Raw genomic sequence first — 576,716 nt, forward strand, 5'->3', positions numbered from 1 at the left:
CTTTTAATTTATTTGTTGTCCTTTTCCATTCCCCTTGAAGCCAAAAATTCACGTATTCTTGCCCAATCACAAACTTACTCCAGGACTTCTAGGCCAGATAGAGGTCAGCATGTTCCATCAGAATAATGACCCCTTACAGACAAGTCACTTAAAGATATGCTGAGTTGCCTCCCTGTAAAATAGGAGGCAGCCCCAATAAAATGGGAAGCTTTGAAAGGAAAACCTCTGGGAAAGGGCCTATTTGGTGGGAACCAGATGTGTTTATGATCTAATGAGAGGATTTGTGGGACATTTCTATCTCCCCCAGAATTCCACTATAAAAATCAATGGATTTAGTGGCACATGATTTAGATGCATGGGTCCAAGCTGGGCAAAATTGTCTCAGATTTGAGGGTGTGTGATTTCTCATCTCAGCTTTTCATCATGGCTATTTGAAAGGATAAAGTCTCTGTGTTTGCAATGCTTATTGAGTGTCTTAATGGAAAAAATCAAACTCTGGGATTTGAATTAGGGGGCAAGGAATGGATTTCAGGTCTAGTACTTTGGGAAAGAGCCATAACAGCAATTCTAGTGTCCAGGATGGATATCATATAATAATAATAATAATATAATGATATATTATAATATATGATATTATAATAATGTAACAAGCTCTAAAATCAACATTTTAGGATGAATATAGTTGGTGGGCAGATCTTGGCTCTGGGGACACAAGGCCCTATGGGATGTGGGAAGAGATGTGTTAAGAAGGTTATTTTTAAAGCCCAAACCATATTGTCCCCTGTTTACTCCACCAGCAATTGCCCACTTGTTAGAAATGCAGGCTTCTTAATTAAACTATTAAATGTTGACAGGATTTAGTTTTGCAGTAGGACACGGTGTTTATGTTAGCTTCTTATACACAGTCTCAAATTTCTATCTCTTTTGTACTCTTCAATAAGTTTATTCTCTGGTAGGTTATTATAGTTTAATCTGTAGAAATGTCTAATTGGAGAAGTTTAACTCTCTATTCAGTTTCTGGTTAATTTGTGTTGTCTGGAATTTAATTTTGACACAAATGTCTGTGCCATGCTCTCTTTTTGACACATAATAGGCCTTTAATAAATGCTTATTGGCTGGCTGACTTTTTAAAAGGCCTTCTTTATATCTATAAACATTAGTTCTAAAGCCTCCTTGGAGCCCATCAATTGCTATCTTAAATCCACATCACAAGCTATGTCATTAATTTCAGCATAACCCATAATTATTTTTTGAATTGGTTATTTGTTTCATTGATAATCCAGGCATCTTTTTTACCCAATTTCCAGGTTTTCAACAATCTTAGCATTTGCATCAGAGAACAGGAATTCTAGACAGAATTATGACTGCCTATATTTTTTATAGTTTTATAAAGTTTTCCAAACTTTTATAAAGTTTTCCAAAGTGTCTTTCTTAGGACAATACAAAAAAAAAAAAAAAAAGATAGTGAAAGTGTTATTGTTTCCATTTTATAAAGTGATTCTCAAAAATTTTAGTGATCAGCCCATAATCACACTGTTAACTGTTCAATTTAAAACCAGTCTCCAGACTCAGTGTCTCTCTCCCTCTCTCTGTGTGTCTCTCTCTCTGTCTGTCTCTTTCTCTGCCTCTGTGTGTGTGTGTGTGTGTCTGTCTGTCTGTCTGTCTGTCTCTCTTCTCTCTTCTCTCTCTCTTCTTTCTCTATCTCTGTCTCTCTTCTTTCTCTCTCCCTTTTCTCCTTTCTCTCTCTCTTCTTACTTTTTCTTCTCTCTCTCTCTCTCACTCTCTCTTTTTCTTTCTCTCTCTCTCTCTCTCTCTCTCTCTCTCTCTCTCTCTCTCTCTCTCTCTCTCCCCCCCCTTTTTTCCTCCCTCCCTCCTTCTTACTCCCTTTTATTCTGTGTCTTTCTCTCTGTGTGTGTCTCTCTTTCTCTGTCTCTTTCTCTCTCCTTCCCCCTTTCCCTTTTTACTCTATCTTTCTCTGTATCTCTCTCCCCCTCTCTGTCTCTTTCTCTCTCTGTCTCTCTCTTTCTCTCTGTCTCTCTATTTTCTAGCTCTCTGTGTGTGTGTCTTTGTCTCTTTCTCCCTCTTTCCCCTTTCTCTTTTACTCTATGTGTGTGTGTGTCTGTCTGTCTGTCTCTGTCTCTCTTAAACTCCACATTGTCTCTATTGTATTGAGAGGGTAGAAATAATGCAATCTATCTGTTTTATCCTGCTTTAGGGTAAGATTTAATGGAGAAGATATTTAAGAGGATGATTGAAATAAAGGAAGGGTATTATATAGGTATTTGGACTTTATTTTATCTTTTGTCAATGTGACCAGTGACATGGAAAACTAGATGCTTTTTCTGGTTCCTCATAACCTCTTAAATCTGTCTTAAATAAAAATTACACACAAAATATGAAATCAGTTTCATCTCTCTCCACATCAAGAATCCCAACAAGATAATAACCCAATGAACATATAACAGAGAAGTCTAATCTTAAATCCCTAACAGTGATTCAGCACCTCCTCTCTTAAATTACAGCATCATCTGCCTGGCTGCACAAGGGCACTGATGAGCTTGCAAGACAACTCACTTCTGTCCCCTTTCCATTCAGACCCCCTTCCCTGCAGAAAGTCAAAAGGCAGAAGCTAGCTTTGGCTTGCTTTGAGTGAGACTGCAGCAAGGTTACTATCCTCTAGTAATATTCAGCAAGAGAACAAAGATCAGAGAGACTGGGACAGGATGCTGACATAAAAAGTGTGTAAGACATGACTAGGAAAATGTCATGGGTGGGTCTATAGCCAGGAGCTTGGCTGCCTTGGGGTATTCTTGAGGACCCCAGGGCAAGGTGAAGAAACTAGAACTGTATAAAAGGCCAGGATCAAATAAATACAATCTGATGTCCAATTGTTTTGGCTTGCAATATCTAGGAACCCAAATCCTCATGAGTTTGCCAAGTAAATCTTTTTTTTTCCTCTCTTTCCTAAGGGTTTTAGAGAATCTGCCTGCCTGCCTCTCTCTCTCCCTCTCTATCTCTCCCTCTGTCTCTCTCTGTGTGTCTCTGTCTCTGTCTCTCTTTTTTTCTCCCTTTCTCCCTCCCTCTCTCCCTCCATCCTTCCTCCTTTTCTTCTCTTCTTCTCCTCTTCTTTTCCCCCTTCTCTGTGTAAAGAGTTCTAGAGCCATTTGTTTATTGTAGCTAAATTGCTGCATATTTCCTTGTTACTTACATTATTGTGTTTCAATTCGATTCTTTTTATTTATTTATTGTCTGGTTTATTGGGAGCCCAAGCAGTATAGGGCTGAGTTACATGATCTCCTTATTGATGGTGAATTATATGAGTAGTGTTCCCTGCTCCCCCACACACACATACACATTATGAGAACAGCTTATGTGAACATGTGACCTTGGAAGCTATTCACATTTCTTTTCAGAATCCAAGGCATGTACTGAATATGATTCAATATGAATTAAAGTATTTTCACTTTTTTGTTTCTTTCTTCCTTTGTGTTTTTCTTATATTTTTTCTCCTTTTGGTCTGATTTTTCTTGCACAACATGACAAATATGAAAGTATGTTTAAAATAACTGCACATATTTAACCTATATCAGATTACTTACTGTCTAAAAGAGGGGTGAGGTAAAGGAGAGAGGGAAAAAAAATTGGAACACAGAGTCTTACAAAAATGAATGTTGATATATTTCTACCATGTTTAACATATGTTGGACTACTCGCCATCTAGGGGAGGGCGTGAGGGAAGGAAAGGAAAATTGGAACACAAGGTTTTTCAAGGGCTAATGTTGAAGAATTGTCCATGCATATGTTTTGAAAAATAAAAAGCTTTAATAAAAAATAATTGTGAGAATTTAAAAAAAATGAATGTTGAAAACTATCTTTACCTATATTTGGAAAATAAAATACTATTGAAAATTTTAAAAAGAACAGAGCTTCATAAACTTTTTTTCATTTGCAACCCCTTTTGTCTGAGAAATTTTTACATGATCCTGAGTATATAGTATACAAAATAGGTATATAAATGAAATTCTACAGATAATAAATCATAATTTCATGACTCCCACATTCAGTTAAACAACTCCATATGGGGTTGTGACCTACAGTTTAAGAAGCTTTGAAGACCTCTTGTTGAAATCAAGAGTCTATGAGCAAAAACTATTTTTTCAAGCTGGCAGAAAGTTATCCTGAGGCACGAAGACCTGCTAGGGAATTCCTATCATGGAGCATCCTTGAGGGAGGTATTTTATGGATGTTCCCACACATACACCCATTCTAAACATCTATCTTGTGCCAATTTAAGAGATAGCAATGGTTCCTAACTTAGACCCCAGATACTCAGCTACAATTTCTGACTCCCAATTCTGATATTCCATTGCACTTAAAAGACAGGTTGAGGGGGATCAGCTGAGATCAGAAGTGGGCTCTCCACTCTTCGATCCCATTCTGTAATGACTCCTCTAGAAGGGGCTTTTCAGCACCCCCCACTGATGATCCTCACACCTTAATTGTTTGGGTATGGGGTTGTATGTGCAGATATAAGAAACATATGCTGAAAGGGAGTTGGGTACCACCCTAATCTTGGATAACATAACTGGGTTAGTATCTAAAAGGTTATTGTATCTATGGCTTAGCAAAATGATAGAGAGATGGATAGAAAAATAGATAGATAGATAGATAGATAGATAGATGAATAGATGATAGAGATGATAGATATATGTGTGTGTCCATCTCTGACAAAGAAACAGAGATGGGGCAGGGGGGAATGAGGGGCAGATCTTCTTGCCTAAGGTATCCTTCTGTCAGTTTGAGAAAACAGCTTTTGTTCATAGGCACTTGATTTCATCAAGAGGTATTCTTCAAAGCTTCTTAAACCATGGATCATAGCCTGATGTGAGGTTGTACAACTGAATGTAAAGGTCATGAAATTATGATTTATTATCAATAAATGTTTGATTTGTATGCCCATTTTACATGCTATATGCTCAGGGTCATGTAAAAATTTCTCTGGTGAAAAGGGTCATGAATGGATGAAGTTTGAGAAGCCCTGATCTATATTAAGTGCTTACTATGAGCCAGGAGTATTAAATGCTGAGATTATAAATATGTCAGCAAAACAGCCCCTGTTCTCTAGCAACCTATGTTCTAATGAAGGAAGACAATACATAAATGGGTGCAGGAAAGGATAAATAGTAGGGAGTGCATATGAGCTCAGTGACATGGTTAAAAGACAGTTGGTAAGTGATGAGAAAGCCTGGTTCCCTGGAAAGATAAGTAGAAAGCTAATCTATCAGAGCCAGAATACAAGATTCCTGTGGGAAGGCGATAAGAATGAGGGTGCTGAGCAGACCTGGTGAAGAGAGAGAGCTGGATTTAGGTATAACTGAATTAAAATAGTTCCCCTAAAATCTGCTCTGTCACTGTGAGTAAATCACTTAAATTCTCTCTCACTCTGTTTCCCTGTTTATAAAATGGGCATAACTATAATACTTAGCTCACAAGGTTATTGTGAGGTTCAAATATAATTTAAATTTAAATCACTTTACTGTGTAAATATCAACAATTTGTATTTCCCAACAAGAGAATCCCAACAAGATGGGAGCTGAACAAGTTAAGTTAAATCTCTGTGAGATCACAGTTAATCTCTTAGTGAGGCAGCCCTCTGAGATTGGAAGTTATAGAACCAGCGCTGAAATAATTGCAGTGATGAAAGCAATTTCATCACTGGGAATATCCTAAAATAATAAAATCATAAATCTGGTTCAAAATAAAAATACCAGTTCTTAGAGATGTCTCTCTACTCAGATCCTGCAACCATGAACATCTGTACTCTTCATCTGACACTATATATATATATATAAAATGTCATACCTCCTCAACTAGATTATAGCCTCCATGAAGGCAGGGCTCATGACTGGTGTCTTTTTGCCTCTTCAAAGGTTCAGCACAATTTCTTGCACATAGCAGTTGACAATAAAAATTTGTCAATGATAGGGATGCTGAAACAACTTCAGCATCAGATATTGAGGAAATTATCCCCAAAATCTAACTAAGAAAAGGAGTAAACTTTGATCCAGCAGTGTTATTACTGGGCTTATATCCCAAAGAGATCATAAAGGAGGGAAAGGGACTTACATGTGCAAAAATGTTTGTGGCAGCCCTCTTCGTAGTGACCAGAAACTGGAAACTGAGTGGATGCCCATCAGTTGGAAAATGGCTGAATAAGTTATGGTACATGAATGTTACAGGATATTATTGTTCTATAAGAAATGATCAGCAGGATGAATACAGAAAGGCCTGGAGAGACTTACATGAACTGATGTTAAATGAAATGAGCAGAACCAGGAGATCATTGAACATGGCAACAAGAAAATTATGTGATGATCAATTCTGGTGGATATGTGGCTCTTTTCAACAATGAGATGATCCAGGACAGTTCCAATGGTCTTGTGATGATGAGAGCATCTACACCCAGAGAGAGGACTATGGGAACTGAATGTGAGTCTGAATCACAACATATATTTTCACTCTTTTTGTTGTTGTTTGCTTGAATTTTGTTTTTTTCTCATTTTGTCCTTTTTGATCTGATTTTTCTTGTGCAGCATGATATTTGTGGAAATATGTATAGGAGAATTGCACATGTTTAACATATATTGGATTACTTATCATCTAGGGGAGGGGATAGAAGGAAGGGAAGGAAAAAATTTGGAATACAAAGTTTTGCAAAGGTGAATGTTGAAAATTATTCATGCATATGTATTAAAAATAAAAAGCTTTAATAAAAAAATAGGAAATGGGGAAAGGCAAAATACAATTTGTAAAAGACTTGTCTGACCCTGCTATTTTGACACTTAGAGGGTAAAGACAAGCGTTTTCTAGATGAACGTGACATCCATGAATAATCCCATGCCTTTGACAAAAAGAACAGCCCGGTGTCTATCCCTGAGACACCAAAAAATATAGATATGGGTCTAAGTGAAGAGGAGACGATGAAGAAATTGTCCCTGCTGCTCTTGCTTGTGGTTTCTGTAGGGAAAAGTTTTACGGCCACATCAGAAAGTTTTCTCAAAGATTTGTTTCCCTGCCTCTGACAGTGTGGGGGATTGTACAAGGGATGTTCCAGCATTTGGCCAGCTCTTTATTCAAGGGGAGACCTGGCTTGGAGCTCAGTCACGTCAGAAGCAGGAGGTCTGTTCTTCATATAAACAGTCACGGTGAATCTCAATTCTACTGACATTTGTCAGAGCAGACATTTCATAAAGTCCTGCTGGGAAGGAATGTCAGCCTGGCCAGAACCAGAGCCGCTTCTTCCAACTGGGCAGCCCCTCCGGGCCTCTGGGTATTCATGACCTATGACCCAGTCATTTTCCAGCACTTTGGGCTGAGATATAGCCAGGTGCGATGGAAAGTAGACTAAAAGGAGTCAGTGGGTGGTGACTTGTCCTGGGAGTGAGGATTGGGGGGGTGCTCCATTCTGGGAGAAAGGAATCTTGGGTATGCCCAATTTAATTTGATTCAATTAAATTTAGTAGGGGGAAGCTCCTTCAGCATGTCTAGCACTGTGCTGGGTGCCATGTCTGGTTCTATACAAAATCTGTCTATGGTACAATTACTAATTAAATTAGCCATTTAAATTAAAATTTAAAAATTAAAATTAATTTCCTAATTAAATCCACAGGTTTCTTTGCCAAGTCTTTTATCTTGGACATATTGTAATGACTTATATTTTAGTCTACTTACAGAATGGGAAATGGGAAGCAAAGGACTTGGACCTTTAATTATCTATGTACATAAACCCATTTACAAATACTTATCTCTTGAGTAAATGAATTTCAATATGATCTCCTTAACTTATCTATCCTTTACTCCTGGAGTCTCTGTGGGTTTCCTTTGTCTCAAATTCTTTTACCTTCTTGCATGTTAGACTTGGGTTATAAGTTATATAAGTTATAAGTTTTATATATATAAGTTAGTACTTGATGAAATTTAAAATTCTAATTGATATTGATTTTTTTTTGCCTTTGCCTCCCTTATCTCTTCCACTGTCATCTTATCAACTTGCATGTGTTCAGTTATCACCGCTGTGATGACTTCAGTCCATACATTCAAACCCAGTTTTTCCTCTGAAAAATTTTCCTCTATGCCCACCTTTCCAGATGTCTGCTGGATAGCTCCACCTGGATGTCCCACTGGTACCTCAAAGTCATCATGTCCCAAAATGAACTCATTGGCCTGCCACGTTCCAAACTGGCCCTGCTTCAGTCAATATCACCATTGTTCTCCCAGTCATCAAGGAATGAAACTTTGGGGTCCTATTTGATTCTTTTATTTCCCAAGCCACCCACATCTAAACAAATTATTAAGTCCTGGTGAGTTTAATTCTACAACATCACTCAAATGTGTCCCCTTCTTTCTACCTATTACTTGCATCACCTTTCCCCAGGACCTCTCTCCTCATCTCTTGCCCAGACTAAATTGTTTTACCTATTTTTAGATTCTCTTCTCTCACAATTCATCCTTCATATCACTCCCAGAATAATCTACTTAATGTCCAGGTTTGACCATGCATAGACTCCACTTCTTCTTTAATGTCTTCAGTAACTCCCTGTTGCCTAGAAAAAGGAAGGTGGAAGAGAGAGAAATAAGCATTTATATTGTACATACCTACTATGTGCCAGACATTGTGCTTAAATGCTTTTAAATAGATATATTATCTCATTTGCCACACAGCTAATAAATGTCAAATAGCTCCAGGGCTATATTATCCCCATTTTACAGTTGACAAAATTGTGGTAAACAAAAGTTAAAAATACAAACTGCTCTCTGTGTGTTTTAAAGCCCTCTACCGAGCTATATCTAATCTACTTAGTCAGTCTTTCTACTCCCCACTTCTCCCTCGAGAGCTCTCAGGCAATTTTGTCTCCTGCTTTTTCCAAAGGACAGACTTGGTTTGGTTCCTGTACTGTGTTCCAGCCAAACTGGATGACACTTGAACTTCATGGGCCTATCTCTCCCCCCCCTCCATATAGTCTCAAGTTCATCCTTGGAAAGGGTACTTTCCTCATGCAAAGAAGCATGCTGGAATAGAGGATGTAATACATGCAGAACACATGCTGACTCAAGCAGCCCAAGCTGATTCCTGACTCTTGGGATTATAGTTGTGATCCTGGGAAAACTAATCAAGGTTTTTGTCAAATGTATATAATGATATGTTCCTGCAAATGAAGGGAGGTTATGGAGAGGAAGCTAATGATAATGGCAGACTTGTTTCAATGTATTGGGTTAACTTTCCTTGAACTTTTTTCTCTTTTTTAAAAATTTAATGTTGTAAAACAGAAGTATTACATACATGAGTCTACAGGATACGACCCTCAATACTCCCACAAGTAATATAATTGGGAAATACTTAACAAAATAAATTAAAACATAATAAAGTATAGATAATGTCACATTTGAAAATTAAATCAATGCATAGCTTGCTGGGAGTTTTATGCTTTAATTAGTGATTCTTATTTCTAAATGAGTCTGACACCAGTGTTAGTTCTCTGAAACGTTGAGAAATATAGGTCATTTTTTTAGTTATAAAAAAATTTACTTTAAAAATACAATTACTTCTTCAAAGAATTGTTACCAAAGAGATGATTTGCAAACTTAAGAGTGTTATAAAAATGTGAGCTATTATCATCAGTGCCTTTAAGCATCCTAATTATCCTTCAAAGCTCAGCTCATTGGCTCTACCTAGCCAAAGACTTTCCTGGCCCTCTTCTCTACAATGAAAACATCTTGAAGGCAGGAATTATTTATCTTTGCCTTTGTATTCCCATTGCCAAGTGGAGAACCTGGCATGTAGTTCACTCTTAATAAATACTTGTTGATTCCTCCCCAAATCACATTAAAGCTCTTTGGTCCTATCACACCTTACTTTGTATTTTACCAGATTGTATGTAGTCAACTTCTAGTAGACTGTAGGTTCTTTGTGGGGAGTGTGGGAGAGGACAGGTATTAGATGGACTATCAAACTGAAAGTCAACAGAGCCATTGTGTGGACCTCATGGTGGAACTCAACAATATCCCAGAGCTATGCCAGGAAACTGAATCTCCTCCATCTGAATTGTCTTAGGAAGATGCTGGAGATCACCTGACAGGAGAGGGTACCATTCACTGAGGTCCTTTCTCAAACTAAACTGCCAAGGTGATGTGCTCTCATCAGAGAAGGTCCTGTGCTCTTTGAGCAAAGCAGAATTGAATTAGCCTGAGCTAATTCAGAAGAAACATGAGATGCACAAAGTTAGGGAATCCCCCACCAAATGGTTATAAGGACTATTTGTGTCTGACCTGTGGCAGAGCATTCTGAGCTTTTATTGATCTTATCAGCCACAGTCAGACACATTATAGCTCTACTCTAACAATGATATCATTTTGGTCCTCTCCAAGCACAAAGAATAACAATCAAAAAGTAGCTGCTTACTAAATGTTGAATGAATTGTTATTAATTTAATTCAATTGAATGGGATTAAATGTTAAACTAAAAGTTGAATCTGATAGAGGAGACAAGACAAATAACTCTTCCAAAAAATGAATGATGAAAAGTTGTTGGTTTTCAGCCTTCATTTTCTTAGAGGACCAATGACATCATGATATGGTTGATGTTTTGACTGATGTATCAATTGGATTGAAATGAGGCAGAATTGTACAAAGTCATCAGTCTTTCTCTTTCCAAGTCACTGAAGTCCAGTAACAAGACAAAATTCAAGATGGATGGCAATGGCCTAGGATGCTCTGGATGACCTTGGCATTTTGGATGTCTGACCAAGCTCTAAGTGTTCCACAGTTCCTGCTTCGGCCACCTTACAGTCATTGGAATACTCATTTACTCATTTTTCCAGGGAAAAAATTGACATCTTTGGAAGAGAATCCTGTAACTCATTACAGGTTTGAGGACTCTTGGTTAGCTCCAATCTGGTTTGACCTATCTTGGAGATAATTTTACCTGGATGTGGCTGCTGCACATGCTATCACTTCCTGGAGCCACAGGTGATAGTGGGTGACAAGTAGACACCAAGGTGCATGGACAGCTCTAGGAGGGGCTCAGCAAATTCTCACACCAAAAGCTCTAGTCCTCCCTGAATACCCTACACCCAAGGAGCCCCAGTAAGCAACTGAAGGTAGTTTGGGAGAGTTCCAAAAGAAGGAAGTAGGTTTTAGGCAGGGTTTTGAATGATAGTAAGATGTTGAGTGACCTGGAAAACAAAAACAGTGAAATTTGGCATAGTAGAAAAAGCACAACGCATGGAGATCTGGGCTTGGACTTGGCTCTTACACTATTAATTGTATGACTGAACAAGGCACTCTACATCTGAGCCTTATTTATTTGAAAAATGATAATAATGTATTACCTATCTGACAGAGATGTCACAAAGAAAGAACCAGGTAAAGATCAGAGCTCTATAGTAAACCTTAAAATGCTACATAAATATCCATTTGTATGTCAATAGGCTATTGTTGTTGTTATTTCAGCACCAGAAAATAGCATAAACAAAAGCATAGTGGAGGAAATCAAGACAGCATGTTTGGAAGCTGAAGCAGATGGTCTGTGTTGGGGAATAATAGCAAATAAACTTGAATGGACAGGATGGGGTGAGATAGTGAAGTCTTAAATATCAGAAGAGAAATTTAGACTTTATACTGTAAGTGATGGGAAATCACTGGAGGTTTTGCATAGGAAAATGATATGATAAAAGTGGTATTTTAGGAAGATAAATCTGTCATCAGAGAGCAGGATGTATGGAAGATGGTGCTATAACTCAGGCATGAAATGATAAGGACTTAGACCAAAGTAAAAGTAGTTATAGTGTAAAGGAAAAAAATAGTCTGAAGGAAATTTTGAAGGAAGTTCTTAATTGTTCAGAGGACCTGTCTCTCCTTCTAATTTATCTTACGATTTAAGTAATCTTCTTCGGTTTTTGTCAGATTATTCCCCTCCTCAAAAAAAAAAAATCTTCAATGGCTCCCCAGTGCCCAAATTCGTTACCCTTTCATATCATTCCCAGCATTTGACACCAAGTTTATCATGTAAGTTAGGAGGAGCTTAACAAATATTTGTCAATTGTCTTCATCTGGAGATGAATGGGAGTGTTTTAGGTTATGTCCCCAAAGTATTTTCTCCTTGAAGTCACTAGGGGGAGTCTCAGAATAACAAGATCAACATACTTAGACTGGTGTAGACTGTAATCCAGCCCTTCCATGTCAATTTAGGTATACTTCAGCCAAACCCAACTTTTCTCTCTCTTAAAAATGAGCATTTTATCTCAACATCTGGTTGCATGTAGACATGCACAGACAGAACAGAACATCCTCAAATTGATCCTGGTGGCCAAACCCCCAAAAACAGATCCAATCAAACACAAGGATAAAATGAGAGGAAGAAAGGAAGAGAATAAGCATTTATTAAGCACCCATGATGTTCCAGGCAATATAAGTGCTTTACAATTATTTTACTTGATCCTCACAACAACCCTGTAAGGTATTCCCAGCCCCACTTTACAATTAAGGAAAACGAGGCAGGGAGAAGTTAACTACTTGCCCAGGATTATAATGCCAATAAATGTCTGAGGTTGGATTTGAATTCAGGTCTTCCTGACCCTAGATCCAGGAGACTATTTTCTCTATCACCCCATGGACCCACTAAGCAACTACAAGTCAAGGAAAATTCAAAGAATGTCATCCTCGGAATGATTAATAACACCTCTTACATATGTTACATACACAGTAGCTGCAAGTCTGGTCTCCATAGCACCAGAAAATTTCAAAATGTTTGCTAGATCTTTATCATCTATTACTCATTAGCATTCCTGGGAGAGTTGTTGCCCACATCATCTAACTAGCAACCTTACAGCTATAGAATAGTGGCTCTCACACCTGTGAATCAGTCACTGCTTCTTTGCCATGTTAGTTCCACTGATTGCCTCTTTATGGTATGACTCATCTGCATTGTCTGCCGTGGAAGCAATTCCTTTAACAGAATGGAAGGGATAAATTAGTTTAAGATAACTATCGGGTTTCAAGGCTGGATAACAAGCTGGTGCACTGACAAAGATTTAAAAAAAAAAAAAAAACTTGGAAGGAAAATATACTTTGGAAAAGATGATGAATTAGACTTAAGGTATTTTGAAATTTCAAATAATTGGAGATAATACAAAACTCCAGCAGACTGTTGGAAACACAAGACTTGATCTCAGGTGAGAAGTCATTGTTGAAGATTTGGGAGATATATCAAGAGAACAGAGGCAGTGAGTATGGACTAGTTCTCCAAGGGAAGACACCAAGGGAGGGTCAAGAGTTGAGCCTTATGGAATTCCTACAAGAAATTAGAGACCAGCAGCCGTGTATGGAGGAGGAGTAGAGAAATGAGAGAAGGAGATTAATGTCTCCAAGGAAGGAAATGTCAGATCACTGTCATCCAACATTGTCAGATGCTACAAATGTAGTCAGTGATTTTGAGAACTGGAAGGGATCAGAGAGATCAGAAAGTCTAACCCTATCATTTTACAGGTGACTAAACTGAGGCCTAAAGACTTTAAATGATTTGCCTGGAGTCATATATCATATTGATAGCAAAATGCAAATTTGTTACCCGGCTTCTCTGGCTCCTAGAACAATGCTCTCTCCACTTTATCTCATTACTTTGTGGGAAGGCCCTTGGATTTCATGAAAAAAAAAAAAAGCTAATTGATGACATTTCAGACTGCAGAATGAATAAAATGATTAAGACTAAAGCTGTGCTATATATAGGATGTTGAGAAGAACTGGCCCCCTCCAATCCCATTGTTTTATGATTCAGAGATGGATGATGGATAAACCGAAGCAGCCAGCAGCAAGAAATAAAGGATAGAGATATCTGCCTAAGGGACTTTTATTACAAACACCATCATAGTTTCCCTTAAAGTGTTAGAGTAAATATGAGTGATCTGACTATTTAACAAAAAGCTTTTTGAAAGCAGAGTCCATTAAAACTTCCACTGAGTGAAAGGGGTCCATCTAAGGGGTCTGTGAGATTCCAAGTTCATAAAGTAGTGATTTTTGTTACTTCTCAAGGATGGTGACTCAATATTGTACTATAGTTTCCTTTTTTGCCTTTTTAAAAGCTTTTTCTGTTTTTCGGTTAAAGAAACTGAAACTCTTAATTCCCTAAATGTACTTGTCCTCAGGGAAGCATTTGCATTCTTATGAATCCTAATGCTAAGCCAATGAAAGCAGTGGCAAAAATCCATTTTTCATTGTTATCAGTAAAAGAGCAGAAGAAAATGGAAGTCATAAAGGATCTTGGTGTTTTGGAAGAAAAGCAGATATATATATTTTTTTTATTTTAGCGTCTTCATCCTCCCTATTTTTTCACTTTAGAAAAACAGATGGCAGGGGGCAACACCTACAAGGCCAAAAGCTGGTTTCCCAATGGACTTAGAAAAAACTCTGTTAAATTTCACAAATCAAGAAAGTTGGCTTCCTTTCAATTCAATTCAACAAATATTTTTGGAGCACCTAATTATGTGTAGGAAGCTATGAATGCAAGGGACAGAGATATAAAGGTTAAAAAAGAAAAACAGTACCTGCCTTAAAAAGTTTATATTGTACTTGAGAATGAAATATGTAAACAGGGAATTCAAGATTTTTAGAGAAGAGGAAAAAAACAACCTACAAACAAAGGGATATGGAAAAGCTTTCTGTAGGAAGTCTCAAATAAAATAACCCTTGAAAAAAGATAAAGGTTATAAGAGGCAGAGATTAGTAGGGGATACATTCTAAGTATAGTACACAGAAGCAAGAAATTAAAGAATTAATGAAAAAACTAATGCTAAAAAAAGACTTGAAGGGTAATCTGAATTCAGACTATGGAATCATAATAAGAAAGGCCATATAGTTCAGAAGCCTTCTAATTTCACAAGTGAGAGTAAAGGTGCCTTGGAGGGATATGTGACTTACATTGATGATCCTCTGACCACTTAGCTTTCCCCGCTGTACCATGCAACTTTTTAAGATTATAGAATTTTAAATGTCAAATTGAAGAATTTTTGTTTTATCCTAGAGACATCAGAAAGTAAGTGATGCTTTTTTTTTTTCCTTTTGACAAGGCAATCAGGATTTAAGTGGCTTACTTGGGGTCATACAGCTAAGTGGACAAGTATCTGAGGTCAAATTTGAACTCAGATCCTTCTGAGTCCAGGGCAGTGTTCTATCCATTGTGCCATCCAGCTGTCGCATCACTGAAATTTCTTAAAGAAGAAAATAACTTAGTCAGAATACTGTAGAAGATAGATTGAAGGGAAGAAACTAGAAGTTCTTAGACTCTTAGGGAATGAGGTAAAGACAAAGCCTAACCTACAGTGGTGGCCATGTGAATTGGGAGAAAGGGATAGATGAGAAAGTATGGTAGTAGAATGGACAAGATTTGACAATTGGTTGTAAAAGGGTTGGGATGAGAGCAAAGTAATGGATAATTACTCTAAGATTATGGTTATGAGCATGAGATACTGAAGAGATGATGATGCCCTTTGCAGAAGTAATTCTCAAAGTGTGGAGACTATCTCCATCTCTTTCAAGGTCCATGAAGTCAGCTGTTTTCAAAATAATATTTAAATATATTAATTTTTAATTTGATAAATATTAATAAATATAGGCACATAAACAAAAGTTCTTTGGGAAACCTTCAGAATAATTTAGCCATTCTGAGATTGGAATGTTTTTGAGTCACTGTTTTACAGAAAAAAAAAATGTTTCAAAAAAGGGTGGATTTGAAAGTGGGGAAAAGGGAGAACATAAGAAGTTTTGTTCTGGACACATTGAACCTTGGGGTATGGATAGAAATCCAGATGAAACAATCTATCACAAAAGGTGGAGGTGAGGAACTAGGGCTCTGAAGAGAGCTTGATATAAAGCTGTATGGAATAGCTTTAGAGGCATCTGCATAAAATTAATGATTATTGAACCATGGAATAAATAGAGATGAGACCTCAGAGTCTTTTGGGAAACCATTATAATTAAGGATCATGGCTGTTCATCCAGCCAAGGAGACTTAAGTGGAGTGAGCATCCCTCAGGTATAAAGGGAGGTCAGCATTATTACAAGATGCAGAGAAGTCAAAAAAGATGAAGACTGAGAAAAAGCCATTGGATCTTATGATTAAGACTGCTGAAAAAGTTTCTTCCCTACAATCTATCTTCTACAGTGTTGCAAAAGTTCCTGATGTGAGTTATTTTCTTCTTCAAGACACATCAGTGATGAGGCACTAAGAGGTGGGCTGGAATCTTGATTGCAAGGAATTAAGAAATGAATGGAAGATGAAGTGAAGTATTTTCCAGGATTTGGATTGATAGAGAAGGATATAGGAGCATAAACTGAGGAGATGGCAGAGCATTGAAAGGTTTTTTGTTTTGTTTTAAGAATGAAGGAGAGTTGACCTTATTTGATAAATAACATGAGTGTATAAAAGGAAAAATAAAGAGAAGGAAAGATGAGAGAGGGAACCAATTCTAGAAAGAGGCAAAAGAGGTAAAATCAAGGACACACAAAGGAGACCTTGACTAAAAGTCACCTCTTCATGAGAGATTGTAGCAAAGAAGGATGAGGGAGTGATATAAAAGGATTTTGAGATATAAAAGAGAGGGTGGGGCAGCTCTGAATAGATAGCTCTTATTTTATGAGTAAAGTAGACATTCAGTTCTTCTGCTAAAAGGGAGGGGAAGGGGACATTGTAGGAGGCTAGAGGAGAGAAAAAAATGCTTTGAAAATTGTGGGAGACAGAAAGCAAGAGATCATGGGAGACAATATGAGTCAACAGTGCAATACCAGTGTCCAAAAAAGGAAAAATAAAAATAAAATTTAGAACCTAGAATTGGAATGTGTTGATTGGAACATTTTGGTTTGAGAACCACAGTCTTTATGCTATGCTCAGCATTGTTTAGCCCTATATTGGAGCAGAGTCTGGTTTGGGATGCTGGAGCTGAAGCAACAGGAGGAAACCTTGAATGGGTCTGAAACCATTAAAAGCTTGAGAAATAGTTCCTTTGATGAAAGTCTAAAGGAACTGGAACAATTTTAGACTCAAGATGAGAAAATGGCAAGTAAGTACCATTTAGATAATGCCTCATTGTGGTGGAAAAGATGATGCTAGGTTCTTGAAAACTAGGCCAATAAATTATAAACACAAGAAGCAAAAACCTTTAATATTGACTTGCTTTTCAGACTCCTTCCTAACTTAATATATAAATCATATTTTATAATCTTTATAAAGAGAAAGATTTAAACTGTAATATAATCCTTGATCCAGTGTGCCCAAATCTTGGTTCTATATAGAACCAAAGAATCTAGGAATTTATCCCTAAAAGATCATTTTATTTGGCTTATTGCCCCCCATGCAGAGTTTACACTAGGAAATTTTAGCCTAGAACTTATGTCTAAGTCTATACCAGGGGAAGAAAGTGGGACTGATGACTTTTCACAGCCCTTCCTTACTTAAATCCAAATCACTAGCATATTATAGCATCACCTCTCTGATGTCATGGTTCTCTTCTAGAATGAAGGACAAACAGTAACAAATTTATACCAATTTGCCTAAAGGGACCCCAAATTCCGTAGAGCTCAAAATAACAATGCATATATATTTTAAACAAAACAGTCTGTTTCACTCCACAATTAATGCAGAAAATTTAGAGGACTCACAAGAGAACATAAATAAATGCAAAGAAAAAGAAACCGAAACACATTAAGGATTCACAGTGACTAATAAACATTGTATAAAATTTTTCTACCTCTTTAATCTCACTACTCCTAAAACTCTTCATTTTCACTATGTTGCTGCATAGTTTAGATTCCTCTCAGAAAGTTATTAAACTTGACAATTTTAGTAAGCCCTTTTTTATCCTATAGGGACCCCATAAGAATCTCATGAAACAGTTTTGAGGGATTGCATTCTCCAAGACAGGAAATGTTCTTGGGACTGCTACAGGCAACCTGTCTTCCAGTCTGACTCACACAATCTGAATAATTCCTGATGATATTGGAGGACAAAGTGCTACTTTTTCTGCTTCACTTAGGGCTGTGTGAATGTGATCTGTTCCTTATGCCAAAAGGTGTATTGCCAAAAAATTCCCTTTCTCTGGCTAGAAGACTAAATTCCAGAATTGCCATTGTACAAAATATTCCTACTCTAAACTAGAAGTCTAGATACTAGAATGAGCAAATGTATAGCTGTTCAAGAGATGATCATTAGCAGTTTCCTCAGAAAATTGGGTCCAAGAACCTGAGCTATGTAAAGAACTCTTCCTTCAGGTCCCATATATAGCATATGTTGCTTATATATGTGTCTGTCTCCAAGACAGGTTTTGAGTAAGAGGGAAGGACTAAGATGGAGGTGGAAGAGGTAATCCTGCTGTAATAGTATTGTTGCAGAAGAAAGGTGAGAAATTTATGATCAAACAAGAAATAGAGAACATTTGAAATCCCAAATGGAAAATTTTGATAATGTTAAATTTAAAAAAATTTTGCACAAACAAAACCAATGCAGCCGAGATCAGAAAAGAAAAAGAAAGCTAGAAAATTATTTTTATAGCCAGTATTTCTTACAAAGGACTAATTTCTAAAATATATAGGGAAATGAATCAAATTTATAAGAATACAAGTCATTCTACAATTGATACATGACCAAAGGATATGAACAGACAATATTCAGATGAAGAAATTAAAGCCATCTATAATCATATTTTAAAAATGTTTTAAATTACTATTGACTAAAGAAGTGCAAATTAAAAACAACTCAGAGGTACCACCTCATACATATCAGATTTGCTAAGACGACAGGAAAAGATAATAATAAATGTTGGAGGGAATGTGAGAAAACTGGGACACTAATGTATTGTTGGTGCAGTTATGCACTGATCCAACCATTCTTCAGAGCAATTTGGAACTATGTTCAAGACTATAAAACTGTACATACCCTTTGATCCAGAAATGCCACTACTGAGTCTGTATCCCTGAAGATATTATAAAAGAAGGAAAAGAACCCATATGTGCAAAAATGTTTGTAGCAGTTCTTTTTGTAGTAGCAAGGAATTGGAAATTGAGTAATTATCCATTAATTGGAGGATAACTAAATAAATTATGGTATATGAATGTATTGGAATATTATTGTTCTAAAAGAAATGATGAGCAGTTTGACTTCAGAAGAGCCTGGAAAGACTTATATGAATGGATGCTAAGTGAAGTGAACAGAATCAGAAAAACATTACACATAGTAACAAGACGATTATGTGATAATCAACTATGATAAACTTTGCTCTTCTCAACAACACAGTAATCCAAGACAATTCCAAGATATTTGGGCTGGAAAATGTTATCCATAGCCAGAGAAAGAACTATGGGGACTGAATGTGGATTGAAGCATTCTATTTTCACTTTTTTGTTTTGTTTTTTCTTTCTAGTGGTTTTTTCCTTTTGTCCTTATTTTTCTTTCCCAACATGACTAATATAAAAATATGTTTAAAATGAATGTATATATATATAATATATATATATATATATATATAACCTATGTCAGATTGCTTGCTATCTTGGGAAGAAAGGAGAAAGGAGGAAAAAAAAGCCTAAAGCAGGAAACAGCAAACCACTTCAGTGTCTTTGCCAAGAAAACTGCCAAGGAACCATGAAGAAACAGATGCAATTGAAATAACTAAATAACAAGAGTCCAATCCCATCATTTGAGAGATGTGGAAACTAAAATTTAGACAGGCTTCATAGAACTAGTTAGTTATTTGCACTAATTAGTACAAATAAAATCAGGACAAGTATTTCCTCAAACTGAGTGTATAATTTTGGCAAATCTAAGGTTTACAAAATACACCTTAAAATTTTTTTTATTTTTAAAAATAAATTTTTTATGCATGTTTATAATCTATCCTCCCTCATTGAACAAGAATGACAATAAATAAATAAATAAAATCCTCATCATAAGCATGCATATTCCAACAAAATAAATACTTACACTAGCCATGCCTCTCTGCATTTTAAGTCCGTCTCTTTAAGTTCATCTCATTCTCTTAGGAGATTCTTGTTCTGTTTCATCTTTGGCCTTCTGGATTCATAGTTTATCATTATACTACCTTTACAGGCAATACCAGCTAAAATTTCAGGCATCCAAAATACAACTCAATTCTCAATGGAAAAACTTCCTTCTAAGACTATGGGCTTTGACCAATTGAGAGGTCATAAGGTGGTGTTCTAAGGTCTTCTTGATGATTGAAATCCTTAAAAATCCTTGGACATCTTCTAAAAAGAGCAAATTTTTGTATGTGATTTTTAAGTGGCGTGATTTGTGATTGTGCTTTTTTTTTTATCCTACCCAACTCCCTTTTTCACTCATTTTATTGATGTTTTTTCCTACTCAGGACACTTTCTCCAAACTTAATAGAATAGTCTCTTGTCCAAAAGAAAAATACGTAAGCCAACTAGCAGATTTGGTGATTATGTCTATCTGTGGATATGACATTCAGCATCTTCCCTGTGAAGTTTCTTCATCTAAACTCTAGAACCAATCAGTTATTGCCTCTGAAATCTGCTCTTTTAGTATGGTTTTCCTTTTACACCACTAAATATAGATTGTAAAGATCAAAACTTTTTAATCTGTGAGTTATAATCCTATATGGGATCTTAAAACCCAATGTGGGGGTTATGAAAAAATTGGCAACAGTACTATTAACAAATATTCTGCCAAGATTTAATTCTTTATGGAAAAATACGCAAGTATATTAGTATCTCATTAGCATGAATATTTGCTTTCATCTTTAACAAATGATAAAATTATCAATATCAAAGAATTGTTTTAAAATAAATTTCTTTGTGAATTTATATACCTATTTTATATACCTGGGGTTGCATAAAGATTTCTTGGGCAAAAAGGGATCACAAATAGAAAAAGTTTAAGATGCTTTGGTGTAGATTACTCCCCTGGTTTGCTGTGTTCATGCAAGTTTTTCTATTTCTCTGAATTCCTCACTCTCTTCATCATCTTCTCCCACCTTTCCTTTCCTTCTCAAATCTTTTAATCTTCAAGGTTAAATCCTCATTTTGATGAAGTCTGAGTCTCTTGTCTTATTTTCAATTTTTTTTTTCGCCATCTGTATGACACTGAATCAGATAAGTATTAACAAAGAAGTTATCTTCATCTATGAATTTTTTTGTTTTTTATATTTGAATGGTATCTTGTATTTATTTTGGATGCAAATTCATGAATGCTTTACCTATACAAGCAATACTATTTTACAAAATAATTGCTATAGAATATAAGTCAATTAATAACCATCTATGTATGGCAGCTCCATCCAGGACCATTCTTCCCAATTCAAATTCCTGATTTTAGATCTCTATTTTGTCTTCCTTCTGAGATGCACCTACATATAACACTTTCACCCTAGTTGTGTCATTAAAGAAATATACCATATGCAATCACACAGAACTGAGGTGACCTTCTGTTTTTAAATTTTTCTATTAAAAAAATTTTATAAACATCTTTGTTTTTACATTACCACTACATTTCTCCTATGTGCTATTAATTAACATAATAGAGTGTTGAGCTTGAAGTTAGGAATATTTGAATTTATATCCTGCTTGTATGTTGGCTCTGTGATCCTAAACTGGTCAATTACTCTCCTTCTACCTCTATTTCCTTATTTGTAAAACTGGGATAATACTAATACCAATAGCACAACATTGGTAGGCAGATCAAATGAAATAAAATATTAAGGTGCTTTTTAAAGTCTTGTATAAATGCTAGCTATAATTATTATCCCTTCTTCCTCCCAAACAGCCATTCTTTATGAGGAGAATAATAAAAAGTGAAAGAAGAAAAAATTGAGCAAAATCAATCTATACATCTAAAAATCTTGATATTACATTTGATGTTCCATCCCCTTGAGCCCTTTGCTCTGCAAAGGATTGAGGGAAATGTCTTTCTTTATCTCCTTTTTGGGACCAACTTTAGTCATAATTTCACATTTGGTTTCAATTGCTTCATGAAATACCTATTTTTGTTGCAGCTGTATTTTAATACTATCTTGACTCTATAACAGACAACACTTCAACCAAGATAGTAACAAAAGCTATAAGCTTTTTCAATATGCAGCTATAGGCTCGACTTTAAAAATGGGCCTTTGAGGATGTGATAATAGTATCTGGAGAGGGTAATGGTTGTTGGGAAATCGATTAGTAGAGCTCACTCTTACTGAGTGAGTTAGTTAGCCTACTGAGAACTTTTTTGAAAAGAGAGTTTTTCTATAATAATTCCCTAATTTACCTTTTGCCTAAATCCGGGTTTTTATATACCAAGTTTGCCTAAAGGAAGGATCCATTTTATCAGTATCTTTGCTCAAGATGAGGGAGTCAGACATAACTGAAAAAAAAATGACTCAACAAGATTATAAGATACTTCATATATAGACATAATCCTAAAAGGTCCAGAGAAATAAGATTAGATCAGGCATTGTAGTAGCCCACGCTCTCATTATAGGCCTGGAGAACTAAAGGAATAGAGATCTTAAAAGATCCAAAAGCCAGTACTATAAGTACTGGAAGTAGATAGAACAAAACCCCCTTGCTCTCCCCACAAATTTCCCCTTTCTAATCTTTCACAGAATACAAAGATAATTGGATCAATTCAGCAGGATCTCAGAGATACCTTGGAAGATGAGTTGACTTAAAACTATATAGGTATGAATGTATGTATTGAAAGTAGGTTGTAGTTCTTTGGCTTAAGTAGCTCAAAACCATAGAGCTAAAATTGGGACTTCTATCCCAATGGGTTTTCCTGAGGGAAGAGAATAAATATTTATTAAGAGCCTACTGTGTGGTCGGCATTGTGCCAAATGCTTTATAAAAATTAGCTCATTTGATTTTCACAATAACTCTTTGAGACAGCTGCTATTATTATCCCCATTGAGGAAACTGAGTCAGACAAAAGTTAGATGACTTGCCTAAGATGCCACAGATAGCTAAGATAGGATTATTTAAATTCATGTCTTCCTGATTCCAGGTCTAGTGCTCTTTCCACTGAGTCACCCAATTGTCTACAAACAAGGTTCAGAAATGTCATTAAGGGAGTCTTTCTGTTTATTGTCAATAGAAAGACCACTGAGTGAGGTCTGTTGGATCAGTCAGTCAATAGCCAAAGCATTTATTAAGTGCTTTCTTTGCACAAGGCTGGAGATATAAAGGCAGGCAATAATCCCAGTACTTCCATAACAAAGACCCCTTCCTTGGATTCCATCCAAGGTCAAGTCACCAGATGCTAGATTCTGCTCTGAGTCCTGGGGTGTCCCAAGATCCTTCTGATGCTAACTTCAAAGACCAGATCATAGGTCATGTGGTTCATTGTGTGCTCATAATACTACGACCTGTGGTGAGGGGGATGTTGGCTCAGGAAACATTTTTTGTCCAGATCCTAGGAAAGAAGGAACTTTTCCACCAAAAAAAAAAAAAATTAATAAAGACTTTATCCATCAACAACTACTGTGGAAATGTAGTTGCTTGTTGCCCTTGTTAGGACTGCCAAGGACCATTAGGAAACTTAATTATCATAGTCTGCTGAATTCCATGATGGCTTGGCTGATGACAGCTTCATCTTTCCTTGTGATCGTGATAAAGGTCCCTCTAACACTAATCAACTACAAAAACACGAAGTCAGAGCAAGTGGGTTAAGGGAAACCAAACACCAAAATGATGATTCTTATGAGAAAACAGTGGCTAAAATTCAGGACCAGGAGCACGCAGCAAACTTGAAGCAATGCTTGCAGGGCCATAAGTGAACTGGAGAAATCTCTCTATTGCAGGTATTTATATTTGTATGTGTCTCATCCTTTTTTTTCAAGGCATCATTAATACCAATCCCTGCCTGGGCTCAGAGATCAATGCTCCTTCTTATTTACTCCCCAACCCTAAAAAAAGAAGAAAAGTTTCCAAAATCCAGCTTTACTAATGCCAAACTCAAACCAAAATAGTTTATTCCTTCGGAAATTATCTCCCATCCTCCGCCCCCAAATGATATCTTTAGTGTGACTTTCTGTCTCTTCTACCCAAAGGATGACAAGCTAAAAGAGGGAACTGGAAAACACTGTTGGGAAAATGTCTCACCCTTTTCCAGAGAAAAAACAATAGACACCTCTCCTGACATAAATGGGAGAAGAGGTGGGGGAGAGCTCAGAAGAAGAGGAAAGGCTATTGGCAGAAGAAAGCTCCCAAAATGGGGGTTTGTTGAGTTCATCTGAGACCCTTGATTTATCATATTATGGAGATGTCAATAAGGCTGTTCAGGACTGAGGACAAAGCTAAAGTTTGGGAGCCAAATCACACATTGTCATTAAAGGCATGGACTGTTGTTCCTCCTTGTGAAGGCTGAATTTAAGTATTTGAACCCCCATGCTCCTAAGTACTCACCCTAATTTTCAAATCACTTCCTTTCTTCTTTCCTTCCATTTTCCTTTCTTTTTTCTTTTTCTTTTCTTTCTTTTTCCTTCCTTTTTCTCCTTCCATCTTTTTCTTCCTTCTTTTCTTTTCTTTCTTCCTTCTTTTTTTTTTATTTCTTTCTTCCTTCCAATAATGAGCTCTCACCACAATTAATATAATGGATAGACTGATGAACTTAAGAGTCAAGAAGACCTGAATGAAAATTCTGATTCAGATACTTAGTACCACATGATCCTGGACAAATGACAATCTCTCTCAGCACTGGTGTCCTAATTTGTAAAACAAGAATAATAACAAAGCCTACTTCATAGGATTGTTATAATAATGTTTTTTTAAAGATCAGGTAACCTACATAAAATAGTTTCTGTATAATTCCATTACCTACAATTGCCATATAAATGCATGATATCAGCCTATTTTGTAGGAATGTGAATGGTTCTACAGCAGTAAAGGAAAAGGGAAAATGGAGTCAATTCTTCAGTTTTATGGATTGTTTTGTTTTCTCTTCAGGAAAAATATTTCCAAGGAGATCATGAAAGGCATAATAAGAGAAGGAGAAATGCTCATTTATAGTGGTGCTATGCCATATTTTCTGTGTGTTCTGAGATGTCACTTTCTCTCCTTTGACTTTTAGCTTATTAAATGGCTCTTAAAATTAAGATGGTCACCTAGCCCAACTGAGGTCCAGAAAGTTAAGTGACTTGCTAAAGAGTTGTTGTCAAAGTTCTGATTGGCACCCAATGTCCTTTAAATAATGAAATTATATTATTGTCACTTTACTATATTGCTTGCCTTTCCTTACTGTCAAGTGTGTAAATATGCCTTCTAGCTGTAAAATGTGATTCTGTAATTCCATAGAGTCATTCCAGAAGTTGACATTGAAGTTTGATCTGGAAAGCTGAGACAATTTTAATAGGGTGTGATAGTAAATGTTTAACAACCAGCTTTCTGAGGATAAAATGTATACATGACACTCTTTAAAGTTTAATCTTCAATATTAACATTTTTATCAGGTAGTGAGTTCTAGGCCTGGAGTAAGGAAGACTGATCTTTCTGAGTTCAAATCTGGCCTCGGATATTTACTAGTTATGTGACCTTAATAAGTCACTTAATCCTGTTTACCTCAGTTTTCTCATCGGTGAACTGGAGAAGGAAATAGCAAATCATTCAAATATTCTTAGGGAGAAACTCTAAATGGGGTCAAAGAGAATCAGATATGATTGAACAACAACAATTAACATTTTTTACCATGACTTTATCTAGATAAACCAAACCCAGTAAAGCAAACTCTGATTTGTAGCAATTGCTTATTTTTAAGGTGTAAATGCTTATACTGAAAAATTCAGAATTCAAGAGAACATTCCATTCTCTTAAGCTGGTTTAACTTGATTCCAGAACAAAAGATCTTTATTTTTTATTTTATTTTGCTGCTGAATGAGATGCCATGGTTGTTGAGAGAGCAGACACTAAATCAGAGCTTTACTTTTGGATTAAGTAGGAAAGGAGCTCCCCTACGGCTCAGTTTAAATCTCTATAAAATGGGAACACTAACACACTGCATCACAGCCTGATAAAATTATCTCAGAAGAGTCCTTTGAGATCCTTGGATCCAAATGACTCCTTCTTAGCCAAAAATAGCACAGACCCGACATGAAAGTGAGAAAGATGTTTCCAGTTACTCCAGAGAACAAGATTACAGTGTTAGTCAGCTACAGTTCATCTCCAAGTTACAAAGAATTAAAGGAAATCTTAAATTTTTCTCTTTTATTAATTAAAGAAAAACCTTTTTGAGGCTAGCCAGATCTGTCAAATCAGTCTACTAGTCTTAGGTACTTGGCAATGAAATTGTTTTCCATCTTTTTAATATTAATCTTTTGACCACCAAACCTTCCCTTTAATAAAAATGTGTCATGAGCCTTGATAATATTTAACAGATCCCTATTGACTCCTTAGATAAGGAAGGATAGGATGATGGAAAACATTATGGTACCGAGCACTGCTTTAAACCTTGCACCAAAATATTTCCCTTATCGAGCAAAATAATGGTCTTTCTAGACCTTTCTGTGGTTAGGGTTTAGAAAGTACAGAAACACTTTGCTTTCTCCTTTTTTTTCCTTCTGAATTCCAGAGCATTACTTCTCCACCTCCCACCCCCTTAAGAGTCAATTGATAAATCTAGCCATTGCTTGTCTGATCTAAATAATCATAATAGAAGGGGGAGGAGATAGACACATGATCTATTCAGAACCTTTCCCACTGAAAAGTTCTATGTAACAATATCTGTCTATGATTGAGACAAAATATGGAGCAGTTGTGTCCTAGAGGTTATGCCAGTATATATATATATATATATATATATATATATATATATATATATATATGAGCTATTCAGAATTTGGCAGGCCCATTTAAGAGGTCAGGAGATAACATGGTTCCATGACCAGAGAGCCAGACTTGGAAAAGCAACCTATTTCTAGCCTTGCCTCTGAAACAAATTTTTTGTGGAACCCTAGACAACTCTATTTACCCTTCTGTACACAAAACATCTCTTTAAGATAAGGATTCTTCATCATTATAGATCTGATGAAACCTATGAAATCCTTCTCAGAATCATATTTCTAAATAGATGAAATAAAATATATTAAATTACCAAGGAAACCAAATATAATGAATTAGTTATCAAAATATTTTTGAAAGCAACTTCATGGGTCCAGGTTGAGAACCCTTGCCTTGAGGTTATATCTTGCAGGGTAGTCATTGTTTTTCATGATAAAAGGGGTTTCCTAACTGAAAATTCCTTGCACAGTTCAGTTTTTTTAAAAAATCAGAAGTAAAGATGCATTGTCAATGTAGCTTTTAGAAAGATGGTAATAAAAATTTGGCCCCGAGTGTGTTCAAGGAGTCCTGAAAAACTTAAAAGCAAGAAGAGTAAATACAGCATTTGGAATAGGAGGAATGAGTCTGAGAGAGGAAAGAGAATCCTGGTATTCCCACAGCACTGATAAGCCCTAACTGTGCTTTGAATCCTAACCAGATAAGTATGATACAGGGAAATGTATGAGAAATATCATACTTAGGTTTTATTGGGATTGTAAATTTGATGGATGTAAAATTAATCAATGGATGTAAATGTAAGTGTGAATAAACAGCAATCTGTCAAAAAAAAAAATCAGGGACTTTCATCAGGTTGAAAGCTCAATGTAGGTTGACCAAGTACTATGGTAACCAAAAAATAATAATAATAATAATAATAATAATAATAATAATAATCTCATGGGAACTTGGATAATACCAAGAGAAGCACAATGACCAGGACTAGGGAGGTGAGAATCCTATTTTATTTTACTATGGTCAGATCACATCTGAAGCATGGGAGATGTTCTGGATGCCATGTTTTAGGAAAGACATTGGCAAGTTGGAAAAGGTCCAAAAGAACCCCAAAAAAGATCTCAAGATCATGCTATATGAGTTCTAATAGAAGAGGACAAGCCAGCTATATTCAAGTATTTGCAAGGCTTTGATATGGAAAGCGGGGATACCTTGCTCTCTTTTGCCCAGGTGCTTTCTAGTTCCTGCTCAGCCCACCCTCATTTTGATGCTTTAGGGATTGGGACATGAGAGGATTTGTAGCCATGTAACATTACTGGAAGACAACTGCTTTTAAAAATAGAAAAAACAAGTGGGATTTTATATCAGGGAGCAACTTGGCTTCTTTAAAAGCACTGTATAATTTCCCGAATATAAATCAGTCTATTCTCTTCTTCTTCCTCAGTTTTGGATCTAGGACATTGTCCACTTGTGTCAAACTCAGAAACTAAATATAAGGATCTCAACAGGCCTCATATTGCCTAAGAAAATCACTTATTTGCTCTGACATATTTTTATTTATTTTAAGATTTCTCAATTATATTTTAAAGGTTCAAGCTGTATTCCAGAATTTGCATATTTGATACCTCTGATCTAGGTCATCTATCCAAAATACAAGTATCGCTGTTATTGTTGAACATTTTTCAGTCATGTCTGACTCTTCATGACCTCATTTGGGGTTTTCTTAGTAAAAATACTGCAATGGTTGGCCATTTCCTTCTCCAGCTCATTTTACAGATGAGGAACTGAGGCAAACAGAGTAAAGTGATTTGCCCAGGGACACACAGCTAGGAATTATCTGAGATTACATTTCTAGTCAAGTATTCTGGCTCCAGGCCCTGGACTCTTTATCTACCCACTGTATCACCCAGAGCTGCCTTGTGATAAACAGCAATTAGGTAAAATGGGAAAGCATGGAAGGATTGGGACCTGCACCAACCATATCAGTTAGATCATGGTTCTATTAAAGCTTTGAGCACATTCACTGAAATCAATGTTAAAAGCACTGTGCTAGATTCTGGGTTTAAGAGCCCCTAATCTTGAAGATCTTGTAATCTAAAAGAGATTGGAATTGGAATCAATTACGCAAGGTGGGATATGATAAGGATAAAGATCTCTTTACAAACTTCAACAAAGTAATCTGAGAACAGAGAAATCATCTTTAACTGCTTGAAAGCTTCCTGGACAAAGGGGAGCCTAAATTGAAGTCAACAATGGAGAATGGGGATGGGAGGATAGTGTCTAGTTTATAGCAGATGAATAATGCTTAATGATTGAGTAGTTAGTAGCTAGTAGTCAAGCTAGCTAAAAACAAAACAAAATGAAGGTAAATAGTGGATAATAGGACAAGAAAGGTTAACTGGAGCCAAATTTCATTCTTTTAATTCTAGCCTTAGAAGTTTATATTTAGTCCTATATAGTCTAGTGATTTTCTTTTATTTTTCTTTTTAATTTTTTAAAAATTTGTTAATTTTAAATTCCAAACTGCCTTTCTCCTTCCCTCCCCCTCCTGAACTTTGGGGCAGCCCCCAAACTCCACCATTTCATGCACACATATACATACACATACATACACTGATGTACACAAACACAGAGACATACACAATACTATGTGTATCCTTCTATTTGTCACTTATTTCTCTGGAAGTGGATAGCATCATCCTTTATGAATCTTTTGCAAATAGTCATTAATAGTTGTTCTTAAAATTGTTCTGTATACAATGTTCTCTTGGTTCTGCTCTCTTAACTTCATTATTTCATGTAAGTTCCCATGTTTTTCTAAAATCAACTAATTCATCGTTATCTAGAGCACAATATTCTGTCATAATTATATACCACAACTTATTTAGTCACACCCAATTGAGAGGTATTCTCTCATTTTCCAATTCTTTGCCACCACAAAGAAAGCTGTTATAAATATTTTAGAACACATAGGATCTTTTCCTTTTTCTTTAATCATCTTGGAAAACGGATGTAATAGTAGTACAGTTTTGTAACTCTTTAGTCATAATTCCAGATTATTTGCCAAAATGGTTGAATTAGTTCACAATTTCACCAACAGTGTATTACTGTTCAAAATTTTTTATATCCTCTCCAACACTTGTCATTTTCCCCTTCTATCACTTTATGTGAGCTAGTATCTCAAAGTTGTTTTAATTGTTTCATTTGAATATATATATAAAGTTTTGATTTCTTCATTAAAAACTTTTTTGTTCATATCCTTTTCACCAATTATCAATTGAAGAATGACATATTCTTATATGAGAAACTATCTATAAAAAAATTTCCCCCAATCATCTGCTTTCCTTCTGATCTTGGCTATATTGGTTTTATTTGTATAATTTTTAAAAAATTTAATGTAGTCAAGACTACTCATTTTGTATCTCACAAGGCTATCTCTAATTGATTTATAAATTCTTTTCCTTTCCATAATTCTGATAGGCAATTCTGTTCCATGTTCTTTTGATTTTCTTATCATATCTCCATTTATATCTAGATCATGTATCTATTTTGATGTTATCTTGGCAAATGGTGTTCAAACTAAATGTTTTAAAAAAATTGGTCTATACACAATTTCTGCCAGACTGCTTTCTAGCTTTCTCAATAATTTTATTTTTGACAAATAGTGAATTCCTACCTCAAAAGCTTAAATCTTTACATTTTTCAAACACAAGATTACTATAATCATTTAATATTCCGTATTATATGTCTATGCTGTTCCACTGTTCTACTTTTCTACTTTTTAGCCAATACCAGATAGTTTTGATCATTACTGTCTTACAATATAGTTTAAGGATCTGGCACTGCTAAACCTCCTTGATACTTTTTTCATGAATCTCTTTGATATTCTTGATCTTTTGTTTTTTCAAATGAATTCGCCTTTTTTCTCTAGCTCAGTGAAACAGTTTTTGGTAATTTAATTGGAAAGGCATTGAATAAGTAGATTAATTTGGGTAAAATTGTCATTTTTATTATGTTAGCTCTGCCTACCCATGAACAATTAATATTTCTCCAATTGTTTTAATTTGACTTTATTTGTATAAAAAATGTTTTATATTTATATTCATATTCTTATAGTATATTTAGATAATTTATACCATTTACATTTATTTTAAATAGGCTATATCTTATTGTTTATTCTTGCAGGTTTTTAAAAATAATAATAACTTTTTATTTTTCAAAATATTTGCAAAGATAGTTTTCAACATTCACCCTTGCAAAACCTTGCATTCCACATTGTTATCCTTCCCTTCCCATCTCCTTTTCCCCTGGACAGCAAGTAATCTAATATAGGTTAAACATGTGCAATTCTTCTAAACACATTTCTACATTTACATGCTGCACAAGAATAATCAGATCAAAACAGGAAAAAAAAAATAAGAAAAAAACAAGCAAACAACAACAACAAAGGTGAAAATACTATGTTGTGATCCACCTTCAGTTCCCACAGTGCTCTCTCTGGGTGCAGGATGACTCTTTCCATCATAAGTCTATTGGAATTCGCCTTCAAAGAGTTAAGTCCATCATAGTTGATCATCACATAGTTTTGTTGTTGCTGTGTACAATGTTCTCCTGGTTCTGCTCATTTCATTTAGTATCAGTTCATTTAAGTCTCTCTAAAATCATCCTTCTGATCATTTCTTTTAGGACAATAATATTCCATTATATTCATATACCATAATTTATTCAACCATTGCCCAATTGATGGGCATCCACTCAGTTTCCAGTTCCTTGCCACTACCAAAAAAGCTGCCACAACATTTTTGCACATGTGAGTCCTTTTCCCATTTTTATGATCTCTTTGGAATAAAGATCCAGTAGAAACACTGCCAGATCAAAGAGTATGCACAGTTTGACAGCCCTTTGGGCATAGTTCCTAATTATTCTTCAGCATAGTTGGATCAATTTACAATTCCACCAACAATGTATTAGTGTTCCAGTTTTCCCAAATCTCCTCCAACATTTATCATTATATTTTCCTGTCATCTTAACCAATCTAAGAGGAGTGAAATGGTACCTCAAAGTTGTCGTAATAAATGTTGGTGACATAAACAAATGTTGATGATTTATGTGGTTTTATGTTTAATCCATTGATTTTCAGAGTTGGAACTGGGAGAAGGGGAAGGACAGTAGTATGAGATCAATCATTCAGAAGGAGTAAAGATGCAAGATATCCCACTTTCCTATTGATAATCAATCCTTGGGTTAATCTCCAGCACAAACTTAATATTCCCTTTACCCATTATCATCAATACTTTTCTATTTCATTCATCTTTCCTAGCTTCCAGTGACTGTAAAACTTTGTAACTTCTCCTTCTCTTCACCAGGAACAGGTCCCTTGCGGTTGTTATAACCTAGCAAGGACCCTAGTACCTACTAGAGGTGCAAGTAAAATTCTCTCACTCAGCCATTATACACACCCAGCACACAAATCCCCTTTTGGCTATGACAGGAAGGGCTCTGTGATCTATAAATGAGCAGCCTATAAATGAGAGCTCTTCCCCTCTTTCATTTCTTGGTGAAACAGACTGAGTCCAACAAAATGAACAGATGTGAAAGAATCGTGATCTGTAACTCTTATTACTTTTCCTTTCCCTTCAAATACTTCCTCCTTTCCTATTACCCATGAGGATACTCCCATCTATCAACTCATGCAGGTTCTAAACAATAAAATCATTCTCAACCCCTCCCTTACTTATAACACATATTCAATCAGTTAACAAATTTTCATTCATTTCTATATCTACATCAACTTTTCCTCTCATATTTATCTTTTCTCTATTCAGTCAATTATTACCCTCATCACTTCTTGGTTGGACTATTTCAATTGTCTCTGCCTCAAGGTTTTTCCCACTTACTCTTCACACAGCTGCCAAAGTGATTTTTTCCTATAAGAGCAGGAACACTGAGCTCTCAAATAAACAGCCTCAGCCTCACAAAAGATTTTTTAAAAATGTGATTTCTCCTAAAGCACAGGCCTGACCATATTATCTTCTACTTGATTAACTCCAGTGAATCACTCTTGACTCTAAGACCAAATACTTTTTTATATTTATGCTCTGGTGGCAGTGTATAGAGCACCTGAATATAGAGTCAGGAAGACCTGAGTTCAAATTAGCCCTAGAACCTTAGGAGCTAACCCTGGACAAACAGACCAAAGTCTGCCTCAGTTTCAAATGTAAAATGGGAGGAATAGTACCTATCTTTCAGAATTGTTGTCAGAGCCAAATGAAATAATATTTATCAAAGCATTTAGCACAGGACCTAGTACATGGTAGGAGCTACATAAATGCTTATTTCCTTCCCCCTCCCTCAACTGTTTTCTTTTTAAAATGTCTATTTTTGTGTAGACAGTTAAGGGCAACTAGGTGGTACAGAACGGTAAAGAAGAGAGAGAACCAGACTTAGAGTCAGAAAGACTCCTCTTCCTAAGGTTAAATCTAGCTAGACACTTACTTGGATGTGTGATCCTGGGCATATCCCTTTTATCTTGTAAAATGAGCTGGGGAAAGAAATGGCAAATTGTTCCAGTTATCTTTACTAAGAAAACTCCAAATGGGGTCACAAAGACCCAAACATAACTTAACAATATTTTTATGTAAACCGTATAACATAATATAATAATCATTAGTGCAGTGGTATCTGTATACAATTTATAAAAAGGTCATTTATATTAGCCTTTTAATAATATATATATTTGGAGCACAGACTCAAAAACTATTTTCTGATAGGAATATGGGATTGAAAAAGTTTGGAAATCACAGTTACAGACAATGGAGAAGTTACTGAACAAGAGACTGGAACTTGTGTGTTAAAAAGATTACTTTGAGCATAAAACATGGACACTTAATAAATGCTTTTGGAATGAATGAATACTTTATGAAAGATGGATGAGATAAGTCATAGCTGAAACAATATCTATTGGAGTCATCTGCATAGAGGTGATCATTGAAACCATAAATGAATGACATTGAGCCATAGAGAAAGGACCAAGGATAGAAAATTGGCAGATACCCACATCTGGAGGATTAGGGAAAGAATATGAAATAGTGAAGGAGACTTAGGAAGCAGTCAGTGAGGTGAAAAACCAGAAAGAGCAAATTAACACTTTTAATCCATTATTAACAGTATTCTTATTTGTACAATGATTTAAGGTTTCCAAAGCACTTACTTCCCAAGTGTGTAAGGTAAGTATTATTATTCCCATGTTACAGATAATGAAACTGAAATTCAAAAGTCCATAACTATCAAATGGTAAAGTGAAATTTGAATCCAAGTCTCTCCTGACTCCACCACCAGCATAAATTCTAGTAACTGGAAGGCAACGTGTGGATAAGTAGATAAGAATGATGAATGTTGAGTCAGGAAAACCTACATATACATCTCACCTCAAATACTCAACAGTTGTCTGACCTTGGGAAAAAATCATTTAATCTCTCTGAGCTTCAATTATCTCAACTATAAAATGGGAAAAGTCATGGTACTGGACTTACAGGGTTATGGAAGGACTCAGAGAAGGCAATACGAGTAATGCTATGCAAATTTTTATTACATGAATTCCCCAGAAGGGTATCGAAAACAAGACTTGGTAATAAATCAAATCTTTTATTTTCCCTGTACATAGTGTGTGTGTGTGTGTGTGTGTGTGTGTACATTATGAACATGTACAACCATATGTGTACATTTATACACATAAATATCTCTATGTATACAGAAATATAACAATCCAAATAAATTCCATTATTTCCCAGCACTTAGTAGTGAAGTGATATGACTTTTAGTTGTTAATAACAATATCATTTATATTGTGTGCCAGATATTATGCTAAGAATTTTACAAATGTTATCTTCTTTGACTCTCACAATAGCTTGGGGGAGATGAAAGGTCAGTGATATGATTACTTCTATTTTACTGTTGAAGAAACTGAGGCAGGCAGACATTAAGTGATATGTCACAGAACTAGGAAGCATTTGAAGTCAGATTTGACTTCAGGCTCTATCCAGTGTCACTTAAACATGTCCACATCTGTGATCTTTCTAATTTAGTCCATTCTGCCAATGAATATGAGAATTTATATGGTGTTTCCCCCTGAGGAAACTGGAGTTAAATGACTTGCCCAAGGTCACACAGCCAGGAAGTGTTGTGTCTGAGACCAGATTTGAACTCAGGCCCTCCTGACTTCAGGGATAGTGCTCTTATCTACTGGGCCCTCCATATGGCATTTTTAAAAATGTCAGTTTAAACTTAGATATGACTTAATAACAATTGATACAGTTCAAGAAATGTACATATACCTAACCATAGCCTGTTTAAAGCTCTTTTCTCTAGTAAATTATTTCTCCCAAGTCTACTCTGAGATGAGGAGTGATGGTAATTATTTGTAATTGTCCAGGATGATTTATAACCATTAATTAAGATTCCAAAAGGGGCATAAAAATGATTTTTTATTTAAATAGTATTTTATTTTTTCTAATTACAAGCATATAGTTTTCAACATCTACTTTTGTAAGATTTTGAGTTCCAAATTTTTTTCTTCTTCCCTTCCTGACCTCCTTCCTCCCCAAGACAGAAAAATGCTTTTTAACATATTTCCATATTAGTCATACTGGGAAAGAAAAATCAAAACAAAAGGGAAAACCCACTAGTACGAAAAAAATGGTGAAAGCAGTATGCTTTGATCTATATTCGTCTTCCATAGTTCTCTGTCTGGGTGCAGATGGCACTTTCTATCCCAAGTCTAGCAGAATCGTCTTGCAACCTCACAATGCAGAAAAGAGCCAAGTCCATCACAGCTGATCATTACATAATCTTGTTACTGTGAATAGTGTCCTGGTTCTGCTCGCTTCAATCAGCATCAGTTCATGGAAGTCTTTCCAGACTTTTCTGAAATCAACTTGCTCATCAAGAAACAAGTTTTACAAAAGACTTCTTATTTCCCCAGTAGGAAATGAGATACAGCTGCAATCAAGCTCATCCTTATTAAACTCTCTGCTCAGCATTAACTACTGAGTTGTATCCCACAGCCTCCTCTGCCTTTCCAATTTCTGTCCCCTTCTCAGTGAGCACAGCTGGCTAAGTGGTTTTGTACCAGTGACCAAGATTTTACTTTTAGCAGATGCTCCAAAGAGCTCTTCTCTGGAAAGACTTGTTTAAGTGTTCTCTGGAGGGTGTGAAGCATCTGATCTAAATCCGACAATGAAAAAGGCCATTTTTGATTTGCAAAACATGTCCTTTTTGGCTCTTGCTCTTCATCCAAGAAGACTGCCATCTGTTATTGGCATAAACATTTTTGTTTTCATTCCATCAAAAGATTTCTGCAAAGTCAGCCATTGTTATTGTAGGACATAACATGTTATAAATGACTCCAGTGAATGGTTTTCATCAAAGAGAAAGTCACAAAGTACATTTATTATACCAACAGGAGAGTTCTGAAGGCCACATCACTAAACAGTTATTAATTAAATGAGCTGAGATGGAATACTGCAAGTGACCCCAGGATTAAGTTCTTATATGGGGTTTCTCTGATGACTAATAGTCAGTGCAACTAAGATGGGGGTATTACAACAAAACTCTACTGCTGACAAAAATATTAACCGTAAATGATGACAAGGTTTTCATCTGGGACCAGGAGAACATCTGGAAACTATTAAATCCATTGCATTTTCCCCTTTGAGTCCTGATCGCCAAAGCAAAAACCAACCACCCAGAAACTGTGGCCCTAATGGTAACTCAATATTTCATTTTTGTTAAAAATTATTCAAAGGAATTGACATTATTTCTTTCTTAACAAAGACAGATTCTCTTGGACATTGCTTAGGGAACCCCAGTATAAGAGTTGATACTAGTTTCTGGTTCTACAGGTTTTCCTTTTGTGTTGAGGAATCAAAAGCTTTCTAGGTAATCAGTCCATATAGTCTGGGTCAATATTCTCATAACATCAGGACCAGATGTAAGCTGGTTGTATTATAGCTTAAAGAAACCAGCTGAGCATTAGATGAATGAACAGAAGTCAGATGCGAGACACAGAAAAGGAGTTATCAAAAAACTATATTTCCTACTAATCATTCAAGGTTTGTTGTTAAAGCTGTGATCTGTAACAAGAAGGGCTTAAGTAGAACCCCATTTCACTTCAACTGTTTGTAGGCTCCAAGTACTACAGATGTATACAATTCATGGACTCATTAATCCTTCTACCTCCCTAGTGTGTTTCTTTTCGATTTAAGGATTTAATCTAGAGAGCAGAACCAAAGTTTTGAAGCTTTTAATCCTTGCAGCTTTATAATTGGCACAATATCACAACTCCCCACTCCTGTTCCCTACCTCCCTGTCTGTAGTGAATCCCCTGGCAGAAAGGTTTGTTGTTTATTAAAGGAAGAATACAATTTCACCGGGACACATGAGAAGTCATCCATCTCTACTGGCATATCATAGAATCTTAAAAGTTGGAAGAGAGAAGTCAGCTACTCCCACCCTTCTGAAATCATGAATTTCACTGAAAACATTCATAGCCTTTTCATTACTTCAGGTGAGGAACAAAAAAACAATAAACCACAAGGTTACAAAGAAACTTAAAGAAGAAGATCATTTTTTTTTGAATTTTAGTTAAAAGGATAAAATTTAATAACCAGTCACTAAATACCTACTGAGATAGACTTTATATCAGAAATTAGGGATGCAAAGACAAAGGTAAAATGATCCCTACCCTCAAATGCTTACATTCTCCTATGGGTGTATATATAAAGTAAATAAACAGCAATTTCTCCAATTTCAAAAGGTAAGGACTAACCACTGATCGTATAAAAGGTGTCACCTGAGCTAAGATTTAAAGAAAAGTTAAGGATTCTAAGAAGCAAAAATGAGGAGAGAGACCATTCTGGACATGGAAAACAATGGCATATACAAGAAGCCAAAAGTAGGCCAGTTTTGCAGAAATATTGATTACATGAGGAAAGCAAAATGAAATATGCCTGGAATTAGGTTGGAGTCAGTTTATAAAGGACTATAAATATCAGACAGAGGAGTTTTCTTATATTTTGTTCTAGAGGTAATAGAGAGCTTATCACCCTTCTTGAATGTAAAATTATATGGTTTATTTATGTTTTAAGAATATTAATTTGGAAGGTAGAACAAGAATAAAGGCAAGGACTCACCCAAGCTCTCTCCCATATCCCTCCAAATTCCTTTAAATAATGATATATATATGATATAAATAATAAATAAATAAAACAAATTTTAGAGTCAGAACATACACAGAAAAAAAGATAAAATGAAATAATTTTCTTTTTTTTTTTTTTTTGATGAGACAATTGGGGTTAAGTGACTTGCCCAAGGTCACCCAACTAGGAAGTATTAAATGTCTAAGGCCAGATTTGAACTCAGGTCCTCCTGACTTCAGGGCTGGTGCTCAGAATGGAATAATTTTCTAGCCCAAGACAACTTAAAAAATTAGTGGGAAAGGTGTGTTGTACCAGAAAAGTCCTGGTGCAGGCTGGCCCTGCCCCAGCCCTTAGTCTATACATACACCAGCAAACCAGGACCGGGCTTTGGGACATCTGAATCAGTGGCAACACTGGCAGTTTCCAGACCTCTCAGCCCAGAGATACCAAAGACAACTTGGAAGGATGAGAGGACCTTGGGAATCCACTGGCAGTGGTACCATAGAGGCAGCTTCACAAGGTCTCAGCCCATCGATGGTAAGTGTCAAACAGCTGGTCAAAGGAGGTCTCTTTACTAGCCCTGAGGAAGGACTCTGTTGCTTTAGCACACTAGCACTTAACAGTGCAGCAGAGACTCTCCTTACAATTCCAGGGCAGAAAAAAGTGCTTGTGGTCAGATTCCTAGAAGCATCTCTGAAAACAATTGCATAAAACTGCTGAAACTTGGGACAGTGCATCCTCCACTCTGGAAACAGTGCCTACTTTAACAAAGAAAAATTATTCTGACCCTAGAAAGTTTCTATGGTGACAAGGAAGATCAAAAGACATAAAGTCAAAGCCCTACATCCAAAGCCTCCAAGAAAAATAAGAATTCATCACAGGCCATGGAAGAGCTCAAACGGGATTTTGAAAATGAAGTGAGAGAGGTAGCGGGGAAAAGAGGAAAAGAAAGTTATGCAAAAGGAAATACAAAAAGTTAATGGAGAAGAATATTTGTTTAAAAAGTGGCCAAATGGGAAAAGAAGTACAAAAGCTCACTGAGGAAAATAATTCCATAAAAATTACAAAGGAGTAAATGGAAGCTAATGACTTGATGAGAAGTCAAGAAGCAATCAAAGCCAAAAGAATGAAAAAATAGAAAACAATGTGAAATATCTCACTGGAAAAAAAAACTAGCCTGGAAAATAGACCCAGAAGAGATCATTTAGAAATGATTGTTCTACATGAAAGCCATGATCCAAAAAAAGAGCCTAGACATCATTTTTCGAGAAATTATCAAAGAAAACTGCCCTGATATTGTAAGGCCAGAAGATAAAACAGAAATTAAAAGAATCCACCAATTACCTCCTGAAAGAAATCACAAGAGGAAAATTCCCAGGAATATTATAATCAAAATCAGAAACTCCCTGGTCAAGGAGAAGATATTGCAGGACATTGCAAGCTTCCAGAAAGAAACACAGTATAATGGAGCCAAAATCAGTATCAAAAATAAGATTTAGCATCTTCTATATCAAAGAATTAGAAGGCTTGAATTAAGACATTCCAGAGAACGATGAGCTAGGATTACAACCAAGAAACATCTACTCAGTGAAAAACTTCCTCACTTGAAGTACTCAGATACTATATCAACTAAGTATAATCCTCAGAGGAAAAATGGATATTCAGTGAAATAGAGGACTTTCAAGCATTTGTGATGAAAAGACCAGAGCTGAATAGAAAATTGGATTTTCAAATACAGGACGCAGGAAAAGTGTAAGAAGGTAAACTGGAAAGGGAAATCATAAGGGACAAAATATTTGTCTGTTTACATTCCTCCATGAGAGGATACTTGTAACTCAATAGGAGTATGTGTGTGTGTATATATATATGCATATATATATATAGAGAGAGAGAGAGAGAGAGAGAGAGACAGAGGTCACAAGTATGAATTGAATATGAAGGGAAAATATTTTAAAAATTAAGGGGAAAGGGAAATATCCTGAAAGAATGGAAAAGGGAGAGATAGAATAGCATAAATTATTAGCCTAAAAGAGGCAAGAAAAAACTTATAGTGGAGAGGAAGAGGAGGGGAGAGGGAAGGGGGGCGGAGGAGTAAGGGAATTTTACTCTCATCAGAATTTGCCCAAAAAAGAAATTATACACTAAATATGGGTATACTTTAAGAAAGTAGGAGGGGAAAGGGATATGAGAAAGGAAGAGGGTGATAAAAGAAAGAGGGTACATTGGGGGAGAAGATGGTGCATAACAAAGAGAATTAGAGATTCTCTTTTGAGAAGAATCAGCGAAAAGAAAAAAAAATAAATAGGATGGGAAATAGTAATAGTAATTATGAAAAGAATTTTGGAACAAGTTTCTCTGATGAAGGCCTTATTTCTCAAATGTATAAGAAACTGAGTCAAATTTATTTTTTTAAATGAGTCATTTCTTGCTTGATAAATGATCAAAAGATATGATCTATACTCAAAAGGGCTACAAAATCAGGTATATCCTTTGACCAAACAGTACCATTATTAGGCATGAATCCCAAAAGAAATTTTTTAAAAAGGAAAAGGACCTATATAGACAAAAATAATGTATAGCAGCCCTTTTCTCAGAGCAAAGAGAATTGGAAATTGTGGGGCTCAATTGGGAAATGGCTGAATAACTCATAGTATGTGATTATAATGGAATATGATTGTTCTATGGGAAATGATAAGCAGGATATTGTTGGAAAAGCCTAGAATGTCCGCCATGAACTCAAGCAAAATGAAATGTACTGTGTACAAAACTAATAGCAGCTTTGCTATTAGTGATTAGCTTTGCTGTACTCAACAGTTCAATGATCCATGACTACTTTGAAGGATTTATGATAAAATATTTATATCCATACCAAAAGAAAGAAGTGATTGTGTCTGTATACAGATTAAAACAAACTTTTTAAATTTTATATTTCTTGAGGCTTTTTTGGGGGGATAGATCTATTTTCTTTTGCAAAACATGATTTTTATGGAAATGTTTTGCATAATTTCACATGTACCTTCTCAATGGAGGAGGGAAGAGGAAGAGAGAGAATTTGGAACCCGAAGTTTTAAAAACAAATATAAAAAATTGGGGAAAATAAAATTTAAATAAATAAACAAAAAAAGAACTAGGACAAACATAAAAATTAAAGAATATTAATTTGGCACCTGTGTGGGATTGGCAAAAGGAAAGAAAATTTTTGGAGGTAGATTAGAAAGCTCTTGTTTTAATTCAACAAAGGAGTGATAAAACCCCACAACAATAGAGGCTTTCTGAGTGAAAGGTGACAGATGGAAGAGATATTAAGTGAGATATTTTGTGAAAAAGAAATTGGTAAGACTTGCTAAAATTTTAAAAGGGGAAAAAAGCCTGGATTTGGGATTAGAAGATATAGTGAACTTTTGGACTCCTACTACTTGTGGGACATGGGGCAAGTTAGAAGCATGGCACAGTGGGAAGAATGGTGGACCTGATTTCAAATTTTGTCTCTACTAAAGTTACTTATGTGATCTTAGATAAATTCTTTATCTCTCTGAAGCTAATTCTTTCATTTGTAAAAATGACTTTGGCATTCCTGATTCTACATCAATGATTCTAAGTCATTTACAATCTCTAAATTTCATTTAGCTCAAATGGAAAATGGGGGTAACAATACCTATCTCACAGGTTAGTAGAAAAAAAAATCTTGTTAATTGTAATATGCTATGGAAACCTGAGTTATTGTTAGTCAATTTTTTTTCATCTGGTAAACTTTTTGAGGGCAGTATTTTGTTTTCATATCCTTATTATGGACAGTTGGGGAGCAGAGTGGATAGAATGCCAAACCTAAATTCAGAGGAAGGCTCATCTTCCTGAGTTCAAATCAAAGCTTTATACAATTACCAACTGTATGGTCCAGGGTAAGTCATTGCACCCTGTTTGCTTCAGTTTCCTCATCTGTAAAATGAATTGGAAAAGGGACTAAAAAAAAAAAAGTATCTTTGCCAAGAAAACCTCCATTGGGATCACAAAGAATAGAACATTCTAAAAATGTTCTGAAAAATGACCAGACAGCAACAATAACATGATCAGGATGAAATTTAACTTTGCTTCCAGCTCGAAATCCTGTGTTCTAAGGTTTCTTCCAGATCTAATATTTGGTAATTCCATGATCCTACAGCTAATTCTGAGTCATATTTCAAACTATTATATTATTAGGATCATGGAAACCAATATCATTCAACATCCAGAGATTTTTTTTACTTTGAGAATCACAATTATAAAGAAGTCATTTTCAAGTGAGTAAGTCCTTTGATGTTCTTTAAAGCAGTTTTAAGGACAGACTCTCAATGACTAGTGGGTTGACTTGACATCATTCTTCCAAACAATAGCTGTCCCTAAAAAGCATAATTCATCATGTTGTTATCACTACATTCCTACCATGAGATGGCTAATTATAACAGACAAATTCATATCTGACATTTACACAGCATTAAGCATGTCTTCTTATTTGAAGAACCCAGTGAAAGAAGTAGTATATAGTTATTATTATGCTCAATTTACAGATAAGAAACCTGAGATTTGTTGGAAAGGCCTGTTCAAAGTCACAGAACTAAATGAAAATACATTTGAACTCAATCTTCTAGATTCCCAACACAGCATGCAGTCCATTGTACCTCCTCTCTCAGAAGCCAATAGTTTCTTTTTGCTTGTTTAGTGGCTGGTAAATAAGATACACTTTTAATTGTTTTTCATAGTAGTAATAAGGTTAGATGATTCATTAACATGATAATGAGCCCCCTTCCCCTTAATAAAAACAGCATATATTTGGGACAACTAGTCTAGGTGAAGGGAAAGTTTGTGATGGTGAGGAATATAGGGAAGATCTAGATAAAATCTTGGGCTCTGATCAATCTAATTGCCTAACAGAATATCTCTTAAGAGTTACTGTGCAAGAGGTTTGATTATATAACAAGGAATAGTTCATGTAATAAACAGTTCTTTCCTTTTCGTGGTCAATATTATAGAAACCCAGAATTGTATGGGATCTCCAAATTTGAGTAGAAATCTCCTCTATACCCTTTTCAACCAAAAATTTCCTGTTCTCTGCTTCACAGTTGCCAGTGCCCATGAGCCAGCTACATCCAGAAACCTACTAGTTTAGTTAGGTCAAGTTTGGATTGTTAGAAAGCTATTCTTTATGTCAAGCCAGAATCAGTTTCTTTTTAGCCTCTGCCCATCACTACTAACTCCACTTTCTGGGCCAAGTAAAACATATACAATTCTTCCACACGATGACTCTTCAGATACTTGAAGATGTCTCTCCTATCTGCATTCCCCACATTTTTTCTTCTCCAAGCTAAACATATCTAGTTTTTTCTTCCAGTTCTGATAGGACAACGTTCCTAGTTCCACTCCTCATTTTAGCCACAAAGTTCTTCCTTTAAAAAACATACTGATTGTCCAGATGCTGTTTGAAAAGGGCAAAGAACAGCAGGACTAACTCATCTCTGGTTCTGGATACTCAACTTCTATTGCCACAACCCCAAATCAATCTAATTTCTTTGCTAACACATCACATTGCTGTGTCATGCAATAAACTAAATCTCCCAGATTTTATTCACATGAATGAATGGATGAATGAATGAGCATTAAATCCTGTGGGTATAAAAACAAAATTAAAGCAACCCTTCTCTTCAAAGAGACAATAAAATTTTGGGGATGTGCCAAAGCAATACTTAGAGGAAAATTTGTATTTTTAAATACATACATCAATAAAAGAAAAAAAAGCAGATCAATGAATTGGACATACAACTTAACAACTCTCTTCAAAGAGAGAGTATGTAGAAGGGATAGGTTTTCAAGGAGAGGGGTATTTTGTTTTGGCTAGTGAATGGTATTAGATTGACATATGCTGTAACAGAACAATGAAAGAATTGATTTAATTGTGGTTCCAGAATGTAAAAGGGGACAATAGGGTTGAACTTCTCATGATATCCCTTGCAGCAAGTTGACTGGGGAGAAAGTAAAGACTAGTTCTCTCTCCCCCATCTTATACAAAGCTAATTTGATTTTTTTAAAATAATTACAGAACTTTCCATTTATCCCCATTAAAAGCCATCTTGTAGGTTCAACCCAACATTATAGTCTGCCATTTTTTCTTCTAATATTGTCATCCAATGTCATCCACAAATTTTAGAAACATCACCATCTATAGTTTTATCCAAGTCACTGATAGAAATGTTGACTACCAAGAACATTACACCAAACATCTCTTTTCAAAGTGACCTCAATCCATCAATTAATATGTCTCATCATTAGGTTGAATCCACTAACCTGCATTATTATCCAGCCCATATATTTCCATCCTGCCAACAAGATTATTTTAAGAAATGTTGTCAAATTTCTTCCTGAAATCAAGGTATTTTCTGCCAATGGCTTTTCATCCACTTGGTCAATCTATGCAGACAGAAATAAGGTTATTGATTGTATTGTGTTATTGCTGTAGCTGAGGAATGAGTGGAGCTCAAGACAGAGTAAGCAGAGATTGAACCACTACTGCTGCTACGGGTGTCTAGCTGGGCACATTTCAGGAGGTGTGGATATCTTGGTGGATATTAAGTTTGCTTTCAACTCTTAATTGCTTCTAGGAAATTGGCCATCAACAGGAAAAGGATCAGACGCTAGGTCTCAGTAAAAAGATAGTTCTATTCTCTGATATTCTTCACTGTTCCCTTGTCAGTGGGTTGATTGATGGGATGTAATACAGGGAGTGCAAACCAATGAGTTCATGTGTCCCTCATGCTTGATAACATCTTAGAGTAAGGAATCAATTTACCATGAGGGCAATTCTGGAGTGATAAGGCAATTCAGGTATAGTAATCAGTTTATATACCTGATATGTGATTATCTGAGACACCATTCACTTATCTCAGAGATATGTTGGAGACCTTCAGATGTAACAACTTGTCTAGATAAATCCCTGAATATGTTCTGGGTCCCTATACAATTGTTCATAAACCAACCTTTTAGTAATGCCTTTGTGACTTTTATAAGGAATTTAAAGTGGAAGTATTTACCTTCTCCTTTTTTGAAAAGTCACATCAGTTACCTACTTTCTGTCTTGGGGAACTTCTCTTCAAAATCTTTCAGTGATCATCAACAATGACTCAAAAATTATATCTGCAAGTACTCAGTACTTTTAGTACTCAGAAATGCAATTTTCTGGGGATCTGCTGACTGGATTTGTTACATTCTGTTTTGTCACATCCTCTTTTATTGAAGTATAAGTAGATTCAGTGCTAGATGATGCAGAACTTAGCAAATGAAATGGAAAATCAAGATCCTTCAGACAAATTTCCAAATGATTTGGTACACTGGCAAGCCACTATCTTGTCAAATGTCAGGTGCTGCAATCTCTCATCTTATTTTAATACAATCCTCTTTTAAATTTACATGGGCTAACCATTCTCCTCCTTTATGTCTTGTCTTCTGCACTTTAAGCAGCTGTTGTACATCTGTAAAACAACACATACAGCTTGAACCACATGGCCTGCCTCTTTATGATAGATGAAGCAGCCTTGAGAAAAGAGTTTTGCTCAGCCCTCTGAACTCCCCTGGAACAAGAGGGGCAATGAATATATGCTATATTATTGTCACTGGTCCAACATCTCATTTCTTTTTTGTGGCAGATCTAGGCTGAAGATCAGGTTGCTTTCATTATATTCCCTTGTGTAGAGGGGAAAATACTGGACTTATGAGGAGGATTCAAATAAGAAAATAAATATTTGGGAATACATTTTTTCTTAAAATGCCATTGTGATATAGAGCAGCACACTTTGCTCTGACATTAGTAATTACTTCATTGGAACTTGAAATACTATCTGTTCAATCTCATTGACCAACTCTTATTGAAGGATTGTGCTTCCTTCTCACTTTCTGTTTACCATTTACAGTGTTCTAGTTCTTAAAGGAACAGTTTGTCTTAATATACTGCAGCTTTTTTCCCTTTGAGAATAGTCTTTCTATATACTTTTTTACTAGAATACCAAAAACTTTCTCTCTTCCTTTATGAGGATTGTTCAATTTGATGATATGCCAAAATCTTTCTGAATCCCCCCAAAGCTATATGTCATTAGAACTACTGGCTCTGGTCAATGGGGATCCAGATAATCTAAAAGCCAGTTCAAGAATGTCTTAACCATCCATGGAAGAGGCTGGACATTTGCTCTAACAAATGCTGGATCCATTTGCAGCTATAAACAACTGAGCTCAAGAATACATAGCACCATTTCAAAATTGCATTTGAAATTCCTAAGAGATTTGGATAATCTCTCCTTCTATGAGCTCAAGCTCCCACCGGATATATTCCCCTCATTGTTAGATGCCAGAGACTAGAGCCCCAGTTCCATTTAACAACTTAATATCATTTAGTTTTTAGAAAGATATATTTTAATTCAAAGATATAGCAATAAAGAAGGTACAAACATTTCCTCCTAGCATCTTTGGGGGGATACACTCATCTCCCCTTAAACCTTAGGTTCTGGAGAGAGTAAGCTCATTATGTTCAGTCCCTATTTGTTCTTCCAATTTCGTATCCAAATTTGGCATCAATGTAGGATGAGTCTTTTTCTCCACTACTGCTGGGCTAGATCCCAAAGGTCACTTCTGAAGGTCACTCCTTATTTATCATGGTATCACTGCTTGACTAGCTGCTTAATATGGCATGAAGGAAGTCTGCTGGATTCATATCTTCCTGAATTCAGACGGCTCTGTCTTCTAATCTTTCAAATTTCAAAGTCACTATTTCTAATCCTTCTACCTAAAACAAGGTAGGCTGTCAGAGACCCAAGGCCTGTGTTTCCAGGTTCCATGTCAACTTCATTGAGCATTAACTCCTAAGGGTCTCTCTTCTTTCAACATTGTCTCTCACCAGACAGCTGTCAACAAAAGAGTCAAAAAGATTGATCAAAAATGAGGAGCAGGAAAAAATGTCCAAGACTGGAGTTAGTAGTAGTGCTTTTTGAGAGTACCCCAACTTCTTGCCACCCAGCCAATAAAAAGCTTTCCAGCTTCTGTCATATCTCTCTAAGGCCTTTCCATTATATATCACCACAATTCTCCCAAAAGCAGGGTTCCTACATTTTTCCATGTATTGAAAAATATCAAGAGATATGATGGACAAACTCCTGTTATATGTATAAGCTAGTGTTAGATATTTGAAGGGATTTCTGATAAAGACTAGCTAATCTTAACTTCCAGGGACTTGTTAAAACAGACTTTGTTACTAATGAGTCTGAGACAGTGGATGACCAAGATATGATGAAGAGGAAATCCCTGGGGAAGGAGCTCATGTCACTCCCTAGTTTGATGATTTTATGAAAATAGCTTCTATCAAAACTGTATTCTAAAGAAATAAAAATTGTTCATTGGTTCATTCTTTCAAAAAAAAGAGCTATGTACAGAATAGGAGGAAAGACTACATAATTGGAGAAGGGCAAGAAGTCTTTTGCATTATTCTTATGGACAAAATGGAGATATAGAAGCTAGATAATTATTCATTTAATGATTATTAAGATGCAGAACTGGGTAGATTTACCAAATCCAAGAAGAGTCATCTCATCAGTGGCTTGAAATCCACTTTGAAGTAAGTTTCCAGGGAAGAAATTCAGGGTTCTGTACTTGGACCTGTATTGTTTGCCATTTATCTAATGACTTAAATGAAATTTAAAAGGCATGCTTATTGAAGTTAAAGATCTCAAATTATGAGGAAGTGCTAATCTACTGGATGACAGGATCAGGATCCAAAATGATTTTGACAAGCTAGAACAATGGACTTAATTTTTCTAAGAATAATTTTAATAGGGATAAGTCTTAGCCTTAGGTTGAAAAAAAATTACCTTTAAAAATACAAGTTGAGGAAGTCATAGCCAAGAATAGTTCCTATGTGAAAAATCTGGGAGCTATGAAGAACTGCAAGCTTAATATGGTAAAGTTGTGCAACATGGTTTCCTACAAAACATTTAGAGCTATCCTCAGCTCTGTTAAGAGAAGCATTGTGTGCAAAACAAAGTAACAGTATCATTGTGTTCTGTCCTAAACAGAACACATCAAAATTACTGGTCTCATTTCTGAGCGCCATATTTCTCATGTGAAAGAGAACAGTGAAAGATCTTCAGTTATGCATGAAAGGATGGGTTGAATAAAAAGGAAATATTTAGCTTGGAGACAAGAAGATTCAGAGCATCATTGCAGTCTTCACAACTCTGCATGCTCTTCATGTTTTGATCTATTCTGCTCTGTCCCAGAGGATGGAGGAACTTGCCAAGAAATAGGTTAAAATCAAGTTTCCTTATCCATAGATGAAGATAATTAGATTACAGTGATGTCTAAGGTGGCTTCTAGCAGTAAAATCCTAAAATTCTAACACCACTGGATTATCCAAGGGTGACTTTGTTTATTCCATGGATTATCAGGGCTCTTTAATTACTCATTTTCCTGTTTGTGGCAGCCCTTTTTATAGTGGCAAGAAACTAGAAATTGAGTGGATTCCCAGCAGTTGGAGAATGGCTGAATAAATTATGGTATATGAAGGTTATGGAATATTATTATTCTATAAGAAACAAGCAACAGGATGATTTCAGAAAGGCCTAGAGAGACTTACATGAACTGATGTTAAGTGAAGTGAGCAGAACTAGGAAATTATTGTCACAGCAACAAGAATAAATGATTGTTTCTGATGGACATAGCTCTTCTCAACAATAAAATGATCCAGGCCAGTTCCAATGATCTTGTGATGAAGAGAGCCATCTACACCCAGAGAGGGGATTGTGGGAACTGAGTGTAGATCACAACATAGCATTTTTACCCTTTTTGCTGCTGTTTGCTTGCATTTTGTTTTCTTTCTCATTTTTTTTCTTTTTGATCTGATTTTTCTTGTGCAGCAAGATAATTGTATATATATGTGTGTGTGTGTGTGTGTGTGTGTATACATATACATATATTGGATTTAACATATATTTTAACATTTTAACATATATTGGATTATCTGCCATCTGGGGGGTGGGGGGGGGAAGGAAGGGAACATTCGGAACACAAGGTATATTGCAAGGGTCAGTATTGAAAAATTATCCATGTATATATTTTTTAAATAAAAAGCTTTAATAAAAAATTTTAATTTAAAAAACTAAAAAATTACCCATTTTCCTTGCCTTGGCCCTTATTTTTTCCCTAACCACTATACCTAAAGACAAACAAAATGAGAAAAAATACAAAACAATTTGAGTGCTTGTCAACAACACTAAAAACAGCAATGGGGAACTTTTTTTCCCGGCAAGGGCCATTACATATATATATTCAAAGGCCATACAAAATTATCAACTTAAAAATTATTCTCCTATATTTGGTCAAACATTTAACTCACTTCTAATGTGATGGCTGGAACCACAGTTGCCCTGGCAAGGTCATACTAAATGACCTCTATCTAGGACTTTATACAGCCTGGTCCAGATGTTCCCCACCCTGATTTGGAAGAACTAGAGAACTTTTTTGTCACTTAACTGGTCTGATCACATTCCTACTCTGATATCTTAAATTTTAAAATAGGAATTAAGCTAGTTTTTAGATTTGACCACCATCGGTAATTCATTCAATCTCTCTGAATCTCTCAGCTTTCTTCTCTATTAAAAAAAAAAAAAGTTGAACATTGACTCAGTCATGATGGGAGAGGAAAGCATAGAATGGTAGGATCAGGTCCCATCCCTCAAAGAACTCATACTTTATTTAACAATAAAATAATTACAAATATAAGACAGGACAAATGCCCAATGAATGGGACAAAAAGTAAATCCTATCGGTCCCCGTATAACTTATGGAAAACTCCCCTCATGCAGCTAAACCACATCATATGTCAGCCTTACTGTTCCCATCATCTATACAATAAGGCACTCCAACAAACTGGACAGTCAGTTCTCCTAATGGGCTCTCTGGAGATATGGAGTCATAAAGTTGGAAGGAGCTACCAGACCCCTCTCTACCAGACTTCTATTGTTTTTGGCTGCAGGCCCTCACAGAGTTTCTGGAGCAAAGGACAGGTACAACATGATCTCTGAAAAAGACTGTGTGGCTTCAGAAAAAAAAAAAAAAAAAGAACTAAAGTAAGTTGCTAAGTATATGAAGAAATAATATTTTCTTGGTTTATGAGGGGAAACATAAGACCAATTTTAGATCATTCTATAGAGTCAATATTTCTACCTCTGATTTATTGAATCTCCCAAAATGCTGAAATATCACGTCAATAAATATTATGAAATTGTTCTTGAGTAAACATTATGTAAAATGCTCCCGCCCCCACCTCCAAATTTATTAGATGCTTCTGAATATGTGGGACAAGAGAAGGCTCATTGAAGAATTGTGCTCATATTCAAGGAACTTAGAAAAACAGATTTTCTCACTATCTGCAATTATGGCCCAATCAGGCCCCTAAGGATGAGAAAGGCTTGCAGAGAGGAACGTGCAAAGATCTTGTGCAGATAGCTAAAAACACTGACCCTGGAGTCTGGAGTTTAAGTTTTTCCTTAGGCAAATCAAGAATAAATGGAAAGGCAGCTAGGTGGTTCAAAGGATAGAGCCCCAGCCCTGATTTCAGGAGGGCCTGAGTTCAAATCTGATCTCAGACACTTAACACTAGCTGTGTGACCCCAGGCAAGTTACTTAACCCCAATTGCCTCAGCAAAAAAATAAATAAATGGCAAATGTTTCTGTTTGGGCCAGAAATCTGGATCTAACATCTCTTCTTCGTGTTCCCCCACCCCCATTGCTTCCTTAAAAAAAAAAAAAAAAAAGAATTGTTTTTGACTAGATAAAAGAAGCTATTCTCTGCCTCCTTTCCTAACTAGGCTTAATTATAGAATGGGTGTTGCCTTACTCAGACTGAGATGTGATGAGGACCTTAGCCACAGTCTCCCACTGCAATCAGGGCCATCTTTGGCCATTCTGAGCCATCTCTGGCCACTGGACCCAGATGGCTCTGGAGGAGAAAGGGAGGCAGGTGACTTTGCTCTCACTCAAATCCCAGGATAAGGGCTGCACCGCCCCCTAAGGCGGTGAGGATCCACTGAACACCCATGCTTTACAGACCTAAAAAGTCTTTATAAATTCTAGTTATCTTCATCTCTTATTTCCACGATATTAGCGCTGGTATCGAGCTGTCCTAAACCTGAGAGCCACCTCCCCTCTGGCAGGAAATAACTCCCACCATCCTCAGCCTGGGAAAGTCTGTTCCGTGGCACACCTGAGCTTGGGACACCTGGGCCGACTCCCAGATTGGGGTAAATAGTTTAACCCGACCAGGCCCGGGCCCCTGCCCACCAGATGATGATGTTGGACTAGTTTGTCTCTGGGGTCCTCCTGAAGGCTGGGCCTGACTTGGTCCTGTTACAGCCAGAAGGAGCTCCGGATGACATTGTTTTCATAGACACACAAAGCGAGGTCAGTACCTCTGTTTATTTAATTTTTTTACAGTCATTAAAAGCCTAGCAAATAAACTGCAATGACGGCCCAGGAGGCTGCCAATTAGCTAAGCAGAGATGCGCCGAGCTGGTCCCCACTGACCCACGGCAGCACCAAAGACTTGGATAATTGGGACCCGCAAGAACTATCCTGGGCCTGGCTCCAGAGGAGGCTGAATTCTCACATGGTTTTTACATATTGCATATTAATTACTTCTTCTTTGCAAATGTATCAGTTACCTCCAGTTGTTCTCTTCTGGAGAAATATTTTTCCTGGAAAGAATAACAACACGATGTCAGATGAGAGCTAGCTTCTAGAATCGCATTCCCTTCTGCTGTAGAAGGTGCCTTTGCACCAAGATCTAGGCAGGTTTAGTAAAGATGAAAAATAATTAAAAGACCACATTGTTGTTCATTCTCTCCCTCTTCATCCCCCCTTTCCTCTTCTCTTCTAGCTCTCCTTTCTTTCTCCCTCCTTTTTTTTCTTTCTTCTTCACATTCTTTCCCCCCTCTCTTTCCCCTTTTCTCTCTTTTTTCTCTCTTCTAGCTCTTATCTAACTTGCTTTTTCTTTCCTTTTTCTCCTCTCCCTTTTCCTTTCCTTTCCTTTCCCCCTCTCCCCTCTTTCTTTCCCCCTCTCCCCCATCTCTTCATTCTCTCTTCTATCTCTTCTTTCTTCTTCACACTCTTCCTCTATCTCCTTCTCTTTCTCTTTCTCCCCTTTCTCTCTCTTTTTCTTCTCTCTTAGCTCTTACTTTTTCTTTCTTTTTTATCTCCTTCCCTCTCCCTCCTTCTCTCTCTCCCTCTCTCTCCTTCTCTATTTTTCCCCCCTCTCTCTTTCCCTTTTCCTTCTTCTCTCTCTCTCTTTCCTTCTTCCTTCTTCCTTCTTCTCTCTCTCCCTCTCTCTCCCCTTTCTCTCTCTCTCTCTCTCTCTCTCTTCTCTCTCTCTCTCTCTCTCTCTCTCTCTGCTACTTTATCATCTCCCTATTCTTGGGTCAGTCCTGGCCAGAGGAAAACATACTTCTTCCTTTCTCTCCTATTTCTTTCTCTCCTTTGTCTTCTAATTCTTTTTTTCCTTTCTTTCTCCCACCCTCTTCCTTTCACTTCTTTCTCTCTCTGTATCTCTCTCACCTTCACTCTTTCTCTTTTACTGTCTCATTACCTTTCTCTCTCTCTGTTTCTGTCTTTCTTTTTCTCTGTGTCTTTATCTCTGTTCTTTTCTCTCTCTGGAAGGGACCAAGATGAAAAAAAGAAAAGAAAAGAAAAAGAAAACAGAATATCCACAAGGGGGGAAGAAGGGGGAGATAGATCAATAGAAGCCAAGACACCATGAGGGTGTCCAAGAGCTAAATAAATGGGAAACTGGATCTTCCCTCTCTGTGTCAGAGAGGCCAAGTCCTACACCAGCTGTAAAGGAAACAGGGAATTTACATTATCTGGGATGTCAGTAAGACCTAATGGCCACATTTCCTGTCTGGTTCTCCCTGAAGATCAGCAAACTCTTCAGCAAGCCTGATTTTCTAGGCCTTTTATTTTTGTTTACTTTCCCAATTGGCTGCCAAGGTCCTGGAAAGGAAACCCAATCCCACAGAGGAGGGAAAGGGAAATAAATGGGAGGGAGTGACCCAGAAAAAGTGAGGGGGGGAGGGGATCAGAAGGGAGAGGATACAGATAAGGACCAGCACCACTCTGGGACACTTGAGATAGGGTACTTCCAATTCAGGCAACATCAAAAAAAGCCTTTGGCAGGTCATGTCCCACCCTTACAGATGAGCAAGCACTTGGGCTCTGTCTCAATGTCCATGGTTCCGCTGAGCCCATTCCCTCCCATTTCATGTCAGGACACATTGCTCCTTAAATACTATATTGATGTAATTTTTGGAAGAGCAAAGAGGATCTGGAAAGGTGGCCACTCTTTCCCCTTGTCTGCAGGTAATATGATTAATGTCCAGAATCTTCCTGGACAGAGATTAAGAGATGTGTAGGACTTGTGTCATCATGGCCAAGTTGGCACCTGTCCAGTAGCAGCTCTTTCTCCTCCCTTTTGTTGGATTCTTCTCTTTGGGGTTCAGAGGGCAAGGGAATCACCAAACCTCAATTCCTAAGAGGGAAACCCAGGGACGGGAGTGTGTCTCAGGATCAATTTGAATTAGAGGGGTAGTGTGCTGCTGTGGAAAGGATGATAGACTTGGAATAAAATTTGGGTTCAAATCCCACTTCATACTGGGCCTGGGCAATCACTTACCCTCTCTGTGTCTGCTTCCTCAAATGAAAACAAAATAGGTATGCTCAATGACCTCTGATCCTATGATCTCATAATTCTGACTCAAAGAGGATGAATCAAATAAAAGTGCCAGGCAAAACCAATGACCTTGTGTAGAGTTTGGTTTTTTCCCGAACGGGAGTAGAGGGATACCAGGAAAGGTCCCTTCTCCCTAAAATATCTCCCTAACCAATTCTTTAATGCTTGAAAATCCCTCAACAGGGAATGAAGTTTTTATTCAAACAATTAGAAATGTGAATTAAAACACAATGGAAGAAGTATCTTGAACTCTCTAAAGTTCTCTTTCCATCCCTCATCATACTGTGGGGAAACTCAGTCCTCAAAAGCTTGCCAGTAGAGGTCAAGTTCAGGGGATTCTAACGAACTCGAATATAGAGCAAATGCTGGACTATGTATCTTGTCATCCAAGGACCAGTTCCCCAAGAGGTTTTGGCTTCTAATCCTTTATCTTCCACATCCCTCCCCACTTGTAAATAGTTCTGTTTTCTTCTTGATCGCTTCCAGAAAGAGAAAGACAAAGAGGGACAAAGACAAATGGATTGTGTATCTGTCATCCAAGGATCAATCCCTGGAAGTCTTGATTTCTAGTGCTATATTTGCTGTACCCTTGTCAGAAGTTCTATTTTTATCCTGGTCACTCCCAGAGACAGATAAACAGATAGACAGATGAATTGTGTATCTGTTATGCAAGAACTAGACCAGCTAGGTTCAGAAGATCAGAGTCATATGACTATGGATTTGGAAGTAAAAGGCACTTTAGAGGTTATTTAGTCTGAAAACCTCATTTTACAGATGAGGAAAATTAAGGAATCCCAGAGAGATGAAGTCATCTGTCTTGAGTCTCATAGCTGGTTAGTGACTGGGAGGTTTGGAGGAGCTAAGTGGCAGGATTGCTCAGACCACTGGTCTTACTTTCAACCCAGTCCTTTCAGCCATCATTCAGGGAAGCAACTGCCAATCGTCCCCACCAACTGCCAACCACAAAGGCAAGCAAGTCAGCCTAGTGATCTAGCAGAAGCAACCAGATACCCCAAAAGAGAGATAACAGGCAGAATGTGCCAGGCAAATCAAACCATCGCCAGCAACTTGATCACCATCTCCTCTCAGACCCCACACCTGAACCCAAGAGCACTGAATATAGTAACAATGCTTCCAACTTTACCCTCAGCTGTCATCTTGGAAAAGAACCCAGGACCTATGGCGAATGTAACCAGGCAACCATAGCCATAGCATCTGGAAACCTAGCAAAGAAAATTCTGGTCCCCAAAGTCTTTGGCCCTGTAAAAGGGTTCAACATCAGATTTCCAATTATTTTTGATGAAAAGATGAGCTGAACCGAAAATTTGATCTTCAAGTGCAAAGCTCAAAGAAAAGCATAAAAAGATAAAAAGGGAAGGAAAAAAAAAGATTCAACATCAAAAACTGATATAAAATATATAAAGAAGGGTTACCATCCACTTTGCCAATGTAAAGAACGGATCATGGAACCTTCCCATATAACTTGCAGTTGAAGCCTTCCATCTGTAATCTCTCTCCCTCATTAGAATATAAGTTTCTTGAGAGCTGAAACAGTCTTACCTTTCTCATTGTATTAACCTATTGGTATTCCCAGCATTTATGAAGTGTATTGCCTATAGGAAACATTTAATCTTTTTTCATTCATAAAAACTGAGGTGTTTCAGTCTTTTTCAGTCATGTACTCTTGTGATGACTCCATTTGGGGTTTTCTATGAAAGACACTGGAGAGGTCTCTCTTTTCTTTTCCAGCTCATTTTATAGTTGAAGAAATTGACATTTCCTCAAATGGAATAAAGTGATTTGCTCAGGATTTCCCATTTGATTTGCTCAGTAAGTGTCTGAAGTCAGATTTGAACTCAGGAAAATGACTCTTTCTGACTCCAGGTCTGGTACTCTATCCACTATAGCATCACCTAGTTGCCCATTGAGCTATTGCCGGATTGTTCTAATCAAGGTTGGTAGAAGTAATAACTAACCCAATGAAAATCCTGCAGTTCACGTTAAATGAAAGAAATCAATGACACATTCTAATTTTTTTTTTCATAGCAGACTTTTTGGTTAAATAAACTGAGTTTCTGAAGGGGTCAGAGAGAGGAGAATAGGAAAAGAGCCCATAAAAATGGAGAAAGAAAATTTGAAAAAAAAAAAAAAACTAAAAAAAAAATGTGGAAAAGAATCAGAAAACCACGCAACCAAGCTCATACTTGTTGACCCTTCCACCTGGCAGGGTCCTTAAAGATCATCCAGTCAACCCTCTCCTTTTACTGAACTGAAAACTGAAGTTTAGAAAAGTGAAATGTGTTTCTCAGGTCACATAGCCCATTAGCTACAGAGTCAGGATTCCAAATCAGTCTTCTGTCTTCCAAGCTAGAGGCTTTAGCACTTTCGCAGGGGTCCTCAAAATAGGGTCCAGTTTACTGTTCCTCAGACTGTTGGAGGGCCAGACTATAGTAAAAACAAAAACTCTGTTTTGTGGGCTTTTAAATAAAGAAACTTCATAGCCCTGGGTGAGGAGGATAAAAGTCCTCTAAAAGTCCTCAGCTGCCGCATCTGGTCTGCGGGCCATAGTTTGAGGACCCCTGCACATGACAATGGGAATATGAGAATATCTCTTTCTACCTTCTGAGCCTACATGGCCAACCCTGCCTCTTTTTTGTAACGATTTTCTATTCTAACGTCCATAGCGATGTGCACTATAATTACATTCCTACTCAATTTTTATTTGCCCGATTTTAGCACATGATAACTCCCTGTTTATTAGCCTAGGACACTGTAATATACTACTGCTGAGATTAAAATTTTCCTGATAAATCCTAAGACTTCTCTAGAGGTAGCTTGATCTTGTACAGCGAAGGCCCATCCCTTAAGATGTTAAAGGATCTGCCAGTTTGACAGCCATGGATTAGGCACAGTGGAATAAACATGCCTAGAAAGATTACACACCAGTGGTTAGCTTTAACTTAGAGGTAATACTAAGAATGAATCAACAGTGCATTCTAAAAAAGTGAATTTTTTTTTAAAAAAGGCTTTAAAATGTGCTAGAAATGTACTTTTGCAGCAAAGCTGTAAGTGATCACAAATTCTGGCCCACAAGACCAATATTCAGTTTTTTTGATAAAAAACCTAATATAACTGAAAGTTTTTGATAAGACTGTGCCACTGAGTAGAAACATCCCAAGAGCATGTGCAGGGAAGATAAGTGTGTATGTGGCCAGCAGAGGTGTTAAAATGAGTGTGGAAACTCAGGAAGATAACTGATAGATGGCATTTTCATATGCATGCTCTTACTGCTGAGAGGCAAGGAAAGCAGGCATTATTTCTGCTTTTGGCAGCTAGAAAAACTGAGGCATGGAGAAGTTAACCCAGGTTAATAATAAAACTTGGCTCTCCTGATTCCCCATTCCATTTTCTTTCAATTAGTTTCATTGATGACTGTCGGTGATCATACATGGTTAATATAAGCACTAGGTCAGAGCCAAGTCACAGTATGTCCAGCTGTGGCTGATCAGACCAATATGAGCTCAGGTCTCTCCACGGGTCAAAAACAAATAGTTCTTATGAATATTTGGGAGAGGAGTCTCTAATTTTGTGCATCTCATGATTCTTCTGAGCTAATTCAACTCTGCTCAGCTCGTAGAGCACAGTGCCTTCTCTGATTGAGGGAATGTCATGCTGGGTGACCTTGTGCTAGTGTCTCCCATGTCATAAATCAAATATAAAATTCTTTTTTTTTTCTTACAGAGGCAATCGGGGTTAAGTGACTTGCCCAGGGTCACACAGCCAGGAAGTATTAAGTGTCTGAGGCCAGATTGGAACTCAGGTCCTTCTGAGTTCAGGGCTGGTGCTCTATCCACTGAGCCCACCTAGCTGCCCCCAAATCTAAAATTCTTGAGAGACCTTGACTGTGTCCTTGTATCATTTTTTTCTGACATCCATGTGCGTTCTCCATAAAATAATCTTTTTGGCAAGCATATGTCTGGCATTCGAACAAGATAGCCAGCCCACCTTGTGAGCTGTTGTGCTCTCTGCAGTTGAGTTTGAATGCTTGACAGGTTAGTTAAAGAAAGAACCTTATCCTGCCAAGTGATTGTCAGAATCATCCTAAGATAATTCAAACGGAAGTGATTCAGTCTCCTGGCCTGGTGCTGGTAGACTGTCCAGGTTCATAGGTATACAACAATGAGGTCAGTACAATCGTTCTGCAGATTTTCAATTTGGTGAGCAGTGTAATACCTCTCCTCTCCCACATTTTCCCTCAGAGCCTCCTAAACACTGAGCTAGCTCTGGCAAAGCGTGTGGCAACCTTATTATTAATGTGGACATCCCTGGAAAGTATACTGCCAAGGTAAGTGAACTCATCCACAGGATTCAGAATTTCACCATTTGCTGTAACTGATGGTTCCATATTTGGATGGTGTGGTGCTGGCTGATGGAGGACCTGTGTTTTCTTGGTGTTCATTGTTAGGCCAAAATTAGCCCAAGCAGCAGAGAAATGATCCATAATTTGTTGCATCTCAGCTTCAGAGGCTGCATTGAGCACACAGTCACCTGCAAACAACCAAACAAACAAACAAAAAAAATCATGCTCCAAAGCTCCCTCCACTTTAGTTTGGGCTTGTAGCCTTTTCAAGGTGAAGAATTTATCATCAGTGGGGTAGCTGACTTTCATGTCATGTTTGTTCTCAGAAAATCAGGACTGGACCTTGGAGTCTCTGAATCAATAGCAACTCTGGTAGTTTCCAGACTTCTCAGCTAAAAGACACGAAAGACCATGTGGAAGATTGCAGGAAAACTGTGTTTCACTAAGGTGAGAGGGCCTTGGGAAACCAGCAAACCATGGTGCAGCAAAAGTGCAATGAGGCTATGGCAGTAACTTTCACTGGTCTCAGCTCGTAGACAGTAAGAGGATGGAACTGGTCAAAAGGAGCTCTCTTTACTAGCACTGAGGAAGGGTTCTGTTGTTTTAGCACACTATAACCTAAAGCCACAGTAAAGTGGAGAACTCCCCTCACCGTTCCAGAATGAAAACAGTGCTTGTGATCATTCAAATGCACTTCTCCTTGGATCATATCCTCTTAGAAGAACTGAAAACTCACAGATCCCAAGAAAGATCTCTGGAAATAGCTGCACAAATCCCTGAAGTTTGGGAGATTACATCCTCCACATGGAAAAAGAGCCCCACTTTAACGAAGAATTAAAAGTCATGTAATAGATTGGAGAAGTGTGCAAGCAAAGAAAAAGATTCTGGCTATAGAAAGTTACTATGGTGACAAGGAAGAGTAAAACACATTCATAAGAGATAACAAAGTCAAAGATACTATATCCAAAGTCTCCAAGAAAAATAAGAACTGATCACAGGTCATAGAAGAGCTCAAAAGGGATTTTTTAAGACAGGTAGAAGAAAAATTGAGAAAAAAATGAGAGTGACACAAAAAGAAATACAAAAAGCTAATGAGAAGATTGGGTTAAAAAGCAAAATTGGCCAAATGAGAAAGGAGATACAAAAGCTTCCTGAGGAAAATAATTCTTAAAAATTAGAATTGAGCAAATGAAAGTTAATGACTTGATGAGAAATCAAGAAACGAGCAAAACCAAAAGAACAAAAAATTAGAAAACAATATGAAATAACTCAATGGAAAATAGAGCCAGGACAGATCTTTTAAAATCTACTTGAAAGCCATGATCAAAACAAAACAAAACAAAACAGTCTAGATAACATCTTTCAAGAAATTATCAAGGAAAACTGTCCTGATATTCTAGATCCAGAAAGTGAAATAGAAATTGAAAGAATCCACCTGAAAGAGATTCCAAGATGAAAATTCCCAGGAATCAAATTCTGAACTCCCAAGACAAAGAAAAAATATTGGAAGCATCCAGAAAGAAACAATTCAAGTATAATGAAGCCACAGTCAATCTAAAACAAAATTTAGCAGCTTCTACACTTGGAATATGATATTTCAGAGAGCAATGGAGCTAGATTTACAACCAAGAATCATCTACCCTGACTACTGATTGCTTTTTGACTGTTGCTGCTACCTGCTGCTGTTTTTGACTACTGCAACTGCTAACTACTGTTGCCTGCTACTGCTGCTGCTGAGTAGTGCTTCCATTGACCAGTGCTGACTGATAACTTGTGTTGTTTTTGGGGTTTTTTGTTTTTGTTTTTGTTTGCTGTTTTTGACTGCTGCACACCACCTGTTCATTGCTGCTGCTGACTATCATTCCCTGATGGTGTGACTGCTGTTTACTTCTGCTCCTGACTGCTTTTGGACAGTAACTCACTGCTTTTAACTACTGATGCTGCTGATGATTACTTTTGACTACTATTCATTTGATTACTATTCTCTTCTGCTGGTGACTGCTTTGGACTGTTGTTCACTGCTTTTGATGGCTACTGCTGACCCCTGCTTATTGCTGACTGATTTTGACTACTGACGATTGCTACTTTTGACTGCTGCTACTGCTGACTTCTGCTGACTGTTGCTGCTCTCCTATTTTGATTGCTACTGATCTTTTGATTGCTGCTGACTTTTAACTGCTGCTGCTGACTGCTTTTGGCTACTGCTGGTGACTCCTGCTGTTGTTAATTACTACTGCTGACTGCTCATGACGACTGCTACTGCTGACTATTGCTGCTGAGTACTATTTGTTGACCACTGCTGACTGCTGTTGACTGTTTTTTTGTTTGTTTGTTTGTTTGTTAACTGCTTTTGACTACTGTTGACTGCTACTACTAATTGCTTTTGACTACTGCTATTGTTGAGTACTGATACTGCTGACTACTTTTGAGTACTGCTGTTGACTGGTGACTGCTGCTGACTGCTTTGGACTGTCACTCTATGCTTTTGATTACCGCTACTGCTAACTGCTTTTGACTGCTGCTGCTGCCTGCTACTGTTGCTGACTGCTTTGGACTGCTGCTGCTGACTGTTGACTGCTGCTGATGGCTGTTAACTGTTGCTGCTGACTGCTGCAGCTGACTTCTCAGTGCTGCTGACTGCTGACTGCTGACTGCTGCAGCTGACTACTATAGCTGCTGAGTTCTGCTGACTGCTGCTACTTACTGCTGCTGATTGCTTCTATTGCTGCCAACTGTTGCCTACTACTGCTGGTGACTGCTTACTCCTAACTGCAGCAGCTGACTACTGTAAGTGCTGACTGCTTTTGACTGCTGCTGCTGACTTACTGATTTAGACTGGTACAGCAGATTGCTGTTGTTTGCTTCTGCTGCTGACTGCTGCTGCTGACTTCTCACTGCTGCTGCTGACTGCTGCTGCTGACTTCTCACTGCTGCTGCTGACTGCTGCAGCTGACTTCTCAGAGTGAGCAGTCGTTCACTGCTGCAGCTGATTACCATAACTGCTTTCTGCTGACTGCTTTTAGCTGCTGAAAGCTGCTGACTATTACCAACTGATGAGGTTTGTTGCTGATTGCTGCAGCTGACTACTGTAGCTTCTGTTTGCTGTTGTCTGCTACTGCTGCTGACTGCTGCAGCTGACCTCTCACAGTGAGCAGTAGCTCACTACTGCAGCTGATTGCTGCTGACTGCTGCTGACTACTGCATCTGCTTTCTGCTAACTGCTGCTAATTTTGCCTGCTGACTGCTGCTGTTACCCACTACTGTGGACTGTTACTGATTGCTGCAGCTGACTACTGTAGCTTCTGATTGCTGTTGTCTGCTACTGCTGCTGCTGACTTCTCACTGCTGCTTTTTTGCTAACTGCTGCTGCTGACTGCTGCTGATTACTGACTGACTGTTGCTGACTACTACTGCTGACTGTTACTGATGTGGACTGTTGCTGACTGCTGCAGCTGACTACTGTAGTTTCTGATTGCTGTTGTCTGCTACTGCTGCTGACTGCTGCAGCTGACTTCTATAGCTGCTTTCTACTAACTGCTGCTGCTGACTGCTGCTAACTGCTGCCTGCAGCAGGCTGAACACTATTGCTGCTGCTGCTGTTGCTGATTGCTGCTGATTTCTGCTGACTACTACTGCTGACTGTTGCTGACTGCTGCAGCTGATGGTATAGCTGCTGATTGCTGCTGACTACTGACTGACTGCTGCTGACTACTACTGCTGACAGTTACTCACTGATTTGGATTGTTGCAACTTCAGCTGACTACTGTAGCTTCTGACTGCTGTACTGGTTACTGCAACTGTTGACTGCTGTGGACTATTCCTCATTGCTTTTGGCTTCTGCTGACTGCAGACTGCTTTTGACTACTGCTGCTAACTATTGTTGACAAACTGTTCGCAGCTGCTGCTGACTGCTTTGGACTGTTGTTCACTGTTTTTTGACTATTGTTGCTATTGACTGCTACTGCTAAGTACTGCTACTGGGGATTGCTTTTGACTGTTACTGTTGACTACTCTTGACTAACTGTTAACTGCTGCTGCTGACTGCTTTGGAGTGTTGCTGACTGTTTCTGAATACTACTTGCTGACTGTTGTTAACTGGTTTTTTTTTGTTGTTGTTTTTTTGCTGCTTTTGACTGCTGCTACTGCAACTGCTGACTTGTTTCCTACTACTACTTTTGACTGCTGCTGCTGAGTACTGCTTCTTGACCACTGCTGATCACTGTTGTTTTTTTTTTTGGTGGTGGGGGGGGGGATTGGGGGGGGGGGTTGCTAACTGTATTGACTACTGCTCACTGCTTTTGATTTGCTATTTCTGACTACTTTTGACCATTGTTGACTGCTGCTGACTGCTACTGCTAACTGCTTGTGACTACTATTGCTGCTGGGTGACATGCTGTTATTGACTACTGTTGACTAAACTGTTCACTGCTGCTGCTGACTGCTTTGGACTATTACGAATTATTTTGGACTGTTCCTTATTGCTAGACTGCTGCTGCTGAGTACTGCATGTGGACCATTGCTGATTGCTTCAGCTGACTACTTTTCACTGCTGCTGATGAATGCTTTGGATTGTTGCTTACTTGATTGCTACTGATGAGTCCTGCTAGCTCTGATTGTTTTTGACTACTGATGTTGCTGACTGCTTTTGATTGCTATTGAGCTCTTTTGATTACTGCTGTCTGCTTGTGACTATTGCTGCTAACTAGTGAGTGCTACTACTGCTGACTACTGTTAACTATTCACTGCTGCTACCAACTACTATGCACTGCTTGCTGCTGTCTGCTCCAGATTGTTGCTCATTGCTTTTGACAGCTATTGACTACTGTTACTGCTGTTGCTTCTGCTGACTGCTTCTGCTTTTGCTGAATACAGCTGACTGCTACCGACTTCTCACTGCTAACTGCTGACTATTGTTTACTGCTGCTGGTGAATGCTTTGCACTGTTGCTCACTGCTTTGGACTACTGATATTGCTGACTGCTGCTTTTGAATGCTAGTATTATGAACTGCTTTTGACTACTGCTACTACTGACTACTGCAATTGCTGTCTGCTACTGACTACTGACTTCTGCTGACTGCTGTCTGCTACTGACTGCTGTTGCTTCTAACTGCTATTGTTGCTAACTACTGTTGATTAACTGTTCACTGTTGTTGCTGACTGCTGCTACTGTTGCTGACTGCTGATTGCTGACTACTAATGCTGCTGGCTACTGTTGACTAACTATTTGCTGATGCTGTTGTCTGCTTTGGACTGTTGATCACTGTTTTTGACAGCTATTGCTGACCTGCTACTGCTACTTTTGACTCCTGCCACTGCTGACTCCTTTTGATTACTTCTGCTGAATATTGCTTGTTGACCACTACTGACTTCTGCTGACTTTTTCTGACTTTTGCTGACTGCTACCCACTACTGCTGCTATATACTGCTTGTTGATCCCTGCTGACTGCTGTTGATGGGGTTTTTTTTGGCTAACTGCTTTTGACTGTTGCTCATTGTTTCTGCTATTGCCACTACTGACTGCTGTTGCTTGCTATCCTGTTGTTGATTGCTGCTGCTGCTGAATATTGCTTTTTGACCACTGCTGACTACTGGTTTCTTTTTTTTTTTTTTTTTTTTTTTTTTACTGTTTTTGACTACTGCTCACTGCTTTGACTATAGCTACTGCTAACTGCTTTTGACTGTTGCTGATGCTGCCTTCTTTTGACTATTACTGCTGACTGCTTTGGACTCACTGCTTTGACTGTTCCCCATTGCTTTTCATTGCTGCTGCTAATTGCTGCTTCTGACTACTTTTCACTGCTGCTGCTGACTGTTGCTTCTGACTACTGTTCACTGCTGCTGGTGAATGCTTTGGATTATTGCTCATTTCTTTTTTACTGTTTTTCCTTGCTTTTGACTGCTACTGCTGCTTCTTGTTAGTGCTGACTGATACTTTTGACTACTGTTACTGCTGACTGCTGCTTACTGTTATTGCTGACTGGGGCTTACTGTTGTTGTTGGCTGCTTTTGATTGCTACTGATCTCTCTTGATTGCTGCTGACTGTTTATGGCTATTGCTGCTGAATACTGATTGCTACTGCTGATGATTACTGTTGACTAACTGTTCACTGATGCTGTTGTCTGCTTTGGATTGTTGCTCACTGCTTTTGACAGCTATTGCTAAGTCCTGCTACTGCTACTTTTGACCACTACTATTGCTGACTCCTTTTGATTGCTTTTGCTGATTGCTACTTGTAATGGGCTGAGGCTTGAGTTGATGCACTGAGGTCCCAAGCACATGAGGCTAAATAGTAATTGGATCATACTCTATTAATATATAAGCTTGGAGAAAGAATGGCCCCCGCCTACTCTTTGTGCAAGTCCTGATGTGTTGTATAGGAAATGACGATTCTGGTGGGTGGAGGCAGGGGAGTGAAAAAGGAAGGGGAGGAGAGCTCAGCCCTCACTTGCTCTGTTAGTTGATTTCCTGTCACAGCTGCCCGTATTGCTATCGCAATCTTGATTCACCTCTTCACTTGAATAAAGACTGAAGATTTTTTCCCTTAACCTGAGTTCCTGACTCCGGCTGATTTAAAATACGCGATCATTACAGCTACTGACTACTGCTGCTGAATACTTCTTGTTGACCACTGCTGACTACTGCAGCTACTGACTACTGACTATTGCTGACTGCTGTTGACTGGGTTTTTTTTTCCTAACTGCTTTCCATTGCTGCTCACTATTTTTGACTACTGCTATTGCAACCGCTCACTGCTATTGCTGCTGAGAACTGCTTGTTAACCACTGCTAACTGGTGTTTTTTCCCCCCTCACTACTTTTGAGTGCTGCTGCTGGCTTCTGCTGACTGCTGCTGACTGCTGACTGCTGCTGCTGAGTACTGCTTGTTGACCACTGCTGACTGCTGCTGATGATTACTGTTCCCTGCTAGTGCTGACTACTGTTCATTGCTGAGGTACACTTAAAAATATCATTCAGAGAAGGAACCATAGATTTTACCAGACTATCAAAGGGATCGATAAACCAGAAAGAGCCATGATCCCATGTGGGAAGCTCAGTTCCCTATTTCAGATTCAAGAAATCCAGCTAAGCCACTATGAATTCCATCAAAAGTTTAGGAGAAAGGCATCCAAGGTCCACAGGGTGGTTGTGGATGGTAGGGACTGTGTTCAAGAAGCAGACGCAAAAAAGAAACCAAAACAAAATAAAACAAAACAAAATGAGATCTTCAGAGAAATTAGAAACCACTTTGTGAAGCAAACACAGCACAGTAACCAAAGAAGACCATAGAAAGAGATTAGACTACCAAAAATCTTCCTCAGAGATAGAAAACTGGCTTCTCCAAAGAGAACTATTGACATATGATACATCAAGGAGATGAAAACTGCTTCAGGAAGGCAAGGGTGGCTTGAAAGGCAGCCTCTCAGAGGCTATGTTCATGTGTACACAAAGTACAGTGTCTAACCAAGTTTATTATGGGGCATCAGTCAAAAGAGGATATATTCTGGAGCCCCAAGCAACCAGCCACATCAGAAAACAGACCTATCTTCTTTTGGAGCTGAAGCAGATCTTCAGAAAGGACTCCTCCTTGGAATATCAAAGTTTCCAGGGCTGTGAGCAGAGCTGTAACTAAGGAATCAGAACTTTGTTCCAGTGCAGCCAAATTTACACAGCATTCAAATTTCTTCAGCATAGGAACAACTGACATTGACCCCTAGTTTTCCAGAATATCTAGATATAGCTAGATGGATAGACAGATTCATAAACAGATGATACATATATATTGAGAAAAATGATTATTTCTCAATGATGTGGGGAGATCGAGTTTTTCTCTTTTTCTGTAGTCCTCATTTTAAAGTTTATTCTCTCTCAAAGAACTCTCTTCAGTCTTGCTCAGACCGCTCCCCCCTCCAATCTTACAAGATATTTAATCCATTGTGCTTCCAAACCCCACTCAGATTTGGATGGGGATAAATTCTTTGATTAGATTTCCCTAGACTAGGGATGGGGAAAGGTAATTTAGAAGTAAATGACATAATCAAGGTCCATTAGAATCAGCTTCTGGTAATATTCGTTCTCTCATCAATTGTTAACCAATTCAAATCAATTGCCATTATCTAGAATACCCCCCTTTTCCAAGGCCATATTAATCTTCAGTCTGGTTGCTATGAAGGTCTGTGACATTCACGAATGCCACTAAACTTTTTTTTTAATGCTAACATTAATAATATTAATATTGTGGCAATGCTAACATTAATAATATTAATATTGTGGCTAATTACATGGAAATTCTGACTCAGATAAGCAGTGCTATACACTATATTTCTCAAAGCTGCCATCTCCTTTCCTATTCTTCTATTGCCACCCACATGTTGGCTCAATTTACCCTCCAAGTTAGCAACAAACTGTTCCCTCTCATCTGTTCACATTAATTCTCCTGGTCTTTTTGCCTTGAGGCTGCTGCTCATTGAAAGTGAATATTCAGATTGGAGAGGATAAGTCTATGATCAGTACAGCACTCTGCATCCTGCCTGTCTCTTCTCCTTACAATCACATAGTCTATTAAATGCCAATGTTTGCTTCGATGATGTATCCATAAAGTTTTATTGCGCTTAGATAAACAGGATACAGTAAGATGTAAGTGACTATTACTGGTAACAGTTTCCAACTATGTATATATAAATATATACATATATAAATGAAAGACAGACAGATAGAGGGGGCAGGAGAGGAGAAGAGAGATAAGTAGATAGAGGAAGGGAGCATTTATTAAGCACTATTCTGTGACAAGCACTCTGCTGGGGATATAAATATAAATAAGCAATACAAACTCTGCCCTCAAGGAGTTTATATTTTAAAGGGAAGCTAAAAATGAGGGAGGGGAGAAGGTTTGAAGCAAAATAAGTTGAAGATTAAAGATTACAGATCTCCACCCCCCTTTCCTACCCCCAAGTAAAATCTACCTCATATGATAGTCTTGCCTAGCCTAAGTATGTCTCTCTCCAAAGTGCCTGGATCCCTTCCTGCCCTCCTTTCCCTTTCTTAAAAACAGAGTTCTGAAAAGAGATCCATCCTAGGTTTCATCAAACCTTCAATGGAGTCTATGACACTTTAAAAAGTTGAGAATTGTTCTAAGAAAATTGTAAGGCTCAAATAAGCTTCTCTACTTAAAGCAGTACATAAAATAGGAGTTTCTTTTTCAACTTTTTTTTTCAGTTCAAATGCTAACTTTTGTATTTCTGTTGAACCAGCAGTAAGTGCCTTCCACAAAATAATTCCACTTTAGTTACCATATGTAATAAATATGTCTGGTTATAAGTACACATAAACATATACATATACATATATATATAGAGAGAGAGATACATATATATATATTTAGTACACACTTTTATGTACATACTCCCCACCCCATTTCCTATTTCTGACAGAAGAGGTGATTTCATTTTTGTCTTTGTATCTCCAGGCCCTAGTGCAGCCCTTGCAGCCCTTGACACATAGGCAGATTAATAAAGGCTTGTTGACTGATTGGTTACTAGCTAGAGAAATCCCATAGCCTCCTGGCTTCCTTATCTATACAATAAGTTGTTCTCAATGATCTCTTAAGGTTGTAAACAGCTCTGACTCTCTAATCCTACAATTAACAACCCTGTGAATAGGCATTATTTCTCCCATTTTCCAAGTGAGGAAACAAACTTAAAATGACTGGAGGAAAGCCATATGGGTTTGCAGAACTGGAAATCTAGTCCTCCTGAATCCCCATCTTTACCCCTAAATATGGAGTAGAGGCACTTGGCCCAAAGCAATGAGGAGCAATCTGAACTGAGAGTGGTTTGCACAAAATACACTAATGTCATGTGACATGAAAGAAATCCAGGGCATGGTCCTAGTGGCTCACCCACAAAAAGCTGACCTGTGCATGTAAGGCAGGAAAGTCTGGAGCCCTCCCACTAGATCCATAGTCCTTTTCACCTCTTGAAGATACTAGCACCTGCTCTCCACATCGGGAGACTGAAAGAAAATGATTGTCTGCCTGAGACAAATATACTCTGAGCTCTAGCCCAAACACAGCTTTCCATGGAAACCAAACAAGGCAGGGGGGAAGGCAAATGCTGCCTAGATCAAATGTTTTCTCAAAGGTCTGTGGCCTTGCTTTGTTAGGACTGCAGGTCCATAAGCCATATTTTAAATACATGTGTGCTGATAGACAAGCTGATGGGATGAAATGCACTGAAATGACCAGTTTAGCAATGGCCAGATGTCCTATTACTTTCAGATTGTCACTAGCACCAAGAATTATGGCAAGTTAGTTTGTTTAACCTTCCAGATAAAATGCCAAGAAAGATGTTGATTTAAGGCCATGAATTCCTTGCTTGGGTTTTTTTTTTTTTTTTTTTTTGGGGGGGGGAAGGGTGCAGTTTGACACTTTTGAATAATGACAAAAGTCAAACCTTGGAATTATGCCCCAAAGGCTATAAAATCATTCATACTCTTCATCCAGCAATATTATTGCTAGGTCTGTAACTCAAAGAGGGTTTTTTTTTTTTTTAAGGGGAAAAGGACAAATTTGTACAACAACTTTCTTTGTAGTGACTAAGAACTGGAATTTGAGGGGATACTCATCAATTGAGGAATGACTGAACAGTTGTGGCATATGGATGTAATGGTGATGTGATTGATGTGGGCTCCAAATGATGAGATTGAGGAGAGCAATTAGCATCAAATGTTGGGGTTCAGTTATGTGATGAATTCACAATGGTCTTTCTTTTTGGCAAAAGGTAGATTTATTTATGAGAACAGGTTGTAGACAAAATGAAGAGGCAAAATAGGTACCAGGAGTGGTAAATACCAAATAGAATTGGGAGAGCATGTAGTTAGCAAGTAAAGTAGTTTTAACAATTAAAAATAATAAGTTCCCCAGTGGGACTCACAATTAACCAGGAGAAAGGGAATATCTCATGAGATGGAAATATACCATTGACTAGCAGGCTAAATCCTAAAAAAGGATTTAGCACCCTAAGAGTGAGTTAGTTGGAAAAAGGCACCATGAGACAAGGGGGATAGGTGAGGAAAAAGTCATCATGAGGCAGAATACCATCATGGGCTAACTCAAAAGGGATTTATCAAAGATGGTATGGGCCATAGATAGATTTATTGGGGGAAATTTAACCCAAAAGTGCCCTATCCTGCTTCCCTCAGTGCCTCAGGCTTTCTCTACCACACCAACCTAGTGACCCAGAATCTCATTAATGGAATGTCATTGTACCATAACAAATGATGAACAAGGTATTTCAGAAAAAACCTGGATTCATATGAACTAATACAGAATGAAGTGAGCAGAACCCAGGAATATGTTGTATGTAGTAGTAACAGCAATACTGTACAATGAACAATTGTGAATGACTTAATACAATGATCCAAGACAATCCCAAAGGATTCATGATGAAAAATGCTATCTTCTTCCAAAGAACTGATCTAAATCTAAATATGGAATAAAACATCAGGAAAAATTGAATACAAATTAAGCCTCACACAGCTGGGCAAATCATTAAACTCAGGTCTCCCTTGGTTTCCCTATCTATAAAATAGGAATATTTAGTGTTTGCTCCTCAGGTTGTTGTGAGGATCAATAGGATAATGTTTGTAAAATGCTTTGCAACTTTTAAAGCTAGTTATTATATTCTAATTCTATCTTTTTCCAACTAAATTAATGAAAAGGTTAGATTTTTGTCAAAAGTTCTCAACCTTTTTTGTCTCATGAACTCCTTTTGACAATCTGGTGAAGCCTAGGGATCTTTCTCAGAGTTAAGTTTTTAAATGCATTAAACAAAGAACTAATAATATTTTTTAAAATTTAATACTTGTATAATGCTTCAAGGTTTAAAAAGTGATTTCTGTTAACAAATGAGCTATTTGTAAAGGGGATTAACTCATAATGCCTAGCATACAGTAGGTGCTTAATAAATGCCATTTCCGCACCCTTGTGTTGCTTTTTTCCTCCCAAAGTGTGGTCATCCAGTCTTTATACACACATACACACACACACACAACACCCACATATATGTATATATATATGTCAAGCATCAGTCAAGCAAAGCATACTTCTATATGTCATGTTGTGAAAGCAAGCACAGACTAAACAAAAAACAATTTTTAAAAAAGTTTTTAAAAGGTATATGTAAAAATATATATATACTTTAATCTGCATTGACTCCATCATTTCTTTCTCTGGAGTAGAATAGCATTTTTTTTTGTCATGAGTCCTTTGGGATTGTCTTGTTAAGAATACCTAAGCCATTCACAATTCTCCATGGTATAGTATTGCTATTAGTGGGTACAATATTCTCCCACTTCTGATCCCTTTACTTTCTGTGAATTCATGAAATTATTCACAGATTTTTCTGAAATGATCCTGTTCATTATTTCTTATAGCACAATTAAAGCATCATCCTTTAATTTCATTTTTTTAGATATCATTCCATTATAGCTATGCCTTCTATCTATGTATACACCTTCTGATTGCCCTAATAATCAAAAAGGTTTTAGGAGTTATAAATATCATCTTCCCAAACATGAAGGTAACCCGTGGGTAATATGTTTATTGAATTAAGATTTCTCTTTCCTGGAATTTGTGATCAAAGAACTAAACATCATTATTGATCACAAAATAGAAAATTTTGATTATATCAAGGTTAAAAAAGCTTTTGTACAAACAAAACTAATGCAAACAAGATTAGAAGGGAAGCAAAAAAAAAATTTTACAGTTAAAAGTTCTGATAAAGGTCTCATTTCCAAAATATATAGGAGAATTGACTCATTCTCCAATTGATAAATGGTCAAAGGATATGAACAATTTTCAGATGAGGAAATTCAAACTGTTTCTTGTCATATGAAAAGGTGCTCCAAATCATTATTGATCAGAGAAATGCAAATTAAGACAACCCTGAGATACCACTACATACCTGTCAGATTGGCTAAGATGATAGGAAAAGATAATGATGAATGTTAGAGGGGATGCGGAAAAACTGGGACACTGATGCATTGTTGGTGGAGTTGTGAATGTATCCAACCATTCTGGAGAACAATTTGGAACTATCCTCAAAAATTTATCAAACTGTGCATACTCTTGATCCAGCAGTGTTAACTATTTCACTTATATATCAAAGAGATATTAAAGAAGAGAAAGGGACCTGTATGTGCCAAAATAGCAACCCTTTTTATAGTGGCTAGAAACTGGAAATTGAATGGATGCCCATCAATAGGAAAATGGCTAGTCTAGTCTTTAAAAAAAAACAACTCATGATTTTTAGATAATTTTCCAATCATTCTTAAATTATTTCTCCTGGATCTGTTTTCCTAATGAAATGTTTTACATTTTCTTGTATTTTTTTATTCTTTTTTATTTTGACCTATTGCTTTTTGATGTCTCATATACTCATTAGCTTCCATTTGCCCAATTCTAATTTTTAAAGAATTATATTTCCCAACTAGTATGGCAGAAACCTAGGCATTGACCTACACAACACCAAGGTCAAAATGGGTTCATCACCTAGGCATAAAGTATGAGATTATGAATAAATTAGAAGAACATAGGAGAGTTTACCTCTCAGACCTGTGGAGGAGGAAGGAATTTGTGACCAAAGAAGAACTAGGGATCATTATTGATCACAAAATAGAAAATTACTAAAGTTTTTGTACAAACAAAACTAATGCAGGCAAGATTAGAAGGTAAGCAATAAACTGAGAAAACATTCAAAGATTCTGATAAAGGCCTCATTTCTAAACTAATATAGAATTGACTCAAATTTATAAGAAATTAAGCCATTCTCCAATTGATAAAAAGTCAAAGGATATGAACAGACAATTTTCAGATAAAGAAATTGAAACTTTTTCTAGTCATATGAAAATATGCTCCAAATCATTATTGATCAGAGAAATGCAAATTAAGATAACTCTGAGATACCACTACACACTTCTCAGATTGGCTAAGATAGCAGGAAAAGATGACAAATATTGGAGAGGATGCAGGAAAACTGGGACACTGATGCATTGTTGGTGGAATTGTGACTATATCCAACCATTCTGGAGAACAATTTGGAGCTATGCTCAAAAAGTTATCAAACTGTGCCTACTCTTTGATCCAGCAGTGTCACTACTGGGTTTATATCCCAAAGAGAGCTTAAAGAAGGGAAAGAGTCCCACATATGCAAAAATGTTTGTGGCAGCCCTTTTTGTAATGGCAAGAAACTGGAAACCAAGTGGATGCCCATCAATTGGAGAATGGCTGAATAAATTGTGGTATATGAATGTTGTAGAATATCTATAAGAAATGACCAGAAGGATGATTTCAGAAAGGCTTGGAGAGACTTACATGAACTGATGCTAAATGAAGTGAGCAGAACCAGGAGATCATTATACACAATAACAAGATCATATGACGATCAATTCTGATGAACGTGGCTCTCTTCAACAATGAGATGATTCAAACCAGTTCCAGTTGTTCAGTAAAGAAGAAATCAGCTACACTCAGAGAGAGAACTATGGGAAATGAGTATAGACCACAACATAGCATTTCTACTCTTTCTGCTATTGTTTGCTTTTTAGTTTTTTTTCCTTTCTCTCTAGATCCGATTTTCCTTATGCAGCAAGATAAATGTATAAATATGTATACATATATTGGACTTAATATATACTTTAACATATTTAACATGTATTGGACTATCTGCCATCTAGGGGAGGAGGGGGTGAAGGGAAAGAGGGGAAAAGTTGGAACAGAAGATTTTGCAAGGGTCAATGTTGAAAAATTACCATGCATATGTTTTATAAATAAAAAGCTACAATAATTTTTTTTAAAAGAATTATATTCCCCATTGAATTTTTGTACCTTCTTTTCCATAGGCCTATTCTGCTTTTTAAGGCATCCTTTTTTTGTATCTTTTTTTTACCATTTGGCCTGTTTTTTTTTTAAGTGTTATTTTCTTTAGCATTTTTTATACCTCCTTTACCAAGCTGTTGACGCTTTTTTTTTTTGTAATTTTCTTGCATTGCTTAATTTCTTTTCCCAATTTTTCTACTTCTCTTACTTGATTTTTTAAATTCTTTTTGAGCTCTTTTAGGAATTCTCTTTGGGCCCAAGACCAATTCACAATCTTCTTGGAGGCTTTGGACATAACCATTTTGGACTTTGTTGTCTTCTGAATTTGTGTTTTGCTCTTCTCTGTAATGTTCTATGATCAGGATTTTTTTTCTTTGCTCATTTTTCTAGCCTCTTTCTTGACTTTTAAATATTAAATTTGGGTTCTACTGCTACAACAGAAGGGGCACTTTCCCAAGTTTGAGTTTTTTGTGATGCTATTTTCAGAACTAATTCTAGAAGTCTGTATGTCTTCAGTCCTTCTTAGGTAGTAGTATCCAAAAAAATGTGTGCTTTGCTCTTCTCTGTAACCATAGTAATGCTCTATGATCGGGATTTTTTTTTTTTGGTTTGCTCATTTTTCTAGCCTCTTTCTTGACTTTTAACTTTATATTAAAGTTGAGTTCTACTTCTACAATAGAAGGGGTATTTTCCCAAGTTTGAGCTTTTGGGATGCTGTTTTCAGAGCTAGTTCTGTAAGTCTTCAGTTCTTCCAAGGTAGTAGGATCCAAAAAGATGTGTGTACATTTTTATTCTCCTGGCCTGTGCTGCGGTCTGTGAGTGACCATAAGCACTCTTTTCAGCCCTAGAACTGGCACTGTGCCGGTGATTCCCTCTGCCCTGAGACTGTTATCTGTATCTGAAAATGAGTAATGCGGCAGAACTCTGCAAGTGCAAAAAAAGACCTCTGTAATTCCTTTCTGACCAGTTGTCTGACTGCCTTGCCATCTGTGAACTGAGGGTTCCAAAAGCAGCCACAGTAGCCACTGATTCAGTTGCCTCCAAGATGTGCTTCTGATCTCCTGTAGTGCAACTTATACTGGCACAGCCCTAGCTAGACTCTGACTCTGGCTCAACAAACCTTTCCTGCCAATCTTCTAGGTTGTCTTGGGCTGGAAAACTGTTCACCTCATCCTTTGTGGGTTCTGTCACTCCAGAATTTATAAGGTGTTATTTAAAGTTGTTTGGAGGGGAACTTAGGAGAGTCCAAGTGAGTCTTTGCCTTTTCTCCACCCCCCTTCCCTCCATCATGAGTTTCTCATTTGATTCTCACAACTCTGGGAGGTAGGTGCTATTATTCCTGTCTTTCTCATAAGGAAATTGAGGTTGAGAAAGTTTGAATGACTTGCCACCCAGCTCCCACAGCTTGGGTCTGAGGTCAGATTCAGGTCTGTTTGACAAACTCAGCATATTATCCAATGCACCATCAACCTGTCTCCAATTATATTGAAAGTAAACCAGTTAGGTTGAAATTCAGTTATCAAAATATTAAAGACAAATTCACAGACCTCAGGTGGTAACTAATCCCTGTTCTAAGTGTTTTGTGATTCCCACAAAGAATCCTGGAAATGGGCAGATACCTGGTGTGGCTGGGAAAGCAATAGAATGTGGTTACTCAGTGGCTGCTTCTTTCTATTGTCCTATTCATAGAGACAGAGTTTGAATTGTTCAGTGTGGCTTTGGGGTTGTTCGTTTTTCTTAAAGTAGTCAGTCATTCTTGTTCTATTCAGTTCTTTGAGTAAAGCTGCCAGACAAAGGCTCCACCTCCCTCTTAAAAGACACCTATTGTCTCAGGACACCACTGCCCTTCTTTCTACTGCCTGTCTGTCTGATGAGTCAAGAGGCACCATGCATGCAATTTCACAGCATCATAAACTTAATGACACCATTTTAAGATCTATTAAATAAGATATTATTTATAAAGCACTTAGCACAGTGTCTGGCATATACATATACATCTGGCATATACATCCCTTTGGGATGCAAGAAAAAGAATTATAATAATATGTACAAAGTCCTTGTCCTCAGAACACTTATGATCTTGTTGGAGAGCTCATGACAAACATCAGAAGAAATATAACATGAGAAGTTAAATAGCAATATAAGTCGAAGACAAGAACAGGATGGCAAGGGGGCACAGTGGATAAAGTGCTGAGCCTAAATTCAAATTTAGCATATGACATCCTAGCAGTCATTTAATCCTGTTTACCTCAATTTTCTTATTTATAAAGTGAACTGGAAATGACGAAATCACTCTAGTAACTTTGCCAAGAAATCCCCTAAATGAATCATGAAAACTTAGACACAACTGAAAACAACTGAACAACATAGCTGAAGACATGAACATGAAAGATGACCTAAGGCAGTGTATGATTAAGGGCCAAAATTAGACATGTCCTGATCAAAGAGTTCAGAGAAGAAAAGAAAATTAAGGTCCAGAAATCTGATAAAAGTTTGTCTCTTAAATTTTTACAAATGAACATAATATTTCAGGCATTCTTTTGTCCAAAAAAAATCCTCAGCACCAGGATTTTTTTTTTTAATATTTTAAGAAAGGCAGTGTGGCTTTTTTTATTATTATTATTTAAGAAAACATTTAAAAGCAGCCATTAGAAAGGTTCACAAAATAATCAACAGACATTATCACAACTTCCTCAAGCTGGGTCTGGGTAAACAGTACCAAAGCCCCAGGAAGTCCTGGGTCAGTATTTCTAGGAATAGAGGAAATAGAATATATATAGCACCTACTATGTGCCAAGCATTGATTCTCACAACAAACTGCATGCTATTATAATCCCCATTTTACAGTTGAAGAAACAGAAGGGAAATGACTTGTGCAGGCTCACACAGCTACTAAGAGTCTAAGCATGGTGGATTTGAACACATCCCTCTGACTCCACTCCTGGCACTCTACCTATCAGGTCATTTGAAACAGAGAAAGATATTCAACACGAACTTGGCTGAGGCTGGATGTCGACTTCATCCATCAGACTAAGAGAGGATGATTTAAGACAATTATCAGAGCAACACTATGTTCAGTATTAAAATCTGCTCTTAAGACTTTAAAATAGGTCTAGACTTCTCAAAGGCACAACTCTTCCTTAGAGTGATGTCTTAGGACACTTTATTCAGGACGCAACGATCAGGACAAGGGGAACATTTGGCCAAGAGTTCTGTTAATAAGCAAGCTTCCAAAGGAGCATGGATGGGGAATGGAAGGGGCAGAAATGTTTCCCTCTCATACCTCCCACACCCACCCACACTCCAAGTCTCCTGGCTGGGTATCTCGAAGTGTCATCAAAAGACCATTTCCAAAGCTCATCTCAGTCCTAAATCCCCACCCACTCCACCCTATCCCCCTCCAAAGCTCAAAGTGCACCCAGCCCCCAAACCTATCTTTATTATTCTGAGTAGCTGACCCAACTACAAAAGAGGCAGCTTGTGGAAAGATCCATGGATTGGGGTGGAGGTGGGAGGGAGGGAAGGGGGAGTAATCAGACTTGAGTCATGTTTATGTGGGCAGCTAGATGGTGCAGTAGATAGAGCTTAGATTCAAGAAGACTCATCTTCCTGAGTTCAAATGCAGCCACAGATACTTACTAGCTATATGATTTACCTGTCTGCCTCAGTTTCTTTATCTGTAAAATGAGCAAGAGAAAGATGGCAAATCACTCTGCCAAGAAAACCCAAAGGTCATTACAAAGAGTAGGGCACAACTAGTACATTAAAGTGGCAATGATGTTTATATAATATTTTAAAGTTTCAAAACACTTTATATTTATGATCTAATTTGATCCTCACAAAAATGAGCACATACAATAGGTTCTGTTATTAACTCCCCTTTTTATAGATGAAGAAACTGAGGCTCAGATAGTTTAAATGACTTGCCCAAGATCATATGGCTGATAAATGTCCCTGGTAGGATTTGAATTCAGGTTTTTGTGACTCTAAATCCAGTATTTTCTCTACTACGCAACCTAGCTCCTTGAATTTGTAAGCCTCAGTTTCCTTCCCTGTATAATAATTCATGCTTATTGTGAAGGAAATCTTTTATAACACTCGACAACTCCATAGAAGTCTAAATTAATATCTTGGTCTTGGTCTGTAACCCTGAATGAATTTAGAGAGATCATTGAATCCGGATGGGATTCAATTTCCTCATCTGTAAAGTGAGGGGAGTTGTCTTCTGATCTTCCTTCCCATAGTGAACCAATGATCTAAAGATTCTGTATCTGTGATATAAAGTAAGAATCACATCTGTCCTACCCACACCACAAGATTGTTTTAAGAATCAAACAGGGTAGTGCATGTGAAAGATTTTGAAAATATCAAGACTATAAAAAGGATCAGAGATTGAGTATTGGAAGGTCCCACCCTTCCAAGTCCCTCATGGTTCCCCCCCCACCCCCCTTGCCTTCTGATTCCATCATTCCTGGAACTGACACCCCCATGGCAGGGGAGACAAACATGCTCCCCAGCCCTCTCGCGGGGCCTCTGGCCAGGACTCAGAGTGGTACTCAGCAAACCTAAACACTGCAGACTTCTTGGGACTGCCAGGGAGAACAGAGTCCTATCTCTGCCTTAAGCACTCCTAAGGGACAAAGGGGAAGAAGCCTTATTCGGTCATCCTTGGGAACATAGCACCTTTACTCCAGATCTGGAAATCTGCAAGCACAATCCTGCCCTCCACCCAGCACCCCTCCCACTCCCCCCACTCCCCGCCCCCCACACACTTGTCTGAGGAATTCACACCCTTTCTAAGGCTGTCCAGTTGGGCATTCGCTGGTTCCCCTCCCCTCCCCCCACCGCGCAAAGAAATCTTGAGGAGGGAGGAGGGAAGGAGAGAGGGAAGGAGGCTCCTTAATCCCCAAGGTTAAACAACAGTGGCTGTAACTTTGTTTTAGCAACTCGGAAGTAATTCTCAAATAAAGAACCTGCCTTAAATCAGAGGCTCATATCCAGCTGAAGTCTATGAACTTAAAAAAAATAAACAAAAACTGATAATTGTATTTTAATATAACTTCAAAAAATTGATAAGAAGTCTATGAACTTAAAAAATTGATAATTGTATTTTAATATAATTGGTTTTCTTTGTAATCTTGTGTTTTATTTGCTGCTTTGAAAAAGATTATTCAAAATTGATAAGAAGTCTGTGAACTTGAAAAAATTGATAATTATTTTTAATATAACTAAAAATTAAGAAGTCTATAAACTTTTAAAAACTTGATAATTGTTTTTTAATATAACTTTTAAAAATTGATAAGAAGTCTATAAACTTTTAAAAATCTGATAATCATATTTTAACATAATTGGTTTTCTTTGTAATCTCGTTTTTTATTTGCTGCTTTGAAAAAAAGATTATTCTGAAAAGGGGTCCACAGGCTTCCCTAGACTGTCCTAGGGGTCCATGAGCCAGAAAGGGTTAAGAATACCTGACTCAAATGAATAAATCTTTTGGGTCAGAATCCATTCTTTATTTCTCAAATCCCTTTGCAAGTGACAGCCCTTAGTTGGTATCACTGAAGCTCCCTTCCCTACTTCCCCTCTTCCCATACTTAACACTCACATTCACACTCACCAGAAGATGCACAAAAGATCATTCCCAGTGCTTGCTCAGCCTGGGAAACATGATCATGATCACCTACTTTCCCCCATCCCATCCCCACCCCATTCTCTGCTTCCCCCTCCATCATTTTGCTTCTAAGCCTCCCCAGATGCACATACACTTGCCCCTGATTTAAACCCATTGCAGGGAGTGTCCCTCTCTCCAATGTCCCAATCCACTCCCCACATGCACCCACTTTCCTCCTTTCCCCACCTTCATCACTGCCTTTATTTCCAATGTCTTTTCATCAAAATGTGCAGGTTTTGGAAAAGAAGTAAATACTGAAATCATAGTAAATGACATTTATAGAGAATTCTAAGGTTTGCTGAGAACTTTCCATATTTCTCACTTTTGATCTTCACTAATACACTGTAAAATGAGCTTTACAGGAGCCATTCTGCTAAGTGTCTTGCCCAGATTCAGAGTATCTAAGACAGGATTTGAATCCAAATAATCCTAAATCCTTTGTCCAAAATCCATGCTTTGTCCCCTACCCATGCCCACTAACTCAAACTTTTCTTCTTTTCACAGCAGAATAGCATTCCCTACTTCTCTCCAAGTTCTAGTAACTCTGCTGTTCTTCAGTCGTTCCTGACTCATGACTCCACTGGCCATAGAATGCCATTATTGATCATGGGATTTTCTTGGCAAAGATACTGGAGTAGTTTGCCATTTCCCTCTCCAGATCATTCTAAAAAAATGAAAAAAAAAAAAAAAACTGAGGTAAACAGGGTTAGTAGTGACTAGCCCAGGGTCACACAGCCAGGAAATGTCTGAGGATGGATTTGGACTTAGGCTTCCTAACTCTAGACCAAATACTCTATACACTGCACATACACAGCTGTCCCGAGAGAGAGAATATATGGAAGTTAATCTAAGGGGACAGTATTAACATCAGCTAGGGGATATGAGGGGACTAAGAAAACTTCCTGAAACCACTCTGGAATAATTTACTTTTTAAAACTCTAATAACATATAAATGAATTTCTAATTGGGAAATTTCAGGAAATCACCAGATTGTGGGAGAGGTTTATAGGGGACAGGGAGGGAATAGGGCAGAAGGACCTTCCTGGAGCACATTTCCTAGGCCCAACACTGTACAGAAGGGTGGAGGACATGTTTCTTCCCCAATTGTTCTGAATCTCGTGGCATTTTCTCAGAGTAATTAAATTTCACTTTCAGTGAAAAATGTTCTTGGTTTTCCATTCATTTTTCATGTCCAATTTTATGACAACTGAATTCTAGAATTTCACTAGGCAATTTACAGTTTAAAAAAAAAACTTTTAAATTAAAAACTGTTGATGAACTTGTATTAGAATATGGAAACTATATGCACATTACATTGTATATTTATTACATGCATGAATATATACATGTGCATATGCATACAAATGTGCATGTATAAATATATGGCTACACATATGCTCTTGCATGCCCAAAGCCCTCGATATATGTGTGTTATTTATGTTACATTTTTATGTATCCTGGAGCCAGTTTGAATAAGTTCAAATTTCAGTATGAACTTTTTATACCTCAGAAATGTACAAATGAGGCAAATCTGGGCTTGATTTACTGTTTTGTTAGTTATTTGGCTTGAAAAACTGATGGGGAAAAGTTCTAATACTATAGATTAAACTTTAAAGTAAGTAAAGGAAATTTGAGTATCTTCCTTAGGGATAATTTGGACGCCAAACAGGTGCTAACATTAAGAATTAGCTTTGGGAACAAAAGCATAAACACAAGCAGAAATGATCATTTCGCCTAGCTGAACAAAAACCTAATTTTAATATGTTAACATCTCCTTAAAAAGCCAGTAAACTTATATAGCTTTCAGAAATGACAGCGTAATTAAAAATTCTATAGTCTTGGAGTTAGAAAATCTCGACTTCATGTTCAGATTCTGGCATATATTAGTATATTAATATCTGTATTGAAGGATACAAAGAGAGGAGACAGCATTGGTACAAGGAGAAGAACTTTTTTTCTAGAGTAAGAGGAGAACCTGGGTTCAAAATCTGCCTCTGAAAAATCTTGTTAAAAAATTTAAAGGAGGGGCAGCTAGATGGCCAAGTGGAGAGAGCATCAGTCCTGATCTCAGACACTTCACACGTTCTGGCTGTCTGACCCTGGGCAAGGCATTTAATCCCAATTGCCTCAGTAGGAAAAAAAGATTTAAAGGAGATTCTATTCAATGGTCTTTTTGGTCCCTGCTAGTTTTAACCCCAGCATTTAGCAAAGAGCCTGGAACATAATAAATGTTTTAATGAATGCTTGTGGATTGATTGATTACAATGAAAAATCTTTGGCAAGTCTCAATCTTGCTAGGCCTTGGGTTGCTTCATCTGAAAAATGGAAGAGTTAGAGTATACCAATAATGTCAAATTCAAGTAGACTCAGGGGTCTCTTATTATATATAATAATTCTTGCAGGCTGCATATTGACTTAGAAAGCCATATAATAGCATCATCTATGTTCTAGTATTCAAAATCCAACTTCGGACACTTACTATCTGTATAATCCTGGGCAAGCAAACTTGTCTGCCTCAATTTCCTCATCTGTAAAATGAGCTGGAGAAGGAAATGGCCAATCCTTCCAGTGTCTGCCAAGAAAATCCCAAATGGGGTCAGGAAGAGTCAGACACAACCAAATTCTGTTGTGGTTATCTCTGAGCTGTACCTACATAGGCAAATCAACCTTCAAGGCATCAAACTGCATCTGATTTTCATAAAAGCCTGCCTGCCTTGCAGAGAAAGGCGTAGCCAGACCAAACCTTCAGGACATACATGTCTTTGCAGGTGCCCTAACATATATGTGGAAATTACAGAGTTCTAACTGCTAGAAAAGGGCCAGAATTTTATAGGTGCTGTGAGTCTAGTCAAGGAATGTATTTAAGAAAGTCAGCCCCTGGACCATCTTACACATCTCATCATCCACATCTATAAATGAGAAAGACATTTTATTACTCTGAATAGCCCAGATGTGATGTGTAATGTTCATGACAGAAAAAGATCAAACATTCCAGGAAAAATGAACAGGAAAGTTGAGTTTTTTGCACCCCCAACCATATGGAAAATGAGTTAACTCTACCCCGGTTGCATTACAGACCAATGACGGTGAGATTGTGGTTGCCAATATGAAAAGCCAGAACCTTGGGCTGAGCCCAATAAGGTCACTGATTAATCACAAGCTTTCAAAAAGACTTTTTTTTTTCAAATGGATAAAATTCTGGAATGGATACTGGCCTAAGCATTGACAGAATAGGCAGGTGTTTGAATAAATAGGAATAAACAAAGCATTTATTAAGCACTTGCTATGTGCAAAGCACTGTGCTAATGGCTGGAAATATAAATAGAAAAGTAAAACAAAGTCTGCTAGCAGAAAATTCATATTCTAATGGGAGAGGCAATACATATGGAAGGGTTCAGCTGGAAGTCATATAGAAAGTCCCATGATCCTTAGGATGCAGGGGCAAAGCAGATATTAATGTCTTTTCTCTAATGACATTTCCATTGGCAAAATCCTATCAGTTTCTGATGTTGGACCCTATCCCCGTGCCAAGAATTAAAGCAGGAAGAATGTTCTTTTTTATGTCTTCAGTAACTTTGACCATAATGCATTCAGGAGCAGTTGCCAGGCTATCTCCATCTTCCCTGAAGGATGGTTGCAAGAAGGCTGTTGTTCCCAAGACTCTTGGGTTCAGAGCACTGGGCTGTCTCCAACAGGGTCAAAATGGTAGTGCTTTCAGTGTGTGATTTGAGACACACCAGAACATTCACTGGCCAAACATATTCTTCTATCTGGCAATAGCACCCCAAATCCTTCTTATTAAAGATGTCCTGGTTTTATGATGTTGTATATCTCTATAGAATCAGATAATCACAAAATTTTGGACTTGGGAGAGAATTTAGGAGACATATAATCCAACCACTCAATAACCTCTACAATATCCTTGACCTCCACCTTCTGCTGGAATACTTTTAGCAACAGGAATCTCAGTACTTCACCAGGCAAGATAATTCCTATTGGGATCTGCTCCATTTGGCGCCTCTATAGCTTCTACCTTTGTCTTTGTCCTAGCTCAACCTTCTGGAGTTACCCAGGATAAATTTTATTCCTCTGCAAATATTTGAATCATATCATCACAAGATCATCAGTCAATCCACAAGCAATCATTAAAGCATTTATTATATTTCCGGCTCTTTGCTAAATGCTGGGGTTAAAACCAACAGGGACCAGAGAGGCCATTGAATAGAATCTCCTTTTAAATTTTTAATAGATGAGGAGCTGAGGCTCAGAAAGTTGAAATTACAAGATTGAAAAAACTATCATCTTGCCTCCCACCAAATTTTCTCTTCTCTAAACTAAAATAGTCCCTTTTTTTCCTAGGGGAGGGAGGGAGACAAAATTGGAATACAAGGTTCTGCAAAGACAAATGTTGAAAACCATCTTAGCATGTATTTGGAAAAATAGAAAGCTATTATTAAAAAATTCAAAATGTGAAAATAAAATAATCATTTAAAAACCTGTGCCTGTATCCAAAAAGATCATAAAAAAGGAAAAAGGTCTCACATGTGCAAAATTGTGGCAGCCCTTTTTGTAGTATCAAGGAACTGGAAAAACAGGGTGGATGCCCATCAGTGGGGGAATGGTTGAATAAGTTATAGTATATGAATGATATGCAATATTATTGTTCTATAAGAAATGATCAGGAGGATGACTTCAGAGAGGCCTGGGAAGAGTTACATGAACTGATGCTAAGGAAGTGAGTAGAACCAAGAGAACATTGTACATAGCAACAATAAGATTATACAATGATCAATTCTGATGGACTTAGCTTTTTTTCAACAATGAGGTGATTCAGGCCAATTCCAATGGACTTGTGATGGAGAGAGCCATCTACATACAGAAAGAGGACTTTGGGAACTGAATGTGGACCACAACATAGTAGTTTCACCTTTTTTGTTGTTGTTTGCTTGCTTTTTGTTTTCTTTCCTTTTTGATCTGATAACTGTGGTAATATGCGCAGAATAATTCCATGTGTTTAACATATGTTGGATTATTTGCTGAATAGGGAGATGGGGGAAGGGAGGAAGAAAAAATTTGGAACACAAGATTTTACAAGGGTACATGTTGAAAACAATGCATATATTTTGGGGGGAAAATCAACTTAAAAATAAATTAAAAATTCCTACTTCTGATCTTTTCTCAAAGGTGTGACTATCTCTTCCTTTTTACATGTCTTAAACCAAAGTCCCTAAGGTACTTAGGTTGTTGTGATGACTGTCTTAGTCCTCAGAAATTTTGTTAGCATTTCTGGAAGCCAAATTACATTGTTTAGCTCATAAGGAAAAATCAACTAAAATTTTAAATTTAATTTAGTTTATTTTTTATCCTGAACTTCACAAATATCAAATAAAATGAGCATTTCCAAATATGAATAGAAGAGGGTTTTTAGACAAAATCATAAATCTATTACATGTAATTATCTTTTCCTTTTAAATATAAAATTAATTGAACATGAAACTTTCAAAACTAACTGGTTTATTTGTATTTCCTTCTGTTGTTCTTTATGCATTTTTGAAAAATGCTTCAATGACTCCCTTTTCTTTTTCTTCTTTTTAAACAACTCTGATATGTCACCAGGACCTGACCCAGTGTCCACAATGAGTACTTAATAAATGCTTGCTCAATGATTGCTGTGTTTGGTCCAAAGATCAGAACCTATATTAAAATCCTCTTATCATCTCCTCACCTATCTTAGCCTTTAGTTTCCTTTCAATCATTCTCATTCCACTCTTTCCAGTTTCAAGGTAAAGTCTCTTGATGTAGAAGACAATAAAAATTAAGAATTGGATAGTTATACTTTCTTTCTGTCATTATCATTAAACTATCCACCCCATTTCAGCATTCTGGCCCTTCTCTATTTTTCTCTCCTGAAGCAAAAGTACAAAGCCTCTTCTTCTCTTAAGTTCATACAATTCTTGGTGTTGTATACTGGGGGGAATAAAAAACAAAGAGGGAAGTCAAGAGAATTCTCTTCTAATCTCTAAAATCAGAGGATCTGAGTTCAAATTCTATTCTTGACTACTTTATTTCATTATTTCTGTGATCCAGGACTATTCCCTTAAGAGTTCCTACAGTTAGTTTCTTCATCTGTAAAATGAATGAATTGAACTAGGTGGCTTCTGAAGTTATGCTCTTATTTTCACTCTTGGTTTTGTATATCCCACCTTTCACCTGTTGTCCACAACCTTTAAAGTTCATGCTTATTATGCCCAATGTTTCCTTGCTATTACAAAGCTAAGATGATCATGTTTCTTTCTTACATCCAGTTATTCATCTGACTCAGAACATATTTTCTCCATTTCCTAAGAAATGAAATTGTCAACAGTAATTTTCAGATACTTTACTTTTCACAAAATCAGACTTTCTGGTTCCTTATCCTGCATATATGGATTTTTTAAAGTTTCTATCATTCTTGCCTCTGTGCCAGTTTCATGATCTGTTATTAGGAAAATATTACCCATATCCTCCATGTGGCTGGCTTTCTCCCACAACAACACAACTCTTTTTTTTTCTTCTTGCTTTTAATCATTATCTAAATCTTTTTCTACCGTGCTTTCTGAACAAAGGTTCATAGATTTCCATATAAATATGACCCTTTTCATGTCTATCACATCTTCCCCTACAATCACAGAACTTTTGAGCTTACAAAGCTTTTAGAAAATATTTAGTCAAATCCTGTAATTTTCTATAAGCGTAAACTGAGTTTTCTTGTTGCAATTAATCTGCAAAGTGCAGAATTTCCATTTTTCTAGAGATCTTCCCCCACCTTCTTAAACACTTGCTTGATACCTTTTATTCTATTTATTCATGTTCCGTCAGACCATCCAATAGCAGATGGAAGAAAAGACCTTGTTGAAACATTTAATTATCTCAAGAGAAGGTATAAATAAGGAAAACAGTCAACATGGAGCCAAGAAGGCTGCTTTGCTTAGGTTGGTGTATTTGTATCAATGTAACAAGTGATGTCCTGCACTCCCAGGAAGGACAAGAAAAAGAAGAAATGTTCACAGGTGCTGGAAGAAGAGATCAGCTTTACATCATTGGCTGAGTCAGCCCTTCAGAGTGGGGCCCCATTATTTAGCCTGAAGTGTTATATTTTCCTAGAACATCAGAGACACCCCTTATTTGGATATAAAAATAAGATACATTCCAAATCAAAAGAGAAACTAATTTTGGATTATCCCCCTTTTGGGAGCGAAGGGGGGAAGGAGGGGTAAGGGATCCATTTCCTGTACAATGCTAGCTCTTTGTTGGCACAGATGACTGGGAGTTGACTCTGTTCAGCTGTTGACCTCCTCACTCCAGACCCATCTGTCTCTGTTCTTTACATTTGACATCTCCTCCCACAATCCCTCTAGCTAGCCAGCTTTTACTCATCTTTCCTCACATTGTGACTTTTTTTTTTTTTGCAATTTTGAGGCAGCATGGTGTCATGGGACTAGCAGATGTAAAAGACTTTGCCTTGAGTTCTACCTCTGATCCCTCCAACCTGTGTAACTGGGGTGAGTCACTTAACTGCTCTAGGGTTCAGTTCTGTCATCTGTGCTGTGAAATGATAAACATGCTATCTTCTAGGATTATTGTTTAAGGAAGACCAGAACCTCTGGTGTGAGGGCTTGCCGAGCCCTTGGCAGGTAAACTCATCCACCTTTGGTGTCCACCTTTCACCCAACCCTCATCTGAGGCTCCAAGAAGCTGTATTATGCACAGCAGCCACAGCCTGGTAAAACCATCTTTGACAGACAGGCTAAACCAGGCTAAGGAGACCTGTCAGTGACTTAAGGGCATGTCTACCCGAAGCATGTAAAGACTCCCCTGGTTGAATGGGCAAATGAGAACTTCCAATGCCCTGAAAATGGCAAAAGTAGGTACTGTGGAGGCTTAGAGTTTGGTCAGACACCAAGGTCATTCAATGTATCCCAGACACCAAGGTCATTCAATGCATCTCAAACACCAAGGTCATTCATTGCATCCTGGGCCATCCCAAATATCCTGATTTTTGTCTTGTTCCTGGATTCCAATAACTCTGGAAGAGTAAAACTGATGACTTTGTGTAATTTTGCCTCATGAACTTAAATCCAGTTCATGAGCAAGTCAAGACATCACCCCATGATGTCACTAATTCTCTTCAAAATGAAGGAGGAACTACAAATATGAAATATGATAATATATAATATCACTAGCTATATAACTCTTACTAGATTATACAAAGTATTATATAACATGTAACATTCATATTATCTTAAATATCACTATTTCCTATCAAAATTCTTCCAGGACTCAGGAGGGAGAGCTGTCCATGACTGTCATTCATCCTTATCCTGACCACTACATGTCTAAGACACAAGACACCTTGATGATTTCAAGCTATTCACTGTGGCAAAAAGTCCATCTTTTCAAAACACCCATATTACCCAAATGCTACATGGGCTGCAAATCACAGAACACCATGACCTCAGAAATGTCCAAGTTGTAACCGATCCAAAGACAATGCAAAGATTCATGGTGGGTGTGAGCAGCCTGCAGTTTCTTATTGACAATTGCTTGTGAGGTGTTGAGTAAAAGGCATATGCAATAATAATAGCTGTCACTGATCTAGTGTTTTCTAAACATTATGTCATTTGAGTCTCACTAATTGCCTTGTGAGGTAGATGTAGGTGGTCACTCTCCAGAATCCTTTTCTTCTCCTCACCTGCCACATTGCACCTGAGAAATCTCCAACCTGGATCTTCTTTTCCTTGTTTATGATTCCCTCCCTAGCACCAAGAGTGTTTAAAGGGTCCCATCCATGTTTCATCTTCTCAAAAGGCTCTCTTTGGAAACCTCCTGCTCTTTAGCTGCAGCACAGCCCCTTCCTTCTTGCATAGCCTTCTTTCTTTCTTTCTGCCACTCCTATTTATGTAATCTTCCTCCATTAGATTATAAGCTCCTTGACTGAATATGGATCAAAGCGTACTATTTTCACCTTTTTGTTGCTATTGTTGTTTGCTTTTTTTTTCTTTCTCATGGTTTTTTCCCTTTTGATATGATTTTTCTTGCACAACATGACAAATATGGAAATCTACTTGAAAGAATTACACATATTTAACCTATGTCAGATTATTTGTTGCCTTGGAGAGAGGGGAAGTGAGGGAAGGAGAGAGGAAGAAAAATTTGAAACACATAGTCTTATAAAAAGGAATTTTGAAAACTATCTTTACATGTATTTGGGAAAATAAAATACTATTTTAAAAAAAGAATGCAAGCTCCTTGAAAACAAGGATGGTTTTGCTTGCTTGCACTTGCATCCCCAGTGCTTAACTCAGTGCCTGACACAAAATCATTTCTTGATAAATCCTCTATCTCAAAGACAAGGACACAGAAACTAGATCTGAACCCAGGTCTCTCCTGACTCCTCTTATTTACTTGCCATATGTTACTGGAAAAGAAAGTGGTGTGCTGGTCATGTAGTGAAAGTGAGTTCCCTGAACAGTGGGTTGATCCTTTAGGGAGGAATGAAAGCCTTGAACATGATCCTACTGGTAGAAGGAATAGTCATGGTGGGATCACCAGTCTATAGAAATCACAATACATAGCCTTGCATAAAGATGACTGATCCCTCCCTTTCATCCCACCTCTATCTTATATGAATGGGGCCACTCTTTCTCAATGACTCTCAGACAACTCTCTCTAATGCCAGCCTGTCTGCGCCCCTGCAATGGTAAGAGTTACCCTGAACAGCAGAAGACATGGGCTAATGGAGAGGAAATATGTCTGAGACCCTGTGACAACCTACCCTCTAGCTCTTTATTATTGATATTAATAAGAGTGACCATTATTAATCATTATTTCATTATCTGTTTGGAGAAACAATAAATAGTGCAGATATAAGTTCTTTGTTTAGGGAGTTTAATAGACTTTCAACAAAGATTTCCCTAATTTGAGTTTCCTGCTAAGTGACCTAGGGATTAAATACTCTCTCCTTTCTCTTTTTCTTCTTTCTCTTCCTATCTTTCCTTTTCTGTCTGTCTTGGTATCTCTGTCTTTTTGTCTCTCTGCCTCTATCTGTCTCTGTCTCTGTGTCTCACTGACTCTCTCTGACTCTGTCTCTGTGTCTTTCAGTCTTTCTCTTTGTGTCTTTGTCTCTCTCTGTGTCTGTCTGTTTCTCTCTCTCTCTCTCTCTCTCTCTCTCTCTCTCTCTCTCTCTCTCTCTCTCTCTCTCTCTCTCTCTCTCTCTCTCTCTCTCTCTCTCTCTCTCTCTCTCTCTCTCTCTCTCTCTCTCCCCCACCCCTCCACAGACAGGAGAGGGAAAAGTCACCATCTTAGTTCTCAACAAACACAGAGCTACAGTTTCTCCTGCATTGACCCCAGTGACTTCAACATAGTTTAGCTCCCCATTCCCACCCACCCCCACTTCTTATTCAAGATAGTGGCAGCAGCAGGAGCAGCAGCTGGTCCTGGGGAACTCCACCCACCTCCCTTTTTTGGTCCACAGCACTCAACCTCCCAGCCCATTAAGCACAGAACTGGGGGATTGGGAAGGGCTGGAGACAGTCATTCTTGCCTCTATCTTCCCCCTTCCTTTGACATGATTGCTTTCCATGACCATAGACTGACTTCTACAGTTCTTCATCACTCCTGTAATGAGCTTGCCTTTCTTCCCTGACATCATCCCTTCAGAGGATCTCCTGTTCTTCTCTTCTTTGGAAGGAGAGGAGCTGAGTGTCTATTCCCAATAGTTCTCCAACCAGATAAACATTGGCAAGCACCCATTATGCTCATCCTAACTCTTTGCCAGCTTCCCTGAGGGCAAATTGGCTATTTGTATGACGGAACACATATCAATCAGCCCCTTAACCTTCTTATATTTGACCTAAGCATTACTACATTCTTTTCTCCCTCCTCTGCTCTGTTACCTAGGTTGAAATCAGATATTTCTATTTCACCTGACTACAGCATTCAAAAGTTGAATGGAGCAATACTTTTAATTTAGGCCCAACTGCCTGGAACTTAGAGATCAACTACTACAGACCTCCATTCCTTGTAACCAACCTGTTAATCTCTTTCATTGGAACAAAGTAATCCCTTCTATCATGATTTCTATTACAGCACAAATAATTAATCTGGGAGAGATCACTTCCTCATTAAATCACCAACTCATAGTTATCTCACTTACATGGTTATCACTAAGCAAAAATATGTGAACTAGAATTAGAGGATCAGTCCTAGAGAAAGGAGAGTCTAAAGCAAAGATTCTTAATCTGGGGAACATGACCATATTTGTTTATTAAAATCTTGGTAATTGTATTTCAATATGATTTATTTTCCCTGTAATCCTACATATTACATTTAAAAGTATTATTCTAAGAAGAGGTCAGTAGGGTTCACCAGAACATTAAAGGGGTCCATGGACCAATAAATAAATAAATAAATAAATAAATAAATAGATAGATAGATAGATAGATAGATAGATAGATAAATAGATAAATAAAGGTGCTGAAGCACGCCATGAATTGCTTTAAATAAAGACAAATATTATTCTAGATCTGGCCTGGAGCCATCCCTGCTTCTCTCTACTCTGTGGTTATTTTGAGTCCTAGATAAAATTTGGAAGAGTTTCTGCACATCATTATAAGAGCAATAAACAAGGAAGGAAAAAAAAAATTCTAACCCCCAAGTCCCAAAATACTTTGCAAAGTATAAGCAATCGAAATTGATATTCCTTTGGACAGAGTCTGCACACATAGAAGAAGAGGAGAAGGAGGAAGAGGAGGAACTAGCATCATTGTCCAATTAGAACTGCCTCTTGGGTCCCCCAGAGAACATTTACCACTACTCACAGATTGTTATTTGTCCTTCATTCTTGAAGAGGACCAATGACATCAGATGGGCAATGTCTTACCTGCAGTGAATTGGATTTAAGTGAAACAGAGTCTGATGTCTCACTCTCTCTTCCAGAGCCATCAGAATCCAATGGCAAAAGGGACCCACATGTCCAAAAATGTTTGTGGCAGCCCTGTTTGTAGTGGCCAGAAACTGGAAACTGAGTGAATGCCCATCAATTGGAGAATGGCTGAATAAATTGTGGTATATGCATGTTATGGAATATTATTGTTCTATAAGAAATGACCAGCAGGATGATTTCAGAAAGGCCTGGAGAGACTTACATGAATTGATGCTAAGTGAAGTGAGCAGAACCAGATCATTTGCAACAACAAGACTGTATGACGATCAATTCTGATGGATGTGGCTCTCCTCAACAGTGAGGCAATTCAAACCAGTTCCTGTAATGGGCTGAGGCTCAAGTTGACGCAGTGAGATCCCAAGCACGTGAGGCTAAGTAGTAATTGGACCATACTGTATTAATATATATGTTTGGAAAAAGAATGGCCCTTGCCCACTCTTTGTGCAAGTCCTGATGTGTTGTATAGGAAATGACTTAGGGATGATTTTGGTGGGTGGAGGCAGAGGGGCAGGGAGAGAGGTGGAAAGAGACTGCTGGGTGGGTTCCTGTCGTGCTGCTCACATTGCTAATTCCCCCTTCCCCTCCACAGAGAATAAAGATCGAAGATATTCCCTTAACCTGAATTCCTGACTCCGGCTGATTTTAAAATACGCGGTCATCACAAGTACCAAATGTTCAGTAATAAAAAGAATCAGTTATACCCAAAGAGAGAACTATGGGAAATGAGTGTGGACCACAACATAATATTTCCACTCTTTCTGTTATTGTGTGCTTGCATTTTTGTATTCCTTCTCAGATTTTTTTTTTGTTTCTTTCTAGATCCAATTTTTCTTGTGTAGTAAGATAACTGTATAAATATGCATACATATATTGGATTTAATATATATATTAACTATATTTAACATGTGTTGGACTATCTGCCAGCTAGGGAAGGGGGTGAAGGGAAGGAGGGTAAAAGTTGGAACAGAAGTTTTGCAAGGGCCAGTGTTAAAAAATTACCTATGCATATGTTTTATAAATAAAAAGCTATAATTAATAATAATAATAATGAAACAGACAAAAAAAAGCAAAACAAATTTTAAAAAAAAGAATCCAATGGCAAGACATAGACTCTTTCAGGGCAACAAATTGGGGGAGGTTAGCTCCCAGTTTTTTAAGTTGTTACTCATGAAGTCGGGTAATCAACAAGCAAGAAGCAGGAGAACTATATCCCAGAGATTAGCTGATTTAGATAGAGGCTCTGTCTGGTGGAATAACAGTAGTATCTCTGAGATATCATTCTATCAATAATCTTGGTCATCAGTCTTTTGGAAGAAGATATCTCTCACAGAAAAATTTTATGTAAAAATAAAGTGAGGATAGCTATATGGCACACAGATAGAGTGCTGGCCCTGAAGTCAGAAGGACCTGAGTTCAAATCCAACCTCAGACACTTAACACTTCCAGCTGTGTGCCCCTCAGCAAATCACTTAACCCCAATTGTCTCAGGAAAAAAAAAGTTAAAGAGAATCAGCCAAAGAAATTATGGTACAGAAATGGGAAAAGAATGTTACAGCATCACAAGAAACAAAGGCATATAAGGAATTCAAAGAAGCATGGGAAGACTATGGACTGATACAGAATGAAGTAAGAAGAAGCAGGAAAGCAACATTCATGATGTTGCTACAACAATGTATATAGAAAAAATAATGACAAACTAAACTGAATGCTTTTAAATTACAGTGACCAAGCTTAGTTCTGAAGAAGAGTAGAGGAAATGCTCCTCCCTTCTTCTCTTACAAAAGTGATTGAGAATGTCAAATACACTACCAGAGTTGGGTGATGTGCTGGTTAATTTTGCTGAACTACTCTTCTTTTTCTCATTAAAAAAATTTTTTTGTTACAAAGGATGGCCAAGAGAAGGGGAGAAAATGAAAATGAGATAAAGATTTCAATAAAAAAATGAAAATTGATTTCTACCAAAAAAAAAAAAAAAGTCTCTTAATAATCTTGTTTGGATTCCAGAAACAATCTAAATGCTCTTGATTGCTGACAGATTCACTCTGTATTTCTCCAATATTCTATTTCCTTGGAAAGTGATGGCTTGTTCCATTCCTCCCCTTTCTTTAAAAGATGAAAATTAATATGAATAACCAGATAATATCTGTCAAATACTTTGCCAAGCAAAAACTCTGACTCCAGTGAATAGACAATATTATTTTCCACTTGGAAATATACTTGGAATGATTAAGGTGCTTGACGTGAGTCTGAGTGACATCCTTGTTCAAAACCAGATTTGTGGTTTGAAGGTTTTCTGTTCCATCAAACATTTCTATTTTCCTTTCCCATTCTGTACATGGCTCATGTGTGATTCCCTGAGCTTTATTGTGTTTCTATAGCTAGAAATGGGAGGACAAAGATTTGCCTTTGCTATTCTTGCCTTAGAGCAGCCAAAGATGAAAGAGATAAGTGAGGGCTCTGCGTTGCCCCAGCTTCCTGCTCCTGCCATGAATCACAGCCTAAGTTAAATAAGGTAGGTTTGGGGGAGGAAGGAAAACAACAATATGAGGAAATTCACATGGTAACATCTGGATTCGTGTCAGAGGTTGTTAACAGGAAGTACAGAAACAATGATTATAGTCATGAAGTTTGAGTAGAAAGCATTAACAACAAAAGCTGCTAATCAATATTGATTTTCTTCAGTTGCTGTTGATTTTAAAGCCACTTAAAGGATCAAAAGATTTTAAGAAGAGACTAGAGGATTGTAAGTAAGTCAAAGCATCAATTCAGCCCTCTTCTTGTAAGAGCAATGGTCCATTTTCAGAGTACTTTGGAAGTTCTCAAATATGGGGTCACAGTTAGAGCTTAGAGCTGGGAAGAGACTTGAAATCACCTAATACAGCCCCGTCGTGATATAAAGAAATGAGTCACAGATATGTTTAAATGACTTGTCCAAAGTCACACAAATAGCCAGGGCAAGAAAAAAAGGACTAGAACTCAAGAATCCAGTTTTATCTACTACAGCAAAATACTTTCAGAAGGAGAAATAAGTGAGCATGTCATTCCCTCAGCATGATTGTAGCCATACATGTCTCTCAGGGTTGACCCTGTGTGGTCAGGCTGTGCAGCCATTGTGAGACCAAGCATGGGGATACGTAAAGGGTGCCAAGATTCATGTGTCCTAAAAATAGATCACTCCCACAAATCATGACTTGTATTTTAGGTTAAAATATTGCTAGTTAGTTACCACAAACAATTTGTATGTTGTTGTTGTTGTTTTCTGATCTATATCAAGGCATTCTTTTTTAGATTATAACATTCTAGAGCCATGGTTCATAAATGTTTAATTCTTTTGACTTACTGAATTAATTTGACTTGTCCAGGACCTACCTGGCATTTGTCTGAGTTCTTTGTGTTCTCCTAATACTTAATCAGTTCCACTATATCTACTTTTTCTAACATTATCAAGAACCATCATTCATTTCTGTTAAATTTATCTTACCTGTGAGAGAAACACATTGAAGTCAATGTAACTATTGCCTTAATAATTAGATCTTTTTGTAATTCAGTTAACTTTCCCTTTAGATAGATTGTATCTCAAAATATTGTATCTCAAAGTCTTAGTGCAGTTTAAGCTTTGATAGCTATCAATAGTTTAAATCAGGGGTTATTATTCCAGGGTATGACAACTTCTTTTTTTGTTTTTAAATGTTTTGATAATTGTATTTCAATGTAATTGATTATAATTTATTTATAATTCTATGTGTTTTACTTTATGCATTTTAAAACACCATACTTAGAATGGGTCCATAAAATTACCAGCCTACCAAGGGAATCTAGAATATAAAAAAGATTAAATTCCTGTGATATAAATGCTAAGCTATTTGATACATATGTTTATTAATGATATTAACTCTCTCTCTCCCACCTCATCTAAAGTAAAGCTTTTTAAACTGTGGGTGGCAACCTCATAAGGGATCACACAACTGAATGTGGGAATCATGAAATTGTGATTTCTTATCAATAAATGTTTGATTTGGGGCAGGTAGGTGGTGCAGTGGACAGAGCACTAGCTCTGAAGTCAGAAGGACCTGAGTTCAAATATGACCTAAGACACTTAACACTTTCTAACTATGTGACCTTGGGCAAGTCACTTAACCCCAATTGCCTCAACAAAATAAATAAATAAATAAATGTTTGATTTGTATACCTATTTTATATAGCCATGTACCCAGAGTTGTGTAAAAATTTCTCCAGCAAAAAGGGGTCGAGAATGAAAAAAGTTTAAGAAACCCTGATCTAGTGTTTCTCTTTGAATATGCAAGTCTGTAATTTGTCTCCCTTTGCTTCCTCAATATTGGATAGAAATGATGAGATTCCTAAGGGACAATCATGTTGTTTTTCCCTTTTGGTATCTAAGCACTGGGCTACACCTAAGCTAGTTCTAGTTTCCTTAACTTTTTTGTCTCTTGTATTTGTTTTTCAAATAGTCTGTTCTATTTTAGTTTTCTCAAAGGAAATTCCTAGAGGCATTAATTCTATAAGATTTCCATTAATTTTTTTTTATATTTTCTTTTTTATTATAAACTTAATCATCAACAAAGATAAATATTCAAATACACAAAGATGAACTTAAAAGAAGACTGAGTGAAACTATAAACTAGTTTATGATTTTTTAAAGAAGATATTAAATTTTAAAAGGCAACAAAAACATTGTTCTATTTGTTCCTATCTCCACTTCTCAATTTTTTTTGTTTTATTCTGATATTTTTTTTCTCTTTTATTGATGTTGTTCTTTTTTCCTTCTTGCATTTCTGTCACTTTCCACTACTCCTACCTCCACATAACCATCCTCATGATGTAAATAAAGTCAAACAAAATAAATTAACACATTAGCCATGTCTGAAAATATGTTTCCTTCCAAAACTCTAGTTCCTGACAAGAAGCAGAGGCATATTTCCTCATCAGTCTTGTGAAGCCACAATTGGTCAGTAAACTGATAATTATATTCTTTAGTGCATTAGTTAATCTCTCAAAATTGTTTTCCTTTATGTATTATGGTCATTGTGTAAATTGTTCTTCGAGTTCTATTTATTCAGTTTGTATCAGTTTAAGTCTTTCCAAGTTTCTCCAAAGTTTATTATTTTTAATTTTTTTGTATTATTTTATTTTGTATTTTTATTATTATTTATCCTACAATACAATAATACTCCATTTCTTCATATACTACAATTGGTTTAACTATTCTTCAATTGATGGACACCTGCTTTGATTTCAGTTCTTTGATACCACAGTTTGTATTGCTAAATTACATTTTCAAAATCAGTTATTTTGGTTTGTAAGATCTTATCCTTTTTTAATTTTGGTACTTAAAAAAAAAAGGAAAAAAAATTTTGCTCCTGTATTTCTTGTTGCATCTCTAAATTTTTATGCTTCATTTCTTCCATTCTCTTTTCCAGTGTTCTACTACTTCTTGAAAATTTTACAGGCTCCATTCTAAACTGTCCATTTTTGAGTTTTATAGAAGAGCTCTGATTTTTATTTTTATTTCCTTTTTTGTCAGATTTTTCACTCTAGGAGATTCTTACAGTTGATCTATCTCATTTCTTGAGCTCTAGTTGTAGTTACTATGGAGTTATTCTATGGATTTCTATCCCAAAATATATTTTTTAAATTTTATTGGGAGTACCTTTTTTAAATGCCTTATTTATTCAGTTTCTCTGGTGATTTTCCTGTGCTATTTTCTTATGAGATTATTTTCCTTTCTCTTCTCTTGTTGTATTTCCTTACTCAATGCAATTCTTAATGTTGTGAAGTGATGGGAATGATCTAAGTTTAGATATGAACTTTTGCTCCCCCCTCCTCTTACTTCTCTCAAATAAAAATGAAAAATATCAGAATGAAGAAGAAAAACAAGGGTAGAATAAAAGAATGAATCCTGGTCAGAATTAAATTCTTGCTCTGGCACTAGTTAGCTGGGGGACATTGAGGAAAGTACTCAATCTCTCTATGTCTCATTTTCTTCATCTATAAAATATTGATAGTAATTTCTTCCTTGAATTGTTGGGAGGTTCAAATTAGGTCCCTATAATTATTGATCACTTTGAAACACTTCTGTGGTTAATGTGTCAGGAGAGAGACAGACAGACAGAGACAGAGACACAGAGACAAAGACAAAGGGCAGAGACAGAGAGGGAAGGACAGAGACACAGAGACAGACAGAGACAGAGAGAAAAGATTCTCTTAGAAGACTAGACAACTGGAACCAAATGTTATTCATTATCTGCTGGATAACTTTTTATAAGGGTTTTGTGCCGGAGCCATAAGCTGGATAGCAAAGGTAATAAAAGTGGGAAATGGTGGTTTAATGTAACTATTCAGGATGATGATGTAATCTATGTAGTAAACAAAAGTAGCTATTGAGTTATAAATAATATTTTTATAGTGATCTTGAACAAATCTGATGCCAGATGTACAGTACATGTGCATGCATGTATACATACATGCATACACACTTTATAGAAATTCCTTTTCTTTGAAGATAGAAGAAAATAATGTATAATACAAAAAATGCATATGTGCACTTCTCACATGTACTGCATTTTTTAAATTTGCATTTGACTTATTTAACTATTTCTGAGCCAAATTTAGGTTAGGTTTTACAGTCTAGAGTGATTACTTTGCATATAAATCATGGAATCCCTAAAGCAGAACATTAAAATAAGAATTTCAGAGTTGGAAAGGACCTTAGAAGTCTTCTTGTCCCACTGGTATCTTAAGAAAACTATCAGTTTATCAATCCATCAAGCATTTATTAAATGCTTCCTATATACCAGGTCCCTACTATGCACTAAAGACAAAAAGACAACAATAAAATAATCTCTGATCCCGAGGAACTCATTCTAAGGACATCCTCAGCAAGTAAACATCTGGTCTCTTATTAAAGTCTTCTAGTTATAGGGAGTTTATGCTCTATTGCTGCAGTCCATTCTGCTTTTAAAAAGCTTGAGTTCTTAGTGAATCCTTTCTTCTGTTGTCCTGAAATCTGTCTCCCTAGAACTTCCTAAATCAACTGGTTTTTTTAATCTGGTAAAAAAAAGATAATAGGAACAAAACTCCCTCATCTTCCCTCTCTGACAAAGGAACTTTAAACATAACCGCAACTTCCATATTTGTTACTTTTTCCTCTTGTACATAACAGCTTTCAAATATTTGAAGGCATATTACATGTTTACTTTAAATCCCTGCTTGTGTCTGTTTTCATTAGTCCTAGGATTTTATCACAGTGGGAAACTCCACTTTTATAAATTATTGATAATTTATAGTGTTAGGAACAAAATCAGACTGTTGTTTTTTCTTTGTGTGTCTGAGGGGAGCAACAGAAAGAGGTGAAAATGATGCAACAAATAGTCTATTTGAGGTGTTGTTTCTTGGAAGGAGGAGCAAACTATCCTTCGAGTCTGGCCTATTCTCCTGTGGCTTAGCCAATAGTCCAACCCCTTCTCTCTCTCTCTCCCTCCTCTCCCCCCCTCCCACCTCCCAGCTACTAGGATGATGAACTCTAGAAGACTTGTCAATGGATGAAAGACCTAGTATTTGCCCCTGGCAAAGTGAGGTAGTGGACATTTGAAGTGCGTAACACAAGTTGAACAGAGGACCATGAGATTTAAAATAGCAAAATAAATGACTGCCATGGAGAGGAAATGCCCACCCCATGTTAGTACCCTAAAACAAAGTTCCAGTTGTTCTGTCTCCCTGATGACAATATTAATTGCAGAGTTTGGGTAAGGGGAAGATGATAGTGTCAAATGGTTGGGTTTTTCCAAATGATTCTTAGAAATGAATGTTAAAAAAAAGTATGTTTGAAAGTTTGTATCCCAGAAGCCTGGTGGTCAGAGGTCCTTCAGGATAGTATCACATAGTGAATATCTTGGGTTCCATTGTGAAAACTATTTTCAGAGCATAAATTCTAATGAGTCAGCCAATAGAATTGCAGAGTTCAATGATAATTATGGCTTTCTACAATCTTCAGGTCTAAATATAACATTCTTTGATTGGATTTCAAAGTCCTTAATATCTAGTTCTCTTCCTAAATTTCTAGTCTTTTTATACTTTACTATCCTCCAATGGCTGTCTCCCACACCTGAAACTCTCTTGCCTATGAATCGTGACTTCAAATACCAAATCCCCAGAATCTCTTGTTTATTTGTTTTGAGACAATTAGAGTTTAAGTGACTTGCCCATGCTCAAACAACTATTAAGTGTATGAGGCCAGATTTCTTTTAAGGACTAAGTTTTTAAACTCAATAACTCTGATTCTTATTGATTGGCCAAAAGAGATCTCAGAATAGGTCTCAGATTCAGAATGAATTTTAATATCAATTGTTTTGGTCAGAAACCCTGAGAGTCTTCCCCTCCCTGACTAATTTTTTAAAAAATTAGGTAAAAGCACCATTTTCTGCCTTTTCTTACTTATCTTTAATCACTGATTGCTTGTTGCCTCAATCATCCTAAAACCTGTTTAAAAAACCTCAGCTTAAAAATGAAGGACAAATAGCAACAATAACAATAAAATCCTGCTTTCTGCACAAAGATTTTCCTGATCCTCCTTAATCACAGTGTTTTCCCTCTGGGATTATTCCCAATTTACCCCGTACAATGTATTTTTTTTAATATAAATTTGTGTATATTGTTGATATGTATGTATATGATGCGTTTTGAGTGGTCTAGATTCCTGGTGGTCTAGAGGTTAATGGCAATAAGAGAGTTGTTAAGAATCCCCTTTAAATCGACCACAGGTTTAGAGTGAAAGAATTTACTCATTCCTGAATTATTAGTTGCAAAATGAAAGTTATTCTATTGGATAGAAATCAGTTTGCCAAGAGACTAACTTCTATAGTGGCAGATCTATTGGAAAATGGAGTTTTGCACTGAGACAGCTTTCTCGGTGGACAGAAGGGTCCTGACAGCTGAGTGAGCTATCTAGGTCCATCTGCAAAGACTTCCGTTGAAGGAAGGCTGTTATATTGAGTGTCTTGGTGGGGGACTGGGACAGCCCAGGTTCCTGGGGTTAGATTCTTATCAACCCAGATCTCCTATTGCAATTAACAACACTTCAAAAGGGGTGGCTTTTTGACCAGGATTTCTACTTGAATCAAAGGCTCTAGCATCCTGGAAAGGTAACTTGTCTAGGAGGAATATACCCAGGAAGAATCTGAAAGGGATCACAGATCAAAAGGAAATACAGTTTCTTAAAGAAACCACAACCTGCTTCATCTATAGACATACATATTTTCCCCCCTTTGGTTATAGTCTCAAACTTGGTTAAGGTCTTATTGTACAAGGACTTACTGTATAATATTAAATGTGCATTAAGATACCAGGGAAGCTGTGTAGACAATATCCCCATATCATATCATTCCTTTACTTAATAAACCATAATGACTCTCTAACACTATCACTATCAATTAAGATAATAACAATTGTATAAGTTGTCTTCCCCCCATTAGACTTTGAGCTCCTTAAGGACAGGGACTGGACTTTTTGCCTTTCTTTGTGTCCCCAGCATTTGACACAGTATCTGGTGCATGACAGGTAATTCGTAAGTGCTTGCTAACTTGACTTGCTCTACAGATGGCTAGGCCGTTAATAAATGGTATCTGAATCAATACTGAATGGTAATCGAATCAATGGTAAGACCTCCCCAAGACCCCATAGTTCATAGCATATAGATATCTCCCACATTAGTCCTGGCATATAGATAAAAACCTTACAAATGTTAATTCTCTTGGCTCTCTTCTTCCGTGTCCCAAATTAAGATAGTGAGGACTTTTGCTGTCAACAAAAGGAAGTAATGAAATCATCCTAGTTATTATCTTGGCAAAAAGTTTTGCTTCCGTCGTCTAGGGAAGAAATTGGCTAGATGTGTATCTACCCCAACTTTTCCAACAGAGTACAGGCTGACTCTTTAGCAACCTCACTTGGGAACCCCCAGGCACTCTTGTGCCTTCTACCTTGTTCTGTGGATTATATGCTAATGTATTTAGCTGAGATGAAATATAATGTTGACACTTCACAGAATGCCATCCAATCAGACTGCAGCCAGAACTTGCTCAGTATATTTCTTTACATATTGTATTTCCAATCAGCCCCAGAATCTCCAAGAAAGATACTGTTTGAAGTCTTTTGTCACACTTAGAAACCAGGAGGAGACTTTTGGATTTGGAATAGGAAAACTAGTGTCTGAACTCTGGCAATGACATCCATTAGAGCTATGTGATTATAGGTGAGTGGCTAAACTCGTTGGGTCTTAGTTTCTTCATCTATAGAAAGAAGACACTGGATTGGATGATTTCCAAGGTCCTAAATGGCTAAAGAAACTGGCAAAAGACTCAATACATATGATGCAAAGCAAAGAAAGCAGAATCAGACTAAAAAATATAACATTTGGCAATTTTAAAAAGAACCTTGATAAATTCACATATGCAAAAAATGATTCGAAGAAAACTGAGAGGCAAATGATGTCAATGGTTGTGTGAGGGAGTTGCTATTAAAATTTATATACATATATGTGATTTTTTTTTTAAAGAAAAGGAGAAGCAATCATGGCATAGTTGACAAAGAGCTGACCCTGGAAGACCAGGGTCCAACATTGATTATGTGACCCTAATTGAATAAATCAGTGACTCCCTGTCTCCCTGAATTCATAGTAATTCCCTAAGACTGTAAATTGCAGATTAGGAACTAGTTGGCACTGGTAGTAAGAATTTCCCCATTGGGAAGTCCCTAGACAACTAAAATCACAGGTGCTGTCAAACACACACAAAAGTTTGGAGTTCATGGCTTTATATATGATTTTGTCCTTTTTTGTTAGCTTATTTTGATTTTATTCAAAGTTATTAAGTCTTTGTGTTTTTTTTTTAAGATGAAAGAGTATGAATAAATGAGGGAGGAAGTTCTAAAGGGAGAAGAGTCCTTTGAACTCTTCCTATGACAAAGGAAAGTGTCCTTGTAATTTATTACAGACTAGTCCCTCAGCCAGGGTAACCTCACAGCCCTCTAGCAAGGGATCATGTGGCTCTTAGCAGACAGTGCCCCCATGGCAATGTTCAGAACATTTAAGAGGCAATGTTTAGAGTGCCTGTCTAAATGAGAACATGAATTTAGTCCTCATGAAAGTGGGAAGGGACTCAAAGCCATACCTCAAGCTTAAAATTGGAACATCTTTTCCACTGAGTACTGCCAGCACCCCTCAATCAAAATTTTTGACATCTCCTCCTCTCACCCCTACTGGGTCCACTGGAGGCCTCTGGGAAGAGCTTGCCAGCCATAGGCAATTCCATGGACCAATACAGATGATGGTGAAACTAACACTTTCTTATCTTTTGGAGAAAAATCTAACTTTGAGGTGCCCTCACACTTTCAGATGGAAAATGATCTAAGGGTGTATCAACCCCCCTCTTCCTCTTAAGTCAGATATAGGAAGCCTAGGGTGTGTATACATAGCAGAACTATCCAAAAAGTTCTCTAGCTTCACTATATACAATGAAATATTTTGTATCTATTATATATTTATCTTGTGCATTATATATGTTGCATCTTTCATTAGAATATAAGCTCCTTAAAGGGATTTTTGTTGCAGTTGCTATTTAAAATATATATACATACATACATATATTTATAATCATCTAAGCACATAACAAGGATTGAATAAATCTTGCTTGTGATTGACTGAATGTCTATGAGAATTGCAAATAAATCAAAGAAGGGAATGGAATCTGAACAATTTCTGGAAACTCCTCAAAATGGACCTCAAACTTTATACTCCTATTTAGAATGACTCCCAGTCCAGGTTGTTATTGTTTATCCTTCATTCTGGAAGAGAACCAATCAAGTGTGATCTTGACTTGTGAGTGAATTGAATTTGAATTAGGCAAGGCTGTGCAATATTGTCAGTCTTATTCTCTCCTCCAGTCATCTAAATTCCATGGCAAAACAGGGGTCAGGATGATTGGCACTAGCTGGGATATAGTGGGTGACTTTGGCCTTTCTCTATTAGGGTCTTCCCCAGGTGTCAGTTTGTCTGAGGCCATATCCATCCAATGACTAAGGACTGGGTAAGAATTGAGACCAAAAATGGCCCAATTGATTATCCCAAAGATCTCAGTCAGAGGAAAAACTTTCAGAATTTATGATCAGAACAGAGAACCATTGCTATTTACATTCATTCTAAGCCATCAAAACCAAACTAAAGAACCACAGAGGTGTGAGCTAGGCCTGTTACTGGCCATTCAATGAAAGCCAACTTTATACTCCAATTTAGAATGTCTCCCAATCCAGATTAATAATAATAGCAACCAGTATTTATATAGTGCTTTAAAGTCAATAAAATGGTTTACATGTATAAAAATTTGGTTCTCAAAAATAGTCCTGTAAAGTAGGTGCTATAATTTTCTTGATTTTATAGCTGAGGAAAATGAGACTGAGAAGGGATTAGATTTAAATTTAAGGGATTTCCCAGGATTAAATGACCACATGCTGTAGGCTGAAAAGACCATCTTGACTATAAAGGATGGTAAATAGTGAGGGATAGTGAGAAATAATGTTTGTGGGAAGGGTGTAGTCAGACAGTGGAGGGTCATGGGGCCTTAAAAGTCCAGCAGAAGTGTGTCGTGGCAATCATAGAAACAAAAGAATGTTTGTTTTGTTTATTTTCTAGCAGGAGAGTGTTGTGATAGCAATTTTAGGAAGCATTACCTGACTTTTTAAAATAGAAGTAATTGGATTGGGAAGAAACTGGAGTTAAAGAAACAAGAGAAGGAAGGGAGAGAAGAAGGGAGGGAGGGAGGGAGAAAAGAAGAAAGGGAGGAAGAGAGGAAGGAAGGAAGGAAAGAAGGAAGGAAGGAAGGAAGGAAGGAAGGAAGGAAGGAAGGAAGGAAGGAAGAAAGGAAGGAAGGAAAAAAGGAAGGAAGGGAGGAAGGAAGGAAGGAAGGGAGGAGGGAGGGAGGAAGGGAGGGAAGAAAGGAGGAAGAGAGGGAGAGAAGGAGGGAGGGAGAGAGGGAGGAAGGGAAAAAGAAGGGAGGGAGGAAGGGGGAAAGGAAGGGAGAGAAAAAGGGAGGGAAAGAGAAAGGGAAGGAGGGAGGGAAAGAGAAAGGGAAGAAGGAAAGAAAAGGCAGGACACAGTACTTGTTAACTGAATAGAATTGAAACATGAAGGAAAGGGAAGAATTAAAAATATCTTCAAGTTCTCAAACCTAAATGAGTGGGAGAATGAAGTACCATTGACAGAGAACTTGGGAGATGAAGTTGATTTAGGTCATATTTGTACTAAATTCAATCTTTTTTCTGCTCCATTTCCATAAATGACCCATATTTTTCCTTGCCATCACCTTCAGAATAGGATTATTTAACACTTGGATACAAATACTCTCTACTCACTTATGCAAAGTTAAGAAAAGATAAATCTTGTTTATGATTCTGAAAAAAATAAATGTTGAATCATTTTATCACATGTAGTTTCATTTATTTAATCTATTTTTGAGGTTATATAGTTATGATAGTCTTTCCATTGCATGAATTATGCTAATACTCCCTGAGTGGTGAGTAATCTTAGGATGACAGAGTGGAGTGAGCAGAAGAGTAGGATGGGAGACAAAAGAGACCTGAGCAGGAAAACAGAAGGGAGGATGGAATGGAGCTAAGGAGGTGAAGAGGAAATAAACCAGTCGTTAATGACAGGGACTGGGGAAGAGAGAGAGTGAGCTGAAAAAGAAGCCAAAGATCACTCCAAGAAGATGATGTTGTATTCTCTTTTTCCGTTGTTTGTTGTTGTTGTTGTTGTTTGGGGGGTGATTCCAGGACTGGCTCTCTATCCATTGCACCATCTAGCTACTCTACTGATAATCACATTTTTAAATACAGCTCTCTCCTGCATTTGCTTTAGATCTCCATGGCTTAAATTGAATGGAGATAGATTTGCCGCTCCATCTGCTAAATGTAGATCAAAGTATCTAGACTCAAAAGGGCTATAACCCCCACTTGTCTTTAAGGATCCCCCAACTAAGAACTCCAATTTACCATCTCTTTACTTAACCTGTCCTTTAGTCTTGTAAGGCCAGAAAGATTTGAATGTGAGGAGATCTAGGATATAAGGAAGTATTTTTTTCAAACTGGGTTAACTCTGGAAAGCCTAGATTCCAGTTACTTTCCAGATACTTACTAGGTATTTGACATTGGGCAGATCACTCTCCCCTTTGGGGCATCAAATTTTTTATCCATAAAATGAGAGGATTGGATTTAGAGGTCTCTGAAGTTCCTTTGAGCTCTGGTTCTATATTTCGATGATTCCCTTAATCAGGGTTGCGCAGACATTTCTCTCTCTCAGAGAACCAGTTGTTAAATATTTACCAGCACATACTTGCCTTTATTTCTTCTCTGTAAGATGTGACTAGTATTCCACTTTTTAAAATGGACTTTAATCTCCACCTTTTGTCCTTCAATTGTGTACTACTCTTTGTGACCCCATTTGGGGCTTCCTTGGCAAAGAGAGCAGAATAGTTGGCCCTTTCCTTCTCCAGTTCATTGTACAGATAAAGAAGTTGAGGGAAACAAGATAAAGTGACTTGCTCAATGTCACACAGCAAGTAAGTATCTTGAACTCATGAAGATATGTCTTCTTGATTTCAGGCTCTGAGTTGTACCAATCAATCTTTGTACCTACATTGCCCTTAATCCTTGAAGATTATTCAACAACAAACATTTGTTATGTACCTATTAAGGAACAAAGAACTCTTTTTGGCAATGGAGATTAAAAGACTAAAAAATGACCCAATCATCAAACTCAATTACTGGGAGGACAGAGTAAACAAAGAAATCAATATAAAGTAAGATGTGATTGGATCAAAGTATCTTAGAAATATTTGAGGAGGGAGAGACCATTGTCAGCTGGGATCTGAGAGAAGTCCATGACCTGAGCCTTCAAGGAAGGCTCTGAAAAGCATTGATGAGAAAGGACTGAATTTCAACAGTGAAGTCATTCTACACAGAGACAGGATATACAGCATATTGAGTTCAAAGTCAGAAATCCCATTTGGCTGGAACAGACTGCTCATGAAGTAAAATAACATGAAACCAGATTGTAAGGATCATTTGAGATTGGATTAGGCAAAAATGTTTGTGGCAGCCCATTTTGTAGTGGCAAGAAACTGGAAAGTGAGTGGATGCCCATCAGTTGGGGAATGGCTGAATAAGTTATGGTCTATGAATGTTATGGAATATTATTGTTCTATAAAAAATGACCAACAGGATGATTTCAGAGAGACCTGGAGAGGCTAATTGATGCTGAGTGAAATGAGCAAAACCAGGAGGAGATCACTGTACATAATAACAAGATTATACGATGATCAACTCTGATGGACATGGCTCTCTTCAACAATGAGATGATTAAGGCCAGTTCTTTATGATGAAGAGAGCCATCTACATCCAAAGAGAGGAGTCAGTGGGAACTGAGTGTGGATCATAACATAACATTCTCACTCTTTTTGTTGCTTTTTGCTTGCATTTGTTTTCTTTCTCATTATTTTCCTTTTTAATCTGATTTTTCTTGTGCAACAAGATATTTGGGGAAATATGTATAGAAGAATTGCACATGTTTAACATGTATTAGATTACTTACTGTCTAGGGGAGGGGATGGGAGAAAGGAAGGGGAAAAAATGGAACACAAGGTTTTGCAAGGGTGAATACTGAAAATTATCCATGCATATGTTTTGAAAATAAAAAACTTTAACTTTTAAAAAATGATTTAATTCCACTAAATTCACACCTTATATGTGATAACCTTTAAAGCTGTTTAACAATGATCCCATTCCAATATAAGATGTTTTTTCTTTTGTGTAGTGGGTTGGGGCCTGTACTAGAAAAAGGACCACAAGACCAGTATCCACAGACCTTTCCCCCCACCTGAAGTTTTTAGGGTGCTCCATTTTTCTTTCAACTTTGTAAATGATCCATGGGGTAGGACTCTTCCTGAATCATGATGCTTATAAATCATCGAGTGTTTTCTGAATGCACTTATCTCAGAACAAAATCACAATCCTCTTTTTTCACCTACAGCAAATACATTGCAGTGACAAGTGTAAAATTCCATCAACAGAGCAGTAATTCAGGCCCATTTTTCTGCCAGCTTCATGTCATTTTAAAACATCAGGGCTTTGCCTGAACACATTGTTTTTAAAGGAAGGTATGTTGCCAGAGCCCACCTGTAGAAATTCCCATAGAGTTCATAGCCTCTTTCTGTCAGTCTTCTGGATGGGTAACTTTCCCAGCCACCCCTGAGTCACTTTTTTTTTTTTCCAGAATACCAAAGCCCTAGGTTTACACTGGGTTGCATGTGAAGTCCTGCAGGACCTAACTAACTGAACCTTGAAAATAAATAGACATAAACCCTAACCATGTATGGTCTGAAACGAGGAAAATGACTTGCAAAACACTGAGCGATGACTGCCCATATAAAAATTCAGAACATCATCATTCCAATGGCAGGGACTCAAAGAAACTAACTATCCGATGGCACCACAAGGGAGAAGGGAAAGCTGCCCACTGAACACAGCACAAGACCCATGAATGGGCAAAGCTGCAGCCCACTGCCACATGTGCATGTCTCTGATCACACTACTCTCAGCAGTCACTGGGGACCCAAATCCCGGGATTCTATGCTTCTCTGTATCCTGAAGTAATGATAAGGAAAATAAGCATCTGGGTTGCATTCTTTGGAAAGTTTCACTGCTCTGTTGATTTATTTTCTTACCGGTCAAATTATATACTTGTCTTCCCCTGGTATGTCCAGAAAAACTGATATCACATTTTCTAATCTTCCTCTTTTTTTTTCTTTTTTTGTTTACTGAATGTCAAGTTATTGGAGAAATCATTTGAAACTCCAGCTGGCAATTGGCTTATTGACATTTAACAATTTGTCCTTAACCCCACTTCACTCCCCCCCCCCCATTTCTTTGCCATGCCATGGGAGCAAAACATTTGGTATTAATCTATTCATGTTCATGTCTCTATCCAAATGATTTGTCTTACTAAATGAAACAGTCCTTACATCCCTGCTGACTGGCAGATGTGTGCTCCATGTAGTGATTCTTTTATCTCAAAGTCTTAGTTCTCTTGGACTAAGACCTCTGGTAGCCCCATCAACTCAAGCCTCACCCCACCCCCCTCTCTTTGATTGGCTGCTATCTTTGTTTACCTCCCACAGTGCCTGTCAGTTCTCAGACACAGCTGTGTCAGAGAAAGGCAAGAATAGGATTATTTAAACATTACATTTGATATGCAATAAGTCCCTTATCAAGGGACTGTAGGGCATCATCCCTTCCAGACCTTTTGTGTAAAGAATAGACAGTGTGTGAGTGGATTGGGATGGGGGTGGAGCAGTGAGAGTGGCAGTTATCTCTGTAGCCCAGGAGGGAGAAACAAAGAAAGTCTTGTAGCTCTTTTTTTTTTTTAAGTTTAGTTTAGTTTAGTTTTAAAAACCTTGTTGGGACTAGGAGTCAAGAGACCTGAATTCTAGGGCTGGATTTGTTGATAACTAGCTATGTGTTCTGGAGTAAGTCACTTAACTGAGGAGACCTCCTACTCTATGAATTACGCAAAGAGCAAATCTAATCTCTGATACTGCTTGAGCAACTCTGAACAAGTCATTTTAACTTTCTTAGGTCCTAGTTCCCCTTCCTCGATAAAATGAAGGGGATGAGTTAGATGATGTGATCTTTTTTCTTTTTCAATTGTGTGATTTTAATGAACTATGAGCTATGATTTTAAAACATAATAGGCAGATGGCATGATGTCTTATTTCCTCATTTCTAAATGAGTATGTTCTATTTTGTTACATATTTATGAAAGCTTTTATAAATGTGTATATGTATATACTATATAAAAGATATATACATATGTATGTGTATATGTTATATATGTGTGTATGTACATGTGTATGTATATGTGATATTTATATTTTTGTGTATATAAGCTTCTAGTAAAAAATCTTTGAATTTCTTTGACAAGGCAAAGTTATTCTTAAATAACTTTAAATTGTTTCAGGATTGTCAGTAAACAAATGACTCTTCATGGTTTTCTTAGTCTAACATGGCATTTCTAGCCCAGTGAAATGAATCAACATTGGCCTATTATTTATTGAGTGCCTGCCATGTACAAAGTCCACAGTGTGGTACCTTGGAGAGAGGGTTCCAATCCTGGCTCCATTATTTACTATCCATGTGACCTTGAGTAAAATCTTTCTTCTTCCTAAAGCCTGTTTTCTCAACTTTAAAATGAAGAGGTTGGACTACATATCTTCTAAAGTCCCTTCTAGTTCTTTCTAAGTCCTATAATTATTTTTCTCTATGTCCTAACCAAGATAAAGATATACAAGACATGTTCTCTGTCCTCAAAGAGCTTATGACATAGTTGGAGAGATAAGATACAAATGCAAGAAATGCTTAAGTAGCAATAAGAGAAATATCAAAAGATAGCCCATGACTCACCGGGTCATTGGAGCATAGATTTGGAGAAGCCAAGGTTATCTAGTCTAATTGCCAAATGAGTAACATAAACAAAAAGTGTTGAGTTCAGAGGAAGGAATCTATTTCTTTCCTGGGAAGACATAGTTTGATAAATTTTTTTTCAGGGAAGGAAGAATTTCAAAACTACTTTGCACACCATTTTAAAGATTTAAAATTTCTAAGTACAAATTAAAGCTAAATAGAGATAATGAGTTAAGTTTCAGACTGAATTCATTTATGTAAGTGAGGGAAGATTAATAAGCATTCTGCACTATAGTAAAACAAGTTGCAACATAATCAACATCTTACCTTTTTCAAGGAATCCAGGATCCCACTGGTTTGAGTATCAACTAACTCTAACAAGGTTGACTGCAATCTCTTTCTGATTCTACATGATTCTTGACCATGGCTTTCCTTAAATCTTCCATAGAGAATCTCACAGTACACTAGTAGTCTTTTTCTAATTCTTTCATATTTTTGTGGCTACTAGAACAGAATTAAGTTTGTCTTGTTGTTATCCCTCACTCTAGCCATATTTCATATCTTTTCTCTTTCCTAGTCATTGTGCCTTAATGCCTTTTACACAACTATTTATGTATATATGATCACTGGTATAGTACAGCAGCCTAATTGTGGTCACTGTGTATTTTTCCATTGTTCTTTGAATCATGTACAATTTTCATTCTTCTGTGATAATATTTCATGTGAACATTAGCATCAGTGGAAGAACATTGACATTAAAAGTCTGGATTTCTCTATAAAATTTTGGTTAAGTGTTTGATCATAAGCGATATATCATGTATATATCACCTACTAGCCTCTGTGTGTCATCTGCCCCCCAAATTCACATTTAATTTCTTATGCTGACCTCTCAAATATTAAAAAAAAGTCTCCACCTCCTGTATAAGCCTCCTTTTCATTGTTCTCTGTGATTGGAATATACTTCCTACTCTATTCAATGTATCTGTCTTTTAAAGTCAAATTCAAAGGTCATCTCCTCTAATTATTACTGTTAACATATTCCCCAAAAATATTTTCCTAATTTACACAATTTTCCTTCACTGGATCCAACTATCTTCCTTCATCTTCTCCTTTTTTTCCTTTACATCCTCTTCTCCCTTTTCAGCAAGGGCATATTTATGATAAAATACTTCATAGACCTTAAATCTTAGCTATTATTATTATCATTAGCTAACATATTCCACATTTTTCTACTTTCCAGAAATATATCATGATGAATCAGTTTACTTCCACTGCTTGACCCTCCTTCTCTATATCCATTTTAGATTTTGTTCTATGATCTTTTCATTCCCTCTAGACTTTTCTCCATAAGAATTCTGATTGATGTACCTTCTAGGTTCTACAAACCAAAGGAAATGAAAATCTTTCATTTAATTCATTTTCAATCTTCTGTCTCTGTCTCTCCCTTTCCCTCTTTCCCTCTCTTCCTTCCTTCTTCCTTTCTTTTCTTCCTCCCTCCCTTCTTCCCTTCCCCCATCCTCCCCCTAGCCAGTCAGGTTAAGTGACTTCCCCAGAAATTCCAATAGACTTTGGATAGAAAAATTCCACCCACATCCAGAGAGAAAACTATGGAGAAAGAATGTGAATTGAAGCATAGCATTTTTACCTTTTTTCTTTCTTTTTATCTTTCTTTCTCATGTTTTTCTTTCCCTTTTGATCTGATTTTTCTTATACAACATGACAAATATAAAAATATTTAAAAGGATTGCATGAGCTTAACCTATATCAGATTGCTTGCTAACTAACAGAGGGAGGGAGAAAATTAGGAATACAATCTTACAGAAATGGATGTTGAAAACTCTCTTTACATATGCAAAGATGTACATATGAAAATGTGGGAAAATAAAATACTATTGGAAAAAAATGTGACTTTCCTAGGATTCACACAGCTAATAAGTGTCAAATATCTGAGGCCAAATTTGAACTCGAGTACTATTGATTCCAGGGCCAGTACTCTATCCATTGTGCCACCTAGCAGTGTAATTCAATCTCTCTTGATGACCAATCCCTTGACATTAGAGAAGAAGAACTAATTGACTGTTGTGGGGCAATTGCTTTCCATAGGAATAACTAATTGCTTGCCAATGACAAGAAGTTAGCATTTCCTGGACAGATTCTAGGCAGCATTCTTTCCACATTTAGAAGGAAAGTCTTCTCTTCTCAACCTTCCTTTATCTGAAATAGCTTTCCTCCAGATTTGCACCTCATCATTTCTCTATCTCTTTTCAACTCTTTTACTTCACAGAAAGATTTAAACTTATATTCTTCAGTTCTAATCTGAAAATACTTTTTGCAGCTGCTTCCAAATTTTCTTTGCTCTTTTAATGACTTAACAATTGATTTACTTACTCATTTTTCCATGATTCATACAGCAGTTTACTGCTTTCATTAATTTTCTGTCATGATTTGGGTTAGGATTTACATGAAAGACCAATGATAATCCTTTTTTAAATGATCTAGTTGATATTATTTTAATTGCCTTATTTCCCAGTGTTTGCTCTTAGTTTTCTGCTAATAGAAAACTATTATTCCTTATTCCCTAGAGAGAGATTTATTATCAGTGACATGTCTTTGACAAAGTGAACTCAAAGAGATTATATTCTTCCTAAGCCTTTGAAGTGAGATACAGTGAGAAAATTGCTGGGTTTGGATTCTGAAAATGTGGGTTTGAAACCCAGCTCTATGACTTATTATAGGTGTGTCTTTGGGTAAATTAATTCATTGTTGCATTCTTAAATTTTCTTATTCATAAAATATACGGATTAGATTAAATAGCCTCTAAGATCCTTTCTAACTCAGAGTCTATGAATCTGATATTTCAGGAGAACAACTTCTTGAAACAGGAATTTTGCTTCTTAGACTATCTCTAACTAGGGGGATGGGGAAGAGATTCAGTTTTTGGGGCCCCACTCAGAGAACCTCAGATAAAAACACATAGCTGCGAGGGGAAGATTAAGCATAAAGGTAAAAGAAGAAATAAGACAGGGCCCTCTGGGGCTTGAGTTATCGAACACTTCCTATTGCATCTTATTGCTTTTTTCATGGATTAATATTCCTAAAAAAAAAGAGGGTTCCAAGAAGAAGATCCTTCCAAAACCATATAAAGAGAAAGCTGGATAAGAATGATAGTGGGGGTGAGGTGGAGAAGAGAATTATATAACCATGCTAGTAGATAGTCTGGTTAAAAATAAGAGCAGAGCTTCTGTTTCCTAAAAACCCAATAAATTTAAAGGATACATCATTAGGCAGGAATGTGTAAGTCCAGAATCTGTGAATGGGAAATTAGATTCTGGCATATCCTAGAAGGAAGGAGGTAAAATTAAAGTGATATTTCTTGGAAAGCGGCTTTGTATATCAAAGCCATGCAAGTCAGAATGGGATGATGTAACAGGATGCCAGGAGGAATTGGTACAATATTATTAAATCAGCTGTAAAAGGAAGAAAGAGAAATGAGAGAAGGAGCAAATGAGACTAGGATCAGATTAGTGTAAGTAAAATAAACCACTTAAACTAAATGTTAATATAAAAGAGGAGAGGAAAAGATATTTCAAAAAAAAAATTTTAAGACAAATGTACAATTATATCCCTAAATATGAATGGATAAGACTCTCCAATAAAAAGGAAGATAATGAAGTGATGTATTAAAAAAAATTCAAAGTACAACAATTTATCACATATAAAAAACTTGTTTAAAACATAGACACATATAGAAGAAAAATGAAGGGATAGAACAGAATCTTGCATGCTTTCCATGACTACAAAAAAGCAGAAACTTCAATACTTTAAAATTAGTTTTAAAAATCTAGTAATTTTAAGAAAGAAAAAAGAGAAGCTATCTTTTGCTTTAGATACCACAGACAATGGAAAAATAAAATTATTGAGTACATATGCAACAAATGGCATAGCATCTAAGGATTTTCAATGGCATCCTAACAAAGGGACTATAGAAATATATCCAGAAAATAATTCACTCTGGTCAAGAAAGTTTCATGCCAGGAATGCAAGAAGAGTTCAACATTAAGAAAAAAATAGCATAACAACGTATAAACTACATAAATCTTATGAACATCTGAATAGATACAGGAAAAATCTGTGACAATATAGCACTCATTCATGTTTTAAAAAATTTTAATTAAAAAGTATAGACATCAAAGGACTCTTCTTTGATATGACTAAAAGTGTGTGTCTAAGTAAGGTTAAGAGCAGGATTACTTGCAATGGAAAGTAATGAAAGTAATGGAATATAATGAAAGCTTTCTCATAAAGATATAGATACATATATTTTTTATAAAAAGGATTATACCTCTACCTACTATTATTAAACATACTTCTAGAAACTTTATCTATGGAAATAATGTAGGAAGAGTGCAACATTCAAATAAATTTAAAAATATAACTTGAAGCAGAGAGCATGAATAGTTAGAAAAAGCAGAAAAGGCTTCCCATAGGATGTTACATTTTAGCTGAGCCATGAAAGAGGCAAAGAATTTTAAGAAGTTATGAAGATGAGAAGATGCAATCCAGGCATTCAATATAACCCAGACAAAAATACACAAATGTGAGGTAGAAAAACAAGTTGGGAAACACCAGGTAGGCCAGTTGGAACCCAAACTCCAAATTTCAGTGATTCTTATTATGCAGAATGGACTCTGTATGCTACTAATGTTTGTAAAAATGGCAAATTTGTTATGATAAATATTTTTTATTATAGCATTTTATTTACAAGTGATAAATATTTTAAAAGAATATGATATATTACTAAGAAAGAAAAAGAAGGAAAGAAGGGAAGAATGAAGGGAGGTGGAAAAGGAAGAAAGAAGAAAAAGGAAGGAAGGAAGTCCTTTCATTATTTCTAGAAAAATATGTTGTCTTAGATTTATTGATGTATCAGTGAAAGGAAAGTTTAAAACATGAGGCTGAATCGGATTTGTCTGTGCATTTCCCACAGGCTGGGCCTTTTGAAGTGGGTGCAAGCTGTATAAAGGAACATTTCATATGAAGTTGCTAATAAGTTGCCCTACTCCTCTAGTATCTAGTATTCTTTAAAAAAGTCTTCCATATTTCTCTCTACCTATGCCCTCCCCCGATTCCCCTCCAGGATCTAGAGTGAGCATGTTGAAAGCAGCACAGTGGGCCCCTTAGGAAAATTTTACTCATGGGCCCATGATTCAAATGATAGAGTAGATAATGAGAATTATTGAAAAGCATAGTAAATTCCTGAGGGAATTTATTATTGTTTAAAGGCTTCCTCTGTGGTTTAGGGTAACTTTCCAAGATTTTTATCAGTGGATGGTGAACACACTTCTTTCTCATGGATAGAACCATCATCACCTTGAATTCAATAAAAGAAATAAATCTAAAGGCTTAACGACTATAAAATAATAAAGAATAAAACTAGAAAAATATGTTTATCTTTATGGACTGGTTGGCAAAGCATCCTTTCTCATATTTTATCAGAAACAGAAAATAGACCACCTGATGGATTTGTTTAAATGTTTTCAGTTTTGTAAGTATAGGATCATTCTTAGAAGGGAAATATAATATTTGACTAAAATAATCAAAATGTCTATCTTTATAATACTAATAAATTTTTGATGAACTGTGTCTTGCTGTATACTAAAGAATTGGGTTCCTTTTTACTTACTGTTTATTTTAGATAGTCTTTAAGATTTTTGTTGTCCAATTCTTTATCTGCCTCATTTATTTACTCTAGTAAGATCTGTGCTAAGAATGTCTTCCCATAATCAGATATTTCTCTTGATTGTTGAATTGGAAGTTTGATTTATTACTCTCCTTGCTCCCAAAAGTTTTCCCAAAAAACTTTCATTCGCTCTTTAAAAAAAATAAAATATGAAGTCAGGAAGACCTGAGTTCAAATCCAGCCTCAAACACTTAACACTTTCTAGCTGTGAGAATGGACAAGTCACTTAATCCCAATTGTTGAAATAAAGAAAGAGGAGGGGAGAAGGAGAGAAAAAAAGGAAGGAAGAAGGAAGGAAGAAAGGAAGGAAGGAAATAGCACCTACTACCTCTTCATATCATGTGATAACTGGAAGAACCTTGAGTTCCTCCATCTTAACAAATGAAAGTACAGATGTGACAATTGATATGATAAATTTTTTTTGTCATTTACCACAATTTCCTATCTGTACAAATGTACTTTAAAGATGAATAATTACAAATACTATAATTTTGCTTTGAAATAAAAATTTCCATCCTATCTCTATTTTCTTTGCTACAACTAATAATAATAATAATAATAAACCTTCATTGTCAATTGATGCAGTATGGTTCTTCCAGATATTCTTAAGTGCTGAACTTAGCAGTCAGGAATCTGAGTTCAAATTCTACTTCAAATATTTACAATTTATTTTCCTGGCCTCACTCCTCAGGTGTCTAATGGAGCTGATAATAATAATACCTATGTCACAGCATTTCTGAGAATTAAATGAGATACATAAATTTTGTTTTGACTTTATACACTTTGGGGTTTTTTTAGCTATTGTTTATATGGTATTTTAAACTTTGAAAAAGGTTTTTCATATTCCATCTCATTTTTTCCTTAAAGTCACTCCTGAAAGGTAACAGTTATTATTATCTCAGTTAGGCATGCTGAGGTTAGGAGAAGTGACCTACCCAGGTTCACACAGCTTAATAAGTGTCTGAGACAATTAGATTGTTTTTTTTGACTTTAGATCAATATGCCTCTCCCACATTTTACAGCAGGATCATTTGGGATAAAGTTTGAAGATTTAAGGATAATAAAGAAACAAATAATAATAATAATAATAATCTTTGTCCTCCAGGCATTTATAATCTAGTTAAGAAGGCGAGATATATGTAATATTAAGTAACAAAATACAGGTGTCCGAACAGTAGATGAAAAGTATGAGATTTAAGTACACCTTAGGGATATTAAATGCCCTAAGAATTCAGAAAAGAGAACAGTCATTGACTGGAAGTTATTAAATATTCAGGGGAGAGTAGGCTGAACTTCATAAGAAGCTCAGGTTGGGAAAGAAAAGTCACAGCTTTCCTCAAGGATGTCACTGCAGCTGTCCTACCAAGGTTGGGGTCCAAGCTTGGGCTCCAGCAGCAATCAGCAAGGTGGGGCCTGTAGTCATGAACGCTGCCTTCTGTTAGGAATGTGCCCTGTTCCTTCAAGTATCCCAGGATTGGAAGTATGGCTACAAACAGAAAGATTAGGATTTTAGCACTAGAAGGAAGCTTAAGAATTTTTGAGTCCAAACTTCTCATTTCATAGCTGAGAAAATAGATGCTTAGATATGTTCAAGGATCTCTCCAGAATTGGACAGAAACTTATCTATACATTGAGCTAGAAGGTTCCTCAGCAGGCCGTGCCTCTTTTATGGATTGAAAAGCGGAGATTCAGAAAAGTACGGTTATTTATTTCAGATAGTGTTAGAAGCAGGATTCAAAACCAGGTCTTCTGATTCACTGTTGTCACTATGCAATTAGCTTCCTCTCATTAACTCATGGACTTTAGCAAGGGTTCTTAAATTTTTTCACTCACTATGCCTTTTTGCCCCAGAAATTTTGATGAGACCCTAGGTATATACATAAGTAAAATAGGTATACAAATCAAACATATACTCTCTATACATTTTTGTATATATGTGTGCGTGTGTGTGTGTATACACATAATACTATATATATTATATATTATAATTATATAGATATATGTAACATATGTAATACATATATGTAATTAATATAATTATATATATACATACACACACACACACACACATATATATATATATATATATATATATATATATACAAGTAATAAATGATAATTTCACAATACCCACATTCAGTTATAAGACCTCATGTAGAATTTCAACATGCAGTTAAATAAGCTTTGGATTATAGGATCACAGATTTGAGTCCAATCCCCTCACTTTGCACATAAGGAAAATGAGGCATAAAAAAACCAAAGTGACTTATACAGGGTCATTAAACTAATAAATGTCCAGAGCAGATTCAAATCAAGGTCTTTCTGACTGCAATACTAGTGGTCAATCATCTACCTCCACATGACTTCTCATTTGGTGCCAGAATCATAAAAAGTACCCAGGCCTTTTGACTTTCTACACTGTTTTCCTAACTGGGTTACCTTGATTCCTTTCTTCCTCTTTTTCATCTCTGTTATCCTCTATTTATTGATCTGTAAAATGAAGGGACTTAGAAGAAATGATTTCCAAGGTTCCATCCTGTTCTAAATTTCTGATTCTAAGATCCCTCTTGATAACGGGTACCTCATCTATGAAATAAGTCCAATAGATCCTTCCTGACCCTAAGTGTCAAAAAAAAAAAAAAAAATCATGGTCTGTGGGAATAGCTATTGCTATTAACATTGTCCCTCTGCAATTCCTAGGTCTTAGAAAACTGACTTTATAACTACCCTGTATTTTTAAAGAAGTATGTGAAGGAAGGGGTAGATACACACACACACACACACACCCCTCTTTTGTCATTTTTCACAAATATTCATGTACTGTAAATATGAGAAACAGACCTAAGTATAGTGAATGCTGGAATTACTGATGCCAACAATTTCTTCTGTATTTGAAATATGCTACTAGCACAATAATTCAAAAATAATTCACATAAAATTTGGCATTTTTCAGGGAAATAGTTTAAACCAATTTTTGTTCTGCCTAGTCTTAAATTCATTATCATTTCATCTAAATAAAACAAATATAACTTCCAAATCAAAAGGGTTGTCAAATATCTTATTAATTTATTTGCTATTCATATCTAAAACCCAAATTAAACAATTCCTTTATTTCATGAGAGAAAAAGAAGTATATATAAGGGGAAAACATAATCAACAAGCATTTATTAAGCTCCTAGACATTTAGACAGAGATGGTGCCATCTCTTGCTTTCAAAGAGCTTATTTACACTCTATCAGAAGAGGCATAAACATATATTAGTATATAGTATTTACTGTACTATATAGTATACAGTATAGAGTATAGAGTATTAGAAATAATATACAAACTGAATACTTTGGTAGTCGATGAGCATTTATTATACTAAGCACTGCTACTATGTTACCAGGCATCGTGTTAAGTAATGGGACTACCAAAAAAAGAACAAAAACTGTATCCCTGCTCTCAAGGAGCTCACAGTTTAAGGAAAGCACCAGAACAAGGGGAAGAAGAGGAACAAATAGAAAAATAGAATTGAATTAAATTCAATCAGAATTTATTATGCACCTTCTTATTCATGAGACACTTGGTTAGGTGCTAGATATCCAAAGTCAGTAATGAAACAGTATCTATCCTCAAGAAGTTTGCATATTACTGGGAAGAAACAACATAGCTACAGATAAATAAATACAAAGGGCAGCTAGTGATGTGATGTATAGAGTGCCAGTTGAGTTCAAAACTTCCTAACTGTATGATCCTATATAATTTTTTTAACCCTGTTTGCCTCAGTTTTCTCATCTGCTTGAGTATCTTTACCAAGAAAACCCCAGTTAGGATCATGGAGAGCAGTACACTACGAATCAACTAAACAACAAAAAACTAAACAAAAAATAAAACAACAAAAAGCCCAAATACACAGAGAAGCGTGAATGGAAAAAGGCTTGTGTGGGAGACAGTAGACTCTTGAGTTCAGTCCTAGAGGAAGCTAGAATGTTCTAAAATATAGAACAAAGCAAGGAAGCCCACCTGACCTGTGAGTTACTCCTATTTTTTTCAGAAATAAGGATAGTCACTGCATTTATGTTTCTGTTAGACTGAAAAAGCTTTCTCCCAAGGCTGTATGCAGGAATCTTATATGAAAGGGGCCCCAGAAATACTTGTGGGCTCATAAAAATGTAAGTAATTGGAGGGGGGGAAGCTTCCAGCAGCAACCCAGGCATCCCCAAATAGGGTTTTGCCCCCCAAACTCCTCCAGGCAAGTCAGAACCCAGCTTCAGTCTAACATTCCAGCATGTTATCCATAGACTCATCTGGTTTCATTGTCCCAGCTTGGTCCTCTTTTATTCTGTAGTGCATTCCACTCTCAGTTCAGACTGGGGCAAATAGTGAAGGACACTCCCCTCAAATATAATAAAATGCCACTCTTTAAAAGGAGACAAAGTGCGGGTCTCCAGACAGGCTCAACTCAATCTCCAGCTAACACCATCTCAAGATTATCTCACTCATTAATCAAACTTGCTAATGCACCTTATCTTCATCCTCAAAATAGTTAGGTTATGTTAGAATATGTATCATAAAGAATATGTATGCTATTTTAACTGTAATGTTCCCAACCTTCCAGTTCTGTATCTTTGGATGTGAATGGTTCATACCAGGATAATTACCAAGAGCCTTCCCCACACCCCGCTTTGCTAAGACTTTACACAAATGATTAAATAGTAGATAAACACCATTATCACTAAACATATAAATAGATGTTTGTCTTGCAGCCCTGCATTCCTTGCGGAGGGAACATGGACTTCATTATGTAGCAGTGAGAATGTGAACAGCCTTATTAGGAACTGGTACTGCTTAATCGTCCACTCATAATTTCAAAGGAACACAGGAATCTTTCTTTCCCAGAATGAAGGAAAGAACCTTACTGAGTGAAAAAAAAGAGTTGATAGTGTCTCACAGGCTAATGGGCCAGTGGAGTACACCTTGTATATTATGGGGTGCAAACTGGATGCAGTTTGGAAATAAGTCATAAAACTGAAATGAACTTCTGTCAACACATGTTGATCATTTCGACAGTCATGGAGTGTTGCTGCTTTTTTGTCTGCTCAGCTGGAATGCCAAGCATCATACATCAGTCCTCAGAACAATTCTTCATGTCGCAGGCCTGTGAATACTCATCCAGTTCTAGAAATGGCTCATTAAATTCAGAGTGAGAGTGAGCCACTTAGCATGAAGATGTTTAACAGCTTGGATCTTTTCCAAAATGTGGTTGTGTCAGAAATCTCTTTTCTAGACCCTTCTCCTAAATGGAGGGACTTACTGTTTACATCATTAACCAATCAGGACTGGCATTTTGGCCAAACTAAGATTTCTGTCCCAAGATCTTTCCATACCCTGGAAAGAGCAGGAAAAAAAATTAGCCCCGTTACTCCAGTGGCATTGTAGAAGGCTTAAAAATAAAGGTGATGACTCTGGAAAAGCAAGTTTTAAAGATACCATTTAGGGTATGATAGAAGTGATGATTCTTGAACAATAATAGTGCCTGGTTCATTGTACAAGATATTTTTAGTTTCTATTTGGACAGTAACAAAGGTGAAACAAAATGAATAACATCCTTCACTGTTTTATTGGAGATATTATTTGGGACGGAATATATACTTTCTTTGGCATTTATCAGGCTATTAAAAAATCTACTATTTGTGAGGCAGGAACTTAGAAGATATTCAAAGATATTTCCAAAGTCTGGAGAGGATTGGTTTCCTGGTCAAATATAAAAGCAATAATTTGTATATGAGGTGTTTTTACCAGGTAACAAGTTGTATATTTGATTAAATGAATGTGCTGATCAAATATTCAAGAGTATATTTCAATATATTTTCTATAAGAGTATTTTTCAGCCTTCAGTGGACTTCACCAGGAAATATTCCCTCCACTAGAGCTGATCACTGATCTTCTGCACTTTCTCATTCTTTGTTATTCTTAACCATGTTTTTTTTATACATCTTCCTTAAATAATCTTACATATGAGTAGCCTGCCTTTTCTGGTTACATATATTCTTGATGATGTCTTTTCTATCATTTTTCATCCATAGGCCATTGTTTATAACAACAGTATGTTATACTTTTGCATTGCTCTTTTGGGTCACCTTTTAGTCTACATCTCTTTGACATCATCAGAGGATTATTGATATTAAAAAATAGTTTTATGCAATAGTGTGAAGATTATTATCACTGAAAGTGTTACATGATTCCCCAAATGCAATCCATAAAGTAGTCTCTTAGTTCATTGTCAATCTCTAGAGTCTGTCCTAGATAATAGTCCAAAATGGATGAATTCAATGAATTGCTCATCCAACTTCATGTCATAATTTATATGTTCTGTATTCTTCAGTCTACTTCCTTTTTCCAATGTGGGTGACTATGCCAGTTTTCTTCTAGATTTCCATTAATTTCATTGAGGATGACCTGATTATGTGGTATAATCAGCACAATATCATCTGCAAACGGAAGCACCTGGGAAAATCTTAACCTCTAAATGGAATCCTTCTTCTATTTGGACTTTGTGACTCATAATGTCCTGTAGTGATTAACACCTTAGGTAAACAAGGGGATTACTATTTACTCAATAACTTTGATTCAAAGGTGGCCACAAAAGAACAAGGGAATTCTAAATGGTTCAAAATAAAAAAAAAATTGCCTAACAGTTTTATCCCAATAGGTTGTATGTCATGCAAAATAAAATCAAAGCCCTTCAATAATGTTGTTCAAGCATCACTAACAGGGAGTAGTATTCAGTAGCATTCTCTAAATTGAGAGCACTTCCCAGTAGGTTATTGAACAAAGTTATAGCTATTGTGGAATCTTGTATAATTTTAATATATGCATACAAGTTACTTTATTAAGGAGGCTATTTTAGGGCTGAATTTTGTCCTAGCAAGTTAATTCCATTTTGGGGGGTAATCAATAAAAAATCTGACATCCCATATTTTCCATATTTTTTCACTGCCAAGAAAGTGTTCTGCTGTAGAAAATCTGCAGAAATCTGATTGTGCCCTTCTCAAAGTTTCATCAAGCATTTTATCACAGTATTCTTGGACCATTCTCATAAAGATTTTATTGAGTTAAAAAAAGTAGACATATAGGTAAGCTTAAGAGGTATGCTAGTAAATGTTTATCATTTAAATTTAATTTTTACTCTCCAGAGGAATATGTTTATACATGACACTTTTATATTTCATCTACATGAATATCATTTTCTCCATCACTTTCTTAAGTCTAGACACATCAGCAAAACAATAAATCATGTCCAATTTATTTGATCAAGTCCTGACTTATTTGAAGTATTCGATGATGAGATACAAATACTCCTACTGAAATTTAACAATCAGCTCTTTTTAACTGATATGAGATGCCCCTACCAAGAGTTACTGATATTTATTGATATATTGATATAATTCAAAGGGCAAAGGAAAGGTACATGGTGGATCTGAGCAGGCTGCTATATGACCAATAAGAAACTGGAAGGAACCGGGATAACTTGATGATAGGAGGAAGAGAAGGGATGGCTAGGCCATGTGACTGGAGGGGAATGCTAGGTGTACGGCTATGTAATCGGTAGACCAATTTCCACATAATGGGCAGACAGATAAGTTTCTATCTTCATTGTTGGAAAAAACCCCAAATCAATGAGGTCACAGATACCTTTAAGTAGTTTAGCATTTACTTACTGTCTTTCTTTACTGTTTGTCTGTTTCTCTTTCTGTCCTTCTCCCCTCTGTTTCCCTCCCTCTCCAATTCTGTCTCTGTCTCTCTCTCACCCTCTCTGTCTCTTTCTCTTTTTCTCTCTGTCTCTGTTTTTCTCTCTCCTCTCCTCCCTATCTTTACACATACCATTCACTCATACCCCACACACCCACACCCCTAGGTTCATGTCACACACACACACACATATACTTGCAGAGTTACCTTGGACAAATCACTTAACCCCTCGTTGCCCAGGTAACTCTTTAAGACTGCATGTCATATGCATCATCATTATGATATCAGTTTTTCTATTCCACCAATGAAATCACAATTCCGTAATAAAATAAAAACATAAGGTTGATCCCCTTTTCCTTTCATTTTAAACTTTGTCTTTTTTGAGATATCTCAAAATTTATTCACTATTTAACCTTAACATGATGTTGTTTCCAGATTGGCTTTACTTGTTATCAGGTCCAGTTGCTTTCTCTGACTTTATCTTCTTAAGTGTCAGTGGCCCATTTCATATTGCTTTGTTTCCCTTCTGGACCTCAGCTGAGGTTTTCTTGGCAATGATACTAGGGTGATTTGTCATGTCCTTCTCCAACTCATTTTACAGATGAGAAAACTGAGGCAGAATTAGGTGACTTGATCAGAGTTCACAATTAATAAGTGTCTGAAATTACATTTGAATTCAGATCTTCCTGACTCCAGGCCCTATGTTCTATTCTCTTTGCCACCTAATTTTTTTTTGCCTTCTTACTTTAATTGATAAAGGCTCTGAAGATAAACTCCACATATACCCAGCATGGTTTCATCCTCTGTAGAGTCATCTTTCCTTCTTTTTACAGTTTTATGAGGCAATGTTTTTTTCAGTTTTCCATCCTTCTTCTCCATAATGGTTTTGCAAATGACCTTATATTTAACAGTGTTTTCCTCTACTTTCTCTGTGTGTGGTGAGAAGATTGCGTTTACTGGATGAAGTGACTTATGGATTCTTTTAGTTCTGTATGGCATCTGCTAAAGCTCTCCAAGAGGTTCTGAAGAGCAGAATAAATGTCTTTTGTTTCATTTAAATGTATCTGTGGTTTCACTGATTTGGAGTTTTCCAGCAATGAAAATAGAAACTCATCTTTGCTTGCCCGTTGTGTGGAATTCTTGTCCATGTCCCCTCCTAAAGTTTTGTCCATTTGCCATTTTCCAAAGTTTAACAACTTGTTGATAGCTGCTATAATTGTACACAGGGTCATAATTTTATTTCCTCAAATTGACTTTTAACCAATAGATGAACTGACATAGCTGCATAGTTGATTATGAAATGATTTCTATGTCCAGTAGCTAATTTTTTTAATATAAAGATAAAAATTTACATTTTTATGATGTTGCTAGGTATTTGTCATTTGTCATTAGACTCTTCTGATGTTCCTTTAATAAAAAGTATTTGTGATCAACAAGCACGAGATAGTATTTGAGTCATCCATAAACCTTTGGCCTGTGTCCTTCAGCTTCCCCAGGTCCACTTTTGTATCTAAATCAACAAATATCAAGAAGTATATCTACTTTTCTCAGAGGATTTTGTCAGATTCTTCCTAGAATTTTGTTTTCATAAAGAAGCAGTTATATCATATATATAGCATATGATAGTTACACTGAATCTAGTATCTAAGTGCTTCGCTATTTTATTTGTTCATAGAATAATGAGATTTAGACAGAAAGGAGCTTCAAAATCATCTAGGCCAGCTGCCCCATTTTACAGATGGCTCACATCAATCCTATGAATTGAGTAGAGAAAATGTTATTGTACCTCTCTTACCACTGAACCAGAAAGAGATTAATTGATTTGCACCATAGTCACACAGATATTACTGGTAGACTACTAGAGTTTAGATTTCCTGATTCTTAATCATTGGCTAGGAATTAGAATAGTTTTTAAGAGGCAAAATTTTTGATAGACAGAATATCACTATCTTATCCCTATTTCTCTGTGGAAAACTCCCTCAGTTTACACAGCTACTTTCTGTTTTACTCCATGTGCCCTATCAAAACTTAAAATCATGGCATCCTGATCTTTCTAATTGATTGATTGGTATATCTTTTTATGTTTTATTTATTTTATTATAATTTATAGAATAAAACAAACATTTCCATAACATAGTATAACTTTTTTTAAAAAGATGATTGCACATGAAAACTGCAAATCTATTATATATAACTTGCTATTCCTTTTCAATATATAATAAAGTTATCATGTAAATTTTTTTCCCTCCTTTTTCCTCTGACCCTAGAGGTGGCTAACCATTAGACACAAATATGTGTGTGTGTGTGTGTGTGTGTATATATATACATATGTATATATGTATGTATATATATTTTAATAGTATTTTAATTTGTTCAAATACATTTAAAGATAGTTTTCAATATTCATTTTTGTAAGACTTTGTATTTTAATTTTTTTCTCCCTTTCTTACCTCCCTCTTCCTAAGATAGCTAGTAATCTGATATATATTAAATATGTGCAATTCTTTTAAACATATTTCTATATTTGTCATGTTGTACAAGAAAACTCAGACCAAATGGAAAAAAACTTAAGAAAAAAACCTAAAAATGATAAAAAAATACTATGCTTCAACCCATAAATTCAGTCTCCATGGTTCTGTTTCTGGATACAGATAGCATTTTCCATCCCAGGTCTATTGGGATTACTTTGAATCACTACATTGTTGAAAAGAACCAAGTTCATCACAGTTGATCATCATATAATCTTGTTATTGCATACAAAATTCTTTTGGTTCTGCTCACTTCACTCAGCATCAGTAGACATAAGTCTTTTCAGGCTTTTCTGAAATCATCCTGCTGATCATTTCTTATAGAAAATAATATTCCATTGCATTCACAGACCATAACATTCACCAACTAATGGGCATCCAATCAATTTTCAGTTCCTTGCCATTACACAAAAGATGCTGCTACAAACTTTTTGTACATGTGGGTCTTTTTCTGTCCTTTTATGATCTCCTTGGGATACAGAAATGGTACTTGATGTTCAAGAAGCTATGGCTTGTATCTAGTACCCTTTTCTTTACTAATCATTCTGATGGTTTGTTTAGGCCTTTTTCTAGGTGTAGTAATTAAGAATTCCTTTAACTTTAAGAGTTGTCCTCTACCCCATTTTAAATTTATCATATTAGAATGATGTCAACCTTTTTCTGGTTGGGATAAACCTTACTGGTGTAAAATGCATGCCCGGTTTTTTACTATCAATGTCCCAGTGCTGAGAACTTTGTTTTAGCCCTCATAGTTATCTCTTTTTTTTTTTAAATTTAATTTTATTTAATAATAACTTTGTATTGACAGAATCCATGCCAGGATAATTTTTACACAGCATTATCCCTTGCAATCACTTATGTTTCGTTTTTTCCCCTCCCTCCCTCCCCCCCCCCCCCAAGATGGCAAGCAGTCCTATATATGTTAAATATGTTGCAGTATATCCTAGATACAATACATATTTGCAGAACTGAACAGTTCTCCCGCTGCACAGGGAGAATTGGATTCAGAAGGTAAAAATAACTCAGGAAGAAAATCAAAAATCAAATAGTTCACATTCATTTCCCAGTGTTCCTTCTTTGAGTGTAGCCCCTCATAGTTATCTCTAGGGAGCTTGCTCAGAGACAAAGAGAAAGAGAAACAGAGACAGACAGAAAAGAGAGAGGAGCTGGGGGAGAGAAAAAGAGAAGGAGGAGAAAGAGGAGAAGATGAGGAGGAGGAAAGAAGATGGAAGAGTTGGGAGATTGGATGAAGATCAATTGGTTGAAAACACATGTACTTGGTTCCCTAGAGCCTAGCTTCTTAAATTTTTTTCTCCCTTAAATTTTAAAGGGAGACCCTTAAAAACACCATGTGGGAAGTTGTGAAATTATGATTTGTTATCAGTAAATGTTTAATTTGTATATCCATTTTATAGTCTATATACCTGAAGTCACATAAAAATTTCTCAGGTGAAAAAGGGTCACAAGTGGAAAGAGTTTAAGAAGCCCTGCCCTAGAGCACATGATCCCCTGATAGCCACAATTCACTGGAGGAGACAATGGCTAAACAGGGTTCCCAACAGGAAACTAAGCTCATGTATGCCTCATCAGTTTCTCTGTGTCTGACCTTCTGGCTCTTGTTCATTGTGCTCCTGTGTCTCTTGTCTCCTATATATCCAAGGGTGTAACACAAGTGCATGAACTGGCTATAAATTAGTCATCCTCAATACCCTGTCAAGCCACCCAGGATAAGACAAGGAGTTCCTGCCTCAAATTGAGATCATCAATGTTGAAATGAAGCTTTCAGTAGTGACTGGCCTCTGATCCATTGGGTGAGGCACCAGGAATGCCATCATTGCAGTTAGCTGACTGTAAAGTCGGGAATCAGGAAGATCCGAGTTCCCATTCTGATTCTAGCTGTTTGACTCCAGGCCAGTCACTTAATCCTATTTGCCTCAGTTTCCTCTTCTGAAAACAGGGATCATTACAGAACCTACTTTGCAGGGTAGTTATGGGATCCAAATGAGATAACCTATGAATATAGCTTTATAAATCTTACTGTGCCATATAAATGCTAGCTATAATAATAATAATTATTATCATTATTATTATTATTACTGTTAACTCATCAATAAGAACAATGAGGGACAATTATAGTACCTGTGCATATATATTTATATATATATATAATCTTTAATGATCATTAAATATATTTGTGTGTCTGCATATGCATATGCTGATAATTTTGATTTAGATCATTTACTATATCTTAACAAGGATAGGAGATTTAAGCAGATTTAGTTCTAAGTATCTGGCAAAAAGGAAATGAGAACTGGATCCCAGGGGGCAACCTAACTCATTATTTGACTATTACATTAGACTCTGGTTTCCCCTTAATAATGAGATAATATGGAACTTTGGCGTTTTCTCTTTCTAATGAACAATCCTTCTTCAGCTTGTTCGTTATTACTGTTAATAACTGGGATATTGTTATAATTAATAATACCATAACATTTTGTATTGCTTTTACCGGCTTAAAAAATACATCCAAGTATTCACACTTAATTTTGCAATCCTATCCAATGGAACAGGTATAGTTGTCAACATTCCCATTTTATAGAGGTGCCCTAAGACCTCTTTTCCTGTCCTTCCTGGACATAAATCGATGGGCTATCTAAGAACTACTTGTGGCATTTTGGGATTGTGACTTTGACTACCTAATCTTCCTATCATGTCAAATTAAATCAATCCTATGGAAAAGAAGGATTCATTTCTGGACTTGAGGAAAGTTCTTTTACTTTCTTTTTATCTTAATCTCTTCACCAAAAGATGGACAGATAACACCATCAGTTTTGTCCCATGATCCTAAGGGAGGACAAGTGGTATTTGTATAACATTTTCAGTTGCTGCAGTGGGAAATCCCCAAACAATGGTATTTGGTTTCCCATGATTGTGATTCATCATCTATGAGTGCAAAGAATGCTTTTAGGTAGAGAACGCCCATTTTGGAGACCCTGCCCAAGAAGCTCGTGATGTTAACATTTAAGCAAAAGGACAAACCAGATTGTCATGAGATTTTAAAATGGTTACAAGGACAAAAGGGAAGGACAACTCAGGAAAAACTGAAAAGTTAGTCTTTCCTATGCTTTTACCTCATAGAAACTCATTCAACACAACTATTTTCCCCAGATATTGACTACTAAAATCACACAGCTAAAAGACAGCTACAATAAAATGCTTCTGACTCCTGGTCCCCTGCTCCTCCATATGACCATGATCCCTCCTAACATGAGAAAAGCATTCTGGTTAATTGAGTCACACCAAGTTGTGACCTTTCTCAAGAGTAATTGTTTCTTATTACAAGATTCTATAAGGAAATTCATTTTTAATCAAGCAAAAAAAATTAATCTCTTTTGTATGTTTTGTATCTATTTTTTATATGTACACATTATCTCCTCTGATAGAATGAAAGCTCCTTGAAATTAAAAAAAATTTTTTTAATATATATACTTATCAGTGCCTGCCACACAATAGGTACTTAAAAATGCTTATTGAGTCATTCATGTCTTTTTTCAGATACTGTATTACTACAACTAACTGGATTTGGTTAGGTGTTGTCTTTTAGGTGTCATGGATCCCTTTAGAAGTCTGATCAAGCCTATAAACCCCTTCCCAGGTGTAGTATACATAAATAAAATATGTAGCATATACATAGAATTATAAAGGAAAATAATTATATTCTCCTCATTTCTCACCTGGCTGCACACTTTAGGACTTGTCTAATTGATTCCTTTCATTGTATACCTTCCTCTCCCCCTTCACTGCCCCCTTCCAATTCTTATTTTTCAGCTTTCTTTTGTGTTGTCTTCGCTCATTAGATTATAAGCTTTTCGAAGTCAGGGGCTGTTTTTCTTTTTTCATATTAATACAGTTCCTGGCAAATAATAGGAACTTAATAAATATTGAATGATTGTTGATTATATTGAAATACAGTTGTCATTTTTTTTTAAATAACAAGTTTATGGGCTCAAAATCAAAAACTCAGGATGTTATCTAAAGTATCTATCTTCTAGCTCTATTATCTAATTTTTTTCCAATTTAAAGTCACCAGAAATGAACAAAGACCAGTAAGGCAAAAAGTTGAATTCATCACTTAGAAAGGAAGGAGAGAGTATAGCTCTGTCTCATTCATATCCAATTCACTCACAAATCAAGACATGATCCTCACAATGTCATTAGTCCTCTTCAAGAATGAAGGGCCAACAACAATAACATTTTAAAAAATAATTGACATGTGCATATGTACAAAAATATTTATATAGATGTATCATATATTATATAGAGAGATTATATATTCTGGCAGATACATAATTATATAAAATTCTGATTATGTATATATATATATGTATGTATGTGTGTATATATACTGTCTTTTCCATATACAAAGGTGAAACTTCCAGAATAAATGGAATATTTACTTGGTGACATTTTGCTAATAGTAGTGGTGAATTAGACCTGAACCATTTATACTTCCATTAATGTTCTCAAGACAAGTAAAAGTCATTTTTTTAGATTCCTGGCTACAGTCATAGAACAGCATGAAGTTAACTAATCCATAATCATAAAGACATAAAATGCAAGAATTGATTTTATATGTCAACATTAGAGGGGGAAAATTAATATTTTAATGGACAATCATAATCAGCAACATAATACTATAACTTAAAATGCAAAAAGATTTCAAAGTAAATTTGTTCTTAAAAAAATACCTAATTGCCTTCTGATATTTTCTCTGACTAGCATAGTGACAGATCTGTTCTTTGACATTCTGAAGGGTCTTTTTGTTTTGATTCCCCCCCCCATTAAAGGAGGGACAATAAGCCAATGATGATGATGATGATGATGATGGCTAGCATTTGTTTGGCACTTCCTATGTGCCAGGCCCTCTGCTAAGTACTTTACAAATATTTTCTCATTTGATGCTGACAACAATAAAGGGAAGTAGGTGCTTTAATTATCTCCATTTTATAATTCAGGAAACTGAAGCAAACAGAGGCTAATTGACTTCCCCAGAGTGTCTGAGGCTAGATTTGATCTCAGGACCAGAACTCTAACCACTGTACCAACTAGTTACTTCTATCAATATTAATCAACATCAAACATTTGAGAACAGGACCCCATACAAAAAGACTCAGAATAGTGAGGAGATAATAGTAAGCATAGGTGAGGATGTCTGAGTAGGAAAGATGTTGCTGAAAGCATAAAGGGAACATGAGGCAAATTTCCCATTATATTTAGAACTGAATTAGACCATCAATAAGCTGTGTACAGCGAAAGACTAGAAGACACAGTTCAGGACAAAACTCTAGAAAATTATAGTTACAGAAATAGAAAAAATATTTCTTATCCTGAAAGATGAAAAGAATTGACATTATTTAACTTGTGAGATGACCTGGTAATGCTTTTCAAGTATATGAAATACTATAACAGGAAGGATGGTGACCAGCTGTTCCTATTCCCTATCTCCATGGGGGATAGGATATGAGGGAATGGGCTTAGATAGCAACATGGGAGAATTTAGGTAGTGTGAAGCTTAAAAATTCCATAGAGGATTATTAAACTCTGGAATGGGTGACTACTGGAGGGGGAGGGAGGGGGGGAGAGGAGGCTGGTAATGCTATATCATTTTCTGGGAAATCTTTAAAAATAGACTAGATCCTCATCTGTACCATAAGGCTTAAGTGTAAAAATGGCTGAAGACAGATAATATCGTCTAATTCAGAATTTTTGGAGATATAATCTAAAACAATTATGCTCATGAGTTATCTACTTTTTCTTTCTTATATATTTATAACACACAACTGAATGTATTCTGCCTTCAAAATTCTGTGGGATATTCATAAGCAACTATAAACAATAAATAACATGTTAGTTTACCTAGTGTTTTAAGTTTTGAAAATTGCTTTACATATGCTATATTCTTTGATCCTCACAAAAAAGCTATAAAATTCGTAAAAGACCACATTAATATGAAGGAAAATAATTCTGAACATCTACAGAATTCTGATCAAGACAGCAAGCCATAATAATTTCAAAGGATTGATGGGGACATAGGCCATCTGCCTTTTGGCAGAGGTGATAAACTAGAAATCAAGCAGCATATTTAAAGATATAGTCAATACCTATCAATGTATTAAGTGCTTTGACCTAAATTACCTTCTTACAAGGCAAAAGGGAGTATTAGTGAATAGTAATAGAGATTTCGAATGGAATATCATTAAACATTTTTAAACATTCAAAAGAAAACAAAAAAGTTCAGGAGTATACAAAGAGGTCACTTTTGTTATTTCTAAGTTAAATTAAAAAGAAAATACTGCAGCTACAGAAGTATATGGTTTCACAATCAGCAGGATGATTACAGAGAGGCCTGGAGATAAATGAACTGATGCTGAGTGAAATGAGCAGAACCAGGAGATCATTATACATGGTAACAACAAGACTACATGATGATCAATTCTGGTGGACATGGCTCTTTTCAACAACAAATGACTGAATCCAGTTCCAATGATCTTGTGATCTTCCAGATGAAGAAAGTCATCTGTACCCAAACTGTGGAAAGTGAATGTGGATCATAACATAACATTTTCACTCTTTTTGTTGTTATTTGCTTGAATTTTGTTTTCTTTATTTTTTTTCCCTTTTTGATCTGATTTTTCTTGTGCAGCATGATAATTATATAAATATGTATACCTATATTGGATTTAAGATATATTTTTACCATGTTTAATATATATTGGATTACTCCCATTTAGGGGAGGAGGTGGACAAAAGAAGGGAAAAAATTCCAACACAAGGTTTTGCAAGGGTTAATGTTGAAAAATTATCCATGCGTATGTTTTGAAAATACAAAGCTTTAATTAAAAAAAAGAAGAAGAAGAAGAAGAAGTACACGGCTTCAGATACATTCTATTTCTTTTGGTCTTTGTTTACTGAAGAGCTCATATTTGTTATGTTCATATTTTTTAAAGGGAAATTTTAAAAAATACTTATGAAATTTCTATTTTTACATCTATTTTACAGATGAAGAAATTGAGGTTTGACAACATTTAAGTGACCTGTCCAGTATCACATAGCTACTAAGTGTCTGAAGTTGAATTTGAGTTGAACTTTCCCTAACCTCAAGTTCATTGCGTTAGCCAATACTCTAGAATATCTCTATATTAAGGGATGCTTTCATACAGAGAAGATAAAATCTGCCCCCACTGAGTTCCAAATGGAATACAGTGGATTCATGGCCCATTTTTGACCTCCTGAGCCACTACAAAGTCCTTTTAGCCCTGGTTTCCTGCTGCCTAAATCTTGACCCCATGAATCAGTCAGCTTCTCTCCCAGATCGTTTGTTGTTGTTATTTAAAATTCACCTCCTTCTGTTTTGAAGTTTCCTACTTCACAGTCATGTTCCTACATCCCTGAATGGTACTGTCTTGCAGCTGGAAACCCTATGAAAGCTGATGAGTCAGGATGAGAAAAAAACAAATAAACTTTTATAGCTGGATATCTCTCTGTCATGTGTTTTCATACAGACATTTTCCCTGACTCATTCCCATTAGCAATCTTTAATTCTTTGGATCCATTCAAGTCAAATCAACAAGTTGTTAGTAAGTGTTTACTATGTACATGCATTGTGCTAAACACTGGAAATACAAATACAAGCAGAAAGAAAAACAGGTCCTGCCTTCAAGAAGATTCCATTCTAATTGGAGAATACAATACAGAAAATTTTAAAAAAACTGAGAAGCAGAGCCAGAGAAGAGTGGAAGAAATGATTATGTGGAGGTGTGATAAAGAAAGTTTGGAGAGTCAAGAGTGCAACCTAGAGAGAAATGAAGACATCTTTGGCTTGGACATACTTTTTAATGTGGAGGTTTTATAATAGCTAGTATTTGCATAAAACTTTAGGGTCTGAAAAGTGCTTTATATATATCATCTCATTTGGTTCTCATTACAACCCCATTTAATAGTTAAAACTAAAAGCTGAGAGGTTATGTCACTTGCCAAGGATCATACAATGCTTACTAGTAAAGGTCTGAGGCAAGATTCAAACTTGGGTCTTTTTTTCCTTACCAAGTCCAACACTCTTACCCACTGCGCTCTCGCTCTCGCTCTCGCTCTCGCTCTCGCTCTCTCTCTCTCTCTCTCTCTCTCTCTCTCTTTCTCTTTCTCTTTCTCTTTCTCTTTCTCTTTCTCTTTCTCTTCTCTGTCTCTGTTTCTTTCTATGTGTCTATCTCTGTGTTCCTTTTCTCCCTCTGTATGTGTGTGTCTCCCTCTCCTCCCTCCCTTCCTTCTTCTCTTCCTCTCTTTCTCTCTCTCTTTATCCACCTCCTTGAAAACACAAGTTTAGTTGTTCTTGTTTTCTTTTATCTCTTTCTTTCATTTGTACTGCACTATATATGTATCACTATTTTCCATTTTCATATCCGTAGAGGATCTGCAGTTCTGGGGTGAATATCCCTTATTATTATAATCATGGTTTATGAACAAAGAAGTAAGGGATACCCAGAGAATTAATTATACAAATGACACAAAGGAATATAGCAGATATACCTTAGGACCGAGGTCTCCAGTCAGTAGATGAGGCTCCACTGATCAAGCTAGTAGGTTTACATGGTTGATTTCAAAGCTTGCTCTAGCCATCATATTTCTACTAGAACAGGCTTTATTTTTTTAAAGTTTGCTTGGATGAGCAATACAGCTAGTAGCAGATATCACCTTCCTCACTCCAAGAATTGACTGTCAGCACTCCTAGCCCCCTCCCCAGTGTCACCTTTGCTGTCAGTAGTCCTTATCCATTGCCCCCACCCCCACTCCAATATCTCTTGTCCTTACCAGGACTCCCAAAGTTTCAGAGAAATGAAAAGAAGCCTCTCCTCAAAGTAGATAAGATAAAATGGAGACCTTGGAACTCTGGGATCAAAAACTGCCTAATTTGAGAAGGCATCCTCAGTTCCTTACAGTTAATGGTTGGAATAAACATTTCTTCATAAATCTTTATTGTAATCCAATCTCTTCAGTAGTCTACCAGATGGTTCTATAGTGATAGTAGTAAAGCAGGGGTGAATTAGGACACTATTTATATTGATTCTGCAAAAAGGATCAAAACAAGCACAAAAAAAACAAAAATGACAGCCATAACATTTTACTGCATTAGAAACATACCAATGGACCAGCTGACCATTGCTTTAGGATAGGAGTTCTTAACCTGTAGCTATGGACTTGTTTCTTTGATGCAACATGTCACTCTGCCCCAGCCCCACCCCCCTGCTCTTAGAGCTAGATGGGTTCCAAGGGATAATCCTGAAGACTTTGCTGCCATCAACTTGAGCTTTTACTGTCTCTGTTCCCCTTTTTGTTAACTATTAGTGATAAGTACCCCAATTTCATTGACTCACTTAGCACCATTTAACTTTTATTAAGAAATTTTTACTTCAAAGTTACAGCAAGAAAAAAATGTACAAATATTTTCCTCAGTATACCCCTTGCAGAGCATAATCTTCCGTATACCACCTCAGTCTGGGGAGAAGGAATTAGTTTCATAATTTAGCTTAGTCCCTACATAGTAATGGTCCTACCAAGTTCATATCCTAAGGTAGCATCACTATTGAATAAGTCGTGAGAGAAACAATTATTAATAGCCAATGAATCAGGGAGATTCAGAGTTCTCTTTTTGTTTTATCCTCATTTCAAGAACTCAGATTCTGAATGCTGAGTTAACCTTCTTCTCTCTCCAGTGGGAATGCCATTATGTTCCACTCATATTTGGGTAGGGACATATTGTTTGAATAGATTGCCCAAGATAGGGGAGGGGTGATAATTTAGAAGTAAATGAAACAATTCATTTAAATAGGTTCAGCCCTCATTGAAATAATCTCAATTATTAGCCAATAACATTTGATTACTATCTTGGGAATACCCCATATTCCTCTTTTTCCCCCTCTCAATAAGATTTTTTCCCCAAAATACACATAAAATTAATTTCCAACATTAATTTTTGTAAGATTTTGCATTCCAAGTTTTTCTACCTCTTTCCCTCACTTTCTTCCTCCCCAAGAGAGCAAGTAATCTGACAAGATTAAAGATTAAATGTATTTCCATATTTGTCATGTTGTACAAGAAAAATCAGACAAAAAGGGGAAAAAATTATGAGAAAAAAAAGAAAAAAAAAACAGCAGAGAAAATATAATACTTCAGTCCACATCCAATCTCCATAGTTCTTTCTCTGGACGCAGGTGGGATTTTCTATCCCAAGGAATTGTCTTGTATCACCACAATGCTGAGAAAGACCAAGTCTATCACAGTTGATTATCACATAATCTTGCTATAGCTGTGTACAATGTTCTCCTGGTTCTGCTCACTTCATTCAGTATCAGTTCATATAAGTCTTTCCAAGCTTTTCTGAAAGCGGCCTCCTCACCATTTCTTATAGAACAATAGTATTTCATTACATTCATATACCATAAGTTATTCACCCCAAATGATGAATACCTCCTCTTCCAACGGACATATAAGTGATGAGCCCACCACCTTGATTGTCCTTGGTTTAAGAGAGAGATGGCCAAATGACCATTTTTTAAGAATGCTGGCATTGTTAATATAATGATTAAGTTTTCCAGAAAATGTGTCTCAAATTTTAAAAATTCATTACATCTTTCATTGGCATAGGTAAAAAAAGATTATTTCCAAAGATCAATCCCTTCTCCTTAGACATTGATGCTGGATTTGCTGCAACAAACAGTCTAGAATTCAGACTTTGGAACGTCCTGATGCTGAAATACCTTCATGATTGCATTTTGGAATATTTAAGTCATGAAACTACACTCCCTTAATATCATGGATGATCACTAGACACCATGAGGTGCTGAGTTCTCCTAGAATTTAAAGAAGCAAAAACAAAGTAGCTAAAACTTACAAACCTTTTTTAATATCATTGACACTGTTAAAGTTAAAGAGTCACTGTATTGTTTATCCTTTTTTTTTTTTTTTTTTTTTTTTTTTTTTTTTTTGCTGAAGCAATTGGGGTTAAATGACTTGGCCACGGTCACACAGCTAGGACATGTTAAATATCTAAGGCCATATTTGAACTCAAGTCCTCCTAACATCAGGGCTGGTACTCTATGCACTACACTGTATTATTACATGACTGGAACCAGTTACTGAATGCCTTTATATGGTCCACAGTCTCTCCTTCTATACTGGAATGCCATCTCCTCAGCATCCTCCATGTGGAGAGGTTGTATCAGCTGAGTAAGCCAATAAGGTCTGTACATGCACTGCACCTCCTATTATACCAATATTCCAATAACTGGATTTCAATATAATTGGTTCCTTTGTAAGGAAGGCTCTTTGGGAATTCACCTCACCTAAAAATCCCATCCTGACTGCATGATCTCCAGAAATTCGTCATTCTCCAAGAGGAAAACAACTCTGAAACACTTCTTCAGTGATCTCTGCCCTAAGTTTCTCCCTCCTTCCTCCAACTGGAGGTGGAGCCGGGAGACATAGAAGACCTCTTCCCTGATCTTCCACCACATAAGAAGACTTCTCAGAAAATTCACCTTCTCTTTTGTTTTCTGGACTCTGTGGTCTGCAGAAAATCATCATTTTGAAAGATGAAATAAGCTCTAAAAACTCTCAAATCTTCCAATCACCTAACCACCCCTTCCACCACCACTTTTCAGTTTATTTCTAATATTGTCATCCCCATTAGATTGTGAGCAACTTGAAGAGATTTACTCATGCCTTTCTTTGGATTGCCAGTGTTCTGCACAGTGCCTGGAACACAACAAGTGCTTGACAAATGTTTTTGATTCTAAACTCTAACCTGTGTATTTTATTTTATGTTTTTTTTAATAATAACTTTATATTGCCAGAATCCATGCCAGGGTAATTTTTTACCCTGCACTCACTTCTGTTCCAATTTTTCCCCTCCCTCCCTCCACCCCCTCCCCTAGATGGCAAGCAGTCCTGTATATGTTAGATATGTTGCAGTATATCCTAGATACAATATATGTTTGCAGAACCGAACAGTTCTCTTGTTGCACAGGGAGAATTGGATTCAGAAGGTAAAAATAACCCGGGAAGAAAAACAGAAATGCAAATAGTTCACATTCATTTCCCAGTGTTCTTTCTTTGGGTGTAGCTGCTTCTGTCCATCATTTATCCATTGAAACTCAGTTAGGTCTCTTGTCAAATCCACTTCCATCAGAATACATCCTCATACAATATCGTTGTCGAAGTGTTCTGCTCATTTCACTTAGCATCAGTTCATGTAAGTCTCTCCAAGCCTCTCTGTATTCATCCTGCTGGTCATTTCTTACAGAACAATAATATTCCATATATGTTTTCAAAACATTATACTGAGATGGGCTCCCTAGCCTTCATCAGATTGCCAAAGGAGTGCATGACACATAAAAAAGGTTAAGAACACTTGCTTTAAAGGCACTAATATAACTTTTTTCATGTTTCAGTTTTCTCATCTAGAGGATGAGAAACTCATGGAAGATGAATAAAATTGTTCTTTCAAAATAACAAAATAAGACTGGAAACTGGCCATGGTTACTTAAAATTAGTTAAGAAAAATCTACTTTTTTTCATCATTTCACTCATTCCATTTGGGAAAAAATAAAAGCAAAACCCTTGTAACACTTATCTTGGCTCACTAATCTCCAAATTGTCTTCCATATACTTTTGAGATTAGAAGAGATGGGAGGGGATGGCACGTGCACCTATTCTTATTTTGCTCACTTCTCCTAGTTCTCCTTGTGAAAAGAAATACAATGACCATTTGTATAACAGAGGCTATATCAACAACATATTACACAACGTTTTGCAAATAGTCATCACTCAATTTTTTAAAATGATGTTTGAACTGAAGTGAGTCGAATTGACATACCGTGGGTCTACCATTGCTATTTGCTATTGTGTAGAAAATCTTCAAATATTTTTACTCCAAATACTTTCAGTCATAGTTTTTTCTCTATTAAGAAGATCCAGAATTTCCTGTTTCTAGTTTAGTTTGCCAGTGGCTTAGTCATTATGCTTTTTTGGTAAGATTTATCCTAATGATTTTTCCCAAAAATGCTTCATTCATAGTTTTTCAATACTGTTACATATTGTACCATATTAACGATATTAATATATTTCAACACTGTGTGAATAGTGATTTTATCTGGTATGGTTCTGCCTTTCCCAGACCTGACAAAGATACTTTTTAATATTTAATAGACCATAGGACAATGGACTTAGAGCTGAAAATGCCCTTCCTTTTACAGGTGAGAAAATTAAGGTATATAGTTTAAATCATTTGTCTGAAGTGACAGTAAGTGCAGTGTCAAGATTTAAATCCAAGCTCTTTAACTCAAAGCCTATTTTATACTGTATCACAAGTTTCTTTGTTAAAAAGAAAATCATCTAGTTCCAAAGCACTTCCAATTTAATTCAGCTAACTCTTGGTTGTTCGATGTATTATGTCTCTGAGAAAGCCCAAGGCTACCCACTGGGCCATAGCCAGTCATCTTGACTTTTGTTTGGATTTTTACCACTAAAAGTTTGATGACTCTGGAAGAGAGAATAGACCAATGACTTTGTGTAGGACTGCCTCACTTAAATCCCAATTCAGAAGCAAGTCAAGATATCACTTTCATGGTGTCATTGGTCCTCTTTGAGAACAAAGGACATACAACATAATGTGTCCCTGGACCATATTCAAGATCTTTTCAGCTTGATAGGACCCATCAGAGTTTGTTCTCTGCTGTCATATCCTTAGAGAATCCAGGTTCATGTCCCCACCATACTGAGACATTAGTGGGAAAATATTAGTATATGTTGTATAATTCAGTTGAATAAATTCACTTTTACATTTAGTTAGCACATATTCTATGCTAGCAGAATGTGGACTTCTTGAGGGCAGGAGCTGTTTTTCATTTTGTCTTTTAATTCCCTGTGCATCATATAGTGGCTTGCATATAATAGACACTTAACAAATACTTGCTGGTTTGGACTGGGCTAGTCACTGGGAATTGAAAAGTGGGGATGACCCAGACCCACTCTGAATGGAATGTTATAACCAGCACATGATTTTTAATTCAGGGATGACAGCTTCCAAGTTGTTTTCAACATGATGAGTTATCTTGCCCTCTATTCTAGGAAGCAGAAAGTTCTAAGTGCCCAACATAGTAACCAATATTTGATTATAAGATTTATCTGAGAGGAAGATTATGAAAAAGAAGAGAAAGATTTTTTTCTTCTCTTCCTTCAAATACCAGACGACTTCCATAGCTGAACTCCAACAAAGATCATATCAAGAGAGATAGGATAGACCTCATATCATCTAATCCAAATCCTTCACCGAAATAAAACATTTTCATCATGGAATTACATTTATTACATTGGGTATTAATTGCACATATGACAGACAGACCTTTTTTTTTTTTTATAAAGTCTAGCCTTAATTACAGCCCATAAGCTTTCTCTTTTTATTTCAACTTTCTCTTTTTGAAAATTCTGAACAGAACACCAAAAAACGTTTCCATTTTCATATATATAATACAACAGAAAAATGGGATTATATGGTAAACTGTGAATCTTGATTGTGTGCATTTTGGGGTTTTTTTAAGTATATATAAAAAAATTTGGCATGTGATGGAGAGAGCTGAAACTATTGGGTTGATGCACTGAGGCTAACTACTGATTGGACAATACTCTATGGGCATATGCTTGGAAAATGGTCCTTTCCACTATCCATACTGGCTCAATGATTGGTGTATAGAGGATTGTAGGAGGGACTAGGGGATGGAGTAAGACAAGCAAGGGACACACTCTTGGTGGTAGATGAGGGAGAAGGCAGTGATGGAGATTCTACTTCCATCCTATTCAATCCTGCATCTAAGACTTTTGCTTATCCTCACTCTGGCTGATTCTGGGGTGTCCTGGGTGCTAGCAGTTGTTACATTTGGTGCCCAAGCATGGGAACCAAGGACCCTACTTTCACTGAAGAAGTCTTTGGTTTCCAGTGACCAGGAAATTAGGTGAGTATTTTAATAGATAAACAGGGAACTTAATTTTGTTAAGGGCTAAACTAGTAACCTTTTCTAGCTACAGTGGGGCAGATATTGGGAAAAGATGCTTCCCCACCCTCAGCCCCACACAACCACCCCCAGCCCCACACCCACACCCACCCCAAGCGGGTGCTATAGAAAGCATGCTTAAGCTGATCAAGGGACAAGGATTAATTGTAACTTGGTTGCAGATGGCTAGACTGTTGGGTACATTAAACCACACTTCCCCTTGGTTCTTAAAGGAAGAAGAGATAGAGCTAGATAATTGGAAGCTGGTAGAACAATTATGTGAATACTACAATGATCAAGGTCCTCGTTCAATTTCCAAGGAGACATTCTATACATACAACATAATATAATTGGCCTTAAAAAAATCCTGCAAGTTATAGAAAGAAGGAAAATTCTAAAAATGGCCAGATGAGGAAGTGTGAGGAAAATGAGGAGGACAAAGGAGGGATTAACAGTGATATCACCAAAGGGCATGAGGAGTTAAGTGAGGGTGAAGGGCATGGTGAAGGGCGGAGTACTCTCACAAAGCAGCTTCAATTAAACCGAAACTGGTTCTTGACATGCCCCCATCAACTTCACCTTCCAGGATGGAGCGGGAAGGAGTAATAGGAGGGACTATGATACCACCAGCACCTCCCTCCAAAAAAATCGCCCCCTCCTATGACTAGATTGCAAAAGGCAGTAATTAAAGCCAGGGAAGAAGGCCAGAATTTAAGTGATTTGCAACTGGAAATGTATCCAGTGATTCAAGAGTTTGATTCTTCAGGTCAAGAAAGTAGAAGATATGCTCCTTTTGATATAGAAATCCTCAAAAACCTGAAAAAGGCTTGCACTCTTTATGGGGCTACATCAGCTTATGTTAAGATGTTACTACAGAATTTGGCTTATGAAGTCTTAACCCCTAGGGACTGGAAATCTATAGCAAGGACATGCTTAGAACCTGGACAAAACTTGTGGCTTTCTGAATATAGTGAGCTCTGTAGGATACAAGCCCAACAAAATGGTCATGGTGGACTTAATCCTCCAATCACCTGTGACCAACCAACAGGTGTAGGTTCTTATGCAGAAATTTCAGTACAGATTAATTACCCCTTAGCAGCTTATGAGCAAATTGCTGCTGCTGCTATCAAAGCCTGGACTTTGCTCCCCAATAAGAACGACAAGGGTGAAGCCTTCACAAAAATAACACAAGGGCCAAATGAACCCTTTGCTGATTTTGTGGGACATTTGCAGACTGCTGTCATACGTACTAATGGTGAAAATGCAGTAACAGACATTATGATAAGGCAATTTGCTAAAGAAAATGCTAATGAGGTTTGTAGAAGAATTATATTAGGACTGTACAAGGATGCTCCTTTAGAGAAGATCATAAGATGCTGTGCCACAGTGAGCGCAAATGCCTTTTACAGCCAGACTATGATGCAGACTTTCCAAGATCCCAATATGGGAAGACAGGGTCCCTTTTGGCAAGGGACTTCCAGAAAGATTCGTCAATGCTTTCATTGTGGTAAAGTAGGGCATCTGAAAGCTCAATGTTGGCAAAGAGACAAAGTGAGAAAACAGGGTGGGAGAATAAAACCCAATACCCCAATGCAAAATGCAACAAAGGCATCCATTGGGCCTCAGAATGTAGACAGATTCAGGGAAAGGGGATGAGGGGCCCAGCCCCAGGGCCCAAGACAAAAAATACTTGGGGCATGATGGTAGTTGATGGTGCACCCAGAGAGTGCCTACAAGTTCAGTACCCAGACATGACCAATCAGCCAGAAAGCCATATGATGGGAGAAAGGGATTACACAATCAACCAGCCAGGAAGCAACCTGATGGGAGAATAGAGTTGTATGCAGCTGGGACAACTGAGATAGCCCCTGGAGAGGTGAAATCTGTTCCTCTCCAGCCTATGGATCCCTTGCCTCTAGGCATAGTATCCTTGACCATTTCACCTCCTGAGAGCAGTCACTAATACAGGTAGACAATGTATGACTTATCAACCATGAGAAGTAGTAGCATCAGATTTACTAATACAGTCTCCTAATAAGCGACCTGGTGATAGTCGCCCAGATTCTAACTCCAAGCCACAAAATCCAGGAATATTCTGGACAGCAGTTATGATAACTAACCGACCTATGATCACTATCTATATAAATGGTCTACCATTAGAAGAATTGGTAGACACAGGTGCAAATTGTACAGTCATTAGAAGTGCCCACTGGCCCAGTCACTGGCCAAAGATTAAGGCAGACACCTACATGTCTGGTGTAGGGAGATCAATAGCAGTTGAAGTTAGTACTACCCCTTTGAGATGGACTTCTGAAGGTGAAACAGGAGTTTTTACTCCTTTTATAGTTGAAAAAGTCCCCATCAATCTGTGGGAACAAGACATTTTACAACAATTAGGATTAAAAATGAGTACTTCGGTTTTTTAGGCAGGACTGCTGTTGAAGGCCTGCCAACTCTTTCACCTTTTCCTATCCAATGGAAAACTGATACACCAGTGTGGATAAAACAGTGGACATTAGGTAGTGATAAAATTCAAGTTTTATTAGATATAGTACAAGAGCAACTTGACCAAGTACACTTACAACCTTCTCTAAATCCTTGGAATTCCCCTATATTGGTTGTAAGAAAGAAATCTGGAAAATGAAAGATATTGACTAATATGAGAAAAGTAAATGAACAGATGGAAACTATGGGAACTCTTCAGTCTAGACTTCCATCTCCTACTCAGTTGCCTAGAAATTGGCCTCTTTGGGTTATAGACATTAAGGGTTGTTTCTATTCTATCCCTCTAGATAAGGAATATATGAAAAGATTTGCCTTTTCAGTGCCCAGCGTTAACTTAGCTGAGCCTTATAAAAGATATGAATGAACAATTTTGCCACAGGAAATGAAAAACAGCCCTACTATGCGTCAAATGTATGTTGTTGCTGCTCTTACTCCAGTAAGAAAAGCATTTCCAAAAATAATGTTATTACATTATATGGATGATATATTGGGATGTGCACCTGAGGAACAAATGTCAGAAGCATATCTACAAAAGACCATAAAAACACTAAGGAATTACAAATTGTACATAGCTATGGAAAAAATTCAAAGACATGCTCCTTTTCAATATTTAGGATATAAAGTATATCCTAAGGTGCTCACAGTACAAAAACTTTCTTTAAGAACAGAGAAGCAAACACCTTAAATGATTTTCATAAATTGATAGGAGATATCCAATGGATGCATCCAGTGTTAGGCTTGACTACCTATCAATTACAACCATTATATGACATTTTAAGGGGAGACAGTGCTTTAAACTCCCCACGCCAGCTTACAAAAGAACCTCAAGAGGCTTTGAGAAAAGTTGAACTAGTTTTATCCAATGTGGTTGCAAGAGTCACTCAAAAACCCTTGGAAATATCGGGTTTTGCTACACAAGACACACCCACAGCAGTCCTTCATCAAGGAGATAGTGTGATAGAGTGGGTGAACCTCCCAAAACAACCAGAACAAAGCCTTACTCCTTACCCAGTGCTTGTGCCTAGAATTTTATTAAAGGCCATTAAGCAAGCAGTACAATTATCTGGGATAAGACTTGACAAGATATACACCTTTTACACCAACATACAAATTAATGTGTGCTGTGAGACCATCCCAAGGTGGCAAATTTTATTAGCTTTGGCTCCAAATTTTACACATGGGTCTCCATTAAAGATAACCAGACTATTACATAATTGGTGATGGATTCTTGAAGAGAAGGTTTCTAAAGTTCCTCTTAAAGTATTAACTATCTTTACAGATGCATCGAAACATAATATTGGTGCTATATACTCTCGTGACTTAACTATAAAGAGAGTAGTCAGAACTTCTTTTCAGTCCACTCAGCAGAATGAATTGTATGCAATCATGCTAGCTCTTACTTATTGTTCAGGAGATGTAAGTATAATATCTGATTTGGCCTATTCAGTAGGTGTGGTACAAAGAATTGCCACAGTCCAAATAAAATTTGTAGCCTCTAATATATATCAGCTCTTCAAGGAACTTCAAGAGCAAGTGAGAAAGCATCCAGGTAAGATTTATATTTTGCAGATCCACTCTCATAGTGGACTTCCAGGTCCAATTTTTGATGGTAATTTAAAGGCAAATAGCCTTCTAACTATGTGGGCCAATACTACTTTATTTCAAGAAGCCCAAAAATCTCATTTTACCTATCAGCAGGCTGCTCGAGCTTTACATTTGCAATTTGGAATAACGAAAGAGGAAACAAGGAGCATAGTAAAAGCCTATACAGCTTGCCTTCATTTCCATGCTCCTACACTGCCTCCAGGGAAAAACCCTTGTGCTTTGAGACCCACTGAAATTTGGCAAATGGATGTGATCCATTATAAATATTTTGGTTGTCTGTCTTTTATCCATGTTGTGGTACTCACTTTTTCAGAATTCATTTTTGCAATACCTTCAGCAAAAGAGACAGCCCGAGTGGTCACTGAATTCCTTATACAAGCATTTGCAATTATGGGTGTGCCACAAGCCATAAAAACAGATAATGGACTGCATATACTTCTAAACATTTTGCACACTTTTGTGCACAGTATAAGATTTTACACACCACTGGCATACCCTTTAATCCTCAAGGACAGGCAATAGTAGAGAGGAGAAACAGAGGCATTAAGACGCTCCTCCAAAAACAAAAGAAAGGGAGAGCCACAAGTAACCCTAGAGAACTTCTAAATCTAGCTCTTTATACTATTAATTTCTTGATTTTTGACAAAGATGCACTGGCTCCAACAGACAGGTTTTATAACCCACCGGAAGTGCAGTGTCCAGTGTGAGCAGCTCCACTATCTTTAGATAATCACTAGGTGATGTGGAGAGACCCAGAAAGTGGTGAATGGAAGGGACCAGATAGATTAACTGCTTGGGGAAGAGGATTTGCTTGTATCTCCACAGGTGGAGAAGGAATCAGATGGGTGTCAACAAGCCATATTCACCTTGTCCATCAGAGAGAGATGGAACAGACCCTTGAAACAAAGGAGAAGACCCAAAAAATTGGGTCCATTGCTGACTGTGTCCACCACTGACAGAGCATGGCAGTTATGGTGTTTGACTCATGGACATCAAAAATTGTTGTAGGACTTCAAAACCCTCAGGAATCACTGGATTCTCTGAGACATGATAAGATTGTTGTAGGACCTCAAAACTCTCAGGAACCATTGGATTCTCTGAGATATAATAAGACTGTTGTAGGACTTGAAAACCCTCAGGAATCATTGGATTTTCTAAGAAATGATAAGACTGTAGCAGGACTTCAAAATCTGCTAGGATCATTGGATTCACTAACACATGAAAAGACTGTTGCAGGACTTCAAAAACTTGCAGGGATCATTGGATTCCCTGACACGTGAAGCAATGGACAATAGATTGGTTTTGGACTATCTCTTGGCTGCTGAAGAAGGTATATGTGTGACTGCTGTTTACATACCTTCCTTCTAGGACTTCTGGAAATCTCTTACAATACCATATTATTTATAGTGTTTGTTATAGTACTACTTGCATATACAATTCATGTCTGTTGCACCACATTAGGCCTGTACTGACTGTGGGGAGAGTCATCACTAATAGCCTCTGCGTCATTGCTATATGCTTGTGAAATACCTCCCATGCTGATGGGTTTGTGCATACCTGTTTCTAATAAGAGCCTTCAGCCCAGAAACCTGCTAGCAATTCCCACTTACTTTTGGTGCTTTTCATCTCACTTCCTGAGATGTCAGGGAGGGTGTGATCATCTCCTTTTTAGTGCTTTCACTTCCCTTCCTGAGAAGTCAGGGAGAGCGTGATCACCTCCTTTTGGGGGCTCTCACCATCCTGAGAAGTCAGGGATGGTGTGACTACCTGTGTTCTAAAACAAAAGAAAGCGCAAGATGTAGAGGGCTGAAATTATTGGGTTGATGCACTGAGGTCGGGACTGCTGAGCGCTTGAGGCTAACTACTGATTGGACAATACTCTATGGGCATATGCTTGGAAAATGGTCCTTTCCACTATCCATACTGGCTCAATGATTGGTGTATAGAGGATTGTTGGAGGGACTAGGGGGTGGAGTAAGACAAGCAAGGGACACACTCTTGGTGGTAGACGAGGAAGAAGGTGGTGGCAAAAATTCTGCTTCCATCCTATTCAATCCTGCATCTAAGAACAAGAATAAAGACTGAGGACTTTTGCTTATCCTGACTCTGGCTGATTCTGGGGTGTCCTGGGTGCTAGTGCGGTTGTTATAATGTGATTTTTACAAAAAAGAAAAAGAAACCAAATTCAGAATTGATGAAGTAACTTTATGAAGAGTACATGGGTGGGAAATGCAAGAGCCAGATTTTGAATCCAGACTTCAAATCTTAACTCTTTCAGTTTCACTAAGTTTGCGATAACATCATGTTTATCAATGGACTCAGGTTGACAACATGAAAAGGAAAAATTGTAAATTAACATGTCCTGTTGATGAGTTGAACAACATTTAGAGGAGTTTGACAAGGATGGTGAGGAATTTAGAGAATATGTTAATAGAAAATTGATTGAAGGAACTGAAACTATTAGAGTAACCATGGTGCTTCCCATGCAAAGACAGCCCTGTAATTAGGTTTTTCCAATGAGCATTTAAAGAAAAGTTTCAACAATTTAGCAAATGTCTGTCAGTTGTCCACAATATGCAAAACACTTTGCTTGGCATTGGTAATTGACATGATGGTACCCTTATATAAAGGTACTTTGCCCTTTTCTGGCTTCCCCTCATCTCCTTTCTTTAATATTAGTGACTAAGGGTAAGTTAATGATCCCTTAAGAAATGCAAAATGAATTATTGGTGGAATTGTGAACTGACCCAACCATTCTGGAGAACAATTTGGAAGTGTGCCCAAAGGCCTATAAAACTGTGCTTACCTTGCTCCAGCAATACTGCTATTAGGTCTATCTCTATCCCAAAGAGATCAAAACAAATAACAACAACAAATTTCAGGGGGAAAGGATCTATCTGTAAAAATACCTTTAGCACATAGCAGCTCTTTTTATAGTGGCCAAGAATTGGAGATTGACAAAATGCTCATCAGTTGAGCAACGACTGAACAAATTGTGATATATAATTGTAATGGAGTAATTACTGTGCTGTGATGAGCAGGTTGATTTCAGAAAAAACATAAAAAGATTTATATTAACTGATGCAAAGTGAAATAAGCAGAACCAAGAGAATATTGTTCCCAGTAATAGCAAAACTGTATAATGACAAATTGAATAATTCAACTTTTCTGAGAAAATTTTAAAGGACTCATGGTGAAAAATGCTATCTCCCTCCAAAGAAAGAAATGATGGAATCTGGATGCAGATTGAAGTATGCTACTTTTAATTTTTTGTTTTTTATCATGATTTATTTTTCCCTTTGGTCTGTGTCTTCTTTTACAACATGACTAATATGGAAATATGTTTTGCATAATTGTACATATATAATCTGTATCAGATTACCCATTCAAGGAGGGGAGAGGGAAATAGAAAATCTGGAACTGAAAAAAATTTTAAATGAAGTTAAAAATTGTCTTTACATGTAAATGGGGAAAAAATAAAATGTCATTAAAAAAAGAAATGTAAGCTGAAAAAAACTTTTCACTAATAGTGACTATGAAGTCAGTATTTGAACCCATGTCTTCATGGTGCATGTAACTTCTATTTATGTACATTATTATTATTGATACTTTTGGAATTCTTCTAAATAAAATTAATTTGATGCCTAAAATAGGATCTTTTAAATTTCAATTTCCCAGGTAACTATCTTAATTCTCCATTTCACTTGAACTGTGGAGACCTAGCCCATCAATCTAAAAAGCTCTGATAGCTTACTCTATCCTAGAAGGCACAATGCTACTCATCCTGCCCACTCAAATGCTTCACTATCAGGCAAGAGTCCAATTCTTGTTCCCCATCCATCTTTCTGCCCACTGAGTTCAAAGGGTGAGGCAAAAAGGGAGAGGAGAAAATCACTGGCTAGGCGAGTGAAACATCTCAAATGTCAGCATGAGACCTATGTTTAGGGTACTATGTTGCTATTGTCTTACTTGGGTATCAACAACTGCTCAAGGGATTTTCAGAATTTCTATTAGAAAATTTTTCCCCTTATGTAGCAGCAACATAATAAGGTGAAAAGAACTCTGGCCTTGGTAGGGGTCAGGAACCCTGGGATCTAGTTCCATCAGTTGCAAGTGATCTCAAGTAAGTCCCTTTGCTTTTTTATATTAGTTTCCTCACTGATTAAACAAGGGGATTGTAAAAATAAAATAAAGTAAATGGAGAACTCCTGATAAAATAAAATCAGGGTGCTTAACTTTTTTGAGACATGGACTCCTTCATCAATTTGACCAAGCCACTGAACCCCTTCTCAGAAGACTGTTTTAAATTTTAGAATTACCAAGAAATCTGTATTGAGATACAGTTGTGGAAAAAAAATTTTTTTCAACAATTTCTTGGATCCAGGTTAAAAAAAAAAACAGACTTATTATTGTTTAGTCTTTTCAGTTGTGTCTAACTTTTTATAATCCTATGGGGTATCTGTCCAAAGGGTTTTCTTGGCAAAGATATTAAAATGGTTTGCCATTTCCTTCTCCAATGGCAAACAGAGACTAAATTATTTGTCCAAAGTCACCCAGGTTTGAAAGGCTGGAAGTTTCTGAGGTTGAATCTGAATTCAGATCTTCCTGACTCAAAGCCTAGTGCTCTTTCCACTACATCACCTACCTGTCTCAAAATAGATTATATGAAACTATAAGAAACAAATCAGGCCATAGGCTAGAGTTATAATCCCATCTGAAGAATATCTTTGCAAAGATAATAGAATGGTTTCCTTCTCCAGTTCATTTTACAGATGAGAAAATTGAGGCAGAGTATAGTACATACAGCTAGTAAGTTTCTAACGTTGGATTTGAACTAAAATCCTCCTGATTGTAGGGTCCATGCTTTAGCCGCTATGCCACTTAACATCTATCTATATATTATAATGTATTCAAAATTGATTTGCTCTCTAGAAATGCATGCATCTGTACATGGAGATACATGCATGTATGTTACTTGTATGTAAGAAATGTGCGTAGAAAACAAATTTTTCATTTGTTTTTAAAATGTTTACCTTGAGCTTCTTTGTAATATCTAGGTCTGAATTTGTCTGGAATATGAACAAAAATCTCCCTGGAGGGAATCTGCTTTGAATGAGGCTTCTAAGCCTGATTCTTTTCCCTATTAAATTTAGCCAGCTTGAGGGAATAATCCACCACCTCCACAATCCATATGACTAGTAAAGCTGGTTAACTTCTTGAAGCACTTAAGTTGTTGCTTTAGGGATTCTTCTCATGTTACAGAAAACCATATTTCTGATTTTCCTTGATCAAAGTTTCTTGACTGAAGTGTCCTTAAATATTGGAAGAGTCTTCTATTTTTAAGCTAAATCAATTTTTTATGGATGAGAACATTCTATTTGATATGGTAGATAAGTGTGCATCCAAATGAAGACAAAGTGATTTAAATTAAGACATGCATTTACTTCACAAATAAAGATTGCAAAGGAAATATCAATAAATTTTAAAAATTGGAAACAATATATCTGAAAGGAAAAAAAATAGGCTTACTATATCCTAAAATCCTAAAAAGGTTAAATGCCTCTATAAGTTAATGTTTAGGACAGAGGACATATAAAGTTCTAATGGGTTTTATAGACCCCTATCTTTTTTTTTTTTAATGATGCCCACAATAATTGAAAAAGTTACTATTTGGCATTATTAACACATACTTGTATATATCACTAGTAGGGCTTTTCCTTGCATTCTTTACTATATGATTGTCTTGATCTATCCTTTATTGACAATCACTTGGAAATGGGGGAATATAGCTGGCAGAAGCTGGTGATCTCATTTTTTTCCTACTGTTACATTATTTGGTTCCTGACCCCAAATCTGCACCCTAAAATGGGTCTAGAAAACTCATAAACTAAAGCATATATAAGGGGAGGTTCAATAAATGGTTATTGTTGTTGATTATGTTGATATTGATCCAGGTCTATTTCTAAGTGTTATGCCAATTGTTTTGTGTCCAAGATGAGAAGGGAAACCTGGTAAAATTCACAGGTTTATCAGATCATAGATTTAAGAAAAAAGCAGAGCCCTTTGTGTAGATTGAATTGGCAAATGGATCCTAAAAGATCTTTGAGGCAATACTTGGTCAAAAGAATACAGATTTTAAAAAAGAAAATTCTAATCTCATATGGACTACCTAAAACATCTGGTTTCTCCTCTTGCCAAAAATCTTGACTGCAACTTGAAATACTCCAGATGCAGAGAGATTATTTTATTCAATAGTTCAAAAATTTAAAAAGTAAATGGATAGTCATAGTGGTTTATGTTTCAGATGAATAACCATTCTTTCTAAAATATCTACACATCTTCAATTGGGTTGTTTCCCTCATTTGAAGGATTATTCTCTTAATGGTAGGATTCTAACCATAAAGATTTCATTCCTGACCAGGACCCAGTGAGGCTCAATGATCCCAAGAGCATTCTTATGTAAAATATAAAGAAAGGACAACCAATGACCATGGAAGCGGAAAACATTTGTCAATGGAAAACAATTATTTATGACAATTCCTCTTCATCATCAGTGACCTTAGAAGTATCATATTTGAACCCTAATGTCCTATTTTTATAATGAAAATATAGAATGATGCTTAAGGTGAAGTAAGGATGACATAAAGATTAAAACACCATAGTCTTTAAGGGATCCAAGTAGTAGATGATTTGTAGAGCAATGGAGAGAAGCATGGTGGGCTGTAGTATATTTCTAAGGATGCAAAAAGTGCATCAAGATATCAAAAAGTCCTGGAAATTATTTCATGCTTCTTTTGTATATCTGTATATTTACTTAGTGTACATATGACTTCCTTTCAGTAAGATACAAGTTCCATGAGTATGGATTTATTTCATTTTTTAATTTTTTATACTCAGTACTTAGCATAGTAACTGCTATGTTGTAGTGTCATGTAATACAAAATGGCAAAAGGAGGAATAAACACTAATTTAATGAAATCAATTTCACTTGATTTAGTTTTAGCTCCATAGTTATGGGAACATGCTGAATAGACTTCCCTTGGTACCAGTCAAGTCCTTGACTACTGGATTATAATGAGATTATAATCATTCTTCTAAATGGTATAATCTGACTTGGATCTGGGAATGCATCAAATAGCAAAAGATAAAACATAAGATGAAATGAAAAGCAAGATAGCTTAGCTTTAAAATTATCTGTTGAATTTACTACATACTTTAATAAAAGAAATAAGCTGAATATAATGGAAATATGCAGTTTTTCTCTCCTTATTTGAATATGAATATGAAATATGGAATATTTGTTGGTTTTCAGAAAAGCAAAATAATAATAAAATGAAGAAAAGGAATACAAAGAAGTCAAACTTCTCTTTCTTTGAGAAAAATATAGACAAAATACTGTTTTTGCTTATGTAAACATTTCCATTTTATTATAGTATTTTGGAACTGAAATGTATCTATTTCCCAAGTAAATGAAGGTCTGGAGGAGTTAAGTCACTTGCTTTCAATTATTTAGTGAACATAGCCAGAACTAGGGCATTAACCAAGGTGGATACTGCCTTAGACAAACCAAGACCTGGGAAAGACCTAGACTTAAAAGGCCAAGATCTCCCAAGGTCATTACCAGTCATCCTGACTTATGTTTTGCCACTGGACTCTGATGTCTCTGGAGGACAGTGTGAAACAGAGGAATGTATAGCTCTGTCTCATTGCAATCCAATTTACTTACAAGTCAAAATGATGTCATTGGTCCTCTTTGAGAATGAAGGGTGAACAAGAAGATAGGAGAAAGGGCACACAAAGAGGGATTCTGTGTTTTCTCTCTACAGTGTCTACAGATTACCATTCCTATGCCTCGAGTTCTCCTATCTTATTGTACTTTGTGAGTGTTGGAAGGAAAGAAAGTATCTAGCAGAGAGTGAGGAAATAAAATGGAGAGCTAACAAGTCAGAAGGATGGAAACAGTCTATTCTCTGTCCTTGACTAGATTTTCCTTTGAACCTATACTGCTCTCCCATTCCTAACTAACTGTTCCTAGTTACTCAGATTCTCAGTAGCCCTTCTTCTATAGATCAAGTAGTAGTAATAGTAATAGTAGCAGTAGTAGTAATAGTAGTAGCAGTAGTAATAGTAGTAGTAATAATAGAGTAGTAGTAATAATAATAGCAGTATAATAATAGTAGTAGCAGTAATAATAAAAATAATAGTAGTTGTTGTAGTAATAATAGAAGTAGCAGTAGTAATAATAGTAGTAATAGGAGGAGGAGGAGTAATAGGAGTAGTAGTAGTAATAATAGTAGTAGTTATAGTAATAATAGCAGTAGCAGTAGTAATAGGAAGAGGAGTAATAATAGTAGTAGTAGTAGTAATAGTAGTAGTCGTAGTCATAGTAATAGTAGTAGTAGCAAATAGGCTCACTACTCTGTACATCAACCTATTTTTTAAAGTTATTTTGTTTTAAATTTTTTAGTTATAATAGTAGTAGTAGTAATAGTAGTAGCTGTAGTAGTAGTAGTAATAGGAGGAGGAGGAGGAATAATAATAGTAGTAGCAGTAATAATAGGAAGAGGAGGAGTAATAATAGTAGTAGCAGTAGTAGTAGTAGTCATAGTCATAGAAGTAGTAGTAGTAGTAAGTAGGCTCACTACCCTGTCCATCAACCCATTTTTTAAAGTCATTTTAAGTTTTTTAGGTATAAGTTTCTCTGGAGCAGAATTTCTTAACCTTTTACATCCATACATTCTCAAAAATTCTATGGATGGATGTCAAGGGGACCACTTTGGTGGGGGAAAATTTATATCTTCATTTTCACTAACTTCTAACCCAAATGTAGTATTTACTTCAATTATTAATGTAGATAATGAACATTATCTTTAGAAGAGAACCATAGGCTTCTCCGGACTGCCAAGAAAGTCTATGACATGGAAAAATGTTAAGAAGCCCTACTCTAAGGTGAGAAGAGTATATCCCCCTATTCTGGACAGTGAAGAAAAGAATCAAAGCAATTTATTACACGAGGTTCAAGGATTCCAGAAAAGTTTTGACCCCAGATAGTCAACCTGAAAATGTATATGAATTAGCTGACCCCAGGAGAATAGCTTGGAGGAAGTAAGTTTGACAAGTCAAAATAATCCAGATCTTGATTTGCATCATCCCATGATGTGATATTTAGTAGAGTGTCAGTCACTGAACAGAAAAAAATTAATTCTGTTAAGTCTTTAAGCCCCAGAAACTCAAGAAGTAATGGAGATCAAAGAATATATGGTGAAAGGCAGCTAATCCTCTCTTTCTTTCTGCTCCTTTAAATTTTCATTTCCTTTTTCTCTTGCTGTCAAGATTTTGAATAACAATACTAAGATCTAACTGGAAACTGAAGTAGTACCCTTGGCCAATTCTAGTCTTTTCTCAGTCTTATAACCTCTTCTTTTCAAAACTCTTTTTCTACAAGGGCACTAATTTTCATTTTCTTTTGAATTTTTTAGGAAGTATCCTGTACCCAAATCAATCAATAAATTAACACCACTTGTTAAATGCTTAATATGTGCCAAGTACTATGGAATTTGGGGGGGAAGAAGCAAAATTAAGGAGTTTATGTTCAAATGGAGGAATGAAAAGATATCTACAAGATTAAGTACAGATTCAAAACAGAGCAACCTTAGAGGGGAGGGGTTTCTGGAGAAGATGGTTTTTGGGATGAACCAGGGAACTGAGAAGTGCAGATGAGGAGTGAGAGCATTTCAGGCATGAAGGACCACGAGTGCAAAGATGAGGAGACAGAAGGTGGCGCAAAGCATGAGAGGGACAATAGCCGCCCTAGGTCGCAGATGTATGTTCAGGGTTTAAGGGAGAGAAAGATAGGAAGAGATTGGGGTGTGGTGCTCCTTAAATGCCAGACAAGTTTGTATTTGATTCAAGACATGATAAAGACCCACTGGAGTTTATGGAATCAAGGGAGCTATGTCGAGGATGGCTAAGAGAAGAAGGAGATTTGTGACAGAAGATCAATGAAGAAGCCATTGCTATAATCTAGGTAAGAGATGATGAGAATCTAAGCTAGGACTGTGGCTTTGTGATTTGACATGTCACAGGGGACAGACATGAGAGATATTATAGGGAAAGAAACAACATGATACGCCGACTGATTAGAAAAGTCAGTCAATCAATAGGAATCTATTAAGCGCTTATTGTATGCAAGTCATTGTGCTAAGTGGAGGGGATACAAAGGAACACACACACACACACACACACACACACCAGCCCCTGTTCTCAAGTCCAATAGCTGGTACACAACAATGTGCAAACAAGAAATAGGTTTAAATTGGTGTTGTCTCAAAGGGAAGGCACTAAGATTAAGTAGGATAAGAACCCTGAAAGGCAGATGTTAATATTATCATTCTCATTGAGGAAAGTGAGATAACAGAGATTTAGTGACTTGTCCAGGCTAGATTTGAATTCAAGTCTTTTTGACTCCAAAGCCAGTGCTCTAACCACTGTACCAACTAGCTACCCCCTTAATGCAGTTTTAAATTTCAATAGCTTAAAACTCTACTGAGAATGCTGGGACACCTTGTACAGTCAGAGATTAAGAGCAACAGAAAATTACCTCAGATCCTGCTCCTTTCAATCTTCTTGTCCACTACTGATACCTGTTATGACCTTCAGTGGTCAGTTTATTACATTTCCTTTCTATATATGGTTTCACTGCCAAGACAGGAAATATAGTAAGCTGACCACTGAAGATCATAACTGAGAGAGACATGAAGAAAATGGAGACTTTAAGAAACAATGTGTAGAATAAGGAGGCTCACTCTCTTTTCCCCATGTGACCCTGAGCAAGTCACTCTATTTTGTTCCCTCCACTGTAAATTGAGGATAATAATAGCATCTACCTCACAGAGTTGTTATGAGGACTGGATGAGATAATATTTGTAAAGCATGTTGGCACATGGCAGGAAAAAAGAGAATTGTTTCTCAATAAAACCTTTGAGTGTAACATGGTTTTGCTCTGATAGCCTCAAGGCCACATGATACTGAGGCAGTTCATGATATGAATTAGCTTGAAACTATCAAAGACTTTCTTCACCCCTCCCACCTCAAATGTTGCCATTCACGTAAATTTTGGCCTTCTTCCTGGCCTTTGGGGTCTCTGTCAGCTCTAACTCAGCAACCTTATGCTCCCTTGAGCCAGAGTATCAAACTCTTGTTCTCCAAAAAAGGTCTCAGCCTGGTTCTTCTTACTGGGATTTATTGTTTGTGTTCTCAGTACTCCAGGTCCAATGGGTTGTTTTCTTTTGGAAGGGTAATTCTTCCATTAGCCTCTTAGAATAGATTATCTTCCCTCGAGGTGGATTGGCATCCAATAGAAATAAACAAATGAGGCAGTGTTGGCAGGTGTCCCCAACCCACAAGAGTTTACCAAAATGAGACTTCAAATCTCTTTCTGGCTTTTGATTCAAGTCTCACCCATATGAGGTATCATCTGGCACCCACTATCTGGCAATCACTGATGGCTCTTGGGGCCTGAATGCACAGTTCTGCAATGTCCTCATCTACATTTGCTAGAGTTTGCAGCTTCCTTATGAGTAGCAGTTGGTTTTATTTTATAGCCTTGGCCATTCGCAGGCTGTCTGTATCCCAGCATTTAACCAGTTCTTTCAACCACTCAGTTCACCTTCCAGTTTAGTCTTGTACTTTCCCGACACCTAAATTTCATAGGAGGACTCCCTTTCCTGACCAGGATTCTTGAAAACAAATTTATTATACCATTTGATTACCTATGTGTTCTTAAGGCTTCTTTCAATAAATCTCTCAACTTAATTATGGACTTAATTATCCCTTCCACAACAGGAAGCGGTGGCTCTTCCAAATGCCAGCATATATGGGGTGAATTCTGTGGGCTTATAATCCCTAATAACTTCAATGCTTGTGCAGGAGAAATCTTGAGCTATCCCCATTGAACCAGGCTTAGCACATGGAACATAGTAGGTGCTTTACAATGTTGACTGATTGATTGACTGAAATTTCTATTCAGGCTGTAGAGTCTTCAACATATTCAGCTCTGGCTGGTACACAACAGCTCCAGATGGCCTGTCTCCTGCCAAAGATAGCACCTCTTTGAACAGCTTTCTCTCAAAATCTTGACCCAGACCAGAGTGAATCTTGGCAGTGAAACCATATATAGAGAACTATTTCTTCCACAAGACTTTTCCTATTGTGGAGGCCTTCTGGTTTCTGTTTGGGAAAGCCTGGGTGAAGTGCTCTGTTACCACAAGGATGCTTCACATGTTGTTCTTCTCCCCATTTAGAGATAAGAAATCTGCCATACCAACTCTAAACTCTTGTTACTTACTCTCAAGGCAAGCATCTTGAGATAGAAACATCTTGTGTTAAATATGCTTCAACACATTCTCATCCTTTCTTGGATACTTCTCCCACCATCTTGAGCTGGTAGATTGTCATCCCATATGAATCCTCTTTTCAAAGTTATGTCTGTTCCTCTTACCTATTATTTATAGATTATGATTTAGTGTTGGGACATTTAGGAAGATAACTTACATTATATAGCTTATTTGCCCTCTCTAATTTTCTTAGGAACATCTAAGGTTAATGAAATTCAATTTGCATTACTCTGAGGCAAGAATCATGCCTTTAAAGAGTTAAATATTGAATAGGAACTAAAACACAGTAAAGTAACAGGAAAATAAACTCACATACCTTTATGATTGAATAGAGCCCTCCCTTTATATCCCCAGAATGTTTTGGAAATCATCTCATCCAAGACTCATATATTGGTCTAAGGAAGGATTCAAGTCATCAGTAGAGGTAACTTTGACATTACATATGGAAAAAGGCTATCCTCCAGAATCTCTGTCTGCTCTCTCATTCTGTTCTTCTTGAAATTCTGAGCTTGGGTGCTCTCAGATACTGGTCACCTTTATTTCAGTTATCTAAAGAATTTTAAAGACTCTCAGTCTTTTCTTCTACCATGAACACAAAGCCCTAGGTAAGACTTTCATCTTCCTTCTCTTTCTTAGATTACACCACAGTTGTACAACATAATGGGAACCATAGACCTCATCTAAATGTATTCATCCTTGAGACCTAGAGTATTATGGGAAATGTAGTCATCTTTATTTCACTTTTTCAGTGGGTGAAAAACTCAAGCCTAATTAAAGGGAGCAAGGACAAAGTAAGGATCTATTAAAAAAAACAACTGCGTCTTATTATACAAATTGATCTCTGTACCCATAGGCACGGGAATACAAAGAACAAAAACTCAAACAGTCCCTGCCCTCAAGAAGCATTTTTTTTGGGGGGGAGGAGGGAGGAAATATTATGTACATTAGTAGATACATATAAAATATATACTAAGTAAATCCATATTGATCAAAACGGGACAGAAACAACTTGGAGACCAAGAAATGCTTTATAGAAGGATATAAAACTTTAATTTAATTCCTTGAAGATAGGGGTATATTTCAAGTATAGGGAGGGTCTGTAATGGCAAGAGTCTTGAGAAATGGAATGTCATTGATGGATAGAACACAGAGCTTGAAAAGGGAAGTAATGCAAGATTAGTCTAGAAAATAGATGCTACAGAGAAGAAGTTTCCCCCCCTGAGACATGTTAGGGAACCTCTGAATCTTCTCCAGGAGGGAAATGGCAGAGTCAAATCAATGCTTTCAAAATATCAATTTGTAGATGTGGGGACAGTTTGGAGGGAGAGAGGTTGGAGGCAGAGAGATTGATTAGGACTCTATCGCAATAATGAAGATAAAATGTGATGAGATTCAGAACACCATTAAGTTGTGTCCTATGTATACCTACAGCTTGCAAATGGCTGATATTTGTAGGGACTGGGTAGTGACTGTTAAGAATATATACAACTAGATGCAGTACAGTAGGCACTTTGGAATAATCTGTGACATTGGCCTGGGTTGCGAAGATGGTAAACTGAACTGATGCAGGATCTCCCACTATTCAGGATACCCAGTGATGACAATTGGTCAGGATCTTGGTCAAATTGGTCAAATTCTGTCCACAGCCCATAGATTTTCAATCCTTAAACCAAAGTCACCACTTTAATATAGTAGATGAAATATGTATCCTTCAATCCAAACAAATTAGTTCATTTTTTATATCTTAGACTCCTAGGATGAAAAATTTGAAAGACACTTATTCCAAATCCAGTATTTTTTTGGTGAGGAAACTAAAGCCCTGTTATTTGGTCAAAGTCCATAGGAACTTGAATAAATAACAGAGCCAAACATATGTCTTTTGACTCTTACCCCAAGGCTCTTTCCACTACACCATTCAATCCTGTACAATATGACTTCCATCTTGTGTTTCTCCAAGACATACTTGAATGGATTATATAATCATAAGAAGACTGAAAAAATCATTTTTAAGATAAACCTCTTCAGCAACCACAGTACCTGCAGTTATACAATAATAAGCCAATCATCATAATAACAAGTGAGAACACAATAGGATGATCCAAGGATGCTACTCGCAGTTAGAAATCCCCACACATGGTGCCTTATTTATTTCCCTTATCCCCTTATGTTCATCACATCTCCAGTCCTGCTGTGATACCCAATACGATCACTAATGAGGCAGGTGCAATGAAAAAAAGAAAGTTAGCTGAGTGTTAATCCAGGCCCTAATGAAAAACTAAACAGCTGTTGCCCCTGCCAACCAAAAAATGAAAACTGGATGCTGCTATAGCAGTGTGTATGTCAGACAGCTCTGCCCCCACTCAGGTTACAACTTCAGTGTCTGCAGTAGAAAGGGACAGACCAGGGATGTTTCTGTTATGGAAAACACCAGTGCTACTCATTGTCTTCTATGTAACAACCAGAAAACATTAAATAAGTCAAATGAAATATGTAGACATTTTTTGCTAATTGTTTTATTAGGATTGACATTAAAACAATTAAATTTGCTTAGCAAAAATTGACTTTTAAATGACTGAATTTCAATGTATAAAATATTATAACAACGTTTCGGTTCCCCTAATCTTTTAAATTCTCAATGAGAGTCTTCCTTTACCAATTCATTCTCATTCTCATTTCCTGATACATGGTTATAGTGAGTATGGGTTTCATGATTCTACTCTGAGTTTTTGTAAATGTTTGTTTTGCATTATTTCCTACAGTTCTCAGTTTCTTTGTGTACCCCACAACTGCTAGTCTTAATTGCATTATAACATTCTCTGACAGTAATGTACCACAATTTATTGAATCATTTCCCTAACATTGGATGATTAGGTGGTTTTGAATTTTGTTTATGCTATTCATTATATGTAATGCTATCAAGAATATCTTTGTGCATGCTAAAAAGTTACCTGTATATATCTTGTAAATAAAATTACCTATGCATATATCTTGTAAATAAAAAGCTATAATAAAAAAAGAACCACTGTTTACAACTCCCCCCCAAAAAAAATCTTTGTACAGAAAACTCTTTTAAAAATATATATATTTGATTTCTATCAAGATCTGAAGTCTTGCTTTTAAATCCTAAATCTCCCCTCCCCCCCAACACACAATCACTGAGAACTATTTACCTCTCTGTCAACCTCTTTTGAGTTTTCTCAAAAGCCAAGTGGTACTTGAAGAAATATTTTGAGAATCAAAATGATTGTAACTCCCTTTTGTAAAACCATAAAGTTTCATAAAAATAGGCCCTCTTTTCAAATGTTATTTGCTTTTGCTTTTTACATAACTTGTTTTTGTACTGTTTTCAGTAAATGATTAAAATGGTGCCATTAGAATAGGCTGGATCATCTCCCAGAATCCATCAGATTTGAATTTTACTGCAGCCTTCTTCTTAACAACAAACAGGCACAAGACCCACACACCTCCTGGGTGCATTTGAGGGGTTTAGTTGTGGGGAATATAGCAAAAAAAATAAATAAATAAAGAACCTCAAGAGATGCCTTTATCATCTGAAAGACTCTTTCCCAATCTTCCCCAGGAGCCCCTCTATTTTCTACTGCTTGAGACAGAAAGGTTTATTATCCATTTATTATTACTCTTTTCCATGGACTTTCTCATATGTCAAGTGAATCTGATCTGGAGTTCAGCACCATAATTACACTGGACCAAATCCAGGAACTAATAAATAAATTGATGGTGTCTCCTTCATTGTTACATCTCCCTGAGCTTCTCTCCTTTTGAAGTAGCAAGGAGCTCTCTCAGAGAAGATTCTGCTCCAGCTTGCTTTTCCCAACTCTGCTTACAGAAGACCTGGGGTGCTCACATTCCCCACCCCTACCCTAGGGGACAATGGGGAGAAAAAGCAACAATTTTAACATGGGGTTTTCTGTGATTTAGATCATAATAAAGACTAAATGAAAAATTCTAGTTTTGCTTTTCTCTAACATGCTTACATATGGCACGACATTGGCTAAGTATCACTTGGGGAGTCATAAATGGATAAGACTCCTACATATTTCACCCCTCTGTTCTTCTTACAAAGATTCTTGGCAGAAAAAAAAAAAATAGCTTTGTGTATTTGTATTTTAGGCAGCGTCTCCGGTTACCAAACATTATTTATTTTGTGCCTGACTCAGAGGGTGCCAAAGGTGGACCTTTTCTTATGATAAATTTTACCTATTTTATTCCCCAAATAAATGAACAGTCCAAGGACAATGCCAGCTGGACTAAATGAGCTGATGAGGTCTGTAATTTTAATCCTTTGCCCTAGGGAGGGTAATTATGGGGAGCTGTTTTCTTTTTTCCTAACCAGTTTCCTTGACCAATGCTCCTTTAATAAGAAAATAGCCCTCTTAAGAGGATTCCTATTGTGAAGAAGTTAGTTGTCACAGGCTCACAGAACTGTAAGGAACCCAGCTGGTCATTTGATCTTGCCTACAAATAAAATGTATCTCCCCTCCCCCAAATAAAAGTGACTCTATTCTTAAAGATTTCTAGTTCTTCATCAGTCCCAAAATCAATAAATTCTTCCTATTTAGACTAGATCCTTCCGTTTAAATTCATTTCTTCAATGAGCAGAAGCAGGAGATCATTATACATGGCAACAACAAGATTATAAATGATCAATTCTGATGGACGTGGCTCTTTCCATCTCTTTCCAATCAATGAGATGATTTAGACTCCTTCCAATAATCTTGTGTTGAAGAGAGCCATCTATACCCAAAGTGAGACCTGTGGGAACCAAGTGTGGATCACAATATAGCATTTTCCCTCTTTCTATTGTTGTTTGTTTGCATTTTGGTTTCTTTCCCAGTTTTTCCTTTTTGATCTGATTTTTCTTGTGCAGCAAGAGAATTATATATATATATATATATATAAACATATTTAACATGTATTAGATTAGCAGCCAACCTAGAGAAGGGGGTGAGGAGGGGAAAATTTGGAACACAAAGTTTTGCAAGAGTCAATGTTGAAAAATTACTCATGCATATGTTTTCTAAATAAAAAAAGCTTTAATCTTTAAAAAAAAACTATATAAAATTAATTTCTTCATTCTCTCCTAAGTAAAAAAATGACAAATGGTCACTCAATGGAGGTCCTCTGAGACTATCATGATGCTCTTCTCCCTTTTTATAATACTCTTTTACTTGGTGCTCTCATAGCTTCACTTAAGATGATTTCCTGATCTCCTTGTCCAGTCCTAACTTCTCTCCTCAATTCCAATTTTATGATTCTTTTTAGACATTTCACACTGGATATCTCATAAACATCTTAAATTCACCATGTCCTCTTAAGCACCATGTCCAAGTGCACTGTAAGGGGCAGGTCAGTTCTCCAAAAGCCTCCACAGCTGTGGATCATAACATCTGAAGCAGTTGCAGGGCAGCCTTTGCTGACACAGGTGTTGCTTGTGGACTGGGAATGAGATAAACTGGAGGCAGAGGGACGAGGAGGGAGATCAGAGAACAGCAACTGCCTCTCATTCTCTTTGAATCGCCATCATCCTCTCACAAGAAGAGAAGAAAAGGTCTACCAGAGGTAAAGTTATATATTGTCTTCCCAACATTTTGGGAAAACATTTTCTTTCCCCCACAAAATGTTCCCATCATAAATTGTCACTGTTGAGAGTATTATGATGCTCACAGTCACCCAGGCTCATAACTTAGGTATCATTCTCAGTTCTCTACTCTCTCACCCCCCCCATATTTAATCAGTGGTCAAATTCCATCATTTCTACCTTTATAACTTTTCTCACACGTGTCTCCTTCTCTCCTCTGGCACTGCCATTGCTCAAGAGACACTGTAGGTTGTCAGCCCTTCATACCTGGACTAATAACAACCTTGAGCAAGTAAGTCATTTTGACTATTATAAATACCCAAATTAATTACAAAAGACTTCTGAGGGAAGATGCTCTCTACAACCAGAGAAAGATCTTATGAATAGAAGTTTGTGTAGAATGATTTTGTGTGTATAGATAGATAGCTATAGATATGTAAATTATATATATATATATATATAAATTATATATATACATATATATAAATTATATATATATATAAACACACACACATATGTGTGTGTGTGTGTTTAGACATAGATATCAATATATAGAGAGATATGTACATAAATATGTAGATATATTTGTGTCTAATGGCCACAATCTGTGGGGCAGGGGATGAGGGAGAAGAGAAAGTTACATGATAATTTTATTATATATTTAAAATGAATAGCAAGTAATAGATTTGCAGTTTCATGGGCAATTATCTTTTTTTTTTCCCATTCAGCTACATTGTGAAAATGCTTGTTTTACTTCCAAGGTTCAAAATTTTTTGAAAAATAAAAACATATGTTTTTTAATTAGCTTGCTGGTTTACTCTGTCCACTTCAGATCTCTTCTCACTCCAGCTCCATCATTCATTCAGCTGTTAAAAAGAGCTTCCTAAAATGCCAATCTGATCATATTACTGCCTCCTCTATTTTATTTAATAAATGCCAATGGCTCCCTATTACTTTCAGGATCAAATAAAAAAATTCTAAATTTGGCTTTCAAGCCTTTCTTAATCTGATCCTTTTCTCTCTTTTCAGTATTCTTATACCTTATACTGCTCCACATACTCTGTGATCTAGAGTCACTGGCTTCCTTGCTGTTTCTTTAACAAGGATTATGTTCTTTCTGTCTCCTAATTCTAAGCATGTTAACCGGCTGTTTTCTATCCTTTGAATGTTCTCTCCCTCCTCATTCCTACTTCTTAGCTTTTTGGATTTTTTGAGTCTCAGTTAAAGTCCCACTTTCTGCAAAGAGTCTGTCTCCTCAATCCTCAATCAATTTAAAGGGTCCCTCCCTTTAAAATTATCCATCATTGACCTGTAATCATCTTATCTGAACTCTTTTCTCCCCTCCCTCTCCCCCTACCCCAGGACTAGGAGTTCCCTGAGGGCAGATATGTTTTTACGCATGCATATGTTTTATAAATTAAAAGCTTTAATAAAAAAGGAGGAAATCGGGGAAGAATCATAGGATCTGAACCTAACAGGGACCTCAGAGTCTATCTAGTTGAATCCTTGCATTTTACAGATGAGATAACTGAGGCCCTGAGCTATCACTCAGATAACAAAAACTAGGTAAGATCTCTTGACTTGAAAAGTATCAAAATTGAGGTCCACATCCTGAAAAACTCTTGACTGCAGCCTAAATATTACAATATAATTGGAAAATGTTTAATAAAATAAAAATACAATATAATATGGATGGATAGATGATCAGTCGTTTTGCACTCACGTCCAACTTTGTGACCCCATTTGAGATCTTCTTGGTAGAAATACTGAGTGGTTTGCCATTTCCTTTACCTGCTCATTTTACAGATGAGGAAACTGAGGCAAATAAGATTAAGTGACTCACCCAGGATCACATAGCTCCTAAGTATCTGAGGCTGGATTTGAATCTTCAGCATTCTGTGTACTATGGTGCTAAATAATACCAATTTATAGTTAGTTTTCTAGATCAACATGCAGCTCTCAGGGATCTGTTTCTATTTTAATTTGACTCTAGTGTCCTTTCCAAGGTATCCCATTTCATGAAGTTGTTGGCATTTGAGTTCATCCATAAGACAAGAGAGGAATTCCAACAGTTTTGGAAGAAAGAAAATGAAAGAAGAAAAAAAAAAAAACAAGAAAGCAAAGGATTTATTTCCCATTGCTTATTACATCCATCAAAAATAGAAACAATTAAGTTATTGATATAAGACATTATTCAACTATTCAAGTACATTTGTACAGCTAGATGATAAGTGAATAGGATACTGGGCTTGGAGTCAGACCTGAGTTCAACTATAACTTCAGACACTTACCACCTGTATGATCCTGGGAAAAAATCATGTAACTTCTCTCTCTTTCAGTTTCCTCATCTGTGAAATAGTACCTAATCTCTAGGATTGTTGTGAAATCAAATGAGATAATATTTTTATACAGTGCTTTACTACTCAATGGATTATTAATCATGTGTATCTGCAATGTCAGCAATTTGGATTCCCTCCAGCAATGCAGATTGCAACTCAACCCTTCTTGCTCATTTCATTCAACTCTTCTTGTAAGTTGTTACTGCAAGTTCTCCAATGCCTTGTTGTGTGATGCAGGTGGCTTTCTCAAAGGCTTTAGCAGTATAATATAAAATCAGAAAGATTCCACTATGTCAGAAAATCCTCAAGAACTACCCTGACAACAAACTGAGTCTGCTTCATAAAAACTACCCTAGTTAAATACAGAGAGATTCATCACCAGTCTACTGGTGGTGATAACTATGAGAATTCATATTTATATTACAGGATTTTCAAAATGGCAGTGCTCATATTATTATCTCCATCTTACAGATAACTGGAGATTTTGAAAGTTTAAGGAGTGTGCCCATGGAGTAATTTCTCAAATATTTTTGGAAAATGGACAGCAGAACCCGTAAGGAATATAGGGAAATGGAGAGAAAGGCAGGAGGCTATTTGACAGAATGGAAAAGGAAAAGACATTGAGCATGATAAATTGGTCATCAAGGTCAGATCTGATATGAGCTAAGGGTGGAGGATTTAGGCAGTGACTAGATAGTATGAGAACAAAGGGAGAGTAGAGAAGGGATGGCCAACAAAGATAAGAAAAGACAAAGGAATACAAGAATCTTAAAAACAATTTTTTATACCTCAAACAAGACTGGGCCTAGAACTAATATGTTTTGTAAGCATAATACATTTATTCACCTGTTTATGCCAAATGTTAATGCTTCATTCTGTTACGTTTATACTAAATACTTTACAAATGTTATCTTGCTTTTCCCCCCTACAAGATAGATACTAAAATAGGGAAATTTAAGATCATCTAAGTTGTAAATTTCATTGATTTTGAGTTGAAAGAAACCTCAAAGGCCTTCTAGTCCAGCTAGAAGGTACAATGGAAAAAGTATTGGGTCCAGAGTAAGAAGATTAGACACTTACTGCCTCTCTGACCCTGCCTTAATTTCTGCAGAAGAACCTTTTCTTAGACACTACTTTGTTTTTTTCAACTGTGAAATGTGGATAATAACAGTACCTACTTCATAAGGTTGTTAGGAGGATCAAATGAGGTAGCATCCTTCATGAAAGCACTTAGCGCCATGTCTGACATAAAGTAGATATTTCCTTAATTCTCTTTCCTCCCATTCTTTTCCCTTTTCTTCTAATGCAATCTCTTCATTTTATAGATTAGGAAACTGACCTAAATAAATCATTGGGTCAAGACTGAATAGGTAGAAATACTGTCAGATCCAAGTGCTTTGATTTTAGATTTACTTCTATATCACCCGTCTCTGTATCTGAGATGTAGTTTGAACCCAAGTCTTTATGCTTATCTAGCACCCTATCCTCAACTAAGTACTTTGTAGGAGGGATTCCTAGAGACAAGATGGTGCTTTATATCCAGCCTGCATTTTAGGTCTCTTCCTACATCCTGAAGCATATTACTTTAGTAATAAAGTCACTGAATGCTAGAGGTTAGAACTTTGGCAGGGAAGAACATCATGTTAGAATCACTTTTTTTTTTTTTTTTTTTTTGCTAAGGCAATTGGGATTAAGTGACTTGCCCAAGATCACACAGCCAGCAAGTGCTAAGTGTCTAAGAACAGACTTGAACTTGGGTCCTCCTGACTTCAGGGCTGGTGCTCTATGAGAATCACATTTTTAAAAAGGGTTATTACTCCAAGTGAAGATTTCTTATCCCTACCATAAGTCTCCTAGATTCATAGTGAGACATAACTTAGAGATCACTTGTCAAAAAGGAGATTCATCTTTTTAATTTTTTTAATATCCAGTTCAATGACTTGAACTAATTCAGAGTATCTTAAATGATCCTTGTTTAAGTTCAGCTTATTTTGTCTAAGGGAATTGGAGGTTTGTGTGCAATTTTTTTTTTTAAAGGATTAAAAAACACTCAATTCATGTTCCTTGTGGCCACTTGTAGCTTCATTTTGATTTTTTTTTTTAATCTATGTTTCCCTACTTCGGGATAGATGGTACAAAGAATAGAATTCTGGGCCTGGAGTCAGGAAGATCTGAATTCAAATCATACCTTAGATAGTGACTAACTGTGTGACCCTAAGTGAGCCATTTTAATCCTGTTTGCTTCATTTTCTTCACTATAAAATGAGCAAGAGAAGAAAATGACAGACCATTCCAGTATCTTTGCCAGGAAAACTCCAAATGCAGTCATAAAAAAATCAGATGTGACTGAACAATAACAAAGTTCCTATCTTACCAAGGCTGGAAGTGCTATGGTCATTCACAACCTGATCTCACTACTGAGTGGGACAGATTTGACCTGTTCCATTTCTAATCTGGGCTATTTTGCCCCTCCTGAGGCAACCTGATAGTTCCCCATTCTATAGGCTCACCATATTGGTGCCAGATTTAGTATGGCCTCAGACCCTCCCTGGTATCAGGGATCACAAAGCATTTGCAACCTGCCCAGCTCATGTTGACTTTTAAGAAATTATTTAAACCTCTAAGAAGAAAGGCAATGCATTGTTAGCTCAGGGAAGACTGGGAAGTCCTGTTGGTCTTATTGTTCTGTGGGCTCTGATTTTCTGGGATCAATTTTTCTCCCACAGAAGGGAGCAGGTAATTTGTTTACATCTCAGAGAGCAAATCTGATATGAAAGCCTTAGAATCATGTCTGTGGCCTATTCAGATAATATGATTTTCACTAAACTGATTTCCAGCTTCATTTCAAAATGTTTGATTGTCAAAGGTTCTCAGCGTATGAAAACACAAAGCAGGGTGGCAGATATTGCTGTTCCATGAAGTCCCTTTCATTCCAGCTCTGTTCTCTCCCTCACTCTTTTCCCGTGTCCTCTGCAAGAATCAGATTCAATCCTGGGAAGGTGTGAGGCTTCCTCTGCCTCAGTTTTAGAAGAGAGAGTGAATAACAAATGGAGACATTACCTCTCCATTTTAACTCTGGTTTTTCTTCTGTGTCGTTAAATGCGTTAGCCTGAGAATGATAATATAAGGACAAATTTTTCTTTGGCAGAGTAGTAGTTAGATATGGCTGAATCTCAGTCAAAAAAATAAAAAAGATCTATCCTGACAATGTATGTCAGAAAGGTGAGCTCAATTACTTAGAAAAGACAGGTTTTCAAATGTCAGACTGTCTTCTGGAATATTTTCTGGGATATCAAGCTCTAGCCAAGCCTGTTCCTGAAACAAATAGCACAAAGTAGGCAGACCTTACCTTTGTGGTTTCCCTACTTCCCTACCATCTGGTCTGCACTGCCAACCCCAGCTCCACACACCTGCTTGCCATTCCCTTCACTCCTGCCTCCAACTCAGTATTTCATCTCCATCCCTTGAATGCAGAGACTCTTTTATTATTGTATCAACCACAGCTCCTTCCATGGAATCAGTACTGAATTAATGTCAATCTGAGTTGAACTAACTTGAAAGAGGTCTTATTGCCCAAACTCATTTCTTTGGATTCCCAGGACTTCCTGAAGTCAATATCTCCATGCTTCTGAGTATCACAAACCACCTGTTCTGTGTCCCATTCTCTTAGGATAAGAAACATTTTTTTAATTGATTTAGCCTAAGGCTTCTATGACGTGCTTATTAAACTTACAGACAACAAGAAACTGGAAGGAATTAATTACAAAGACAGCCATCAACATCCCAAAAAATGTCCACAGACAGGAGCAGTGGGCCAAATCTAACATAATTTTAATGGACACAAATGGGGAATTAGCGAGTGCATTTGCTTAGCACAGTACCTGACACGTAGTTGTTATTGTTCAATTGTTCATGACCCCATTCGAGCTTTTCTTGGCAAAGATAGTATAGTGGTTTGCCAATTTTTTCTCCAGCTCATTTTACAGATGAGGAAACTGAGGCAAATAGGGTTAAGTGACTTGCTCAGGTCACCCATCTGGTAAATATCTGAGGTCACATTTGAACTTAGGTTTTTCTGACTCCAAGCCTGGTACTCTATCTACTGCACCATCTAGCTGAATCCATTTTTACATACTTACTCATATAATAACCCTAATAAATAGATCTGACTGCATCATTCTCTTGTTCTCAAAATTCCATATCATCTGTAGATTAAAATGTAAACTCAGCCTGATATCTCAGGCTCTCTACTATTTGATCCCGACATATCTATTCAGCCTTATTCCATATTTTTCTCCTTTTTGACTGAATTAATGACTGAGTAAAAAGGTTTTTTTTTTTTTTTTTAATCAAGTGTCTTCTATTTGTCACACATTGAACTATGCAATGGGAACCCAGAGACAAAAGATGGACAGTTCCAGTCCTCGAGGAGTTTATTACATATTTTAATTGGGGATAGAGTACATGGAAGGGGAGTTTGCGTTAGAATATCACAAAAATGGTTAGTGGAACCAGAGGACTGTCTATTGTTAGATCCTGTAGATAAACAATGATAATACTGATTGAATTACTGTTCCCAAACCAAGAGGTGAGATCCAAGGGCAGGACAGATATCAAGATGCCCAAAGTGACTGGATTAACTCTCCCAGAGAGAAGTTAATCTAGAAGTTTGGTTCAGAAGATGGTGTTCTAGGAAGGAAGTAAGGTAGCTGCAAGATGTCCAGTGTTTTTTTTGTTTGTTTGCTTTGTTTTGTTTTAGTATTCTTAATTGTTTTATTTTTTTCTGGTAATATTTTATATTAACTTTTTAAATATCCATTTCTTTATGAATCATGTTGGGAGAGAGAAATCAGATCAATCAGAATAAAGAGAAAAACCACAAGAGGAAAAAAAAAAAAAACAGAACAAAAAACTGAACATAATTTGTGTTGATTTATATTCAATCTCTATAGTTCTCTTTCTGGATGTAGATGATGTTTTCTACCCAAAATTTATTGGAATTGCTTTGGATCACTGAGCCACAGAGAAGAAACGCATCTTTTATAGTGATCATCACACATTCTTGCTGTTACTGTGCCAAATATATTCCTGGTTCTGTTTGTTTCATTCAGCATCAGTTTGTGTAAATCTTTCCAGGCCTTTTTAAAATCAGCTTGTTCATTGTTTTTTATAGAACAATAGTAATCCATTATCTTCAAATACCACAACTTTCGGCCATTTTCCAATTGATGGGAAGATGTCCAGTGGTGATGGCAGGATAGGTTTAATTCTACCTACCAACCAAAGTAAATGACTTCCCAGAATTCATCATTCTATCGCTTACCTCCAAACATTTGTGTTTGGCATCTCCCATGCCTGAAGAACACTATCCTCCCCTTTGGTCTTTCATGAGCCTTCTCTTTCTTCTAGATTCAAATGAAGTACACCTGGTTTTTTGAGTTAGGGTTTCTAGAGCTTTTGGTTTAGGGTTTTTTTCCCCCCACTAGGTAAGCTGAAGCAATAAATTATCCTGAGAAAGAGGCTAGAAGTGTCTTGTGACAGGTACTACTATTAGCCCCTGAATCATTACTTCCCCTTTGGTTTTGACAAACCCAACAGTCCCTGGACTAGCAATGCTCCTCAGACCCCTGGCTCTGCTTCTACTTCTACAACATAGCCAACAAAGAGGAAAGCAGCCACTGTGGATAATGGATCCACACAGTGGTCACCAATCACTGATCATCCTTCATAGACAGAAAGTTAAGCCCAAGAACCCTGGTGAAAGCTACTAATGAGTCCCTTCTGTGCACAAATTATGGAGGATACAAAGAAATGGGGGAAAAAAGCAGATCCCTGCTCTCAAGAAGCTCATATCCTAATGACAGAGAAAACATGCAAACAGCTCTATATAAACAAGAGAAATACTGAGTAAACTGGAGATCATTTCAGAGGGAAGGCATTGAGGACTGAGAAAGGCTTCTGCAAGGAGATTTAAAGGAAGCCAGGAGGCAGAGAGGAGGAAATAGAGATTCCAAGCACTGAGGCCAGTCGGTAAAAATGCCCAGAGCCAAGAAATGGAGTATTGTGCATAATGGTATGGTGGCTTCCTAAATTACTCTGCTTGATCACCTCCTTCATTCACAGTACTTGATTTCAAATGACGTTTTTTCTGCTTTCAAAATCAATCCACCCTTGAAAGTAAAGCTTAGCCCCTACTAGGAATGCTCATAAGAATTTGCTGCAGACATAAGCAACTTCAAGATTTCCAGAAACATTGTAGGCAAAGGTGGCTTCCTTAACATATATGGACAGCACCCCAAGATGAAAGCACTTATTGAGATCAGTGTTTTTAAAATAAATCATTCCATCTTATAGCCAACACTTCATGTTTTCCATTTTTATGTAATTTTTTGTTGCCTAATTTTTTCTTTTCATTTTTTTTTTTTTTTGCTCTTATTATTTTTCAGACATATCAGTCATGTCTAACTCTGTGATCCCATTTGGGACTTTTTGGTAAAAATACTGAAGTGGTCTCCAATTTTCTTCCCCAATTTATTTTACAGATGAGAAAAATGAGGCAAATAGAGTTAAGTGACTTGTTCAGGGTCACACAACTAGTATCTGAGGTTGCATTTGAACTCAGGAAGATGAACCTTCCTGACTCCAAGCCATGTACTCTATCTACTGTGCCATCTAATTGCCCTTTTTTAGGCCTTATGCCAAGGCAACTTTTCAGGATGCCAGAAAAGTATGATAAAGACTAAACCATAAAACAAATGCAAAAATCTTACAAATCTTGCAAACTTTAAAAAGTGTTATATAAATGTTATTGTTATTCATAGTCCATGCATGAAACCATCAATTTCTAAAGATTTGGGAGAATACATCCAGGATTTCTGCCATTGAAGCCATATACTATATATTGTACTACATGACTTCAATGTATTCACTGAAAGATTCTGTAATTTCTTTAGCTTTACTTCTTTCACTTGTGGCTGATCTCAATTTCTCTGTACTTTCTCATAAAATGAGAAGGTTGTCAGTGTCTTTCACTAAATCTTCTATGGAATATTTGTAGAACATGCTAACAGCCTTCTGGGCCTTTTAATATTTAAAGGATGCCAGTACAACACAGGATCAGTAAGTTTATCCATCTGTTACCCTTCTGGATTGCTCCGTGACTAAAGCACATCTTTTTTGTTCATCCATATCATTAATGTCTTTTACATCATTTCCCATGCAGAAATCATTATTATTAGCATGCTGCTGACTACTTCTACCCAAAATGCACCTTTTTATTATCCTTGGGCCACTTCCAATTTGTTTCTTCAGAGATCATGGTTTTTCCATGGTTCATAGCAATAGCCATATAGAATCACTCAGAGAATTCAAAAACTAGAGTTTATTAGCAGGAAGCAGTTTGGGATCAATAAAAAGTTTTATTCAGATTTCTAAATGTAATTCACTTTTTTCCTTTTGTTTAATTCTGGGCTCTTATTGGCTATCCATAGACGCAGATGTGTGTTCTGATTGCCTAAGTCGACAGACTATTCAGCCAACTTATTATATCATGACAATAGCAACATACTTTCTTCATCCACTTTGTGTTTCCCATGTGGATAACTAGACTGAAACCTTTTGAATGGGATTTAATCTCTTTGAGCTAGCACTATGATTTTCTGGGGCTTAATGGAATCGGCATAACAGCATACACAACAGGAGGATTGGGAGAATTTCACTATATGTAAGAAATACTTTTCCTTAATTTTTCCAAGCTAACTCAACAGATCTTTATTTGCCAGGTACTGAGCTAAACCCCGAAGATACAAAGAAAGTTTAAAAAAAAAAAATAGAACTTGCTCTCAAGGAGCTCACAGGCTAATGTGAAACAATATGCAAACAGTTATGTACAAACATAATTTGTCATATATATTTTATATACATATACATTTGTATATAGGCATACTTCATTTTATTTTATTTTGCTTTACTGCACTTCACAAATATTGCTTTTTTTTCCTTATAAATTGAAGGTTCATGGCAATCCTAGGTCCAGCAATCTTGTTGGTACCATTCTTTCATATCCTTACATGATGACTCTGTGTCATATTTTTGTAATTTTTCCCATTCTATTATAATCTCCCCTTTTTTTGAGGTATCTTGAAAATCAGTCCATAAATATCTTTAAAGTTAATGTTTCTTCCAGCTCATATCTCTGGTGTTCATATGCCTTATGTTCATATTTTCATTTATCTATTTTCAAGTCTTTGTCTTCTTGAGTGCTATTTTCTTTTTTTTCACATGGTGGGCCTACTTTAATCAATTATGTAAATTGATCACTTCAGGAAAAATTATTCTATTTTACCATTTATTGTTTTACTTGTAGTTTTATCTTTAAAAGTTCATGATATGACTGAATTTGCTCTCATGATATTAAATACTTTTGGCAGATTCTTTTCCTTACCCCTTACCTTGTTTTTTATACATCTGCAAGATAACATTGCTCATGATCTTCCATGATCAATAATAGTTTGTAAATAAATATACATTCTTAAATGGTGTTGCCTTTGGCTGCCAGATCTCTCTACTTGGCAAGGAAAAGAAGCGTTTGTTGGCTGGGATGGTTTCTGTGCTTTTGGGGCTTCCTTGTTTGGGTGATTGTTTTATAAGATTGATCAAACTTCTTTCTAAAATTGTATTAGGGTTAATATTTTTACTTTTATTCTTTCCTATTTGAAAAGTCAGAGCACCACAACTTTTAAAAATCAGATGAGCTGTAGATTTTTTTTTCATATTTTTTTCATCTTTATCCTTTCTCATAATTTGATATTAATTTCAACCTTTGTTCTAATAAACTTATGATCTGGCTATTCACAGGCAGATGATACTGAAATGGCTCTCTTGGCATAGAACAATTGTTTCCTTTCTAATAGAGTATAATAGAGCAATCAGTTTCATTTGAGAGGATATTGTAATTATTGGCCCCATATCTAATTCAGTTTCATCAATTATAAAATGGGGAATTAGACTAGATGATGTTGAAGGTCTCTTCCAGTTCTAAATCTATGATCATTGATTTCAGGTTGCCCTTGAACATCTGCTCAAAAAATGTTTATCCTTAATTACCTCTCCCAGAAGAACCTGTAAGACATCTTTTTTTTTTCTTTTTTTAAACCATCAGCTGATATTTTTGTTAATTTAACTCAATTTTCCCCAAAGATCAGGAACTGAGAAGTCCCATGCTCATCTTGCACATTATGTATTTTGATTTACTCAGATCAATCAAGCTCTGTCAGAGAAAGGTGGACATTTTATCCAGCAGTATAGGTTACTATACTTATATTTTTAGTCTAAGAGATGAGATATTGTACATTTGCACCAGAATAAACTCCTGAGCTCCACCTGCCAAAAGTTCCTCTGCTCCTCCATGAATATGAATTCTTCCTGAGAATTTCACTGAGCTTTAGTTATATGACCTGGGCACAACAGAATAGACCACCCAGACAAACAGATTTGTATGGGTACTGTGTGAGCAATTTCTAGATTAAAGCAATATATAATAGAACATTTACCACATGGTTTCTCCTAGACCAACACTACTTCCTTTGCACCCAACAATTATTTAAGTCTTCTACAAACCAGTGAGTTCTAGGAAGGCCACATCTCAGTTGTAGTAGCCTCACAGAATTCTTTCCACCTTCCAGAAATGAAGGGGGAAAAAGCATGATACATAGTTCTCAAATGCTCAGCTCCTGAAAGACAGAGCTGGCTCTCAAGATTTTTGTGTTTCTGTTTGTAAATTCTGTACCTCTTAGGCTCCCTCTGCTTCTTGTTTGTTATTCTCAGGCTGGTAAATAGTTCAGTGACTGGGCTGTCTTGTGTGCTTATTTTTCCTATCCCTCCCAAATTATTCATCTCTTGTAGAATACTGGAGTTTAAGGATAGATCAGAGTCCACGGGAAATTTCCCCCAATCTTATCTTGCCGCGCGCGCGCGTGTATGTGTGTGTGTGTGTGTGTGTGTGTGTGTGTGTGTGTGTGTGTGTCCTAGAAGTGGTCTTTCCATATGACCACGAAATACATCATTCCTCTGGTTCTTCCATTCAGCTGTCAAACCTGACTGCCCCCTCCTCCTCTTTTACCCCAGATGTGTTACTGAAAGTAGATGAAGTGTTAAGTGATTCTTCCATTTAGAGGCAACTTCCTTTTGTCGTCTGTTTTCATTTATATTGTGAATGTCGGTTTGGGCGGGGCAGGTGGGAGGGGGATAAAGTTCCTCCTGTGGTTCATCACTGGACAAAGATCAAATATGAACATCAACAGTTACATTAATGTTTCTAAAAAGTTTATGATTTTCTTAGCATATTTCCATACCTTTGCTACTCTCTTTGGAAAATGGACAGAACTGAACGCTTTGTTTTGTTTTGTTTTAGAGAGCGTTGTCATGGAAGCAGCGATACCTAAATTCAATACTCAGTTGTTAAATGATGTCTGTGTGACCCTGGACAAGTCATTTAATTAGTCAGTACTCTGAGCAACTCTGATCCTGTACGTTGTGGAGAAGAACCTACATTGATAGAGGGCATTTCCTTAATTTATTACCAATGACACAATTCTCCAGCTTGGAATGCCATGAGAATCTTAGCTAGTCTCTTTTCAACTAGACGATCCAATCGTGGGAAAGAAAGTTCTTTTTAGGGAAGACTGAGTAGGATTTGTCAGCAAGAAGAAATAAGATTTTCCTGAAGGAGAAGAGATCCTAGGAGGGAACAGATCTCTCCTCTTGCTGCCGCAGCTGACGTAGAGCTAACGTGACTCTGACGCAGCAGCGCTCTGACTTCATTTAAGGTCGGTCAGCGGCCGCGAGTGGACATTAGTCTTCTTCCTCCGCGGCCTGGGTCCGAGGGCCGCCACCCACCACCTCCATGGCTCAGTACAAGGGTGCGGTCAGTGAGGCTGGCCGGGCTATGCATCTGATGAAGAAGCGGGAGAAGCAGCGGGAGCAAATGGAGCAGATGAAGCAGAGGATTACCGAGGAGAATATCATGAAATCCAACATCGACAAGAAATTCTCAGCTCATTATGACACGGTAGAGGCTGAGCTCAAGTCCAGCACTGTGGGGCTTGTGAGTCTGAATGACATGAAAGCTAAGCAGGAAGCCCTGGTGAAAGAACGGGAAAAGCAGCTGGCCAAAAAGGAACAGTCCAAAGAACTTCAGTTAAAGCTAGAGAAACTTCGAGAAAAGGAACGGAAGAAGGAAGAGAAGAGGAAGATCTCTAGCTTATCCTTCACCTTTGGTGAAGAAGACGAAGATATGGATGAGAATGATCTAGAACAGGAAGGCAACAGAGACCTGAACAAGAGCAGACAAGGTTCCTCCTTTCAGAGAGTTAACAGCCTAAATGGAGAAGGAATCCCTTCGAAGAAGAGAAAATTAGGGAAAAATCCAGATGTGGATACAAGCTTTCTTCCTGACCTTGATCGAGAGGAAGAGGAAAATAGGCTCCGGGAGGAACTTCGACAGGAATGGGAGGCCAAACAGGAGAAAATCAAGAGCGAAGAAATTGAGATTACCTTTAGTTACTGGGACGGCTCTGGACACCGGAGAACTGTAAAGATGAAGAAAGGCAATACAATGCAACAGTTCCTGCAGAAGGCCATGGAGATCCTGCGGAAAGATTTTAGTGAGCTGAGGTCGGCAGGCGTAGAGCAGCTCATGTACATCAAGGAGGATCTGATTATACCTCATCATCACAGCTTCTATGACTTCATCATCACCAAGGCCCGAGGAAAGAGCGGCCCACTCTTTAACTTTGATGTCCATGATGATGTTCGGCTGCTCAGTGACGCCACAGTAGAGAAGGATGAGTCACATGCTGGAAAGGTGGTGCTGAGAAGCTGGTATGAGAAGAACAAGCATATTTTTCCAGCCAGTCGCTGGGAGCCCTATGACCCAGAGAAAAAATGGGACAAGTACACTATCCGATGAGTACCTTTAAAAAAAAAAAACAAAAAAAAAAAAAAACAAACCTGCATGTTATCTGTGTCACTTCACCCCTCCCTCCACCTGTTCAACCACCTATCCAGTTTTTCTAATTTATGAGATCTGACAAAGTTTGCAGCTGCCCCTAGATATCCTTCCTATCCTCTTCTTCCTTTCTCCTAACTTCTTCCTTATTCTATCTTGAGACCTTCCTCCTTCCCCCTTATTTAATAGATGTATCTGAGTCCCCTAGATTCACAGGTCCAACTAGTAAGCAGACCCTGGGACTAGCACAGATTGGGGGAGGCTTGCAGCAGCATTGGTCCCTGGATTTCTACTCTCAAATTCTTCTATTATTTACATGTTTCTTATTTCAAAATAAATATTTGTGTGAAGGGAAGAAAGATCTGTGTGTGTGTACTTGTGTACATACTATAAACCTCTCTCCTAGTTTAGGACCTGAGAAAAACAAAAAAAAAGTCTATCCAAATTCTGAATAGAAAACATAAAAGCAGACTGGTTCTACAAATGATGTAATTTGAATGCCCTGAGGCAATGAAAGAAATTCCTACTCCTGCTTGGGGCAATCTCTAATACTATTGAGACCCTCAGAAGAAAACCCTCAGAGGTTTCTAAGCTCCAGCCCTAGCACTACAGCCTAGGGGAATTAAAGTTACAACACAGCAGGAGACAAAATTTCGGTCAAGTGGAACTTAATCTTAGTCACTACATTCAGAATAAATTCTTTATTTTGAAATGAGATCATAGATTCAATCAATATCTGCTTATCATGAGTAAATAATGGATTACTTAATGGATGGCTTTAATGGGAGAAGAGAGATACATGCATAAAAATATAGAACAAAATAATACATAATCATTTTGAAAGAGAGGTACTAGCAATTCAGGAATCAGAAAAAACTTTGAGAGATGACACTTGAGCTAAGTTTTTAATGATCAAGTCTGACCCAGAAGAAAGAGTAGGAGAAGACCCCACTTCCTGCATTTCTTGAAGATGTGAACCTTTTTTGTAGAAGGAATAAGCAGCTAAGTGGTGATGTGGCTGGCTAGAGAGCACTGGGTTTGGAATCAGATTCCTCTTCATGAGTACAAATCTAGTTTCAGGCAATGACCAGCTGTGTGAACCTAGGCAAGTCATTTAACCCCTTTGCCTCAGTTTCCCCATCTGTAAAATGAAGTGGAGAAGGACTTGGCAAATCAATTCTAGTATCACTGCCAAGAAAACCTCAAATGAAGTCATGGAGTCAGAAATCACTGAAATGACTTACAAAGAACATTATCGTAGTATACTGAATTTGATGTTAGATATTTTGAAAACACTAATCTTAAATTTTGATATGTTAATTTTGCTGAACTTTTTTTTCTTGATTATGTACTTCTTTGAGCTCTCTCCCAACTTTTACTCAAGATTAGGTCCCTTAAAGATCAGCCAATAGTTACTTCTCTCATTGTAAAGGAGTTGGAGTTTCTAATACTTTATTTTCTTTCAGGAACTCTCGTCCTGTGTGTTCTCCAATAGCATCTAATTTTTATCAAATGATACATAGGAATAGAAATATGGGGGAAGGGGGGGCAGAAGGGACTCCCTCCAAACCTCTCCACATACTTGGTGCCTGGGGACAGTAGACTAAAATTTAAAGTAGTTGCTACAAAACATCCCCTGCCTTGGAGGGTAGGGGACTTCCTAGACCTGGAAGTTCCTTTCCCTTGGGAGTAGGCTTTGGGGGAAAGGATGCTGGGGAGAAATCAGTAATGTGGAAAATAAAAAGTCTATAGATTGTGTGTGTGTGTTCCAATCCATAATATATGTGCATATATAACAGCACATAATTGCATCAAATTTTGCCTCTAATGTGGGATTGGAAGAGAGGGAGGGAGACAACTAAGAACTCAAAATATAACCAAAAAAATTTTCAAATGAAAATAAAATTTTAAAAAGAAAAAAGACTATCTCTTTTTAAAGAAATTAGAACATAGGAGAAGAAAATGGGGAAATGTTGAAATTTTCTGAAGTGCAGAGCTAGGGAGGAGGAGCTCACAATGGGTGGCTTCCGTTTTCTAGGTAAAGTTTTGAGGATAGTGATAGGGAGGAATGATCTAAGTGGTTTTTGAGGAAATGTGATTTGGAACAGAAGGTGAGAATCAAGATAATAGTCAACCTGGGAAGAGGAAAAAGATTCACGAGGTAAAAAGAAACCCCAGTGGAAATTAGATTAACATAAATTTGTAGTGAAGCTAGTCAACATAGTTATGTGACTTTCTTCAGGGGCAGGCAAATGTTCCTTAATCTAGCCAGGTAAGTGGTGGGTATGGCCTAGAACTAAGGTATGGAAAGAGATGAATATATTAGTGGGGTAAGATTTGGGGATAGAGAACAGCAAAGGAGGGAAGGAAAGTGCCATCGAAGACCTAATTGATTGATAATGCAGAATCCAGTGACTAGAAGCCACCAGGACAACTTTAAGAGGCTTGAGGGTATAAAGGGAAACGGAAGGGAGAAAGGATTATGGATTGAGAGAATTTCAGACTCTGGATCAGGGAAGGTACATAAATGATGGTGCCATCAAGAGTATGATGTTTTCTTTGGGTTTGAGTTCACCCCAATGGCAGTGAAGTGTCAATCATGGAAGTGAAGGAGTTTGGATTGGGAGTCCAGGAGGGACATCAGTATATGGTAAAATTCCCAAGCATGGGACATGGGACTAGAGGGCTGAGCCTTATATTCAGTTTTTTGAGAAAGAAGATTAACCTGGGGGAATGTTAACAAAATGTTATTAGAAACCTTAGGTACATGAGATAAACTTTAGTCAGACTCTCGAAAATTTACAAGAATTAATTACTGAGTGGAAGATCACCTCTTCCAAGCTGTGAAGGTTAATTATTCACATGCCGCTGATCTGTACAGGTTAAGTGCAGATAACTTTTGCCAGCTGCCTCTTTTTATTTTCTCACCAAAGGTGTAAAATACTGTCCAAGTCAACCCAGGCCTGGCAGGGGATCTGAAGATGTGTTTATTTTGCAATTAACAAATGATATTAGGTAATTCTGAGCCCGGAGCGAAGGCAAGCCGGACTTTCTAATACCCTATGTTAATTTTCAGTCATTTGTACATCTTGGACCAGTTCCAAAGTAGCATGCGTGTGCAGCTTGTATATTTTAAGCTTCTCGAGGACAGCGACAGTTCATCTTTCCCTTCCTCCATCTGTCTCTCGAAGGAGGGAGGGAAAAAGAGAAGAGGACAGAGACAGAAAAAGGCAGAAAGAGGAGACAAAGAGACGGAGAAAGAAGAGAGAGCAGACAGACTGAAATACAGAGAGGGAAAAAGAGGAGAGACGAGAGAGAGAGGAGAGACAGAAAAAAGAGAATAGAGGAAAGAAACGGAAGGACACAGAGGAGCATTAGTCACTGAAGATGTTCAGTAAATGCTTCCTGATGATGGAGTTAGGAGCTGATTGACTAAGGGAAGTTTAGGCTAACTCAAATCGTAGGTTAAGGCTTTTATCTTCTGTACACACCTGGTTAGAGATACACCTTTGAATACAAAGGGAAAATGAGACCAGCACTGGGTGACTGAAGGCCGGGGTAGAGAAGGAACCCCAGCGCAGTTGACAACCAAACCCCAAATAAGGAACGGAACACGTGATTAAGCCCTTCTAGGATTTGACTCCAGCTCTGAGTCGCATCCGCAGCTTTTATCTCCAGCCCAGGCCAACTTGGGGCGGAGCCGAACTGCGGCTAAACTGCCTGCGCTGGCCCTTTAAGGCAAGCTCAGTTCCAGTCCCCCGGAAGCGCCGGGCTAAGGCGAGTGTAGCCAGGGGGGTGTGCCGGCGCGCAGAGCGGCTGCCCGAGAGTCAGGAGCGTGTGCGCGCGGGGCCTAAATGAGCCGGACCAAGTAGGGGCGGAGTGGGAAGGAGGAGGAGGGCCGGGCGCGCGCCCAGGGGGTGGGCTCGAGCCAGCCGGGTTTCCTTGGCACGAGGTCCTGACCACTCAGAGAGCCCGGCGCCTGTGGACTGACAGACTGAAAGAGAGAGGGGAGGGGGCTGTCGGAGAGGGGGACACAACACCGAGGGGAGGTCGCGGCTGAGGTCGCTATATAATTAATACACTCCACTTCTTGCTTCAGGCTGGAGGCTTGAAGAAGCTGGGGAAAGGACGCACAGGGGACTCGGGTAAATCCTCGAAACTTGTGTCGGGCTGTTGCTGGTGGGACTGCCGGAGATTACGGGGCCAAGACCCTCTGTCCCTTTCCTCCCCCTTTCCCCGGGATCCAGCTTCACCCGGGGAGCTGCAGTTGTAATTCGGAGACTGGAGCATTAAGACTTGGTGCCCCTTCTCCTTGGGAGCCAGTGCCGGGGCTTGCACCCTGAAAGTTTTTCATCCACCGCTAACTTTGTCTCTGGAGGAGAGGGTCCAGGCAGGTGTGTGAGCGCTGCTGGCCAGCCGGGCTTTCTGGGGAGACAACTGCCTAGCAAGGTAAGATCGGGAGGAGTGTGTGTGTGTGCGTGTGTGCGTGTGCATGGATATGCGCGAGTTCTATTTATCCCTGGAGGGATCCTCTCATCTCTGAGTTTACTCCTTTGCATATTACACTAATTGGATAACTTTTATTCTTCTCCTAACTTGCTCTCTTCCCGCCCCCAATTCCCCCCCCCCCCGCCAAACACACACACACACACACACACACACACACACACACACACACACACACACACACACACACACACACACACACACACACACACACACACCCCCTCCTTCCACTCTACCAGAAACGGCTGTTTTAATACAGTATCTCAATGGTGTCCGCCAGTTTATGCTGTGGATGTTTGCACAGGTGAGAGAGCCTGGTGAAAACTGGAGAGAGAACGCTGCTTCCAACTCTTTCTTTGCTCGATCCCTTTCCACCGAGCCCGAGGCTTGCCTAGTTGGCCTTTAAACCTCAGGGGCAACGGAGCTCTGGGGTTGAAGTTGCACCCTGACTGCTCTCCTTAGGACCCAGGGGGAATTAATAAAGCCGGGCTTCCCCGAAAGCCGTCCCCTCTCATTCCCCCCCGCGCCACTTTCAGTGTCTAACTGCTGGGAATACTGGACAGCACTCAATTTTCAAGGACAGGAAAAAAAAATCTGCTGGAGTTTTAAAATAGGATTTGCATCCGCCTGATTCCCGGCAGTTTCCTTAGGACGCTGCTCGGGGCCAGGGTGTGGGTTTTTTCGCCCTCCCCGCTAGGTGGATCTTTCCTTCTGGCTCGGCTCCCTTCGAGTCAGCGTCCTAGGGGGTACTTCGCCAGGCTGCCGGGGTACGGGGCTTTGGCCGCTGGCTCCGGGCGCTGACTGTAGAGTGACTGTTCTTTCTTTCTTTCTAGTTGGGAAAGGCTGGGTGGAGCCCGCCTCCTTTAACCTAGAGGCGGGTATTTGCTAGGTGGTGTGTAAGTGAGAAGGGAGAGGAAAGAAGTAACGTGGGTCACTGCACATTAACCTCTGCTCCTATCTCTGTTACTGCCCACTGGCCCCCTTTCCACACGCTATTCCCCTCCTCTCCAAGGTCCCCCTTCCTCCCCCCCCCCCCCCCGCACTCTTTCGGGTGACTCAGCAGAGGGCGCCAGTTCAGGCTTGTTACGGAGGGGAGGGGAGTGGGCGAGGGAGGACAGGAGAGAGGGGCCGTGTTGAACTTCTCTGCTAGTTGACAGGTAAGGGTTGAAACTTACTGCGCCCTGTAAAATGAGGAGCCTGGCCTGCCCTCGGGGATCTTAGAAAGGGACCCAGGGAACCGACTGAGGGCTCTGGGAGGGAGCAGTTTTCTGGGATGGAGAGAGATTGGAAATGATTGGGGAAAAAATGGAAATGAGAGACTGAGTGACTACTTTTCATATTGTTTATACTGTCTGAATAACGCCGCTAGTGAATGGGATTCGCCAAGCCTAAAGATGCCTTGGCCTGTACACGTGTATTTTTTTTTTCCAACAGGGAGGTGGAATAGGTGGGTGTGGGGCCACCCATATTCCTAGGAAATTTTTGTGGCTCAAGATCTTGCGGAGTTAGACCAGGAGGGAGAAGGAAATTGGGAAATTGTAGAGATGGAAGATTGTTCAATTTTGTGAGTTGTAGAGAAGTGCTTGATATTACCTTCGGGGGTACCTGTGAGCTGGGAGTCTCACTAGAATAACAATTGCACGCCCTAGCACACACCCACACCTTTATCCTCATCCTCACCCTCCTGCCTCCTCTGCCCTTCCTCCTGCAGTATTTGCAGGGAGCTCTTCTCCGGAGCTGTGCATGCACAGGATGGTAGCTCAATATTTTCCTTCTTGAGTTTTGGGAAGCTTTGCAGCTGAAAGAGTTTCCAAGACTGAGAAAGGGGTCTCAGATTTGGAGGCGGGGCTTGTCTGCGTATGGGAGAAACTACCCATTTCCTTCTTTGACGTTACGAGCAACTGACTTAGAGCTTTTTCTTGTGCGATCCAAGCCCTGAGGAGGCCACAGTTGACAGCTCAGTGTTTCTGTAGGGGGAAAGCCCGGAGTACGGGACTGGGAGTCCCGCCCCGCCCTACCCTGTTTCTCCTTGATCAGTTCCGCATGTACCCACCACATTTTTACGTAACCATAACCTATCTTTAAGAAAGTTGTTTTGTTTTTTGTTTTTAAAGAGCACTTCCCTTCCTTTTTCAATCCTCCCCCTTCCTCTTTACTCCACTCTCGATAAAGCCTTAAGCTTCCAGTACTTTTCGCAAACAACGTTGCTGGTCTGGCTAGGACTGGGAGGACAGGTTAGCAAAGGCAGAGCAGACAGATAGAAATCGGTATAATTGTATTGAGACGAGGCAGCTTGAGGCCATGACGGCAGCCTGAAGATTGAGACTAGGTCAAAATCTGGGTCATGTGCCCTGCTTAAAAGCCTCGAGGGTAGGAATAACTGCACCTGTGATGTCTGACAGTGATGTCAGGCAGCTGAAAGTTCTCCGGAGGGTGATGAAGGTTAGGAATTGGAATTGGGTAACTTATTTTGTTTCTTGCTTGGGGTTGTAATTGCCCATTTGGAAGTGCTGGGGCGACATCTCTCTAAGTTTGTGCGTTAAGTACCTGATTTAGCTGAAGGGAAGAGCCCGGTGGAATGGGAGAGGAACTGCTAAGCAACTTTTAAATCCTCTCCCAGTCTGAGATCAATGAAAGAAATGAATGAATTCCCCTTTCTACCTCTGGAAATGGGGTGATAGAAAACATTTTTTTGTGTATGTCTTGGGTGGTGGTGGAAATTACAAATGCTTCAGAGTTTGGGGAATGGCAGATTTGGCAAATGCCTTGTTGACATTTTCTAATGGAATCACGTGTTGCTGTCCTAAGACTCTAGTCATCTATGTACAAGTAACCCGATACAACCACATGTGGAGACTGACTGACTGTCCATATGCTAAGGTTTTGATGAACTTTCTTTCCCAGTATCCCTCTGGCTATTGTTAAGTGCTCGTGATTTAATTAAGCTGGCATCTATGAAGCATTCAAGAAAAGGACTTCGTGAGACCCTATGTCTCCAACTCCTTGGAACCAATTTCTTGATGGAATTATTCAATGGAATTAGAAATAGCATCTGCTTACTTAATGTGGTGGCTGATATTCTGTAATGGCAGATTTCAAAATTCATCTCTTCTTTTAAGTGTTCATTTTGTTAGTGTAAGGGAGGGAGTCAATTTAAAATATCTACATCAATTTGCTAAGACCCATGAATCAACTTCTAATCAATCAAAGGCATTTAAATAGGTGAAAAAGTCCTTACCATTTGGAAAAGAATGAAAGTCATTGAAATGAAATGAAGCAACACAGGAAATACATTAGCTTTGGTTGAGGAGATAATCACACACTATGGGGCTTGTATAAAATAGCAAGCCATCCTAGAATATGGCATTCAAGTGGAGGGCAAACCTAGACAAGCAGCCAACCCCCACTATAGGAACCCAATCTGCCAGTGACTTTGGTTGGGAAAGTGAGCCTCAGGGCTGTACTGCACTAGTGTATCAAAAACATAGTCAAATCCAATGAAGTTGTATTTTATATCATTTTAACTTACGATGAGTCAACTCCCCTCCCTTCTTGGTTGGAGAAGTCTGCCTCAGGAATGTGACTCAACCAATTGACTTTGCCATTAAATCCCCCTCATTTGCCTTTGGGGCTTCATTCATATGTTAATGAAACTATACTTTAAGATTGAGTTGTATATTGTAGTTTTTTGGGCCCCATAACGAGTTTGTCTTTTTGAAAAAAAAATTTTTTCAAACTCTGGATAATACTTATAATTGGTGACTCAAAATGTTCTTCATGCTGACATAGTTAAAGTTAAAGTGGGAAGGGGAAAGAGGGTGCCTGGTTATTATTAAGTGTTGAACTTTCTTCCCTTCCTTCTACCCTACTTTAATTTATTTTTTCTCCCCTCTCTGGGCTCTTAGAGAGGTACCAGCAAAGACAATTAATATTTGATCATTAATTTCCATGTACATACAACACACACACAAGACATTTGAATACATTCAGAATACACACAGTGTGTTAAGTATATCTGGTTACTACTAACTTGCATTATTTCTTACCTGAAGCATTATCTAAATAATTAGAATAATTAACAAGAAGCCCAGAAATCATGGGCATGCTCCCTCATTCTGTACTTTTATTTAAATTTAGTAATATTTTTATTGATCTGTTAAGGGTAAAAAAATTTTTTTAAAAATCCTCTCCCATTCGTATTTCCTCTTTCCTATTGGTAAATCATTGGCCAAAAGACCATTTTCCTGTTGCATAATGCTTTGTATTGTGAATTGGCTGTTTCAAGGTAAGCTAAGTGATAGTAAGGAATATGTACACAAGTGTGGATCTGGGACCTGCTAAACCAACTCCACTAAGATGATACACACTGTGTACCAGGGGTATTGCCAATGGAAAAAAACTAGTTTCACTCTTTTGTCCAGTGTGTTAGCTCATCAGTGAAAGTTTTTCAATTTCACAAGTGAGGGGGGGGGGAGAAATTGAGGGAGGAAGGAATATGAGGGCAAATGCAATTTCCTTCCATGACTTCTGGTATATTAGAGGAAGAAAGACTACTTCTCTAATTCTAAAAATATTAAAATGAATCAACGAAGTTCAGAGCTAGAAGGGAACTGCTTACCTAATGTGCAATGGACCTTGGGCTCAAGAATTGTTTCTTTTAGAAAGAAAATTAGAAAAATTGAGGCTGTAGGTTTCATGAGGAGAACTGGTTGTTCCTCATGCCTGGAAAACTCTCCCTCCTCCTCTTGTACTACTGACCTCTCTGACCTTAAGTCTCAACTAAAATCCTACCTTCTACATGAAACCTTCACTAAGTCCCTCTTATGTCTAATGCTTTCCTTCTGTTAATTATTTCCTATTTTTTCTGCATGTAGATTGCTTCTTGTAGATTTGTTTCTATGTCATTTACCCCAGTAGATTGTGAGCTCCTTGAGGGCAGAGAATGTCTTGTATTTTTTTTTTTTTTTTTTTTTTTGGTATCCTAATGCTTTGCATTCTTCCTGGCACATTCTTCCTGGTGCTTAATAAAAATTTATTGATGTACTGAGGATACACATTTTAAAATGAGGATCCCTGCTGTTCTCAAGGAACTCACATTCTAACAGGGAACTCGGGGAACTCTACCACCCATATGAGAGGGTTCAGCTGCAGGACAGATGAAAAATTTTTATTTGTACAATCCCTTAAAACTCAGCTGCTGAGTAGAAAGACCTGGATTCTAATCCAACCTCTGGCACAGTCTGATCATGTTACATTCCTGAGCAAATGGCTTCATTTCTTGGTGCCCCCCAGGTAATTCCTTAACATTGTAAGTTGTTGAATAGTTGTCATCCTGCATTGGTGGAGACAGTTTTGCAAGTTGAAAGTTTCCTGTTACAGTGAAATCAGAACAAAAAAGAAAGGAAGGAGTGGGGGAGAAAATTATATTCACATGAATAGAATGTCTGGAGTTTCATAATTTCATTATCTAGCTACTAAAGCTACTAGGGCTTTAGGAAATAACTTTCTTTCATAAGCTCACATACATAGCTCACAAGATCAGAGGTCATACTGGATTTTGGTTCTATCTCCTTCAGTTATCCTTTAGTTCAGCTAGGTGGCTAATTGGATAGAATGATGGGCCTGGAATCAAGAAGATCTGAATTCTAATGTGGCCTCAGATACTTACTAGCTGTGTGATCCTGGGCAAGTTATTTAACCCTGTTTGCCATTAACGTTCCTTATCTATACAACGAGCTAAGGAAATGGCACATCTTTCCAGTATCTTTGCCAAGAAAATGCCAAATAAGATCACAAAGAATTGGCTGCAATTAAACAAGGTCACTTATAATTTAAGTCAATTTTCTCATCCATAAAATGGCCAGAATAACACTTGCCCTTGTCTTAGTGGGAGTTAGATATAGATTTAGATCTTTAATGATAACTTCAGAGCTGGAATGGACCTCAGGACAACACATATATTTATACACCACACAAATTTTACAGATTGGGGAGCCTTGGTCTAGGGATGTTAAATGTCTTGTCCAAGGACACACAGATAGTAATGGCCAAAGGTGTGATTTGAAACCAGATTTTTTGAGTCCAAAACCAATATTCTTTGAGGATCAACAAGAACTATCATCATACATGGTGCTAATCATTGGCTTGCCATGTTTTTGTTTGTACACAACATGTAACTTTTAATCTAACTAGGAATTTAGCTGTTTGGTTGCTGCTCAATTGTTACTTATAAAGGATTAGGAACAAAACCACAAGTGTTTTTGTGAATGAGAGCTGCACCATTTGTATCCACTTGTTGCGCTCTGTGACTACGAAGAAAGGGCAGCTGGAATCCATGTGCCAGACCTGCCCTTGCCTGTCGCCTCCATTGTACAATGGATCAACATGTAGCCTTATTTGGGGTCGTCTCGCATCTTGTTCAGAAGCATCTTGCATTCCCCAGCTGTTCCACAACCTCTCCATGCAGGAGCCTGCCAGCTGCTTCACAGCAACTGCACTGACCCTGGCTGCTTCTGTGCAATTAGTGAAGCAAGGTAAAATTGGCAACTTCTGTCCAAATTTAAGTCCTTTAGTCTGGGTGAGTCCAGTATAACCTATGATCACCATTCTGGACAGCTTAAAAAGGAAGTGTTCAAAGAAATGCTGCCGAGGTGGTCTGTATATTAAACAATTTAGGAATATTATCTGTATAGTAAAATCTCCGGCTTGTTTAATTTGCAATTCTATTTAAAAAAAAAAAAACATAGTATGTGTATTATTATCTCCCTTTTGCAGAGAAGGAAACTGAGGTTCAGATGTAGGAATTGACTTATCTGTGGTTAGCAATGGCAAAGCAGAAATTCAAGCCCAGATCATCTGATTTTAAATCTATTGAGGTTTTTAAATTATTATCGTATCCTTTGCATTATATTCAGTACTAAATAATATCTATCTTATATCTACTTTTTTAGTTTCTAGATAAATCAGCAGGCTTTACTGTATGATTTTTTTAACTCAAGCTGTTATAATCTGTTACACAGAATGCTTCAATTCTTTTTGATATCCATCTACATCTCTCCTCACTTCAATTTCTTAGAACCCTTAAGTCCTAACTCTATGGTCCTGTGAGTGTTTATTAGTAGTGTTAATAGGAAATTATTTGGACAGCAGCGTCATATTTCCTCTTATGAACCTCACCCCTCTCAGCCTTCTCTATTTCTGGTGAAGACACCAGCATCTTTCCAATCACCCTATATGCCCCCATCACAGTCATACCCCCTCTTTAGTATCCATCACTACATAAATCTAATCAGTTGCCAAGTTTTGTTGATTCCACCTCCACAACATCTCTCACATAGCAACCATTCTAGTTCTGGCCCTCATCACTTTTCATCTGAACTGGATAGCCTCCTGCCTATAGACTCCTTTTTCCCTCAAGTATCTCCTTTACATAAATGCCAAAAGGTTGATCCTAAAGCAGAGGTTGGGCCATGTTCCCCCTTGTTACTTCTAAAATAAAATGCAAATTTATCTGCCTTTTATCTAACTGTAACCTTCCTTTCCAGGCTTATGATACATTCCTCTGCTTCATTTTCAGATTCAGTTAAACTGGCTTTCTTGCTCTTCTCACCTATGATGCTCCATGTTTTGTCCTAGTACAAGTTTTCTGGATAGCTCAAATGTATTGCCTCTTTACCTCTGCTTCTTTGAAACCTTCTTAGTGTCCTTTAAAGCACAGATCAATGCCTCCCTTTTATAAGAAATCTCTCTGGTTGTTTCCTTAATCTACCTCCTTCTCTCTCCCTCCCCTCCCCCCCATCTCACCTTCTCATACTACTCTCCTCCTTCCCTTGTATTTACAACTTAAGTGTTGTCTTCCTAAAGCTTTGTTAGGGCAGGGGCATTCATATTTTTGAATTTTTAGTCCCAGACATAGAGTATCACATAACCATAGTTTCTTTATCTGTAAAATGTAGGAAAGATTTGAACTAAATAATATCTAAGGCCTCTTCTAGCTCTAAATCTTAAGACTTTGGGCATTGGGCACAATTCATAGATTAGAAATTTGTTTTTTTATTTTTTAGGTTATACGTGTACATGTACTTTTTATGTATTTCCACATGAGTCAATTAAAACAAAAGAGAAAGCCATGAAGGGAAAAAAAAAAAAAACCCAAGAAGAGATGAAAATAGAATGGTTCAATTTACATTTAGTCCCTTTAGTTTTCTGTCTGGATTCAGGTGGCATTTTCCATCCAAAATTTATTAGAATTGCTTCAGATCACTGAATTGCTGAGAAAGAGCCAAGTCTGTCACAAGGGATCATCATATAAACTTTCTGTTATTGTGTAAGATATTCTCCTGATCCTGCTTGCTTCGCTTAGCATTAGTTCATGTAAATCTTTCCAGGCTTTTCTAAAGTCAAACCTGTTCATCATTTCTTATAGAACAACAATATTCCATTACTTTCATATACTATAACTTACTCAGCCACTTTCGAACTGATGGGCATCCACTCATGTTCCAATTCTTTGCCAAGTGGCTAATTTTTAAAATGTTTACTATGTTCTTTTCCTTTCTCTCCCCTCTCCCCTTGCCTGACACTGCCCATATCATCCAGTTCTCTTACCCAGAAGAATCATTTTACATTCATCCAGACAGGTTAATATCCTGGTCCTGAAGGCTGTGATAATGGCAATAATGATGATAAATGACATTTAAATGGCATTTTAAAAGGTTTTCTGATACCTTTGCACTCATTTTCATTTAATGTTCCCAAACAGCCCTATGAAGTAGGTAAAATACTCATTGTATTCAGAGTTCTCACTGTGGTCCTTTACACATTTTTGAGAATTGTTCTTACTGTTTTATAGGTGACTTGCCTTATTTCACAAGGGCAAAGATGGAAGTTTCTTCTTTGTTCTCCCCCATTCTCACATGTATAGGATTTAATATTGTGCTAGGTGAAGGATAAGTAATTTGTAGACTAAATATATGTAAGTTTCTAAGCATGTAATAACGTCTCTTCAAACTTCCAAGCTCTTTAAGGAGATAATCAAAACGTTTTTGTAGACTAGTGCTTGCAATTATTTCACAGCTTGGTATACTACAAAGATTCTCTGTTCATGTCTGAGAGTCAGGTGGAAAGCTAACACATTTTGTCACTTTCCCAGTGGGACTGTTGGGAAATGAGCCAGGTATTTCCTCCCTGTGGGGAGCACATTGGCTCTGCAATGCCATTGAACCTTAGAGATTAGGAACCACACACTGTTCCCTGCAGAGCAAAGAATACTAACAATTCAGCTCTGTGTAAGCAGCACTTGGTGTAGACCCTTTTCTCTAGACAGTTTCTAGTGTAGCTACTTTCCTCCTTCCTTCTCTCAACTCCTATACTCCAGCATCACCCAGCTCCTTGTCCCCTTTGTTTATAACTCTAGATTCCTTTGTTATTTTCATACTATGTTGTTTTGGATCCATCTGGTTATTGACAGTCACCAGTTTAGAATATTTGTCTTGGATGCTCTTCTTTGCATCTTATCTCTCTGCCTTTTTCTTATCAGCTAGTTCCTTTACTCAGTGCACATCTTCTTCTTTTCTTTTCTGCTATTCTTCTAGTCCCTCCTCCCTAGTCCTTCCTCCATTAAGATGTCCGTTTCAGTTCCCTACATCCAACTGATCTTTGTACCCATGATTTCCCAAGACTTCCAGTGCATTTCTTTGGACCGCTATCCTAAGCGATTCTGTTCTTTTTCTTTCTGTTCCTTTCTTATCTCCTCCTTTCTGCCACTACTTCTCAAAGAGAAGTCCCTTCCTCACTTTTTTTCTTTAGCTATGTTCTTATTGTGCTCCCTTGTTGTCCTAAATCAATTATGTTTGACTTTTGTTATTTCCCCATTATGATCATTGTATTGGGAACAAAATAGAGAGAGGATCTAGATGTATGTTTTAATTGGTATAGAAAACTCCTAACTGAAGTCAATTCATCAATAAATATTTATTGTAGACTAGGCACTGTGCTAAGTACTTGGCCAGATGAAGAAATTCCTTCTCCCAATGTGATTCTTCTTTTGTGATTTAGTCTTCTAGAAGTGTCATTTAGAACTTAAGGGAGTCCAATCAGCATCTTTTAAAGACTTTAACTCATATTTTTTTCTTAGCTTTAAAGCTGGCTTTCTTTCCATTATACCCTTCTGACTTTCATAATCATTGCATCAAATGCCAGTATTCTTAGTCTGGCTTTTATAATCATTAAATTTCAATAATCCCATGTCATGGTTGACGTCAAAAGAGATAATTTTTTAAAATGGTGCCATGATATTTAAAATTGGAAACACCAGACCTGAAATGTCTATTTTGGACATTTAAAAATCCTGAACTTTGAGTGGAAATAGGTTAAAATTTATTTTGGCAATAATTTTCAAAATAACTGAAATGTCAATTTATTTTGGATAATCTTTTTTTCCTTATAAAATGAAACTGTGTATATGTGTAAGAGAATATTTTTGTTTTTTAATGACTCTGAAATCTACTAAGGGAAATGCTTTGGCGTTTTCTAACTTGCCTATTTTCCATGTCTCAGTAAGTGCCTTTTCAGTAAAAAGCAGAATACATCACATTTCCCTTTCCATAAGACTCTTTAAGGTAGGATTCTAATAGTATTCTGACTTTAAAAAGCAAATATACATTACTTCTTGCCAACTCTACCAAAAACATCCTGCAACTTAATTTCTTGAGATCTTTCAAAATTTAACTTTGATGTCATTGTAAAGTGTTATATCATTAGAGTTAGAAAGGCCCTTCTAATTTTATGGGTGAATCTCTTTAGTTTTTCCTTAGAAGTCCTAAAAATATGAATCAAAATAATAACTCACATTGCTATAGAACTTTAAGTGTTTTTCTCACAACTCCAGAAATTAAGAGTAGCACAAGTGTTATTACTATCTTACAGGTATTGCTGTTCAGTCATTTAGTCTCACTCTTCAAGACTCCATGGACCATTTTGTCCATGGGGTTGGCAAAAATAGTGGAATAGTTTATCATTTCCTCCTCCAGTAAATTTAGGCAGAGTTAAGTGACTTTCCCAAGGTCATACAAGTAGTAAGTATCTAAGGCCAGATTTGAACTCAGGTCTTCTTGACTCATCTTGACTTCTTGCTCTATCTACTGAGCCATCTACCTGCTTCCTGTTTTTAACAGATGAGGAATTTTATATTTTCATAGTGGTTAAGTGACTTGCCTAAGATCCACATAGAATCCTGGATTTAGAAGAATAAAAATTTAGAGGTTACGTAGACCTGCTATTAACAGATGAAGACACTTGAGGTCCTGAGAAATTAAATTATTTGCCATGAATTGGATGAGTAGTAAGTGACACAGCTGAAATTCAAAACCCAGTATTCTATTTCCAAACCAAACTCTCACAGCAATAGGGATCTTATTTATAACTATGAAAATATATTGATAATAACTAAATTGTTATTTAGTTGTTTTTCAGTTGTGTCCAACTCTTCGTGATCCCATTGGGATTTTTTTGGCAAAGATACTGGAGGAATGTGCCATTTCCTTCTCCAGCTCATTTTACGGGTGAGGAAACTAAGGCAAACAGGATTGTTACTTGCCCAGGATCACACTGTCGCTAGTAAGTGTCTGATATGAGATTTGAACTCAGGAAGATGAGTTTTCTTGACTCCAGACCCAGCACTATCCACTGCCTCACCTACTTGCCCTAATATCTAACTTTTGCAACAGCAAAAATTTCACCAGTGCCATTCTAATAATTTGGCCTTGTGACATTGGAATATCTGGTAAATATCTCTACTCCCCACTACCTCTTTGGGCTCATGATTGGATCCACATAGAATAATCCTAGGGAGATGTTTAGGTGACTTACCCATAATCAGATTAAGTTAGTATGTGTTAGCTAATAGGCAACAATGGGGTGAAGAATGTACCTCTCCTATAGGAGTAGGGAGGGAAATGTGTTACTAACTTCCTGCAGTTCTTAGATGACTCTTGTACATCTTCATTAGCTTTTGGGCTATAGGAATAATGATATTTGCAGCTTACATTTCTATGTATCTATCCATTTTCCTTTAGTCCACACAGCAACCCTGTGAAAGAAGTGGTCTTTCTAATCTTCAGCAATGATGATCCAACCTGTTTACTGACTTCTAGTCCAGTGTTCTTTGTACTCTACTGGGTAGGGGGCACCCAGGAACTTCTGATCTTTTGATGGAAGAGAACAACTGCTGTAAAGCTGTGGGACAAGACAGCGTTCTGGTTTCTAGTGCCTGAAGCTGCCAGAGCTTGGCAGCAGCATTCAGCCCTACTACTGCTTGGCTCGGGACTGGTGCCCTTTGGCACCCACTGACACACAGTAGTGTTCCCTGACCCACAAGGCTATGAATCATTTATAACTGAGAAAGCATTCATTATCCCAAACTTACACTTTTTCAGAAGGCTTACAAATATATTTCTCCTTTCTTTAGTTTCAAAAAATGCTGGCAGAATTGAAGATCTCTTATAACATTTCACAGAATGGCAGTCTAGTTCTTTATTATAAGTGTGGAGGAAAATCTTTTTTTTTTTCCCTTGTGGATATGACTCTCAGCTCAAAATTGTAAAATAAGATAGCTGTATTATCTTTTAAATGATTTTTATTGATATCTTTGTTTTGACATTTCCTCCCCACTTTCCTACCTAGAAAATCATCCATCATAACAAAGAATAAAGAAGAAGGTTGAATCATGAATAAGTAAAATTAATGAACAAATCAGTTAAGAAGTAAGCAGTATGCCATACCTGAAGTCCTCCATCCTTGGAGAGAAAGGAGTAAGGTGCATTTTCTCCCCTCTTCTTCAGGATCAACTTTGATGGAAATATTTTTTTTTTATTTTCTAGAAGGCAAAATTGGTATTCTTAATAATTTTATAAGTAAGATTTAAAAGAACTTAGACCTTCATTGGTCCATAGTGTAAAATAAATCTCTCACTAAAAATATAGGGAGCCTTTGGGAAGGCGTTCCTTATCATGTGAAATGATTAAATACAATATGACTCTGAACTGTCCCGTTTCTTCTCTCTTCTCTCATCCAGGAACATAGGTCTTAATGCTCTCTCTATTTTATCTGGATAAGATCCTGGTTGTGAAAACTGTAACTCGGCATGTTCCATCAGGGGAGGTGTAGAGGACCCTACAGCTCTTGCCCTTAGGCCAGAGAGCTAGAAAAGTTGACTAGAGCATGTCTGGAGTCGATCAGGAAGGGACAAAGATCTTTCCAGGAAAGAGAAGGTATTGTGTTGCTATTCAGGAAGAAGAGCAGGTCTTCCCACATCCAGGGAAGAAACTGGCATTCCCAGCAGGTTTCTGATGAAAAGGCAGACCTGATGTAAGTCAGAGGGCCTTAATGGTTCGAGGAAGACATTTCTGCTTCTGAACTTGCAGTGCCTGTTGGAAGCCCTGCTTGAAGCCTGTAACCAGTAGCAATCCTAAAGCTTCCCAAGGCTGCCTCAGCAGAGGCTAATGTGTTTTAAAACAAACTATTTTGTCATTAAAAAAAAAAAAAAAGCAAAAACACAGTAAGGGGCAGACTTGGTGACTCAGTGGTTGAGCAAAATTCTAGATCTAACTTCAAACTTTGCCTTAGACCTAGACACTTCCTAGCTATGTGACCCTAAGCAAGTCACTTCACCCTGTTTCCCTTGTTTTCTGAGGCCACATTTGAACTCGGGAAGATGTCTTCTTGATTCCAGGCCCAACATTCTATCCACTGCACTACCTATAACAATTCAGTGACCAACCTTTTTATGGAGCAAATTTTATTGTCTTATATTTTCTACAATTATATATTTTGTGAATATATAAAATATATAAAAACATATATGTGGGGGCAGTGCCACGTCTTCCTTAATTCTGAGTCACTTTGAGATCTGTGATTAATTATATCAACACTTTTATCTACTTAATGACTATGTGTTTTAAAATAAATTACCTTGTCACTTCACATACACACATACACATATATACACAAACACACAACATCCTTTTGTTGCATGGCAAATTTTTTTTTTCTCACTTGATTTTTTTCTAGTTTTAAGAAAAAACCAAAACCAGTTGCTTTCTGGTATATTAGACTTTTATTTGGAAAGACATTTTTATTCCACTATCTTCAATAGCTCTGTATTTTCCCCTTGCAGAAAACCACAATTCTTTTGTGGAAAACTTCACTTTCATTTCATATTCAAAGGTTGGTATAATGTTATTGTAGTTCAGTTTGGTTTGTGGGAAGAACTATTATAATAAAATGCAATAGATCCTCACATATGTCTTTTCCCCTTTATGTAAATTCATATATGCTTTTTAAAAAACCAATTGGCAGACACCATTGGGATTTCTGAATAATTTAGTGTTATTATTTCTGTCAATAGATATACCCATCATTTCTCATTTCGGTTATAACTTGTCATCTTAAAATGACTGGTGGGTTGATGGTATGTTTTCTTCTTTGCTGTTACTTCAAGCTGCCAAATTCGCATGTAATGCTTGGTTATCCACTAACTTTGCTAGTTTCGTATTTGATCCTTGATTCCTCAATTTAAAATAGGAGCATTTGCTAAGCAATGTTTCTTATTCCTTTTAATCCTAAAGTAAACGGGAAGGAAAGAATGTGTTGCAGATGGTTTTATTGAGCTCAGATGCAAGGAACATAGTGTTTAGAGAAACTGGCTTCACGTAAGTGCCGTGTTCCATATTTACTGTGTGACCTTGAACAAACTGTTTAAACTCTTCTGGCTATAAGTTTTTTTAACTGTAAATTCAGAAGCTAGACTAGAGGGTGTAAAAGAATCTCTTCTAAATCTGAATTTCTGCCTATGTAGACTTAAGACTTTCTTATGGTTAATGAAGATTTTTCTTCAAAAGTATGAAAATCATACATATGTTTATGATATATATGCAATATAATATAAAACAATATGATATATAAATGACCACATATATGGATATTTTATACATATATATATATATATATATATATATATATACACACACACACAATATATATATATATAAAATAATGTGCTAGTGTGTATCATGCTTAATTATATATTCCATATCCTTTCTTTCAGATTACAATGAGGTCAAAGAGAAGATTGTTTTTTAATTTACATATTTCCAGCACCTAGTTCAGGGTTTTGCACATAGTTGCTGCTTGAGGAATGAATGCAAGTGTTTCTATCTATGAATGCAAGTGTAGGCTAGAAAGTGATACTTCCCCAAAAAACCTGTTGTATAGTCATGCTGATATATAGCATCCCTTATTCACCTTTCTTTTTCCTACCTAGTGCTATTCCCTGAAGCACACTTAATTTGGCAGGGGATATGACTGGAAGGAGCCACCTTGTCTTCACTAACTTTTTGATAAGGAGCATTGAAAATCTCATTTGACAAAGAAAAGAACTGAGACCAGGAAATCACAATTGAAACTTGAACTCTTCTATGTGCACTTTATATAAACTTTGCAATGTTGACATAACTAGGGACATGCCATAAATCCAATAGGTTCCTCCAAAAATTCCCTTGTTGTTAAGGAGTATGATTGAATGAAAATTGCAGAGACTGAGCCATTTAATTTAAATGGTATTTCCAGTACTCTCAGTTTCGAGCAAAGAATGAAGACCTGAGAGGAAGGTATTTTGTTGTAGCAACAGATCAGGACATTGCTCATAGAAAACATACTATGTGGTCTCTTTAATGTGGGGTGTATCCATCTCCAAATTCAGTCCAAAATCTAGTTTGGTAATGGAGGAAAGAATCATAATTGACAAAATCTAGGAAAATAAGCATTATCATTTATCATATCATATATCATATCATATCAAACCCTAACTTTCCAGCAGTACCTTTGGGAGGAGTTTGGTTCACTAAGGTAGATTTTCATAAGTTCTGTTCTTGGGCCCCATAAGGTGATCTCCAGTAAGTTATTTTGTCTATTTCTTGGTATAATGCTTATTTGTATAGATGTAGAAAGGAAAGGCAAATATATTAAGTAATAATGAAGCTTATTTAATTAGGATGAGGGTTCTTAATGTGGAATTCTTGTTTTAAAATAAATAAACATTATATATATATGCATACATATGCATATGCTTACATACTATTAACATGTAATTAACTGACTTTTTAATACTAAGTTTTATTTTATAACATCATTATTCTGAAGAATCTATAGACTTTACCAGATATTAAAAGCTTACGACAGTAAAAAAAAAAAAAAAAAAAAAAAAAAAAAAAAAATTAAGAACCTTTGAATGAGGGAGATTTTTGAACTTTAAAGAGATTCATTAGAACCAAAAAAATTTAGGTGACACTAACCCAACGTGTAGTAAAGCAGAAACCTCCATGGGTCCTTTCTCAGTAAGGTGCGAAAGTGACATCAGGTACAGATCAAGTATCATCAGGTCCTACCAATCTGAAAGAGGTTTTGAGTAGGATTGTACTTCTTATCTGAGGATCAGCCTGGCTAAATTTGGAAAGACTTATCACCAAAGTTTGTTCACTGGATGAACTTCTTGATCCACGTTGGTTCTTGAAGTTTATATGTTAAGTCACAGAAACATTGGGATCCACGTGGGTGGATTTGCAATTGCCCATGCTGACAAGATTCTGGATCCTTAAAGTTTTGAAATAAATATAAAATGAGGGAGGGGAGTTAAGGGGTTATTGAGAAGGGGAGGGGAAAGGGATGGGTTCAGAGAAGCCGTTTAGTAATTCCTGCATTTACTTTTCCAGGTTAATAATTAGCAATATTTATCAAGGATCTACTTTGTGCCAGATATTTTGCTGATAATACAGATAGACAGTCCTTGAGATGGGTGGGGGTTGGGTATGTTATAACTAGTAGTATTTTATTTTTCTAAATACATGTAAAGATAGTTTTCAACATTCATTTATGTATTCCAAATTTTTCTCTCTTCCTGTCTTACCTCCTCCCTCCCCAAGTCAATAAGCAATTTGATATAGTTTAAATATAATGAAATCCAAATAAGAATACCTTCCCAATTCAATTTCAGGAAGTATTAAGTACCTGTTGTGTCTTACTATGCTAGGTGGTAGATTAGTAGCTGGGATAATTCAGTTTTGGGCATGATGCTAAATAAAATTTGATTCTGCAACTTTATTTGTGAGTGTGTTTTTGAATTCTTGAAATTTGAAACACTTTAGCATAATAAAATCACACAGAAGACTTAACAGAAGATACTGGGGCAAATAGCATGAGATGCGTCCATAAATTAAGCTTTTTTAAGAGAAATTCAGTTGTGAGAAATGAGCATTTAATCTTCAGAATACAAGGCCCTATGAAGGACAAAATGATGCTGAGAAGTCTTTAAGTGTAGGAGAAATCACAGGTAGATTCTGTGAGGAACTCATGTGGTTTGTGACAGCTTTTGAGGGGAGGAAGCTGGGGATAGTGGGCCAATCTGGTAGCTTCCTATTTAATCCACTTAACTTGCTAAAGAGGTGCTTTATTTATTTCTAGTGAAGGAGTATAGTTGTCAGCTCCCCTTAATCTTGCAGCCCTTGGTCAAAGTGTTGGTTGCCCTGCCCTAGGTTTGGTTTTGTAATTTGTCTAGTTTTATTTCTTTGTTCCATAGTTTGTTTTAGGAATAGAAAGCTTCCCCTTGGAGGTAACTACCAGTTTCAATCCAACTTTCTCTAGTGGAAGTGATAGTCCTTCTATAGGGGAAAGTGAAGGAAGGTAATTAAATGTTTCTGCTTAAAAGGTCTTCACTTCTAGCTCCATCTGGGCTAAATGCCAAATAGAAGCCAGCAGGAATGATAATCACAAAAGTGAGAGGTTGAAAAGATTTGCTAAGGTTTAATTTCAGTATGAATTATCTACCTTCTGACAACCTAGATTTGACCATATCTGGAGCTCAGAAGTGTCATATAATCACTTCCTAGGATTTCAGCCAGCATGATATAGATTGGGAGACGTCTTGGAGGTAATGTGGAGGGAGCTAGATGGCCCAAAAGATAGAAACTGGACTTGGATTCAGAAGGCCTCCCTTCAAATCCTTCTTTAGACTTTTACTAACTAAATGACCTTGATTCAGCCTCAGTTTTCCCATTTGTAAAACGGGGAAATAAAAACATTTGATTTCCATTTGCAAAAGAGAGATAATAAAAGCATCTATTCCACAAATAAATCATAAATGTTATGGTTGGTGCTTTATCAGGGTTTGTTATTCTATTAGGTAGCTAGGCTGTGTAGTAAATAGAGTGTTGGACTTGGCATCAGGAAGATCTGAATCAAAATCCTGCCTCAGACACTTAATACTGTATAACCGAGCAAGACAGTTTATCTGAGCCTCAGTCTTCTTATTTGTAAATATAAAGATAGTAATAGAACTTAACTCACTGGGTTGTCATGAGGATCAAATAAGAGAAAATATTTAACGTATTCTGCAAATCTTAAAATACTAAGTAAATGCTAGATATTTTTATTATAATTTAATAATCCTTATCCTGCTGCCCTTATCCTGCTGATGAGGAAGTGAATAGAGAGGGGAAGGGGCTTATTTGTGATCACCCAAATTCACAGAGATAAGGTTTGAAGGGAAGTCCTTTGGACCCCAATCCAAAGTGCCTTACTTTATATCAAAATGGCGTTATTTTATTTCTCTTTATTCCCTCTTTTCCTTGCCTATTTAATAGAAACTGAAATTTGTGGCGTATAAGAGAAATAAGATGTTAATAATTTCAGAGTTTGGAGGCTCTTATTTGGGCAGATTCCTAACCCATCAAAACAGAGTTGGAGTTTCCAGGGTCCAGACTTCTGAGGTTTGATGATAGCCTGTATAATGTAACTAAAAGTGGAATGACGAGCATGATCAACACAAAGTCAGCTATCACTGAGCTTCTTCTTCCTCCTCCTGGTCCCCAGAGAAATGCAGGCTGCGGGCTACTGGACAGATAGCCAGCGGAGTTCTGGAGCAATATATCTCCAAGCTTATGGTAACTTGAGTCCTGGTAGCAGGAGAACCACTTCCCATTACCCGATAGTCTGTTGTATGGCTCTGGAAGAAGCACAGACTTTGTTATCAAATGGCTAATGAAGATGTTATTGGAAGCTGCTTTCTAACTAAGCTGGCTAGGAATGCTTTAGAACTTGATCTCTATTAATAGTGATGGGCAATTAAGGAATACTTGAGAAATCAGAAAATAGAGTATTGGGTTTTCATAAGTATGAAACAGAACACATTGACAGATCCATAAGCATAGTCTGAAATTCAAAAACCAAGCTGTCATCCAGACTGTTGTTTGCAATCATATAAACTATAATTAAAAATAATGAACACTTATGCATTTGTTTCATATTTACAGTTTTTGGGAGCAATTTTGTGAAGTGGATAGTGTGATAGTCCTTTTTGTACAGATGAGGAACCTGAGACTTAAAAGAATTAAAAGGTTCACCTAGCATCACTTGCGCTAGTAAGGTCTGAATTGGAGCTCGGGTCTCTTAATCATAAATCTAGTGCTCTTTCCATCAATCCACACTGCCTCTCATCTCCTGCTTCTGCGATATTGTATGTTTGATCCCATTCCAGTCTGGATTATACCTCTGCCCTTCCTCCTTTCAGCTCTAAAACATTCTGCTGAGAGAGAGAGAGAGAGAGAGAGAGAGAGAGAGAGAGAGAGAGAGAGCAAGCGAGCAAGCCTGAAACTGTATGTCTGTGTGTGTGCTTGATGATTTGTTGCTTATTTCATGTGTTTGTTTTGTCTCTCCAAGAGACAAATTGCTAGCTTAGGACATAATCTCCCTGATCTTCTATTTCTTTCCCCCTTCCCCTTCTTTTAAACACAAATACAGGCTTCTTCCTCTCTACTCTAGGGATTTATTTAACAGCTGTTGTAGCCTGGCTCCTCTGATTGATACACACTCAAGCTAAAATTCAAGACATATTTGATTATATAGAAATTGATTTGGGATATTACTCCTGGCTAATCTTTAAGTCATTCTCCAATACTTCTTCTGCTTTATAGTAATTCTTGAAACTAGTAAGCTCAAGCTTTGATTTTGATGTCTAAGTTTCACATTGGGGAATATTTTCTCAGTTCTGCTATTACTTTTGGCTATGCTTAAATACCCACTTAGGAAGCGCAACATAAAGATTTAATGGTTTAGTTCATTCAAAATTGGATGTAATTAGCCTTTCGTATGGTATAATGGGGAAAGGCCTAAATTAAGACATTTGTAGATGGGCCCTCTGAACTGACAAATCATTTAAAGCCTCTTCTACTTCCCACATCCATTCATTCACCATCTCCTCTCAATCCTACCTGTGAAGTTTTTCACCTACATTTCTCCTTTCCAATCTCCTTCTTCTTCCTGCCCACTCTTCCCCATTCCCATGGTTGCCTTAATTTAGTCCTCTTATTACTTTTTGCCTGGATGTTGGCAGTTGCCTCCTAACTGGTTTAACTGCCTCTACTCTTCTCATTTTACAGACAGGAAACCTGAAGCCAGGGGAGGTTAAGAGGCTTGCCCCAGATCACATGTGTAGTTAGTGGCTGGGCTGGGACACAGATTATGGCGTTATCTATACTCCAGAGCCATCTTCATCCCATTTCCTTTTACACTGCCCCATCTTAAAAAACAAAAACAAACTCCTACCCCCCCCCCCCAGAACAGCATCTTACAATAGGAATTAATGGCCTTGATTGGAATTTTATAAAAAGATTTCTCTTATTACAAAGATATAGCTAAACACCATAATTTTCCTCATCCTTTAACATAATCATAGATATTTAGGGGGTTGTAGTGGAATCTCTTAAGCCTATGGTAAGTTTTCGCAAATTAAATATACCTTTGAATATGGTGCAAGTAAAAAAAAAGTTCCTTTTATGCTTACTCGGCACCTACTCCTCTGACTTTAATTTTGAAGATTTAAAATTGCTTAGGCTTTTTATATACTTTATAAATTTGTTTTTGGGTGTAGCCAAACTGTCAAGTAAATATCAACTTTTTTTCATTTTGGTCAAAATACAAAGCTGTGCTACTCTGGATTATTTTATTTTTGTTATTGTTGTTCTAAATTGGAATGCTGTATCAAATGCTTTCTTTTAAAAATCATTATTGCTATAAATAATAAAGCAATAATTAAAAAATGTTTTATTGTTATATTGAGGCATTGTGGCATATAATAATAGATGAAGAGTTGGTCCCTGATCTTCTCTGTATCCAATCCCCACACCAATTCTCTAAAACTACAGAGTTTGCCTCTTTGAGACCTCCCCACAATGATGAAGGCATAAGTCCAGGCTAATAATCCTGCTTTCCATTCTCTTTCTCCTCCTCCTCTGAGTTCCTATTTGATGAGTTTGTAATAAAAGGTTATACTGATTCTGACTTTCTGAACTCAGTGAGACTTGTAAGTATATAAAGCTTTTCTAGATTTTATTTTTTGTTTTGTTCATGATCCTGTCAGGTTAAGCTTGGAAAAATAAAAGCTCCAACTATTTTAGAAAGAACATGTTTGAATATGTTTGGTCTCCATCATTTTTAGATTATTTTGCTTCATGAATGTTCTAACATGTCAGAAATCTCAGATGACTTAGTCAAATTTCCTTCCTTTGAGAATAAGAAATTTGTTAACTGTCTCTAATTTTCATTTGTTTCAGAAGTAGATTTGTAAATTGTTTGAATTTATACAAATTATATGTTCATACTATTTATCAGTTTCTCCTTAATAAATACACTATGGGCATAGATTATATTTATAGTTTAGAATTGTAATTTAATCAAGCAAGCATTTATTAAACACTTAGTATATGCTAGATCCTGGGACTATAAAGATAAAAATGAAACTAACTGTTCCTGTCCTCAGATGACTCACATTCTATTGGAGGACGCACACACACACACACACACACACACACACACACACACACACACAACCTATCTATATCTCCATTAAGCCATTCTTCTGCTTGAAGTTGGCATTGTAACATGGTTAAAAACCTGCTGTAGGTCATCAATTTCAGACCTCGTTAAGATGAGGCATGTATATCAAAGTGAAAAAGTAGAATATTTATTAAATATTGAATATTTTATGAATTGGTTCATTTTTCCACAAACTTCGGTAAGCTTTAAAAAAAATTTTGGAAAAAAGTGATAATTTTGCGAGACTTTAAAGGACTTGTGGTTTTGTCATTCATTTTGCCCTCTACTTACACAAATCAAAACCACTTTGCTGTTGTAGAAAATTAAGTTGTGATGACTCAGAGAAAATTCATAATCTGGTAGTGAATCTGTTGGTGACGAGCCCTTTGGAACTGTTCTGGGCTGCTTCTCAGCAAATATATAGTTAATTTTCAGACCCAGCTTGAAGTCTTTCCAGGACCTGCTGGAGCTTGTAATTCTTTATAACCTTTGAAACTCCAGAGTTACCTTTACAAAATTATAAGGCACTGGAGTGTAATTTTCATTGAAGACATTAATGCTCAAAATAAGAAACAAAGTTCAAATCTAGCATATACCTTAATCTAAACATGATCATGGTGTTTTGACCTAATTCTGTACAAAAATCGATCATTTGGAAAGGCCAGAGACTAGTTGTCATGTCAGTTCTCAAGTACTTACAGGACAGCATTAGAATTTTCTAAAAATCTTCCTTATATTGCACTGAAATATGGTCTCTGTAACTGCCCTTCATGGATCTTAATTCTGCCCTCTTGAGGTCAAAGAGAAAAAGGATTCCTCATCCATTTTGCAGCGTTTATTTGCAACTGAAATCTTCCTGTAAGCTAAATAGTTGCTTCAGCTATCTTTTTGACATAATCCTTGGACATTCTCCAGTTTTGTCTCTGGACCTCTTAAAACTTGAGCACAGTAGACTGGGTGTCATCTAACCAGGAAAGAATATATGTCATTTCCTTTGTTCTGGTCATATTTCTGTTAATGTGATCTAAGATTAGTTGAGCTTTTTGGCAGCCTGATCATGTTTTATTGAGCTTCTGGTCAACTAAAATTGCTAGATTTCTTTCTGTCACTCAATGTTAAGCTATGTTTTCCTATTCTGTGGTTGGCTACCTGATGTGATGAATCTTAGAGGAGGACTTGCATAAAAGTGAAAATAAAAAACAAATGCAGATATTGAGATATGTTCAATATTTTTGTTGTTTTTATATTTTATTATTCATTTTAGCTGCTCTTCCCAGCTTTATTTGAAAATTTGACAAATAGTCACTATATTTTCATCTTCCTCTTTCATGAATGTTTTCTTGATTCCCTTTGATGAAAATAACCCCTTTTCCCCCATATTTCCCATAATGTCCTGTCTGACCTTTAATACGAAGCACATTCTGCCTTATGTCGCATTTATTTTTTGTGTGTGTTAGATGAGAAGCAGCAGCCCAAATACTTATTAGCTCTCTCATCATCCAGTAACCTCTCAGAGTTTCAGGGTGGTTGTTTTTTTTTTTTTTTTATTGTGGTCTTTTAAAAAATAGGGATAATGGTACTCTTATGTTATCTCACAGATTTTCTGAGGCAAGTACTTGGCAAACTTTATAATACTTTGTAAATATGAGTCATTATCATAAGCCCTTTGATAGCAGAGACTTTTAAAAAAACTTTTTATCTACCAAATCTAGCACAATATCTTTATTTGTAGCAAGCACTTAATTAATATTCATTTGAATTACAATTTCTTGTCCAATTTTAGTCCAGATCAAGGACAGAGTACCCTGACATACCATTGGAAACTTCCTTCCAGGTTGATATTTATTAGTTAATCAATACTTCTATAGTACAGTTTTATAGAACAGTACAGTAGGCTGTATTAATCTACTTAACAGTACTCTCAGTCCATATTTCTCTATTTTGTCTGCAAAGATTACCTTGAGAGATTTTGCCAATTTAAATATATTATCTTTGAAAGAAAGAAGGAAAGAAGAGAGGAAGGAAGAGAGAGAGAGAGGAAGAGAAGGCAGGAGGGAGAAAAGAAAGAAAGAAAGGAAGGAAAGAAGAAAAAAAAGAGAAACTTTCCCATGACTCATTGAACCCATAGTATACAAATTTGTGGTATTCACTTTTCTGAGGCTTCAAAAACTATTCATTAAATAAAAACCATGTCTAGCATTTGGCAGAGAATCAATGTCAAGTTCACCAATTTGTCTGTTGTGAGAAACTGTCCACCCCCACTGGTGGCAAAGATATGCAGTATCTTATTTTTAGAATTATTATCGATGTGTTCATTATTTACATAGTGACCAAAGATTCACATATTATTTTCTTCTCAAATATCATGATCAAATCTTTGGTCAAGTGGAAGATTCAGGACTAGTTCATGACAAGGTTCTTTATCCTACACCCTGCTGCCATTTCTATCCCACCACCACTGTGATAGGTGCTATAAGGACTATACTAGATAAAAGAAATCATTCTTCCTGTTCTCAAAGAATTTACGATTCAAATGTGAAATAATAATATGGGAACCAGATAACAATACAAAATTTAAAATAGTAGCAGAGACTAGTGCAAAACATTGAAAAGATTATATTGTTGATCGGTTGGTTTTATACCAGAAATGCAATATTAACTTAATGTTAGGAAAAATACAAATGTAATAGTATATGTTAGTAACATGAATAATAAAAATCACATGGTTGTTGGTTGAAGCAGAAGAGTTGCAAAATACAATGCATATTTCTTGATGTAACTTTTTTCAACATGCTAAATAGTATCTTTTTTTTGTAATAATAGTTTTTTATTTTTTAATATACATGCAAAAATAGTCTTTTCTTTTTAAATTTTTAATAATAGCTTTTTATTTTCAAAATACATGGCAAAAATAATTTTCAACATTCACTCTTGCAAAACATTGTGTTCCAGATTTTCCCCCCTCCTAGACAGCAAGTAATTCATTATAAAGTTAAACATGTGTAATTCTTCTAAATATATTTCCTCATTTATCATCCTGCGCAAGAAAAATCAGATCAAAAAGAAAAAAATGAGAAAGGGGAAAAAAAAGCAAATAAGCAACAACAACAAAAAGGTGAAAATACTATTTTATGATCCACATTCGGTCCCCATAGTCCTCTCTCTGGATTCAGATGGCTCTCTCCATCACAGATCTATTGGAATTGGCCTGAATCAAGAGCCAAGTACATCACAGTTGATCATCACATAATCTTGTTGCTGTGTACAATGTTCTCTTGGTTTTAAAAACCAGTACTCAGCATTATGTATAAAGGAGATAAATTGGAGGACTTTCTAAGAAGTTCAAAAGTAAAGCCAGATTATTATTACTACTAGTTCTAACAATAGGACAAGTAGTAAATATTGAGAGAATATGCAGAAGCAAAGAGGAGACAAAATTATCACTTTTTGCAGATAATATGATGGTCTAATTATAGATCAGTAGAGTACTGTGCCTGGAATCAGGAAGCCCCTGAGTTCAAATGCAAAGTGTGGTTATGAAGAGTTGAACATGACTGAACAAAAAGAGACAAGTAAAAATTATTTGAAATAATTACTTTAGTAAAGTAGCAAATATTAAATGTTCTCACATAAATGATGGGACAGTCTATTTCCTATAAAACCCAAGAACAAGTCAAATCAGCAAGCCTTAATACCTACTATATGCTAGACACTGTGCTTAGTACCGGAAGAGCAGGAAAGCATTTCTATTCAAAATAACAACAAAAGGCATAATGCATTTGGGAGTCTATTTAAAAGGTCAACATAGAAAACTATGTACATATAACATGTATGTAATGTAAACAGTAGGTAGTTTATTTCCCCCAAAATATCAGAACAAAAGGATCCATACAAAAATATATATAAACTTTTTTGGTAATAAACAGCTGGAAACAGTTGGGAAATGACTGAACAAATTATGATACCATGGAACATTATTTCTCAGTGAGAAGTGATGTAAGAGATGATTTCAGATAATTTATGAAGTGAGAACCAAGAATAAGAACTATTTATACAATAATAGCATTGTAAAGAAAAACAATTTGAGAAGACTTAAAAACTTTTTCTGATAAATTGAATGACCAACCATGATCCTAAAGTACTGGTGATAAAACATACTATCCTCCTGCAGACAGATAAAGACAAGAATGAATATTTTTCAGACATGCCTACTGTGAGGATTTGTTTTCCTAGAGTATTCAAAATACAAGGATTTTCTTTTTTTTTTTTTTAATTTTAAAGGGAAGGAATTGGGAGAGAAATGAAGTTAATATAATAAAGAAAAAGTATTTTAAAATTAATAGAATTTCGAAATTAAGGTTAGAAAATTGAAAATAGACAGCATTGAAAATAATTTGTTGAATTTCTTATACTTGAAAGAAGAGCAAAATATGTACAGATTTGTAATTTTATGTACTTTTTTTTAAAAAAAAAAAGAGGAAACCAAAAGAACAAAGACAATGTAGCATCAAAGATGGCAGAAAGTATTTATTAGGTGTAAATTAGTTGTGTAAAGATTGCCATAAGAAATAAGTAGTGTGAGATGTGGGAAAACTGGGACACTGACGCATTTTTGCTGGAGTTGTGAACGATCCAACCATTCTGAAGAGGAATTTGGAACTATGCTCAAAAAGTTATCAAACTGTATACCTTTTGATCCAGCAGTGCTGCTACTGGGCTTATATCCCAAAGAGTTATTAAAGAAGGGAAAGGGACCCACATGTACAAAAATGTTTGTGGCAGCCCTTTTTGTAGTGGCTAGAAACTGGAAATTGAGTGGATGCCCATCAATTGGAGAATGGCTGAGTAAATTGTGGTATATGAATGTTATGGAATATTATTGTTCTGTAAGAAATGACCAGCAGGATGATTTCAGAGAGGCCTAGAGAGACTTATGTGAACTGATGCCGAGTGAAATGAGCAGAATCAAGAGATCATTATATACTTCAACAACAAGACTATACAATGGTCAATTCTGATGGAAGTGGCTATCTTCAGCAATGAGAGGATCCAAATCAGTTCCAGTGGATCAGTAATGAACAAAAGCAGCTACACTGAGAGAAGGAGTACTGGGAAATGAGTGTGGACCACAACAAAGCAGTTACGCTCTTTCTGTTGTTGTTTGCTTTCTTCCAAGGTTATTTTTACCTTCTTTCTAAATCCAATTTTTCTTGTGCAACAAGATAACTATATAAATATGCATATATATATATATATATATATGTGTGTGTGTGTGTGTGTGTGTGTGTACACACACACACACATACACACACAAACACACAGTATTTAACACATACTTTAATATGTTTAATATGTATGGGACTGCCTGCATCTAGGGGAGGGGGTGAAGGGAAGGGGGGTAAAAGTTGGAACAGAAGTGTTTGCAAGGGTCAATGTTGAAAAATTACCCATGCATATGTTTTGTCAATAAAAAGTTATAATAATAACAATAATAAATAAGTAGTATGAACTCAAATTGGGGTTGGGATGAGGAAGGAAAGATGGTATATATGATTTTTCCTTTTTGGGAATGAGAGAATTGGAAGGTAGAAGAGGGAAGTGGTTTATGAAAAGGTAGACACAGTAGTAAACTTAAAAGTTCATAAGAATTCCGTTCAAGTTTCTCATTTTCTAAATTCTATGGGGGTTACAGCCATGGACATCTGAGGATTTTGCTGAAACAAGCAGTGAAGCAATAAGATGCTCACATATCTCTTAACTTTCTCACAAAAATGGTTCATCTTACCTTTGCAGTTGCTGGCATCTGGGCTGGCTTATTTAGAACCACAGATTCAAAGAATAGGAAGAAACCCCAGACCCTAGAGATTAGTAGGGATTCAGATAAAAATCCCCTCTACAGCAGCAGTGTCAAATTCAATAAGTATCCCTAGGGGTATATATTGACTTTGATTTAAAAAATAATATGATCTATGTTTTATAGCATTTTGTTCATTTTGTTATCTTTCAATTACATTTTTATTTGGTTTGGACCATACTTAGAAGTATTATAGATAGCATCTTTGAGCCCTCTGTTCTATGATCCCTTACAAATGGTCATCCCACCTGTGCCAAAAGACCTCTAGTGATAGTTAACCCACTACTTCCTGCAGCAAGTTATTTCATTTTTAGACAGCTCTATTAGAAAGATTTTTATTGCATCACCTATTGGTTTTGGTTCTACCTTCTAAGGCCAACAAAGCAAATAATCTTTGCTCCTCTTGACCTTCCTTAAGATACTTGATCGAGTTCTTCCTAAATTCTTTTCCTTAAGTGAAATATTTCTTGTTCCTTCAACTAATTCTCCTAGCGTATAATTAACTTTTTCCTTGGACATTTTGTAACCTGTCAATGAAAAGTGTTTTTTCTAAAATTTTAATTTTCATTGCACTTCTCCTATCAGCATGGAGTCATAAGTGTAGTGAATTGGAAAGAGCAATTTAATGATGGTTATTAAAGAGTTTTGTTTGAATCTAATATTTGCTATTTACTGATCTTAAATTGGGCCTCAGATTTCTTATTTGTCAAATGAGGCATTAGAGTAGATTTCCTCAGCATCCTCCCATCTGTAAATCCATGGTCTTCTGATCCATTGTTCAGACCTGAGAGATAGTTATGTGAATGACCTCATTCTTTGGTGATTAATTTAAGTAATTCTTATTTAAGTAATAATTTTGAATAGCCCTTATTCTATCTCCCCTTCACCTAAGGGTAAGATCCTCTTCAGCACTTTTATGAATGAAATGGAATGGATGAAAGGAAAGCCATTTGAGGTAGAAGGATGATCATTTTTTAAGATAATAGTACTGGCTTCTGACAACAGGTGGCAGTGATGTCTGAAGGGTTGACAGCTCTTAGGTGCCATTCATCAGCTGGGCAAAGAAGGAGTTCAGGTATACTGAGCCCTTGGTATTTACCATCAATCTTTCCCCGCATAGAGCACAATTAACCTCCTGCTAAGAAAGTACTTGGGGAACAAAAATCTAAGAACAAACAATATTTGTAATGTCTATTCCTTGAATAATGAATAAATATATCATCAATTTATAATAAAGGTCTTGGAGTTTTGTTTTGTTTTGTTTAACACACTTTCAGTTGTTTAAATTCCTTATAATTCTTCACATCACAGTCTTGGGTCAGGAAGTTGGAATATTCAAAATACCTTGACTAAGAGCTTGTGAACCAAGTCCTTTTCACTTAGAAAGAGAAAAGGAAATATGATTCAGTTCTTAACTAAGTCACATTCAGTTCAGTTGAAAAGAAGACAAATGAGCATTTTTTAAGTGCCTACTGTGAGCTGTGTGTTGTGCTAGGCACAGGGAGAGCTGCGTCATTTAGGGAAAAGGTCTTTTCCCCCTTAGAGTTTTATAGTTTAGTAGTGAGATTGAACGTAATAATCGGGATTAAAAAAACCAAACAGATGTTTCAGTCTTCATTTTGCATAAGGATGGATTAAGTTTCAATGTCAGCATAATAGTTTTTGTGGTTGCCAAGGTACATAGAACTTTGCATTATTCATGAAATAGGATAACTTTAATTGACAGTGTCTGACCAAGGTGTGTCTCAATGATAAACTTAGTCAATATGTAACCTGAAAATAAATTCTTAGTTTTTCTGAGATTTGGACTTAATATCCACTCAAGTATAAATGAATAACCAGCAAATAAAAATGCTTTTGCTTTCATAGTTAATGTCTATTTAGTAGAACTCTAGCAAATTGCAAATGGGTGGGAAGTTTCAGTATGACTGGATTGAGATGAATAGTTTTGGCTTGAATCCCATTGATCATTTGGAGACGATAAAAAAAAAAATCCTGGTGGTTTTAGTGGTTTTACTTGTTTTGATGGAACTTTCCTTCAAGAAATAATAGCTATAACCAGAATGGTCATTCAGAAAGAGCTGACTTTTAAGTTTATTATATTGAACTTGGTATTTTTATGATATTTTTATGTTTGCAAAGTGCTTTCTATATATTATCTCATTTAGTGCTCCTACTATTGCTTCAAAGAGTTTTTTTGGATTGTTATTCTTGTTTTTTACAGATGAGGAACTGAGACTCAGAAAGTAGTACAACAGAAAAAGCTCTGACTGTGGAGTCAAAGGACTTTGGAGTCAAAGAACTTTGGTTGAAATCCAGTCTCTAACACTGCCTATATAATCTTGGTGAGTCACTTTGAGTACTTGGATCTTAGTTTTTTCAGATGTTGTTTGAGGGAGCTGGAATACAGAGCTTTGGAAATCCTTTTCAGCTCTACATCTATTATTTTATAAGCATATAGAAGGGGAAGTTCCTTAAAGTCACATTGCTAGTAAATGGCAGATGCCAAGATTCAATCCCAGGTTTCTTGACTCCAAGTCCAGTGTTCTTCCCACCAGACCATTTTATGCTTATATATCCTCTTCACTTAGGGTTTGGATAGTGTCTGGACCATTGGAAACACAAAGATTAGCTTACTACTTGAGATACCAAGAAAGATGGCTGTTGGTCAACATCAACTGTCTATTGGATATTGAATATCTCACATACATTTAAAACTCAGAATTCTATCTTTGCCTGTCCCCATCTCATGCTTCTTAATTTCTGCAGGGCACCTCCAGTTTCCCATCACCCAGATTCTTCTCAAGAAGCATCCTCTCTGGTCTTTTATTTTCTCTTCTTTCCACATCCAATCTTTTCTTTCTGTATCCAATCAGTTGCCAAGGCTTGTAAGTTCTACTTCCATCAATATATATATTGCATCTTTTTATGCCTTTATCAACCCTCAGTTCAGACCAAAAATTGATTTCTCTGCATCTAATATCTCCCTTCTTCAATACATCCTCAATAGCTGCCAATTTGATATTCCCATTAGACTTGTATTCCTTGAGAGAAAGCACTGTCTTTTGCCTATTTTTATTCCCCAGCATGGTGCCTGGCACATGATGGTCATTCAATGCCTTTCTATTATTTTCTTCCAAACCTTTGCACAGACTCTTTCCCATTCCTGGACTACACAGCCTCTTTACTATTATCTTCAAATCTCTTAATGTGTATGGCTTTGGTTTGAATTGGGCCTTAGCATCCTCTTCTGAAAATTGAAAAATTTGGACTTGATTTCTCAAAAATATCACTTACTCCAGCCCAAGTAGGGTTCTATCTTCCAGTCCCTCTTAAACAGGCTTTTTACTATAAACTCATTGTACTCTCATCAGACTCCTTGGGGAAAGCAGCTAATCACAAAATTGAGAGGTATTAGTGAAATATCTGTAATTATAGTTTAGAGAGATTTTCTGTATCCTTAGGCAATGTGTTAACTTGAGCATTATCCTTATTTTAAGTAGGCAAATAAAAAACTAAGGTTAAAGAAAGGCAGTAGGATTGGTGAATATAAGCAATGCATGTCAAAGATCAAGCCTTGGACATGATAGCATAGTTTTAGTTTTTTAGTTGTAACTGATTGTTCTAGAATTGATCTAGTTTCCACATTTTTGGAAAAAAGAAATGAGACTGGCAAAAATTTTCCAAGGACTTTTTTGGGGGACATTAAAAAGAGAAACTTTACCTGGATTCTCAAATGTCTGCTTGAATTTGTAGTTTTTCTTTAATGTTCTAATTAACCCCAAATAGATGCATAAATCTACAAATGAGGCTTGGATTAAGGGAAGATTAAGGGTTTTTTTTTTTTTTTTGAGAAATTTGAGGGAGATGTAGGGAAAAGGTAAGAAAATATGCTCCTTAATAATGATTATACCACCCTCTGCTGTCATCTTCCACCCTCCAAGCCAGGCTCCTACCTTCTTCAGTGTCTTTGAATATCTTCTTCAGAACCCCAACTATTATAGTCTTCCTTGAGGACTTCAGGATTTAGATGAATGAACATCCTAACCCCAGTTCATCAAGTTCCTCAACCCTCTGACTTTATCTCCATTCTGCTAAATTATTGGACTGATTGCACTTTGGAATTCGTCATTCAGAAATAACTTCATATTCAAGATCCTCCATTTCAATCATAGAAAACAAAGAGTTTTCATTGAGCATTTAAAACCTTCCTGTAATCTAGTTTCAGCCAACTTTGATTTTTTTTCCTGATTCCACTCTGATTGTAATCTCCTTGAGAGCAGTTCCCATGCTCTTTTGGAGGCTGTGTGTCAGAGTGGACAGTTTGGGGATTGTAGTCCTGATGCCTTAGTTCCATCACCCAATACCTAGTTGACTATGGGCAAATGATTTAATTTCTTTGTTGCTGGAATAATTCCATAAGGCTGCTCATCAGAGGCTCTGAGTTTGAATTTCAATGCTGCCATATGCTTCCTATATGAACTTATTCTCCTTGAACCTTAATTTCCTCATCTATAGAATGGAGTTGGACTAGGTGGTCCCTCCAAGCTCTAAATTTGTGATTTTGTGATTTTTGTCATTTTTCATCTTTGCCTCTTCAGGAGATAATTCAACAAACATGCTTCTTGAATTTAATCAATCATTTGTCCAAGGTCACACAGCTTATATTAAATTGTTTCTCTCTTATGTCACACCACACCAATTTGCAGCGATAACAGTAATCAGCAATAATTATATTGAAAAGCTTTTGGTTTACCTTTGGGGTGGGAGCAATAAATAGTATGGTATTGGGCATGAAAGTAATAGATAAAATGGTCTTTTTAAAGGAATAAAAAGTGATGTTATCCAGTCAGTTCAATAGGTCTTTTGAAGTAATTTGTACCATTCTAGTTAGTTATTCTAGTAATTAGTGATTGTGGAATTGTGTTGAAAAAGAAAGGCACCTTGAGACATTGTTGGCTTCTTGGACATAGACTTTTTCTAGAAAGGAAGGAAAGACTTTAAATTAAATGAGAATTATGCTATTGATGGTGGTATTAACATTATCATCTATAAAATGTTCTCCATCTCCAGATAGAGAACTGATGGACTCAGAGTGCAGATTGAAGTTTTTTTTTTCCTTTCCTCTCCCCCTTATTTCCACAATGTGTGCAAAATCTGGTGCTTTTTCACCCATTATTATTCATTTGGATGGGAGGCAGTGATAAGGAGAGAAGGATGGCTTGCCTCTTTTTAGCTAATGTGGTACAGACCGAATTTCAGAGAATCAGAGGATTTCCATTTGGAAAGGAACCTTGGAAATTGTCTGCTTCAACCTCCTCATTTTGAGGATGAGCAAATGGAGACTTAAAAGTGAAATCACTTGGCCAGAAGTCACCCCCAGCATTGGAAAGCACATGAGGCAAAATGAATTCAAATCTTGGCTATGATGCTCACTACTTGTAAGGTTCTGGTTACATTGTAAAAGGAAGGGTTGCTAATTGATAGGAGTGCATGTGGTCCTTTGTCAGGACTAGGAATCCAGACCTACTCCATTGTATATGAACTTCTTTCAACAGCCTGGTTCTCCTCCACCTCATCCTTATCTCCTCACCCTTATTACCTTTGCTTTTTTTCTTATAGTTTTTACTGAAGCTAAAACCATGACATTAGGTAAGGAATTTTAGAAGGATGAATTAAAATAGATTAGCGATAGATTATGTTTAAAAGTATTTCCCCAGTAACCAAGAGAGAAACAAGAAAGTGATTAAAGAATTTCTGCCACTGCCTTGGAGGAGTTGATGCAGAGGTGGAAAGTACAAGTTAAAGAACTGTCTAATTTGCCTTTCCAATAAGGAATGGAGACTTCAACTTCATTTGCAATGTGACTTCATAGATAAAACTAGGAAGATAGTTATTAGAACAGTGAAGAGCCTCATGTGTGCTTTCCATTAGAAATTCCTTTTTTAATGCATGGTCAGTAACTGGAACATTTTACTCAATTCACCTTTCTGGGAGAGAAGAGCCCAATTCACTAGTGACCTCCTGTGGTTTGACCCAGCCTCTTTGGCTACTTCTTTTATAGATGGAGAAAGTAGAAACCATTAACTGAGGTAATAATAACTTGCCCAAGTGAGCATACAGCAGAGATTACTCATGGCTTTTGAATTTCCAGTCTGCTCAGTGGTCCATGTGCCAAGTCACCCCCCTCAGAACTTTTTGCTAGCTTTATCTCAGGAAGAGGGAGGTGATGAGGAAGAACAGGCTGGGTTGGGAAAGGAGAGTAGCTTGGTTGTTTTCAGCCTGAACCCCACATCCTGCTGTAAATGTCAGTTAAACCTTGGTGCCTACTGCTGCTGGACAAGAGTGATCAGGCAAACAATGTCAGATGTGTGTACTTTGCCTTTGCCTTTGTAGTTAAGGGTTATAAGAGGGCATCTTGACTGGAAATCTGAAAGGGAAAGAAATGGTCATTCTGGCAGTATTGGGTCATAAACTTACACTCATTTAAGAGATAAGGAAAAATTGTAGACACTGTTTAGATCAATAGTTTTAGCTTTATTTTTAGAAACTGAAAGAAGTAAATAATTTGTGATTAAGTATGTTTTTGACTTTAGTCTCATAAACTGGAAAGCCCCAAATTAGGTATTTGCAAATGTATTTTTCTCCAGAGCTCTCCCCTATTCATTGTTTGGCATTTAAACTCCCTATGCTGTTACTTATTAGAAGTTTCTAGTACTAAGAATCTATTATTTTTAATGTAAAACCCAGAAATCTTAGATCTATTTTCCTGCCCTTCTGGAGGGGGCAGAAGCTATGAGATAACATTTCATTTGGAAAACATTAGTTAGTGTGATGTTAGAATAGAATTTGGCAGAGGATGGGGGAGTTAATCCCAAGTAAATCTCAGACCTTTTAATATTTTATTAGAGTATTCATTTTGATCTCAAGAAAATATAGCCAATTGAAATATTGGTAAGATGACTTGGTGCTGTAGTGGAAAGAATACTGCATTGGTAATCAGGAAACCTTGGTTCAGATACAGCAGGTCTAAGGCCTTGGGCAGTCCATTTAACTTTCCTGGGCCCCAGCTTCTCATCTAAGTTTTATATTAATTCTGAGGTCTGGGAATAATAGTGCTCCCCTCAAATCACTTATCCTGCTTTAGCCTAGACCCTGCAGCCTTCACTCAGGGAAGCTATTCCTATGGATAAGGTGCCAGTGATCCCTCCCAACCGCCACTCCTGGGGCAGCCCAGCCACCCCAACTGAACCAGGAGCCAGGGCAGTTGGAAATGCCATGTGTCAGGCAAGTCCATTCACTGAGACCATCACATCCCCTCTAACCTATAGAAGATAGTTTAGGACCCTGAGCCCAAGAATGTTTAAATAGTAATGCCCAACATACCATTGTACCCACTTCCACCCAGGTCCTATAGCCATTATTGAGGGGAAAAATTCATTTGGAAAAGAGGTCTTCTTTTCCCAACCAATACTGACCAGTAGCCATGATATTAAGCCCAGGATCCCTGGAAATGGCAGCACTCCCAGGCTACTGGTTTTGCTGTCAGCTCAGCTGTGCCAGCTGTCATCCTAGGAAATAACCCCTGAGGAGATCAAGCAGAACCCAGAAAAGAAAGTTCTGATCACCCCAAACCCTAAGCCCTTTCTGCATCAGAAACTGATATGATTTTATCAGTGGAAATGACAAAGGGGCATTACCATTCTCTTTGCCCCCTGTACCTTTAAAAACTGGCAGACCTTTCTATCTGACTTGCATCTCAAGTCTTCTCTCTGTCTCATCTGTCCCATTAGATGAGGGACCGTCTTACTTTTCTGTTTGTATTCTCAGAACATGGCTTTGCACATAGAAAGCACTTAATAAATTCTTTTTCATTCATTTATAATGACTGGGGAGAGTCCATTCATGGGTTCATCATAGATGATCACTAAATATAGCAGGTTGAAAAAGTCAAACAGTAAATCTTCTCAACCATTCATTGTTGTATGTAGGATTGTGAACTAAAATCGGAAAGAAGGCAAGAGACCATCTACTCTAAATACTTTTTACTGATGACTGGGGCCACCCTCGAAAGTGAAGTATTTGCCTCTCTAGCACTCAGGGTGGAAGCATCTGGGTTCTGATTTGATTTGAAAAGATTAGAACCCAAGACTTCTGGTGCCAGAGCTTATGTTCTTTTGATAAGTAGAAACTTAATTGTCTAATATAATGATACCTAAAGTGGGCCAGATATAATGGTCTGCCTTTTAAAAAACAATATTTATATTTTCTCCCTTGTTTTTATATAAAATGGGAACTTGGCAGCTTGGCCACTGATTCAGTATTTGTTTTAGGTAGTGTTATTTAAGCATAAAGGAAGCAGAGAACGTGATCTATTCTGAGTAAGATATGCTTGGTCTTGCCAACCCTTCTTTTGTTAGTCACTCCTCAAAAGCACTTGCTCATGATGAGCAAATAATATACCTAACATGCCATATGCAAGTTGAATGTTTTTCTTAGATTTGTGAAAAGAAGCATCATTCCAAGAGTCAGGAGACCAGGTTCTACCACTTAATAACTATGTGGTTGTGGACAACTCAGTTGAGCTCACTGAGCACCAGTTTTCTTATGTGCAACATGGGAATGATAACAATACAAAGCATACATTACTTTTCATAGGTCTAGGGGAAATGATTGGTGTACTATGGCCTAGCCCAGTGTTTAGATCACTACAACTGAAGTCTGGAACATCTTAATTAAAATTCTGCCTCAGATAATTAGCTGTGTGGTCCTAGGGAAAGTCAAATAATCTCTCTTAAGTTCCTTTTTTCATCTGCAAAATGGAGATAGTAGTAATTACCTAGGATCAGAATAGAATAACGTTTTTAAAAGTAGTTTGCAAACTTAAAATGTTTTAATATAAATATTAGCTATTATTATTAACTGGTAAAATGCCAAGTGAATCTGAGTTGTTTTCATGGTCATTTGGGGTCATAAGGTACATGAAGAGAAGGTTTGGAAAGATTTGAGATTTGATGGATAATTATGTACTTGGGTGGTTGCATTTTACTTTTGTACTTGAGAGGAGACCTTGCCTGACTTAAAGGGACAGAGAAGGGAAACAAAACTAAAGCTTTTGAAAACTTTGGTTGTGGGTTGGGCTCTGTAGTGCAAATAGAGATCTTGAAAAGTGAAGCTTCCAAAAACACATCAGAGGAAAACATGAAGGAAAATTAGCAGGCTTTGTTCTGAGTAGCTCCTGGGATGATATCTTGTCTGCTACTCTGCATCAGAATCTTGGTCTAGAAGGAATCTCAAAACCTCATCTGGTTCTGTCAGACTACAGAGAAAAGATTGCTGGATCAAGAATCAAAGGACCTAGATTTGCATTCCAGCTTCGGTTCTTACTACTTTTATGTCCTTTTGAATAAATCATTTAATGTCTTGGGGTCTGTTTCCTCATTTGTAAATTGAGGGGGTTGGACCTAATCATTGAGTTCCTTTCCAGTTCTAAATCTGTGATCCTTCTGATTGAACTGCTTCATTTTATGGATTAGGAAGCTGAAGTCTAGAAAGGTTAAGGGGTTTATTTAAGGTGAAGTCTGGCCTGTTACTGAATCTCCTGGAAAGACCCCAGCTACCTTTTGGTTACCACACACATCCTGTCTGAGCTGTCCAATCTGTCAATGCATAGAATCCATCAGATAAACACTTAGGAATTCTGGGCAACAAGTGGTTTAAAAGATATCAAAGATGTTCATGACCAAAAAAGTATGAGGGTCTAGACTAATCATGTATCAATAACCAGTGATTATAAATGTATAGTGTGATTATCCTAATTCACAAGACCTAAGGCTAGGCTGGCCCTTAGTACATTGGATGGAAAACTCCTTATTGGGGTTTTTAAAGAATGTGAAGGCTCAGGATCTAGTCCTTGGGAGGAAAAGTCCAACTTTGATGAGATGCACGATTGAAAAAACATTCATTGAAGGTTTATTGTGCATCAATTACCGGAGATAGTAAAGGTGAGCATTGCCCATTAGGAACCCCGTGTTCCAGTAAAGGAAGACAGTAAGAAAAAAAGTGGTGATTTGGGATGATTACTATATTTTGGATTATGATTTGGACTGGTGAATAGGTTGACCCATCCTTTCCAGGTGCTATAACAGTATTGATTTGGTTATGGTTCTAGAATACTAAAGCTAGGAGAAAGTTAATACAAAATATCTGAGGGTTAAGATTAAACTGTGACTAGAGAAGCTAAACTGATAGAGGATTATTAGATCAGAGATCTACTGGAATATTTATCTGCCACGAATCATTATTTTCTATGTACAAGTTGGCGAATGGGTGTTTAAATTTATTATTATCATATTAGTACAGGTTTAATTAGTTGTTGAATAAGAAAGAGCTGCCACAGAAGAAAATACACACATTTTTAAATTTGGAAGTATCCTATTTTTTGCTGTAGCTTATATTGAGTCCAGATAGAGTTGATTTAGATGAACTGATTAACATCAAGTAAGAACTCATTAATTTCAAAATTTTCAAAAATTATCTTTTTATCCTTTTGTGTTTATTTAGCAAGTGTTTTAGTGCCTACTAACTATATGCTTTGGAGGATGTGGGATACAGAGTGTATAAGATAAGATAAAACAGTCCTCTCCTAGGAATTTACACTGTAATCTTGAGGCATATTCTTTAAAACTAAAGGAGAGGTAGAATTTTCATTTTTGGAAGTGAATATTTCACAAATAATTTAAACAGATTTATTTATTTTTCTATATTAATTTTGCAGTTTTTCGATTAAAGCCCTATTCTGAAGCCCCATTGTGGTGTGGAGTTGACCTTGGGTTCCAGAAGGCAATGCCAGCAAAGCGCATGATCTGGTAGGTTTTATCAAACTTTTGAATCCATGAATAATGGCACTATGACTTCAGGGTCAGATTTAGCTTGATGCACTAGACCTCATCCTTAGGACACTGGCCATGAGACAATTCCTTTTTTTAAACAAAGCCACTCACAAAATGTGGAGGGAGGCATACCAGTTCAGGTTTGTATCTATTATCAGGGAAGTCAGTGATGATTTGATTAATTTTAGTCATTAGAATTAATTTATCTTAGGTTATTTTTAATATACTTAATAGGAAGACCAAAAACTTGGAAAAATAAAGATTTTATTTTCAATATTATTTTTCTTCATCACCAAATATATTTATTTTAACAAAATATGTTTCCTAATTTACAATTGCTTGATTCCCTGAAATATAAATTTTAAAAAAAGAGGAATTATTGTTGAAAATAAAGAGATTATTTAGACCAAGTTAATAAGGAAAAAAAAAGTATTGGTGTATAGTAAAATTTTCCCCTGATATCTGCCAACAGAATGCTTTCCCTACTTTCACTATTTGAGTGCCCCATTGGATTGATTGAATTGATGGTTCTAATTCTATCACTGCTATTTTTGAGAGTAAGGAGGAGTCTCCTTTTATCTTTAACCATTGACTTTTAACCTAGTTCAGTCCTCCTAGATATCTACTTCTGTTTGGGGTCATAAACTCAAAAACTCAGCCAGTTAGAGTACAAAATCTATCTGCTGTTATTATGTGATGATTTTTAGGGCATAAGACAACATGTCTTAATTTTACAATTCCAAGTAGTTTTGGCTCCAAGTCAACTGACTCTCCCTAAATTCCATAGTTCTTATGAAATTAGTTCTTTTCTTCCTGATTTCCAACCATAATATCTTAGTCTGTATGGAAATTGTACTCTTATAAATAAAAAGTAAAAAAAAAAAAAAAAAAAAAAACCAGTGTAACAAGCCTAAAGTAAGAATAACAATAACTAGTTTATATAATATTTTAAAATTTACAAAACAGTTTATAAATATTATTTCATTTTATCTTCATGACAACTCTTGAATGTAGGTATTATTATTAAGTCTACTTGATAGATAAAAGAATTGAGGTACAATGAAGTTGTGAATTGTCTAGGACCACACAGTTAGTAAATGTCTGAAGGCTAGCTTTTAACTTTGAAGAATAAGTCTTCCTGATTCCAGACCCAGTGCTTTATCCACTGAACTATTTAGCTGCCCTCATATTGACTTAGAAAACCACATTTTAACATTATTTATGTTCTGTTGTATTTCATCCTCTGAGCCACCTAACTCCAAAATGCATGGTCAAGTGAACCAAGTCCCTTAATTGGCCATGTCCCCAAAATATGTTTCATTCTGTTCTCCACCAGAAGATGAGTAGCTTGCTTATGGTGCCTCTGAAATCCTGTTTGGTCATTGTGTTGATCAGAGTTCTTTCAAAATTGTTTATCTTTTATTGTTGTTATTGTATAAATTATTGCTTGATTTTATTCACTTCATTCTGCATCAGTTGATACAAGTCTTCCCAGGTTTCTCTGAAACCATATTTATTTTCATTTTTCATAGCACAATAGTATTTTTATTACATTCATAGACCCTTATTTGGCCATTCCTTAATTGATAAGTGGACATCTGATTCTTCAACTTGTTATTCTAACTTCCCCTCTTTTTTTCTACCCCCAAACTCTATTAATTCCTTGAGGATTATCAGCCCGAGGTTCAGTTCCACTTATTTATTTCTTGGATAGAGAGCCTTGGATGGACGTCAGGAAAATTTATATTCAAGAACCACTTATGACAGATTTTGGTTGTATGATCCTGGGCAAGTCACTTAAGCATTGTCCTGGGCTCTTCATCTATTGTTGCTAACTCCTAGAGTTGGTGTGAGGATAAAATAAGATGATATTGTAAAACATACAAAATTTAAAAGTGCTGTATAAATACTGGCTATGATGTCGATGATTTGCGGCCTCAGGTCAGTCTCTTAATTTATCCAGGTCTCACCTCCCTTAATTGGAAAATGAGGTTAGACTAAATGATTTCTAAGATCCCTTCAAACTTATTTATTAGTTGTGTGACCCACATTCACTAAACAATATGCTAATTCATTAAACCTCTCTTATTTTCCATTTTCACATCAGTAGAATGGGGATAATGATAACACCTACTTTGGAGGGTTCTTTTGAGAATCAAATCAAATAGCAATGTGTGTGTGTGTGTGTGTGTGTGTGTGTGTGTGTGTGTGTGTGTGTGTGTTATATGTAAAATACTTTGACATTCTTTTAAAAAAAATTTTGAGTTCCAAATTTTTTCCTTTCTTTCCCCACCTGTTGAGAAGGCAAGCAGCATGGTATCAATTATACATAGGAAGTCATGCAAAACATATGTCCATATTAGTTATGTTGCCAAAAAATAAAAATGAAAAGCAAGAAACAAAAATTAAGTGAAAAAAGTATGCTTCAAGCTGTACTCTTGAGTTCAATTTCCTTTGGAATTGTTTTGGAACACTTCTTGATCAGAGTAGCTAAGTCTTTCATAGTTGATCATTGTTACAGTATTGCTGTTACTATACAGTGATCTCCTGTTTCTGCTCACTTCACTTTGTATCATTTTTTATGTCTTCCCAGGTTTTTCTGAAATCATCCTGCTTATCTTTTCTTTTGGTACAATAGTATTCTATCACAATCATGTACCATAACTTCTTGAGCCATTTCTCATTGATGGGCTTTGCTCAATTTCCAATTTTTTGCCACCACAAAAACAGCTACTGTAAATATTTTTATAAGCAAAGGGTCCTTTTCCTTTTTCTTTGATCTTTTTAGAGTATAAATAGATTAAGTAGTGGTATTGCTGGATCAAAGGGCATGCACAGAGTTTTATAGCCCTTTAGGCATAGTTCCAGATTGTTTTCCAGAGTGACTGGACCAGGTCTGTGTAAAATGTTTTGTAAATCTCAAAGAGCTGGATAAATGTTTGCTGCTGTTGCTACTATTGTTACTCCTACCACTACCTTCCCAGACAACTTGATAACAGGAAAAGGGTGCCATAGATAATGAACACAAAAATTCTCTAGGTATTAATAAAAGAATATTCCCTCCTTGTAAAATTATTAGGCATTGTAGTTTATAAACCAGTCACTTGTGAGTTTAGTTAGTGTACATATTTTCTAGGGCTAGAGCCTTCCTGGGTAAATGCATAGAGTTGAATTTCTAAATCTGTATAAATGAAGACCAGACTTTAGACTGATTATTCCCAGCCCTCCGAAAAAAGATTACTCTTGCAGCCTATCTATCCCACTTCTACTCCCAACAAATATCTTTTTAAAATTCAATTAATAAGCATGTATTTTTTCTCCTTTCCATCCAAAAGCATCTTTGGTACAATATCTAGAGCAGGGGTCCTCAAACTACGGCCCATGGGCCAGATGCGGCTGCTGAGGACGCTTATCCCCCTCACCCAGGACTATGAAGTTTCTTTATTTAAAGGCCCACAAAACAAAGTTTTTGTTTTTACTATAGTCTGGCTCTCCAACAGTCTGAGGGACAGTGAACTGGCCCCCTATTTAAAAAGTTTGAGGACCTCTGCTCTAGAGGCTAGTGACTACCTGTAGTGGTGCCTAATACCTATTGGTGATACAAATTGAGGAGCATTGCCTCTCATGTCTTGTGTTGAAAACAAAATTCAGACTTTTGCCTTCTCTGAAATGTTGGGGAGTTAAATTATATTATAATCCTATCCCTAAATGGACTTTCATTAAGAGAAAGGAATACAAGCACTGGCGTTGCTTTCCTAGCATCTTTGTTTACTTGCTTTGTTGACATGACCCTTGAATAAAACTTTCTCTGTTGGGTTTCTGAAGCAAAGCAAAAAAAAAAAAAAAAAAAAAAAAGAGGTTGGCAGGGTTGCCACAACAGGAAAAAAAGGAAATATTCTTTTGGTCAGATCTAAAAGGGAAAGTTTTTTAAACTAAGAAACTGTATTTCTTTTCCTATTAAGAGATCAAGAGGTTTTTTGCCCTTTTGGTCACAAGTATCTATGAAACCCTGCCTCCTTCTAAATGAGAATTTGATGAAATTGAGGAAGCCCAGGGAAAATGAGTTTTTATTTCAAATGTGCATAATTTGATTTGAAGCAAATTGGAAGTCTGGCTCAGGGAAGAATTGAGTCTGGTGAAAGGGTCAAATCTAATTCTGATCCTCTAATTGCACAGACCAGTAAGTCAGAGGGTGGAAGCTTATAATTTTGGTTTGTTCTCACAAAGGCACAGAAAAGTGCTTTCTAGTGCTAATGCCAGTTTGATAGGAGTAAGGAAGTCTTATAGTGGCAGTGTGTCAGCTGATGACAAAGTAGGACTATCTATTTAGGCAACTCTTTTGGAAGGTAAGAGTAAAAACTGAGTTTGACAATGAGTATATCTGTTATTAAAACAAAAACAACTGTTCAAAGATAATATGGGCACTGCCTAATTTACCTTGATCAAAATGGTTTTGTTTTTTTTTTTTGCCACCTTCTCTTTGTCCTGCCATATATATTGTGAGAAATGCAGAGCATATATCAAGGAACCAGTAACTTCACTGGACAAATGGGATACATAACCTCCTGGGAATGTGACTATTGACACTAGGTGATGAACAAATGCTTAGTGAATAGTTCATAGAGTAAATGCCATAGGGGTTCAGTGGAAGGAGAGATCACTTTGAAACATTTGGGTCACAAAAGTCTTTGTGGCAGATGGGGGAAGTTTGAACTGGTTCTTTAAAGAAAAGTAAGAATTGTAGAAGGTGGAAGACCTCATTGTAGATGGGGCTGGAAAGATCCATAATAGAGCTAGAGGTAAATAGGTAAGGAAATGTTATGCATATTTGGGGACATTGAGTATACTAGTTAGGCTGGATGTAATAGTTTTGTAATGGACTGGTAAGAAAAAAGACTGGAAAGGTCAATTGGGGCCAGATTTTGGAGTGCTAGTGATGCCAGCCTAAGGAATTTGGATTTCAGCCTGTAGGCAGTTGGGAGTCACTAAATGTTTTTAAGCAAGAGAGTTGGGGGTGGGGTGGGGAAGAAAGGACATGATGAAAGGATATGATGAAAGTAATATTTTAAGATAGTAAATCTGGCCAGCTGGATATATCACAAGGAGAATGATTAGACAGAGACTAGTGGGGAGTCATTGTAATAATGCAGGTGAAAGGTAATGATGGCTTACATTGTAGAAGTAGCAGTAGAATGGAGAAAAAGGCATGTAGAAATTTAGCACAAGAACTTTATAATGAGATATGGTTCACTCTCCCTCTGTCTTGGTATCTCTGTCTGTCTCTTTTGGTCTCTCTGTCTCTGTCTCTCCCCTCCCCCATTGTTCATTCATTTGAGCCATGTATTTCTACTCATGATCCCCCATTTGGTGTTTTCTTGGCAAATATATTGAAAAGGTTTGCTATTTCCTTCTCCCACTCATTTTACAAATGAGAGAACTGAGGCAAATAAGGCTATGTGACTTGTCCAGGATCATTTTTTGAATATAACCCATTCCTCTACTTCTATCCAGCAAACTGTTTGTAATAAAGAATGAAAAATGAAAGTAGGAACGAGTGAGAGGCAGCTTAGCTGAATTCCTAATTCTTGGACTGACCCTGACATGTATGCAATGTTCCATATTCATAGTTCCCCATCTTTGCAATGAATTGAGGGACATGCATTTTAAATTTCTTCATGTCCCAAAGTAGTTTTCTAAAATAGCTTTGTGCTATTATGAGAAGCATCCATTTTCACATTCTGATTACAAACCAAGTCTTATTATAATACCATATTCTGTACAATAAAATTAGGTAAAGGTGCTTTGCTTTACTTCTTTTTAATTTTTTCCTTACTCTAGGTCCCTAATTTATGTATTAGATAAAACTATTATCTATTGATAACTATTGAGGTATTTCATAACTGTTGAATAGAAAGTAGAATTTAAAACAAATCAAACAATGCTATGAAAAAATAAGATTAGTTTGTTAGTTTTAAACATTTCTAACTTAGCAGTTTTTCACAAAATTAAGGAAAATCAAGAGTTTGATTAGTTGCCCATTCTGGTTAACTAAGTGCATACATACAATATTGATTTTCAAAGAATCAGAGTGTTATAAAATATGAGACTACCACTGAGCATTTAAAAATTTTTAATGACTATGATGTAGAAGCTCCAACATTTTATGTCTTAGTACCATTGATGTGAACATTGTTTATCATGATATGAGTGGAAAGCTTGTTTTCTGAGCTTTTTGTTTATTGGAATTCTAGATAGATAGTAGTTTTCTGTGCTTAAGTTAACACTATGATATGATTTACAGTCACTGAGAGTTAAAGAATCACAGAATCTGACTTATAGGGGACTTCAGACTTTTCCTAGATCAGCTTTTCATTTGACCAAGAATACCTTCAACAGTGTTCAAAACCTTGGGGGAGAAAAAACTGGATCTCTCCCAACTTTAAAGCTAAGGAAGTTTTTTCTTACAGTCAGTTTAAACCTACCTCTGCAAATTCCACCTATTTTTCCTAATTCTGCCTCTGGAAGCAGGCTAAAGTAAGCCAAGCCTAATTCCTCTTTAAAAAACAGTTATTTTGTCCATGGGCTTCCCTTTAGGCTAAATATCCTCAATTTCACCAAATGATTCTTTGTGTGGTAGAATTGTCTAATCATCTGCATGTACCCCAGCTCAGCACTATCCTTTCTCCATTGGTCACCCAGACTGAAGACAATAGTATAGAATCTCCAAGATGGGAAGTTCCTCAGAGATCATCCTCCTTCCATTCCAACTTCTCCCTGAAGAAGAATCTCTTCTACAATATATCTTATACATGGTCAGCAAGAAAGGACTTGATTTTTTTGGATGGGGAAGATTGGTGCAGTTGGGATGATTGACAGGGATAGGGATTGGACCTGTGATCTCATTAGCATAGGGTAATTCTGGATGAGAAAGCGCTTTCTGCTTTTGCAGGTTGGTACCTCTTCTATAACTTTTAGTCTTATATAGAGTTTTCTAAAACTTATAAATAATTTTTTATGGTTCTGAGAGGCTAATTATTTGCCCAGTTATCTAATCAGTATGTGACAGGTCTTCCTGTCCCTAATACCAGATCTCTGTACTTTTCTTTTGTAGTAGAGGCTTTATTTGAAAAAGGAAACAAAGAAAAATATGTTAATGAATCATTTTAAAAAATCTACAGAAGAGAGCCCAAGAAAGATCAGAAGGGAACATGGCCAATCAAGACAGTGTTAGAGCTAAAATGTTATGAACTGATACTAAATGAAATGAGTAGTCAAGAGAACATTGAACATAGCAACAAAAAAATTATATGATGATCAATTCTGATGGATGTGGCTCTTTTCAAAAGCAAGGTGATTCAGGCCAGTTTCAATAATCTTGTGATGAAGAGAGCCATCTACACCCAGAGAGAAAACTGTAGGAACTGAGTGTGGATCACAATGTAATATTTTCACTTTTTTATTGTTGTTCATTTGTATTTTGTTTTCTTTCTCATTTTTTCCTTTTTGATCTGATTTTTTTTCTTGTGCAGCATATTAAATATGGAAATATGTATATAAGAGTTGCATATATTTAACATATATTGAATTATTTGCTATCTGGGGAGGGGATCATGGGAAGGGAGGGAGAAAAAGAAATTCAAGGTTTTTTGCAAGGGTGAATGTTGAAAATTGTCTGTGTATATATTTTGAAAAAGGAAAATTACTCAGGAAAAAGAATTACTCAAGAAATTCTTATATTTGCCAGCAGGGCTTCCTCACTTCTGTGCAAGTTTTTTTTTTTTTTTTAAACTTTTTATTGACAGAACCCATGCCACGATAATTTTTTACAGCATTATCCCTTGCATTCACTTCTGTTCCTATTTTTCCCCTCCCTCCCTTCACCCTCTCCCCCAGATGGCAAGCAGTCCTTTACATGTTAAATAGGTTACAGTATATCCTAGATACAATATATGTGTTATGCTAGTTTTTTGAAAATAAAAAAAGAACTATCATGTTAAACATGAACCATAATTCATTCAAGCTCAACCTAGTGGAAATTTAAAGTTTCATAAGCAATATATCTTTTCTTCTTTATGTAGGAAAATGTTAATATTTATCAAGTTCAAAATAAAATAATTTTTTATTTAAAAAATTTCTTAGAAGACTTTAAAACATTCATTATGAACCTTAACTGACTGGTTTGTCATGTTCTTAATGTTCTGATAGGGAAAAGTGTGTGTCTTCCATCCTTGGTTCAGGAAAACGATTAAGCTAACATCCTAAGATGTTATACTTGAGTGCCTCAGAATGTATCTTCTTCCTGTCCCCTTTGTTATATAAGCTGCTTAAAGAGTTTGGATTAGAGTCATAGCATTTTTAAACTTTCCACTCATGTAGATGTGTCCTTCAAACAGGAGGGCTTTTAGGGCTGATTTTCAGTTCCTGTTTGGGTGTAGATAAGAATAGGGAGTGGTGATTGAGATTGCTTCCTTTAAACTTTGACTTTGACTTGAAGAGCTCTTTAACTATTTGGGGAGGAGGGGGGAAGAGTTCTATATTCAAAGTTGGTTCTTTCTCCCAAGAAATAGACTCATTTTCCTCATCTGTAAACTATACATGATACTAATAGTGCCTACCTTCCATGGTAGTTTTAAGGATCAAATGAGATAATTATAAAGCACTTAGCATGGGGCCTGGCACATATTTAAACATTATATAAATATTAGCCATGATTAACATTAACTTTTGTTTCAACTTATATTATTTCATTGATCATATATGTTATTTTCCTGGTTCTGCTTATGTTACTTTGTATCAGTTTATTAACGTCTTCCCATGCTCATAGTCATAATTTCTTATATTCCAGTAATATTCCATTATGTTGCCACATAACAATTTGTTTAGTCATTCCCCAGCTGATCATCTACTTTGTTTTCAGATCTTTGGTACTACAAAAAATATTGTTAAAAATATCTTGGTATATATGGGACCTTTCTCTCTTTGACTTCCTTTAGGTCTATGTCTACTGAGCAGTGGGCTTTTTGAGTAAAAAAGTTGTAATTTAATATTAATTTGACATTATACAAAAACAGAATCATAAAATTTGGGGGACTGGAAATGGTCCTAGAGATCTAATTTTTAAAATTTTATCATTTATAGAAGATAGTCCTGAGACCTAGAGATAGGGTGTTCTAATTTTTAAAAAATGGTACATGGTGCTTTCTCAAATCATACTTTCCAATGTTTAAAAGATAAGTGACCTCTTGGCTAGGGAATCAGTTGGTTCAGAAGACCCAAGAAGAGATTCTGTGCCAAGAGAACTGGTTTTTGATGGATGAACCTAGTGTTGTAATGAGGATAATTTCCTGCCAATAGGAAATGAGTGTTGGAAAAAACCTGTTCCCACTTGCCAAATGGATACTGCATCCCACTCAAATCCAACTGAAATATAACCTTATTGTTATTCTTCCTAAAAGATATTATCAAAACCAGAATTGTTGGTTTTGGAATGTGATGTTGTGACTACAAGAACTACGTGCCCTGCATCCTTTAATAATTCAGGATACCTCATGTAATATTCCAAAGACCCAATATGACCTGTCTTCTTTAACAGAGCCAATAAAATCCACACAGTACTTTCTGTTTACTTTTTAGTCTAGGAAATTCATATAAGACATTGTATAATTCTATAAAGTTTATTATTCTTGTCCTTATTACCAAATGGCACTTAATAAGTATCCACTTATGAAGGTGGAAAAGGTGGGGAAGATAGGACAAATTATGAAGAAAGCAAGTCAGACACATTCTATGCTGCATAAAAGTTTATAATTGTTTTTTTTTTAAAAGGCAACAAATATGTGGATATGAGAACAGAAAGCTACCATTTATGTAGCACTGAGAGGAAATAGCATGGCAGAATCATAAACTAATAAATAGGTATTTCACATTTGTGTACATATTGTATAACTTTATGGTTCACTAGAATTGGAGTAGAGCAAAGGATAGTATCTTTGAGTCTTCAAAAAAAATCATTAAATCAAATTCATTCTTAAAATGAAGAAGATAGTAAACAGGTAACTATACTAATTGTTGCAGCTTTGAACAATTCTATACTTTGGGCTAGATTTCAAAGAAAATTTCTATAATCTTGACTTCATCATGGATGGAGGAATAAATTCGCCTTGGCCAATTTTTTAATTTATGGTTTCCAGTGCTTTTGATGTTCCAGATTTCAGTAACCCTTATTGCCATACACCAGTTTAATTGTTTGGGGAATTTTAGCATATTAATAGTATCTTCAAAGTTTGATTTGGTTATTATTCTAAGTAGTGGAAATGCCTCCCAAAGCTCAAAATCTAAAATGGGAAACAATGTAAAAATCTATCTACACGATATAAATTGGAGATAGTTTTGGAAGGGAGGCACTAGCTAATCCTACATAATAAATGGGACTGGAAAAGGTTTCTTGTAGAAGGTAGAATTTTTAGTTGAGACTTGAAGACCAAAGGAAAAGGGACATCCCAAGCATAAAACACTGAATACAGTTAGGAGATGGAGTCACTTATGTGAGAAATAGCTAGGAGACCAGTGCCAATGGATTGTAGTGTTCATGGAGGGGATTAGAAAGGCAGCCTTATGGGATTTAAGCTTTTCTGGAAATTTTCCCCTATTCTTCCCTAGTCAAGTAAGAGACCTTTTCACTTATGTGCTTGATTCTCCTCTTTTTCTGTAAAAGTCTTGCTTCAATAATTATCTCCTTATTCCAATATCTTTCACTCTTCCTCTTCATCTATTTCCTCCTTTTCAGCCAGTATAAATATATTTCTATATCCCTGAATATAAATAAACCCTTCCCTCCATCATACTATATTTCAAAACTGTCCTGCCCTCATCATGATCTTCTAACTTGTCAGTCTTCTTGAATAGTCCATGATTATTGTCTCTACTTCTTTTTTTTATCTGTTTACTCCTTGCAGCCTTGAGATCTGGTTTCAGAAATTGCACACCATTGAGATGTACTCTCAGGGGCAATCAAAAATCTCCTAATTGTCAAATCCAAGTCTTTTCCCGGTATTCAATTTCTTTGACATGTCTAAAACTATTTATGCTGTTGATTGCTTTTTCCATCTTGATTCTTTTTTCTCTTGTCTCCCATGAATGCTTTCATTTCATTTCCTTATTTTTAACTTTGGGACCATTCCTTCTATGACTCTTCTTTCCCACTTCTTAACCCCTTCTCCTCATCCCCATCCACCTTTACTTTAGAATCATAGATTTACAACTGGAAAGAATTTTGGAGGATTTCAAATCTAATCTCCTTATTTTACAGATAAGTTAAATGACCCATACTAAGCAACTTGCCCAATCATAAAGATAGAAAGAAGCTTATGAAGGGTAATTTGACCTTAGGGTGCTGTGTCTTCAGTGCCTACATTTCCACTACCTCACTCTATGCCAGGTCTTTCTTCTCTATATTTTCTCCTTTTTAAATCTTATCCACACCCCTACCTCCAACTATTGCTTTATGTGGAATGATTACCAGAGAGAGTAGTCCTAAATTTACTCCAGAGAACCAGTGAGTTAATGATGCATATCTTTTGTCTGCTAATACCTCCTTTCCCTTCCCACTGTCACCATTCTAGTTTGAACCTTATTACATTTCTTTTGGACTATTGCAATTCTAGGCTCTTCCCACTCTGATCCATCCAACTCATTCCTTATAAGAATAATCTGATCCATAAGAATAGTCATTCCACTCATTCATTCGAAAATATTCTGACACCTTGCCTTGTGATTCAAGAGTTTGCATATTATATATATATATTCATTAATTCACTTGCATATGTACATATATATATATATTCATTAATTCACTTGCATATGTATATTTTTTTTTTCTTTAAAATAGAGTTAAGTGCATTTCCAGTTGAGGTCTTAGAATTCTATAGCCTGCTTAGTTAAAAAAAATATACTAAAATCCTGTTTGACATTCTAAGCCTCCCTCCTATCTTTCCAGGTTCTTATATGTATTCTATTTTCCCACACCCCATTATGTATTCTTTGATCTAGTGACAGTTACTGTCCTTACTATTCCTCACTCAAAGCTCTTGTCAACTAATTTGGCATTTTCACTGAACCCCATCTCTGGATTGTTCTTCTTCATCATCTCCACCTCTTAGCTCTCTTCAAGTCTCAGCTAACATTCTTTCTTTTACAGAAAACCTTTCTTCAACTCCTTTAATTCTTTCCCTTTCTTGATTATCTGCATTTTATCACGTATTTATCTTTTTTGTACATAGTTTTTATTTATGTATGTTGTTTCAACAATCAGACTGTGAACTCCTTGCAGACAGGAACCATTTTGCCTTCCTTTTGTGTCCTCAGGGACACACACAGTGTGTTTAGCACAGTGCAAGATATATATTAGGTACTTAATAAATGGCTTGTTAATGTGATTAAAGAGTATAATGAAGAACACTAAAGTCCCACTACTTAACAATATTCTTTTTTATTCTCCAGCCAATAATTTATCTGTGTCAATAGTGGGATCTAATATTTAGGTATCATTCACTCTCTCTGGATAGCCTAACATCTTTTGGATGGAAGGATTTTCTTGTAGATAAAAAGTTTGGGGAGTTCTATAGTAGTGGGCTTGGTAGCTAGGGTCTTGCAGTACCTAGAGGATTTTGCCTTTAGAATATGTCCTGGAATCACAAAGAGCAGAATGGATTAATAAGAGAGATTAAGCCTTGACCCAATTTTCTAGCATTGCCACTTCACCATGATTAATATTTAACAGACATCTGAGAATCCAGATATAATACGTCTTGAGGCCATTATAGAATTCAAGGAGCCAGTCACATTAATCTAAACTTGGCAGGTGGTTAGATTTTTGTTTTATTCTGAGAAGTTTTTTTTTTTTTTTCCACATCCACAAGATTTGTCTGGTTTTGAATCAGTTTGAAAGGCAATAAGGTAAATATTTGAACTATTGCCCCTAAAAAAACTGAGAATGCAGAGCTACCTTACCAGGGCCAGAATCTGTTTTGTCTGGGGTGATGGAGAAACAGCTGGGCAATGTAAAGATGATAATCTTTGTTAGACCACTTGCAAACTCTTAGTATAAAAGGAAATCCCAAGTTCAGATTCTAAAAGCATCTTGACATTTTAAAGCAATATGCCAGGAAAAAACCTGTCTTTAATAAGAATACTGTGGGAAAAATCACTAAATTTGGAAAAGATTTTTGAATAATCTTATTTAGAAAGTAAAATAATGAAGTTTTTTTTTTTTTTTTTTTTTTAAGAACTGATCTTTTCAAAATGTATCCTAAGAGATTTAATGCAGAGAAACACCTGGAAAATCAATCAAGGGACTTAGAAAATATTACTAGAGTGAAGAAGGTGTTTTTGGTGTTTTCATACACCAGGAAGTCATTTAAAAAAAATATACACCCTGGCCCCACTGTACTGAAGGGAGGGGGAGCTTATGCTCTGGAGAAATTGGCGGCAGAATTGCTTTTGTGGGGTGATTTCTATGCATTTCCCTTTGGGTAAAACTTGTGGTTTTAAAAACCAAAAGCAGACTAAGTTTTAAAAGCTGTTTTCAAGCTCAAAGCCAATTGGATCCAAATATTCTCTCCTCAAAAAGGAATTAATTCCAACAGATGACTAAGCCCATGGCCGCCAGGGATTGCCCTGCCTCATTTTGGGAGTGTACTCTACTTTGGTTTCCCCATCAAACTCAGGCTAGATCTTCTTAGAGATAGATTAAGAAAGGGAGAGAAAAATAGTTAAGTTGGTATCCTGAAAGAACCTGTGCATTAAAAAAAAAAAAAAGCCAGATTCCTTAATTCCAGCCAAAACAAATGAAAAATTTTCCTTAAGCTCTAAGTATTGACTATGAGTTTTGTCTTAGAATTAATAGATGTAATTGTAAGACTGCCTTAAGTTATCATAATTTAAAAACTGGATTTTCAACCTTTACATTAAAATATATGTACTATATATGTTTATATATGCATATTATATATTTTAAATTATATGCATACATATTAAATTATAACACATATACACATGTATACAATACCCACCCACCCATACACACACACACACACACACACACACACACACACACACACATATATAATTCTAATTTACAGGAATCCAAATTTTAAAACCAGTTGTGTGTATGTGTATTGTCTGTGTGTACCTTGGTGTGTGTGTGTGTGTGTGTGTATGTGCACTCCAGCACACAAGCCTGTATTTTTGTCTTTAGTGCCATTTATAGATTTATAAAATGTTTAAGATGGTTTCCTTTATATGTAAATCACAGAACAATTAAAGACAGTAATCTGTAAGCAACTAATGATGCTTTGATGTGGAATGTTGCATAAACACTGTTGCTTCAGAAGAATTTAATATGTAGACCAAATTAGAGTATTTCTAATTTCTATTTCCTTTTCCTCTACGTCCATTCAGCTTTGCTCTTTTGTTATATAAATATAGTACAGAACACTGAGACTCCATTAATATTACTGTATTTCTTTGTTTTTGTTTTTTCCCCCTAGGATTAAATGAAGGGGGAATCTTCAAAGCATTGTTGATATAAAATATTTCACAAAGCTTTGAAGATTTTATTAGATACAGTAGAAGTCAGTCTACTTCCTGGAATCAGTTGCAAATTGAGTGTCACAGAAAGCCTTTTCTTAATATGGATGACACAATAAATGCTCATCAACACTGCTGCAGCCACTAAAAAACAAACAAGTAAAATTTGCTAGCAAAAGGAAATGTTTCCTTTACTTACTTAATATCCACTGCTAGACAAAGTTATTTCAAATGAATATACATTTAACCTTTCTCTTCTCCTTGGGTACTTTAGTTATTTGAGCATAGAAAAAAAGCACTCAGATTGGAAATGTCATTTGCATTTGTGAAGAACTTAAACTCTGCTGTTGCAAGAAGGAATAAATTATGTTTATACTATTCTGTAGTATGAAATAGAGTTGTATCTAAAAAAAAAGTACATACTTTAATTAAAAAAATATATTTTATTCCCCAAAATCCTAACCTTCCTCTAAACAATTCATCTTTTTTGATGGTGCAGAATCTTACTCAAATACTGATGGCTGCTGACAATTGGGGAAGTAGTGATTTCCTAAAATAAGATAACAGTAATTATCTTCTCTTGGATTGACTCTTCCATTTACCTGAACATTTAAAAGCCATTGTAAAGTTGTTAATGGGCCTAATTTTCAGGAAAAGAGAGTGTAATAGGAAAGGAAAAGAGATGGGGAACAGCCTATCAGTGGAAGTCAGAACACACATAACATTTATCGATTAAGTTCATTGTCATATATGGGTACACTTTGCGGTGCCCCGAACCAATTATAATAGTAATATAAAAATCAGTGATCACAGACTGCCATAACAGATCTGATAATAATGAAAAAGTTTGAAATATGGTGAGAATGTCCAAAATATGACACAGAAACAGTGTGAGCATGTGCTCTTGAAAAAATGCTGCTGGTAGACTTGCTTTATGTAGGGTTGCCACAACCTTAAATGAAATAAAGCAACACAATAAAACAAGGTATATCTTTCCATCTTATTAATATATAGTTATTCTTATTCTATCTCCCCTTTTAGAGTGTGAGCTTCTGGAAGACAGGCTGTCATTTGCCAATTTTTTTTTGTATCCCCAGCTCACACATTTCTTGGCAAATGGTAAGAACTTAATAAATACTAGTTGATGTGAATAACTTAACTCTTCTCAGCAATACAATAATCTGAGACAATTCTGAAAGACTCAAGGTGGAAAATGTAATCTACTTTCAGAGAAAGAACTGATTGTGTCTGAACACAGATAGAAATGTACTATTTTTTTCTGCATTTTTTTTCATGTTTTTTCCTTTCTTTTGGTTTGTTTTGTCTTTCACAACTTGACAAAAATAGAAATATATTTTGCATGATTAAACATGTATAACCTATAACAAATTAATAACGAGGGGAGAGAAGGAAAAGAGAGAAAATTTGAAACTCAAAAAAAAATTTTTAATGGATATTAAAAATTGTCTTGACATGTAACTGGGGAAAATAAAATATTATTAAAAAAATACTAGTTGATTTGCTTTCTAAAATCTGGCTTTCCAACCTGGATATATTTTAAATTTTGCTTCATCAGAGCATGATACAATAGTACCAACACAAAATAGTGTTCGCTATGTTGGTGAATATTACAGTCTTTGAGTCTGGGCTTTCACTGACACTCATAAAACGTTTTTCTCCCAAAAGAACTGCTTAAAAACAGTGAAAGTTCCCTGAATTGTACTTGTGGAATTGATTTTTTTTTTTAATCATAGTATAGGATCTTCTGCTTTTCCCTTTAAATTTTATCTCCTCAGATTTAGGCCAGTGACCCAGGCCATCAAGATCTTTCTGGATCCCAATCATTATCTAATAGTAATTAATTCTAGTTTTGTGTCATTTACAAAATGGTAAATATACAATTTTTGCTTTTGTATAATTCATTGGTTCAAGATGTTATCCAGTATACAGGGAGGTGTGCATCCCTGGCCCACGCCACCAAAGACCTTCATTGTTGGACTTTTTGTTTTTATTTTGTTTTTGGTTGGATCCATGAGTTCATAGACACTAATAGCAATACTTCCTCCCCTACTTCAATAATATTTTATTTTTCCAAATATATGTAAAAATAATGTTTTAAAATTTTCTTGCTCCAGTGCTTTTCCCCTTCCCAGGATAACAAATAATCTGATATAGGTTAAATATGTGCAATATTAAAAATACTTTTTACCAAGCTAGATCAGTATCACCTAAGATCACCTAAGATCAATCACAGCTCTGTGACTAATAGTCTTAGAGGGTTGCCTGGGGGATTGACAGATTTCAATGAGTTACTTAATTTCTCTGGTGTCATTAAGAATATGTCTAAGGTGGGATGAATTCATATCTTCTTGACTTGGAAAGGTAATCATTATTGTAAAGCCTGCCCTTGATACTGCTTTCCAGTTCCTTTAGAACCAGGAATTACAACTTCTTAAGTCTAGCAATAAAATTCTCCTAACTATATTATTCTCTAGGCCATATCTTTTTATCTTTTCTACAAATTAGCATAAAGCAATTTTACAAATGCTTTGCTTAAATCTAGATAAAACTTTCTCAAAATATCTGAATTTGCCAGCCTAATAACTTTGTTTAAAAAAAAAGAAATGAAATTACTTTGATTATTTTTTTTTACTTTTAATTTTGAAAGAGTATAGAAATAGAATGGACATTTGCATATGCATAATGTATAAAGAATTATACATGAAATTTCAAGCTTGCTTCTCTTTTTAAGTTTATAGCAAGATCAAACTTTCAAAGTTATCCTTCTTGTCTGATGACCTTTTTCTTTACTTTCTGTTTTCTATATATGTTTAAAAAAAAACATGCTTCAATAGGTTGTTTTTTTTTTTTTTTTGGTGGGGTGTAGAGAAGTTTACCTTATTCTTCTTTCTTGCCCTTCCTATCACAGGCTTCTTTTCTTTACTCCACCCTCATTAGAAAAGAAAAAAAAAAGCTCATAACAAATATACAATATAATCAAGCTGAACAAATTTCCACATGGACAACATCTAAAAATGTATGTCATTCTGCAGGTTGAGGCTCCATTACTTAAACTTTTAAAATCTGGTTGTTCATTATATTAATCAGAATTCCCAGGTCTTTTAGGTTTGTTTTTCTTTATAATGTTATTATTTTATCAATTTCCCTAGTTGTACTATATTATTACTTTAAATCAGTTAATACAGCGTTTCCCTAGTTTATCTGAAATCATTCATATCACCAAATTGTTTTTTTTTTTTTGCAGAGTAATATTCATTTCACTCTTATGTTATAACCTATTTGACTATTTCCCATAGATGAACACCTTGTTTGTTTGTTTTTTCCTGACCAAAAGTTGCTAGAAATCAGGTTAAGTTTGATGTGTTTCCTGAGGAAGACACATTAGCTGGCTTTTTCTGTTGTAAATGTTCACTAACCATCTTTTAATAATACCTTTCAGAACTTACTTAGGGAGCAATGTCAGATTATTGACCTGTCATTTGTGAGTTAAAAATAATAATAATAAAAAAACCCTTCAGGATCCAACTTAACCCTCAGCTTCTCTATGAAGCTTTTCCTGATTATTCTGGTAATCAGGTTCAGGTCAGTGAAGCTATACAAAATTTGTCTTCTGTACTTTATCACTCATTAAATTCCATTCTTCACTTGACTTATTTTTCTTTGAGACTTCATAGTTTTGTTCTTGAGTTTGCTATTCCCCCCTGGGCTGTTTTATACTGTAGAATTTTAGTCTATTTTAGTTCATTTATCCTTTTCCTAAAACCCTTTGAAATTTGCTCTTTCTAAATCTTGAATGTATTCCAGACTATTCCCAAATTTCCTTTCCTCTATCATAAAATCTAATATGGCATATTCACTTTCCCCCAAGATTCCCTTCATTTCCTTTCTGGCAGCCAGATCATTAAGCAGTTTTAAAAATCCATTCATCTAGTACAACTCTCTTATTTTTCAGAAAAATGAACTACATCCCAAAGAAATGTGGTACTTTGCCCAAAGCACCCTGATGGTTAGTGTCAGAACCAGGTTTAAAACTAAGGTTTCTAGCAACCCCCACCATTGTGTCCTTTCTGCTCCATTATATGCTCTCTCAAGCAATATGGCACTATTATCATAGTGTTATAAATCTTTTATTGGAAGGAGCATTAAAAGGCTATCTAGCTCCATGCAAAAATGAGGAAAATGACACTTAGGGAGAGGAAGTTTCTTGGTGCCAAGTCAATGGCAGAGGCAGACTTAAATCTAGGTCTTCAGACTGAAACTTGTGCAATCTCCACTGAACTACATATTTTTCTCCAGGTCTAGTTTAAATAAAGAATTAGTTTAGTATGTACTTCAGTTATTTAAAAAAATTTTTGTACCCACATTGATGCTCAAAATTTGCCTTCTTTATTTGTTTCTTCCTCTGAAAATGAGGAAGTTTAATATAATTAAACTTTGTTGATTGAGCCTTGCTGTATTTATTGTCTTTTCTGTGGGCATCTTATATAGAGAACTTAACAAGTGCTGATCACAATAGTTGTGTGTTTTGCTATCCTCTCTATCCTTGTGTGATCCATAAATACATTCTTAGGATGAGTAGAAGGACTGAGTTGTATGCTCAAATCTATTTTGATAGTGGAAAGTGCATATCATTTTCTAAACACTCAGGTGTGAATTACTAAAGGATCTTTTCTTTCTGCCCATGAGCCAATTGGAAATTGTACGTGAGTGTGTGTGTGTGTGTGTGTGTGTGTGTGTGTGTGTGTGTGTGTTAGAGACGAGATAGGGGGTGGGGAGGAGAAGAGAGAATAAAAGAAAAAGAGGGGGGGAGGGGAGAGAGAATGTGAGAGAGAAGAGAGAAGAGAGAATGAGAGAGGGAGAGAGAGAGAAGGAGAGATTTAAGAGACAGAAACAAAGAGAAAAAGAAGAGAAAGAAACTAGAGGAGATGGGAATTAATAGGGAAGTTGAATAAGTACTTTGTGGATCCTTATCAAAATAATAATAGCCTGTTTTATGAGGTAATCTTGTCATTATTGTTCTGAGCTTAAAAAAAAAATCCTGAAATTTGTATGTTCTCAGTCAACAAGCATTTATAAAGTGAGTATTACGTGTCAAACACTGCGCCAAGACCTAGAGATACAAAGAAAGGCAAAAATAGTCCCTGCCTTAGAGGAGCTTCCATGCTAACGAGGGGCACAAATCTGAACAAAAAAAACAAAATTAGGTCCATGTTAGATTTACACAAAGCAGAGAGGAAATACTCTTGGGAAGGCATGACAACTGGAGGAGGATGGGGGGACTTTTGCTTAAAAGCATGATCAAAGGTATCCAAAGTGAGTTTCCTTTTAGATTAGAAAATATTTGATTCTTCACTTCACTTCCCTAAATTTTGAATTCCAAACCAATTGTATTTGAACCTTTAGACTTAATTTCATTTTAAACCTAATCCCTTATTGTCAAAGTACTTCACATTCCTCTTTTTTGAGGAGGAAGGTTAAGAGCAGGGATGGCTGAGAGCTTTCCTGGCGATTGATACACATGGAATTATTTAAACAAAGTCACGGATACCTTTGGGTCTGGGGGAAGCAGTCAGAGCTGGGCTTTTGCCCTGGTGGTGATACTTGGAGTGGAAGGAGAATTAGGGCAATTCTTAGAACTTGGAGAGAAAATTAATTCTTACTGTTGAGTTCCCTGCAGATGTGTTGCAACCACTCCATATCCAGGCTCCAGGAGATTGTTTTTCTTAAACAATTCTCTATTGTTATTAAAAGTACTAGTGTTGTCTTCACACATGTTGGACACTAGCCCCGTGGTTTGTTGAAGCTTGAGAAACTTTGGAGGGAAAACCGATTAAAAAAAAAAAAATCTTTGCATAAAGTGAAACAGTGCTTTTGCATACTTTTGTCTGGCCAGCAAGAATCTTGTAGGAGTTTGCTGTACTTTTACAGCTGACAGGTGCTAGAACTATGGTCAGAGATAGAGTGAAATACAGTCAATTTTTAAGAGTGAGGATTTTGTGAATATGACTGACTTGATCTTTCCAGATGAGAGATCTTTTTCCATCTGTATATAACATATGTCAAGAGTGGTTAACAAATGAAATGAATGTTTATTTCAAAATGTAAAAAATGGTGTTGCCACTTTAGACCTCAGAAACTAAGTACTCTATTTTTATACTAAGTAATGAATTCTCTGGTCTAATTCATTACTTAGTATAAAAATATAGTATTAAAAAAATTGAAATACTACCTATGAAAAAAAGAAAGTAGAACCTTATGATTTCTTCCTTTATCTTTTGTATTCATGCATGCATATGTTAAATTTGTATTTGGTTGCTGACTTTCATTAGCCACTTCTTTGATTAGACATGATGACGCAGGAGAAAAATTGAGTTCTTTTCTTAAAGGGCTCAGTTTCTTTAGTTTCTGTGGAAACTGTCCTGAACTAACAATTGCCTCTTCCTTAGATGCTTCCATTTTGGATGACCGCATTGGCACTTGTTCCTACGGGTTTAGGGCAACACATCTTGTTGGGGCTGGTGTATATTTTGGCACATGCTTTCATCTTCCCTTCAGGTATTCTTCCTGTCCATTTTTTTTTCTTTTCCCTGCTTCCTTCATACTTTAGAGGGGGAAAACTGTTTCCTTAGATGTGTTAACCGTTTTATTCCTGATGTTTCTTTACTGGGATATCTTCTCCTTATTTATGACAAAAATTTCCCCCTTGAGACTTTGCACAAGTTCTGTGGCTGTGTAAGAGCTGCCATTGCTAATACTCAAGGGTTTGATAACCCACTTGTGAGGCTCCATCTCTTAAGCATATAAAGAGGCCCATTTTCAAATGGGGTTGGTGTTTGTAGGTAGTCTTGGACACAAACCCAGAAAATTCCATACCCACTGTAGGGGGCAGGTAACCAGAGTGATTAGGTGGAGTGGTTGGTTGTAGATGCCTGATTTGGAAATAAGAGTTTGGGATCTTTCCATTCCTTTAGTCTCCCCTACCCCTTCTCTTTTTGCTTATAAGTCAAAAAGTCTTTATTTTTTGCCTTCTCTGTGCCCGGCACTGTGTAAGCTATGAGGAAGAGATCTAAGATGCTGACTTTGCCCTCAGAAGGCTTAAAATTTTGTCAGGGATGCAAGAAAGAGATAGATGATAGAACAACTTAAGTGTGACATAGACTTGACAGTTTGAAAGACAGATGAGACCCACAAGGGTCTGCTTATACACGAATACACAGGACAAACAAAACTGAAGACCTAGCCCTTTTGAAGATCAACCTTTCTACTGAGGGGAAAAGAAACTTCACTTCAATGAAGGGAATTTGTTTATTTTTTAGGCACTCCCATGGTAATCAACCCTATAATCTGAGACCTTCCTGTAAGCAGTAGCTGAACTATGGAGAGGGAGGGAGAGAAAAGGCAACCTAATCATTTATATACCTGAATGGAGGAAGTATGGGAATTCCAAATGACTAAAGCAACAAAATGTAACAAAGGATCAGGTACAACCCCAAACCCTGAGGGAGCTTGGAGAGTTTCTGGCTTCACCCAATGAGGACTTTGATGCTTATTTTAGATGTATCAACTTCATGTGTCATCGACGTCAGCTGCTATTTTGTCTCAAAACATCCTCCTGCAGCTGGTGGTGTGCCAGTCTCCAAAAGCTGTCTCTGGGAGAATGAGTTGCTGCTTTGCTTTGGTCTTAAGAAGTACTTTAGTCTATTTCTTTTATTTTCTAAGTTTTATTATTGGCTCATATTTTTATTATAACACAGTTGTTTCTTCCCATATTCCATCTTGAATTTGTTCTTGTGTAATGAAAACATACACTCAAGGCAACCAAAAGATAAGCTGTATTTGACCTTGTATGTTTCATTTCACATCTATAATCCTCACATATACTGAGGAAAAAGGTATATTTATTTTCTTGTCAGTTCTCCAGGACTGAGATTATCTATTACATTTATCAGTTAATCAACAAACATTTATTAAGTGCCTGGCACATGGCAGGCTAAAGCACTTTCATAAGTTTTATTACTTTTTGATGTTATTGTTTATATTACTATAGTCATTGTATCACTTCCTCTCTATTCCATAGTTCTCTGAATTTCTTATTCTTCATTTCTTCTGATACAATACTCTTCTGTTGTATTCACATATCAGAATATGATTGGTAGCTTCTTAAATGGGCACTTATTTTGTTTCCAGTTCTCAGGCAGTTGAGGGCATAACTAGCTAGTGGACCTTGCTGGACTCAAAATAATACCTGGAATTGTATCTTTCCTCAAACACTGACTTGCAGTATGACCCTTGGCCAATCTTCAATCTCTCTCATACTATCAGTTTCCTTATCTGTAAAATAGGGATTATAAGAACATTTACCTTAAAGGGAAATATTTGTAAAGTGATTTGCAAACCTTAAAGCACTCTGAGGGTATCCCAAAAGTCAGTACTCTAAACTTTAATAGCTCCAGTTAAGCTCTAATTGCACATAAGCTATTAAAGCTTAAGACTACTCTAAGACTTTTGGGACACTCTGCATAAATACTAGCTATGATTTTTATTGTTAGTACAAAGAGTGCTAGCTGTGAATTCTCTCTCTCTCTGTTTATGAATTATGTCATGTATGTATGTATTTTAAGGAATGTGTGTGTTAAATGCCACACTACCTTTCTTTCTATTGTTGGCCATCTGTGTGGTGATAGGATTGCCGATTGAAACACAAGCTCTTTCCAGAGTCTTGAAAGAAATCTTATAACCCCCAAATTCCACTGTTATCCACAAGGGGCTGTTGAATACTTAAAAGTATGCACAAAAGACATGAAATCTGCGTACAAGAAATTTGAAATGGAAAAATAATACATACATATGTGAAATCTAGAAATGAGATAGGAAATTATGTAGAAATTCTGACCCTGGAAATAAAAATATTTAAGAAAAAGTTCAAGGAGAAACTTAAGTTTAAACAGAGCCCTAAAAGATCTAATCAATACATAGGAAGATTGACTAGTGATATCAGAAATTAAAATAAAATTCTTTGGCTTGTAAGAATACATCCTTCCCAGAATTTTCTTAAAAGAAAGAAACTACTTTTTAGGAAAACTGGCCAGAGTAGAGAGTGTGTTACCAGTAAGGCAGGTCCAATAGCTTTGGCACAGATTGGCTCATTGAAAAAAGATGGCAAATACTTTATTAAACCTTTTCTTCTTCTTTTTTTGAATACATTTTCTTTTTCCTTATTTATATGTTAAAATAATTTTTAAACTTTAAAAAAAAATTTTAAGTTCCAAATTCTATCTCTCCCTTCACTTCTTCTCTCCCTTCCCAAGACAGTAAGCATTTATAAAAATCTCTTAACAGGTATGTTAAAGCAACATATTTAATTACATAGTACTAAATTCCTATCTCAGATATCTTAACAAATGTCTCCTGCTAGATAAAATTCTTCTGAAACTTATTTCTTCTCTTCCCTATTTCCTTTCACCACAACTTTATTTCCTCTTTTTTTTCCTGGGATTGGTAATTACTAGAAAGTATGCCAACAACCTTTGCTTGTCTAAGAGTTCATCCAGAGATCAGGCAAAGTTTTAGAGGGGCCAAATGTAGAAGCCTTCATTTTCCATTAACATTTTGAAATAACTTCTTTTTGTCATTAGACTTGCTAGGAGGAATAATTCAGAGCACAATCATGTTTCTGATAGAGTTGTACTTTGTGAGTTTAAGGAGCCTAGAGGTAGATTTCCTGTTGGGATTTGATTGTGCTAAAAGGTTGTCCTCTTTATTCTTTTTTTCATTTTATATATATATATATAATGTGTGTGTGTGTGTGTGTGTGTGTGTGTGTGTGTGTGTGTGCATATTTTCATATGAATAGAAATGGCTTTAATTTTTTTTATCTGAAAATTGTCTATTCATATCCTTTGACTCTTTCTCAGTTGGGGAATAGTTGGGATTCTTATAAATTTGAGTTAATTTTCTATGTTTTTTAGAAATGAGGCCTTTATTAGAAATATTGGATACAAAAATTTCCTCCTGGTTTTCTGCTTCCTTTCTACTTTTGGCTACATTGGTTTTGTTTGTACAAAAACTTTTAAATTTAATATAATCAAAATTGACCACTTTGAATTTCATAATGTTCTCTAGTTATTCTTTGGCCATAAATTCCTTCCTTCTCCAGAGATCCAAGAGGTAAACCTATCCCTTTGTTCTCCTAATTTACTTACAGTATCACCTATGATTCATGATTTATGTCTAAATCATGAACTCATTTCAACCTTATCATGGTATAGAATTCTAGGTGTTGGTCAATGCCTTGTTTCTGCCATACTATTTTCTGGTTTTCCCAGCATTTTTTGTCAAATAGTGAATTCTTATTCCAGAAGCTGGAGTTTTGGAGTTTATCAAACACTAGATTACTGTAGTCAATGACTATTGTGTCTTGTGAATCTAATCTATTTCACTAATCCACTACTTTATCTTAGCTAGTACCAAATGGTTTTGATGATCATTGCTTTAGGTCTGATTCAACTAGGCCACCTTCTTTTGCCTTTTTTTTCCCATTAATTCCCTTGTAATCCTTGACCTTTTGTTTTTTCCAGATGAATTTTATTATTTTTTCTAAATCTATAATTTCTTGTCACTGAATAAGTAGATTAATTTAGATAGAATTATCATTTTTATTATATTAGTTTGGCCTATCTATGAACACTTGATATTCTTTTACTTGTTTAGATCTAACTTTATTTGTGTGAAAAGTGTTTTGTAATTGTGTTCATATAGTTCCTAGTTTTGTCTTGGCAGGTAGACTCCCAAATATTTTATATTATCTATAGTTATTTTAAATGGGATTTCTCTATCTCTTGCTGCTGGACTTTGTTGGTAACATATAGAAATGCTGATGATTTATGTGGGCTTATTTTATAAGAGTTATTCTTTTAAAAAATATATTAATACCATTTCTCTATAGTCTCAGGCACCTGAAATGGTCATTTTTCATATCCTTCCTTAAATTAAAGGTTTTTTTCTTCCAAAGGCCCCCATTAAAATGCAGAACTATCATAATGCATTGTAATCAATAGCCATTAATGTTTCATAACATGAATTCTAGCGTTCCCTAGTTGTACTAAGGGTCTGAGGGATTGGGACATAAGAAAATTAAATTTTGTTGGGAGTCAGCAATATAAAAGATTTAGGAACATAATTCTCTGCTCCTTAAACCTCTCTTCACTTCTCTATTCTACCAGTTATTTGGGGTATTAGTAGGGAAATATACTATAGAACTTAAACAATTTTGCTTATTAAATTTTTTTCTCTTCCCATGATCAGACAGCATTAACTTTATTCATTTTTTTCTGACCTTTGTTAAGAATGGCCTCCCCTGGAAGTCCTAGGATCATGAATGTACAACTGGAAAAGATCCTAGAGATCATTTGGTCCCACCCCTGAGGTGCAGAGAGTAGCTTTCCTAAAGCCACATAGATTGGAACTCATGTCGTCTGGCTTCAAATCCAGTCTTCTTACTACTTTACCGGATTGCTTCCCCTTCCTTTTCAGTCCCTTTGGTGCCCATTCTTTGAAGAGGTAGAATTTTGGTATTGGAAGTAATCTTAGAGTCACTTAGTGTGACACATTTTACATATGAGGAAACAGGAAAGAGACTCAGCCATGGTCATTCACACAGGCAGATCAAAAGAATGTGGGTCACTTTTTAAAAAGTTCTTCAGAGAATTTCAGGATGGTGAAAAGCCTCTCCTGGCTTGGACTCTTTTCCCAAAAAAACAAATTGTGCTAGGACAGAGCTTATTAGACACAGTGAACACTGGGAGTGAAGAAAGAAACGTTTATCCAGCTAACCAGGGAACATCAAGGGAAAATTCCTTACTTGCTTAAACATTCTGAAAATATTTTCTGCCATTTGATTTCTTTAGAACCAAAACTAATAGAAAGATACTTTTTGGGGGATGAGGGGAGAGGTCTAGGTCCCCAAGTAGAGAAACATCATTTGGCTCTGAATTCTACTGGGTGAGTAGTTAATGGTCCTTCTCTGGGATTACTAATTAAGCACCTCTGATTCTACAAGTGTGTGTATGGCGGTGTGGGGGGATATTAAGCAAATATAATAACTGTACTTTTTCTATGATTTAGCTTGTTTCATTTATTTTAATGAATTAATTAGGCAGGTTATACTTTATATTATAAAGTCTCTTAAGGAATAATAATAATAATAATAATAATAATACAGAGCACTTGGTAAGAATCTCAATAGAAGGAGCCTTTTGACTAGCTTGTAGCAAAGAAGGGAGGAAGCATCTTGTCTTTTCTCATTGGTATCCAAGTTGGATGGTGGCTTTGGTGCCCCAGCAGGGAAGTGGGAGACAAGAGAGAGAGCAATCTGGTCTGATATCACGTTGTTGAAGATGGATTCCACCTCACTCAAAGATCTGTAAAGTAAGAGCTTTGGAAGCTGAGTACAGATGGTGGAATGAGGAGACTAATTTTCTTGTTGGCCTTTGTCCACAGAACAAGCTATTTTACAACTCCCAATCCAACAAGTGCTTATCAAGCCCTTTTACCGTGTGACAGATCAGGGAGGCTTTTCCTTTATTCTTGTGTGAAGCATCTTAATGTGGTTTCCCAAAATAGAATACAAGGGTAAAAAGAAGCAATTTATAGTAAACAAGTGCTTACTATCAGTGGTTAGAGAGGAACTATAATAGAAATATCCAGGAAATAGACTGGAAGTTCTGAATTAGAATTATTCATTATGCCCACTACCAGTACTCAGAAAATTAAAGGACTTCTCTTTAGAATTGGACCTTGGCCCTATCCCTCTGTTTTCCATGGAGATTCAACAGAAGTTCTTATGTTTCTTCAGCCTCTTAGAGTAGTAGCATTAGTAGTAACAATAATATTATTGTGTTTTAAGGTTTATGAAGCATTTTACATAGAGTATCTTTTCTGATCTTCACAATCCCACAAGATAGGTGCTATTGTCTTCCTTCTTTTAGAGATGGGGAAACTGAGGTTGATAGAGGTTAATTGATTTTCCCAGTTAGTAAGTTTCTGAGGCAAGGTTTGAGCTCAGGTTTTCCTAACTCAAGTCCAACACTCTAGACCCTGAACCATTTAATTGTCAAGTACAAGGACATATTTTATTATACAATACGAAAAAATTGTTACAGATAAGCAAGTTATAGAGATAACAGATTAGTGAATATTTGTTTTTTTTAGTTTTACTTTGCTTCACTCTTAGCTCAATTGGGCTTTCTCTTTTCCTTTCCCTATCTCCCTCCAGCACCTATATGGATTATTTAACCCTTCTTGATACCTACATGTAGAATTTTTTCTCCATGTTTAAACAGTTTGTCCGTGTTGAGTTCATTAAAATTGATCTTTGATATTAGCATTTATATCTTAAATTTTCTGCTAAGTTCAGATTTGGTTGATAAAATTTCTGAAAATCTGCAAGTTCGTTGAATGTCCATTTTTTTCTTATTCAGAATTTTATTGGATATGATATTTTTGGCCACAGACCTAATTCTTTTGATTGTCAGTAGATATGATTCCAGGACCTGTAGTCTTTTATTGTCCCTGTTGATCAGTTTACACATAGAATATTTTGAACCATTTGCTTTGGGCATCTTTCTCAAGTTAGCCCTTCCCACTCTGCTCTTTAATCTAAGACTTTCCAGGGCAAAGGCAAAAAGTAATCTTCACCTTCCTATTCCAAAATATTTTCCAGGTTTTACATTCCATTCTCCTTTAAAGCGCCAAATATTTTTATGGGATATGAATTTACATTTGAGTAGTGACTATAATTATATAACATAACTTTTATCTGCGCTCAAAAAGCTCAGAACAACATTATACATATCTTGGGACAATGGAGAAAACAGAACACACAGGAGAAAAATAAAACCAAAGATTCATGAGGTATGTTATTGTAGAGCTTATTAATTAACTTGCTTTATGTGAAAGAGAAAAGCCATCCTTTTAGGGAGTCATTTTTATAGGTTGTTTTTTTTTTTTTCTTTTTAATATGAGATAAACTATAGTATCCTTCAATTTCACTACTGACAGTGGGTGAATAATTTAAAGAAAAGAAAAGTGCTTCGGGAGCAGAAAATTAATCACTGAAGAAAGTCTTGGTCTACTTTGGGAATCTACTGAGTTGTCATTTCATTTACTGCATTGTTTCTCAGTTGGCAAAATAGTGACATGTTTTATTTTGTTTTTTTCTTCTCTCTCTTTCTTTAGAGGAGAGTGTATGCAGACCCCCTTGAGAAGCTGGAGAATGATGGTGTGCAGCTTCATGAGTGAAACCACATTTTGAAGATCAAAGATTGAGGTAAGTGGGAATGGGAAACCATTATGATAATAGTTTTTTGGCTAATACCTGACTCACTTTGTCTTTATCCAGAGAAATTGTTAGGTTGCCTTGTGAACCACTGGTAACTATTTCTTTCTCTCTCTCTCTCTCTCTCTCTCTCTTTAAAGCAATTTGATTTAATTAGGGTTTTTCCATAGAACCTCTGAGTGGAAAGAGTACTTGATTGAGAGTCACAGGACCTGAGTTCAAATCCTCTATTTACTACCCACTAGCTGTTTGATTTTAGGGAAGTCACTTAATGTCTTTCAGCCTTAGTTTTCTAATCTGTATATGTATATATATTTTTGTTGTGTTCTTATATTGTTCCCTGATGTCATTTCTCTAAATGCATCTGGTCCAGGGAGAAGCACACTAATTCGAGTTAGAGAACTAGTCTTAATTCCTGCCTTATTATATATGTGTATATATATATATAATTATATATATGATATATAATTATTTATAAATATTTAATAAATAAATATAAATATATATTATATATAATATATAAAATATAAATTATATATATATATATATATGCCCCAGGAAAGGGGCTTAATGTCTCTGGGCTTTATTTTCTACATATGAAAAAGGAAAGGAGTCTCTGAAGTCCTCTCAACCCGAGAACTCTGTGAAGTGGACTTCTTCGTGGCTATTAGCTAAATTGTGGTATTGAGGTGTGGGAGTAGGGGCATTTCTATATTCTTAATTCCAGAGCTTTAAGATATTGGAACTATGTGTCAAACACAGAAATTCATATTAGGAATTGTTTGGTCCATTATCCAAGATTCTAGGAAATCTCATTTAAATTAGCTCTGTAGGTATACTCTGGAATGAATTGAATCCCCCCAAAAGATCTAAAAGTCTCCACTTTGGAGCTATTTTGGGTCTAAATCACCTCTCTTGGAACCAGATGATAGGGACTTCCTCCTTTACCTACACTACCCCTCACTTGGGATAATTAGGTTGCAAAATAGTCCTGTGTAGACTAAGCTCAAGGCAGATCTTTTCAGTGTGGCTAGGAGAGAAAAATGACAACATCATCATCCCTTGTTTAATTTTCAAGGACTGCAAAGTCATGTAGATGGAGAGATAGTTGAGATGGTAGGAACAGGGAAGATTATTAGAAGTATGCTCACCGAGTTTCTGTTGAATTGTTTGTGCATACTCCATTGAGTTCAGAGTAAAGGAGCACTTCCTGTATTCCTAAAGCAGATCCCTGTGAAGCCAAATTGTGGCTTCCCATGTTTTATCTTCGCTTCATGTGCTTTTAGCATCTGTTCTGATACTTGTGGAGGCTTTCAGGGAGCGTAGCCTATTAATGATAATCATAGTGAGGTACTGACCAGAGAGGTAAATCAAAGCACTGAAACATATTAGCATGGAGCGGAGGTAATTTGACTGTGGCCATTACAGATATGCCTAAAGAGTTCTTTTGATTTTTATAGTATTAAAGCATATATTTTTTAAATTAGTGATCAATTAGTGACCTCTTTCCCTCCTCTTTAACACATTGTTGGAAGGAGACTCCCTTCAAAACTTGTTTTGCTCCTTCATGCAAACATGAGTTTGAACAAATCACCTAACAGCTCACTCAAGATGACTTTGAGCAAGACAGTGAGATATTGTTTGATTTCTTTCTGTTTCTGCAGTGCAAGGTGTTTACAGCAATTTCCCTCTTTTTACTGAGCAAATGCTGTATATACAAGGAGACTTCTCTTGCTTCTTTATGTGAAAACTACAGAGTCAGAAAACCCTTTGCTGTCTTGCAGGCTTGGCACAAAATCATAGGGCTTCTTTGTTTTTCAGTCCCTGGTAGAGATTCTTGGTAGGTTTTATTTTTGTGGCATGGGACTTGGGAGGAGTTTTTAGTATGATATTTATCAGGACATTACTTCTAAGAAGTATCTGATTAATGAGCCAGAGTGAATTTAATACTCACTTATGAGAATACCAAAAAAAAAAAAAGATGCAAACCAATCCCATTTGGCTGAAAAAGCCCAAACAGGCTTTCTGAAGTCAAGAGCCAGCCCTGGTGGAAGACCCCTGACTTTCTTTCTGCATGGTGCTTGCACAGTTAGGATTCTTCGGGGACCTCCAATTAACTTGCTTCACAGGAGGTTTAGGAGAGTGAATATCAGATCAATCTGCCTTCTTGGAATGGTGAAGGTGCAAAAGGACACTTGGAAAAAAGTGCACTTTGGAACTGGGAGCTTGACTTTCTGGGTTCCAAAGGATAGGAAGTGGTTAATAGGAGCCTGTTGGTCTCTTCTGCTCGAGATGCATCCCCTGAGAAAAGCTTACATTCCTGGGTCGCTCATCATGTCTGGGGATGGACAAGGTAGGCTTAAGTGTTCCTCTGGCCATCTCCAAGAAATGCACTACCTTGGGCAGGCTTTAGCTTTTCACTTAACTCGAGGATATATTGTTGATTCCTTTCTCTGCCTGAGGCCGATCTGTGCAAATTGCTTTACAGTTCTCCAAGATTTGGTATTTATCTTGCAATGCCGCCAGGCTTCCAACATGTCACAAACCTCAGGCTTGAACTCTGCTGGTCTCTTTGATCCAGTGAATGTGGGTGACACACACACACACAGACTGATTTAGAGAACTTAAGGCGGGGGTCAAGTGTGAATGTAGTGTTTGGGGGCCACCCAGGCTAATCCTGTGGTCAAGCACCCCTTGAAATTTGGTATAGCAGGAGAAATGCAGAGCCAGAGTTTGAAGAGGACAGGTAAGAAACTTCTGCTGCTTCTAAAATGATTCCAGCTGGTTTACATCCCAAGGAATGATAGGAGTAGCTGGTTTCTCTGGTCCTGGTCCTGGTCCTATAATGGGCTTAATCATTTACCTCCTTTAGACTAAGATAATAGATTGGCAAAGAAGGAGTGCGTCAGGTGTTGGTTTATCCTAGCATGACCAAACACTAATTTTGGGGGGTTTTGGCAGCAGCATTTCAAATACAAATAACATAAATTGGACTCCAAGTAAAAAAATATTAATACTCATTACTCTACCAGTGCCAGTAAATAGACAGCACTTTGCTTCATAGATGGAGGACAAGGGAGTAGAGATCTTCCTTTTTTAATTTTAGGATGTGACTTAAGAGTTGTTCATCTTCTTTCAAGTGGAACTCACTTTAAAGTGGGAGATAAAAGATCTTAGAAGAATATAATGACAATTTTCCTTTTACCTACACTCCCAATTCTGCTTTTTTATCTCATTTGGGTAGAAAAGTCATCCTAGGTGGATTCGAAGATTTGGAAGGGAGGGTTAAAGTACATTAGAGCAACTACCTCTCTGAGCCTTAGTTTCCTCAACTATACAGAAGTTTTTGGACTAGAGGGCCTTTCTGGCTCTAGACCTATAATCCTATAGTTCTAAGAATTGGGGTGATTTTTCTTTTAGAGTTCACATTTATTTGGATACTCTTCTTAACTTTTTTTTTTGCCGGGTTTAAGACTTTTTGAGCATTCTTTGGCCCTGGGAGAGAGTTGTATAACCATAAAACTTGAGAATCCTGGCCATAGAAGAAATGTTCCTTTAAAAACCCCAAGGACAGAAAATTGAATGCAGCTGTGCACAAGAATTATGAAGCCAAGTGATAGTTCAGTTTGGGGAGTGCCATGTGCAACTTTCCCAGCCCACTCATGCTGTGGTCCCTTGGAGATGGGAGAAGAGGGTTTTTTTGTTGTTGTTGGTTTTTTTTTTCTCCAAGTCTGGAAGAAGAATTAGAAATTGGACTTCCTGCATACTTCTGTGATGTGGTTCTTTGAAAAGGCAGGATGGCGGAGTGGGGACTTCTTGTTGCTAATTGTTACCCATCTTCTTGCTTGCTCCTAGTGGCCTTCATATGGCACACTGGAATTTGAGCCATTCCTTGAGCATTGCCATGCTTTTGTAGACTTAGTGTACTTCATGAGTCTCAAAGATTACATATCTTAGAAATCACAACATTGGAACTAGGTGGGACCTCACCAAGCACCTAGTTCAATCTAGTCCCATTTTCTTTCTTTCTTTTTTGTTTTTACTGAAGCAATTGGGGTTAAGTGACTTGCCCAGGGTCAAACAGCTAGGAAGTGTTAAGTGTCCGAGACCAGATTTGAACTTGGGTCCTCCTGACTTCAGGGCTGATACTCAATCCATTGTGTCATTTAGCTACTCCTCTAATCCCATTTTCTTAATTAAACAATTAAGAGGAATGGGGTGAAATAAATGATTTTTCCAAAGACCACATGGACACCTGGGTAGAGGTTAGCCAGAGAGTCTGAGTCCCAGATAAGGTTGTGACACACATAGATTCTGCTTTGGGAGGTGAAGGAGGAAAAGTGGAAAGCATTTATTAAGCCCCTACTATGAGCCAGGCACTGTGCTAAGTGCTTTACAAATATTATCTCATCTGATCCTCTGGCGTAGTATCCTTCTTCTAAATGTGACCTTTAAAAAAATAATGGCTCTATTAGCCCTGTTCACCTTCTGATTTGATAAAAATTAAGTTGCTCTTTTTCTGCTATTAGCTGGGTGGACATTGTTAGGTTTCTGTTGAAAGCATCTAAGATGGTCTGCTTTTAATCACATTGCTCTGTTAGACCTTGAAATGATGATTCATGTTTCTTCCTGCACAGGATTAGATTACTGTAATTGTTATTTGCTAGACGCCCACTGGGGATCCGTATCATTGCTTGTTTGGTAGAGAAAGTGGTATTGGGTTTCTGGTGAGAAAGGGATTGAATCTGCCTATTTTAAAGTCCTTGGGCAACACCAAAAATATTGATGGAGGACTATTCTCGGCCATAAGATATATTCTGAAAAGGAACTGTATCCTTTCTTTACAACTTGCAATATACATAAGTAAACAATAATGATTAACTGATAATGCTAATAAATTTACCTTTGCATGTAGTTCTTCATAAGTGTCCACAAATATGTTTTTAATTGAATTAAGAGAAAGGTGTCCTTCAAGGGGGAAGATTAGGATGCTGGGAGCAGACTGTGCTTCAGCTTCACAGAGGAATTGAATTTTAAATAATGGCTGCTACATTAGGATATACTGCACATATGGTAAGGCCTAGACAGAGAGGCTGAGGAATAAGAAATTAATCACCACAGACAAGGAACAGTGAGAAAGTATGAAGAATAAATTCTCTTAAAGTTTCTGTCTTGGTATTTCTCTTAGCAGCCATATTTATTATGGTCCTACTTGGAATGAAAACACGGACTCCACGTGAATGTGAAATCAGAAAGTTGTTTGGTAATCTACTCATCTAAATGAGTAGATTGGAAACATATCTCTATATTCTGAACTTTTCCCCCTTTTCACTCTTCACAGGTGTTGCTTATAAATGTACTTTGACACCAGATGATGTCTAGGAGTGATTCACAGTTTCTAATTAGATGAGATTAAAAGCATTGATTGTATTTGTGGAGTCAAACAAATGATGGCTTTGGGGGCCTAGAAATCAATTATTGGCTTGACAAAATACACAGACAGATCTCTAGGAGATTCCTTTGTACGGGATATATGGCTGGATAACCCCTTCAGGGACTGAGGTTTGGAGAGGCTTAGATTGTGATTAAGATGACCGAGTCTGAGTCTGTTTCTGAATTGCCTGGATACTGCCTCCAGCCAGCCATTCAACCTCTTCTGCCATGCTGTGAAATGTATTGGTTTCCTGCTGTCTCTAAAATCTAGTCATTTTAAGGGAAATGCCAAAGAAGTATTACATTCAGTGCAGACAATTATTAACTTAGATGGAGCTGAGGAGCATCTACCATGTGGCAGTATGGATTTGCTTTTCTTTGCTGAGGATTTCTTTTCTTCCTGCCACCTTATCATTTACTTGTCCTTCTAATATAGTTAACTACCTTCATTCCTTCTCCAGTCTTTACTTTCTCCTTGCCACTAGAATCATTCTTTCTCTTCTCATTACTGCTCATGAAGCCAGAGCTAGCATTCAAGCTTTTGGGAGGATGAGATCCCTAGACCCTGCAGACCATCATCCCACTGGTGATGCTGCCAGAATCAAATGAAGTCTTACATTTTTGTGGTGGAGCAGGGGGCCCCACCTGATAGGAATAGGGGGAGAAAAGAGTTAAACAGGACATGCGGTGTCCTTGATATCCCAAAGGGAAGCAAACATATTTTTCTTCTGGAAACATTGTTGTGGCTTTAAAGTTTAGCTACTTAATTTTATTATTTCCAGAATCTGTGATGATTTTGTCCATGTGGAGATTCCTTCTACCACCAGAACACAATCTTCTCTTTTCCTTACTAGCTGGCTTTATATAATCTTGTATCCAACCCTCTAATGATAAGTCTCTGACTTAGGTTGGGCTTGGATGACAGACATAGTCAATATCTGGCTTCTTATTTGAATCTTCAGAGCTCTGAGCACCTATCATAATAGAAATACAGTGGAGAGTTGAACATCATCATGTATTTTCAGGTTGATCCAGCCCAGGAACTTAACTATCACTTTAAGCCAGTTTTGAGGTAGGGGTAGGGGGCTGGTAGAATCCATTCTGAACTCCAAACAAAAAGATGAGTACCTTATGGAACAAAGCTGGTTATAAGTGGAGGTCATGTCTTGGCCCAATGTTACACCCTTACTTACTGTTTTGTACTTTCATCTACTGCCATGTTTTGATTTCTTGGTTCATGGAAATAAAGAGAGACTATGGTTCCAGATTCAGGGTTTTTATTTTATTTTATTTTGTTTTGTTTTGTTTTCCAAGAACTAACCCCAAAGTTGCCAGAATTTTGGTTTAGAAATTCTGGATGTTTGCCCTTGATTTTGTTGGATCTCAGCTATCCTCTTTTGAAATTTTGAGAGTTCCAGAAAAGTGCTCTTGGAGACATAAGGAAGCTTGCATGCAAAGGAGATTTCAGATAATATGTTCTGTATATAGAATATTTATTATATCAAATATATAATATTTTATACTTAAATATTCAGGCTGTAAGAAACACCAAACAATCACAATTGGCTATATTATGTATCAATTCCCATTTTAGAAAGGATAGTATTTCTATATTATTAGGCCTATCTATATAGCAATCTAAATGGATCCTGTCACAGCATATACATCTCACATTACTTTCAAGGCTCTGAGATTAATCTCCTAGTAATGTCAATCCAGCATTGTAAAATTAGCCTCTCTAGTGCCAGGAATCACAAAATGCTGCTGCAAGTTTATCCTTGGTAATCCTATTTTTCAATTGGACTCTGAAGCCAAGTTTTGTGTTTCCACCATGCTTTACTTCATAGCCATTGCCATAGTAATAGCCTGAGAATAAAGAGTTTGGCACTCTGATCAGCTGACCAAGCAAGGATTAAAGATCACCCACAACTCAACTAGATTTTTTTTTAAGCTAATAAAATTTTACTTAATGTAAAAAAAAAATAAAAATAAAAATCCCAAATTCCAATAACAACCAATTGATAGAGTTGGATATGGGATAGAAAATGGAATATTTTCAAATAATATGTTACTTTTTGCTTACTTTCCCAAGATGTATAGATATAGACTTGTATGTATGTATGTATCCAATACACATATACACATACAAACATGCACATATTCCAGAACTTCTTCAATTGCATCAGACCTCATTTTTTATGACAAAGAGATCATTTCAGATCCATCATTTAGGGGCAGATGCAGGGAAGCCTAGGTACATGATATTGCCTTCTCTTAAATGGCATAGAAATCCTAAAGGGAAGGCGTATGCAATGAAGTATATCAAAGCTGACTTAACGCCCATCTGTGCACAGCTCCTTGTCTAATAGCATTTTTCTACATTGGAGATGGGAATCTAAAGAAATTCTTTCACCACTTCCTTTCTTTAGTTGCCATCTAGAAGTAAAGCTGAGGGATTTAGAAGCAGAAGCAGATGAACTGGTAACTCTTGTCCTCCTTTCCTAGTGTAGTTATTATCCTTTCTTGTTGCTATGGAAATAGATGCTTCAGAAGAAGAGAAATTGATTAATGTTAAGGCAGTTGAGAAGGCAATTTTAACTATTCCCTTTACTAGTTTTCTGATACAATACAAGAGTAACTGTTTCCAGTCTTCTTTTGTCCTGTTTTGGGGGGAGAAGGAAGAGGAAAAAGGAAGAGAAGAGAATAATATTAAGTCTTTGAACCTGGAACAAGAGGGAAATATGGTTTGAATTCAATGAATGAGATAAGGATCTAATGTATACAATTTTGATGTCTTTTGTCCTTGATGTTCTATCTTATCTCACTTCAACAAACTTGTGAAATGGAGTGTGCCTGGTCTCAATTGTTGCATTATATGACATTTCCCAGAGCTAATCTTTTCTAAAAATAAAGTATCAGCATACATTAGTTTGACTCTTCAGTGACAGTTGAGAGGGTGTTTGAATCTTGGTTTTATGCTGTGGAAACCTTGAGATAGTTTTCAAGGGCATTATCAATCAGTCAACCAACCAATGAGCCCAGATGAAGCTCCTACTATATGCTCTTTGTTGGATCTTCAAAAACAAAAGCAATCCAATGTCTGCCTGCAAGTACCTTACAATTTATGTGGGAAACCACATGGAAATAAATACAAGGAAATTGGTAGAGGATTAGCAAGATTGGGACTTAATTCTTGGGGGTATCAAAGGAAGCCTTAAGAAGTAGCTAGCCCTTGAACCAAGCTTTGAAAGAAATGAGAAATTCTAAGTGAGAGAAAGGAAGTGGGAGCTTAGTCTTGCAAAGTCAAGGAGATGAGAGAATTATATGTGCAACAATTATGCCAATTTGTTTGGACCATAAAGCACTAAATCATTCTTTTTTCTTTTTTTATATTAGTTGATGTCTTCTGTTTCTTAAATTATCTTGGCTGTCTCAAATGTACCTTTCCCTTCCAGAGAGTCATGCCATGTCATAAATCATATTTTTTAGAGAGGAAACAAATCAATACAACTGATCAATACATTGAAGAAAATTCATTAACAATTTGCAAGGTGTTTTGATTTGCATTCTTATTAGCTATTTGGAGCATACTTGTGTAATTATAGATACTTTTTTCATTCTTTTGAGAACTGTTTATTCAGTTAGCATCCTCTTGGATCCTTCCAGGGAGTGTTGTACTAGTCTCTGTATCTTCTCTGACTTCCCTTATCCTGATAAAACAACCAGACAAAAACAAACAATACAAAAATACCAACAATAACAATAACATCTTCCCTTGCACATTTTACCACCTTTTACTCCTATTTCTCTCCACTTATCCACTACTAAATTTCTAGCAAGAGTGATTTAGTTTCCTTGTCTTAATACCTTGAACAACCCAAAAGTCAGATTAACTCATGCTTTGATTAAATACCTACTGTGAACCAGGCACTGTGCTAGTGGACAATGGATATATTGGAGAGACAAAGATAACTGATATTTGAAGGAAACCAGGGAAGGTAAAAGATGAAGGTGAGGAGGAACAGAGTTCCAGGTTTGGTGAACAGCTAATGAAAATTCCTGGAGTTGGGAGTGTGTAGTGTGAGGAAAGGGCAAGGAGGATATCAGAGTTAGGGGGTTGATGTATTTGGGGGAACAGTGATGATCAGGAATAAGAAAACTAGAATAGTAGGAAGGGGCCAGCGTATGGTTTGCTTTTCTAGCAAACAATTGATCTTGTCAAGTGAAGAATCATGGCAACCTACAGTTAAAACCAGATTTAAATACAAACTCATCATTTCTGCCTCTCAGAATGCTTGTCATCATGGCTTTACTCCTCTGTGCTCTTAGTTTCTTCTGTAAAGTGGGGATAAAGTGAGGTCATATTTATAAAGTACTTTGCAAACCTTTAAGCACTATCTATTTTCTAGCTATTATTAGATATTACTTTTAGTTTTCTTTAATTTTCCTAGTACTATATTTTCTGCACATGCTCTATCTCTGCCTTCCAGGAGTTTATATTTTGCTGAACTAAAGCATTAGGGACATGAAATTTGTAGAATGCTCTTAATGAAAACATGAAAAGGGAATAGACAAACTTTTATGAGAATTCATGGTTGAAGTGGTGACTCAGCTGTATCCAGTTTGAGAAATAATATGTTTTCAAAATTTTCAAGTTGCCTCCTGCTACAAAAGAAAACAGAACAACATTTTTTAGCCTTAATATTTTCTTGGCAATACTATGTGGTTGTGACTTACTGGACATAATATTCAGAAGAAGAAAAAATTACAAGTTGCCACATGATACAGCATGTTGCCAATGTTTAGTGTGGCAGAAAAGAGGTAAAAGGCATTCTAAACTCAGGCCTCAGCAGGTCTGAAGTAATAAGGTGGATAGAAACAAAGTAACAACTAAAAGAGAAAAGTGGTTATTGTAGGAAAATCTCTAAGGAGAGTTCCACCTTGACAATGAAACTCAGTAATCTCTGAGATTGGTCTCTTTAAAGATAGCATCTTCTACCTATGGCAGCCAGTTTTGGAGAGGAAATAAAATACAGCCTGAAGTTTTCTACTGACATAACCACACAGACACACAACTTAGGGCTTGGGAGTTTCTTTATCACAATCCTTGTATTATTCCTCCTCTTGCATAGCACCAAGAGTATAGATAACTGGAAAAGGAGGTGAGATGATCAGTGTCTAGGTTAACATTCTGAAGGCTGTTGCAATAATCATAGTACTTGAGGAAAATCCCTAGTGAACAGGGGAAATCTGTGATTATGGAGTTTCTGTGACAGATCGAAAAAAGAAGACCAAAAAAGAGTTTCAAGTATAGTATACTTGATGGGAGAGTACTCAGAGAAATATCAGGGTAGAAAGATGCTGGGGAAAGACCCTGCCAAACAAAGGAGAAGGGAGGAAAGGAGGCTAGACTTCTCCTTCTGAGGATGAATAATTGGGAAAAAGAGACTGAGAGTGATATTTAATGGTGATTGAGAGGTCAGGTCATTTTACTGGTTGTTGGTAATGGGAACTTTGAAGAGGGAATGGGGTGAGGTGAGGGCAGGAAAGAGTAGGAATTGTGGAATGAATCACAGCTGCCCCTGAGAATGTGACGGGCAGGAGGGGAAGCTATGGGCAAAGTGCCTTTTTGCATGTAAAGTAGATGGAAAATCCTGGACCTTCTAACTCTGTGCCTAGATTGAACAACCTGTACAAGGAATGGAATCTGCTTTAGTTCCTCTTTCTCGCTTGAAAGTGAGTATATCAATTGTATTTTAAATGCAAAGCATAATCATAAATCTGGGAAAGTCATTTAACCTCTTCAGACCTCAGTTTCCTCATCTCTTAAAAGAGGAATTTGGACTAGCGAGTTACTAAAGTCTCTTCCGGCTCTGATCCTTTGATCCTAGGGCTTTTGGGGTAGATTCATTGCCTTTTTATAAAAATAATCTAAGGAATTGCCTTTTTGAACTAGAGACAGCTTATAGAGTTAAAAAAAAAATACCACACAACAAACTTTCAAATCCTGAAGAAGGAATTCAATTTTGCTGAAAAAATGAATATACAAATATGTACAAAATTTGCTAGAGTAGCTTATTCACCTAGCAGAGCAGTATGTTATACTCCAATTTAAGTTCTAAGCAATTTGGGTTTAGTAGTGAAACTTTGGAATCTCCATGCCTAAAACAAACATGTGCAGATATGCTTTAAAATAAATCTTTCACTTATTTTCAAAAATTCAAATGGCTTTATTAACTTTTGTTCATTAATTTTTCTTTATGGAGTTTGTCTGCAAGTAAGGTAAATAAAGGTAAATAATGGGTATTCAAAAGGTAAGTTCTATTGAGTTAGCTTAAAACTATCATTTTTAGGTTTTAACAACTTTTCCTCGAAATAGGGATTTGTCCAAAATTATACATTCAGTTATTGATCAACTCAAGAGTAGAAACCAGGTTGCACTTCCTGCTATAAGGCTTTTTCTATTTAAGTAGAATGAAGGAGAAAGGACTGAATGCAGAGCATTCTGAATAATTCAACTAAAAATTCTTTTGCATTTATCATCATTTTGTACTTATATAAGTATCAAACTTTTTCACCCTAACTTCTCAAGGCTTACAATACTGTACTTGAGATCAAAATATATTAAAAGTTTCTAGTGTTTGAGTTATTGTTATTATTGTGTTGTAATTTTTTTGGAGGGTATTGGAGGATGCATCCAGATACTCAAGTCTTTAATAAGCTTGGACCTTTTCTTTATTCCTATTCAAAATATGAAAATGTTACAAATTGTTTTCGTGACTTAAGCTGCCATTTGCATACAGTCTTCCGCAGTGCTTTTGTGTTTCCAACCTTCACAATAAAATAGAGGGAAAGATAAAGTTGACAGTATAATTGAATTTGAAGTAGCTGCAGAGCCGGGCTTGTTGCAACAGCTGATTTGATCCCTGGGCTGCCTTTCCAGAGCTATTTATGGTAGATTAGCTGGTATCAACACTCTACTGTTCAGCCCATAAAAGGCTGGTCCTATGTGAACTTGCCACACTGCATTTGGCATAGTCCTCAGAGGCTGCCGAGATTGTCTAGCTTCGTGTGGATAAGACCAGTGATGGATGGGAGCACAGAAGCCAGACTGACAAACTGCAGCCTTGAGGACTCCCGACTTCTAAGGACTTGTAAAAGAAGACTCTGTCCCAAAACGCTCCGGTACTCCTTGCTCAGGGGAGATTTGGACCTATAGCTTTTGCCCTGTTCACGTAGTTGGCTTCTATACATGCTTATTGGAAAGTCCCGAGCTAAATTTACTCTCTTCTGAATCATCTTCACCGGTATGACTCTGTGTTCTTGTAGAGTGTATCCTTGGAAGTTGAATTTGTTGAAACAAGTCTGAAATAACAGAGTAGAGACCATCAAAAATAGAATGAAGAGGATCTAACTTTTTGTGTCTATTGGTGGGATAGAGGTTTTGTGTGTCTTTACTTTTTCCTCTTTTAACTTAGAAGACCAAGGATCTCTTAGAAATTTGAAGTAAGTGAAAATTGTTTCTTTTAAGTCTTAAGAGATGGTTATTGTCATTCTAGCATGTGTTTTAGGAATGTATGGATCTGAAATGCTGTGTGATTAGGTCTTTTAGCCTTCTTTGAGTCTACCCCCTGAGGTATTTGGGAGTAAGCTAAGGTGTTTATTTTTGGTAGGACATTGGGGTTCAATTCTGAAGAAAGACTGCTATAAACAACCTTTTAGTATGGGTAGTAAACTGTCTACATGTTAGCTTCTCCAATCTCATAATCTAAAAACCTGTAATCTAAGAATTATAAATAAACTTCCAGCCCAGTGTATTTTAATAACTTGTTTTTGGCAATCTGAGCAAAACATTCCCAGAAGAGCAAATTAGTCAAAATAATGGTGAGTATTTAGATAAGTAAATCAGAATTCTACCTGCAATTTAATATTTGATTTGAGGAAAGACACTTGTGTAAAACTTTGAACTTATTGGCAGCACATGTTCAGTATTCTGGGATTTATGTTCCATGTTCTTTCTATGTTCAGTTTACAAACTAAAAATTACCCTTGAGGAGAAAAGTTGTTTTGTTGCTGAGCCATTTTAGAACTTGGGGCTGAGGCTGCTCAAAACATTTGCTCCTTTCTCTAAGTTGGAAATGTAGTAGTTAGATGTAACCTCTATTCAGCAAGAGAAATCTTGTCTCTGAGCCTGACTGGAACCTGACAGGTTCACTTGATAACTCATCCTCAGTTTCTTCATCTGTAAAATAGTAATTACTTTATATGGCTCTGAGATCAAAAGAGAGAATGCTGATAAAGTACTTTGTGAATTTTAAACTCTATAAATGGAAATAAAATATAAGCTATAACTTATATTTGTATTTACCTATAAGCTTAGATTTATAATTATAATTTTCTATAGAAATAGAGCTATATAAAAATATCAATTATTACTCTTATTAAGTAATAATAAGTTATCAGGTATGATTCACATAGTTTTTAAGTTTTTTTCCTTCAGAGATGTTTCTTTATATAGATTCAAATGGACTAATAATAGTCATAATTTCATCATTTCTAAGAGGAATATTTATAGAGAAGAGAAAATTATTTTAATGTCAATAGAACCCTCCTTAACAACAAATAAAGTATATAGTCAAGCAAAACAATTCATTACATTCATCCTGTCTTAAATTGTATGTCTTCTTCCTTACCAGTGCCTGAATTGGGAGATCTCTCCTTTTACCCCTTGAGATGAGGTGTGATCTTTATCTTTTCATGTAGATTTTGCCAAGATTCTCTGGATGCTTAATATTTCTGATTTTTAGAGTGGCAATGGTAAAAGAACATTGGATCTGGGGTCAAAGGACTTTGAGTTGTATCTTTGGGTGATCTTGGCCAAATCATTTAGTGTCTCCAAGCTTTATTGTTCTCATCTGTAAAATGGGAGGAATTAGTCCAGGTGATAAAGTCCAGCTTGGAAATTACAATTCTTGGAATTTCAGAGTTGTTTTACTTTGTATTTCTCTTAATAGTGGTTTGACATATTCTTCCCCATGGTTATTGAACATTTTGCCTTTCTATTTTGGAAAATTGTCTGACCTTACCACCCTGTTTGTCAAAATGTTTAAAGAACTACATTCATTGAAGGATTTGGGGACCATAAGGAGTGTTGTGGGGAAGTGCCTTTGACATATTATGGGTTAGGAAGGGAAAGTCTGCTCTAGAAAGCAGCTTGCTGAGTAGGAAGTAATACCTCCCTTTTAAGAGGAAAGGGTCCCTAGTGTTTGAAGTATTCTTTGCCATTATGTTAGCAGAAGTATGTTCATTTGGTGAGGTTTGCATTGAATTATGAGGATTTCTACACTTGGATTTTTATTTTTGGAGCCCTAGGGTCCCCTGTTTAGTAGCAACACATGCATACTTCATGCCAAAATGCAGCTGCATTAATCCCTAGAGTATTTCTGCCATATTCTTATCCAATGTGAAAAGGGCATATTGGACTCTGGGAGCTATTGGAATAAAAACTATGTAAGAAGAATAGAGTGCTGTCTTAATAGGATGGAACAAATGGGTTTGTGTATATGAGCTTTTGCCAGTACAGGAAATTAAGGCACATTCAACAAGATGAATGACTTCAGTATTGGAGGTTTGCTTGAAATCAAGAAACATCATCCACTAAGGTGATTTGATATGTGTGCACCTTATCAGGCACTGCACTTGATATTTTTTGAGTAAAACATTCATCTAATCACTTTTATATGTTGACTTTTCACATCTATATGCTGTCTCCTCTTGAGGACTGGTGGGGAGTATTGTAGCTTCTTGATTTTTAAACCAATGTATGTTATAAACAAGTACTATTGAGGCATGCTTGGGAGAGATTCAATTTGTTTTTATAATATGTTTCTTTTAATTCTGAAAGTCTATTCAAATTGTAGTTATTGTTCTTCCAACCTAATAAAAAGGTTCATAAATAAAATAAAGGGATATAGGGTGTGTATAAATATAGCACAAATGATATTATGTAATTGGGCTTTGGTTTTTGTTTTGGACTCAATTGTCTTAGTATGTGGGGCTTTCAGTCAATTGAGTATTTTTATTTCAGTCATTGGGATATAAATAGAAACATTCAAAGAGATTCTGCCTTCTTTGAACTTATAGTCAGGAAGAACAACAGGAACACAGTAAATCAAGATAGAATGGTCCAGATTGAGGGGAAGGCATGGGGAATCATGGAAGCAGTGGTTCTTGAGCTGAACTTAGAAAATTGCTAAATTTATAGAAATGAGGAAAGAATATCTAAGGAGTTGGGGACAGCCTGCGGAAAGGCAAGAACACAATGGAAGATAGAATGTTGTGTGAAAAAGTCTTGTATTTAGCTAAAGAGAAATTAAAAAATAGGATAAATCAGTTATTGATCTGAATATATAGAAGATGTGATCCATGGGAGATGAATAAATATAAATTGAGATTTGTTCAATACAAGAAATATTTATTAAGCATCAAATATGGGGAAGATATAATGCTGAGATAGGAAGGTGAAACTAAACACTTCAAATCTGTAAGGTGCTTTTAATCTAGAGAGATTGTTTCTTAAGAAGGGAGGGCAGACTCAATTATGCCCTTATTATTTTTTGCTGAATAACAGATTATATCTTAATTCAAATAGGTAGAAAAATGAAATAATCAGAACATAATATTTGCATTCACAGGATAGTGGGAAATGATAAAGAAATTAGTCTAGCTTTTGGGGTAGTGGGAGGGTAGGTAGGTGGCACTATGGATAGTGTGCTGAGCCTGGAGTGAAGAAAACTTGATTTTACATTTGACCTCAGACACTAGCTGTGTGATCTTAAGCAAGTCATTTATCTTCTGTCTGCCTCAGTTTCTTTGACTGTAAAAAAGGGATAATAATTGGACCTACCTCCCAGAGTTGTTGAGAGGATAAAATGAGATCAGTCAGTTATTTAATCAGTAAACACTTATTAAGCATCTATTATATGCCAGGCTATGATAAGCTTTGTAGATACAAAGAAGAGTCAAAGACTCTTGAAGTCTGAAGAAGTTACAATCTAATGGGGAAGACAACATGCAAACAAATATATACAAATAAGTTATGTATGGATAAATAGAAAATTATTAATAGAAAGAATACACTCAGTTTAAGAGGGAATGGGAAAAGCTTCCTATAGAAGGTGGAAATTTAGTTGTACTACCATTGTCACTACCAACATAGTAGGAAAACAACAAATTTGTCAATGTGTTAACATGTTTTCTTCAATAATGAGGTCTACCTTAGCTAAAGCGACCATTTTAGAAATAAAATTGAAATTTTAAGGAACAAATTATAGCCAAATCAATTGCACAGTGATAGGAACTTTGTAAGTAGAAAGGATGGGATAAATAAATAGCTTTGGCATGTTTTTTGGTTTGTTTTTAACATTATCTTTGTTGGTTTAATGGTTAATGCAGAAATTTGTTTTTCATGTCTATACATATTTGTAATGCATTTTAGTTTTCTTGCTTTCTCAATGGATTGAGGTGGAGGAAGACGATTAGAGAGAAAATATAAAATTAAAAATTGGAGAAAAACACCTATACATGTCATTTTTTTCAGTGCAAATTAAAGAAAACAATAGTATATTAGTTCATCATGTGTAGTTAGCAGAAACAAGCCCAGGCAGTCTGAAAAGTTTTGCAACAGTTAATCCATATAACCTTTGCAAATTTCTTTTCTTAAAATGCTTGAGTAAGCTAAATAGGTTGAGAAGATCAAAAAGAGTTGTGCATGCTATAAATGGTAAAAATTTAACATTATTATATTGGTTTTAATTACCACCAAATGTTCATTTAGCTGCACATACATAACCCAATTGGCTAATCCACAGATTTCTGACTAATTTGTGTTGAATTTTTGGGGGAAAGAATCCATCACCATGACTAGATAAAAAATTCTTGGGTGCTTTTAATTTGAAGGATTCAGCTTTTTAAGACCGAATTATGTTTCATTGCACAAGAGAGATAATCTCTTTCATCTGGAATTTATTTGTATTTATATAGCATCTTTTCTCAAGAGGTTTCAAGAAGTTTCATGGAGAACTTTCCAACAGCCAACAATTTTAGTTATTTCAAAAGTTAGATACAGAGACCAGTTATAAGTAGAGAGACCCATGAAAGGAGAAGGAGTCAGCAAGGACTCTGTAAAGATCTTGTAATGGGTCTTAGGGGTTCTTAACCTCTTTTGTATCATGTATCCCTTTGACAGTCTGGTTTTTACCAGAAGACCATTTAAGGATTCTTCTAGGAATCTCTTCTCAGAATAAATTCAGAGAATAAAATACATAGAATTATCAAGGAAACTAAAAGTTATTGAAAATAATGATGTAATTTTTCCTATTCAAGCTCATGGCCTCCCTGAAATCTACTGGACTTCTTAGTTAAGAACTCCTAGAAGAACAGAGCATCATAGACTTAGAACTGTGCCAACTTTAGAGGTCACTTCAACAGCTCCCTTACTTTACAAATGAGAAAATTGAGTCTCAGAGAAGTAAAGTGATTGATATATGGTAGATCTAAGCTTCAGACCTAAGTCATCTAACTCTTGATGAGTTCCTTTTTTGAAACAGATCTAGTCTGGAGCCCAAAGGTGTCTGAGCACTGAAGGGAGTTCTGTCACATGGGGCAAAGTAGACTAGTGGGGATAGCACTCTGGAAGAAGACTGAGAAGCTATTTCTGTCCCTGGCTTTGTTGCTACTGAGCTGAATGCCATAGCACAAGTCATTTAACACCTCTGTTTTGATTTCTGAAAACTGTGAAGTTGAATTAGATGATATTTGAGGTCCTTTATTGTTTTAACACTCATTGATTTGGGGGTGGCCTCTGGCCAAAAAAAATATGATCCCATAGGTATAATTACCTTCTTATTGGAATCGTGTTACATATTTACAGTATTTCTAGGGTTTACAGAGCACGTTTTATTTGATTCTCACAATGACCCCAGAATCAGTTAGGTAGACTTATGGATAGAGCACTGGCCTGAGTCTAAGTTCTTCATCAAAGACATGGGCTTTCTGTGTGACCCTGGATGACAAGTCCCTTAACTTCTCTCAGCGTTAGTTTCCTTATTTGTAAAATGAGAGCCTTAGCATAGTGCTTGGCATGTAGTAAGCACTTAGTACATATTTATGGACTGACTTGACTGTAAGGTCACTTCTAGCTTTAAGTCGGTGATCTTATGAACTCAGTGATGCAGGTAGTGCAAATACTATTATAAGGATTTTTATCATCATCATCATCATCACCATCACCATCATCATCCCTGTTTTATAAATGAGGAAAACTGAGGCCCAGAGGAGTTAAGTGACTTGCTCATAGTGATAGTTAAGGGCAGCTAGGTAGTGTCATAGTACAAGAGTAGCAGATCTGAAGTCAGGAAGACTCATCTTCCTGAGTTCAAATCCAGCCTCAAATATTTACTAATTGTATGACCCTGGGCAAGTCACTTAACTATGTTTGCCTTAGTTCTCTCATCTGTAAAATAGTCTGGAAAAGGAAATGGCAAACCATTCCAGTATCTTTGCCAAGAAAATCTTAAATGGGTTTATGAAGAATCAGACATGACTGAAATGACTGAACAACAAATAGAGTAGTAGAAGCTGTATTCATAGTATTCCAAAGCCCATGCTCTTTGCACTAAGGTAGGTCCCAATCATTATTATTAAGCATAAAACTAATTTTACAACTATAATAAATTTTACACAGCTGTGGTGTCACTATTACAGATTCATTTGAAGGTTATTGAAATACCAAACTATTTAAAGGGTTGTAAGACTTGAAAAATAACTGGAGTATTTGGAGTAGATGAGTGATCAGGCCAGGCAGACTGTTTAATGTAAGGTCTTACCAGTTGCTCTTCTGAGCTAGTAGTTGTCTTAAAAACATTGGATCATGGAACCATAGGTTTAAAACTGGAAGATACTTTAGAATCCATCGAGCACAATCTCTTCATTTTATAGATAAGGAAAATAAGGCACAAAGAGTTATATCATACAGGAATTCAGTAAGCAGAGCTAGGATTTGAATCCTATTTATGAAAGGATGTGTGTGTTCTCAAAAGGTTGGTCCAGAGACATATGGTGCCAGAGGAACCGGTTGCCAATGGAAAATGCCATAAGAGGAAGCCCAGCTCTTACCCTGCTGGAAAAATGTGTGGACAGTTGGCATAGCTGAGATAACCAAAAATTCATAAACCTATGAGAGGAGTTCACTGATCCGTGGTACAGAGAATGACTGTAAGGCTCATCAACACAATTGATTTGCTGTTTCTAAAAACAAGGAATAAAAACAAGAATACAAAAGTACAGAAAAGTCCAAGAAACTCTTTACAGAGTTTTGTTTGTTTTGGCATTTGATGGACTTATATTCTCACTGTGTTGAATAACAACAAATTCTTAGGACCTTAAGTTACCTTAGACATTTTATACTCTTAAATTTAGTTTGGCTCCTATTTCATACTGATTAGAAAGCATTCCTGCTCCCATTTGTGGGAGGGTGGTCTCAAAGTCAAAATGATTTCCTATGTCAAGTATAAATGTAATAGAATACAATAAAATTCTTAATCTAGTCAAATAAGATAAAATTCTAATATTCTATGAATTCCAGTTGGAACACCTGAATTTTCACCCTAAGAACAAAATAGGACTTACCTTTCTTGTGAAAAGCATATGTTATACTTCCTTAAGTTGTCTTAAGCAATGTACATACCAGTGGTAAAAAGCCATCCTTTGTTACTGAACCCTTTCATCAAGAGTAACTGAATATACTAAATCAGATTGAATGACTCTATAAAAAACAGTCCAGCTGAACTATTGAGCTCAATGGATATTTAAAAATAACCAGTTGTGGTGACTACCCATCTCAGTTTCCTCCTGACCTTATTTGGGTTTTCTAGAAGGGGTGTATACATATATAGAAATCATATAAAGGAAAGTCTTCCCCTCCAATTTTTACCCTTCTCCCCTTTCCCTCCTCTTTTCTACTATTTTTCCTCTTCCCATCCTATTCGTCTTCCCTTTTGTCATGATTTTTCCTTTTTTCTGTTTCCTTTCTATCTTCTTTATTTTTCTCTTCCTGATTTTCCCTCTCCCTTTTTGTGTTTTTTCTTTCCTTATCTCTTCTCTTACCTTTATTCATCTTCTGAAACCAAAATCAAGATCTCTACTCATGAATATCTGTAAGTTTTCCTAAATATAATGTATGCTACAATTATGGATGAATGTAGTAGCTTTAAAAAAAATCTAACTCTATAATACTTTTTATAGGAGAAAGACAGACAGAGGGACAGGGAAGAGAGAGAGTGAAAGAGGGAAACGGTGGGAAGAAGGGGATAGGAAGAGAAAGAGCGAGAGAGAGAGAGAGAGAGAGAGAGAGAGAAGGGGAAGAAAGAGAAAGAGAGAAATTGAGATTGATTCCTTTTAATTTAGCCCTCTGTTGGCTAAAGTCCTCTCTCCATTCCAGTTTAAATTGTTAACAGACTGAAGGGCAGGTTTTATACAGAAGGTTATAGAAGTGAATTTGGATAAAAAAATTTTGCAATATTGCAAATGAAAATAAGAATGCAGAACTATAAATTTGAATTTATGTTGCCTGAAAATCATCAATGCTTTGGGTCATCTGTCATAAAGAATGACACACTGGTTTAATTATAGTTGAGTAAAAATTAAAATAAGACATCAGCTTCTGCTTTGGTGTTCATTATCTCCAATTTAAATTTAGAAATGTTGCAATTCCCCCAAGCCTCAAGGGCTACTGATTTGTTTGTTTTGCTTATTTGCTTATCTGTCTGTCTGTCCAATTTTTTTGTCTATCCTTTCATTTATCTATTTATCCATCCATTTAATTTATTTATTTCCTTGTTTGCTCACATATTCATTTGTTTGTTGATTGATTGATTGATTCCATGCCAGAACAAGATGAATTTCAGGATCTAAATTCATATGTGATTCATGTGAATTTCTGGGACTTGTCAAGGGTAGCTGTGAATATGTGACTAGGTTCCTGGGACTTTAAATACTGGCAATGACTACAAGCACTTCGTCTCAGTTCAAAGCTCTTTTGTTTTAAAACTTAACAGCCAAAGAGTAAAAGCTGTTGACCCTGACCATAAATATTTATCATAAGTCTAGTTCCCGTGGGCTAACAGCAATCATTTTGGCAGGGAGCTGCTAAGATCTGGCAGGCACAGCAAATTATGAAAGAAATTAAGGTCTGTATATTATCAGTATTTCTTAAATGGGTCTCAGTTTTCATTTGTAACCAATCAGGAAAGGTTTCTTCCTGAATTTTAAATATCGTTAAGTATCAAATACAAGTATATGTACTTAGCTTAGGTGAACAAATGGATGGATAGAAAAAATTGTTCGTTAAACACTTATGTGCAAAGTGAAAAAGAAGAGTTTCTGCTTAGGCAAGACACATGTCAATTGTAGGTGGTGCCTGTATCCTTGGGTCTCTGCCCCATTAAAGCACTTAACCAAGATGAGGAATGGGGAGTAGATCTGTGTCAGAGGGAGATTCTGGGTCCTCTCCAGTAGGGATAAGGCTAGAAGAGTCCATCTGATCTGGGTAAAAGGAGCAAAGGAGATTGGTAAGATTTGGGGGCAAAAGGAGTAAGGATGGGGGGGGGGGACGACGTCATGGTTGGTGCTAACTGGGTGGTACTTTACATCCCAAAGCATCAGGGACACCTACTGAGGGTAAGGCAAGTTGGAATAGCTTAGTACCAGCTTCTAACAGATAGGCAGTTAGGAAAAAAAGGGGGATGTGTGTCCACAAATTGTATCCATTAGCCAAGGAAAACTCTGCTGACAAGAGACAATGTGATTTGGTGGAAAGACCACACTGGTCTTAGAATTAGAGGAGATGGATTTGAATCTCTGCTCTGCTACTCACTATTTGTGAGATCCATCTGGGTCTCAACTTCATCTGTAATTGGACTTGGAATTGGATCAGGTGACCTTCTAGCTCCAAACCTGTGATCCAATGGAGAAAAGATGGCCTTTTAAACTACTCTGAATGCTAGTGTTTGCCGGCAAGAATGACTGTGGTTATTACCCCTTTTTTAGCCCAGCAGACAGTGGCAAAGTGAAAAGTCTGAAATGACACACTTTCCCATAAAATGAACCTGGTTAGAAGCCCTCAGGGCAGCTGTAGTAGTTCTCAAGTCTTTGCAGGCCAGAGTCCCTCTCTGCTCTAATATAGAGTATAGTTGTTAACAGGTGAAAAGCAAATTTATGATCCAGAAAGTTTGTCTAATACTTGAAGCAGAAACAAAAAAGCCAAGTGAAATTCCTCCACCTACTCTTTTTCCCCCTTCTTTTCCTTCCCTTTTCTCCATTAGAACGAGCAAGAATTTCTAGAATAGAAAGAGAATGTCATGGTACTGTGGAAAAAGTCACAAGATCTGAGTTCAAATTGTCTTTGCTTTGAACCTGTGAGAGCTTAGCCAAGTTTCCCTGGGCTTCAGTTACCTCTTCTATAAAATGGAGATTTGGCCTCTACTGGTCCTTTTCCTAGTGATTCTAAGATTCCTAAAGAATTCAGTGAAAAGGAATATTCTTTGACCTTGATACTTGGTTGGTAGGGATTTTTTATTCTTTTAGGGTTTTTTAAACAGGGAGAGAAGGGAAGGGAATAAGCATTTATATAGTATCTGTGCCAGGTACTTTGTTAAATGCTCTAAAATAATTTTTTATAAATAAAATCTCACTTGGGAATAATTTTCTCTCAACAACTCTTCCCTGAGAATCATCCTAGAGAGCTTTATTTTTAAGGAAAGAGGAAAAAAATAAGCAAAACTGATTTCTACATCAAAAAAGTTTAGAAAATAATTGCTATATCCTGTTCCTCTGATTCTTCCACTTCTGAAAGGAGTGGGGTGGGCATCTCTTCTCCTTTCTCTTCTTTGGGGCCATATTTGCTCTTGGTGATTTTCAACATTCATTTTTGATTGTTTTATGCTTTAGTTGAGATTGAAAATATTTAGGGTAGCTTAACAACTTTGTGCTGTCTCCTTAATTAAGTACCATACACACAGTAAATAAAGATATAGCTATAGATATGTATACATATCTATATCTTTTTCTGTGTACGTGTATATTTGTATGTGTGAATGTGTATGGAAAACAGTTCCTTCCTCTAGAAGCTTAGCTTTCATTTATTTGCATCCTATTCAGTATACTGCCTGGTTCAGTAGAGTATGCAAGGGCTTGATCTTACTTTTGCATTTTGGAGGTTTGTTGCATATAGCCATAATGCACATTTTGATTATAAAAGACCAACCATTTTCCCTTACTTGCCCTCATGGTAATAAGCTCGATTTTTGAACCTAGTAAACCCCTTTTGCCCTACCAAAATTATAGAGCATTTATTTTGTATAAAGCTTGAATCTACGTACTAGGTATATGCAAGTACCTTGAACTTAGGGATTGTTGATCCTTAGTGAGCTTCATGGAGCTCAGCCTATAAGTTACATAGTTGTATCTAACTTAGAGATAAGTTGGGATCTGTTTTGGTGGAAATTCCCAATCAGTCACCAAATATTTATGTAAATGCAGATACAAACAAAAGGAGCTTACATCTTAATGGATAAGGGAACAGTTATTTATTAAGGACCTAATGTATGTTGGACATCTTACAAATACTGTCTCATTTCCTCACAACTCTGGGAGGTAAGTGCTATTATTATCATCCCCATTTTACAGAGGAGGAAACCAAGACAGAGGTTAAGTGACTTGACTAGGGCCATACAGTTTGTGTCTGAAAACATACATAAAATAAGAACTAAAAGGGCTGGGGAGATTTTGGGGAAGGGTGTGGCAGGCAGGAACTTGCTTTGAAGAAAGTGGCAAGTAAAACCTAATTTTTTTAGATGTGATCCCAAATTATCTCAAAACTCACCAGGGGTAGAAGTGCTTTCTTTCCCCCTCCCTAACCATGAAGAGATCGTCCTGTGAAAAGGGCCAGTAGGACCTAGGGAAGGGAACTTTGATGGTGAGAAAGCAGCCACTTTAAGGTAGTAAAGTTCAGAGAGTCAGAATCAACCTGGAGGGAAAGGAAGAGCTTTAGCTTGGATCCTCTTCAAAATGGAAGTTCCAGGAGAAACTTGGCAATGGGAAAAGAGGGACAGAGAGATGTTTCAGCATGAGAAGGTTCTGGTTGTAAGGGAAGTGCCAGAGCGAAGAGACAGCCAGGGCATGAATCTTGAAGCAATATAAGCTTCTAGACTGGGAGCTGGGAAGTTATCTCATCTAACCATCACTTTTTAGATAGGAAGAATCTGGGGACACACTAAGTGGCTTGCCCCTAGTCACACAGGTATCTAAACAAAGGTTGGAGTTGATCTCATATCTTCATTCCAAGTGGAACTGATTCTTAGTGGAGTCTGCAAGATCAGAACTATTTTCATGTTAAAGACATTTTGATTTTTAATATGATAAATGTAGATCGATGTAACACACATAACAATGATTTTTAGGATTTCTGAAATCAAAAAGTTTGAAAGCTACTGCATTATAATATCTTTAAGATAACTTGAGACTATGATGATTATGACTGCATTAAATGAGAGAATATCTATAAAGTGGTTAGCCTAGTACCTGGCCTAAAGTAGACACTTAATGTTTATTTTCTTTTTCTTTTAAACATATCATTCTGTGGTGGTAGTGGTAGTTGTTCAGTTGTTTTCAGTCAAATTAAATTGCATAAGTCAATTAAAAACATATGTTAAGTATTTTATAAACTTTATGTGCTGTTTAAATGCTTTGTTGTTCAATCATTTCAGATTCTTTATGACCCTACTTGGCATTTTTCTCGCCAAGATACTAGAATGGTTTGCCATTTTACAGATGAGGAAACTAAGGCAAACAGGGATAAGTGACTTACCCTCAAAGTCACACAGCTAGGAAGTACCTAAGAATTGATTTGAAATCAGGTCTTCCTTACTTCAGGATTGGTGCTCTAACCAGTGTATCACCTAGCTGCCCCTCAGTGCAACGGAGGGCATCCCAGTTCTCTGTCAGCTCCAGGAAAGATCATCCAGCTTTGGAATAATTTTGCTGTTTTAGAAGATGTTCTGAGCCAGACTCTTAGAGGAACTCCCAAAATGTCTCCTAGAGTGGCCCAGGGGAACTGCTTATTCTGTTGGATTTAGGCATATTCCTCATTGAGGAAACTTCATTATAAACTAGCAACTAATAGATTGGCTGCTAGGCTGTCCCCAAAGGAAGAAATAAAATTTGCATTCTAATAGAACCTCCTTTTTAATGAGATGATCCAGAGTTTTCTTGGCAGTGGATACTTACAGATGGCAAATAGCTTATCCAATACTCACCATGAGAATTCCCTGAGCCAAGTGTCCAGATCTTTGTGCCATTGTATTGGCCACGGATAAAGGAGTTGTATAAAAACTTGTTGATTCCAGAGAGTGAAACCTGGCTTTCTGCTCTTAATGAAGTGCTAAAGAAGTCAAGGAGGAGGAAAGTGAGGTTCATAGAGATCAAATGACCTGACCTGGATCACAGACTTGGCAAAGGGATGTCCAAGCCAGCAGAGTTAGCATCTTGTAGAGTCTCCCTTTTTCTGCCTTTGAAAAAGCCCCCTGGAACCCTTCAAATAAGTGTGAACAGGGGAGTGAAATCTTGTAGAGAAAAGCATTTATTCCTTTAAAAAACTTATTTGGGAGTCACTGTTACATGTCTCTTCTCACATTTTTCAGGTTGGGAGGAATGAGCATAGAAAGAAAAATTTCAACATACAATAAGTATCCTTAAGAAAGCACTCTGGAGGTAATTTAAACAGCCCCTTTTTCAAATAAAGTCTGATCAAGTCATAAGTGATTTGGTGATTGTTGCACAGCTAGTTAAGAAACAGAATCAGCACTAAGACCCAGCTTTCCTAGCTCTCCAGTCTAATGCTTTTAATAATAACTGTACTTTGACTTGTCTCAAAATTGCAACTGAGCTACAGGATGAAAAATATACTTAAGATGGTCGAAGATGATGATGATAGCATTGTTAGCCTTGGTTATCACCAGGATAGTATTTTATTGAAAAGGCATGAGTTTTTTAAAGAGCACAGAATATTCAGACAAAAACATGCTCCTTTAGAAACATTTCAGTGTTGCTGTGTAAATAAATCATGCTAAGACATTTCTCTTCAAGTTTTTGTCCCCTTGCAGAGATAAGAATGAGCAAAACCAATAAGATTTTAAGGTCAGATTTGAAGGAGGAGGTGAGCTTAGGAATTTCTCACATTTTTAAATTGGGGATAGAATTAAGGAAAGAATTCCTTCCCTTTCCATGCTCTTTCCCCCACAATTTCCCCTACTCCAGGTACTTGTTAGGAGCTTTCCTGAGAGATGACCAGTGTGAATTATGCATCATATGCTTTTAACATAAAATTTTAAAACACATCACAATGCATCTTATTTGGTGTTTTATGTACTGTGCTTCAGTTAAAATGGAACAATTTAATTCAACTCAACAATCATTTCTTAAGTTTGACAGCAAGACTAGATGAAGAGTAGCCTTCTGCGTCAAAAAACTTGGTTTCTAGGTCTACCTTTTTTTTTTTTTTTACCTGTCTTGACTTTGAATTTCTGGTCGAATCACTTGTCTTCACTGGGATGCAGAACCCTCTAAGACCAGAGGAGTCTCAGCCATATAAGATGATAAATTCAGTGTGTAGGACAGTGCCACGCATTTTGGTGCTTGATAAATATTTATCAATTAATTCAAGAGAATTTCCTGATCTACCTTGGCAGGAGTTCTTCATTGGGTTGATCACTATATCAAAGAAATACCAGGTCCAGACCAATTCACTGATCAATCCAGCGAGGCATCAGGCAATGCAATATAGGCAAACACAAGAGAAGTCCCTGGAAGGGAGTTTGCATTTCACAGTAGCTTGAACAAATTGTACACACAATTTTGGCCTGACGGATAGGATTCTATACTTTTTTTTTTTTAAGAGCAGTTAGGATGTTTCAAGCAGCTACTTGTTAGTTCAATTAACCCACCTTTATGAAGTGCTTTCTTTGAGTATAGTTTTGATTAAATAATAAACTGGGCCTCTTAGTTGCCTAGAAAATAAGATTAGCTTTTTAAAAAAAATTATAAAGTAAAATGATGACGTGCTAATCTGGGTTACTAATTACTAAATACTAAAGTAGTTAGATACTTTAAAAGATCTCTTTAGGATCAGCAAGATGCCATGGATGGCAGAATGGTCTTGGAATCAAGAAGAAATAGTTGTGTGATCATTGGCTAGTCAGCTCTCTGTACCCAAAGTTATAAATAAATTAATGATCTCCACTAGTGGAGAGAATTTCCATCTGCCAATGAAATTATAAATCTGGACCAAATGACCCACTATTAAATAATACACTGGGCCAATTAAAAAAAAAAAACTATGGTAAAATTATCTGTTAAGTAATTTTAATTCAATTCAGTCAACATTTATTGTTTCATCAAGGCATGGTGCTGGATCTGATATAAAGAAAGTGAAAAAAACCTACTCTTTGCTTACATTCTTCTTGAAGGAAGGCACAAGTAAAGTTAATGAAGCAATCATTTGAAATTTAACCCAACATCCTAAGCAGTCTGAGAGCTGCTGGTAGTATTCATGTTGTTGTTTAATCATTTTCAGTCATGTTTGACTCTTTACAACCACATTTGGGGTTTTCATAGCAAAGACACTAAAAAGGTTCGTTATCTCATTTTACAGATGAGGAAACCAAAACAAACAGAATTAAATAACTTGCCTGGAGTCATACAGCTAGTATGTACTTGAGGCAGAATTTGAACTTTTGTCTTCCTGATTCCAGGCCTAATACTCTATCCATTGTGTCTTCTGGCTGTCCAGATCTTTTTGAAAAGAATGATGCTTTTGCCTTATTTGGTATTTAGGATGTGGTATTTATTCAAATGGCAGAAGAAAAAACACTTGATTATAGAATTTGCTTTTATATTTACATTTGAATGCAGATATACACGCATATGAGTTGTTTGGAATGCATTTCCCTCACAAAAATTATGTTCAATATAGTATTTTGATGGTAAAGAGAAGTCAAGGTTCTGGGGAAGAAGAGGAGCTGGGAGGGTAGGGTGAGCAATAATATATGAGAAAGTAAGTTAGAGATGCGTCAAATCTTATTTGGGAATTTACCTCAAGCAAAATAGTGAAGCATCCCTGAGAAGTGGTCAGGGAAGAGCAAAGACTGAAATGCTGTTTCGAGTCCCATCTTTATATTGTCCACATCTTCTTTCAACCCAGAAAGAGAAAGCACTATTTCTGATTAATGATTGAAGACATGATGTTCACCCAAATGGAAAGAAAGTACTTAAATGTTTTTGGTTTTAAAAGAATTTCCTTTTTTCCCATACCTGGCTACAGCTGTATACAAAAATTAAAGGATGTGACCAAGGCAAGTATTTCACCAGAAGAGATCCTGAAAGTGAACTAGAAAATCATATTGATCATTATATATAATCAAGAGTTCATTATATTCTGAAGGTGTTTCACCTTTGAAATAGGCAAATAGTGCAAATAATAAGTCCCGTGAAGTGGTCATATGAATCTGAATTATCGCTATTTGAAGTTGTGATTATATAAAATATGGTCAATAGATGTAGTCCATTGGAGATATTTAGTGTGAATTTATATAATGCAACCACTTCCCTAGATTCATTTTTCACACTTATCAGGATCTAACTGTACAATGTCTTGTTACAAATTTAAGAGTTGCCTAAAAAATTAGATTGCCATTAAAATAAAATAAAATTATAAAGTAAGATGATAAAGAACTAATCTAGGTTACTACTTTATTTAGATACTTTAAAAGATCTCTTTGGGATCAGTATGATGCCATGGATAGCAAGATAGTCTTAAGAGTCAAGAAGAACTAGGTAGCTTCATATTTTCCCTCTGCCATATGGTTGTGTGATCATTGGCTACTCAGTTAACTCTCTGTACCCCAATTACAGATGAATTGATGATCTCCATTTGTGGAGAGAATTTCCATCTGCCAATAAAATCGTAAGTCTGGACCAAAATAAAAAATGATCCCCTAGTTCATTAGAGTGCTCATAGTCCATTGAAGATCACAGTGATTCTGTGCTCATTTTCCCCTTAAATTTCTTACCTGTGTTTTCCTGTAAACCAAATCCACTATATAGACTCCATTTAGAACTTTAGGGGTTACCTTTTTGTCTTTTTTAGACAAAGAATGCTGTCCAAAAGAATGGGTTATCTCAGGAAATAATGGATTCCTTTTTGTTGGAGACACTCAAGTCAACGTGGCCTAAACTAACATTGGATATAAAATGGACCAGAGGACAAAACTGGTTTAATCCAAACTCGTTCAACCCTCCTGGGTCTTAAGATGGACCATGTGTCATGGACAACATACACGATGGTGATTATGTTGCTCTTAGAGTACTGAGTCAAATTGGATGTAATATACTTGAAGTCAGGGACTGTTTTGTGTCTGATTTTTTTCTCCTCAGTGCCTAACAAAATGTTCTTCATATAATAGATGCTTCATAATTGTCTTAATTAAATTGAAGAAAAGCAGGTTAAAAAAATGAATTCTTGAATTATTTATTTGAAATTTCACTATTCTTTTTCTCATGCCTGAATAACATTTAAGCCCCTCTCCAAAATCATTTTGATTACCTGTCCACTCGATTTCTACATGTTGATTTTTTCTAAAATTGTAGGGAATAACTATGAGGTTAATCTTAATAAGAGGACAGAATAGTTCAGTTACAAAGTACTGACTTCTAAAGGTGGTTCTAATTATTCTAGGCATGTCAAAATGTATATAGCTATTTATCACCAGGGAATTAACAGTAAGGATGGTGTGGTAGGAAGAACCTAACATGGCAATTCAAGAAAAGTGAGTGCTAGTTCTGATTCTACTGCTATATTTCAGGTGTTATCTCGACCAAATAATTTATCTGTAAAATATAATGATTAAACAGAATCCTTTAGGTCTAGTAATTTAGTCCATCTCTTTTAAAGCTGGGTTTTCTGTAAACATAAAGAGGAGGCTTTAAAAACAACAACAACAAACTTACCTATATCCAAAATAAATCACATAGATTATGCTTTTGAAGAACAAGGCAACCCTTTAAATTTTCTTTGTATACCTCAGAGGAATTTAAAGTACTGAGCTTCTCTTTTGAACTATGAACTATGTGTTAAATCAAGTTGGAAAGAAGAAATTTAGGGGATTGCAAATCTACCACCTATTTCATATAGAAATAACTAAATAGTTTGCAAATGATTCAGCAATCGTACACTTTGGTTCTCAGAGGAAATTATTCCATTTATATTACTGCTATCAAGTGCTGAAGTCATTATGTTGAATTATTTACTTAATAATCTCCTAAAGACCAACTATGGGATGAAGAATGGGCAAGGAGCCATAAAAATTCTGCTTAAAAAATGGCTTAAACATAGGGGAGAAATGAGAAAATAAGGTCCCTAGTAACTGATGAGGATTTCTTTATTTTCACATAGAATAATAGGTTCCCTGGAGACCTATCTCTGATTACCTTGTCTGCTCCCTAGCTATGTACAGACCTCTTGAAATCAAAACAGATTCTCTTATTTGTTAATGGATAAGAATTAGGTATTGATTTCCCTGAGGTAACCAAAGAAGCAAGACACAGTGATGTTTGAGTTATCCAGTTGAGAAAAAGATAGACATTATATTTGTGAAGAGAACTAGAAAGAAAGGGAGCCTTGAGTCTGTAATTGTCCCAACCAATATTTCCATGCTAGAAAAACATAAAGAGAAAAACAGTAAACTTTTTGATTGATACCTGTGCCAAGCACCAAGCCTCCAATGATAGGTTTTTTGGTTGCAATCCTGTGTACCCCTTCTCTGTTATACCTTGACCATGAGAAGGCTTTGGACCTTCAGGTAGCCCAGAGGATACATTCTAAGGGATCCTTTATGCTCAGATCATAGCAATGAAGGGCTGATAAGCTTGAGGCAGTAAGACTCTGAGTAGAGTATTTTATTCTAAATTCCTGTTTCCCCTGTTTCCTCATCAGGATTTCCAGAATTTTTCAATTCTCAATTCTCTAAACTTCTTTGTTGTAAGGAAGCCTTTAACAGCTGTCCTTACCCAAAGGTGTCCCAAGTATATGGCAAAGGTCCTTTCCCCTTCCTCTTTGGAATAGCATGAGGAGGCTGTAAAATGGCAATTTATTTCTATTTTTAAGAAGAAAAGATGTCTCTCAGCCCTGCCACAGATAAATGAGAGATAGTTATCAAAACCCCCCTGGGTATGGAAGTATTTGGAAGCAGTTACACTGCTTGGGGAAGTTGTTCTAACCCCATCTCACTTTTATTCAAGATAAGAAGCTGAATCTGAATTATCCTCTAAGCAGGCAAATTAGTTCTGGCTGGATTTGTGTATGATATCTAAAGCTAGGGAAGAAAAGAAATTTCAGATGTCATTCCAATAAGAACTTATAGAAACCTCCCAGTCCTAAAGAACAAGGTGGATGGTAGGTAACATTTTCTTTCCTTAATAAACTGAGAGAGGAAGAAAAGGATCCAGAATTAGGAATCAAAGAACCTCCTCCTGGCTCACCTTCTCATTTTACAGAGAAGAAACTGGGATCCAGATAGGAGAGTGGTATTTTATCTAAGGTCATAATGGTAGTCAATAAGTAATAAAATCCAAGTGTAGTTAGCTAGCCACTATACCATGCTGAAATGGGTGGGATACTTTTAACTAATGTTCTCCAATATAGGGATGGGCTCATCCAGATATATACCTACTGTCAGATCAGGTGTCCATCCTTCAGTGCTTTTTTCCAGGAAAATCAAAAGTTTGCTGCCTGCTCTCTGAAATTATCTAAGCATATCTGTATTTTGTTTATACATAATTGTTTATGGATGGATGGATGAATGGATGGATGGATGAATGAAGGTTGGTTTCTTTCATGTCTTAGCTATAATCTCACCCTCTACAAGAAGCTTTTCCTGGTCTCTTTTAAAGCTAATGGCCTCTCTCTGAGATTATCTTTAGTTAAACCCATATATATTCAATTTGTACATAGTTGTTTGCATATTGTCTTCCCCATTAGAATGAGAATTCCTTGAGAGAGGGAGAGACTGTTTTTACCTTTTTGTGTGTGTTTCCAGCAATTTAGGCTTATGTCTAGCACATAGCAGGTGGTTAATAAATGACTATTGTTTGATGAAAAAATATTTAGTAAGAGCTTGCTTTGTGCTAAACTTGTGATTAGCAATGGGGACACTGATAGAAAAAATTAGCCTCTATCCCAAGGAGTTCACAGTTTGAGGGGCATGAGCAGCAGTGAGGGTGGGAGAGTAGTGAAGAGAATTAATTCTCTAATGGAAGTATGTCCCTGATGCTGATTGGAGACCTCAAGGACTAGGCTTGTTTGAGTCCTAAGGTCAGTTTATAATTGAAATCCTTTCTTGAAAGCTCTCATTTGCAGTAGATATATGTCTTGCAGTACTCAAGATAAGTCTCCAGATGAAGGAAAGAGTCCTCATCCTTTGGAGAACATTTGTCTGTCTCAGAAAAGGTATCTGCAGATGTGCATAGCAAAAAGAAAATATAGATTTTTCCTCCCCAAGTTTGCTTTTGTATCTTTATGGCTGCCCTGCATTCCTAGCCACCCAGGGTTCTATACTACTGGTCTTACCCTCTCTGCATGGCGTCATCATTTGTCTCATTAGTACCCTAGAACAAAAGTCATAGCCACATTTTGGACAAATGCCCTTACGAGACAAGATTATGTCCCAGCAAGAGCACAAGTCCAACCACTCCATTGCAGAGTCAGAATGTATGGATACTCAGAGAGCCTAAGCCCTGGGTTTTTGTATTATGAACTATTAACAGTTTAATGTATTTTTCTTATTTTATGTGAAAGGAATAAGAATCCAAGAATAACAGTGAAGTCATTTGAAAACATAGGCTATAACTGCCCGTTAAATTTCCTTTTCAATATACATTTTGTGCAAATTATAATCTGCATAGAACCTAAATGCATAATTTTATGATTTAATGTGGTATGTCTCTTTCTTGGTATTCCTATGTCAGTCTTTCCCGTTCCTCCCAAGTTGGCTCTTTATTCGGTTAACATGAACACTTTGTATATTTTAAAACAACAGGCAATAAAATTTGATTTAACCACCTGTCTGTGAAAGATGTTTTGTCTCCTTTGGAGAGTATGTGTATTGTGTGTTTCTGTATCAAAACATCTGGAGCTCTGGCTGGTTGAAATGTGTTCCTTTAAACACCTGTAGCTTCATAGGGGAGTCTTTAACTACTTTTTCATTTTTACTTTAAATTATTTACTTGATACTTGCCTGATTTACTTCTACTTTATACAAAAACATATGCCTTCCATTTTCAGGGTCTTTCCAAAACAGGAATAAATCTCACTTTCTTTCTTTTTCCCTTTTCCATCTTAGCCCAGTTATCCCTGTCAGTCAACAAAGCAGAGCTCCAAATAGTTGCTGACTGTGCATGAATTCACATGTGTGTGACAAGTGTGCAAGAGAAGCTGTGTTATTTGCATTCCCAGTCCCTTGACAAAGTTGTGACTGAATATAGTTGATGAAAACAGCTGGCTCCTAGCGCCTCACACTGACTTACTTCTGCTTAGTCTCTCAATAAATGCGAAGCTCACTTGGGGAAGCTCACTTGTTTACCTCCACTTATCAGACTTGCTGGGAACTGATTGGGGATGAATCAGCTTTAAGCAAAGGTGCCTTTATGTTTGTGTTATTTCTTAGAAGATTAAGTCTTTAAATAGCAATATCTTGCAGGTTGAAAAGCTTTACAGTTTAAAATTAGATCCATTATAGATTCATTAACTAGTGCTATTTCCCAATTCACAAGTTTTTGCTCATGTAACCAGCAATGCCTTCAGCAGGTTTGTTTGTCCTCGGGTCCTGTATGAGCACATCACACTTTGCTTCCAGAAATGATTATGGTATTAAAAAGCTCCACTTTTGTGGAGCAACAGCAGGCTCAGGAGAAATCTTCTTCCTCTTGTGTATGGAGAATGGGGCAGTGGAGGACAAATACATCATATACCAGAGCTTGAAATGGAAGACTTCATTATTTTCTTGCTCTTTGATCGCTGAGAAATTTGGGAAATGACTTCCTTTATTTTTTGCTAGTTATAAATAGATCTTTAATGGGAAAGGAGCCCTTTCCCCATCTCTCTCTGAATCTAAGTAAGGACTTTTTGAAGTATGTCAGATAAACCTGGAAATAGATTGGTAGTAGGATGTATGTTTTACTAATTCTATTCATATAATCTGCTACATTGATTTTGGTTAGCTTTTAACTAACAATGAAGATATCAAAAATCATTTTTCATGTCATGTCCAACTCTTCATAACCCCATTTTTTCTTGGCAGTGATACTAAAGTGGTTTCCTTCTCCAGCTCATTTTACATATGAGGAAATTGTGGTAAACAGGGTCTCCAGGGTCGTATAATAGCTATAAGTGTCTCAGAGACTGGGTTTCAACTCACCAAGATGAGCCTTCCTGACTTCAGGCCCAGAGCTGTATCTACTGGCTACTTAGCTGCCCTGAAAATATCAAAAAGTGGAGAGTAAGGGAGAGTGAAGAATCCTGAGTGATTTATAATTGAGTGGCTTTATGGACTGATTACGTCATAAAGTCATGTGTTATGTGTGTATTTGGGTAATCTGAAATCAGAAATGTCACCTCTTTAGTTTCATTGTCACCAAATAATAAATAGGATCAAACATTGGCCAGGCTGGAGCAGGGGAATGGGAATATGAAGGAAGGTTATTTTGTTCAATGCGACTCTTCTTTGCTCCTGTTAATCTTACTTTACTGGCTTATCCTGGTCTCATAGCTTTGGCCAGGAAGCATTTATTTATTAAATGCCTGCCATGTGCCAAGAGCTGTGCTAAGTCCTGGACATGAATACAAAGAAAGATAAGACAGTTTGTCCCTGTGCTCAGGGGGCTTAAAGTCTAATTCCTTTAAGTGAGAGCATGAGATCTGGCATTCTGCAAAACAGACAGAGAATTAGTGAAGCTTCCAGGGAAATGTTTTGTAAATCTTTTCTCTAGGAACTTACTTATGCGGGTATCATTATTTTCTTTGGATGAGAAATTTATTTAACTCTAGTAACATGTCTTGGAAACAAAATCTCAACAAAATAGCAATCTTCTTAGTTAGCACGTGGGTCCATATACTCCTTCATCAATGAGATTTTTTTTTTTTTTAAGGAAGAAATAAATCACATTAAACAGATTTCCAAGGGGTGTTGAAATATTCTGTTTATACTGAAATATCATGGTCTCAGATTTCTAGAACTAATTATTAGCCCACCATCTGGGGACTGGAAATATCCTGGCACCTCACTTATAACATTAGAAAGTTGTTGGATTCAGTATTAGATGGATTTTAAAAGTATGGTCTAGAGGAAATTTGGTTATTAAAATACCAAATGGAGCTCACTGGAAGGTGTTCCACTTATAATTTGGTCCTAGGATGTGGATCCCCATGATCATGGGGTGATATTCTTTTTTTTTTTTTATTGTGCTGGGGATTTTTATAGGAATAATATTTAACTTGTACTGGATTTCATTGTATATTAACTACCCTTTTACTGTAGTTCAAGATCGCATTATACCACACTGCCAACTCATGGAATTTGCAGTTCCTTAAAACTCCCTCATTTTTTTCAGAACAATTCCTGTTTAACGATACCTTACCCATTTAGACTTGTGAAGTTGATTGTCTTGGAGCCAGGTAATTCTATATTTCTCCCTGATGAATTTGTCTTATTAGATGCAGCCCAGTGCTGAAAGACCACTCAAAGTCCTTTTGCATCCTGTCACCCACTGTGTGTTAGCTATCCATCCCTTCTAACACGGTGTTATCTATAAACTTGTTGAGTGTATACTGTCCATGCTTTTATCCAATTCATTCACAATCATGTAAAAGTGTTAACATCAAGCTAAGCCCTTTTCCCTGCTCACATTGAACTATTATTAACTACTTTGTGGGTATGTTAATGCTGATTGTACATTTGGTCCTAGATCTATATGTGTATTATTGTCTGAACTATATCTCCTTCTTTTCTGACTTTATCAGAAGCTTTAATGAAATCTAGATAAATTATACTAACAGCATTTCCCTTATCTATTAATCTAGTCATCCTGTCAAAAAAGGAAATGAGTTATTCTGATGTAACCTTCCTGACCTGACCCACATTGGCTTTTTATAGTCACCATTTCCTTTTCCAGAATTCAGCAATCATCTTTTTAATGATATGTTGTAGAATTTTCCCAGGAATTGAGAACAAAAAGCATTTAAAGTTTGGGGTACCGTCAATGAATATGCATAGCATGGGTAGAGAAGAGAGAGTCACTGAGAGAGGGAGCCAGTACCCTCCTTGGGAGATTGTCCCCCATTTACTCTGGGTCTGTCTGTCTGTACGCCATGATTTACTCATCATCTCCCTTTTGAAAAGTGAGCTCCTTCAAGTGAGGGTTGTTTTTGCCTTTCTTTGCATCTCTCGTGCCTGAGCACAGCACATAGTATAAAGTGGCCAGTTAATAAAACCTGAAGATATAAGTCCATCTGACCTTAGAGGTCTTGAATTCATCAGGAGCAGTTTGGTGTCCTGGTACTCAGCACAGAATTGACACTTAACAAATATTGATTGATTGATTATTTTTTTCTCGCTATCCCTGTACACATCTTGCATATCAGTTTCCCTTGTCATCATTTTCTTCTGTCATTTCCAGTGGAAAGGGTATTTACTTTGTAGAGATTTAAAATTTTAGAAGATGTTTTGTACCTCATAGGATCACATATGAAATAGGTGTGAGAATTGTGGGCTTTGGGGAGGGGATCCCATAAGATAACTTTGAGAAATGTCAAAACACTGCTCTTGCCTACTTGTTCTATTATATTTGAGTTGGGTCCCAATCTTCTGGCATTTTTTACTTCTAGTTTTAGTCAATGACCTGGTATCTGTTGCTCAGGCTTATTATTTAGATTATGATTTTCTTAGGCAGGGAAGTAATAGCTCAGGTGATGTGACATCAGGTGTGTTGTGTTCATGCTCACAGCTTGGTATCCCACACTCCTCCCATTTCCATCTTAATTTTCCAGTCAGGTCGATTCTTCCTTTCTTAATATCCTAGAGGAACATCTTAAAATGTATCAGTAAAGGATTGCAGCAAAGTTCTTGCATTTTACTGGAACATTCAATCTCCTTTATCTGACCTCTTTCTGGACTTGAGCTGTTGTCTTATTTCCCTTGAGGGCCTGGAACATGCTTTTTAAAACCAAAAGAAAGAGGAGGAGGAGTTTAAAACAAACAAACAAAGAAAAACAACAAAACCACTTTGCCTAATGAAGAACTTGCTCTCATTTCTTCCAGCAGAGAGAAGGGGAAGAAGCTGTTAGCCAGTCTCTTAGCCTGAAGTTTCTCCTTACAAGGTGTGCTGGACCGATAGACATAATATTAAGGCATGAGAGGCCTTTGCTCCATCACCCCTCTGCCATCCTGAGTTGAAGATCTCTTTTTCTCATAGCACTATGCAGTGCAATAGGCCGGGCAAGAGAAGGACCACTTTTACCTTTCCTTTAGGTCCCATTGCCCTCCCATGATGGGAAAGCACTTGGGCACCTTGGTCATATTTAATTTGGCATTTTCAGTTCTAGGTACAAGGGGTGGAGTCCTTGAGTACCTCCAGAAAAAGTGAGAGAGACTGCCCTAATCTGCTATCTTTCACCATGCAGGTGAGTTTAGCCACATGGTTCTTGGAAGGAGGCTTTTTCTGCCCCTCTGAAAAATTTTGTCTTCTTTCAGAAGAAAGTCCTCCGAGTCTCTCACATGGTTGCTTCCATCTTAGGTGATCTGACCATGGGCCAAAGCCCAGATGGAAGAGAAGTACTCCTGCCAAATCAGCATCATTGAATATTTATGGAACGAATCAGAATGACAGATTGGCTTGCAAAGAGTGCTTGAAAGAATGCATGTCCTCATGAAGAAGTTAGCTTCTGAGAGGTTTAGGGTGGAGACTGAGGGAATGAAGATGCCCCAAGGCGATTGCAGATAGCAGTTCTACTTTGGCTGGGTTAGTTTGAGCATGATCTCATCTTCCCAAGCTGTCAGTTGAAGTATGCACTGGGAATCTTGTTTTAATTTTGTCTCCTTTCTCAATTCATTCTACAGTCGGCTTAAATCTACCTTCTATGTAGTTAACTAATGATTCTGATTTTATTTTAAAACCATTGTTTAGGAATAAAAGGATCTTCATGTCCTTCATGATAAGAAATGAAGTAACAGTCTCTAAGAATCACAGATATTCTTTGGCAGATCCTAAGTTATATATTGCTGGATCCTGGCGTAACAAGTCAGCTGTTTAGGACAGGAGGGAAGGGACCAACCTGGGGACAGCCAAGTCTGCTTGTGTTCTTAGCCTCCATGTAGATTATGACATGAGGGTGTTGTGTCTATAGAAGTCCATGATCCAAAAAAGAAAGAAAATCTGGAGAAGAAAAGAAATAATGATGACAAATTCTGAGACCCATAATATATCCTATTGGAAGTGTGAAAGAAAACAAATGTCAGTTCTTCTGTCTGGGGACAGAGGGTCCCCTGATGGAATGCTAGTGTTAGAACAAGCGTATTAGAAAGGTTTATTTTATCAAAGCAGTGAGACTATATTTTCTGACTGTCCGGGTAAACATGAAATTTTGGGTCCTGTGCCCAGCTTCAAGAGTTGGCTCCATGACCCTTCTCAAGTGTTCTGCTCCATTTTGCAAAATTAAAACATTATTTAAAACCTAATGCATCATTCTTGGCTCTGGGTGGGTGATAGGGATACAAATAAAAGAAAAAGAAAAAAACAACTTAGTTTCTCTCACTTTAATAGCTTGAGGAGAGAGACATGATTGCAATCATGTGACAGGGACTGAGTGCTCTGCCAAGGACTTTCTTCCCCTTGTGGTAGTTTGCTCAAGACTGTGAGAGTCCTCTATCCTTGTTCTAGGCATTTTTATGACTGCAACATGTCACCTAATTAAAGTAATTTCTGTTATTGGAATTGGTGATTCTGGGTTCTATTAACTGGTTCTGTTCTGGGGGCTGGACATGTACAGATGTGGGAAGCAGCTGGGAACACTGGAAAGAACATGGACTCTGGAGCCAGAAGACCTGACTTTGAATTCTCATCTCTAAAACTGTGGTCTTGGGCAAATCACATAGCTTCTCTGTCCCTCAATTTCCTCATCTGTAAAATGTGATGGAGTTGGGCCAGAGAACTCTGAAGTCCCTTCCAACTTTGAATCAAGCTATGAATCTTTGTTTAAAGCTGCTATATTGTGGAGAGCCATCGTGCAGGCTCAGACATAGAGTCCTTACAAAATACAATTCAGCAGTCCCCTGATTCTTGGGAGAGCCAGGCAGACAAACGGGCATCAGTCACAGTCAGAAAGAGGCTAGCCCTCTACCTTCTACATAATGTGAGCCTCTGTGTGCTCACTGTCACACAAAGCATACTTCAAATACCAGGCAGTTTTATGTGTCTGTGCAGAGCTTTAACTAGGAATTCTTGTGCCTGGGGGAAACTCGGCTGGGGGGAAGGGGAGAACTCTGTATGTCGGAGTCCTCACTGCTTGCTGCTTCTTCTTTTCCATGTATAGTCAATGGGTAGGTTCATTAGCAACTGATTGGTAGTCAAGTCAATACATCAATTATAACATGCCAAGTCTGTGTTAAGTGTTAGAAATTTACACAGGAGCAAAAAGGCAGTTCTTACCTGCAAGGCTGTTTACATTTTGAGTGGGACAGACAAGGCAGCAAAAAAAAGGGAGAAAGTGAAAGAGAGAGAAAAAGACAGAGTTTAAGATAGAGACAGAGAGAGAGGATAAAAAAAACAGAAAGAAAAAAAGAGTTTAAGATAGAGATGGGGGGGAGACACAGAAAGAAAAAGACAGAAAGAGTTTAAGATAGCGACAGAGAGAGAAAAAGACAGAGGCAGAAGGAGTTTAAGATGGAGACAGACAGACATAGAGAAGGGGAAAAAAACAGAGACACAGAGAAAAAGACAGAAAGAGTTTAAGATAGAGACAGAGAGAGGACGAAGACAGAGAAAAAGAGAGACAGAAAGAGTATAAGATACAGAGAGAAAAGAAAGAGAGAAAGTTTAAGATAGAGAGAGAAAGAGACAGAGAAGAAAAGACAGAGACAGAAAGAGACTAAGATAGAGACAGAGAGAGAAGGGGAAAAAAACAGACACACAGAGAGGAAATATTGACAGACATAGAGACAGACTTAGATAGAATGAGAATCAGAGACACAGAGAAAGAAAGACAGAGAGAAAGCGATTCAGAGAGAATAAAGGCTGTCATTAAAAATAATAATAATTCTCCCTCTTCTCTAGATTATTTCAGTAGTCTCTTATGTATTCTTTTCTCTGGTCTTTCTCCTCTCCAATCCTCTGTCAGACTAGTATCAGATTGTCACCCCCTTGTTCCATATCATATAGCATCCTTACAGTATCTAAACCTCTTCATCTTTTGATCTCTTATTTCCTGGATATAGGTTTGTTTTTATCATTGTTGGTTTTTAAAATTTAATTTTATTAATACATTTTGTTTTTAAAATGCAAACTTTTATATATCATTCTCACTTTGTGAGAGGTCTCTTGTAAGAAAGTAAAACAATTAAGTAAAATTACTACTAATAAATGATTTTGTTTAAAAGTACATGCAGTATTTCACATGTATAGCACCCTACACACACACAGACACACACACACACCTTTCAAAAAAATTAATAGAAATCTATTTTCTCCTGCTCTCACCCCACCCCCATCCCACTGAAAAAGAAAAACAAAATTGGTGCAACAAATATGTACATAGTCATGCAAAACAAATTCCCACATTGACTGTATGCAAAAATATATATCCTCATTCTGCCTTCCTATTTATCACCTCTGCCTGGAGGAAGATAAACAGATTTCATCATTGGTTCTCTGAAATCATAAACAACTATTTTATTTACTTTAGTTGTTATGCTTTCAGAGTTGTTTCTTTTTATAGTGTTGTTCTTGACTCCCTAAGTTGTCCTCTTTCTACTCATTTCATTCTTTAATAATTGTAAAAATCCTCAAAATTGTTTACTTTTATAATATTGAGATACTGGTATAAACTTATTTGGTTTTGTTCATTTCATATTGCCATCAGTTTATCAATTCAATCTTTAATTATCATTTTAGATCATCTACTTTCTTTTTTCTGAAAGGAAAATAGTACTCCATTATATTTATGTAACATATAGCTGCCATTCCCAGTGGTATACTGGTAAATATTTAACAACAAGATCCCTGAAGGAAAAAAAAGGCATTCAACTCACTTTTTGGGAGGGGGTAGGGAGGTCAGGGTTAAGTGACTTGCAGTGCTCCATTCACTATGCTTCCTAATATTATTTTTGCATTTTTTGAAATAGGGACTTGGTATTTAAACTACTTTTAAGTTTAATCTGTATTATTAATGTCTTCATAGCTTTCTGAAATCTAGATATTCAACAGAACCATAAATCAAGTTATGACCTGTAGCCTTTGCTGATTTCCAAGGTATAAATGCTTACATTGAAATTTTAACAATTTACTCTCCAGAGCCAGGTAAAGCTGACTCCACTAGCCATTCCTGAACCAATAGCCATTCCCTTAGTTTCTTAGGGTTTTGCCACTATAAAAAGAGCTGCTATAAAAAATTTTGCACATAAAGGACCTTTTTTCTATTTCTTTGCTCTTTTGGGAGATTATGGGCCTACTAGTGCTATAACTGGGTCAAAAGACATACACTATTAAGTAACCTTTTGTATATAATTCCAAAGTGCTTTCCAAAATGTACCCATTCGTAGGTCCACTAGCAGTGTATCAATGTGCCTATTTTCCCATAGTCCTTCAAACGTTTATCTTTTTTTTTTATTTGGTCATCTTTGTTACTCTGATGGGTATGAAGTAGAATCTCAGAATTGCTTTAATTTGCATTTCTTTAATTAGTTATGAGTTGGAACATTTTAAAAATAAGGCTATAGAAAGCTTTGGTCTCTTTTCCTGAAAGTTTTGTTCATATCTTTTAGACCATTTATCAACTGGAGAATGGCTATTCTATACCCTACAGTCCTCATTGATAAAATGGGATTGGATTAATTGATTCCCAAAGTCATTTCTGTCTCGAAATCCATGACGTTATTATGAAGATCCACTAATTCATTTGAGCTCACAATCACTAGGATTTAAGTACTACTGGTAGTCTTATTCCCATTTTATAGATGAGGAAACAGAGTTAAAGGAAATCGGGATCCTTATTTATGTCCAAGTTAGGATTTAGACATATGCCTTGCTGACTCCTAGTGCTTACTTCTGTTTAGGATACCCCTTACCCCAATTCTGTCTTATCTGGGTTAGATGCTCCCTTCTCTTCACAGCCTTCCCTAATTCTCCTCAACTTGGAGCCTTAGTTAGAAATGTTCAGAAGTCATGCAGAAGTACATACTATGCAAACCGCTTTTACAGGTGAAAATGCCTTCAAGATGCTTACGGTAATTAGGACAGACAGCCAAAGGATGGCCTCCCTTTATGATGCCCCCTTCCCACACACACAATGAGGTCAAGATCAAGGGCGCATATGGCAGCTCTGAGCCAGTCCGGGCTAAGTAAGCATGTTCATTTTTGTTTCTGTGCTACTGAAGGGCTCTCTAAATTAAATACCTTGGGATAAAGCCTCAGTTGTATTGTCCTAGTTGCTACTATATCAAATGGATGTAGTTTTTTTCCCCCCTTCCTTAGACTCTCATAACTCTATATTTCTTTATTAAGCAGTTGTCATTTCACCTAATTCTGTATTTGTATGCTAGTTTTATAGCCTTACCAGTTTATAAGTACTCAATAAATAAAGTAATGAATAAATGACCTCTCTAGAATTCCTCCAAATTCCTAGTAGTAAATGTAGCTTAATAGGGTCTTTCAGAGTAAAACCAGAGCAGTTCCTGGTCCTATAATTCTGTAAAAATCATTGATATTTATAAACAAACATATCTTCTTGAAATGTTAATTGTGTATGACTGGCTATGATCAAGTAAAATGAGATAAATGTGAAAATACAGTCTAGATGAGAAATTAATACATAAAAAATGTCTTCAAGCCTAAAGCAACTTTCTAGAAAGGTAAATGGCAGAGAAGGTACCAGTCTGTATTGTTCCATCAGTATTGGCCAAAATTAAAAATTTGAAAGTATAAGAAAGGGTAGCTTTTCACACATAAAAACTAATCACTAAACTAATTCTCCCTTTGGTACTTTTTATACTTTGAATTTCCTATGATGTGTACCAGAAGTGTCAAATTTGCCACCTGAGCTGCAGAAACACCTGAAAAATTTCTGAGTAAGCCTGAAGCAGATTGAAATATATTTGGGAAATGGTTACTAAAATACCCACTGAAGTATAGGTAATATTAATGTGTGATTTTCTAAGTCTGTACAACTGCAGAATTCCTTGTTATTTGAATGACAGACACTACTGCTGTGTCCCAAATTATTCCCAAATGATGAGAGGTAGTGTGGGATATAGTAGAGAGAGTGCTGAACCTGGAATCAGAGAAGCTCAATTTGAATCCTTTCCCTGCTTCTTTTTACTTTTATGACCTTGCATGAGATGATGTAGTCATAGCTAACATTTATATAGCATTTTAAAGCAGGCAAAGCACTTTTCATATATTGTTTTATTTGACCTCACAACAGCTTTGTGAAGTAGGTGCTAGTCTGTACTTCCATTTTACAGATGAGCAAACTGAGACTGAGAGAAGTTTTGAATCTGGCCCTCTTTGACTTTCTCACCTTTAAGTCTGTGTTCCCTATAATTCTAAGTTTGTAGAACTAAAGTTTATTCAGCTTTTTCTCTCTGATCTGTTCTTTTCCTCCCCAATTCTTTGAGCTTCACTATGTTAGGAAGTTTTAGGACTGGCCAGTTTTTCATTTGGTGTCTAGCCTTACACTAAATTTCTTGAACTCTGGTGAAATGAAAATCATGTGCGTCTGATATTACATTCTCATGTCACATATTAAGACAGTAAAGCCATTTGAATTATTTTGCAACATGCATGAATTGGAGGAAGGAGGATTCTATCCCAAGAGTACTACTCAGTTAAGTTGAGGTGACAGACCTGATCTCAGGCTCTCCTCTATTCCTGCTTTAAATTCTGCCCCGTTTCTCATGTGCCCAGTGGAAGCTTATGAGAGTCAGAGTGAGATTGCTATAATGAAAATCTAAATACACAGGGGATCCCCAGGTACACAATCCACTATGGAAAGAAGGAACAAAAGCATCATGTCAGAGTTGGTAACCTGGGATACAAATCAATGATGGTCATGCTACCTTAGTAAATACAATGTGTCTTTTGCAAGCTGATACTTTCTTTATTGCGATTTTCACTTTTACACCGCTGTTAGTTGTTTTAAATTGCATGACAGGAAAGAAGATAGGATGTGCATTTGTCAGGAGCAAGGGATGAAAGCAGGAGTGCTGAGTGCTCCAGAGTTTAACTTTGCAATGTTGCTATGTTGATATTACCATAACTTGGGTGGGGCAGTGAGGGCTTTGTTCCAGGATGTAAGAATTGAAAGGGTTCTGAAAACCTTGTACCAGGGAGTACTTTACAGCTCAAAAATCTTCTGGTGACTCCTGCATGTCTTTTCTCCCAAAGTTTTACTGTCTCAAGTAAGTTATCCCTCCATCAACTCCAGCTTGCTTCAGATGCAAAAATAGACAGTTATGGTTCTGGATGTTGACTCAATATCTATCTTCAGAACTGCATACCATGTGCCTTAATTCCTGGTTTATAATTACAGAGGCCAAGAGTGACCATTTTATGCTGAAACTTTCTAGCTTCAGGAAGAAGAAATTCCAGTGAGAAGATAAAGTTAAGCATTTTTATAAGTGGTTTTTTAGACTGTGTTTGGGGACAGCGAAATAGGAAGAAAGGTAAAATGGTGTTTCCTTTTGACTACTTATTTTACTTTCTTGATATATATGAAATTATGAACTGTAGCTCTTGGTGGCACTATTTTTAGAATTGCTTTATTTTTCAGCTGCACCTCTTAAAATTACAGTCCCCATGGAACTGAGATTAGTAGAGTTCAGTTAAGTGCCAACATGATGCCCAGATCTTCATGTTAACTCCAAGCTTCATTCCTTATTTCTTTGTATCCATTAGCAGTCAGAGCTAGTTAGCAAAAACTGCTAGTTTAGAGCTCAGTTGACTGCATGGTCTCACCTCCTTCCCTTTCCCATGCCTTCTTTCTGAAGGTGCTAATAAGAGAAGAAGCAGTCAAAAGATTCTGGGCTGTGGGAGAGGAGAGTCAAGAACTGGAGAGATGCACAAACTAGATAACCAGACCTTGAATAATGGACAGTTGACAGCTTGGGTGGGTTTGTACTGTGGAAGGAAGAATATTTATTTTTAAATTTATTTTTAATTTTACTAGCTAATGAAAGCTATTTAGATATAGCTTACTGGGAACTGTAATGTGTAGTTTTCTTCTGATTCAGTTAAAAAAAAAAAGCAACAAAATGTTTGGTATGTAGGTTCCTCCCCCTGCCTCCTTCCAGTTGGCAGAACCCTCAGCCCGCTGACTAAATGCTTTCTGCACCTGTTTGCCACATGTGGACCCTCCCTCCTCCTTTGCCTGTAACGTGAGGGTCTCAAACTGGCGTTCCAATCATTTCATTGTCTCAGATGTGGTATGGGTGGAAGGGTGAGCTTGGAGAAGAGTGCTGGCTTCAGAATCCCCAGAGATCTGGCTTAGACCCATTCCTGTAGCTGTGGGACTGTTTGTAAAGTGGGAGTAACACCTGATAAGTTTGCCATGAGGATCAAATATGATTCTGTGTGTACGGTATTTTATAAACAGGAAAACACTACATGTGTCAGCTGTTATTAGTGTTACTATTGAGGCTAATCTTAGCTCTGCTGCAATGCCGTCTGGACATGGCCTTTCACAGGAATCTGGTTTCTTTTGATGCTAGGCTAAGGGACAGGTATAGGGGATAGGACCTGAGGTTTCTTGATATAGGGAGCTCCTGGGAACTTTTCTGCAACCAAAAGCAAGTTGCTTAGAATACCAGGAAGTAAGAGGGCAAGTGATCTCCCTAGTATGTGTCAGAGGTGAGACTTGAATCCAGGTGGGCCTGGTCCATAACCAGGTTATTTATTCACATTATTTATACAGAAAGTCAGCAAAATATCAATCTAGGTGGTAACTTTTATTTACCAAAAAAATTTTACTTATAAACTTATATTAAGTAGAATTAAAGAACCAGCAATGAATATTTAATATTACGTCTTTTTTTCTCCATACTTTACATGACCATGAATTTTTAGACTAGATTTGAGAGAAATCTTGACCATTAAATTGGATATCTAAAAATGTTGCATGGATAGATCAGTGTTATATGTGCAATGAATAGAATTACATGACCATCAGTGTTTAAAATCAAGCGCGCGCACACACACACACACACACACACACACAAAGTTTTCTTATAACTCTAACTTCATGTGTTCAGAGTTCCAATCATTAACAATCAATGAAGTAATTTATTAAGCAAATACTATTAGCTTGGACAAGTCTTTTACCTTTTTTGATTTCAGTGTCTTCATTTGCAAAATTATCACAAAAAGGTGATTGTGAGATCATAAGTGGCAAGTGGCTAAATTAAGATATTAACCTGGGACTTTGGTATCCAAATTCAGAGCTCCCTTTCAAGCACTGTGTTGATGCTTTATTAGCTTTTGTAAGTAATCAAAAATGGTACACAGGGAAAGGGGAGCATATGGGGAAAGGAAAGCATACCGTTGTTAAGAAGGACAGACTGGGGTCACCAAAAATAAAGTTAACTACATCCTATTGTATTTAAAATCATCAGTTTATTTTTTCTTTAATCTTTGGTTTTTACTCTGGTTCAATCTCCTAGCCTATTGTTTAAAAAAAAAAAATGGAGAGGCTGGTAGTGTTTAAAATTCAATTGGAAAGTATCATATTCTGGTGAAATCCTGCTGGGGGAAAGCCTTTTGAATGACAATAAGAAAATGGACAAAAGCAGAGGGAGATTTGTACAATGATAAATGAGTTGGCAATTAATCTCTGCACAACTGTCCTCCTTATATGTAAAGGGGGGAAGGGGGATGTACCTTGGGAGGCTCAGTGCCTGGATTTTAATGGAATTTTAAAAAGAAAAAATATGAATGTTTTTTCCTCAAGCAGACTTAAGCCAACATATCTGTACTTCTGGCTGGAGAGCTAGCAGTTACTTTTATCTGTGTATTTATTGGCTGACACATAACCTAACATGTGGGATGTTGAGGCTGTGTTGACTGCATCTGACCGGGGGATCACTTGTGATCATGTAGACAGTGGATTTATTTGGAAGTAGCACATTGCTATTTTGAATTTGAACCTGGGAAAGGTATTTTGCATACTAAGTGAACTCTTTCAAAGATGTGACTTTGTACAAGTTCTGTATTGAAGCTGGGAAAAAAAAAAAGGATAAAAAAGAGATTTGCCTTAATCGCCTAATATGTTCTAGGTCACTGCTGCAATTAAGATTTCTTTCTCAAACTAAGCCTTAAACCGGGAATATGTGGCTGCTGTCTGGCTCATCACTGCAAACCCCAAATTTTCTATTATGATGTAAATATCCTCACAGTAAAGCCTTTTAGAGTTTTTTGGCAATGGGTAATCCCTCCTCTGCCAAAAGGTAGGCTCCCTGGTGTCTTGCAAGCTCACAGCTTGCAAGGTAAACACTGGGTGACCTATAAGCCAGCCAGTCAACTTGTACATTGCCATATTAGGTAAGTAGCTGAGATTGGTGTCCGGGGACAAGCATTGCCGGATGGCAGCTAAACCTAACATGCTGCTGGGAGCTGGAGTCCAAACCCAGGGAGACATGACCCAATACTGGCACATTCATTATAATGCATTATGATGAGAGGGCTTTGCACTTAGAATTTTTCATGTGCAGATATAGTATTTGAAGGCTGAAGATTAGTTGGGGAGGTAAGAGAAAGCATAGGACTGTTTGCTTTTAGACCAAGGAAGCAACGATATTTCCCTTCCTCTTGTTTTTTAGTGCTGTTTTTGTAGACCCCAGTGGGGAGGGAAGGCATATAAAACCATGTCTCAAATTATCTTAGGAAATGAACAGAACAATTAAGATAATTTTTAAAATGTAAGACTTCTAGTAACAAAGTATTTTCCAAGAACTAGTTCTTAACAATGTATATATATGTAGCAGAGGGGGAAAGGAGTAGAAACACTGGGAAAGGTGGTATAGAAAGGATGCCTAATGAGTATTGTCTTTTGGAATGAGTTGCCTTGGATTCCAGTTTTGGCCTGTTACATGTGAGCTGTGTGATGTTGGGCTTCTCAGCTACCTTCTCTGAGCATACATTTGCTTTCTCCTTTGCAGATTAGAAGCTCTGGCCATATCATGATGATGTTTAGTAAGATTTAAAATTCTTTGCTCAAATATAGGCTTAAAGAGCATTGAGTTTCTCATTTTATCTTATCCCTTTTATTTTCCTGTAGTCAATCAATAGAACACTCTTATAAAGGTAGCTCAGGGAGCAGTTTGTTGTTCATAACGCATAACTTAGCACTTGAAGCAGAAGCACTTTATTGATGTATCCTTAAAACTGTGAATCCATCTTTCTCCCTGGAGGTTTTCTTCCCCTGGCTAAATGATAGAATTGCTAGAAAGCTGCTGGAAGTCAGGGAAAGCTTCTATCTTTTTTCCGATTCCCTCGGTTCCTTTCATTTTATTTCTTAGGAAGATCCTTGAACTGAAATTTCAGATGCTGCTTTGTTTCAGAGGAACAGATGGAAGAGGATATATCAAAAGACTTATCTGAATTCAGGTGTTTCTTATTCCCCACAAAGGAGCAAGTATATTTGCCTGTGTTTTCAAGATAGGTCTAAATTCTTATGACACATGGCACCAGTCCTGCTCAGTGGAAAATCCATGTCTCGAAAATTTCATGATTATGAGTCTGTCCTCCAGTTACCCAATTAAATTGTCCCTTGAATTTTCACTGACATTAGTGTTCCTGAGCCTAGTCAAGGAATTAGTCTCGAACCTGTGTTAATTATACATATCTAAGGTGAGAGAGAATAGCATGCCTGAATTCTTTGCCTTTCATTAATCTTTTGTTGGTGATGTTATTAGCAAGGTTATTGGCTGTTGCATAGACACAAGCACCTAACCAAATAGACCACTTATATGTGATGCCGTTACATTAGATTTCCTTCACCAGCTTTGTGCAGACAATTACTGCCCTTTCCTTTAGTCTTCTCCTTTCTGCTTTTCTTTTCCTAACTTTTCCCATTCCCTGATCCTTCCCTCCTCATTTCTATCCTATCTTACTTTACTTTTACCCACTCATCTTCATCACTTCCAAGTCAAGAATCCACAGCATAAAAAGAATAAATTGAACAATTGTATGATGAGTTTCAGGAGAAAGAGTGAACCTTCTCTTCTTTTTCTATCTTTTCTCCTTAGTTTTAGTAAGAAGTATATCACCACCATCATCATATTATCTTCATAATTTTCACTACTCTGCTGACAGCTTTTTATGTGATAAACTCCAAGAGGGCAAGAAGATAAAAGACTTCTTAAATTAGTTCTCTGCAACATGGGGAACTTTATTGGTGCAAAAGAAAATGTTTAACAGATCAGTGTGCCCTGTTAGGAATCTAATTCAGTTCCCCAAAGATGTCTTAAATACTGATTACATGGTAGGCCCTGTGATAGTAGCTAGTTATATAAAGATGTAAAAAGAATCTCTTCTTTCCAAGGACTTTCCATCCTGCTTGAACAAATACTGAGGAAATCATGATATGAAGAAAGACAAGGGACAGGACTGTAAGATGGAAGCACACAGTCAGAAGGGAGGAAAGAAAATTGGTAGGCATAAATTTTGGCTTTTCTCTACTGGACTCATGAAGCCCAGCTAGAAATTTCTGCTATTAGTGGGAGAAGTGAGTTCAAAAGATGAATCAAAAAGAAGAATCAAAGAATGAGTTCTGGCAGGTAGATATCATTATAGATAGAACACTGGGCCTGGAGTCAGAAGGATGTAAGTTTGAAACCTCTTTTAGATACTTATTACCTGTGTGACCCTAGGCAAGTCATTTCTTTCTGCCTCCATTTTCTTATTTGTAAAACGGGTATGAAATACAATCAGGCAACTGTGACCCCAAGCAAATCACTTCTCTTTACCCCAATTTCCATATCTGTAAGATGGTAACACAATCAGGTATTTAGTATCAGTGTGATTCTGGACATACCACTTCCCTCTGCCTCATTTTCCTTACCTGCAAAATGGGGGCAATAATAGCACTTACTTCACAGATTTGTTATGATGATCAAGTGAGTTAACAAATAAGACCTTTTTCAAACCTTAAAGTGCTGTATAAATGGTAGCCATTACTACTCTTCTTGTCATCATTCTTCCCTTTGAATTCTCCCATAACTCTTGTGTTGGGTGGTTACCCCATTGTCACTGGTTCTCAGATGACATTCTCCTTGCCCTCTGTCATAAATGATTGATGGCATGATTTGGAGTTTATTACTCATGCCACATTGCCAGTGACACGAACTTGGGCACGTTTGGAGATCACCAAGATCAGTCTGTATGTTGATGCATGGACGAACAAGCTCTTTTGTCAGCCAGTGCTGTTCTGTATCTCTGTTCATATTTAATATGGGTTAGCTCTGCAGTGAAAGTCTTTGCTTTTAATAAATGGCATTGCCTCACAGCTTACAACATGAAGGTTTGTCCGTGTCACACCATCTGCTTGTTGGATCTCAGTAGTGTCGGGATGAATAGTTTTTGAAATGCCTTCTTTCAAACAGGCAGAGTGAGGTAATAAAGGGAAGGAGGAGCCAGACTTAGAACTGTGACAACTTGAGTTCAAAACCTGTCTCTGACTCATATTGGTAAGTCACCAGACATCTCAATGGTGCCCAGGCAGCTCTCTTAAGACTTTAAGTTGCATATTGCTCCTTTCTATCCTGGAGGCAATTCTTGTACCTGTATCTGTGTAGATGAAGTCTGTGTAGATGAAATTATAGATCTAGAATAGAAACATAAGGTTTTTTTTTTAATTTTATTTTATTTAATAATAACTTTGTATTGACAGAATCCATGCCAGGGTAATTTTTTACAACATTATCCCTTGCACTCGCTTATGTTTCGTTTTTTCCCCTCCCTCCTTTCACACCCCTCCCCCCCCCCCAAGATGGCAAGCAGTCCTATATATGTTAAATAGAAACATAAGTTTTTATAGCAACTGCCTGTCATCCTTGTTATTCAGTGTAAATCTTCCATTAGCTGACACTTTTCCCATTTACATACTTTCTTTCTGTCTTTATTTCCTTTTTTTTTTTTTTGATGTGCATAGGGAGCTCTTTTTTTAATTAAAGATTTTTAATTTTTTTTTTCCTGAGGCAATTGGAATTAAGTGACTTGACCAAGGTCACACAACTACGAAGTGTTAAGTATCTGAGACCAGATTTGAACTCAGGTCCTCCTGACTTCAGGATTGGTGCTCTATCCACTGCATCACCTAGCTGCCCTAAGATTTTTAATTTTCAAAAGCTATGCACAGATAATTTTTCAACATTAACCCTTGCAAAACATTGTGTTCCAATTTTTCCTCCCCTTCTCTTCACTCTCTCCCCTAAATAGAAAATAATCCAATCCATATACATACTTTCTGTAGTTCAACATTCTTTTGGGTTTCTACTAATTTTGAACTCTAGCTCTGGCAGAGCCTCTCTCCTTCCTACTCTTTACAGAATGTCTTCCTCATTTTAGCTTCCTTTCATCTGGCTTACATCAATGGTTTCTAAATTTCTTTCAACATTAAAAAAAAAAAAAAAAAAGATGAGGCAGACTCCTACATTGTACTTTGGATTCCATCTAAAAACCTACCATCATGATAAAAGACTCTTATGAATTGATAAGGGATAGAAACTGCATCTGGGATTTCATTGGTATGGAAAATTTTGGGGGGTGAGGAAACTGGCTCAAACCATGGAAACTGGCATCTGAAACTAAATCTGAGAATTGCCTAGATCAATTCAAGGCTAAATTCCTTGCCTAGATTCACACAGGGAGAGCTTAAGAGACCTAGATCTTTCTGACTTTGAAACTGGCTCTCTGTCCCCTGTGATACATTATTATTCAATAACTCTTAAAATAGATTTGTAATTTATTAATCACCATGGTACCTCTGATTTTTGAAAACGTTATTATGAACTTATGCAAGCTAATTTTGACTTTGTAGAAGATATGTTTACCCTACAAACTGTTAACATCAACCTCATGTCCTTCCCTATCTCCTCATCCTTATGGCCAGTTCAAGAGGCAGTATCACATGTGATTATATTTATAAAGCACTTAGCTCAGTGTCTGGCATAAACTAGGTTCTATCTATTTATCCATTTATCTATCTATATCTGTCTGTCTGTCTGTCCGTCCATCTATCTATTTATCCTTCTATCTTCATCATCATTCTATCTTTCTGAAAATTTTATTAATCATTATCTCTTTTTGCTTGATATGCATTTATTTTTTGTTTATGTCTTTTTCATCTTTAGTTACTTCATTCTTTCCCCTCCCTCTAGCCCCCAGATTACTCAAAAGACAGTGTCTTTAATTTCTTCTGCTAGGCTTCAGAGTGAAGGATCATTGCTATTGCCAGAAATTACAAATAAGAAATTTAATCATATGTGGAAAAGTTTCTTAACAATTAAATCAATCTCAAATATTCAACATTTAAAATCTAACTGTGCGTGACCATTTTTGCAAATATTGTAGAAGGGCTTGTTATTAAGAATTAAAGAGAAAATAGTTAGCCTTTTAGGTCCCATCCAATTCAGAAATTCTGTGATTCATTATCTATTTTTTCCCCTCCCAAAGCTCTTTGAACATTAGCTATACTTAGTATATAGTATACTAAATATAAATATAGTAGTTGTTTAATTGATGCCTCTTGGAATAATGGAATAAATAATGAGAATGTCACTATCAAGAAAATTGTTAAAAATTCCACCACATTTCTCTTTTAGACCTCTTCTGACATCTCTTAGCAGGCTAACATGTTCTAGGAAAAACTAGGTGAAATTGAAGACTGCCCTCTTACACTTCTGTTGCCATTCATATCTCATCATGCTTCCTGACTAATTGTGCACAAAGTAAACAAAGGGATTTGGTGTATTTGTCAGAAACAAAAGGTTATGGTTCTGTTAAACTGTAAAATCATTTACTGATAATTTATAATGTTTACTTTTTTGCCATCTAATATAACTTCCTGGTTCTAGAAGAAATCTCTAAAATATAATGCTTTCTGGGAGCAGGCTATATTTTAGAGAAGAATATTACACTATGTGAACAGTTGCTTATGACTCAAAGTAACATTACATAATTTTAATGGATGTTAATTGTTAGAAAGTTTTTCTATTTCAAAAGTAGATTTTTATAAAGTAAAAACATTTTTTTGGGAAAGAAAAACTATGACAGTTTAGAACATTGCTGATTCTGTATAGTAAATATTTGTGATGGTGGTTAATGGATAGGTGAATTTTTTTTAAAGACTTCTAAGTAGTTTAACACTTTTTCAGACATGTGAGGAAAGTATAAATAAATACTATGCTGCAGCTAGGTCTCTAGCCATCTTAGAGGACTCAATGCAGGATCCATCTGTTGCATTCTGGGATGAATGTTCAGCCTTATTATAGTTTAATATGTCACATTTTTCAAATGGGATTTTTTACATTTAGATTTTGGAGTATTGTTGGTAATCTCCCTCCCTGAGAAAGACCTCAGGTAATTGAATCGTTTTAAGAATTATTAGTTATATTCAAAGTTTATTTGCACTTTGTGCTGGGAAGCAAGGTGGTTCTCATTTTGAAATGTTATGAATACAATTTCGTACATGCATTTTAAATTTGTGGGGGAGAATTTTAAGGGGACATTGCAAGTTTTTTTTTTTCCCTTTTTGAAAAAGAAGCTGTTTCCATGCATCAAAGTTGGCAATATCCTTTTTCACTATATTGCATATTAAAATAGCTGTAGACTTGCAATAGCACTTTCTGCTGAAGATATTTTTTTTAATCTTTCCACATACTTGGCCTGTTTTAGATTACCTTATGGGGTGTTACAACCAAAGATTTTATTTGCAGACTTGTCCAAAATATCACCACTACCCCAAATGCACGAAGCATTTCACGGTCCACACAGGAAAAAGATTATGCTAAAGTTAGGAATCTGGAATTTATTGTATAACATGATAAATGGGAAACAAAAGGATTAAATGTGTTTCCCACTGGAGGGATAGTGTAATGTCAGCCATTTCTGCCCCATGTTAGGAATGTACATGCATAAATAAAATCCTGTGACAAAAATGAGAATACCTCTTATGATCATTCTGAGTATAAAAAGATATCTCTTATACATACATACACATATACACTCTGAACTGAACTATAAAATACATTCTTCATTTTGAAATTTTCAATCATGCAAGTTTTTTGGTAGATTATTGTAACTTGAATTGAATGACACTTTTTAATTTTTGAAATTTATTGACAGATAATGTGTAAAGTCAAGGAACATCTTTCTTCTGTAGCAGGCATATATACAATCAATAGCTTAATCTTCAGGAAGTACTGCCTTGCTGGCCCTGTCAAGTTTTTCAAAAAATTAGAAATAATTGAATAGGCAGTTGCTAACTAGAGTCTGGCAATGGCATGAAGCCTTACTGGGAAGCCTAGTGCAAGTACTGGTCAGTCTGCTTTCCCTAAGGCCCCCAGGGTCTGTTAATGTGACAACATCAATGCCCATTACGAGTGGGTCAGGATGTCTCTGTGGGATTTTGTTTTTATTTTCCAGTGCTGGCTTGTTCAGCTGACATGTATTTTTATGATGAATAATTTACAATTGTTTGCCAGCTCATGGTTGGGAGCTTTTGATTCTGTGAGCTTTTCTTTCTTTTTTTTTTTTTTTTTTTGGCATGTGAGCTCTTTAAAGGTGCTTTATTCTATCTAGACCTGTACTATTTTCTCATCATTTTATTTTCACTCAAAATCTTCTCTCTGTTCCTTTTCTTCCTCCAAATAATGATTGTTTCCTACTGATTCCCATTGCAGGGGTTCTTTCAATGTTTCTTGCTGCACCGAGGAACAGTGGTGTTAAAATAGTAGTATCACTATGTTTGCCCACCATGGGTCTAGGCTCTTAGCCCCAGAAAATTTTGTGCCATAATGTTCTATACCTTTTTATCTCACTCCTTCATGAATTAGAAAATACTTAAGTTCAAATAGTTTTCTCCACTTGTAAAATACTGGCAATACTTTAGAAATCTCTTTCCTTTATATTTATATATATTGATTCTCATATTATATGATTCTGTCCACATTTCTTTCTTTCTACCTGCATGTCTTTAGACAAGAAAAAAAAAGGAAATTTGCATGCTACGTGTTAGGTGCATCTTCCCTTTGTTTTATCCATTTAGGAAATGAGCTCATATGTCGATCTAAGTTCAGGATCAGAGAGAAATGATTTTGGATCTTAGCGTATCCTGGAATTTGTTACATTTATCATTTACATCTCTGTGAACCTTTCTTTGTAGGATCCTAGATTTAGAACTGGATAAGACCTTCAGAGTCACTGAGTCTAGCTCCTTTATTTTCCAGTTAGGAAAAGGCAGGATTAAAATCCAGAGCTTCTTGTTTCCAAGTCCAGTACTGTGTTATATCATACTGACTTGACAATACACAACTGCATCTGGGGTAAATATGTGTTCTCCTCTAGCAGTGTGGACCACAATCCTTGTTTGGCCTTTTATCTCTGTTTTATCCATATTTCACCATAAATGTCACCAGAAGAGCTGGTACCCAACATCCTGGAGCCTTTTCCTTATAAAGTCTAGTGAGTGCTAAGATGTGCTCTATTTGATGCATCCCATTCTCAAAATATCACATATATGTGTGTTTTCAAGAATGTCTTTCACTCTGTTCCCATAGAAACCATTATTGGTAGCATGTTACAATTGCTTTGACCCACCATAGCTTTTGGGTTACTTTTTATTTTTTTAATTGCCATTGGTTATTTTAATTTAATTTAATTCTTTGAAGCTCATGAGGATAATTTTTATAAGTCTGAGAGTCCTTATGCCTCAAGAAAATGTTGTGGACTCAGTATTCTAGGGGAAATTTTGTTTCTATTGGAGTTTCTACTGGAATATAATACGTGATTCTTGTTTAAGAATCACAGAATTGGCACAATTCTAGATGAACCAAACCATAAAAATATTGAAGTCCTTGATAAAAATTAACCCAGAATTTTTTTTTAAGTTAAAACAAAGGCAAGGAACTGGAAATTGAGTGGATTACTCATAAATTGGGGAATGGCTGAATAAGTTATAATATATGAATGTAATGGAAAATTATTGTAGCAGAAATGATGAGCAGGCTGATTTCAGAAAAGCCTGAAAAGATTTACATAACTAATGCTAAGTGAAGTGAATAGAATTAGGAGAACATTGTACACAGTAATTGCAAGATTATGTGATGTTCAACTGTGATGGACTTGGCTCTTTTCAGCAATGAGGCATTTCCAATAGACTTGTGATGGAAAGTGCTATCTGCATCCAGAAAGAGAACTATGGAGACTGAATGGAGACTGAAGCATAGTATTTTCACCTGTTTTGTTGTTGTTGCTGCTTGTTTGTTTGCTAGCTTTTTTCTTTCTTTCTCGTGTTTTCCCCCTTTGGATCTAACTTTTCTTGTGCAGCATAACAAATATGGAAATATGATTAGAAGAATACTTTTAACTTATATAGGATTGTTTGCTATCTAGAGAAAGAAGAAGGGGGAGAGGAAGAAAATTTTGGAACACAAGGTTTTGCAGGACCTTCTTGTCCTTGAAAAAATGTCTTTGAAAAAATAAAATACTATTTTTTTTTTAAAGTTAAAACTAAGTAGAATGAATGCTGGCAGGATGGGATTCACTGGCCTTCATTGCTTATAATGGACAATAAGCAACCAGGTTAAAAGAAAGATAATGTACCTTATATACCAGAAATCATAGAGGAAGATGCAGGAGAAAAGTATTATGAAAAACTCAACAAACTCTTCCAAACTAATTTATACATAATTTGATGTTTAATGATTTAATTTCATAAGTGGGCAGAGGAAAACTATGGTTCACCATCCCCCTCAAAAAAAAAAAAAAAGGTTGCAAAAATATGATTTAGAAGCAAGAAATAAGAAAACCCACCTAGCCTCCTCTGGCATCTAACCTCGGAAGGAAATCATCAATTTCTTAAAAGTTTCATGGCAGGAAAACTACCCAAAGCAATTTTAGTAACATTTAATGCTTTTGTTAATTTTGATGATTAAAACATTTTTTAAAATGAAACCTTTGAAATGTTTCTTCTGTATCCCACAGTGAGATACACTCACACTGTATCTCACAGTGTGACTCTATAGTTTCTTTAAAGTGGAAAATGTTAATGCTACTTAGTCAACCCAGTGGCAGTGAATTTTGTGTCCCTCATTTGCCCACTTTAAGCTGGTAGTTGTTTCTTTATTAGAAGGGGAATATATGAATATAATACATTTTCTCTCCTGATTTTGAGGGAACTCTAAATCATTCCTTAAAGTTCTTTTTAATTTCAAGGTGGAAAGCATAGATGAACGTCAAGAAACCTGTAGATAGTTGTTCTACAATTCCTTCTCTGTAGGAGCTCAGATTCCTTCTTTCCAATAACATTATCAAACTGTTTGGAAACCGTCTGTTGCCATATAACGTAGCTTTCTCCACACGACTACTGTGTTTTTCCTTTGGATAAAGATTCCAAAGCATGGAGATTAAGTGATATAGCCATAACTTGGAGGAGTATTGGCAGGAGTTGGGAATGCATTTCAGTAATTTCTTGTGGTAGTTTTGACTGCATTTAAATCTGCTGCTTGCTTTATTTCTTCAGCATAGAGCAACTAGGAGCATTAAAAGAAAGCAATTCAGGTAAAGTCCTATCATATCAAACTTCAATGAAACAGTCAGATGTTTTTCTCTATGCTGGAATTTCATCAAAATGAATATTGCTCAGAAAGGAACAGGAGGCTTAATATAATTGAAAGGAAACATTGTTTATTCAGGTTGTGATCACTTCTGCCAAAACACAGTCATTTTCCAGAGTGAGGGTACAGAAGTGGGAGTGATGCTGAATTATTTTGTCATATCTCATGATTTTCTGCCAGAATCAGCTACTTTCACCCTAAACATGCCCCTCTACCAAACGTCATTGGAAAAGAAAGAAAAGAAGACTAGAAATATTCCTTATCAGCCCTGATCTTGAAACGAGTTTCCAACTAAACTAGTCAGAATTCTTATTCCTCCCTCCCCCTTTTTTTCTAGGCTGACAATGTTAAGTTAGTAATCATAACCATCATGGATGCTGCTCATGTTATTTGTCATCAGAGTATCTGGCACATAGTAGATAGTAATACTTGTGGATTTGAATTCATCATCAAAATGAGGCTGAAAATGTGGATTGCTGCTAACACATACATAATCATTGAGTTTGCTTCCTTTTTAAAAAGATACATATTGTAGAATTAGAAAAAAGTCATTTCATTAAACCCACTGATTTTTCATTTGAAGAACTAGATGTGAAGTGAATGATCTTTTTATAATTGATTAGAAAAAAAGCAGAATTCAAAGCCAGATATCAGCCTTCAAATTCAGGGGCTATTCCACAACATCATGAAAGTTAGGTCTCATTCCATTTAAGAAACATTTGGTACAGAGCACTGTGGCTGGGGGAGATGCAATTTAAATAAGGAAAAGTCCTTATAGTTTGTGGCATAGAATAACTACTTAATTAATACTTTTTTCCCTTATGAGCTTACAGACTAATGTGGATGGGGGGCTCATGGTAGATATATGACTTTGGAGTGCACAGTAATTCGTAAGTATTACAGCAAAAAACAAAACAACAACAACAAAAAAAAAAAAACAAAGTGTTGTGTGAAGTGTGTATGTGGCAGAGGAGAAGAATTGAGAAAGTTTTTGGAGATGAAAATTGAGTTTTTAAGGGATAGGGGAGAATAATTCCATGATTTAAAAAAAGGGTATGAGAAAAATAACTAAAGTTGGAAATGGTGGGTCATATATGGGGACAGCAAACAGTCCATTTTGGCCACAGTGTTGAGTCTATGGAAAGTCTTGCATGAAATCAGGATGGAGCCATCATAAAGGTCCTCAATGGCAAGTAGAAGAATCTACAACCAAATCTTTATATAAGGAAATTAATTCTGGAAACTAGTAAGACTTGAAGGGCAAAAGAAATAGAAATGTCAGAAGACTATTGTAGCCAGAGAATTGGCAGGGAGGATCTTTACTAGGGTGGTGTCAGTAGAGAGAGAAAGAGAGGAGGTAACAGATGTAAGAGACTTCCTTAATCTCGCCCACCATTACCTCAATATCCCGTTAGCCACAAAGAGATTTCTATCTCTTTACATTTTTCATGATATTTTACCAAGACAGAGTTCTCCTCTACATTCATCATACTCTCCTTTCTATCATGATTGTCTGTGTCCATCTCTCCCCTCTTCCATCCTTTTCCATTTAGATTGTAAACCTGAAAGCAGAATCTGTGTTAAGTTTATGTTTGCAGTCTTTATATCTAGAATACAAAAGTTACTTGGCAAATATTTGTTAAATTTCATTGAAATGGTAACTTGATTATGAAGACATAGAGAGAGAAGAGTTAAAGATAACCCTAAAGTTTCAAATATGAGAGACAGAGGGGATGAGAGTGTCACTGATAGAAATGGTGATCAGAAAGAGAAGTCGGTTTGGGGACAACCCAATGATCCTGATTTGAGGTGCCCATAGAACATTATTGTGGCAATGACTATAGACAGGGAAGAGACATCAGTCCAGAGAGGGGTTTATAGGTTTGACTCTAATCTGTATGAAAGTGAGAATTAATAGTCTGAGTTAAGAAATCAGATTCCAAAGGGAAAATATAAAGAGAGATAGAAAACTTCAAACTCTTGGTAAATAGTCATTTTAACAGGAAAGAGTTAAATGGTAGAATCAGGAGATTGTGGTATGTCCAGGGCCAGTAGATGTTGCCTAGAAGGAAGAAGACACTTAATAGTGTCAAATGTTGCAATATATGAAGTAGGATAAAGACTGGAGGAAAGGCCCTTGGACTTGATGATTAGGAAATGATTAATTAGCTTTAGAGATAGCAGTTTTAATAGAATAGTGGAAGTAGAAACCAGATTTCAGAGGAGAATGAGAAATGAGAAGTAGAATTATGAGCTATAGACAACTTTTGAGAGAGTTTAGAAGTTTTAAAAAAGAGAATGAAAAAATAGGATTAAGGACATTCTAGTGTGTAATCAATTTTACTATATAAATATCTGCTAAGAACTTACTGTGGCTGGTCCAGTGGTAGGCACTAGAGATTAAAAAAGAAGAAGAAAAAAAATCAATTCTTCCTTCAAGGAACTTATATTTAATTCAGAGGATATAAGACATATTCAAATAAGTTGATACAAAGTAAATAAGTAATACAAAATAACTTCTAGAGGAAGAACATTAATTAATTGGAAGAGTTGGAGAGAATCAGAAAATGTGGCAGTACAAGAGCTGTGCTTTTGAGGAATTTGGGGATTCTTTGATGAGATAACAAGAGAATACATACTAGACATGAGAACTGCTTATGTAAAGACTTAGGGGTAGTGAAATGGAGGATTGTTTTAACTGGTTCTGGATGTGACTATAATGGAAAGGATGGGAAGGGGATCAGTTCAGAACTGGAAAGCTAAGGAGGAGCCAGATTACATAAGGACTTAAATAGCAAACTAAAGATTTTTATTATCCAAAAAAGCGATGGAAGCCTTTGAACATTTTTGAATAGGAAGATGAAATGGAAGTTAATCAATGAGACAAGCATATAAGTACCTGCTACTTGTCAGGCAGTATAATCACCAAAGATGCAAAGAAAGACAAAATAATAAAAACAAACAAACAACAACAACCTTCCCTCTTCTTCCCCCCCCCCAAAAAAAAAAAACCTTCTCGAAAGGGGACACATGTAAATAATTATGTCCAACAAGATATCTAGATTACACACACACACACACACACACACACACACACACTAGTCCCACATAAAACTAATATATAAAGGGCGAGAGAATAAATTATTGATTGCTTCCAATTTATTCTTATAACAAATAAATAAATTATTAGGAGAAATTAATATTAAGGAGAATCAGGCTTCTTGTAGAAGTGGTAAGTATAGCCATCTGAGAGGTAGAAACGAGACGGGAGAGAATTCCAGGCCAGAGTGATTAAGGATGCACAAAGGCGCAGGGAATGGAGAGGTGGTTCCCAGGAAAGGTGGATAAGAGTAGAATTCAAGGATTCCTATAAAACAATTAGCTTATTAGAGAACAGAGAGATAATTCTTTGTTATGACCAGAGGAAAGGTGAGAGTAGGTCATTGTGCTGAGAAATTTGGGGGAATAGAATAGCAGAGCTGAGGTCTTCCACATTGATGGCCCCTTCTTATTGAAATAATAGGCTGTCATCAGCTATAATGTGGAATTACTCCTCTGAGGGATGAGGGTTTGGAATAGCCCACCATGGAGGAATGGGATAGAAAGACAATGAGCAGAGTTGAAGGAATGCCAAGTTGAAATGAAGAGCCAAGCAGATAATATTGTCCCAAATGAATAGCAATGAAAAAATTGACACAAGCCCCATTCAAGACATGCTGCACATTAAGAATAACAACAATAACTAACTTCTATTTCGTTCTTTAAGATTAGCCAAGTGCTTTACAAATACATTTTATCTTCATAACTCTATGAACGTGGTGCTGTAATTAGCTCCTTTTTACCGATGAGGAAGCTGAGGAAAGCAGGTTAAGTGATTTGTCCAGGGACTCAGAGCTAGAAAGTACCTGAAGCTGGACTTCCTGACTCCAGGTTTAATGCGAATTTCATTCCACCTTCTAACTACTGAGGTTATCCTCCTTAAACTTAAAGTAGGTAGAATCATATGCCATAGTCCTGCTCAAGGTCTAAGCATGGTAGTGAGAGAGGAACTTGGTAAAAGGGGACCGGCGTCAGCCTAGGGACACTGAGAGTAAAGCTCTAGCTCTGCCGTAGCCTGTCCATGGACAGAGCACTTTGGAGCCTCTTGTCTCCACATCTCTTGTCTGTAAAATCACAGTGATGTTCCCAGATGCTCCCAGAGTTCTTCCCACTCTTAGCGTCTGGGATTCTCTCAGGGGTCTTCATCTTCTCCGTGTGTTTGCAGTAGCATTTCTGTATTTGTTCTTTAAATGAACTGGAGCCCAAAACAGCAGGACAGTTCAAAGGACAAGTGTAACAAAACTTAGCAAACACCTTCTGTCGAGGATTAGCATTTTGGGGGTTTGTGGTTGTAGCTGTTTCCCCCCCACACAATTTCATTCATATGTGCCTCATAAATCTTGAATTTTCAGTGTTCTTTTTGGCTGCCTATTAGGTGAAATGCTTCATTTCATGATATTAGTTAAGAGCCTGGGAACGGTTTTGCTTCTCCCCCATTCTCCCAGCAGTCCTTGGGATTTTGGGGAGAGAGCCTAGGGATTGCTTTCCAGTGCCTGTGAAGATGGTTAGCCTTGGGTCGCTGCATCGGCTACTTGGCCAGAAACTTGTGTTGTCATTTGGCCTCAGCTTTGAAGTGGTAATATTATAAATCTCCCAATCACTGTTATCCAGTCTGGTTTAGTATTCATGTGCCTAATTTCTCCTTGTAATCTGATTACTGGTTTGAGCTGTTGCAGCTTGCAGCCTGCTGCTGTGCATTTACTGTACTCCCCAGGACACGAGTGCCTGACAGCGCTGGTCCTGGGCTGTGAAAAATCTCAACACAGTTTTGCTTAGATGGGCCTAGGGCTGTGGCTGGTTAGGAATTAGCTGCTAGAGGAGTTTCTGTTAAGCGAATCCTTTGTTTCTGCAACCATGTTCAGAAATCCTTGGATTTCCAGCTTTGTGGAAGCTTTTGAGTTCTCTGAGGAACAAGGTAAGCAGCAAAAGATTCTACAGAAAAAGCCGTTACTTTTTTTTTTTCCATTGATTGTCTGAATGCTCTGTTGCTACATCTCTGAAGAGAGTACTTTCTCCTAGAAATTCTAGTTATCCCTATCCAGTAAGCTGTGTAGGTTTATATTTCTCTCAGAGGAGATATATAGTTTTTAAATATCCAAGTCCTTTAATCAGTCTATTTTAGAAATGTGTTAAATTTAAAGCATGGGGAAATGGGGGTGGGAAAGGTAGGGATGAATATTTTAGGATTTTTTCTTTTCTGCTAAAGAATTAGAAGTATTTCTGCCTCCTAAAATCTTTCAGCAAGGACATTTGCAGACCCCTGAATAATTAAACTTTTGATCAAGTTGAGAATCAGTTGGGTAGCAGATTTTTGTCGACATTACTAAATTACCTACAATGTGTGTGTTGTTTGTTTTGATTAAATCTTCCCATAACACGATTTGGAGCAGGGGTTTACATTTTCATTGCCTTCTTTTTCAGTTTACAGTAAAGTATGTGCTTTCAATTTAAACTGCTGAAATATATATTAAATACTCGGTTCACTGCTTGAACAAAAATGAAATGTGGAGATTCTCTTGAAATCACTTGGCTTTCAGACTCACTTATCAAAAATGACCCCTAACAGAATGTCAGTATTTGGAAGTGACAGGCATCTGTCTGGTTTTTATCATGCATTATACTGTCCTTGGTAACATTTTGTGCTGGGAGTCTCAGTTGATTTGTACAAAAGCATAGACAAAACAGCTAAAAAAAAGTCCCAAGCCAGCCATAGCCAAAATAGTATTAAGTATTAGACACAAAGCAAAAGAGAAGAAAAAAGCTTATAACTTTTCATTGGAGCTATTTTTCCAATTTTGTGTCCCTTTTCCATTGAAAAGTTTACAAACGCCAGATTTAAGTATATAATGTGATGGACAATGGAGTGTCAGCATTTATTCCATCTTGTATCTCTTTCCCCATTGGGCCCCTTGCCCCCCAAATTTTAGGTAATGAAAGCTCATCTCCTGAGGGATAAAGTTTTTGTAAGTGGTTTACTTGTGGTTTTCTGGGTGGACAATGATCACTGTGCCAAAAGCTGTGAAATAGGTTACATACCATTAGAATGGTTATAAATTTTACTCATGCCTGGTTTTTATTAACCAATTCATTCTATATATATATGTGTGTTTTTCCTGTGAAGAATTGTTACCAGCTGCTCTTACATAATGTATATCTCATCTTCAAAAATAAGTAATTGGTTAACAGGATAATCTTTTATGATTAAGGTTTAATTTTTAAAAAGGAAAAAAATCTAAAGAAACTGTAGCAGAACTCATGGGAACAGGACTTCCTAGCAGACAAGGGACTTTAGAATTTCTGAACTATCTTTACCAAAATTTATTTGATCATTTCTAAATATAAGTTGACATAAGTTTAAAACTATATAAGGCCATTCTCCTTATTACTCCATTTTCTTCTCTTTAAATAGGGAAGTTGTACTAAAATTTCTACAAGGGTTTGACTAACTTAACAGTGTATTGTTGAGAAATACTGCCTGGTTCTAGAACAAATGTCAAGTTGTCTTATCTCAAAACTGCAGTAATATTAAATGTTTGGATAAAATAGGTTTCTGGAAATGCTGTCATCTTATATATGACTCTTGTGAATATTTTTATTTTGACTCTCTTTGAAAGGCTTAGTTAGGGGTGGGTTTTTTGTTCACAGGAATATTACTGTTAAGTCTCAGTTTCTTGATCTATAAAATGAGTTTGCTAATACTCGAATGCCTAGATTGTTAGGTTATATGATCAGAGTGCTTTGAAACTGGAAATTATACATACATAGTACATACATATATTTGTTGGGGGGGGGGACTTTTTGTTACTTTTCTGTTCACCACAGAAATATCTTCTTTAGACACTGTGTAGTTTGACATGTTTGGATAAGAAGGCTGATTTGACTTTTGGTTGTTATTCCATAATGCAATGACTAAACTAGCTTGTTTTTTCTTTACTTCCTATTCTATTTTCATTTCAATATCACCCTATTTTTTTACTCACAGATTTCAACAAGAAAAGATCAGACCTTTTCCAGCTACCACATCAAAGAAGAATATCAAGGTAAAATGATCATAACACTTCAACTTGTTTGGTATTAAGCTTAATAGAAGCCTTTGAAACAAACATAGGAGACAAATCTTTGACAACATGAGCTCTGAGAACACAGTGGTGCTCTCTGACTTAGGAGAGGAGCTACTTATCCTTTCTGTCCTCCAGAGGCCCTTATCTGTAAAAATGGGAGTAGAGGAATTTTAAATCTCCAGTCAAGTTCTTGGAGTTCTTAAAATTCTAATGGCTGCTCTTAGTTTTTTTTTTTTTTTTTTTAAAAGATATTCCTGCCAAGAAAGATAGCTAAGTCAGCAAATGCTTCCTTTTGGGGTGTTCCCTTCCTTGGTTGTTAAGTCTGAGGAATATGTCTAGTCTGCCTCAGAACTGTCCTTTTGAAGTTGTAGTGTCAGTTATCCCACCATATAATTAGCCACCTATCCCAAGAGAGAAAGATCATGGAGCACCTTCAAATCTAGGTGGTCACAAAGCTAAAACATTAGCAGGTTTATTTAAAAAAAAAAAACAGACCTTAGTAGGTTGCTGTTGATTAGTCTGTTTGGGAATATTGCTGGAAAAGTTTTCTGCCCTGTTTCTCAATTAAGCATGAATGGAGACAAAGTTATGGAAGAGTTTGTCTACAATTCCACATTATGAGCATTGGGCAGCAGGAAAACAAGGAAGCCTAATACTCATTTGCACAGGGCTGAATTATACTTATATATTGTGACAGATGCAGAATAAAAAAAATTCTTTGCATCATAAGAGTTGGTATCCTATGTTCACTGCCTTAATACAAGAGAAGCAAAAAGGAAAACAAAATAGCATGATAAAATTACTGCAGGTTATACAACTCAGCTGAATCTTAAGAAATTTCTCTTTCCTGCTCCTTAGGAAACACTTTCTAAAATTTTGCAGTTACGATGGGGCAATTTTAGTCCATTGAGTTCCAAATCACTGGAGAAAACAAATTAATTCTAGGAGATCTGACTTGTAACAGTTGTCCAAAAATGGGAATACTGAGAGAGAAAGAGGGAAGATTCTATAATCCTGTTCTGCAAAATCAAGTCATTTTCCAAAGCGAGAAAATAATAAGAGGAGGACAAAGGCTTTGATGAAGAAAGTTACTTTTCAAAACCCATTATATATGAATTTATACACACACACACACAAATAAAAGATTATGACTTATTTTTCATGTTATTAATGTAAAATGGGTTGGAGAAATAGGAATTTGCACCCAAGAACAAAGTTGACTACAAAAATGTATTTCACTTCTACATAGAGAAGGTGAAAAAGGAAGGTACCATATTTTATTCTCCCTAGTTCCTTTAATACACCACATCTAAGATGAGAGATCAGACTGTAGGCAGCTCAGTACACTACATGCGTGGTTAATATTTCTTATAATCATAATAATGACCCCAGACTTCAAATCAGGATAATAGCAGAATATTTTTGCTCCTGGCACTTGGATCAAATTGCCCCCTATTGCTTTTGCTGAGCATGTAAGTAGGTTAATGGGACATGTATTTTTAAAAAAAATTCCTCATCACTGAAGCAGATTGGTTACTCAGAGTTAGAAGATAGAGCTAATAAAGAACAAAAAAGTCATACAGAGTTATCAAGTATTTCAAATGACCTGAGTTATATTTTAATTTCTCCTTCAGTGTTTAGATTTTTTTTTTAAATTAAGAATTAACTACACTTTGAGAGGGAAATCAACCATTCCCTTTTCTCTTTTCCTTTTAATTTTCTCAAACTATTGCCTCTTTCCCTACTTCCTATACAGATGTTCAGATCTTCCCTAAGATAATAATCCTTCGCTTGATCCTGCCATGATTGCTTTAAGCTATTATCTTCTTTGTTTTCTTTCTGTTCCTGCCTGTTTCTCCTATGTCTCTCTCTCCCCTTCTATGTGTCTCTCTTCTTCTATCTCTGTCTCTCTCTTTCTGTCTCTATCTCTCTCCTATCTTTCTCTCTCTTTTCTTCTGTCTCTGTCTCTTTATTATTTGATCAACTAGGAAAAAGTCACCTCTGCTACTTCTACTTCCCCAGTACCTTTCTAGTCCCTTGAAGTTGAACTCCTCACCACTTTTTGGAACTGGGGTCTGAAATGTTAACAGACATTTCTTCATTGCTAAATACATTGACCTTTTTTTCCTCACTCTGACCTTTTTACAACTTTTGACACTATTCATTTTTCAAACAACCTCTTTTCCTTTGGCTTCTGAAACACTGTTCACTCCTACATGTCTAACCCATCTTCATTCTCTTGTGCTGGATTATCTAGTTTCTAGTCTTAGATTATTTCTAGTCCCCCACTTAGGATCTTAGCTTCAGTCCCTCTATTTCTCTGCATCCTCTCCTTATGATCTCATTTATTCCCCTGGATAAAGTTATTTCATTGTTTTTCTGCAAATGATGCTCAAATGGACATATATATACAATATATGCATTGATGTATATATCCAATCCCAATCTCTTGTAAATTCTTGCCCCATATATCCAGCTGCCTGTTGGACATTTCTGCCTAGATCAGCATCTCAGACTTAAACTTAATATGGCAGCTGCTGAAAGCTGAGGGATCACCATCCTCTCAATCATCTAGGATCATAATTTTAGGATCATACTTGACGCTTTCCTCCATGCATCCTATCTTCCCTACATGTCTTGTCCAAGTCCAAGCGCCAAGTCTTGTTGATTCCATCTCTACAACATTATTTGTATTTTATTCTTTCCCTCTATTTGTATAGTCTTCCACCCTGGGTCAGGCCTTTTTTATTTTGCCTGAATTGGAATAATAGCCTCCCCATTGACTCCCACCAACAAGCTCTTTTCTCTCTAATCTAGTTTTCTGCTAAAAAATCTGCTAAAAATCTGTCTTTAAGGGACAGGTTGTGTTACTCCCCTACTCAAGAAGTTTCACTGTATCCCAGCTGGGTAAGCTGCATTACAAATTTTTTAGCCTAAAATTAAATGGCTTCTGTAACCTATCTCAGATCACCTTCCCACTTCCTACTTCAGATCTTCTAGTTTCTAGCCATATTTGACTGATTGCTTTCTCCAAGTGAATGTGTCATCTCATGTCTCTGCATCTGGATAAAAAGTCCTTCCTGCTTGAAATGCACACCAGCTTCTTTCTGCCTTTTAAAATCCTTGTGTTCCATTAAGTCCTTGTGCCTCCTTCTCCATGAAGCCTCTTTCTGTCATCCTGTGTCTGCTGCTGTCTGCCTGCAAAGACATTTTCCAGATTTTCAGAGCTCTGCTTTCTGCTTACCTGTGTCTGACTTGAAAATCTGTGTTTAAGCTGTCTCTTCTGGTTGAATTAAAGACAGGGAGAGTTCCATTTATCTTTCTATTATTGGAACAATGGTCTATAACAATGAAATCAAAGCTCCAGTAAAACATCTGACTATCCACACTACCGATATACAGTAGAGTAATTTGCCTAATGAATAAGTATTTGCTGCATCATTGAAATTGGTGATTATTGAAATATTTGTTTTTTGCTACTTTAATCCAATTGACAGTATAAAAATTATACCCTGAACAAGTATGAATGTTTAGATTGAAATATAAAATGAAGTTACAGTCTAATTCATTCAAGATGATGAAGGGTTTACCTAATCAGTATAAGAAAAAGAACAGAAGATATGGATTTGAATTCTGGATCTGTGGTTTTGTCTGAATTACTTCCTTCTTTGCACTTTGACTTTCTTATCTGCAAAATAAAAGAATTCCATTTAGATCATCTCCAAGGTGCCTTTTCAGCTCTAAATCCTGAGGCTATTATCTTGGGTTAATATTCATTTCTGTTTATAGATCAATGCCCTATATTTAGCTCCATTCCCAATATGATAATACTTAGGAATATGTCTTGTAAAGAACACCGATGTGCTTTCCAGGAATAAGTGTACTTGAAAGTGGTGAGATATTAGAATGGTGATAGAGTGCACCAGTATATACTGCTGTGAAAAGATTCAGCAGATTGTCCAATTAGGGGACGAGGTGCCCCTGTCTCCTGTGGTCCTTTAAATGTTGTTTATCCTTCTCAAGAACAGAGAGGGAAGGGAGGGCCTGAGATGGAGAAGTACAGACATTTGGTTTTGAAAATTCCTTTCTGGGTAAGCAGCCAGCACGCTGAGATGAGTGCGCGTGTACTATGAAGATGAATGATGTGGGAAGCACAATGTTTTAGAGGTGGAAGAATTTCATTTTAATACAGAAAACATTCCCAGACAGGATCTTATTATTCCATAGAGTCAGATAGAAAGCTTCTCTCTGGGTACTTTCTGTTGATTATTTCTACTCTATATGTGGATAAATGAAATTATTGTTACAATACACCTAGTTTTACCAATGATATACTTTTTTTTTTTATCATTTTTTTCTTTAAAAAAAAAAAAAAACCCTTGTGGTCTGTCAGACATCTAAAAAGGATCTTTGCTGCTTTTCTTTTTAATGATGAGGAGACAGTGCCAAGAAATCCTCTCTTTTCCTTTTTCAGAAATCTTTGACTTCAAACCTTATCCCTTCCTCCATAAAGCACAGTATTTAATAATAATCCATTCTCATTGAATGCAATTAACTATATTTATGAGACACTTTAGTTATAACCACTAATTTTACCTTTTCTATAGGCAAGAGCTAAGCCTTTATCTTTTTCTTTTTCTTTAATGTAATAATCAGATTTTTAGTCTGCTTAGGGGAGGAAAAATGCAGTGGATCAGAAAAAAAAAATGTAGATCAAATTCAAATAGAAACAAAAACAATTAAACCCTACATTAGGATTCCTTCAGGCTGCATATTGACTTAGAAAACGGCATATCTATACTTTATTGTATTCATATTTTATGTTTCCAAGTCACATTTTAATCTGGTTTGGGCAACAGTTAGGAGTGTTGTAGGGACCCTTGTATTTAATATCTTTGCTGTAAATAATCTGTTTGCCTAAGTATTTTGAAATATGGAGAAGTCTTTTTTATGTATATTTGGATTGTTTTAATGCTTACTTAGATGAAATTTATAGAGAATGCTCAGAGTTTTTTCACCTTTGAAAGCATTCTACATCCCAGTTAGATTTAAGACCAAAAAGTAACATACAAAGAGAATTTTACAAAGAAGATTTTTCAGGCTTATGGCCTTCATCTGCTGAAAAAATCCATTATTTCCCTCTTGTTTCTTAGATAATATGCTTGCTATTTAAAGACCATCATCAAATGACTTCCATAGTTATTTTATTTTATATCCTTTTTGACATCAACTATTCCAGCCAATATTGGATCTCTTACAGTTCCCTAAATTCAACACTCTCTCCCACCTGTCCTGTATTCTTCAAATGTACTATAGGTTATATGGAAATTCTGTTAAACATGTAGTTAAAAGAACTGGGATACTTTATAACTTTCTGTCTCTGTGGCTTCAGATCAATCCTTTTGCCTTCCTGGGCCTTAGTTGTAGCAAATCTCTCCATCTTTATATAAATGATCCTTTGGATATTTATCTAGATAAATGATTCTCATCAACTCCAGTCCTTAGCTCCCTCAGGACTCATCTTAGGTGTCGCCTTTCTCTGGAAAATCTTTGCTTATCCCCTTAGCAATCAGTGTGTCCTCCCTCTTCTTATTTTCTTTATTTGCTTATTATCTTTAAAGGTCATGTGATCCTTACCAGTTTATCCCCAGCAAAATGTCAGCTCCATCCAGGGATTGCTTTTGGTTTGGTTTTGTTCTTCCAGGTCTGACTATGTGCCTCTTATATAGCAGATGTTTAGTCAATATTTTCTGAAGGAAGAATGATTATTATATGATTAGGTACTAGGGACAAAAATACAGGAATGGGATATTCTTTTTATTTCTTATATTCCTATTTCACTATCATTTTCATCAGGTTATAATGGTAGTGTCTAGAAAAGTGGATCTTATTTTTAAAGGGCACAGTATCCAACTAATCCAACTTACTCATTATGTTTATGAAGAAACTGAAAACCAAAATGGTTAAGGGACTTAGTACCTCTGATTAAATGACCAGGTAGAAGAAAGTCCAGCATTACAAACTGTGGACTTTTTCACATCTTTGTCCAGTACTTTTGTTGATATCTACTAGAGACAATTTTGGACATTTTGTCACAAATATCTTGGTTTTCAGAATTTTCTTGGCTTTGATTAACTGAATAATTTTTAGCTTTCAGAGAGAATTTTCACTTGAAGAAAAGGAACAACTTGTCAACAATAGAAAGGATATCGATGCTAATCTTTTAACTGTACTTCCCAAAGGTGAGTTCCCGCTGAATTATTTATCACTTTCTGATCCATGGGAGTAATAAGAAAAATGTTAACTTTTACTTTAAGAAAATATCTCAATAATTTTCATAATATTGAGAAAAAAAATTCATCCACATGGAAATGTAATGATTTTCACCCCCACCAGCCAGCTAATTCTAAGATTGGGTTTAGTCCACTGTAAGGCAATAAATGTTTTATGATCCCTCTATGGTTTGTTTTTTTTAAGCTGTTTTATCTAGAAAAGACAATATGGGATGGGGAATAAACCCCATTAACCACGATTTTCTCTACTCACTAAAGAGGAGTCCAGTATTTCTTTTTACAAATATTTAGCTCTGATTTTTCATAATAATAGGTAACCCTCATTTCGTTAGCTCTATTAGTTATCTCTTGGAAGTGTTACAAACTAAGCAGCTTACAGAATTCTAGATTCTAAGAATTGGATGGTTTTGGGCTTGCAGTATCCTATAAAACAGATGAAAATACAAAACAGACCCCAGTCTAGCACAACTCCTTTGTATTATTGCCAGGCCAAGAAGCTCTGTTAGGTTTTTACCAACATTAATTTAACTTTTGGTCATCAAAATATAATATTTGTCCACACATTCCTGGACTAACAAAACCCATCTAAATAATGATATCTCACTATCAATTAAACAAGAAGCCACAAAAACATGGCAGTTCAGTGGAAGAATGACATTGTAAATTCTTTTCAAAGAAGTTGGTGGGGAAATTTGTTGGAGTGATTTTCAACTTGTTTTTTGAGACAACAAGAATTTCATTTCATGGGGCTCTTGGTCATCTTTCCTTGCAATATTTATGATCATTTAGATCACAAACAAGGAGACCACCATGGAGAGAACTTGCATATCATTTTCTATCCATATTCATATCCATACATGCTATAGAAAAATTGACAAGATCATAAATTTAGAGCTGGGAAAGACAGTAGGAAATAGACTGTTGTCTTCTTGCTCATAGTGCTGTTTAATTGGCTCAAGATCACATAGGTAGTAAGTAGCAGAGTCACGATTTGAATCTGGGTCTCCTAAAGTGAACTCTAATCTAAATAGAATCAGATTTGAATCCTAACATGTGCTTGTTACCTGGTGACTTCAGTGTGAGAATGGGCATAAATAGGAGTATAAAAACAATGTTGAAAAGTATGTTTTTGGATTGTAAAAGGAAAGAAACCAAAGGTTTACAAGTTATTCAGAAAGCTCATCTGTATAGGAGGAATATTTTCATAAAGAAGACATTCAGAAAAGTACTAGATTTGACAAGCACTGAATATCACAAAAAATGAATTCGACTGTATTTTAACAGACAGAAATTGAATAGTTACCAACACAGCATCATTATAGATTTAGCTTTGTGTAGTCATAACATGACTTGATTAGTGTAAAGGTCAAGGTCAGTGTCAATAAGGAGAAAGAAGATATTGCATGTGATTGTAGCGGGTTCCACCATGACTGGTTGCAATAAGCACTCACGTCCGAAAAAATGAGAAAATGAACACAAGTAAGGTCAGTGATTCCATTGCCTTTTCTTAGAGAAATTTAATTCATAAAAAGCAATTGCCTCAGCCAGTGAATACTCAATATTCTTGCCAAACTACGTGACAACTAAGAATACAGAAGACTAAATCTTTGATAAGAGGTAACCCAACATTGAGACATAAAATAGGGAGCTATCCTTAGGTGCTCACAGAGTCACAGAGGGTAGCTTGGATAGAATCCATGTGGTAGAATTGATTTTTTTTAAATCAGTAAGTAGGTTTTTTAAAAAGCTCTTCAGTGAAATGCTGTCATTTGAAAGAGATGAGCCCTAAGCAGTGGAAGAACAAAGTATATGCGAATACTGATTCCTCAAATTATTTTATAGATAGAAAAGCAACTGAATTAGTCCATCAGTATGTTTTTCTTAAACTAATTCTTCAGGTAGTTAATAAGCTACATCTAGAATTAAACAGGAAGAAGAAATTGGTCCAGATAACATTTGGAAAATGATGCTGTGCTTTCAATGATCTTTACATGCGCCTCAATACAAAAGCCCATCTTTTTAGCATCAGTAATTTTCCAATGTAATGGTGAATCATGTAGCACCATGATGTCAGAAGATAAAATATAAAAACAGACGACCCAAAGAACAAATAGAAGCAGGCGTGGTGAAAATTAATGGTCTGCAGGACATTTACGAAAAGATGGCCTGGCATGTAAGAAACTGTGTAAAAAAAAATGATAATCACAAAATGAAAATAAGAGATAGCAAAGGAACAACCTAGAGCATTTTACTGACAACCCACTATACATTAAAATAAAAACAGAAATGCTTCTATCTCTTATATAATATTTATCTATACTTTCAGGCAAATTCTCTACATAGAATATGACACTGAAGTCTGACTTCCTTTAGTACCTCAGTGTGCTTTTGGTTTTGTTTGGGTTTTTGTTTCACCTCCCTCACTGTATTTATGTGTCCAGACCCCCAAATCTAAACTCTAAAATTGACTTTTATGTTACATGTTTTACATAAGTTACTTATAATGTACTGCTTATATCTGTCATGTACTTTTCCATGTTGGTATCAAAGTGATAGAGTTTGCAGAACTGAGGCTTCTGGGACCACTGAGCAATAACCCAAATGGAATGCTGCCCTTTCTCATTAGCTCTGTCGCTTTTGACCAAGATAACACATATTGATGGGCTGATTCCACTAATTATCCAATTAGCTGTATGTAATAATTTGGGTATGTGCATTTTTGAATCTAGTTTGTTTTCCTAATTTAGATGGAGTTGTCTGTTTTGCATTATTATGAATTACGAAGAAGTCTTTGTGGTAGTCCATGGCTTACTGTAGAAGAATTTGAAAAAAAACTTGATAGTCAAAAGTCTTTTAATTAGAAATTTGGGAATTGACCCTCTCTGACCTTTATGAATTATATAGAAGGGGAAGATTGTAGGCTGGGCACGTGATTTTGTGAGAAATAGTAGAAATGAAAGTTCTCTGACTCTAAATGCAATAGAGGATAAAGTGTCAGACATGGAGTCAGGTGATATGGGTTTGTCCACAATGAGCACCTATCTCTCTTTCTTGATACCTGTATGATATTTATATCACTTAATCTCTGGACCCTAATTTCCTCATCTGTAGAGAGAAGGGCTTGACCTAAATGGCCTGTGAGGTCTTTTCCAGTTCTCAATCTGTGCTGCTATGATCCTCTCAATTACAACAAGCAATTGCTATAGTCTTGTAGAATTTTGAAAAGGTCAGGAGAGAAATTTTTCTTCCCTTCCATTGATTAAATGGCTTCTTTCATTTTAAGATTGAATATAAACATGTTCACTCATTTTTTTTAAAGCAATGTTTTTCCCTCTCAATTTTTGATATATAATCAAAATCAAAAAAGTCAGGAGCAGAAGGTACAAGGAGGCAGATTTAGGCTTTGTGTGAGAAGACAATTTCTAACAATTAGCACCCTAATTATAGGAAGATTGGACGGCTTTAGGAAATAATGGGTTTTCCTCTCATTGCAGATCTTCAAGCCAAGGTTAGGTGAGTGCTTGCAAGTACAGGTTAGCATGAGTAATCCCTGAGAATGTTTCCAAAACTAAGATTCTGGGTTTCTGATGGGGAAGAGAAACCGCCTCCTACTTGAGTCCTTTGTATTCTTGCCAATTGCTAGTTTCTCTCCATTTGGAAATCACTTTATATTATTCTCTCTCTCTCTCTCTCTCTCTCTCTCTCTCTCTCTCTCTCTCTCTTAATAAACCTTTTTATTTCTATTTTCAAAACATATGCATGGACAATATTGACTCTTGCATAGCCTTGTGTTTCAGATTTTGTCCTCCTCCCCATCTCCTCCCCTAGATGGCAAGCAATTCAATATACACTTTATATTATTCTCAACATATTTTAAATTTTCTTATCTATGTATGAGTCATGGCCCCTAGACAGCTTGGCTCACAATCAGAAGATCTAAGTTCCAGCTTAGCTCTAGACATTTACTTAACTTCTTGTCCACCTCCATTTCTTCAGCTATAAAATGGGAATAATAAAAACACCTACTTCTGAGGATTATTGTAGGACAATGTTGGCAAAAGATTTATTTAGCACCATGTCTAGCACACAGTAAACATGTTCCCCTTCCCATCTTGGTAGAATGTCATTGATCAACAAGCAATTATTAAGCACCTAATGTATACCATGCCACTAGCCAGAATTGTGTAGTAGTGAACAGGGAGCTGACCTTGGAGACAGGAAAATCTGCGTTTGGGCCATGTCTTTGAGTCATACTGGTTGTGTGACTTTGGATAATTCATTTAAATTCTTAGCTTTCTTGGCAAATCTCTGAGACCCAGAACAGTGAAGGCTTAAAAATACTCAGGTGGTAAGAACATTTTTACCTGAATTGCCAATAAAATGCCAGATCTGACTACCCCCAGTACCTTCGTACCCAAAATAAAGCTGTCCCTCTCCTTAAGTGACTATCTTTGATTATAAGAGACTACCTCATTTTTTGTCTTTTTTCCAAAGCTGTTTGGGCCTAACACATAGTAATTGTTTCATTTTTGTTGAAATTCAAAATGAATATGAAAAATTTTGTGAAAAAACAAACTTGACTCTAATGAGTAGATATAAGAAGATCCCTCCTAGCCTCCTAGCCAGAGACCAGTAAGAGTCCATGGGGGTGGAACACAGAATACATGGAATAGTAGGTTTTTTCCAAAGTATTGATCATTTTTACCATTTTTTTTCTTTTCTTCCTTTGTTTTTTTTAAAAGTCTTATAAGGAATTGTTCTTTAAGGGGCAAATCTAAAAAATATAAAAACAAAAGATAAAGTAAAAACCTCTGTTAAAAAAAGTTTTTAATTGAGTGGAATTGATTTCTCTATCATTGCTGCTACTTACATTAAAAACAATCTTTGGGCTTCATTTGAGGGGGGAGCATCCTTTTACATCAGTGTATTTCAAAGCATTTTAGAACACCTGGAAAATGAAAGCCACTGGACCTTTTAAGCAGACACCTGCCTAGCAAGTTTGAGTATGATGTTGCTCTTTTTTGCCTTCAACCATTTTAGTATGTTGTTTTAAAGAACCTGATACTATGTTATAGATAAGTAGCTTTGGAACACAAATGTTATTTTAGATTTAAGATTCCAGTATTCACTAATACTGTTACTGTAGGTTTCTTCATAATCTAAATCAAACCCAAACAATAAGGAATTTATATCCAAAAGGTTACTCTTTGACAGAGTGGCAGATGGTAGTCATAAATAGATCACATCTATGTTTTTATCTTTTTTTTAAGGAAATAAATAATAGGAATAAAACAGTTTTCAAAACTAGGAAAAGTTGTTTTTTTGCTGACTGATTTTAACTTCTCAATAACTTGATCAGCCAAGCTCAAGTGGTGGGCCTGATAGTAGTGATAATTAGCAGTGATAATTAGAGAAATCAGTTCCTTTCTGCTCATTCTTCTACAAATGAACCTTGATTTAAGCAAATCTAAAGATATACAAAATTCATGAGGAATATTTGTCCTACAAGAGAATTTTTAGTTTTAACAATAGGATCCCCTTTAAAAGCACACTCATTTATTATACCAACCTGAAGTAAAAATTATATGATCATATCATTAATAATGTTTTATTCCTACTATTACTACCAACAAGGGTTGTATTCACATTTATATAAATCTTTAAGGTTTTTCAAGCTCTTTATTCATAACTAATAGTTTAAGTGGTAGAGAGGATAGAGTTCTAGATTTGTAGTCAGGAAGAATCAAGTTCAGTTATTAACCCTATGATCCTGGCCAGATCTCACAGCCTCAGTTTTCTTATCTGTAGATATGGGTAGATTGAAGTTGTCTAGGGAATTGCAAAACAGCATAGATCAAACCTTATATTGCTTATCAGTAGAAAGCATTATTTTATTTATATTTTTTAAAAGCAAAGCTTCACAACATGAACTGCCCTAAAGTTGAACTATTTGGCACTAAATTTTTCTGTAATCACTACACAGTAAAATGTATTTTACATCCATAATTGTCTTATATTATTCAAATCATTGCTTATCAATAGTGGAAAAGGGTCCATGAGGACTACTCATGGACCCCTTGAATTCCAGCCTAGAGAGATGGGGAGAACCAGTTGTAGTATTTTAAAAAATATTACTCTTAGCACGTCCTGCTTTAGTTTTAAAGCAGTCTAATTAAGATCATATGGTTTTGTTATTTTGGCCTTTCAAAATAATAGTTTGTTTTCAAATTACCAGCCATTAAATTTTTTGCCAGCCTTAACCCTACATGCAACAGCCAAAAGTCCTTTCCCTGTGGAAAAAACACCACAATGCCAAATTGTGCCCTTTTCCCCTAATTGGGAACATAAACAGTATATTTATGAGAAAACACTTCTTTCCTTCAACTACTCCAATTCCTAGGAAGGTAAATAAAAAATGATCCTTTTTGCTAACCAGCTTACTAAAGAATGACCAATTCAATCAAAGTCTTGGGTAATTTTTTTTTTGAGTCTTATATATTTGTATATACAGTCAGAAAGTTATCATATAGTGTGGGGGATGGAAGATGGATGTATGGTGGAGGGTGTGTGGATGTATTTAGGGAGATGTTTATTTCTAAAAATAAGTACTTACAAATAAAGAGCAAAATGAAAATGGAAAATCCTATTTTTCTATAAAATCATTCCCAGGGCTTTTATTCCTTCAAGATTTATGATTGTATCAGGGTTCTCTCTCTCTCTCTTTTTTTCCTTTCTCTCTCTCTTTCCTTAATCTCTTGTGACAGCCATTACATTGAACATTAAAGAGTTTTCTAAATTTAAAATGCCTTAGATATATATCCATCTTTATAAATCAAACATGAACAACAGTTCACTCCACTGAATTTGGCCATTTCCTGGATAATTTAGATAACAGTTTGGAGGCACCTCTCAATATACATTGAATTAATACAGTATCAGCATTTGACTTACTAATGTTCAGTAATTACATGGCCACATTACAAGCTGGTTAATTAGGAAATACTTGGGAGACCTGGATCCTGGCAAGATAAAGCTGGAGCTTATCTATCAAGGTCCAAGAGTGATTTCAGGGGTATAGTCCAATTTAATAGTAGGGAGGAGGTAGACATGAAGGTGTGGATAGAGACCTCATGGCATGGAGACGGGTAGGCATAAAATAAATTTGGAAAGGTTTGGAGCTGTTTTATTGTGAAGGACTTTGAATAATGGGCAATTATTTTAGTCAAAGGTAGAAATAAAGGTTAATATTCTTCCTTGTGACAGTTTGGCTAGAGGTATTTGATAGCCATTCTGCTATGTGTGAGTACTTGCTAAAGAGACAACATGACATCTCAGAGCATTCAATTTATAATACAAAAAATTTGGGTTTGCCTCTAACTCTGCTACTCACCACCTATGTGATCGTGAACAAGTTACTTCAGCTCCTGGCCATCTCTGCACCATGAGATCTCTTCCCAAGCCCTCATCTCTACCTTCTTCTTATGGTAAAATCAGACTCTGCTTCTGAAACCTCTTTGGGTCTTATTAGATGAGATTCAATCTTATCTTATGGGGAACCACCCCCAAAGTATTGTCTAGCCATCTCTATATTTTGTCTTCATGACTGACCCACTCCTGATTTCTAGCTCTTCTATGTTGTCTTTCCCATCTTAGAATATAAGCTTCTTGAGGGAAGTAGTTGTCTTGCTTGTTTGCAGTAGAGTGAGTAGTAAGTGCCATATCTATCTATACATCCTTCTGTTCTATCTCTACATCCATTCTGTCTATCCATTATCCTACCTCTCTATCTGTTCTATCTACCCATTGTCTGTCTTTCCATCTATCCATTCTATCTATCCTCTGTTTATCTCTCCATCCATTGTGTCTCTGTATTGTTTTTTCTCTCCATCTATTCTCTTTTCATTCTGTCTGTATATTTATTTATCTCAAGTTATTCCCCTCCTAACATGTTGTTCAGTACCAAATGCACTATTTTGTTTACCTATTATCTTTATCTGCAATATTTTATCTTTAAACCTCAACTTAAATAATATTTCTTCCATGAAGCCCTCACTGAGCCCTTCCACAGATGGACATAATCTTCCTCTTCCATATGGTACTTTGTTTTGTAACCTTTTAATGTACTTGTTAGGTAATATTGTGTATATAAGTCATTGGTATGTATTCAGTCTCTTTCTATTATATTGTAAGCACCAAAAAATCTATTTATCTCATCTAAACTTTTATTCCACTCCAATGCTGAATATAGTACTCCTTACACAGTAGGCATTTGCATTGCACTGATTGAATAATTGAATGAATGAATGCAAAGGCATAGTCCACAAACATTTATAAATATCTGAAACCTCAGAAATAGACATACAAATAAGAAAAAAATCTGCCCTCAAGGAAATTATAATCTATTGTGGGAAAACCACACAGAAAAGGAAGCTAAAAGGAGAGGGAAGGGACAGGTAGGGTTGGCGAGACTGTGAGAAGATACCTGATGTGAGAATAGCATGGTGACATAGCCAGGAAGGTTCCAGAGCTGTATGACAAGGTGAGAAATGAGATGTTCTGACCTGGTTTTCCAATTTCAATGGAGTTTTTGGAGTTCATAGCTCTGTCCTCCAATCAGAAGGTCATGATAATGTAGAGAATCAAGGCTGATTGGATGATAATAGCTGATAATCACTGCATCTCCTGCACTAAATCTTAAGCACTTTCACCAGGGATGGTGATAATATACCTGCCATCCCTCCTACTGGGGAGGCTGAAGCTAATAATTGTAGTAGGTCTGAAGCTGTGAGGACATCAAATCTGGCACCAAAATGGGGAACTGCTTGGGAGCAGGCAATCACAAGGCTGCCCAACAGGGGTGAACCAACCGGATCCGAAAGCTTCCATTCTTATGAGCAGTGGAGTCAGGCGTATGACTGCTGTACTTCCATCCCAAAGCAAGATTTCTCCCTCCCCAAATGGTTAAACCTCTGCTATAATATAACAAGGAGTCACCCTAATCTCAACACATATCCTATAATCAGTAAGAGTTAAAGATTGATCTTAGTTGTATTTTCTGTTTTTAGTTGCAGAACTAAGAAAACTCTTTGAGCCAAAGAGAAAAGAAGTTTTAGAAATGAAGAGGTAAGACTTCTGTGGCATTTTAATGAGGAGATAGAATATCTAGGCATGGGTTTATTTCCTCCTTGTTGTATGCTACTTATTATGCTTTTTGTGTATGTATGTGTGTTTTTCACAGAAAAGAACGGATTGCCAGACGCTTGGAAGGCATTGAAAATGATTCGCAGCCCATACTCTTGCAGAGCTGTACAGGATTAGTTACCCACCGATTACTAGAAGAAGATACTCCCCGATATACGCGAGCTACAGACCCTTATAGCCCCCATATTGGTAAGCATTGGCTGTCTTATCAGATCAGTCAACACATCTCCTTCTGATATTATTAAGGAATGGGGTACTTTGTTTTAAGTGTGCTTCCAAGACAAATAAAGCTCATCCCCTTTAGCTAACAAAACATTAAAAAAAATCTTTTTTACCCATTTTTAAACAAAATCTAAGCGATATCATAGGATCAGTTATAAGAGGAAAATATTTGGAGCTAAGACACTTAGACTAGACACATTACCCATCAGTAAAATGAGGGGGTTGGATGATATGGCCTCTAAGGTGATCCTGTGACTTAAGGGTTTGAAGAAAACTCTTGGGTTCCCTAATTTAATGTCCTCATTGTATAGAAGAAGAAACTAAAGCCAAACAACTTAAGTGACTAACCTAAGATCACATAGGGAAAAAGAAGCATAGAAATGATTAAAACCAGGCTGACATAGGGATTCAAACTCAGAACCCAAGACTCCATGTTTGACACTCTTTCCTCTAATTACTTTTATAACTTCTTCACTTGATGATACTGAACTTTCTTAGTGACTCGTGCCATCCTTATGGACACCAGGCACTGTCCTTTCCATAACAGAGTGACCATCTTTTCAGCACAGAAAGGTGGAAAGGACCTTAGAAATCATGTTTCAAATTCATCTCTTCCTCCTACTTTCACATGATTTGCCTATATTTCCATAGTTAATTAGTGCAGAGCCAGGATTGATTCATCCAGTTCTCCATCCACTGTACCACACTAAGTCACAAACATGACCTTCCTTCTCTACTCCCCTTCTGCTACCCTCCAAGGGAAGGTGCCTGGGGACCAGACAGCTAATTGCCTTCAGACTGCCACATGAGGAATCTGCCTTTTATAAGCTTGGAGCTTCTTTTCTCTTTTTTCTTTCCTCACATATTCTACAGCTCTAGTTTTTCTTGCTGTTTCTGAAAGCTTCTGATCTATTATGGATTAGGAATTCTGTAACCTTAGAATCTATGGAATTCAGAGAGAGGTCTGAGGGTCTCTCCTATAAGTAAAATGAAAGATTTCCTTTTTTTCCTTTTTTCCTTTTTCCTTTTCCTTCCTTCCCTTCCTTCCCCTTTCCATTTCTTCCTTCTCTTTCCCTTCTCTTATCCTTTCTCTTCCTCCCTTCCTTCCTCCCTCCCTTCCTTTCTCCCTCCTTCCCTCCTTTTCTCCATCCCTTCTTTCCTTTTTCCTTCCTTCCCTCCCTTCCTTCCTCCTTCCCTTTCTACTTTCCTTCCTTCTTTCCTTTCTTCCTTCCTTTTTCTCCCTTCCTTCCTTTCTCCCTCTTTTTCTGCTTTCCTTCCTTCCTCCCTCCCTTTCTTCCTTCCATCTTTCTTTTCTTCCCTCTTTCCTTCTTTCCTTCCTTTCTCCCATCAGGATCACACAGTTGGTAAGTTAGGCCATATTTGAATCTCTGACTTTGAGGCTGATGTCCTATCCCTTGTACCACCTAGTTGCCTCAGATATGTCACTTTAAAAATTTTATTCTTAGTGTCATAAAAAATAAAGACATTTCAATTAAAAATTCTAAAAAGAAATTAATTTGTTGATTCAGAATAGAAATTTTACTCAAAAATTAAACTTCATTTTCTCTCTTGTGACTGGAATATTCAAGCAGTTACCCACAGACATTGTATGTAGTAGACTTTTAATGTCTACTACATTTTAATGTTTACTAAACATTTAAATGGTGAAACATCTTGCCAAATCTTCCTTCCCTATTGCCATGTGTCACATGTTTTTATTTTTCTTCATGTCTGCCTTCCTCTTTAAAATCTCCTTGATCTCTTCATGAGTTGTAAATCAGGATATAGGAGTGAGGGGGTGAGGATCTGGAGAGGATAGAAATGTGCCAGGAGATGAGCTCATTCTTTTCTCTTCTTTGAAATCCTGACCATTATCCTGAAAGCATCTCCACTGAACTTGTAATGCATATGTAATGATGGGAAAGAAGATAACTGGCAATTATGTGGCACTTGAACATTTTCTTACCATTTCACATGTATGTACTCATTTGGTCCTTCCAAAAACCCTCCAAGGTTGGATCTCCAGATGTTGTTGATCTTGTTTCCTAGAGGAGGAAACTGAGGCTTAGAAAAATGAAATCCTTTGTGTCCATAAGTCACCCAACTAATGAGTTCAGGGGTAGGATTCAGATCTCAGTTTTTCCTGACTTCACATCCAGCTCTTTTTCCATGACACTATTCAGCTTATTTCTACGTGCAAGAAACCTTTCAGGAGTTTGTACTTTTGGAGTGGTATGTGGAAGCCAAAATGAGATAGGTAGGATTTAGAACTTAAAGAGATCTTTGAGGTCAGTGTTCCAATCCCCTCATTTTACAAATAAGGAAACTGAGGTGCAGACACATGAAGTGATGGTCTCAAGAGCACAGAAAGTAGAATTTTAATCAGGTTCAGTGTTCTTTCGCACACATCATAGTTTTGATCCATTGGAATCTTTATCTGAAAATTCTTGGATTTACAAGAGTACAGTGTTTTATTTAAATTTGTACAAATGAACAAGCTGGTATTTCCTCACACAGGGCTATGAGCTTGTATTGTATATAGTCATTTTTTACTAGCCTTTTGCCCATGAATTCTTTATCATTTTTATGTTATGTATCAACCTTATAGGTCGATCCAATGAAGAGGAGGAAACTTCAGATTCTTCTGTAGAGAAGCAACCTCGATCCCGATATTGCATAGAAACTACCACCCTCAATACAGAGTCATCCTACAGCCCAGTGACGATGGACACCCAGGGACTGGACTCCAAAGCTGAGAGAATAGCCAGATATAAGGCTGAAAGAAGGAGACAGCTTGCTGAAAAATATGGGCTGACTCTGGATTCCGATGCAGACTCTGAATATATGTCGCGTTATACTAAGACCAGGAAGGATCATGATGTCGAGAGGAGGGGAGGTAAAAGTGAGAAGCAGGAGGAGGAGAGCAAAGACTTGACTTATCATTATTCTAGGACTGAGACTGTGGAGCCCAGGAGCACCACAGCTGAATCCAAGGACTATAGCTTTCATGGGAGTGATGGTGTTATTGATAAGGAGGCGCTGTTGAATGTGGAAAACCACAGAAGAGCCCAAGAATTGAGTGCAATTGGCCAGATCCGTGACTTGCCACCTGCAGCTGATGGTTCCCCCTCCTTTTCCTTTTCTGGACGAGAATCCTCATTCAGTGACGTGCCAAGGTCTCCCAAGCAGACCCGCAGAGTATCCCTTTCTTCACCTAAGCAGCCAGCATCACCAAGTCATTCACTTACTGACTCATCATTACACGGTGATTCCAGAACGAGGTAAGCACACAACTCCATGTCTTACAACAGCTACTTTTTAAAATATGATTTGATTAGTGTTTCTTCTTTGTCTTTTGACCCAAGAATTTGTTCACTGATAATAAGCAAGGCTGATTTTTTTTTTAAATAGTATCACTGTGTACTAAAAAAAGTCTCAATGTGGGAGAAAAGGAGTATTACCTTTTATTCTGGAATAATGAGGAAATAACAGGTTTTAACAAGAGTATTTAGAAGAATATCTTATTATGGACCCTACTTGACTATATCTTATTCTGATATCTCCCTGTGGGTATAGATGGTGATAAGAGGTTTTCTAAGTATAAGCCCAGTGATGTTTGTTTTCCATAGACAAGCTTAGTTAAATTCAGACTCATAACCAGATTTTCTGCTATGGTGATGCTTGAAGTCAATCCAAAAAATCTTTAAAGGGTTAAGATCTGCGTGGAGGAAGAAGTCACCCAGCACAAAAAAATTAGAGATTGTTTTATTGAAGAAGATTTGGTTTTCTGTGGAAAGGGTGCAGTTTAAATTTCCTACAGGATTGGACTATCTATTAGCAGGCCAATGGAAGAATTCTAGTTACCCTAGAGAAGCGACTGAAGCAACTCCTTTTCCATAACTGGTAAAGATCAGCTCCTGCCCACATCTGTCCTTGAAGTTGTGCAGATTACTTCATGATGGGTATCTGTTCCCCTGCTTCCATCTTCCTCCTATCTCCCACATAAACAAACCTCAATGTAAAGGAACAGTTGTGATCTAGAGCCAATCAGCATACTAATGAGTCAGGTGACAAAAGGAGCCAACTGAGTGGGAATACAGTTGTGTGTCTGCACACACTCAAACTAGGCAGATGGATTTGTTATATTTTTATGGTAGTCATTGTCTTTTATAATGCCATTCTTCATTCTCGGCATCTTTAAAATCAACAGTTGTAGCAGAGAAATCCTGTGAGGGCCATGAAGTGGTCCTAAAGTTCCAAGTTTTCATTTCTGTGACTTGGAGATGCAGTATACAAACCTACCTTAATTGGAACATTCTGAAAGACAAAATACATTTGGGGAAATGCAGCTTTTTTAGTAGTCCAATAGTAACTGGAATAAGTTTCATTATTGGACTCTGGTATTCTCAGATTTCCTTTTTAGGGGGTTCTGTTTTTTCAGTTTCCAAGATTTTCCTTGCTTTTGTTATTCCAACAGTATTTCTTGACACATGCTTTTTGTTTTGCTTTTCTCAGCTGTGTTTTTAACATACACATACACACACACACACACACACACACACACACCAGAAGGCTTGGCATTTAAATAGTTTGTGCTGGGATATGTTGAATGAGGAAAAAGAAATTGCGTGATGATGAAGTTTACTGAGGGTCCACAAGGACCTCATGGTATGGAGAGCATTTCCTTTGGTGGTCCCTGATTGAAAAACCTATTATAGAGGGAAGAGGGGAGGAGGGAAAGCAACAAGTACAGTCATTTCTTGCGAAATAGGCTAAAACAGAGACCCAGAAAGTAGTATAGGAAAACTGGCCTTAAAATATAAATTTTAGCCTAGAAATGTTGTGGATTTGGGGATTTATTTTTCATTGAAGATGAGAGTTTTCTTGAATGAGTGGTGAGTGTATTTAAAGCTTATTTATTTAATCATCCTCTTTTGAGATGTGATATAATTAGCTATTAAGTTTTTCTAAGGTATATTTTTCATTTCATCTGTGTAGTAGCTTCCAAGACCAGGCAGTAAGGAGTCAAATTGATCCTGGCACAGATAGAATGTTACAGCATGTAACAAAAACAAACATGGCAACAAAACATGCCAAAGACAATGTGGTAGTAAGAAATGAAGTTTACTGAGTTAGATACATGTTTGCTATTCTAACAGAAAAAAAAAAAAACTAAAGAATCAGGTTGGGGTTTTAGTGAGATTTTGCTCAGCACATTAAATTTTAAGTGCTAGGAGTTCTATATAAAGCAAAATTGTCGTATTACATATTTTCCAGTAAAGGATTAGTCTTTCCATGGGAAATTTGCATTACATCACAGAGATGGAGGGAAAAAATGTGCTCGGTCTAGTTATTGTCTAGCAAAGCAGATTCTTCACATGTCGCCTTACATGATAGAGGGAAATGGATTACAGAATTTGTTTCAGCAGAAAAGACTGGAGATGATGTTCTTAGGTTATATTCAGTTGTTTTGCAGTCAGGTTCCACTCTTTGTGGCCCGGTTTGGGGTTCTCTTAGCAAGACACTGGAATGGATTTCCTTCTCCAGCTTAGTTTGCGAATGAGGAAGAACTGATCAAGTGAGATAATAATTACAATGCGCTTAGCACAGTCTGGCACATAGGAAGCATCCTATAAATATTGACTATTATTAAATCCTGGTGTTAAAAAATACCCCTAGTTCTGTAACTTCAACTCTTAGAATTCTTGACAGGTAAAGGGATTAACTCCAGACCACATGGCTGCTATAAGTCACAGTGTTGGAATCTCACTGTCTCTGTGTGACTCACTCAAAGATACTCCATATTGCCTTTAACCTTCTAAGAACAAATGAGGTCTAATTTCTGTGGACTGAGTTTTCACTGCAAAGGATTTTCATCATATGACAGTGGTGAATTCTTAGAATTTTTTTTTCCTTTTTGAGAATCATCTAGTTCATTACATGTGGTCCTTGTGATGAAGAATATTTTTAATGCAACAAGCAGAGAACAGTAAAACACATTCTTCATCTTAAAACCTTTTCTATAAATCTCTGAAAAATGTTTGATAACTTGCACCACTTTAAAAGAGGAGTAGAGGAGAAGAGTGTTTCCAACTTGTTCAGATTAGTAATAGAACCAAACTGTTAATTCATAAAGCATTTCGAATTCCTCTACATTAGATGAAAGATTTTCTGGAACCAAGAAAAATTAGTAAATATGTCTCTTTTCAATGTCATTGACCTAGACACGCTGATTTTAGAAATTACTTGAACATGACCTGGGTGTAAGAAGTCATTTCAAAGGTGCTGCTGAAGAGGCAGAATTCTTGCATCTCACTAATACCTTCAAGTTCTACAGTTCTGTCATTTGCAGATAAAGGAAAACAAAAATATTACATTTATATCGAGGGAAATTCCCTACCAGAATTATTTATATACAAGAGGATGACCAGCCTATGACAGCAGATAAATTCAGAGTAATTTTATACTGTATGCTTGTTCAGTTCTAAAAAATAGATATAAAAATACATTTATATCCTACTGTGGATGCCCTTTTTCTAGAGCCAAGAAATCTTAGAGTCATAAATTCTAATTATGTAACTAGACAGAGTAGTCAATTTCAAGGGTCCTCTCCCATGTGGAGCCAGTGAGTCTAATGCTCCTGGTTGAAGTCTTAAAGAACATTTTATAATCTGGGAAACAAATTGTAGAAATGAAGAATAAAATAATAGAATAAGAAGAGAAATTCAGAGTCACTGTAATAAATTAAATAAACTATTTAACTTTGAATTTATGTCTAACCATGAATATGAACTTGTTGAACTAAATAACATTATTTAGGAAAATGTTTATCTGGCTTAGGAAGTAATTCTGATATTGCTTAGGTCAAATGAGGATCAAATAAGTTAATAAGTAAATAAATCTTTAATTTACAAATCTTAACTGCCATATACATGCTAGCTATTGTTGTTAGTTTTTGCTTTTGGTTTTTAAGCACAAAGACGTTTCCCCACAACTTTTAAGGATGATAGATCCTAAAACCCACTTGAGAAAGCTCAGGGCTGCCAGAAAATAACCTAAAAGTACTAAAATAACACTTGATGAAATAACTTGCCCTTCCTGTAAGTATCCACAGGTTTGGACTTGTCTTATCTACCTTTCTGGAAGGACAGTGAACTTCTGTGCTGGTCCTTGTTAGTTTTACAAGTATTTCTAAAAAGCCAATTCCTAGGGGGACATTCTGTCATTCACTAGCCTTCAACCCCAGCTTTAGTCTTCATATGGAACACAGCCATGCCATTCAATTCGAGATTGAGAGTCTTCTCTGGGTATTATTTTATTGTCAGGTTTGCATTAAAATATCTATAATTACTAAGCTAACAACTAATAGTGCATTTTCTGAAGTGCGAGGAGGTGTAGGAGGGAAAGCAGGAGGAAGGGTTATATAACAAAAATGAAAATCTTTCCTGAGGATGAAATTTTTGGGACATCACAAGAAGATGAACTTTTATCTTCATTCATAGGTGAACATCTGACAGATTTTTCATTTCATATTCATGGTTATATACTAAAACAGTGTATGTTCTGTAAAAAATTCACTATCTGTTGCCCAAGCAATTCTATTTCTTAAGTAAGAACTGGCATAGGCCATTGCTTTTGTCATAAAAGCTGTCTGCAGGACATATTGAAGATTTGTTCGCCAAGTGACAGCATTCAGCTCGTATATTATAGTACAGATTATATATGGACATATGTATAAACATACTTATACATGCAAGAATATGAGATAGATCTGTCTTTTCACCAAATTGCCATTTGCCACACCCATCACAATTACCCACATGACCCTAAACAGATCACAGGCTCTCTGGGTCTCAGCTTCATTGTTTGCAAAATTAGGGGTTTGGATTCAATGGCCACTAAGGTCCCTTTGAGGTCTAGATCTGTGACCAATGAAGCATTTATGAAGTGCTTATTACATGTCTCTGAGTCTATGACCTTGGTAAATTAGTAAATGTGAGAATTCAGAGTCACATGAGGTGAGATCTGAATGCAGTTCTTTCCGTCTCCAAGCCAAGCTCTCTTATCTATCATTACCAGATGACTCCACAAACTCCACAAATATGTATGAGTATTAATACACACACACACACACACACACACATATAGATTTATTTATTTCACCTGAAGGACTGTCTACACAAATATAGACATGATCACATGCAGAGTATCAGTAAAAATGTGTGTGCTTGTATACATGCATGTTATGTGTATATGTTTATGTTTTCCCACATTTAAAATCTGACCTGCTGGGCATCCTGAAGTCCATGGACACATAATCTACAATACAGGCCCAACAATGAGACCACAACTATTTCTAATTCAGGCTCATGGTTTCAAATATTTAGGTGTGGTTTTTTTTCTCCTGGCACTACATAAGGACTGAATTATTACAAGGCTGCCATATGTCTACAGTGGGGTTGGCCCTATAGAAGAGGAAATAATGTTAACAGTGTTGGTTATAAATGGGATATTTAGGCAGAAGTTGAATGAATTCTCTTCTTCCTCAACTATTCTGTTGACTTGACCAAGTATCCTTGGGGAAGCCTATCTTTTGATATTTGTTACTGTTGGAGAACCTCTACCCTCTAGAAACTGCTTCTTTGTTTGCCCTATTTTTCTTGAACACTTTTCTTTTGGTTTTATGATCAATTTTATTTTCAGAACATTGAAAGTTGTTCCCCCAAGTTCATTTTCTTTTTAACATGATCCCTATCTGCCATTCCTGTTTCTCTAAATAAAATATCTTCCTACAAAAATATCTTCCTATAAAGCCTAAAATATTCCGACTCAGACTATGATTTTTTTGGGGGGTGGAAGGGGTAGCCAGTTTCTGGTCTCATCAGCATGAATCATTTCCTTTTCACATTGCAGCTTACAACATATAATGTCCTTTCATTCCTTTCAATTCTAACCCTTGTCCTTCCATAAATTCTCCATGCCCTATTTATCCAAAACTCTTATGGCCAGGTAAATAAACAATGAAACACAGGCTCTCTCTTCTCTCATTATCAATGGTCAATATACCTTTTTAAGTCATGCATGCCCTCAATAAAATATTTTTTTCTATCCTGAGAAAAAATATAAATACAAAATTTTCTTTGTCAGCATGAATTTCAAAACCTTTATAAGTTGCAAGAAGCTGATATTTAAACTTGAAGTTAGTCAGACAACATGCAGAAATGTCTTCCTGTTTAATAGTTTTCCCATCAGACAGATTTTTAGGAAATTAAATTTTAATCTTGGTGAGAGAAGCAGCACCAGGTTAGTAGTCATCCATATTAATGATATATACAATAAGAAAAGCGAAAACTAATCAGTGTTTCCTATCACAAAGAATCCAATTAATTTTATAATTGGGTTTCATCACCCACACAGTTAAAAATATTGTACTAAAATTTATTCTATTCTACTTTTGTAATAGTTAACAGATTTGAATATGTTGACTCAAAGGTATCCTACGTGTTGTAATCAGTTATCTCTTCATAAATGCTCTGCACAGTGGATGGACAGTCATAGCATAACCCAGGAACAAAATACAGAATCTGAAGGGCAATGATCTGTCATTGTGGTAGAGAACTTAACAGCATGGTCTTCTCAGTGAGAACAAAGTCCTATCCCAACCATGTGATGGAAATCAAGAGTCAGAGAGTCCATAAATATTTAGCACTGAGCTAAGTTCTGGGGATACAAAGAAAGGCTTGAAAATCCCTGCTTTCAAGGAGCATACAATCTGAGAAAGACAACACATAAAAAGAAGCTGAAAAGGGGTCAAGATGAAGTCTGATAGCTGAGGTGAGAAATGATACGAGAAGGTGTGAATTATAGAGTTGATTTTATCTTAGAAGAAAATGAGATTCTGGAGATGATGAATTCAGGAAATCAGTTGAGTGGAAAGTGATGAGGTGATTGTCTTGCATACCCTGATTTAAACTAGCATAGGATCTGGGAGGGGCTCTCCAGTGTCTACCCTCTCTAGTCAGAGGGAAGAAGGGACCAGAGGGAACTGAGGAAGTAAGAGTTTCAAGGTTGACTTCTTCTTCCAGAAGGATGAGTAGAGATCATGAAGTACAAGAAAGTAGCCAGCTGAGAAATGATAATTAGGAGGTGCTTTCTATTTTCAAATCAAGAGTTAAATTATCTGTCAAAGATTTGTAAAATAATGAAAGGTCCTTTGAAATCAATTTACTCTTCTATTTTACAAAAGAGGAAACAGTTCTAGAAAGTGAAAAGAACTTGTCTAAATACACATAGCTTATTGACTGAAGAGAGGGATTCAAAACTAGTTTTCTTGATCCCAGTGCTCTCTTCAGTAGGCTCTTCCTGCTTTTTTTTCCTTCATAATAATGCTTAATTCTATCAACATGGTTGACTACATTTTACTAGAAATGGATAAAGTGTTGGACAATCTGTATTATGAAAGATTTCATTCTTAGCTCATTTATAGCATGATCCTAACCAAGTAAGTTAACCTATGTCTACCCAGTTTTCTCATCTGTGAATTGTAAAATAAGGGAACTTAATCTCCCAGGGTGTAGTGAGGATCAAATGAGATGAAATTGGTAAAGCACTTTACAAACTTAAAAACACTCTATAAATGCTAGGGAGCAGCAGCAGCTTTTCTCTAAGAACTCATCCTAAATTTATTGACTCTTTTCTTTTCTTTTCTTTTTTTTTTCTTTTTTTTTTTTTTTTTTTTGCATAAAAGTCATTCTCCCACTTGACCAGTAGAAGAACATTCCTTTCCAGCATTAACATTTGCACCATTTTCAGTTGGCTCACTCATCATTTAGTACATAAAATTATTTTCTTAAATTTTTCTGTCCTTCCTGTGATTTAGATGTTCATTTTCCTAGAAAAGTTCAAAAGTTGAAAATTGGCTGGGAGCCAGAGAGTAGTGACATTTAGTTGGAAAGGTAACAATTTTTCTAAAAGAATTTGAAAGAATGGAAGTGGCATCTCCTATTTCCTTTAGGTCAAAACAAAAGCCAAGCCAAGTGAAGTGCCATGAATATTGCCTTACCTCTTAGAATCTGTACTTCAATGACTTTGAAGGATGACTGAATTGAAAGACTAATTAAAATTTTAAATGACCTAGAAAGGAATTTACCTGGAGTTTGGAACAAAATCTGTTTAGCTATCTTCATAGAAATTCATTCTAGACAATACCATTTTTTTTGGAAAGCACTTAAGTGAAGGAAGAAACCATTCTTTATATGCTCCAAAACAATCTTTAGCGGTCAATTACCTATGGCAGTCAGAAATTATCAATGTTAAAGCTAAAAAGATCTTTGAGATAATCAATCAATCAAGAAGTATTTAAATATTAAGCATCCATTAAGTGCAAGGTGCTATGTTAGACACTGGATATACAAAGATTAAAATCAAATCACGGTTCTTCATAGAAAGCAGTATTTGTTGATTGAATGGACCTCTGACATATGATTTCTAAATAAAGTCAATTTATTCAAACTGGAGGGGTGCATCCACTCTGTCTAGAGTTGGAATTCTGATTTTAAATCCTCCTAATTATTTTAATTTTGAAATAAGAAGACTAAACTAATGAACAGAATTTATTGTTTTATCAAATGGAATCTCTTCCCCCCCCCCCCAAATAATCCATTTTATAAAAGAAAACACATCAAAACTCTCCAAGAAAAGACAGTGAAGAAAGTATGCTTCTGTCTTTATTTAGAATTTCTCATTTCTTTTCTCTGAGTCTGGAAGCATCATGAATTCTTTGGAATTTCTGGATTGTCAGAGTAGCCAAGTCTTTCATGGTTGATCATCATTATCAAATACAACTTTTAAAGAAATTGCCAGTGATGCTTGAGGTTAGGGGAGCAGGATCTATCAATGCAGATTAGCACTTTTCCTGTGATTTACATTTATAGTGTTAGAGAGCTTCCTGAGGTTCTAAAAGAGTGAGTTTTCCAGGGTCACATAGCTAAAAAGTGTGAAGCAGCATGAACTTCTTGACCAGGACCAGCTTTCTTTCTGCACAACACCATGCTTCCTCTCTCACTGACACATATTTAATGAAATATATAATCACTATTTTGCAGCATTATAATTAGACATAAATGATAGTCAATTCACATAAATTACAGTAATCACTATAACTTTTACACAAGAAGCCAAGCAGCTCCGGGGGTCAGATGAGGAGAATAGATGGTGGGTGGGGAACTGAATGGAGCTGCAATTTGTTCCAAAGCCCTTCCTAATACTATGAGATATGGACTCAAAGGGACTCTGGTTCCTCCATCTTCCTGGAAGTTCCAAATGCTTATTATAAGTAATCAAAATGGGTGGGATAAAGTGATTTAAGAGAAACCCTCCCCACCTCCCAGGATGGAAACTCTGGTTCTAGAATTGTTGGGTACTTTAATAATCATCTTCTCATACTTCCAATACTAGTAGAATGTGGGTCACATCCACTTGACTTTACCTTTTAAGCCAAATAAGTCTTCACTTAGTGGTATTTACAACCATGAGGCAACAAACCACATGTGTATTTTATTATTAAATGACAGCTGCCTTGGCCCCCGGGTACAGTTAGAAGTAAAGCCAAATCCAGATAACATTTATTTTTGGCACCTTCTTTTCCTTCCCCTTTCCAGTCAGTCAAGTATTTATAAAGTACCTATCCTGTTCTCAAGGACCTCACCAGGACCCATAATCTTCTTGACTAGAGAGGCAGGTACTAGTCATTGGTGAGAACAAGAAAAGCTTCATGTAGCAAGGCACTGGTGCTTAAAACATGTAAAGGCTTAGAAGAAGAGTCTGAGGTGAGGAAATGCATTCCAGGCACAGGATGAAGGGCACTAAAATGTCAGCTGGGAGGAGCTGTCAAAGGGCCAGTTTGGCTGCACTGGAGCTTATTGGAAGGGAAGTTAATTATAAAGAGGCTGGAAAGGTAGATCTGGGTCAGGTTGCAAAGGCTTTTAAAAGTCAGCTAAAGGAACTTATTTTTTATTATAGAGTTAATAAATAGATGGGACATATATTAAACCCTTTCTATGTGCTAAACAGTGTGGATGGAAAGGCAAGTAAGCAAGACAGTCTCTTCTCTCAAAGAGGTTACATTTTAAAGGGTAAAGCCAACATATTAAGGGCAGAAGAAGGGAGAAGGAGATGGTGGCCACACTTGGGCAAGACTACTGATGGAAGAGGTGGAGAAATACAGAGAGTAAGTCAAACCAAGAGAATAATGAGCATCGGGCTTTAACCTCTTCTGAAATGGTCATCTGGGCTAGGAATTCATCAGTCCTGAGGATGTGTCTCAGAATGAAGGTATCTTTGGGGGGGGGGGGGAGGGAGGAAAAGCTGCTGGGGAGAAGGTAGAAAAATGCAAAGAGTGAATCAAGCCAGAGGTGATGAAGTAATCATGACTGGAACCTCCTGTGAAATAGGGCTCCAGAAAATTGGTGACAATTGAAGTTTATTGAGTAAAGAAGTAGTGTCGGTCAAGAAGAAAACATGAAGCCTGAAAAAAATTTAGGAAGACTTTTATCAAATCCTTTGGCAGAAGAGTTAGAGCCAGGAAATAAAAAAAAAAAAGTCTCCTCTGCTTGAATCTATGCTGGCTCACATTATATAGAGTTCAAACAAGGGAACTGCTGTACATTGGCACTTAGGCAGTTTCCTGAAAGGGGCATTTGCCAGGCAAAATTGCTTGATATATGTCAACAAGTAAATGTAAATATTCATTAAAATTTGGATAAAGTCAAAACACAAGCTATTGGGGAGCCCCAAGAAAAAATATTATTTGGATGGCTGGACCTAAAACAAACACTCCAGTTTCCCTGGAGAGTATCTGAGGACAACATGAACTAACGTTTTGGAATAGACAATTTCTAGCCACATAAAACTAGGTTCAAACCACATTAATAATTTATCAAGTATTTTCTCCCCTCCATGGTACCATGGTCAAATTTGAGCTTAAGGAAAACCGATGTAGGAGCTATATGGAGCATAAAATAGAGTAGAGAGAGACTTGGGTTAAGAGAATCAATTGGAAGGTTCAAGTAATAGTTCAAGCAAAGAGGGTTGAAGGCCTGAAACCAGGATGGTGGCTGTGAGATTAGTGAGAAAGGGAGCTGTTGGGGAATGATATCAAGGGAAAAAATTCAGGATTTGGTAGCAGAATTAGATAAGTGCGTTGAAGAAGAATGAGGAGTGGAGGATAATACACAGATCTTTCAGACTTGGGAGAATGGAAAGACAGGAGTTCCCTTGTCAGAAATAGGAAATTTGGAAAGAGAGGGAAGATCGGGGTTAAGAGGAGACAGGGAAAATATGAGTTCCTGTTTTAGACATATTGAGATTGAATTAAATATTGGATTTTGAATTTGAAATGACCAACAGGTAGGGGATGATGATGTGGAATTCAGGAGAGATACTTGAACTGGAATAGAGTTGATCATTAAACACAATTGGAGCTGATAAAGTCACCAAATGAGTGAGTGAAGTGAAATGAAGATAGGACAGGACCTAGGACAGAGCCCTTTCCTCTTCTATCATCTTTTCTACTAAGTTTGTTTTATACTATTTTCTAATTATCCCAAATCTCACAGTTCAGTAATTCATTCACTCCTTTGCTATGTTGCCTCAACTCAACATTCCTCATTCTGCAGTTTAGATACATCCCTACCAACATAACTAGGAAATCCCACAAATACTGATTGTGTTGTAGTAATTGATAATCATCTATCACTATAAAGGGGGGGGGGGGAGTGACATGCATGAATGAAAGTTCTTCTCTTTTCCCCTTCTTGAATTCTTTCTCTCTACTTATTGTCCTCCCAAGAGGAATTTAGAACTAAATTGAAGTAGACTAAAGTTTGCAATTTTCCAAAACTAGTTGGAACCCAAGTTAAAAATGTGTCTTTTTTGTCTTTCCATGCTCTTTTGGTATACTTTTCCTTCTCTTCCTAGTTGCTTAATGTTCTTTACCCTAATGCACAACCACCTTACTCCAAAATCTTATCTTAAACATGAGTTTAAAAGCATTTCCTAGATTTCTAAAATAGGGAATTAAAATAATTTATATTAGATATGACCTGAAAACTTAATCCTCCTACAGGATGTTTGAATTTTAAGAGGGGAGTTTGTGAATACCTAATTGTTGAGTTGTGTGGAAGCCACATTTGTGTGCTGGCTTAGAAAAGATTCCTTATTATTTCTCCACTCCCAGTCTCTTCATGTAGTACACTGAAGATAAACTAGGAAGGGAAGGGGTAAAATGAATCAGCTTTGTAGCTATAAACTATTATCAATGTCCTAATTCTACTCTTCATCTTTGAGAAAGAGCCAGTGGAGTGCAATTAAAAATAAATAAATAAAACTCTTAATAGTCTGGAATAATCTTTTGCTTCTGAGCACCTGCTTTCTTGTAGGTCTTGTATAAAATGACCATATTTTCAGAATAAAAAGCCAGTTCACATGTCCCACAAAGATTATATTTCTTTTGCAAAATCTTAATAGTACATTTTCTTTTCATGAAACTGGTTGTTTTGCAAAATCCAAGTACAAGGAAGCCATAGCTGTTTGTGACTATCAGCACACAGTGGGAAATAGAGCTTTAAGACTCTTCTGGTGTTTTCCTATATCTTGATTGCTTTCTTATGGCTCCTTTGTAATGAAAGAACTACTAAAGCTCATTAGGAAATGACATCTTCATTAATAAAGTTCTCCTTACTCCTTAGGTACTAGTTTAATAGTGAAACATTGCTCTTCCTAAGAAAGAGCATGAGTCTAGGATTTCTAGGATAGTGTCTGGCACATAGCAGATATTTAATAAATGCTTACTGATTGACTGTTTTCTGTTAGCCACATGGTCTAGAATCCAGTTTCTTAAACTGTAGGTTATGACCCTATCTAGGGTCTCATAACTGAATATGGAGGTCATAATATTATATTTTTTTATCAGTAAATGTTTGATTTGTATACTTGTTTTATATGCCTATATACCAGGGTCACAGAAAAAAATACTGGATGAAAAGGGGTCGTGAATGGAAAAAAATTAGGAAGCTCTGTGGTTTAAAAGACCTAGAATACATTTCTAGCTCTAAGCAATTTAAGGAAAAAAATCCAACATGGATGGGGAATAGAAATAAAAGGATTTCTCCTTTCTTAGCTTATAAGGTCATAGATGTAAGTCTGGAAAAGATCTCACCTTAAGTCACCTCATCTAACATCTTCATTTTAAATGAAGTCCCAGAAAGGATTTGTCCATTGTTATACAAGAAGTACTAACTGAGACAAGACTGGAACAGAAATTCCTCTGAGTCCAAATCTGGCACTCATTTCATTTTGCTCCTTTTCTAGGTGAATCTTGTAGGTTGTTGAAGCTTCCAAAATTGGAAGCTGGGGATACAAAGAAAGAAGACTGTCACAATGTTTTCTACTGTTTTTTACTCCAAGATGCTCTTAGTTGTTGCTCTAGTTCTCCCCCTGGTGGAATGGACTTTTGGGCTATTTTAGACTAATCTTTCTACATGTTAGCTAGCACCCAAATCTGCCATTATGCAAAGGATTTTAAAAATATGACCTTGTTAGAGCAGCGTGGAGATGGATTCTAGAATGTAAAACCTAATCTTCCCACTTCACCAAAAACTAAGAAGGGGACAGGGAGTGGAGGAAGAAGTTGGAGACAAGACGGACATGCAAGCATGGGACCATAGCCAAAGAAGCTAGAGACCTACAACGTGGTAAGATAGGAAAAGATAGGAACACCCTAGATAGGAAGAATTTCTTCCTCTTTACTCATTGATCCTGTAGTATTTCATTATTCTTCATGCTCTGTTTATTTTCATCAGTTAAGATTGTCTTAGAGAATGATCTTCACTGTTGGAACATTGCCTCTTTCAAGAGCATCCTTCTAAGCAATTGTTATTACACTTTCCTCTCTTGTGAAATCCCTTGATAGGCTCGTTGCCATTCTCCAGGCTACTCTAGCACTCACTAAAAACTAATGCCTTTTCTGTTGTTTTGTGGTCCTCTAATAATCATCCTAATCTCTAATGTAGCTGCCAAGCAGAGGGCACAGCTATCTCCTATACCTTGGAGAAAGATGATTCCTTGTGTGAGTCAAAAATATAAAGTGTTAATTGAGTAACAATTATAAAATAAATCTAAGAAACCTTGCTGTTCCTCTTGACTGTGATACTAACTGAGCTTCCTTCCTTTCTTTTTCTTTTTATGGAAGTAAAAACTATGGGCTTCTACAGAGTTACTGTATTTATATTGAAGGTTTCTTTTTAGTTTCCTGGAACTATTGAATATTAGCTCTAGAAGGGAATATTTCCTTTGAAATATTTCTAACCAAATTCTTCCTTTTGCAGATAGGGAATGTGGAAGCCAGATGGGCAATTAAAAAAAAATTTGTACTACCCCATTCAAATATTTCCCTTTCCCTATTTTTCCCGATGCTATGCCTGCTAGTATAAGTATAGTGATAGATCTGTAAATCACTTTTCTATTTTGCTGTTTCTGATTATATACATAAAATAAGCAACAAGGGGAGAAAATGAATAAACAAGAAAACTCTTTCCACTCCTTTTTCCCTTCTTCCTCTAGGTAGGCTGACTATAACTATCTATATTCTTCTCAAACTTTGTTAAATTGAGATTTCCTATCGTTCCCCTTCTGGGGAAATTTTTTAGGGAATTTATCTAACTTTGTGATGTTTCTGGGTAGCTCTTCACGTCTGAACTGTGACAAATTATTATTCAACACAACACAACAAATAATTATTTAATATCTCCTGTATCTAAAATCCCTCCCTTCCCACCTCCATCATTCACACCTTACCTTTGAATATCTTGTTTATATTATATATATTTTATATGTACAATTTTTTCTATGTTGTTTGCCTAGCATAGTACCTGGCAAAATGATAAGCACTGTTAAGTGCTTGTTGCCTGATTTGCCTGCCAGTCTACTAGGCCCTGGGGGGAGAAGCAAATTTTAGCTATGATCCTTGCCCTTAAAGAATTTGTAAGTATAACCCTTGTCTTTCTCCTTATCTGTTAATTAAGTAGGCTTAATAGTATGGTGATCTGTTGTGGTACTCTAATATGATTTGAGCTCCACTGAAATAAGTCTCCTTTTTAATATGCCTTTAACTGACTTTTGTTCATTTCCTCCTGTAAGCATTTATTGAAGTGAGCAGCATAAGAAAGATGGATATTCTAATTTGAGGATCAATTGTGAAATATTTTGGTCTTTCCTTGCATGTGCCCTATTTTTGTTTTTCTTAGCCCAATGTCTATGTTTCCATGATTATATGAGTTATGTTTGGGCATTTGACTTTTGGATTTCTCAGGAACTTCCCAATTATTTGCTTTCCCTTTCACAATCCCTTCAACAAGGACATTAAGTTACCTGTTCCAAGAAACATCTTCACCCTCAGAATCCCTGCTGTAATCCAGTAATTATTTTAATTATGTAATTATGTGATTCAGATAACTAAGTATTGGATCTCAGAGCATCCTGCCCCTGTTGAAGTGAGCATTGTGGGGTGATAGAACTAATATATATATATATATATATTATTTTCTCACTCGTGAAGGCTTGTCTGGTTCCATCCTAGTCCCATGAATTATCTTATCTGAGGTAATTTTGATAGCTCCTAAGGTGCTACCATAATGGTCAAGATCTCAGTAGAGTATGTGGAAATCCAATCATTTGAAAGAACTTGAAACCTCTGAGTGACCCGAGAATGACCCAGGCTTCTGGAAAGTCTTCAGAGTCAACATGACTGAGGTCTGGACTGCTCCCACACCCTCTCTCCTCCTCTACAGCAGTCCTTTTTTCTCTCACATATTTATTCCTTGACACACGTCCTCTCTCACTCCCAATTCTAATCCTCCTAAAGGACTTCAGATTATAACACTAAGACAGAAATTCCTTGATCAAACACTTCAAAAAGAGGCTGGAAGAAATCTGGGTGATCTCACAACTTAAGCAGCCCCAAACACCCTTTTTAAGTCCCTTTGGGTTTCTATGTTTCCACTCTTTTTGGTTTGGCTAAGGAGAGAGTGTCCTTTAAACTCAATAAAATGTAATGGACCACTTTGTCCTTGTTACCTCCTCTCTGTAATTGAGCATCAATTGTCCCTTACAGAGCTCGGAATCTTATCTGATGCTGAACTGGTCACTTCCAGGGAGACACTGCCTTTCTCATTGCTTTACACCTCAGCTTTCTGTCTCCCATTCAGGAATTTCCATTTTTTTGCTTATAAGTTTGGAAACTCACCTGATGTATAACTTCTCCAAATCCTTTCCCAAAGCTCCAAAAGTAAAATAGTTATTTTAATGAAATGACATAAATATTCTTTCATCTGAATCTCGGAGGTGAATTTGGCCACCCCTAAGTAGTTATACTCAGGCTGTAGCTCTGGGGAAAAGCCTGACCAAGAATTTCCATTGCATACCCCAATTTTTAGGCGCCTGTGAATTAGCCAGATCAGTTCTGTATTTTGATTTACTATTTCTGGGAGCCAAGATATGCTTTTAATCAGCTTTCAAAAAGAAGCTTTTGGCTTTTCTACCAATGTAAACATTCAAAGATTGACCACTTTGGGCTTTTCTCAGTGGGAGAAGGGTTGATTTTGACTTTTGGGGAAAAAAATCTGGGACAGATTGCTTGATTGTGTGTGGTCCATTAAAAGAAAATAAAAGTTTGACATGTTTTAATTTTTAAGCCTAGCTAAGCAGATTCAATATAGACCTCACCCAGTTCCCAAGGATTTTAACTGGGACAATTGCTTTTGCCCACTGTAAATGAAAAATCAAAACATTCATCTTAACAATAGAAGATCTTTGGAAGGGCCCGAAGACATCTTTTTCTTTCTAATGATCAAAAATGCTTCAAATGTTGTATTTCTGTGATGTCCAAGAAAAAAGTGTGAGAAAAGTTCCCTTTTTGAACTTTTAAAGTGGGGAGGGCAAACCCAGTGTCATAGTTTAAGCAAATATGTATTAGGGACTGAAAGGAGGACTGACTTAATCTTGAACATATAAAGCCTGGGAGTTTATTCCAGGGCATTTGTGTGACTTAGAATTTCAGAAGCATTTGGGAATAGTCAGGATAGACTAGATAATGGTATTGCTCTTTCTTTCTGAACTTCTTAATGCTTTTTTTTAGCACTAGATTAAGATTTTTGTAGTGTTTTAATCAACAATTAGCGCCCTGGCTAAGGTTCACCCATCTTCCACCCTGTTCTTTTTTTTTTTTTTTTTTTTGGTGGTAATATAGTGATCACAATAGGAGGGCCACATTTATAAACAGTTGACAATTTATGGATTGTGAACTTGGAAGGAAAAATCCCTCATCCTGGAGGCTGTGTAATTTTCCTGAAATGCCAGGTAGACTTACAAGGTCTTAGGTAGACTACAAGACTGCTAAATGTATTACACATTTTGCATTATCCCCTTTTCTGTGCAAAATGCAAGACTATCAAGTAGACCAACCAAAGTGTTTTCTTCTTTCCTTAGTGCATCGACAGAATTTCCCATACAGTGTTCAAATACAGGCATACCTTGGAGATATTCTGGGTACAGTTCCAGACCACTGCAATAAAGAGAATATAGCAATAAAGCAAGTCACACACATATTTGGGTTCCCAGTGCATATAAAGCATATTAAATCATACTTGTACTATACTCTTGTCTATTGAATATGCAATAGTATTATGTCTAAAAAAACAATGTACATGTCTTAATTAAGAAGTACTCTAGTGCAAGAAATGCTAACATTAGTCATCTGAGCTTTCAGTAAGCTGTAATATTTTTGCTGGTGGAGGGTCTGGCTTCATTGTTCATGGGTGCTGAGTGATCAGAGTGATGGTTGATGAAAGTTGGGGTGACTGTGGCAATTTCTTGAACTAAAACAGCAATCAAGTTGGCCACATTGATTGCCTTTTCCTTTCACTTGAACATTTAGAGGCCATTATAGGATTATTAATTGTCCTAATTTCAATAATATATGTCTTGTCATTTGTCAATTAAGTTCTCTGTCTAATATGGGTACAGTTTGTGACATTCCAAACTAATTATAATGGTAACATTAAAGATCACTGGTCACAGCTCATCATAAGAGATAGAATAAGAATGAAGATGTTTGAAATAGGGTGAGAATTGCCAAAATGTGACCAAGAGCTATGATATGAGGACATGCTATTTGAAAAATGGTGCTGATAGATGTACTAAATGCATGGTTGCCACAAATCTTCAATTGTTGTTTTTTGTTTTGTTTTTGTTTTTTAGAGCATTATTACAATAAAGTGAAGCACAATAAAATGAGTTTTGCCTTACACAGGATCAAAGGGACAGATGATATAAAAATAGAAAACTATTTGGTTTATTCAGCCTATAGTTTGTTTCTTATGAATTTTCCCCTTCCCACTGTTTCTTTTGGGTTGTTTGTTAGCCATTTCCTTGGGGCCAAAAATACCATGGACCTCCAAAGTATGCCATTGGTTCCCACCCATCAAAGCAAGGACAACTTCTCTGTAGAATTAACACTTTCACCAAAACTATCCTTGCCCTACTTAATCCTCTCCTTTTTGAGCTGTGAGCCCAATTGATGTGGTATTTCAAATCAAAGTTCAATCTGTCAATCAGCAGGCATTTATTAAATACCTACTATGTGCCAGATTTTTTTAAAAAGTCCACTGCATTCGTGGACTTTACAGTCTAACCAAGCTTGGCAGCATGCCCAGCTGGGTACATATATATGAAATGCATACAATAAATAGAAAGTGATTTAGAGAGGAAACTACTTATAGCTGAGATGAAGAATGGCTTTCTGTTGAAGGTGGTGCTTGGATTGTACCTCCAAGGAGACTAAGGTTTCAGAGAGGCAGAAATGAGGAGAGATTTACTTCCAGGCCTAGGGATAACCAGTAACTCAAAGATGGCATTGTGGGTTCTCAGTGAATAGTGATTTAAGGAATTGAGAGAGAAAGGGTGGAGCCCAAATATTACAGGCTTTCATAAACTTACCTCCTTTGGTTCAGAGCCAAGCAATGGTGGGATCCAGCTTTGCTGCCTCTTAGCCAAGTTCCATCTTGGTACACTTGGTACTTGGTACACCATGGTACACTGGTTTGGTTCCTCGTGATGGGGACAGTTAAAATAAATAGACCCCTCCCATCTCCCAGACACCTTCCCATGCATTTTGGACCAACCCACAGATAATCTTTAGGAGTATACAAGCTAACTTTGGGAACAACTGTTCTAAATCCCTACAAGTTTTTTGGAAGTGTTGTTAATCCATACTTTTAGAATAAGGTGATTTTAAATAGTCCTAGGAACTCTGGGATTAAGATCATACTGATTATTTGTTTGCTGACAAGATCTTGGCTGTATTTTCTCTTTAAAAGACTAAATCATATTAAGTAGAAAATTCATTGGAGACTCCTCGAGGGAAGAGACCATTCCTTTTTTGTCTTTGCATCCCTAGGATCTGGCCTGGCACATTGTAGGTATTTAATAAAGGGGTATTGAATTGAGTATAATGTGAAGTATGCAGTTCTTTTACCTCTCCCCATTTCCCATTTAGTCTCATGATGTGCCTTCTCTATACCTTATTGTAGAACTAATCAAAATCTTAGAGTTGGGAATTTAGAAATGACCTCAGCAATCCACGCCGTTCTTTAAAAGGATCTTTTCTTGAATAGACCTGACAATAGTCATCTTTGCTTAAAAACCTGAGGGGCAGCTGGGTGGTGCGGTAGATAGAGTACCAGCCCTGAAGTCAGGAGGACCTGAATTTGAATCTGGTTGCAGACACTGAACACTTCCTAGCTGTGTGATCCTTGTAAAGTTATTTAACCCCAATTGCCTCAACAAAAAGAAACAAACAAACAAAAACCTCTAGTGAAGGGAGAGGTTCCTGATTCCTGGGTCTATACAATTCCCTTTTGCCTATTTCTAATCATTTCCAAGTTTTCTTTTCATCAAACCAAAATCTGTCTCTTTGGCTTCCATCCATTAATCTTCATCTTTCTCTGTGGAACTCAAAAAAAAAAAAGTACAATCCTTTTTCCACTTGTAAATGAAAAAAAGTATTCTAGTGGAAAATAAATGTGGAAGAAAGAGTATTAGCTGGGATACCTACGGAGGTGAATTTTAGTCCTATTCTGCATCTAACTAATTATGTGACTCTCAGCAAGTCACTTATTCTCCCTCCCAACTTAACTCTACTCATCTGCAAAATGAGGAGCTCAGATTAAATGATTACCAATAGTCCTTCTAGCACCAAAATTCTATAGATCTAAAAAAACTCTCAAGAATGTACGATAGCAGATAATGAATGGCCTTATGGATTTCTGCCACTTCTTTTAATATCATTTTCACTTTTTAGAAATTAGTCATACTTCTTTCATGTGTAAAGTAGTTTGATGTTTGCCTATTCAACTTGGCAAAATGAATAATGCAAGTTTCCAGATATATTTATCTGTAGCTAAGATTTCTGCTTTCTAACCATAAAAATATTTAGCACAATTTTAATTTTATTGAAATGACATCCATGGAAGGGATATACCTAATGTCTGATGGCAAGCAGTGCCTCTAGTGGAATTTTTTGGGGTTCTTTAAATTATTTGTATATGGGACAAAGACATTTGCTCCTTAAATCTGCTGTTAGTGATTAGGAACTGATGATTCTATTTCAGGAATCCCTGCTGATGTCAGCACCAACCCATTGAAAAGTTCTTCCTTTTTTCAAAAATTAGGAATTCTCTTCTTCACTGAAATCTGTGGACTGCTATTTGTTTGTCTGGGAGGAGGGCAATTAAGTTTTAAGTCTCTGTGTTATTTTTCAAAATTGTTAATAGAAAATGATCTGAAGTTTTGTTTTTTGTATGTGGTAGCCTAGGGAAACCCAAACATGAGTGGTTTCTCCAGAAAGATTCAGAAGGAGACACACCTTCACTTATCAACTGGCCTTCCAGGTATCTCTCATCTTGAAACTGTGTGATTAGTTGCTGCTTCTGGTTCTTCTCACCCATAATTTTCCTGTTCTTCAAAGTCTGTGCTCTAGAAAATTGTGTGTTTAATAAATGACTTCAAGAAGTCATTCCATAAAAGTTTGCTTGTTCTTTCTCCTCTCTCTCCTCTCCTCTTTTCTCTCCTCTCCCTTCTCTTTCTTCTCTCCTCTTCTTTTCTCTTTCCCCTCTCCTCTTCTCCTTTCTCTCTCTTCCCCCTCCCCCCTCTCCTTTTTTATTTCTGTTGTTCCTTTTCTGTTCCTCTTCTCCTTCTCCCGCTAATATTTAATAAAGTACTTGCATGTTTAGTAAAGAACTAAATACCATTTTAAATGGTTTTCCCCCCTCCTTGTTGTTTTCCCTTAGGACTAACTTCCTATATGTTTCTCATCTTGTCTACCCCAAACTTAACCTGTTTGCATTTCCTCTGCCATTCAAACTAACAGTTTGTTTTCAGTAGTGCTTTGAAATGACAAATTCACAGTGTGGTTTGAAAAACAGATTTTTAAAATCCACTATCATTTCATTTTAAGTTAGGAGAAGGAGTAAGAAAGACAAAGCTCCCATATACAAAATTTCAAGCAGTCTCTATGCTCTAGTCTGGTGACAACATCCAAATTATCCCTAATTAGAAGCACACATTCCACTGGGAAGTTTAAGCCCCATTGCAGCCATTTTTTGATTAACAAATGTTATGAATATGAAAACCTCCAACATTGCCTATTTTTCTAGGAGGAAATAATAGCTGACCGTGCTTATTTCCAAGGCTTTGAGGAATAAACAGCCTTTTGTGTGTGCCTTTGCTTTTTAAAAATGAAGAGGCACATTGTAATCACGGGCATTTCACATCTTGTGTCCAAAAAAAAAAAAAAAATTGCAACTGGGAAAATCAGGTTATTTAGACAATATCTATTTTTTAACATATATGTTGCAATTGAAAGTGATCTTGCTCATTAATCTTGATATTGATGAATCCTTCCATTTGTTTTTAAAAATTACTTTTTCCCTTGTCATCCCAATTCTTCATTTAAAAAATAAATCAGAATCAAGCATCTAAGCATATTTTCTACCCATTTGTAGATGTATATGTATGCATATGTGTATGTGTTCCTTCTGGTTTAATGCAGACTATTTGAACAAAATGTAGACCTGAAGTGATTTTAGTAACTTTTAGAAAATAGTTTTGTACTGTTCCAAGGCCTTTAAATGACTTCAGAAATTGTAGAGGCTGCTAGGTGGTGCAATGGATAGACCACCAGCCCTGAAGTCAGGAGGACCAGAATTCAAATCTGGTCTCAGACATTTAACACCTCCTAGCTGTGTGACCCTGGGCAAGTCACTTAGCCCCAATTGCCTCAACAACAACAGTAACAACAACAAAAGAAATTGTAGCCATACCCTCAGTAGATTTTGAAATATAGAAACTGGTGGTATATTTCAAAAGGTTTTGTTATTGTTGTTATTGTTTTGATTGAGTTTTTTTCTTTTCTTGCCAACTGTAATGCCACTTTTTTTTCCTACTTCTTTAAAGATCAGCAACAATTGTCACAATTGGGTTAAGTGTCTGATTGTCTCAGCCTAACATTTAAATTGTTGTTGCCACTACAACATACTACCTCTCTTTCCTACCCTTAGTTTATTAGAACCCACAAGTATATACTCTACAGAGAGATTCTCTAGTCAAACCTTTCCTTTTTCCTATGAGGAAACAGAGACCCATCATACAGCTACTTAGTGGCAGAGTTAATGATAGCTCTCTTCACCCAGTGTCGTCATATAGCAATAGTCTTTTAAATCATTTTCCTTTCTCATTTTTTCACTCAAAACCAAAATGGCAGCTCTCATTCTCTGAGTGCTTGTGCTTTTTATTGCCTCCAATTCCCATTGGAGAAGAGGAATTTTTATGTCCCTATTTTAGAAATGATTAAAACTTAGCATGCATCCTTTGAAAAATATGAACAGTTAACTCATGCAAAAGCAGTTCCCGAGGACAATTTAGTTTTTCCCTCTTTTCTGCTTGTCCTGAAAATAGTCCTGAAATTTAGGATCTTTTTCTAAATGACAATGATTTTGTTTATTTGAAGTTTTTATTGGTGTAAAAATGTTGGTTAACACTCATGCTGAGACCATGCATGCCTAAAGGCATGCTGATCTCTGCACCCTGGAATTACACTTAGGATTGTTGACCCTCACTTCTGGATTTTTGTTACAAAGATTCAGAAACAAAACAAAATATTTTGCATGGGTTACTGGGAAATTGGGAAACATGTCAATGGAGTGAAGTATATAACTTGGAAGTTTAATGGGTTCCTTTGATTTTTACCCTTTATGCCTTCAAATTCAAAGGCATAAAATATTGGGTTGGTTTTCTTGAACTTTATGGTCCACAATTGATGCATGTTTTTTCTCCCTCCAAGAGTGACTGTGTTTTACCGTTTTCACCCTTTTTCTTTCTTAAAGAGTAAAAGTTAGAGAGAAATTGGTGAAGGAGGAAAGTGCTCGCAGCAGCCCTGAAAATGCCTCAGATCCTTTCACTCAGAGGAAACATCAGCCAGCTTCAGTCCATTGCATGTCCCTGCAGTCAGAAACATCTGCTTTTGACAGGGTGATGAGCAAGTCAGTCAGTTCCACCCGCCAGCCAATCCATGGCTACATTCAGCCGGCTGGTCACACTCACACTGCTAAGCTGGTAGCCTCTGAAAAACTAGAGAGTTTCTGTGGCAGCACCCAGGTGGAACCAGCCGCTCCTGACTTAACAAAATTTCCCGTACCTAGTGCTACAGCAGAGGGAGGAAGGGACGAGAACCTTGAGCTTCATATCTATGAATCTGACACCAAGGAAGACACCTTTAGGACAGAAGCATTTGGGAAAATCAGGAAAATCTACCCTGAGGCTCACGAACAGGTGAAGAATGATGAAGACTCTTCAGAAAACAATAACCAAAGGAGGCCAACAGTTAGCTCAGTTATCACAAGCAAGCAGAGAACCAGTGCCTTGGAATCTTGGCAGAACCTCGAGAGCCAAGCCCAATTATCTGAAGCCCAGTACCAGCCCCCTGAGAAAATTGGAAGAAACGAAACAGTTATGTATGTGCAAAATCGACCTGTTTCTGAGGCTGCTTCATCCAAACACCAGAAGCAGGAAGTGTCCACAATGAAACACAAACTCCTCACTCGATCGCTCTCTGATCACACCGGGGACCCCAAACCAGAAGTCTTCAAATGTATGGAAACTGTTTCAAAGAAAGAGCTGCCATTTCAGCATGCAGGAGATGAGGTACTGCCTGGAGAAGTTGGCACAGTGGACACAAAGGTCTCTGTTGCCCAGCTCCGAAATGCCTTTCTGGAGTCTGTCAGTGCCAACAAGAAATTTGAACTGTAGGTGACGTTTGAAAAATATTCCTGGTGTGTCACTTGCACGTTCTTGGCAGTTTTCCCCCCACAATCTCAACATCTGTTGTGTCCTGCATTGAAGCATATAGCTTAGCTCACAGACACACATAGGGCAAACTGAATAAGGAAGTGGCCCCAAACCTACTCTTTTGCTTCTGCTTGCTAATGGAACAAATATAATATTGATCAGCTGGAATTGGTGGTTTTCTTTTTTACCTTATTTCTATGCATGATAGAGGCATGCAGAGTGAATTAACAGTATCAATGGATGATATGTCTGTGCTTTTATTCTATTTCTCTTTCTTCCTGTTTTCCTTCTTCCGTGCATTTTCTGTCCTTTGACTGTAAAAGTCAATCACGGGTTGAGCGGTCAACCACAGGGATTGATTTGCCTACCAAAACGGAACAGGAGAGAGGGTCCCGGAAGCCAAGACGGTATTTTTCTCCTGGCGAAAGTAGAAAAACTTCTGAGAGATTTAGAACTCAACCTATAACTTCAGCAGAACGAAAGGAGATGGATAGGTAGGCATGTGTGTGTGGAGTTTTATTGAGATAACAGGGGAAATTTTAGTTCATTATGCAAATAGCAATAGTTCCAAATCACTTAAACAGAATTTTGATTGTTTCTATTAACTCTATAGCCAGTAAAACCAACAAAACAAAATTTGATTGAAATTTGTTTGACTTGTTAAATATGTTTCTTTAAGAAGTTTGCCTCCAGATTGAGTGTTTCTTTTAATAAAATAACAATACCAATTATACAATTCTGAAGTTACTTAGAATTGTAAAAAATTTTTGACACTAATGCTTTTATAAAAACAACATAAACTCAGTCATAGTCAAACCTTTTATTCCATTTAGCTTCCTTTTGAAGTAAAACACAGTTTATTGAAACTATTGCCATTCATTATTGTAAATTATGAGGTAGTATTTTGATGAGTTTTTTAAATTAATAAATTGTTGTTATATCCTCAGTCTGCTGGACAGAAATGGTGAGAATTGGCCCCTATCTTAAATGTTAATCACGTTTTTAAAGTTGCACTCCGTCCTCATTTTCTTCCACAAATTTTGTGTTTTGCTGTAACTGCTTCCACATATGCTGCTGTATCAACAGTGACTGCAAATGAGTTGCTCACAACCCAAATGCTGCCAGGATTATTTCCCTCATCAGAATATAATCTTTTTCTTTTTACCTTAAAAATGATGATTCATTTGTATCATCCACTCCCAACTAATTAATTTTCATTATTATTATTTTAGATCCACTTCAAATTCAGAAATGCCAACTGCTGAGGGTAAGAATGTCTATAATACTGTTACTGATAATATGTCTTCTTTTTGAACTTTAGATTAAAAAAAAAGAATTTGAGTTTTGGAACAAATGATAATTACAAACTGTCACATGACTTTAGGTACCTATCTGCTTTCTTTATCAAATACATATTTCAGCACAATGAAGAATTAAGTTGCCAAGTCTAGAATGATTTGGATTCCCTTCCCCACACTGAATTCTTAGACATAGGTTTTCAGAAATGTTTTTAGTGAGTGCTATAGAAAAAGTGATTTAAACCCAAAAGGCATGTTTTTCTTGTTGATGTAAAAAAAGAAAGAAAGTGACTAATGCATTTATCAGTCCTTTTCATAAAGCTCATCTCACTTTTCAAAAATAAAATTTTGTTGATATATTCTGATTTTTATCACTTACATTTCCCAATGTGCTATTTCTCATGTCTCTTCCAGGGAAACATCCCTTTTGGCAAAGAATTAAAAAAGGGGGAAAAACATTCAGCCAAGTTAATCCACATTCTAGAAAAAGGAACATTGTCATAGTGTTCCACACTCATAATTTCCCACCTTTGCAAAGAAGATTGGCACCTTTTTAAAACTATTTTTTCCAGGATTCAGTTATTTTGTCATTGTTCGTTCTTTTGTCATCATTGTGTATATTTTCCTGGTTCTGCTTCCTTCATGTTGCATCTGTTCATATGACTCGTGTTTTGTTATTTTGTAGTCATTATATATTCACCACATCTTATGCCATATTGATTTTTCATTACATGTACTGCAACTTATTTACTCATTTCCTAGTCAATGGACATTTACTTTGTTACCAATTCTTCCAAATTACAAAAGTTGCTGTTATAAATATTTTTGGTACCTCTGGGAAAATGTATCCATCCTTAAAGCACAATCATTCAGAGTCATTTAGTGGAAAACTAAGAAAGCCAGAAAAGTATTATTATTCCTTGTGACAGCAATAAAAATGTCTTTATTGACGCTTGATTCCAGTTGAAAATGTTACTGATTGTTATTTTTCTCAGTAAACAGTATTGTAGTTTAAAAGGACTAAATATTTTAAATGTAAAACTTTACATGATTTTTAATTCATTGTTTTTTGCAGATGAAGAAAAATTGGATGAACGCGCCAAGCTGAGTGTTGCTGCCAAAAGGCTCCTTTTCAGGGTAACTGTCCAGGCCTGGGCATGTTTCTAAAAATCTTAGTACAGAGAGTTCACGGATGGTACCATTAGAAGAGGTATCGGGATGATCCAAGCTAACATATACCGCAAGCATAAATCCCCATCTGCAACATTCAGGCCCTGTTTGAATTCCTTTAATTAAAAGCATTACTTAGCCTTCCATTTACAGCTCATGGGTATCTACAATTAATGTCAAATGTAAGATTCCAAAAGCTGCCCTGTCTTTTTCTGTCTAATGTTCCAACTGTGCCCCTTGAAGAGTTTTCAGGGGCTATATTTTTACTCCCTCTATGATGCCAGTTTTCACAGCGAGAGTATGTCATTGGTAATGAGTACTACATCTCAAGAAGACAAACACCGGGGAGAAACTCGGCAGACACATTTTTTATTAAGGCAGTCTTCTTTCCCCCATTCCTCCCTCCCCAGGTCAGACATTCAAACATATTTCTATTCCTAGGAAATGGAAAAATCATTTGATGAAAAAAATATTCCAAAGCCACGTTCCAGAAATGCAGCCGTGGAGCGACGCCTTCGCCGTTTGCAGGACAGATCTCACACACAGCCCATCACCACTGAGGAAGTGGTCATTGCAGCAACGTAAGTCTCCCTCCTGTGTTGGACTTGGTTTAAGATCCTGTTTTGGAAGGGAAGAGCCAGTGAGGAGGATCATCAAGTAAAAGTTTGTGGCTTAGCCAATGATTTTCTTTCCTCTAGTCCATGACTTTTAAAACATAGCACTTTTTTCCAAAGGGATTTAAAACCTGAAATATTACCTAGCAGGAATCTTCTTGAATAATGGAAAATTTGGGATTTGGTCCTAAATCTTGAGGTAATTTGTACCCCAGCATGCAAGAAATTGGCTTTAATTTCAATTTCATTTCCTTCAAGAATGGTGTTTTGTTTTTTGGTTTGTTTGTTTTCTGTTCAGTTACCAGATCTTCCTTCACTAAATTCTTAACTTTAACATTGTGTTACCTGAAAATCCTGTCAAACTCTGGCAGGCCCTTGCAAGTGGGAAGAACTTAAAGTGAGAGGATAGCAATGGATGGTGTATCTGTTGCCTGGGAACCAGACTAACCAATTCTAGATACACTCATCAGAAGGTTGGACACCGAGGAAACTTTTTTGGTCATGACAGCTCATGAGAGCAATTGAATAAGGATTGGAAGTGTGATCTGCTTCGGTGAAGGGAGGTTCCCACCCATGATGAAAAGACAGATCTTGAAAATTTGAAGTATTTTCTGATCTTATATTTAGCCTTAATTTAACAATAGCAGCAACAATCTTGATTTATTCAGGAGTTATTTTTTCCTGAGAAAATATTTTAGGGAGTTTTTTTGTTGTTATTGTTGTGTCTTGTGAATTTGTCCACTTTAGCCCCCTATGCAAATCATTCTTGATATTTGTTGTATAGAAGTATAGAACACTTGAGTGAATGATACATTTAAATGGTTCTTGTCATGTGTTAAAGTCAATGAATTTCATGGCCATAAAATGAATCATAATGCCCCTATTTTTCCATATATTAAAATTATGTGGTCTTGACTAAGTTATCTTCAAACTCTCTTACATGTTGTGGTTTGTATTGAAAATAATAATAATAATCAGGTATTAGTTCTGGAAAGAAAAAGTAAATTCAAGCATAAAAGATCAAAGAGAGAAGATTGAGAAAAATTTCTTTTGCTATTCCTCTACCATGTAATTAATAAAGCAGTGACTAATAAGTTGATAAAGAAAACTGTTGACCAGAATACAATATATTAATTCACTGGTACTTATTTAATTGATGATTGATATTTGGTGGTTCGTGGACTCTAACTGTTAGAATATTCCCATTCCGATGTATGCTCCTGTTGGGTAGGGACTGTTTGTTGCTTTTCTTCATATCATCACTGTCCTGGCACACGGTAAGTGCTTAATAGATGTTTGTTGATAGGCTAAGAACCTCTACAAATAATTTGGCTTACAGCAGTATAACTTTTAAGTAAATTCCATATCTGTGAGTTTGTGTCTTCAATTTCTTTTCAAATTCTGTTGTAATTTTACAAAAGTCCTTAGCAAATAGCTTTGTAAAACTGTTTATTTGTTTTATCTTTTCTGTGCATAAAATCATGCTTTTCTTAATGCTTCTTTTCTTCTCTCTCCTTGTGAATTTTCCATCTTTGGCAATTGCTTTTAAAGGGAATCTATCCCTGCTTCACATTCTGTGACCAGCCACAATGTCATGGCAAGAATTCCTAATCCCACTGTAGTTAAGAGCCCTGTGCAACCTACCAGGTACTGGAGAGAAACACCCGCATGTGGCTTTGAATGCAAAGTGCTAGGCAGCAGACACAGCTTTCAAATCTTTCATATGTTTGTCAAGTCAATGCATTGAGTTATTCTAGAAACGCGTGGCATTTTGTTTTGTTCTAATGTAAGGTACGGGTAACTTCATTTTGTCTTGCATGAGGAAGTTTAGCCTGTTTGCTTATGTTAATTGTTGGGCTTAGGGTCATTCTAACTTCACTTACCATTTTTGTTTCCCATAAAGAAACCCAGTGCAAAAGAATTGCATCAGTATCTTTCCAAGAAATAAAGGGAATGAACAATCTTGCATGGTTGCTTTTTTTTTTTTAATGGTAACATCTGATTTTTATTTTGTTTTTGATCTTGAATCTAAAAAGTAGCTCTTTCTTTTTCGGGTAGCATATATATATATATATCTGTATATTTCTAATTCATAATCTCTTGCAATATGACAGAATGACCTATGATACTAACCACAGGCAGATAGGCAGCTTTTACTCTTAACCTTTTTCCAAACTGTATTCTATGACTTTTAAGTTTTTGTAAATGGTCTCCTTGTTTCAGTAAACATATGATAGTAGCATATGGCACAAGCCAGAGGAAAGAACAATCAAAGAATGTGAAATGCTGATACAGAAATGTAACTGGTGTAACCTGTACAGAATCAGGACTCCCTTTGGGTATTGAAGACTCCATTTAGAACCATCCTGAACCAGAAAGACGTGTCACAACACTCCCATTAATGACTGGATTCTCCATTAAGAACAGAGATAGTGCTTTGGGGTCTGGGGCACTTTAGGATTTTGTTGTTAATTTAGTCTGTGCCAAGTTGTACTAATTATAGTCAAGGGATAGTGTCTTATAAAGGAGGCAAACACTTTTATGAACACATTCCTGAATCGAGGGTGATTATGTAAATCATAAATCCCCATTTTCAGGTAGAAATGAAATAAATGTATTACTTCCTTAAAAACTTCTTTAAGCATTTACTGGACATTTCAAATATATGTAAATTCTGAATATTAACAGAAACCGTAAGGAGAAATTACTCTGATGAAAAGCTGAGAAGAATCTCTAAACTAAATCCATTCAAACCATCCTAGTGAATATCTCAAAGTCTGTGGTGTTGTACACAAAGACTACTCTGTTGTCCATTCCTTAATAAACTGGAGGAAGAAAAGTTAATTATAAGCATGTGCATTTTAAGAAATGTTTTCTTTGTCCTAATTTACTACTGACACTTAGAAATATGCACATTTTCCTTATAAACAAGACTGTGCAGCCCAAGCATCTATTACCTTTTTTGATAGTGAATTGTTTCTCTGTTTATTGTTTTAAGAACAAATCATGTCATAACTCACTCCGGGCTCTTCATTGACTTGATAATTCTGCTGTCTATCTGGGGTTGCCCTGGAATTCTGAAGAAGTCAGCTTCGTCACTGTTTCACTGGCTGTTCTACTTAGTTGCTGAATGACTACATAAAAGTTACCCCTACCCTTTCTTTGTTTAGTGGCCAAAAAAAAAAAAATGGCAAATGATTCAAATTTTTTTTTTTTATATCAGTGATTTGGGGGCATTAAACACAAACAAGTGGCCGGGTTAGGTTTCCCCCTTCTGTTTCTTAACTGACTTTGTGTTACTTTCAGTTTGCAGGCATCGGCACACCAAAAGGCACTAGCTAGAGAACAGGCAAATGAGGCCAAAGATTCTGCTGAACAAGGTGAACCTGATTCCTCCACTCTGAGCTTAGCAGAGAAGCTGGCCTTGTTTAACAAATTGTCCCAGCCAGTCTCAAAAGCGATTTCTACCCGAAACAGAGTGGATGCTAGGCAGAGGAGGATGAATTCTCGTTACCAAACTCAACCAGTCACCCTTGGAGAAGTGGAACAGGTGTGTACATGCCCTAATTGTCCTTAGTCATGAGACAAAGGAGCTTAATGTTTTCTTTTCGCTATTAATTTAGAGAGTTTAGGTGACCTACCTCTAAATGTTGGTCTTTCAGTGATTTTATCCCAAGAAAGAAGGCCGCCAGTTATAGTTCCTTTTTATTTATTCTCTTTATTCTTCAAAAATAATTTAGACAATTTCCCATTGTAGAGGGACAAAAGAATGTCCTTTCTTTTAACTCTATTTCCTTTTTCTGTTTAAGAAGACTTTATGTAACTATGTTAAGTAGTTTTTACCAGTCCTTAAACACTCTTTCTATCCTTCCATCAGGACTTGTGAAAGCTATTACTGAATGAGGGCTTCTTGTATGAATATGTACATTGGACTTATGTGAGCTGTATTTTTTTAATCATTTATAGGTTCAGAGTGGAAAACTCACTCCTTTCTCTCTTACTATTAACACATCTGTGTCTACTGTGGCATCGACAGTTGCTCCAATGTATGCAGGGGATCTACGGACAAAGCCATCGGTGGAAGAAAATGCAGGTGCTGCCGACTTTGGATTCCATTCACCAATGGAAAATGCAGACTGTTCAGTGAAGAGCATCCTAAAGCCACAAGGGTGGCAACCTTTGGGGGAAGATATCAGAAGCAAGCGAGGATCGAGGGAATTTGGGGAGATGGAAACTGAGAGAATCTTAGCTCAAGAGGAGAGGGAAGTGAGAAAGAACAGGTCCTTTGAGGAAGAAGGGAGTTCCTCCCTTTTCCTAAATAAAACTGGGGAAAGGGACAACCAAAGAAAATATACTCCAAGAAAAGGCAGCATGGAACATGCTGACCTCCTAGTGCCATGTCATGAAGAAATACGGGAGTTTTCAGTCACCAAAAGCACTGGACAGAGCAAACAGGACCTGAAGGAAGTGCAAACCTTGGAGGAAAAGATGGATTTGGAGAATGTTGCAAAAAGCAGGTTCATGCTACGAGGTAAAATGGATTTTTATAAACTTGGTTTTCCTCCTCTATTTTTATAAACTAGTTGTTGTTCGATTGTTTTTTGCTTGATTTGCTATGTTTGCCTCTTAAATCACAAGTACTTATAACTAGCAGAGATTTTAAAAATCTGTATAACAGATTTGACAATTCAAATTTCTCCTTTTTATTCCCAATTTTTCAATGTGTTAAAAAGCAAAACTTTTTGTTCTTATACTAATACTGGAAATTCCACAAAGTATTCCCTAATTTTAGTCAGTATTTTACTACATTGTTATTCTCCTTTTAATATTCTATGAATCAGAGGGCAGGCTCTTTATCTTTTTTTATTTAAAAAAATAACTTGACTGACTCTATTTAGCCCAGTAGAGCAAGGGTTTGCGCTCAGGGGTCCCTATCTTCAAACTCCCTCTTCATTGGAAATTTTCTTCCTTTTATGCAATAATACCAAATAACAAAGGTATATTTAATTGCTGTTATTATTGTTAGTTGTTACATGGCCCCATTTGGTGACATTATCAATTACAAAGCCAAAAGAGTTGCTCCTGGGAAATCTAAAAGGGTTTGTAGTTAACTTTAACTTTCTGTATGCTATCTATGAGGATAGGATCAATTGTCATTAAGTATTTGCCCTGCAGTTTATTTGTGCTTTTCAAACCTGATTGGCTGCATATTTTCATAGAGCTCAACTTAGACAGAGCTGACTGCTTGATGTGGTAGATAAAATGCTGGACTTAGAGTTCTAGTCCTTTTCTGATATTTATTAGCTATGTGATCCTGAACCAATCTTTTCACTTCTCCAAATTTCAATTTCCTGTATGCCAAAATAAGAATAATAATCCCATGTGACCTGCCTTAATAAGAGACATCATGGCAACTAGGCTTTATGACCAGGTATGGCAGACTCTCCCTTCACCTGTCAAGCCCACCATCAGCACCACCTTCCCATCTCCTTCTGCCCCTCTGCATTGCTCTTCTCTCTCCTCCCCAAACTCTCTAAGACTATTAGGTGCAGCAGAGGTGCTGATTTACTCTGGTAACAAGAGTTTCTTCCTGAGAGTGTCCTTCACCAGTGAAATCACATGTCTACAGAAACAGAAACCTCTGATCATGGAAGCAAATGAGATCATGTATAAGAAGCATTTTGCAAACCTTTAAGCTTTATATTAATATTTTTACTACAGAGACAGCTCCTGATGCTAAGTAGTTTCCCAGTGTGGCCTCTGGGGATCCTAAATGCCCTTCAGGGTTTAACTCGGGTCCTACTTTCTATGAAGCCCGTTCTGGGATTTGTGCACACTCCCTCCTTAATTACCCACTGACTTTATATTTATTTCTCTTTTGTTTTCTCCACAGTAGAATGGAAGCTTTTAAAAGCAGGGACTTTTGCATTTTTGTCTCTGAATGCCTGGTACATGGTAGGAGCTTAATAAGTACTTGTGGAATTAAATGATCAGTTCCTAAAGTTGGCTGTGCAGTCTCCCACGTGATGTCTGTGGTCTGAGTTTACCACCCTTGATTGTTACAGAGTTAATGGGTCTGAGAATGCCAGCCTGAAGACATAAGTGCTAATGCTGCATTCTCCTTTTCAATGAGCAGAGCCTGCTGAGCCCACGTCCGAACTTCCTGGCACGATAGCTACAAAAACTGTTTCTCAGACCACATCCCTGGTCTCCAGTAGACGAGAGTCTTCAGAGCAGTCGGAGGAAAGACTTTCCAAGAATCCATGTAGGATGTTTGCTGGTGGAGAGAGCAAAATATCAGAGGATGCCCTTGATGCATCTAGCAAAACCATGTCCATCAAAGAAAGGTAACAATCTACTGATTTAGCCATTCTCTTCCCTTCTCCCATCCCTCCCCGCCCTTTGAGAAGTTTGGAGTTTATTTACTTGGATCATCTTCATGAAGAGGTATTGTTTAAAATAACCAATTAAATCACTTACAAAGATGTGGTGTCATTCTAGCATGTTTTAAGGAGATGGGGTTATTCAGTGGCGAACCACATTTACCCAATGGTAGATCTAATAACTACATGTTGAGTGCCAGACCTAGAAAGAGTCTGATGCAGGAAATAGGGGCACAATTTGTTCAATAAAGACTTACTATTTTTGTGTGATTTAAATACTGTTTATTTTAAATTTAAATTTTTTTGCATATTTCAAAAATACAGCCAAGTTGCACAGTTTAACACATTGCCTGGCACATGGTAGGCACTTAAATAAATACTGGTGGAAGGTGCTTGAATTCTGGATTTGCCCATTGCTTCTGCTTTCATTCTATGGAAAGTATATGTGCATACAAGGGCAGTGACTCTATATCCTTATTGAGAAATGCAGCACATAGGATCAGACTCTCAGTTTTGTTTATTTTGGGGGCCAGTAGAGCGAATGAGTTTCTGTAGTGTACAATGACAATTTATTCCAAGCAACAGCTCTGAAAGATTACATTTAAGTGGCAAAAGTGCAATACCCTCATTTTATTCAGAAGAATGAAATGGGATTGAGGAGGATATATTTAAAGGTGGCAGTTATCGAGAACAATGAGCTAAACATTTTCTGGATATATTTCCTTTTTTAACCTCCAGCTACAGTAGAATTAAACAGCAGAAGATTTAATAGCGATAAAAGTACTGGGTGAAAGAAGGTCAAGTTAATTTCGCTGTGTGATTATCAGAAATACTTCAATCCTCTGTTCCCATGGCTCTGCCAGTCTGGACACTTTCTTATCACAGCCCACCATTCAGAATTTTTCATTGGCTCTGTCAATCATGTTGGTCTCTTTTCCTTTCTTCTAGACAGATTTCAGATTGCCCTGGTCTTATTTTTCTTTCTTTTTTTTTTCTTTTTGTTCATATTTTTCAAAAGGTAGGAAAACCTCTTTCTTCATGAGTCTTTTTTTTCTTTTAACATTAGATACACAAAAACATCAAATAGAAGCAATTTTTTCTTTTACTCTCCAAATAAAAGCATATTAATTCAGACCCCTAAAAGTTGAGGATAATCAATTTCTTTGGCCAATCACACTATTATACAGTCTAGAGTTGAAAAATACCTTAAAAACTCATCTAATCCAGGCCCATATTTTATGAATGAGGAACAAATGCCTAGAAAGAAATTACTTCATTAAGATCACATGGGTAGCAGTAACACAAACTTGAATATTGAACCCATAGTTTCTGATTCTAATTATAATTGTGTTTCTGTTACATTAAGCATTTAATCAACCTTGACTTAATTATACTTTATATCTCTTAGCCTAGGGCAGTATTCTGTCAACTATAGACATTTAATAAACATTTGTTAATATGGGTAGCCATTAATTCTTACCTATTTACTGAAGCCAGCTTTTCTTCCTTCTATGGTATTATGTGTGTACTTGAAAGTAACAATTCTTCATTCTTTCCCCTTTTCTCCTATCCTTTGAGGCACTGATTTATGCAGAGTTAAGACTGGAGCCTTTCTTCTCTCAGCCCAAGGTTCATGCTACTGCACCAAGCAAGCATTAGAATGAAATGATGATGGATTTTGGATGTGTAATCAAAGGCAGAATAAACTATAATTTTCTAGAAGTTACCTTTTGTTAATTTAAAGGTCAGTGGTGAGAATGAAGTAAATTAGGAATTTGGGAAGTGAACTCCCAGCATCACTTTTTCCAGGTAGTGTTTTCTGAGAATTTTGCATGGTAGAAAAACCCACTGACTGTGACCAGGTCTTAAAATGACCTGGTAGCACTTCCTTCTCACAGGTCCCAAATTTCTAAGAGAGCAGCCATGATGCTTACTTAATGGGCTTCAGTGTTTGATCGGTACTTACTCAATTTTGCTCCTCTTCCCTATTCTGATCAATTTGCTGCCCTTAGATGGAGTTAACTGTCTGGGTTTAGCTTCCTGTTACCTGATTTATGTGAATCTACTAATTTTTTGTTGTTTAATTGTTTTCAGTCATGTCCAACTCTTCATGACTCCCATTTGGGGGGGGTTTGCCAAAAATATTGGGGTGGTTTCCCATTTCCTTCTCTAGGTCATTTTACAAATGAGGAAACTGAGGCAAACATAGTTAAATGACTTGCCCACTTAACTATGTTTGCCTCAGTTTCCTCATTTTCCTCAAATCATTCCCTGACTTGCCCAGGGTCATAAAACTAGTAAGTGTCTGAGACTATCTTCCTCACTCCAGTCCTTGCCTCCTATCTACTATACCATTTAGACCCAATAAATTGCACTTTTTGCTATATGTTAGTAATTTTCCAACAATAATTCCTTTTTATTCATTTTCACTTTAGATAATAACAACTTCTGGCACATAATTTCAGCTAGAAAATAACTAACTTTGTTTCCTCTGGATGAATAATAATTTTTAAAAACACTCTTAAAGTTCTCATCTCTTCAAATTGTGTGTGTGTGTGTGAGAATTCAAATAGGACACTTTTGAAAAAAAATCTAGGGAAATCACATTTTTAAAGTCCAAAATCAGGGCACATGATCTGATAAAGTCTCTTTTGCTTAATCTTATTAAAAATCCTTTTTTCTTTTCCTGAAATGTAGACCATCCTAGGATATCTGCACTATAATATAAGAAACCATTTCTAACTTATTTAATGTTGGACAGTGTTCAAAGTATTTTTAAAGTTACAATAGGCTTTTAAGAAACTTCATGGCTCCAGAAACAGTTGCATTTCTAGTTTTTTTTTTAAAATGGACAGAAGAGACAATGTACCTATCCTTTTTTTTTAGGAGGGAAAGTTGAGATAAGAGAAAACTTTCTTAGAATTCCCTTGTATCCTTATTCTAACCTTAGCTCTTGGAAACCTATGGGATTCGACATGATAGATACAGATTCGAATTCTGGATAATACTTTGGGTTTTATAACTCTCTTTCTCCCTTTACGCCCTAGAATCAAGAAAGAGGACATGACCTTAGAATAAAATAGGGCTTCTAGGAATTGTAATACAACTGGATCCTTCTGCCACTAGAGGGCCCCATATTAGCATAATAATAAATTAGAACCCAATTTCATTCTCTATTTCATGAACTGACATTAAATCATCCCACTACCACCTGTTCCCTCCTCCCAAAAGCACCTAAAGCTAAGATAAAATTCAAGGCTTTGCAGTTCCAACTGAACCCTTTGTTGAATGGGATACTAGGACATTTCAAAAGGGAAAAGATAAAGGAATGGTATTTAACCTGAAGGGTTTTATTTACGGCACACTTGACCTAGTCTTGATATGCAAGCATATTCCAAGGATTGGACTAAAGCTCAAACAGAGCCTTCAGACAGGTGATTGTGTAGTTTTTTAACTGGAAAATTACAGACTGATAAAAAGACAAATATTAGATGGATAGATAGATAGATAGATAGATAGAAAGAAAGAACTGAGAATAAATCGTACTCACTTCCCCATGCTGAGGGCCAATCCTTCTTAGCAGCATAGCATCTCTCCTTTTCTGATACTAAGAGAACATATACCGCAGAAGTAGGATGAAAAGCAAAGAAAATAAAGACATTCTTTTTCTTTGAAGGTACCTCTTCTCTCTATCCCTTCTAATGTTTCTCATATACTGTCAAAGAGCCAGGGAAAAACTGCACTACTCAGGAGGGACTACATTTGAAATCCCAGCTTCAACCATTATTAGCTATATCCAATGTCTCTTTGATCCTTGATTTTCTCATCTTTAGAATAAGATATGTAATTCTGCCACCTGCCTCTCAAAGGTGTTGTGAAGTAAAGATTTTGTAAACTTTCAACAGGTTCAGAAATGTGTCAGAGCCTGTGAGATAGCACAGTGATTAAAGCCCTGGACTACGCGTTTGAGAGACACAGGTTAAAATCCTGCCTCAGACATATAGTAGCACTCTGTAACTCCAGGGGAAGTCACAACATCTGCCTCAGTAAAATGGAAATAATTATAGCACCCACTGCCCAGAGTTGTTATAAGGACAAAATGAAAAGCACTTTGCAAAACTTAAAGAGTCATATAAATGCTAGTATGATGAGAATGATGAGGATAGTTATTTTAAAAATAAAATTTTAAAAAGGCCCAGTTAATCCCTGATTAGACTTGAGAGGTAGGAGATGTTAGCCCTTTTCTAGACATGATTTTCATAGATCATTCACTGGCGTTCCCAGCCCCAGACAAATCAGCCTTTTCACTAACCCCAAGATGCACAAACAAGCACTTAAATTTGGCCTGGCTCAACTACCCTGACAGTTGCTGGGATTGCAGGGGCAGTAATGGATCTCATGTGTGGGGAGAGATGTTCAGCTTCTCACCCCTCTCCTGTTTGTGATGAGGGGAGGGAAGGAGGGAGATCATAAGAAGAATGAATACATTTGGAAAGATCTGCCCTCTTCTTGTCTTGCTCAACCACAAGTAGGAAATTTAAAGGGACAGCAATAATACATTTAGGGTTTTCTATGCATGTTATTTTAAAATAACTCCTCATTTGCACTATGCATGTTGGGACTGCTAGTGAGAAATAGATGAAAAAAGAACCATGTGGGTTTAATAATTTCTGCACTGTTTCCCCCACGTTATTTTGGTTATGAGATAGCCTTAGAAGTCTGTGGTGACAACTTAGCTAGAACATTCACAAGTGAATGTTTAAAACATTTGGAAGGATTGCATTCTTGGAAAGCTGTTCCAAGAAAAGGGAGGGAGGGGAATTCAGCCGGCTGAAACAAGTCTTACATTGAGAATTGATTTAATCTATAAACATGAACTAATCAGAACATTATAACTGCTAATGGACAAAATACAAAATATGTTCTTAACAATAATAACCAACATTTACGTGGTACTTTGAGGTTTATAAAACACTTTATTATCTCATTTGATCTTAAAGGCAAACACTAGCAGTATTATCCTCATTTTACAAATGAGAAAATTGAATTTAGCATTTAAAAATGCTAAAGTGATTTGACCATGGTCAAACAAATTACAAATAACAATGGCAGAATTTCAACTCAGGACTTTGTTGGGTTCGTGGCCAAAATTTTTCACCTTGCCATGGAGTTTCTCAAGCATATCGTGGAAATCAGGAGACTTGACTTCTAATTACATCTCTACTACTTGCTACATAATTTTGGTTAAATTATTTAAAATCTGTGCCTCAGTTTTCTCATACAGATAAGAAATAATACCTAATCTATTATGGGGTATTAGACAACCAAACAATATTGCCACTAAGATGTGACTAAATATAGACATCTAACTACATGTCAGAACTTCTTTATTTAAATACATGCTATCTTCACAAAGAGTTGTCATGGGACAACTAGGATCCAAATTCAAATCCAGCTTCAGATCCTGTGTGACCTTGGGCAAGTCACTTAACCCTGAATTCCCTTAAAGAACATTCCTCTTTTGGAATGACTTTTAAAGTCTTTTGGAAATACTTTGGATTGTTCTAATTCTATTCTGTTCTGATTTGAATTCTAATTTCCCAAAACTAATGAGTCACAGAAATCATAGAATTTTAAAGAGTGAATCTGAGTCCCTATTTTATTTTACTGATAATGGAGCTCAGTCCCAAAGGCTTTTTGTGATTTACCCAAGATCAGGTAACCAATATTAATCTGGTAGATCAAACTATTGCTCAGGTCTTCTGCCCCTTGTGGGAGGCTCTTAGCATTGTACTATAAAGCCTTGGGACTAATGAAAAATGATTTGTAAGTTTCCATGGGAGTGGATAAATGCATGCTTTTTTAAATAAGCAAAAGTTACCCTCTGAAATCTTATTTGCACATTTTTGTTTTCCTATTAACACTGTTGTTATCCTAGGGTAAAAATAAATTCCAATCTAAGTTCTATTCACATTCAAACATAGAATCAAAGAATCTTTGACCTGAAAGATCACTTACTTACAACTTCTTTAGTTTACAGATGAAGTAACTGAGTCAATGATTAGTTATAAATCATCTATCTAGTCAGTGACAAACTCTAAAAGTAGCATCTGCTTTCTTAATTTCCCCACCTCTTCATCTTTTTACTCCAAGAAGCTGCTCATAAATTAAAAATGCATGAAGTTCATATTAAAGACATTATCAAATATGAACGCACAGACTTGGTATGAAGGAGAAAATTTCACTTTTAAATATTTTCCCCTATCAATATTTCAAGCCCCGATTTAGATGAGATTTGAGTCAATGAGCTTAATAACTTCCTGCCTAAGACTTTCTTGAGTTTCTCTAATTTTTAATCTCTGCTTTTTTTTGGTTGTTTAGTCAATACAAAATATAACTAATAAAAATACCTTTAAAATTATTTTGTATAATTGATTGGTGAGTCATTACTTATATGCAAATACATATATGTGTCAAGTTCCTGATTAGATCAAAGTGGATCATGTGATCATCTCAGTGGATTTTCCTACAGATATTTTTCATGGTACTATTTACAAAAGGGGGGATTTATGGAGAATGATCGTAATAGAGAGAAGATCAATATGAAAGACCAATATTTGTAGGTAATGGTAGAAGGGCTACAGATGGACCGGGGTCAGAAAGAAAAACACAACCGTAATAGGTGATGATTTTTTAATGATAATACTAATATTAGAGGAAGCATTAATAGCTGTGTACTAGTAAAAAATAGAAAGAATTCCTCCTTTATTAGTTCATTTGTGTAGCATTCTCTGCTAAAAAGGTAGCCCTGCCTTTGCTTCCTAACCATGTGTCATTCCTTGGCCAGAAGAGGTCACTAAAGGACTTCCTCGCTCCTAAAGGCTTCCTCCATGCTATTTGCATCCTACAGCCAAGGAAAGAACTTAAGGATTTGCCTAATTCTATGATGCAACTGGAAAAGTGCATCAGACAAGCTCCAGCTTTTTTTTTTTTTTCAAAAACTTTAAAAATCTTGTAATGCATGTTGGGGATAGGATTATATATTCCCTAATTTCTCACTTTCCCATTTCCAGTAAATAGGGGAAGTGGAGTAGAAAACGGAGAAAAATGGAGTGTTTACAAAGTGTTTGCTGGTGTATAACTGGCTATAGGACAAAAGATGTTAGAGTTTAAGATTTACCTTTTTTAGTACCCTGTGTCCAAAGTATAAACAGGATAATTATGATGTATATATATATATATACACACACACACATATTAGGAGAATGAGGGGAATATTGGGTAACTGATAATTGGGCAAATAGAGTGAGAGGTTTTTTTTTTTTTTTCCAAATTTTCAAAAATTCAAAAATTCAAAAAAAAATTTTCAAAAAAAATTCTGTTGAAGTCTTATAGATGATATATTTTCTCTTAGGTTGGCACTATTGAAAAAGAGTGGAGAAGAAGACTGGAAAACCCGGATTAGCAAAAAGCAAGACTACAGCAAAGTGTGCGTCACTGAACGAAGCACGAGGCTGCAAGAGGCTGAGCAGTCCTTCAAGAAGAAGGTAAGTTGCCCAAGTTAGGAAAGGCATTCTGCTTTGGACTGTGCTTGGGAATGCATCAAGCAGACAAGCACGCCTAATCTCACTAATTGCTGCTCTGAGAAGCATTCACATCATCTTGGCTTTGGGGCCCCACGTGGAAAAGCACAACTTTGTCACCGGCTGCCAACAATAGCTATTTTTGACTAAGCTAGAAAGGTAGCCTCATTAAGGTTTTCTGGATTCGGTATGAGCATCGTATCACGCTTCAGCAAGCTTGGAAGTTTTCAAAATGGCCTTGATGTTCGGCATCTGTTTCATAAAAGGCTAGCTCTGGAATTTCAATAAATTATTTATAAGGAAAAGTGTTAGTGATTCATCCTGTGCAAGTTTTACTGAAGCTTTGGACTTGGAATTCCTCTCCTGAGTTTAAAGCTTGCAAGATAAGAAAGTTGTCATCAGTTAGTACTTAGCTCGATCTTTAATGGGTTTCTTCCTGGGTAGTCAGTTATATTCCTTCCTTGTACAGAGATTTGTGAAATGTCTATAAAGTTATTTTGAAGTGGACTGGTACATAGATGTCAACACCTGTAAGTATTTTAGAGGCAACATTTTCACATGTTATGAAAATAGACAACCTGGAGTTGTGAGTTGTGGCCCAGACTTGGAGTCAGAGAAACCTGGATATTAATATATTTTACTCAGCAATTAATCACAGCTTCTTTAGGATTTCTTTTATAGTTTTTTCCAAGTTTTTTTTTTTTAAATCCTGTATGGTTAATTAGCTTGTTCAGCTGTATGACCCTTCCAATCACTTAGTCTCTGTGCTAAGGGAATTTTTGAAAACTATGAAGTCTTATCTACATCAGTGAAGGCAGTTTCCCACAAGCTTAAATTAGACTAATCATTCACTTGTGCTTTTTAATATTTCATGGCTACCTTCAGCACTGAGGAGTGATTTAGTCTCCTAACTGAGGCAATTATTTGAAATGAGATGAGAGAGAGGGAATACATTTACATACTCACCAATCCAGAAAAATAAGTTTTCTAAGACAAAAGATCATGAATGTATTTCCAATTGCAATGATACCTCAACAATCTCTTCTAGCTCTTATAACAAATAAAAAAAAGATTATTCAATGAAGGGATAGGTGTGAAAGCAACTGTTCTGCATTAGGAAAGTTCATAGAAAAAAACAATTGTCAAGATCTTCAGTATCTTCACTAGTAAATTAGCCAATGTACAGGATTAAAAATAATGGCTAACATTCCTGAGCTGTTAGGTGGTCCCATAGCTATAGTGATAGACCTGGAGTCTGGAAAACCTGAATTCATATCCTGCCTCAAACAATTTCCTGTGTGTTGTTGTTGTTTAGTCATTTTTCAGTCATGTCTGATTCTTTATGACCCCTTTTGGGAGTTTTCTTGGCAAAGATAATGGAGGAATTTCCCATTTCCTTCTTCCAGCTCATTTTGCAGAGAAGGAAACTGAGGCAAATGGGGTTAAGTGACTTCCCCGGGGTCCCACAGTCAGCAAGTGTCTGAGACCAGGTTTGAAGTCACATTTTCTTGATTCTAGGGCTGCAACTCTATTCACTGCGCAACCTAACTGTGTGACCCCAGGCAAGTCACTTATTCCCCTTTTTGCTTCCCCCATCTACAAAAGAGGAATAATAATAGTTCCTAGCTCATCGAGGTTGTTGTGATCAAATAAGATAACGTATAAGCACTCCACAAATCTTAAATTGCTCTATAAAGGCTAGCTATAATTTTTTGAGTTAATTCAATAGTTCTCACATAGAATTGATAACCATTTGATAAAATTGCAAATTCAACAAATTTATTTTAAAAAAGGGTTATTGAATCATCATATGCAAGTTTTGCCAAAGGTATGAACTTTTTTTTTTAATTAACTCAATTGTTCTCAAATAGAATTAGCATTCTATCGATAATGAAGTCAAATGTGGGATTCTTCTGATTGTCAGGTTCCCCACTCCTCTTGCCACCTAGGGAAAGTAATTTAAAGCTTTTGAGTTAAATTTCCTTATTCCCAAGACACTTTCTTGACATCTCTGTCTTTCCAACATTTTGTATCTCAAGTTACTGATTTCATTATCTTGCATTCTCCTTCACTGATGCCGCTCACGGCCCTTCCATAATTTGTGAGTAGCTATAGCTGAAGAACTCATCACCTGCAGCCAGCCTAGCCTATAGATGAGCTCAGACTAGACTCGGCTCAGCAGCAGCCGACAGGTATGCTCCTGCTGTCCTTCCCTCCTGATAGAACCCCATTGACTTGAAGAATTCAGGGCTCACCTCCGCTTCATCAGGAGCAGGAGTTAGTGGCAAGACTTAAGTAAAAGCAAATATCTGCCATGTGCTCAGTCCATTCATCATAAGACAGCAGTTGGCTGTGTGTAAGGCACAGTGTTATGTCCATCTGTGGGAGGTGGGAGGTATGGTGGTTGCAGCCCTGGGAAGGACAGGACAAGAGATGGCAAGGTACCATGGGGAAAAAAATGGCTCTGAAGAGATCCAATGCCTGGATTCTGCCATGTGCTACCTTTGGCCTCAGTTTCCACATCTGTAAAATGAGGCAGTTGGACAACGTAGCCTCTGAGATTAAAGTGTCTGTTTCTACAGCGCTGTGGCCTTAAAACAATTAGGAAAGACCCCACCCAGTCATTACTTACAAAGTGAAAAATATCTCAGCAAATGAAAACTATTACAGGAAATCAAGAAGGGTACAAGGTTACCTAAGGACACGTTGGCTGGGAATGGATCAAGGTGACTTCAGGAGAAGGGCTAAGATTTCTAGGTAGATGGAGAGAATCAGGTTAAATGGGGAGAAAGGAGTGGTGGGGGCACAGAGACAACTCAGGCCAGACAGGACAGCAGGGCTTTATATCCACGAGGGCAGGAACGTCTGACCTAACTGTAGCAACACTGAACACGCCATTCCTGCGACTCATTAGAGACCTCATTCACATGGACCCCACTCAGTCTAACTCTGCTTTGAAGTTAAAATAGGCTGAGCTATTTTGGTCAATTGTAGGAGCCATTGGAAGTTGATAGGTTCTTATGAGGACAAGGAGCTAACTGATGGCACCTGCCCGGGCACGGGCACCCTTGCCAGATGGGCACGGTGCTTTCAGAAGGACCTGTGGCAGCCGCACTGTGGACTGAGACAGGAGGTGTAAAGGTGCTTATATCTGGGCTTTCCCCAGCAAACCCCTAAGGGGAAATACCTAAGAAGGACTTAGTTGTCATCCTGTGCTGGAACATCACAAACCTGGACCTATTTATCTAGCAAAAGAAATGATATTTGTGATATACGATCCCTCCAAACGAGAGTGTTGGGCGTTGCTGGGGACTCCATGGGAGCCACACTAGTGGATGGCGAGCTGTTCCCCGCAACAGGTGCTGGCTGGGACGCGCCATTTTCCAGAACAGATAGCCCGGCTTCCCAGTCGAGGGATTAAGAGTTGGTTTGCTATCTGATCCACCATTTCCAAACCCCATCAGGAGCCCTGACTCGGTGGTTACCAAGCTTTTTGTTTCTGCCTCATGCCTTCCTTCACATTTTCATATTTAGGAAACAGGGTCCCATACTTTTCCATTTTGACCACTTATGAAAACTTAGAAATAGCCAGGAATAAAGATTCCAGCTCCAGGTCACAGTACTTTAAGAGCCCATATAGTGCCCAGAGGGCGTTGGAGTTTCCTATGTTTGGGTGATCTTGGTGATTACCTGAAAACTCAAAGTGAAAAATCATGAAACTTTTCTCAGCACATATGTTCCCTCTATAGAACAGGGGGCACAGTATTGGGCATATAGTAGGTGCTTAACAAATGCTAGTTGATTGATTATACAAGATACCAGTGAGGTGAAGGAAAAGGAAGAATAAAAGAGTGTCAAACACCAGCAGCCCACATAAATTATCATGACGAGTATCTGACAAACGTTTTCATGGAAAATTCAGATTTGGCCTGGAATCATATAGCTCCTTTACTAACCCCATACCCAGTGCTTAAATAGTAAGTTCATAGATGTAGAATTAGAGGAAAGGTCATTTTCATTACATAAAATTACTGTGATATAGGATGACTCTAATTACAAATGCTAATATAAACAAATAGATAAGGGAATTACTTTAAAATATTATCATTAGTTATTATGAACCAGTGCCATCAAAGTTGGCAGAATAAATCCTAAAAAAAAAAACAAAAACGCACTGTTACTTCTCATCCATACTTCATGTTGCTGGTATAGATGAGGTTAAGTCCTTGAAATGTGAGAATATCTTATTTATCAGCTCAATTTTATTATTCTTTGTAGGTAAAGATCATCTATCATGTGAAAGGTAGCAAACACTAAACACCCTTGGGAAACTGAGGGGATATCATTAACAGTGCAGCTAATTTTGGGGTTTGCTTAAGCTTTTATAATCATTATGAGTTCACCAAGAGAACTAAGGAAATCTGATATAGCATTGAAAATAAGAAGAAGAAAAAAAGAAAAAGAAAAATCTTGGCAAGGAAGCTAACCCAACTCCAAATAAAATATGTTCCTTTGACAAGCCTCGGTTTCAATCCAGGGGATAAGAAAAAAGTTCTGTGGACCATGAGTACATTTTTGGAACCAAAGTTAGATTTTCCATTCAAGTATTAAGAGATCTATCACTTTGAAGAGAATGTGTAATGTGGTGGTAGCTGTTTGCTTTCCAATTTCATTTTTTAAATGTAGGATTGAGGATTTGGGGCTTAAGGACACGACTAATCATTTGTCCAGCTGTCTTAATAGCATTCCCTTGGAATAACACTCTGGGCTTCTTTCTTTCTTTTTTTTTTATTGTTTAGAGATATGCCAAAAATTGGAAGCATTTGATTTTTTTTTTTGCTAGAATAGCCTCTTAGCTCCCCAAAGTAGTCACAGAGGGATGCTGTTGAGTCTGTCAGTTTGGTACATGCTGTGCTACATTCGGTGCCTCGGTGCATGAGCTCTGGCCCTAGGATTTCCTTCAGACTGGTCAGTGAGACGACGAGAAAGAAGGGATGTCTGCCATCAGCAACTTCCCAGCCGCCTGCCTGTGGCTACTGGATTTGCTGCTTCCTTGAACCACACGCCAGCCTTTAAGTTCCTCTCCCGGCGTTTGCTTATTCTGCATGAAAGCATGAGTTGGTTTGCTTTCATGCATATTGAGCATATCGAGTGACTCACATTCTTTCTAGTTAAGACGGTCACCAAATGCATCAGCCCTTAACAGGGTTTGCCATTAAAAACCCGAACCCACTTACGAGTCCCAGATTAGTGTCTGATCCCCAGCTGTGCTGCAATGCCATTAGGAGAGTGAATCAAGCTGAGCACCATGACATTCCCACAGCAAGCGCCTATAAATTCAAGGACAGGACAGCACATCTGTTGTGTTCATGCTGGGATTGCCCACTGTCCCTGAGATTCCGAATCGTTCTGAGGGTGGTACGTGTAAGATGGCTTAGAGCAGTGGAGGTGGAGGGATAGGAGAAGGCCTAAAAAGGGAGGAAGGGAAAAAGAGGGGGAGAGAGGGAAGGGAGAAGACAAAGTGGAGAAGAGAAGAAGAAGGAAAGAAAGGGGAGAAGGATGAGACATACATGGAACTGAGAAAGAGAAGGAGGAGGAGATAAAATCAGGAGAAGAAAGGAGAGAAGGGAATGGAGACAGAGACAGGAGAGAAGCAAAGGGAGGAGGAGAGGAGAATGGTGGGTGGTTGACCTCTAATTAAAATGGTAGAGTACTCTTGGGGGACTAGCCTTTGCAAATCTTTGTTCCAGCCACCCTGCTGTGTACTTGCATGTGCACATTGCTAATTGACCCCAGGCACTGGAGATTTGAAGAGAATGAATGCAATGCTCTAACTGAACTATTCTTTTCCAACCCTCTGCAATGTTTCCCATTTGTTTTAACCTGTAGGAAGAAGGAGGATTTACAGATGATAATGCCATTTCTAATCTGCTTTGGGTAAGCCTAACTCTAACCGAGGTGTTAATTGTAGGCTTTAGCCAAAAGGTCCCCCATTTCCCTTTCACATCCTGTGCTTTCGTTTTTTCCCTTTCAAATCCTTTCCTGTTTGGGGCTGATGCTTGGAGGAGGGCTGCTTCCCTGGAGGGTGGAAGCAGGATTAGTTGCCTCCACTAAGCAACTGCTCTTGGTTCAAATCCTCCTTCTGATGGCTCATTATCAATGAAACGGCTGGCAAGTCACATGACCTCATCTTCAGATTCCTGATCTATCAAATGAGAAGCTCAGTTCATTGGCTCTGGAGGTCCCTTCCAGCCCCAGAGCAGTGGTGATAAGGAGCCAGTCTTTGCTAACCCTTCCTTCAGAGCAAGATAGTTCTACTTTCAACATCTTACACAGTTCAATGCCAGTCTTTTTTTTTTTTTCTTTCTTTCTCTGTCATTTGACTGTATGATTAAATTGCAATATTAGTGACTTTAACTCACTTAATCACTATACATACTCACTCAGGTAAATTTGGGCTGCTTGTGTGGAATTATTTTAGCAGTTTCTTTTTTTCTCTCCCTAAAGATGAAGAACTCTTTCCTGGAAAGAGGATGGGAATTGCAATGAGTAAATTAACTTCCTGATAGAAAATTACTGATTTTCTTCCTTTGCTTCTTTTCTTTTTTCACCTCTAATCCTCTTGCTTTGCTCTATAGGAACCTGTATACGCTTCTACTTATTTTCCTGCTATGCCTGCTGTCCATAAATACCAGTCTTTTGTACCCATTAATCAGGTGAGGAAAAACTGACACGCACTCAACAAATCTCATTGCAATTTCTGACCAGTAGGAAAGCTCTTTTTCTTTTATTTGGAGAACTGATTCTCCTTTGTTGTTTGTTCTTTCTTGAGATCTGCTCTACAGATATTTTGGGTGAGAGTTCTGCTGGTGTATTCTGGCCTCCATTTACTTCTAAAACTTTCAACAGGATGGTAATATAACTTGTATGAACTGAACTTTTTATTAGGTTTCTCCCCCCCCCCCAATTTAATCACTTGGCTTTTTAGATTAAGTAAAAGCCATTGTGCCCCACCAATAGGGCCTTAGATTGTTTAATACAGCAGGGAATTAACCGCTTACTAAGAACAAATTCATGGTCCAAGAAATAGTTTCATTAAGTCAAAAGTTCTGTCCTAAAAGCAGAAATTATAGAACTTTTGGATGAATGATGAGGGCTTTTAAAAGATAAACTCTGTGACACATATAGATCTGGTACTATTTCTTCCCATTGTGTTTCCTCTTCAGTTTTTTTACATGACTTTCCGAACAGGAACTTAGTGAACTATTTCCTTTCCTTATTCTCTGCCCCACATTTTCTTTTACTTTTGGTTTTTGTTGCCATTCCATTGAAGTCAATAGTACTAACTGAGGGACAGAGATCCTCTGGTTTTTTAGAAGTGTCATCCTTGAAAGATAGAAGATAAAATCATATGTAAAAGTCCAGTTTGAATATCAAAGAGGCAAATTAAGTTTAAAAAAAACTTCAAATTACCCAACTTAAAAAAAATTGTCTGGAAAAACAATTTCTTATGGCTTCTGTGAGGATAATATACTTGTCATAAAACCTATTCCAATTTGACTATGTCAGGAATTTCAAAACAAAATTTTCCCTCATAAAGAATTTCTTATTTTCCTTAACAATTTACCCAATTATTATTATTGTTAATAATAATAAACATATAGTGCTTTAAATTTACAAAACACTTTGTTCACATATGTCATCTTAATGAAACCCATTTGAATTGTATATTGTCAATTTGTGCAAGAGGAACACAAAGCTCACTTTCTTTTCTATGGTAATATTAGCTTATTAAGAAAACATCATTGTGAACCTCGAAGAAGAAAACACATAGTTTCTAGTGCATATAGTGCTAAGCAAGAGCATTGTAAAGAGTATTCCATATTTGCTGTCTATACCCCAAGATGTTCGTGAACTCCCCCACATTTTTTTCTATCATAGATGCTCATAGTTTATAAAAAACACAAATTATATTTGCTTTGAGGTTCATCATACTGTTGTGTCTACTTAGATAGATGCAACAATAGGTTGTATTCATTCCCTGTGAACTTGAAGGGAAGGCAATAGGTAGACCTGGAGGCACAGGTCCTGGATTCAAGTACTGCCTGAAATACATACCAATTATGTGACTTGAGTAAATCATTTACTCTGTGTGCCCCATATAATCCCCTAAACCTATAAACACATAGCAATTCCAAATCTGCATTGGTAGGAGCATCTTCATAGGAAAGGCCCTATGCTAATATAATAATAGATTTGGGATTGCCCGCCCCCCCCAAAAAAAAAATACATGGCACTTTATGCTGGTGGATAAGTTATTCAATTGATTTTTGCTAAAGCATTTTGGGGAAACTGTCAAGGTTTTTATATTTCTAGAAGAATGCTTTTTAGGCGTGTATGGCCTGAAACTTTCTCCTAGAAAGAAATTTGCCCAATTTAATTCAATAAATATTTGTTAAACAACCACTACATATTAGAAACTGTCCTCAGTTTTGGAAGGCAAAGACAAAAACTAGACAATTCTTGCCCTCAAGGAGCTTACAAACTACCAGAGGAATATTTGAAATGTTGACCTAGTGGACTGAGGAATTCTTCCCACATGGATGAAAGAGATCACAGTTCCAGGTGAAAAACAGATGGTAACAAAATAATAATAAACAACATAAGGGATGCATAATGAATAGATAATTGGTTTTGAAGTCAGGAAGATGATACAAACTCGCTATGTGACCATGAGTAAATCACTTAGCCCGTAATATTTTTCAAAAGTTCTCTAAAACCTGAGAAACACATCAACTCTGGATTTGAAAAGGGCATTTCCTTAGCAGAAATGCTTCATGTGGATAAAATCATAGGTTAGAAAGTAGCAAAATAATGAAAAAAATCATCTTAATGTGTTCCAAAAGTTAATTTTAACTGGTTACTTGAGGGGAAAAAAAAACACTTTTCCCTCTTAAAATGGATCAGTTCCCTGCCAGACCTGATATTCCTAAAAATTCTGGATTTTCTTTACAGTCAGGATATTTAAATATCATATGGTGTTCACTTTTGACCTACATATCCTCGGACATGTCCATATGGAAGAACTCTGGGAAAAGCCACCTGCTCCAGAAAGGGACATTTGTGCCTCCATAGATGTCATTTTTCTTAGTCAATCACAATAACCATCCCACTTAGGACTTGGGAGACATGATACTCATTAATATAACTCTTTACATAACAAAAAAGAATAAATATCTCGACCTTTTGAGATGAACTTTAGACATTGGTAGTGGGGTTAATGGGATAGAGGAATCTGAATTTTTCCTGATTTTAAGTTGAATCCCTAAAAGTCAGTTAGAAAAGACCTCTTTTTTTTTTAACTTACTACAAACTTAGATGTATATTTTCAAACTGCCCACACCATTGCCATCACCATCCCCTAAGATGATTCTCCTGCATTGTGTCTAGGGTGTCCCATGTTTCAGAGTATACAGATCCTGGGTAGTTTTGAAATAAAAGGGATCCATTCACTTGTAATGGGTAGCAAGGCAAAATTTGGACTCTTATCAGAATTGCCAAGACTCTCCCAGCATATGAAGAATGTCTGGCTGATATATCATATTGTTATGCTTTTAGATGGAATGCTCAAAATGGGAGTGGGTAGAAGGAAGTGGTAAAAGGCAGATTTATAGGTTAGAAGAGTTGGGATATTCCAAATTCTTGACCTTAGGTGGACCTTCCTCAAGTCACCCTTTTCCTGTAGACTTAGAAAAATCGGCAGACAATGCCTTTCTCTTAAAAAAATAAAAACACAACTTCTGCCCCACCTTTCAGTCCCGTTGTTCTTTTGTGTTTCATGAAATACACATCCAGAAATTTCAATTCCATTTCCTGTTCAGTTAATTTGGGAAAATTAGCTTGACTCAGCAGGGTGGTATATTAGGAAGGAAAAGGACCATAGGCATCCCACTAGTCACTGAATTTCCCCTTCTTTTCATTGTGTGACTCCAAGGCATTCTAATTATTTGACTCAGTACTGAGTATTACTCTTGGATTTGCCTGTCATCCAAAGAAAAATGAGACATAAAAGGAGTAAAAAACTGGGAGCATTTTCATAATGGCTGAAAGAAAAAGGCAAACTATAATACCTCCAAAATAACAAAAACAACAATCATAGTCATCATTTAAACACTGCTTTCTGGTTTGCAAAGTACTTTCTATATCTTATCTCATTTAATCTTCCAGTAACCCTGGGAGGGTCATGCTTTTTTACAGATGAGACAACTGAGGCTAAAAGATGGAAAATGACCGTCACATAGCTAGTAAGTGTCAGGGGCAGGTTTGGAAGATTTGCAAGTCCAACATTCTATCTCCTGTAGCACTTGGTCCTCCAAGGAACCTGTTCTAGACAAAACTGCTCCTGAATGGAAAGCCTGGAAGCTAGGCTCAGGAAAAGTATCGGCAGGACAAAGAATAGAGATTCAATTGGGGATGGGCAGAGCTAGAATTTGTTTGGTCTTGTCTGAGTCTGTGACCCCATGCGGCAGACTCAATGGAGATTTCTTGGCAAAAATACTAAAGAGTTTTGCAATTTCCTTCCTTGTCCAGTGGCTTATGGCAGACAAGGTTAAGTGGCTTGCCCAGAGTCTCACAGCTGGGAAGTGTCTGAGCCAGGTTTGAACTCAGATATTCGTGATTCCGGCTGGTGCTCTATCTACTGAGTCATTTAGCTGTCCTAGACCCAGACTTGGATACATCTAATTTATCCAATAACTTTTAAATATGAATGACTTCCTTCAGAACTGTATTACTGCTTAGGGGGTTTCGGCTTCTTCTGTCCCATCAACTCTACTACCAAGTCTCCATGTCTCATTTTGTCTCAGTGCCATTCTTGCCAACTCATCTTTCCACCAAAATGACAAAGGTCATTTGTGGACAGTCACCCTGAGCCACCTTTTTTTCTTACCCATGTATACCCTACCCCCATTTAAAGGCATAGGGGCAAAAAGAGAGCACATCCCATACTTGGTACCCTAATTAATTAGCTTTTCTCCATGAACGCTGGAACTGAAAGAGACAGAGGGAGAGTCTCAAGTCTTCCCCTGATGCTTCCCATCTCCCTCTTTCCCATTTCTGGAATCCTTTACTATCCCTATAGTTCATGTCCTGGATTCTCCTCCACACCAACCCTTATCACTTCCCTTCATCATTGCTTGTCTTTCTATCCACACCCTTTTCCCCCTTCACTCTTCACTCCTGATCCTAGAGTCCCTTACCCTCTTTCTGTGCCCAGAGCCCTCATCCTAAAAGCTGGGTTCTTTAGTCCCTACCTAGCCAGGTCCATTGCCCAGGCCATAAGACCATGTAACTCTGAACTAGAACAGCCCTTTTTCTTGCTGCTGGGACTACTTAGGAGCTGGGGGGGAAAACATGTTCCTTCCCTGATATATTTAGATAAAAAGGATTTTGTGGGCTGACCAAGGATCCTAATTGCCATTGGGATATTATTTATGTGGGAAAATGTTTCACTAATTCCAAACAATTAACTTACAGAGTTTTAAAATTTGGACTTTTTGTAATTTAGAGAGTATTGATGCTTTGAATTCTTTCTAAATGATGCTGAGAAGTCAGTGTGGCAGCCAAGCTGCCTTAAATAAACCAAAAAATCTGGGTTCAAGTTCTGCCCTTACACATACTGGCAGTATTAACCTGAACAGATCACTTACTATTTAACTGCTTTAGGTTAAAGCTTCTAAAAATGTGGGATGCAACCCAACATGGAGTCATGTAACTGAATGTGGGGTTTGTGAAATTATGACTTTTTATCAGTATTTGTTTGATTTGTATACCTATTTTATATATCTGAGATCATGTAGAAATTTCTCAGGTGAAAAGAAGTCATGAGTGGAAAAAGCTCAATAAAAAGAGGTCATGAGTGGAAAAAGCTCAATAATCCTCTAGGTAACTGTTGTTGCAGAGACAGTGCCAGCCTGCATTGTTAGGAGTTTGTTCACCAGGGAGTTCTCTATAGTAATGGAATCCAAAGTCTAATCTTATCCATCCCCTATCCTGGGATGGAGTAAATTAATGCCAAACTTAACCAGGTTAGGTTTGGTTAGGTTAGGTTAGGTGTGGTTAGGTTAGATTAGGTTAGGATGGTTAAAAAAAATCTTCAGTATCTAAACTTACAAAGTTGCTAAGAGTAACATGAGATCATGAATTCGATTCTGTGATACACTTCTTCATACATGAACCAGCCTTAAATCAGTCAAGACTGAGGACCAACCAGTGTATAGCCCAAGCAGCATGAAGACATCATAAAAGTGGCCCCTTCCATTTTGGATCAGAGTTAGGTTGTGATCTTTCATCATGGGAATCAAGAATCCTCCACAGTGAGATTGCAGATCCATTGAATATCCTAGGACCTCTTTGATAAAGCTAATCTAATAGAATTAGAAGAAAGCTGTAAGAAGCAGAGCAAAGGTTTAATTGGACATTGCACTTTTACTAGTGTTCAAGTTCCATAATCTAACCCCATATCCAGATGTATATCCTTGTTGGGAATGGCTTTAGAGAGAGATAACTCTATGGGCTGGTATGGGCACTCATTTTTCTTCCTTTTCCTCTTCTTCTTTTTCCTCTTCCAACTCTTAAGCAGAGGATGGCAGAAAGTCATGAAAGCCAAATGACAATTGAAGAGAGGAAACATCTTATTACTGTAAGAGAAGAAGCCTGGAAGACCAGAGGAAAAGGAGCAGCCAATGATTCCACCCAATTTACCGTTGCTGGCAGGATGGTAAAGAAAGGTCAGTGGGGAAGGAAGCCCTTTGTTCCTTCAAATAAATTCTTTTTTTCCACTTCCCATAACTAAAGCTACATAAATGTAGTCTAGATTGTATCAGTGAATTGGCTCCTGAAAACCAGTTCTGAAAGAAAGTTTAATTAGCTTTGGAATCAACACAGGAGATGGAATTAAGTCCCTCTAAAGAAAAGGGGAAAAAAAGATGCCCGTTTAGAAACAGTGCTATATTCCACAATTTCAGATTCGATCAAGATCTTTACCATGGCCCTTCATTGTTTGGCAAGATATCCGTCAGATCATGGATCGTCTTGCTATGTTTCTAATAAATATATGCTTACTCTTGAGCATGGATACTGTGTGCATTTGTGGGATGTGTGGATTATTTCTACATTTGCTTATATTTAGTAACTGTGATGTACTGATTATTCATGCTCTATTTCTAAATAAATGATAGAACCAGCTTCTCTGAACAGCATAGCAGTACAGAGAAATGTTTCACCTTCAGTGTTCCCTGTTACCTTCCTCTTTCTCTGAAGGAGGTCACTATGGCACATACATCAGAATTTTCAGAAATGGAGAAAATATTCAGAGAACTAGGAATAGTCCCATTTGGCTAGAATTTATGGTATGTGAGGGAGGGAAATCTGCTAGGTGGTGAGAAAAACTGTTGCAATTTTGCAGGTAAAGCCATTTGGATTGTATTTGGTAAGCAATGAGCATCACTTGGAGGGTTTTTGTTTTAGTAGATATGTCATGTGATCATGGGAAACTAATTTAACAACAGTTTGTAGGAAGAATTGAAAGAGAGACAGATTATAGCTGTTCATGAAAAAGTCTTGATAAGGGCAAATAAAATAATGGCGAGTACTTAGCATAATGCCTTGCATATAGTGGGTGCTTAATGAATGCTGATTCCCTCCCCCTTTCTCTACAGATGATGAGAGCCTAACTATTGTGGCAACAGATTGGAAATGAGAACTAGAAATACTCAGTGCAATAAACATTTATTAAGTGCTTATGATGTGGGAGGCACTCTGCTAAGTGTTGGGATACAATTTTTTTTTATTTTATAATAACTTTTTATTGACAGAATCCATGCCAGGGTAATTTTTTTTTACAACATTATCCCTTGCACTTGCTTCTGTTCCAATTTTTCCCCTTCCTCCCTCCACCCCCTCCCCTAGATGGCAAGCAGTCCTATACATGTTAAATATGTTGCAGTATATCCTAGAATCAATATATGTTTGCAGAACTGAACAGTTCTCTTGTTGCACAGGGAGAATTGGATTCAGAAGGTAAAAATAAATGTTGGGATACAATTAATACTTATTAACGACAGAGATTTTATAAAGTTGGAATTGATGGCTATTTAGTCAAATTGTGAAGCATCAGTAGAATATAAGGGTTCAAAGACCATTGAGGTTTGAACCTGGATGGCTTCTGAGATAGATGATACTACTTCTAAAAAACAGAAAAATGAAAAGGAATACTGTGTTTTGTGAAGAGGATAATGAATTCAGGCCTGGACACGTTGAGTTTGAGATTGCCAGCAGGCTCTCCAGGTAAGGAGAAATCCAGTAAATAATTAGAAATGTGGTCCTCAGCACAATAGATGGAGTTGGTGTTTATATTTAGATAGATAGATAGATAGATAGATAGATAGATAGATAGATAGATAGATAATATGTGTATGTATTTGTATAATTTGCATAGAATTGTTGGATACAATCATTGGGAGTAAATTGATATTATCAAAACAATGTATAGGGATAACAGTCAGCTATAGAAATATTTAGGGGTCTAAATAAGTGGAGTTAGCATAGGAGACAAAGGAGAAGCATTCAAAAGAAGAGAATCAGGTATTTAGAAAGTGTGTTTGAAGAAAAAGAGGTCAAGAAGCAATTTCATTAAAGTGTTAAATTATATTGCAAAAGATCGTCGCTAAGATGGTAGTGAGGAAGAACTGGCAATGAATATAGACTACTCTTTTTTGAAAAGTAACAGTCAATAAGAGGAGAAAAAAATGGTACAGTAGTTTAAGAAAGTGCTAGAGTTAAGAGAAAGTTAGGTTAGGAGAGACCTAAGGATATTTGTAAATGAAAGGGAAGCAACTAGTGAATGGTTAGTGAAGAAGAGACTGACTTTACAAGAAAACAAAGGGATTATTGATAAAGCCCCTCTTGTGGGAACTGAAAGGGGTGAGTTGGGAACAAATGAAAAGAGGGTCATTTGGGCTAGAAGAAGAGTTCTCTCTTCCTATCAGACAGGAAGGAAGTATAGATGATGTAATAGGAAAAAAATAAGGTATAGAAGAGGGAAGGTTTTGAAGTATGAGAGTAGAAAGTTTCCACTCATTTTTTTGGCACTGACCATAAGTAATAAGGTGTTAGAAGCACTAGAGAAGATATAAATAAGACACTTAAGAGGCTTATTGTGTAGTGAAGGTAGGTCAGATATGAATGGGCAGGTACAGCAACCATCAGTCATTATTCACCGGGGAGGAGACATCTTCTCAGTAAAATAGGGACCAAAGTCTTTACACAGAGTGGGCAGGGGAGAGGAGGTATAACCAGAATTTGTAAAAATAAAGATGTCTATAAAATAAGGCAATGTGTGGAAATGCTACAAGTTAGACAGTATGTGTGTGGGGAGGGGAGGCAGGGGATGTTTAAAGACATTAATCTGTGCTATTGTTCTCTTTAAAAAAAAATCCTACAATTTTAATCTTTATCCTTTGGTCTACAAAATCCTTATCTCCAGCTGGAAAAGCAGGCTACACCCACCAGCTGGTGCCTTCTAGCTGCTTCCCTGTGAGTTGGACAGTAGGGGGAGGTAGATCAGCAGTTTAGATTTACTTTCTCTCATCCCATACAAGTTCAGAATGAACAGATTTCTCAGCTCCTTTGGAAATCTGCTTTTCAATTCAACCCTCTCTATCAATTTGCAAAGCTAATGATCTCTCCGTTAATTAACACTTTTGATCATCTTCTAAACTTCCTCCTCGTGGGGCATAGAGATTTAACTACAGGATATGACAAGTGTTTAGAGTTCTAAAGACTCCTGGTCCTTCCTGTCCTTCCAGAAAGCTTTTTTTTCCCCAGTAAACTAAGTACTTTGCATTTCTTAGAACTTGGGAAAGGTTTGTATTGTTTTAGATTTTTATTGACTATATCAGATGAACATATTTATATGTGAAGAAATGCTTTCATGAGAGGATAAACAAAACCTTTAAACATACATCATCTTTACATCAGTTGAATTGTGGAATGGTCTCTCAGGATTGTCAGGGAGGGATAAAATGATAGCAGTTGATGGTAGGTTTCATTCCAATAAAGAACTAGAAATCATTTGAAGGGCTGTTGACTGTTTTTAAATATCTTAAAAGTAAGTGCCAATTATGAAGAATAAACAGTGCTACATTTGCAGATGAGCTCTATCAATATAGCCCTTTATTTAACTATTTAAATTGTATTTATTTTGGCCATGAATCTTTATGACCCTTGAAGTTCTTGAAAGTCTATTCCCTATGCATGCACTACTAGTCTTTCTCTATATGTTGTCATGTCTGTGCTGAGGAAAAGCCAACTTGTATGTTGGAGACATAGATAGAAAAGACTTGAGCGATCATTGAACTAACCCCCTTGTTCTTCACAGTTCAGTGATATGCCCAAGCTAACCCAGGGAATCGGTGCCAGAGCCAGGATACAAATAAGGTCTCCTGCTTTCAAATCCAGCACTCTTTTCCTCATACACACTGCTGCTTTCTGAACAATGGATAGTCCAGAGGACCTGACTTCCAATCCAGCCTCAGGCCATTAGGTCACTGATGCATATAAGTTCCTAAGAATCAAGCTAATCAAATTAAAATGATATTTGCTTGTTTACTAGGTTTAGCATCACCTACTGCCATAACTCCAGTAAGCTCCCCCTTTAGCAATCGAATGAAGGGCACTACACCGATCTCCAAACCCCTTGAAGGTAAGGAACCAAAATTTGCTGATTTTTTTTTTTAATGAAAATGCCAGCCAGAGAGTATTTTCTTTACCTGTGCCTTCTTCTTCCTTTCTCAGATATAGAAGCCAAACCCGATATGCAGTTAGAGTCGGATCTGAAGCTAGATAGGTTAGAATCATTTCTGGGGAGACTGAATAACAAAGGTGAGTAACAGAGGCTCAGTGGGAAGCCCTTAGCTTTTACTCCCATACCTAGCCCCATCTGAGGTTTCAGGGGATGCAAGTAAACTTCAGATCTAGCTGTGTGACCTTAAACAAGACATTTAACCACTGCCTACCTCTCAGAATTGCTGTGAGGACCAAGTGAGATAATAATATCAAAGTGGTTAGCACAGTGCCTTCCTACTCTATAAATGCTAGTTGTTGGTATCGTATATCCATTTTTTTCTTTACCTTAGGGGGAAAAAGTCTTTAAAATTTTAAACCAACAATATGCTGATTCTTTTACTCTTTATAAACTCCACTTCCACTCTTGCCTTTTTAGTCGGTGGTATGCAAGAAACCATTCTCACTGTTACTGGAAAAACTGTGAAAGAGGTGATGAAACTGGATGACTATGAGACCTTTTCCAAATTTTACCGCAGCGTGGATTCTGTGCCTCTAGGAAGAGTAGAGTTGGATGAGGATTTTGATGCAATTTTTGATCCTTATGCTCCCAAGTGAGTTTCATTCTTTCTGTCTCTTCCTCCTCTTTCTCCCTTCTTCATATTCTTGCCCCTTCCATTTTTTCCCCTGGATGAAAAATTTTAAATAACCATATCAGAAGATAATCTTTTAAGTAGAATAGGGTCTTCTAGTAACACTGCTTTGCATTTCTTGGAATGTGATAATAGCATGGGCAAAACAAAACTACACACCAAAAAGAAAGTCTTATATTCCCTAATTTAGGATAGCCAGGGAGATTAGTCCCATTCCTTGGCACCAATCAACAGAAGAAGGAGTTCTTTTCTAGTATTATTCACACAGTTGTGGGATCTTTTTTGTTTATTTCCAGATTGGGTTGGGAATAAACAGTTTTCTGAAGGTATCTTCAGTAGATATATTGTATGCTGTGATTTCATCAGTGATAGGAACTCCCAGTATGGATATTCCCATTACCAATGCAATTTGCCTATAACCTACAGCCTCAAAACCAGGGATTTTGAGATTTTCTCAGAGTCACACAGTCAATATGGGTCTGAGGCAGGATATGATCAAAGCCTTTCTAACACTACCCATTTACCCACTAGTCTATGCTGTCTCTATTTGTCGGAGAAAAAAAAAGTGAATTTCATAAAGCCAGATCTAAATCAAGTAATTAGAAATCCTTAAAGAATTCTTTATTCAATTATGAGCTAGAGTCTTGTAGTTCTAGATCTAAAATAAATCTCAAGCTATCAGAACCCAGACTGCTAAGCATAAGAAGTAATATCATTCCCATTGAAGATAGTAGGATATTCATTCCAATTTGTTCAACAGTAACTTCTGCTTCATGACTGCTTCATGAGATTGTATTTTCCTTTTCACCAGCTGTATTCAAGCAGAACATGAAGAACTAGTTATCAAGATTGACAGGGAAGGTTTTCCTATATTGGTTGGTAGCTTAGACTTATGATTCCATAATCCTACTACTTCATAGAATGGCTCCAGGAAAATAGCCAAATTGTAGGAATTATAAAAGAAAGATAGGAAGCAAAAGAGTAGAGACATACCACTTAGAAAGCCAGTAACCCTCAATAGATTGTTTTCCTGATTAAAAATTGAGGGTGATAGTAGTTTGCGAACAAAATAACTCCATCTCCTTTGCTTCTTAGGCTGACATCTTCTGTGGCAGAGCACAAACGTGCTGTTAGACCTATGCGCAGGGTTCAATCTTCAAGAAATCCCTTGAAAATGCTGGCAGCAAGAGAAGATATTCTTCAAGAATATACTGAACAGAGATTAAATGTTGCTTTCATGGAGTCAAAACGGATGAAAGTTGAAAAAAGTAAGTAGCTGACTGACATTGTTTAATTTAATGTGACAATCATTCCTTAAATTTCCATTTTTAAGGTACCCCATTACATGATGGAGTTACAGAGGTGGGAAAAAATGGCACAATATGGCTCAAAACTGATGTACAGCTTATGATCTATTAGAAGGGGATGTGAAAGATACACGAATCCATGTGGTATGAAGTAAAATGTGATAGGAGCAAAAGATGGCCAGGTGAAGTAGAATAAGAAACTCAAGGTGGAATAGGGCATTTTGTACTAGGGTGAGAGAATATACTTTAACAAGGAAGTGATTGACCACTTTGATTGACCAAGCTGGGTTTTAATTAAAAGAAGAGGTTTTAGCAGCTAGGTGGCAAGAAGGTAGACTGAAAGTTAAGAGTAAGCAGGGAGTGGTACAATTTGGCCATAAAGCAAATCAGTTAGAGATAGGGGAATAGTAAGAGAGAAGTAAGAAGTAGTTCCATTTAGGTGGAACTAAGTAGTAGATGGCCCTGAATATCGGGGTCAGGAATAGGTAATGGGGGCCAAGGTTTTTCAAAAGAGTGATCATGGTGGTACATTAGGAAAATGTCTTTTGTAAGTCTATGAAGGCCGAACATAGATGGGATTGACTGGAGACCACTGAAGAATGTTTTATTAAATTGGCAATGAGAAAAGTTTAGGGCTGAATTATGGTACTTAGCAAAGGAAGGACAGAACAGAAAAGGCCAAAAGCAGAGGGAGTAGCTGGAGAAATGTGATTGTTTAGTGTTGTTGTCATGAGATTAAAGAGGATGAAGAAAGAGGAAAAAAAATGCTATTAACTATACCAATAAAGCAGCCAAAGATGTTTGAATATGAGAATTGTTTGAATAGAATAGTGGATCTGAAAGTAAGATTTTGAAGAATTAAAGAAGATGGTGATGAATTCAAAGTAGTGTCAATTACTATTTATAGTGACAGGATCTCAAGGGAAGGAATTTTTAGGATAAAAGAGAAAAGCACTTGCTGCAAAGCAGAAAATAAGTAGCGAAGGAGAAATAGGTGATGCAGAAAGGAAATGAACATTGGGTAGAAACAGTCAGAAAAGACTGAAGGGGGTGGAATTGAACACATAAGTGGAGAAGCTAACTTTTAGTAAGGAGGAGGGTCTCTTTATTTTATTAAATTTAATTTAATTTTATTTTTTTTAATTTTTATTTAATAATTACTTTATATTGACAGAATCCATGCCAGGGTAATTTTTTTTTTTATAACATTATCCCTTGCACTCATTTCTGTTCCAATTTTTTTCCCCTCCCTCCCTCCACCCCCTCCCCTAGATGGCAAGCAGTCCTTTATATGTTGGATATGTTGCAGTATATCCTAGATACAATATATGTTTGCAGAACCGAACAGTTCTCTTGTTGCATAGGGAGAATTGGATTCAGAAGGTATAAATAACCCGGGAAGAAAAACAAAAATGCAGATAGTTCACATTCGTTTCCCAGTGTTCTTTCTTTGGGTATAGCTGCTTTTATCCGTCATTTATCAATTGAAACTCAGTTAGGTCTCTTTGTCAAAGAAATCCACTTCCATCAAAATATGTCCTCATACAATATCGTTGTCGAAGTGTATAATGATCGAGGAGGGTCTCTTTAGACCAAAATGCAACTTCTGCTTCTTTTTGAGAAACAGGTTATTGTAGTTAATAGCCTTAGTTATTTGATAAATGGATAAAAGGATTTTTCTTATATAGAATACAATTGTCATCTATTGACCATCTGGGAATAGAAGAAGGATAATATGGGTTAGCTTTTCTTATATATATATATCTATTGGCCATCTGAACATATGCATAGCCTTTTCTTAGCATTGTTATGATTAGGAGTTTGCATTCTGTAAGTACATATTAACTGATAATAAGGCAAGGATGAAATAGGTATAAGCTTGCCAAGGGAGCAAGGCAGGGAGACCAGCTTGGAACTTAAGTTTGCCACCAAAAAAAAAATCACAAAACAACCAACTATTTACTGTACGCAAGGTACTTTGGTAGGTGCGCTAAGACTTGGTAAGAAATTATTCCTGATTATAAATAGATTATATTCATGGAGATAAAAGAAATAAGTATGAAAATACATTATTTCTTCCTCAAATCAAAATACAAAATAATTGACATAAGAAATATTTGGAAAAAAAAAAAGAAATATTTGGCTTCAGAATTTAGAAGATTGTTCCTAGCTATAATGCTCAGTAAGGTGGGACTTGAGCTAGTTCTTAAAGGTTAGAGAAAGTTTGCTAGGTGGGGTGTGGGATGGGCAGTCCAGGTGGAGAGAATGAGGTGATCACATCCCATCATGCTTGTGTTCTTGATGTATATGTATTTTTCTGAAGCTCACATGCCTGATTTTATGAAGCTTTTCATAGAATAAATTGTTAGGTGAAAGAGCTGAGATTTCTCTTTAAACTGCATAGAAAGCCAATTTCAAAACTGCTTGTGCTATAGATTGTTTGCCAAGTACTACTATATTCCCTCAATTTTAGACATGAATCCCAGGGAAGTATTTTTCTGAATTACACATTGGAAAAGTCATTCTCACTAATGCTGAGTTGGGAAATCAAGGCATTCTTGGCACCCATTCTGTACTTTAAGGGGAAAAAAAAAAGATTAAAATAAGCCCTTGCTCTGTGATATCTGGCATGTAAATGTGTTGGTTTCCACTAGAAAATTCAGCATCTTATAAACTAAAATTTCGGGTCTGATTACAAAGGACCTCAAAAGGTAAATCATTCTATCCTTTTGCCTCTGGGAAAGAGCACAAATAAACTGTCCGATACAATTCCTATTAAAAAAGCCTTCCAGTGAAAAAGATTCAACAGCTTTCCTGTAGATGTTGTTCCAACATCTAAAAGCCATTAGCAATGGTTATGACAGCTTTCAGGGAAATTGGAGCAGATTAGTTTTAGCCCCTCTCCACTTTATGTTGTAGTGATTGGCCAATAACGGCACTCGATTTTGGCCGTACACGGTGAAGTGTTATGCTTGTCAACCAGCAGCATAGGCTTTCATAACCTTATTTAGTTCTTAACTTAATAGTCGAACATCAGAATAGAGAGTCCATCAAATGGAGATGGCAGCTTTTCAGAGACAACACTCAAAGAAAAAAGCAGTGACTTAAATGGGAACCATTTCTAAATGTTAACTTGATTTTAAAATGTAAATGGCCCCGTCCCCACCTACCCACCACCAACCTTGCTTCATTTTGTCCTCTTTAATGTTCCATCTCCAGTGTCTGCCAACTCAAATTTCTCAGAAGTCGCCCTCGCCGGTTTAGCTAGTAAAGAAAATTTCAGCAGCGTCAATCTACGGAGTGTCAACCTAACAGAACAAAACTCCAACAATAGTGCTGTGCCCTACAAGAAACTTATGTTGCTACAAATTAAAGGTAGGTGGACCTAGGTATCTATGGTGAGCCTGGAAAGATAATTGTATAGTCAGTCTTCCTACGTATTACAGATCTTTGCCTGCCCTCAGGAAGTTACTTCTCATCTGCAACAAGGCAGGAACTGTCATCCAGGTCAGCAAGTATTGATTGAATTTCCAGAGAGACTTAGATGGATCTTCTCATCAAATAGCTGTTCCAGTATCTGGAGAAAGGCACAGCAAGGGGATAGGAAGTATTAGTCATTATAGTAAAATGGTGGAATACAGAAAGAAAGGATCAAAGTGTTCTACTATCAATAGCAAAGAAAACGTTGATAGTTGCTGTGGAATCTGAGGCGTATCTTAAGGGTATTTCTGTCAGTAGGATTGCAATTTTTAAAGTCTTCTTAGAATATTATGTTAAGAAGTAGGGAAATAATGGGGAAAAAATGCTCTCTATTGAAGAACCTCATACCTAATATAAAGTGAGGCACTTTGCATATTTGTTTATCCAATGACTCACAAAGATTTGTCTAGGTTTTGTGTTTTTTTTTTTTTTGTCCCAGTTTGACACAGGGAAAAGATAAGAGGAAGAAGTTAATGTCTGACATTTTTATAAGACTTCAAGGGTTCCAAAGGGATCTAGAATGGTTATTTCATGAAGCAGCTGACGCTGTGGATGGAGGGACTCACTTAGAGTCTAAATTATCCCCATGATTCTCGGTAGCTATGTGACTCCAGACAAGTCATCTTTCAGTTTATAAAATGAGGTTGAGACAATCCTTTGTCTCCTAAGATGAGAATCAAATGAGATTGCACATAAAGCACTTTGTAAAACTTAAACTGGGATGTCAATATTAGCTATTGTTATTGTCATCTTCATTTATTCCTCAGAATAATAATGTAAGATAGGTGCTAGTATTAATCCCATTTTATAGATAAGAAAATTCAGTTGGAAAGGGGTATGCAACTTGCCCAGGATACTCAAAAGTATCTTTTAAGTGTGAAAATTCAAATTCAGATCTTCTTGGCCCCAAGTCCAGACCTCTTTCCATGTTAACACCAAATCATCTCCTATAATCTTAGAGAGAGCATTTTGCAAGCCAGAAAGCATAAAATTTTAGCCACTAGAAATAGGCAGATAGTTAGTGATCACCTTTATTAAATATGATAGAGCTTATATATTTGTGATAAATGATAAATATGACATATTATATGTGAAAAATATATTATACTCTTATTATTGTTGTTATCCACAATGGTTCTGTTTTCTTCCCAATTACCATCACCTTGGTTTGCCTAACTGACATGATGACAGCTCTTGGTAGGGGACTTTTGTTCCTTAGTTCATGCTCCTACAATTATTAGCATCATTTTTGCCATTTTTAAAATTAAGATTTGATCATTTTTAAAATGATCAAACAAGTATTTATTTAAAACCTATTGTATACAAGATATTTGAAATTAGAAGAAAAATCTCAACAGTCCTTCCTCTTGAGGATATTACAAAGTAAAAAGAGGGGTAAGACATCCATTCACTATAACTTTAAGCAGTTACTCACATAACCATAATTCAAGGCAAAATTAAAAAGAAGAAGTTCAAGGTGCTTTGAGAAATTTGAGAAGGGATCAGTTTTATCGCTGATTAAGAAGTTGGGCTTCCTGGAGAAGGCAGCTCCTGACTCTTGCCAAAACACTAACTGTGCTCAGGAGGTGAGATTTGAAATTACTTTCTTGCTGAAGTTGATACTTTAGTAGCACTTCCTGAGAAACTTCACAGTTGAGAGAAACATTCACTTCTGAGCAGGAGACTGTGGGATTCTATGTTCGGTGCATCTCAGACCCCTTCTTAAAATAATTCCCTTAACTGCTGATAGCATATGCTACATCGTGCCTGAAAGAGAAGAGACTTTGTGCTTGTTTTCTTGAAGGAAAGGTGGTGATGGAGGGGCAACTAAAAGAATTGCAAAAGAAAGGAAGCAAAAGGCTTAATGGAGAAGACAGTCGGAGGCTTTCTCTGCCAGGCTGGTACCTCCATTGAAAATGGCACTGTCCCATAAACGATGTTCCTGTCAGTGTTCCAGAAGAGAAATGCTGATATTCATAAAAATGAGCATATGATAGAGTAGGCGCAGGTGAACATAATGTAGTGTAACTGCAATTCTACCTTGCTACCATTTTAATATAATCATGTTTCCACTCCTCTAGTAGAGAGTAGGGGGAGGCAATGACTAATGGGCAATGAAAAAACTAAGAATGTTTATAATCAGGAATGCTTTCATTGCAAAGATATATTGTTTTATGAAGGCACAGTGAACTTTGAATTCATGTTTAGGAAGAAGAAATGTGCAGACAAGATTAGTGGAGCCACGAGCTTCATCGTTGAATGGCGGCGATTGCTTTCTCCTGTTAACTCCCCATTACTGCTTCTTGTGGGTAGGAGAATTTGCAAATGTCATCGAGAAAGCTAAGGTTAGTATCCTAACAAAGCATCTCTTTTATATAGGTAGAATTGTCTGGCCCTTGTAGGATCATTAGAATGCTTCCAGGATACAAAGTGGCCCATTAAGTCAGTAAAGGCTTGATAAGTTCTGTTTCCCTGAATCCTTTCCATGAGGCATGAAAGCTGGAATGTTATAAGATAAATAGGACATCCTCCGAAAAATGTTCCACATTCATGCCAAAGGTAGGATTCTGAATTGTAGGGTTTCCTCTTTACTCCAGTGTAAAAGAGAAATACGCATGTCTATCAAGCCAAAGAATTGGGACACCTGGTACTTCCCCCCTACCCCCCCAGTTTTTGTTGTGTTGAGTGAAAATAGCTTTAAATGACCAACATTCTTAGGGCCTCTCTGCTCTCAAGATTGCCCTTTCACACGCTCGCCTTTGGTCTGATCTCAGTGTGTACAATTACCCATAGGAATGACCTATTCTATCAGGATAATTATGTTAATCTCTTAGGCATCAGAGCTTGCAACTCTAATTCAGACGAGGAGAGAACTCGGCTGTAGAGCTACTTATATTCAGACCATAGAAGAAGGAATAAATACGCATACCCATGCAGCAAAAGACTTCTGGAAACTCCTGGGTGGCCAGACAAGTTACCAGTGTAAGTGTTAATTCTATTTTAGACTCTAACCAGACTGGAATCCCTTCTCTCCTCCTCCCCCTTCTGCCACCCAGTAATCCTCCCAAACTTCTCTTTGAAATAACTCTTATTTGAAATTTACCATTCAATGATGTGTTCTCCTTCTAAAGCTGCCGGAAATCCAGAAGAAGATGAATTGTATGAAACTGCCATCACAGAAACTAATTGTGTTTATCGCTTAGTGGAAGATAAACTTGTTCCTGATGACTACTACTGGGGCAAAATACCAAAATGTTCTCTTCTGCAGCCAAAAGAGGTACAGGGAGTAATACCGGGCCATCTGTATAGGCCAGATCAGCAGCTTGTAAAATGATGTTTAAACTTCTTAAAGAATTGTTTTCCTCTAGATTCTAACAACCATTTCCATGTCAACCCAATGCAGAGGAAACCAAGAATATTATTTTGTAGAGAAGTAGAAGAGAAGTAGTTTTCCTTTTCTGACTCAGCTAAGACTTTATTATGTGTCAGCTTAGCTCCTTGGTTTAGCTATCAGCTTATATAATATTTTCTAAAGTATATTTATTCAATAGAAAATGGCAGAAAACATATCATATGTGCATATATACACACACATACATATACATGCACTAATATATACACATATACATTTTATTAACATATTTTATTATATATATTTATTTTTATATGTATGTATTTATTGGGGAGATAGCAGTCACACTGGTCATTCATCAGTGTAGAAAACTTAATATTGAAACAATGTCCACTAATGCAGGTAGCATAGTTGATTAGAGTGTTGTGCTTGGAATGAGGAAAACCTTGAATTCTGTTTTACCAGCTTAGCTGTGTGACCTTGGGCAAGTTATTTTAACCTATTTCTGCTTCAGTTTCCTTGATTTTAAAATGGTGTTAATGACAGCAGTTGTGCCATAAGGTTGCTATGAGGATCAACATATGGAATGCCTTTTATAAACCTTCAAGTGCTATATAAGGCTAACTATTTGTAACTTCTAATCTCACACTGTTGCCTGGGGCAACAGTTTAAATGATCTGCCAGTGATCATATAGCTGATACCAGACAGAGACACATCTTGAATCAAGTTCTTCCTGACTTCAGGGCCAGCTTTCAATGTACTATGACATAGTGCCTCTCCTGTTTATATACATATATGTGCAGGTGTGTATATGCACATGACCAATTGATTTATCAACTTTCCTCTTTTTTTCCCCTTCATATCAACAGATATCTATTAGAGAAAACACAGTCCCTTCCCTCAAGAAGCTTAAATATAGTGAAGAAATACAGAAGTTAGATAAGTTAGAGCTAAGAAATGAGATAAGCCAGTTAATATGGAGAGGATGTAGCAAGCTCTCAATTAATGCAAATAATGAATCCTATGAAGTGGTCATATTATTCAGATTCACACTGCATATTTCCACTGGACCAGAAGAAGGACCATATTTTGTAAAAATTATGATTTCCAATAGTACAAATCCAAATGCATGTAATCACTTCATGGGATTCATTATTCACACTAATTGGGACCTGATTATACAGATACCTTCAGGACTTAAAGAACGGAATACTCAGTGTGATTTATAGTAGTCAGGGATAGTGTCCAAGAGGAGATGTAACTTGAACAGAGTATGATAAAGAGCAAATTTTAGACTGTTGAAAATGAAAGAGGGTATGTAATGTCAGAAGGGAGGGGAGCCTATAGGATGAGTCTATAGAACAGAGATATCAATTCACATGTTATTTCTTTCATTCATTCACTCACTTATACATTATTCGTTCATCAAACTAACATTTCTACTAAATCCAAAGATAAATTAAGATCTGGTTCCTGACCTATCTAGTAGGAAAAAAGAATAATACAAATAAACTGATAAAAGGTAAAAATACATAAGCATCCATCAGCATGATGCAACAAAGTGAAGTCAAATAGGGGTTGAAAAAAGAGAAGATGACTTGTAAATGTGGGAGGAGAGAGTAAAGGGATGAGTCAGAAGAAAACATAGGGTGCATTGGAGGGAATAAGCTTAGCCCCACAACAGCAGCTCTCAATAGTTAGGTTTTGTTTAGACTGTTCATCCAGACTATGTCTCATCACACAATGAAAATGATTGGTTTAGCTCTGAATGAGTGAGTCTTCTGAAGGGGTCAACAGAATCTTCTGTTTCATTTTCACAGGTCTTAGTGTTTGATTTTGGCAGTGAAGTTTATGTATGGCATGGAAAGGAAGTCACATTAGCACAGAGAAAAATAGCATTCCAATTGGCAAAACACTTGTGGAATGGAACCTTCGACTATGCCAATTGTGACATAAATCCTTTAGATCCTGGAGAGTGCAATCCTCGTATACCCAGGTACTGTGGCAGCATGGTGACTTGGCTATAGAGGGGCATGCAGTCATGAGTGGGTTCCATTTTTCTGCATCAATCCCTTCCCACAATTGGTCAGGAGGTGGTATGCAAATCACAGCCTGATCATTATGCGGCGGCATTGTTTTGAGATTTTAAAAACTAACACTGTTTTCAGGCAATCATTTCTCATTGTTTTCTGGAAGATGTTTAATGACCTCTTTTCACTCTGTTGAAATGAACCAGCTTTTCCCACCTGCAGCTTTCCAGATGTCAAGAAGGCCAGGGAATAGTACTGGTTAAACACATCTGATAAGAAAATGTTCCAGCATCTGGGATTCAGTGACTGTGACTTCTTTATCTGAAGTACAAGCTACTCTAAGTCAAGATTCTCTCTAATTCCTTTTAAAAAATCTTTATGTATATTTTTTATTCACATGATATGATCATTGACATTTTCTATTGTGTTCTTCTCCTCTCCCCCTTTCAAAGTCATCCTTGATAACAGAATAAAAAGGAAAGAGGGAGGAGGGAGAGTTTAATAATATTCTCTCTACCTTCAAAGCTAGAGAGCTGGCTTGTTCATATACTTAAGATTCAGTGTAACCAAATGACTTTTTGACTATGATTTAATTTGGTTTTACAGTAATACCATTTTCTGTCTTGGTGAGCACTGGACAGTAGAAAGCCATTTGGATGAGCCGATCTGCCCCAGCTGCAGCTACAAAGCCCTCAGCTTAGTGAGCAAGGAAATTCCTTTAACATTGCCAGCTACAGTCTTTGCCTGATTCTTACAATGAGATGGATTGTCAATCACTGACTATTCCACACTACTACAAACTCTGTAGTATTTTCTAACTTTGCGTCATTTGTACCTTGAGTTGCACACATGGTTCCCACACCACGTTGAGCCTTTTGCTCTCAGACTTCCAGTTGCATTCTCTTACTTTCCTTCTGTTGCCTCTATAGAATTCTAGCTCTGATCTCAGAACAATTTATCTCAACACATCATTTTAATTCAAGTATTATAATTTTAAAGTAAATTTCCTCTTAAAACATATTCTTTTTAATTTATCTCAGGATATTACTTTCATATCACCCTTTTCCCCCAAGTTTATTTATTCCTCATGGTGCTAATTTATACCATCTTAAAGGGGAAAAAAGTTTTTTTAGAAACATAAAATTTTGGTGCAGGAGGAGGAAAAAATATTATTGTTGATCTAATCCAACTTCTCATATTTTAGATGAGAACACTGAGAACCAGAGAATGGGTACAATTTTCTCAAGATAATACAGATAGTTAGCTGGGACCACCTTTTAGGTCTCTGATTTCTCTGGATTCCTCTAATGTCTTTTATTTACATTTTAGACCTTTTAAAAAAAAGAAGACATGCATGTGGTATAAGCAAGTAAATCAAGTAAAATATATTTTTATTTTCAGTACACATGTCTGTCCCATTTGCTGTCCAGATTGTGTTAAAGAGGAAACTGCCTTCTAAAGTTTATACATTAGTCAAGGATTTTACATCTTTAGCAACTGAAATGTACTCTTAAATATGGCATCTAGAGAAGTATGTGTGAAGATGCATATGTGTCCGTATGTAATGAATTGAGACTCTAATAAAAAGAAAGTAACTCCTTCCTGCCATCATACTGCAAGAGATTGAGGTTTTCCCCCTAAAAGATATTATTCGAAATGTTTTAATTTTTGTTTTGAATTCTCTGTGAAAACCTGAAGAAAATTGCCATAGGACTGGACACATATGATTTCCATCAATGGAATTTGCATCACAGTTCTGTAGAGGACTGACAAGTGCTAGCTAAGTTCCAAAGAGCGTGGAGCAGCAGGTGATGTCACTTAGGTATTTTAGCGAGCCTGAATTGGGAGCACAAAAGAAACTGGCTCTTGTAGATGCTTCCTGCCTTTCAGATACTTACAGCCTCACTGGAGAAAAGCAATGTACACTTGGAGAAAAAAATTAGAGAATAACCTAGAACTGAAAATTATCTGTAAGCCCAAAATTAAATAGGATTGAGAGGAGAATTAACTAAAATACCACTTGCAGAACTTTGAAGGACTTTCAGTGGTCCAGCATTTCTCCTTGGGTTTTACCCACCAGAATTCTCCTGTTGGAATCATATGGCTAGAAATCATAGAAAACCTCACTCCTAAAGAAGTAAATCTCAGCTTTTCCAAAGGGCAATGGAAGCTGCAGAATGAGACTATTGCTAACAGACTCAAGAAAAAAATGGCTTTCAAAAAGCATATTATCAAGGATAGTAAGACTGAAAAAGGAAAAATAGCCAGTGCTACTCGCTTGAGTGCTACACTGGAATCCATGGAATACAGATTAAAATCTAGTGGTTTTAAAACTTTAATAATTTTAAGCTACTAAAGCCTAAAATTACAATAAGACTTTCAGAGACCCCCCGTAAAAGATCCAAGTATCAGCTTCCATTGTGTTAGGGGGATCCTCCATAGTGAAAAATAACAGATGAACCTCATTCAAGAAGTTATAGATTGACTTTTACCTGTATTAGGAGAGAATAAGATCATACAGATCCATCCGTGTATAACCAATAAGTGCTGTGCCTTATGTTTGCCAATATAATTTCCATTTTTGCTATGTAAACTATGAAGAGACTTCTAGGAACCCCACTCTTTGCATAGGAGGAGTCAGATGACTCCTCAACTTTATTTTAAAGAAAAAACTAAATTTGTCTGTGACTTAAATGACTTCTTGTTCTCCAGTCTCCATTTCCATAGGTCATTTCAAGAGGGTTCACAGAGCAATTTTTCCATCACAATACATTACTCACCATTCTGTTTTTGCTGCTTATTTTTGTGCTATCACCCCAACACTAAGATGATAAATTGTGACAGATGTATCTGCAACTTTCCTTATTTATACACGTTTAGCTGATTCCTATAACTGTGATCCATGCATCACATTGAGATCTAATTTAAATGTATAAACTATGATTTTATTCCCCCCAAAATTAAAATTTGGATTACAAGTAAAATGATGGCTTATGTATCCCAGAGTGATGAACCTATGGGTAAAAGTCATTTGGAGTATTAAAGAAGTAGGCTCCTTCAGTACAAATTGTGTTTATAATTAAAAATAAAATTAACCTTGAATTTTTCCATTACACATATCATTTTTTAGGATGGACTTTTAGAAATTATTTAATAGAAATCTTTCATTTGATGAATGAGAAAACTAAAAAGAAAACTTAAGTGACTTGTCCCAAGTTACAGATCTAACTACTGGCAAGTCTGAGACTGAAATCCAGATTTCTTTCCTTGTAATGGGTCATTCTACCATACCATATGATTTCTTCCCTGCTTCAAGTGCAGAACTTTGAGAAATAAATATTAAGAAACCACTTTGCCACTTATTTTTAAAAAGTGAGCCAATCTAACAAGTCTGCAGAACATCTTAAATTTGAAGGACATTACTACAATGAAAAAACAGCCCTTCTGGCATTCTTGTTTTTGCCCACACACCTGAGTTATGGTTCCTTCTGAAGACTTTTCCCAGGTAACTTGATGTGTGTTGACTTGTCTCCTCCATTCACTAAGAATGTGAAAATTAGGTTTGGAAACAAATGGAAACTGATCATGCCATGTGGGTCACAGTAGTGACAGAAGCCATCTCAAACAGACCATCAGAATCAGTGATGTCCCCTTAAGTCCTCTCCAGAAGCCCCTTATTATGTTCTGGGATTGGCTTCTGGTTTTCTTTTTTTTTTTTTTATAGTTTATTTTTAATATTGAGTTCCAAATTCTCTCCCTCTTTCCACTCCTTTCCCCATCCATCAAGAAAGCAAGCAATATATTAGTTATACTTGTGAGATCATGAAAATTAGAGACTCCAGGTTTTCAAAGGAAAAATTCCAAAGGAATTCCAAAGAAAAATAAGATCTGATAAATCTTATCAAGCTGGAAAGTCTCGGGCTCAGAAATGCCTGCTTTGAGAAAGCCAGCCTAGCCAAGGGTAGAGAAGCTCCTCACCAGAAGCCTGGTCATCAGGTTATTGATACCTAAGGGAATTCATGCAACCATCTACCTAGATGAGAGATTAAGATCTAGCTCGGTGGATAAAATCCCAGCTCTTTTGAAGAATTGAAAACAGACAGGTGTCACTTTTTGCCTTAAGCAAAGACCTGGCTTTAAGAATTAGAAATATCAAGGCAGCTAGGTAGCTCAGTGGATAGAGCACTCAGGAGGACCTGAGTTCAAATGTGATCTCAACCACTTAACACTTCCTAGCTGTGTGACCCTGGGCAAGTCACTTAAACCCAATTGCCTCTGCCAAAAAAAAAAAAAAAAAAAAAAGGATTAGAAATATCTAATTGACTTTCTAATTTTTTAAAGCCAGGTCATTGATTTTGCCATGAAAATCACCTAGTGTGCACATTTTACATCATATATTTCAGTCCTTTATCTACATTCTTGCTCTAATGTGAGAGAATCAGGCTGGGAAAATTATTACTTTCAAGAGAGGCTTAGTGCTTATTTTCCCAGCCTGACTCTTTCCCATGTTAAGGCAAGAAGATAAAGAAAAACAAATCTTTAAATGCCCAGAAAGTTATGATTGCCCAAGTTCACTTCCATCTTTTTTTTTCCTCTTAGTTTTAACTCTCTATTCTTATTGTTTTAAAGTGCCTTTCTTGTGACCTTTAAAATTAATATTTTAATCCTTAAAAGTCCATTTTGTAAAATGTGAAAATACAGTGCATTAGAGCTGCAAGGAAAGACCTCAGAATCTTAAGTACATTGGAGAATCACTAAAGCATAATATGATAGAAAATGGAATTTATTATAAACTGGATCTATTTTTAGGTTATAACCAAAGGGACCCCTTCCCGGAAAAGACATCTGCCTTTCACGTAGTCACTGTTCTATAGAAACTCAAAAGTTAAACATGGTAGCTTAGCAAATTCTTATTTTGTAGAATAGGATCTTGAAAATATACACTTAGAATGTTGTTTACATATGGGTATGATTGCTCTTATTATCCAGATGTGGGATTATTGGTATAAAGACTTCTTTAATCTGTATTTTAAGTGAATATTCTCTTTCTCCCTCTTTCCCTTCTCCCTTCCTCCCTCTTCTCTCTCCCTTCCTCCCTTTCCTTTTCTCCCTCCTTTCCTCCATCCCTTTCTTTCTCTCTCTCTCTTCCCTGCCTTTCTTTCTTTCTTCCCTCTTTTTCTCCCTCTCTTTCTCCCTCCCTCTCTCCCTCTCTTCCTCTTTCCTCCTCCCATACCATCCTTTTTGTCTTCTTACACAGAAAAGGACAGGGGCGACCTGATTGGGCAATATTTGGGAGACTTACTGAGCACAATGAGACTATTCTCTTCAAAGAAAAATTTCTTGATTGGACTGAAATGAAGAAGCCTTGTGAAAAGAACTCAAGTGAACTCACCCCACAGAAGGTATTCCATTTGTCCTCACTTGGCATTTGGGGCATTGTTCATCCCCCCACGAAGGGAGGGCACTGAAGCTGAAAATGTTCCTTCTCAGACCATCCTTGTAGAACTGCAGAACAGCTCCTAATTATGTACATATTCTAGGAGATGAAATCTGTTCCCTTGCTGGGCTCTCTCAGCTTATAATGAGAAAACTGCTTCATGAGCTTTATCTCTTTACACTTTGGTAGTTGGATGCATCTCCAGGCTTTCCCTCATTAAAGACCAAGGTAGTACAACTGATATATTAGGGTAAAGTGTGAAAGTGTCTTCAGACTCTGGCGTAAGAATAGGTGAAATGGTATTAAGTGTGACTTTCTGTAGAAATGTGGACAAAGGAAAGTAAATGTCTCTGCTCTTGCAGGAAGAGCCAAGGTCTGAGGTTAAGGCTTACGATATCATGCTGATGGTCCCCGTGCCCCAAGTGACCGTCGGCACCATCTTGGATGGAGTCAACGTCGGCCGTGGCTACGGGTTTATCGAAGGAGATGACAGGAGGCAGTTCGAGATTGCCAGTGTTTCTGTGGACGTCTGGCACATCTTGGAATTTGACTACAGTAGGCTCCCCAAACAGAGCATCGGGCAGTTCCACGAGGGAGATACGTATGTGGTGAAATGGAAGTACATGGTGAGCACTGCAGGTTAGTGAATTGTCCCATCTTGTTCAAGTCCCCTCACTCTAATACGGATGTTGAAAATAGCACCTTTGGGTGTGAAATTTCTGATTTGTGTGATGTCCTACCCCAAATAGGATAGATCCTGGGTAACAGTCCTACCATTTGTGTAGAAAGCCATTCCCTCACCTCTTAAAAGCAGAGAAGGTAGAATTTCCACCAGTTGGGCAGAGCCAAAGATCTTATTCCGAAGTCCCTCTTAAAATAGAATTCAGCTTGTGTATTTGGCTCTCCTTTTGTTTCTGTTTATCACTGGATTTCTGTATGCGGTTTAAATTATGTATCACTGAATTTTATTTTGTGGCTACATGTTTGTTACTAGAAAGATTTTAGAGCATAATGAGCTAAATCAAACTCGAGTCATTTTAAATTGAAACTATACTATGAGCAAGGTAACATGGCAGATGAAGAAGACTATATGAGGATGGGAAAGAAAGCATGGGATTTGGTTCTGGGTTCAAGTCCTAACGTGTTACTTCCTAGCTGTGTGATCACTTACTCAGGTTCTCCATGTATAAAGTAGAAACAGTACTTTCATTATCTCACTTTCAGATAGTGAGATATCCTCTCTTTGTAAGGAACAAATGAAATTATATATGTGAAAGAAAAACCTAGGGATAAATACATGCTTATATGGTATGTTTTTATAAACATGTGTGTATATGTATATATACATATATATATGTACATGCACTACACACATTTCTATATATATAGATATGTATAATGATAACTTCTAGTTTGTTTTATTGTTGTTATTATAAAAAGGCTTTATAATAGTGCTATTTTCCTTTCTCAGAGGATGAGGTATAATAACAACATTTTGTTGCTTTGCTAAATAATTATTTTTATAATAAAATAATAAACATGAATAATAACATAATAAAAATTCCTGACAATTATTAGCAAGTTGAAGTTCACAAAATGTTTCATGCACATTATCTAAGTTGAATTTCACAATAACCCCATGAGGTATAAATTCTATAGATATTATCCCCATTTTACAGCTAAAGAAGCTGGGGCTCAGTGTTAAGTAACTTACTCATGGTCATCAGAAGCAATTATTTGAAACTTTTGTCATCTTTCCCCATTTTATTTCTTTCATTTAATGGAAACATATATTGAACACCTCCTGGGCTAGATACTAGAAGAAACACAAACTTGATTTGAGACATGGTCCTTGCCCTGGCGCTTACAATCTAGTTAAAGAAAGAGACACTACCTCCCATAGCCATAATATGTAATAGCACAGGATATGTGCATCAAAGAAGTGCGAAACAAATCGCTATGTGAGGGCTAAGGTTGTGGACTGGGGTGGAATGGCAGAAGGAATGATGAAGAAAGGGCTCATGGAAGAGGTAGCAGTTGAGTTGAACTGGGTAGGAATTAAATAGACAGAGGACATTCCAGATTTAGGAAAAGAGGAAAAAATATAGACATGCAGGGACATATTCTTAGGGTAAAGGTAAGTCAGATCTGGTTGTAGTGAAGAATGAATGGAAGAGTATAATAGGAAATATGGTTGGAAGTATAAGGTGGTATCTGATTATGGATGACCTCAGAGCCTTGGACAGTGGAGAAGGAACCAATAGAGACATAAGAGAAACAGTTGGGTCAGAGTCCCATTATGGAGAAGGCATGGGAGCCAAATTAGAAGGGAGTATTCGGAAGCAAGGGATGGATAAACAGTTCAGAAGGATGAGGACCAGTGTTTGTGTGGCCATTCAGGTATGGCTCATGGGTTACCTCCAAAGAACAGCCTAAATAGTGGGGGGCAATAAAACCAGTGAGTGACTTTCTGAGGAAAGAATGGTTGGTGAAGGGGCAATCCCAAGTGTCAACAGTTTTTATAAGAAGTTCAATAAAGAAGAAAAAATGAGAAATAGAAAATTAGCATCTGAATGGAGTAAAAAGATAAGAGGTAACTTTTTTAAAGGATTGGAGAAACTTGAGGGGAAAAAGGAAATGTGTCAGCATTTATCAAGTACCTACTCTTTGCCAAGTTAAATGTTTTACACCTTGAGAACATTTCCAGGTAGAAAAGAAGAAGCCAACCCCCCCCCCCCAAAAAAAAAAAAGAAGAAGTTGAGGATATGTAAAAATGGAGGAAATTACAGCAGCAGGGATTGGAAGGAGGTGATTGGATCTTAAAGTACAGCTAAAAGTGAGTTGGCCTTAGAAAGCTACCTAAAAGGTATAGAGATACCCCTTTCTGAGGAAGGAGAGGAGGAGAGAATGGCTGCTGCTGCTAAAAATCTCAGAGTCAGAGAGTTACAGAGGTTGTATCCGCTAGCCTTGAAGGTGATTGCAGGGCATCCAAGAAGGTCCAGATAAAGTTACAAATGTAATTTATTTATCTCGCCCAGACCTGTCGTCTCATCATTGTAGGGAGGTTCCCAGTGAGGAAGAAAGTACCTTCTACCAATCCCGATGGGCAGCTTATAGTTTTAGAGATGTGAGGGAACTGAGAAGGTGAGTGACTAGTTGCCCAGCCAGTGATGTCAATGGTAGCAGATGAACCCAGCTCATCTTAACTTGGAGCTCAGTTCTCCATCCACTGTGCTGTGACATAAATTCATGATGGTTAAAATTTGCTTGAATTCATGCCTTTTTCTAGCAGTAGGGATGATGGCAGGGATTGGGATAGAGAGATGGGAGGACTTGAGGTGCAAAGGTCAGAAAAAGTTGGGATAAGGACCTAGAAAAGTGTAGATAATAATAACAAAATACAGAGGGGGAAGGAAGGGTATGAAATGGAATCCCAGACTTTGGAGAAGAAAAGCAATGGAGGTATGGAGTGAAGTTTATGATCTACAAATAGCAATAAGGAAGAAAACTTACACTGAATTTTCTCTTTAGGGGTGCTTTTATATGGAGTTAGGTGTCATAATTCTTTGTACAATTACTTATTTGCGATTATCTCCAAGAATACATCCTTTAATAATTTTTTGAGAAACCAGTAAAAAAGCTATAGTTACAAAATCCAAACTTAGAATTTTATGAGGAGAAGATTAAATCTTTTTATGTCACCTCAGTTATTGCCATCTTTGGTCCCCCTACTTCACATATCTAAATGAAAATCTAAAGTGAAATATCTTAAACTTCCCCAAGCACTCACCAAAACAGAAATCTGAGGGCTAAGAGGAGAAAAAGAAAGAAATGTGGATATGATGCCTCTCTCCCATTGACTTTACAACACATAATTTCACTTGACAATTTACTTAAGAGAGATTAGGTTTGAGTTCTATTTAATCTCCAGGTCCTGCAGGTTGGAAATGTGATTTCTAGTAATATATTCCTTACAACCCGTGTACAGAAAGCTGTTCATTTGCAAACATGCCCTTCTTCCCTTGGCCAGATGGGCCTTGGGGGACCCATTGACAGCCATTGAAAACCCATCAGCTTTGTCTGGTGCTAAGCAGAGTAAACAAACCCTTATCCAAATAGAGATTCATCTTAGATTGTGCTCTGTGCTGGTCTGCTGAAGTGAAAGAAAATAGGGGAAATGTGAAAGTAATGGGTGACTCTTGGAGCTATAAGATGCATGGGAAACTAAAGAATACCATGCAAATGAGTAAATCTCAAATATAAAATTTATATATGTGTGTGTTTGTACAAATACAAGCATGACAAAGAAATAAATGGGTAATACAAGTAGATGTGTAGTGATTCTCTTACTCAGTAGAGACAGATGAGGAAAGGAGCTAAAGCTCTCCAGCATAACCACAGACCATCAGAGCAATTCAGTTGGGAACCAACATGAAACCATATTGATTGTCCCACCTGCTCCATCCCAGACCAGTTTTATCACCTCTCAGTGGACCAGATGTCCACCTATTAAAGAGCCAGGTCTGAAAAAATCCTTTTGCATAGCAGTAAACAAGTTTGAAAATGTCCAGGTGCTAGAGAATTCACTTGGAACAGGAAGCATCCAGATTTCCACAAGTGCCTTTGGGGGACCGCAAAATTCAACTGTATGGCATTTGCAGACTGTTTCACCATCAGGGGAATCCTGATTCACTGGATTGACTCTTTCCCTCATGTGGAGGCAGTTGGAAATGGTTCTAGAAATCTCTTTCCACTCTAGTACTTTATGGGAGAACAGAATTCTGCCAGGGATCAGCAGAAAGCAGCAGTTGTTCTTCCATTTCATCCATTTGTGCTGATACTGGCCATTATGATCTGAGGGGGAAGGAGAGGGTATAATTGGATCATCCACTCACCGCCAAAGGCACTTCATTGGAAGTTCAATATTCTTTCAAAGGGATCCAGGGGAATACTATTCTTTTATTAAGTGAAATATATAGCAAAAAATACAGCTGACATTAGGTTCCTCTAAGAGATAATAGGACTCCTTGTTCCAGCAAGGTAGAAGTTGGTCAAATGGAACAGTAGAAGATAATTAAAGAATTTCAGGGCAAAATCAAAAAAATGAAAAAAAATGTAAAATATCTCACTGGAAAAACCAACTGACCTGAAAATAGATCCAGGAGAGATAATTTTAAAATTATTGATCTATTTGAAAGTCATGATCAAAAACAAAAAAGAACCTGGACATCATCTTTGAAGAAATTATCAAGGAAAATTATCCTGATATTCTGGAAGCAGAGGGTAAAATAGAAATAATTCACCAATCACTTCCTGAAAGATACCCCCAAATGAAAACTCCCTGGAATATTACAGCCAAATTCTGCCACTCCCCAGGTCACAGAAAATTTCAGGCCTGAGAAGAAACTTCAGATACCATTTAATCTCATCTGATCTATCCCTGAACAGGAATTTCTGCTACACTAGAGAATTTCTACTATACTACTACACTTTTTTTATTTTTTAAATGAACTTCTTTGGCTTAGTGAAGCTTAGAAGAACATGCTTCTCAGGATGTTTTTAAATGCATAAAGAAACATACAAAGAATTACAGAGGAAACCAATTATACTGAAAAAACTTTTGTCAGAATATCTTTTATAACAAATTCACCAATCCCTGGTTAAAACCTATATTCTCCAACATCCCTAATAAGCAGCCATCTGCTTCTTACCCTACAAATTTTTAATGAAGCAGAACCCACAGCTTCCCTCAGAAATCCATCCTGCTTTGAAGCAGGAACTTAAACCTGCTTCTATGCATCCCTACTATCCAGTGTCCCTCATTCCTGTCCCTGGGGCTAAGCAGAACAAATCTAATCCTTCTTTTGTGCAACAGTCCTTCAAATATTTGAAGATAGCAAGCATACAACCTCTCTCCTTTCCCAAATCTTCTCCAGGCCAAACATTTCTGTTTGGAGCATTAGGAGAATTTGTGGGGGTGAGAAGGGGGTGGGGAGAAGAGGGATTTTTGTATGTTTCTTTATATTTCTTTTAACTGATTTTATATAGGGTTCTGCAGTCCCTTCAACATCCTGGTGACCCTTCTCTGGACACAATTCCAGTTTACCAGGAACCTTCCTAAAACATACCATCCAAAGCTGAACATAGTACAGAAGAACCCAGATGTGATCATGAATTACCTTTTTAGGTAATTCACCACCTCTTTCTGATGCTTCTATTTTTCTACCATTATTATCAAACTTCCCAGAAGACATTTTGAAAATTCATATGATGATTTGAAAGCCTGCAAGTACACATATAAATGTTGCCATAAAGATTGACCTAGAGTTCTTGATGACTTTGGGATGATCAGAGAATCCCAGAGTGGGAAGGGACTTCAAAGGCTATCTCATCTAATCCATCTTTAAAAATGTGCTCTGGGTGTCCCTGGACATCCATAGAGCCACAGAAAGGACCTCCAAGACCACATTCTATTTCTTGGAAAATACTTTCTACATACCCCTAATGATCTTTGGGGAAGGGGAGCCCACTTTATCCTGAGACGGCCCCTTTCCCTTTTGGATAGCTCAAATTACTGGCAACTATTTTTTGCTATCATTTGAGCCTTTCTGAAACTCTTGAGAAGTAAGGTACTAAGTTCCAGAGGGAAAGGTGTTGAATTTTGGCCCTGATACACACTTCCTAGCACTGTGATTATGGACAAAAAGACACTGCCTTTCTAAGCCTCAGTTTTCTCCTCTATAAAATGGGGATAATACTACTTTACCTTCCTATGTAAAAATCCTTCCCGGGATTAGAGAAAATGTGACTTTGTGAATCCTAAAGTACTAAAGAATTGGGAAAGATGGTAATTGTTATGACTTCCTAATTTAAAAAAAATAAAACTTTTAAAATTTAGTTTTGCTCAGTTCTACTTATGTCCTCCATGGAGTTGTGATTTCATCCATGAGGATCCTCCTTACAGAGGTGACATATATTATCCATGCTCCTTCCTAAAGGTTCCTATCCTCCTGAAAATCTGCCATAAAGGATCTTGAGCATCCTGTAGGTCTGCCTCTGAAGAATTTAATAAAATTAGACATATTTAAATACAACTATCAGGGATAAATTCCCACTGAGCTCTAGTTTTGTTGTGTTGAGAGAGAAGCAATTTAGAAGTACTGAAAATTCTGAATTATAGAAGCTTTCTTTTTTTTTTTTAATTTTATTTTATAATAACTTTTTATTGACAGAGCCCATGCCAGGATAATTTTTTTTACAACATTATCCCTTGCACTCACTTCTGTTCCGATTTTCCCCCTCCCTCCCTCCACCCCCTCCCCTAGATGGCAAGCAGTCCTATACATGTTAAATATGTCACAGTATATTCTAGATACAACATATGTGTGCAGAACTGAACAGTTCTCTTGTTGCACAGGGAGAATTGGATTCAGAAGGTAAAAATAACCTGGGAAGAAAAACAAATGCAAATAGTTTACATTCATTTCCCAGTGTTCTTTCTTTGGGTGTAGCTGCTTCTGTCCATCATTGATCAATTGAAACTCAGTTAGGTCTCTTCGTCAAAGAAATCCACTTCCATCAGAATACATCCTCAAACAGTATCGTTGTTGAAGGATATAATGATCTCCTGGTTCTGCTCATTTCACTTAGCATCAGTTCATGTAAGTCTCGCCAATCCTATCTGTATTCATCCTGCTGGTCATTCCTTAAAGAACAATAATATTCCATAACATTCATATACCATAATTTACCCAGCCATTCTCCAATTGATGGGCATCCATTCATTTTCCAGCTTCTAGCCACTACAAACAGGGCTACCACAAACATTTTGGCACATACAGGTCCCTTTCTTTTCTTTAGTATTTCTTTGGGATATAAGCCCAGTAGTTAGAAGCTTTGTTTTTAAGTAGTTTTATTTCAGTAACTCAAACTAAGCTAATAAAGTATCACTTAATAGTAGTAAAAAAAATACTTTAATTGATTAACAATAATATACATTCACATAGTACTTCAAGGTTTGCAGGACAATACATATACATTATCTGTCTCCTTTGGAGCTTGGTGAGGTGTAAATCCTTCAGGCATTAGCATCTCTGTTTTATAGATGAGCCTGGTAAAGCTGTCTTTCCCATGTTCACCCAGCTAATAAGCATTACAGGCAGGCTTTGAATCTAGGTATTCCTGTTCCTAAGTTCAATGTCAGATGCCCACTCTGGCAAGCTTCCTCCAAGTAGTAGCTGGCATTTTGAACCATAGCTATACATTACTTCATTTGATTCCCACAGCAAACCCAGAAGGTAAAGTACTACAGTATTGTCTCTGTTTTTCAGATGTGAAAACTGAGGTTCGCAGAAATTAAGTGATTTGCCATGGTTAAGCGTGGGAGGCAGAATTCAGACTTCCATCCCTCCTGATTCCAAATCTAATGCTCTCCTTACTTAGCAAACCAACTATTCCTGTCCATAAGGCCCTTGTATTATATACAGTGGAAAGAACCCTGAAAATTAAGGACTTAGACTGTGGTCCTAAATATATTCAGTATTTGCACTATGATCTGGGGCAAGCTCTTTCTTAGAGTTTTTGTCTCTTCATCTATAAAACAGATGCAGATATAAGCAGATAGATAAAGTAGATAATAAAATTTGCCCCGCCTACTTCTCAGAGAAATGTGGAGGAGGAACCTTTGAAAAACCTAAAACGCTATAGAAATGTGAGCCAATTAAAGAGCTATTGACATGAAAGATATTTATGATGATGAAGATAATGATAATGTGCTTCTGGATAAATGCTTCTGGAATTTTTGTGGTCGATTGAAAAATCCTGTTTTGAATACCCCCATATCAGTATTGTTGACACATTCTCAATTTTCCAACTTTATAAATAAACAGTTTGCTAAATCAACTTTAGCACAGCCCCACCCAAGCATTCAGAAATGACAAGCAAGTGAAGTAAGTACAGGTTATTAAGAATCGGCAATACGTCTTGTCAGTTCTTTGCTGGGCTGTTTGTTTCATCTGGCCTACAAAAATCGACATATTCCCCCCTGATGATTCTTGACACTTGGCACTAGTTAATCTTTCATTCATGCTTTAAGTGCTCTGAGAAAGCATCATTCTGATCATTTATGAAGCACCAGTTTATAGATAGCCCTTGTGATGTATGCTTTCTAGGAGCCTAGAGTAAAATGGGACTTATCTTTCTCACCCAAAACTCAACAGAGATAGCATATTTAACTATTACTTTAAGCATTTTATTGGAGGGAAGAAGTACAAATCCTATAATGAGAGCATGAAAAAAATAATTTTTCATTATTGGTTTTATAATGGAAACATACAGATGCAATTGTCTTCTTGCTCTACTATTTACCAGTACTACTTCTTCTATCTCTATCAGTTTTAGCAGCCGGTATTATAATACTCTTGACTGACCGCAACCTAAATACAACATTCTTTGACCCTGCTGGAGGAGGAGACCCAATCTAACATCTGTTCTGATTCCTTGGACACCCAGAAGTCTATATTCTAATTCTACCAGGATTCAGAATTATTTCTCACATTGTCACATACTAGGCAGGCAAAAAAGAACCTTTTGGTTGCATAGGAATGGTGTGAGCAATAATATCCATTGGGTTCCTAGGCTTCATTGTATGAGCTCACCATATATTTACCGTGGGACTAGATGGGTCTGTCAATCGTTTGATCAACAAGCCTTGATTGTGTACTTTGTATATGCTAAGAACTTTCCTAGACATTAGAAATATGAGTGCAAAAGTGATGATCTCTGCCCTGGAGAAGCTTACATTCTACCTGAGAGATTATGCATCCAGCAATAAATAAAAACAGGATAGCCACAAAATAAATGCAGAATTAGTGGTTGAGGAAATCTGGAAAGGCCAATTGTAGGAGGTGCAAAGGAAGAGAGCCACAGTATCCAAGATGCAGAGATGAGAAAAGGGAACATTTCTGGGGGTGGGGAGTAGCAAGGGGAAGGGACATGGCTTCCCCAACCCTCCCCCATCCTCCCCACCCCTTTATTGTCAGGGGTTGGATCTTGAATAAGAGAGAGGAGGAAGCTGTGTCGCCAAGGAGAAGGAATGCACAGTTAAAAACCTCATTAGAATGAGGGATCTGGAGGCCTGAAATGCTGAGATAGATAGATAGATAGATAGATAGATAGATAGATAGATAGATAGATAGATAGATAGATATTCTCAGCAGCCTCTTACTAAAGTGACCCGGTAACTGGGGACATTGTAATGACTGCCATTTCAAATGAATGGTTAAATGCTACTTTGTCTAATTTTTTTAAATCACATTATTATAAAGGAAGGAATCCTGGATCTTTTAATGAAATCATGGCATCAGTAATATAACTGTTCCCTCTTGATGAGAACTTGGAAACTTCTTCTGGTTTTGGCTTTTATATACATCTTCAAGGATAGATGATGTTCCTTTGGGCTTCTAACCATCCCAGCTTTTGTTCTTCCCAGTGTTATTCGGATGCTAGCTTAGCTTTTGCCAGGGGGTATAATGTGGGAAAAGACTGTCTATTTGGACAGTGCTGGAGCTGTGGTAAGAGCCTGGATTTTGTACATGAGCTGATCCCCTCAAGTGATGTCAGGTCTTTTTCTTTGACTATTAGGAAAGCCATCCAAATCATTTTTCTTGGGTTTAGAGGCTTTGGGTGACTTAGCAAGAAAAAAAGGTGTTTTTCCCCCCACACCATGATTTATACTCTCTTTTGGGCATAGAGACAGTTCCCTCTAGTTGTAAATGAATTCTCCCCAGCTCTGGGTCTGAAGGCTTTGTCATCAGTTCCTGTCCCCGGAGACGGGGGCGATTGATTTGCTCCCCTTTCCTCGGCAGCCAGCTGAGAATCTGAACCTCTTCTGCTCTGTGTATTTGCAGTTGGGAGTCGGCAGAAAGGCGAGCACCCGGTCAGGACGGCCGGCAAGGAGAAGTGCGTCTACTTTTTCTGGCAGGGCAGACATTCGACCGTGAGTGAGAAAGGCACATCGGCGCTGATGACTGTGGAATTAGACGAGGAGAGGGGGGCCCAGGTGAGCCCCCAGGATGGTTTCTACCTACCCTGATGCTAAAGTGCCAAGTGTTCTCTTCTTCCCTTCTATTCTCCTCTGTCCCGGTCCCCTGGGCTCCTCCGGCACCCTTCCCTAAAGGTCCCCCGAAGAGTCTGCCAAAAGGACCAGCTGCCCATAGCCCACCCGGGATACCCCTGCAATTAGCTGCGTTAGCTGTCCCAGGATCAGCACAGTCCTGGCACATGATAACAGCTTAATCAATGCTTGTTAACTTGACCGCGACCCAGCTTTTCCACATGGAGAGGACTCCTCTCTCTACTACTGCCATCACTGTGGTAAGGCAGTATGGTGGACAGAGACTTAGCATTTACTTATTAGCCACCCCTCCTACCCTGCTCCCATCACTTTCCCAGACACTTACTATGTGACTTAACCTCTCTTGGGCTCAATTTTCTCGTTTCTAAAATGGGGAAGAGAATACCACTTTGGGAGGATCAAACTGGATGCTTCAAGCCATGTGTAAAGCTAATGTTATTATCCATGTGTGATCCATATTTCTGTTATAAATATAGAGAAATAAATCAATCTCCAAAGTAGGATCACAGAACTCGAGCTGTAAGGGATCTCAGTCACAGAATATGTTGCAAAATCAAGTAAAAATGCCCTTTGGAATAGTCACAACCATTAGTGCTAGTAAAAAAAAAAAAAAACCGTCATATACATATACATATATATATATATATATATATATATATATATATATATATATATATATATATATATATATATATTTCTCAGCAGCCTCTTACTAAAGTGACCCGGTAACTGGGGACATTGTAATGACTGCCATTTCAAATGAATGGTTAAATGCTACTTTGTCTAATTTTTTTAAATCACATTATTATAAAGGAAGGAATCCTGGATCTTTTAATGAAATCATGGCATCAGTAATATAACTGTTCCCTCTTGATGAGAACTTGGAAACTTCTTCTGGTTTTGGCTTTTATTAATAACATCTTCAAAGATAGATGATGTTCCTTTGGGCTTCTAACCATCCCAGCTTTTGTTCTTCCCAGTGTTATTCAGATACTAGCTTAGCTTTTGCCAGGGGGTATAATGTGGGAAAAGACTGTCTATTTGGACAGTGCTGGAGCTGTGGTAAGAGCCTGGATTTTGTACATGAGCTGATCCCCTCAAGTGATGTCAGGTCTTTTTCTTTGACTATTAGGAAAGCCATCCAAATCATTTTTCTTGGGTTTAGAGGCTTTGGGTGACTTAGCAAGAAAAAAAGGTGTTTTTCCCCCCACACTATGATTTATACTCTCTTTTGGGCATAGAGACAGTTCCCTCTAGTTGTAAATGAATTCTCCCCAGCTCTGGGTCTGAAGGCTTTGTCATCAGTTCCTGTCCCCGGAGACGGGGGCGATTGATTTGCTCCCCTTTCCTCGGCAGCCAGCTGAGAATCTGAACCTCTTCTACTCTGTGTATTTGCAGTTGGGAGTCGGCAGAAAGGCGAGCACCCGGTCAGGACGGCCGGCAAGGAGAAGTGCGTCTACTTTTTCTGGCAGGGCAGACATTCGACCGTGAGTGAGAAAGGCACGTCGGCGCTGATGACTGTGGAATTAGACGAGGAGAGGGGGGCCCAGGTGAGCCCCCAGGATGGTTTCTACCTACCCTGATGCTAAAGTGCCAAGTGTTCTCTTCTTCCCTTCTATTCTCCTCTGTCCCGGTCCCCTGGGCTCCTCCGGCGCCCTTCCCTAAAGGCCCCCCGAAGAGTCTGCCAAAAGGACCAGCTGCCCATAGCCCACCCGGGATACCCCTGCGATTAGCTGCGTTAGCTGTCCCAGGATCAGCACAGTCCTGGCACATGATAACAGCTTAATCAATGCTTGTTAACTTGACTGTGACCCAGCTTTTCCACGTGGAGAGGACTCCTCTCTCTACTACTGCCATCACTGTGGTAAGGCAGTATGGTGGACAGAGACTTAGCATTTACTTATTAGCCACCCCTCCCACCCTGCTCCCATCACTTTCCCAGACACTTACTATGTGACTTAACCTCTCTTGGGCTCAATTTTCTCGTTTCTAAAATGGGGAAGAGAATACCACTTTGGGAGGATCAAACTGGATGCTTCAAGCCATGTGTAAAGCTAATGTTATTATCCATGTGTGATCCATATTTCTGTTATAAATATAGAGAAATAAATCAATCTCCAAAGTAGGATCACAGAACTCAAGCTGTAAGGGATCTCAGTCACAGAATATGTTGCAAAATCAAGTAAAAATGCCCTTTGGAATAGTCACAACCATTAGTGCTAGTAAAAAAAAAAAAACCGTGATATACATACATATATATATATATATATATATATATATATATATATATATATATATACATATATATATGTGTGTGTGTGTGTGTGTGTATCCTATAAGTGAATCCTATACATATTGGAAAACATGAAACAAATGTTTTTTCCTATCACAGATATGTAGCCAAGTGAAGGGCATTTCTAGAAAATAAGAGGGAAAAGGAATTTTCCACCAAGGTAGATTAGCAAGTACATCCTGACTTCCAAAGGCTTGAGATCTAGCCAAGAATATTTCTCCTAACCATCATTAGATTACAGCAGTCATATGTGCAAGTTATAGTGCCCTGAAAGCTGAAAATGATGAGAATTTCCCACTGAGAAAATGTATGTGAAAAATAGTTTTTAGCAGGGGTTTGCATTTGAATTTGTTCCCTGCACTGGAGGGTTTTGATCATAGTGTTAAAGAGTGACTGTATTTATGATCAGGACTGCTGTGAGGATTAAATGAGATAATGTATGTAAAGCACTTTACAAACATTAATGTTAGCTATGATGATGATGGTGATTTGTATTGGGGAGAAATAGAATTGAATATTTTACTTATGCCCTCAGCTTCATCATTTTAACTGGTTTTTTTTGTTTGGTTTTTTTTACATTTTGAATGCGAAACTGTAGTTTGGGTGTTAGTTTTTGATAAATTATATGAATTGAGAATCAGACTTCAGATATATTAAATACTGCCACAGAATAGCATTAGATTATGCAAAATGGTGCAAACAATTGATAAGCCACCTCAGAGTGAGAAATGCTTCCTCTATCTTAGGGTTCTCAGGCCCCCCAGGCTCAATAAACAATTTTCTCCTTAAGTGTGCAGAGCCTTGCCAAAAATCACGAATGAATTGACTCAAGCTGAACATTATATATGGTGCTGCTAATGCCTGATCGAAGGGACTGCATTAACAGGCAAGGAAAGGCAGCCTTGTGGATGATATACAGTTGCATGCAGGCCTCTGGAGTGATGAATACAGAAACTTTTTTCCCCGAAAATTGTTAAATTAGCAGTCAGTCATTCCAATTATTGAGGGCTTCTTTTGTTGTTGTTAAAGAATTTGTTTAAATTTTCAGGTTCAAGTGCTTCAGGGAAAGGAGCCACCATGTTTTCTGCAGTGCTTTCAAGGAGGAATGGTTGTACACGCAGGGAAGCGAGAAGAAGAAGAAGAAAATGCACAAAGTAAATCATTTTTACTGTTAGAAATCAGATTTTTTTACTCTTGGAAGCCTTTTTTATAAGAAAGGGAGACTTTAGGTTAGTCTTAAGCTATTAAAGCTTAAAACTACCCTAAGAATTTTGGTGCTTGCCATGGAAAATCTCACAAAATTTGGCTTTAAAATCAGCTTTATGGGAAACTTGACATTATCCTGAAAGTTTACATAGGAAGGTGAAGTTTGGGGATGGGCTTAGTGATGTAAGAAAGTCACTTTACCAATATCTTTTTAGACTTCTTCTCTCCCAAAAGCCCAAAGACTACTATGAGAGTTCCGTTTTATTCTACTTTTTTTAAGTCTAGATTTTAGGTACTTAAAAAAAAAAAAACCTTCTGATATATTATACTATGTTTTTAAGCATATTTGGATAAGTATGGTTTCTCTGTTTTATGTTTTTTGTTTGTTTGTTTGGAGCCCCAGAAAGTTTTAATCATTGGCCAGGTGACAATGAGAACACAGAACCTCAGAGCCCCGGATGAGCTAAAGGCACAGGAGCCCAGTCCTAGTCCCACGTTCCCTTCATCAGTCAGTTATCATCTTTGCCCATGGTTATTTCCTGCTGACCTCCTAGTAGAGATTGGATTGGGACTCATTACTTTGCCAGTGCTAACTTGGTATTGATGGTTTCCCCTACAGATGACTGGAGATTGTACTGTGTCCGAGGAGAAGTTCCCATTGAAGGAAATTTGCTTGAAGTTGCCTGTCACTGTAGCAGCCTGAGATCCAGGACTTCCATGATTGTTCTTAGTGTCAATAAAGCACTCATGTACCTTTGGCATGGGTGCAAAGCACAGGCCCATACAAAGGATGTTGGGAGAACTGCTGCAAATAAAATCAAAGAACAGTAAGTAATTAATAACTTCATTTTAGAGAAGAGGGAGGAAGGAAGGAAGGAAGGGAGGGAAGAAGGAAAGAAGGAAGGAAGGAGGGAGAAAGGGAGGGAGGAAAGAAAGAGAGAGAAAGGGAGGAAGGAAGGAGGGAGAGAGAGAGGGAAGAAGGAAGGGAGAGAAGGAGAAAGGAAGGGAGGAAGGGAAGGAATCTATCCAAATGAAAGTCTTGGTAGAGTATCTAGGCTTAACTGTTGCCTCAGTGGGCCTGAACCCAGGGTGGGGAGGAGGAGGGGGTTCCCAAGAAAACAATCTGAGAGCCCACAGCTTTTGATGGGTGCACCCATGCTAGTTCAGAATTTCAGGGTTAAAAAAAACCTCTGGAGCTGTCTAATCACACTTGAAAAAAATGGACCCATTGAGGTCCTCTCGCATCTGAAGATTTCCAGTGATGGGCAATTTCCAGTGATGGCAAAACCTCCTGGAATAGACCAGTCTTCTTTTGGATGCCTTAAACATCGGGACAAAATTTGCCTCCCTGCAACTGCTAGCCACTATTCCTTTTTTTCTCATAATAGTTCTTCTGATCCTTAGAGAGACAGCTTTCATGGCATTCAGAGGCTTCTCTTCTCCAGGCTCAACATTCCCAGGTTCAGACTGATGTAGCTGGTACCTCTCTGCTTGCAAATTTAGTTTTTATTTTGGGGGGGTTATTTTTATATTCAACAAGGGACATTAACAGAGTGCTTTTAAAGACCTGTGCAATTCAGTAAAATCCTACATTTTAAGAACAATATCAGGTTCATTTGTACCCACTAACAAAGGATTCTTGACCTGGGGTCTTTGAACTTTTTCATATTTTGATAGCAGTGTGTCTTTACAGTTATTTTCCTTTGTGGTCTTATGTATTCTATTTCATGAATTTGAATAATATCGGGCATACTGGTAATGCCGTGGACCTGAGATCAAAGTTGACCTCATTTACTAGCTTTCTGAGCCTATGCAAGGCACTTAGCTTCTGATTGCCTCAGGTTCCTCATCTTAAAAATGGAGATAATAGCATCTTTCTTCCAGGGTAATTTTGAGGATCAAATGAGACACTAACTATAAAAGGCTTAGGTTGTTGCCTGGCATATAGTAAGCTCTGGTAGCAGCTGGAGGAGTAGATACTAATAGTAGTAGCAGGAGGAGGAGGAGTAGCTAGTAGGAGGAGGAGGAGAAAGAGGAATAGTAATAGTGGTAGCAGTAGTAGTAGTTAGTAGTAGTAGTAGATAATGGTGGTAGTAGTAGAAGTTAGGAGGAGGAGGAAGAGGAATAGTGATAGTAGTAATAGTGGTAGTGGTAATAGGAATTAGTAGTAGTAGTTAGTGGTAGTAGTAGTGGTAGTTAATGGTAGTAGGAGGAGGAGTTAGTAGCTAGTGGTAGTTGTAGTAGTTAATGGTGGTAGTAGTAGTTAGGAAGAAGAGGAGAAGGAGAAAGAGGAAAAGCGGTAGTATTAATAGTGGTAGTGGTAATAGTAGGAGTTAGAAGTAGTAGTTAGTGGTAGTAATAGCGGTAGTTAATAGTAGTAGTAGTAGGAGTTAGTAGTAGTAGTAGCTAGTGGTAGTAGTAGTAGTTAATGGAGGTAGTAGGAGGAGTTAGTAGGAGGAGGCTTTAAAATCATCTTTATGGGAAACTTGACATTCTCCTGAAAGTTTACATAGGAAAGTGAAGTTTGGGGATGGGCTTAGTGATGTAAGAAAGTCACTTTACCAATACCTTTTTAGACTTCTTCTTTCCCAAAAGCTCAAAGACTACTATGAGAGTTCCGTTTCATTCTACTTTTTTTTAGTCTAGATTTTAGGTACTTAAAAAAAAAAAAAAAAACTTCTGATATATTATGCTGTCTTTAAGCATATTTGGATAAGTATGGTTTCTCTGTTTTATGTTTTTTTTGTTGTTGTGTTTGGAGCCCCAGAAAGTTTTAATCGTTGTCCAGGTGACCAATGAGAACACAGAACCTCAGAGCCACGGATGAGCTAAAGGCACAGGAGCCCAGTTAGTAGGAGGAGGAGAAGAAAGAGGAATAGTGGTAGTAGTAATAGTGGTGGTGGTAGTAATAGAAGTTAGTAGTAGTAGTAGTAGTTAGTGGTAGTTAATGGTGATAGTAGTAGTTAGGAGGAGGAGGAGGAAAAAGAGGAAAAGTGGTAGTATTAATAGTGATAGTGGTGATAGTAGGAGTTAGTAGTAGTAGTTAGTGGTAGTAGTAGTGGTGGTTAATGGTGTTAGATGGTATTAGCAGTAGTAGTAGTTAGTAGTAGTAGTAGATAATGGTGGTAGTAGTAGAAGTTAGGAGGAGGAGGAAGAGGAATAGTGATAGTAGTAATAGTGGTAGTGGTAATAGTAGGAATTAGTAGTAGTAGTTAGTGGTAGTAGTAGTGGTAGTTAATGGTAGTAGGAGGAGGAGTTAGTAGCTAGTGGTAGTTGTAGTAGTTAATGATGGTAGTAGTAGTTAGGAGGAAGAGGAGAAGGAGAAAGAGGAAAAGCGGTAGTATTAATAGTGGTAGTGGTAATAGTAGGAGTTAGAAGTAGTAGTTAGTGGTAGTAATAGTGGTAGTTAATAGTAGGAGTTAGTAGTAGTAGTAGCTAGTGGTAGTAGTAGTAGTTAATGGAGATAGTAGGAGGAGTTAGTAGGAGTAGTAGTAGCTAGTGGTAGTAGTAATTAATGGTGGTAATAGTAGGAGTTAGGAGGAGGGGGAGGAGAAAGAGGAATAGTGACAATAGTAGTAGTTGTTAATGGTGGTAGTAGTAGTAGTTAATGGTAGTTAATGGTGGTAGTAGTAGTTAGGAGGAGGAGGAAGAAGAGAAAGAGGAATAGTAGTAATAGTTATTGATAATAGTAGTAGTTAGTGGTAGTAGTAATAGGAGGAAGAAGAGGAGGAGCAGGAGTAGTCAGTTGTAAGAGAAGGAGGAAGAAGAGTTGTTAGTGGGAGGAGGAAGAGGAGGAAGAGGAATGCTAGTAGCAGCAGCAGCACTGTGAGTAGTAGATATTGTTGTGGTTGTGGTGTAAGAGTTGTAGTAGCAGTTTCTGAAGCAGGCCATTTGCCTTACCAGACTTACACAGGGTTCCACAATACACACACAAAACAAAGGCAAAGAATTTCCACTCTGAACTTACAAAGAGTAAACCTTTTCTGGGGATTAGTCATTTGGCTTGTCTTTTGAGTAAGACCCATTCCCATTTGGATGTCCATTTCCAGTACTGGAGATTTATTTTTTTTAGTGAGGTGAAAGGATCCCATTCTGAGGTTTTTGCTCAGGCCCTTAAAACATCTAGTTTTTCTCAGGCAGCAGGGCCATGAAAGTATTTCATCCACTAGAGAGTATGAAGCAACTAGTTATTTGTCAGGCAGTAAGATGAACCTTTTCCAAGAAAAAAATTGCTTTTTCTGGCTAAAAGAACAGAGGCACAGCAATTAGTGTTGACTCCAAATAAGGATCAACCAGGATGAGTCATGGTCACCTGCTGAGGAGCCCAGAGGATTTTACAGACCAAAGGATAGTGGGGAGGCTTCCAAATTACCCTGCTCTGCAGGAGACTGATCCGCTTCATTCTTCCAGGAACACCTAAGCAGCTTAGCTTTCCATGGGACAGGTTTGGGAGAGAAGGATTAAAGCTGTTGTTCTTTCAGGGTGTCACATGGAATGAAACACGTTTTCCCTAAACATTTCATTTTAACACCTTACTCTATCTTATAACCCTATCTTTTAGTGAAAGTGATCAAAAATATTAGACTACCTGCCATCTAGGGAGGGGGTGGAAGGAAAGAGGAGAAAATTTGGAACCCAAGGTTTTGCAAGGATCAATGTTGAAAAATGATCTATGCAAATGTTTTGAAAATAAAAAAATTTAATAAAAAAAATTTTTTTTAAGTAAGTGAGAAGAGTTTGAATAAAATACTCCAAAGATTCCCTTAGGTTTCACCATCGTTCCTAAGCTAAAGTCCAAGAGCCAGTGATAACTCAAAATAGATCAATAATTCCTTTCATCAGAGAAAACTGGATCATGTGAATGACTAGGATGTAGTCAAACCAAACTCAGGTTTGGACTTGGGGATTGTTGGTGCTATTGATACATACAAGGAATATAAAAATTGTGGTTTTTTTCCCCCACAGATGTCCCTTGGAAGCAGGATTGCACAGTAGCAGCAAAGTGACGATCCATGAGTGTGATGAAGGGTCAGAGCCACTGGGATTCTGGGATGCGTTAGGAAGGAAAGATCGGAAGGCCTACGACTGCATGCTACAAGGTAGTGCATCCTCAGTGTCTGGGTCAGAAAACTGGGGAGAGCTCTCCTTCTCTCCCTACCTCTCAGGCTTGTCTGCAAGAAAAGTCTTTTATGTGAAGTAGTAGCAGTAGCAAAAATGGCAGTATTCCTGCACCCCCCTGTGCCCAGCATTGTAATTGATTGTGAAACAAGAATGGAAAATTTGGGTGGCATTCCATAATAAAGCAACATAAAGCAGCTGACCTAAACTCTTGCTCCTGTTACTTTCAGCCCTGCCCTGAGTCTTGCCATCTTTCACATGCTCCTATTTTTCATTATTGCCAAAAGATTCAAGCAGACAGGACCCCCTGAAGGGCTTGAGTAGAATTTTTCATGCCCTGAACCTTCTAGGACCGCTGGTGCTCTATCAAGCTCATCACTCAACTTGGCAAAAGAACTGTTTTGTGGGGCTTTTCCCATTTGCTCACGTGATATTTTCAAGAACATCAGCCATGTCATAAAAGAGTCAACTTAAGTGTCAGAGAATCAGACATGGATTTTGGAGAAGCTGGGTTCAAGTCCACCACCTGAATCCTAATTTACTCATTTCTCAAGATATCTTAAGGATAATTTGAGACTCAAAGGAAATGTAAATCATTTCCTTTTATTTTATTTTATTAAAATTGGGCCCCCATCTTGCCCAGGCTGTAATGCAGGAGATTCTCACAAATCTGATTCCACTTTGACCTGTCACCCTGAGCCAGTTCCCCTTGCCTTAGGCTATCTCTGGTGTCCCCCTGATGGGGGAAAATTAGTCAGAAATGGTCAGTGTCTATCTCTTGTCTTTAATTCATTTGTTGTTCTTTTCCTTTCAAAGATCCTGGGAAGTTTAATTTCACGCCCCGCCTGTTCATCCTCAGTAGTTCATCTGGAGATTTCTCAGCCACGGAATTCATGTATCCTGCCCGTGATCCTTCTGTGGTCAATTCCATGCCCTTCTTACAGGAAGACCTGTACAGTGCCCCTCAGCCAGGTACGATAATGTGAGAGCTCCACCTATTTCTGAAAAGCAATAAGAAAGAAAAAAATCCAGGCAGCTGCAGAGCCACAGGTGGGAACTCCTGGGATCTGGTTGGAACTGGACAGTCTTATTTTCCTGAAAGGGGCAGGAGGAACTTCTTTTCCTCTGATCTCCACCTCATGCCGCTTCTCCACTCCCATTCCCCAAACTTACATCCATAAATAGACACACACCCCACTCTTCAGAAGCATTAACACATTGAACCTCTGTAAGATAGTGAGTAGAAGATATCCTCCCAATCCTGATTTGGATTGAGAATCCAAAAAAGAAAAAGACTTTACGCTCCCTCCCCTCCCAAATCTGTTCTTTTCCTTCAGGATGGATTTTGGACCTAGGAGAGATCACTAAAAATAAATCCAAAGCAAAAAAAAATTAAGGGAGAACTAAGTTCTAAGTGAGCCAGTCACAAAGTAGTTAGCCATGAAGGTAGAACATCCAGATTCAGAATTTACTTTTGCCCCATCTTCCCTGTGTGATTTGGGACAAATGATTTCCCCAGTCTGGACTGACAAGAGAGGAAGACCAGCTCTCCATTCTAACCTTACACCTCTTATTCTCAGTGAGCTGTATTCAGATCCCTGAAGAACAGAACCAACAAGAATAAGCTCTTTTCTTTGTCTAAAAAATGAAAAGGCAAAGTTTTTAGTTCAGTGGCTTGTTAATGGAAAGGGGAGGGAAGGGCAAAGAAGAGGAGAAATGAGAGAGGAGGTCTTTGGCAAGGAAGAGATGGGCAAGATAAAGACTATTTTTTTGAAAATATATCTTTGCCCTGCATGGTCTCAATCTTGTTTAAAAAGGAAAAAAAGAGACTGCTTAAGAATAGCCCAGAATATAAATCTTAATGGCTCTGTCATGTATTAGAACTGGAGTCAGCAATTCCTTCAACCCTGAATGCCATCAGTGTAGATTGGCACTGCTCATGGTTACCACTGACAGGGCTAAAGCACAGTTAAAAAAAGAGGAAAAGACTGGGCAAAAAAGGAAGAAACAGAGAGGAGAGGCCGGCAATAATGGTGGGGATTGATAGACTGCCACTAGTAATTTTAAGTGACCCACCCCCTGCAAAAGCTGGACCCTGTCACAGGAGGCCTCCTCTGTTGCTCGTTGCTAAGGGGATGCTCTTCTCCTTCTCAACCATCATATATTTTGGGAGGAAGGCAAATCAATTGTACCCTCAAAAATGCATTAGGTGACCTTTTGTCTCTTCCACAGCACTTTTCCTCGTCGACAACCACCATGAAGTGTATCTCTGGCAAGGGTGGTGGCCAATTGAGAACAAGATAACGGGGTCTGCCAGGATTCGCTGGGCCAACGACCGAAAGTGTGCCATGGAGACGGTGCTTCGGTACTGCAAAGGTAGGCTCCTTTCTGAAATGATGCTTCAGCTGTGAAAATTATTGGTTAATATCCCAGAACAGCTCTATGGAACGTTGGGTCATGGTACCAGTCCAGAGCATCAACTTCCTTCTCATTGTCATTTTTCCTTTAAGAATAAATCTGTTAGACCATTGATAAGATCTGACAGTTGATTTAAAAAAACTACTTTTTCCTGTTACATTTTTAAAGAATTTCTCTTGAGATTAGAGAATTCTATATTTCCAGCATGATTGTGAATCTCAAATTTATTCTTGTGTAGAATGAGGGCATCTCATTTGTAATACTAGAGATTCAAAATCCATATGGTAAAATATTCTGAAGTGGTTAAGACCTTTGTGCACTCGGGATTAAATCATCCTATGTAACAATTAAACTGTCAACATCAACAATAATAATAGCATCTCAGTAGAGCTTCAAGGTTTGCAAAGCACTTTACAAAAATCTCGTTTTATCCTCATCACAATCCTGGGAGGCAGGTGCATAATATTACTGTCCTATTGTATAGATATGAAAACTAAGGCAGAAAAGTTGGTACTTGTCCAAGGTCATACAAGTTAGTATCTAGAGTCAAATTTGAACTCAGGTTTCCTTGACCTGAGATATCCAGTACTCTATGTATTGAACCACCTAAGACGCAAGATGTTTCTCATTTCATTGTCCTTTATGTAGAGTTGGAAAAGAGATAGTCTCTCAAGGATCTTTTGATTTGCATTGTTCATAGTGATTTCTCTTTCCAAGGAGATCCACATCAGTGAACTCATTTGATTATCACTCCATGTTTCAAATGCAAGAAGCATTTGGGCAGCATTATCATTAACTTAAGTCCTTAATGGACATCTTAAACCTCAGGGTCTAGATCAGAATAATGGGAAACCCTTCCCAAAATTATAAAAGCATTGGAAAATGTAACAGAAACCTTCTCCCTTTCATGGCTCCATCAGGCCCAAGAGCATGTTAGGTTTTATGGAGCAAAAAAAGTCAGAGACTCAGCCAACACCCTAATTATCGCAGCATTGTCCACAGAGATGGACATTTGGAGGGAATCCCATATCTGAAGATGTTCATTTTCCCCTTAAATATTTCATTAATGAGCAACAGTGATTAAGAATAAATTACTAAGCAACCATGACTTTTTACTGTGTGAAGTTATCTACTAACAGTTTTGTTTTTGGTCATTACAGGAAAAAATGTTAAGAAACCCCCCAAGTCCTACCTTCTTCATGCTGGGTTAGAACCTCTGACCTTCACCAATATGTTTCCAAGTTGGGAACATAGAGAAGACATTGCTGAAATCACAGAAATGGTGTGTGTACCTTCCCTTTATGAGGGTTGGGGATATTATTCACAGAAGAGGAGGAGCTTTGGAAATGGGGAAGTTTGAAGAATAAGGGGTGAATTTTTAGTTCAAAGAGAAGAGGTCCATTTTTAATGACAGTTATTGTTTCCAGTGGCAGTCCTTTACTTTACACAAAATTTTTGCAGAAAAAAAATCTTAAAGCCCATAGGGATGATACTGAATTAATTTTTTAAAAAATGTTTATCAATTTTATCACCTTCATTTTCAATTGTAACTCAGCTTCCTAGAACCCAGAAAGCCTGATTATTTAAAAAAATTATAGAAATTCTTTTGAATATTAAGGTTCTTTTCACCTGCTTATCAAAAGTTTAAAAAAAAATAGATCTACAAGAATGAACTTCCTTTCACATTTTCTAGACTTTTCTGTTTCATTTCCAAATCATATTGAATATGAAAATAAGGCTCTCTAGGCAGTGTGGTGGCTCAAGGAATGAATGGATGGATGAATGAAACAATGGAAAGCATTTATTATACTTCTATTGGAGGCAAACACTATAGCAAGCACTAAGGGTAAGAATTCAAAAACAAAGATAATCCTTTCTCTCTAGGAGCTTCTGTTCTGATAAGAGGAGATAATATACTTTGAAAGAGGCGGATAACATATAAGATGCTTCAGTCTACTCTAAATCTGACACAGGGAATTGAGAACCCAGTCCTGTTCCCTCAAGACTCCCCTCTAGGAGAATACTAATCCCAGCTGAAAATACCAATTACTCTGTTGAGTTTTGTCTCTAACTTTCTTCAGGATGGCCATGGACACAGTCACCATATTTTCTAAATAAAAAGTCAGTACACCTGATCTGATAAAGGCATCTTCACCTGATTTATTAATGGAACAAAATATTCGAAATCAAAAAAAAATCTGGAAAATCTGTGATATATTGGTTTCTATACCCATAGGCCACTACTGAGGAAAATTAGATTGAAAAAAATATCAAAGAAGTCTATAAGAAAGTATTAGGTTTGATTTTTACACTCTGACTTTAACATTTGAGATAGTTTTTTTTTTCAATTTATAAGCATTTTTTTTCTCCCTACATGCCCTCCCCATTAAAAAAAAAAATACACACCTTTGTAAACAATTTTACATAGTCAAACAAACACATTTTCATCTTCCTACTTTTTCCAAAAATGTTCTGTACAATTACAAAACACTTTCCCCAAATAAAGTCAGATCTAAGCAATTGAAAAGATAGCAGTTGCTCATGAGTACGCCGAGTTAATACAATAAAAATGACAATTCTACCTAGATTATTTTATTCAGGGCCATATCAATCAAGTTACCAAAGATTATTTTATAGAGCTAGAAAAAATAGCAAAATTCATCTGGAAGAACAAAAGGTCAACTGTATCAAGGGAAGTAATGAAAAAAAAATGCAAAGGAAAAGTAGTCTAGCTATATCTGATTTAAAACTATGTTTTAAAGCAACCATCATCAAAACAGTCTGCTGCTGGCTGAGAAATAGAGTGGTGTAATTGTGGAACAGGTTAATTACACAAGACAATAGTTAATGACTTTAAAATTCTCCTATTTGATAAACCCACAGACTCCAGCTTCTGGGATAAAGAACTCAAAAACTGCTGCAAAAAGTAGAAAATAGTATGACATAGACTAACATATCACATTTTATACCCAGAAAAGGTCAAAATGATTCAGTATAAAGTATGATACAATAAGAAAATTATGAAAACAAAGAATAGTTTACCTATCAGCTACATGGAGAAGGAAAGAATTTGTGACTATATAAGAGAGAAAGAAATAAGTGTAAAATAGATTATTATGGTTATATTAAATTTGAAAAAGGTTTTGCACAAATAAAATCAGTGCAATCAAGATTAGAAGGAAAGCAGAAAGTTGGGACAGTGTTCTGACGAAAAGGTCCGAATTCTTAAATACATAGAGAACTGAGTCAAATTTATAAATACAAATCATTTCCCAATTGATAAGTGGTCAAAGCTTATGAATAGGTAGTTTTCAGATGAAGAAATTCAATCTATCTGTAGGCATAGTAAAAAATACTCTAAATCACTATTAATTAAAGAAATGCACTTACCAGTTTGGTTAACAGAACAGAAATGGAAAATGATAAATGTTGGAGAAGCTGTGGGAAAATTTGAACACTAATGCATTGTTGGTGGAATTGTAAACTGATCCAGCCATTCTGGAGAGCAATGAACTATTACTGAGCGATTTGAGCAGAACCTGGAGAATATTGTACACAGTAACAGTCACATTGTGTGATTTTTTTTTCCCCCCCCTCAGTCTTTTGTGAGTTTTGTCACTTCAGAATCCCATTTAGAGGCTTGATTTAATGTTGTTTCCAAGGGAAACTGGGGAATACTCAGCAATTCCAAGTATTTCAGTGGAACTCATTGGGCTGCATTTTGAAACTGGGCGGGTCAGTGGAAAATATCCTGGATAGTAGGTCGGCCTGAAAAGCAGGAAGATTCCCATCCAGCTCATATTTCTGACATGGTGGGATGCTGGAGACACATCATTTATCCTCTCAGTGCCCCTGGCAAATGATAAGTGACCTTTGCCAATGATGTAAGAAGTTCTCTGTACCACTGAAATCTCGCCAGTCCCTTGTCCTCCCTGCCACCCCCCAAAATGTTTTATAAACTGAAAACTATTCCCACCTTATCAAGGTCTCCACACTGTGAAGTCCAGCCATATTTTCATCACTGATCACATATGTCTGAATATCTGTATCTATACATATTTACACACATGTATGTACATGAATATATTTATGTGTGTATCGTATATATACCATCATGTAAGTGGCTAATCTAGCTGAAATCTCAGCATTTATCACAGTCTATCACACACTGTGTCTCCTGGAATCCATTTCAAAGTTGGATGACTACTTTGGGGTGTCAGAGCAAATGAGAGAAAGGAACTGATGTGGGTACTTAGAATGTCCTCCCCCATAGGGCAGTCCCTGCAGCAGCTTTTATTTTAAGCTTTGGTTCTTCATTTTTCCTTTTTTATATACTCAAAAACATTTTTTTTTCCATTTTCCTTTCTTCCCCAGGATGCAGAAGTTTCTAATCAAATAATTCTTGTGGAAGACGTGTTAGCCAAGCTTTGTAAAACCGTTTATCCGTTGGCTGATCTCTTAGCCAGGCCCCTCCCTGAAGGAGTGGATCCTCTGAAGCTTGAAATCTACCTTACTGATGAAGACTTTGAAGTAAGTCGACAAGCATTTAAGTATACACTGAGTGCCAGTGGGCAGCCTGGTGCACAGAGCACTGGTCCAGAGGCAGGAAGACTCATCTTCGTGGCTTCAAATCTCGTCTCGGATGTTTACTAGCCGTGTGACCCTGGGCAAGTCACTCAACTGTTTACCTCAGTTTCCCCATCTGTATAAATGAACTGGAGAAGGAAATGGCGACCCGCTCCAGTATCTCTGCTAAGAAAATCCCAAATGGGGATATGAGGAATCAGATAAAACTGGGAAATGACTGATTAACAACAAAGAATTAGCTTCAGTGCTTGGAGATACATAACACCATCTCTGCTCTCAGTGAGCTTAAATGGGAGAGAGAATTTGCATAGAAATCTACATAGTACTTGGGGTGGGAGTGGGGGGGCAGAGGGACCTCAGTCCCTTAAACTGAAAACAGGGGTCCAAGAAATAAAGAGGAGGAGAGAGAGGAACATTGCTGGCTTTGTAGGGGTAGAGATTTGGCATGAAACATCCCAAATGAGGAATAACAAAAAGGCCAGTTTTATTAGTCTAGTGCATATGCAGATGGACAATAAGGCAGAAAAGATTGCCAAGGATTATATCTTAAAGTTTTAAATGCCAAACACACAAGTATTTGTATTTGATTATAAAATGTGATGGGGAGCCATTAGAATTATCAGGGTGAGGAAAACATGGTGAGACTTCAGCTTCAGGAAAATCACTTGGGTAGCTACATGGATGGGAAAAGGCTTGGGGAAGAGAGAGAGGAAGAAAGGTTGTCCAAGGAGAAACTTCTTGCAATAATAGTCCAAGCAAGAATTCATAAAGGTCTGAACTGGGATGGAATCTATGTGACCAACTGGAGGGAAGTTGTAGAGGTTGAAATGACAAAATTTGGATCCTTGGATCCTTTGAGGTTGCAAACCTAAATGAGAAGTCTAGAAGTGCCCTCAGCAGAAAGAGAATACAGACACTGTGTCTCCTGGAATCCATTCCAAAGTTGGGTGACTACTCTGGGGTGTCCCAGCAAATGAAAGAAAGGAACTAATGTGGGCACTTGGAATGTCCTCACCCATAGGGCAGGCCCTGCAGCAGCTTTTATTTTAAGCTTTGGTTCTTGATTTTTCCTTTTTTATATACTCAAAAACACATTTTTTTCCATTCTCCTTTTTTCTCCAGGATGCAGAAGTTTCTAATCAGATGATTCTTGTGGAAGACCTATTAGCCAAGCTTTGTAAAACCAGACAAGATTTTCTTATTCTGAATTGTTTTTTTCTCTTTCTTTCATTCAGATTGCACTAGAGATGACCAGAGAAGAATATAGCATGCTGCCATCTTGGAAACAGGTGAACCTGAAGAAAGCGAAAGGGCTCTTCTAAGCATCGATGCTGCCAGTGGAAGATGAGGCTGGAGAAATCTCTGTGGTCACTTTCAATACCGTTGGGCCAGGAAGATTGACATCTATGTGTCCTGGTCTTCAAATTGTTTAAAAGTCAAAGTAGAAATGATTTGAAGTTATTAGATACTGCCTGAGCTGGAGTTGTGTAATTTTGTAAATGTGTAAGAGAACTCTCTGAAAACTTTCTCCTCCCCGACTCAGAGGGTATTTCCTGTTTGTAAACTTGGCTCTCCCGTGCACTTAAAGCAGTAGCACCTCACAGCTGCTGCTCAGCCCTCCTGGCTCCATCCAGCCTTCGCCTATTCATTTTTGAAGATGCTCTCTTTGTAAAGTGTTATTTTGTTAGCTTGTGGATTATTAAAAAAAATTATATTTATATAAACACCATATAGTTCAAGTATGTATTTAACAAAACAAAATATGTATTCACTTAAAAAAAAATTTTTTTTTGGTGTCAAAACAATACCGAGAAGTAGATGGAGTTGCTTCTACTGAATTATCTATTCCACAGTCTATGTATCTTATACACGTTCTGAAACGTTTCCTTTGGCAGTGGGCAAGGGGCTATTCTAAGGAGTACCACCGGTGCTTAAAGGAACAAAACTTTTATACTTAGGGCTGGAGACTCTGGAGAAACTCTGTGACCTTCATACCTTAATATCCAAAAACAAACAAAAACATGTATAGTGCCTTGTTTTGTGTACAGTTTATATACAAAAAAGTTTGGGTCTGCGTTTTTGAAGATGGTTTGGAACAGTATCAACAATTTTACTTTACAATGATCGAGGTTTAAAAAAAAAAAAAAACATCTCAGTTTATAATACTTGTAAACACATCTTTTTGTGATATAAGATTCCAAAGTACGAGCTTCAGAATAAAACTTTGGCAATGAGTTGTTTGGCCTTTGTTTAATTACAAGAAAATACGCTTCTGAAATGTCCTTCCTTGTGTTTTAATGCCCCATGATACCAACATCCCACAGTTAAATATTATAGCTTCACTTTGCCTTTAGGGGACCTGGCACAGAGCAATGAGGTAAAGGGGAGAGAGAGAATTTACTGCCAAATTGTCTAAGAACATGCGGGAATGGTTATACAGGTTTTCAGGTTGAGTGCCAGCGCTTATCTTCTAGGTGTTACACGAGCTCCTGCAGCATTAGTGCAGGCTCCCCTTGCATTTTTCCACACTGGATATGTCAGACCCATGTGCAAATAAAACCAAATCATGATCTATTCTCCTCATTGCACAGAGGCTGAAACAGCAGATATCTCAAGACCCGACTCAGTTCCATTGGTTCCATCACTTGTTAGTTATGTAATTCTGGGGGCAAGCTCATCTCTACACCTGTTTCCTCATCAACAAAATAAGAACGACAAAGCTTTCTTTGTCTACTTCACAGGGACACTGTATAAGTCAAGAAAAAATTGCTTGAAAAACCGTAAACATGTTATAAAGGTCCCTATAATGATAATTATACAACCAGGAATATGAACCAGGAGAAAAGAGAAGGAACACTTAAATTGGGAAGTCATCCATTCCTAGATGATGGTCAAAGCTAGGATTGTGTTTAAGCTCTCTCTCTCTTTTTTTAATTTATAAAAGCTTTTTTTTTTTATGCATGGATAATTTTTCAACATTGACCCTTGCAAAATCTTCTGTCCCAAATTTTTCTCTCCTTCCCCCCCACCTCCATCCCTAAATGGCAGGTAGTCCAATACATGTTAAATATGATAAAATACATGTTAAATCCAATAAATGTATGCATATTTATAGTTATCTTGCTGCACAAGAAAAATCTCATCTAGAAAGAAAAAACCTGAGAAGGAAAACAAAATGCAAGCAAACAATAACAGAAAGCATGAAAATGCTGTGTTGTGGACCACACTGTGTTTAAGCTCTTTAAGGAAATAAATGTGAAGAGAGCAGAAGGTCAAGAACTTGGGGCCCATAGCTAAAAGAAAAGAGAAAAGAAGGTATTCATGAGGAAGAAAGAGAAAAGAAGCAAGAAAATTCAAGTGTCAAATATTCCTTCCTCTTCTTTTTCCCTTATTCCTCTATCTTTCCATTTTCCTTTTTCCTTTTTACCTTTCCCTTCTTTCTTTTTTCCTTCTCCCTTTTCCTTCCTTTCCTCATTTTTTCTCCCTTTCTTCCTGCCTGCCTTCCTTCTACCACCTTTCCTTCTTTTCTTTTCATCCCTTCTTTCCTTTCTCCTCCCTACCTTTGCCTTCCTTCCCTCATCTTTTCTTTCTCCTTTCCCTTCTTCCTTTTGTTCCTTCCATCTTTCCTTCCCCCATTTTTTCTTCCTATCCATTCTATTTTCCCTGCCTTCCTCTCTTTCCTTCATTCCCTTTTGCTTCCCAAACCTTCTCTCATAAGTAGTGCAAAAGGAATCATGGATTCCAAAATAGTAGGATTTGATTCTAGGAGGAAAGTAGAATTAGAAATACTGGTGCTGGACTAGTTAGCAATTTATTGGGCTAGCTTCTTTCTAAGCAGTTTGTAAAGGAAAGAACACAGGTATTCTAACTGTGGGTCTTATTTTTCTATTCTCTGGTGATACTTACCCTTTCTTTAGTTGCTATTTATTCTGTGCTGCTGTGAAAGGTCTCAGCCAGCCACAAAGAGCATCACTTGCTGAATTTGGCAAATTCTAAAAACTTAGCCAATTATAAATATATCAACCCCTAAGATATCTCCCTTGCTCTGCCCAGAGTCATTTCCCAGAGCAACCACATTTGGAGAGCACTTTGAACAACAAACATCGAGTCATTGATATTTCTTAGGCTTGCTATTTTGGAACTTTGGAATTTGGGGAACTAAGAATCCTTCCTTCACAGATAAAAGGGAGAATGGACATTTAGGGAACAGCATCTCCATTAAAGTTGCTGAGCAATGTCTTTCCGGAGATCAGACTTTGTATGTATTCTAAGCATTTGTCTGGTTCATTTTAAAATAACTTCAGAGGGTGGGGAGTAGAATTCTTTTTACTCTGTCCTCTTACATGCAACAGAAAAAATGGAAAGCTGTTGACTTCCTGGGGAGGATATTTAGACACTTGGCTATTCCAAATCCCTTAGGTCCCCATGGCCAGCTTAAGGAGGAGTAACAGAGCTGCTATTTTCCCCTGTTCCTCAAGTTACCTCTAATACTATCCACCCTTTCTTTTCTTATCCTGCAGCCTCATTCTTCATAAACATCAAAACAGAAATGCATCCCAGAAACCAAGACTATTTTGGGTACTTGATTTTAACGTGGGAATATCTGCTGATGTAGGAATTAATTGGAAGCTCCTTAAGGATAGGGACTGTCTTTTGCCTCTTTTTGTACCCCTAGTCTTTAGCATAGTGCCTGATATATATAGGCACTTAATAACATCCAAATACAAAGCCCCCACCAGGATGGTCTATTTTGAGGAGACCTGGATAGCGACACCATTTTCATATCCCAAGTTCAAGTGTTCCCTGAAAGCTTCGCCATGCTGAGGATGGGGTCATGAAGAGTCAGAAATGGCTGAATGACAAAAAATCAAAAGTATAGACTGCAGTTCCTTTATTCCATTTTAGGTAGATTCCAGCAAGTCCTAGTTGTAGGAACTATTTGAGAGAAACAAGGCTTTGGATGATAGCTGATGAGCCTGCAGCTGAAGGGTCTGGACCCTTAATTTCAGAAGATTGGAATCATCCTCTATAATAACAAACTGTCATCTTTTTATTTATTGGTTTACTTATTTTTAAGTAAAGCCTGGATCTCCCCATCCCATCCAGCCTAGAAGTGCTAAGACTATTCATAGGCTCAAGCCCATTGTTGATCAACATTTTGGCCTGTTTCATTTCACATCTAGATTGTTTCTCCCCTCCTCAGATAACCTGGTACCCTAGCCCACCCTTACTCCCCCACACCCCACCAGGGGCTCACTGTATATTGTTAGAATTAGTGCAGACCCCCAAGCTCAAGAGATCCACCAGCCTAATCCTCTCTGTTGACTGGGATTATAAGTACACAATACCTCTGTCCAGCTTTCTTTTGAACCCTCTTGTACAATAATGCCCAAAGAAAACTTCTCAGAAAGTAAGCTATAAAAGCAGAAATGTGTATTTGGCGCATCTGGTTTTCCCAGTCTTGAAAAATAATAATAGCTGAAGTTCCAAGTATCTTCCAAATGTACTGTACATGGATATTTAGCAATTATTAAATCTTGCTAGACCTCAAACAGCTTCAGTCTAATGGCACCCTTTCACTGTACAGCCTATAATGATACGTGCAGATCTAGATAGTAAGTAAACAAAAGAAAGCACTTTTGTCTTGAGCCACAAATCAAGAGGCTTCTAATTCCAGAATAATATCTGCACCTGACAGATTTGATGGAAAGCAAGAAAAATGAAGTGTTTCTAGGATAAGGGACTACCCACAGGGAGGAATAGGGAGATTCCCTGGTACGTAAGGAAATAACTCCAATTCACAAATGCTTACCTCATGTTAACTTTTTGAAATAAATGGGGAGAAATTATTATCTTCATGTATTTTACAGGTGAGGGAACTGAAGTGAGAATACCAGGGCACGCCAAGTATATTTTCATGCCCAGATCAGCCAGTTCCAAAGAAAAAAGAGCTTCTCAAGATCCACATATGCCAGATCATTAAATAGATGATATTATGATTTGTATTGGGCTTTATCATTGGTCATTTATAAAAACACTTTCATATGTTTCATTTAGCCTTCGTTGATGACTGAGGGTGGTGGGGCAGGTAATATCACCATTTTACAGAGAGGAATTCAAATCTAGCAGTTGGAAACTGGATTTTGAGATCTACTGCATCAGGAGTTCCTAACATAGAGTTCTTTTTCTTTGCATGTATTTTGAATTAATTTGAATTTTAAAAAAAGATAAGAGTTCTTTAACCTAGAGTCCATGAACTTTTTTTAAGGTTTTCATAATTATTTCAATGTCATTGGTTTCATTTGTAAACCTCTGTATTTCATTTTATGCCTTTTAAAATATTATTTAGAGAAGAGATCCATAGGTTTCCATGAACTGCCCAAATGTCCTATGCTACAAAGCAGTCAAGAACTCTAGTCCTCAGGAAAATTGGAACAGGAAGGCTCTGTTGGTGGAGTTGAGAACTGATCTAATCGTTCTAGAGAACAATTTGGAACTATGCCCCAAAGGCAATCAAACTCTGTATATCCTTTGATCCAGCAATATTACTACTAGGTTTATATCCCAAAAAGATGTTTTTTTAAAAAAAAAAAAAGTGGGGGGGAGGCAGAAAGGACCTATTTGTACAAAAATATTTATAGTAATTTTTTATGGTGGCAAAGAATTAGAATTGAGAGTTTGGCCATCAGTTGGGAAATGACTGGACAGGTTGTGGTATATGAATGAAATGGAATATTACCGTGCTATAAGAAATAATGAGCAGTCTGATTTCATAAAAAAAAAAAAAAAAAAACTTGGAAAGCTAACACAAACAGATGCAAAATCAAGTGAGCAGGACCAGGGGAACATTGTAGTAACAGCAACATTGTGTGATGGTCAAGTAGGATTAACTCAGTTTTTCTCACCAATACAATGTCTAGGACACAACTACAATGGACTCAAGATGAAAAATGCTACCCGGCTCCAGAGAAAGAACTGGTAGAATCTGAATGCATATCTAAACATACTATTGTTCACTTCTTACATTTTTTTTTCCTTTTGGGTCTATATCTTCTTTTACAAAAGGACTAATATGTTTTGCATGACTGAACATGTATTACCTATAATAGATTGCTTACTGTTTCAGGGAGGGAGATGAAGGAAGGAGAGAGAAAATTTAGAACTCAAAATTTTTTTGAATGAATATTAAAAATTATCTTTACATGCAACTGGGGGGTAAAACATTTTTTTTATTTTTTATTTTATTTTTTTTAAGTTCCTCAAATCTACTGAAAGAAAAATCATGAACAGTGGTCTTTGGGAGTGATCACTGGTCTTCAAGATGAAGATGCAAAAAGTCAGTATTCAAACTCAGTTTAAAATCCAGTAACTAGGGACCAACTTGAATTGCAATGGAAGAGTCTGTGTAGAAACGGATCGGACGAGGAGGCTTTCTTGAGCTTGAGATGACAGCCACCTTCTTGCATCAGCCCCTGTCCCTGATGAGAGAGCTGGCTCAGCGTCCCCGTCATCCGCACGCCACAACAAGTCCATTCTTGTGAGATGGCCGGCCTCTGCCAGCTGACTCCGAATGCCCTCCTGACTCACCCAACCCTGGGTGGCACATATGGCACAGACGGAGGCAAGCCAGGGAGGCAACAGCAGCTTCCCTGCAGCTCCCTTCCTGGTTAACCTTGCCAGCTGTGACAGTCATTCCTTGCTGGGTGAAAAGGAAAATTGGAACGTCAACCCGCTCTCTCTTTGGAAATTGTTTTGCTCTTTTGTTTCTCTTCTTTTAGTCAAGTTTTATAGATTCTCTGACCTCTGTGGCTGAGGTTGGCTCATCGAGGCTGGCTGGCCGGCTGGCCTGTAGCCATGAGGCTGTCCCTGAGCTGGGAACTGACTCGGTCAGCTGTATCATTAGTTATGTGTAAAATTCCACCAACAGCCTGTGTTCCCTAAGGGAGCGCCAGAATGTGGCTTATGGTGACTTTGCTCTCTCTGTGGCAGAGAGGGGAGTCTGGAAAGGGAGCTGATAATGAAGTTACCGACCAAAAATACCTATCTGGGAAACTTGGGAAATGGAGAACAGGTCTCAAGTTACTAGTCGGATAAGAAATTCAAAAAGTGTCCACTGATGATCCTCCTTCATCAACTTGTAATTACTGTTTCAGGGAGGGAGATGAAGGAAGGAGAGAGAAAATTTAGAACTCAAAATTTTTTTAAATGAATATTAAAAATTATCTTTACATGCAACTGGGGGGTAAAACAAGATGTAATTGGGAGGATATTGAGAAGGCCTCTGCCTCCCTAAAAATACAACTCTATACCAATTGGCCCTTTGCTGTGGGGGCTTCCCTTCTCTCTCATTTGCTTTGCCTTCCAGGGGAATTTCTTTAAGTCACTGACATTTAAGATTTATGAGGCATATGTTATCCCATTTGATCCTCCCAACCCTGGATGGCAGGTGCTGTTGTTAACTCCATTTTATTTATTATCCCCAATTTCAATTCTTTCATTTATTAGCCCCAGTTGGGAAAACTGAGCCTGACAGGTTAAAGGACTTGCCCAGGGTCACATAACTACTAAATGTCTGAGGCAGGATTCAGACTTCCTGACTTCAGCACCAGTGCTCTATTAGGGATTATGCCTTCTGTCTGCCTCCTCTTTCCACTCTGTCACAAGTGCCTAAGGGCGGATGAATTTGGGACACACTTTCTTGGATGAATTGAAACAGAAAAACATTAAGAACCTGAGTAGGAGGAGGATGGAGGAAGGTGTAATGGCAAAAGATGAATAGAAGGGGAGGAGGGAAGAAGGGCAAAGAATGGAGGGACACCAGCCCAGCCAAAGAAAGACCCATTTCCAGATTTTGCCAAGGGTGAATGCTCATGCCGGGACACTGCTGGTCAGTAATGATGACATATTTTTACTCACACACATCAGGGGAGCATCCATAATTCAATAACTGATGTAGCTTTCTGAATGTGTGGGGGAGAGTGGGAGGGACAAGCTGCTCAATCAGTGCTTCATCTCCCCCACCCTCACCCAAATATACCCAACCAGTCAGCTTCTATTAAGAGTTTATGGTGTACCAGCCATTGGATCCCAGAAAGGCAAAAGCCTGGTGGGTAGCCAGAGAGGAAAAATGCAAACAACTGTCTACATCCATTCACATCTCTATATACATAACTATAACTAGATATTGATCTATTTATTTATACATATATAGATATTATATATTTTGTCTCTATATACATAGATATGTGTATACACATAGCTATGTTTATATAAGTCTACATGCATAAATATTTATGTATATGCATTATATATTATATATAATTGTATATAATATGTGTGTGTTATATATAATAATCATAGTTTCTAAATATAATTATTAATATGTATAAATATATCATATCTAATATTTGCAGTCTATATATACATCATAGTCTCTATATATACACATACATATTTAAAAACTACAATTATATATAATAATCATGGTTTCTAAATATATTTATTAATATGTATAAATGTTAATATATCATATCTTATAATTGTAGTCTCTATGTATGTATATACATACATACATAGAGACTACAATTATATTTAATATGTGCATATTTTATATATAATCATAGTTTCTAAATATACTTATTAATATATATAAATATACATATATCATACCTAATAATTGCAGCCTATATATATCTTAGTCTATATATACATACATATTTAGAGACTACAATTACATATAATACGTGTATATTGTTTTTAATAATCATAGCTTCTAAATATTCATTTTAATATGTATAGATATACATATATAATAATTGTAGTCTATATAGCAGTCTCTCTGCATACATACATAAATATTTAGAGACTACAATTATAAAGAATATATGCATATTCTCTATAATAATTTCTAAATAGACATTAATATGCATAAATATATATTATATCTAATATTTGAAGTTCATAGATCATAGTCTTTCTATGTACATACATATTTAGAGACTACAATTATATATAATATGCATATATTATATATAATAATCAGTTTCTAAATAGACCTATTAATATACATATATTATATATAATTATAGTCTAGATGTCATAGTCTTTCTATATATGCATACATATATCTATATGTTTGTATTTATCTTGTTGTCCATTCATTTTCCAGTTATGTCTTACTCTTCATAATTGCATTTGGGGGTTTTCTTGGCAAATATACTGAAATGATTGGCCATTTCCTTCTCCAGATCATTTTACAGATGAGAAAACTGAGATTAAGTGGCTTGTCCCGAATCACACAGTTAATAAGTGTCTGAGGAACGATTTGAACTCAGGCCTTCCTGACTCTAGATTCAGCATTCTATTCATTATATCACCTAAGTGATACACACACACAATGTATATAAATATGTATATGTTATATACACCATGCAATACATATATTATACATACACATGTGTACATATAATATGAATAAATATATAAATATGCATACATAAGATGTGCACTTATATTTTTTATGCACATGTATGTATATATGCGCATTTGTGTATTTTTTTTGTTTGTTTTTGCTGAGGCAGTTGGGGTTAAGTGACTTGCCCAGGGTCACACAGCCAGGAAGTGTTAAGTGTCTGAGGTCCGATTTGAACCCAGCTCCTCCTGACTTCAGGGCTGGCGCTCTGTCCACTGCACCATCTGTGTATGTTTGCATATATGTATATATACACACCTGTAATACACATTATATATTTTTATATACATATATTATACACACAGTACCTACTCGTACCTAAGCTAGTCTTAGAGGGAAGGTTCTAGTTTGAGGGAGCAGGGAGAAGTCTTACAGAAGATAAGTTTTGAAGTGAGGCTTGAGGTGAACAGGGAAGCGTTTAGAGCTTGAGGGAAGCGACTGAGAGCGAGATGGGGTGACGCGTGTGGGCAAGAAGCAAGGGAGCCTTGCGGGATTGTGAGACGGGAGGAGAGGAAGCTCCGAAGCCGGCCGGGCCGTGAAGGGCTGGAATGTCACGCTGCATTTTAGCAGGTGCTACCAAAGGGGGTCGGGCCAGTTGGCCCAAGCGCCATCTTCATCCTGCTGGCTAACGCCTCCAATGAGTGTCTCTTTATTATGCCCATGGTTGTCTTCATGTGGAGCTCAAGGTCTTCCACCAGCAGACCCCCCTCTCCCCACCCCCAGCTCGCCTCTGGACAGCTCGCCCCTTCCAGCAACCCCTTCGGACTGAGGATGCGGCCGTTGGCGGGCCGAAGCCAGCTTGCACCTCCATCCCCTCCCAGGTAGGAGACAGATCCCCGGATTTGCTGCATCCTCGGGCTCTCAAAGCGGCCTTTTCGCCAAGCCCCTAAGAGGTGAGGTGAGAATCTGGGACAGCGGGCAGCCCCCTCCCCAGGCCCGGCTTTGCTGAGCGAGCCTGGGCGCCTGTGGTCCCGGGCACCCTTTTCCTTTCAGATTGGCTTTGGGAGAAGGGAGCAGTGAGTCTGTTTTTCTGGCTCACCTCCAAGAGAGGTGATTAAATCCTGCCGCAGTCCTGCACAGGAGGCTGTTCCTCTCTGCTTACCTTAAGCTGGGAAGTGCAGCTCGGGGAGCTGAATCACGGGTAATGCTTCATCCCAGAGGCCTCCGCATTGCGGGGAGAGGCGCAGCAACAATTTGGACGAGCAGGTGAAACTGGCCAAGGCTTTGTGTACGCTGCGGGCTCCACATCATCCCTTCCTGGAAGCTCCTTCTCCCCTCCCCGCCCTGGCTTTCCTTAATTGAACCCACCTTACTGCCAGCTTTGCCATCTACCAAATGGAGAGCACGCCTACTTCAGAACTTTAGGATTAATTAATTGTCTGTAAAGCTCTCTGCAGATGAAAAGTGCGCAATTCTGTTTATCCAACGTTTAATTAACCGGATTTGGGGATGGTTCATCAACACTATATCTCCTATTGAGCTATTGAATAACCCATCAGGAGGAATAAATCGATTGTATCTACCATATGACAGGCAGAGATTTTCACAGATTATATGGCCGTGATTGGGGAATTAGGCTTTTAAAACTTTCCATGTGTCTGCCATCTAAGGGAGAGGGTGGGAGGAAGAGAGGGAAAAAAATTAGAACACAAAGGTTTGAAAGGATGAATGTTAAAAATTATCCATGTACAGATTTTGAAAATAAAAAACTTTGTTTAAAAAAAAAGAATTCCCAAGATTGAAGAAAAGAGGAAAAAAAAACTTTCCATGTGTCACCCAAGGTTGAGGGACCTCACAAAGGCCCCCAATCTAATTCCAGGCACCCAGACGTCATCTGTCCCATGTGGATTCTACCCCCTCTTAGGAATTTATTCACAGCTGGGTAGCAATGTCTGGTGGAAAAAAGAAGTCTGTGCCAATGTGAATGGCAGGGGACTTTTATGCCATGTCACTGACTCACTCTTCCAATTTGGCAGCTACTTTCTCATCCCCACTGTACCCCAGTCCCCCCACTTTCCTGCCTGACCAATGTCTGGCCCCTCAGCCCCCCGGGGATGTCGTGAAGAGAGATGAGGTCATGTCTGGGAGCCATCCGGGTGCTCTTCTCAGGTGTAGGGTACCACACAAACACAGGCTGGAAGGTAATTTCAAGACATTTCCAGTGAGCCAGAAGCAAAGGCAACAACAGCCCCTGCACTGGTTGTCTCCTGGCTCAGGGCTCTAAACCCCATTTGCTGTGCTCTCCTCTGAAGGCAGAGGCTTATACCATATACAGAGCCTCGTGTATCATGCACATAGGGCATTTCTGAGCTCAAATGAAGCATTTCTGTTATTAACTTTTGAATATTATCGTGAATACAATTTATGAGTATGGTAGGGAAAGTTAAGCTAGGAAATCAACTGAAGGAACTTGCTGGGAATTCTGAGAGCAGTCTGACGCTGGTTTAGGTGGTAGAAACAGAAGGAAAGAGAAGATTAACTCCCTACTATGCTGTGATGTCAGTCTGCCTCTTGGATGATGACATAGAGTTGCTAAATCAGGGATTTCTTCTATCTAGGAACCAGTCAAGAAGTATTTAAATTTCTTCATAATCTGGCCCCTTCCTACCTTCCTAATCTTCTTAGATCCTTACTTACTCCCTTCTACATATAGCTACTGGTTTTTCATTCATGAGATTCTATCACCTATCTCTAGGGAATAGACTCTCTTATCTCTCTGCAAAGAACAATATAAAAGTTAGCTATCATTACTTTCATTGGTCTGGGCTGAAACATCTTGTAAATCCTCCTTTTCTTTAAGATTCAGCCCAATAGAGAATTAGAAATTGAATGGATATTCATTAATTGGGGAATGGCTGAATAAGTTATGTTATATGACTATATTATATAAATATATAATATATATAATGTATTACATATAACACATAATATCATACCATATTATATATTCATATAGAACATAATATCATATCATAACAATCATATTATTGTTCTATAAGAAATGATGAGCAGACTGATTTCAAAAAAGCCTGGAGAGACTCACATGAACTGATACTGAGTGAAGTGAGCAGAACCAGGAGAACATTGTACACAGTAACAGCAAGATTGTGTGATGACCAACTATGACGGATTTAGCTCTTCTCAGCAATACAGTGTGTAACTGGAAAAATAAAATACTACTGAGGGAAAAAAAAGACTTGGCCCAAGTTTCACTTTCTACATGAAGCCTTTCTAATCCCCAGATATAATTTACATAAACATATATTCCTGTTGCCCCTGACCCCCTTTGGAAGGGAGCACCTTTAGGACAGGGGTCTTTTCATTTTTGTATTTGTATCAGCAGCAACTCACACAGTGCTAGATAGTAACACACACGTGTTGTTCAGTTGTTTAATTGTGTCTGAGGCTGTCCATGGGATTTTCTTGGCAAAGATAATAGAGGGGTTTGCCATTTCCTTCTCCAGTCAATTAAGGCAAGCAGAGCTTAAGTGACTTGTCAGAGTCACACAGTAAGTCTCTCTCTGAAGCCACATTTGAGGTCTTCTTGACTCAGGCCTGATGCTCTACCCATTGAGCCATCTAGCTGGCTGGCACACAGAAAGCACTTAAATCAGTTGATCAACCAACAAGCAATAATTATGCGATTACTATTTACCAAATATTGTATGAAGTTCTGGAAATACAAATATAAAAAGTGAGATAGTCTCTGCCCTCAAAGCTCTTGCATTCTACTGGGAGCATGCAGTATTCTATACAGCTCAGCTGGCTTAGCCACTCACTAGTTGTGTGACTCTGGGGAAGTCAACTTCACCCGGTCTGCCTCAGTTTCCTCATCCGTAAAATAAGCGGGAGAAGGAAATGGCAAACCACTCCAGAATCTTTTGCCAAGAAAACTGCAAATGGGATCGTGATTGAACTAAATGATGCACAGATAAGGTGTTGCAGCTAGCAGACCAGGATTCAAATGCTATCCATATCCAGAGAAAGAACTGATGAGTCTAAATGCATGAATCATGCTGTTTCCACTTTCTTTTTTTCATGGTTCTTTTCTTTTGGTCCATTTCTTCTCTTATAAAATGACTAATGTGAAAATATATTTTACATGATTAAACATTATATATATTCAATACATAATCTATATCCAATTGTTTACTGTTTTAGGGAAGGGAGATATGAGAGAAGGGAGAAATTTTTGAACTGAAAGCTTTTAAAAAATGAATATTAAAATTTTCTCACATGTTATTTGGAAAAAAGAAAAAACTACATATATATACATTATATATATATATTTAAAGTATTGAGTATTTATTATATGAGTACTAGGGTAGGTATTAGGTAGAATAATAAGGAAGTAGGAGTTATAGTCTCTGCCTCTGAAGAAGCTTGTATCCTTGAGGTAGCTAGATGACACAGTAGATAGAGTACCAACCCTCAAGTAGGAGGATCTGCGTTCAAATCCAGCCTTTAGATACTTACTAGCTATGTGACCCTAGGCAAGTCATTTGACTTTTTTTGCCTCAAAAAGAGAAAAAGCACCCCCCCCCAAAAGAAACCCAACAAAGTTTATAGTCTATCTGGGAAGGTAGGGCAAACACCCAGAAGCCACTAGCAAGATAGAGTAGTATATGATTAAATGCAAAAATTCAGTGTGACAAATAACAATATAATTTAGAAGAAGAGAGAAAACAAAGAGTGACTAAAGCAAATCACTGTATAGTAACGCCATACTTGGTTTCCATTAAAATGGCAAGTCCATGGACCAATGAAAAGATGATCTGATTGCATGTTCCATAACATCTGCTCCCAGGGAGCACAATGCTCATTGGGAGGTACTTCCAGGACTTCCTTTTTCCAGGGGACTGGGTACCTGGATGCAGGTGTTAGGAGCCCAGGATTCTCTTGTGGAGGGAGACATGATTAGAAGCAGAGTTTCATGAAAGCAGCTTTCATGGTGGCGCGGTACAGGATGCTGGGAGCTGATTGCTTGTTATTAAAAATAAACTAAGGAGCTGAGAGACAGACAATATCCTGAGCTGAATGAGATAACTAATAGCCAGAGGGTCAAGGACCACAGGAGACGAACTGCTTGGCTGCACGATAGACTGAAGAAAGCCCGCTTTTCTGGGGAATGTGTCCCTAGAGTTTCCCCTGTTATTCCTCAGTGAAGAGATTTGAATCTGCTGACTACAAATGGAGGTGTTGATTCTATTTCTTGGCTAATTGTTTTAATCTCGATCGCGTGTTTTACTTTTAAATGAATCTTCCTGCTGCAGCCTGCAAGCAGGAGACAAAATAAGTTTGCATTACCCTAAAGTTCCCCACTGAATTCCACATGTATTTTTAAAAAACATACAAAATGTAAGGTTTGGAGCTAGGTGCTGGGGATACAGAAAAGGATCCCCCCTCATACACTCCTTCCCCAGTCCTCAAGAAGTTTATCTTATACTGGAGGATAGAGATAAGGAAATATGAGAATCGAGAAAATACCATCATCTGTGGCAAACTGCAAGGCATAAGAAAAGCTTGTAGGAGGGGACACCTGAATTGATCCTTGAACTGAGGGGGAAATGCAATCCCAGCATGCTCAGGGAATAACCACTAGATCAATTTGTCAGGAATGAAGTATTCGTGAAGGTGAGTAATAAGAAATGATTCTAGAAACATGGGTGGGATTGAGACTGGGGACTTAAAGATTTTATCCTAGAGGCAATTGATGAGATTTGTACTGGAGAGGGGCATGGTCAGACTGAAAAATTTTCATTTGGTGGCTGAGTAGAGAGTGGATTTGAGACAGGGAGAGAGTGAAAGGAGAATAATAATGATGGACATTTATGGAAGATATTACTGCTTTCTTATAGGGACACTTTAACTGTAGAAAAGGGCATGGAAAGGACATTTTTTTTTTGTGAATCAGAGAAAAACAGTTTGAAGAAATGCAAATGATGATGAAAAATAATCCCTCAGATAAAAATCCTGAGAGGACCAGAGGGAAAGCAGTACAAAGACAAAAATCCTGACTGATTATACTGGCTACAATGCAATTTCCCAGCAGCTAATCTGCATGTGAGGGTTTTCAGAATTTTAGAATTCATTGCTGGGAAATATAATCAAACACTATATAATCAAATATATAATCCCCAAATTGTTTGGGGATTGTGGTATAATGATTGCATCACTTCTGACAGAGATAGAGATTTGGGGATTCTGAACATAAGTTACTACCTATATGGAGATGCTTGCATACATGAGTTGAACCAAATGAACAGAGGTTTCTTCCTATCTTCCATTTTTTTGTGTGTGATTTTGCATACTATCAATAAGCCTCAGAGTTAGCTCATCCTAATATGAGTCTTTGTTTCTTATTTTTGGAAATCTGTGGAAATCAACCTAGACTTGCCTTGTACAATACCCCAAATCAGAAATCATTCTCTCACCCCCTAGACCTGATTCCTGATAGACTGAGATATAGTAAGACTGGAGGAAAATACATCTCTTTGTTCTATTGTAAACACCTGAATTGAACCAATCCCTCAGCCATTCTTGGCCCATGAAGCCTGCGTGACTTAAATGAGGATTTAAATTGCCATTTTGCTCTGGGAAGTTTCTGGGAATAAGTTCCTATTTCCATTTCTTTGATGGGATGCTTGCTGGGAAACTGACTGATAGGAAGAGGAGTCCCTTCCCCTGACTTCTTCCTGTGAGAATGTGATTCATATAGCTCAATTCAATTAAACAGTTATTAAGCACATATTCAAGGTATTATAATAAGCACTAAGTAGAGATGCAGGGATTTTTTTTTAATGACTTTAGGATTTGAAGAAAGAGAAAGATTCTCCAAGGCAAAGATGAGGAAGGAATGGAACCCAGGTAGGAGAGAGGGTCTGCAGGAATCCTTAGTTGTTCTCCTGAACTTCAATGCTTCTAGTACCTCCTCTCCCCAAATTATTTAGCATTAATTTATTTCACTTTTTTCTGTTTGTATGCTCAGAGTATAGCATAGTTTCTAGCATAGAGGACTTAAATGCCTATGGATTCATTGATTATATAGCATCCTATTTAGGACTAGAGACTTAATTTTCTAGTTGTTCAGTCATTTCAGTTGTGTCCAATTCTCTGTGATCCCATTTGAGATTTTCTTGGTAAAGATATTGGAGTGATTCACCATTTCCTTCTCCAGTTCATTTTACAAATGAGGAAAATAGGACTAAGTGATATGCCCAGAATCATTCAGATAGTGTCAGATTTGAGCTCAGGAAGATGATTTGTCCTGATTCTATGCTCAGCATTTTATTCATCTACTGCACTGCCTAACTGCTCCATGGGTTTCTAGTATTGTCACTCAAGCCCCTACTGGTATGCTTTCCATTAACAGTTATTCAGCCAGTTAATCATCTTTACCAAAGGTATTTCCTTTTTTTTAATTGAAGCTTTTTATTTTACAAACATATACAAGGATAATTTTTCAGCATTAACCTTTGCAAAACTTTGTGTTGCAATTTTTCTTACTTTCCCCCGTCCCCTTCCCCAGATAGCAAGTAATCCAATATATATGTTAAACAAGGTAAAAATATATGTAATTCTAATATAGGTATTCATATTTATACAATTATCATGCTGCACAAGAAAAATCAGATCAATAGAAAAAAATGGGAAAATATAAAATTCAAATAAACAACAACAAAAGAAGTGAAAATGTTATGTTGTGATCTGCACTCAGTTCTACAATCCTAACTGAATGCAGATGGCTCTCTTCATAACAAGATCATTGGAACTGGTTTGGAAGATCTCATTGTTGAGAAGAGCCACGTCCGTTGTGTAATCTTGTTGTTTCTGTGTACAATGATCTGGTTCTGCTCATTTCACTCAGCATCAGTTCATGTAAGTCTCTCCAGGCCTTCTGAAATCGTCCTGCAGGTCATTTCTTACAGATCAATAATGTTCCATAACATTCATATACCATAATTTATTCAGCCATTCTCCAATTGATGGGCATCTACTCAGTTTCCAGTTTCTGGCCACTACAAAGAGGGCTGCCACAAACATTTTTGCACATGTGGGTCCCTTTCCCTTCTTTAAGATCCCTTTAGGATATAAGCCCAGTAGAAACACTGCTGGATCAAAGGGTATGCACAATTTGATAATTCTTTGAGCATAGTTCCAAATTGCTCTCCAGAATGGCTGGATGTGTTCACAATTCTATCAACAATACATAAGTGTCCCAGTTTTCCCACATCCCCTCCAACATTCGTCATTATCTTTTCCTGTCATCTTAGCCTGAGAGGTGTGTAGTGGTACCTCAGAGTTGTCTTAATTTGCATTTCTCTGATCAATAGTGATTTGGAGCATTTTTTCATGTGATTACAAATAATTTGAATTTTTTCATCTGAAAATTGTTTTTTTTCATATCCTTTGACCATTCATTAGTTGGAGAATGGCTTGAATTATTTTAAATTTGAGTCAATTCACTTATTTTTAATGAGGACTTTATCAGAATCCTTGAATGGAAAAATGTTTTCCCAATTTATTGCTTCCCTTCTTGTCTGTATTGGTTTTGTTTGTACAAAAACTTTTTAAGTTAATATAATCAAAATTATCTATTTTGTGTTCAATAATGAGCTTCAGTTCTACTCTGATCACAAATTTCTTCCTCTTCCACAGATCTGAGAGGCAAACTATCCTATGTTCTTCTAATTTGTATATAATCTCATTTTTTTAATGTCTAGATCATGAACCTATTTTGACTTTATCTTGGATATACAGTTTTAGGGGGGGTCAATGCCTAGTTTCTGCCATATTAGTTTTCAATTTTCCCAACAGTTTTTGTCAAATGGTGAGTTCTTATCCCAAATGCTGGGGTCTTTGTGTTTGTCAAATACTAGATTACTATAGTTATTAACTATTTTGTCCTGATCGACTAGTCTATTTTTTAGCCAGTACCAAATGCTTTTGATGACTGCTGCTTTATAATATAGTTTTAGATCTGGTATAGCTAGGCTATTTTCATTTGACTTTTTTTCTTCATTAATTCCCTTGAAATTCTTGACCTTTTGTTCTTCCAGATGAATTTTGTTGTTATTTTTTCTAGATCTATAAAATAATTTCTTGGGAGTTTGATTGGTATGTCACTAAGTAGATTAATTTTGATAGTATTATCATTGTTATTATATTCACTTGGCCTACCCATGAGCACCTGATATTTTTCTGATTATATCTGACTTTATTTGTGTGCCAAGTGTTTTGTAGTTGTGTTCATATAGTTCCTGACTTTGCCTTGGCAGATAGATTCCCAAATACTTTATATTATTGACAGTTATTTGAAATGGAATTTCTCTTTGTATCTCTTGCTGCTAGATTTTGTTGGTAATATATAAAAATGCTGATGATTTATGTGGATTTATTTTGTATTCTGCAACTTTGCTAAAATTGTGCATTATTCCTTTTTTTATTATAGCTTTTTATTGACAGAACATATGCATAGGCAATTTTTCAACATTGTCCCTTGCAATCACTTCTGTTCCAACTTTTCTCCTTTTTCCCTCCACCCCCTCCCCTAAATGGCAGGCAGTCTCATACATATTAAACATGTTAAGGTATATCTTAAATACAATATGTGTGTACATATTTGTACAATTTTTTGTTGCACAAGAAAAATCAGATTCAGAAAAGTAAAAATAACTTGGAGGAAAAAAAACAAAAATGCAAGCAGTCCACATTCATTTCCCAGTATTCTTTCTCTAAGTGTAGCTGGTTCTGCTCATCATTGATCAATTGGAACTGAATTGGATCTTCTCATTGTTGAAGATATTCCATCAGAATATATCCTCATATAGTATTATTGTTGAAGTATATAACAATCTCCTAGTTCTGCTCATTTCACTCAGCATCAGTTCATGTAGGTCTCTCCAAGCCTCTCTGTATTCATCCTGCTGGTTATTTTTTACAGAACAATAATATTCTATAACATTCACATACCACAATTTATTCAGCCATTCTCCAATTGATGGGCATCCATTCAGTTTCCAGGTTCTAGCCACAACAAAAAGGGTTGCCACAAACATTTTGCATATGTGGGTCCCTTGCCCTCCTTTAAGATCTCTTTGGGATATAAGGCCAGTAGTAGCGCTGCTGGATCAAAGGATGTGCACAGTTTGACAACTTTTTGAGCATAATTCCAGATTGCTCTCCAGAAAGGTTGTATCCATTCTAAGTTGTTGTGGATTATTTCTAATAGATTTTTAGTTGGTTCTCTAAGTATACCATCATATAATCTTCAAAGAGTGATAATTTTCCTCATTACTTACTCTAATTCCTTTCATTTCTTTTTCTTCTCTTATTGCCAAAGCTAACATTTTGATTATATCTTATAGGGAATAGTTCTAGTTTGTCCCCTTTACTTATGATGTTTGCTGATGTTTTAAAATAAATGCTACTGATCCATTTATTCTTATACTCTCTGGGGTTTTTAATAGGAATGGATATTGGACTTTATCAAATGCTTTTTCTATATCAATTGAGATAATCATATGATTTTTGTTAGTTTGGTTATTGATATAGTCAGTTATGCTAATAGTATTCCTAATATTCCTAATATAATGAATTATACCATTCCTGGTATAAATCTTACTTGGTCATAGTGTAATTATCCTGAGGATGACTTTCTTGTAATCTCTAGCAAAGTTACTTCCTAAAATGACAAAGTAAGAACAAATGGTACAAAACACTTCCTCAAAAGACTAGGGTATTGTTTTGCACAAAATTACATATCTATGGGAAAAGTGGGCACAAATATAGAGCACAATGGTAGTAAAGCACTTAACGTGAAATACATTTGTGGCAAAAGAGAAATCTAATTCCTGGCACATTGTGGCCTAGAAATCTATCTTGAATTTCTATCTGATCTCCTTCTGTGGTCCCAGGGTACATATTCCTTAAAGCTACCTTCCTCCTTGGATAAATGGTGTTCTAGGTTAGTTCCAATGATCTTGTGATGAAGAGAACCATTTATACCCAGAAAGAGGCCTGTGAGAAGTGATTGTAGATCACAACATACAATTTTCATGCTTTTATTGTCGTTCACTTGCATTTTGTTTTCTTACTCATTTTCTTTCCTTTTTGATCTGATTTTTCTTGTGCAGCAAGAGAATTGTATAAATATGGATACATATATTGGATTTAACATATTTTTTTTTAACATGTTTAACATATATTGGATTATTTGCCATCTAAGGGAGGGAGTAGGAGGAAGAGTGGGGGGAATTTGGAACAGTTTTTTGCAAAGTCAATATTGAAAAATTATCCATGCATATGTTTTGAAAATAAAAAGCTTTAATAAAAATAAATAAATGAATAAATAAAAAAATGAATGAATAATGTTCTACCTTTGTTTGTCCTCCTTGTACCACTTTGTTCCTGGCTAGAAATGTTTTCTTTTACTCATCCAGTCTCCCATTCACTAGCAGGAAGCAGCCCTATCTTTCTAAAGATATGGTAATTAGGGAGGGAGAAGGAAGGAAGGAAGGGAGGAAGGAAAGAAAACAAAGAAAGAGACTGAGAGACTCTGCATGTGTGTGAAAAGACAGAGAAACAGAAATAGAGACAGACTCCTCCCATTTCCCCATCCTCCCTTCTCAGCATCCCATCTCCAATTTTGGAATCTTCAACCCCCAGACTTAGTCCACCACTGTGGAACTGGTTCCTATTGGCTGCTAGTTTATATAAGGGTGCAGCAGTGTATCTAATTCTTTCAGCGAATCACGAGATGTTTCCAGGATGATGTCATCTACTTTCATACAATGGCTAAAACTCTACCATCCTCTCAAACTGATGAATGACTTATTCATACATTACGGTCAGGTTGTAGGAAAATTCCTTAATGTCTAGTTTAAAAGGTGATTGATTTAATTGAGGCATCTGGGCCTTTTCTGATTAAATTAATTGAAATAGGGGTTCTACCCTGCTCTTAAAATTATATATGTATGTAATTCACCCTATTAGAATACAAGGTCCTTTGGGGCAGGAATGGTTTCACTCTCGTGACTGGGGTCTGTGTCCCCAGCACTCAGCATGATACCTGGCATATAGATGCTTATGCTCAATTAATTAATACCTCAGTGGATCATGATGTCATTAATGTAAGTACTCATTCCATTAGGGCAAATTACACTGTTTTTTTATCACTTGGGATCCTGGGTGGAAGCTCATCTGTTCTCTCCTTAAAGAATGAGTGGTTTTGAGCTGCCTTCTCATCCTATGGGATTCCCTTCCATATTTTATTACAGATCCTCCAAAAAGAATCTGTCCCTCAAGCAAGAAATCTAAATGATTGTTGTTGTTGTTGTTTTTAATTTCAGGAATACCATAGCCATTTGCTCTGTTCCTCACTATATGCCTTGATACCCACCTCCTTTATCAATTATGCATCTCCTGGATCTTTGATTCCACTTCTCACTCACAAGTCATCCCTAGAAAAAGCCTCCAGCCTTCTTGCACCCTTCCACGCATCTCTGCATTTACCTTTGAGTTAGCCAACTTTGATTCTTGGGCTATTGTAGCATTTCAAGTTTCACCATGCAACAGCATCCCTGGGAGAACATTCACATTCAGAGGATGGCTTTTTGTGTCGGGCAATAGCCTTGAGATTGTTAACAGCCTTGTGTAATTTCCCAAATGTAATTCAGACCAGCATCTTTCTCTCATCCAATTCTGGGCCCAGCTCATTGCCAATCATATCTCAATGCAGTGCTGGCATTTGATTAATAATATGATGTTTATTCCAAAATCCTTCAGAAGCACTGGGACTGAGGTAGGCCAGAATTCAATATCCCCATCTTCTAAGACAGACAGTTTTTCTTCATTGCAAATATTTTTCCAAATTAGACGACAAAAATTTAAGTCTACTTGTGCATTAACCATTCTTTGGTTTATCAGTGTCATCCTCTCCCTTTTGCAAAAAATAAAACACACACACACACACACACACACCAAACCTAAAAGAACAAGTGTTCTTATTCAAAACACCATTATCAACACTATTGTTCGAGGAAACTAAATGAAAGGAGAATAGACCAAAATCTATCACATTTCTTTTGGGTCCTCTGTCAATTTTTTTTTCATTAGATTGATTTTGATTTCTTTGGGGCCTTGCTCATGCTAAATAATTAGACACTCTACTTTTCCAGTTCAGAATTTAAAGATGGACTTAAGAAAGAAAGATATATTTCCATTATGTAAGAAAAATAAGTATTATTAATTAACAACAAATTAAATTGCCTTTTCTAACCTAGAATCTTTTTCTAGTCACTTTCTTAATTAGTTCCATTTTCTAAGTACAGAAACCACTACCTATCTGGAACCTATCTTTCTAGCAATCTCCTCCTAAAGAACAGAGTTGTGAAATTAGTAATAACTAAAAAGAGATAACTGAACATTCCTCCAATGACATCATAATTCATCACAGTAGACCAGGGCTTTTTGAACTTTTCCCACTCACAACCCCTTTGCACACAACAAATTTTTAAGTGACCCCGGGTATATAGATATATAAAACAGGTATACCAGTAAAACATTTACTTATAATAAATCATAATTTTGTAACCTTCCCTTTCAACTATGAGATCCCAAAGGGGGTCACAAACCATAATTTAAGAAGCTAGGCACTAAAAAACATATTTACTTATCAAAGAAACTCTCAGAACCTAGGTATGTTTACTTTATACACAATTCTAAAATGCTTCTGTAGTAGTCAATGAACAATCATTCACTACATAAATACTATTATTATTTTTAATGTATGCTTACATTTTATTTCCCTTATAAAAAATCTCATCTTAAGGGAATGTTTTATCCTTGGGGTAGCTTTATATCTAGACCAATATAGTATGGCTCTTCATTCTACTTGTGGTATCCTTCAAGAGCTCATTGACCCATAAAACAGACATTTCAATAAATATCTGTTGCTACTGCTAATGAAGATATTAAAAAATAGAAATGACTCTTTTAATGCCTTTAAAAGACTCTTTCTCAAGGTCAGAATACTTATCCAGTATTCAAATCCCAGAATGATATCTTATCATCCTTCAACAACTTATGGAGACCTAAAGGGCAGCCTTTTGAAAATGACAGAGGGAACCATCTCAGCAAGTTTGAGTGAAAAAATGAAAGGAAATGTTGCAATAGATTTAGGCCTACTACAGCTTTGGATGTTAGTGTTTTTATTGACACATGAAAAGGATTTGGATTGTGGCTCTGCCCCTTGACTGAATTTCTTTATTCTTTCTTATTCTCATCATACTGCTTCAACTGGTATTGAAGGGCTCTGGGAAACATAGGGAAACATAAGGAGTAGAGTTTTGTTATTCCATGTCTTGATTTGTCCTTGACTTTTTTTTGTTTTGTTTTTGTTATTTATTTATTTATTTATATTTTTTATTATTATATATAATATATAACATTATATTAATATTATTATATATTATACATAATATATAATAATAAAATTATATATTTTTATTATTTTATTTTTTATATTTATTTTATTATTATATTTAATTTATTTATTTATTATTTTCATTTTTTTTGGCTGATCTATATATATTGGCGAGGCAATTGGGGTTAAGTGACTTGCCTAGGGTCACACAACTAGAAAGTAGTAAGTGTCTGAGGCTGGATTTGAACTCAGGTCCTCCTGACTTCAGGGTCCTCTATTCAACTGTGCCAACTAATCTATTTTTAAATTTTGTAGACATTACAGAGAGACAAAATTGTATCAAGAATTTGAACTCAGGAATCAATTAATCAACAAGCATTTATTAAGAATCAACTAAGTAGCAGGCAAGAAGACTTGAATTCAAATCCCATCTCTTCACTTAAATAGCTCTGTGACAATGAGCAAATCACCTAATATTCCAGAGTCTTAGGAATCTCTCTAAGATTTATAGTTAAAGGGCAACCTGATTCATTTCAGTCCCTCAGATGATAAGAATGATTCAAACTTCTTGCAGTCCATTGAGGTAACATTCTGGTTCTAAATAGGCATCAGGTCTGTCTTCAATCATTGAGGTTGACTCAGAGATTTTGGAGCTCATAACGTATTTGAATATAGGGAAATGGTGATGAATCTCATCTTCCATATGACTGAGGGTGAATACAATAGTCACTTAAGGAGAAGGAGTTGCCTTTAAAATGTTTTTTTTTTCCCCTAATATAACTTTTTATTGACAGAACCCATGACAGGGTAATTTTTTACAACATTATCCCTTGCACTCACTTCTGTTCCGATTTTCCCCTTAAAATGTTTCTATCCAACTGTCTTACATTCATTCTTATTTTTAAGTTATGGGAAGTTTGTCCAAAAATCTCTGCTTCCAGCTCAGGAATTTAATCATCATATTGAACAAGTAATTTCTAAATTGTGCTTGTGGCTGAAATGACCTTATAAGAATATTAATTGTTTAAAGTTTGAAGCCAGAAAAAATAAAACATCCTAAATTTTTATTGCCCATTCTAGATAATGGTAACACATTACTGAGAAATGCAGATGCTCCCTAACTCCATAAATTGGATGTTGTTTATAATAATGCAGCAAGTACAGAAACACTTATCCTAAGAGATGCTGTCTCCATGGAAAATCATTGTTGCTTGTGTATTTGATAAATTGGTCATCACTCATAGGCAGAAGAGAAACTGATCTGGCTTATTTTATTTATAAGGGATTGGACAATATATTATTCTCTCATTGGACTGATTTTTTTCCTACCAAAAGCATTAGGTTATTGCCTAAGTGTAATTCAAACACTGAGTTTTGTTAATTCTGTTAGTCTTAGAAACTCAAACAAAATGCACATAGGTCTGCTGAGGGCTATTCCCATCATCCATTTCATAAGGGTATCTTGGACAGTTTTGCAGATATTCTCCCAAGACAAATGTTGGATTTATTTCGCAAACGGAGCAAACAAAAAGGGAAATGATGAATAGAGACAAGCAATTATTTGTCTAAGAGCTAGCTGGGCCACAATGGACAGGCCTTGACAATTTGACTTGTTCCTAATGCTTTAAAAATAGAAGAGACATGCCCATGAGTCTTCTTAGTTCATTTGACCTTGATTAGATTGTCAGCTGCACTGGGACAGCTCTGACACTTTTTTGACCTGTCCTTTTACTCCCAAAGGTCCCCAAACCCCTTCCCATTGCATTTGGGAGCACAATCCTAGAAGTTGCCTTAAACAGCTATTGCATGAAAAGCATGGTTTCCCAGCAAGTGTGGGGTTAATTTGCTTGATTATCACTCTTCTGAGTCTAGCCAATATTGTGCTTGGGTAACTGTTGTTTTTGCTCTCCCATAGAGCTTTGGAACAGAGTGGTTGGATAAGTTCACAACCCCACCAGCCCTGCATGAGTGTCCTAATTTTTCCAGCATTTGTCATTTTCCTTTTCTGTCATATTAGCCAACCTGGTAGGTATGAAGTAATACTTCAGAAATGTTTCAATTTGTAGTTTTCTAATCAATAATGATTTCGAGCATGTTTTAATATAGCTATTGATTGCTTTGATTCCTTCTGAAAACTGTCTGTTTGTAATCTTTTATCGTTCATCAACTGGGGAATGGCTCTTATTTTTATAAATGTGGCTTAGTTCCTTACATATATTTGAGAAATGTGGTCTTTATCAAAAAAAATACAAGTATAATCTAGCTGAAATCATTAATTAGTTCTGTTTAAAAAAAACATTGTTGGATTAAAAAAAATGTTACTGGGGTTGCAATTTCCATAGGAATAATTTTGCTAAGTAGACTATTGTCTGAATGTTGTGGGTAGAGATGGGACGGCTTCTCTGATGTGAAGTGGGGTTTAGGACTAGTAATATGCTGTCATTTTTGTGAAATGATATTAGCCAGAACAATTTTAGGCACACTATGGCTGTAGTACCCCCACATCTAAGATCAAGGGAACCAGTGATTTTTGCCATACCTTCCAGCAACCAAGAACATCACAAAGAAAATGCTATGAACAAACCCCATATTTGTAATATGCCTACATGTTTCTGTTTGGTGATACACATCCTATAAATGAATCAACCAATCAATAAGCATTTTATAAGTGACTACTTGATGTCACACTATTCAAGTCACTAGAAAAATGAAAGGAGTTTATATCCTACTAAGGAAATCACACATATACAAATAAAGTGATTTGGATATAACCAGGGGAAGGGAGAAGGAGTTATCCCCTTTGGATCTGCCCTACAAGCCAGTACCCCCAGCACTAAATTTGAGGGATTCCTCTTCTATATCACCTCAAAGTTTTGAGGTACTTTATCCCAGCAGTTCTCCAAATTCCGTTCCCAGAACTTGCCAGAGACGACAGCTTTGTCTTTTCTGCCCATGATGGGCACTAGCAATGCTGCATTATCATCTGTAGCAGCCAAAATTAGTAGACAAAGGAGCCTCTTTGCTAATTACATATTTCTCCCGTTAAGTGCTTCTATAAAATGTGGAATTTGCTTTCATCTATCTCACTATTGGGGAAAAGTCAGGATTTCCTGGTGTGAAGGGCTCCTATTCATTGTTTTGTGCTTTCCTCAGCCTGAGTAAATTCAGTGTTCCCTGTCTTCTTTCGAAAGGTAGCTCTGGTCATTTTGTCGGGCTTGGTCCTTGAGTGTTTGGTTCCTGGGAAGCCTTTGGGAAACATGTGATGTATTTTTGTGGAGCAGCTTTTCCATCTCCCAGCTCGGACATGGGCTCCAGCTGCCCACAAAGGTCAGGCAAGTGGGGGTTAATGGAAAGAACTGAGACCGACCTTAGGAAACCCAAGGGTGAGTCCCAGCTGCACCACTTAGCAACTGCTTTGTCTTGGGCAAACCAACCTTAACTCCTATGAGTTACTATCTCTTTATCTGTAAAATAAGAATAATGAGATCTGGGCAACCTCACCCCCATCTCTTAAGCAAACCACTTGTAAAAAGAGAAGGGTCACTCTGCTCCTGAAAGAGTGGTACAAAATGAGATAATTTTTTTTGGAAACAGCCAATGTGGAAATTAGTTTTATTTGACAATTCATGTTGATTAAAAAAATTTCAATGGGGGAAGGTGAGAAGAAGAGAAAATAGATTCTTGCCAACTGAAAAGAATTACATTTTAAATAAAGAGAAGCATTGTGGTACATTGGAAAGAGGATTGGCTTTGAAGTCAGGGACTTGACTTCAAATCTCACCTTTGTCACTGACTGTCTGGGTTACCCTGGGTCTCAGTCTCCTCATCTGCAAAATGCAAAAAAAAAAAAAAATCCTCTCATAGGCTCTAAATCTGTGATTCTGCATTGTGTAAGCTACTAGTAAAGATCAGAGGCACAAGGTCACATTACCCGGCAGGCAACCAGGCACTTATCTGGTGACTTGTGGGACAATCTCTACTTTGGACACTAGCAAAAACTGGCATTTATATAATTCTTCGAAATACTGTAGGGGAAATATTCAGGGTATTATTGAATCCATTTCACAAGTAAGGCCTAGAGGGGTTAAAAGCCAACTCTCTCCCGTTGCTAGTAAGTGTTAGAGATGAGACTGGAATTTTGTGATTCTGAAGCTAGAACTTCATCCACTTTTTCCATAAGGGAATTGTGGGCTAGGAGAGGTGATAAGTGGGGCGCTGGAATGAAAGGGAGTTGTAATAAGTCTGATCTTCTGGAACTTCAATCAAGTGCCCTGGAGACAGGAGATGGAAGCCCCAAAAGCAAAGCTGCCAGTGCTCACAAAAAACGTAGTCAAGATTATGGGAAGAACTCCCAGACCATCTGGAACATTCCCTCATTTTACAGCTGAAGAAAGAAGCCTATGGAGACTGTGATATATTCATGCTAGATAAAAAAACAGATGGATGGATGGATGAATGGATGGATAGATAGATAGATAAACGGATGGATGGATGGATGAATAGGTAAGTAGACAGATAGATGGATAGATAGGTAGGCATATAGCTAAGTAGGTAGAGTAATGATTAGATAGGTAGATAGAGAGGCAAGTAGGTAGAGAGATAGATGGATAGATAGGTAGGCATATAGGTAAGTAGATAAGAGTAACAGGTAGATAGATAGGCAAGTAGGTAGAGAGATAGATGGATAGATGAATGATAGGTAGATAGGCAGAAAGGTGGATAGATAGGTAGACATTAGGTAAGTAGGTATAGTAATAGGTAGACAAGTAGATAAAGAGATAGGAAAATAGATAGAGTGATAGATGGATAGATAAGTGGATAGGTAGGTAGCCAGATAGGTGGATAGGTAAGGTATGTAGATAAATAGGTAGAATAATAGGTAGGTAGGTAGGAAAGTAGGTAGAGAGATGGATGGATAGTAGGTAGATAGGTAGGTAGAGAGATAAGTAGATAAGTAGGTAGAGAAGTGGATAGGTAGGTAGGTAGAGAAATAGGTAGATAGATGGAGAGGTGGATAAGTAAATAGATAAGTAGGTAGAAAGAGAGATAGGGAGGGAGGTAGATACATACATCAGTAGGTAAATAGTGGATGGAGATAGACAGATGCACTAATTAGATAAAAACAATTATTAAATGTTTAATATGTGCCAGGCTAAATATTGAAGATATAAATACAAGCAAATAAGGTTCAATTCAAGACAGTCCCTGCCCTCAAAAAACTTACATTCTAATGGGAGAAGAGAAGGTGGAAGAAACGAGGTGTAGACCCAAGACCTAAGCAAGATGAAGGGTAAACTCACCAATTAGGATTCAAGATGTCTCCAAAGGAGAGTCTAATATTCTGGCAGGAAGAAAGTAGAGATACTGGGTTGGCATGGAGACACTCAAAAGAATTAATAGAGAGACTTGGATCCTGGCAAGATAAGGTGAAAGGTTACCAATCAAATCCCAGTGTAGTTTCCATTTTGAATTTGGAACCCAGGTCCTCTGACCGGACTTCTGCCATCATTCAGCACTTGCGGGGTCTCCCAAAGTCCAGCTGTTTCTCTGCTTTTACCAAGTTGTGCCATCTCCCTTAGGAACACCCTGTTCATCTTCCTGCCCATTTTTCGCTTATTTGGGGGATACCTTGTTTTTTTAAATAAAAAGTCAAGTAACTTTGGGAACCCTATGCTCACAATTTCCATCGGGAGTTTCCGTGCCCGGAACCCGGGGAAAGGGCCGGGGGCAGAGGAGGAGGGCCGCGGGAGCTGGCCGAGTGGCGTTGACGTGGGCCACCAGCAGATGGTGCCTCAGGCTAATTAAGGAGGCGGCCGGCCGCTCACTGAGCCCGAGTAATGGCTCGCCTGCTCCTGCACTTCCACAAAGCGGGAGAAGGGATCAAGTTGATCAGAAAACTACTTGGCCGGAGGATGCCCAGAGACCCTCGTTAAGACCCACACAATGGAAAGTGGCCCGAGCCTCGTAAAGCAGAGGAAGAAAATGGCAAGACGGCTGATGGAGAGAGAGGTGGGCAGGGAGCGGGAGCGAGCCCGGGCTCGTGAGCTAGTTAGTATTGATTTTGATTAGGCACAGTGCGGTCAGAGATGTCCGGCCTGGGGGGAGGGAAAAAGGATGGAGGGGGGAGGGGGAGTCTGTAGCCTTGCCTCCCTCGGGCTTCACTGCCAATCTCCCTCAGAGGAAGGGCTGAGGATCCGGCCCTTTAGTCCCTCCTCCCGAAAGCCCCCAAACCACGTGGTCCTGGGTGGGGAAAGAAAGGGGTTCCAGGAGCGCCCGGCAAGTTGGCAACTTTTCTGCTGACTTCATCCAATTAATTGATTGCTGGGTCACTGATTTCACAATGAAGAGTCACTGGCGGAGTGGGAAGGAGCGAGGGAGGAGGGCGGCCGAGCCTGGAAGCTTCCCCTGGGCTGCGCTCAGTGAGGAGCCCAGAGACAAATGGAATGTGACCTCATCCCAGATGTTTGCTGCATTTGGTCAGTATTGGCACCTCTTCCTTCCTGTGGCTCCGGGTGCAAAGCAACCTGGGCCCGGCAAAAATGAGCCCAATAAAGAAAGGAAGGGTGCGAGCTTCCCACTTCAGATGGTGCGCTTGGAGGTCATAAACCGAAGGGGGACTCCAGCCGTTGTTTTCCCCTTTTGTAATAAGCGGGTTTAAAAGGACACATCAAAAAATAAAATAAATAAAACCAAAAAGTGAAATCAGCCGAAGAAAGGGAGGGAAAAAAAAGTGAGAGAGATCATTGGGTAATGGATAGAGAGTTCCGGTTTGGCTTCAGACACTTAGAGGCTACGTGATCCTAAGCAAATCATTTAAACCCTGTTTGCCTCAGTTTCCTCATCTGTAAAATGGGGCTCATTAGTGTACTTACCTCCCAAGGTGGCTGTGAGGACCAACGAGATAATATTTGGAAATATTGTGCCTGGAATGTAGTAAATACTATATAAATGTTAGCTATTGCTAAACACCGGGATTCAAATCCATTTCCAACACTAAAACAAATCATCAAATCTCTCTTTTCCCCAGGCAAGTTTAAAATCGCACATCAGGGGCAGCTAGATGGCACAGTGGATAGAGCACCAGCCCCAAAGTCAGGAGGACCCGAGTTCAAATCCGACCTCAGACACTTAATACTTCCTACCTGTGCGACTCCAAGCAAGTCACTTAACCCCGATTGTCTCAATATAAATAAAAAAAAAAAAATCACATATCACAGGCAACAAGATCTGGATTCAAATTCTATACACATAATAGCTAGGTGTGATCAACAAATCTAACTTTCTGTGTACAGTAAGATTGAGTCAATAGCTGAGTTGTTTATCTGCATCTGTGGAGATAATTTCTATATTCATGCAAATCACAAGACCAGAACAAAACAAACTAAAAACAAGCAAACAAAACAAGCACTGTAAGTTAGGGGAAGATGGCTATGTATTCAATAGCATATTATTCAGAAAGTCCCTTGAAAAAACAAAACCCCTCATTTTATTAACCCATTTTCCAGCTTGCCTTCACATTATGGTCCAATGTGGGAGCCAGCTTTAAAGCCATTAGAAGCCTTTTACCGAGGCACCAAGTTTTGCATTGTAGATACCTTACCTGACTTGAATAGCATCCATCTTTTTTGCCTAAAGAGCTGCTCTCTGAGGTTAGGGAGAAGAAATATTATTGTTCCATAAGAAAGATGGATGATTTCAGAAAGGTCTGCAGAGACTTACATGAACTGATGCTGAGTGAAGTGAGCAGAACCAGGAGAACATTGTATGCGGCAATAGCAAGATTATACGATGATCAATTCTGATGGATGCAGCTCTCTTCAACAATGAGATGATTCAGCTCATTTCCAATGATTTTGTGATGAAGAGAATCAGCTACACCCAGAGAGAAAACTGTGGAAACTGAGTGTGGATTATGGCATAATATTTTCACCTTTTTTATTGTTGATTGCTTGATTTTTGTTTTCTTTCTCATTTTTCCCTTTTGATCTGATTTTTCTTGAGCAGCATGATGATTGTGGAAATATGTATAGAAGAAATGTACATGTTCAATATATTTTGCATTACTTGCTGTCTAAGGGAGGAGGCAGGAGGCAGGGAGGGAAAATTTGGAACACAAGGTTTTGTAAGGGTGAATGTTGAAAACTATCTATGCATGTGTTTTAAAAATAAAAAAAAGCTTTTTTAAAAATGCAGACATTCCCTCTCACTGTGCCCCAAAAGAAGTATTTGTGTACTCTGCGATACCACTACACATCTGTCAGATTGGCTAAGATGACAGGAAAAAATAATGATGAATGTTGAAGGGGATGTGGGGAAAACTGGGAACTGATACATTGTTGATGGAGTTGTGAATGAATCCAGCCATTCTGGAGAGCAATCTGGAATTATGCCCAAAAAGTTATCAAACTGTGCATACCCTTTGATCCAGCAGTGTTACTTCTGGGCTTATATCCCAAAGAAATACTAAAGAAGGGAAAGGGACCTGTATGTGCCAAAATATTTGTGGCAGCCCTGTTTGTAGTGGCTAGAAGCTGGGAAATGAAGGGACGCCCATCAATTGGAGAATGGCTGGGTAAATTGTGGTATATGAATGTTATGGAATATTATTGTTCTGTAAGGAATGACCAGCAGGATAAATACAGAGAGAACTGGCAAGACTTACATGAACTGATGCTAAGTGAAATGAGCAGAACCAGGAGATCATTATATACCTCAACAATGATACTGTATGAGGATGTATTCTGAGGGAAGTGGATTTCTTCGACAAAGAGATCTAACTTAGTTTCAATTAATCAAAGATGGACAGAAGCAGCTACACCCAAAGAAAGAACACTGGGAAATGAATGTGAACTATTTGCATTTTTGTTTTTCTTCCCGGGTTATTTATATTTTCTGAATCCAATTCTTCTTGTTCAACAAGAGAACTGTTCAGTTCTGCACACATATATTGTACCTAGGATATACTGTGACATATTTAACATGTATAGGACTGCTTGCCATCTGGGGGAGAGGGTGGAGGGAGGGAGGGGAAAAAATCGGAACAGAAGTGAGTGCAAGGGATAATGTTGTAAAAAATTACCCTGGCATGGGTTCTATCAACAAAAAGTTATAATTATTTAAAAAAAAAAAAGAAGAAGAAGAAGAAGTATTTGTGTTCGTATCTCTCAGATCAGATCTTAGGATCCTCCATAGGTCAGCTGAAGGTCATAAAGTTCCAGGCCCCAGTAGCACCTGCGGTAGCCAAGGGCCTCCCCCACAGGTGCTCACAGGTACCAGTGCACCCACTCACATGAGCTCTGATGATATCTACTGTTCAGGAATTGCTCCAAAAGGCAAAATGGCTGCTCGGCCCACCTGCCCAGCCCTGCCAGCGGGTCGAATCCTTCGGGAGGAGTGTGGTTATGTATACCTAACAGTCATTTCTATGCCAGCCAAGCCCACCGGAGGAATCTGAGCTGGCCTAATAAGTGCCAGGCAGTGGGTCTAATCAGAAATTCAATATTCCCTACCTCTCTTCTCTGTGGAAGATCAAGATATCTCCTTGGCGCAGCAGGCCCATAAAGCTTGTAATATTTTAGAAGTTATAGCCACTCACCGAGACCTTGTAAGAGGTAGCCCAGATTCGGTTTTTAATTTGTTGGCATTTGTGTGTCTCTCTCCATCATCACACTGACCTTCCTGCCTTGCTTTTTGACTTTGTCTCCTGCGATACTGTAGGCCTTGCAGAGATTACTTCAGTGTGCATTTGTTTTCCAGGCAAATCTCCCAGCTCTTGATGCAGAGCCTGAATTTCCACTCTGGCTCCTCACTTCATTATTTAGCCTTCAAAAGTCACAACTTTTCTACCTAAAACGTCCTTTCATGAAATGACTTCACCTTTTTAAAACAATATTTTTGTCTTAACCTAGGTTCATAATTTTAGCTAAAAGGGACCACAGAGACCATTTTTTAACACCCCCCCTATTTTATGATTTTATTTGTTCATTCATGCATTCATTCACTTATTTATTTATTTATTTGTTTTTGGTGAGGAAATTGGGGTTAAGGGACTTGCCCAGAGTTATCCAACTAAGAAGTTTGAGAGAGGGGATTTCAACTCAGGTTTTCCTGCCATGGAGCCATGCCAGGCTCAGTACTTCTTCACCACTGTGCCCTGGGCCACCAACCCAGGGTCCAATTTCTGTGACTCCTCTCCCCTCTTCTTCTGGGACCCATCTCCCAAACTCCAAAAAGGCACAGACTGGGCTCTGTGGGAGACTGATCACCCCCTCTTTCTGTATGACTGCACTTCTAGTAGTACTAACCTCCTTGTCTCAAGAATTCCTAGCTATTGCCCTGATTTTCAAGACCCTATTCTAGGCAAAATGATGGATGGGAAATTAATCAATCCTGCCTTCTCTTTCCCTTTTTTCCCTCCCTCGAGCCCTGCTCCCATCACACTTAGCTTTATGCTGTAAAAAGGGGACCAATAGAATTAATTCACACATTGGATCAAGGGGATTCCTCTTCCCAGAGATATTTTTATTTTCAAGATGGTAGGAACAGATCAAGAATGTTAGGATTTCAGGCACTGATCAAACAAAAATCTCCCATTCCTTCATAGTAAATCACAGAGAAACTCTCTGACACTATGTACCCACAGTGCATCCTGGTCCAAAAGCTAAAAATATTGCTGTCAGTGGCCAGCCAAACCGCTTTTCATGTGCTTTTCCTCATTCTCCAGCTTCCTCCCAAATGTATTTGCCTCTGCCTTTGATGCTGTTCTTCCTTCCACATGCCCTCGCCTTCCCCTCTGAGCTGCCTCATGGACTTCCCACCATATTCAAATCTCTCTGCATCCTCAGACAGAGACTGTAATTCCCCACCTCGGGGATGCTCCCATCCCAATTAGAAGGTCCCTCCCCGTCCCAATTACTTACATGTCAGGTGGCCCAGCGAGATGGCAGGTTATGTTGGTGCACTCCCTAGGACTGTAACCAGGACTCAAGATTCCATCTCAGATACTTACTTAGATATCAAGGCACAAGCTTTCTGTGCCTCGGTTATTTCATCTATAAAATGAAGGAGTTATGACTTCTACCTTTAAATCCATGATCCTAAGATCTTCCTGGCCAAGAAGCATCACTCATTCATGTGGCCTAAATCACAAAAGTCCCAAACTAAAATTCCCCAAAGAGCCACTGGTCCTTCTTTGTTATTGGAAAAATAAAAAAAGAATGAGAGGTGATAATCTGGTGTATTCTGCCCATCTGGAGTACCGTGTCCTATTCTGGGATGTCTTATTTTAGGGGTGTCTTGGTTATTTGAAAAGCAAGAATATGCCCAGGAGAAAGCCAGGAAGGAAAGCAGCTGTAGGAACATAGGGTCCCTAAAGGAACCCTAGAGGGACCCCCCTCATTTATGTAAGTGAAGAAACTGAGAGGGGGCTTCTGGGAACTTGTCTGGAGTCACACAACTAGTGAGTATCTGTTTGTATGATATACTATAGTATAATAAGCATAGTATAGTTTGTATAGTAAATATAGTATATATATAGTATAGCTTGGAGACCATGACTTGAGAGAGTCCACTGAAGCAACTAAAGATGTTTAGCCTGGATAAGAGAAGTTTTGGGGACACATGCTAGCCACCCTTTAGCCTTTGAAGAGCTTTCCTGCAAAGGAAGAATTAGAACAAAACAATGGTAACTTGCATGGCCCTGACTGTAGGTCCTTGAAGGTAGGTCTTGTGATTGATTTATTGGTTTCTCTCCTTCAGTCTTCAAGCAAAGGACTTTTTACAAAATAGGTGCTCAATAAAATAGAGTAGGGTAGTAGTAGTAGTAGTAGTAGTAGTAGTGACATTAGTGGCAATATTAATAGTACTAAGTAGCCTTAAGCCTTTGTCTTTTCCTTTATAAACAACAGTAATAAAAAAACAAAATTGAGTAACTGTTCTAAAACAGCTCAGTGGATAGAAATCTGGATCTGGAGTCAGGCAGACCGGAGTTCATTCAAATCTTGCCTCGGACATTTACCAGCTGTATGACCCTGGACAAGTAACTTTTTGTCTTTTTGCCTCAATTTCCTCATCTGTAAAATGGGGATAAAAATGGCACTGACTTTGCAAGGTTGTTGTGAGGATGAATGACATAACATTTGTACAGCACTATGCAAAGCACCCTAGCAGTGCTAGCTACTATTATCTTAATTATATCTAGTCCAGACTTGTGAAACTTGGGGGCCTCTGTTGTCCAGGGAGGGCCTCTGAGCACTCCCAAGTGCTGCCTGAATTAGATTAAAAATGATTAAGAATATGGATAAAAATACATCAGAGACAATGTTAATTTGTGATTTTCTAAGCCAATGTGTGACTTGCAGGACTCCCATCCGAGTTGGACACTATTGATCTAGTTCAGCCCCTTTCTTCTTCCCCACATAAGAAAAGTGGAGGCAGAAGCCAAGGTCACATAAGTAACAAATCTATGATCCAAACCCAGTTCTTCCAACTGCAACATGAATCTTCTCCTTGCCTCCAGTTGCTCTATTTCCCAAATGTATTTTCCCAATGGAAGGCAGGAGTGGTCCATCCCTGCCTTTGCTCTCTTTTGGTTGGCTGTTTCAGACAATCTATGCTTACAAGTATATTTGACTAAAATAATTTGTGAATATTTCAAGTTTTTAGGCTCCTGCAAGAAACCTGGAGTCTGGTGAGAAAAGTAGGGAGAAACATATTTGACAGAAGAGGGATATATGAGCAGGAGCACAATTGTTCCCCAGGCTCTGTAGGGGTCGAGGGCCAGCCCATGATTTGGGAGAACTGTTTGCATCTTATCAGGAAGCCAGTGGCCATTGTGCTATCTAGTTAGCTCTATTCTAATCCATGGAGTAACCTTATGTCTGAGGGCCTCAGGTGCCCTCTCTACTCCCTACTTTGCCAAATTACTAAGTAGAGATAAATGAGCCTGGGAGGCCTGAGCTGTGCCTAATTCTTAGGCTAAAAGACTAGTAAAGACATCAGAGGTACAGAGCAAACTTCAGATCCTCCAAATACAGGGTTCATGTTTGTCTCCCTCATTTGCCCATTCTGTGTGATCTGGGGCAAATCACTCAACTTTTTAGTTCAAATAGGGAGCTCTCCTAAGACTATAAATTGTAGAACAGGTAAAAACTTACACTGCTAGAGTGGTCTTCACTGAGGAACTTCCTATTCACTGAAATCACCTATCCTCATCAATTGTACATATATCAGTTCAAGGGTAGCTAGGTAGGACGGGGGGCAAAAGGCTGGACCTAGACATTTACTAGCTCTGTGGTTATGGGCAAGCCATTTAACCCTGTTTGCTCAGTTTCCTCATCTGTAAAAATGAGTGGAGAAGGACAAGGCAAATCAGTTCAGTATCTTTGCCAAGAAAACCTCAAACAGATCCCAGAGTCAGACATGACTGAACACAACAGGTTCATAATCAAAGCTTGCCTGCTTGATTCACCTATTAAATGATCAGGAATTTATGACCTCCATTCTAACCCTGTGATCCTAGGTTGGTATATCCCATCAGGGAGGGAAGCATGGTACCATAGGAAAAACACCAGATTGGTATAACAAACTGTCATAGAAATAACTGTGTGACTTTGTGCAAGCCACAGTTTCCCATGGATTCAGTTTGTTCATCTGTCAAATGGAGGGGATTGACTAAGGAATGATACCATAGGTCCTCCTATTGCTCCGACTCGCTTCCATTTTCTGGTAAGGCTCCTGGCTATCCTCTGAGCTTGGAGAGGCTACCAGAGACAGTTTTAACCTGCTGAGAATTCTAATTCAATTCATCTGGGATTCCTTTCCCAGACTTCTTTGCTCTACAAGCTTAGCAGCCAGAGGGGAATCAATTCAACGGTTTGGTCTCTGAAATGGAGACAAAAGGAGTAAGCTAACTGGCAGCAAGCGCAGAAGTTGGCCGGCTATTCTCCAGGCACCTTTGCCTGCTCAGAATTATGGTTTGGCTCAAGGAACCGGTAAGGTAGGATTATCTGCTTCCTGGGGTCTTGACTTATAGGCTGTTCTTGTAGATACCTTGGAGGCTCCCCGCTTAGCCCTCTGTTGCCCTACTTCTTCACCAGCCCTCCTGGGAAGGCAGGAATTTTCTCCCCTCACCTCACGACACTCATGTTTATTTGGGCAGGTTCTGTGTGGGTGGGAGGACCAATGTTATTCAGAGTTTTGTTTTTGGAAGGCTAGAGGCAAAGTCTTGGACTGGACAAGCCAATGGTGGCCTCTGTTGTAATGGCAACCACACATACCTGCCAGGAACAATAAACAAATGGGCCATTTAAATTGTATTTTCCTTTCTCTCCTGCTTTCTGAGTTCACTGCAGGAAGCAAATGGAGCCTCAATCTGTTCTTTCCCAAGCCGACTCCCTGCCCACACACACTCCCTATTCCCTTAAAAGGCAGAAAGGAAAGGTAAAAAATTTGCAGTAATTAGTGTTTTGGGTCAGGAAATCCCAACTCCTGGAGCCAATGGGTTAAAATGTTATCCATTATAAGTTCCAGCTGTTTGAGGGTACACTGCCCGAGACACTACACATCTCAGCTGTGGGCCATGTAATCAACATTGGAATAGGTAAAGAGTATATTATCCCAGGCCGTTTGATCTTTCCTCCTCCCTATTTCCCAAAGGACCTGGATTAACATTTCAACTCCATCACTGGGCTTGGATGGACTGGTATAAAATTACTTTCCAAAGAAGCCAGGAGAACATTCATGTGTATGAAGGTGTGGGGCTGATGGAGCTGGCCTGAGGCTGACATCACGGCAGTTTCCAGCCAGGGTCCGGCCAGCATACCTCACGGCTCCCATGTGGGGCTGATTTTGTCCCGCCTGCGGTGCCAGCCTGCTTAAGATTTGAGGAAAGCACCAGGGTGGCCCGCCTGGGAGAACCTATTTCTTCCAGACTAGATGCTGGGGCTCAACTTAATGGAGCAAAACCAGCCCTTATTTTTATTTTCTTTATTTATTAATTAAACTCTTGCTGTGCAGAAAACGATATATGTGATCATATGAAGACTCTGCCTTCAAGAGTACAAATAAGTATCTAGTACAAAAATTGAGGAGGAAGAAAATGCTAAAAATTAGGGATTGGGGAAAGGTAGAATCAAGAAAGTTTCTCAGAAGGTGGTGATTGAGCTTAGCCGGGGAGAGGTAGAGATAAGGAGGGAATATATTCTAGGGGGGAAGGCCAGTTTTAAGTGGACTAGGGCGAAAGAGAAAGACCTTCTGTAAGAGCTTTCCTGGGTCCTTCTTAATCTTAGGGCCTTCCATCCGATTTCTCCTGTCTCTATATTATTTGTACATGTTATCTCCCTACCTCAGACTGAGAATTTCTTACAGGAAGGAATTGTCTTTTGTGTCTTTTTGTATCCCAAATACTTAGTATATTGCCTGGCACACAGAACATACTTGATAAATGCTTTTTAACTAGAAAAACAGATAGAATTTATTTACAAATTATAGAGAGTCTGGAATTACAGGCGTTGGAGACTATATTTTGTTCTTTAGGCAACAGGGAAGCCCCTGAAAGTTTTTTGAGTAGAGGAGTGACACATTCAGATCTTTGCTGTAAGGAAATAATTTTTACAACTGTGTGGAGAATGGATTGGATAGGGGAGAGTAGAAGACTAGTTTGGAGGTTACTGAACCAGTCCTGGCAACAGGTGCTAAAAGTCAGAAGTGGGAGTGGACAGAAAGAGATGTGAGAAATGTTGTGGGGGCAGATGACAACTGGTTGGCTCTAGGGTGGAGAGAGGAGGGAGGGAAGAGTCAAGGATGACTCTTTGGTTGCAAATTTGGGAGGTAGTGCTCTGGACAGAAAGAGTTAAGCTTTGTTTAGTTTTTTGGATTTTTTTTTTTTTTTTTTGCTTTTGGTATGGACCTGATTTCCTAAGTGTAGGGAATTCTGCCTCAGATTTCTCAACTATAAAATAAGAATAATAACATCACCTAACTCCCAGGATTTTTGTGAGGACCAATTCAGATATTTATAAACTGTTTAGCACAATGCGTGGCACATAGGAAGTGTTATACAAATGCTATATAAATGCATTTTCCATTTCTTGTGCCAGTTATATTCCATTTTATTCATATGCCATAATTTGTTCGGCCATTACCTATTTAAATGATACCTCATTTATTTCCAGCTTAAAAAACACTCTTGATGATTTTGCAAATGGTGATGAAATGACAATTTTTCTTATCTATGAAACTCCCCCATGGAGCTGGACCCTCAGATTGGCTCCATGGGGAGAGTTCTGCTCCATTTCCCAGATCTTTCATCTCTCCACTCCCACTTGTACATGTCTGTAAAATGAGGGACCTAGTCTGTAAGTTCTCCAAGATCCCTTCTAGCTCTACCGTCCTATGTCTTGGATTCTCAAGCACAATCAGCAGAATAAACTGTGAACTCATTGAATACTTGTGTGGTATTCAAATGAGAACTTTCATGACTTTGAAGGACAAGTAGGATGCTTTGATGTTGAAAGCAAGGTCTTGTTTATTTTGTTTAGCTCAGTGATGGTTTTTAATTATCTTACTTAGGAAAGGAGGAAAAAGCTCAGGGCAAGGACTCAGAAAAAACTGATTTCTAGTCCTGTCTCTGCTATTAAACAGATGCATGCCCTTGAGCAGTTCACTTAATTCCTATGAATCTATTTCCTCAAATATAAATTAAAGCTATGGGATAAAATGATCTCCAAAGAATCTTTCAGTTTTAAAATTATAAACTGAACTGAAACAAAATCCTTCTCATCATTGAGCACCTGACTGCCTAAGAGTAGTAACATAGATTCTTTTATTGTGATAATTTTCTTCAACTCATATGAATTGGTGTGGTATCATAAGAAAAAGCTGCCTGTGATGTCAAGAAGATCTGAATTCAAGGACTCTAGCTGTAAACTCTAACTCTGGGCAAATCACTTAATTTCTCGGTGATTTAGCCAATTCTCAAAGATTATTAGAGATTTTGGGGTAGGTATCACCTCCTAAGGAATATCCCAATGAAATTTGGATTCAGTAAAAATAACAGTATTTGTCATATGATGTGAGGAAGTCTGCCTTCATGTAGAGCATCCCCCTGTGGCAGACTTTTGGGAGGGTAAGAGGTAACATTCTCTGTTGTTGGTATATATATCTATATAGATGAGATACCAAGTTTGTGAAATATCAATTGTGAAATATTGTGAAATATGGATTATCATTTTCTGATATTTCTAAGGACTAAGGAGTACGCTCACCAACAAAAGGAATAACCATAACAAATATTCCTTGTGTTTTAAATACTTTTGTATCTTTATGAGGAAATTTTGAATTGGATTTATTATTTCACTGGTGTAGGGAACTCTTAGTGAGGAAATGAAGGCAGCCAGACAGTGCAGTGAATAGAGGGAGGACCTGGAGTCAGAAAGATTCATCATCCTGAGTTCAAATCTCACCTCAAACACTAGTTGTATCATTCTGGAAGGGCCATTTAGCTTGGTCTTAATTTCCTCATCTGTAAAATAAGCTAGAGAGGGAAATGGCAAAGCATAGTATCTTTACCAAGAAAACCCCAAAGAGAATTAAGAAGAATTGGGCATGACTGAAAAAATGACCGAAAAACAATAAACAAGGCAAGGAAATGCATTCTACTGCTCCAGATAGCCACTTGCCTTAGATATCTGCCCAAGGCACTGGGAGGTGTGCCCAGGGTCCCACAGTCAGTATGTGTCAGAGGCAGGACTAGAACAGCTTTGCTTCTATGTTACGCTACTTTCCAAAATGACAAAATTAGAACTTCCCCAAAGTGATGGTCCATTAGCAGACCTTGGGCTTTATGACCTCCAAGAATTCTGCCAGTCACTCGAAACTCCAGTAGCATAACATTGTGAACTCTTCCTCTGAAAGGACCCGCCAGCTTGGTTCAGATCCTGCAACTCTGGACCAGAGAAAACCAAGAAGACTCTTCCTGGGAGCCTAGCCACAGAGAGAAGATAAACTTTTGTAACCATGCTCAGGAACAAAGCAATTTCATTTAAGTTGGTGGCAGAAGTGAAGGGCTTGGAGGGAGCATGCAGGAGGATTGTATAATACTTATTCCTTTAAGGGAATTCCCAGTGTACCACAACTACATTTCTGCTCACTTAATTACATTGTTGCTCATTCAGCTGATTCTTTGTGTCTCTATATGGGGTTCTCTTGGCAAAGATATTAGAGTATTTGCCATTTCCTTCTCCAGTTTGTTTTACAGATGAGGAAACTGAGGCAAATAGTGAAGTGACTTGCCCAGGGTCACACAGCTAGGACGTGTCTGAAGCCAGATTTGAAACTGGGGCTTCCTGATTCCAGTGCTGGGACTCTATCCACTGTGCCTCCTAGCTATCCCGAATAATTAATAATTACATTTCTATGCTTTTATATAGCTTGTTATGGCTCATGCTTTGAAGTTGTCAGAACAACCAAGAGATTTAACTACAGTTCATTCTGTGTTCTAAAGACATTGGTATTAAACATTCTATTAGGAAATATAAACTGCTATCTAAAGGCTAAAGAGCATCTAACACCCACTGTCAGTCACAAGAGTTGATTAAAAAATGCATATAATTAGTTATGATTAAGAGTCACTGTTCCCTTATGGTAGCTGTGCAGACCAATAATTAGAAATCCTGGTGCCTGGGGCAAGAGAAATGAAACACCTTCAAACTAACTTTGTAATTTGTCATGTGAAAATAATTATAAGAAGTTTCTGCGACATATACAGTTATGGAAATACTAGTACACAAGATAGAATAGACCCTGAAATGTCACCTCTAGGTGGGATGAAAACTTGATGGCGCCCATTGGGGGAAAAAAATCTTCATTACTGTGAACTGGGATGGAAAGGGGAGACAGGAACTCCATTGTATGAAAGAGAAGTGCTTGACTGAGCAAACGACTGTTTTAACTAATTATTTTTGCTAACATTACCAAGCTTCGTCATTTCTACATTGATAAAGAAATATAATTACTGTTAGAATATAAATGTAACATAAAGAAATATAATTACTGTTAGAATATAAATGTAACAAATTCACATTTTTCTTTTAAATCTTTTAAGATAAATATTTTAAATTTGGGTGTACCCTCTGCTATAATTTCAGTACTCTGGGACAAAGTCCTGATTCTCCTGCCAGAGTGAGGGTTTATTTGTGGTCCATGTCTGAGATTGGATCCAAAAAAAAGATGGAGACATGGATTCTAGCCTTTTGAGTACCTTATCATCTAGGTCCCTCACATATATTATGAGGATTAATAACACTTGCAATCTCTACCTCCCAGGACTGGAGCGAGGAGAGTATTTTGTAAACCCTGAAATCCCACATAAATGTGATATTGCTATCACTTAGGGAGAAAAGAGCTACACGTGTAAAAGTTATACCACAATACAATCCAGTGTGCAGTCTACTGATGCTCTAAATGTATTCTGGCTTTCCCTGCCCTGACCCTAAGAAATGTATGATCAACCATATAGAAGGGGGAAAGGAAGATTGCCTCCCATCTTCACTGTGACAACCAACATAATCACACTCAGGATCCCTCCCCTCTTCTGAGACAGGTATCAGCCTCATATTTGTAAGATGTCACTGAATCTGTTCCCCTGTTCCCTAAATCACCCACTGGCACCTTTTGGAGGTCAGGATTTGTTTTTGCTGGCAGTGCTCAGTCTGTTAGAGTCCCATCTCTGCCAGTTTCTTTTATGCAGGTCAGAGTGAGTCCCATGGGATGAGTTGACATAGTTGGACTGTCATTTGGATAATTGTTATTACATAGTGCCTGGGACATAGTCCCCCTTTAAGTGTTTGTTGATTGATACTCACCAAAACATGACTACAAACCATGGGGAAAGTCTTTGTTGTTAGTCCAACAAGACAACATGACATTGAAACCATAATTTGGGAATTTGAGAAGATTTTTTTTATTTCCAAAAATATTAATGTTTTCTCTGGGGGTAGTATCATATTGGGTTCTATCTTTTTGTGTTTTTCTGTTGATTCTTTTCATGTGATTAGACTCATCAGCTTAGCAGAAGTCTGAGAATTTCCTTGTTTTGAGTTCAGTTTTGTCCTCAGAATAATTCCTTTATTAATTATGCATATGAAACAGAAGGCATGAGCACAATTTTGAGTATGAGTCATTAGCTCTCAAGCCTTAAGGAAATCCATTCAACAAATATTTATATTCAAAATTCAGTACAGGAACACAAAGAAGCTTAAATGAAGTTCCTATCTACTAGGAACTTAGAGCTTAAGGGCCAGTCAAAGCAGTTATACAAACAACTACAATACAAGACAATAAATGCCATAAGTACAATCAGATGATTTTTCAAGATCTTTCCACTCTCATTTTCCAAGGTCTCCTCCTACCACATTACACCTCTCAAGATCTTTCCACTCTCATTTTCCAGGCTCTCCTCCTTCCACATTACACCTCTCAAGATCTTTCCACTCTCATTTTCCAGGCTCTCCTCCTTCCACATTACACCTCTCAAGATCTTTCCACTCTCATTTTCCAGGCTCTCCTCCTTCCACATTACACCTCTCAAGATCTTTCCACTCTCATTTTCCAGGATCTCCTCCTTCCACATTACACCTCTCAAGATCTTTCCACTCTCATTTTCCAGGCTCTTTTACTTCCACACTACACCATTGCACTCCCCTGCTCAAAAACCTTCAATGACTCCCCGATGCCTCCTCAATAAAATCAAAACTCTGGAGCCTAATGATCATTTGTAATCTGATTCAATAATATGTGATGGAGAGAAATGTGAGGGAGGGGGTAGATACCTATTATTTTATGCTATCTCCCATAACATTCTATACTCCAGAGCAACTAGATGATGAGTGATCTCCTGTGCTTTCGTTTATGCTGCTTTCTACACCTGCCCATGTTGTTTCCATGTCATGGATATTTACTGACACCTTACGCAGCTTTCAGGGACACCTTCTTTTCTTGGTGATTCTTCCATTCCCCCCTTTACTGGACTTGATTTCTTGTTCCTAACAATCTTCATAGTCCTTTCATACACATGATTTTCCCTGGATAGATTATAGGCATTTTAACAATTGAGCCTGTATCTAACTTTTCATCATATTAACCCTATTCCTGTTACAATACATTGCATAGAGCAGGCACTTACTAAGTGTTTATTTATTGAATGAATGAGTGAGTGAAATTGGATTTCAGAGAATGTCTCTTCAAAATAGGATTTGAGCTTTTGGATTTTAAGACCTTCCTCAGAGGTCCATTTTAATATTTAAATTAAAAGGACCAAGCAATCCTGTCAATTGATGCAAAAATTTAAAAATATGACAGTGAAACCATGATTTGGGAACTTGATAACTTACCATACTTACTATGTAACTTATTACAATTTCTCCTATCTGTACAAATGCACCTTAAATACAAATAATTACAAGTAGGTATAACTTAAGAACATTTTTCATCCAACCATTCCAGTCTATCCAGATTCATTGGTCCTTTGACTAGATTGGTCCTTTCAGATATTCTTAAATTCCAGTCCTTCTAAAGATCTTCTATAATATTCTGATGACCCTATAATCTTTCTACTGTAAGGATTCCCACCCATGATGTCCACATGTGTCCATTCTGTGAAACTCTGTCCTCTAAAAAGAAGAATTTAGCCAGCATTCTGGGAGCCTTTTGCTCATTCTATTGACAGGATGTGGATACCAGAGAAACACAAACAGTCCATCAGTAATCCCTTACTCTCGCTATATAACCAGTCCATCTTTTTTGTTTCTAGTCATACATTTCTCTGATAGCATCTTTATATGTTTTTTACTATACATTTTCTTGTTTGTAATGTCTTGCAACCTGCTCATATCCATCATGCACTTCTCCAGTGCCCCTTGATTTAAGCTCAATATCAATTCTTCAGAGACTGTAATAATCCATGACTCACAGGCACACATTACTGGGAGAATGAATGCTGGTGTTTATAAAGCTGGAATTTTGTTTCAGGGAGAAGTCTGAGGGTCATAAAAGAATTGTTCAGTATTCCTGAAGTTACCTTGTTCTTTCTTCTCTACTTCTTCAATTATGGACCTAGTTCATTGTCCATTTTCTAGATCTAATTTTAAATAAATAGATGCAATTACATTCATATACACATACTGATAAACAAGCTCTGTGCATTGTCCACCAAATTCAGGGATTCTTAACACTTGTGGACTGTTTGGTTGTCTAAAGAAGAATGGACCCTTTTTTCAGAATGATATTTTTAAGTAATTGAAGGAAATGTTAAATTTTAGTTAGAGATTAGTGCAGTAATGACTCTTCTTTAGGAGGTCCTGGATCATTTGGGACTATGATGAAATCCATACAATGTCATTAGCAAAAATAGGAGCATCTGAAAGCAGCTTAATATATCTAGGGAATCCTCAAGTTATACTCTGGGCCAAGCACCTTCCAGGATAGTAACTGACATGGTTCACAAATATGTCTTTTTTTAATGTCTCATTTAATATCAATAATCAATGGGTTACTGAACAAAGTTATATCAATTCTTTTGAGTAGTTTTATATGAATTTAATATATGCATGGGAGTCACCTCTTATTTTTTATCTGAAAGCATTAATGCTGAATCTTAAATCCATTACTGCTTATTTAGCTCTTGGTACAAATAGGGAACAGCTGGTTACTATTCTCTGCATATTAATCCCTACTAAATATGGTCCTTAAGTCACTAGTTATCCTGTCACTGGCCAAGCCCTCCACCCACTCAGAAATTTTGAGGAACAAGGAACTTGTCCATTTTGAGAATGGTTGAGGATTATAGTCTCAATCCTATATTCCCAACAAGATCTGCCTGCAGTCAATTAAGAACTAGGGTTATCCACAAAATAGATACAAAGCACTATCTTCAAGCTGACATCTTTCTGATTCTATAAAAGGGCCATAGAATTTTCCAACTTTAAAAGAGTCATAGAATCTCTACATGAAATGCTTAAGGAATAAGTTTGAGATAATAGCAACAGAGAAATAGGCTGTTTTCTGAATGATTAGTTTGTCAAAGAATGAATGCTAAAAGTAGAGACAAAGAGACAGACACATACAGATCTTTGCCATATGTCTACTTTGGAGGCCTCTTGAGGTTGGGATTGCTATTGGAAACTGCCTCCCAGTTGGCTTTCAAAGGTCAAAGATAGTGGCTTTTGGTTGGGTTGTAACTTTTATACTTAAGATCCTATGAACATTATTTTAAGTGAACTACTCTACTTTGTAATTAGCCATGGGGATGAAAATTCTGCTCACATTCCCCCACTGCCATCCTTTCTTGCCATCTCTGAGGTTTTCCTGTTCTCTTTGCCAACATAAACACAATCTGGTTTGGTCTATTTTTACTCTAACTACCCTGGGCTTGCCTGCTCCCTTACAGCCATAACTAGAAGCTCATCCCTCATGGGGACAAATAATTGCTTGGGGAGAGGAGAATGGAGGGAAGGATTCCCTACTCAATCTTCAAGGGTTTTCATATTCTACAGTCTTGAGCCCCACAATTTCTAAAATGCTCACATGAGGTTTTTAATAATTATGGAGGGAAATAAAAATCAATCAACCTGAGTGAAAGCAGAAGCAAGCATCCCCTCCTCCCCTCCCACTGCCAATTATACATACCCAAACCAAGCAGTAAAGCTGTCACATGCTTTCTTCTAGACCCAACATACACAGCCCCAGAACCACACTGAGTATTTTGTATACAAAGTTGGTTTAGTTGGCAAAGTGGACAATTTTCCTTAGCTCGGTGGAATTCAGTATCTCCCATGCCTGTTCCTTATTAAACAAACTTTCTCATGTATTAAGATCTTGACATTAAAATATATGACCCCCAAAGGACGGTTTTCAAATTACTTCGCCAGAGTTCTCCACGACTACTGATTCCCAATGAGCCAACCTGATCTTACTTAGAACCTCTCCCATATTGTTAATATTGCCCAGATCTGTGAATGATGGGGTCACAACCCTGAACTCTTGGCTAGAAGCTCAATCCCCAAGATTGATTTTTAATGATCATTGTTTATATTCCAGGGAAACTATGGGAAACAGACAAATTAAATAGCCTCTGGGCAAAAAAAAGGGATTCTTAACTTTTTTTATGTTGTGAGTCCTTGTGGAAATAGTCAGGTAAAGCATAAGGACCTCTTTCTTAGAATAAAGTTTTCAAAAACTGAAAATAAAATACAGAAAAAATCAAAGGGTATAATTATATTGAAATAGAGTTATCATAATGTTATTTTAAGTTCATAGAAACCAAATTAAGAAATTTTGCTTTAAAGGCTTATAAAATTTTATTGAAATAGTTATATGTAAATGTATACACACATACATACACACACAAATTTATTGAATTCAGAAACTGAAAATAAAATACATAGAAAATTAAAGGATATAATTATATTGAAATAGAGTCATTATACTATTTTTTTAAGTTCATGGACACCAAATTTAAGGAATTTTGCTTTAAATATAAAAAGTTATATTAAAATATTTTATATATGTATATACATAAACACACAGATGTAAATTTATCGATCTATGTCTAAAAAAAGGTCATGAACCCCAAGTTAAGATTCCCTAGATTCTTTTGTGAACTCCAGGTTAAGAATACCTAGACTAGATGGCCCATTTCTAAGGGATTATTATAACGAATCTCTCCAGGGTGTAGTTTTTTTTTTTTTTTTAAGCACAATACTCCACCATCGTTTTATCACTGAATTACTCCTCCCAGGAAATTCTTTCTCCCATGTGATTTATTATTCACACAACAGGAGAAAATGCTTACTTGCTAATAGTTTCATATAGTAGAGAACCAACCTTGAAGTCAGAGAGAGCTGAATTTAAATCCTGCCTCTGATATCTTTATAAAACTCGGTCTAAGCTGCAGAAAAGGACAAAGAATTCCCTCCAATTCCCCAAACTTGTTGGCAACGCCCAGATCCTAAATGTGAGGATCACAAGATTTCAGGCTGCCCAGGACCTTGGACATCATTGATCTAAATGCTCGTTTGCCACCTGGAGAAATAGCATCAGAGCTCAAATCTGACTTTTTATATTGCTTCTTTTTAATGGGCAGTTGAACCAGAGCTGAGTTTCATAGGCTTTAATTGGGAAAGAGAATCCATCTTATGGGAGCGAGGTGAATGATAATAGGGGCCAAAATGAATCAAGAAAATTGGGATCAAGTGAAATAAAGATAATAAGAATTGAAGAATTACATAATCTCAGAGTAGAAAGACCTTAAAATTCATCTAAACTAAGCTACAGCCTAACAAGAATACCCTTAATAATGTGCCCAACAAGTAGTCATCCAGCTTTTGCTCCAACCAGTGAAAAAGTGTGTACCACCATGAAGAGAAAGACCCCTCTGCCTTTGGTTAACATTGTTAGGAAGTACGTCAGGACCACTTCTCTACCACCACTTTTAGTTCTGCTCTACAGAACCAAGCAGATTATGTCAAATCATTCTTCCTCATGACCACCTTTCAAATAATAATAGCATCTATTTGGTACCTACTATGTGCCTAGCACTTTGCTAAGTGCTTTTTATTATCTAATTATTATTTTTATATTTATTATTTATTTATATTACTTTAATTATAATATATATAATTACATATTATATTTATATTTATTATCTTAGTACTAAGTACTAAATATTGTCTCAACTGATCCTCACAACAACCCTGTGAATTCCATTTTACAGATGGGAAAACTGAGGCAGAGCTTAACTGATACACTTAGGGTGACATACTGGTAAGTATTTGAGTCTGGAGTTAAATTCAGGTTTTCCTAACTCCATGCCCAGTTCCTGCCTCAAATATTTTAAATAATATTTTGCTTTTTCCTAATTATATATGAAACAATTTTAAACATTTGCTTCTGTCCTGAATAATTAAAGACATCTCAGTTCTACTCCACAAGGTCCAAAGCAGTAAACTCAGATGAATTAGTATGAGACAAAAGGAATAGCCTTGGAATTCCTGAAAAAAGACCAAATTTTGCCCAAAACGTATAGAATATGCGGCCCTATTACTCTGACATGTGATTATTGTCTATGAAAAAAATATGCTTTGTATGGGCCTTCTTCATTTTTTAAACATTTCCATTTTAAGAAGAATTCTATTCAACACAATTTTCAATACTTGATATGTTCAAGGCATTCTTATCCAGGAGAGGCAAAAAATGGCTAAGTCCAAGTTTTTAAGGGATTTACAATGTAATGGATTGAGGAGAGGAAGAATATGACATGTACACTACCAGTCAAAAACAGGTATTAAATGCTTACTATGTGTCAGACATTTTGCCAAATGCTAGAGATACCAAGAAAGGTAAAAGACAATTTTTGCTCACAAGAGACTTACAATCAAATGAGATCAATAAGAAGCAAACTACTATGTACAATGTTTATACAGAGTAAATGGGAAATTTATTGACAGAAGGAAAATACAAAAAGACTTGAGGACGCAAGGTAGAACTTTGGTTCTGATTCTCCTATCTTTGAAGAATTCATAAAATATTAAGGAATCAAGGCTACAGAATAAGTCCTTTAACGAGTAGTTCCCAATCAATGGGTCCTGTCTGGGAAAAAAAATGTACAAACAACACACTTTTAAATTTAATCTGCATTATTGACATTTCTTACATTATTTTAAGTCTAGGCAATTCACAAAGCAACAACAACAGCAACAAAAAAAGATCTGGTTGTAGCTTTTTCTGATTTCTGAGATGTAAATGCTCATAATGAAAACTAAACAATTACCTCTCTCAACATAGTTCCATCACATATCTGCTTCTAACATATCCTATATTTATTAATTCCTCCCCATTCACCCTAGGATTAAAAACAAAAAGGAAACCCTTTGGTGAATGATCCCATGGGATCAAGTGGAAAACCAAGAAAGCAAAACATTGGGCAAATAAGCAATGCATGTAAATCAGAAAGCTTGATGTGGGGTTGGGTAATAATTGAAACTATGCATTCATTTGTCCTATTTATCACAAAAATATATGATATCTTTGTTGCAAATTTAGAATGGCAGAATGTAAGATATAATCATGATAACAGCAGCCACGGATGATTTTAATCACAAGCTCACAGCACCTCATAATTGAAGGGATTCAGGGGTCATTTAGTCCTGTGGAGTCAAAATTAGAGAGAATCTGAACCACAAAATAAATGTAAGCAGTTGCATATCAACTTAGAAAACCACATGTTAACATTATCTATGTTCTATAAAAATAAATTTTATTTATTTTGAACAGCATATCCCAACTTAATTAAACGGTGAGGGCAGCAGTCAGGAGGATGGCCTGTTTGATACTCTGATCCAGTCCAACATAAACTGGAACAATTATCTTTCTTACAATGTCCCCAGCAAGTGGTCATCAAACCTCTGAAAATGTCCAGGAATGGGAAACCCAGTACTTTTTAGGTAATCCAATCCACTTTTAGATAGATCTAGTTATTGGTAAATTTTGTGATGCTCAAAGCATCTTGAGCCAGCAAGAACCATAGAGATTTTCTATTCTTGCCCTCTGGTGAAGACATAGACTCCTCAACAAGTGAAGTGATTTATTTATGGACATATAGTCAGTCAGGATTGCTTTTAAACCCAAACCATCCAATTCCATTGCTTGTCCCAATATGCTATTGGTGATTTTCTCTAGTCTTTTCTTCTTGTGTTATTCCCCCCAAATTATGCAACATTCATGGATTTGATTTCATGTGAGCCTCATAATCCCCCTGAGATATGCCAAATATTCTTGTCCCTACTGAACAGATGAAGAAACAAAAGACCTGGGAGATTTAAATAACTTGTACAAGATCATATAGCTGGTAAGTGGCAAAGTCTGAACTAGATCTTGTCTCCAGGCTGTGAATCTCAATCTCTTTGCCCCCTGGCTAAATGCCAGATGGAGGATGGGTCAGAAGGAGAGATTTGGAAAATCCAGAGGGAGGAACTCTTCTTAAAATTCTCCAGGCTGGGTGCTTAAAAATAGACAACCGCTTTTAGGATCTTCTTAATTAGACTGTTAAAGTCATACTCATGTCAAAAAAGGGTGCCAATTGAGAACTGCATCTCACTAATTAAAATTAAGAAAAGTTTCACATTTGCACACAGAAATGTGTCTCAAGAGGGGAGGAGATTAATTTGTAGGGTGATTGCCAGATTTATATGATTGACAGAGTGAGCCTCAGAGCATTCCTGAAATAATAACTGACCTGTAGAACTCCTTAAAATGTATACAATACTTTACAGCCATTATCTAATTTGTACCTTCAAGAATCAATCAATCAATCAAAAGTATTCAATAAGCATCTGGCACTTGGGAATACAGAGATAAAAGTTAAACTGAGCCTGCCCTCAAAGGGCTTTCATTTTAATAGGGGAGACATATTGTTTAATTAGATATGTAAGACACACTCAGAGTAGCCATAAGATAATCATTGTGGAGAAGGAAGTATCTGAAGCACCATATTTGAAATGATAAGGGTTGAAGGGAGCCTTTTAAGCACCCTCTAAGAGGCAGACTTGGAAGAGAGGAAACATTCAGGACATGAGGGACAAGCAGTACCCAGAAATGAGAGATGGAAATTTGTGTGAGAGGAATTATAAATAAGCAGTATGGCTGGATTATGGAGTATGTGAAGGGGAATAAAGTATAAGAAACCTGGAGGATAAAGAGAAACTGGACCATCAAAGGCTTTAAATGCCAACTAGCACCATTTGTGTTTGTTCTTCAAGGTAAAAGAGAGCCACTGGAATTTATTGAGTGGTAGGGATAAGATGGTCAGACGTATGCCTTAGGAAAATCATGGTGGCAGCTTCTCCTTCTTTATAGATTAAAAGGGACCCTATGGGTCAGGGCCATGTTGTAATATAGTTAATAACTGTCAGAACTGTGATTTAAACCCAGATATAACTATCTCCAAATTCAACATCCTGCCCACAACATAATGATACTTCACGAGGAAGGTTTATGAGGATTTCCAAGTTATTAGATTAATTTACAAAATCACTGAGTAAATGTCCTAAAAACTCCCATAGAGCTGTAAGGGACTTGAGAAATTATTTAGTTCAATCCCATCATTTTCTGGGTGGGGAAATTGAAGATTCGCAAAGGTAAAGTAACTTTCCTGTGATGAACCCTTAAATACCAAGAGAAAATACTGAAAGTTGGTATGGGGGCCCTGCGCAGGGATTGTAGGGCAGGATGGAGCCCCAGAGAACAACACAAATCATGGAATCTTGGTCCTGAGAGAAAGTGGACCACAGACGACCCCAGTAGAGTTTATCTTAAGTTCAGCAGTAGTGAGTCTGGTCTACTTTTTCTAACTTCACTTTTTAGCTCATTAGCAGTTCATGAATAATCAGACACACCAGAGCACCTGAGAAGCAGGTGGGATTATGAAGCAGTGGGTGGAGATGTGTCATGAACCATTTTCTCATTAGGTGATGGCTCCACTTTTTTAAAAAGTGAGACTTTTTTTGGGTCACATTCTTTGACAAGAATTGAGGAAGGGCCAAAATTCTGTGTTTCCATTTGGAAATGAAAAACTGCCTCCTTTTGTGTTTTCCTTCCAGCATTCTAATCTATTGACATTTTTTTTTTCTGGCTGTATCCCATGCCTGTTCTTTTCTACCTTCAGGTTTTTCTGGCTCCCTTCGAGGCCCATCTAAAATCCCCTCTTCTATAGGAAGCCTTTCCTATCTCTTCTCAATTCTCATACTTCCTTCTCTTATTTATTATGTATGTAACTTCTTTGTACGTATTTACTTGTTGTCTCTACCATTTGATTGCAAGTTCCTTGAACAGGGATTGGGCTTGTGCCTCTTTTTTATATTCCTAGAGCCTAAAACATAGTAGGTGCTTAACAAATGTATTAGATATTTAAATAACATAATTTATTGCCTAACTGGAAAAAAAATTATGAAAAGAAATTAGAAAAACTGAATTTGAAAGAAATCCTGATAATCCTATGATTTTGGAAAAAACTGTTCTCCTTCTCTCAGCCTCTATTTACTGATCTGTAAAATGATTTGGGGACGAAGGTCTCTAGAGTCCCTTCTGCCCTAGATATTATCTGTGACAGAATCTAGATTTCATCCATGTTTCATTTGCTCATCCCAAGTAGTATTCCATTTTCTATCCATGAGGAAGACAAATTGGGGAAGAAGTTCAGTCTTTCTGGAAGGTTTTAAAAATGTACTTTGAAAGCTTCATGGAATCTCAAAGGGGACCTATGAATCATTTAGTTCAGTTTCCTCATTTTACAGATCAGGAAACTAAGACTGAGGAAGAAGTGATTTTTTATTGTGTTGTTTTATTTATTTTTTAAGACGTAGTTTGGCTAGGAGTCCAAGGAGGCCTGATTTTTCTGCTGAAAATTCTTCACCAAGCCTTTTCATCACCTGTTATTCTAGGGCAAGATTTGAAAAGAGAAAGCATTCTAAGCATGGGGATCAGCCAGTGCAAAGGGCCTTATGGACTGGACACTCCCATGAGCCATAACTCAAAGTAGCAGAAGCCCTCTAAGTGTAAAGGGAGAATATTGAGGGATTAGGGGAAAAGGGGAAGTAAGCAGGGTAGGATAGCTTCATATCTGTGAAACAACGAGAGACACTATTTCTGGCCCCAAATGTTATATCTGGCAGATACTCACATTACACATGAGAATGAAGTAACGTCCGTGGTTTGGGATTATTAGTCTCTGTTTATGACTGGAATTCACACCTAATTTTGATTAAGAAATATGTATTTTTTAAAATTTATGTCTCATCTTCCCCCAACTCTCCTTCATTAATGTGTTTTGGGGGAAATGATGAGTTGCTAGACCTACCACCGGTGCCAGTTATTTGCCCAGGCACTTTGCCTCACACCAGCCAGACACCTGCATCTTTAATGAACCCAGACAGGTCCAAGAAACCTTGACATCCCAAAATTTGGGATCTAAGTGCTTTCTCAGAATGGCAAATTGACTGATTCTACCTGGAAAGACACTAGGAAAATGCTTGACATTTCTCTAGCAGGGTTTGGGCTCATTTAGGAAAAAATTATCCAGAAAAAATAAGGACTTTGCCACACAGCCAATTCTTACGCACATACCCTGAGTGAGAGTCAGCTTTCCTCCCTCCATTCCTCCCTCATCCTCTCCCTTCCAGTCTCTCTCAGTCTTTGTTGCCTTAGCAATCAGTTGTCATGTTTCTACAATAGAGAATCACAGTTGTGGCTATCAACTGAAGGCCTGACAACAGCTTTCACACCCAAAGGAACCTTATTTCCAAACTCACATTGGTCTGCTTTACTCTATTTTCTCCCTTATAAATGAATTGTAAAAAACAGTAAAACTTTTTATTGTTTAACTTGAGGCAATTATAATTGTGTGACAACATAATGAATTTGGCCAAGTCATTTAAAGGCTGTTTTCTTTCTTTTTTTCCCTTTTGAAACCCCAAATATAAATCATTTAACAGGAGAAAAGAACTTCTGGGGGAAAAGAGTTCTTAATTTTATAAGACTGTGCAGTCATTTCCCAATAGTAAAATTCCGATTGCCTTATTTCAACACAATTTTAAAAAATAAGAATAACTCTTTAGGATAAAAACATGAGACATCCATGAAGTTGCGATGAAGGCAGAAAACCTAAATATTTTTTAAGCTACCAGTAAAAGCAGACCCCAGATCCATCATTAGGACTTTATATGTTCAGGGCAGGTACCATTAAATGCAACCTCAAATGAGAAGAGGATGACACTATTTCAGGGCTGTTTCTAGAAGTCCCTAATCCTCCACCACTGGTCTACTAATTTCCACTTTATTTTATTTTGAATTGTATTTTATTTTTCCAAAAACACGCAAAGATTGTTTTCAACATTCACCTTCACAAAACTTTGTACAAGTTTCAGTTTTTTTCTCCTCCTCCTCCTCTCTTCTCCCTCCCCAAGAGAGCAAGCAATCTGATCTAAGTTAAATGCGTGCAAGTCTTCTAAACATATTTCCATATTCATCATACTAAGCAAAAAAAAATTAGATCAAAAGAAAAAAAAACACGAAAAAGGGGGGAAAAACAAGCCAAAAAAAAAAAAAAAAAAAACCCAAAACAACAAAAGTGAAAATACTATGCTTTGACCTACATTTAGTCTTCAAAGTTCTCTCTCTGGGTACAGATGGTTTTCTCTATCACAAGTCTATTGGAATTGCCTTGAATTATCTCATTGTTAAGAAGAGCTATGTCCGTCAGAATTGATCATTGTATAATCTTGTTGTGGTTGTTTACAATAATCTCCTGGTTCTGTTCACTTCACTTAGCATCAGTTCATGTAAGTCTCTACAGGCCTCTCTGCAATCATCCTGCTGATCATTTCTCAAAGAACAATAATATTCCATTACATTCATAGACCATAACTTATTCGGTCATTCTCCAAGTGATGGGCAACCACTCAATTTCCAGTTCCTTACCACGACAAAAAGAGTTCTAACTTCCATTTTCCACAGATTATTCTTGCCACAAAGGTCCACTGTTTTTATGTTAGTTAAGGAGACAGCAGGCTACCTGGAAGGAGCACTAGATACCTACTCCTTATACAACTGAAGGTAAATTTATTAGCTGCCCTGGATCTAAGTTTGCTTCTCTATAAAATGAAGATACTGGACCACTTTACTTTCTGAAAGTTTCTTGTGTGAAAGTCTGGCTCTTATGATGATAGTAATACATAGCATTTATAGAGTATTTTAAAGTCTATAATAAAAGAATTTTCATAGGTTATTTCATTTGATCTTTATAATAGCTCCACGAGGTAATGCTATTATCATTCCCATTTCATAGATGGAAGTTAGACTGAGGGAGACTTATCCAGGTTCACATAACTAGTTAAGTATTCAAGGCAGGATTTGGATTCAGATCTTCCTGAGTCCAAGTATATTACTCTATCTTCTATAGTGATGTTAAACTCAAATAGAAATGACCACGATGATGATGATAGCTAATATCGTGTTTGCAATGTGCTGGGCACTGTTTACTGTCTTACAATTATCTCATTTGATCCTCACAATAACCCTGGAGGGAGATGCTATTATTATCCTCATTTTACAGATGAGGAAACTGAGGCAAGCAGAGCTTAAGTGACTTGTCCGGGGTCTCACAGTTAGTGTCTGAGGCTGGATTTAAATTCAGATCTTTCTGCTCTATCTACTGGCTCTCCTGGGCCAAGGCCACTAACTCATACATATGGATCCCTATGGGCCTCATCTTGACTTAAAAAAATTAACATTTTGTCTTATTGTAATTTGTTTTATTTTGTTAAATGTTTCTCAATTACATTTTAATCTGATTTGGTACTCAAGAATATGACAGGCCCATGGGAGCCTCCCCAAGTTTGAGGCCTTTGTTCTTTAACCCCTAGCTGCCCTGTGATTGCAAGTACTGTTAGCACCCTCTAAATGCAACAGGCTGGAGCAAAGCCCCAGTTACCCTGCCCTGGTTCCGGATCCAAGAAATTGCAAGGCTATTAGGAGACTGACTGTGTGCATAGTTCCAGAACGTATCTCATTTCTGTATAGTTCCAGCTGTGTAGCAGGCCGCTGTCACAGAATGTGGCTCATTCCCTGTGTCTGCACTTGCTTATATTGGACAATATTTGCAGATAATATGGGGATTGCTTAGAAGTCCCTTTTTCCCTAATCTGTTCCTCAACAGCCATGGCTCCAGCCATATTCCTTCCCAGTGGTTTTCAGCTCCCTGACTATAAACTTATTAAGTTGTTGATAGACTCTCAGACAAATTTGCATGGGGGATGATATATAGGGACTTTAGCATGTCTGTTATTAGACAGAGATGTTGTCTTCTGTTGGAAGCATCCTTAAAAATAGACAATGTAGTCCAGAGATTCTTCCCTGGAGATCATGAACTTGTCTTTTAATTTAGATAGATATGCAGGCAGACAGGCAGATAGATAGGCAGATGGATGGATGGACAGATGATGGATGGATGGACAGATGATAGATGGATGGATAAATAGATAGGCAGAGAGGCAGATAGGCAGAGAGAGAGAGGTAAGCAGCTAGTCTGACAGGGGAGCAGAAAGGCAGCTAGACAGGCAGACAGACAGATAAATATAGATTAACAGGCAGATGGATAGATAGACAGATATGCAGATAATTATATAGACACTTGATAGATGGATAGATATAACTACTTCAATATAATTGGTTTCCTTTATAATCAATTCTATTTTTTTGCTTTGTGCATTTAATAACAATATTCTGAGAAGCGGGCTTCAGCAGACTGCCCCCAGACCGAGTTCAGCCTTTTTACATTTACCAGCCCAGAGAAATGAAGCGATCTCTCAGGATTACTTAACTAGTTAGTGGTTAAATCAGAATTAGAATCCAAATCCAGGTCTCCTGACTCCAGCGCTTTTTCCACTTTACCATTTTGTCTCTTTTTATGTGCTTTAAGATCCCCAGAGGAAGGTAAGGAATTTATGCAAAGAACACAGAAGCTCAGAATCTGATTACTGCTGCTATTGTTTATTTTTTCCCTTGCAATGCTGTTGATTTGTTAATCCCTGGGAGTCCAGACTTTGGTTTTCTCTAACTGAAGTGCTGACGGATTATTTGTGGACCCCAAGGGTTAACCTGCAGTGTTTTCATTTGCATTTAAATCTGGGCTGTAAACCCTAAGGATGCAGCCAAGCTAATTATTTAGATCCACATACAAGGTGTATATGACTGTTTGAATGCAGGGCCAGAAACTGTTCCACAGTGAGGGGAAGGAAACAGAGATGAGGTTTGTGCTTTTGTGAGGCTGGGGGGCGGGGCGGGGAGGAGGCACTGGGGGAGGGCAAGAGAGGATCCAGGAGAGTTTGTACTTTGCTTTAATTGCTCAATTTAAATGAGAGAGGTTGATTGCCCAAACGAAACAAATTAGTAGGATTCCAGTAAGCTTTTCTCTGGAAAATGCATTCAACATTTATTTTGCTGCCACACTGAGCAAAGACTGTATGCTTGACCTTGTAGGGGGTACAATGAGGCACAAGATATGATCCTTTCCCTTAGAGCTTATTCTGGGTAAGGAAGTCAGACATGCACAAATAATCCCACAGTACCATGAGTGCCTGTGTATGTGTATATGATGTCATTTGATCCTTAATTCTTGAGTAGGTAAGCATTATCACCCTTTGCAGATGAGTAAACTGAAGCACACAGAGATGGAGTGACTCAACTAAAGTCAGTTGGAAAGTGGCAGAACTGTAATTTGAACCCAGGTCTTCTGACTGCCAATCAAGTGCTAAATCTTAAACTAAACCCTAGTTGCGACACAGCATGCAGCTCAAAGTGGTGTCTGACAGGTAGAGAGGAAGTAGGGTATGAACTAAGGCATCACGGTCAAGTTGGGAAAGCGTGCACATGATCTGATGAGAATGAGCCAAAGGACAGCATTCTAGATGGAGAGCCCATAGGGAGAAAAGCATGCCGGGTGGTGAGCATGGAAATTCCCATAAACTTTTGGGGAGCAAAATACAAATAGAAATGAATTGATTTAACCTCAGAGGCTCATTTGGAACCCCAGAATCTCAGAGTAGGAAGAGATTTTGAAGGTCATCTAAGCCATTGCAAACGTAAACAGAAATCCTTTACAATATTTGCAGAGCGATTATCCAAAAGCTTGGAGCTCAAGATGATCTTAAAGGTCATCCGTTGTAACCCTTTAATTTTACTTCTGAGAAAACTGAAGACCAGAGAGAGTTCAAGGTCTCATGGCTAGTTAGAGAGACAGATGTGGAATTCAGATTTCCTAATTCTTAGAGCGAAAAACCATGAAGTTTCTGAGATTCCCCCCAACCCCCCCAAAAAAAAATCAGTGGCTGAGCATATTAAGGGCTTCTGTGTGCTAAAATTTATAGAAAGCTTGGGCATTTTAAAGAGCATGGCAGAGCCTATTCTTCTTCTGAAGAAGAGCTTGAATATTGGCTAATGACCCCAAATGAAACCAGAATCTGGAAGCTCCACAGGCTTATGCCTAGTGAAACTATTCATGGCAGCAGTGAGCAAAAGCTATGAGACCAACAGAGCAATGCTGAGCAGCAGCCACTGCATCCAATTAGGGTTAAATTACAAATCCTTTGTGGGTCTACTTTAATTGCAGGTTTCCAAGCCCATGTTTTTCTACTGTGGTCAGGAAGGAATGTTATCCCATGAATCCAATTAGGCACTGAGCAAACAGACAGAACTAGGGTGAAGTTCCCTTTTTTCCTCTCTCCAAGGGGTCCCCCATGATCCAAGGACATATATATATATGGCACTAGGAAAGGGATACATAAAGGAATACATCCCAAGGACCTAGCACAGTACTCTGTGTTCTCAATTGATTCTTTATGATAATGATAATTCTGATGGCTCACTAGAATCCTCTTAAATTCTGGGACAGCCTAGGGAGCTATGATTTTGGGGATAGGAAAATGACAGAATCCTATGACTTAGGAGATTCCCAAGGAGAAAGTCCCATTTCATTCATTCAGTAACCCCTTTTGCTCAGTAAGCATGCACTGCAAAGGAACCTAGGAATCACACATTAATATGGAGAAGAGATGCTACTTCCTAAAGAGGGATACATGTTTCCTCAATGAGGCTTTGAAGCTATAGAAAGTAGGGATTAGCTCTAGGTGAGATTTAAAGTAAGTGAAAATAAATTCAGAATTCTCCAAGTCTCTGCTTTTCATACTCTTCCTTCTCCTCTGTATTTTATTTTTTCCAATTACATGTACAGACAATTTTTAACATTCATCTAAAAATTTTTTTTGAATTTCAGATTTACTCCCTACCGTATAGTTGCTTCTCCTTCCCAAAATTTTTAAGCAATTTAATATAGATAATTTATGTTCAATCGTGTAGAATATTTCCATAGTAGTCATGTTGAAAGAGAAGAAACAGATCAAAAGGAGAAAACTATCAAAAAAAAAAAAAAGGTGAAAATATGCATTCAAACTATGTCAGTTCTTTCTCTAGAAGTGGATAGTGTTTTTTATCATGATTCCTTTGGAATTATTTTAGATTATTATATTGCTGAGAAGAGCTAAGTTACTTATAGATGATCATTATACAATGTTTCTGTTACTGTGTACAGTGTTCTCCTGGTTCTGTTCATTTCACTCAGTATCAGTTCATGTTAGTTTTTCTAGGTTTTTCTGAAATTCACTTGCTCATCATTTCTTACAGCACAATAGTACCCCATTACATTCATATGCCACAATTTGGTTAACCATTCCCTAATTGATGGACATCCCCTCAATATCTAATTTTTGCCACCAAAAAAAAAGAGCTGCTATAAATATTTTTGCAATATAGGTCTTTCCCTTTTTTAAATGATCTCTTTGGTATATTCTCCTTTCTTCTTCCTCAGTCTTCTTCCCCACTCTTCAGTGGTCCAGTGCTCTCTGCCTTTTCAAAGCCTTCTCCAGGTTTTCCTTCTTTTTTTCCCTTCTCCAAGGAAAAAATTTGCTATCAGTCATTTACACCTTGATGGGAATTTAACTCAATGCAGGATTTGCAGTTGTTTGTCCTTCATTCTTGAAGAGAAGCATGACATCAAGAAGGGGATGTCATGACATGCAAGTGATTTGGATTGAAGTAAAGAGGGCTTCGCAAAATCATCAGCCTCATTTTCTTCTCCAGAATCTGCTGGTCAGATATAATCAGGATGATTGGAAATTGTCTTATTGTTCTTCACGATCAGATTTGGATTCTATCCACTGCACACCTGGCTGCCAAGGTGATATAACAGATATATATGTATAAAGTAACCCTACCCTTCACAACACCACCTTTACATCCATAACAACAGCTCTGGTTAGTAGTTCTAAGAGCCCAGGCTTGAAAACCTGAGGGAAAGGAAATTCATTACCTTCTTAGCCAGTCTATTTCCTGTTTGGACAGCTATAATTAGTTATCCCTTCCACATTGCAACTTTCCCCATCAAGGTTTCAATATATTGTGGGTCAGCATAAGAAAATAAATGGGAATTTTTTAGAAGTTTTGTGGAAGCCACAGATGACACAGAAAAAGTTTAGAAACTCAGATGTGCAGAAAATATATGTATAGTATTGTATAATATCAATATATTTTCATTTTTAATACTGTAAATATACTCAAATTTTACAATAAGGTATTGTAAACATTCCCCCCACCCCCAGAAAAAATCCAGACTTCTTCTCTGATACAAAGGGAGGGTCAAAAAATTTTATATAGACTTTTCAGATCATGGAAGTGCTGCAACTCTAATCTCTGTGATGTGGAAAGGATACTGTGTATTAGGCAGCTTTTCCAGGACTCAGTTTACTCCTTTGCAGCTTCTGCACTTTGCTCCTAGGTTGGCAGGAACAAAAGAAAAAAAAAAAAAAAAAAAAACTAAACTAAATCCTTTGTCATTTAAATGACAGTCTTTCAGATACTTGAAGGCAGATGTCACATCACTCTCAAATCTCTTTTTTAGGATAAACATCTGCATTTCCTTCAGGCAATCCTCCTCTGACAAAGTTCCCAGTCCTCTCACCATCCTGGTTACCTAACTATTTCTGGAGCCATTGTCAATATACTTCAGAAAATATAGTGCTCAAGACTGAACATGGTATCCCAGATGTGGCCTGAGCCAGGACAAAGTACCCAACAGGACTAATCATCACCCTTATTCTGGGGTGTCCTTATTTTGGATATTGCCTCTTTTCATGCAGCCTAGGATAACATCAACCTCCATGGAGGTATCCTATTTTTAGGTGAACTGATAACCATCCATATATATCCAACTGTGCCTTTCCCACTTTGTACTTATAAAGATGATTGTTTTTAATGCAATTAATGTTTTAATTGTGTTTTCCCCTTTTACATTTCATCATGTACAGTTTAATTCACCGATCTTTCTTGGTCACTTTTGGGGATCCTGATTTTGCCGGCTGATCATTGCAAACTCATTTGTAGCTTTCTGAGAGCTCTAAGAATAAAGCTTGGTCTTCCGCTTCTGTCAAGTCAGACAGGGTTAAGAATAGCAGAATGTGTTTCTTTTTTTTAAAGAATGTTTTTATTTTGTTTTTCTCAATTTCATGTAATAACAACTTTAAAATTACTTTTAAAAATAATTTTTGAATTCCAAATTCTCTCCTTCTTCGCCTTCCCCAACTTGAAAAAGCAAGTACTTTGATAAAGATTATACATGTGCAGTTATGCAAAAGTATATTTCCATTTTAGCCTTATTGCAAAAGAGAATAGAACAAAACTTTAAAATAAATATAAAGTTTTTAAAAGTATGCTGTTCAATCTGTATTTTGACTCCATCAATTCTTTCTCTGAAGGGGAATAGCATCTTTCATCATGAGTTCTTTGAAATTGCCTTGAATCATTTTATTGCTGAGAATAGCTAAATCATTCCCAGTTGATCAATGAACAATGTTATAGTTACAGTTTCCTCAAATGTAAAATATGTGGAATCTGGATTAAATATGACTTGTAAGGTCTCCTTCCAACTCTGACTTTTTTTGGTTCTGCCTTTTTTCTTTTGGAAAATAGATAATGAATCATAGAGCTAGAGCTAGAAGAGACTTCAGAAGCAATCTAATATACTTTTCTTATTTTATATATGAGAAAACTGAGGCTCAGGGAGGTGCCTGAGGTGACACAGCTAGTAAGAATCAGTTTCTAGGGGACGATGTAGACTGGATAACTATTTATGTTAATGAGGCTTGGTCTTAGACCTTGGAGAAAATCCATACCCTACATAATAATAACTGAAAAAAGAGTTCTTTAAATTTACAAGGAACTTTACACTGACTATTTTATTTACTTCTCACAAGAACCCTATAAAGTAGGTACCACATATGTTGTTATCCTTACTTTATAGATAAGAAAACTAATGGAGAGAGGGTGTGACTTTCCTAGAGATACTAATTAACTGTTAAAGCAGGAATTGAACCCAGGTATTCTTCACTCCAAGACTGGTAACTAGAAAGATTAGCCTTCTAATCAATAATGATTTACAGCACTTTTTCATAGGACTATAAATGTTTAGATTTCTTCATTGGAAAGAAATTATCAATTGGGGAATGACTCCTATTCTTAATTTGACAATGTTCTTTATGTACTTGAGATATGAGATCATTATCTTAGAATCCTCCCCCACCTCAGTTTTCTGCTTTCCTTCTGATTTGGGCCACATTTGTATTATTTGTACAAAAAAATTTTAACTTAATTGTGATGAAATATTACTCACAATTGCTATGAGAAATGATGAGCTCAATGATCTTAGAAAAACATGGATAGATTTGAACAAAATAACAGAGCAAAATGAGCAGAACCAAAAGAACATTGTATACAGTAACAAGAATAATGTTTTAAGAGCAACTTTGAGTGAGTAGTTATTTGGCTATTATAGATACCCAAATTAATTACAAAGGACATATGAAGGAAGATGCTATCTGTATCTAGAGAGACTTTATAACTATTAGTATAAATATAATGGTTTTTAGACTCACATTTGTGTCTAGGTAGCCATCTCTAGGGTGGGGGAAGGGAGAGGGAAGAAAAGGAAAAAATAAAGTGACATGAAAACTTTATATATAATTAATAGCAAATTGCACATAATAGATTTGCAGTTTCATGTACAATCATCTTTTTTTCTCTGTTACACTTATAGAAATGCTTTATTTCTCAAGTTCAGGATAAAATAAATTTTAAAAAGAAAGGATCAGAAAGGAGCAATGGCTTCTCCACTATCATGTAGGAGATAAGCAGTAAATCCATTATCATTATGTTCTTTGTCTTTGTCATTCTAACATTTGTTTATAATCCTCCTGTGCCATTCTCTAATTGGCCATCGGAAGGTTTCATAGTGTAGTGGGTAGACTTTGGGAGTCAAGAGCCTTGGGTTCTTGACTTCATTTCATTTCTGCCATAGCATGACCTTGACTAACTTCTTCATTTCATTCGATGGACAGACCTCTGTAAGTCTCTGAGTGTAGAGTAGATTTACTGAGCAGTTACTCAGTGATGATATTTCTTAACTGGAGAACTCCCATTCTAAGAGTCTAAAATTAGAGAATCTAGAAAAGATAAGACATCCATAACCCTGTGTTGTTACTTTAGCTTATCTGATTCTAGATTGGCAATCTAGGTTCTAGATCGGCAAGGTTCCCAACCAGATAGTCAAAGATAGTGATACTATGTCTAGTGAGAATTGATTAAAGAAATACATAGATGTTAAGTCTAGAGAAAAAAAGATTTGAGTGGGATGGGAGAAGTGGACATGATAGTTGTCCTTAAACATCTGGAAAAGGGATTTGATTTCTTCTACTTCCCCCTAAAGGGAAGAACTAGGAATGGTGGGTGATAGTTCTAAAGAAGAGTTAAGCTTGTTATAAAGAAAAACTTCCTGATGATTACTGTCCCAAAGTGGAGAGCTCCTTTGGAGACAAAAGTTCTTTTTTACTAAAGGACTTCAAAGAAAGATTGATTGGCTACTTGTTAAGCATGTGAGAGAGGTGATTCTTGTCCAGGGATGAGTTGGATTCAACACAGGTTCTGTGAAATCCTAGCCTTCATTATTATCACAGAAGCCAGAAGTGGTTGTTTGTCCTCTCTAAGAGGGCCATGACATCAGGGAACTGATTTGATGACTTGCAAGTGAATTGGATTTAAGTGAGAAAGAGTTGTACAAAGTCACCAGCCTCACTTTCCCTCCAGAGCCTGAGTTCAGCAGCAAGATCAGGAAGACTGGAGATGGCCTGGATGCAGTGGGAGACCAAACAATGGTCTTTCACAGTTCTCAGTTTGACTGAGGCAATGTCTAATCAGTCATTAAGGCTAGGTAAGAAATGAAGCAGAAAATGGCCTCTTTTATCTAATTAAAAAACCAAACAAACAAACAATGGTCATTTCAATTAATCAGGTGTTACCTATCTTTCAGTATTGCATTCATTTTCATTATAATCATTATCCATAATCACTTTCATTATTATCAAATTATGTATTTTACTCTCCTGATTGTACTTTCTTCCATCTGCATCAGTTCTTATTAGTCTTTCTGTGCTTCTCTGAACTCTATATATTCATGGTTTCTTAATTCTTACCAGTCTTCCCAGCCTGTCTGAGAAGTGGATGCTAACACAGTATGCACACTTATACTTTATGACAGGAAAGGCAAGGGTCAAGGTCAGGGAGACAGAATGAACCCTGCTCCATCATGCTCTGTTCCACATAGCTTACCAAGTCCACACAGTATCAGTGACAATGGCTTTGGCTCCATTATTTCCCCTGAAGGCTGAAGCTTTCCCCTGACAGTCCCTTGGCAGAATGTTCGCTAAAGATTATCCAGGATGCTGTGACCTTCGACCCCCTTTCTTTACCTTTTATCTTGGCCTCTACTCGGGTTGCCTGATGGTAGAAACACAATGCTACTGATCAATTACTCCTGGTCTTTAAAAAAAAGAATTCTGATTCTGCTCTTGATAAATCCCTTTCTTGTCCCCAAGACAGGACCATGGGATCCTAAGTCTGGAGCTAGAAGACATCAGAGAGTCCTCTAGTCCAGCCTTCTCAGGCTAGGGGAAACTGAGACCTAGAGAAGTTGAGTAATTTACCTAACCAAAGTCACACAGGCTCTCTCTGTCTCTCTCTGTTTCTGTCTCTTTGTTTATGTCTCTCTGTCTCTCTCTGTATCTCTCCTTTCCGTCACTTCCTCTTTCACTTTCTCTTTGTCTCTTTTTCTCTTTATGTCTCTCTCCATCTCTGTTTTCTCTCTCTGTGTGTCTCTCTCTGCCCGTTTGTCTCTCTTTCTGTCTCTGTATCTCTGTTTGTCGCTCTCCTCTCTGTCTCTCTTTCTTCCCCATCTTTGTCTCTGTCTCTCTGTCTGTCTCTCTCTGTGTCACTTCCCTTTTCTCTTTTTCTCTGTCTGTCTCTCCCCTTCCCTCTGTCTCTGTCTTTCCCCTTCCTTTTGTCTGTGTGTGTGTGTATGTGTCTCTCTGTCTCTGTGTGTCTCCCTCTCTCTCTTTTTCTGTCTCTCACTCTTCCCTTCTCTCTCTCTGTCTCCCCCTTCCCTCTGTCTCTCTCTCCTCCCTCCTCCTAATCACTCCGCACTCCCTCCCATGCAGCTGCTGACAAATGAAGGGTTGCATCCTGGGTACACTAACCTTTCAGTCTTTGTGTCACTAAGCTACAGCAGAACTGTTCAGCTTCCCTGATTTCTCAGTAAAGATCCATTTCATACCAATCAGCCTCAAAACCCTCTTATTTGAGCTCTGTATTTAACGATTGCTGGGTCCAAAAGAGGGAAAGATAAGGAGATGAAAAGAGAAAGTTGATATAGATATTCCCCAAATTCATTCAGGGCCTGAGAGTAAGGACTGTTGAGATTCTGCTCTCAGAGTTCTCTGGGCCCCGGGAACCATCTTCCCACGGCCACTGTGGACTTAGCCTCTTTGGAATGTGATTTCTTTCTAGAGCCGGGAACTTTGCATAATCGCCCCTTCCCTGACTGCAAATCCTGTAATTCTCTCTTTCTTTCTCTCACACACAAAATAAAACAAAATTCCCAATAGCCTCATTTCCACATTTCAGCCAAGATTTAATATCAGACCTTGGGGGATGGGCAAGGGAGGCCAGTCACTACAACGGCAGCATCCCTTAGAAGACTCTTCAAGAATGATCAGGTATAATTAACGCCGGACAACTTCTCCAAAGGAGAGAAATCGACGGGTGCCGTATTTGTTGGACCTCGACCCAGATTTCTCTCCCCCTTGGCTGTTTTACCAGGCTGGGGCCAGACTGAGGGCTTTCTCTTCTTTAGAGCTAAAGAGTTGTGTGGAAAAGAGATCCCAGGTAAAGGGATAATGCTCTGTACAGGGAAAAGTATTGGTTGTCATAAGCCTCCTCCTGGAGTCTGAGATGCTGGGCGAGGTAACGCAAAGTGAGCCTGGCCATCCTTGAAGTCGGGACAGTGGGGGCTGGAGGCTTTCCTCTGGCACGTACCAGCCGTGTGACTCCCCAGGAAAGCCGTTTAACTTCCCGGTACCTCACCCAGCTCTCTCAGAGTTTCAGTCGGAGGAGCTATCGATCTGCATGAGTGGAGGGAACGTGTCGACCATGTGTTAAATTCACAGATCTGGAACCAAATCTGAGTTTTAATTCAAAATACGGGTGTCTCGAGAAGGTGTTGCAACAGGCTGGGACTAGCTATGTCTCTGGGGTGATGTCAGAATTCAGTGAGAATAAATGTGTGTGTGTGGGGGGGTGCATGATCTGTGTGTATTTGTACATACATGTGCACTGTATTGCTGCACAACAGGTAAATAACCCAAGCCCATGTGTGTGTGGTGTATCACATACAGCAGCAGTATAACATGCCCAGTACATACATTATATAGTGCCCAATGCCTTCACACACACGTGTGTATATCTGAGTCTCTCACCTGCAGAATAAGGAGATGCCCTTTGACAGTCCTTCCAATGCTAAATCCGTGTTGCTGTGATCCCATAGCCACCAACCTACCAGGCGGTGCCCTCCCCCTTAAAAAGCCACACCTAAGAACTACTCCCAGGAGAACTGGGAGCTTAACTCGGCAAAGCCGGATGAAACCCTGGATTGCCCACATCCCAGCCTTTCACTCACAGAAAAAGAAATTAAGGCTCAGAGAAATAAGGGGCTGCAGTGGGGTTAAGTAAAAAGTACCCAGGAACTGGAAAGTTGCCATCCAAATCCAACCAATAATGATACCTCCATGACTCTGACAAGTAACTAAAGCTCCTCGGACCTCGGGTCCCCATCTGTAAAATGAAGATGTAGAACAAGAGCGCTTCCAGCTCTGTACCTCTGCTCTTTGGGGCAAGATGACACAGAGAGTGAGCAGAGCTGATATCAAACTCGGCTCCTTTAAAGCCAGTTGGTTTTTGCCATTTTGTCAGGAGGCCTGAGGCTTTTGCTGCCCTTGTTGCCCCTCAACCTGAATTCTATAATTCCACAACCCATAAGCAGGCCAGTGGGTAGACGGTTTTATTACCACTGGATTTGGAGAACCTGATACACAGACTGTTCACAGAGTAAGCCATTCTCCCAAGGGACACAGGTACAGAGACATCCTCCCTCCGGTGAATGTTTAACAACTGGTTTTCTGAGAGGGAAGTTGTACTCAGGACATACTTTTAAGTTTATTTTGCAATGTTTACTTTTTTCCCTTACTTTCTTAAGTCTTGATAATCGGCTAAATAATAAAATCTAAGTGGCAATTTGTAATATTTGCCAATTTCTTTTAAATTTTTATTTTTTTATTAAAGCTTTTTATTTTCAAAACATCTGCATGGATAATTTTTCACCATTGACCCTTGCAAAACCTTGTGTTTCAAATTCCCCCCTTTTCCCCACCCCCTCCCCTCGATGACAAGTAATCCAATATATGTTTTAAAAAAAATCATTTGCCAATTTCTAATGTGTAAAAGTTCACAAAAAATTGAACAATTAGCTTTCCAGATAAGACACTCTTGCCCTTACCCCATTTCCCAGATATCTTATTGAATTTAAGTGAATCCTTCCATAATATTTATATATATTGATATATCTGTATCTTTGTGTATATATATATATGTACATATATATATATACATACATACATACATATATGTATATATACATGGGGGGAGGAGGACTTCTCAGGTTACCATCTTCTTCGGGCTTGCAAGAAGTCTAGTCTCTGTCTCTCAAACTCCAATCACATGGACCCATACTTGGCTACATCATAATGACCAAGGCCTTGTCCCAACTGGCAGTGCTTTAATTGTAGGCCCCTCTTATAAAACTCACAAGAAGTCTCTGCCCCCTTCACTGCACAGACCCAACAGGCAATTTAAGGAATCAGCTTCCTTAGCTAGTAATCTAATTTCTTAAGTACCCCCTGAAAATATGTTTACATTAGAAGACAATATCTTGGTATTTGTTTTAATGTTAGACATTGCTGGTAGAATTTCTCTTGAATCTATGATTTACATAATTACCTGTAATAAACAACCCCAAATGAGAACCATTTTAAATGAATGGAGAACAATCAAGCCGTGATTAAATTGAAGTTTCAGTGCTAATATTTGGTATGTGAGTGCTAGATGAAGCAATGAAATGCCAACTTTGGCGGGGAATCAGATCTGGGTTCTAGACCTGATTCTGTCACAGTAATCGCCCTGTGACCGTAAGCAAATCACTTAAACTCTGGACCTCCATTTCCTCATTTGGAAAAGAAAGGAATTAGGCTAGAGGATTTCTTACTTTCCTTCTCAGTTTAAAATCCCATGATTCTGTGACACATTGAAATTGATTTCACCCCTTTCTTTTTTGTGCTTCTATGGGTTAAAAAGTTAACTCTATAATTTTCCTTTCCAGAAACCCCTGGGGTGAGTTTTGTGAGTCAGATTCAGTTTAACTGATCTGTATTTTCTGATAGATGAGCTTGTTCTGACTGAGACATGGGGGGGAAGGGGGGGACTAACTGGGTGCCCCAGGGGATTTGTATGTAGTTTGGGATTTATTTCGTTTAAATTGGCTGTGACCAGCTGACAACATCTGGAGCTGATCACAGCTGGTTTGGAGCAGCCTCAGAGTTCCACCAGGACTGCACAATCTGAGGAGGCAGCTGTTAAAAGAAATGCCAGAGGATGGTTCTCTGATTGGGAGAACACAAATTGGGTTGACCTGGTTTAGCATGTGAGCAACATCCAATATCCACGAGCAACTTGAGCAGTTAGCACTCAGATGAAACCTGTGGCCCACTAGGGCCAAGACACCTAATTAACACTGTATTAAATATAATCTTTCATTTTGGAGGATTAGTCTTAAAAATATTCACTTGAAACCTCAACTGATAAATATTCAAGGAATATGAACAGGCATTTTCATGAGTAGAAACTCAGGCCACTCATATCCACATATATATAAAAAAACCAAAGTCATTAGTAGTTAGAGAAATGAATATTAAAACAGCTCTGAAGATCAGCTCAAGTTGACAGAGTTGACAAAAAAAAAAACAAACCCACAAACATGACAACTGTTGGAAGGGCTATGGGAAAACAGGTACATTAATGCATTCTGTTGAAGCTACAAACTGGTCCAGTCATTCTGGAAAGCAATTTGGAACTATGCCCAAAAACCTATTAAACAGTGTATATCCTTTGACCTAGCAGTACCATTACCAAGTCTAATATCCAAAGAAATCAAAGAAAGAAGAAAAGAACCCATATGTGCAAAATTATTTATAGCAGCTGTTTGTGGTGGGGGGGGCAAAGAACTGGAAACAGGTTTTGCCTATCAACTGGAGAATGACTGAATAAGTTACGGTATATCAGCGTAATGGAATATGATTTTGCTGTAAGAAATGATGAAAGGGATTATTTCATAAAAACCTGGTAAGACTTGTATTCACTGATGAAAAGTGAAGTGAGCAGAATTGGGATACAATAACAGCCAACATTGTAAAGATGAGCAACTTTGAAAGACTTAGGAACTTCGATCATCACAATGGTCAATTATGATTCCAGAGGACTGCAGGTAGAGAAATGATAGATCTGGTGAAAATTGAGGCATGATTTTTTTTTTTGGGGGGGGGAGTGACCAATTCAGAACTTGACTATATAAGTATGTAACAGAGATGTTTTTCTTGCTTTTTCAAGGAGAAAGGAATGAGATGGGAGGGAGAGAAAGTGGATTTTCATTTGAAAAAACTGAATTTTTAAAAAAGAAGATACTAAATTGATTCACAAAATGGGGCAGTTTTATTACTACTTTAATTAAATTTAATATTCATTTAAAAGAACTATGTTCCAAGGTTTTTCTACTACTCAGGTTTATGAATCACTCTTTTGGGGGTTTTGTATATTATTTTGTTGGCATTTGCTAATGATCATTAAGTTCATAAGAAAGAAAAATCATGCATGAAAAAGAGAATGTTCACTTGCTGATTGTTCTGTATCATCATCATCACTGGCGTGGTCACCACATATTTCATATCCCATACCTATTAAGTATTTAGTGAAACTTAATAACATGTTAGCGGCTGTCCCGAACATCTGTGCCTCAGCTGCCACAGCCTGAGTTTGGGACGAGGATTTTTGTAAATAGTTTGGTGATGATTTTTAGTACAGCATGTACTCTGCTTAGAAGGGCTTGTTTTGCCAGGCCAAAAGGATTGGGTATAATTGGCATTTGCTGTTTCTCTAGGCAGTGTGGGGAGAAGATTACCAGGTGGGACACTGATGAGAAAAATCTGTTTTGAAACTTGCAAGTGGTGAGAAGGAATTTGTGACTTTATCTCACCTTTCTTTTGAACAGCCCATCCCTTAGGGCAAAAATATAATTTTGGGGAATGAGACTGAAAATGTGGCCCATGCAGGTGGTGGGAGGGGAGCTCCGCCAGTATGGCCCCTGAAACGGGGACAGTCCTAGAGAGCTGCCCTTTCAAACATTTCTTCCTCATAGCTGCAGGCGATAAAGCTCTCATCACCCAAGTTATCATCTAGGTCAGTCAGTCAAGAAACATTTAAGTGCTTGCCATGTACCTGGGATTGTGCTAAGTCGCATAAAACTGAATCCTGAATACAGGAAGGGTGCTGGAACACTGCTTGCTCAAGGGTATCTCCTACAAGTTTCCCTTCTGAGTTATATTTCTACCATGAGAGTCCATCTCTGAGCTAGACAATGAAGATAACAGCAAATTGTAGAAGAGAGATCCTTGGACAAGAAATCTGTTTTCTATTCCTGCTTCCTCCATAATGCTAACCAGATCTCCATGAACACCATCTTTAATATTTCTCCAAGGTAAATTTTCTCAGTTAGTTATAATATAGATAAGGCTTCTAAAATTGTATTATATGACAGAGAAGGGCAACTAGGTGACACAGGGATTTGAGCCCTAAGCCTGGAGTTAGGAAGACCTGAGTTCAAATAGGGACTCAGACACTTACTAGCTGTATGATCTTGAGCAAGTCACTTCACCCTGTCTACCTCAGTTTCCTCATTTGTAAAATGAGCTAGAGAAGGAAATAGCAAACTCCTCTTGCACTTTTGCCAAGAAATCCCCAACTAGGATCACAAAGAGTTGGATTTGACTGAACACATACTACAATAGAACCATTAATTCGCTCAACAAATGTGTTGAACACATATTGTATGAGAGGTATTTCTAAATATTGTAAGGATATAAAAATGAATAAAATACAGTCCCTGGTCTCAGAAAGCCACAATCTAATTCAGAACCATGGCCAAGAATATTTGTGCCTGCAATAAGGATGCCCTAAATTGAATAGGAATGGCATGGGGAGCCATGGATCCTGGGCCACTGGTACAAATCTCTGTTGGAGCTGCCATGGTGGGGGGTTATCATCTTGAAGCTTCTTAGACTAATTATTCCTATAGTAATTAATAAATTAGCTAGGCTCAAAGCTCTCTTGTTTCTATTACTTGGGGATTATGAGCATATTTTTAATTCAGCCACCTCTAAATTTGACACAGGGGAAAAGCCCTGCTTCCCACATCCTGTGTACATAGGCTATCTGATAGCTGGGTAACAATGAAGGAGAACCTTAGACTTGTTCCTATGGCTTTGTTCCAAATTTTAGTTAGGACTCACAGAATTCACCCACCTACTGTAGCCTCCGTAATCCAGTAGCTTAGTGATATACTATTAGAGCTGGTCTTTTAACACTAGTTTTATTGTGTCTTAGTAGAAAATATAGCAGGATTCTGCTGTCCCTCTGACATTCCCCCATCTCCCACTTTTGCCTCCTATCCAGCTTGGCAGGTGAAGGGGGGATTGAGCGAAACATATGTTTTCCTCCAGGGGTCCAGGCATCAGTGGGAGGCTCTCTGGACCACTCAGGCCTGTCAGCACAGTCCCTAGCTTGGGTCCTATATCTTAGTGAGAATTTAGTTGTCATAGGGACTTTATAACTCTATAATTTTAGCAACTTTGAAAATAAAGTTTCTTTCTTGTCAGGAGTCTCCCAGCCTTTTATCTCTGCCTGAGATGAAATGGATTTTCCTAGTAGATTTTGCAGCACAATGGAGAGAACACTGGGCCTGGAATCAGGACAACTCATCTTTCTAAGATTTTCTAACCATGTAACACTGGGCAAACCACTTCATCCTGTTTGCCTCAGTTTCCTTAGCTGTAAAATGAGCTGGAGGAAGAAATGGCGAACCATCCTTGTATCTTTGGGGTCACAAAGTCAGACATGACTGAAATGACCGAACAGTAACAGAATCAGAGCCTGAGCTGTCCCATTTCTGATTAGCTTCTATCCTGTTTTATTTTGTAAGAGCACAGACTCAGAGACAATCAAGCTTTACCACTGATGATGTCTGATTCCAGATCAAACAAGACAGTTTCTGGGAGGGAGTTAAGTCAAATCACTGCCACAAGCATTTGTTAAGCCATGTATTAAGCTAAGTACAGGGGAGACAAAAGGAATTTTTTAAAAATCTTGTCTTCAGGAGCTCACAGGCCAATGGTACCAATAAGATCTATATAAATTGTATTGAACTCAATCTCAGAGGGAAGGCACTGAAATTAAGAAGGGCGAGGGGTGGGGAAAGGAAGGAGAGAGTACCAGAGGAATGGTGGGGAGGGAACAGTGAGAATAGTGGAAGAGGGAACAAAGGGAATGGTGGGGGGGACAGAGAATAGTGGGGGAGGCTATATGAAAGACAGGGGAATGGTGAGGGGGAGACGGTGAAGGGTAGGGGAAGGGCAAAGGGAAAAGTGGAGGAGATTACTGGGGGGATGGTGGAGAGTGCATGGGAATGGTGAGGAAGAGACAGGGAGAAAGAATAGAAAAGAGGTAAATGAACCCTGAAAGCAGAGAGCATATTCAGAATCCCCAAAGGCCATGTAGAAAACAGATCAGGCTTTCAGATTTATCATCATATCCATGTAAACTCATTCTAAATCTGAGATCCATGAACTTGATTTTTTGGGGACTTGGTTTGGTTTTTAGCATTTTCTCTTTAAAAAAAAAAATTCAAAATAATTGTTCTCTTTTGTAATCCAATACATTTTATTTTATGCATTTAAAAACCATTATTCTGAGAAGAGATCTAAAGCTTTAGCATTCTGTCAAAAGGGGATTTTTGACAGCAAAGGAACGCTCCCCGCTCTAGAACTTGGGAAGAAATGGAAATCTGCCCCTCTGAGATCTCTTTTCCCAAATCTTTAACATGGATGTTTAACACATTGCACCAAGTTGGGGTTAAACCCTAACCCTAAATGCACTCAGGAGCCACTTTTTTCACCCGCGTGTATTCAAGCTCACACAAGCACCTGCCCCGAAATACACCAAACGCTGCCCCAATGTCCACGTTGGCATGCCAGGCCCCCGCAGGCGCTGGCCAATGAGGAGCACGGGCCCCTTCCGCTGAGTCCCAGGATGCAGTTTGGCCTCTCTTCCCCCACCCCCCGCTTTTTTTTTCTCCCTGGGAAGAAAAGCGCCCTTGTTCCAGAACACACAAAGGGGTAGGTGTTAGGTAGAAGGCAAGACGTGAATGCTAATTGTGGCCGAGGCTCTCTGCTGAGAGAGCTTAGCAGGAATTCTCCCTTTCCCTTTCCTTTTTTTTTTTTTTTTCCCTCTCTCTCCCTCCCTCCACCCCTTTTTCTCTCTCCTTCTCCATCCCTCTCTCTCACCTTCTCCCTCCCTCCATTTCCTTCTCTCTCTCCCTCTCCTCCTCTCTCCCCCTCCTTCCCTTTCTCCCTTCCTCTCTCTCCCCCTCACCCCTCCGCCTCACACACACACACACACACACACACACACACACACACACACACACACACACACACACACACTGTTTGAGCTGACGGGGAGAACGCACTGTAATCTGGTTAGGAGAAGCGACAACAAATCACTTGTTTGTCCAGCCCATACGCGGCATCCAATAATAGAGCCGCGACGGTCAGAATACAAATGGGCCGGGCAGACCCACCTGGCGGCTGTTTGTTTTTGCCCAGATTGCCGTGACTACTGCCCTCTGCCTCGCATCTGTCCCCGAGTCACCGCGGCCATTCCTGGGAGGAGCGCGGCCCGGGGCAAGCTTCTCGTTAATTAGGCCCGGCGCAAGCTCACCTCCCTGGCTCATTAAGGGATGCTCTCTAGGTGCCTTGGCTCCTGCGCGGTGGGCGCGTCGCACGGGATGCCGTGAAACAGCATATGTTGCACATCGTGCGCACGTCTAAACAGACGCGGGAGCCTGGACCAGCAGGTCCTGCCCAAGTATTTTAACCATCTGTTTTTACTTAGCTGTTTTGGAGCAAATTGTGTTTATTATGTTAATTTATTTTGCTGTCAACAACACCAAATGACACAGTTGCTGCTAAACACCATCATTATAGATCGCGTTCTGGCATATTACCAGCAGGTTGGTTAGGGTTTTTTTTTTCCCTCTTATTGCGACTGGAATAAATGCATATTAAAATGTCAGTTTGTTTAAAATCTACTTCAGAATGGGGAATACATCTGTACAGAATTGAAGCTCTCCCGAGACGTTTGCTTATAGAGCTCTTTCCTGACCCAGGCAGCAGCCAGGTGAGGCTTTTGGGCAAAGGCTCGCTATCTGAGCAGGGAATTCCTGCCTTTTTGGAGTACTCTAGCCAGGCATCCCTGGAGAGACCAGGAGTTAAGAGCAGATGGCAGGGAGCTCAACTTTGGATACTCCTTTCAAACAAACAAACAAATAAAATCCATGTTTTCCCAAAAGAGCTCCTTTATAGTCCTGAAGTGTAAGATATCCAGTTGCCCCTTTAACCAATCTATCCTTCATACTGCTGCCAAATGAATGTTCCCAAAACACATCTGATGAGGTCACTCCTCTCTTTTAAAATGTTCAAGAGCTCCCTATTACCCATAAAATAACACACAATTCTCAGTCTGACATTTAAAGTCCTTCACCATTTGGCTCATCCTCTCCTTCCCTGCCATGATATTTTTTAGTTATATTTCCTATTATTTTCCTCAATGCACTTTCTGTTCCAGACATCCAGGTATGCTAGCTGTTCCCTATTCTGATCTTTGCTCAGAATGCTTATCTTCTTTCAAATCCAGATCACATGCTGGTCCCTAACTGGCTAAGCTTTAAAATTGCACAGGTAGTTATTTTACCTAAGAGACATTTGTTTGGGAGAAACAGAGTAGTGCAATGGGTAGATCAATGAACTTTGCATCCTGCTTCAGACTTTCCCTATGTGACCTCAAGCGAGTTACAATCTTAGTCTCAGTTGTACCTGGAAGAGTGTTGGACATATCCAGAGAACAGGCTGCCCTGGGAAACTCCCTTAAATGGAGGATTTTGGACCAACCAGCCAATGAGAAAGAGGGCAGAGAGTACATTGGCCATCCATCTTGCAGGTCAGCCAAAGAGGCTATCACATTGTTCCTTCCACACAATAGACCATGTTCTTTCTCTCTACCTCAGTCCACTATCTTTGTTCAATGTCTGGAACCCACTTCTTCCCCACTTCTTAATTCCCAGTTCCTATTGCTTTTCTTATTTTCGATTTATTATCTTATGTTTATATACATGGGTATACAAATGTCATTTCCTTCTCCAGTTCACTTTACAGATGAGGAAAATGAGGGTCACATAGCTCATCAGTGCCTGAAGCCACATTTGAACTCAGGAAGATCAGTCTTCCTGAATTTAAATGGCCACAGATAACACACACACACACACACACACACACACACACACACACACACACACACACAAATACATATATATGCACATTATTTACAAATATAATACAGATATGCATATCTATCCACATATGTGTGTATATAATATGTTTATGTATGCATTCATGCATGTGTATATCCATATATACTTTATTCATGTATAAATATATATGCATAAATTTATATTTATACATACACACACACACACAGAGTTATCCCTTCCACATCATCCACTCCCATGATAGGAAAAATTCACATAAATTTTTGGCCCTCTCTTTGTACCAGAGAAGATATCTGAATGATTATGGTATTAAGACGCAAAATATATTTATATGATATGATACTATACACAAATTTTGTGCATTTCTGAGTTTCTGAATTTTTTCAATGTCATCTGTGGCTTCTGCAAAACTTCCCCAAAATTCCCATTTAATTTCTTATGCCGAATCATGATATATTGAAACCTGATAGGGAAAGTTGCAACAGGAAAAGGATAAGTGTTCACACGCACACATTTTATATGATTAGGCTTTGAGTTAGAAGTGTCTTAGCAGGAAGTTCCGTCTCCTCATCTTATCCATGAGGAAGAGGCGTGACTTGCTTGGGATTACACAACTGATAAGTGTTCAAGGAAGATTAAAAACTGGGGTGTTTCCTAATATCAGTTCCAGTAAACAGATCACAATATTCCCTACCTATCATCTTGTCAATTAGCACTTCATCAGCTTTTGATTAGGGATTGTTTCATTTGTCATCTTTATGTTCCTGGTACCTAGGACAGGGCCTTATAGTTCAGGGATTAATAGATTACTTTTTGATCGATTTCATCTTTATAACAACCCTGTGAAATAGATGTACTATTTTTATTTCCATTTTACAGATGAGGACACTAAACCTGAGAGAGGTTATAGGACTAATAATTATTAAGTATCTGAAACCAGCTTCCTGATGTCAAGATTGTGATTCTGCTTATTATGCTAACTAATGTTGCCTCCCTTGAATGAAGAGGGAACAAGGGAGGAACAGAAACAGAGGGAGGAAAGAATAGATCTTCAAGCATGCTAAACAAGTGTATTCATTACATCGTGAAATGTATTCTTCTCCTCTGTATCATTAATGCAAAATAATTCCTACTTATGGGCCAGGGCAGAAAAATCTCAAAATAGCACCAAACAATCCCAAATAGTTCATCAATTAGGTAATAAATGACATGAAGTCAATGTAGAATCCTAGGAGGAAAACAGAAGGGACTCTGAGACATTCCCAATGCCTTTGTGGGAAGGAACAGGGTCCCTTTCATGGAGCTGGAAGGCCCAGCTGACATCCTGTGACACATATGATGACCTGGACCTGTTTGTTTGATGAAGTTAGAGGAACACTTTCTGCAACAGTACCAGTGCCCTAACCTGGCAGCCCTTGCTAATGGCAAGTCCAGCTTGGGGTTTTCTCAGCACAACTGCACACTGAGTCAGGCCTGCTCTTGGGAGTTCATTTCTTGGATGTGTTTTCAGGGAGTGGGTCATATTATATAGTTGAGGATTTAAGGAATTAAAATTGGAGGGGGAAAAGCCTTTCTTCAACCACTTTTCCTCCAGTCTCTGCTAGATGACCCATTAAAAATAATGGGAAATTTCTTGCAGGTGACCATTTATTTCTCTTTGAGGGAACAGGGAAACATAAGGATAGTCATAGTAAGACTCGTAGAGAATCCCAGTGAAACATGTCTCAGCTGGTGTGGATTCTCAGGAAATCAAAACTCCTGTGTGAGGTGAAGGGCCCCCCAAACAGTAGTCTAAATGTGAGTGTGAGGCTCCAAGCTGGAATTTGCCAAGAGTTCTCACCTTCAGGCCATGACATGGAAAGCCCCAATTCTTTACCCTTCAAAACCTCTCTGATTACAAGGAAGCTTGACCCCTAATATGTTGTAGACAGAGTTTATGTGATGATAAACACCAGCTTTGTCTACTAGCAGAAGGGATATGGGAGATAAATCAATATGTGATTTCCCAAATATTATCGGTAATCAATGTGAAATCTAGTAGTATGGAAGCCATGACATTTTAAAGCGAATGTGGGGGGAAATGGAGGAAATACTAGTTAACTTCGCTCCTTATCTGTCAGCAATATCTGACTAATGAGAACAGAGCATTAAAAACCATGGTGGGAGGAGCCTGAGAGGGCTCAAATTTGGAAGAATACAAAAGTCATCTTTGAATTCCATGATAGAAGGAATGAGGTAGTTGGGGGTGGCTATGAGACCCTAGCTCTTTTCAGTGGCTTTTTCTCTGAAGAGGATGGAGTCAGGTCAGGCTAGAATTTGAGCATTGTCCATTCAGCTTTAAACGGATAGAAGCACAGGAATGGTTTCAGGCCAATCCTATCTGAGTGAATGGGCTTAAATGAGAGAGAGACCGAGACAGACAGAGATAGAGACACACAGAGAGACAGAAACACACAGATACAGACAGAAATATATACCCAGAAATATATATTGAACATACAGTCTTAAATGCAAGGGAAACAGTTTTTCTTGTGGAGAACAAATAAATATCTCCCTCATCCATGGCCCCAGAGTAAGACTGGAACTTTACAAGTTTATGGCAGGAAAGAGGAGCTAGAATGGAATGAGGAAGGAGCAAGAAGGAATCAGAGAAATTAAAGTTTCCAGAACCAGAACTAAGGGTTGGAGGAACGAATTCTTAGATGACTGAAATAGTGAAATCTTTGCTAATCAAATTCATTCCCTTGAGACTGAGGTAATATAGAATGGGCTGACTGTGAGGAATGAACTAAGAGAAGCAAGGTGTGGTCAGCCAGAAAGGATACGTGGAAGGGTGGGAATTGTCTGAAAAGGCCATGTAACGCTGTAATTTTCTGGGTTTTGTTAACCATACACTGCTGTATGAAACTCAAAAGTTCTCAATGGGATGGTCATTCTTGGATGAGTTGTGACCTGAGCCATTGAAGGGAATACCTGCATGTGATGGGATCAGTGTTTTAAAATATTTAGGTGCTGTTTTGTGGGAGCAGGGAGAGGAGATTCCTTGGAAGTCAGCTTTCTTCACTCACAGGTGAATGGGATTTGAGGAACCCTGTCCAAACAAGGGAGGTGGTACTGGTAGCTAAAAATTGTTAGCGGCCACTATCACGTCCAATCTAAGGCTTATTAGTAGAAGTGGTGACCCCACTTAACAGCATCTTGGTGACAATGAAAGGCTTTCTTACAGGCCTGGTATATGGAACTACGGTTTTTCTTGGAAATCACCTTCTGTGCCTTTCCAGCCCTCTCCCCATTCAAGGTAGCCAGTGTCTTCATGTCTTTTGAAGTCCCTTAATCCCCACCTCTAAATCATATCTCAGAAGCAAATCTAGTAAACTTATTAAATGAATGATGGATGAAGCTTAAATTGTGAGTTTTTCCAGGGATAAATTAACTGAAAATTAAGCTTTAAGGTGAAAAATGAATCTCTAATTCTGGGTTTCCCAACGTCTTTGTGTGTGTCACTCAGACTGGTGAAACCTGTAGATCCCTTCTCAAAATAATATTTTTAAATTCATAAAAAGCCAAACAAACAGAGAATTCCAAAGGAAATCAATTATATTGAAATGTAGTTTTCAAAATTATATTTAAAAGTGCAGGTTTCCCTAGTTAAAGAACCTGCTTTAATTAAATAATTCTAGGTATCATGAATCTAGTAAAATACACAAAACATACATACATACATATATACACACATACATTTGTTTTAGAGACGTATATGTACATAACTCCACACAATTTTAGATGCGAATGCATTGTTTTAAAAAAATTCTCAATAGTATTTTATTTTTTCAATTACATGTAAACATAGTTTTCACCATTAATTTTTGAAAGATTTTGAGTTCTAAATATTTTTCTCTTCTTCTTTTACGTCCCTGCTTTCTAAGACAGTAAGCAATCTGATTATAGGTTATACGTCTACAATTACTTCAAACATATTTACCTATTAGTCATGTTTTGAAAGAAAAATCAAAACAAAAGGCGAAAAACCATGAGAGAAAAAAACCAATCAAAAAAAGGGTGAAAATAGGATGTTCTGATCTGCATTCAATCATCATGTTTCTCTCTCTGAATGCAGATGACATTTTCCATCCCAAGTCAATTGGAATTGTCTTAGATCACTGTATTACTGAGAAGAGCTAAGTTTATCATAGTTGATCATCACATAATCTTGCTATTACTGGATATGATGTTCTCCTGGTTCCGCTCACTTAAATCAGCATCAATTCATGTAAGTCTTTCCAGGCTTTTCTAAAATCAACCTGCTCATCATTTCCTCTAGAATAATAATATTCCTTTACATTCATATGCCATAATTTATTCAGCCATTCTCAAATTGATGAGTATCCAGTGCAAATGTATCATTGATGGAGTGTATAATTTTACTTTGGATTTAATTTTTGTTGTTGTTTGTCATTGTTAAGGCAACCTTACTACCCTTTTAGAAACCATGTAAAGTAGGAGGTTTAGAAGCAGGGATGTTCTGGTAAATGTTTAACAACCATCTCTCTGGAGGAAGGAAAAATGTATGCAGGACATACTCTTTAAATTTAATCTGTATCATTAATGTTTGCTACATCACTTTTTTTAAGTCTATACAATTAGCAAAACAATAAACCAAGCTCCAGTTTGACTTCTTTTGCTAATTTCTAATGTTTAAATATTAACCCTGAAAATATAACAGTCAACTTTTGAAAGTCATATCCAAGTATAACTAAAGTCATCCCTGACTACAAGGAACAATGGTATAATGGAATGGGTGCTGAACTGGACATCAATCGATTATTGATCATCCTATGTCCTAGGAGATCTGGGATCTGCCTCTGTGACTACATACAAGTCATTTCACTTCTCTTGGCCTTAGTTTCTGCTTCCCAAAAATGAAAGAGTTGGAATGTAATAGATGATCTCTAGGATCTCTTCTAATATTCTACAATAACGTGTTTTTGTTTTATCTAACTTCATTTATGGCTTTACTGTTCCCAAAAAAAGTGATATCCTTGATTAAATTGGCCCATTTCTAAAATGAAGACAAAGTGAAAGGCCCTGGAATTGGAGTTAAAACCTAGGTTCTAATGGTACTTTAGCACTGGACTACCTATATGACCATGAGCAACTCATTTAACCACTCTGGATCTCAGTTTCCTGACCTACAAAATGTGGGGATTAGATTAAACAACTTGAGAAGTTCTTTTGAACTTTAAAATCCTATAGATCTGATTTATCAGTGAGAATTAGGATCATTTGAGGCTCTTTGGTGAGAAGAGTAAAGGAAAGATCTTCTTTGGAATAAGAACTGGAGAGGGGGGAGAAGGTAGGGCAGTTAAGGAAGATGTGTAGCAAAAACAATTAGGTAGCACAGGGGAGAGAGTGCTGGCCTGGGATTTAGAAAGAACTGAGTTTAAATCCTGATTAAGATATGTCCTGAGTGATCTTGGGCAGATCTCTCAGTCTCTATCAACCTTAGTTTCATTTGTTATATGAATATTTATATCTATTTATATTTATTAATTACTTATATAAATGAATAAAAAAAGCCTCTGAGATCCCTTCAACTTCTAAATCTATAATCCAAGAAAGGCTGCATAAAGTGGAATTAGTAGAGCCATTATTGGTGAAAAAGGAACATATGAATCCTCAATGTCTCTCATGGGAGAAGGGAAATAGAGGTCTAAGAAAGGAATACTGAGTCGAATGGCTCCCTGGGATGACCATAAGATGGAGTCTTTAGGCAAGGACAGCTTGGTTGTTTTATTTTCCAATGTGTAGAGTGGGTTGGGATGAGAGCCAGGAAACTAATCTCCCCAAATTCACTGAGGGATGTTGGGAAGTCACGTGTTTGTAACCTAGAAGATTTCCATACTTGGCTGGTTAGGATCAAGAAGCAAGACACAGAATCTATTCTTTCCTTTAGCCCTGAAGGTCTAAATTAAAATACTCAAAAAATCCCACAATGATAACCATTTCTCAGTGTTTGTGTGTGTGTTTAGAAAAGGGTGACTAAGAATTTCTAAGAGGGAGGAGGTATACTAAGTTTTGAGTGGGCAGAGAACTTGGAAAGGGAGGAGTTGATACTCTTGTTTTAAGATTTGGGGTAACGTGACTGATTGTAGGGCAGCTTCTGCCAACGGATCCTGGTTTCCTCCTTAAACTGTGATAATATGAGATCCTGATAGCTGTTTCTGGCCAAAAAAAAAAGTCAGAAAAACATGTCTTTCTGTTTTTAATCCAGTTTGGTCTCTCTAAGCCCTATTGCCATCATGGTTCCAAATATGAATCTTTTACTCCAGATGTGCAATCTCCCTTTCCCCTGTCACCTTTGCTTTCTCCAAGGGCCTCTCCCCAAACAAGGCTTTCTGCACATGCAGACTGATTCCCATACATCAGAAATAAACTGCTGGTTTCTACATAATCGCAGATCCCTCTGCAGAAACACAGGTTCTTGACAACAAAAATAACTAAAAAACCCCAGCATTGCAAGTTCTTCTTGCTCCCTCCCTTAAAAAATATAAAGTCAGTATCTTCTCACAACTGCAGCTGGTTTCCTGTGTAAACTAAAACCATGTGATATTCCATAAATGCTTCCAGCGCTAAATTACAGGAAATGAAAACCATCGTGGAAAAGGAAAGCTTCAGAATATATTCCCAGATCAGATATCATTACAGCTACATTTCAATCTGATTACAATTTGGATGCTGGGGAACATACCTGTCTGGTAATTAAAATGACTGATAATGGCTGATAGAAGGCAGGGCCACTTAGACCTAGTGCAAGAGGCCATTATAAATGTTTCCTCAGCTCAGGGGAATGGGATCAGTGGCCACACCCACAGCAAGGTTCCTAACAGCCCTTTAAGGCTTTCTAATATGGACAAAGATGAGAGAGAGAAGTCCTTGGCTCTGCCCCTCTTCACAGAGCGCAGGTTAAGACCTCTCTACATTATTAAATTGGTAATGGCATCCATATTCATATACTCAATTAACTATGAATATGCACGCTGTGGGCTTCCATCCACTCTCCCCTTGGGTAGGGTAGCCCAATTGTTGCTCAGAAGAGGTAAGGATTCTTGTCTCTGAGAAGCCTGAGGAGTTAGCTGGGTACATGTGTACCAGAAGAGATGGGTCACTGGAGGCAGAAGGGATCACCTGAGCAATGAGGATTAACTGCATCATTTGTCTTGGGCTGGGTCTTGCAACAAGCGTTTAGCATGTTAGCTACTAGAACCGCTTCCAGTCCCTGTGGCTAAAAAGGGGGAATGGTCTTACTTCTCTAGTCTAGGACTCTGGGATCTTAGTCTTTTATGTTTATTGATTTCTTTGGGACTGGCTATTTCATGAACTGTGCTTTGCCTTTTTTGGGTGGGAGTGAAGATTTCTGTTGCAGAGTGAAAGGGGATGATTTCAGAGTGAAAATATAAGACTAAGATTGTTGTCACAACTCTAGGAAGCTCCATCAGCGATAGATTTGATCTGGATGTTGTACAACAATGAAATGTCATCATGCTGATAGATTTAAAAGAACATTTTAATGATGGTAGAAACTAAGCTACACGGTACTATAGTAGCAGCCCCAAGTCCACAGACTTGTCCACTCACTGAACAAAGAACAGAAACCACTGCTTCTGACGCTATGGATCCTGGATCCCACTGGCTCCCACCCCATTCAGGTTTGGAGGAAGTGTGATGCTAAAGAAGAGATGGCCTTCCCCACACCTTGACCTCCTCTTTTGTGGTCTCCAGAGCTGTTAACCCAGCTCTAAGCATATCAGAAAGACATTCTGATTTTTTTTTAATTCTCTAGAATTACCCAAATGTCACCAGTGAGCTTGCAAGTTAAATCTCTTTTAAAAATAATTGATTTCTCTAGTTTCTTTTTTTTTCTGATAGAAAAGGAAGAAAATCTATTTTCTCCCTGAGATCACTGTACAATAATGCTCACTACACTCAGTACTCTAAAGTATCCCCAGGAGAAAGGGGGGAGGAAAGCCAACTCTTAGAGGACCACTTACAACAAGGTACATATCTATGCGATCACTTTAACGTATGCTCGTATTATGTTACAGTTTTCTGTAATGTGTTTTCTGGATGTGTATTGTGAGGAGGGTTCAAAATTGGATGTTTTGCAGAATGGCTAGACAATCTGGACCCCGCCTGTGCAGTGCAAGACCTTTTGTGCTAGTAATGGCATAGTACAGCTTCTCAGAGTTACGGTGATATTTGGTTTGCAGAATAACTTAGAGGTGGTATGCATATGTTTGTACATGTTGTGTGTGTATTTTTATGTCTTACTACACATGAATATATCATTGTTCTCCAAAAGATCTTGATGATCTTAAAGTTCATATGCATGGGTACCAAAACATTTAGCACACACGTGACATAGAATTTTAAGTCCCCAGAAAACAGACTCCAAGAAAGGCTTGTCATGGGACAATACTTAGTTCATTTTCCCAACTGGAAGTTGGGAAGATGGAGCAACGTTTACCAGAAGTCTTTGGCCTCAGGTATATTTCCTTCTAAACTCAACACTAGGCTGTTTTCTTTGGGGCAAGGAGCATGTAGGTTTCTTTTTCTTAGTCAAATGACTTGAATTTTTAAAGAGACCTGATTTTGAACCACCATGATCCTAGATTTTGGGACACACATGTGCCTTAGAAATCACTAGCTTGGTAAAATGGGAAGAAGGATGGATTCAGAGTTGGAGGGTTTGAGTTTAGATTTCATCTTTGTGGCTCATTATCTGTGTTAACTTGGGTGACTCTCCCTGGGTCTCAGTTTCCTTCATTGAAAATTGAGATTAGCTGTCTACCTTCTAAGGACCCTTTCAGCTCTAAAATCTATCCTTTATGTGATCCCTACATTTTACAGAAGGTGATTCCCATAGCGACTTGGTGACTTCCTCAAGATACTGCATACAGAAGCAAGATTAGAACACTGGCCCTCTGGTGTCTCTCTTCCCTCCACTCCTCCAGAAAGCTTTCCTTTATAGTCATCCCATCCCCCATTATGGTCTCAATATGTCCTGGTTCAGTACAAGAAATTAAATGGCAGTGTGGGAAGAGTTTAGCAAAAGCTTCAGATGACACAGTCTATGACCAAATACTTAATCCAAATTTTACCATAAGGGATTGCAAATACCCTATAAAAGAAAAAGGGAAAATTCAGACTTCTCTGGTACAAAGGGAGGGTCAAAAATTTTATGTGGATTTTCCAGTTCTTAAGGGCACCCCTAACCCCCACAGTGTGGAAGGGACTATGTTACCTTTTCTAGACAATCTGGAAGTAGTCTCGGGCATCTCCCTGCCTTTCTCCCTTCGTCACAGACACAAGACCACTACTAGCCCAGGACCTACTGTTTTCTTGAATGGGTGAGAGACTTCTGATTAATTATCTTCCCTTCCCGAGTAGAAAGGATAGGGAACATGTAATACTAATACATAAGAGCAGTTAAACAAGGGAGCAACTAGGCAGAGGAGTGGATAGAGATTCATATTCCTGAATTCAAAGCTGGCTTCAAACACTTTCTAGCTGTGTGACTCTGAGCAAGTCACTAAACTCTGTTTGCCTCAGTTTCCTCATCTGCAAAATGAACAGGAGTAGAAAAAGGCAAACCACTCCAGGATCTCTGCCAAGAAAACCCCAAATGGGGTCACAAAGAGTTGCACACTGAAATGACTGAATAAAGTTATACAAGAGGAAAAACAGTTACTAAAAATGCTAAGTTACTCCATTCCCCCTAAAACACCTCCCCCCCACCCAAAGGAAATAAAACAAATGATTGTAGATAGCCACAGCCTTGATCTTCATGTTTGTCCAGCATCTTCACTCCCTTCCCCCAACCTCTCCCATTCTGAGGGAATGATTTAGCACTAGGAGCCTCCCCTCCTAAGCCACCCCCACACTCATCCTCAACCACAAAGTGCAATTGGATGCTTGGGCAAAGGTGAGAAAGGAACAGAACTGGGAGACATCACCATGGTGATTCTGCCCCGGTGTTCCCAGATCCTTTCCAGGCCCCAGGGCTTCCTTCCTGAAGTGTTCCTTTGCAGAATCAAAGTGGAAAGTTTTCTCAGACTTCAGGCAGCTGAAAGTGAGAGGTTTGGGGGGATGCACCCAGCCAGCCACCTTGAGGACTTGGTCTAAAGGAGGCCCTTTTCCTTTCCGGCTCCTGATGGGGAGTGTGCATTAGAACATCTGGAAAAGAGAAAGATGTAAGTTCCATCAGCAAGAAAAAAATACAGTAGTAAACTGAACAATGGAAAGCATCTTTTTCTTTGACCAGAACCAGATGCATACATGTACTAGAGAGAAACTGGAGGATGGGAGGAAGAGAAGGGAAGGCAAAGGTTAAAAAAATACACTGCGAATTTTTATTGCCCTGCTTGTCAATGGAGTGTAGTTTCTAAGATCAAAACTACGCTCCAAACACAGATTGTTCAAAACAGCTCAGTAAGGTCTAAAAGCAGTGGGAAAGAACAGAAGTTAAGAGCAAGAAGGGGCCCTCTAGTCCCACCTCTGGAGCAAAGTGAGCCCCAGAGGCCAAGCCATTCCCAAGGTGACACATGGAGATAGTTGGAGACAGAACCTGGATTCTTGAAATTTATCCAGGGGTCGTTACCACCACTGGTTTGAGTTTCTACTGTTACACATGTAAAAGTAGAAAATACACGGGAGACAGGACTCGAGAGAGAGCAAAGAGAAGAGAGGAGGTGCCGGGTAATTCTAATCGGGTATGGCTTCTCCCCTTCCTCTTTTCAGAGGGGGAGAGTTAGTAGGTGTAGAGAGTGTAAATACTGAGTCACAAATTGTTATGTTGATTGGTTTGGCTAAACTGCTTTCTAGTTCTCTTGTAAATCAAATCTTTGCTAGAAGGGATAGATTGCTGTGGAGAGGAACAGGGCAGGAGACATTTGGAAATGGGGATGAAAGAAAAACAGAAAAAAAAAAAGAGACTTAAAAAAAAGTACTATGGGCTACTTGTTAAGTAATGCATGTGGTTATCTAGAGGTGTGTGGAGCTGATTATACTTTGCCCAAGGTTAGGGAAGAGGGGCAATGTTTTGGGCTTTCTCTTTTCTATTGATTTTGTTTGAATTTGATCTTGATTATCAAAGTTATTGAGGGCCTTCATTTTACAAAACTTAGGTTTTTGTGTACTCAGCTGCCTACCTTTAGCCATTCCATAAGCTAACTGACATTCTACAAAATGTCTGATTGAAGGGAGAGAGAAAGGGAGGGAAAGGAGGAGGGAGAGAGGGAAAGAAGAGAAGAGGGAAAGAGATAGGAGGGATCCAAGGGGGATGGGGGAAGAAGAGAAAGAGGGGAAAGGGATTAACCCTTGATTAGTCAGATGTAAATTTTCCACAGCAAGTGCTTAAATCTCAAACTGGCTTCACTATTTATCTGGGCTGTCTTTCCCTACTATCTGTGCTCAGAGGACAAAAACTCATCTTGATATTGACCTGTGCAAAAACAGAATTAGGAAGACAAATTTAAAGAACAGATATAATCTTATTACAGATTCCAAAGTAAAAAAGAAAGTAGGCAGTTTGGGATTATTGATTCCTCCATTAGCATGGATAACCAAGAACTGAAAAGGATATAATCAAGCATGGTGATCTGACCACCTTTAGGATTTTCTGTCTGTAATGATCTTTTGGTATTGATGTTGTTCGGGCCTACTCCCCCTTCCCCCACCGACTGGATAAACAAATACCGTGAAAATTCTACATTATGTGAAACTATGAAACGCTATTGCCAAAAATAATTATATAGGAGCCATGTCTCAGGTTGTAGGTAGCATGACATTAATAGTAGAGTTTCATGACATCATGGTTATGATTTAGTCATCATGTAAAGAGTCCTGATTTTGAGCTGCCTGGCTCAGTATTTGGAGCCATGCTATTTGGAGAGGCTCTCAGCTTTGGTACAGTTGATTAATTTTTTTAGTGTGTAAAATATGTAGGATTACATCCTTAGCATTCAGGTACAGTGCCTGGCATATAGTAGGTGCTTAATAAATGGTAATTGATTTGATTTGACAAAGGAAACCAATTATATTGAAATATAGTTATCAATATATAGTTGTGTGTATATGTGTGTGTATATATATATATATATATATATATATAGTTGATGGGCCTCATATTAAGAACCCCTTAAGAAAGAGGATGGTGAAAGAGCTGGATGAAAACCCTCTCATATAAAGAATGACTAAAGCAACTAGTGTGTTTAGCCTTAAGAAAAACCAAAAGAAGGATGGTATAGCTATTTTCAAATACTTGAAAGAGTATCTTTTTCTGTCTTTCTCCAGAGGAATCAGGTCCAACAGAGAAAAGTTACAGAAAAACATTTCAATTCAACTAAGAATTTCCCAGCAATTTTATTGTCTAACAAGAGAAACAGTTAAGTTATAAAGTATTGAATTCCTTGTTAACATTGGATTTTTTAAAGCTCATTTGTCTTTTTATATATTTGTAACCCACAGCTGAAAGCCCTTCTCCTCATTACTGGAAACTGATTACTCAATTCTCCTCACCTGTGTGAAAGAGAAGAGAAATCTTGGTCTTCTGGTTTCTGGCTTCGAGAAAGAAGACATGTAAGTAATTCCATACACTCTTCAGTTTCCTTAAAGGGAAAGAAGGACTTGAGAAACCATTATGAAGAGGAGTTGGTACCTTGATTAAGTTTTTTTTCCTCAGATTACTAAACTAAACTTCAGGAAACTTTCTCTGGGGTAAGTTCTGGGAATCTCTCTTGGTTGAGCTTAGATATCTCACTCCCTAAAAGAGAGTTCATTTGCTCTGTGTGTTGTCTGACATGTTCTCATCTGTATACTTTCTCTAATTTCTGTTTGCTATCATCTTAGATTAATGGGTTCATTTGCGATTTGCTATGTATGTTTATGGTAGAACTGTATTTAGTAGAAAGGGAATAAGACCCTGGGTCTGTAGCTTGAGGCACCCCTTTCCTTTTAAGGGATAATGATCAGGAGCTCAGTAATCAGTAGTTAAAAATGATTTCTTCCCCCTTCCTCCAAGACTAATAATATTTAGTGGAGTAAATTGGTTATTCTACTCTACTCAAAGAATTATACCTATCTCTGATTCCAATCTTTTCTGCCTCCTCCCCTGGAAAAATCAGTTTCACTTGGAGAAAAGCAAACAGAAGAGATTTTAGAAACATCTATTCCTTACCTCTATGTGAATCATATCTAGACAGACATATGTGGACACACCTACCTGGGCAAAACACACCATATCTGCTCACATATATCCTGTTTTACTAGACCACTGAAAGGCAGAGATCTTGTGTCTCATTGTATTTTAAATTTTTTGTATTTTCTTACCTACTTTCTATATTTGTTATTTGAAGTATTTAGCATATAGAACCGATTAGAAATATTTAATAAAAGTTTGTCCCTTCTAATGATGTATGCATATCAAAATGCTTCCATTTTCAACATCTACAATCTGGCCTCAGCCCAGGTATTAAGTTCATGGGGCAAAGAGAATGTTCTTGGTTTTGGATCAATACTAGGTAAACTCAAATAAGAAACCCAGAGTTTGATTGTAAATAAGTTGGGAAGTTTTGTTAAGAACATTATAGGCCACACTATATTTATATCAACAAGGCAAAAATTAAAGGCAACATCCCTCAGGCTGAGAGTATTTTCCATATTAACTCTTAGAATGACATCTTCAGAAATCCAAATTTTCTTCAAGACTCCCACTATCTTCCTAAAATCTTCCTTATTCTCAAATTCATATTAATATCTCCTTTCTCTAAATTTCTTCAGTGTTTATAATAAATAATATTATCTACCTCTTTGTATTCTTGTATTATAGCTTGAGTGTCTAGCTGCTTTTTCCCCTTATTTCTAACTAGCTTTAAACTTTTCAAAGGCAATGGCATATCTTCTGAATCAGCAAACAGTGTGGTTTTGGGGTATATAGTTGGTGGGTGCTTAATATTTTTTATTTGTTCATTTGGAAATAAACATGAGGTGGCTTAGGACAGGAGTCAGTCAGATAACTAAGACCCAGTGCTAAATGTAGCCATAAATGTATAAATAATTCTTAACTCTTGTTGTACCAAAGGGGTCAGGGACATTTGATCAATGGGCCATAGTTAGCTGCTCCAGTAATACAGGGATGTCTCATTGACATGTATAAATAATACACTAAATTGTTTATTTACAGCACTGTGTCAAACACTCATAATGTATAATATATACATAATGTATAAAAGATAGGACATAAATCACTTAAGTGGGACTTCTTAGGCTGAATAAAGACTTTACAAGGAGCCACTTTTCGAGTTATTGGATGATATCTGTGTCCCTCCTGCTTTTGTTGTCTTTGTTTTCTATTCAAGTCATAGGAATCCAAATAAAAACCATGGATAGGGCAAGTGAACTTGCAGGCAAGACTTGGTTTCTATTCTACCTGAGTCACTATTTTAACTGAGTGACCTTGGACAAATCACTTCATCTCACTTAAGAAATACTTGGTTTTTTAAAAAAATTTAAATTGAGACAATGATGCCCATAACATTTCTCTCACAGGATTGTTTTGAGGATCAAACGATTTAATATATGGGAAGATGTTCAGACCTTAAAATGCTATAAGAATGTCAATTATCATTCTTAGCACTATGATGATCACATTTATAATGATGATGAAAATGATGGTGATGATGGCATCCCCACCTCAGGGAGGTTCCTTACCACAAAGAGCTACTCTCTATTGGATCAAACAGAATCAAGTTCATTTTGAATGTAGACCAGATCCACCATGCCCCCCATTCACTTTTCTCTCTGTGCCGGCTTATTGCCCCCTCACCCCACAATGATTCCAGAGAAAATCTCTAACACAGCACCTAGCCTCCAAAAGGGACAACAAGATTACTTTTAATAAACCCCCCTTTCCCCCTGAGGCAATTGGGATTAAGTGATTTACCTAGGATCATACAGCTAGGAAGTATTAAGGGTATGAGATCAAATTTGAACTCAGATCTTCCTGACTTCAGAGCTGGTACTCTATCTACTGCACCACCTAGCTTCCCCGACAAGGTTACTTTTAGAAAATGTAAACACTGAATATCGTAGGTGTCCGGGACAGGATGGCAGTTTATTTCCTTGAATACTAAATATACTTGGCACAAAACACTCATAAGAATACATGAAAAGTACAACAAAAATGTAGCCCATTATATTAATACTCTTCCCCTCACATCCCTATTAAAAAAAGTTAAATCCCTCAGTGGGAATATTGAATGGATGTTTTACAGTTGCCTTGACATTCACTTTGACATCCAAAAACAAGTGGTAAAGATTCAAGTTCTCCTAGACAGTCCCCTGTTTTTGTTGCCATGCTGTTGTTGCTACCATTGCCACTAGGAGGGAGAGGAGAGGAGAAATAGAAATTGCCGGGGAAGAAGTGAATAGAGTAGGACAGAATACCAAACCTGTAGTTAAGACCTGAGGCAAATCACTTAATTTTGTTCTGCCTCAGTTTTCTCAGTTGAACATAATAATACCTATTAACTGGATATTAATAAAATTAATAGTACCTATTAACAGAATAATAATAGTATCTAGCTTTCAGGAGATATTATGAGAAGGAAAAGAGATGATATTTGTAAAGTGCTCAGCATAATGCTCGACAAATAGTAAGTGCTTAATAAATGCCTTTTTCTCTCTCACACATGCCTTCTACCCATCCTTCTGGAATTATAAGGGAGAGGAAACATTGGATTCATCCAAAAAGAGGCAGGGCCCAAAGGGGAGATGGTAAAGTCTTTTCCACCTCTCATGAATAACCAAAGGAAAAGATTGTTTCTGATTCATCCCCATAGGATGACTCAATCTTTTAGTTCTGGAGACACATGGAGACTAATCAGGAATTGCTGTTTCACCTTCAAAATACATTATCTTCTAGCCCTGAGGTAGGGTATATGTTCAGTGCTAAGGGAAATGCCATTTTTTTGATGTAATGTCCCATAAGTTCATGAAACAGATTGGGGGAGGGAACTCTATTGATTAGAGTTCTCTGATCAACTCCATACTCAAAAGATAATTACTACCATTACTACTAAAAGTCCAGTGGCTTCACTTTCCAGCTTAAATCCTGTCTCCTGCCAGGGTCAGCCTCTGACTCGACAGGGGAATTGAAATTGATCATCTCACTTGAACAAAACAAATCCCAAAATTACTCTCCCAGTGTCCCCACCTCTCTCTGCCCAAGTTGCCAAGACAAACTCGAGGTTCCATCCAAAATTTTAAATGAGGAGAGAAGTAAGTGTTGTGTTAACTTAATGCATCACAGAAGACGGAGGCTGAATGTGCTGACCAAATTTATTCTAATAACTTGGAGGAGAAAATCCATATTGCAAATCACTTCACTTGAGTTTGGCTGTGTAAGAACTATTTATTCCAGAAGAACTGCAGTGTGTTCATCATTTTCATTCTCCTTGAAGCCCCATGAAATGGCACAGGGAAAAATTAAGAAATGCTATTCCACCCCACCCCCCCCAAGTCATAAAAGGAGGCCAGGAGGGAATGAGTAGAGACATTGGAATTCTGTTAAAAATGACTGATTCTGAATGGGCCTCTTGGGCATTACATCTAAATGAACTCCATGTTTGGCTACATTTACCATTGGTCTTCTCCTCACAGGGAAAGGAAAGAATCTTACAAAGAAAGGAGTTCTTGAGCTTTAAGGAATGGCCAGATTTGTACAGGAAAGAAGGAAGAGAGAAAGGAACAAAAGGAGGAAAGAAGGGAGGAAGGAAGAGAAGGAGGAAGAGAGGAAAGAAGGAAGAGGGAAGAGGGGGAGACAGAAGAAGAAACAAAAGAAAAAGAGGGAGGGAGGAAGAGGGGGAATGAAAAAGGAAGGGAGATAGAAAAGAGAGAGAGGAAGAAAGGAAGAGAGAAGGAAGGAAAGAAGGGAGGGAAGAGAAGAAAAGAGGAAAAAGAGGTAGGGAAGAAGAAAGACGAGGAAGACAAAAAGGAAGAGGGGAAAATGAGAAAGGAAGGGAAGTAGAAAGAATGAGGGAGAGAAAAGGAAGAGAGGAGGAAGAAAAGAAGGGAGACAGGAGAACAAAAGAAGAAGGAGAAAGGAAGGAAGAGGTATGGGAGTTTCATGGGACAGTGATGAGGCAGTTCAGATTAGAACCGAAGGTAAATGTTTCAGAATGGTGATTGATGTGAAGGTGAGACTTCCTGATTTCAGGCTGAGCAGTCTATCCACTGAGCCACCTAGCTGCCTCCCTACCAACTAAATAGGGTTATTGTAATTAGCTAATGCACTAACAATGGTTGTGAAAATTCTTTGGTGGTACCAGTGCAATATGGATGCTATCACACAGCCACGGTGTCATCCATCCAAGCCATCACCTGGGGACAACTTTGAAGCAGGAGGAGCAATAAAACTCAGTAGGCAATAGAAGACTGAGGTCAGATCTCTTGTTCAATAATGAAGTAAATGAGGGAGTTGAGGAAAAAAAAAACCTCTCCTTATCATCTTTTGTTTTCTCCCTTTTAAAACGTACAAATTCTGTCCAGGCTTGCTCCCCTCCCAGAGCTCCTTTCAATTTAGAAATTTATTTTGGGTTTGGTAGTTTTCACAAGGCTCTAATGAATGAGTTTTCATGTAATGATGAACCCCAGGTCCTACAGACTCAGGAGAGGATGTGCCCAGTGTAACATCAATTCATAATATCAGAGAGAGATCCATAAATGAAGAATTGGGTTGCCAGTAGTAGAAAATTATTGTCAGCCTGTACTTAGAGCAAAATCTGTAACTACTGTGGGATTACTGGGGCAAAGCCCCAGATAGACTGCCAACAACAGGCCTGGCACCTGATTCCCCCACAACTTCATAGCCAAGTGAAACCTTCACACCCTACCTCCATTTTCCCCTGGTGCAAAAGTTCGTCCTTACAGTTTTTGGTATAGAGACCATTTGTCTAGAACATTCATTTCAGGGAAAGCTAAGAGAAGAGATTGCTATTCAGACTATCTGTTCTCAGATTAACATCAGTGAGAAACCAACTGCATGAACAGCAAATGGTGTTTGGATAAATGAGGATTCTATCCATTGAATTCTTTCTCTCTTCTTGCACAGGGGAGGAGGGATTGGGGAGAGAGCAAGTGTTCATTTAATCAGTATACCGTGTGTATGGATATGTCTCCAGATGTCATATAATTGCTAAGTCAGAAAACAGAGAGAAGATGGCAGGGACTTAGATTTTTTTGTTTTGTTTTGTTTATGGGTTTTTTTTTTTTTTTTGGCTCTAATTGAATGGAAAGTTTTCTCTATCACCTTTCCCCATTAAGAAGAGATCTGGGTTTTTTCATGATCTCATTTTTACTGGGAAGAAGTGGTTATTAATCCTATATCATCTAGCAAAAGTGACCTATCTGACTTCTCACTAAATATATCCAGAAATAGTTTTAGAATTATGGTGATTTTAGCTACTTCCAGATCCATGGACTTTCTTGGTGAAATTTTAGGGACTCACTAACTTTGTCTCTATACCTAACTAGAAATTCCAAAGTTAGAAATTTATTTTTTTAAATATATTTTTTAAATTTTTTATTTTTATTTAAATTTAAAATTAATTAAAATTAAAACAATTTTAAATTAAATTAAAAATTACATTAAAATTAAAAAAAGAAAATAAATAAAATTTTAAAAAAAGAAAAAACTTTCTTCCACTTTTGTTCCCCCCCCCCCAGTTAACTCAAGCATTTATTTTATTCTCTCTCTTTTCCCTTCTCTCAAGAAAAACCTTGTTAAAAATATGTATCATCAGGGGCAGCCAGATGGTATAGTAGAGTACTGACCTTGCAGTCTGAGTTCAAATCCAGCCTCAGATACTTATTTAATGCTTCCTAGCTGTGTGATCCTGGGCAAAGTTACTCAACCCCAATTGCCAGCGTGTGTGCACATACACACACAAAGTATTATCAAATGAAGCAAATACCCACATTAGCCAAATTCAAAAATACGAGTCTTATTCTGTATTTTTCATCCATCATTTCTCTGGTAGGAGATGGATAGCATGCTTCATCTTTAATCTTCTGAAATCATGCTTTGTAATTTCATTAATCCTTCAGAGTTATTGTTCTTTTTAATGTTGTTATTGTATGGATTGTCCTCTTGGCTCTGGTCATGAAGGAAGTCTATCTTCATTCATAGAAATCTTCCCAGTTTCCTATTGAACTATTCATTGTATTATTTCTTACCTCAATAATACTCCATTATATTAATATGTCATCATTTTTTTAGTTTCTTTTAAAAAATTTTTATTAAAGCTTTTTAGTTACAAAACATATGCAAGGATAATATTTCAACATTAACTCTTGTGAAACCTTCTGTTCCATATTTTCCCCTCCTCCCTCCACCCCCACCCCTAGATGGCAGGTAGTCCAATACATGTTAAATACATCATCATTTATTTAGAATTTTATCCATTTCCCAATGGAAATTTTCCATTTTTAACTGCTATAATAAGAATTCCAGTTTTAACTACTATAATAAGAATTCCTAGAAATATTTTTGTATGTATAGATAACTCTTTCTTTATAGATTCTTCATTGATTCAGCCTTAATTCCTTGGCAAAAGTACAAAATAACCCCTGAGAAAGGTCACCTACTTATCTTAATCAGTCATGCCCATCTTTATGTGAATGAATTTTAATAACTTTTTATTTTTCCAAATACATGCAAAGATAGTTTTCAACATTTATCTTTGCAAAACCTTGTGTTCCAAATTTTTCTCCCTCCCTTCTTTCCTTCACACAGAGAGCAAGTAATCCAATATAACTTTAACAGGTGCAATTCTGCTAAATGTATTTCTGCATTTGTCATGCTGTGGAAGAAAAATCAGATCAAAAGTGGGGAAAACACCAGAAAGAAAAAAACAAACAAGATAACAAACAATAGCAACAAAAGGTAAAAATGATATGCTTTGATTCATAGTTCTCTCTCTGGATGTGGATGGCTCTTTCCATCTATATGAATGAATTCAAAATAGCCTTTTCCAAGGGCAAATTGTAAAAAAGACAGTGAATAGGACAGAATAAGAGTATATTTAGTGCTCAAGAAGGGAGCAGGATGAAGAAGGCAAAATTTAAAGGGGTCTAGTTTATTTCTTATCGGCTATAGTTATATTATTGATCCTTTTAGTCATTTATTTGGTAACCAATATAGAATTCCTTTGTTTTAATGACAAAAAAATTTACCCTATCCAAGAAAAGAGATTATCTTCACAAGAAACACATTAAAAAACTACAATGGCATATTTCTTAAGTTTTGTTCATTTATTCCCTATATATTACTGTCTTTCTCCAACTGCTATGCCAGTCAATCTTCTTTTGCAAAAAAAAAAAAAAAAAAAAAAAGAAAGAAAGAAAGAAACACTCCTTAGCACTACTGACCAACAAATAGGGCCTTGTATGAGAGGAGAGAGACATGTTTCATCTTTTACTCTCTGGGACCAAGATTGGTCATTGCAATTCAATCATTTGATTGTCTTTTCCATGGTGTTTTCTTTCACATCACTGTGTATTGTTCTCTTGGCTACCTTTACTATATTCTGCATCAGTTTATACAATTTTCCTGTATCTCTGAATTCCTCATATCCTGATGAATTTTTCTTAGTGTTATAATGTATAACATTAAAACTAGCATTGTTGCCTTTTACTTTGTTGCATTTGCTCCACTTCATTAAGGAGTAAGCTAAAACTACATTTGTCTTTCTTTCCCCCAATTAGATGGTAATAAATTGCAATTTTGAAACTGTGCAAACATGTATAAAATGGAAGCTCCTCCAGGGTAAAGACTGTTTCTTTTTTGTTTTTGTATCCCCAGTGCTGAGCACAGCTACTATCTTACAGTAGAAATTTCACAAGTATTTTTAATTGATTGCAGATGCCTATAAATAAGTTTTAAAACTGTAAAGTGCTATGCAAACGTGTCATTATAATTGCCCCTTCTACTTTCCAAAGTGTCCTAAAGCTATCATTTCTTTTGTGACTTTTCCCCCTCTTTCACAGGCATCCTTGATGCTAATTTTAACCAACTTTCATCTACATCAGACTATTATATGTCTGGCTGAGGGCCCAACCTCTGATTTTTGCCTTGGGTCCATAGCTTTGTAGTAATGGTTTTGTTCAGTGAGGAGAAAATTCCTAATAAGATGACGTGTAAACTTTAGGATAAGAGTATGAATAGAAGCAAGAAAGCATGTAGTGTTTTCTGGGACTGACTAGAAAAGTCTGGTGGGAATGAAGCATGTATATGGCGAAATGGTGGAAAGTATGGTTATGATATGAATGTTATACTAATATGTTATCACAAATAATAAACAACACATTTTAAAAGAAAGGCTATTTATGAAGCACACATGTTTACATAGTATTATGCCAAATCCTTTATAAGATTAGTTCAATAATAAATCCTTGTCCTCTGGAAACTTATAATCTAAAACAAGAATTCCTCAAGAAAGATAAATATAAAAAAAGATCAGGCAGGGAAAAATACAATTATTCTGTCATCAAACAATATGAAATAAGCCAAGTAATTACATTCAAAATTACTTTTATCCAAATTAGGTATCTGACATCTTTTACTGAGATTACTAGAATAATTGTAAGTTTAGATAGAATATTTCCAGTACAAAATCTAGGACATATGGAATGTTGTCTGCAAGTTGTTCCTGGAAATGGTGTTCCTGAGGAGTTGCCTTGGAAGTTTCTAATGATACAGGAAGTCAGCCAGGAGAGGATACTGCTTTGCAGCACATGAAATACTCAATGCATTGCTGAGGAATATTTGGTGCTGGACATCAAGGTATGTAGAGCAAAGTACCAGGAAGATGAGGGAGGAGAGAAAGTCACAGGGAATACTGGTAATGGTGGAAAGGACAGGCCTTAACCAGGTTAGAAATAATTTGTCCAAAGACTATTCCATCTTTTAATTTAGAAGAATGGGGTAAAAGAGCTATGTTATGATTTTTGCAAAGAATTTCTGGATCACTGATACCTTTTGAAGGCAAGGGAAAAAACAGCATGGTAGAATGCCCAAAGGAAGGAGTAAGGATCTAGTTCCCATATGGCACATTGGGAAACATGTAAAAAAGTCTTTATAGTCATTAGGTGAAGGAAGAGATTAAGGGTAGAACTGAAGGCTCCTGCCCATTGGGCTGACACAACACCTTTGATTCAACCATAGTGCTTCCCATGATTACAATGTATACTATAAATTAATGAGAAATCATGAAGGGTGGATGCTGAGGTTGACATGACAAGGAAAGGGCAACATGTAGACTGATTACACTTTTTCATACTTCAAACAAATATAATTTCATTGGTACTATTCCTTGAGCCAAGAAAGACTGTGACCTTTCTGTGCTCTAGTGGACAGATTTGTTTTTGTGTTGTTTTTTAAACAGTGAAATCAAGACATGTGATCTCACATGTCTTCTGATGTGGAAATTCTTTCAACAAATGCAGAGACCATTTTTAACTTAATCTTACAGAATTGCCAGGGGACACAGAGATGTTAGATCTTCTCAGGTTTACATAACTAATACATGTTATAGGCAAGATGCAGGGATTCATGCCTCTGAGACTGACTTTATGTTAACTTTCTTTGAGAGAAAAATTCATCATCTTGGGGGCAAAGTTGATGATGAGCCTTTCAGAACTTCACTAGAGTGATCTTCAGAGAGGAGTCAGACAGTCCATTCTGGACCCATAATCAAAGTCCCTTTATGCTTAGTATAACTTAGCAGAATTTGCTCTCTACTAGTACAGTCTTGTTGAAACTGATGAGGTTCGGCGCAGGGCAGGGAGTTGTGGGAACCCCCTTCTGGCTGGCGCAGATCCTTCGTAAATTAATTTACAAACCCAAAAAGTTAAACTGGCAAAAGAAGTTTATTGTCCCTGGGAAGTCAGCGTTTGCTAAGGAGGTTGACTTCCTTAGTGGCAGGATAATAGAGAAATTCTCTAGCAGAGAAAGTTTCTAGCAGAGAAATCCCAACAGAAAAGTTGATAGGGTCCTGTTAGAGAAATAGGTAAGAGAGAGAAAGAGCGAATGATGCTGAAAAGAGAATGTCTTTTCAGCAGGCAGAGGGTTGCAGCTATGCCAAGGGGAGAGAGAGATTCCTTGGCATGATTAGGTCCTCTGCAAGGGATTGAGCTGAAGGAAGCTTGTTTTATGGGCAGCTCTTGGTGAGGGCTAGGAGCAGTTTGAGCTGGAATCAAAATAGAGAATCTTGAAATTGAATGAGTGTCCCTCATCAAAACCAAGATCATTTTATTAGATGAGGCAGGACTCTGGTAGAGGATGCTATTTTAAGATAATCAAAAACAGCTATCCAATTACAAATAAAAAGGTCTTAATTTATTCTTCAGTAATGGAATGGGCAGCTAGGTGGCATAGTGGATAGACTATCTGTTCTGAAGTCAGGAAGACTCATGTTCCTGAGTTCAAATATGATCATAGACACTTATTAGTTGTATGATCTTAGATAAGTCACTTAGCTTTTGTTTGCCTCAGTTCTCTCATCTATAAAATGAGCTGGAGAAGGAAATGGCAAACCATGTCAGCATCTCTGCCAAGAAAACCCCTAAAATGGGGTCATGAAGAGTTGGGCATGACTGAAATGACTGAACAAAAACAATGTAAGGGAGTCTGAATGGATGACTTTTCATATTCTCAACAATGCCAATATTTTTATTTCTGATAGTACCTAGGCTTTCCATGAGTTACAACATAGAAACACTGGGGCTAGAAGAATAGTCATTTAACCTGACAAACCAGAACTTTACTATTTCATAACCTAATTTCAATTCATGGGCTAAATATCTTTCTGAAGAATTCCAAAAAATTGCCCATCCTAGGCAGTCAAAGAGCGTTGTTATCTACAGCTTGAAGTCTTGGGTTCAAATTCAACTTTTGAGGCTTATTATTTGTAGGACTTTGGGGAACTCATTAACCCATTGAGTCTCAGATCCCTCATCTGTAAAATGAAGGTGTTAGACTGTGGTCTGTAAAATCCCTTATCATTCAATCTGTGATCATATAATTATTATTTCTATGCAGGCCAAATTCCATTGCAACAATTATACTTTAAAAAACTATATAGGAAAAAATATCCACATCCCCAGATGATGACCTAACCATCAAAGCCATTCCAATGTCCATCTATAGTATCTGTCGAGAGATATGTACTGATGATGAACTAAGTGAAAGGGTTGCCCACCCAATCACATGTCATTGTCTGGAAATAAGCCCAGAATTGAAGAGATTGGTTGCTTTTGAAGGAAGCATAGGATACTTTTCATAATCCAAACTGTTTCCTGATATGTAAAGCTCTTTTCAATATCACCATTCCCTCCATGATGCTAAATGTCAGCAAATTCTGGAATATCACAAACTCCAAAAGAAACTTGACCAAAAAGGACAGAAAGATGCATCATGAGCGAAGCATAAGAAGTCTAAAAGACACCTTCCAGGAAATGTATCATTAGGAAAAGAGGAGGACCAGTCACCTAGTAAGAGGGAGGGATAACAGATGGACACTCAAGTTCTGCACTGGTTTACATGGAATGCACTTTTTAAAAACAGCCTTAAATGAATCTGTCCAGAATGTTGGACAGATCCTCTTTGGAGAAGACATAGATAAGAATTGCAAAGTAGGAAGATATGGATATGTTGGGTTCTGCATCATCAGAGACCATACCCATATTTGAGACCTCAAATATTCATGACGGAATTCTAGTACAACCAATGAATATGGACAGGTGTAGAGAGCCAGAACTCTGGAGAAGTATATTTGAAACAAAGGTGTTAACTCAGTGGAATTGATGAGACAATGATTATCTAGTTCACATATATACTTCTCCAGAGCTCTGGCTCTCTTCAGATAGGTCCTTAGAATTAATTAAAACGGGATCTAACTTATGCCAACACATTTTTTAACCTGCAAGAATCCTAGAGGTATCATGCAATTTAACTTAAAAAAAGGGGGGATAACTATGTGATAATCCAGAATTAGGGACTGATTTGCTATAATCACATTCAGAGCAGCTAACAGGGCATCCTAATTTGAGTGAATTCTACATCCCAATAATAATAATAACCAACATTGAAACATAAACTTTGGTATATGAAGGCAGGAGCAGAGGACAAAAAAAATCTAACCCTTTGATTTCATCAGTTAATGAATTCCTACTGAGGATCTTTCTTTACCAGTGTAAGTAGATACCATCTCTGAATCTTCTAGTCTTACAGAATTCCTCTAGGGAATCCAGACTCAAAATCAGGTCTTTTGATTCTAAATACAGAGCTTATTCTACCATCCATTCCTTATAAAAATACACATTCATACAATATATCAGGATAATACAATTGATTTCTTGTTTGCATACTTTCTGAGCATTCGCTTCAATTCAAAGGACCAGCCCTTCAGAGAAGCTGCCTAGATAGATAGTCACTTAATTAGCCCATGAGCCAATGGGTTTTTCAGAGAATACGATATGTTCAGAACAAAGGCTAGATTTTACTCAATTATTATCCATGTAAATTAAATTATTTCCCCATTAATTTCTAAATAACTCAAGGACTCAGGATCTCCCTTCTTTCCTTCTTCCCTTCCTCTTTTCCTCCCTTCCTTCTTCTCTCCCCTGTTCTCTCCTTTCCTTATTCCTTTTTCCTTCTTCCTTCCCTTCCTTGCTTCTTTCTTTGTAAATTTCCTAATTTCAAGTCTTCCCATTTTCTGTATGGATTAGTAGGCAGAGAAACAAAACAAAGAGCAGAGTGCCAGTTTCCTTATCTCTCTTACTTGGATAATTATATTTCTAGACCTATATATGTGGATATGGCTAACAAAGTTGGAAATGGCTTTGAGTTCAACCTTACATTTATATACTCACCTCTCCTTGGTCATCATTGACATCTCCCATGTTCTGAATCCTTCCACAAGAATATTTTTGGGGTAGATGAAGGTCTTTTCTTGGATTGTCTCAAAACACTGATAACAAGAGAAATACAAAATAAAATGATGCTGAATTTTCACTTCATTCTGTACAGAGTTTGCAAAGAAGAAAAATGATGAGAATGATCAATGCTGGAAGAACTGTGGGAAGCCAGACATACTACGTATATAATGGCAGAATTATGAAGTTTGAGCCAAACATTTTATATTTTAATGTGAATTAATCTAAAAAAATGATCATTTGACTCAGCAATCACACTATTGAACATATACCTTAAGGAGTTCAAGGATAGAAACAAAGATCTAATATATCCCATATTAATCATAGAAGCATTCCTTGTGATAGCAAAGTATTGGAAAGAATGTGTGTCCCTATTGTGTGGGACAATAGCTACCATTAATATAATCAGAGACTCTCAGAGTAAGAAAAGCAAAAGGTAGTTTATTAGTATCTCAGGAGAAAGGGCAACTCTCATCTGACAAGGTGTTTGTCAGTAAAGAAGTGCAAAGCACAAATTGCAAAACACAAGATTTTGTCATTGAATGCAGAAGCCCCCACCGCTGCCTGGGGGAGTCCAGGCTTACATTCTAAACTTGGAAAGCTGTCCCAGAAAAAAAAAAGAATAAATTGCCTTTAAAAGAAGTACTTAATTAAGAATTGGGGGAAACAGGAGGGAAATGTTCATTCAAAACAATTGCTTTTTAAGCAATAGCTCAACTTGTTGTTGCAAGGTCTCAAGTCATAATTAGGACATAGGTTGAAGTTACATCCTTATAAGAGTTCTTTGTTTAGTTTTTCCCATTCACTATTAGAGAATGGCTTGTTGTTGTTTATTTTCAGACTATGATTGTATGAAGTGTAGCTAGATGGCACAATAGACAGAGCACTGGGCTTGGAATTAAGAAGACCTGAGTTCAAATGTGTCTTCAGTCACTAGCTCTGAGACCCTGGGCAAGTCACTTATCCCTGTTTACCTCAATTTTCTCATCTGTAAAATGAGCTGGAGAAGGACATGACAAACTACTCCAGTATCTTTGCCAAGAAAGCTTCAAATGGGGCTACTAAGAGTTGGGCATAATTGAAAAAAATGATGAAAGAACAATAAATGGTATATGAAAGTAATAAACTATTATAATGAAAGTAAAAAATGACAAATAGGAAATGTGGGAAGATCTGTTTGAATTGAAGCAGAAAAAAAAAAAAAACAAGCACATACACAATGACATACACACACCACAAGATAAATGAAAACATCCCTAAAAGAAAGCACTGAGTAATGGAAAAATCAGTAAAAGCCTGAAAAAGAGATAATTAAGCCTTACCTCCTCTTTCCCAGTGGAAGGATATGGGACATTTAGTATAGAATATTGGAAGTAAAGTTTTTCTTTTTACTTTTTTTTTTTACTTTTTACTTAATTTTTATACTTTCTACAAAAGAAAGTCCATTCTGGGAGCAGGATGGGATATAACTATAATAAAGGCAAAAGGCATCAATGAAGTAGCTTTTGAACACCTTGATGACATGGGATTTGGCACTAGCAGGACCTTGAGAGACTGAATGGCCGGGTTAAGGCCACAGCTGTCCACCCCCAAGTCTCTGGAGCGAGAGAGGCCCGGAAAGGGCATTAGACTAGCACCACTGGAGAGGGTTAGAAGGGAAAACAACTCTTTGAGGAGACAGACAAAACCTTTGAAAGATGAGGGCAAAGCATTAAACAGAAACAGCAGGCTATTCGGCAAACTACTGTCTCTTAATCGGTGTGTGAAAAGGGGAGGGGGAAATCCAACCCTCAAATTAAAGTCAATAATACACTGAGAACTTAGTTTGTGGCTTTATAGTCACACTAATCTTTCCCCCACCTAAAACCATCGACTTGAACATGAGCATCAGCAGAGCTAATGCACAGTTGCACATCTAGGCAACAAACTTGTAAACCCAGAATCTGGACTGTTTCCATAACAGCTTTGTAACATCTCCCAACGAAAGGGCGTCACGATGGACTGCAACAGAGCCAACTGGCTATTGCAATGTTTTGTGTCAAAGATCTGCTTATTCAAGCCTTCAGACAGCTCGCCCCATAAATCAGACCAGTTACAATGTTTTGTTTTCATTAACATCTCCATATTCCAGATTGACACAATAAATTCTAGTGGTTGTTAAGAGCTGTTCGGGGGCTTTGTGTCCCGCTGCTTTCACGGTGTTTTCTCCCCTGCTGTTCTGTTCCTGGGGATGCATTGTCATCCACGAAAGCCACAGGGGTTCCTTTGGAAGCTGAGCCCCTTGGATTGAATTGTGGAGTGGGTTTGAAGGAGGGGAGGAAGGGAGGCAAACATTTTTCAAGAATAAAAAATATGAGCTCGCTCTTTTAGTACCTTATGGTATATTTATGCCTGCTTGTGTTAGTTACCGAACTGAGTGAATAAGAAGCAAAATTTATAAAGTTTTTTTTTTAATCCAGATTCAAAGAGAATGACAGAAGTGTGATTTCTGGCTTGGATTCCTTTACTCTAAAGCACGATAGTCCAAGAGTCTAAAGATTTTGAGCTAGAACTCTGTCATGTTCCAGATGAGGTAAATGAGACAGAGAAATTAGGGAGCTTCCCTATAGTTAGAAATCTAGAAACTGAATTCAGGTCCTCTGACTCCAAAGTCAGGGTTTTGGGGGTCACAGATCATATGTATAGAGCTGGAAAGGAACCTCTGAGGTCACGTAGACCAATGCTATCAATTTACAGGTGAGGAAATTGAATCACAGGCTGCATAATTTGTCCAAGGTCACACAGGAGTAACCAATAGAGCGATGATTTGAATCCAGGACCTCTGATAAAAGAATTTCAACACACTTTCCTCCCACCCTTCCACTCTACCATAGTATTCCTGGGTTTGTGAAAGGCCTAGATTTGAGTACAAACTGTCATGTGCCTTTTTGGCAAATCTCATTTCTCTAATCCTCAGTTTCTTTATCTGTCATAAAGGAAGAGGTTGGACTAAATAATCATAAAGGTCCCTCTCAAATTTTATGATTTGTGATTCTATGATTCCTGTTCACTCATTTGTGTTTTGAAGAAAGTCATGGGTCAGGATGCACAAAAGCAAAGCAAATAATTGAAAAGTAAAAAATGCAGATAGCTTTGGCTCTTGAAGTCATGTGTATACACATATAAGAAGATATTTCCATTTGTTTTGTTTCAAGGGGCTTCCAGGCAGCATTTTTACCAAATTCTGTGTGCCTTGTGCATACAATAAAGATTAATTATCACTCTTCATTCTCAAAGAGATCCAAAATGATCCCACTATGTGTGACCATCCAGCTGGGAGTGATCAGACAAATATGAGCTCAGAAAGCTCTGTCACAGATCAGGATAAATAAAAATCAAGAGAAATAGAAGAAATCTTTAAGAATCTCTTTAAAAGTTCCACTTTTTTTTAAGTTTTGAGTTCTAATTTCTATCCCTCTCTGAGACAATAAGCTTGAATTTATATAGGTTATATGTGTATAATCATATAAGATATTTCCAACTTAATCATTTGGAGAAAAAGACTTAAATAAAAGAATGAAATAAATTAAGTGGAAAAATAACATGCTTAATTCTGTATTCAAACAATATCAGCTCTTTCTCTGGAATTGGATAGTATGCTTTGGGATTGTCTTGGATCATGGTATTGCTAAGAATAGCTAATTCATTCGCAGTTCTTCCTTATACAATATGGCTATTACTATGTATAACGTAGTTTTTTTTTCCTTGATTCTGCTCATTTCATTTGGTATCAGTTCATAGAAATCTTTCCAGCTTTTTCTGAAAACATTTTACTTGTTATTTCTTATAGTACAATAATATTCCATTACATTTTAATTAAGAAGTTCTAAACCTTTATGTCATAGACTCCTCTAAAAGACTGATGAAATTTCATCTCAGAATCATATTTTGTAACTTACATTCATGATTGAATAAAATACTAAATTCCAGTTAGAATGGATCTCAGGTTAAAAAAAATAACTTGCTTCTTTGCTTTTCATGTTAGAAAAATAATTGAGTCAAACTGACAAAGAGAAATAAATAGGCATGAGTTTTCCCCTCATATCTTGCAAATTTGATATCCTATTGTTAGTGCCTTGTATCGCTACTGTTTTTAAAATCATTGGTATCATTCCAACAAATCACTGGCCCCAGAACTGTAATCATGGGGATACGTGCCAAAGAAATGGTGCCAAGGGCAGTTCCCTTTCTTGGGTCTGGGACATTTCTTCAAAACGTTGGAGGATAACTCACAAAGAAAGCAAGGAGCAAGAAAATCTCATCTCTCCATGATGACCAAATCAGCAAAGTTGGTTATAATATGCTACAATAACTAAATCAGTTGGTAAATACCATTTTAGACTGAATATTCAGATATTTGAAGGATTTGTCATTTCATTGCCTCAGTTTCCTCATCTGTAAAATGGGCTGGAGAAGGAAATGGCAATACTCCAGTGCCTTGGCTAAGAAAATCTTACAACAGAGCAGCTTGGTGTCGAAGTGGAGGGGAGAGGAAGGGGGGAGATGAGGAGGGGAAGAGGAATGAGAATATGAGAGAGAGAACGAGAATCTCACAAAGCATTATAAAAAGTTGAATGTAATGGAAATGACCAAACAATAAGTCAATATGAGACCTGTAGAGATCCTTAAGTGAATCTGACACTATTGGTCTAGAGTTTCAGAGAGCATCCTAGTTCTTTCCTAATTGGTCCCATTCTCTTGAATTTCTTTAGGGCAGTAGGATAGAACTATTGAAATTCCCTAAGGCTCTCCCCAAAGCATGTAAGGGGGTTCAGAGGAGCCAGATTTCTCCTTTGAGTTGATGTACACTAGGGAGAGAATTGTTTGCAGTATCACTCGAGATATTTGTGATTAAGTCAAAATCATAATCCACACCTGAGAATTATGAAGAGTAATAATCATTTGGCTACTGTTTTCATTTGTAAATTCTAGGAATTCTAGCAAGTTGACTCTTAATTCTGTAACATTCACAATACTTAACATAATGTCCTTTCCTTGGAGGAACTCAGTAATTGTTGGTTGATGGTGTCACACTCGGAAAATACAAAATGTACCACCATGTCACACAATACCGCACCAAATTTCACTTCCAGGAAAGCCATCTGCACTGTGATCATTGCATCTATTTACTTCAGACATAAAGGGCCCAACCTGTAGTGAGCATTTCATTCGTGACACAGGCTTATTGAGGATGAGAAAAGAGCAAAGTATTGTCCACAGGCTCACTTTGTTTATGAGAGCTTGAAAAACTTGATCTGTGTCCCAATAGCCTCTAGGTTGTGTGATGAAGCCAAGTGAGAGGAGATAATGTTTTAATCAAAGAAAGCCCTCCTGACAGTTACATTGTGCAGATGCAAACAGTCAGGGATAGGTTTTCCCAGATTTCCTTTTTGAACCCATAAAGAAAATAAAACACACATGTGGGGAATCCAAGCTGGAGTGTGCTGTTCTTAGCTTTTCTGTATTCAAATTAAGGATGAAAATCTAATCACTTTGGGCCAAGTATTGAAATTTTTATGATGTTCTGAAGACAAGACATTTATCATTCATTTCATCTTCACGTTTCTTTCATCAAAATCAAATCACTGGTTATTACCCAACTTTCTCTAAAGCAAATTGTCCCAGAGTCTGTCCCTAGTGGAGACAAATGGTTAAAATAACAGGTGTCCTATGGGATTTGACTTTAATTAAATATTCTAGGCAGTCAGGAATTAGCTTTCAATTTTGGCTCTCACCAAAGCTCCAGTTTAATTGAAGCCACATTATGAATATCCTTCTCCTCTTCCTTTTAATCTCACTCCTGCTTACTCCTTTCCTGTTATCCCATCCTTCCATCTTTGAGCAGTTTGTTTTATACATGTTAATAAAATGAATAAGAAATATACAATATGGTTGTTTTTTCATGTGATTTTTTTTTGGCAGGCAGTGTGCTGCAATAGGAAGATCACTAGGCTTGGACTCAGGGCCATAAGATAAATCTCTATGTCCTAACTTGGAATCCCAACTTTACTGTGTATAAAATGGGAATCCTAATACTTATGTAACATAGCTCACTGTAGTGTTGTGAATAGCAGATAAGGTAATATATGTAAAGCATTTTTCATCTCTAAATGATTATATCTATCTATCTATCTATATATGGTCTATGTAAGTCATATAAATTTGATTTTTCCAATCAGAGTATAAGCACTTTCAGAGTAGAAAGTAAATTTAATATAATGCAATAAATACTTAAAATGTGCAAGATCTCTCCAGGGGCATCCCAGCTTATTTTTCCCGAATCATTGCTCATTGCCTTCCTTTCTTACTGTGCCTTATACAGCACCAATCTCATGCCTGCATTTATTTACATAGACTATGGTTAAAATCCTTAGCTTCTATTAAAACCCATTTCTAGTCCCATCTCCAATAGAAAGCCTATCTTCCTGCTACTAGTATCCTTCCACCAGAAAGCACTTTACTTTGCATATTTTTGCATGACATTGTCTAGTTACATGATGCTTTTCTTCACTCCCCAGTAAAATATGTCTTTGAGGGTTGGTATTATTCTTGTTGTTTATCCTTGTGTCCTCAGAAATAGGAACAGCTATATGATATAGTCAAAAGACTCATTTCCCTGAGTTCGGATCTGGCCTTAGACATTTACTAGCTGTGTGACCCTAAGCAAATCAGTTAAGTCTGCTTGCCTCAGTTTCTTCATCTGTAAATGAGCTAGAGAAGGAAAATGGCAAATTACTCTAAGATCTTTGCCAAGAAAACTGCAAAAGGGAATCACAAAGAGTCAGACATGACTGAATAATGCCTGAATAAAAATCCTGAGAACTTAACACAGTGTCTGAAATATAGTAGAGTCTTAATTCTTGATGAATAAATACAGCCCTGAGATGAACCAGGGGATGGTATGCTATTTTCCTGGGGGTGGGAGAAGGAAGGAGGGAGAAGGAGAGGGAGAGGGAAGGAAAAATGAGGGAGGGAGAGGAGAGAGGGAGAGAGACAGAGAGAAAGAGAGCACAAGAGCAAAGAGAGGGAGGAAGAGGAAAGAGATAGAGACAGAGAGGTGTGTGTGTGTGTGGGGGGGGAAACAGGAAGAGAGAGAAGGAGAAAGACAGAAAGAGAAACATGATGAGATAGATTGAGGCTTTCAAGATGTGTTGAACCAAACAACCAATACTTGCTTTTAACAATTCATTCAGGGATTGATTAAATGACTAGAAGGAAGCCAAAAGTATTGAATTACCAATGTCCTGGGCAAGAAACTGAAGACATAAGAGGCACAGATGGTACTTCCATTACAACTACTCACTGATGGAAGGTAAGGGTTTCAAAAGTAAAATGGAGATGTGGGAAGTGAACAACTTGTTAAGAATATGTTGTCTGTGAATGGGATTTGGATTTATAAACCACAATGTGTGATACAAAAATCAGTGAGTCCCCGGTGAGGAATGGATGTATATGTCTAATGATGGTTGATGAAATCAGTCTCTAACCATTGGGCACGTATAATGAAATTAAATTTTAAAAGGATTCAACATGAAGTTCTGTATTGAGGTTTTTAAAAATCTCCTTCATCGGTACAGGATGGGTTAGGCATGGTAGTAAGAGTTCTTATGAGAAGGTCTAAATCAATAGTTTTGCCCAAGAACCTCATGAATCTAATATTCCAAATGAGGGAAATGATATCTTCCCAATGTGGACATAGAGAACTCTAGCCAGATTATCCCTAGGGAACTGGGTTCAATTCTAGGTTCTAAATTGTAGGAAGAACATTAATAAACTGGAAAGCATCTGGGAGATGGTGATCAGAAAAAAATGAAGACTAGAAAGCACGGCATAGGAGATCACATGAAGGAAATGGAAATATTTATGCTTGAAAAGAGAAAAATATTTGGGGGGGAATAAATATTATAAACTTGAACTTCTAAATTGGGAGCAATAGGTAAAAGCTGTAGAAAGATATTAAAAATCAGCTCAATATAAGTAAATATTTCCTAATAATTTGAACTTTCCAAAGGTTGAATGGGTTAACTCAAGTAGCAAGGGGAATTCAAAAGGTCTTAAAGCAGAGGCTGAATTGCCACTGGTTGGAAACATTGGAGAGGTTTCTGCTCAGGAGTAGAGTTAGACTAGCTTATATCTGAGATTATTTTTATTCTAAATCTGTGACTGCTGTGGGATAAAATGGAAACACTGGTTGGACTACAAGTATGGAAGGCCTTGAATTCCACGCTCAGTAGGGTAAATTTCATTCTGTAGAACATATGAATGTTTTTGAGCAGGAGAATGACATAGATCTAGGCTAACTTATTTTGGTGACAGTAAAGTCAGAATTACCTAGGAGGCTTATAAGACTAGTAATGAGGGCATGAACTATGGCAGTGGCAATGTGAATGAAGTGATAATGATGAATGAAAAAGATAATGTGGAGATTTAGTATAGCACAGAGCAAACAGCTCGATTTAGATTAAGAACTGGTTCAAATCTCAATTCTACCACTTGCTGTCCGTGGGACTTTGGGTAGGTCTATTAATTTCCCTGGGCAACAATTCCCTCATTTGTAAAACAAAAGTATTGAACTGGATGGCATCTAAAGTCTCTTGATACTAAATCTATGATCCTAAAGTCACCAAATCTTGGTAACTGATCAGAGAGCTACATTTAACCCCAATCCTATAGGCCATAGGGTGTCTGAATCCTGCTGGTGCTGAATAAAAGGCTGTGAATAAAGATGGTGAAAGGGAAGGAACCATCACTGTTCTGGGGCTGAACTGAGGTCTGAGGACCTTTGCCCATGACAGAAAGGAAGAAGGAGGCCTTGAGTTCATTAAGTAGATTAACTTCCCTCTTAAATCTTGAGGTGTGGGATTCTGGCTGTCAGCTTTGTCTCCTGATGAAGGCTGGAGGATTTCTCCTAAGACAAGATGGAGAATGCTGGGCGATTAGTAAAATCAACAGAATCTAAGTGTCCTAATGGAGAAGCTGGAAATTTAATGCTGTTGTTTAAGAGGAAAGCAGTCAGCTTGAAACTAGGATACAGACTTTTTTATTGCTGGGTCCAGATCTATGATTTCATTTGTATAGGGACCAACTTGTCGGCAATGTTCAGTCTTGGAGAATTGTCTATAGCACTGAGTGATTAAGTGATTTGCCCATTTACTCACACAGCCAGCAATTCTAAGAAGTATAATTTAAACCAGGCCCTCCTGACTCCAAAGTTGTCCCTCTAGCCCAATGGACTCCACTGAGCCCCAGAGGATTTATGCATAGATTTCAGAGGATCCATGAACTTGGATGATGAGAACAATTTATATATTCGTTTTCACTACATTCTAACTGTAATTTAGCCTTTCCTTACATTTTGATTGTGGGCAACAAACATTATTCTTAGGAATCCATAGATTTCCCCAGCCTGCCACTGGGGTCTAGCATTAAAAAAAGGTTAAGAATGATTGAACTAGCCTCTATACACTATTGCTTTTTGTGCAAACATAGCGGTATAGTACATCTGTAGCAGTGCTTTACACAGGGCCAGGAGAGACTCCTCCCATTAAGCTCAGACACAGCTCCATATTTGAATATTTTGTTCTGGTTTGATGATGCACAATTTAAAAAAAAATTATGAGGAAATGCTGATGGGGTTATTCAGCTTGGAAAAAAGAAGGCTCAGGATGCTTGTCTTCATTTAGTTCTAATTCAGGAAGCAATGACCAGGTACTCTCTATCCTGGACTCTGGAGGAGAGAAATGGGCTTAAACTACAGCCTGAGGCATTTGTGTTTGGCATAAGGAAAACTGGTTATGTTGTTTATCCTTTGTTCTTGAAAAGGACCAATGACATCAGGACAGTGATGTCTACTAAGAGAAAGGCTAAACTTCAGTGATGTTTAGACTAGAATGTGGAGAGAGGTTTTCAACTCACCTTTCTGGAGATCTCTAAACAGTGGACCTCTTGACTCCAGTTCATGGGGTGGTAGTACATTTAATTCAGGTTATCTAGAGTCTTGACTGATCTGAGAAAAGCAGTCTGTCTTTCTTTCTCTCTCTTTCTCTTGCTCTTTTTCTTCCTTCCTTCCTTCCTTCCTTCCTTCCTTCCTTCCTTCCTTCCTTCCTTCCTTCCTCCTTCCTTCCTTCCTTCCTTCCTTCCTTCCTTTCTTTCTTTCTCTTTCTTTCTCTTTCTCTCTCTTTTCTCTCTCTCTTTCTCTCTCTCTTTCTCTCTCTCCTTCTCTCTCTCCTCTCTTTCTCTTCTTTCCTTCCTTTCTTCCGTCCTTCCTTTCACAATTGGGGTTAAGTGACTTGCCCAGGGTCCCATAGCTAGGAAAAAATCAGCCTTTCTATGTGAACCTAGACCTTGCCCCTGATTCCACTATGTCCATCCCCAGTCCATCATGTCCCACCATTAAGATTGTGTTTTCAAGATACATTAGAGGTGTTAATGTTGGTGTCTCATTTGCTCGTGCTCCAAAGTAGACTCCCAAGTTTTATTTACCAAAATAGGATGGTAAGGATATTACTAAGGTCCCTGGTAACTGGAAATAGCAAAGGATACCGTGAACTTTATTGTGAATGTACTTATTTAAGTATAGAAACAGTGCTCCCTAATCATCTTCATGTTATGTTCTTGTGTTCCATCCTCCACCTCCAACCTCCTTTCCAACTTTAGCTCTGTCTGACTGATGAGCAACATCCTTAAATAGGATGGACACAGACCTACCAGATTCGTGCCATGTCAACTCGCATTACCCTACCCCCTTTCCAGCTCTGGTTCTGGGAATAGTATTCAGATCAATACTACCACTGTTGGAAGGGAGGCATTGATCAGGAAACTGAGACAAACTGGGGGAAGTGATTTGTCCAAGATCACACAGTTGTTGGTAAGTGTCTGGAGTCAGATTTGAAATCAGGTTTTCCTGACTCAAGGCTCGACACATGATCTGCTGTGCCATCTAGCTGCCTTGAACAAATAGCCAAGAGTTCTAAGGATAGTCCAGCTCTGCTGATATTGGGTATTAACCTGTCTTTGTGCTGTTTGGATGCTTCCCTGTTACCTTAAACCCAAATGCCTCTTCTTAATCCTCTTCCCTACCAAATCCTCAGCTGCTAAGAGACAGGTGGACATTCTATGCCCTGAATGTGTAATACCCAGCCCCTCCCCTTGGCAACCACCAGTGCTCCTGCTCTGAAAGCTTGTGGTCTGCTGCCCTACATACCACCCAGTCACTGGGTCCTGTGCAGAGGTAACAGCCTTCGAATTAGTAGCAAAGGGACACTCCTGCCTTCATTTGCATCCAATTCTTATAAACTCAATTAAAAATCCATTCCATTGCTCCAAAATGTAATCGTGCTCTGACTGTTAGTGACCAGCTACAGAGAGATGTGCTTATTGTAAAAATAGTGCTTTAAGTGGCTTAAAGTCTTAGAGCCAGGGTGGAAGATTCTACTTCCTTATTAGAGGTAGACTTCCCAGGGCAAATCCAAGAGATGGAGCGGGGCTCCTCCTCCTAGAAAAATAATACCTTCATTTTAAAATTGGGAAAATCAAACTATAGGATGACATTGACAAAGATGGGCAATGATGTCTCGTTTCACTTCCTTGCTCGGATGATCTATGAATAGAAAAGTCAGGTACCGAATTAGACTAAGAACATTAGCTGGCTTCAGAATCAAAGCGTCTCAGTCCCTAAGAACATAAGCACGCCTGATATTCCAGCAGCCATGGGAATGGGCCACGTGCATCAGAACACAAAGTGGTTCTTCCCAAGCTGTCTTCCTGTGCTGGTCCAGTTCTTTGACCTTGACCTTGCAAGCTTCTTTACCCATTCAGTTCTTGATTCTTTCATCCTCTGCCGGCAGATTCAAGGTTTGGCTTTTGGTCAGGGGTCACTGAATTAATCAAGCTAAACAAGAGCTTTGCTGATGTTTGAGAATTTCTCAGTGTGACCTAATTCTCAGTTGCTGCTTTCCATAAATTTTCCATTTTCCCCCCTGCTGTTGTTTATAAGAGCAAGTCACTAAACTGAGATCAAATGGTTAGCAGAGCCAAGAAATAGCCTAAGCTGCAGAGGAGCCCGAAGAGCAAAGGAAATAGAATCTCTAAGTATCCCTGGCACCCTCCCCAGGGTGCCCAAGATGGCCTGGCAATGGGGCTATGGAAGGCTGGTGGGGCCCAATCTTCCAATTGCCTCAGGAGTAACTTTAGGGAACATTCACTCAGCATCTGGTCTACATCAAGAAGCTCCATGGAGATGTTTTTCACAGCCGCTCCAGGAGTGCTTATGGAAGCCATGATACAGACCTTGGCATGTGGCCACTTGGACTTGGACTTAAGTGGGTGATGATCTCAGTTGCAGTTGTTCTGTGTGCATGGTTTTTTTTTGGGGGGGAAGGAGGGATTGAGAGAAGACTGAGCAGGTGGAATGGGGGTGACAGTTACCTCATTTGGCTATAGAACAGTGGAAAGAAAAGCTGGGTGAGTTTGTGTCTTGAGAAATAATCATAATAATATTTCATATTTATAGAACATTTTATGCCTTTCAAAATACTTAACATGTTGCTTCCCCAAAGTGAATGTAAGCTCCTTGAGGGCATAGACTACTAGTTTTTTTTCTCTCTGTATCTCTAAGTCAACTATGGTGCCTGATGCATAGTAAATGCCTTTTGAATGAATGAATAAACTATATTATCTATTCTCTCACAGTCCCAGGGCTTAGGTACATTATGTGAATATAATTATCCCCATTTAGGGAATGAAGAAACTGAAACCCAGAAATGTTCATTGATTTGCCCAAGTTCTTAACAGAACTAGAATAAGCACCTCATGATTCCCAGTTCAATGCTCTTTGGGTCGTTTTTCTTTTTTAATTAATGAATTTTTTCCATATATATTTCTTTATAAATCATATTGGGAGAGAAAAATCAGAACAAAAGGGAAAAACCATGGGAGAGAGGGAAAAAAAGCAAAAAGAAAAAAAAAAAAGAAATGAATGTAGCATGCATTGATTTACATTCAGTCTCCATAGTTCTTTTTCTGGATGCAGGTGGCATTTTCTGTTCAAAGTCTATTGGGATTGCATTGGATCACTGAATCACTGAGAAGAACCAAATCTTTCACAGTTGATATTATACATATCCAGTGCTTTTTGAAAAAAAAAATACTGATATCATTTGTTTTGACATTTCCCAATTTATCTCTCCCCATGCTGCCATTTAAAGAGCTATTCTTTATAACAAAAAATAAAAAAGAAAGGGAAAAAGACAGATTGGCAAAATTTACCAACATGCCAGCCAAGGCTGACTTTATATGCCATGTTGCATAGCCACAGTCTACCACCTTTACAAAGAAGGGAGGGAAGTACATTCTTGCATCTCTTCTTCAGGGTTATCCTTGGTCATTATATACCATTCAACCCATAATATTGTTCTTTTCACCAACATTGTTGTAGTTCTTGTGTATATTCAGGCAGTCTTTCTTTTGTATCATATTACCAAAACTCTTAAGTTGTGATTTTCTACCTTCACCTTCATCATCCAGTTAGAAGAAGGAGATTGCATTGATTGGTTCATAGTTCCTCTGTAGATTGGCTCAGTGAGAAACTTTGGTAGAAACATCTTTTGTCCCTTGATTATTCAATATTAGTAAAACAGGAATAACTAACAAGTGTTCCAGTGATCCAAAATAAGGACATCAGTCCCTTTTGGGCTCTGAGGCTCAATTCTCTTTTCCAGGACAATGAGCAGATTCCATCAGATCTGTATCACTAAGTATATTTCCTTCTCCTATGTAAAAGATAGGAGTTTCCTCTGCAGAATGGAGATCTTTCCTCTGAGGAAGGTCTGTCTTCCTGAAGAGTACCTCAGAATCTATCCCACTCCTGGGGGATCAGTAGCAATAAAATGAGAATAATGAAATGGTATATCCACCCCTCCTACTACCACTGCCACAAGAATATGATGTGAGAATGAATGAGATCATGTCTGTAACATACTGAGTTCTTGGAGCAAAAATGATATAAAACTCCTTTTATTATCATCATAAACTTGTCCTTGTGGGTAAATTTCTCTTGGGACTAGCAAGTGGAGTTGAACTTTTGTCTCCATTCCAACATTACAGACCTGGAAGAAGACAATGGTTTAGATGCCTTAAGTTGGATGATTGTATTCAAAGAGTTGTCATCGATAATGTAACAAGTGGGCAGCCTTTAGTGATGGCGCCTCTGGGGGAGTATCTATGACTAAACTTTAGTTTCTTTGCAATATGGCTTCTGCATTGATGTTGGGAAAGAAGACACAGGGAAAGAAGGAAGGAAAGTTATCGGTCAGATTTTCTGAGGATGCTTCTGATTGCAGAATAAGATTCAGGTCCCAGGTTTCCCCTTGCTCCAGTCATCCAAACAACAGGTTGCCTTCCCTGACTGCCAAATTGATTTGACTGATGTCACTCCACCATTTGGGTCATTTTGATGGTTTCCTATTGCTTTTAAGTTGACTGTCTCTGTCTGGCTTTTTCAGTTAGGTTCAACCCAGGCTTTACGGCTGGATGTCACATTATTACCCCAGGCCACACAAGCTTGCTTGTTTCCATCTCCCTCCAGGATCTCTGCACAGACTCCATCCTGGATGACTAGCCCTCCTCACCTCTGCTTGCTCTCTTCTGAGATTAACTCAGATGCTACTTTCTGTAGGATTTCCCCAGTTGGCAGAGTCCTTCAGCACCAACATAGATTATTCTAAATTCACAGTGTTTAGATTCCCTTTAGTGCCTTTTAAAGTCAATTTATTAGTATTTGTTTTGCATTGCATATATTATGTATTTACATATACATGATATTGTATTCCCCCACACACACACACACACAGTAGAATATAAGCTTCTTGACGGCAGAAGTTGTCTCAGTTTTGGGTTTTTTTTTTGGTTTGTTTGTTTTTTTGATCCCTATCATAATGCTTAGCACTAATGGAAACTTTAAAAATACTGGTTAAGTTGAATTGAATACTTTGTTCCACTATTGAATGACTGGAATGAACAAACATTGAAAGCCTTTATGGAATTGAACTTTAGAATGTGTAAATTCTGGGGCATCTGGATGGTACAGTAGATAAAGCACTGGCCCTAGAATCAGGAGGACCTGAATTCAAATCCAGTCTCAGACATTTACTAGCTTTGTGACCCTAAGCAAGTCAACCAACTACCTCTTTAAAAAAAAAAAAAAAAAAAAAAAAAAAGAGCAAATTTTCAAATGGAGCATGAAAGATCACTCCTATGGAGCCACCAGTAGGTAGGATTTCTGGCTCTAGTGGTATACCTCTTACTGTAATTAGAATTTCATTTCTTTGCTTAATAAAAAATCAGTGGATCCTTTTTACCCCAGGAATATACACAAACTTCTTGCATTTCAAACCTTTTATAAGCTAATCTGATTTGTTTTTCCAACCTTATTACACATACTTCCATTGATACACTCTTAAATCTTGTCAAACTAATCATCATGCAGCTCCTTACACAAAACAATTCCATCTCTTATCTTCCTGTCTTTGCACATGCACATCCCATGTCTGGGATACAACCTTTCCTTACATCTTTCTCTTGAAATCACTAGTTTCCTTCAAAATTCTGCTCCTGTGAATAGATCCGAACCATTCTGGAAAGCATTTTAGAACTGAATCAAAAAGTCACCAAACTGTGCATATTCTTTGAATTAGCTATCCAAGCATTAGACCAGTACTCCCAAAGAGATAATGGAAAAGGGAAAAGGACTTCTTTGTACAAAAATATTTATAGTAGTTTCTTTTCATGGTAACCAAAAATTGTAAATTAAGGGCTGTTCACTTTTATGGGAAAGATTAACATAACAGACTATAATGATGTCATAGAAATGACAAAGTAGACAGTTTCAAGGAAAGTTGGGAAGAACACTATGATCTGATAAAGAGTCACAGAGTAGAAATAGGAAGACAATTTATATCACAATATCATATAGAAAAACAACTTTGAAAGACTTAAGAACTCTGATCAATGCAATGATAAGTCCATTCCAGAAGACTGAATATCAAACTCACAACTCACCTCCTGACACAGAGGCAATGAACTTAAACTGGAAACAGACAGAAAGTTGCATATTCAGGTATGGCCAGGGTGGGAATATTTTTTTTGGGCAATGCATGTTGATAATGAAGGTTTTTATTTATGGTTTTTATTGTTCATTGAAGGGAGAGATATGCTATAGGAAGGATAGATAGATGCCTATAAAATCACTTTTAAATTGCATTTAAAATAGCACAGTTGAGCTTAAATGTACCTTTTTACATGACTTCTGTCTTAATCTCTCCAGTTTCTAGTGCCTCTCCTTCAAAATTACCTTCAATTTCTTTTATAAATATTTTATGTACATTTATTGTGAATATATTTAATATCTACATGTTGTCTCCTCTATAATAGTAGTCTTCAAAGTTTTTTTGATTGTTCATAGCTCTCTCTGTAAAAGTTTTCTTAGCATATACCAGTAACATAAGTATATTTACTTAGAAACTATAACCTATATTTTTGCATTGATATGTTATATATGTTAGAAATGTGTGAAATGCAAGAAAATGAAAAGACATAAAAATGAATGAAATGGAGATGAAATTGACAACATTTTGACAAATCATTTCATTTTATTTATTAATAGAAAACATTTCTGCTTTCAATAAAACATTACTGATAAAAAATTTTGTGAGAGCAGAATATACATTATCATTGCTGACATTTTTGCTCTAACACTTTTTCATATAGTAATTACAAGGGCTGGTTCTCAATTCAGTTTATTTTGATACTTTAAAAAAATGGCTTACATCTGAAAAGATGCCTCACAAAGACCTTTTAATCCTAATGGTCAGCTCCATTTAATCATGATGCTCATTTTTTAGTCCTATCCACCAATTATACAAAGGTTTTTATTGGAATTTTGTTAGTAAATTTCCATCTTCTCTGATGTCAAACAGCCAGTCTTTCAAAATGCTTAGAATGTATTGTGTTTTTATATATTTAACAAATGGATTCAAAACCCATTGAGGTTTCCCATATGGAAGAATTTTAAGTAGATTGAAATATCTGTAAAAAAAAAAAAAACTTTAAACCCACTTATATGGAGCATGTTTAAATGCAATATATTGTGTTAGACTGAAAGCAAACAAGTGGATGAGGGTGCCTCTGTTAACCCTTCAATATGACAGAAATTCTCATTTTTCTTTGGAATACTTTGGCTACATGATAGTGTGACAATCAGACTAAAGGAGAGTGCTAATTTTAATTCATATAATAAATATTAATAAATCTTAATTTCTTTAGTAAAAATAAAGTATTTAGTAAAAGAAATTTATTTAGTTCATATAATTAAAGCTAAATATAGATAGAAATTCTAATATTTTCTTCCCATATCCCAGTGAATTATCTTGTATATCTCTTGGGAGGCATTTATGCTACTTTGGACATCACTGCCTTACAGAAAAGAAGCTCTTTGAGAGAAAGGTTGTTCATTTGTGACTTCATCTCCAGTGTCTAAAACAGTGCTTGGCATAAAATAAGCGCTTAATATAAGTTTGTTGATCAAATGCTTGCTATTGATACTGACCTAATAGACTTCAATAAAATGAATTCAGCCAATAGGGTGGGAAAAATCAGTTGAAATCTTATTTTGAAAGGACTTAAATTAGCAAGCCATCATAACACTTCATATATAGAAAAAATCAGAAGTTTTAATTGAAATAACTACAGCTGAATGCCTAGAAAACAAAGACAAGACGCATATTCCAGAATATGAAAATTATATAGGGAAATTGGGACAGAAATAGGTCTCCAGAATACTGGAATCAAGTTTGAGTCAGTTAGATAATGCAGTTTTCCCTACCACTTTTCCTCTGCCCCCACCAAAAGGGATATAAACACACCAAGCTCTCCTCAGAGTTCACCTAACTACAGTGAGATTGGATCACTATCTTCTTCTACCTTCCACCTTTAGGAAGAAAAGGGAAAAGGACATGCTACCAAAATGGGTACCATTAGTTACCATAATCAGGAAGGCAGAGTAGTTAAACAGTGGAGTAGGAAAGCAGCAAATAGTGCTGATGGCCCTGATAAGGGATCTAGAATTATTCAAGCCTTCAACTTGATTTTCAGAAATTTGGGAATCTGTTTTAATAGACATTAGCCATTCACTCCAGAAGAAAAATCCCACACTCAAGAAATTTGGGGTTGGTTACATTGGCAGAAGGCCATTTGGTTACAAAGCAAGAAAATTTTTGTTCCCAAACATGAATTTTATATTTATATATTTTGCTGACTTGGAAGAATCAACATCCACATTTGGATAACTGGCCTTACAATGACCTTCTTGCTTCTTTATGGAAAACGGTAAGGGCATTTTATTTAGAAAGACATATTTTTACATGGCTTCAGTGGTCTGTGTTTTTCTCATTCTTTTTAAAGGATATTCACAAGCAGACAAAATTTTTATTTCTGGAGCTCATTACTTCTACTTATTGACTCTCACATGAGATCAGAAACTTTTTTCCTTTTATGAATTATAGTTCCTTTTGAGAGTCCTACTATTGCATACAAATTGTAAGTTGGTACATTTGGTGAAACTGGTGGGCAATTTATATTTAGTCTTTATAATCAGAACACAGATGTTGAATGGAGAATCCATAACCCTGAACTCCCTATTTTAGGGTTCACAATCCAGAGAGATTCTCCTTTCACAGAATCTGTGGGATATATTTTCTTTAGAAATCTGGTCTTCAAACAACTTAATGCTAGAACGTGTCCTGATCAATGATTTTGAGACTTAAATCAATGAATGCCTTAATTCCTAAGGGGGAGAGTGTGGGGAAAAGTGATCCAGAATTAGAAACCACAGATTGATTGTAGAAGTAGTACATTGATATCACCAGTACTTGGTTCCTTGTTTGTCCTTCCTGCTTGAAAGACAGACCAGGTCATCAGACAGGTGATATCATAACTTGCAAGTGAGTTGGATTTACGTGAGGGAGGGCAGTGCAAAGTCACCAACCTCACAATGTCCTACAGAGTCATCTGGGTCCAGCGGCCAGATGGAGAACAGGATGACTGGAAGTGGCCCTGGATGCAATGGGAGACCTTGGCCTTTTTAAGCTAAGGTTTCTAACAGATCTCAGTTTGACTAATGCAATATTTATAATTCACTTACCATTCAGTAATTAAAGGCTAGGTAAGGACTGAGACAAGAATGGTTTCTTTTACCAAAAAAGAAAAAAAAATCCAATCAGAGAGAGGAACACCCTCAGGGTTTTTGGCCAAAACAGAAACAATTGCTATTTACACTCACGCTGAGCCAATCAGGACTCAAACACTGACCAAGCCTGGGACTTATTGTTGGCCAATCAATGAAAGCCATAGTGATTTGGATTTAAGGCATGATCTTTAAAGAAGAAATCTAGCCTGTAAATCCCAAAATATCTCTTAAGATTATAATGACCAATCACCAATACAAAAAATAATTAATGGAGGGTCCTACAGCAAATAGAGGATATATAGAAAGCCATGACATAAAGAATGAGAAAGCAAGGAGGGGCTCTTTTCTTCCTTGATTTAGGGAAAACCCTTAATGATCTAGCCTCCTCCTGGAACTAACTAGCTCTCTCTGAATCTCAGTTTCTTCAGTGATAAAACCATGAGAATTGAATAAGTAATCCCTTCTGGTTCTAAAATTTTGTGATTGTAGAATATATTGACTTGTACCAAACTTCAGAAATTTCTTTGGAAAGTCCAAATATTCTGAGTTTAATTCAGCAAAAATTTACTAAGCATCATCCAAAATAGGGGGCACTTCAATATATGGAAGTTACAGAGACAAACAGAGACACCCTCTCTGTCCTTGAATATCTTGTATTTTATTGGAGCGATGTAACATGCATGTAAATAAGCATAACATAGACAGCTACAAAGAAAAGACACACAACATGATCTAGGAAAATTGGAGGTGGGAGAACATATTCCAGGATGGAGGGGAGGATTCATTCATTCTAGGTACACCTAGACTGAGCCTTGAAGGAAAAGGCAGGCAGCGATGAAAAGAGAGTTTATTCTGGTCATGAAGGATTTGACTTTCATTTGACCCGTAGAGAGATACAGCAAGTTCAGAGAAATATTGGTATTCTGGTTTGGGTGTAATATGGAATGGATGAAGGTGAAAAATGTAAAATGTTGCCAGAAAATAGAAGGAACCAGATTGGGAAGGATAAGAACTTTCTAGGCTATGCTAGAAGCAATAATGATGAGCTTGGGAGTGTAGACCATGCTTTAGAAAGATTATCATGAAAGTGATGTTGGTTTGCACAGGGGAAGAATCTGGATGTAAGAAGACCAATCGATAAAAAGGCTTGCCTTTGAATTAGAGTAGAGAGAAGGTAACAGGTGTAAGAGGTGTGGAAATTAGATTGTGATCAGTCATCAATTGATAATTTAAAGATTACCACACACAATACATAACATAGACATAGAGACATGCCCTAAAGTCTTAATATGTCAGTCAATAAACATTTATAAAGCATTTACTCTGAGCCAGGCATTGTGCTAAGAGCTGAGAATACAGAGAGAAGCAAAAGACAGTCATTATACTCAAAAAGCTCACAATATAATCCCTTCTGGAGAAAGTGGATTATAGTAATGCAGTGGCTGGGAAAGAGGAAATTGCCCTTACATGTATCAATAGCTCAAATATTTCAGTGGGTATAGAAGGCAATAATTGATCCCATTTAATAAATGTTTATTGATTGATTGACAAAAGTTTGGTTTTTTTTACCTTAACACATTCTCCTAAAAGAGAGAAGGAAAGGAAAAGGAAGGGAAAAGGAGAAAGGAACAAACAATTATTGAATGCCTACCATGTGCTAGATATTGAGCTAAATATTTTATAAATATTATTTGATCTAAAAAGTCTAGAAAGGGTTTTAGACAAGATTTTAAAAATTCTTAATATTTTCAGCTAAATTTTAAAAAGGTTTTTTTTTTTTTTAATCATGCTTCCTTTTGCCCCACTAAGTAGAAGTCCTTCCTTGTAACAAGTTTGTATAGTCCAGTAAAACAAATCAGCACTTTGGCTGAATCTTTTCCCTTTCTTCTTCTACTGGATCACCTATTTACCAAGAGAAGGAAGAGGAGCCTAGTCAGTTGCTAATTCTCCTACTTCACACGGTCCTTTCCTGTTCTAAAGATCCGGGAAACCAGAATACATTGGATGAGGATGTCATCAGGATTGGGGAGCTTTTAGGGGAAAGATTTCTTTGTATGTTTTCTTGGGGAGGGTAAGGAAGGAGTCAAGGAAGCAGTTTCAAATATGAATATCTCGAGGTCCATTTTATACATCTCCACTTGTCTAAGGGGCCCCTTCTGAAAGCTCACATTGCTGAAGAGGTGTTGGATGTTTTCAAAGGAAATGCTTCCCTTCACAGGTCACATTCCATAGCTTGCAGGGTTTTTGCTAGTTCTTCAGAATCAGCTCAGAAGCACTGCCCAAAGCAGCATAACAACAGCAGGCAAGGAAAAGTAGTAGAGGAACATATGTAGTTTTTGTTCATCCTACTCCCTCCTTCTCCAGATGTGGTTTGTCTCCTCAAATTCTAAATACTGTATTTAATTTTCTTGACCAGATGATATTAGTTGGAACTGTTTCCAAAGTACAACTTAAAAAGTTTTATTGAAAATGAGAGAGATAAAAGAACTAATTCAGTTAACCCGAAATAGGGAACTAATTGACCTTTTAATGTTCAACAAGACATTGTGCCATCTGCATATGCAAGTAGGTCAGTAATTAATAATGCAAAACTTTCTATTTCCTTTACATGGAATATGGCTTCTAAGCCACAAAGTCAAAGAAACTGAGATCAACACACATCTGTGCAAAAACAGATGCTTCTCCATCTTTCCCAACAAATAGCTGGAAAGCCAAGGACCCAGACAGAGGGTTTCTTTGCTCCCAAGTACAAAAGGTCTGGAGAAATGTCTGAGGGTCTCTTCGGTGAATGGAGCTTGTCAGAGTAAAGAACTGTCAGAAGGAACTGGTCAACTCTAATTGCCCTATGTTATAAAATATTCTTTTAACACTAAAAGGGAGGGGAGACCCATTCTAATCCAATCCAGGAGGCTTTTAATAAAGTCCTACTATGTGTAAGACACTAAAAACGCCAAGAAAAAATGAAAAACAGATCAAGGAGGAAAATGAGAGAGCTGATTTTTTGCAAAATCCAGAAAGAGAGATAAAAAAGGAACTTTAATGATAAGATGTACCCAAAGGGAAACCTAGGTAGTCGTATTCCCAAAATAATGAGACATATGCATGTCAGCACTATCAATTGGCATTTTAATTTAATTAGAAGAGATTTCCAAAAGGCTACAGGGATTTCCAAAAAACTCTCTCCCCACATTATATGTGAATCAAAAGTGACCCCAGTCTGACTTAAGGTATAATGATAATTTTTTTAATTCAAATTTTAATTATTATCCATTTTGATAATATAGCTTCTTTTGGATCCATACCTACTTTTCCAACCCAGTGAATTTGTTGTAGCAACAAAGGAAAACATCTGAGCAATACTAATCATTGTGATGACTGACTGCTTATATGCATATGCAGCATTCTCCCCCTGGTCCCCACCTCTCCAATGAAAGGAGAAAGCTGTATTTTCTCATTTTTGCTCTGGTATCAAAATTGGTCACTATAATTATACAGCATTTGAATTTCTTTTAGTGTCCTTAATGTTTGTGTTATTTTAATCACTGTGAATATTATTTCCTTGGTTGCCTTTATGCATAACCTCAATTCATACCAATCTTCAAATGGTTTTCTGTACTTCCCATAGTCATAATGTCTTTTTTTAGCACAATGAAATTACAATACCTTGATATATCATCATTTGTTCATTAGTTTCTCAATCCATGGGCAACCACTTTATTTCCAATGCTAAGGGATCCCAAAAATAGTATTGCTGTAAATATTTTGTTAGATATTAGCTCTTTCTTTCTTTCTTTGACTTTCTTGGGGTATCACACCTGAATGTACTCTGTGATGAGGTTTAAGAAAACAATAGCATCCCTTTAGAAATGGGACCTTGAAGTCTCTACTAGCTCTGTAAACAGTGACATTTGGAGATGAAAAGCCTTAAAGCTTTTGGAGAAAATAAGATCAGAGAACACATAGAAGGATTTAGTAAGTGGAGACTGATAGGGACAGGAAAAGAATAACTTCTTTTAGACCTTTTCCAGGTTCTTTGGCAGAAAGTTGATCAAAGAAATCCAATGAGCAGACTCCAAAGGAACCCTCAGGGTTAGGACTGTGTTGTTAAAAGAAGAATAATTTTGACCTGGATTTAAGGGAGGGCTTGGGATTGAGACAAGAAGTGTAAAGGTTTATTTGCACATTTTTGTCCACATTTTAACCTGCCTTGTCTCGATTCCCTTAGCCAGTTTTATCAACTCTTTTAGGCCATTGCTATCATTGGATTAGGAAAAGCAATTCAGATGAAAAAGTGTAGAGAGTTCCTGCCAAAATGATGACTGAGGCCCATGGAAAACTGAGAAAGTGCTTTGGTTTAGAATAGAGAGTGATGTGGAAGTGAAACAAGTAGAAATAGATATAATTATTAATGTCAAACCAATGAATAATTCAGACACAAAGTTGGAGCCTTTAGACAAACCAGAGATGTCTGTTCCATGGCTCACTTGAGATGTCCACTTCCAATACAATGCTTTTTCTGATCCCCAAAGTTACTGTGCTATATGTTATATCTCAGCATAGAATGGAAGCTCTTTGAGGACGGGTACTATCTTTAGTTTTGTCTACATATCACTAACACTAAGACTTTGTACAGTCAGTCAATAGAAATTTATATTTAATATTTGATTTTTAATTTATTCTTAATAAATGCCTACTATGTACCAGGCACTCAACAGATGATTGTTGAATTGCCTTGAATTACAAGGATAGGTTCTGGGCCCCTGCTCCATGGCTGGCCCTGTTCTCATAGTTTGGGGGCCCCAATCACAAGAAGGACAAGAAAGTACAAATACATCACCACTTCTAGAAAAAAGCAAGCAAACAAATGCATGGTTGGTGATCAGCGGGGTCACGTTCCTGATCCAAGGACTGACCTTAGAAAATAACTGACCACTGACTATCTATTATTAAATAGAGAAGTTATGGCATAAATGCAAATAAGTACTCCTGAAACTGGTTCATTAAACCCAGGTTTTGGCTAGTGACCTGTGCAAGACTCTCCAGTTTATTCCATTTTCCAGAATGTCCCAAAATTTATTTTATCTAGAAAACAGGTGGTTGAGGTCTTTAACTCCACCAGAAAAGTTTGCCTAGAGATTTAACACCTTAGGAATCTCCTGGGTTCGTGAATGCTCCTAGGATCAGGTAACATTTGGGTACTTCATTGGCTACCCTACCTGCCATTCTTGCTCTTTTTGTCAAAACTAAATCAGAAATACCTAAGTTCAACTCTGGTCTCAGAAGCTTACTAGGTCTGTGACCCTGGACAAGTCACTTAACCCTGCTTGCTGAAGTTTCACCATCTGTAAAATGAGCTGCAGAAAGAAATGGCAAGCCACTCCTATATTTTTGCCAACTGGGTTAATGAAGAGTTGGCTATGTGTGATTGAAAAGGGCTGAACTACAATAACAGCTCCAAATCTATGATAGTGATGATGATGATGATGATGATGATGATGATTGGCAGTTGAAATCCCATTTCATTCAGGTCTCAGGATGGTACTGGGAAGGAGATTCTTTTACAGATGAGAAAACTGAAGTAGAAATAAGCTAAGGGATTTGCCCAGAATTAAACAACTAGTTATTGTCTCAGGTTGGATTGCTTCATCAAGTGGAAAAATGTTTAATAAGTTCACTGTGGTTTGTAGTTCTTGCTGAATTCTGGGAGTTAATTAAAAAGCAAAGCTCTAAAAACGGGTAGAAGTCTTAAGAAGGAGGGCCTGAAACAAAGCAGGAAGGAGCCCAAAGAAATGTGGCTTGGGGGGAAGTCAAGAGGTAGCAGCAATGACAAACCAAAATGGTGGCCCTGGTAATTTCTCAGGCTCTTGATACTCCAGATAATGGAAAAGTAGGAAGAATGGGAGCCATTCCAAAAAATAGAGATGAAGGAAACTAGAGAAAGCTACTAGTGTAGTTTGTATTTAGTATGTTATAGGCAGGCAGGAGACCCTTTGAGATATTGGGCTTAAATAAGTACTCCTGAAACTGGTTCATTAAACCCAGGTTTTGGCTAGTGACCTGTGCAAGACTCTCCAGTTTATTCCATTTTCCAGAATGTCCCAAAATTTATTTTATCTAGAAAATAGGTGGTTGAGGTCTTTAACTCCACCAGAAAAATTTACCTAGAGATCTAACACCTTAGGAATCTCCTGGGTTTGTGAATAATCCTAGGATCAGAGACTTAGACCTAGAAAAGATTTAGGGCCTCCAGATCTCTGCCCCCATTCTGCAGCTACAAGGAAGTCAAGTGACCTGTCCAGGATTACACAATTTATGTCCAAGAAGGGATTGAGCTCAGGTTTTCCTACCGTGTTACAAACCTGGTTCTTTAGAAAATGACATTTCAAAGCCACACAGCTTGTTCACTCCAGTAGAGTTGCCCACAATGTACATACTAAAATACTTTTTGTTACTCCCCAGTTCTAAGAAAGGAAGAATTTCCACTAGGTTGTCCCCAGCAAATAGCATGGAACCAAGAGCCCAAACTAGAACCATGTGTGTGACTCAAGGCAAACCCACTAATGCTCTTTGTGCTTCAGCTTCCTTATCCAGAAAAGGAGAGGGCTGGAATCCATGGTCTCTCAGGTCCGATCCAGCCTGAAATCTGTGATCCTATCATTAAGTCCCTGGAAGCCAAACAGCTTGGGCATTCCAGTGTTCTCAGCAATAAAGAGGAACGGCTCTAATTTAAATGCCAGCCAGTTCACATGTGGATCACTGGAAAACTCACCCACCATGTGAGCAAGGAAACTGGAAAGAATGCTAGTCTTCCCTGGGATTTCATTTGACAGCTTTCTGGCTCTGTGGACTAGGGCAAGATCATCTCTTCATTCTTTAAGGGGAAAAAAGGAGGGGAGGGAAGGCAATTAACCCCAAACCACCCAAGCCTCTGAAATAACAGCTCAATGGGAAAAAATGTGCAGCTCAGAAATGACCACAGTCAGTTTTGCAACCTTCTCTCTTTTCAGAGGCAGCACATTTTCTGTAATTGGACAATATGCTTGTTCCTCTTCTTCACTGCCAGGCAAACATACAGTAAATGGTCAACTTGGACCGTGTAATCTTTTCCCCATAAAGCCGCCGACATCTGTTGCCCAGTTGTTGCGTGGCTGGAACATTAATGTAGCTTCTAATTTCACTCTTTGAGTTCAACATAAAAAAGTTTTTAATGAGTACATGTAATTCATACTTTCCAACTTCAGAAAGCCCTGAAAGAAAACCCTTGGCTTTTATGACTGACAGCTCTGAAATATTAGAGCATTTTTTAAAAAATCCATTTCCTCCCCATTCCTCTTAACATATCCATTTAAAGGCTTACTATCTTATCTTCCCAATCAAGATTTTTAAACATCTACTTGTATTTGTATTTTAATAGAGCTTGGTATAGGAAAAGGGTTGAATGCAGATTCAGGTCCTGCCACTTACTAAGTATATGACAGTGGGAAATTTAACCTCTCCATAAATTGTGGGGTTTGGATGACTTCTAAATTCCCTTCCAAAACCTATGGTCCATCTCAAAAATCTATGATCTGATTGGGTACCCATCCAATTAATTTTATTTCTCATTTATATACTAAAGTTTAAAAGAACTACTGATACAGTATATATCATGTTACTCTCATAGAGTAGATGGATAAATAAGACTGAAACTATGTTACCATCACATGGATTCAGGATTGGTCGCATGTCAAACTCAGACTAATTGTTAGTTATTCAATATCATTATGGCAGGAAACCTCCTGTGGAATATCACCAGAGTGCTGTGCTTGGCTATTTTGATCAATGGGGTAGATAAAGGTATAGAGGAAAAGACATAAAATAGGAGAGAGAGCTAACACTAGATGAGAGGCAAGCTTCAAAAGAATCTTGAATGATTAGGGAATCGGCTTACATTTAATAAGTTGAAATTCAGTAGGGGTAAATGAAAAGTTTTACACTTAAGTACAAAATATCAATTTCAAAAAAAAAAAGATGGGGAAAAGATAGGTAACTGTTTCTTTGAAAAAACTCTGGGGCTTTTCATAGAATTTGAGTACAATATGAGTCAGCAGGTTGATATGACAGCCAAAACCCCCTCAAATAATTTTCAGCTACATTAAGAGGGGAAGAGTTTTCAGGAATAGAGGGAGTCACTAGGGGTGAGCTCATAAATGTTTAACAACTGATTATGTGGCTCTCTTGAGCCTCATTTGAGGTGGGTCCAACATATCACCAGATGTGATCATTCCATTGTTCTCTGCTCATATTGGGTCTCCCCTGCAGCACCGTATTTCCATTCTAGGCACTACATTTTGATAGACAATATAAGCTAGAGATTGTGTATACAAGCAACATAGTGAAGAGCCTCACATAAGTTTCAGTTGAAGGCCATGGGGGTATTTATCCTGAAGAAGGAAAGATGCAGGAATAGGGATGGGACATAGCATTTGAAGGGTCAAGTGGAGGAGGAATTAATTAGTGCCAGATGCAATGAATGGAACTAGTAAAGAGGAAAATTGGGGTTTGATATCATGAAAAAATTCTGAACCATAAGAGCTGTCTAAAAATGGACTATGATGCCTTGAAGTATTATGGGATCCCCCCCTCCTCGGAGAGCTTTCAAAAGAGGCTTGTTGAGTATGTTATGGTGACAATTCTTTTCATTTATGGGTTGACTTAGATGACTTCTGAGGTCTCTAACTCTGAAATTCTATGAGCTCATTTTCTATAGTTAGATTATTAAATAAAAGTTGCATTATGTAAAAATCCCCACACTGACAGAATCACATTTGCCCATTTATAAAGAATTGAAAGTTGGCATTAATGAAACTACCCCTTAATTCATGGTAGGGGAATTGAGTTCTAAAACTTGGTCTTATTCTGCTATCAATTTATATCTAAGAAAGATGGAATCAGTAATGGGATATGTTTGTGTCAGTTGAAATTCACTTTTCCCATTTTGCCTCTCTGGGTATGGCCTCCAGCCTTTGGATCAGAAATTGATTCTATTTTGCTTGATGCTATTATAGATGGACCTTTTGTTCCAGAGTTTTACTTATATTAACTATAGGGTTTTGTTTTTTGAACTTTGATGTTGTTATTCTAGGAACATGACCAAAGAGACTCGAGCAAAACTTTTTGCTATCAATAATGTCCCATTAGCAGGTCTCCCTGTACATTAGTAATCAAACCCTTGAGTGATTTCAAAAGTTATACCCTTTCCCTTTGGGGACTTTCTCTATTTAAAGTTTGATGAAGTTTTCAGAGTGATTATAGAGGTCCCAGAATGAACTTTTAAAAAATGTGGCATGTTAATGGCCGTTGAATGTACTGCAGATGTTTGGCAAACACTCATATATTGCATTGCCAAGTATATTTCTGTCCAACCACAGGAGGGTAATGAGGTGAATTCCAAAGCATGAACAACTAAAAGGGTTAATATACAAACTGATTTTGCTTTTTTATGGGAGATTAAGGTGTCAGCTTCCCCCCTTCAGTCTCCAGCAAGATCAGGAAAAAAGGATATTGGCTGAACAACAAATTCAATTCAACCATCTTTTACTGAGCACCTATGTCGATTAAGTGCTTTTCCAATGCTTTTTAAAAAATCATTATTTATTTATCAATTCATTCATTCACATATTGATTTTTCATGCAGAGCATATTTCCATATTAGCCATGTTGTTTAAAAAAAGCAAGAAAAACAAAGTGGAAAAAATTGCTTCAATCTTCATTCAAAGTTTATTAGCTCTCTCTCTGGAGAGAGATGACATTTTTCATCAGAGCCCTTTGGAATTGATTTGCATTATTGTATTGAGCAGAGTAGATGACATCTTTTACAATTGATCATCCTACAATATTGCTGTTATTGTGTACAGTGTTCTCTTGGTTCTGTTCATTTCACTTAGCATGAGTTCATATAAGTCTTCTCAGGTTTTTCTGAAACTATCTTGCTCCTCATTTCTTATAGCACAATAGTATTCCATTACAATCATATATCACAACTTATTTAGCCATTCCCCAATTGATGGCCATCTCCTCAATTTCCAATTCTTTCCCACCACAGAAAGAGCGGATATACACATTTTTGTACATACAGATCCTTTTTATTTTTTCTTTGATGTCTTTGGGATACAGACCAAGTAATAATATTGCTGTATCAAAGAGTATGCAGTTTTCATGCTCTTTAGAGTTCCAAATTGTTCTCCAAACCAGTTCACAACTCCAATAATGCATCAGTATCTATATTTTTTCACTTTCTTTCCAATATTTGTCATTTTTCTATTGTCATGTTAGCCACTGTGATAAGTAAGAAGTGTCTTATCAGAGTTTTTTAAAATTTGCAATTTTTAAATCAATAATTTAGAGCCCAGCTTTTTAAACTGTGGTTCACAACTTAATATAGGATCTCATAATTGAATGTGGGGGTCATGAATTTTGATTAGCTATCAGTAAATATTTGATTTATATACTTATTTTATATACCCATATATCTGGGGTCATGTAAAAATTTCTTGGGCAAAAAGGGGGTACAAAAGTTTAAGAAGCCCTGATTTAGAGCATTTTTTTCATATGACTTTTGATAGCTTTGAATTCTTCTCCTGACAATTACCTGTTCATATGTTTTGACCATTTATCATCTGTGGGTTTCTAATGCTTTTATAATAAAGTGAAGCTGATCCTACCTTCTCAAAGTTTATGCCAAATGAGTGTAAAATCAGATAAGTGACTAAATGACAAACTACATGGATGTCTATTGGTCAAAGATCAGGTTAGCTAAGTGTGATGAGGCTCATCAGAGAGGGGTGGATTTTTCAGCCATAGAATTCTGAGGCCTATATTCTAAGGAATAGAAAGACTAGCAGCTGCATCAATGGAAGACATTGCCTTACAGATATGAAACTAGGGATCTTGGAATATTTAGCAAAGTTCTGTAACTAGTTCTGGGGAAGAAAAGGTGACTCAAATAATCTCTGAACAGCAAGTTATAAGAAAGACACTGAATCAAACCCTCAGTCCATCACGTCCTAGAGGACAATGGACCTTTTCTATTAAATAGAGAAGAATTCTAGTGTTTTTCATTGAAAATCAACAAACAGAGTGAGAGTGATACAGGGGGAAAGAGGGCTGAATTTGGAGGCAGAGGCTGTGAATTCCAATCACATTTCTGATACTTATTACCTATGACTGTGGGGCAACTCAGCTCCTTAATCTATAAAATGTCTCTTTCGACTCAAGATCCATGATCATCAGTTAAAAAGCTCTAGGACAAACCAGAGAGTAGGAAGGTACATATGTCTGGATTTCTTTCAATAAGAAAGAGGGAGAGAGGAACAGAATGTGACATGGGAAGAGGAGAAGAGAGGGAACATGGGGAAAAGGGATGATAGCCTTCAGAGCTGGAAGAGAACCTAATAAATCCAGACCAAATCTCTTATTTTATAGATGTAGCAAGATTCTGGACTTGCTCTCCCAATGCAATGCACTCTAATACAGGTCTTCAGAATTTGGCTGTTGACACCTCCCTCTCTGAGAATTAGGGTGCCCCAGAGAGACGGCTGCTGTTCTTTTCTAATGCTATCATTAGCTTCATTCCAGTGTGCTTTTCCCACTATCGGTCACTATCCAAGATTTCCTCATTATCATTGATACCAGTGATTAGTTCCACTAACAATTTAGACAGGTGATATCTCTTTAATATTGATAAACAATTTACATAAATTAACTTCTACAAAGGGATATTTGCTGAGAGAATATAGCAACATTAGAAATACAGCCATATCCTCAGAAGCAAACAATATTCTTTTCTAAATAACTTTGGTTCTTGAGGAAAGTAGGCTTTAAATGAAAACATTTATTTCACTAAGCTTATTTCTGAATGTGATGTTGCCAGGAAATGTAGTCTTTCCCTAAATTGTAGAACACAGCATATTAGTTGGCTTCAAGGGTCAATTCACTGCTAGGCTGGGTCAAGCAGGTGACTCCTTAGGACTGCATTGACATCTCACCCAGTTCTATAGCAGCTTCTGTCATCACGAGACCTCTAATAGCTCATCTCATCTTTGGAGACCTCACAAAACCCTGCACTAAGGAAAGAAGGCACAAAGAGGAGGAGGCAGCCCTGTCGCAGACATGTGTACTACTAGCCCTTTGGAGCTCAGAGAGGAATCCTTGAACCTTATGGCCAGCAGGAAGGGGGTGGAAATGAGTTTCTCTATTAGAGCCTTTTGTATGCACCCTCAGATCTGGCTGAGCAGCTAACAAAAAGGCTCTTCTTCATGTTATACAGTATAGTCACAAAACATCTGCAGATGCACTAAATTCCCATAGGATCCTTCCATCTCATGTCAGCATGCCCCAACAGAAATAGGTTCCCTAAACATTTTCATAGCATGGGAGAAGACAGAGTAAGAAATTGAGGGCTAAAGAGTTAAAGTTATCTGTCCAAAGTCTTGTAGGGAGTAAGTGGCAGAGCCAAGATTTGAGGGAGGAAGGAAAGAGAGAGGAAAGAGGGAAGAAGATAAAGAAAAAAGAAAGAAAAGAGGGAAGAAAAAAGAAAAGGAGGGGAAGAGAAGAAAAGGGGAGAGAGAAGGAAATAGGAAGAAAGAGAGAAAAAGAAATGAAGAGGGAAGAGAGTGAGAGAAGAGGGAGGGAAGGGAAACAAAGAGAAGAAAAAGAGGAAAGGGGAAAGAAAGAGGGAAGGAAGGGGAGGAAAGAAGAGAAGGAGAAGAGAAGAAGAAAGGGAAAGAAAGGAGAAGAGAGAAAAATCAAGAGGGAAGAAAAAGAGAGGGAGAAGAGAGAGGAAGCAAAGAGAGAAGGAAAGAAAGGAAAGAGAGAGGGAGGGAAGAGAGAGAAGGAGGAAGGAAAAAGAAAGAGGAAAGGAAAAAGAGAAAAGTCAAGTGGGAGAGAAAAAAAGAGAGAGGGGAGAGAGGGGAAGAGAAAAATCAATGGAAAAGGAGAGAGGAGGAGGAGGAAAAGAAGGAGGAGGAAGAGGGAGAGATGAAAGGATGAAAAGAATGACAAAGAAATAACAGAAAATGAAATCCAGGCCTAACTGATTCCAGTGTGGAGTGGAGATTTTGCCTTTCCATCCATCCATGAAGAAGCTCTGTCTTTGTTTTTTACTCCTCAGTTTCAAGGTAGCACTGGCTGTTTGCCATCTTTTCCTCCTGTGGAGCCCAACCTTGAACCTCCCTTTGTCTGGGGAGCAGCCGTGCTCCTGCCACATTTGTGACTCTGTGGGTTTCCTTGGGAAGGACGCTGTATCTCAGAAGGAGCATAAATAATGGAGGGGTTGCTATGCAGCTCGCTGCGAATGAAAACTAAAGTAAATAGCCACATATAACATGCAAAACCAGACAGAGGATGAATTACTCCCCTGCCCAACCAGCAAGAAACGCGGGAAGCCTCATCCTTGAAACAGTGTCCATTTTTCAGCTGAATACAGGTTTTATGCATTTGTGCCATGAACATTATTTGGTCAGCTGCTGGGTATTCCTGGGATTCTGAGGGATACGAGAAGTACAAGCAGCCCCTCGATTTTGGACAGTTTGCATTTTACAGCTAAACTCAGGTTCCCCTTCCTTCCCTTCTCAAGTCTCTTTGCCCATTCCTTCTGTGGCAGGATCCTTTGTGGGCAGTGCCTCAAGGAGGCAGTAAAAGGAAGAGTAAGAAGGAAGGAATTCCTGCTACTTGATGGCATTTCAAAAGCCGAAAGGATAATGAAAAAATTCAGCCTCTGACTTGTTGTGCAGTCCCATCCAACTTTTCATGACCCCATTTGGGGTTTTCCTGGCAAAGATACTGGAGTAGTTTGCCATTTCCTTTTCCAGATCCTTTTAATATTGAGGAAACCGAGGCAAACAGGATTAAATGACATGCTTGGAACCACATAGTAAGTACCTCTGGTCAAATTTGAACTCAGATCTTTTTGACTCCAGGCTCTGCACTCTGTCCATTGAACCAGCCCTCCCCACCATGTCTATCCCCAAACAAATGAAAGCAACCATCAAACTGTTCTTTCCTTCCCTGTCCAACTATCTCACTTTAACTCCCATTTCCCAGAATATCCTTTTATAACTCCTATTCCCCCTTAAAATATCATATTTTATTTGAGGGGAGATCAAAGAAAAAAAATGATGAAGAGGATCATGATTCTTTTAAAATAAAAATAGCAATTTCAATAGCCCAAACAATTTTGCTTAAGATAGCAGTGTCAGATCTTTATCTCTCTAAGTTCTCATGATTTAAGTCCTGAGCAAAGACTTCAGTTATGTATGTCTTGTAATGGACATTTTGTATATGGACACATATGAATGGCCAATACCTGTTTGTTATGAAGTGATTTATAGAAAGGAAAAGTACAATTCAACTTCTTGAACAACGTATTTTTATGCTATAATTCATTCAAATCATCTCTATGAATCCTTGTAAACATTCTTAGAGGCAGCGAAATTGTTATTTAATAATTTATTTAGTGTTCATTCTAACTGTGTTTTAGATTAAATTTGTATGCCTGTGTGTATACTTATTCTCTCTCTTTCTTCCTTTTTCTTTCTTTTTTCTTTCTTTACTTCCTTTTTTCTCTCTCCCTACATAGATTTTATATGCACATGTAATGTGTATTACATATGTATGTATGCATAATCTTGTTTGATCATAACTCTAGAAAGTTGAATATAATTATCCCCATTTTACAGATGAGGAAACTGAGTCACAGAGCCTTTTAATGAGTCATCATATCACACAAATAGGCCAGTGCAATGGCCTCCCCGCATAGCTCCCAGATCCCCATTTCTCCTTCCTCCAATCCATCCTGAAAACTTCCAAAGGAAGAGTGATCTTCCTTTTGCATTTCTCTGAGAGAAGCACAGCCTTGAGGGATGACATCCATCTCTTGCTGGTAAAGAGATGCTCTCTAACTGCTGCCTTTGTAAGACTTGAGGATTGTTGTGTCCAAACACTGTGTATGTGGAGTTGCTGTGGTGTTTGCAGTTGGTAGTGGTAGTGATGGTGGTACTGGTGTTTTGCTTTTATTTTGCTCTGGTTCTGATAATTCAAAAACACAGGACTTCTCACTTTATAAACTCATACCAGGAATGTCATCTTTACATTCATGCCTTTAGAGTTACCTCGGGGCAGAGAGAGATTAAATGACTTCCTCAAAATCACAGAGAAAATATTGTACTTGTGTTGTAGTTCCAATCAAGGGCACGATTTGAATCCAGACCCAAGTCTAGTTCTCTGTCCTGTGACATATTTTCTTTTTAATATGTGTTGTATATGCATAATATACATAGCATTTTCATTTATATATAATCCTAGAGGAAATGGACAGAAAATAAGGACCATTTTCTTTGGAGGAATTCTGATTCTGATTTGATTCCAACTGGCTACATTCCCAGATTGATTAATGTAGCTTTTTTTTTCCTTCTCTGAGACACAACTAATAGATCCAAAGACAACCAAATTCCAGGGTTGAAGGTAAACACTAATACTACCACTATAACTGCTGCATGAGATAATATGCACGTGGTAGGAGCTATATTCTAAGGCCCCTCCTCACCCAGGAAGCTAGGTATAAAAATGTCCTTCGGACATCCAGAATGACCAACAAAAGGCTCGGGTAAACTGAGTGTCCTGCACTTATTTATCAGGATCTCTTACAAGTGCCACCAGGATGGAAAGGCCTTGAGTAAAAACTGGTCTGCTTCCCCAAGAGCAGCCCAGCTAAGCCCAGCAAAGCTCCTTTGTGGAAGGATGGCTCCCTGAGTGATAAATGATCCAACTTGGCAGCCTAAGAAATAGGTAAAAACTTACATCTGCCCTCAGCCTGTGAGGTGCCATCTAATTTCTGCAGTGAAAGTACCAGAGTGGAGAAAAAGCCTGAGAAGGTATAAAGAATCATATAATTTTGGGACATTCTGGACACCATGGTGCTCAAAGCACACTCTCTAATGGGAGAATCTCATCCTTTATTGCAACAAATGAAGACATGAAGTTTCAGTTCAGTGGAAAGGTGGCAAGACTTGGATTCCCTATGTCTCCATCTACTATGTTATAATAGCCTGGGTTATTTCACTTTTTAGAGCCCATGAGCATAATTAGACAAATCACCAGAGGGCTATTCAGGAAAGAGAAGAAGATCGGGAGTTCAAATCCCACCTCTGAGACTTCCGTGTGCCTGGATAATTTTGGACAAGTCACTTAACATGGCTCGGCCTTATTTTTCCTATCTGTAAGAGGAGAGAGACTATATGATCTCTGATTTTTAAAGTTCTGCCTTAGATTCTTAATATCTGAGTTCAGCCTCAGTGTTCTCATCTGTAAAATGGGAGTCTTAGTGCCTACTTCCTCACCCGGGTATAGTGAAGATCCAATGAGATAACGCATGTAAAGTGATTTGCAAATCTTTCAAGAATTATGTACCTATTGGCAATTTATCATCTTGTGGACCCTGAAGAAAATGGCAGCTGGTACCACTCATAATGGAGAATAAAGAATTTAACAAGATCTTCCAGTATAAGTTAACAGACATCTTTATATTGGGTTATTCACTGTAAAAGTAGGCACAGTCAAAATTGTTAGGGATCAAGAGATGCAAGAGGCCACAGCAGTTATGTACCTCTGAGAAGCTTTCTACCTACTCAACACAAATACTTTCCTCTTCAACCACAGCACAAAAAAAGAGAAGTTATTAGAAGTGGCGAGCACCAAAAAAGCATCGTAAAAGATGGAAATGATTATATTAATGGACGGGAAACTCCTGATTCCGGAGGTAACAGCACAGAATTTGCTGTCTATATGGAGTCAGATCCTCTGGCAGTTAGAGCAAAAGTAAGTGAAAATATCAAATTAGTAGGTAGCACCACAGTGCACAGAATGCTGGCCTGGAGTCAGGAAGATCCATTTTCTTGAGTTTAAGTCCAGTCTCAGACATATACTTGCTATATTAACCAAGGCAAGTCACGTAAGCCTGCCTGCCTCAGTTTCCTCATCCATAAAATGAGCTGGAGAAGGAAATAGCAAACCTCTCCAGTGTCTTTGCCCAAGAAAATCTTAAATCGTTCACAAAGAACAGACATGACCAAAAACAATTAAAGAACGACAGAGATAAGGTGATATCACATATGACCACAGCAACTCTTGAATTTCCAATTCAAAAAAAAAAGTTGTCAATATTTAAAAAGTTATAGAAGTAAAAGATCCTAAATCTCATACACCGCCCCCCGTTTTTTGTTTTTGCTTTTTTGCTGAGGCAATTGGAGTTAAGTGACTTGCCCAGAGTCACACAGCTAGGAAGTGTTCAGTGTCTGAGGCCAGATTTGAACCCAGGTCCTCCTGACTTCAGGGCTGGTGCTCTATCTACTGTACCACCTAGCTGCCCCAATCTTTCCCTTTTTAAGAAAAATTGAAAATTTTTGTGTTGTAAAAAAAAAAAAATACCATAATAAAAAGAATGGAAAAACTAGACCCATTTTCAATCTTTTTGCCAACTGAATGAGCCAGGCGGCCAGGGACAAGGATGCTTAGAGTAATCCTTGAATCAGCCCATTGATTTCTACCAGTTTATTACCCCATCAAACTAAACATTAATAAGCACTTATTGTCTACCTAGCATTGGCTAAACTCTGGGGATGAAAAGTCAAAGCGAGAAGTAATTGAGGAAGAGTAGGGAAGGATGAAGATGCCTCCTGCTATTTCTTACATGCCCCTTTCCCTTGGAAGCTTGCCCACAAGCGTGGACTGAGATGGTACCTTTGCCTAGGGGAAATCAGGTGATACTGAGAGCATCGGGGGTGAGGAATTGCTCCCTGTTGCCCGAAGGATAAAGTAAAATCCAGTTTGGCATTAAAATCCCTTCCTGA

General features: G+C 37.3%; 2 protein-coding genes and 2 long non-coding RNA genes across 27 annotated transcripts; 3 read left to right on the forward strand and 1 right to left on the reverse strand.

Moving 5' to 3' along the window:
- Positions 1–8,337: 8,337 nt before the first annotated feature.
- On the reverse strand, positions 8,338–176,404 carry LOC127564664 (uncharacterized). The gene is made up of 4 exons (XR_007954329.1): positions 176,310–176,404; positions 33,319–33,364; positions 20,905–21,165; positions 8,338–8,603 (listed from the first exon to the last, which is right to left on the reverse strand). It is a non-coding gene; the product is annotated as an uncharacterized LOC127564664 (long non-coding RNA).
- Positions 162,323–177,116, forward strand: LOC127564663 (protein FAM50A-like). The gene is made up of 2 exons (XM_052001382.1): positions 162,323–162,398; positions 175,168–177,116. The coding sequence occupies exon 2, from the start codon at positions 175,660–175,662 to the stop codon at positions 176,722–176,724; it is 1,065 nt and encodes a 354-aa protein (XP_051857342.1). The 5' UTR covers positions 162,323–162,398; positions 175,168–175,659; the 3' UTR covers positions 176,725–177,116.
- Positions 177,117–180,866: 3,750 nt separating this feature from the next.
- Positions 180,867–437,041, forward strand: SVIL (supervillin). Of its 24 annotated transcripts, XM_052001683.1 has the most exons (42): positions 180,867–181,212; positions 211,269–211,389; positions 219,822–219,912; positions 248,779–248,869; positions 314,651–314,708; positions 330,088–330,145; positions 330,261–330,412; positions 333,054–333,726; positions 354,367–354,447; positions 356,941–357,858; positions 358,225–358,395; positions 359,134–359,168; positions 360,275–360,336; positions 360,811–360,950; positions 362,535–362,630; positions 364,290–364,533; positions 364,950–365,514; positions 367,120–367,330; positions 374,781–374,913; positions 380,839–380,886; positions 381,588–381,665; positions 387,587–387,737; positions 391,622–391,711; positions 391,804–391,890; positions 392,231–392,405; positions 393,540–393,712; positions 396,971–397,126; positions 399,440–399,576; positions 400,066–400,213; positions 400,363–400,508; positions 402,405–402,580; positions 407,872–408,016; positions 408,414–408,690; positions 420,584–420,735; positions 422,527–422,632; positions 423,304–423,511; positions 427,650–427,783; positions 428,619–428,774; positions 430,035–430,178; positions 431,381–431,502; positions 434,595–434,750; positions 436,043–437,041. In XM_052001683.1, exons 6-42 carry the CDS (start codon positions 330,138–330,140, stop codon positions 436,127–436,129), a joined length of 6,741 nt encoding a protein of 2,246 aa, XP_051857643.1. In that variant the 5' UTR covers positions 180,867–181,212; positions 211,269–211,389; positions 219,822–219,912; positions 248,779–248,869; positions 314,651–314,708; positions 330,088–330,137; the 3' UTR covers positions 436,130–437,041. The 24 variants fall into 24 exon arrangements, with proteins under 24 accessions (XP_051857643.1, XP_051857644.1, XP_051857647.1 ...); XM_052001684.1 differs by lacking the exon at positions 211,269–211,389; XM_052001669.1 differs by lacking the exons at positions 180,867–181,212; positions 211,269–211,389; positions 219,822–219,912; positions 248,779–248,869; positions 420,584–420,735 and adding exons at positions 269,336–269,526; positions 320,880–320,971; positions 418,959–419,110.
- A 28,167-nt stretch (positions 437,042–465,208) lies between these two features.
- LOC127564021 (uncharacterized) lies at positions 465,209–466,912 on the forward strand. The gene is made up of 2 exons (XR_007954170.1): positions 465,209–465,712; positions 466,731–466,912. It is a non-coding gene; the product is annotated as an uncharacterized LOC127564021 (long non-coding RNA).
- Positions 466,913–576,716: the final 109,804 nt, after the last annotated feature.

Source organism: Antechinus flavipes, chromosome 5 (genome assembly GCF_016432865.1).
Source record: "Antechinus flavipes isolate AdamAnt ecotype Samford, QLD, Australia chromosome 5, AdamAnt_v2, whole genome shotgun sequence".
Classification (NCBI taxonomy): Eukaryota; Metazoa; Chordata; class Mammalia; order Dasyuromorphia; family Dasyuridae; genus Antechinus; species Antechinus flavipes.

Coding starts and splice junctions, on each gene's coding strand:
- LOC127564663 (XM_052001382.1), top strand. CDS start 175,660: ATGGCTCAGTACAAGGGTGCGGTCAGTGAGGCTGGCCGGGCTATGCAT.
- SVIL (XM_052001669.1), top strand. CDS start 269,373: ATGATTTTTCCTTTTTTCTGTTTCCTTTCTATCTTCTTTATTTTTCTC. Junction 359,169..360,274: donor AGAAATGCCAACTGCTGAGG/GTAAGAATGTCT, acceptor TGTTTTTTGCAG/ATGAAGAAAAATTGGATGAA. Junction 430,179..431,380: donor GGTGCTTCGGTACTGCAAAG/GTAGGCTCCTTT, acceptor TGGTCATTACAG/GAAAAAATGTTAAGAAACCC.